Raw genomic sequence first — 499,660 nt, 5'->3', positions numbered from 1 at the left:
CCCCGCTTCTCTTATATCTGCCAATCTTAATTTCATTTTAGCTGTAAGAGTCTCTTTGCTCCTGACATTTCCTCATGTATTTCCTAAGTAAACCTATGTTTATGACATTAAACACATTTACTGTATATTGGTATCAAGCAATTGCTTTTAAAATATAATCTTCCCTTTTCTGTTATTACCCCTTTATTTTCTCTGCTTTTTTTCTTGGTGAGTTATATGGGGAAGAAATTACTGCTATTTTGTCTTGAGGTTTCCCTGAGGAACCTTGTCAAAATGAGCAGTCCTTTCACTAAGCTTTCCTATACAGATTGAGCAGAAATAAAACAAAATAATTAAATGGCTCCTGAAAGAATTCAGTGCCTAAAACCCTGGGGAAAAATAATGGTTCCATCTATGCCATTGTGAAAGCCTTTACGGCAGCACAGCATTTATGTTCCACATCGGGTCTTACGGTGCCACCACCATCACCACCAGATCTGAGTGCTTTCCAGGCGTGCAGCTAAGTGACGTGACTAACAAGTGTCGTCTGTTTGTTCTCGTAGCCTCTCCCCACTGGGAGAAACCTGTGTGATTGAGAGCCTTGTTTTGGAAGTATATTGCTTTTGTTTGAAGCTTATTTTTATTCTTGTTTTTAATATACTTGTTATCATCTGTTTCTGTTAAAGAAGTTTAGTGGCACTCGGGGAGCGAACGTGCCTCCTCTCTGCCCGTTCTCCTGAGTGCTTTGTTCTTCAGTAGGACATATTGAGAAAAAAATAAGTATTTGGAAAGTTTTTCTCCAGTTAGGAATAAGAGGCTGAGTTTCACACTGGTGATACACATAATCTGTGCCTACAAAGCAGCACGATGAATAATGTCTTGGCTCGCTCTGCTGTGCAAAAATATCCTGCATCCATGCAAAGTTATGGTTACCACAGCCCGAAGCACGGCTGCGGCATGGAAAACCTGAGCTCCCTTTGTCTTTTTTTCTCTTTCCTTACAAAGCACGTGAGGCTTCCTCAACTTTGGAATTTGCCCTTCTCATTGGATCAAACAGTCCAAAGCTGTTTAGTTTTCCAGCTCGTCTGCTCCCTCCCAACTTCTCAGAGAGCAAGAATTAATGGGCTCAGTCCTGCAAGACACTGATCTTCCTGGCACCGGTTCAGCGAAACACTTATGCAAGTGTTTGATTTCTGACCACGTGTAGAAGCTGAGTCGCTGAGGTTAATGGGACTGCGGCGGGCACAGCAGTGGGATCACCTTCCCTGACCCTGCAGCCTGACCTGCTGACATCCCTCTGGCTCCCGCGCTGCCGTAACTTGGGGGTGACCTCAGCACATGTTTGTTTATCCTGGAGTTCAGTGAGTATATGGGGACTTTGCTGGATTTGAAGTCCAGATCTCCGCAGAGCAGTAACCAGGGAAAAGCACATGGGTGGGATCGGCTCCATGGTTTTGTCCAGCTGCCTTGGCCATGAACCCCTTCAGGCACCTATGACATAGGCAACCTCCTGGGACAGCACCCTATTTCTCACGGACACGCAACATCTTCTGATGGTATTTTTTGCCTTGCAAAGGTGCTTTGTGGCACAGGGAGGGGAGGCTGGCACTGCAGTTTGGGTACTCGGGTTTATGAGGACGTGTGCCTCAGCGGTTTCCTCCAGTGCTGTGTTGTATGGGTAAAGGAGAGGCCGCTACCCCAAGCAAGGCCTGCGGCACGAACAAGGGCTCTCACGAGCTCTTTGTTCTGTGTAGAAACAACAACATTCATCTTAGGCACGAGCACTCACAAAACTTATAAACCTTTCGAGGCAGCCAAAATTGACCCATCCTTTTTCTTGAGGGGGTGGAGGAAACAAGCTCCAGTGGTCCCAATTACTCTGTTTGCTAGAAAAAATATTTTTGTGTAATGACCTCAGTAGGGAGTGAGCGGCTCCTTTTGTGTATTAAATTAAAATCTCTGGGGGAACATTAAGCCCTGTAATTCGTATTTCTCAGATGCAATTTAAGTCTTTCATCAAAAAGCCTCGTAATAACTGAGCTCTGTGATACCCAGTAGATTCATTTTCATGTGAAGGATGAAAATAGCCAGCAACATGTTAACAAATTCCACGGGGAGACCAATTGTAACGATGAAAACAATCATCTGACGTGGGCATGAATTTGCAAATACAGTGCTTTATGGATCACTGAAAAGGAAAAGGCTGTCTTAAACATTTTCTTTATATTAAGATAGAGGTAGGGAAAAACTCCCTAGCCTGCTCATTAAGAATGGAGTACATGAGCAGTTTCCAAAGAACAGAGGCCCATAACGATGCATCTCTATATCTTATTTAGAAAAAATCCCATGTACCAGGAAGATTGCTTGCATAAGCTGTCATCACTTTCTGCTGCATGAAATTGACTGAGAAAAGGCAAGGTCTGCACGAGTAACAACTTTCGCACACTGGTAAGTGCAGAGAAGAATGCAGTTTCCCATGCAAATAACTGATGCTGGATCAAACCTCATGTTTTGAGAAGCACGTGAATCATTCCCAAGGTTTTGGGGCTTTTCCAAGAATTGTGAGTGTAGGAGAGCCCCAAGCCTCAGGATGCTTCCTCCGCCCGCGTCCTGGGACAGCGCTGGTACGTCAGGAAACATCAGCAGAGATGGACCTGAGACACAACTTAGCCCCTGGGGTGGGTAGGCATTTTCTGGTGGGAAAAGCATCAATCCTCCTCCCACCCCCAGCTGAAAACCTTACCTAACACTGTTGCTTATTCAAGCACAGGGACGGCTTCGTGCCTCTGCAGCGGGCCCCCTCCTAAGGAGCGGCAGAGCCTTTGGGAGGGCGTTCAGCAGCACCACTCAGAGACGGGGGCTGTTTCTGTGCAGCCATGGTCTGGATGTAAAGCTCTAAGCTGATGACTCAGGTCAAGGAGAGGGAGGACATGGCTGGACATAAAGAGGGAGATGAGAAAATAGAAGAAAATACAGCAAATTATTTACCAAAATAACAGATACAGTCTTTGCACTACATTGCAGTTTAAGTGACAGTAGAACATCTGGCAGTCTCAGAGGATAGTGGCTTTGCCAGTATACTAGCAGATTTGCCTAAAATCATTTTAATTATGATTTTAAGCATAAAGACTCTTTCAGCAGGATTCATCACCTGTTTTTGAAACATTTTCCACTGGAACCCTTGTTTTTTGCTATCCTTAGATATTTACTGCTATAAAAGTAACACATGAAAAGATGCTTATCAGTCCCATCCGAAACATATTTTGTTGCACACAAATTCTTTAGTCTATTTTTGTATTTAATTGTCTATAAACAAGGAAACTAAGACCCAGTCCCATAGTACACATGCCAGCCATGTGTATGTCAGGTACTAATTTTCAGCACGTGCTTGATTTGTCAAAAAAATTGAGCAGAATAAGCTTCCTAAGCCCTGGTTAGTAGGAAATGGGGCTGAGGCAGAGTACAGTTACAGTGGCCTGTGAAAAGCAGAACAGGAGATCAGGTCTATGATATATATTTTTCCTGATGGACTTGTGCAGGACAAAATTTGCAAGGAGATATGGCTGGTGAATGATACAGCTACACTAGAAAAATAACCTGGACTAGACACAGTAGTAGAATGTGGACCACAGCCTACAGGTACAGGTTATTCTGCTGAGATAAGTTATGCTGGAAAAAATAATTTGTGCCTCTACTGAAAGTCTTTTCCAGAGATAGTACAGACTGAGAAGACCTAACACACACAGAGATATGACCCAAGTTATGCCACTAACCCTTTAAAGTGAGACCGTGACTCACCATCATTCTCTCCTAAACTCCTAAAATCTTCTGCAAGGTTGTGAGTGAAAGTATTTGTTTTACCAGCTCCTGTCAGATCACTTTATTCCCAGAAATCTGCCTGGAAAACTGCAGAAGAAACATAATAGGCGTGCCCGGAGGCAGGGGAGAAGCCAGCTCCCGTTTGCTTGGGCCAGGCCAGCTAAAGCCACCGGAGAAAGAAGGGGCAGATTGTCATCACACTGCTGGAACTGATAACAAGTTCTTATTTTCATCATTGCAAGGGATATCAGCCATTTCCTTCTGTCTTCTTCTTCTCTCTAACTGTGGATACCTTCATGGTGAGTTAATACAGCTCAGTTTACGCAGAGCTGACCAACAGGATGTTCCTGCTGTAATTCCCTCCACCAGCTTGCACTGGGAGAGCACCGAGGAACAAGCCCAAAGACCAAGAAGGCAGAGAAAGAAGCCGGTGTGTTATATAGAAATTTCTTTGTAAGCAAGAATATTAAAAGGATGAAAATCGATTCATAATGAATTCAGGAGGCTCTCTCTACATATTTTAACTGCGTGGTATTATCTCATTGAAGAGCCACTCCAGGCTCACTAATGCACCTTGTTACACAAGCAAAGCACTCCAGCATTGATTTTTCTTTTGCAGAGGATTATGAATCAACATGATTTAAGCAACTCTATGGCAGAGAGTAATGACCAGCCCCTGAAAGTTTACCCAAGCACAGGAACTTTCTGGACAGAAGCAGTTTCATAGCAGCGCTTTTAATTACATTTGAAGACATGGATTGTCCATTAATATTTGACCTCTAATTACGTTTTTAAGAGGTGGCTCTATTGAAAAACAGTTATACCATGAAGATGTGTGCAGAAGCTAAAACCAAAGCAATTTAGTTTGGGTTTTTTTTTCCCTCTGCAGCCCTTTCAGGAATCTTTGCTTGAATGAGCAGGTCTGCTTCTACCAGAAGGCCAGAGGCGCTAAGGCATGCACCACCGCTCAGGTCCCGGGGCTCGAGAACCTGACAGGGCTGTTGTAGTTATATCTGCTACAAGGGTCGCAACTAAAAAGCAAGCAACTGCTTCCCTGGCTTGCGTGTGGAGGCGCTGGAAGGATTTGGTTGCGAAGTGGTAGCTGTGGGGTGGAACAGCCACAGCAGGCTCCTCTCCGCCTGCACACCGCACCCCGCAGCTTTCCGACCAGTGGGACCAGGAGCTGCTCCGAGGCATCCAGCACCTGCCTGTTGTGCAATGCTTCTTACTCAGGCAAGAGGGGGAGAGGGCCCTCCCTCCACGGATCCCCGAGAGCATAAATACAAACCGTAGCTATGGAGCAAGCATTTAGTGCTGGAATCATGAATGAATTTACTTGGCCTTGCACTTCCCGCTGCGGCAATCGGCAGCCATTAGCTATCTGTGACAGCTGCCAAATTCAGTGACCTTCTGGACAGCAGAGAGCCAGGCAGGGCCCTCCTGGGGCTGGCAGGGTTTGTAGTTCTCTCTCCAGGATCCCACTACCTGCCCCAAGCTGAGAAAACCCTGAGTTTCTTTTCTGTTTGTAACCTCTTTCCTCAAAACTCCCCAGTCTCCAAGCTGTCCAGATGCACTGATGTCATCCAGTGGGTCTTGCATAACTTCCCTCTTGAAAAAAAACACTAAAAGTGCTGCAGTAGCAGTTCCTATGGAAATTTATTATTTTAATAAGATCTTCTGAAGCACTCAAAACCGAACTAACAGCTGTTCAGAGACCAGTTGTTTCCCCTGAATTCATTGAATTTCTAGGTGAGCATGGACATTTGGGATATAAATTTGAACACTTCTAAAACTGAAGCTCAGAAAACATCCAAACCAGAAACAATATCTTGATGATGTTGAAAACTGAATTTAGCATTCCGGTCCCTGTTTTCTTTTCCCTCTGGACAGGACAGAAAAGATCATTGGTTTATTGCTCTGCTACTAATGGCACCAAATAGCTTTAGCTGTAACATAAGGAAATCTCTTTTGTTAGCTTTAGGTACAAATCATGGGGGTACACCAGAGCTTGCATTAAGAAACCACACAACCCCATTCTCTCCTGTGCCTCCTGTACAGCCTCTGTAGACTTCACTGTGCTGCTTTTGACTTACACCAGCATAGAAGAAAAGGAAACCAGTTCCAGCAGGGCAGAGATGACTGCGGGGCTATAGCAGGAGTCTGTAAAGCCCTGAGTGTCAGGAAGAAGGTGCACAAAGGTCCTCCAGGACAGGAGCTAAGGATCATAACGCAATGACCAGGCAGAGGGTTTGAAATGAACTGAAGGATCTATTTCCTTCACACCAAATACAAATGAGCCATAGAAACTGGCCGTGAGATGTTGTCAACACTAAAGCTCATGGTTTTTCAGAAAACTAGATAATTCAGTTGAATAGGGATCCATGGAGGGCTGCTATATTCAAAAGCACTACCTCTGACCCAGGAAGCCTTCGAGTTACAGACTAATAAAGGTGTCTCACACTATTATTTTCCCTGTTTTATACTCTTCCTTAGGCATCAGCCGTGGGCTGATGTTGGCGGTTTTTGGGCTGACCCAGTGCAGCTGCCCCTGTATGTGGAAAGGGAGCGTAGCCCCGTGACATCCTCCCCATAACAAAAAATCCAGGCCAGAATGCGACACACAAGGGAACTGAATGGATACACAAGGGATTTGAAGGGGATGTAGTGTAGCACTTGGACCCTGGGAGAGGCTGAGCAAGGTGAGACAACCCTTTGGGGCAGGAGTCAGCCCAAAATCTCTTGTGCGTTTTTGGTTTCCCAACTGCTGGTTGACACAAACCCTCCAGGATCCCACCGAAGGATCCCTGGGTTTTGACTTCAATGAACAAGCTTCAAAGACTTGCCATAATTTCTTTTTTTTTTTTTTTTTTAATACAAACAGTGCTCAGGATGATATTCACCATGCTTGATCTAACTGTATTTGGTGCAGAGACTGCAGAAGATTTTTTTCATACACAGACGTCCTTAAGAATTAATCAGGCTGTTTCCCCTACTGCCTGGAAAGAGCAAAAACTCTCCTGTCTTAGGACCTTTCTGTGAAGATTTTTCCATGTTGTACTTTGTTTTGATTTTCAATTAGACAAGTCACTGGAGAGCATGACAGATGTGAAAAGGCTGTTTCCTTTACATTGTACATTCAAATGGAATTTACTTCCCTATGTATCACATGCGATTAAGCCCAAAACCTTGGTCTTGCAGCAGGTCTGCAGTACCATTGCCATAGATCTATGCCATCTTCCTTCACAGGTGTGCAAAGGAGCGTGAGAGATGGCTACTGCCTTTGCTCACACAGAAAGCGACTGCGTGAGAGCGTAATCTGTTCAGAAACCATCACCCTGGCAGAGTTATTGTTTGTAGAAGGAAAGTGGATGAACTTTTTGGGCTGTGTAGGGAAATAGCTGTGCCTTTTCAAGTCTGGCAGCAGTGTCCTTGTGCAGGGCTGTGGGATGAGCTACCAAGATAACTCTGCTCCTCTCTGTTCCCTTGGGTGGATGTCCCTGTTGTGTGATGGCTTGGGAATTGCCTTCCTCCTCCTCCTCCTCCATGTACAGCTCTCTCACACCATCACACACTAAACACAAAGCTGTGCAGCTGCCATCCTCAGCTTTCTGACCTCCTTTCTGTGCGTTCCCTCTCCAACAAACTTTCCCTAGAGGAGAACGAAAAAAAGCTGACGGTGTCCAGAATGCTGCCAGAGTGCCACATTTCCCTTACCTAGAGCTGAGGAAACACCTCAGCATATTTGGCCATCTAGTGGTCAGCCTACCATGAAATCACTTGTTTTTTTGTAGAGCAGTTGTGAGTGATGGGGGAAAAGGACTTTTCCAATTCTAATATGCTTAAGCCATCTTTCTCATTGGAAAAACTTGAGTATGTACTTAACTTCAAAGGCAATGCTAATTCCCAAGGACCTCAGACAACTATAAGCCTTGCATGGATTTAAGCAAGGCACCACAAAATTTTCTGAGTAGTCCCTGCATTTCCTCCACGCACGAGTTTGTAGGTGAACTGGAGAAGGAAGCCTATCGATCTGTCTGCATAAAGACCTAAGCCCACAAGAGTAAGTACAGACTAATTCTTCCTCTCCTGCACCAGTGTGAAATGCTTTTAAAGAGCCTCTTACAATTTCAGCCACTGATGGCAGAGGCAGCCAAGGAGTCAGCGGGACCAGGCTGGAGACAGAGCATGTTACCTGTCTTTGGGAGAGAACACAGCACGCTCTCGTCCTCTGGCTGAGGCCGACTGAACTCCCCCACGGATGCGCCATTAGCTGGGTTGCCTCCTTCAGAGCCGCAGAACAATGTGAGCTGAATCAGGGGCCGTAAAACGTATCCTCACGCAGCTTTTAGTCACCATACTTGCAGTGGAGGTTCTGCATCTCCCCCACACTTCAGGTCCTTAAGATACCGGAGTTATGTGACCACCTCCGCAGCCATCTCCTTCCCAGGGCCCTCCTCCTTCTCCTCCCTATCCCATCTACACCACAACTATATCTGGCCTCAGTTACCAGCTGTAATTTTCTTTTTTTTTCAAGTTTCTTTTCTTCCTCTTTTAAAACTGCATAACCCTTTGGGCCTGACAGGCGCAGTGAGGGATGAAGAAATTAAAATAAGGGAAGTCAGATATATTCCTTATTATTTATCATAAAAGCCTAAGTTTGGATTTAGTACAGAAAAACTTTCAAATTGCAAGTCTAACACCCTCATCAAGCAGCGCCCTGAAACTACATGTAGCCCCAGGTACAGCCCGGTGGGAGGAAGGAGCCAGAGCTGCCAACTAATTCCCCAGCCCACCAGAAAAGCTGCTGCAAGCTCTCAAAACATGTCCAAAGAGAAAAACAACAAAAGGCGATCTGGCAGGATTGGGAGTTAGGGGGAGGAAAAGGAATAGCTTATTTCAGAAGGATTAAAAGGTCAAAGGACTCGATGTGCAGAAGTCAGCCCAAATCCACCCAAAGCTGTTAGCACGGGATCATCTGAAAAACAAATCCAAGGGCTAATCCTTTAGCCTCTTCAGGAGAGCAGTGCATGTCAGAGAAGATGTCCACCCTCCTCCCGCTGGGCATGTCCTACTTCAGGGCTGAACTAGCGTGATGACCCTCCTCAGATGTCCCTCCAGCTGCGACACCGCCTCCTCCTTTGTCCCTGGTTTGCTTCCCCCTTAGATGTAAGTTCATGGAAACCTGTAGCGGCAAGGAGGAAGCCCAAGGGCAAATTCTTCCTTCCCATACCAAATACAGGGCATTGTCATTTCTCTCGAGAGGAGGGTATAGCGGGAAAGAAAACAGCAAGTCTTCCACATCTGCTCCCATCTTCCCAAGTAGGAGCCAGGGAGCTGTGTTATTCCAGTGTGCAGGGGACATACGTGAATGCACCATGAGCAGGTGGGAGCTGGGGCTGCCTCAGCCGTGTCAGGGTCGATTTTGACTTTGCATGTGTCATGGCTGAATCTCAGCCGGCAGCTAAGTAACACAGCCGCTCACTCACTGCCCCAGCCCCCCCCCGCCTTGGTGGGATGGGGGAGAGAGTTTGAAGGGTAAAAGTGAGTAAACCCATGCGCTGAGATAAGAACAGTTTAGTAACTGAATTAAAATTAAAAAAAATTAATAATAATAACAGCAACAACAATAAATTGTAATGAAAAGGAGAATAACAAAAACGAGAGAGAAATAAAATGCAAGAAAAACAAGTGATGAGAATGAAAAACAATTGCTCACCGCCAACTGACCGATGCCCAGCCTGCCCCGAGCAGTGGCCCCTGGCCAGCTTTTCCCCTAGTTTATATATGGAGCATGACATCATATGGTATGGGACATCCCTTTGGTCAGCTGGGGTCAGCCGTCCCAGCTGTGTCCCCTCCCAGCTCCTTGCGCACCCCCAGCCTCCTCGCTGGTGGGGTGGTGTGAGGAGCAGAAAAGGCCCTGACTCTGTGTGAGTGCTGCTCAGCAACAACTGAAACACCCCTGTGTTATCAACATTATTTTCATCCTAAATCCAAAACACAGCACTATACCAGTTAGTAGGAAAAAAATTAACTTTATCCCAGCCAAAACTAGGACAGCATGGCTGCACATACCAAATAGTTTGCTTCAAAACAGAGGGGGTGTTCTGCTTCCTAGTCTCATGGTGGGAAAGGAGGAGGCACGATGAAGGGGTGGGCTGTGAACCTCCCTGGTAGATGTCCCTCACCTCAAAGATGTAAAGAGAAATACCAAGAACTGCTTTCTCCACACCTAACAAACTCAGGGTATCTTTCCAATTCCAATCCCTAATATTGCCCTTCCTCACAGTGAAGGATAGGGAGCAGCTCTATACCATCTACAGGCATCCTGTGCTCCGCAGGTGTTTCCAGGAGTTGCTCCTGCCCTACCCACAGAATTTTAACACAGCTCAGATTAGCAAAATAGGCTGTAGAGGAGAAACAGACACCCACTCCCACTGATGACCCATGAGCCTGCGCATTTCATTTTTCCAGCACTTCAGTCTGAGGGTATATAACCTTGGTTACTTCTCTTACAGACACCTGCTGTCTAGCTAACGGGGCTTTTCAGTAGCCTCAAAGCAAAGCAACTGATGGTTTTCTTTGGGATTAGGGGCCTGACCGGCAGTGGCTTTAAATGAAGGTGTCTCAGCGCTAGATGAAGTCTGTGCCTGGGGTCTGGATGAACTGCAGGCATGTCTGTTGCTGGGGGGGGGGGAATATCCCTCTAGTTCTGGCTGTGGCTCCTTTGCCTAAAGCAAATGTACTTTTCCAGCAACGCTTGGGTGAGCGGGGCTCAGCGTGGACCCCCTGCTCCTCTTCCCTTCCCAGGAAGGGCATGGTGGGCGATGCGGTGCGGCATCGCTTGCTGGGCAAAACCCAGCCCGGGGCTGCGGCTCCCCTGCTCCTGGCATTAAAATTTAGGGCGAGGCACCACCTAGAGGTATGCGAGCTGTAGTAAGGCTGGAGGAGGCGAGCACGGCCGGGGTCCAGCTCTTTTCGGCCGCAGTGACTACGCAGTGCCGTGCCTACCCGAGACTGGAAGTCTCAGTGCTCCCCATTCCCTGCGCCGCACCTTACCGAGTGGACTGGTTTGAACAGTAACTGCAGACCTGGAAGCCCTCTGAGAGGGCAAGCTGTGGTCAGAGGGACTGGGAGGGGAAACTCAGCCAACCCCAAAAGGAGCCCAGCAGGACACTTTAACTGGGAGACCTCCATGACCCAGGCAAGATGGGCTCACTTTGCTAGTAACTTGGTTTAGGCTTTAGGCTTTTTTTTTTTTTTTTTAATTTGTGAAAGTCACAACCTCAGTTTTTAGCTATTAAGCAAATGCAGTCTTTTGCAACTGCTTGTTGTCGCCATCCACCATATCACAGCTTTTTAGTCGTGAGTAGCTGATCAGCATCTCTGGGCCAGAGCGGAGCAGGATTACAGCCCTACTGAGGGAAAGAGCCGTTTGTCTCTTCTCCTCATGCAAGCCATTTGCTTCGGGACCTTGATGCTGAGCTGAGGTGGTGATTTCCTGCACTGAACCACACAGGCTCCTCTCCTTGCATTCAGATCCACTCTCCTGAACCTGGTGAACAAGCTCCTTCAGAAAACAGATCCATATGCCTTAACTTTCTACCTCCTTCTCATTTTCTTCTTTCCAGACTAGCCTTTTCCTTTTTGCAGCCTCTTTTTCCACTATAAACCCGTAGCTGGCCTCTCCCAAGTGAGAACTTTAAAAATAATTGCTAAGTCTATAAAGGCAGAATTGGTTTTGTTTGTTTTATGCCATAGGGTATGCATCATGAAGTGTATTGCATCACCAAAGTCTGTTATAACGAAGTAGCTCTACATAACAGCAACTGTACCACAACTGCAGACTAGCTCTGGATCTATCTGCGCCTCCAGGTTGATATTTTCCTACATTTGGCCTCCCTGTCCAGGGAGAAACTTTCAAAGAAATGTCAATAGCCACTTTTAAGATCCAGAATAGCCGCCTGTGTAATAGTTCTGATAGCCCCAGACACGTGGAAAACATCACTAAATCCTTGCAGTGAGAGAACCACACCTCTGACAGAGCTGAATGGGGAAAAAACTAACATTCCCTGAAGCCCCTTAGACTAAGTTTAAACCTCATTAAAAAAGAGAAATGCCCTTTGTTCAATGAAGGTCCTCTGCATTTCATACACCAGGGGCACACTCCACAAGAGGCAGGTGACCACAGCAGGGTAACCATATGCACCTGTGAGCCCAGGAAGATGAACTGCCTTTCTTGATGTTTACAAGGAAGCAATAGCTCTAGAGATGTTTGAAATACTTCTGTCACCTGCACTCTGCCACGTGCTGTCACCCCACAGAACGAAACACATCCGACACCCGTTCTGCAAACACTTGAGCATACGCTTAAAGATATTCTCGAAGTCAGTGGAATCGGTCACCCAGTTGACACCACTGAGCACAGGTTACCTATTCAACCCAGCCCAGCAGCGGGGACATTGCAATTTCGGCAGCTGCATGGACGTTCTGTTGGAACTGTCTCTCAAATGGCCCCCAAAAGTCCATGTTTCTTCCTCATGCTCTGTTTTACGCTTGACCTCCTGAGATTTTCATCTTTCACTCTTCTTTCATGGTTTGTGCTGCTCTGTGACTGAGTTAAATGCCAAAATTACACTGCATACAGGATGCAGCACTTCATAGTTCCATCATTGCTCAGCCGTATTTCTAGTGCAGCGGGCCGACATGACTGCTTCAGGACTCCAGGCTGTCAAATAACCTTTCAGAAAACCATGCCCTTGGTGATAAGACCAAAGAAAAGGAGAGGAAAAAAAAAAAAAGTATTTTTATTTTAAGGAACAGCAGTTTAGATTGCACACAACTAATCAGCACCTCCTTTTGCTACAGTGTACTTTGCTACAAGGGAACGTAGGGCAGGTTCCCTATCTCAAAGCAGCTGCTTACCGTAACTGTTCTTCGGGAGGAGGACGGGGAGAGGGAGCACTGGCCCCAAGGGCTCCGCTGAACGGCTTGCACCCCTGCTGTCCTTTGGGGAGGCCTTGCACTGCCACCCTTCGTGGCAACGGGTTGTCTGACCTCCAGCAGCAGCTTCGGACACAGGCAATGCTGGCCCCAGTTGCTCATTTCCCAGAATTTCTCTTAGTGCAGCGCCATTTGCAAGGTCCGAGAAGCCAGCTGATTTATGCTGAGTATCCACCAGTTTATTTTCCATGCAGCACACGTGCCTCCCGTGGCACACGCGCAGCAAGCGAGCTCTTCGCTGAAGACAATTGTTTCCAGTAAAAACCTCTCTTTCCTACCAGTGCTGGAAATCCCACCTTCTCGTTGTAAGGAATATCTTACACAGCCCTGAACAAACTGCAAGGGAAACAGGATGCTATTTTCATTCAAGTATCCATGAGGAAGAACTTCTTCCCTCTGAGGGTGACGGAGCACTGGAACAGGCTGCCCAGGGAGGTTGTGGAGTCTCCTTCTCTGGAGATATTCAAGACCCGCCTGGACAAGATCCTGTGCAGCCTGCTGTAGGTGACCCTGCTTCTGCAGGGGGGTTGGACTAGATGACCCACAGAGGTCCCTTCCAACCCCGAACATTCTGTGATTCTGTGATTCTGTGATTCTGTGATCCCAACTGATACTTATGGGGAGAGAAGTGACAGAATGGAAAAACTGTGAGTAGTAACGGCAGCAAAAGGTAGGTGCCCTTAGGTACCCTGCCTCCTCCTTTTCTTATTAACAAGAGCAGTGGAAGAAAATGAAGCAGGCATCTGATAATTAACAGATAGTGGAATTTCTTTAGAAAAAGGAAGTGGGGATTTCTGGTTTGCTTCATCCTGAACCGGTTTCCTGTGAAGATAAGTGGGTTTTGAGCCGGTCACTTTGCCTTGTTGCTTTTGACTTCCACTTTGCCAGGGAAGCAAGCTGCAAACAAACAGACAAAGTTTTCGGCTGCGTCATATGGCCCCGTTCAAAGAGCAAGCATCAGCAAAGGAAGCAAGGCAGTTTATTTCTTTTTCCCATTACGCAAAATAAAACATTTTCAAATTTATTGCCAGCTCTGCTTCTGGGAAAAGTTACAGTTCTGGTAACCAGTGGCTGGAGAAACGTTAAAAAATGTGGTGTTAGGAGAAAAGCTCCTTCAGAAATGAGGCCTTTGAATGATACCTTTGCTGTTCCTTGTGTTTGGCTTGGACTTTCTCCTCATGAAGTTTCACTATTCTAAAGAAAACTGTGATTTTAAAGCCATTTTAATAACTAGGAACAAAACTATATGGATAACTTACTTATGAAATGTACTGAAAACACAATGCTAAACTTTGTTTTAGTCAGGTTTGGACCTTCCTTACTATTCTGGCCTCCTAAACTAAATTTAAACCGCTTCCACTCGGTTTCAACTGCTGTGAAACTAGCTTAGCTTTTCAGAAAGAGTCTTTTCACTTTAGAAAGAAATGTAGCTGCAAGAATTTGAGGAAAGCTGGTCTGTTCTGTCAGCTGATGGCTAGAACTCTACTGTGTGATATATACTGTTCATATTTCCACAAGACTCATCCTAAACCCAGCGTAAGAAACAGCTGTTCCTGGCTGTGTCTGTTGAAATTGAAACCAATACTACAGTTTCCTGTTAGGAACGGTGGAATATGTTTGTTCTTAAATAAGCAAAAGATGTCATTAAAAACTGTGAAAAGATGATAAATGTTGGGAAAATGACACTAGGGAGCAATTCTTAAGGCAATAGCTGCTCACGTACAGTGACGCTGATGGGAGCAGGGTAATTACAACTCAGTCAGCTAATCTGAACAGGATTAGTCAAAGGGCGATCAGTGCTTTTCTGCATGTACAGTACTGGTAGCAACAGCGGAAGAAGTCTTCAACACCCACGAAATATTTTTGTCAAAAGACAGACGTGCATTCGCTCCGCGCTCTGCTGCACCAGCCCATCAGAGCGAAGGCCCATGTGGTACCTGTCCTACCCAGGCTCCACCACTTCAGCTGAACACGTACAACTCTAAGGTTGAATGCCTGTAGGAAACGGAGGAATTTGCGTTGGCTTTTTTTCTCATAGCAAGTAAATCCGCATGGCATAGCAACACCGAGAGGTCTGGCTGCAGGCATCAAGCCTGCAGAGGGATTCCCATTGGTACCGACTTGGGTTCTGCTGAGCTCTGGGAAACGGCTGGTGAAAAATTCCTAACAGAGACATGCCTCGAGGGTGCTTAGTGGAGGCAGCCAGAAAAGCTGGCCTCCCTCCCATCATATACGGCAAATGTCGACGTACAGCCGCATTAGGCATCTTGGTTTTTTAGCTGCTCACAGGAACCAGGAAACACATGTAGCCCCTTCCCTTCCAGTGGTTCCTCACCCCCTCCCATTCCCAGGCGCTTCGCTGCGCGCTGGTGGCAGTGCCGGTGCGGCTGTCTGCACACACGCTCGAGAACAGGCTCGCTCCTGCAACCGACAGCAGCGGATGGCTGACGTAAGGTGATCCTGGCTCAGCGCTGGGGGCATCGGCGATTCTCAAGCTGCTGTTCCTGTTTTGCTGGCCCTGACAGGTAATGAAATCCCCTTCTCGTCCCTGTCACCAGTGAGTAATTGCCATAACAACTCCTGGATCTGTGTGGTCCATATTTTACCTCATACACAGAGTAGGTCTTTTAATGCGTGTATGTCGCTTGAAAAATATGAGGGAGTCCCTCATATTGTTTCTTTAAAAATAAGGAGAGCTTCTGAATTTTATTTCATTTTTGTTTATTTTAGTTTATCTACAGCTTCTCTCCTCTGACAGCTTTTGGTGTAACTTGGTCAAGCGAAGACTGGGTGCGAGAAACATCTGGAGCACGTTTGATGCAATGCTTCCTCACAAAGCTGCCTTCTCCTGGGAGAAACAAGTGCAGACAAAGACCAGGAACTGCAGCTGGAGAGAGGCCATCAGCATTTCTTTTACAGGCAAAGTATGCCGTGGTCAGAAAAAGTGACAGACAGAAGCATCTGCCCAAATGGACAATGAGTAGATCTTTAATGTTAATGGTTCACACGGCTGCTTTCCTGTCCACCTTCCAGAAAATGATGCGTGGAAGCATAGCGCTAATGGATTTGTGAGCAAAACAAGTATCTGGAACAAGTAACCAAAGGAAAACAAACCCACATCTATGGCTCAGGCCCCATCTAAACCCATGGTGTTTCCTAGCACATACTCCTTTCTCTCACAAAGGAAACAGTGGAACTGGCAAACCAGCTCACCCAGCCCCAGGCTCAAAATGGAGGTGGCGAAACAGTCACGGGGAGGGGCGGTGGGATGGGGTGGGGGGGGTGTACATGTGATAGCTACAGGGCTGTGCTGCAAAGAAAGTTCAACACCATTCTCAGAACAATGCGTTTGCTAATTACCTTCATTTCAGCAAGGCCTATATGCACTCAGGAAAGGGTCGAGCCAGCTAGAGCTCAGAAATCTACTAACTTCAGCCCTGGAGACAGTCTTTTTCAAAGGTGGAGCAAGCCACACGATAGGTGAAAAACCTAGGCATGAAAAGTCAATTGAATTCGTTAATTCAAAGAAGCATCTTTGAGTGAGCTGCATGAAATTAAGATCTCGCAAGTACCTTTTCTGAGCAAAGCAACATAAAATCCAAGAGATGGACAAATAAAAACAGCTGAAAAGTCAGTTTTGATAAGCAAACCTCTGTGTACTGGAGAGGGCTGATAATGTAGCAGGCAGGATACAGGACACAACTTTGAGGAACTCGGTTCATTTCTCCACCCCACCCCAGCAATTTCTCAGAGGACCCTTGGCAAGTCACCGCCTTGGATTCATCCCCAGCTAATTCTAGACCTTAAGAGGAGGATGGTGCCTAAATTTAGGACTGTCAGCACCTCAGGCCCCTTTCCATGTCTAGGGGGCAATTCAGAGACCAGGTGAGATAAGATGTTCATCTAATTTAGAAACCCTAGCAGAGGGTTAGACCTTAGACGGGATGAGTACTGCCTTCCTTGCTTCAATTCCCAACTCTGGGCATGGGAGTGGCATCACCAATTCTTTGCTAAAACCACAGGAAAGTGCCATTTATTAAAGAATATGGAACTCTGAAACACGCTGTCGATAGGAGCAAGGTGATCAGTCAGAGCACTCTGCACTGCTCTTAGGGATTTGCTTTGGAAGATTTTCTAATTGGATGCTTTGGGTTTGACTTCCTCGCAAGCCAGACTTGCCAAGAAATAAGTAAACAAACCTGATAAAGCACATTTTCCACTAACTGTTATTTGCAAATAAGTATTCTGTCATATGCTGCTGTATTCATAGAAGAGGTTGTATACAGAACCAGATCTGATTTTCTACAAGTGACAGTTTCTGCTCTGTATTTTCCTTTTCTTCACTAAATCCTTCTGTTGCAGTCTTTCCATGAATCTCTTGTATTTATTGATGATCATCCTTACTATAGTTAAACCTTTGCTTGCGTAACCCATTCTTAAGAGGCACATTGACACGTGTAACCTTTTACCATCTTTTCACACTTGTAGAAGACACAACTCATACTGCTTGCATTTTGAACCTGACTGATGGAATGGAGCTGAAGACCATGCAGAAATACATTCGTTTTTTCAAAACAAACTTAGAGTCCGAGCATAGCTGTGAGAATGTATCACAGTCCCACAGGGTCAGGCTATCCAGCCCAGCGTTTTGTGTCTGACACAGCCGATGGCAGACATGTCTGCAAAGAGCACAGGGATAAGGCATAGAGCCCCTTCCCCAGAATATTTTTGCCTTGCTCCTGATAATGTGCTTGCTGCTCCTGCACACGAGCAAATGCAGAGTAAAAGATGGAAACAGGAGGAGCTGCTACAGCTTGCTGGGACGGGGGGCGGCCAAGTGCCTCCAGCACCCCTGTGGCTCGCTTCAGTGGGAAGCAGACGCTCCTTCTCCCACGACGTCCAGCGACAGGGGGCAGAAGTACGGGGGAAATTCCTGTTAACTCTCACCTAAAAGCTATGTGGAATCTTTATTCCCAGGTTGTTCAAATCTTTTCCCTTTTCTCACCTGATGTTTCCCCTCATCTAGAAATTGGCTTGGCTTCCAGCAAAACATGTCCCTGACGCTTCCAGTTCTTTGTTGTGGAAAGTACAGGTGGGAGGAAGGTTTCCCCAGTACCTCTGAAACCTCAGTCTTTGCAAACCATCCTCCTTGTGTCCCTGGTAACAACAGTTTTAGCCCTGGGAGAAACCGTGACCTTTGCTCAGCAAAGTTGATTTTCTATTTGAGCTCTAAGCTGGGTTTGATTTCTGTATTTTAAATGGTATCTAGTCACTGCCACCTGGTGCCAGGACATGCATGGTCTGGAAGAGCTTTCTTTTCTCACCTGGTAACGGCTCTTCCATGCCAAGTGTCTTACAGCTGTCACCTTCCTCCCCAATTTAAAGAGTGCTTTGTATGTGGAGTGAATTCTGGAAGGCAAATGGCCATTGATGGGACTGATGTGAGAGGGCCGGGCCGTCTGCTACAGACAGGTGGGGCTGAGGCTGCGGGGCTAGTGGCTGACCCTCCTCCTCTCCTCAGCACTTTCAGAGGTCCACAAACGCAGCGTGAGGCAGGCACCTACATCCTTTCACAAGCACATTGACGGCAGGTGGGGAGAAATGAAGGTAGTTTTCCAGAAATTCTGCTTCTGCCCAAGGACTCTGACATCTGTAAAGGGAGTTACATACACTGTGGGCTGGGTAGCAGCAGATGAGAATAAGGTCACTTCCAAGAAACCTAAATTAGTTATCTCTTTAATTTGCATTTTATGTAAGGGAGGAGGGGGAATTTCCCCCCCTCCTCTTGTGCAAGAAGGGGCACAAGGGGGACTGGACTGCCCAAAGAGGAAAGGAAGGTGCAAGAGGGGCAGGGAGTGAAATAAAGGGACAAGTTACACAACATTCGCTTAATGGAGAATAGTGTTTCAAATCTGCAGAAAACAGCATGTCGCTCCCCTTGTCCCCTAGACAGAAAGGCACAGCTTTACAATCTCCTTCTATGGTTTTTCTGATAAGCAGGCATTTCACATTTCTAACACTATACAAAACGTCCTTTAGAAAACTCAGCCAGTGCCATGGCCTTTTCTAGCTGGAACACTGAAACCAGAGCCTGGCTGGCCAGCTAAATTTTCACCCCATAACGGCACAGTGTCTCAGCTGTGGCTGGCCAGGGTGCTCCAGCTAGAAAGGGAAAGCAGCCTGCTGCTGGGGCAGTCAGCTCCTGCTTCCACCCTCGCCCCAAGGGGCAGCAGAGCAAACACAGCACAAACGTCCTGGCCCTCGGGGCAAGCCGGCTTGGTGTGCACCAGGACAGCTCGCTGGGCACACGACTATGTGCGACAGCGCACGACTCTGTGTCCATTCTACAAATGCTGCCTGCTAGCCAAATCTTAGTCCTGTTCTGCTTATTTTGTAAGACCCCTACCGTGACCCATACTGTTACAGACTCCTGTTACAAGCAGCTACAGAGTGAGCGAATCTTCCTTCTTTGGAAAAACTCCCAAAGGGTATTTCTGCCTGGCACAGACCTGCCTGGTACCTCCCGGTGTCCAAGCAAGGGTCAGGCGGTTGCCCCTTTCCTGGGGAATCCCACCTCCTGGCCTGGCAATCCCCCTGGTCTGAAATGACCCATCCAGACCGCTGGCAACTGAACATAAATTTGTTTTTGCATTACTCAAACAAGCAACAGGAATAGCTTGATTCTGGTCAGCCTCAAGATCCAAAAGCAGAGCTATCAGAAATCGCTGAATCAGAGGATATGGATCTCTGACAACAATAATATTTATGAATCCTTACCAAAAATTGCTGAAGATTTTTTGTTTTAAAAAAAGGAATAGCACCTTCAGAGGTCTCTGCAAAATATTTGTGCTTTGTTACTCAGCAGAAACATGCATGCCATTTTTGCCAGCTAACTAAATACTTTCTAACAAGGCATTTTGACAAAGATGAAAATATCTTACACCAATGTGAGTCATTTTGGCTTCGAGTGCACATCTTACAAAGAGGAATCTCAGAAAAAAATCTCTTTTAAGTAAATGCTGGCATGAAATACGGTCTTTAAGTGACCGGCCTGGAAAGGCTATGCATATTTGTATTCTATACAGAAACGATAGCTATCTTTCAACCCACACAAACTGCATTTTCTTTTTTCTTTTTTTTTTTCCGTTGGACACCAAGAAGCCAAAAAAAAAAAATCACCTTATTTCTTTCCCAACTTTCGGGTACTGATAAAGTTTATTACTTTAGTGGGCTACGATTGCTTTTTATATGTAGCTAGGTGACCTCTGCTGGTAGATTCTTATCATAACGGCAATAATTCACACACACAGGTACAGATGCATTGGTATTCTGGTAAGTGCTGCCCTACATACACAAGACATAACACACAAGAAGATACAATCCCTGCTCTGAAAAATAAACTCCCACGCTGGAAAGGTGGTGGGGGGCGAAATTTAAAAAAAAAGGCACAGCCCAGCTTTCTGCACTCACAGATGTTTTATAGGGTAGTTTTTAGAGAACCTTTGATAAAAAAGTATGACCATCTCAGGATGGGGGCCACTGGTGTTTATTCAGCGTAATGGTTTAAATGCTCGCTATTTCTCAGAAAGCCCCTAAAGTTCATCCTGTTAGAAGCAGGGAGGCTCTACCGAGGAAAGGATTAGTCTCCACTTCTGCCTACAGCCATTGTGGGAGAAACGATACCAGCTAAATGGACTTTTATTCTGATTCAGCACGGTTACAGACACTCTGTCCGCTATGATACAGTAGTACAGTATAATTTAATACTTGAAAAAAAAAATAGCCATTCACCTTAGAGATCACAATGCAAATTGCAGTTAACAGCCTTGGTCTTTGTGATACCCAAGGTCACTTCTATTATTACAGCACAGTGCACGGAAATACCACAAATACCAAGAGAGCCTTGTCTATTTATCATAGGTGAAATTGGCACGCTTTGCAGCGCAACGGCTCCACGTCGGATCACAGGCACTCCAGTTCATTTGAGTTTATATTCCGAGGCTGGCTTTCCCGGTCGGGAGCTCGGGGGATTTCACGGACCTGTGTATTTACGGCAGCATCGCCCCGGCCATTTCTCAAGCGCCCAGCTTCCCCACTTGCCAGCTACTGCACCTCACCACAAGGCAGCAAACACAAACACGCCGGGATAAAACCTCGCCCTGACCTTCCCGAAGGCAAAGGCTGCCCACGGGCCTTTCCTCCTCCTGACCACGCAGCCCCCCGGCTTCATGGAGACCGGGGGGGGGGTTATACCCCAACGCCTCACCGCTGCTGCCAAACCTAATCGCTTGAGATCCCCTCCACCCCCCAGCCCCCCGGCTGGGCCTGCGGAGAGCGGGCGGGGGTCAGGCACGCCGGGCCTAGCTCAGCCCCACCGCCCCCGGGGCACCCCCTCGGCGCGGCCGCGGCCCCGGCCCTCCGGCAGCCCCCGATTCCCCGCAGCCGGCTCCCTGAGCGGGGGGGTAAACTCAACAGGTTCTTTCCCCGGGGCCGGCGGCGGGAGCAGCGGGACGAGCCCAGAGCCCCCGCCGGGGCCGCTCCAACGGCCGCCCGCCAACCTGAGGAGCGGACCACGACACCTCCACCGCGAGCGGCACCGCGCCTGCCGCCGCCCGCCCCGCCCCGCCCCGCCCCGCCGTTATAGCAATAACAACACCGGCAACGAAGCCGGCAATAATCACAACAATTAGCGTCGTTCGGGGCGAGAGCGCTCCCCCAGCGACCGCCGCGCCTCCGCCCGCCCGCCCGCCGGTGTGAGCGCCGGGTGGCAGGGCGCCCCCTGGCGGCCCGCCGCCGGCCCGCCCCGCCCCGCCCCCGGTGCTCCCCCGGCCCCCCCGGCCGCCTCCGCCGCCTCCCGCCGCCGCCGCTCTGAAGTTGGCAGGCGATTTCCTGCCCGGCCGGGGCTTATCTCGGCCCGCACGTTGCCGCGCGGTGACTAATAGCAGAATAACATTGTCTCGGGATAAAATAGGGCCGGGGCTGTTTACCCGCTCCATGGGGGTTCGCTATAAAAGGGCGCCGGGGACCGCCGCGCCGGCCAGACGCGCCGGGGAGCACCGAGCCGCTGCCTGCGCCGGGGCCCGCACCGGAGGGGACGCGGCTCTCCGTCCTGACTCACGCAGAGATTTTTCCCTCCTTTTTTTCCTCTTTTATTAAATTTTTTTTTTCCCTCGCCCTTTTTTTTTTAATTTCGTCCTCTCCTCTGCCTGCTATGGATTACCCCCACATGATCGTCTCGCTGCTCTTCGTGCTCTGCCCGGGGCTGCTGCCCGCAGGTAGGTGCCGGTCCCCGGTCCGCCCCGACGCGGGGGGTGAGGGTCGGCGGCGGGAGAGGGGCGCGGGGGCCCGGTGTCGGCGGGCGCTGAGCTGTGCCGCTCCCTCCCGCAGCCCCCGGAGCCGAGGCGGGAACCGCGCCGACCCCAGACGGCCCCGACCCCGCTGCCTCGCACCGCCGGGCCCGGCGCTGCTCCTGCTCCTCGCTGATGGACGAGGAGTGCGTCTACTTCTGCCACCTCGACATCATCTGGATCAACACCCCCGAGTGAGTGAGCCGGAGCGGGCGGACCCTGGGGGGGCTTCGAGAGAACCCGGGGGGTGCTTCGGCAGGGACCCAGCGCCAGGCTCCGCTGTGGCTGGAAAAACGGGCCGGGGGAGTGAGGGAGGGGAGGATGGAGAGGGAAAAATTAAGCACCACAATCCCTCCCCCCCCTGCAGAAACGGGGAGGGGAGGAAGGGATGCTTATTTTCACGATCTCTCCTATTGCTTCTGCCCCCGCTCCCGCGTTTTCCGCCGAGTAGGCCGGGAGCGAGCAGGGAGGGTTTGCCCACCGGGATGGAGCCGATGGCTCCCCACAGCCCTAACACACCTGCATTCCCAAAACCCGTTTCCTCTGGGCGCTGCTCAGCAAAGCCTGCAGGATGCTTCTTGCTATGAATCAGAAGTAGACAAAATGCCAGAAGCATGTGTTTGCCAGCCCGAATTTGTCTGGCCACTCTCCTTTCCGACAAGTTAGGAGGCTAGAAGGCTTGCTTGGGGCACGGGCTGGTTCCTCACTGCCCCTTGCAGCAAATTAACACATCTGCCGTGTTAACAGGGCTATGTCCCGTGTCCATTTCTATGCTCTTCCCCCCCCAAAAAGTAGTGACCCGGAGCCTCACCTAACGCTGCCGACACTGACTCTGGTGATTTGTTCTGCTGCTGGGTTTCCTCGGAGCGGAGTGGGTCTGCTCCTGGCTTTTATTGCTGCTTTCAGTGTTGGCAATTACCAAAGCTCAAAGAGATGAGGTTTTATTGCTTTTCTATTGCACAGAGAGGCACAGCAGCCTTCTGAGATCCCAATTAAAAGATCATTAGCCTTGTCAGTAGCCATGCTAATGAATATATTGCAGGATCATCCGAAGCGTTTGCAGGGAAATGATGACCAAGGAGGCATTCCCAATCCCACAACCTTTACTCACGCAGTCAATCCCATCGATAAGATTACCCGAAATACCCTGCTGTCTGAACCCACGGAACTGTTTGAATGACTTTCATGTTGTTTCTTTGATTGTAGAAAGACTGTTCCCTATGGTCTCGGAGGCCCTTCTCGATCCAGAAGATCGCTGAAGCACACGGTGCTGGAGATGCTCGCTGAACCTAGCAGCAGATGCCGATGTGCCAACCAGAAGGACAAGAAATGTCTGAACTTCTGCCAGACAGGAAAAGATCTCTGGTGCGTCTGTTGTTGCTACTCTTTAAAAGGCAGTGCATGTAAAAGGGATGGATTGTGGTAGACTTGCTCATTTTGGCACTTGCTGAGCAAATAATCTCCCCAGAGCCTTGCCTCCTACCTGAGCGCTCATGCTGCTATGACACATACTATGGTTTGGCCCAGAAAGGTGGCTTATTACATGCCTTGAGAAGTGGTTGATGAGATGCCTCAGCTTGTGGACTGCAGACTTGTATTTTTTTTTTTTTTTAACAGCAGCGCGTTTTCCCTTTTAACAGGGCTCAGTCCACAGTGGAGAAAACCTCGCGTCACAGCAACAGAGCTGGCAATTGCGCTGGACCCAAATGCGTGAACCGACAGCTTGCTGACAGCAAGAAGATGAAGCGGTGAGTTTCTCCTCATCCTGTTGTAGTTCCCCGGAGTAGCAATAGAGAGCACAGTTCACCTGCCTTCTGGTCAGCGTGGGCTTAGCTGGTGATTTCAGCTTGAGCTTTACAGAGGAATCGGTGCGGATATCTCAAGGGCTTTTCTTCATGCAGTGGGCTTTCAGCTTGTGAAAGCATGGGTGCTGAGCTCTGCCCAGCATCCTCCATTGCTTAGAGGAAGCAGGCTTAGTTGTAGGCCTAAAGATACGCCAGACTTCAGAAGATCATGAAATGAAAGAATACTGACAGAAGTAGAGCCTGTTATTTTAGTATGTTCATCCACTATGTTCACTACTTAAAAATGTTATGTCTCAACTATTCTAAAATGAAATTGAATCAGAATGCCTTTTCTTAGATACTTTACTGCATGTTACTGGAGAGAAAAAAAGATGATTATTGATCTATTCAGATTTTTAATATATTTTTTCTTCTGGCTGGTGTGGCTGGCCTTTGAGATTGCAGGAGTCTGGTTTCTACCTGCCTTATCTACCTTTACATTGCCTAATAAACCTGTGTAACATGAGTACAGGATGTGTTAGTGATGGAGATGACTGCAAAAAGATTGAGGAAAGGGAAAATGAAAGCTAAATTAATATTTGAGCCCAATTTAATACCTGAGGTTATGGGTGAATTTCAGGACTGCCCTTTGAGGTCCGTGCGTAATCAGTTGGGCACCAGTAGGCAGCAATATCACTCCACAGCGCAGTGCAGAGACGCATGCATTGGATTCGGAGCTGCTGTGAACCCCGCAGAGGGGAAGTCAGCTTTGAAAGCTGGGTGTTAGTACAGCTGTATCAGCTCCGACGTTCGCTGTTCGGCCATATGCCCGTGTACAAGTATGGCATGCAGAAGTCTGCCTATACGAAAGAAGACTCTTTAGTGCTACTTTCAAGAACAGAACAGCTTTTTTACAGGAACAGACAGCCTGATGATGAGACTTAGGCCCTGGAAGTCTTAAATCATTTCTGAAAATGGGGCTTGCTTACTTACTTGAAAAATGCACCCATTCATTGGAACCAGGATCATGTTTGCCTAAAGAAACAAAACAGCCGAAAAGAATGCCACTGAAGACCCCTTGACTGGATACGTGCTATGTAAGGAAGTCTAGGGCATCTATATTTGAATGAATATTTTAACTTGTTTTAATGTTTGCATTTAAATTCTGAATCCAGTATTCCAAGTATCTTAAGTGTAATACTAGCAGAGGCATAACAATGTATAGCAATATTGACTGAGGATCCCATGGCAGAAATCTAGACTGAACCTTCTTTAGTAAAAACTTGAATGTCTGCACACTGGAGATGCATCTTCACTATTGTAACAACAAATGTATACTTCATATTTTTGTAGGCTGGAAGCCATTGGTAACAGTATCAAAGCTTCCTTCAGTATTGCAAAGCTGAAGGCTGAGCTCCAGAAAGGGCGGAAGCTGAAGCACAACAGGGCGAACAAAAGGCAAAGCATCTGGGGAAGCCTGAAAGCATCCTAGTGAGAAGGTCACCCTAACCTCTCTCCGTCACACTTGCTGACAAAACATTACCAAAACTCTCTCTTGACTTCTAACATTCCACGATGGCAAGGGGCCTCTCTGTCCAAGTGTCTGCGCAGCAGAGCAAAACACTGAGGAAGTCCCATATTTGGAGGTATAAAAGCAAAGGATTTCATCATTTTGGAATTCGGATGAATGGGTAGAGGGGGTGAAGGGGAATCCGCAGTAACATACATGAAAAGCTGTCTTTCTGAAGAAACATTTGAGTATTGCTTCCAGAATGTTACCCATCAGTTGAGCAACTTTCAGGGTCTACATCAAAAGCATCCCGCAAGGAAGACCTCACAGATGTGCTTAGAAAGGACAGAAAGCAAGATCTGAGTGGACAAACTCCAAAGTGAAAAACTCTACCTTTTGATTGAAATGCAAAAATGAAAGCCACAGTGCTACTTTAATCAGGACTTACTGCATATGTACACATCTACCTCGCGTACTGTTTGTTGCACTCCTGCTAGACTATTTTTACACCTTGTTATTGCCTTTACTAATCAGCTGCAACCCTTTGCCTTTTTTCAGAAGTCTAGTTTACTTGTACAGCCAGAGTTATCCGAATGTGGGTCAGACACTGTGGTTGTTTGTGTAGTCGAAGTCCTTTGGTTTTGGATACCAAAGGACTCTTCAACATAAAATAAAAGTTAGAGGACGCTACTAGGTTTCCCATAACAAGGATATTTGGCTAACTGAAGTTCTAATAATAGAGGTTGTTGTGTCTTACATGCCACCAAAAATGCACTAAAGTGGGGATGTACCAGAGGCTGTTGTGAGATTTTTTTCAGTGCCTTGTTTGGTGGAAATGTGTCAAGACAAAGGGTTGTTTTGAATTATGTCAAAAGGCTAATATTGGGTGAATGTTTATAGCATGTGAATTTGTTCACATTGTTGAATTTGCTTACAGGTTCAATCTTATGTGCTTATTTTTTGTGTTTTGTATTTATATTCACACAAGTTCTTCATTATATTTACCATGTTGAATACCCATTGAAGTAGGCCATATTGGTCTATGCTAGTTTTATGTATTTCTGTATGAAATTGGAAAATGCTTTATGCCTATCAAGGTAAATATCTTCAGAAATAAATATTTTTAATTATTGTATTGGCTGGTTTTGCATAAGCCCCTTTTTTCCATAGGCTGTGGCTCCATGATCATGGAGGTGCATTGCCCCATGTACAAAGCTGACCTGGGTGAAGTGTGCATACATGACTGACTTTCTGTCAGATTAGCCAGATCACAACACAGAAAGGTTGTGCCAGATATGAGACAACAGATAATACTTGTTCTAACTTCAAGCTTACTCACCAAAACTTTATGGTGAAATGTGAATTGGCCAAATAAATTTATCCTGGAGCAGCACTCTCACATGGCTAATGTCTTTTGTGCAAATTCTAGTGTTGGATTTACTGTACAATTAAAATACGTCCAATGAGGTGCTGGATATAGATGAACTAGAGAAAAAAATGCACACACTGGATGCTTTGAGGGTCGGACTAGATGAGCTTTAAAGGTCACTTCCAACCCAAACTATTATATGATTCTTTGTAGGCTCTATTGGACTAGGCAGTATTATGTTACTTGTTACCCTGCTACCCTAAAAGTCTCAGCCCAGCCCATGCATGTTAAAGATGGAGGCCTCGATGGACCCTGGCCCAAGCCCAGGAAAGAGATACAGCAATAGTCAAACTTTGCTCGTTTCCAAATGTTGGCTTAAAGTGGTTATAGCTGGAAAGATGCTTAAAGCAAATAAATTGATTTAATTATCTCTGATCCTACAGGGAAAAAAAGAACAAGAGTTAATCCATGGATAAAACTGAGTGTTTTGGCTGTTTTTAGAAACAGACTTTTAAAAGCAAGTGCAATGCAAGGTGTGTGACGCTTACAAACACTGACAGCAGTGACTGTAAAATATTTCTGGAATTGTTCTGGGTTTCTTGTCAATATTCACTTGTTTGCAGCATTTTCCACATCCAAACGCCGTAAGGCTAAATAAAGCCCATATCATGTTTACTTCACGCTGTTCTGCTGCATTTTGGGGCAGCAATTCGGTGGAGAGGTGGTAGTGCTGGCAGCGGGGATCTGACAGCAGAGCTTGGCCCCAGCAGTGGGATGGAGCCGGCAGCTCCTGCCGTTCTGCAGGGCAGGATGCGGCCCCCGGAGCCACCCTCGGGGCTCTGCGTTCAGGACACGCCTGGGTCGGTGGCCTCCATCAGGTGTGAGGACATCTCACTAACGGTCACTGTTTTGCCGTCTCTTCTCCCATCAGTGGTTGCCTTCGGCAGGGAAAATAAGCAAGGGAGTGGTCGAGGCGCTGCCTCGTGCCCAGCCGACATGGCAGGCGAGCGGGTGGCACGGGGTTCTCCTGCCAGGGAAGGGGCCCGGCATCAGCATCCCCATCCCAGTCCTTCCTGTTTTCTCTCCCAGGAGAGTGTGGGAGCAGAGGAGCGATTCTGGGAGCGGAGGAACACAGCAGCATCGCCTGGGCTGTTATTAAGGCCAGCTATCTGGATTTTGTAGGTGGCCAGGCTAAATGGTGCGAAGGGTGGGCTTTAGTAGCCCAAATTCCTGTCCAGCTGCTTAAGGGATTCTTGAGAGCCCATCCTATAAATAAACCTGATCCTTCTAGGGTTTACTCTGCTCATGCCTGGACTCAAAATCAGGCTTTCATCCTCCTTTCTTCCTCCCTGAACTGACCCCGCTGCTTGCTTCTGCTGCAGCTTTGTGTAGTGATGGGCACCCACAGTCCTTCTGGGGATGGCACAGTCCCCAGAGCCATGCGAGGTAACGTGAGAGCCCTGCACAGCCCCGAGGTGCAGAGAGCACAAGTAGGGTGAGATGCCCTGATGCCAGGGGCTTGCAGGCTTTGGGAAGAGCGGCCAGAGCCGTTTCGTGCCACCCAGCCTGCTCCAGGGGTCAGTTCGCAGGCGGTGAGGGCAGAAGGGGATGTGCCTCTGCCCCTGTGCTATTTACCTTCTGGAGCAGGAGCACAAACCGCAGCTTACTCTGGTTTGCATTAATGAGCTGGACTGAAAACCAGAATTTAACAGTCTGGTTGTCTCACTGAATAAGCAAAAGGGAACATGAAGCATTTTATCTTAAGCCTGGCTCACATACGAGTACCAGGGTCTGTCCTAGAGGTTTGCTCCTTCTCAAAGCGAGCTCCATGGCAGAAAAAGATTCAATAACTCACGCCAGAACCCTCAGTGAAAGAAGAGAGACATGGTATGTGCTGGGGTTTATGGCACTGAATACAGAGCAGTGTAAAAGTACATTCTTATAATAAACGACCTGACCGAAAACATATTCTACCTGAAGCAAATGGAAACATTGTAGTGACTGCAGAGTCAGTACGCTCGTCCTTCTGACTAGAACTAAGCTCACTTCTCTTAAAAAATAAACGTTTCATGGCCATGATCTACCTCCTGTTGAAGTGAGAGGTTCTTCTAGTCCGGGATGAAATTTGAGAAGGATGAAGGGAAGCATGTAAGAAGGCGGCCACCACTCTCCAGCGTGGCGGTACTCTAATGGTCCCAAACTACATCTGATGTACAGCTGAAATTCCAGCTTGGATCAAGAGCAGGGAAAGGCCCCCTTCCCAAGCTGTTACCGGATTGTATCTCCCTCCTCTGACTTTTCCAGGGTTTGGCATAGCCATTTTTGAAATTGCAAAATGTTTCACAGGAAAAGATAATTATTCCTTTCCAAAATAAGGCTTGCTGTACTTATTTTTATTCAATGCTGTGTGTAATTCTTTCTTACTCTGTTGGTTTATTTTTATTTTCTCTGTATAAAGGCTGTTTTGACTATATGTCAAACCAAGGTATACAATAAAACAAAGCTTCGACATGTGAGTCAGGCTTCAAGTCAGGAAAATACTACAATGCTACTGAAATTCTTTCCATCTTATCTACATAATTATGACCTAATTTTTCCAGAAATGGCAACTCTAATCTGTACCATGTTATCATGAACTCCCCCAAACTAATTCACACAGGATGTCCTAATGCTGCCTATAGAAGTTATCAAATAGCAGCCTCTTTGTGCGTGTTTCCTTACATTAGGATAAATTTAGCCACCACAACACACTTCTATATTTACAAACACAGAACAAGCTGGACAAACCACTGTCCCAGTGCTATCTGATGTTTACCTTCTTCACACTCAACTGTTTGCCTCTGTGTATAAAACCATATCAATTTTGACTTTGTCTGCATCATGGCGCTATTATTAGGTTCCTTGGGTAGAAATCCAGCTTCCATTCGCAGCCGATATCTTGGTTGAATTTACTGTTCTTCCTTCATGACCTAGGAAACAAAAGGAAGGAGTTTTTGATTAATTAGAGGAGAATGCTTGGAAGCTGTGATGGTGAGTGTAAGTATGCGAAGAGACAGAGCGTCACAGATAAAGTACAAAGATAGCAGCAGGATCGTTTTTCCTGAGGTAGATATCATGCAAGCGACATTTTGGAAACTTAGCCAGAATGGGTGTTTGTGTCTTTCTTTATTTCATATCTCTGATCAAATCTGAGCTAGGTGAAAAATGATAGGGAAGCCTATTTTGCTATTTCTCAATATGGTTAAACAATCAGCCGGTATGTCTTAGCGATGTGCCAGGGACAAGTTCCTTTGCTCTGCTCAGGTCAAGGAGACCTGAATTCTGCCTGAAGTCCACTGGGTCAGTCGGTCAGCCAACAATTCCCTCAGCTTTAGAGGCATCATTTATGCCAGTGAAATGAGAGCAGAATTTGACCCAGAAAGGCTTCATTCTTTCTGATATCGCCACAGTGGGGACAAACGGACACTGATTTGCTGATGCTAGCACAGGGCTCCAACGGCTCTTGCTGTTTTTGGTCTGGGTTTGGAGGTTTTTTGTTGTTTTTTCTCCTCGCAAGCATTTGCTAGTAACAAATTAGATAAATATCACTTTGGTAAGCAATGGGGCAGTTTGCCTCTGGCTCGAGAAAGCTGCGTTCAGAAGCGGATGAGCCCTGTGGAGTTTGTGGTTTCATTGACTTCTTCAGTTATTTGGGGGGCTGCAGAAATTATTTGAGTTCACCAATTGTAATTCAAGTCCACACTGTTGTTGTTGTGTTTTTCCCCTCAAGGAAATAATAAAAAAAAAAAAGCCCTAAACCTAACTTTTTTCTAGCTAAAGGAAAAATGTATGTTATGTGCCAATCACTAGAAACAAATACAACCTCTAGTCTGGCAAGAAGAAAGGAGCACTGTATTTTGGTCATATATATTCGATTTACACTTCCCTCCACTTGCTCCATCTCTTTCCACAGACACAATTCAGCCAAATACTTGGTGAAGTGTCCATCACAAAAAATCAGCCAATGCCCTATGGACTTTTTGTGCAAGTGTATCCACATGCACTGAATGTTTTGGTGGACCAGAGCTTCTCCTCTTGTTGTCTTTCTAGTCTTCATTTCAGTCCTATTGTAGTAAGAGATCTGTTTTTCTTTTGCTTCTTCTTTTTATCTTCACTTAGTTCTAGCAGGAGTACAAAGCAGTGATAGTCACAAACTAGACAGCAAACTAAAGTGGACAGAAAAATTGGGCAAATTGTGTCTGTCGTGTTCTTATCAGAAATGTGCAGGACTTTAAGTTGCGTATTTGCTTGTGGAGGGATTGCCAAGTAGCTAAGACCCCTTACAAGTCATTTGACCAACAACAAGGCTCAGCCCTGCAAAGAGTTAAATTCTGTGGCCATCAGCTGCTCAGGAAAATGCGGTCATGTAAATGTGCAGAGACTACCTGGCAGCTTTGAAGTATCCGAGGTGCTGGATGCTTTGCGGGACCAAACTCCCTCCTCGAGGCAGTGAGGACTTCTCCTGTACTTGTTCATACCCTGAACTTGCTCACCTGCTTTGGTGAGCATCCCTCAAGTAGCATAAGCAAGCGCAAAGCAAGAGCCATGGTATTATCTGCAGGAGAGGTGCCTGGAGAATGCCCTCTGGGTCATTCCCTCCTGACTGTAAGTCTCATCTGACCTCAGGGGAGACATCTCTTTCCTCACACACAGGCTGGCCAGCGCATCTGTCAGGCAGCTGACTTCATTACGTTGCAAGGCAAGCAGGGATCAAAGAATCCATGCTGCTGAGAAGAGTGATCATCACTAGGCTGCACAGAGCCCACCCTGCATGGTGCTGCTGCTGGCGTGCTCCACGGGGGACAGGAGAGAGGGTGGCTGCAAGTCACAAGTCACATCAGCAGCCCTGCCCAGTCCCCTGGAAACCCAAACCCCTCTTCCCACGTAGCTGTGAGTTCGCCCTGGGTGATGCCACGCAGGCTGCTTCGCAACGGCAGCTGCTCTTCCAATGCGTGTTGTCTCAAAGTGACCCTGGGGGCTTTATCAATGTTTTATGAAGATTTGTCTGAGAAAGCATCTCAGCAGGGTGGGCTGTCCACTCATTCCAGTTTCCCCATGGGTGGACTAAACTGGCATCGTTCAGGTGAGTTTGGAGGAACACTACTGATTTCACCAGCCCAGAGGTTTTTCAGTGCAATAGCACACACCTGTGAGATCCACAGATACCTCTCCAGAGGTCCACATCTCCTCCATATATTTGTAAGCAGAATTTTTTCCTAATTTTTCCTGAAATTTTACTCCGCTATCTTACTGAAATCTCATGGCTTTTCCTGAGGACTTGGCCTGCTGCTTTTCCTCCTGGGTCTCTGCTAACCATTACGTCCTCAGTGCACATCCAGCTGGACGCTTTGCAGCGATCTGCTTTCCAGTGGCTTCCAAACAATGTGCATTAAGGCTGTTAATTTAATTTTACTTCACCCTGAGCCTGCATCATCATAAGCACAAGGATGTCTTTCACCTGGCGGAAAAGCAAAGTGCCTGTGAGTGCCGTCCTTTGCTCTGAATTGGCAATGGATTATGGATTGCTGGTTCCGGTGTTGAGCCTTTAGGCAAGTCAGAAAGTTGGCTGGATATTACTATACAGTAAAAATTTATTCTTTGAACTAACCACTTTCTGCTGAGTAATTATTTTTCTCTGCAGACATTTCTGTAAAAGTCTATACATGCACAGGGGTCAACTTTCTAAGCGAACTGCAGCCTTTCCTTCCCCAGTCCTTTATTTTTCTTCTCTCATGCATTTCTGTGCTGTTCGTCTGACCAAACACAGCTTTTGTGAGCTGCTTCTGCATGAAGCTGTGATCGCAGCTGTTTTTTCAGCCTGTGATCCGTGAACTCTGAAGAGCCATGAAAAGTGATTAAGGAATGCAAGTTCATATGTGCTTTACAACAACCTGCATATATGGAATTCCTGGAACAGTTTGCACTCCCACTGGAAATTTTTTTGTTGTCCACATTACAAATTAATTAAACCCGTGTCTTATACATGGAAAGCAGATTTGAAAAAAAATTGCAAAATGAAGTTGTCAGCATAGGAAAGTGCAGAAATGAGTCCAGCCACACACCAAGTAAGGAAGATACCCTTTTGATTAAAAGTACGTGGTTGTCTAACTACAATACCAGGTACTGCAAATTGCATCTGTAACAGGGTACAACAGTGAAAACTTGCAGCATTTACCAACTCTGCATGTGTACTTGTAAGAGTGGAAGGGTGAACACATGTAATGTAACACGATGTAATGTAAAGTAATATCATGAAGGTCTTTCTGACATTGTACAACACATTTTGGATCCACTTCTCATTGTCAGAAAACTCCAGTCTCAAGGGGCTGTCTGCCTTGATGTCTGTCTTTTTTATCCCCATTTGATCTAGGAAAGGTCTGATCAGGACAGCCAAATTCTGTAGAAGCCCTCACAAAGGGTGCTTTGCAAAGGGTGCTGCTGTTCATAGCACCCTGCCCAGGCACTGATATGGAGAACAGCTGCTTTTGCCCAGGCTTCTAGTCTGTTCAAACAAGCTGATGTTGTTTACAAGGATTTTTTTACTATGAGGTCTACAAGGAGAGAATATATTTGCCCTCAGTTTTCCCTCTTGGGACAGCACAGTTGGAGAGCTCTGAATGGTTTATAGGCTAATTAAAAACAGACCACAGGTTTTGGCTGGGGTTTTTTTTTTCCTTCTTTTTGCTGCATTCCAGTTTGTTTAGCTGCTCGGCGGGCATTTGACAGGAGTGTTGTTAAGGAGACAAAGAACCTCTGTCTTGGGTGACATTAGCGTGCTAAGAGATGCCTCCTTTTCACCTGACAGCCTAACCAAATTGGATCAGGTATCGGAAAGACTGACAAAACATGAAATATTTACCAAAGGACTGACCTGCACATCCTACCTGGCTCTGGCTACAGTAACAGCTTTGCGGGGGAGCTGATGCAGAACTGCCCTTCTCTCTCCACCTGACAAGCTCAAACAGCTGATAAATTACCAGAACTAATTGCGGCCCTGACAGGCCTTTGATCCCTGGAAGAGTCAATTTATAAATGATGAGTTCCTTTTACATGCCACCGCTGATGGAGCTGTTGAAATAGTTATAAAATCAATAATCTCTGAGGTCTGGGGATCCTTTGGTTTTCTCCAATTTATTCAGGAGACAGTTCAAAGTGTCCACAAATGCTCTTTTCTGTCTCTTCCCAGCACCCTGCCCAGAAAAAGTCAGGCATTGCTACAGGAGTGAGGAGAGAGAGAGCATTTGAAAAGCAGGTCGGTCCAGATGGACATTGAGTAGGAAGCGGGACAATCTCCAGATCTTACTCTCAGCTGCTTGGGATGGTCTCTCCAGGAAGAGAAAATTGTCAAAAACTAGAGCAGAAAGGCAAGGTGGGAGAATTTTGGATGACAAGCAGCATTGCGGGGAACAGCAGCATCTTCAGAGTGGCAGTGGAACAGAAATCCAATATACGGCTCCCAGCGACCAGCCTCTACTGGGAGCCCAGCCGGTCTGTTCCCAGCGGCACGCTGCCTCTCCCAGAGGCGGAGGTCCTGGTGGCCTGCTGGCACACTTCTTCACCCGTGGCCACCTGCTTACGGAGCAGCAGAGCACCAAGAGCTGGGGTACAAAATTCTGCTGTGGCCTCACCTTCATATGGCTTTCAGTGGCCAGAGTCCACCCTATGCAGCAACGATTGTGCTTTCTGGTTTTGTTGAGTGTGAACTTGGCTTCACTGATCTGAACGAACAAGCCAATATTTAGCCATGTAGAGTCCCTGTGGGTGGGATCTCATGTGCACAGTTTGGTCCTAGACCTGTATTGCAAGAGGGCATCATAACCACCAAATTATGGTTATGTAATGAAAATGAAAAGCTCATCCTTGGGCTGTCTGAGCAGGTTGCTAGCTCTTTCCTTTACAGAGCAGTCAGGATGCTCCAGAGTTCATGTCTTACACAATCATTTGATGGCTTTCTTCTTCTCTTTTTTTGGTGGAAATATTATACCTAAGTATAGAAGGATACTTAAATTAAGAGGAGATCTAGGAGACCTGTGTCCTCAGCTCTCACAAGTCATCATAGCATCAATGGTCAGACCTTGCTGGACCTCTATCAAGAGGCAGCACCAGAGCAGAATCGGTCCTTCTGCCCAACAGGCCTTCCCTGAGCAAGAGGCTCCTCCAAGGCCTGCAGGCATGAGGTGGACAACGGCCGTCACCAGGAGTGGCCACGCAGAGAGACGGCCTATGTTTCGTTTCAACTAGAAGGGAAATTTAGCTCAATTCTGGTGGCTCCCTTCACAGCTACACCTGTAATTTATAAGCAGGAGACAGAAAGGGTGATGCTCACTGCTCAGTACCCAGGATTACGAGCGCTTCGCTTGCAGCAGCCCAGCTCACAGCACCAGCACCGGGGTCATCGGGGACCCTATTTTCCTTGGGCCGTTAGAAGCAAAGAAGAATTTAGAAGAATGGTGCAATAATAGCGCTTGGATTTGAAGGAAAGTCCTTGGCCTGCTCTTGCTGATGTTTGCTCATTTTCCAGTTGTGATAACAAAACAAGCACACTCCAACAGGGCCTGGCTTACTCTTGGGAACAAAGTTTGCAGGTTTGGACCTGGCATTGTTACCGCTCACTAGTTTTTCAAAACACAGCCAGGAAGCCGTGAATCTACCTCGTGTCTGGAAATCTTATTTACATGCAATCCTGTCTTTCAGTGCAATCACTTCTCCCATGCCTGATAAATCTGATGAGAGAGCACTTCTTAGAAAAATGGAACACCACAACCCAAGAGTATACATGAGGCTGGAACAATAGGAGGTGCTGACTGATTCTCCACTTTCCGTTCTCCCCTGAAAGCTTGTACACAAATGTGAGGTTTTGTAATGTGGTTCAATGTGGTTACTCCAAAGCTGCCTGGGGCCTGGCCACTAAGGCTTGTCCTCACCACAGGCAGAAGAGGTGCTCCCTGAGAGTGAAATTCCTCTGTGGTGTCCCCCAGACTGAGGAACACTTGAACTGAATCACAACATCCGTTACAGAAAGAAATAACTGAGATGTTATTAACTGTAACTAACTGTTCCTGAGTGAAGGAAATGGCACATGCACGTGGCTTATACAGGGAGATCCTGCTCTTGTCCAACCTGGTTCTTCGCTGTCTTACCAACCTTGGAAATTCTCCAGACCTTCAGCCTGGGTAGTGTGCAGGTGATCCACAGGGAGATTTTTTTCTGGCCAAAAGAAGGCCTTAGGGCTGGGAAATAAACGTGAAACAGTTCCTTAATTATTGTTGAATGGAGTTAGATGCACTGTAGGGAGAACTGAACCTTTTGGCAAAGTGAAAAAGGGTTTAGGGATGACTTTGCATCACCAGCTTGTGTAGTGAACTGACAGGAACCTTGTGTAAGTTGAGAGCCCCAGAGGAAAAGAGGAATCCACCTCAAAAATAAGGTTTCTGAAACTAGGCCTGGAGGACAGCCTTAATCACTGGGCACTCCAGGGAACTTAATCTTGAAGAAGCAGCAAGAGAGAGGCAGGAACAATGCAAGAGCTAAATGAGACTGCAGAGACTCAGTCTGCACAACCTCTTGTTGCAAGTTACTTCCCGACCCTAAAGGTCCCATGAAACTGCCAGGGAGCACCTGTCTTCTGAAACAGGAGAGGCAACAAGAATGCGCCAAGATGAGCAGAGCCGAGTGACCGGCTCAAAGTCCTCAGCATGGTATTAATTTAGTGGCAATTCAATACTGCATAATTTATTCTGAGGATGCTATTCACCCTGAAGTACCGGTATGCCTCCCAGCTGAGTAATGGTTTTAGAAGCAGACACATTTTCAAGTTAGTCAGCATCCACTAAGCAAGCGATGAGGGTGAAGCAAAGGAGAAGTACAGCCAGCCTAATTTTAGGAGAAATGTTTAAGTGCAAAGAGTCTAGGGGATCTTCTCCCAGGAAATGAGATTGCTCCCAAGACATTATGCCACATGTATAGGATAAAAGAGGTGGGTATGGGCCAGGAGGACAGGTTGAGATATGGAGATGACAGAAAGAGGCCAGTGGGGTAAATGCAGAGGAAGGATCTACTGGCGATGTGGAGAGACAGTGGGAAAAAAATGCCTACATAATTTACATAGCTGACTGATGCACCTGAACTGAGAGGAGTTTTCTTCTGGAGGCATCTGGTTTTCTATCTTGACCTTGTGAAGCAGCCTATGAAGGGGTGGCAGTCACATGCATGAAGTCAGGACCACATTCACCTTATCATCATGAAGTAGAATTTGAGGGATGCAACCGTATTAAACACATGAAAATGGTTTTGGGTCCACTGTATTCAGTATCAGTTATTCCTATGGAAAATATGAATTTCCCACAGAAGAATAGCAGGGCAGCTATTTATCAGATGTTTTCCCATAGATAAATAATAACCTTCCAATATATTCCAGGAGGTATGCAAGACCAAGTCTCTCTGTATAACAGCTACGCAATACACTGAAAGTGTGTTGAAAAAACTACCATAAAGGAAACTCTTGGCAGGAGAAACTCATCTTCTTAAGCAGAGTTTCTAGGACAGTCTTAATTACTATGATTTAACTCTAGGACATCCTGAGGAGGCAACAAGACAGAGGGAAGAAAGAAGAAAGAGAGAAGCTAGGCTGAAGAGAATTCGATTCCCATGAAACATTGAATGAGGCTAGCTCCTGCAGCTTGGCCTACCATCCTCACATAGCTGGGCTGACTCAAGAGGAAGAGATGACTATTTTGATTATCATACCGAGAAAAAAAAAAGAGAAAATTTCTTCACTCTCTTTTCTGACTTAGTCAGCTATTTGGAGAGCCCGTCACACCCAGGAGAGGTTATTTATATCATACACTTCCAGGACAATCTTTCATTGGGAAATCTGCCCTGAAAAAAATAATTAAAGGACACAGTTCAAAAATGAAATTATCAGAAGTGGTAATTTCAGTGTGGTTAGAAAGGATGTAGAAACAGCATTGAAACTGTCACTTTCAATAGCATGAGAGTACATGCCAGGATCTCGGTCAAGATCAGTTCTCACAGTACTCATTCCCAGTCTGAAGAATGCATGCCATATGTGACTACAATCAGAAAGTCAGATCATTTAGACAGCACTGCTGTTCCTTGGTAGAACTAGGTTAAGCCCTATTTCTCAATGGGAGTTTGACTGGTGAGAAAGTCAAAGTCTGGATGGGTCAGCTGAAGTTTCCAGAGTGATACCAAACATGAGGACAAAACAGGTGCAGGTCCTCCACGCTCTGCTCTGAAACATCTAGGTGACATCAGTGAACAGTTATGCTGGCTTTGAGCCAGGTGGGTACTCAGTGAAACCTGATGAAGTGACTTTCTGTGCTGAAGATAGAGAACGAAGTTGTGAGATGGGACCACCTTGATTTGAATTTATTTCTCATTAATACTTGATATCAGAGAGTACTGCCAGATGCCGCAAAAAAACTATTGTAATGGCAAAAAGGTGTTCATCTCAGGTCTCTAATATTCACTGCCAATCGCATGCAAGATGTGTGTGTACTATTACTTTGGTTAAGCCGAAATGTTGGTTTTCTCTTCACTGGATGAGATGATCAAGATACAGATAACTTCTAAATTGATCTTGACCTTTCACTGCAGATGAAAACAAGGGACAGGACAATAGTCTATCTCTTGTGCTCTTATGAACAAGTGCACATAAAATTTTGTTGACTTGTCTTCTAATCCAGAGACCTGTATATAGCTGAAAAGATGGAGCAAGGTGAGCTTCTCTCCTGTTTGTTTAGTGAGCAGTTTACCTGATAGAGATGCTGCCCTCAAGTTCACAGGGACTCATATTTGTGTTTCTCAGCATTGCAATGACACAAAGAACTCTGCTAAGATCCAGGGAGCTGTGTTACAAATTGATGGTGGTTGTTGCTGAAAAGGTTGAGGCAATGCCCATAGACTTGAATGAAGAATAACAGTAAGGATGGTGCTTACTAGAAGTGAATCTTCCAGTCAGGCATCATCCTCTAGCACCTCCCAGGTTAGTGGTGGCACTGACACTAGAAGCAACAGAAGGTTGCTTTTATAGAGGGATAAAAACATGGTCAGTATTCATATCCAACCAACCCAATTTCCGAAATGTTTACGACAATGGGAAAGAGCAGAAGAGAAAGGTAGACGTGGAGGGCATGGGAGTTACACACTAAGATACCAGAAGTCTTGGGGGAAGTCCAAGGTACTAGAGATATATGCTGTCTGTAAATATACGCTGTCTGTAAATCATGGGACTAAAGCATCACATTCCACAGAAAATGTATCCGTCTGGAAATCTTTCAGGAAGCAGAATTCTTTTGAGGTTCTGAGTAATGCCTGATCCTAACCCCCCGGCAGACAATAAAAGATTAGCTGAAAGTCAGAGGTGTAAATTCTGCAGAGTCTTAAGCAAGCCTTGCCCCTGTTGTACTCCTCACATCACACTGACTTCGGTGAGACTTCAGTCTGTATTGAAAAGTATTAGAGATGAATTTTCATAAGGGTTTCAGGAATTCATTGAACAGGGGTGCTAAGTCATGAAGAGAGCTAGACAGACCCAGCCCCACTGTCTACAGCTCCCAGTGAAGTGCACAGTTTCTAAGAATTTATGTCACTCTTTTCCAGCTGCTGATACCAACCCTTCCATACTTGTGTGAGTAATGCCATCGCTTCTTCAGTGCTGATACCTCTCTGTTTCCTGGTTTATTGATCTACCTTTCAAGAACTTAGTTTTGCTATCACACAACAGTTTGCCATTCGGTTGCAAATATTAAGTAATGACAGGAACAGTCAGTTACATTACAAGGGAGACTTGGGTCTGCAGCTTAGCCCTTAGTGCTTGCGGTGACACTTTAGATATATTTAACCATTTTCCTAGTAATATTTCAGTTTAAAAGTCTGATTCAGACTAATTTGTTTGGGAAATTTAGTTTCTAACTCGCGTTCTTCCTCCAGGGTTTCACTGGGTTGCGTCACAAGATACATTTCATTATGTAATTTTGCATTCAGACACAGATGAAAACTAATGTGCAAAGCTGAGTGAACCAAAACGCTTCCGTGTTGCATCTCCAACACACACGACTATTATGGTAAAGAGACAACTAGTGAGAAATGGATGCTGTCAGAAAAGAAAGATTTCAGTACCACGGCCCTTAATTTGGAACAAAGTAATGCTGATGTAAGACGTAAAAATATTTTCCATTGTGAATCAGATGCCTTGGCCAAGTCTGGAAAGATCTGAATTTTTTTTCTCTTTATAATTGAAAGTCAAAAAATGTAGTGTTATCAGGACTTGACATAAAAATAGACGCATTTTATTTAATGTGTCAGCACTCACTTCTTTTACAGCTCTGCAGTAATTTGAATGTGTTTTTTCTGACTTGCTAACTAAGTTTCCAGTGCAAATGAGTTACAACTCAAGAACTTGATATTCAGGGTTGCTAAAACTTTGCAATTTTGTGATATGTGAATGCACCATCTGTTCTTCCTAATAAGTAGCTATTTTAAAATTATATTTTGTATGGTTTCTGCTGTTCTTTTATGAAGAGCCTAGGAAATAGCTTAATAAACTCTGGCACACCAGACAGAAATAACTTCAAAAGAATTTTGATGTATATTTCGCTCCAAATACAGGAGTATTGAGTCACATTGAGTTATTCATAATCTATGTTGTTTAGCAGATACTCACATTTACAAGTTATTTTCAGTGGTTTTTTTAGCAGAGCTGGTGCATGATTAGGTACTGATTTCTTTGGAAAGCAAAAATGAGGCCCCAAAGTTTGGTTTTGAAAATATTTTTGGATTTTTTGATGAAATGGAAGAAACAGGCTTTTCTCATTCAGGAACTTGCCCTATGTCATTTGTTTCCTCTATATTCTTTTGCTACTGTTTTCCTGCTTTTTCAGTAATGAAATGGTTAAATGCAGGGAGAGGGAAAGGAAAGAGGAATAACGGTTGAGAACAGAGAAGGCAGAAGAGTTTCAGTCTTGGGTTGTTGTTAAAAATAGGCCAGTTTGTTACAACGATCAGCTCCCTGGTTGCAATTACTTGTGTAGAAACAGCAAGCTTTTAGAGAACTGATAGGAAAAAGTCACTCTATTGCTATTGCGCCTCAAGGACTCTACTCCTATTTTAGGTCGTCTTGATAATTTTGCTTAAGTAGACCAGAGAGACCTGGGAAGTTTGATTTGGAACAGCTATACAAAATTCAGCTTTCTGAAGATCTCATTTTTCTGAGAAAAGGAGACAAACTAGCGGTTCAGTCTTGCCTCCCACTTTTTCTTAGCTGGCTGCTTGCTTCTCTTGCAGTCTTTAGGAGGGTACTGTCTCTCCCCTATTGCAGCTTCATCACATGCCTTGTCCATCTGTTTGGGACGGAGGCAACGCACACCTGACAGCTGGATTAAGCCTTGAGAAACGCTCTTGCCCACAGGCCCTCAGTGATGCCCACGACTGGCAGGAGCTGCAGGCAGCCCACCACACCAGCAGTGGGACCTGCTGAGATCACTCTTCAGGGGCATCAGAGGACTGGGAGGTGTGGGGAGGAATAAATCAACAGAGCTCACAGAGCTGGAGAAGTGAGGCAGGGATGCAGAGTACTCATCTGTAGATAGAGTTGCAGCGCCGATGGAAACCGGAGATGAGACACTTAGGAAAATTTGGGCATGGAGCATCTATCACTCTTTCTCCAGCTTGCCTGGAATATGTCATTTCCTACTCAGCCTGCCATTTCACAGCTGTGACTTTTTCATCGTGCTCTTTTCAAAAGAAAACAGGTCCGGCCCCTAAAGAAGACTTACCACAGTCCAGCTCAGAGTGTCCCCCTCTAGCTGGTCTCTTTCTCTTCCAGCTGTCCGTCTCTTGGTTTTAATGAACTGAAGCCATAACAAAGTCTGAACAACACAAGGGCAATTCAGTACTGGATTTCTTTCAACAGTGCTAATTCCTCTGGCCTTTACAGGGGCATTGAACCAGAAACACACCTCAAATGGGTAGAGGGTAAAACAACCCAAACAAACAAGTAGGGGAAACAAACTGGAAGGTTAAAGAAAAGATAACCTGTGCCTGTTCTTGGGAAAGTAGAGTGTTTTCTTCCAGCTCAATTCACCCTGTGGCCAGACAGGTCAGGACTGCTGGTACTGGGTAGCTCACCTATGAAAACAAATATTCCTCTGTTGGATAAAGTGCCACACAGTTGATATTCAATGCCTTTTCAGGTTTTAAGGCTCTCCAGACCCAGTAAAAATCAGCCAGGCTAATTAGGATGTGCAAGTCTTTTGTCCCGATTGTGTTTCCTATACCAATGAACATGTAAGAAAGCAGGACCTCCAGGAGAGTGCAAGAACATGCGAGAGAGAAGAGGAGATGAGTGTTTGAATGTGCAACAAAAGAATGAGTGTGTATGTGAGAGACAAAGAAAGACCAAGGAGCCTTTTCTAATGAAGATTTCTTCTTTTTAAAGAATGACCAGAATGACACATGATAAAGAAATAAGGACAACGGGGCATTTTGTTTATATAACTCTTTCCACTGAGCTATGTAAATCATGTTGCCTGTGCATGACTTCGTCTGGAAATGATGAAGAGATAACAGATAAGAGCATAAATTATCAGCTTCTGCAAAGTGATACACAGGGCTTTAGATTGCCTTCCCGGCTGGAAGTCAGGCATACCAGGAGACACTGCATGTGCAGCAGGAGCTGCTGTCTTGCCTGGAGGGAAAATGCCACCAAACAGCACGGGTTGAGATTTAGCAGCAGCAGTGCACTCTCTGCCTGCGTGCAGCAGCTCCGGGCTCCCACCAGATCAGAAGCTGAGCAGAAGCAGGAAGCTAAAAGCTGCCTTCTCTCATAGACACTACCTGCAGCCTAATCTAACTCACAGCTGATTGCTGGCCCTGCTGCGTGTTGTTCAAAATCTGACCACCCTTCGGCACTCCTTTGGCAGGTTGCCTGCTACTACAGGGCATTAGCTTCAGGCTACCCATAATTATTGGGCAAGAAGTGACTCGATGTTAAGAGGTGCCTCTGTAATCTGTGGGAAATAAAATGTGAGTTATTGTCCTTGCCTGAGATCATCAACCTGGTCTATGTAGTGTGCTGAAGAGCTATTGGGTTAACAGTTTAATTCTTTCTCAGTTCAGCTTGGACCTGACAGAGTATCATGTAAGGAAATTATTTCTAATGTCACTGCTGGGCTTCCATCATACTCTTTCTTGCCAAAAGAGGACTCTTCTGGATATACAGGCGCAGATTATTGTACGTAGATCAGCAGTTTTTTGAAAAACACCACAACTCTTCACTGGTGATAAAAATCTATGAGCTCGCCTATGGACTTTTTAGGTGAGTCACTAAACTTAGGGAGCTTGAGAGCCAGTCTACACGCAAAACTAGAGAAAAAAAACCCAAGCCAGTTTATAATAGTGCAAGTCTACAGCAGAACAAAGGCTTTAGGTTCACAGGTAGGAGGATTCACTCACGCTACTCACTGCATTTCTGAAAGGCATGCACCAACCAAGAAACAAAACCCCTCTGATAATAGTAAAGAAGCTCTTATTTCAGAATGAAATATACTATTTTAATGCACCTGAAACTGATACAAACAAAGTGAAACTGAGTGCAGAGAATCACTGAGGCAAAATAGCATCCATGTAGTTACCCAGCAAAACAAATGGAGATGTCAATTAAAATGGCTTCGTTTCTAGCGGCGAGGGTTTTTACACCAATAAAATCCTTAAAAAGCTGCTTATGCTGGAACAGCTACTCCCATGACATTCCAGTTTTACGCATTGTGTGCTGACATAGGCCTCCTCAAGTAGGGTGAAAAATGAAGCTTTTCATATCCAGCCCCAGGTTTCTCCACAGCTGGCGGAAGCGTACGCTACCACAAAACTGGTAAGGGCCACAGTAGGGGACACAGCCCAGTTTCTCTTCGCTGCTTCTCCGGAATGTGTTTGATGAGCATGTCCCAGATGAGCTCGGACAGAAACACCAAGGGCTGGTTGAAGGTGCAGCTGTTTCCTTGCCGCTTACTCTCTGGAGTGAGGCTGACGAAATTATTTCTTGGTGCCGATCAGTTGAGCTGCGAGCCTGCTTACCGTGAGGACAGCCAAATACAGATATGAGATCTGCCTGGAAGACAACTACTAACAACTTCCTCCTGTCAGGAGCCTCAAACCTGAAAATCTGCTTGCTAGGGGAAGTGAGGAGGAGTAGCTTTTGGTTTTATTTCCCTTCCTATGCAACAGTGACCTGATTCTCCACAAGAAAATAATTATACTTTGTTGAAATGCTGCCCGTAAGTGGAAGCCAGTGCGGTCAAGAAGATGTGCAGAGCATGTGCCTAACCACAAACACATGCATAAATACATTTGTATGTATTTGTACATACTTATATGCATATATATATATATATTCACGTGTAAAAACTGTTTGCATTGGCTCTGACTATCAGTTAACTGAAGGAAAAAGTTCTGTACCTCTGAATGTTACTTGCAGCTATTCTTCAGGCCACACCTGGATCAGGATTCAGGCACTTTCCCAGCTGTAGCAGGAGCTTGGGATCTGCTCTTTGCCAAGAATTCAACTGTCTCCCTGGCTTGTACACAGTAACAGTGGTATTCACACAGGGATGCTAAAATAAACAGACTTCAGATTTGTTTAGCTTCTGCAACCAGACAAGATCACAGCCACAGGTATTTATTAGGAAGATATGTAGCTGTTCCACCTCTTGACGGCCCTGTTGCACAGTCCCTACGGATTCAGACTTTCGCAGAAGTCACGGTGAAATCAATGGATGCTTTCCTGAAACAAGAAATGTAGTAACAAAAGAAAGGGACCTGTGCTTAGTTATCCAGTTATTTCTGCTCTGTAGAAAACCTGGCATAATTCGAGCATCAGCTAAGCACATACCTGGCCCACACTGTAACAGGTCACTTGTGCCCTTTACCTCAGACATGGTAAGAATGCTTACAGCTTGCTGTATCCAGACTGAGTTTATCCTAGCAGAAAAATAAGTACATGAAAAAAGAGGGAGAGAAGAAATAGAAAAGGCTTTGAACAAAGTGCTAACAGGTAGAACAGAGATTTGCATAGCTTACACCCTTCTGGGGCCTCCTGGCTGCTTTCTTAACTTGTTACTTTTTTTCCCTGAATTGTTGCTCTTTCAGCATGAAAGCTCTGCCTGGGCCATGTTCAGGGCATTGACAAATTTTGGATCTGCTTAAACTTCAAACTCTTCACCAGAGGAATTTGGTTCATTTGCAGAAATGACAGAATGTCATTCCTGATCAAGGATACAAGTCTCAACACATGTTGGCGGCAGTGTTACCCCGTGTGAGTGGCAGATAAGAGAGCCTTGCACACCTTCAGAGCTCTGTTGTCATTCTGCTCCGTTGTGCTGTTTCTGAGAAGTCTGTTAGCTGTCAGTACAGAGCTCAGGTACCTTGTTAGCCTCACCTGTGTGCCTGACAAACTGCTGTCTGTGGTCTTCTGCAAGAAAGCAGTACATCCATGGGGGGTTTTTTGCTACTTTGCCCCAAATTGAGACTTTTCACTAGCTAACAGTCCCTCCCAAGAAATGTTGGGACAATTTCCTTGTGGATAACTTTTACATACAATCAGGGGACCTAGACAGAGCTTTCTAGTTCTGTGTTTCATCCCCAGAGTACCCTCTATCCTGTCCAAAATTTTGCCAGTTAGCAAACCCCTCTGCTACTATGTTTCGGGGTAGTTTGACCTTTCCTCCAACACGTCCTTCCTACCCCATGGTATGCAAGAATCACAATACATAAATTTCTTCCACTTCCTTCCAGGAGGTCCCCACAAAACTGCGTTCTTAGCTGGTGTTGCAAAAAGATCCTTATGGTACAAAAAAGGAGAATCAGAGCAGGGATCCTTCTTCTGTATCTGTTTTTTAATGCGAGAAGTCACAGTCAAGAGAGTCAGACATAATTTTGTATGATTGTCTTTTAGCTAATTTCTGCCTTACAGTAATTAAAAAAAAATAATAATTTCTTTGTCCAACACACTACAGCCTTCCACAAGATTTGGTAAGCTGGGAAATATTTGTGACTGTCATGTATGACCTCAGTAAAAAGCCTTGAGGAAAGCTACCCAGAGGTATTATGCCGGGGCTTGCACAGGTAGAGAACCAGCTCTTCTCTCTGTGGGAGGTCTGAAGTGTATTAACTCAAAGGCTATGATGCAATAGCCTGGTGGAGGAGCAGAAAGCACCCTGCTCACCTCCACCTCCTCGCTCTCACCCAGATCAAGTTCCACTTGGAGAGCTGAATCCAGAAAGGCACATAGGTACCCTCAGAGCAATGTGGAAAAGACCTCATTAGCTGGGAGAGCCTGAATTTGAGTGCAAGCCTTTTGGCATACACCCATCATAATAATTGTCCATTTTTCCAGCTTTTTCTGTGCTGCTTCCAAAATAACACAGGTTACTTATGCGTACAGGGCTGACTGCCTATCATCGCAATTGGTGGCTTACTCTGAACGACAGAACGTGCTAGCTAACCTGCCGCAGTAAGGCCTTCTTAACAGAGTTGTGTGAAGCACTTTTTCCAGTTGAAATTACTAGAGGAAATTTGGTATATACTCAAAAAACTATTGCTTGAGTTGATATTTAGCTTAAACGCCAACACGACCAGAGAGCACCTCTGTAAACCACTGCAGTTCTGTTGGTTTCACACACAGTTCACCCTCAAGGCATGTGATGACATACCATCAACAACAAGAAGCAGTCAGAATCCATTCTGGGTTGTGTTTTAACTGGAAGATGGCTATAACAATAGAACATAAACTTATTTCATGCAGTTAGTCCACCCACTCACGTGGCCAGCATCAAATGTTCAGGCAAAGGGTGTAGAACCAGGCAAGCACACAGCTATCTGCACCCCATGGTGGGATTCCTCTACCTTCAATCCACTCTGTTTATGGTTTAATAGCAAGCTGCATTTTCAAAGACTTTGTTTTTTTCTGAACTACTTTATACTTTCGGCTGTCACAAATTCTGGAGTTGCAAGGAGCTCTAGAGCTTGATTATGCTCTTGTGAGAAAAAAAGTACTTTCTTTTCTTTGTCCTGAAACTTCTGCTTGGTAAATTGGTGTAATATCTGATAGCATGTCAGATACAAGGTCATCAAGGAGTCTGGTGATTTAGACATCACACACCTTTTTTTTCCAGGTTTTACCCATAGGTCTGCAGTGTAGTTCCCAGTTTCTGCAGACCACAGAGTGCATGGTGGATGCTAGAAGACAGTTTGTTAGCGTGCTTATATACTGCTTGTACTGCACTGACTCACAGGTGAAAGAACAATCAAAACCCATTGTATAGTGGGCATGGTGTAAAACAGAGGTGAACACAGCTAGTCATTTGTTCAGTGCCATTCCTTGCATGAATCCCTAGTCCAAACTGCTGTGTCACTGTGCTTTGTCACCTGGTTGAGGAGGATGACTTTCATTTCCTGGGAATGGCAGACAGTAGGGTAGAGTCCACTCCTGGGAGATTCTGGAAAGGAGAGGCGAGTGTTCTGCTCCAAAGAGGTGTTATTTCTTGTCCTGAGACATCAATGTCCCCAAACACCTGGTAGATAGCTTGTCAAATATAAGACAGATACACCCAGATAATTATAGTTTGTACAAATATTACAAAATACAAAAGCAACTCAGACATCTCCATTAGTTGTTGTGCACTAACCATTCAGGAGCTAGACCAAGTAGTCCAATGAAAGCCAAGCACAGCAGAAAATACCCACACCAGGCTGAGCAGAGCCTAGTGCACAGGCACAGAGACAGTGTTGCCGTTAAAACCAATGCAGTGGTGCTCATGACTTCGATGGTGTCTGTCCTCCCTTCGCTAACTGGCAGTGTCTCGTGCACCAGGGCTAGGGAAAGCAGGGTGACAGCAGATTTGCATGTTCCTATTCTGCCAGGTATTATTCTGAGTGCCTAGATTTGTGTCTGTATTCGTGCTGCCTATGCAATGCTCATCTCCCCACTGAGAGGGAAGGAGAGCCCACCTTCACTAGATGCCATTTCCAGGGCCCTTGAAGGCAAGGCATGCACTCAGTAGTCGTCTCGCTGGTATGATCAGGATCTCCTGTAGCAGAGCTTGTCAAAGAGTTCTGTCAAAGGATGGAGAGCACTGCTTGGAAGCTGTGTGCTCTCAGGCTAAGATGCTCCTCACTGCAAACGAGGAGTGGTACCGACAGGGCTGGTTTCCCAGCTGCTGAAATGCAGAGCTTTGCCAGTTTGCACAGGAAGAGAAGACCAGCCAGGTCCCTGTCATCACAAACAAGCCAAGCAGTAAATGTTTAACCTCAACAGGGCCCAAGAGAATCACCTCCACATGCCACTGACTGTTAGAGGCTTCAAAATGGTTTCCTAATTTCTTCTGACAAATTAAGACCTATGGTAAAGACTGAGAGCCAGTACAAATAATGTGATGTGTAAAGGGAGAAGAAGTGACCCATGGGATGCCCATCTCCAGAAACACAGATACAGTAGGAAAAATGTTACTTAAATATCTGAAATAGCCCTAGGGCGTAGGCTGTATCTCACACGCTACAGAATAAGGCAATCTTCCTTGCCCCGCAGGGTCTTCCTTGGCCCCAAATCAAGTGACTTGCTTAACCTGGACATCATGAAGAAGATACTCTAGAAGATCTAATGCTACTAGGATCTACAATACACACTGCCATAATCATTATTATACCTATGATGTCAATTTTCACGTTTTCCCAGTGTTTATTTTCAGCACTTCACCGAATCAAAGAATCAAAGAATGGTAGGGGTTGGCAGGAACCTCTGTGGGTCATCTAGTTTAACCCCCCTGCCAAAACAGGGTCACCTGGAGCAGGCTGCATGAGACCTCATTCAGGCAGGTCTTGAATATCTCCAGGGAAGGAGAATCCACAACCCCTCTGGGCAACCTGTTCCACTGCTCTGTCATCCTCAGAGTGAAGAAGTTCTTCCTCCTGTTCAGATGGAACTTCCTATGCTTCAATTTGTGCCCATTGCCCCTTGTCCTGTCACTGGGCACCACTGAAAAGAGTCTGGTCCCATCCGCTTGACACCCACCCTTAAGATATTTATAAGCATTTATAAGGTCCCCTCTCAGCCTTCTTTTCTTCAGGCTAAACAAGCCCAGGTCCCTCAGCCTTTCGTAGTAGGAGAGGAACTTCTCTAGTAGAAGAGGTACTTCTCTGATACCCTACTCACAGCACTTATGATCTGAGAGTAGAGCGGACACAGCAGGTCTGGAAGCGCTCAGACTGCCTGGGCAACAGATGAGAGAACAATTCAGCCCTTGCAAAGCCACGTGTGTTGGCACAGAATCACAGAATGGCAGGGGTTGGAAGGGACCTCTGTAGGTCATCTAGTCCAATCCCCCTGCCAAAGCAGGGTCACCTAGACCAGTCACTGCATAGTCTTAGGGAGTTAATTTGGAGTTAATCTGAACAACATGCTAGGTGTCTGTTTTCAGTGCTGGAGAACCATGGCAGGGCAGTATTTAGTGTCCAGTACTGGTCTAGTGCATTCACAGGTGGATGCTCTTACAGGTGGACATCCCTCTTTGAAACCTCTGCTGACTGTTTTCCAGGTCTTCATAGTTTTCTTCACACTCTTGAAGGTGGCTTAAAAAACAGGTCCAGCAAAACCAAAAAAAACACACAGATGCATGACTTAGCTGTGCTGCAGCATTATACATCCCCCGTCCGTCCCTCTCACTTGGAGCATGGGACTTGCCCATGAATCTTGCTGTTAGTGGTCAAGGATAAATTTTCTGCAGTGGATGATCAATACACCTTGACTATGAGGCTGTAAAGGCAAAAACTCAAAGGTGCCCCATGAAGATATCCCCACCACAGATACCCCTCAATAGTAGCCTGAGATGAGTTTACTTTGTTACGTCCCAGCCACTAAGATGGCTATTCTGGAAACTAAGACTTGCCATGCACTTATCCCAGGAGGACCTTGCAAGCAAGACACTGGCGTCTACAACAGCTTCCTCTCCACAGTCTTCCCACATTGTGACCTGTACCTTCCTTGACTTCATGTGTACCTACCACTGCAATCAGTGTCTCTACACCCAGGAAAAACTAGCACTGAGTCAAGAGAAATCAGGTCTGTAACTCTGCCTCATCTATTTTCAACACTTTTCCTTTTTTTTTTTATTTATTAAATGAGACCAAAATGAACATAGGCAAAAACTCAGCTGACATCTGTGAGGAGTTTGCCTGCAGTGTTGGATCTTCATCTTCTACAGGGGTTGCTTCACTGAGCCTAGTGTTTCCATGAAGCTGAAGTCCGGGCAACTCTGCTAGCTCACACCAACTGTATATCAGATTTACACAATGGCAGCTTACAAGCTGGCAGGAGGCTGACTTCATTGTAGCTGTAATTAAATCTGGAGTCCATTAGTATTCCAAATGATTTTATAGATTTACTTAGGCAATTTCACTCATTTGCCTTTTAAGATGTGTTTTCTTTGCTATCAATTCATATATCCATTTTGAGAACATCTTTGTTTCTTAAATGCAGAATCAAAGTCTAGATTTTAATTTGAAGTAAGCTTTAATGCATCTCTCAATTGAAGCAAAAAGAAAAAAGCAAATCAGCATATTTTCTCACATATAGTCTGCAGTTTTTTCCCAGTCACAGATTTTGCTTTCTAGCCCTAGGGTACAGCCACTGTGTGGTAGTCTGCTGCTTGCTACTGCTGAGGTTGTTGGCCACTGAGTTTGTCCAGTATGCATAACCATGATGCAAAGCTGTGCAGTGTGTCGCAGATACAGGGTAATAGCCAGTGCAGTCCTCAGAAAGACATTTGGTTCCTGTGGCTGCGGACTCTCCTGACTCATTTTCTCACTTCAGACAGTGACTGAATGAAAATGACTAAATCACTTCAGGCTGGCATCTTTTGCCTCTGGGAAAGTTGACCTCTTCTTCATCACAAGTCATCTCTAGTGTACATGCCAGGAAATAGCCCTCACTTAGTATGGATACTTAGCTCCAGACTTAGGTCTGGACATTTCGATGCAGGAGACAGAGTAGACAAGCAAAATGGACCACTACATCATCTATATGGTGTCGCTTATGGCAGAGAAGAATCGTGGGTGCAGTATAGCTGTGTTAGAGAAGCAGTTCAGACGCTGTTCTAACTTTCCCCAAAGGCATGCATTGCTACTGCTGCTGCAGAGCATGGGGCTTACCATGGTGAAATACAACTATTCTTGCTCTGTCCCTCACTGAGGGAAATGAAAGAAAAACAGAGAAAAAATATGGCAGAATCAAAATTCTCCATTCATTTACCTTGAGTGGAATCAGTGTGTCGTCATTAACAGCTGACATTAATTTGCATGGCAGAAAGTACAATACGCTGGACCAAGGCAAGGGAGAAGCCTTGTACCACGAAACGGTGTTTCTGTGAACCAGCTGCAGATTCCCTCATGCTAAATATTGCAGCTGCCAAATGTGTCCGCATGCCAGCGTCACCAAAACACAGTTTTTTCTTTCAAAGCAGCATCTAGCAATTCTTACTTGCAGCAAAACACTGCCCAAAGACACTTCTTGGGTTGTGGTTCTCTACCTGTCCACATGTGCTCTGTATCTTGGCTGCAGAGCCGCAGCTGAGGATCTGCACACTGCACAGCAGGAGACATTTCTCCACAAGATACATTCCAGCCTATAACGCACCTCTCCCATGTTGGCTAAAACAGCATTCCCACAAGGCATCCCTCATCTGCAGGGGCAATTTTGTGTTGGAACAAGCACATAAATGGTGACAGTCTTCCCAGGACTCCTGTGCCATCTGCTGTATTTCCCTGCTGCTGCTTGCTCTTAGCCAGGACCGATGAGTAAGTTAATCCAGCGAATGGTATGTACTGTATGCTCAACCGCAGTCCTCTTCTGTGTCAACACCTTACACTGATATAATATCTATGAGGAAGAGAGACGCAGTCATAGAGTTGATACATGTATTTGTAAGGATACCCAAAAAGGATAGATATTTTACAGTTTTATCTACAAAATGCATGAGCTGGGAGAAAGTCACAAGTAGTACTTTTTTGGGTGTGAAGAGAGAGAACAAATATTCCCTTTTGTGCTGCATTAACAGTCCTTCTAGATTATCCTGTAGTTCTTGCCCGTTAACTCCAGCCTGGCTACAGCACTCCCAGACCACAGTGATGGGCCACCAAAGGGCTTGAAGACAGAAGGTAGGGAATGGACGTCATGTTCCACATCTGGTGTTAAACCCAAGCCTCATTCAGCTCCTACTGAGTCCTCTCTGACTGCCCTTCTGAGGATACTGGCGTCCCTGACTATTCCACTAATGCTCAAGGGTAGCCACTCATCCCCAGCCCACCATGCTGGCTCCTCTCCAGAGGTCTTAAAAAGCTAGCCAGTTCTAATCACTCAGTGTTGCTGTGGAAGAAGTATCTTTATTCCAATTGAACACAGAGGGAAGCCAAGGCACGGTGGAAACCATCCTACGACATTTCTTTTAATGGAAGGCTGTTTGCTATCTGCCTACTGAAGCATGCCTGAAGTTGTTCCATGTTTAACATGGACCTGCATAAAATTCTTATAATGGTGGATTTTCAAAGTATGCTGCTGGAACCTAGAGGCCAGGGGGAATAGCTGACCAATGGCAAGGCCTGAATGGGAGCTGGAAATCTTTTAAAATATACTTTTTGTTTTTGAAGTGATTGTTGCAGTGAAAAAGATATTTTTTCTTTTGGTCCAGATAATTTAGAGTTCTTTCACAACGTTAAGCGTTTTTGAAAATATGTCTCATACTGCTTTACAGAAGTGACATTCCCACCTTAGCTGTACAACAAAAGGGAGGATCCTCAGACCACTGGATCCTCTGGGACGTCTCGTCACAGTGCATTGTCCGAGAGTATGTAGCCCTTTGCTGCATATCCGTATGGACACTAGGTTATATTAAATCACAGGGGTGATTTTTTTATCTTAGTTGACTGCTTTTTCACATTTTAGCATGACCTCCATTTAAAAAAATAATCACAAAACCTGGCACATGATCAGTTGTAAACAATTCAGAACAAATCTGCACAATTACTTTAGAACCATTACTTTTAATAGAAAAACAGGACCCAAAAGAGTCTAACCATCTGATTGCATACTTTCTCAGTGACTATCTGCAACATATTTTGTACTACAAGTTCTCTCAAATGCCTTTTACAGTGTACTTTATCCTGACAAGTCATTTTTGATAATTTACAAGTTCATCCCAAGATCTTTCTTTCAGCTTTTAATGTGTATGTGAATTTCCTGGATAAAGGTAAATCACTATTAGATCATCATCTATCTCCACATCATGAAAGTAAATTCCTTGCCAACATTAAGCCAGTATTTATTGTCCACAAGCCATTAATCCAAAAATCTTTGAAAAGGTCAATTTTTTAAGCTAATAGTATAAAACCCACATAATATAACATTTGGATAGAAAGTTTAGGAAGTCTCTTTGACAACTTAATTTAAATCCCCTGTAGACCAAAATTTCTGGATAAAGCCCACAAAAGATTAAAGACACTGAAGGACCTGATTTTCTAACCCATTGCATTTTCTATCCCTGTGCAAATCCACACAAATCTTTACCTCTTTGAAGTCGCTAGCAAATCTCTTGGTCTTTTCAATAGGACTTACAACTTCACTTCTGGTAATTACATCAGCCTGCCACTGTGGAACATCACTCCTGGGAAATGTTAATAATATAAAGCTGGCCACTGCCAGATCCTCTTTGTACTAAAGCCATTTAATTTAACCCAGTTTTTCTTTTACTTGTTGAAGACACAACGATGTTACAGGGTTTGCAGATGCACAAATTATCTCAGAAAGGGACAGGATGATCCTTTCACTAACAATTTGAACCCTGACAATATGTTTCAGAGAGCAGATCGTGGCTAGGCAGTCAGCTCTCAGTGGATCTTCCTTCTCCAAGGCATGGCTTTCCTCCACCTGGTACTCTCCTTCTGCATATGCCTGTCATAAGACTGTTCTGCAAATTGCTGTTATCAGCTACATATCTCTCCCCACATCCCTCTAGGACCCATGTTTGTCCCTAGTGGGCCCATGGGGGCTCATCACATCCACCAGTTTGTGCCCTTTCCACGCCCGGCTCGCAGGCTGTCTACATTTGCCATGCTCCCAGATACGCTTCATGTCTTTCTGCACACCCTGATGGCTCCATAATAAATGGAATACAAATAGGGCTGGGTAAGAAAGCAGGTCACCTTTTGTCAGCAGCCTGGGCACCCTGATAAATCTTTCCTTTGTGAACTTTTTCAAGTTAATGTGTTGCAGTGGCAGGTTATGCTGGGTAAGGAGCTAATGTCTGTCCAGAAGTACCTACCATTGCTCACTATTCTGTGTCCACATGATGAAAGACCTTCTTCTCATGGCAGCCTGAAGGACAAGGAAAGGGAAAGAGAAGATGAAAAATGAGCTGTGAAGAAGTGAGGGAAACACAGTGTTGAGTCCCCTTGTTGGCTGATTAAACTTCCAGGCAAAATATTCCATTAATGGAGATATTGTGCTTTGATTTTTGTTTGTTTGTTTTGTTATAATTCTCCAGTAATTTAGATACAGACACAAATTCACAAATGAAAATCAAGCAAAAATAGAAAAATTATTTGAATAAAATTCTGTTTTTTCTGGTGAATCTTGAGAAAGTTCGACTGCAAACACTGAACTCTGCAACATCTATATCACCAAATTGTTGTCCAAGGTGGAATTCACTGTAATGTCACTACCGAAAATTGCCCAGAGGCTCGTCTTCAGCAACAATGTACCTTCCTACTTAAAATGGCACGTTTTTATGGCCTGGCAGGTTGCTAAAGCAAAAAGCTTCTTGTGCGCTTCAGGCTGCTGTTACTATTGCTGTTGCCATTTCTTTTCTCTACAGGGGAACTGTTGACAGAGCAGATGATAAGTCAAAGCCCAGATGATGATCTGGGTGTTGACAGATAAGATCAACAGGTTTGTTGTCTCAGCCCAGACACTGTTTGTCCTGTACAACGGGGGGTTAATTTCACTGGCACTGGCTCTATGCTAATGCCCTGCCAGAAAAGAAGAAGGGAGTTATTACAATTCCACCTGAAAACCAGCACTGCTCCTCCCTCTCCACTCTCCCTCCCACTATTCCTCCACCTCCCCAGCCAGGTAAATGTCAGCTGAAATGCCAGACGCAGAGACTGCAAGCTCCATGGTTTGTTTTGACCTGTGTGGATTTGCTCAGCATATTAAAATGATACAAGTCTGCCATTTTATTGGCTACAGGTATTCCTCACTGAATGAGAATCTCAGTTTGCGAGATTTGCAAGATTTGAGGTATATCGCTCCCTAGGCATCAGGAAAAGCATACAGTGATAAATGAGTATAATTTGAGGCTGGAATTACTCTCAATTAACTACTAAGTCCTGTGTTCCTCCAACACCTTTGATGACTTGACACTGGATGTGAGCTTATGCTGCTGAAGGTAAAATCTGGCCTGTTTTCTTCTCTTTAATCACATACACAATCTTTTGGGAACAGCAAATCATTTGCATGTCTGCGTGACAAAGAATTATGACACACAAGAGATAATTAAAAGCATCACTTCGTAGTTCTCATTTGATTCACTTCATTAGTTTTGTTCCCAGGTGATAAATAAGGGCTTTGTCAGGAAGGAAACAGTCTTTTCTTACTCATCACCAGAAAGCATTTGCTGAGTTATGTCAAATTTCTTACTACTACCTTCTTTGACAAATGCTTGTAGCTTCTCCTGTTCTCCAAGAGATATCTCCCTGAAATCACCAGCGCGAGATAAGGTCTATTCCTCAAATGTCTCCCTCACACCTCTCCATTCATCACATCGCTCTGAGATTTATGCCCTTGGCAATAATCCCAGAAAGATGCTCACTTCTTCATCTCAGCATCAGACACACGTCTGAAGCAACATCCAATCCCATCAGCGGTGACATCGATTAGGAAGTAGCTACTGGAAAGTGATGAATATGTAGAGGCACTTTCTGTAAAGATTGCAAATCATAATTAGAGATGAATGTAAAATATAAGTAGCTTGCTGAGAAAATGAATTTGCATTTTCTTAATGAATTCCCTCTGATGGTATCTATGCTTCTTTCTAATGTCTGTGTTGCACACACACCTGAGTGATAAGGATTTTTTTACCCACACAAGCCTAGGCTTGGTGAACAAGACTCAGCATCGCTCCTGATGTCCAAAGAGGCTGAGAGGGAGGTGGGAAAAGCATCTGCCCCTCAGTGATCAAGCCCACTGGAGGGGTCTGGGCTTCCAGCCACTGTGGTGACAAGTGCCAGCTCCAGAAAAGGTATGGCAGTGCATTATGTATAATCTAGCAGGCTTTAGGGCTCCTCTAAAGTACAGGGGACAATGGTCCGGGCGATTGCCCTAACAGGCAAGATGCAGCTCTCCTGCATTAGCTCCTGTGCTCATCTTGTGAATTTCACGCTAAGCAGAGCACCCTAATTTTACAGTCGTATGGGAATTCTGTCCTTTAACTTGTGCCATCCTGTTTTAGACTCTGTGAGGCATAACTGGTTTTAACTCCTAGGATAAGAGGTAATGAATTCTTGTTACTGCCTGATTATCACTAATGTTTGCTGGTTTATTTATAGAATTATTTTGCTGTAATTTCTGGTAAATCATCTTCCTCCCTTTTACTAAAAAATGGAGGTTGACTCTGCCTGTGCTAAAAATCATAACAGTCAGCTGTGTTGGTTTTTGGTTAATAAACATTGCTAACTGGAAACTTCAACTTCTTTTATTTATCAGACTGAGTCAGAACTTTAAAGCAGAAACTAGCTTTGAAGTGAGGCCCAAAGTAAGAAAAAAACCACACAAAACCTTTAATGTTTTATCTGCAGGTTTGCTGACCAAATCCATCTGCTTTATTTGACAACTGATAAAGACTGGCAGGTGCTCTAATGAGCCGGCTTTGGCCGCACTTGCAGATCATCCTTTTGAAACCTGCAGCAATGCCATTCTCCAAATAGCTGAAAGACATGATTGACCTCAATGTCAAATGTCTCAGTGGATGTGTGCATGACCATTCTTGCGGGTATGTGTACAACACCCTCCCGCGTCCCCCTTGCTGCAGCTCCCTGACCCCTGCTCTTGTTTGCCCCATACACATGCATGTCCCACCACTGTATTTTGGTTTTTATTTCTTCCAGTTTGGGTCCAGTCTTTCCAGCAACAGGAGCTCATCTGTAACAGTCCACATCTGAATCAAAACTTGCAAAATGGCCCACGTCACTCCCAGGCCTGTGCTACAAGTGGAGAAAGGAGCAGCCAGAGCCCTCCTCTCTGGGTGCTGTTCTTATTTAGGCAACAGAGCTTTATGATTAAAAAAGCAAGATTTAAGAGAAGAGGTAGCATAAAATCACAGATCCCCAAGATTAACTGAGGGTGAAAGGGACCTCTGAAGGTCATCTGGTCTACCCCTGCTGTAAGCAGGCCTGGTTTCAAAGTTAGCATCTCCAACATCGATATCTTCTGAGACCAGCTCATGCACCTTCATCTCTCTGCTCTTTAGCTAACAGCTGGGAACAGTTTTTCTCTCTCATAGTCGAAGCAGACAGCATAATCAGGTTAAAATTAGAGCTATTGTTCCCAACTTGTATCTAGCTTTTCAGCTTCTTCTATTTTTGACTTGAAGGACTGCTGTACCTAGACGCTTGTTTGCTTTTTCAGCTATATCAGCTAGTCTGATAAAAGTATTACCGACTCCTTCAGATCCTGCTCATATTCTTAGACTCTCCGAGAAAAAACATTATCTTCAGTGACAGTTTTGACTCAGCAGTGAGCAGAGAATTTTTGTCCCTGAGATTACACACATTTTATCTCAGCTAAGCTGATGAAGATGTTATTGGAATAAGCAGACTAATCCAAGATCCAATAACGTTATCTGAAGGCTTAAATGGTACAGAAATTAAAATAAAAACTGATGTAAAGTGACCAGTGCAAAAAACAGTGATTCTTTGTTTTGAGTGTAGTTGAAACTACTTTGTCCCAGTTATCCAGCATTTTTTTTGATGGGGTAGTAAATTTTTATACTTTTTTTGCTATTGTTGACGTGTTTGGTTTGCCATTCCAAGTGAGAGGGGGAAATATTAGGACAGCAGGCTGAAAGAAACAGGGTTGGGCAGAGGTGGTAAGTGGTAAGATATGCTTTGCCAAAAGTTCACTTATCTTAATTATGGTAAATGATTAAAGAACATTACTTCATTCTAATCGCTATGCTGACAGTTTCCTCTTACAAGGTAGACAGCTGACACAAGAGCAATGCAATTATCTTTAAATTGGTCTTCACAACCAAAAATAAAATAGGAAAACCATGTCAGTTCTTCATTTTTACTGGGGATATTTTGAGAAGCCTGGTGTAGACTTTTTGCTATGTAGTCCTACTGCTCTGACATGAGTAGGCACCCACACTGAATTTTTCACAAGAATATAATCTTGCTGCTTTGAATCAAGTCAGAAACTTTTAAAAGCTCCAACCATATCAGGATGAGCAATCCTTGACCCTCGCAATTATGTTTTCAAATGCTTGGGGAAAGAAAAAAAATAGGATGAGCTGTTCAGGCTGCCCTGAAAGGAATGCAGATTCCATCAGTGTCCATTTGCATCAGTCAGTGGAAATGACCCCAGAAAATGTTCTCAGAATTAATTGCTCGAGCTTCACTTTTTGGGTTAACCACACTTCTTCCCGGTGCCACGTTACTGTTGGTTATGATTTAGACCAGTGGATCCCTTCATCATGGGCACAGTTCATCCTCCAAGCAGCTCACAGTCTGACCACAAGACAAATAAAGGACAGGAGAATGGACCTATTACCAGCATTTACAAATCGGGACCTGAGGCACAGAGGGAGGTGAATATCTCAAAAGACAGCTTGTGAAGGATTGGAAAAAGCACAGAATTAAACAGGTTTGTGTCAAGAAAAGTGAATATAAGAGGGAAGAAATCCCAAGCTCTAGAGGTTTGTCCTGGGCCTCGTAGTAGAAGTAGCCAAAGGAGCATCCCTGCTCCTGGAGGGAATTTACTGCACTGGCCAAAGTTACTCCTCAGCCACAGACCTCCCCTGAAGACAATAGGTCATGAAATATCCCATCACAAAAGCATGAACACCAGCAAGCAACTTGTTAAAGGGACTGCTGCAGGCCTATGCAGCAGGCAACCTACAAGTTCACGGGGCAATTGTCAAACAGGATATTACTTCTCACAGCACCTTGTTCTCCCCTGCTTCACAATGATAATTCCCTATAGCCTCTCTTCCTCCCTCTCCTTTTTGCCCTGCCTGCTCCCAACTAATGCTGACAGTGAGGTTTAGAATGAAGAAACATGAAAGGAATTGTTATTTGCCGGAATCATGCTGAAGAACTTAGTGAGTTGCCTCTTGGACGTGAGAGTTCACAATCTGAAACACCAAGGGACAAGTAAGAGCAAGCAGAGGAATGGAATTTCTTGTCCTGGTTTCCCCTCCCAAGTATCAAAAATAAGTGGAAAACTGTAATGCAAGTGCAGTTACAATCCTGAAGGACAAGGGAAAACAAAAACCATTGCTGTTCCTGGAAAACTTATGTCTGAGGGCTGACCAGATAACGCTCATGACTTCCACTAAGACATCTGAGCAGTCACACTCAAAATTCATCAGCTGTAAAGAGAAGAGCAGTCCTATCCAGAAAAATAATTCATCTCAGGCAAATAAAGCAATTAACGCAGAAATGAGTGGCTGAAATCCCACTGCAATGCAAGTGTGATTATAATGCTATGGCTTTAAGATCTATGAATTTGGTCATAGACTGTGTTTGCTCAAACAGTGGTTATGTTCTTCCTTTCAGGTTTTGACTTTACAATCTGCTGCAGGCCCTTACTCTTTCATGGTTAAAAGACTCCAGCAGTAATCACTTGCTGTGAGCAGGAGGCACAGGCAGAAGGCACAGCCACCACCCATTTGCAGCACTGCTTTGAGCAAACACAGCATGGACGGTGGGATCGCAGCGCAGATCCCGCTGACAGTCCTGACCTAGGGGTAAAAAGAAGGCATGGTCTGTAGTGCCTTGAGCACTGCATATTTCTCAGCCGCATGCAGGGTACCATAAAAAGGGTTACTACTAGGAGTCATATAAGGTTATTACATCAGACGTGTGTAGAAACTGCAGTATGCTCATGTCCAAAGTATTCCTCTAACCAGCTACTTTCTATAGACTTTATGCTACACAGACTTAGTCACAGCTCTAACTAAGAGCATATGGGATGTCCTGCTGAATTCAGAGGGATGGATCATAAGCCTCATGTGTTGATAAGGTTAGAGACCATTGTTTGGTCTCTGAGCAAAATCTTCGGAAAAGATGAGTAAAATAAAACTGGCAGAAGTATATGCAGGGGAAGACTGAGGAGGTAGATCCTCCTGTAGATCACAAAAGATCTTGTAACCATATCTTTTGGAATACGTGTAGAACCTGAAGGTGCAAGGATGATTTATTCCAAACTCAGATTGCAGATGAGGCCTGAAATACACTCAGATTTCCTTTATACATCTCCTATTCTACCAAATTTGCAACACCCAGAGGTATGTATCTCAGTACTTCAGATATTTTGGATTCCTGCCAAACTTGTCCCAAGTAGAACTTCAGCTCTATAAATACCACACATTTGCTAGAAGTACTGAGATCATTTCAAACTGAAGTCTTTGGTCTAGGTGTGCATTTTTCCTGTATCTGGTCCATTGCAATTCAGAGTGAGCAGCAGCTGCAGCCCTGCAGCCTCCTGTAGCTTTCTGGCTTGGTTCTGGAGAATGCAGCTTGACACAGAGAAGCAATGCTAGAGCATGAAATGCAATATGGGAGAAGCTCTCAGAAAAATCACTTTCCTAATATTGCCTTGGCTTTGCTGTTGGTTTGTTTAAGTTTGGTGTTGACAAAGCGTGTTTTATCTGAGAACAGTGAGCTCATCATGTAAAATGGACCCCATAAATCAGTGCAGATTGAAATAGTCACTTACCATGAGTAATATACATTAATTTTAGGAAGTTCAGTTGCTAGGGGTAGCAGAGGTCATCAGATGCTGCACAGAAAGCTGCGCAGGTCTGGGTGGCAGAGACTGCGAGTTTAGGCACAGGTTTTATGGATTCCTCAGGCAAGGCCACCAGCTCCTACAGACTTCCCAAACAGAGCAGCTCCAAGAGAAAAGACGCCCACATTTTCTAAAAGACAGACTAATGGCTACTTGAAACCTCTGGATTTCCTTGTGTTCCACCTCTCCTCCCTGATTAACTTCTCCTTTAAAAATGAAGAAAGATCAACATCAGGAAAAATCAGTGCTTGTGGTCCACGACTGCGCTTAAAATGTAAGAGCTGTGTATAAAGATGCGAGACTTCTCTTCTGTTCCAGTGTGGATCAGCTGGGCAATCCTTTCACAAGCCTGGCTGCAGCGAGCCACTGCCCTTTGGCCCTATTATGCCATATCTTTTGGTCCCTACTTCATTTGGGTAAAAGTAGTACTGTACCTTCCCAGACAGACCTCAGATCCTCTTTGCCTCTCTTAGAGTGGCTACTTTGAAAAGAGAGCCTGCAACTATTCAGGCAAATTCAGAACAAGGCAGGAAGGAAAAATTGGGGGTTAGAGTGGCTGTTGTGAGGTAGGAAGCAGGCTTGGTGGGTATCCTCAGACAGCAGACAGACAAATTCAATTGTGCAACAGACATAAGCCTGCCACCGAGGTCATGCACAGATGTTAATTAAATAAATGACAGGGGAGAGCCTTTGCAGATGGAGGCCTGTGGGTGAAGCACCTACTACCAGCCCTCTCCTGAAGCTGGTGACTCCCAGGCTCTGCCCTGGTTTGTCGCCCCGCTGGACCCTGGGGAGGGGAGAGAGACAGCAATGCCTGGCACTCAGCACAAGTCAGTTCCCCCATCCTGCAAGCCACTCCATGAACAAAAACTGAGTGCAAAATGACTATACTTAGAACAGGGCATTTCGATTTCCTTTGGCACTAGTGGTAGCGGCACACGAGATTTTTCTTAGAACGATGTGTGCATGGTCTCTACCACCCATCTTGTCCCATGTGAATCAGTCCTAAGAAATTCTTGTGGCAGTGGGAGAATCAGTGGAAGTAGCCTAACTTTTCAAACCTGAGTTAATCCACAAGCAAGGGTCATGGAGGTTGGAGCCCCACATCCTAACTGTCCAATAAACCAGCCTAGAAGATCCTATCACAGGCTTTGACTGAGGTTTATTTCACAGCTGGGCACTTATATCCTGACAGGTAAAACGATCTTGAAGGATGAAAACAGTGATTCGGCACAGACTTCCATAGGAAGAGATGCCCAGACCTTTAACAAAAAGCTGCAGCTCTACTTTTTTTGTTTTTTAAAAGTACCTTCAAGTCAGAACAACAAAGTTGTTCCACACACTGATTCAGATTTTAAATGCTCTGCTGGTGATGACTGCATTGCCACAACTTACCTACAAGATAAAGGGACTTTATTTAATGTGGCTCTCAATAAATACTGTACCATGTCCTCAGATGACAGAACTGTGTTACCAGCGTCTTGTTAGTCAGCCTCATTATTCACCTGGAGACAGCAGTGTACTAAAGCGCACATCTGTTAAGTTGGTGAGATACTGTTCTATTTTATATAAAACCTATGTTTTAGGAGGATTAAGTTCAACAATCTAGTTGCAGCTCGCGAGCAAGGAAATGATATATTATTTAAACCTTTGTGCGAACAAATAGGCTAAGTAAATAAACCTACTTCTCTTTAACTGAGTAAGCAAACTGCAGAAAGCAGATAGCACTGATAATAGGGTAAAGGTAGCAGAATGAAAGGTGGCTGCTAAATAATACCTTGTCAACCAAGCAAGGAGACCTGTGAGTGACTGAATTGGAGTTACAAGAATTGGATGTACATGTTTGCACACATACATGGAGGAGTAATATGAAAGGTGGTGCAGTCCATTTACTTTGATGTCTATTGGAACCCCGAGTAAAAAGCAAAACAAGAGAGAGATGCAAATCTGAATTTTTGTGCTCCAATGTAACCTGTTACTATAGGATTTGAGCCTCCTGTGGTATAATTCTGTCTGTAATTACATAGGAACAGCATTTGTGGTAGAGTCTGGATGAATATTACCTGCATTAGGTCTTGAACAAACATGAATTGAGAAATGTAGGTGTTGTCCAACTTATCTTGTCCACATAACACTGGTTAATTGACTTTATTGGGTGCTATGGGCACCCAACAATTTGGAAAACTTGTGTTTTGAATGCCCTCTAGTGGCTTTGGCCGCTGTAGGTTTCCTTGCTCTGCAGTCCTTCGTGGTCCCAGAGGCCTGTGGAGCAGGGCTGCAAAGGCGGGGAGGGTTGGCGAGAGGCCGTGCCAAGCAAGCCATCTCGCTGAAGGCATGGAGAGGCTCTCGGGCTCCATTTTGTCTAAAGAAGTTATAGCTCACTTACAATGATTTTTAATAATTCATTTAATGCTTGTAGTCATTAATTTTTTGGAATGCGATTTGTCATAATGGAGTGTAAACTCTCCAACTGTCTCCTGGAGGGAGGAGTGGGGAGAGGGAGAAATACTACGGGCTGCATTCAAATATGTCCAGAAGCGGTATTTACTCCTACACTCCCTTATGTCATTTGCCTCGTGGCAATTCTCTTTGGATTCTGCACAGCTACAATTTAAACCTTATGCCAGCAAATTAGCATTTTTGGGGCAAGAAACACGCTCAGTGAAAATTACTACTCTCTGGGTTGCACTTGTGTGCAAAGGCAGACCCGGCTTGCCTTTGTGCTACACGCTGGGCACCTCAACTGCACAGAGAAAACAAGCTATCTGGGGGAGCAGCCCTTAAAATCCAAACACAGTCACAATCCTCGAAGCTTTTCAGAGCTGACCCTACTGACTCCTTCCAGCAGCAGCTGAAAAATCAGTCTATATGTTTTAATAATTAACAGTGCTGATAAAATCTACAAGGTATCTCGAAGTTAATGTAAGACCTGGTCTGCTTAAATAAAGTTTGTAAACTAGACCTCTGCTTTTCCATCTGCTTTTTGATCTGACGCCTATCTTCACGTAGTAATCAGCAACAAGCAGGAGGGTGTGTTAACACGTTCCATTTGTTAGCATTGCTACAGGCGAGAAAACACTTGAACTTTGAGAAAAGAAGCAAACCCAAAACAATAGAGTAAGATCAAAGTGAAATATCTGATGATTTTCCTTTTATAGAGAGTTTCCTTCTTTTCCTCCTGGTATTTTCCAAGATGTTTCTGCTCTCGGAGGTCACCCTTAGCTATCTTTTGGATAAAGATGACATGGAAACATTGATGCAAGCATTAAAGCAATCCCAAAAGGGAGTTAATGCAGGACCAGATCTGAGGACCACATTTCTGCTTCAACCAACATCAACTATTCCGCTGAGCTTGTTTTGGATATGGGAGCTCCAGATGTACAGGCAGTGCGGCAGAAACAGCTCTGCAGGTAAGGCATGTGAGGCATCGCAACACACACGGAGGAGGAGAGCATCACTGAGTGTTCAGCTTTTGCTTCTTTCAGGTACCATGCGGCAACACAAACGAACGGAAGTTTGAAGGACAGATCACTTCCCAGCTGTGCCTGCCCCTTAGCAAAGTGGATTAATCCAGCAAAGCGAGAGCTTCCACTGAAGCCAGTTGTTCTCACACATCTGGACTGACCGTGTAACCTTTCTGAGACTGAGTCCACAGGCAGAAGTGGTCACCAAATCAGTGGATCCTAAGTGAGTACCACACATGAGCCATGAACGATCCATCTTTGTTTTGTTGGAAAAATGGAAGAGATGTTATAAATAGGTACAAAATTTTAAGGTAGAAGGAATTTGTGGTACTTTTAGCTGAGATGCTGGGTTGGTAACAGGAAATCAGAGTTCTTTTATCTCTGCTATCATCCTGACACAAAGGCAAGTCATTCTATTTCTGTGCATCAGACAGGAGTCCTATTCTAAAAATGCATATAGTGAAACTGTCTCCTTCTGGAAAGGGCATGGAAATCTGCTGAGGGGGAGGGCAGTATCTAAATGCTAAAGGTTATTATGATCATACAGTACTGTGAGGGCAGGACTTGGGCTGATGTCCTGGGAAATACAAAGCATGCTATTGGTCCCAGGTTTCTGATAAAAATATATTGTGAGTTTAATATCAAACACTTCAAGTAGACACAAGCACTTTCAGATGAGCTGCAGCCCGAGAAGTTACAAAGCAAATAACTACAGTAAAATTCAAAGGAGAAATGCACTGTAGAATCCAGCAATCTGGCCAAACTATTCTAGAAAAGAGCAAAGCAAAAATCAGTTAAGTAGGCTGTTGATTACGGGATGCATGTTTAACTCCAGCTGTAAAATATTGACTGTGGAGTAGCAAATACAGCCCATGTATGGGTCTTGTGAGTACACAGCTCAGGTGATTCACATTATGCTATGCTATGCTACATTAAGTCTTCATATAAGTGTGGCTGCGGCTAGGTAGTCCTGGTTTCAGTCTCTGACAGGAGATCAACTAGCAAAGTTTGTGGAGAGCAGATCTGCCTGGAAAAGGGGGGCTGGACAGCCTTTAGTGGGGCTTGTTGGAAGCAACTGTTGCCACTCAGCTCTCTGAGGGGTTGTGCCCTGTGCCTTGCAGGTGCATGAAAGCCTTGCTGCAGTCTGTGGAGAGTCAGAAAGGTTGGTAGTGCATTTCTGTTGACCAGAAGGTGTTCACTGACTTAGGCTGTGATGGAGAAGGTGGTGTTATTGTTTTTGTGCTAGGGATGGAAAACTAAGGCTTGAGGGGAGGTACCTAAGAATGGGAGCTGGGGAGGTAGGAGTTATCTGGGTGCTCTGCTGATGGAAGTGACTGTTCAAACCTTGTATGTGGTGTGGCTGGCTCTGTTGTTTCACTTGTGTGTCTACAGGCCTGGATCTGTGTATGGGAGCTGATGACCACTATCAACTTTGTTTCATAGAGAACTGATACAGTTACTTGGCTCCTGCTAAGCTGAAAATGCAGGTTTTTCCTGAGCAAAGCTTTGAGTTCTGTGTGCTTTGGGGGTTGCAAAAGACCTCTAAGCTACAGGGACCACGTAGCTTAACCTTGTACCTGTTCCTTTTCTTTAGCCATTTCCTCTGGCTCACTCCTATTTAGATTAACATTGGGATTTTTTTCATTTCTATCCCTATCACTTATGTGTTTAACTAATCTATATTGCAAGGCAAAGATGTTTTTCTCACCTATAAATTAAAAAAAAAAAATCCCCTCCAGTATTCCATCAAGCAGTTAATCTCAGAGTTGTTTTCTAGAACCTTGCTATCTCCCTACCTATCATGGTGAGATTTTGATCCCCTTGTTAAAATCTAGTTTGCTAGTAACTGCGATCTGTCTAACTTTTACAACTTCTTGTTCAGATAGGCTTCATTTCAGTGCTCATTTTAATTGCAGTCTGAGGTTACCTGACAATCATTGCTTGACTTGTCCTGGCACCTACACAAAGGCCCCACCTAGGGCTGAGGTATGAGAGAAAATAAAGTATAACCTGATTCCATTGCAATGGGCTCATGTGAAAATAGTATCACTGCTGTTTTGCAAGCTTTGGCAAAACATGAGCTGTATGAAGGGGAAAGTCAGGCCTTTTTCTCTTTTTTTGGAATAACATAGGGGAAAAACTCAATATATAGGGCTAGAGACGGCATTGTGCTGTGTTATAAGGTCTGTTTCCTTTATCACTCACAAAAAGAAACTTATATTCTCATTTATGGGTACACAAAGTAATTACACAATGAAGACTAAACTGATAAATCAATTTGACTTCACATAATGTTTTGACTGCAAGTGTATTCTGTGGCAGACAAGGAACCCAGAGGCTCCATTTTACAGGATATTTTCCTTTACTTCTAGTGAATACCAGTTTTCCCTTGTCCAGGTTCAATACCTCTCGGTGTTACCTGCTGCCCACAAACAGATTTAGTCTCGGAGCAACCCATCCTTCTACAAGGCTGCCTCTGTTACTTGGACCCTCAGTAAAGGGTTCTCCTAGTTCTCAGAGAATCAAAAATCTCTCTTGTCTCATGTACCAAATCATGTTAAAAAGCAGGTATACTGTACTGAAAACAGTAGGCACTGCAAATAGTATTTTTGTCTCCTAAATGCAGCTTGAGGTGTTATCTGTCCCTTAGTCTCTCAGCCCTTAAAACACCTCTTTGTTGCATTTTCAGGCTTTGCCTTGCTGTGAGGGTAAGACATTCAAGTCTTTGTTTTGAAGTGCAATTAGCACTTTGAAAATAATAACTGACTACAAGTTTTTATGAAGAATAAGGCCAGAAGCATTGTGTAACTTCATAGGATCACTATACCCAGTCTCACTGGCTATCTGTAACACAGTGAAAACATCTCCAAATGCAATATGGGCCCTTCAAACCTACCCACTGTTAACCTGTGGATAATTTTTATGCTTTTTGCATTGCGTGCCGGGTAGAAGAAAGAGAAAGTTTAGGAAATGTTATTGCATCACGGAATATCTTAATACTAATCTACCACCCACTGTGCATATCTCATGCACTATCTACCACCTAGTAGAGCCTGATATTGCACCATAACAAAATTTAACAGCAGTTTGGAAGAAGAAAAATAACTTCTCATCTCATGAGTAGGCCTAAGTCTTCCCTCTGTCAGGTAGATCCACTGAAGTTGTTCTTGCCCTGCCAGGTCTCAGGTGTTCACTTCTTGTTGATTTACACTAATGATTACTGTGGTGCATTCTGATCTGCTTTGCATCATCTCTGGAAGGCTAAGGCTTTGTTTTCCCCAAGTCGCTTTCATTCCCTAGACCTCAACTGATTTCAGCAGAATAGCATTTGTATGGCTGAAAAGATGCTGTATATAACCAGCAAAAACAAAATTAGGCCATGCAAGCTAACCTTTGTGCTGTTAGATTTACTATTTATGCTTAAGGTTGCCCTTATAAACCATAGGTGCTAGTTGTTCCAAAATTGAGGATCATACTTTGCTCCAGGTAGCAACTTGGTGTAAAAGGCTTGGCAGGTGATTAGTTAATATCACTTAATCTGTTTCAGTAATTTCAATATTGTCAGCAGCTGAAAAAGTGCCTGTTGCGAAGTAGCTGCTCTAAGGATGCTTAATCTCTTTGTAAGGTGCTTTTGAGATCTACTGATGAAAGTTAGGTGGTATTACTATTATTATTGTTGTTGTGTCATAAAATCTGGGCGTGTACTACAAAACACTTTGTATGAGTACTCGTTTGAATTTAGATTTTTAAACAGACTGTGCTAGCCAACTTGTATTTCTTTCAAGCTTGCTTTCACAAATTTTGCTGACAGATAAGCTTATAGGGTATATGTTTTTAGTCTGAATCCTGCAAGCATTTGCTTTGTAAGTCTGATAGTTGAGATGACTCTTTCACCACCAGCAAACAACAATGCCATGCAAAGTGTGACAGCAGAGGAAGATTGGTCTTTATACAGTGATGTAGTAGCTAACAAACAGGTGTGGCTAAACCCATCTGTTCAGCTTTCCAGTCAGAAACAAACCCAAGTATCTCACCCAGGTTAAAGGTGGGTACGCTCTGCTTGCCAGTGTTTGTTAGTGCCCCACTGATGGGCCATGCCTGTTGTCCTTCCTGGAGCAGAGCTCGTATGAGATGCCTTGGGTTGCCATTGCACTTTGTGCTTTGGATGCCTGGGAAACAAAAGCCCTGTCTGCTCAGTGAAGCATTTCAAGTCCTGCATATGCCAACAGGGTAAAACATTGTAATTAGTCACATATTTCAAGTCTTCTGCTCTTTAGGCAACAAAGTCTGTGTGAAGAAACCACAAGGGCTCAGCCGGATTCAAATAGCTGTGTTTACTGAATACACGCAAATGTAGGAGGCTGGAAACCTGCGCCAATGAGCTGGCTGGTTTCTGGCACCTTCAGCAACAGAGTGCTGCAGAAGGCCCAAATGGCTGTTTAAAGGCAGAGTACATGACTAAGAATGTTATGTACGGGTTTAGTGGTGTGTTTGGAACCCATGGCAGTAGGGCACCAAAATAATTTGGTCCCATTTTGAAGCTCCCTTGTGTTTCCAGAATGATACAGATCAGCCACCTTGTGTGCACCTGGAGGGTCTGACTTCTAGTTTTCACAAGAAATGGTTGCTCTTCTCTTGTCTGACAATACAGCTCTGCCACAGAAGGCCCTCACTGTGCCCTCGCAGACAAACTGTCTCCATCCCCATTATAATTTTTATTATTCTGACCTGAACAGCTCTAAACAGGCAAGGGAACTGTGGGAAAAATAGGGGGGCACTGTGTTGGCTATGGATGGTTGTGTGCAGATCCCACTTCATGGCGTGGAGTGCATCTGTCTGAAGTTGCTGAGACGGGGCCTCACTGACTGGTGAGCATTCAGCTCTGCTTTCAGTGATATTCTTAAGACATGAACAACTGATGTCCACACACTACAACCATATCTACATCAACAGCAGCAGAACACATCTACTGTAATTACAGCACTTGAATTGTTCCAGGTGCCCCATGTTAACATGCTATCTGGGAAGGCCCTGCAGGTTAGGGAAGCTGCATGTGAGATAACTGGGAGCAATGACCAAACCTCAGCAGAAGAGTCACCTCGGTGGTGCTGTGGGTACAAGGTTTCTTTCTCATCACTTCATGTTGTCCTATGGCTCCAAGTCAGGCCCTGAAGGGGAGCAAGCATTTTCCAGGGGCTCGTGATGGATGTGTGAGGAGAGCGTGGAAATGCACAGGGTGCTAAACTGAATCTGGGTATGTCTGTGACTGTCACATATGTCCATGCTGACTGCCAGGCTTTGCTGTGGGCATGCACACGTCGACAGGGCTCAGTCCCTTCTCTGTGCAAAGCAGCCCAGCACAGTAGCTAACACTTCCCCAAGTGGGGACATGCTGGCCTTGGTCTTACCAGCTCCCTACGCAGAGCAGCCCAGCAATCGTCTGCAGTCTGGCTGCAGGGTAGTGTGAGGAAGAGTCCAGGGCTGCACTGAGTAACGCTTCCCCAGGGAAGGCTCTGGTTAGCCACTGTGAGGTGTCTTTAATGAGGGCTGGAGGGTGAAAGCATCCGTAGCCTGTACTCCACCCTGAGAATTCCCCCTGCCTCCCAGGCTCTTTGCTTGCTTTCCACAGAGGCTTTTGGAGCCTTCTGGTAATGAAAAGTCAAGGTCTCTTAAGTCAAAATGAGAACAACAAAGCAAAGAGGATGCCTTAGTGCTTACTGTCTTCTCTGTGGCTCTTCTGGGCTGTAGTGACTGTGTGAAAGAGCCTTGCTTTGTTCCAGGGAACCAAGGGCTGTATATGTGTGGAGAAGTAAAAAATGTGCTAGTACAGGATTAAAGATTTAATAGCCATAAAGGAGATGATGTTCTGTAATAAAGTATCAACACCAAATGACTAGTTTCTGCTGTTTTGACAATTTCCAGGTGTTCTGCAGTAGCATGATCTGCACCTCCCCGTGCTGTTTCAGGAGCACTGAGGCGCATTCCCCCTCATTGAGCTGTCTCTTGCCTTGCAAATCTCCCCTGAGCAGGGTGGGAGCAGTTCATGTTTGGTATGTTGTCATGGAACCAGAAACCCCTTTGGGCAGATAGTTGTCATATTTACCTGTTAGGGCAAATGTGGGAGGGCTCCTTGGCAGGTTTTGCTGGTGAGGTGGTAACTGTCCAGGGGTGTGCAAGGCTGTGCGGGGATCTGCGTGGGGCTGCTCAGTGCCAGGGGCTCAGCAGACCTGGAGGTGGGCCAGCTGCCTGAAGACATGACACTGCCCCTTGGCCTGGCCTAACCTCTCCTGCAGGAAGGTCCCTCCAAGGTCAGTGTGCCTGACAAGACCTTGGCTTGAGGGTTTCCTTGGCAGCGAGGAGTTGCGGTGGGTGTAGCATCTCGCTGCTAGGCTGGGCTTTAGGAGTGACTGTGGCTCGAGTTCAGGAGCGTGTTTGTCTCTGAATGTCCCTCCTGTTCAGAAAATTAATCTTTTAACACAAGTATCTTTTCTTTCTGGCACAGACTTCTGTCTGTTGGACCCTAAGCACTTCTGACACACTTTTAGTAGAGTTTTCATCCTTCTATCCCTGATTCTGCTAAGTAGCCCAACAGCTCTGTTTGCTCCAAGGTACTGGTCAGTGCTGGGACATGGATAAAAAAGAATAAGGAAAGCAGCTTCTGCCGAGTCTGGATTTAGTTGTTTGCATAGCTGTATTAGTCCTGTCTTCTGGAAAATGTCATCACCCAATTTGTCTTTCCTTGTGCCTAATCTACTGCTCCAAGTCTGATGCTTTCTCCAAGCATGGTACACCCCCTGTATTTCAGTACACTGACACCCATACTTACCGTGCTACTGAAGGCTGGAGGAAGAAGCTGTCACTCCTGATATACTGTAAGTCGGTGTTCCTAGAAGCTGAGGGTGAGGTCAGCCAGCAGAGCGACGCCAACACCGTGCCTTGCTGCCAGTGCAGAGGCTGTCTCCCCACCCCAGCAATGCTGTTTCACTCCTGCCCTGGCTCCAGCATGTGTCTGTTTGCACACGCTTCTTCAGCCTGCTAGACTGGCCGTGGGTTGTTTTCCCCCCCCTCCCTGGGTTAGTTTCCTGCTGGATTACTGGCTTGAATTGGTTTATCGGCCCATCAGCCATTCACTGGTGCCAGCAGGAGGGAGCGGGGAGGGAAGGTGGGCGGGTGTGGACCCCTCTGCTGCGCTGTCTGCGAGCCTCCGTGTCAGCCCAGCCCTATCATCTTGCCGCACCCTCAGACATAAAAAGTGAAGGACACTTCAGCTATTCCCAAGATAGATGTCTAGATAGATACTAACAATAGACAATAAGAGCTGTGTACTGCACACAAGCATTTTTGGCAGATAACAGCAATTCGGATATTGGTGTCTGCAGAGCAGTGCTAGGTCTAGCTGTAGCTGCAAGCCTACTGACACAAAGGCACGCATATATGTGCTGTTTTTTAACTTTGCTTTCTGTTGCACTTTACCCTGATGGATAGAGACTTGTCTGAATTAATTGCAACCTGTCATCATAAAGATGGCTACTTCGAAACTGCTGATAATTCAATTTCATTAATATGCCACTGAAAGATTGGCATATATTACAATTACTGTTCCTCTCATCATTACATTTCAAACATACATGTGTATATACTCATATTTGTTTTTGACATCAGAGCATCTGTTGTGTTCTTGGGTCTTGGCCCTGAATTCAGAAAGATGCATGTGTTCTCAGATGTATTTTTAAGGAATAAGCTTTCCTATTAAAAATTGAGCTTATCCTTTTCCTCTTTTCCTTCCTCACTGAACTGGACCAAATCTAGATTTTCAAAGGTGCAGGTTTAAGCAAGCTTCAACTAAACATCTGTAAGTGAACGCAGTCGTAAATGGGATTATGGTTACCAGAGAACCTATGTCTGCCTAAGTTTTTAGAGACACAAAAATTTCCACAGAAGTGGCCAGTTCCTATGAAGATGCATGAACTGCAGTGACTCTTTGAGAGTCCTTAAAAATTGGACCCTCTCTAATATTTGCATTGGCAAATTGGAGGCTGGATATACTTTCTCGCTCAGTCCTTGATTCAGGAAGCATTTAAACAAATGGGTAATCCTAGTTCTATTCAGCAGAGCATTCAATTTCAGTAATGTTGCTGAGAACTAGAGGACATGATGATATGCAATTTATCTCTTCTGTAATGAACTGCTTTCACACTTGACTCTAGCAGGCATAAGACTAAATTGGATTCTCATTCTATCTTAATAGTTGATGCTAAACTCCTAAAACCTAAGCATCTGTAGGATGAACCTTCCTCACAATTTTCACAAATGGTCAAGTCTTCACAGGTGCTGAATGTCTCTGCTCCTGCAGAACTGAGTGGCACAGGCACCATGTAGAAAAACAAAAAGGGGTTTATAGCCTATGCCTGGCAACCAGCTGCCAGCTCGCAGAGGCAGTTGGCCACCACTCATGTGATGTTTCCAGTGGGCTATGAGACAATAAAATGAAGGTTGTTACTAAAGGGCTAAAGTCATGCTCTGATCTTTTTGAGAGCCTGCCTAAATTGTCCATAATCTTTGGTTTATCATCTATTGCTAAAGTTTTTTTATTTGTAACCATGACAAATAACCCTCATGTACATTCCTCCAGTGATTTATTGTGCAATTGTTTTGCATTCCTGGAATGTAAAACAAACCATCAAAGACAGATGTAATGCAAGATATTAACTTTTAAGAAACAAATGGAGGAGAATAATTCCTTGAAACAGACAATGCAAGATGTAAACCAGCTGCTCATACACTATGATAAGATTTAAACTAAAAAGTTACAGCTCTGAGCTCTCCATGAGAAATGCAAGCTGTTTTATTGTAAAATAGATAATGATTATGCCACTTCATCACAATGTCACTTAGCTCTCCATTGATTCATCGTCCTGCCTTAAAGACTGGGCTGTTGCTGGGCAGCCTTGCTTTAGAGCCTGTGTCCCTCATTGACCTGTAGTTGCAGAAAGTAGCTCATGCAACCTGATCCAGTTTCCATTATGGAAAAAGAGGGCTGGATCAAGCATTTTGTATGTAATGTCAATGGTCATGTTTAGATCTAACCTCCACTCTTGTAAGCGTACGTGCACCAGCAAGCTGAGCCGCAATTAGGATACCATAGGAAAGACATGGAGGTTGTACTCTTCTCTCCCAGCGTCCTGGGAGATGCAGAAGACTGTGCCTGCCCAAAAAGGTGGTGTTTTCTTTACTGGCTCTGCTTAGTTTGCTTGTCTCAAATTCATGAGGCAAGGAAAAGCCTTCAATTGTTTAGGGCTTTTGTGTATAAATGAGCACATTGTCTTCACTCAGAAATTAATGGGCGCTGCACAAATCGCACAGAGCGATTCGTCTAAGACAAGTTTGATACCTTCTTCACAAAGATTAGTTTTGAGGACCCTTGAATTAGCATGAGTCTCTCAGCTAGACCTATGTTATTTGACCAATACATCATATGGACATATATTAAATATTACATGGGCTGTACTCCTACGTGGTCTCCTGAATAATCCAGGTCCTGACCACCAGGATAAGTGAGCAAGCATGTGACGCTGATTGTGTTACTGCTGATTGTATCATTGGTTTATCCAGCTCTATCCCAACCCCACCACCAAGCCACAGCAGAGCCTGGGCACACTGGGAAGCCAGCTGGGGTTGTTGGGATCTGCCTGTGAGCTCCTGAGTCTGTGGTCACTTGCAGTGGGCCCCAAATGAAGCTTCTCTTGCCATAATGTGTGTTCTCCAGTGAGTTCACCCTGCAGCCTTTCCCTCGAGTGGCCCTTTTCTGAGGCATCTCTTATATTTGACTGTCTTGTTTGCAGGACCTTAGTTATCCTTGTTACTGACGACCTTCCATCACACTGGCTGAGACTGATCAATGGCTTCAAGAGCTACTAGAGGAGGACACACCTACATCTCTGCTGGCAAATACAGGCACGCACCCATATGAAAATACACACTAACAGGCACATTATGATCGTACACACCTATTTTCCTAGAAGTCGGATGAAAACCCAACAGACACTCTTTGCCCACCCTTGCTATTGTAAGCAGAGTCAGTCTCTCAAGATCCAGGAAGCCTGTAGTGAAAGTATCTGAGTTAAACAAATTAAATGGCTGGCTAACGTTAACGTAACCAAGCTTCGTCTCAGCAAGAGCTGAAACAATGTACAGAGCTCTGACATTACTGGAAATTCGTGAAATGAGCATGCTGTTTCTTGGTTGTTTTGTTCTATTTAATACCAATTGTGTAGAAAAGAAAACTCTTCTGTAAAAGGAAATCAAGAGCATTTCTCCATCCCTACCGTTGCTGCAATAACAGGAAGCAAAATTCACATATACAGAGCTTGGCAGATAAGGGCTGAATGGTAGTTTGTTTTTTATAGCTGGTGGCAAGTGATCCAAAAGAAAATCTAACCTCTTGCCCTTCTAATTCACAGTGAGCTGAGCCCTGACTCCCCTGGGACTTCTGCAGGCACCAGGATGGAGCTCCCCCAGGACGAGCTCTGCAGACCTCTCTTTTGAGCCGGCAAAGCAGCTCCAGGCTGACCAGTTTGTGGTCACAGATTGGTGGCTGTAGCACCATCAGCATAAGGTCACCCAGCTGCCTACAGAGGGAAGGCAAGGGTGGCTCTGAGGAGCCAGCTGTGCCTCACCCAGGGGTTTCTCCAACTTCTGGTCGGTTGCTTATTCTGAGAAAATGTCACACAACAAAGGAGGGAAATTTTCGGCTGACTGGCTGCATGAACAGTCAAAACCCAGGCAGTCTGCCTTCTTGTTGCCTCAGCAGGAAAGTCAGCTAGTAGTCGTCTTCCCTCATGTGGCAAAACTCAGCAGCATCTCAAATTCTGCAACTGACACTCCACAAGGAGCCTTGGAGAGCACCTTGGCTGTGAGATGAAGATTTTTGCAGCAGCAGTGCAGGGAGCAGCTGGGGGCACTGCTACAGTTTGAGGCTTTGGGGCAAACACAGCAGTTGCATGGTTCTGCTTTGCTGCTGGCAGCATTAGTAATTAATAGATTTGGCTGCTTAGATGTCTGTTGAGGGGGATCAGAGTGGGTTCTCCCTGTTAGGAGACTCGCATCACTCATGTTTCAGACTATCTGCACAGTTAGAACAAAGGTGCTCTGTTTGCATATTCTAGTTCATATGCGTAACTTTTGGATGAGAAAAATTAGTTTAAGATGCTAGAGGCACATTTTTACAGCGCTCCATGGATTGTACTCCACAACTCTCCCTGTCACGAGCTATGCAATACTTCACACTTTTCCTTTAGGCGCCTGTGTCCTGTTGCTTCCCTTACAGTTTCCATTTACTTTCTTAGGTTAGTATGTAATGTTTTGTTCCACATTTGTGCTCACAGCGCCTGGAATAATATCAGTGGATTTCATTTAATCCTTCCTTTTCACCTAGCCCGAGAGCTAATCCAGTTTTCTGGCAGCACGTTGTTGTCGGCTAAAGCTGGCACCGTGAAAGCATACGTTTCTTGAGTCAGGGCTTGCTTGCTGGCTGGTACCATTTGGTGTACATGTATGATACCGTGTCAGTAAAAGAAATGCAAGATTACATCTTTAGCAGTAAAACTCAAAGCATTTTAAACAACTGAAATGCACTCTGACCATTATGTCTTCTGTCAAGTGTGGGCCCAAGAGGCAAGCGCCTACTCATTTCTGGGGTTGTAATAGTGGAGGGAGCCTTGAACAAGGCCTCTGCAAATAAGGACCTGTAGGAACTCAGGATTCCTGCCTCAAAGAATTTACCATTTAAGAAATAATGTAGTTTTATATTGTTTGTGTCTCACCCATAAGTCCAATCATGCAAAGTGTTTTGAGGGCTGAAATTAAGCTTGATGGGGTAGCCTTATTAAACCATTTGCCTGTTGTTGCCTTTAGGCTGGGCTGCATTGCAGACGTGTTTGCTGGCTTAAGTACTTTGAACCAGTTTGCCTGTCTTGACATAGCAGAAAAAACGTACTGGATTTTTTCGGGGGTGGTAGAATACTTTGAATAGCATCAGCTGGGCTGGGATTCCTGTCCATATGAATAGCACTGTTGCTTAAATCACAGAGACAGAAAATTCTTCCTGTTCAGGCCAGCAGCTCCCTGCCACTGGTCTTGACGCTATCCTGTCCACTTGCCCCCAGTTTCCTGCATGGTGTCCTCTGTTTGACATGTTTCCTACCTGGGAATGCATCTTTTACCTACCATTCATTTACAAGCATGGGAGAAGTATTTTTTCCTCATGAACTACAGAAATGAGCTCTATTTAAGTGTAATGGTAAAGCAATGAACAGCTTTATCACAAATGGTACTTTGGCCACTTGTGAAACGATGGCTGATGCTCTGCTTGATACCTGGATCAACTGAATTTCGATCAGGTGAGGTTTAACTCAGAAAGCTGCTTGTTGCTGTGACACATGGCTGAGCAATTGTTACCACATCTTATCAGGGAAATACCTACAGCCCAGCCACTCAATTACTGTTACTTTTTTAAGTTAACTGGGAAATGTGTCATCTTTAAATAAGCTGTAGGAAGTATCTGAGCTGGCAGTATTGTTTGTGGAAGGCAACCACTGCTAATGTTTGGCATCTCCAGTATTCGTGTTTATTGCTTGTCTGTGGATGGCGAGGTGTAAGCAGAAATAGCCGTAGCAATTTGGAGCACAACGATATGCATCCTAGAAGGCTTCTGAAAGCATATGGGTTTGCAGGGATTTTCACACGGTCAAGTCTCTAGACATCCACTGCAAGAAAATGAGAGGAAATAAAAAAACAAGTCCAAATCCTCACCACGGGCCTCAGCGTACTACTTCAGAGCAATGCATCTCTACTAGTGAATTGTTCTGCTAGAGTAACCCATTTCTACTCATAACCAGCTATGTGCTGCTTGCTGTCTGGTGGCTAACTGTAAGCTTCAAATGACACCTTCATGAGACAAGTGCAATTAAATTGTCTTCTATAGATCTGGGTGGCTAAAAAGTGCCTGGAAGTGAGTCGGCACTTCTGTGGTGATGCACAAGCTGGGCAAGACCCATTGTCACTCACCACAGTGCTGAGAAACCTCAGCCAAAAAATTCAGGTGTTGACAAGGCTGGAGAACCATCACTGCAAGCAACAAGCAGCTCTGCAAAAACAATTCTTGATTAATAAATCATTGGAAACTTTCGTAATGCTCAGTTTAACAGAATTTAAAGATGAGAGAGGATTAAGTGAATAACAGGAAGCATCCTGCAAGAATTTCCCCCAGAGCACTGCAGACGAGGGAATGAAGTGAGAGAGGGAGAGCACACGTGTTTTGCCATTGAGGAATGCATGCCTCTGAGGGGTGGTGCACGCTCCCGCTTGCTGCATCGCACACCGGCACTGCTGGGAGAACCCAGGGAGCGGGTGGGCAAATCCTACCTTGTATTTGACTCCTGAGTCATGGAGATGCGTTTTGTCTCGCATCGTTCTTTTCCCCTCTCCACCCCCTGCAACAAAACCCTCCTCTGCAGCTCTGAAAGTAAGGCTGTGTTTGCTGGGTGGCCGCTGCAAGGGGCAGGATTTTCAGAGCACTGCTCAGAAGCAACATAACCCAGCAGCAAGTGTCTTTTATAAAATATAGCATTTTCCTGACCAGCTTGAAACAAGCTTAGTGAAAGCACAGCTACCCAGAAAAAAAAAATGGACTGTTTTTCTGCATGAGCTAAATTAGCATTTTTATTTCAAGCATAAAACATTGATGAGAAACAACAGCTGGTAGATATATAAGGTAGTTAACCAGAGAAAACACGCATATTGCTTAAATAGGGAAGCTTAACAGAGAATAAGTTATCAAAAGCACAAAGATGCTTGAAAAATGCTGGGAGAATGGCAATAATTTTCTGCCACATAAGTGGAAGTATGATTCTCCTGAGCCACAGAATATAATAATCTGGAGTAAATTATTCCATCCCTATTCAGACAAGCACTTTTCACTGCCAAAAAGAGACAACTGTACCACAGACAGGGGAAAATAATTACCCTGCGAAACTCTGAATAGCATTTTGTTTCCAGATATCAACTTTAAATTGCCATATCAAAGAATAGTCCTCTACTGACATCTTTTTAATTAATGGCAATTAATCTTGTGGCCCTACTGATAGTGCCAAAACAAACAAACAAGCGAATTTTTTTCATTCCCAAGGCGAAAGTGTTGTTACAAGAGCAGCTTAGCAGATATGCACAAGGTCCCAAGGGTGCAAGTATGAACAGAATTACCCTGTGAACTTGGGACTGTAACTGGCATGTCAGTGGGAAAAGGAAGGGGAAAGTGTTTGAATTCTCTTCCTAGCCTCTAAAATGCTGCAAAACAATGTTAATTCTCGATTATATTAATGTGATAGGAACGTGGAAAAGGCTCAGCTTGCAAACAGCAGTATAGACACCTGGCCCAGACCTTGATAAAGTGCTCGCATGTGTTTGCCAAGCAGTAGCACAGTCCAGTTTTTTGTCTGTCCCGTGTGCATCTGTAGCTCTTGTCACTATTAAATTGAGTAATCTTGTGGGGGTGTTTTAGTGTTTATCCTTGAAGTGCCCCTTAAGATAAGGGAGTGCTAGCCTCTATGGTCAACAGGAAAAACATAAAGACTGAAGGACTCCTCTAAGGTGAAGGAGAGAGGCTGTGATGGAGCAGGGTGCTAAACCCATACCTACTATGTTTCCAGCTACTGTCTCACCCGCTGAATTGCCTCTCTCCTTCCTCCGCTGCTTCCTTTGGGGCAGCTTCTCTCTCCCTGTAGGAGTGGAAACTGGGAGCTAGCAATGCTTCTGGTTTCAGCAAGCCTTGGAGAGAAAGCGATGGTTGTAATGCTGTGAAGTGGGTCTGGGCACAGTCGGTATCCAAGATATGCCAGGTTCCTTCCTACATACAACTCTGGCAGAGCCTGGGACACATCCCACAGCAGAACAAGTAACTAGGCCGCTAAGGCAATGTCAGTGGAGGACTGGAGTAATTCCTCAAACTCCTTCCTTCCCCCCGACCCCCCCCCACCCCCCCAGCTATTGTACTCACACACATTTTGATAGCCACAAGTTAATTTTTCACTAGCTGGTAATATTGTTCCTATGTTCATTGAAATGCCAGAAAGGAGCAAAACATTTAGTATAAAATTGAAAAATTTGAGGTACCACAGCAGAAAATCAAAATATCTCTGCACTGACATGAATGGGTGCTGTGAGCTGTGGTGTGCATGTGGCACGCTCCCAATCTTTCTTATGAGTCCTGTGAGGTACTGCAGCACAGTGCCTCAGTAGCAGCTATATGGCATCCTAGGGGGTGAAGGACAACCAGGGAGAGAAACCTGAGTTAAAATGCCAGTATGAATTTTGAATCATACCACTTCATCATCAAGATCCCTTTTTTCTGGTTGAGAGAAGAAAGGGATGAAATATTTTGCTTTTCAACCAAAGTTCCTTTGGCAATTTTTAAGTGCAGAAGTTTTCAGTGAAAAAGGAAAATTTGCTATGCGTGATGGATGACTTTTACATAAAAAACTTCCTATATTTTGTAAACAAAACTTCTCTTTTTTTTCAACATCAGATAACAATTGTGATCACCTTTAGCTGAAAGGAAACTATCTGTTCCCAATACCTCAACTCAAAGGCGAGTTGATATCGATGTAAGGTTTTGTTTATTCAGAGATGTCAGGATCAGGCTTTAAGTCTGTAGAAACCAGAGGCCCTACTACTCTCTTACTTGTAGATGTGCAACTGATGGGTGTTCAGCCTCCAGGAGTTTAGATGACTGAGATAAGGTTTCAGATAAACATCCAAATGTTTAGATTTTTATCTAACCCAAAGCTCTGAACCTTTAAAGGATTACCCACCTCCAGGGACAATGCTGTAGTGATTTCAACACCTGTATTGAGTCAAAGTGAGTTCAGAAACTCCTGGCCACAAGAAACGGTTCAAGCCCATCCTATCATTTGTTTTGGATGGCTAAAACACTATGTGTCAGATCTGAATGCGATTAGCTGTGCACTCTGATTCTAAATAACTCCATCACAGTTTAGCTCCAAATAGTCATCAATAGGATCACTTATTACTAAAGAAAAATAGCTTATGACACCATGCTTCTGTGGCTTACAGAGCAGATAAGCCCTGAATGTTTTTACAGTGAATCAGAAGCTCTAAATACCTCATAATTTTATAGATATTTAAATGAGCTGCTTCTGTCAGCATTTTCCTTTGGAAGCAGACTTTGCTGCCCTCTCTTGCAGTTATCACAGAATCACAGAATGGTCGGAGTTGGAAGGGACCTCTGTGGGTCATCTAGTCCAACCCTCCTGCCGAAGCAGGGTCACCTACAGCAGGCTGCACAGGACCTTGTCCAGGCGGGTCTTGAATATCTCCAGAGAAGGAGACTCCACAACCTCCCTGGGCAGCCTGTTCCAGTGCTCCGTCACCCTCAGAGGGAAGAAGTTCTTCCTCATGTTCAGATGGAACTTCCTATGCTTCAGTTTGTGCTCGTTGCCCCTTGTCCTGTCGCTGGGCACCACTGAAAAGAGCTTGGCCCCATCCTCCTGACACCCGCCCTTCAGGTATTTGTAAGTATATATTAGGTCCCCTCGCAGCCTCCTCTTCTTCAGGCTGAACAAGCCCAGCTCCCTCAGCCTTTCCTCATAGAAGAGATGCTCCAGTCCCCTCATCATCCTCGTAGCCCTCCTCTGGACTCTCTCCAGTAGCTCCTCATCTTTCTTGAACTGGGGAGCCCAGAACTGGACACAGTACTCCAAATGAGGCCTCAGTAGGACAGAGTAGAGGGGAAGGAGAACCTCCCTCGACCTACTGGCCACATTCCTCCGAATGCATCCAAGGATCCCATTACCTTTCTTGGCAGCCAGGGCACACTGCTGGCTCATGGTCAACCTGTCGTCCACCAGGACACCCAGGTCCCTCTCCACAGAGCAGCTCTCCAGCAGGTCTGCACCAAGCCTGTACTGATGCATGGGGTTGTTCCTCCCCAGGTGCAGGACCCTGCACTTGCCCTTGTTGAACCTCATCAGGTTCCTCTCTGCCCAACTTTCCAGCCTATCCAGGTCAGGCTGAATGGCAGCACAACCTTCTGGTGTATCTATCACTCCTCCCAGTTTTGTGTCATCAACAAACTTGCTGAGGGTACACTCTAACTCTTCATCCAGGTCGCTGATGAAGAAGTTAAACAAGACTGGGCCCAGTATTGACCCCTGAGGGACACCACTATTTACAGGCCTCCAACTTCACTCAGCGTTGCTGACAACCCTCTGAGTTCTGCCATTCAGCCAGTTGTCAATCCACCTCACCGACCGCTCATCCAACCCACACTTCCTGAGCTTCCCTAGGAGGATGTTATGGGAGACAGTGTCAAAAGCCTTGCTGAAGTCTAGGTAGACAACATCCACGGCTCTCCCCTCATCTACCCAGCCAGTCACACCATTGTAGAAAGCTATCAGATTGGTCAGGCATGATTTCCCCTTAGTGAATCCATGCTGACTGCTCCTGATAACCTTCTTTTCCTCCACTTGCTTCATGATGACTTCCAGGATAAGCTGCTCCATCACCTTTCCCGGGAAGGAGATGAGGCTGACCAGTCTGTAGTTCCCTGGGTCCTCCTTCTTGCCCTTTTTGAAGATTGGAGTGACATTGGCCTTTCTCCAGTCCTCAGGCACCTCTCCTGTCCTCCAGGACCTCTCAAAGATGATGGAGAGTGGCTCAGCAAAATCATGAAAATGTATTCATATCAGCACACAGCAAAGCTCCACTGCAGGTTAGCGGGACTGGTCCTAAAAATTGCTGTCCCCCAATGCAGAGCATGGTATCTCACGAGTGGCCATTTCCAGCTGTACCCCAAGTGTATTAGACTTACATAGAGGGAACATTTTTTGGTCCTGCCTCAGCATCTGCACAGCGCAGAGCCCACGGCAGGACGGGCTGTACACTCTTCTCCTTCCCAGGCAGCAGCTTGCCCAGGTGCCCTGAGGAGAAGTTGGACTTTGGGCTTCATTCAGACTTTGCTTCAATGAAGCGGTGACTCTTATCAGGGTTACTAGAATTCTTCCAGCATATCTGACAAGTAATTCTGGGTTTAGTTTTGGTTTTAGATGCTGTGATCATGCTTCACAAGCAACCGGGAAGTGGGAGGAAATGTAAAGAATTACGCCTGACACTTTATGCATACCTATGCACTTGCGTGTATATGTGTGTATGGTCCACATTATTTCACCATGGATCTGAAAGCACTTTACAAGTGTTATCTGATCATGCCACAAAAATATCATTTTGCTTATAAAAAAGAAAAATTGATGAGTATTATTCTGACAACAAAATTATAGACAAAACACAATCTTCCCTGAGGTCTTTTGGCAAATCCTTTAGCCTAATTTGGGCTGTCTCCTGTTAGCCTGAAAGGAAGGCAGAGTTTTTTTAACAAAAGACTGCCCAGTAGACTGAGCTGTTGTTTTTGGTTTATTTTTTTTTTCTAAATCTAAGCAAGAAAAAGAGGGTTCGCTAGTCTTCATTTAAGAAGTTCATCTGCTGTAAACGAACTTATCTCTGGAAGCAACTACTGGCTTTGATCACTCCCCTGAAGTACAATGGTATTTAAGAAAAAGCTGATCTTATTTTAATCACCGGTTCTTCAGCTTACCTTTGTAATTAGAAGGAAAGCTTGCTTCAACAGTGCTCAGGTGGAATGCATAGGAAACATATGATTAAATGGTGATTCTAAGTTTAGCATTTCACCTCCAGAAAGCAAAACAATTATCAGGTGCAAAGTGTTTGCTATAAAGTCAAGAGACCTTTGAAAGATGAAGCTAATTAACAATGGCCTACATAATAAGCAAAGACAATGGATGAAATAATAGTGAATTAAAGCCAGTTGGGATCCTACTGTTGCATTCAACAGGGCTAGAATTTGAATCCTCCATTTTTGCACTGGGTCTTTTCTACCGATTTGATTTCATTTTACATTTGTGGTGAGGTGAGTTGCAGATAGCTTTATCAATAAGGAAAGCAAGTACAGATTGGGTTTGCTTTCCTATGCCGGCCCTATCTGATCAGCCCGAAATAGAAGCTTCTGCTTGTCCTGCTGTGCATCCTACTGCTTGGTAACTTCAGACACATGTTTTTAACAGAGTTCTGGTGATTAAGTTCTCCTTAATGTGTTGTAAATCCCTGGAAGTGGAGGAGGATGTTTTCCTGGAGAGAACAAGCTTGTTTTTCCTTTTAAATAAAACTGTTCTCTAGTAACTATGTTGATCTGGCTATTGGCAAGCAGACCTCTGCAAATGTATGTTAGGAATGTTTGGACTTAGGAAAAATTAAGATATGTTTCACCACAGCTCTGATTAATCAGATATTCCCCCACCATCCCAAGAAAGTTTTATCCCTGGTAGGAATTTGGCAAACGTAAGGGGAGAAGTTACTTTATGAACAACCAACACTGTTTTCATTACTTTGCATACTAGGCGACTGAAATGAAACTAAGGGTTTCCAGGAGTTCCTTCAGTTTCTTCAGCTAGTAGTTTCCATACCTCTGTGATATTCTCACCAACGTGTTTCACCCTAGACTTTCACGTCAAGTGAAGCCAAATCCAGTGTGTACCATCTGAAGAGTGCAAAAACACAGAGGACTTGATGTAAAGCCATTCACGGCTCTCTCTTCTGAAATTATGTTGAGCAAAGTCTTGCTTTGTGCTTATTTGTGTTTGTAGTTGTAGCTCAAAGCATCATCTGTAAAAAGGCCATTTGCTAAAGTGGATTTTAGAGTCTACGCTACAGAATATGACACACACACAGTCAGAATAGTCTTCCTGGAATCTGACAGATATTCAAGCCTGGAATATTTTCTTTCCCTACTGAAAGAAATAAAATGTGCAGTCTCAGTTCTTACCTGTAGAAAATTATGGTTGGACCATGCTAATGGTATCCAGTGGCAAAGCATTGGTAGGAAATTAAACACTAGATTTTTTTTCTGACTCTCTTCAAAACCGGTTCAGAGTATAAAATGTTATTAACAGCAAATCCCCTGAACAACGAATTTAGGCATTGGATCACTTGAAATCTCTAGAGAGATTCAGAGAAAAATTTAAAAGTTTCTTTAACTCAGAAGCTACCTGGTTTGAGGGAAGAGATTGAACACGTAGGAGACAGATCAGACGTCTGGCTTTAAAATATAATGTAGATTAAGTTCAATTTTTGAGAATAGTTTCTCCTATTTGGCTTCTTCATTTCAAAATTTGATGTTGGTGTGGTAATTTCTTTTGAAAACAAGAATCTTTGTAGAAATCCCTTCAATTCCATTTCTTTCCATTTGTAGAAGAGCTAAGTGTGGGACAAAAGGCCCCAGGAGTGCCTGACTCCTCGCAAAAGGCAGTCAGCCTTTTCTGAGCACAGTAAGCATCAGATTACAGTGTGGAAAAGTGAAGAAGAAAGAAATCAATGAGCCCACAGGAGAGGCAGAAACAACTTCCCTCCTACAACCTTGCTGAGTCTTCATTTCACTGTGCTCATCCCACATCACCATGACTCATGAACTCATGAAGTTACATCAGCCAGGTGCCTCGGTAACAGTACTGGAGATACTGGGCCTGGCCTGTAAGGTAAAGGAGCAGGTATTTATTTACCTGAAAACGCCATGAAAAAACACAGCAAACGTACATATTTTAGACCTTATGAACCAAGCCTCAGGCTGCGTGGTGAACAGGTTTGGATCATAAAGTAGCCTGTTGTTGTTACATGGGTATTTATTACCTGGGGAAACATCTATAGCTGTTAATTGCATAAGAAGAATGCTTATTTTAAACCTGCTGATTGGCAGGGACCAACTACCCCAATGACTGTACTGCTGCAGCATGTTCTTTATCTGACATTGGGGGTGTTCTTTTGTAATACTGATTTCTCTTGCTGTTACACTCCAGCCTTTTACCAGTTATGTTAGTACCTGTTGCTCAGAGAAGGACTGACATAGTAATGTAAACAAATCTATTCACCCAGTAAGTGATAAAATGTACTCATTTTTGCACACTAATCGGGAAAATCTAAGCTTCCCAACACAAAATATTAGGAAAGTTGCTTTGATACCTGTAGTTCCTTGGCAACTCTCGTTGAAACACTTTGATCTATAGAACATCACACTTGACAAGTGGGTAAAACGAGTCTCAGGGAGGCCAGGCCATGGCAAAAGCCATGGTCTTGATTTTTCATTCTCCAAAGTTGAACAGCCAAAGCAAATACAAACACCACTGTTTCAGAATGGGTGTTTGCAGAGCAATCACCTTGCTGACCTGTCTCTTGGCTCACTGGAGTGTAAGACAACAGCTTGCACCTAATCAGTTACATATTTTTAGGGTAAATATCGGGCACCAAAATGCAAATAAAATGTTGAAAAGGTGGGTGCAGCTGTGAGTCCCTCATACCCAACTAGTGAAGCTAGCAGTCCAGCCATCTCTGCACCAGTAGAAAAATACTCCCTCTTACAACTCCTTGTATTGTGAATGGAGTCTAAAATAAGTCTGCCTGATGGGGGAAAGTAAGAGAGGAAGATGGGGAAATGGACAGGAACGGGAGGAAAATAAGAATAACAGTGCGGTGCTTTGAAAAGGTAGGCTTGACTCCAGCTTAACTTCAAGCACTGCGGAGCTGCTCGGTAGCTCAGCAGCTGGGAGGTGTTTCTAACGATATTGTGTATTGTGCTGGAGTGGCTTCTACCGCTGCGACACAGCCACTCTGCTGAAGACTCTGGGGAATTACCTTGGTATTTAATTTGTTGTTATGAAAACAGTGAGTTTGACTGCAGCAAGAATAGTTTCTTCCCAAACAGTTACCAGAATCCTATTGTTGTTCTCCTTCTTGTTGACCTTTTTGCTGGTTTTGCGATTATAATAATGATTTTCCCGGCTTTGCTATCTTGAATTTGTTTGATTTATATTGTGCCAGGAATTCAGAAGGGGAAAAAGCAGCTCATCTCAGGTAGAAGTTCTGCTAAATGAAGGATTTTAGAGAAGTTATCTTTTTGAATGGAATTGTGATAGGAAGAGCAAAATTTTCCTTACTTTAAGCACTTTAATTGTAGATGGCCATTACAAACACAGGTCTCATTTTCAGCCCCAGTATTATGCTGCTACCACACAAGCTGTTCAACTCTGATTTTTTTTAATTAAATTAAAAGAAAATCCTACTTCTTTTAGAGTGTAAAGCTGTGTAAAAGTCTTCTACTGATTTTTGTATCTGTAACTTTGCTGAGATCAATTGCTTCCTTGGTTGGTTTTCTTTTTTTCTCAGAGCGTTTACTGGGCTTTCTACTCTACCTGCCCCCCAAGTAAAATTCTGAAATTAAGCCCTCAAAGAGTATGTCACTAGTCTGCCTCGGAGAGCTATAAATAGGCTTTACTGAGGATCCTGCTTGCAGCACCTCTATGTGAAACCTCTCACTGATCTCCCATGAAAGTAAGGATCAGGTAAGTCTGGTCTAGGCAATGCTTTACCCGCTCGTGTCGCAGGGCACAGTGGCATGACAATATCGTTTCTAGTTCTATTCTCCTGTATCTGTAGAGACCCAGAGTTTAATTTCTGAGAGCGCCCAAGAGAGTGGCAATCTCAGGAAGATGTTGGCTGGCACAAAAGTTGAATTATTATTACATACCTGGCTATGACATCTGGCACCAGGACAGCTGCATGAGCTCCCCTTTGCCCTCTGCTAATGGCCCATGACATTGGCATGCGGGAGTGTATAACTGTACCTCCATCTCCATTCAGCCCATGACCCCCATTGCATATTAACAGGTCTTGCATAATATCCAACATACAAGCAGTAAGCTAGCAAAAGTGCTAACTCAGACACAGATTTGTGTAAATTTATTATGCTATTTTGAAAGCCAGCTGTAATAATGAAATAATATAAAATGCTTCCTACATTTCCTACCATAAATGCTCTTTACTGTAGAGTTGACTACGTTTGAGGTAACATTTGCGTACTTAACTATGCACCACTCTGATAAAATGACATAGCCTTTATGATGCTATTTGCTATGTTTATACATTATGCTGATTCAGTTCCTGCACATTACTTTTCCTTTACTACTTATGTCTGTGTTTAAAAAGAAAAATGAAAAACAAAATTCAGAAAAATACTAATTTTTTTTTAATTGGCTTATGAAACTGTGATCTGTGCTCTGCAAAGCTTACATTTTAATTGACAATTCTTATCTGCAAGGACATACTTACCTACAGTAAGGGCAGTGTGCCATAATCTGCTTATGAAAGTCCTATTAGGAGAAAATTACTTTAATTATTATACATATATTAAGATTAGAGTACAGCTAAAATCATGCTATCCACTTCAGGAGTACAAAAAAAGACCTCTCTATCCTACACCCAATTCTTCCCAGCGAGCTCGTAATCCAGAGAGGCAAAGACAGCGGGGAACGACAGAAGCAGCATGCAGGAGCTGGGAGATCAGGGTGGCTTCAAGCAAACACAAACAGAGTCTTGAATATATTTTATTAGCACCTAGATGAACAAACTATAGAACTATCCTATCTACTGCATGTATTTTGTTCTTAAATGACAGTCATGTAAGTGAAAGGAGGCAAATATTAAACCCTGGTTTACTACCACCTCTTCCAGCAATATTGTCAAAATGATATATTTCTGTAAAAAACAATACTTTTTTTCATAGCTTCTTTCTTGAATTTTGCATGTGGTACTCATATATGCTGTGCCCACAGACTCTGTAAAGATGGACTTTTTTGGCCCCATTACAGACTTATTCTTAGTTTGTTACCAAAGGTACCAGCTCACATTAGCCTCTTTTTTCAACAGGTTTATTTGCATGGGTGTTTGCAGTAGTATATTTTAGGATAAGGCAGGGAAATAGTTCAAGAAGAGCAAGGTGTTTCTGCAGTTTAATGAAAAGTCCAAGCTCCACGCGGAGAGGCCAGAGAACTGCGCTGCCTCTCATTTGTTATTTTTCTCTACTTTCCTCGGCAGCACCATCTAATACTTGTCCTTGCAGAGCAGATGGAAATGACTCAGTAAATCTCTACCTGGGGAATATCAAAACCTAGACAGAGTTGAAATATTGCTGAAACAGAGGGACAGACATATTTAACACAAAATCAGAAAAATTAGTCCAGTGCTGGAAGAGAGTTAGTACTCCAGTCTTCCCCCTTCTCCTTCGCCCTCCCTTGGGTTGCCTGACACCCACAACGAGCATGGGTGTTCACTTATTTCAGACTCCTGGAATTTAAGTTCGTGCACTGGAAAATGAGAAAGGGTTTATGGAGCCATGACTCATCCCGAGGCACAGAAAAAAACACTGTTACCAGCACTCTGGCCTCGCTCAAAGTCCATTTCTCAAGGGTGGTCTTGCAATCAATGGCTTGGAGAAAACATTCGGATCCCTGCTGCCAGACCCAGACAGGTGGACACTGGACCCAACCAAACCTCTTCTGGCAAAAAGCTCCATCTTGCAAGACAACTGAGACCTCAGGCCTCAATGTGGTAAATGGTGAGACTAGACCAAACACTGTCCTTCCTAAGGGACTTTTTGGATGCTGTCCTCAAGCAGTAAGAAAGGGCCCAAAATGTTGTCGGAGCAGAAGGCTAGTCTATGTCTGTTGCCAAACAAAATGTTCTCAGGACTGTGGTAAGATTTCCGGGAAAGAGTTTTTCGCTTCACAGAAAGGTCTTGTTAACACTTTGCAGAGTGACTGTCAGATGGGTGACTGCTTTGATTTTCAGGTTTTTCAGCATTTTCTTCCTGTGTGCCCACCAGAACGTGGAGAAAGCAGATGCAGATGACCTGCTTAAATACCAGGTGCCACAAGAGGAAAGAACTAGGAGATTGGAAGCTCTTCCCACCACCCTTTACTGCCTTTCAGCTGGGCTTTTGGTACAGTGGTGGACAAGTTAAATGAGATGAGGGAAAGCCACTTGCTTGAGATTGCACAGGTGGGGAAGGGAAGCAAGCAAGGAGCCCTTAGCCCAGCCTCCAGCCGATTTTTTCCTCTTCATGTGCCAGCACTCCGTTTAGGAGCTGCTTAGTTGCACGGTTCAAGGCAAGAGTTATCTTTCAGTTGTGTGTTTGTACAGCACCTAACACAGTGAAGCCTTTCTCCCTGACTGCAACTTGGAGACATTATCACAACACAAATAGTAAATAATAATCGGGTTAAAGATAGCACTGAATTAAATCAGAGCAGTAAGTCTACTGGAGGCCAAATGGTACACAGTGCCAGCTCAGGCACAGGCAACTGGCTCTCAAAACTGAAAGAGAACATTCCTCCACAGTAACATAAACACTATTCTTTTTCTCTTGAGCTAGATAAAGCATTGTGTGTTTCTGATAAATCCATATGGTTTGCTCACTTGCAGAGGAAAGCATGAAGAACAACAATTCCCCAGATTTCTTCCTCAGAAGTTGCATTATCAATAAATGCCTGTGATATCAGTTGGGTTCTTTAGCCCACACATCCGGCCAGTATCTTAATTGCAATAACTTCACGTCCCATAAAGCCAATGCAGTGATATACAAGGGACCTGATTCCAACCCCTAACCTCTCAGAGCCCGGAAAGTCTTTCAGCATTCCTGCAAACTTACATAAGAGAGAAGGAGCAGATAACATTGTATGCTTGCAGTTAAACATGCAGGATGCTTGTGCCCTCCTGCAGAAAGGAGTGAAAGAATGGCCTATTAGGAAGTCGTTCTGAATTAGAAAATGGCCTTACAACTGAAGAATTTGGAGTGCAAAACCAAAGACCCCTGGGATTGTCTGAATTGTTGTTTCAACTCTGAAAAAATACTTCACTGTGCTTTTTTCTATGGTCTATGACAACTGAAAACCTTCTTAATACACAGACAAAATACTGTTTGTGGTCTTTATATATACTGAGCTAGGCCTTACCGGCAGCATTATATGAAGAGGACAGAGGACAGGCCTGACTTGTTCTTAAGTGGAGAAGGAAATTCTCTTGACTTAAAATGTTTCCCTTAGTTTAATTTGCCTTCAGAACTGGGAACTACAGACCAGAACTGGGAAGCCAGACATGTCTGACTTCCATCCTTGGGAAGGTGACAGATGGCCCCCCACATCTGTTGGGAAAGATTAGCCTTTGTGAAGGGAGTGCCTGTCTCTGGGTCTAGGAGGTCTAGAGGGGTGTTGGTAGCATAAGAGTGAAAGGAATCCTATCAGCATAATTTTCAAAACACCTGAATTTTCAAAAGCCTTTTACAAGGTGCCACACTAAAGGTTATTGAAAAAATCAAATGGCCAGAGGATTACAGTCAGCAGTGATGAGTCCCCAGGGATGGTGCTGTGTCTTTATTGATAATGAAGAGGAGATAAGGGAGTGAATGGCAAAACGTGCATGTTTGGAGACAAGACTAAGCATTTCTCTGGAGGCAAATGCCACGCCAGTTTCAGAAGGGCCACATGAGTGTACAAAATGGTGGCAGATAAGGTCCAGGTAGGTAAATTAAAGGTAATGCATCTTTGGAGAAACAATCCAAACCATGCCTTCATGGTGCTGAACGCGGGTAGCTCCAGTGCAGGAAAGAGACCTCAGCATCATCAGTTACAGTTCTCAGAGATAATCTGCTTGGTGTGCAGTGGCCATTGCAAGGAGGGGTATGGATAATACGAGAAAGAGTGCCATTTGCCTGCTACACAAAAATGCTGTAGTGACCATACCAGGAGTATGCTGTGTAGCTCTGCATCTCGAGGAGGATATAGCAGAGCTAGATAAGATCCAGAGAAGGCCAAGGAAAACAGAGCAGAGACTGCTAATTGTATTATAGCTTATGAAGAGAGACTAAAGACATGGAATCTCTTCAATTTGGAGAGAAGAAAGGTGAAGGTGTGAGGGAAGAGATGGTAAAAACTTACAGAATCTCAAGGGCAAAACCTGAGGGGTTATTTACCAAATTCCTTCCTGCTGGAACTGGGGGATGCTTGCTGAAACTAGCAAGAAACTAGTTTAACACAGATAAAAGAGTATACTTGTCCTCTGTGGCTGGCAATGAACTTCTGGGGTTTGTCACAGAAAGTTTCAGGCAGATGGTGTCTGCAGGTTCAAAGAGAGATCAGATAAGCTCCGTGACAGCAGGTCCATGAGTAAAAGCCAACTGAAACTGTCTCCTATCATCCCTAATACATCCTTTGTGGGTCTTGGAGGAGAACAAGCAGAAGAGACCATTGAAAGTGGCCAGGCTCATTTGCTGTCTTGGAGTAGCGTGGCCTATTTATTGTCACTGTCAGAGATGCACAATTGGGCTAGATAGACTGCTGGTCTGATCCAGTATGCCTCATAAGTAGAGACAAATAAGTAGTGATCTTCAAAGCTGTGAAGGGTAACCGGACACATCTTTCTTTGATGTTTTACCTATATCTTATAGATTGCTTTAAAAAGCTCTGCTCCACTTCACACACCTGGTAACTCTTCAGTACTGGATTCATTTGGGTCAGCTGGTGCCCTTTACTGCCAAGTGAGCAGGGTTTGCTCCTCTTTCTCTTGTTGCTTTTCTTCCATTTGCTATTTGTTTGGCAACGAGAGCAGCACAGTACTGTTTGTCCATCAGCTTTTAACCAGAACAGCTTCTTTTGGGGTCATGTGAGTATAAAATAATTCAAAATTTGATTTTTTGTTTTTCAGGGATAAGGGAGGTAGAAGGGCATCAATCTGCTGACATGCAGCAGCACCATTATATAGGGTATGGCCTCATATGAAAGACTTTCTGTTTCAGAGGAAGAGTGCTGCTGCACTCAAATAGGCATCTTTTTGGTTATGTTTTCTTCTAAATTACTTTTGCATGTGTTAATGCTGCTGCATTTCACGGGTATACAAAAGAACAAAGAAGGGAGATGGCACTGCTGTACTTCAGTTAGTAATGAAGGTAGTTTATTACTACACAGTTTAAGGGTAGGGAATTCTTATTTGAGGAATTTTTGGAAGGGGTCAGGGTGATCTCACAGGCTCTGGTGAGCTAAGGATCTAATGTAGCTTGAGTCTGGTAAGGGAGAATACTGTCTTTAGGACCTAAAAGTTCACCTTAGACCTTTCTCTAGGGCCGCAGTTTCGCTCTTTTTTGTCTTCCTAGAGACCATTATTAGAACCCAAAGGTATTTTGCATTTTGTTGCCCCCCTAGGATAATCTTTGGCTGTGTGGGACAGGTGGTACCTGACAATGTAATTTCTCAATGCTTGCATGGTTTCTGTGAAAAGGAATCAAGGGCTGGGGTAAAATGCTATTAGAGGCACAGAGAGGGGAAAACTTGAGTGTTATTCTGATGCAACAAAAGATGTGTATCCAGTTCTGATCACTATTTGTCTGTTTTTAGTAAATGAAAGTATTGCCAGATTTAAAAGGTTTATCTAACCTACAGGACAGGGTTGTAGTTCATTTTGTGAAATCTCAGTCAACAGAAAGTGATATCAATGTTGTCAGATCACATCATAAACTCAGAGTTTGATACTCAATTTCCAAGCAAAAGACATTCTCCTATTTGCTGTCTAGACAAAGTAGTTTTTACAATAATGAAATATTGTTATAGCAGAAGGAAGCAAGTTCTTGAACTTAAATATTCCAGAACTTTGCAGTAATTTTTGTTTGATCTAAAGTCAAGGTCAAGAGCTTCTTTCTAGTTATAATGGGTTGAAAACGTATTATCAATCTCATGTTTAGTGTGACTACTGCTATTGTTAAGGGTTTGACCTTGTTGCCACTGACTGCTATGCAAGCCATTTAAAAAAGCAAGTTCTTTTCCTTGCTCAAAGTAGTCCAACCTTTTGTCCAAAGCCATACGAGCAATGCATCTGGGCCATATGTACAAATATGAGGCAAAATAGAAGGCTAAGTGTGTTGACTACCAGGCCAGTTCGGAGTGTTTGTAGGAAGTACAGGACAGGCACATTTGTGGGTTGCATTAAGTCTTTAGTTTTTACATTTCTGAAAATCTAAGTGATACTTCTAGTAGCTGTTAAGAAGGAATTTGCTTCTTCCTGGCAGTTACTCTGATCTACCAGGTGTGTGTGGTCTCTTCCCCTTCTGAGGTTGCCCTTTTGTTCTGACTTCTTTAGCCAAAAAAAAAAAGCAGCTGGACAGCTTTAGTCTGTTAAATAGTCCACATTGCTTACACGGCTACTCTCCTCACTGACCCTTAACAGTTTAGTAGCTATGAACTTTAAGAGGCTCAGTCTTAATCTTCTGTCTTCAAAGGAGCCAGAGCTGATGCAGAATGTGGCCTTTTCATTGTGGCTTTCCCTGAATTTTAGAAACCCACCTTTGTCAGCTGGGCATTTCCACCCTTTTATCTAGATGCCGACAACAGTAAAATTAACGTAAATTACATAGACTTGTCTGGGGTCTTTCATTACTCCTTGATGGTTTGCTCTCCTCCTGGCACAAGCTCTCTCGAATAGTGTGTTAAATAGCAGACCACTACCTAAGGGAGAAAATGTTCAGAATCCTTCGATGCACAGCCCAGAGAAAATATGCTGGCCAAGAAGCGCTCTGGCTCAGGAGTACAGCTTTTGTATCTTTAGTTTGACCTGAGGAAAGGTGGCATGCAAGTGATGTGAAGAAACGGTGTCTCAACATGTGGTTTCAGGGACTGTCTTTCTGTAATCTGCACAGATGTCAAGACTGGACCCAAAGAAAGGTTGGGTTATTTAGGAAAAACAGTGGTTTTCAGCAAGACGGGGCTGTTGGGCTGGTGTTCTCGGTAGATTTCATTCTCACCCCACCCGAAAGGATAGCAGTGTTCTGCCATGGTTCTGTACACATGTACTGTTTCCCATTTCTTTCTCTCCTTGATTTCTTTGGAGCACTGTGCTGTGGGCAGTAAGTATAGAGGAGATCTGTGGATGTGGTCATGAACCTAGGCTGATTCAAAGAGCGTGCACAATACTGATATTTAAGGGCTGTGACTTTGATCCTTTCCTATTGTTCTAAGATGCACTTGAATATCTCAACGGCATACTGAGACCTGCATGCCTGCTGTGTGTGAGAGCTCACTACCATGGAGAATATTTTTCTCCCTCAGGACAGATACATGTGAACTCCCTGCAGGATTCCCTGGAGGTATTGTTCTTCTTTCCCTCTTGTGCTACAGACTGCAACAGCCATCAGGCATGGAGTAAACACAGGGATGTTCACTCTCACCACTCTCTGAGACAAGCGGCTACGATGTCATCTTACAAAAAATTTATTAAAAAATAGGGGAAAAAAAAAAAAAAGGGGTAGGGAGGGGAGAGAGGATTACGTTGTAAAAATAGTTTCCTTGCTGTATCTAGACTCCAGAAGTGTAGACCAAGGTGTTAACTATTGATAATGGTCTGCACTGGAGTCACGTATGGACACTGCTGTGCTCCTGTCTCCAGGAGCATCAGTGATGCATGTGGGCCTGCCAGCTTTCCCCAGGTGCTTGCACAAACCCTGGCAGCTGCTGTCGGGGAAGGCTTGCAGGATCAAGCTGCAAGGGCCTGTGTGGGGTTTCTGTACGCTCAAAAGCCTTGACTTGGTTGCGCGACATTCCTTCATATCCTGTCCTCTCTTGCTGACCTTTCTTCCTTGTTTTCCATGTGACTGACAGCCCTTTAAAACACAAAGCAACAGGATAGTGTTGGATGGTGGGAGGAAACACTGTCATCGGTTTGGGATATCATTATTGAAACAGCTTCAAGTTATCAACAGCTTCAAGGGGGAAAAATGCTGATACTTGTTTTTTGCCTTGCATACTATTCCCCATTCATTAATTGATTTCTTGACTCCCTGACCCACTTTCCTGCAATAATAGTTCTATGGAAAATTTAATATTTCTTATCCCGATGTCTGTATCCCTGGGCTGAAGATTTTCAGTTCTGCTTGCTGGCAAACCCATCCAAGGCACTTCTGACTGTAATTAGAAAAGACCTTTCCTTCCCAACAGTTTGGAAATCATGTTCTAATCTTCCCTTTTCACTGACTTGACTCATCACAGCTGCTAGAAGAACTAACATATACTTCTGGAGGAATTATTTGATTTTGCTGAACTCTTAGGGACCATAGGGGTGACATTGTACCAGATCCTTTGTCTCCAGGGTCATCAAGATAATTCTCTGTATAAACCATCACCAAAAGAGGTTTGACTGTAGCAATTAGTGTCCCAGAGCCTGCCATTTATCTAATAATCACAAGTTTGAGTTTTGAAAACATTCATTAATTACATTCTCAGCAGCCTGGTCTCTTTAATTTTGCTGTTCTGACTTGGTGCCACAATAGCCACTGTTTTTAATAAGGTAATGACTAGCCTTGCTTTAGAATTGTGTAAACTGGTAGACAAAGAGATTGCATTAGGTGGCTGCCTGATTAAACACTGAGTATGTGGCAGAGAGAGAAATAAGGTCTGCATCTGACTCCTTCAGTTCTATTTTGACAACTAGGGTAATCTTGCTTTTTGATTCTACAAGTTCATGTAGGGTCTTCCCCACTGCTTCCATATGGTACTAGGGAAGAAAATAACAAAATCTGGGAACAAGCGGTTGGTAGGCAAATAAGAACTTCCTTCTTTTTTATTCCCCAAAGAGCCAAGGCAGAATGTTAACTGATGACAAATTTCTCATTGAAGACATGGTAGGAGTTGAGCTGCCTTAAAATTTTGCCAAGATCATAGGGAGTAAGAAGTATTTGCGAGTAGTCCTGATGCATAGACTTTAGGGGCACGGAGCAGTGGAGAGAATAGCTCACCCAAGAGCAGGGACCTTCGCTGGGTAGCAAGTGCAGTGGTGAACATGGGTGTTGTAATTGCAACAACCATAGTCGTTGCCAGCTGGAGAACTACACAGGTGAGCTATTTACAATTCATACGCTTGGTGTACTTTGAAGATGAGAGATTCCACCCAGCATAACCTGTGGTTGATAATGTGGGCCATGGATAGTCCTGCCCTGAGGCCGGTAACCCATGGTGCAGTTTCACAGTTGCTGCAGGCCAGTCTGAGGCCACCATGCTCCTGCTTGCTCTCCCCTTCCAGTGCCTCTCTGAGCTTGTGCTCACATTCCTTCCTTTGCACTAGCTCTAGTGGCTGTGAAGCCAGCTTGAAACTACCAAAAGAAGTGTCATTTTAGTCTGCTCCATAACTGCGAAGTGTCAAATGAGCTGGGATGACATAGATGGGATGAGAAGGCTGCCCTTGGCTTGAGTGGGTGAAACCACCAGGTTATAGTCAGGAACATCTCTCTTGGAGATCCCATATGGTCCTGAATCAGAAGTGTTGATGTTCAGAAACTCCCATCATTGTCCTTTGTTTTGTACCTGGGATAAATTAGCATTTTCAGGAGCACAGCGCTACGTTCAGTTATATCACTAGCACATCCTCCTCTTCAACAGAAAAGGTTTTTTTCCACTCTTGTCATACTGGAAGTTGAAAACTTTAAAGAAATCTACAATTTGCCCATGAGGTTCCAGTGACTTGACGCAAGGACAGGAGAGAGGGTAGGATTTCAAAAATAAAATGGCATTTGCATACCTTGCCTTCCTGTGATTTTCAACAAAAGTTTGGTCTAACTAGCATTTATGACTTTTAAAACCTTTATCATGAGGTGTCAGTGGTGGCAGCAAGCTCCATGTTTGAATGACTACAGCATGCAGTGCATTAAAAACAAGGCACAAATTCCAGTCACTGATGGGCAACATTCAAATGGCAGGGGCAAGGAAGGGAGAGAGTTATTTGCTACGGTTTGATCAATATATGTGAAGATTAGGAAAAGGAAATAATACCGAGATAGCAATTTTAAAAAACAGCCCTTTAGGAAGGAAACAGTCATGCGTTACATTTTTTTTTTAAGGGAAAAACAGTATCTCTACAGGTACGAAAGGGTGACACTGGCTGAAGAGGAACCAGTAGTAGATGAGTTGTAAACCAGCTTGTGAAAAGCAAAGTTACAGTGGGATATACTGGAAAGCTGATGGTGATTCTTGCAGCAATGAATTTTTAACTGTCTCCATGTAAAGAGCTTTTTTGGCTATAAAAAAGAAAATTTTATTCTGAAAATGCTGCATGAAAGCTGGAACTGTCAAACTAGTAGAAAAGCAAATTGGAGAGCCTTGGATGAGCAGCTAAGAAGAACGCACGAGTATGCTGGAACAGAGACTTCATCAGCCAGGAGCTCTTGGAAAAAGTTAGGCTGAGGGGTGATGGCATGATGATAGCAATGTAAGTAAGTGAAAGGAAATTGCATGAAAGAAAGGAAGAGGGTTATCCGGACTATCTAGAAAGTGGCTGAACAGAATTTGGCCTAAAATTAAAAATGGAAAAAGAATCAGGCTAGACATAAGGAAAATAATTCTTAACCTTGAGCATGCCTGGAATAAACTGTCAAACTGTAGCAGAGGCAATGACACGGGTGGCTGAGACTAGATAGGATAAGACAATAGCAAGAATAAAGTAAGGAAATAGTCTTTGTGGTGTGGGCGACTGGAGGCGATGACCCAACTCATGTTTTTCCAGGGCTGGCTGTCTATATATAGTTCAAGAGAGGCAGTAAGTAAAGCTTGTCCACTCATCAGTGGTGGCTAGCTACGATGGCACACCATGATAAGCTTCCTGTGCCTCTACCCAGTGTCACGGAGATGCGGCTATGAGGGAGGACTGCCAGCCGAACACTTGCCAGAGGTCAGGTTGCACAAAGTACCATGGAACGGAAGAGATGAGCCATCAGCCACAGCTGTGGCTTTCAAATCTGTCAGGCTTTGGGAGTTTCAAACTGCAACTAGAACAGTTGTCCTGGATGCCTGAGTTGCCTTGAACTTCCCAAGTCTCTTATTCACAGGTCCATCGTCCTTGCACCAACTTCATTATTTGTATGTCTGCTGCCTTTAAACAAATCCTTTCACCTCGCTTCATGTCCAGTGTCGTGATGTGGACTGTGTACCTCAATAGATGATATTAATAAGGTGGCTGCAGGCTTACTGGTATCAGTTTCTCACACAACAAAATCTCATCTGCACCTATTTCTGTTTTGATTTTTACTCCCTACAGTGGAATGAGAAAGAATAATATGAAAAAATGAAGGTTACGAGAAGCATGAATTTGCCATGCTGCTGTTTTGGTTTGTTCATGATGTCAGGGAGCAGGAATTTATCTTTTATTTTTTGCCTGAAATATGTGTTAATGCAACTTTGATCTGCCTCAGAAGAAGAACGCCAAAGGAAAACGTCTAGTAGAAGACCTTTTGGCCCTTTCTGTTTGTTCTGCGTGGGAATTTTTTTGTTTAATTTTGTAGTGATGGGCCCATACTAGGCTAAAATGAACCCTTAAAGGAAGTAACCCTAAATGTGCCTTCAGGTCCATTCCCTCAGCCCAGATGGGAAAGCAAGAGAAATCTTGAAATTCTCCTTTTTGCAGAGAGAGGGGGTCTGCATTTCTCACAGGGCGAGTCATTTTTCCCATACTTACTTTAGTCAGCTCTTCAGAGAGTTGCAGTTACTTGCCAGAGACATACCAAAAGGGAAGAAGCAAGATTTTGAAGTACTGCCAAATACTGTGCATTGTTACGCACCAGGGCACTCCCTGCGCATCCCCTGGGCAGCGGGTGTTGGCGTGCAAATACGCAGGTGGCAATCATCTTACTTTTACGTGGCTCTTTACATGGGAAATACTGGTCCCGTCCCCCAGTAAAGGCAGTAAGAGTTTTGCTGTGGATGGCTTCTCGGAATAGGCACAGGAATCTCTCAAGAGAGCAAAGACAACCGAGGGCTGTCTGCAAACCCTGAGGAGGGAAGAGGTTGAAAAGGTGGCAAATACTTTCTTCAAATCAGAAAGTAAAAGGACTGAATGTCATGACACTTGGTCAAAAGTTGTTGGTTTTGGGTAGCAAGGGAGGAAGGAAATGCTGCAGTCTGTGGTCGGGGAGGACAGGGAAACATGTTTTCTGAAGTTCCTGAAAAAGGGGGATTCCACAAAAATTTCAGAACTGAAACACACTGTTCAGGAAAATTTTAAACCTCCTTTGAGGAGTGAGATCTAAGCTCCAAGACATGCAGAGGAGCCAAGGTTTCTGGGACTTCTGGTCTCCTAGCTGTGGCCAGCCCAGAGACGACCTGCTCGGGAGCAGGGATCCCTCCAGCCCTCAGCTCCCCAGCATTAGGTCAGGCAACCCAGCAGGAAACACCTCTGGGACCCAATCCCATATGTGCTTTTTCAGAAGATTGTCAAACTGACTCATTTTCCAAAGACATTTTCATTCTGAATTGCCATTTTCTAATCTGTTTCACTGGAAAATTCTTAACATGATCTAGCTGCAATACAGGGACACTGGAAGAAACTAAAAGGGAGCAATTTCAAAGTCGAGAAAAGGAATTATTTTCCTCCGGGTGATATAATTCAACTATGAAACTGATTACTGCAGGCTGTCACTGTGGTCAGGAATTTATCGAGATCTAGAAAGGGCTGGGAATGTATGCTGCTGATGAGCATGTTTGTAATTCTCTCATGTAATGCTACAGTTTGGGGAGGGCTGTATAAGATGTGACCTTTATTGATCTCTCAGGTTATAATGGGATGAAGTGCAATTGTATTACACATAGGTATATACTGCAGAGGCAATTCCTTGAGGTTCTCCCGTGTGTATATCCAGCAAGTTTTGGTGCTGGTCATTATAAGAGCAACTGTACTGGCTTACTCTGATCTCATCCTGATTTGATGGGACAGGCTTAAAGATTAAGCCTCCTCTTTGATGCGTTGAAGATGTTAAATCTTGAGGGTCTATTATCTTTAAGTTCTGAGTTGCCTTAGCTCCCGTTGGAAATGGGAGGATGAGGGTTGTTCACGGGGACTTGGGCCCAGGTTGTTGAAACAAAGGAGATGGGGAATGGGCAGCGAAGGTTTCTGGGATGTTGAATCTGCACGGGTCAATTGTGGGTACAATAGGTCCTGGAAAGGGAAGGGATTCTGTATGAGGAATTGAATGTTTGGCAGATGACACTTCAAATTCCTGAACTGCAAAGACACGGGCCAGGTTTACGCTGGCAGGCACTGCTGCCTCACTAATTTTGCTAAATGGGTAATGTCGGTGTTTCTAGCATAGAAAAATTGCCTTTGGACTTGATTCACCTCATCTAATTTTAGCCACTTAAGACTAAGTCTAGTCATCCAGAGTCTCTATATCCACAGCAGAGAGAGAGTGAAGCCTGTCTATAGGGTGATTCATCTCTCTTGTCTCCGATATCTGCCATAAACTGGGTTGAATCATGCTCAAAAGAGCTCATCCCTTTCCACTGACTACAGTGGAGGCACAGACACACCACGTCATGCCAGAGGCCTAATGCTGAGAAAGCTCATCTGAGGTGAAATAAATCATCCTCCATGGGTAGCTGTGCTCACACCAGCAATAACAAAAAGGACAAACAAACCTGTTTTTTATCAACATGAAGTAAATTGTACTTGTACCAGGGGAGAGGAGGTTGCCTTCAGAGGCACCCAGCTGAGGTCAGCAAGGTCCCTCAGATATATTCCTCTCCCTTTCAGCTCTCAGACTTTAACCTGTGCCTATGAAGTCCTCATCTACTTCTCCTTATAGAGAAGCGAGTAGCATCAGATAGAGCTGAGAAAAATGTGAGAATGTAGGAGTGTATCAACCCTGGTGTGCCCAAACCTTGCTTGGTCTCTTGCATATCTTTTGGTCTCTTGAAAGATATTGAGTCTGCCTATAAACTTTGCCAGCTTCCTGTCCTCACACCATCAAGGCATCTGCAAAGCCACGATTATCTTGCCCTCAGCTGATCTTTGCTGAAGAACATGTGCTAAACCTGTAATGAGATAAACCTATGCTTTTAATACAGGCACTTGTCTACTGGTGCCTCAAGCCATCAGGACTGCCTGCATCTTTTAAAATTGCAACGTGCTTAAGCATCTCATAGTGAATCTCTTTTTCATCTGAAAATGGCAACTTATGTGGCTTTTTCACTGAAGAACTGGAGAGGCCGTGCATCTACAAAAGAGGCACTTTGTGTGAAAATCCTTTTCCAGAACCCTGGAAGCTTCTCTGATAAGAAAATCATAGGAAACAGAAATGAATGACAACAAAAATACATGGGACGACAACATTACTCATACAATGACTCTGTCACTTCAAGCAAGAAAAAAAATTCCCCACAAAACCTCAGAGGAGAAGCACGCAGGGAATTTCTGTATTTCGCAAATCCCTCGTTTTGGGTGCATACGTAACAGTGTTCACCGTCTGGGAGAATTCTTACACTTAGGTAGATGCTCATTGTCCTTCTATGGAAATATACAGTAAGTTGTGCAAATAGAGGCTGCGAGGAGACATCCGTCTCCCACCGTCGAGGAATGTGGGTGTGGATCGCGCCGGGCTCCAGCCCGACCCCTCTGAGGCACTGCCCTTGCGCGGCCCCAAGAACAATAACCTCCGGAACACGCTCAGAGACCTTCGGGGAGGGAAAAAAGGGGGGGGGGGGGGGGGGGGGAAATCCCAGTGTGGACTTTAACATGCTGGTGTGTCTCTCGGTGCTCTTTCCGGAGATAAACGGCACGTGGGGATGGTGATGTGTGCGTGCGGCATTTGCTGACCTGCTCTAGATGCTGGCCGCAGAGAGTGCGGTGGCTCGGGTCCCTCCTGAGAGCAAATTGTCCTCGGGTGAGCTGCGAGGGCCCCCTCTGACCTGTCATCCCATGGGGCATCCCTGAGCCGGGGGGAAGCAGAGGGCTGGAAACACTGCTGTTTAGGTGGGGTGTGGTGGAGAGATTGAGAAATCTGCAGCGGCCGAAGCACAATAATGTCTTAAAATAGTTAGTTATGTGTTTACTGCCATCTGTCTCTGTTTTGCTAACCCACTCGCTTAGACTTCACGCGTACCAAAGCGATTAAGTGCTTGGCTTGTTTTCTTGTTGTGTGTGGTGTGCGTGCGTGCATCCCACAGACGTAGAGATGCGCGCGTATTCCCCACGCTGCGTTTTGGAACAAACAGCTCCCGCTGTATCTTCTTGCGTAACGCCGCCTTCTCACTGGCAATTTGTAAATCCAGATTGGATGTTTTCTTAAAACACAGACCTTCCTCATTTTTAAAAAATCAGCATTAGGGAGCCCTTGCAGGGGGATCACTGCACTAATCCATCCTTTGGCATCTGCAGTGCATGAACCCGTGCTGTGTTCCGACCGGCAGAGCTGCTGGGCAGAGGCAATCTGCTCTGACCGACAGGACTGCCCATTGCAGCCATGGCAGGAGAAACACCACCTGGTTTGATCGGTGGGAGCTTATCACAGGCAATAACAAGGAGGGAAACACAGGTAACAAGAAAGGACCTGTTGGTGTAGGGGCTAGGCAGCAATGCTAATCGATGTTTTAAGAATGGGTTGCCTGGCTGGTGGTCACTGCTTGGTAATGGATGCGAATAGCAGGTTTGATGTTTTCAGGCATTATCTTGACTGCATCGACTGTAGCTGATGCTGCAGTCTTGGAAAAATCAAGGCAGCCATTTAGCTATTGTTGTCTGGGAGATAACCTGTGAGCATGTGTCTGAAAATATGTGATTTTTGACAAATGTTTCTCAGCCGAACAGTACGAACAAATGGACATTGCTTTTTCTTTTTTGCTGCAGTGGAAGTAAGCAAACTGATTCCTTTAGCTCTGGTTCTGCACTTCAGACCTCAGCAAATGCAGTGTAAGTAAAGCCATTTTCCAGTGTAGATCTTCTTAACTGCTCATTCTTTATGTGACCCAAAGCAAGCTGTATCACAGGTATGATTTTTAGGCTTCTTGTCAGTGTACATCGTATTTAAAAAAAAAAAAAAAAAGTAATGATGCAGAGGCTTGTTGTAGATGACAAGTCTGAAAAACTATGTTAAAGACAAAAAATTATTGAAAAAAATAGGCTGGAACACAGGCAAAGCTGATGACTTGTTACTCGGTTTACTTCTAGCTGTTGTACAGCTGTAATGCAGAGTAAGGAGTGATAATATACAGCACCGAGGGATCAGCACATTCTCTTGCGTGCTGAACCTCTGGCTGGTCGACTAGTTTTGGAGGGGGAGAATTAGTAGCTATGCCTAAGACCAGTGCGTTTCAGTCATCGTATCTAGTAAGTGTTAATTAATGTAGAAATTAATAGAAAACATTGCTTCCAGTGCAAAGGGTCAAGTTACAAAGTTTGGGAATGGCACATAGGAGGGATTCCTGGGGCACACTTTAGGTGCCAGCAACTTCTTTTCATACCAGGGACTACCCAAGTCTCCTTGGCCAAAGCAGAGCTCAGCTGTAGTGGTTGTTTTGGGGTTTTCGTTATTGTTTCCCAGCTGCAGGCTGGGTTGCATGCCCAAAGCCATCTCCACAGGTAAAAAGATGTGACGGACTAGTTAGAAAGCATAAGGAAATAGCATTCAAATATTTACCCTTTTAGAAGAAAAGTGATAAGTTTCTGCCAGCTCTGGCTAGGAATTAGCTTTTTAGTTTCTGATTTCAGCTCAGTTGTGGTGGAGGGAGCAGGGGCTTAGCGGGGTCTCTCAGCTTCCCCCTGGGGGGGTCCCTGCTTTGGCGTCAGTGTGGCTGTACTGCCAGGGGCAATTTGGGTCTGTGGTTCACTCCCGGGACCGTGCTCTGGCTTCCTCGTTTCCCCAGGCTCTCTGGGATTCGGTGTCTCTTCTTAGGCTGCTGGCTTTACCCGATGTCTTCGCCGTTACCCCACGCTCCCTTGATCCTGTTTTCTTTTTCCAAAATCCCCAAACCAGCAACTCAACCACTGCGGTGAGAGTTCTGGGGGAGAGTGAGTCAGACGACAAAACATTGTCCCCAGACCTGTGTATTTATGTAACGCTTGCTTTTTGAGGCAATGGCAACCGGCTGACACCCTTCAAAGTGAGTGACTGCCTTTCTCCCGTGCTGGCAGCCTGGAATGAAGAAGCCACCTTGCCTAAGGGGACACCAGTGGCTCTGAGTGACAGGCCTCCACGCAGCAATTAATCAGCCAGCCAGCTTCGGCGACCGGGCTGGAATTTGGGACAAGCATGTGGACGCCCGCTCTCGGCAGGGATGGGGGTGATGGGGGTTTCTCATGGTGCAGTGCAAGATGGGCTGGCTGGGTTATGGGAGCTGCAAACAGCCCGGGGAGCGGGACACGAAGAGCCGTGGCCGGCTGCCTGGCTTGGAAAGCCTCCGGAGTCTGCAGGATCCTCGCTGGTGGCTGGAGCTTAGCGTGGGCACGAAAAGGCAGCCTCCAACCAAACGCAAGCAGAGCCCAGATGTTGTTGCTATACAGCTAGCACTGCCTGACTTCACCCATTAAATCGGGCCATTCTCCTATTTGTATGCTTGTTTGTTTATTTGTTTCAAAAGGAGAGGGGAAACTTCTTTGTTGTGTTCTGTAGCTGCAATTTGATTTGTCTTAGCTCTTCGTGTGCTGTTGAGACAAGCTGAGTGGAAATTCCAGTTACATGCTTTCATTTGTTCTCCCTTGGCATGCAGGTTACGGGAACAGGGCTATGGGCCCGCTGGCCTACGTGTCATTAATCTTCTGGGAACAATGAAAAGAGAGCATTTGAATGTGTCTTGGCTTTTCCGGCAGGCTCTGTCTGAAGGACTTCTCTTTTATGTGGGGAGAATAACGAAAAACAAAAAAAAGAGAGAGAACAACAATAAGAGGAATCCTTGAGAGGAGAGCGCCTTGTGTCCCTGGGTGTCCATCAGCATTGCTGGGTGGGGGTTGCATCTCCACACCAGCAGTGAAAGCCCGTCATCACAGCAAGGGGCAGGGGAGAGGGCTCTCATTCAGGTGTCCAGAACCCCAAAAGCTGAATTAGACGCAGCTTTTGACAAGCAGTTGTGGATGCAGACAACCGTGCCCCTCTCCCAAAAGTTTCCTGAGGGCAAGGCAGAAGGCTGGTACCCGCAAACAGGCGCGTTGCAGCTCGTTGTGGCTCCTGCGGGAGAGCAACCATTCATTCTGTGCATGGGATTTCCCGGTCCTCGCTGCCACTCAGTTGTCACGCTTACCCGGTTACCTGTCCCATACGCTCTGTGGTCTGGGGCTGCCATTTACTTAAACAATTCCTGGACTGAATTCACAGGGAGCCGACCAGGATGAGGCCTCTAGGACCAGGGATTCACAGGTTCCCTGCTTCAAGTGTTACTTCCTTGCAAAACCAGATTTTAAGGCCGTATGTGCCAACTTTCCTTTGCAGTCACATGTATTTTAGTTCATCCTTTGGTCTGAGGATTTCCAGACTTGCTGGGTAAAATAGGCGTCTGAGGAAACCTTGGGGCGTTGATTGTAGGGCTGGGCGGGTGGCAAGAATTCCTTTTTGTAAAACATGTCAAGGTGTTGACGCTTGTGTCAAAGTGCAATGAAACCAAGACTCTCCCAAATGTTTTTGCCAAAAAATAAAATAATAATATGGGGGAAGAGGGGAATAAAAACCCTCACACTGCACAAAGGCCAACAGCTCAGACTTGCGACTGTTCGGTTGAGGAGTGGGCTGCAATCTGGAACAGGAAGAGCGCTCCTACCACCAGCCCCCTCGCTGCCCCTGGGTGTGCCTCCCTAGGCTGGAGATCCTTTTCTGCACCCAAGAAAAAAAACATTTTCTGTATTCCTCATCGAAAAGTGAGGAAAAAAACAATAGGTCTCAAAGAAAAGCATCGGTTTTAATCTACTGCCTGTTCCAAGGAAACACCCCCGCCCTTTTTTTTAGTCTTCTGTGCCATCTCCAGTTACAGCATTCTTTTTGCACGTTCTGTGCTGTGGAAAGGATCACAGTAGATCCAGTGCTCGTGGAATTGCTTGTCATTTTCCTATAGAGGGAAAAAAAAAATAAGAATCGGAATTTCTAAAGTATACTAGGAATATTTTGATGTTCAGCTTCTCCCTGAGCAGTGTTGTGCCTTCAATTTCTGCTAATCCTGCAGTGGATTAGTAATGAGCTCCAAGCAAATGTCCTTAGCTTTCTGGAAAACTGATGTTTTCCGGCAGAAAGAGGAAAGTGGGGTGGGGGGGAAGTAGAAAGCTTGATTTACTGAAAAGGGGGTTGTATGAAAGAAACAGCACCATGCTCAGCTGGACCAGCCAGCTAGGAGGGAAGCGGTGGCTGGAAGCGGGAGGACAGGCTGGCTTTCATGGGCAAGTGCCAAAGGGCTCTCCCTCTGGGAGAAAGCCCCAGGTGTCATCCACAGCTCTCTTCAATGCCCTTCCCAAGCTTTTTTGTTTCCGGGACCGGACTGGCTATCTCAACTTTACTGCCTGCCACCCTCTCAATGTTTAGGCATAAAGAAGTACACTCACATTGTTGCTCCGTATCCCACATCTAACAAGCAGTGCCGAACTGTGTCCAGCTTTGGTCTGCTCGCCTCTGCACTCCAGGCTGCGTGGTTCAGGGCAAGCTGAGGTGTGAGACCCGTCTGCAAAGCCACGGCATGCAACCTACTTCAAAATAACACCCCTTCGCTGAGGAGATCGGCAAATTCCCTTCACTGGCACAACGGAATGTGGCCAAGAGATTGCACTTGACACCTTGGGAATTTTCTGGCCCCTTATAGCACGGGTAAGGAGGGTCCATCAGAGTCATAACTTCAAGGTTTTCTCAAGGTGTTTTGGTGGGGCTTTCTGGGAGAAGAAGTTAACCTCACATATTGCAGTCGAGGTGTTCCGGCAGCGTGTTTATTCTAGAATAAATAGTAAATATTACCGATAAGGAAATAATAACTAATATGTGCCAGAGATTCAATCATGTGTTATTGAAATTTCCATCAGTGAAACGATTAAAGGATTAGACATTACAAACTGAAACTGCCTGACTGAAGGGTGCATGAGAATTTGTGTTCAGAGGGGACTGCTGGGAAAATACCAATTTACATGTCACTAAGTAAGCTGGAAAATATAAGTATCTTCGAAATAAAAAATGAATGGCTTGACAGAAATGTGTGCTTTAAGAAAACAGTAATTCACATGCTCTGCAGTTTTTAAAGATTAATGATGGGACTTTTGCTTTATCAGAATTAAAGCACGGCAGCTTCACAAAGAGAAATCCCGTGAGTGAAGCGGCATATCTTCAAAGTTCATAGTGAAAGGGTAACTGCTAAAAAAACCCACAAAACCTGTATTTCAGCATATCTGCAGGAAGTCAGGAAAACCCAAGTATCTTTTAAGTTGAGCTTCAAGTTTTATAGAAATTGAACTCAAAACCAATATTTAAGTGTTACTGTCAAAATGTTCTCAAGAAAACTTGTAATTTTTGGTTGTATCAAGAAAAGAAAGCAGAGTCCCCTGTCAGGGCCATGAATATTTTGCACAGGAGACAGTTTACATTTGGAAAGGGAACCTTCTTTACTATGACTCTTTCCCGCCCCTTTCACCCATTTCCTTGTGAAAGAGGGAGAACCCAGGAGAGGGTCTAGTCCAGCGAGGGGCTGTGGCATCTGCCGTCATCTCCAGCCAAAACAATAAAAGGCAGAAGCCTCTGATAGATCTGGGCCTGAAAGAAGCTTAGCAGCAATGAACATGGCTCAGCTGAACACCTCCTTGGCCCCAATCCATCATCCCCATCCTCTTTGGTGGACTTTTCTGGGACATCTAAGCCCAGCCAGACCCAGCTCAATCTCATGCTCGGTTGCAGCTCCAGGTTCAAGTCCCTTTGCTGCCAGCTTTGTAGCAAGGTGTTGAAGTAAGGCTTCTTGCTGGCAACATAAGCACCTCATTGCTGGACTTCCTAGGCTAGGGAGCTTCTCGCAGCAATTTCTCGCCCCCTCCCTGTCTAAATCTTAAAACAAAGATGATCATTTCTCATCCCATTCCACAAGCAGCCTCTTAAGGGCTAAGATTCCCCTCTGTAAGCAGCATCATTTCACAGATAATAGCACAACCTGACTCACGGTTTCCTTTTGTTCCTCCCTGCCTTCCTTTCATCCACCTGTGGTATTTCATCTTGCCCTCAGTTTGGAAAGCTTTAGGCAGGGCTCCTTCCTTTGTTGTATGTTTTCACACCTAGAACAGAGTGGGAAGACCTGAATCATGACTGATACTCCCAGACAACACATTACACACACACATACAAAAAAAAAAAGACAAAAAAAAAACCAGCAACAGACAGATGAAGATTTGCTGTTACCTGAGCTGTACTCAGCATCCCCAAACTCCCCATAGAGTCACCAGCTGTGTGCTGATGGGATTCCGTCCCATGTGTGGTGAAAGAGGTTGGGAAAGTCAATTAAATCTCAGCATGTCTCAGCTTCTCAAAGACACTTTAGTCCTCCTTTGTGAACTGTTTTGTTGTTCGTGATGACGGAGGCCACCCCGCACCGGCTGCTACGGAGACAAGCCATCATGAAGTTAAACCCAGAGATATACTAGGAACTAAGTGTAATGGTCCTGCTGCTGTAGGACAAGAGGTTTTCCAACCATTCAAAGCTTAGGGGAATATATCAGTGTGTGTGATGTCTGTATGCATTATACACAATTTTGAATGAATTTTTAACAGGTTCACGTGTTTATTTTGCATCCCTAATACTTTATTGATAAGATTCATCTCATTGTTTCAGTGACCTCACATTTCTCTTGCGTCTACTGTGCATAAGAAAATAATTTGGTTCAGTAAAGAAGGTTTCAAACAGAGAATCTTTTATTTCCTTACTATTATCAGAGGAAGGCAGGATGATTTGAAAGGAATGCTGCAGCTTGGAAACAGAAGAATACTGCTTTTATTTTTTTGCAGGTGTCAATGTGCATAGGGGAATAGTTGCTAGCAAGAATTTTTGGAATAAATTAACACCCACTAGAAATACCTTGGGCCTCAGACCAGCAGAGCAATTAAGCATGTGCTCAGCTCGGAACACTGCCTATTTTGCAAGTCACTTATGTGCATAATGTTAAGCAGAGGCTTAATTAATCTGCAAGATCGTACAAAAGCAGGGCTGGAAAGGACCTCAAGAGATGACCCAGAGCAACCCTGGCAGCTGTTTCGCTAACAGTCCTCCAGTGACAGGGTTTGTACAATCTCCTCTGGTAGCTTGTTCCAAATGCTGAACTATCCTTCGAATGAGAAAGTCTTGGATTTAGTTTTGTTTTGTTTTCCAGGTACCTAGCTCTGTTCTCCTCTGTGCAAAATAAACAAAATGCTCCTTAACGCAGCGAACAAATGAGCTGTGTTCTTTGCGTATCACTCTTCTTGCATGCCGCAAGACTGATAGCATCTCTGCTTCTCTCTTGTTCTCCCCCTGCTCCTGTTTCTGTACTGAACAAAGACTGTTTCTCCAACCTTTGCTTTAATAAGATGTTTTTTGCATTGCCTATCATCCCCATCACTCTTTTCTGAACTCACTAGTGCACTGATGTCATCTCGAAAGGGGAGCCAAGCTGATACCCCACCAGTGTCACACAGAGCAAACTGACAGCCTCATGTTTCACATCCAGCCCTCCTCTTGATAACACCTCTCAAAAAAAAGATTCATCCTCTTTTCTATATGCACGTTGAGTTTCTGGTCCTCTGTAAGCCCAAGATCACTTCTTGGTGTGCTGTCACTTCTCTGCTTATTCAATCTACTTGATTTGCGCATTCAGAAATGCCTCATCTTCACTGGTTTCATGCTGCTGATTAGAAGGCCCTCCCCACTTCGGATCATTCACAAACTGAGCTTTATAGCTAGCACTGTAAGTGCTGCGCTTACTGTCAGTCCATGCCTCTAATGAGGAAGGTGAATAGAGCAGAGGCTAGGATAAATGCACGAAGGACTTTCTGAACTGTCATACTGCTCTAATAGTGAATGACTGACAACTGGTCTCCAAGTGCAGTTGTTCACTCCATGGCACACTCAAGTGAATGTGACTTCATCAAGATCGTATTTCCCTATTCTTCTTCTCAGAATATTGTGTAGGAAAATGGCATCCTGCTTCTTTCTTAATTACTGGGCTACTTAACATGGTCTGACATGCCTGGTTCTTAAAAAAAAAAAAAAAAGAAACCACAAAAAACCAAAACCCACAAAAACACTAAGGCTGATATTTGTCAACATATTGTTCTCTTGGGATTACAACTTGGTTATTCAATTATTCATTCTATTATCTTTCCACTTATCAAAGTTAGGCAGATTAGTTTTGAATTCCCTGGCTCCTCCTTTTTCCTCTCTATAAAGGTAGATCCTCTCTCTGCTATTTTCTAGCCCTCTGGGACATCCTCTTTAAACCTTGAATTCTTGCAGATAATGGCTAATAGCTCAGTCTGCTTTGATTAGTTCCTTAATTAAGCTAGTGTGAGTTTCATCAGGCCTCATGAACTCGAAAGCATTTGTCTTACCTAGAAACTGTTCTGGCAATTCTTGTTCTATCTTGGCCTTTACACTTATCACCTGCTAAATCAATTTCACTGTGAAGTTTTTTTACAAAGGCTTGAACAGCCTTCTCTGTTTCAGCCTTTATTTCTCCACTTTATTCAACAAGTAACAGGTTTTCCTGTGTTGTCCAGTTGCTTCTGGACATCTGGGGAAGCCTTTTATACCCCTTGCTAGTTGCTATTCATTTTGCATTTACATGCTTGTGTTATTCTTCTATGTTCATTCATCAGCACAAGTCTGCACTTCCACCTCTACGCTAATTTCTTCGACACGACAATCTTTCATCAGCTACCAGTGCTGTTCTCCTGCTCTTCAGCTTCGCTTCTTTTTCTCCTCTGCAACGCATACTGCTTTGTGGTTGTCCAAGTGCAGGCTTGCATGGTAACTTCTGAACCTCTTTCCTCCAGAATTTGTTCCTGCGAGGCCTCACTTACCATTTCTACAATGCTGTCAACGATTGCTTTCCAGAAGTTGGTGTTTTTTTTGTGGTTTTTACTCTCCTCATGAACGCTACCATTTTGTGACCATTGTCATCCCCTTTGCCTCACATTTTAAAGCTTACTTTCAATTCCTGCCTACTCGGAGGCACTAGGGCTAGAGTACGCACTCCTACCACAGACAAACACCCTTCTTTCTTGGAAAGACAGTTTTTACCATAGTATTCTAAGAACATGATGAACTATGTCCTGCCCTGTTCATTTAATTACTCACATAAAATTTCCCCATCATGAAGGCTTGCCTTGAGATTTACAGTAACCTCACCCTGGTTCATACTCTGTGGGTTCTGCCTTGTACACTGAGGTCAGGCTTAGTGCTGTTGGTTTCATTATGGGATACAGCAGTCTGTAAATCTAACCTTTTTATGGAATGATAATGCCTCCAACACCTTCTTGATCCAGGTACTTTCCAGTATTCAACAGGGTATTGCTGATACTTTAGATCCCAAATCCAGTAAAGACCGCAAAGCATTCAGGCACCTGATGATGGCCAGATGCCCAACGGTCAGCCCCTTACATTTTTTGTTCTCTAAATATGTAACTGCATGCAGTTACTTACATGGACTTCTCTGTGAAAATTTAATGCTCATAAGTTTGGCAGTCCTGAATACGCTGGGCAGGTACCATCTTTGCATTGTCTGGAAACCTGATACCCCCAGGGCTCATTATTAATATCATTAAATAATCAGAGGGTCAATAATAATCTCATCCAGAACACGAACTAGTCATACTGCAAAGGATCTGCCTTCAGTTATGTTGTCAGTCTGAGGCAGTATCTCTGTCCAAAGGAAAAGGAGAGACAACCAAGGCAGAGAGCAGCAGGGAGAGATGTGAGATCCTCCCCAACCTCTGCACTTCCCACAGATGCTGCAGTGAGCCCAGCACCTCTGGGCTCTTGCGAATGTGTGGACCCTCAGGCAGGGGCAAAGGCTTTCCCAAAAGACAAACAGCACTCCCATTGAGGGATGCGGGGGCTCGCTGTGCTCCCGCCGTCTTTACTGGGCTAAACTTGGGTCTGACAGCACTTTTACCTAGTGGCTATTCTTAAAACACTTCTTTTTTGTGTGTGTTTCTTGTTTGATCTTTTGAAGCGATGGCTGGCACCTCCGCCTTGCCCAGCCAAGGTTGCTGGCCCCATCCAAATCCTTGGAGTCCTGGATGGCTTTATCAGAAGTCTCCCTGCTCCTGTTTAACGAGTGCCATGGTTACAAGCACCGCTAGACTGATGATATTCACATGCAGGAAACAATGCAGGGAAAACAGGATTTGCACGGCTCCGGCTGCACTGCCCCAAGAATTGCAGGAAGTGATTGTACTTTATGAAACCGTCTGTGCTCCGCTAGATTGTCTATAGCTCTTAAGGTCAAGCCGTAGCACACCGCGTTTGAAATGCCCTTTGTAATAACGAGGACTGTTTATGAACCCGAGTACAGGCTGTATTGTTTACCCTAGGCTTTGGTTAAAAGGTGCTATATTTCAGCCTGTTTTGCAGGATGGCATGAGGAATCTATCATGGGCCTTTCTGGCATGGGCTTGGCCTGGGTTCAAAGAAGGAATGTCCATCATGTCTTCTGAAGTATCCCCCGGCATGTAGAAAGTCACGCAGCAAGCGCGGCCGCCCGCTGCTGTGCAAAGCCAACAAAAGAGCCCAGGGGGGAAAATGCGAGGGCCCGTCAAGGTCCCAGGGCATTGCTCCGGGTGCTTCCCACAGCAGACGAGCTGCCCCTCGGAGCGTGGAGAGGTGCGAGCCCTGCAATGGACATGCTTGACCCAGAGAGAGGGGCAGAGCGGCAATGCATGGGAACCACGGCCCCAGCCAGCTAACTAGGAAAGTTCTGGGAAGCAGCTGTAAATGCAAGGTCCCTTCTCTGCTAACTGCCTGATCTTTTAAATCACACGAGCACTGGCTGGTGCCGACACAGGTTGGTGCAATGTGGCTCTGAACAGTGCGTTTCTAATCCAGTCGTGCTTCGCAGAAGTGCTCAGGGTGCTATTTCTAGTGCCTGGCTCAGGTTTAACAAAGCCAGGGTTAATAAGCAGAGCACGCAAGGCTCCGGCAGCCAAATCTGCGGGGCTCAGACTTGCCCCAAAAAAAGGGGGAAGTTTTGTTGCAGATCCCTTGCTTTATATTGTATTGAAGGCTGCAAACTAAAACCTAACTGCTAGCCCTCTTTTGGCTAAGAGCATTGCTTTTTGAAAGTAGGTTGCTAAATAGCGACTCGCCAATCATCCAGAAAAGGTGCATTTAAAATGAATTCATGCTGCTTATGTCTTGGCAGTGAAGAGGACCTGCCTAGGTGATCAGTTGCACTTCTGATGTAAGAAGTGTAATAAGGTCATGGCCTTTTGGTGTGGCCACCAGTGACAATGTGGACATGTCAGAAATATCATGGGTGGTTAGAGACTTGTAGAGACCATGGTAGAGTCTGGAAGCTGAAAAATCCTCTCCTTCAGATGTGAGCATTTAGTTAGCGGTCACCAGATGGCAGGTGAGGAAATCCAGGACAGCAGCCCAGGGAACGTGCTGTGACCTGCCATGACCAGCAGCATGCTGTGCCTTAAATTCAATTTAACTTCATTGCTATGGAGAGGTCCCTCTTGGAGGACTTTGGTGTTGTGAGTGGAACATGGGGAACACAGCTGAAATCCTCCAAAGGGTCTCTTGGTGCTGGTGTTTTGCTGGCAGGAGCCTGGACTATGGATGTACAGACTTCAGCAACAGCCCCTGGGTGAGGTGGCATGAAACCAGCCCCTGTAGTAGCCAAGGAAAAGCCTTGGCATGCTCTCACTCTGGTTCACCCCCTCCTTCCCTGTGATCATGGTCAGGGGAAAGAATTTACCCCCTTCCCAAGATATGGCTTGCTCTGGACTAGATAAATTGCCTGAAACGTGTCCTAAAGTCAGCAGTCTGCTCTTGGTCCTGTTCATTTTGCTGTTTCTGCATCATGAGGGAAGATCTTCTGGCCTCACAACAAGGGAAATACTCTGCTTGGGTAGGCAAAATCTTCCCCCTGGCCAGGACCAAACCATGGAGTGCTAACCAGGCAGCCTGGAGTACAACGTTGTTTTCTGATAAATAAAACTCAAGAAGAGGAGTCAAGGGAACACATAATTAACAATTGCGGCAGATGCTGAGGGCTGAAACTGTTGCTTTTGATAGACATCTTTCACATGCCCTCCTGTCACTCCTCTGAACACTCGTTTGTTCATTTCATCCACCTGTTGAATCTTGACGTGAATTAAAACTTTGAGTCCAGAGCAGAAGCTTGGTTTGGGCAGAGTACTTGCACAGGAGTGTGTTTGCTGGGCTGCAGCTGGGCCTCTCTGTCTGCATCACACCACCACTCACAGGTCTTGCCACTGAGGAAGGTATAGGCAGGGGAAGGCACTCATCCCAGGCACCGCCAGCTCAGATACCAGTTTGGCAAAAATCCTTTGGTGCTGGCAGTATTTCCGCAGCAGAGAAAGCTGTCAGCCTGTGATACACCCTTTGCATGTCTCCTCCCATCCACCCTCTCCAAGTTCTTCTGTACTGGTCTTGAAGTCCAGAAAAATTGCTTTGATTCATTCCCTTCTATCTTTATCTAAATTCTAGTACCTCATGGTACTGAAACTTTTAAGGATCTTCAAGAGCAGTCCATATGTGTTGACAAGAAGGGTCAACAGAGCTGGACTCCAGTGGGCTATGATAACCCCCAAGTTCTGGGAGGTGGGAGCTTCTAAGGGAGCTAGGAATGGACATCACAAGGTTTGGGGAGGGGACAGGTGAGAGGTGGCTCAGGTTAACAAAAAATAGAAACTAGAGGTTCTTCAAAGTATCAGTCACTTTGAACAAATCTTCGCATACATGTATCTAGTGTAAGGAAGCATAAGGATCTGAGGTTGTTTTTATTTTTTAGCAGCTAATTGTGGTTAAAGTGTTAGACGCTGTTCAGACACAGTGCACCATACCCTCCAGGATGCGCAAGGCAGAAAAGTGCAGGTGTGGACAAAGCAACTCTTAAAAATGACGTTGGCTTTTCTGGGTCCACTGATATGTCTAATCTTAGTCCTGAGCAAGGTTCGCTGCATGAAGGACAAATGCTCAAGTCTTTGCTGGTAGACCCCCGTTTCTACTAACCCACTGGTAATCTTTCAGCAGGCGTTGCAGAGTTTTGACACCCCTGGCATTGTTCATTACAGCACCTCTCGGGTGGTTATTCACAGTTTATCAGGTATGATCACTTACTCTGTTTCCTGTTGGTTTTCTTCCTGGAAAACTGGAAGCTTGTACCCAGGAAGATGATGACCGCATTCCTAGAGCAAACACATGAAACTTCTGAGGTTGAGAAATATCTTCGTGCGTGCTGTACATGTGAGTAATGAGGAGAATGACCTCCCGAAAGCAGCAGAGCAGCTGTCTTTATTTGGGACTCAGTTCTCAGACCTTCTGTCTTTCATTTGACTGCTTCTATGTGTCTGGTAGGACACACAGGCACATACAACGCACACATGCTAAAAAACTACACACTCCCACCCTAAGGGCAGAGTTTCCCCATTTGGGTTTGTTTGTGGTTTTTTTTTTTTTTACCAAACGAGAAGTTGGTTGTCTGGCTTGGACTTTGAATGTGAAGTACTGAGGAGAAAGACCCAAAGCCATGGTCAACCAGAGAAATAACCTAAACTACTCCTACAGGGCTGGCTTCCAAAATAATCGGAGCCTATCAGGCAAAAGGCTGCAGTGCCAGAGTAGAAGACCCAATTTAAAAGCGTAGATATGCAATCCAATAAACTAGGAATTGTCAGCTTAAGGGGGAAATACATCAGAAGACCTTTAAAGACTAGGAATGAGTAAATGAGAAAAGAATGAAAAAGAACGAAGGACTTGAAAACACTTGTTTGAGGACTACCTAGAGAAATTGGGACTTCCTAACTTAGGGCTAAATTAAACCTCTTTGCAGGGAGAAATACTTTCATCAGTTAGGAGACAGAGGTGACAAAGCTGACAAGGATGGGAGAAAAGGAGCAAAAGGGTGTAGGACAGAGCCTGTATGGAGCATGAAGGAGTAGAGAGCAAGTTGTCAGGGGAGGTCCTGCAAGCCTTTCTCAGGCACCCATGGAAAAGGAGCAGAAAGGAACTGGAGCCAGTAAATGTTATTCTCCAGATAAAAAGAAAAGCATTTTACGAAGTGCATGATAAACCACTGTCCCAGCATTCTGCAGCCAGGGTTTAAAAAATGACTCCATCCTGTACAGGTGTTTGCAAACTCTGTGACTACGCAGGATACAGACAGTATTTTTATAATAAATCTGAAGTCCCAATTTCAGGGGCATAGTCATGGACACCGGTAAGGAGCAAACAAGTAGCATCATGATTGCCTACCTGGTTGTCTATTCATACACAGCTCTGCTATTTTGCTCTCTTTGTCCCTTTGTCCTGTCCACAAGGCAAGAAAATTGTGAGGCATCCATTTTACCACCCTTCCCCACGACCATCCCAGGCGCTCAGCCTGGGGTTATCTGAAGCTGTAGCTGATGAGTAGATCCTGCAAGATGATCTGTAGTTCCTACCAACCACCAGAGTACGGCTCTCTGGAGAACATAAAAATAACTGAAAAAAAACCCCAAAGCAACCTGACATAAATTACACAGGAAACTTTTGACCAGTTTGGCTCCCTGCTTGTAACAATAGTTTTAAGAATTCTGCTTTCCTGGCCATCAAGACTAATTCCACGGTCAGTAGATCATAACCCTTTATCAAATGATAAATATTTGCCTCCATAACCTCAGCACAGCTTATGTGACTGGGGCAGGAAGCTAACTTTCATCAAATAACTTCTGTTTGTTTGTTTATAATGAGTGGCTAATGTTGGTACCAGAGTCTGCACCGAGACACCTAATGGCACGGCTCAGTTTTCCAGTGTAATGCACTTTGTTGCTGTCACAGGCAGAAACAGTTGCCTCTGAAAATCAGGCTGTGCTTATGAGTCACTTGCCTAATCCAGGAGCTTCACTCTAGATTATAATGTTTTCAAAGCTTTAGTTTTCTTTTCTTACAGTATTCAGAGTAATTCATACAATTTTAACTTTAAAATGCAAAATTCTGGGAGTATTAACATGTTTACAATTTCGATCCCTTGTCAAATATTTTTTTCTATTGTTTTTAATTCTTATTATTGTTTCTTATTGTTAATTGTTTGATTTCAATCAACACATTAAACCTCTAGGGCATTATGCAAACTCATCGTACCAACTCTGGCATTTCAAAGACCTTCAGTGTTGTTGCCCTTATTCTAAACACTGTAAAGAATTTGAGATTCTTTTTACTTACCTTCTGGCTTTCCAGCCTCTCGGATGCACTCAGGTGGCGCTTTCAAGCTTTTTCCCTGTAGCTGTTCAGGCATCCGTTCTCTAAAGGGAAACTAAATAGCACACAGTCCCAAGAGCCCAGAAGCTGGGGTTTTAATTAGGCAATGAACTATTTCCCAACTCACGGTTAAAGCTGGCAGCATCACAGAAAATTCAGAAGAGATCAGACCAAGGTATAATTGAAAGAACAGGCTATAAAGTGGAGATATATTTGCATTTAGACTGCTCTGCGAAGTGCTCAGGTCCTCAGCACAGCGCTTAAATAAATAAATAATCAAAAGAACTGTATGTTTAAAACCCAGCAGGAGTGAAAGTGCTTTTCTCTGTCTTTTATGTGAAAAGTTTGCACAGCAGCCGAAAAAAAAAAAAAAGCCTCAAGAAAAAAAACACCTAGCAAACAAATGGCTGCTGAAACAGACATTTACCTAAGGCTCCTGCAGCATGAAAGAAGCCCATGGAGAGTTTTTTGTATGCATTTTTAGTTAAAGTATGTGGACAGCTTTAACTAAACGTGAAAGGTTGAAATCCTCCACCACTGCTATATATCCCCCTGGCTTAACAAGAAAATCCCTAAAGTATGTTTGCTGACAGACTGGTAACAATTGCAGCGTTTATACTGTTATTTACCACCACCGCCACCCCTCCCTCTTTTCTTTTCTTCCTCCTTTTCCCCTTCGTGGTCTCAGAAGCTTAGTCCATATGTATTTTATTTGCTCATTGATTCAGCTCAGCTCTGGTTTAATCCAGAACAACAAGAGTAAATGAGACCTGGGCTTCTTTATTATGATGATGACTCTTTTTTGCAGATACTATTTGTTTGGAGATTAGGGAGGCCTGGGGAAAAGGGGCATTTGAAGCATGTCTCCTAGGATGCCTTATTAAAGGATGGCAGTTTCTTATCGCTGCTCATCACACAGCTGTGGCCACTTAATTCCTGTTGTTTCTCAATATGCATTCTTTAAGCATTTCCATGTTGACAGTGATTTAATTTGTGGCATGCCCTCCCCCCTTTCCCTTTCTGTTTTCATCTTATCTGATTTGTTGTTGCATTATTTTTTTGTTTTGGGGTTTTTCTCTGAACATGCAGGGAGCTATTTTTAAGTTTCATAAAGTTTTAAAACGGAAGAGAAATAAAAATGAGGTCTGGGTGGAAGAATAATCAGCAGATATTGGGAATGCTGGCAGGCAAGACCAGTATGGACTCTGGCCGCTTTTCAAGGGGGATGGCCTGGTCTTAAATGGCTGCTTTTAAGACCGAAATGTGATGCATGTAGTAGAACGGTCCGGAACAGTTCTGAAAACCGGAGGTGATGAGGTCGGAGGTCACATTAACTTATAAATGAAGTGTATAAACCAGCGGCTCAGAGGGCAGGCAGCAGCAAGCAGCTCCAGTGCAGCAGAGGTCAGAGCTCCTTGGAGGGCAAAGCACCCTGGACGAAGGGTTGGCAAACCATGGCAGAGAACAGGAGAAGCATTAGGAGGGCTAACGGGCTCCAGCTTGACACAAAACACAAAATATCCTCTGTACTTGGCTAAACCAGAGTCCTGCGCTGGAGCAGCATGCTCATTTAACTGGAAAGGAGGAATCTGAAGAGCTGGAAGTCTGTGGCTGACGCACGTTGCTCCACCTGGGTTAAAGTGTCCTTAAGATGCTCCTCCGTCTCCCTCACCTGCACTCAAAATTGCCATTTTGAATTGCACATGAAGCTGAGAGATGAACATTAGAGGTTATTGCTTCATGCTCAAGTATGGAGTCCATGAAGGAAGCCCCAGGAAGGACAGCAATACTACAAAACTTATTCGAGCAAGGTAGGAGGGCAAGACCAGGAGCTTTCCTCCCTCTGGTACTCTGGTAGCTGTTTGCCCTTGGAGCTGATTTCACATGCAGCCCCTCAAGTCCTCACCAGCACCATAGGGACCCTTTGGAGGACTCTGCAACATCCCTGGAAGGTTAATGGACTTTGAATTCTCCTTTTTCAGTGGCTGACCATGGATTTAGGAGTGAGAAAAGTCTTGCCTCACCTCTTCTTTCAGTCCGTGTTCTCCCTGCCCAGTTATACAGTGCTCACTACAACAGTATGAAGACTGGGAGTAAGAAAATTAAGAGAATGGGGAACACTATAACAGCTCACTGATAAATCGGTAACTGTTAGCAAATTAGTGACTATAAAAAAAAAAATTCCTCCTAAAATTACCTGATGTTCCTGCCAGCCAACTCATATGCTAGACATAAATTAAACAACAATCTGTAATAGCACCAGCAAAGCTGAAAAGAAAGCACCCACTGTACATTTCAGACAAAATAAGGAAGAGTTTTCAATGGCCAAGACATTACAGCACCATCTGAAATTCCCTAACGCGTCTGTCCTTAGAAGGTCGGCATGGAGAATTATCTCCACAATAGAAACAAATACGCACAGAGAGAAAGGGAGTGACTTGGTGCTTTTGCATTGTGTACCCACAGCGTGCCCATGTTCCTTGGCTTTGCTGCCGTTTTCCTTCCTTCTAGGCATTGCTACTCAAGTTTTCTCCTGACCACTGTGGCAGAAGTGGAGCAGTTGTCCCCTTTGTGGTCTGGGCTTGCTTCTCTCATTGGAGTATGAGGCCTTGACTTTTCTTCTTGACTTTCAGTGAGATGTTTTCCCCCCCTTCCTAAAGTTTGCTGACTAAATTCTTCCTTTTTAACATCCCAGTGTGACTCCACTACCACTGTGATAGGACTATTACAAACAGAGAAGATCCTGATAACTTGTGAGCCAGCCTGTGCGTGTTGATGCTCAGGTTGGTTTTGCTAATGCCTTTTAAGGGTGAAAAGGCAAGCTAAAGATCAGCCGGATGATTACTTGTGCCCTGGGCCTTTGGTCTTGCCTTGGCATATTTGCTCAGGTCATTTCTTGGAGTCCCCTGCTGTTAGTTCCTGGGTTTGCACTGTGGAAATGGATGAGGGGCTGTAGTTGGATGAAACGGGGATGACATTGGAGGGGGGAAGAGAAAATTGCATCCCGTACATGGAGAATCCTCAGAGTGGCAACTCAAATGTATTTCCTGGTACTCAGGCTAAAAGACAACATGCCTTTTTCTTGTTTTAGGTTTTTTGTGAGAATTTTCTATCTGAAAACTGCAATACCTCAAAGGATTAGGTCCTTTCTTCTGATTTCCTTCACTGTAAAAAACACATAAAACTGTTAGACTTTTTTTTGCTCACTGCCCCTGTTATTCTAGACAGATTTCTAAACCTGAGATTTCACAGAATTATACAAAGTTACCCTGGAAAGGAGCCTTGGGAGATCTTCTATAGCATCCCTCTGATATGAGGTGTTCTTCCACACATTTCACAGAGAATTTCTGGGTCTGTTTTCAGTACTCCTCCGTCTTTGTTATTCAAGGCTAACCACACGGCACCTTGGTTTCTCCTCACAGGCTGTTTTTCCCAGCCTTTTGCCGTTCTCCTTGCTCAGCTCTGGGCCCAGACCACATCACCTTATCTCCTCCCTGAAGCTCAGACTCCAGCAGCAGACACAGTCTCCAAGCTGAGGCCTCAGCAGCACTTGGTGAGGGGGTATATTTGAGAAGATCAGTACCAGTGTTGTGAGAAGCTGGAATGGAGGGGTCCCCCGGGAGACTGTTACTGCCCCTTCCCCTCATCAGAATGCTTGTCTAGAGGCATGTGGCCAACAAGTGGCACTCATAAAATGCCAACTAATCTCATAAGCATCTAGTTGTTTGGGGGGTGTTTTTATGGTTGGGTTCTCATTGGGGAAGTTCAGTTTTTGCTCACATCCACCTGGGTCTGACAACATGGGTCTCCTCTGAGCAGATCTCCCACCTCAGCCTTGCCAAGACTTGCAGAACAAGCACTGCCCTGCCTCATTTTACCTCTTGAAAGGCTGTTTTCAGGTGTCCCCTCAGTCCTATTTTTCTACACGTCTTGTATTCTTCTTCCTATCTTCCAGTGTTTTTACTGTTCAGACATGTGGGCATAGACCAGTTCCTCTCTCCCAAAAGTACCTTTAGACAAAAAAAGAGGGCACAGCAGTGTAAAGCGTACTCAAACATGCTGCCCCAGACACATGTTCAAGTTCTGGCCCTGCATGATGTTGGTTTCCCCATTTGCCAGCCCATGCTTTAACCACCTGGTTGTTCGGTCCCTCACAGGCACCAGCCTATTCAGTCAGGTTGTGCAAGAATCGGCTTTTCTATGAATGTTTTAGGGAGCTGAAATCCAGGACAAAGCCTGTTACTGCCAAGTCTGGTTAGAAAGAGATGTTTTCATCCTTGATGGAGCAAAGCTGAGGCCACATAGTTTTGGATGATTAAATGGCCTATCTTGCTGGCTTCAGGAGAGCCTGCTCTTAGGCACTCCATTTTGAGCAGTGTTTTAGGGTAGAGCTGACTTTTTAGCGCTCAAAATCAAGAAGAGTGCCAGGAGGCTGGACCAGCAGCGAGTCCCAAATTGCCTGGGTCAGGCTGGCTTGGGGCACGGCAGAGCTCGCTGCAGCATGCCGGGAAGGGGGCATCCTGGTGGCAGCTGCAGCCCTTATGCCACAGTGCTAAATATCAAACCAGCAAGGACCAGGGTACCTGTGTGAGCCCAACAGCAGCTGTCTGTCAGACCGTGTTGTGCAACACCGCAGCCGGCGGATGGGAGTGCGGGCTTGACTTGCCTGCTGCTGCTGAAAAGTGTGAAAGTGGCTTTTTAATGGACATTAAGGGAAGAAAATTTCAGAAGTTTGACAAATGCTTACCTACAGTATCCTTCCAGGTTCAGGCTGGAGATCTGAGCTGCTTCCATTCACCTCTAAAGCGCCTTGAAGAACAGCAGTATTCTGTTAACTAATCACTCAGTACTGACTTCACCTTTTCTGATGCATCAAGCTGTGTATACTTAATTATAATTACATAATTTTACCTTTTTAGAAAATTTTTTTGAGTTTATTTTATACACGTCTATTTATTTTGTCAGTGCTGAGCATTCGCAGGTGAAGTTAGGAAGGTTTCCAGTTTTCTCGTTGAGCACAAACTTGGAAACCTGATCTTTGACCTGAACATTTTTATTTTCACCAGAGCAACTTTTCTTACTGTTATTATTTACAATTTTTATCTTCTTATATACTAATTCCTGGCTGTGAGCAGGGGCATTTTTTTCCCCCAAAGTCTTACTTTGCTGCTCACAGCAGTTTGGCACTAAACTGAGGTGCTGGTGCCCTCTAGTGAACAACTTCTCATCGCCAGGAGAAAGTGCGTGTTCCAGCAGCTGCTTGCTGCTATAACCATCTCCTGGATCTCGCACTCTGGTTTTACGTTCTTGTCGAGTTTGAAATATCAAGAAACCCGAAGGACCACCGTTAGTGAAGTGGAGCTAACAATTCAGAGTCTATTGTTTAGGAAACATAGTCAGCACTTTCTAAGCTCTGATTACCTATAAGCAAGTTGCTCTTTTCTTATGCTTGTGTTACTTTTATTTGTAGTGTTGACTTGTATTTGTAGTGTCAGCTTGTGCCATAGGCTCACCTGTTGCCCCCCAGATACTCTTTCCCCACCTCCCCTCACCGTACATGCAAGTCAGACAACATGTCTGCACTTCCCCTTCCAGCAGCATCGTCCCTTCCAAAACCAGTCCTCTCTTCTTGGCCACTGAGACTTATAAGTGCATTGAGGTCTGGACGTGTTTTTAAATACGTGCCCATGCAGCTGGGCTTTGATCCTTGATGCTCCCCACCATGATGCAGAGTGAGCAGGAAGGAGCACTGTGACTCTTAGTATTTGTAACTGGATCTGCTGGTTAGTGGTGAATCATCACCCAAGTCATGGTGTAACGTTTTTCTGTCTACTTATTAGAAAGCTTTAACCTTTACAATCAGCACACCACAGTTTTAAGTCTCTATGAGAAATCTACTTGCTAAGAACTGGACGTTTGCTTCATTTTCCTGAAGGGCTGGGGTGATCTCTGCAACTTCTTCCTGGAGGAATGAAGGTGCTTATATTCACATTGATTCAAATTAATGGCATGCACAGTGTGCATTTAGCTGGGAACATGTTGACAGATTTTTCTCTAGTTGAGGCTGTTGTGGCCAGGGTCTGGGAGGACTCTGAAGAATTCAGTCGTCATGCTGCATCATGCAGGGGTAAGCCTAAAATATGCCCCAGGGCTTTACCGCTCTGCCAAACACACGCAGGGAACCACTGATGGCCATAGATTAGAGAAGCAGTATGCTGCAGTCTTGACTGAAGAGTGGTGCTGTGGAGACCATGCACGGCACAGTGAGGTGCCCCAGAGGACCGCTGCCCATGTGAATGGGACGTGTACACAGGGGACAGAAGCTGCTTAACCTCACATTGGCAGAGATGCTGCTGGATAAGGCTGACATCAGACATCCTCCATATCATCTGGAGAAGTCGCATTTCCAGGTCACTCTGAGAGTGGCAAAACCAGAGGCACAGCCCCCACACCCCAGGAAATGCAGCTTCTGAGGAAAAAGTGATGCAGAAATGAGAAGGGCCACATAGTTCGTGGCACAGCTGCCTCCTAGCGACAGTCTGTACCGCACATAGAAAGTGGCATAAAGAGGCAGAGAAAAGATTTGCTCCTGTGTTTCTTGTTTGCTTTTAATTGGCACTTTCTAGTGCCTAAACGCTTTAGTCTCCATTTAATGCCAATACATAACTTGTTCTTAGATGCCCCAAAATGATTCCTGGGATGACAAGAGTAACAAAGATAACATAAACCTTCCTTCTTGAATGTGCATTACTTATTTGTCAAGAAAATGGGGCCAGTATACAATTCCAGCTATTCCAAACAACTACAGTCTCTCCATACTGTAACTATTGCAATGTCAGATGGATGTTTTTTCTGTAGTATTCAAAGCTGAGTGTGGCTGATGGTCACATTTCCTTACTCAGAGGCACTGTTTAGGTTTGACAGGGATTTCAAACTACAGCAAACCTAAATCAACCAGAGAGTGCTTATGCAGTGACTGCTCAAGTGGCATCCATGAAAAACAGCTGACAAAGTAAATGTGTACATAACGCACTTAACTAGCATGTTTTCCAGGATGCATTCAGGTTAACTGCGTGGGTAGGTTAAAAACTGCCTTCTCTGAATATGGCTCTCCCCAGCAAACCCAGTCATGATCCTTCCTGTCAAAACACAGGAGGAAGCAAGTGGTGTCTGTAAGTGGAGGAGGAGAAATTTGGCAGAGCCTGGGAAAATTTCAAACCCAACACTGGGATCAGCTCGAAATCTCCAAGTTCAAGAACTACAAAATCACCTTCCATAAAGGAGTTGCAATATTTTTTTCAGAAGACATTGCTCGGAGGCTGTCTACCTACCTAGGGTCTTTCACGGGGAAAAGGTAGGATTTCAGTTTCCTGTTAATTTACGGAAAGCTGCAGTATGTTCGGATGATTCAGTTTCATGCAGTTATAGGCATGACTGTTTATGAGAAGTAAAGAAAGCATTTTAGATATCTGAGAAAAGCAAGTCTATAAATAGCAGTACAATTCTGCTACAGATGGGCAGAAACTCCAGCCCTTCATCTGAACATTTCATGCTTTGGGGCACTTGAAATCTGAATCTGACGTTTGCATCATTAAAATGTTTAGAGTCCACCTACACAAGATTGTAAAACACATGATTTTCAGCAGACGTTACTTAAGTCACATATTCTCTCTCCCTGTTCCCCCACCTCTCCCTCTTTTTTCCCTCTTCTGCTGTTAAATCCTAAAGATTTTCACATAAACTTCTTTTTATAGACTCTTTTTATTAGAGCACTATCCCTGCTAAACCCTTCTATGAAATTTGCTATTAGACTGTAACCACCTACAGACCCTGTGGCATCCTGTTAGATTTTCAAAGTTGATTTTACACAAGTTTCTCACTGAGCACATTTTAAATGTCAAATTATAACTTTAAGCCTGTGACAGTATATATAGTAATTTCATCCCCTTCCTTCCTGCTTTTGGAGGAAACTTTTTCTTCCCTTTTGCACACACAACCTCCACAAGCTGTCTGACGTTTCCCATCACAGTTCACAGAGAAATTTGTCTTTTAAGAGATGCAAACCATTAAAAAGAAATCAACAATAAAAGGAGATTTTGAAAAATTACTATTATATAAGGGAAGCCGAACGATTATGTAAGGGGAAGGGTGCTATGGAAAGGAAGGAGCACAGTGTTCTGCAAACTTAACTCTTCACAGGCCTGACAGACAATTATATCCTTGAGAGCTTGTCTATTTTTTTAATAGTGTCAGTCAGGCTGATTAATGGTATTGTCTCCGCGTGGAAACCTTTTCTGCACTTGTTTCTGCAGACCATGGTGAGACATAGCGATGCTGCCACTGCACCCATAAATTATATTACAGCTGGAAGGTGTTACGGCTCTGTGGTGGTGAGGTCAACCTGAGCAGACAAGATCTTACATCCTTATGTTTTTAAACACCAAACTGGACCGATATCTATCTCTATTCCTCCCTGTCTATAAAGTCCTGCCAAGTTTACGTGAGCATACTAACTTACAGGGACAGTGTCTAAGGCTCTCCAACTGCTCCACCCACCCCTACAGCTGGATGTTCCAAGTTATGAAAATCAGGAGAAGCAGGGCTCTTGGCGACCCGGGCTATTCCTGTGGTACAGCCTTCTTGTCTGCTTGGGAGTAAGTAAAAGCACTGCGCTGCAATTTCCTACCTTATTCATTACTAAGTTCTGACCCTGCTTTTGCTTGTTTGGCATTTATCATGTACACACTTCACACGCAGACTACATGCTGGATTTACAGATCGCGTGGACAGAACAGGCAGAGTGAAAGGCGGCTCCCAATTCTGTGTTTCTAAAAGACTCAGGATAGAAAATCCTCCAGAATGTGAACCACTGGAGATTTAACAGGCTGGCTCTGCTCTTGAATAAATTCTTCCTTAGTGTATTAACAGAAACATTGCTTTAAGGTTCAGTGCTGTTGATGTGACCACAGAAGCATGCTTATTACTATACACAAAACACTGAGTTTATACTGCCCTCTTCCGTAGTACATTGAAAGTGAAAACAGGATTAAGGCCAGGAGCCATTCTAAGAAATTAAATCCTATTTACTGCTATGGATCCCTCTATGTCAAATCCTCCCTCCAGTTCAGCTTTTCTATCTGGTTGTTATTTATGAAAATATCATCCCTAGCCAGAACATAACATTTCTTGTTCGCTTTTTCCTTTTCAGTTGGGCTTTGCTAATAGCTCTTCTGCAGAGTAGGTGTCACTTCTCAAAATACCACTGTTACGTAAAGCCTGATTGATATGAGCTAAGGTGGGCAGAAAAAAGTTATCAAAATCTGACTGTTTGAAAGAGAAGAATGTATTTTTGTTTAAAGCAGTGGGAGGGCGTAATTACCTGCACTGAGGATAGGGAAGATTTGCGTTCCCTTTGCCAACGTGAAGGTCTACAGAGAGCAGATCTCCCTCTTCGTGTGCTCTCCTGCACCCAGTGGTACCCACCAGACAGTGCGAGGGGTTTCTGAAATCCCATCACAGCCTTGGTGTAACCGCCAAACAACACCACGCTGTTCACCCAAAGACCATTTTGCAGTCAGAGGGTAATTACACTGCACATCTGGGGGTCCCTGAGCACGTTAGTGTTGAAGGATGTGCAGCATCTAAGAGGGGAGCAGCAGGTCGCTGAATGGATGGGTGCTGCATGCCCTGCTGTGATGCCACGGGGTCCCGAGCTGGATTGGCCCAGGATTACCCCGTCGACCCTCACACAGAGACGCAAATGGGCTGAGGAGGTTGTGCATGTGTCCCGCTTCCAAAGCTGCTGAAGGGCAGGGTGAAAACAAAAAAAGCTGCTGTGAAGCCTCAACACCTTGAATTTATTTCATATTGAAGGCATGCTTCTCGTCAAGGGACAAGAGACAAGCTGGAAAGCCGTGTTTTAAATATAGACAGCTGCAAATTTCCAGCTTCTCTCTTTTAGGGGATTTTGTTTGGATCCACCACTAAGTTTGAAAGGTAGCTCTTAGAGCCCACTCTTTAAATCCCTAAGTCAGCTATTTGCAGCGTTTCATTCCTCTGAAACCCTGGGAATCCTATTTTCTGCAATGCCTCCACCAAGCTGTCACCCCTTCAGCAGGTGTACTGAGGTTGTTTTGGCCACAGAGGGCTCTGTTTTAGTCCTATGATTAGGTCTTTCCATGTAAGCTCATTAAATTCAGTCTATCAGGAAGCTGGTTTGCTCACTCAGTAAATAGTACCAGAGAGCAGGAAGAGGTTGCACATGCAGCATGGTGTAGCTCTGAGAAATTTTGGAGCTGATCTTCAGATAAAGAAATTCAATAAAAGGGACTCTTTGCTGAACAAGTTATTTTAAGCCATGTTTTCACTTCTTAATGATCATTCAATTACCAACTTCCTGACCACTAACGAGAACTGCTGAAGCAAACCAATTTGCAGTGGCACTACTTTTTTGTAATTTTGCCTTATAACCAATATTCTCACACAGAAATAACAGAGCAGTGGTACTACAGCCCAGCTGTTATCACTGTTAATCTATACATGTACATAAGTCTAATAAAATAATTTCTCAAAGCATTTAGTTGAAGTATGGGTACCTTCAAACATTTCTTTCGTCTCTGGTACTCCAATGGCTTTACTACTAATAATATTTGTTCCAGTATTTTATTCCTGAGATGAACATATGTATAGCAATTGGCTAGCAAACTTTTTTCTTGACCATTAGCACACGTTTTGCTTCTCTCTTTTCTCCTGCAGTGAAGAGCTTTCAGAAGTGTTATGGAAAATTGGCAAATTCCCTTAATGCTTTGCAATACAGATTCTTTGGGCCTGCTTAGCTCTGTTTATTAAGAATTATTTTAAAAAAAAATCTGTATTAACAACCTGTTTTTTACAGGGATTCCCTTGCTAATTGCTCATACTCTGTCATCATATTTTTCAAGTTAAATTCAGGTTTCTCTACTGTCATTCTGATCACATTTCCTAGAGAATGTAAATTCCCTTTCATTCTACTTACAAGCCAGTAAAAATTCATTTAAAAACTAGAAGTGAGTTCAAGCAGCGAAATTCAGATCCAGGTACAAACTTTGTCAAAGTCCAGGTGTGGTGCAGTTAGGGGTGGTGGAGGCTTGTTCCAGTAGCTTTGATGGCAGAGGTGTTCTATTGACCAGATGCTGCCTGGGAGCTACAAGGCAGCTGCAATCAGCCAGTTGGGATTGCACCAGCGTTCGGGTGACAGGGAAGAGTGTATGGCACTCACGGTCTATGGCCAGCTTTTACCCTCCAGCATCTCCACCCTGAGAGCTGCAACCCTGCAGGCAACAGGGCTGAAGGGCTGGTAAGGACCTGCTGGTTAAGTTCAGAGGAAGGTTGGGGTCTCGCTTACGGCAAGGAGCCAACTAGCGAATTAGGGAGCCACCCCCAGCTCGCTCTCTCTGCAGAGCCAAGCCCCACTAAGACAAGCCCCCAACTTTCACAGCACTCAAGCAAAGCAAACATATAAACAAGTTTTCACTGCCATTGAACAAAGTACAGCATTTTCCTCCTCTGGGAGCCAAGGCTCGCCGAAAACTCCTGCTCTGTTTGCAGTGCAAGAGGGGTTTTCACAATAGACAGGCTCAATAGAAGCAGTTGCTACGTGGGAGGATATTGAAAACGGTGATTGGCACCACACTTGCTTTCTTCTGTCTCTTCTACTGTTTGAACCCCAAGAATTGCAGGAACGTGGCTGCTTCTGTGGCAAAGTCTATTGCCCTCTTCTCCTTCTCTTATTTCCCCACTCCAGTCATTCGCGTTTGAAGAATAACTTGAAGCAATCACACGTGTGGCAGAGGGTTTTATTTCCCAGCCCTTTACGCTGTCACAAGCGTGCACCCACGTCGTGTGCGTACAAAACCTACAGCTGCGGCTGTGGCATTCAGCACCGAGGGCCGTGCGCCCGCTCCAGCTCCGGGACAGGACGGTGGAAGAGGAGCTCTTCCCACGCTGGGGCACGTGGCTCACAATGTGGGCCATGTGGCTACCAGAGCATGGTGCCGAGCCCTGGCAACATCCCCTGTGGGGCTACCTCCAGCCCTTCGGGCTGGCAGGGAGCCTTTTCCAGCTGATCATACAGATGTGCTGAGACACTACCCTGTCCATAAAAGCTAGTCAACGGGGTTGAGCTGGCACAGAGCAGAAGCAAACTGTGCTTGTTATTTGACTGGTAGAGGATGGGTACCCCGCTTATTTTCCAAAGGACCCAGGGACCATGACCCCTCTGTCACACCACAACCAAATTTTGGCTGACCCAAAACCTCAGAAGTCCTTACCTGGAGTTTAGGGCAAGGCCATAGGCATTGCTCTTAGAGGCTTCCCAGGTTGAGATGTGCTCCTGTTTTGTTTCACCATTGTGAAAACGGAATCAGAGCCCTCATTACAACCAACCACTTCTGCTGGCACTTGCTGAAAGATTTGTCTGCAACTTGCCAGTGGTTCAATCTTAGCTACAGCAATAGCAAGAGAAAGTATGGCTGTGAAGTATCTCCCCTCTGCCAAAGGGAGACCTGGGAATTTATTTGTGATCAACACTGTGTAGAGAATCACGTTTTCTTGTACCGTTGCAAGGGAAACAATTGCTAATGGATCTTGTGCTTCACCGGCATCTCTCTCCCTGCTAAGTTTCCCAAGTGTGTAGGTAGAGCAGCAAGCCTATGGAAACCTTTTGTCCTTTTGTAAATTGAAAGAGAACAACTCCTGCCTGCTCACAAAGATGAGAGCCAGAAAATTATGAGAAAAGTATTATTAACCACTGACTTTTGAATCCTTGAAGAAAGAAATTCGATAATGAAAGCCACAGTAATCAAGAAGGCAATGATACAAAGAGGCTGAAGGTAGGATTTTTCTAAGCTAGGAGACCACACTGGGTAGGGGTAAACCTCTCGATGTATTTCTGCATGTCTGCATGTATTTGTCAAGGTGAGAAGGACTTTGAAACATGTTCTGGGAATGTGTGTTGTTCTTTATTACAATTACCAGCGCTACAGCAATGCCTAGCAACTCTAATGAAGTATCGGGGTCTTATTGCAGAAGTCATTGTGTGAAGGAGGAGCGAAAAACAAAAAAAAGCAACTTACTGTCTTAGCATTTCAGGCAGAACAGAGTATGAAACCAGCACCCAGATTGGGACTGTGTCAGCAGGTTTTAAAATATGAGTCCCATGAGAAAGAAAACACGTGAAAACCAAATACCAGCTTCCATATATTTAACCAATAAAAGGAGTCATGGTCAGATCCTAAGAAAATGAAAATAAGTGAGAGGAAACATTAGACTGGCAGCAAGGGAAACATCTGAGGTTATTTTAAAAAGCCTTGAAGACACCTTTCAGAAGAAACAAGGCCAGTTTTACCTGGGGGGAGAGGGCCGATTCCAATATCGAGCTCTTAAAATATTATTTCCACCTTCATTCCTCATGTTCACATATTTCTAGCAATCTGGTCATGGTGTTTCCATAGCATTCTCCTTCTACTTAATATCTAATTGTCACTGTACTATCGATCTCCTGCCCAGCTGTGAGTGGTTTCTAAGCGCAGCATACAAATCATTTGGGGAACTTTGCACTCTCTGATTAACAGTTTGGCTTCAGCTGTGCATGATATTTCCTAATTTCTTTTTTTCCCTCCCAGTGCTTTCACTGGTTCACCATCGCTCCCCCCTCCGATTTATTTTGCCCATCTTATCAAAAAGAAGCTTCTGCTGTGAGCTGAAGCCCTGTCATTCTTTTTCTTTGGGTCTGCTATTCCCCAGCCAGGGCAAATATTTCTGGAGATCAATACTTTTTATTTCCTGTGGCCATATTTTCAGCCTTGTTGTTTTTCAGTATAGTTCCTTCCCTGTTCAGTGCTTTGCTGAAACCTTTGTCACAAGACTAATGCCCTGAATAATCAATAAGTAATAAGCCTGACCTAATTCCAGAGCTAAAGGGGAAGTCCCAAGGGAAATATTCCATGCGCTTCCTTTTAAAAGACTGAAAGGTTCCCAGCCTCTTACAAGTTCACAGGACTAATTAACAGGCTTTATCAGAGGACTGCATTTTTGCTCTTCATCTTGACCAAGAGTAAGAGATGTTACTCAGTTCACAGCCCACCATGAAAATCCATTCTTTGCAGACAAGGCTATGAGGTAGAGGAGGTCGGTTCCAGTGACCAAATAGCCGCACATGTGAAGGACAGCCTTTGCAGAAGCCTAGCCCAGGAGAAGGTGAAGATTCCGCTGAGTGGTGCTACGCTCCTTTACACAAGACATGGCAGAGAAGGAGACCTAACTGAGACCTGGAAACCAGAATTATTCATGGATCCTGCTTCTCATACCAGAGAAGACTGAACAGTTATTCAACCCCTATATGTCTGCTCCACAAGGCTCATGATTTTGTAGCCCTGTATTTTTATCCTAGCAAAGCCATCTGCCTCCCAGGCTGCAGAGTTCCTGCCCGGCCATAGCCCAGCTCTAGCCCATTTCCCTTGTGCCCTTGGCAGCCTTGTTGAGTCTTAATGCACAGGTCTGACAGTTTAATAGAGATATTACTGTCTAGATCCACTGTCAGGCTAGCTGGCCCAGATTGCAGCTACTGGAAGGAGGGACAGTTCAAGGCCATAGGTGCTGCTCTCAGTTCACGTGGTTCATTGGCTTGTCTGCTTCTAGTCCTTGGCAGGGAAGAACCCATGATTATGAAAAGCTATGCAGTCATGAAGTAATCCAACACCTCATAACTGATAAAAAGTTAATTCCTCGCTGAACTCAAGAGATGGGGAAAAGTTTTGCTGAGTGTGTTGTGAAAGTGCCTCTCCTTACCCACCCCCACATCTGAGACATGAGAGCTCAGACCAAGCTAACAAAGCTGCCGTTCTCTAGCACTTTAGAGAGACACCTTGAGCTATTTCACCATGCCCCATGATGGATAAGTACACATGCAGAACTGACATCCAAACACTTACTGCCTCCGTATGCAGCGCATTCCCTATAGTTCAATTCTGCACTAAACCTTCACTTTTTAAAAAGTTCATTATGTGGGAGAGCATAAAGCAGGGACAGGACAACCTTATTCAACAGCATAAATGGGTTTCTCTGGCAACCATCATCAAGCTGCATCACATAGTAACTAAGTGTAGAAGCAGCTATATTTAGGTTCTGGGTTTGCTATTGCCCTATCTTTTTCACTGCAGAAAATTAACACGTATGTGCGCATCTAGTTTAAGGGGGGGTGGGAAAAATTCACCCATCCGTTGCTGGTGAGGTAGGGATGTGTCTTTGAAACTTGAAAAGGTCTGCCTGACTAACTTCCCGCTCCTTCCCTTTTCTTGCTCTTTTGTAGCGTATTTCCAGTTCTTCGTAAGTTTTTTGGGCTGCTCCAGACCTACCAATAAGTTTCGTTCAGCTGTGCCTGCACTGGAAAACAGATGCTGTCCACAGTGCTCCCTTGAATCCTCAGTCCCAGGTGAGTCCCCCAGCCACGTCCCAGCTGCATGGTGAGTCAAGAGGCGGCTGGACAATGCTCCCTCGTGTACCTTGCGCTGGACTGAAGGAAGGTGCAGGTGGGCAAGTGGAGATGCAGCGTGCTGCATTGTCTTTCCAAGCTGGGCACTTTGAGGACCTGCACCATGATGTTCCTCGCAGGGCACAGTAAGCCTTAGAGGACCTGGAACTGTTCATCCTACTTATATTGCATAAAGTCCAAGCACCTGAAGGCAGGCTCCTGATTCCTATTTAAATCATCCTAAATGTCTCCGAAGTTCAGAGCTGGGCTTCTTCAGCATCTGGCAACACTTCAGCCAAAGAGAAAAGTCAGATGTATGTTTATTGAACATCCTCAGCACCACCACAGGTGGTTAATGCATGGAGATAGGGTAACAGCCCCAGTTATGACCTCAGTAGCTGGGACTCCACGAACCAGAAGGCACATGTAACCACTATTTTCAAAAGTCCGTGGAATCTGCGAGATTCCAGATAGTTGCTGGAGAATGATAAGTATCACCTTTTAATGACCAGCCTCCAGTAAAATGTCTCTGTTCAAGCGCTCAAAATAGCGGCGTCTAAAATCACGAGTCCCTTTTCTGAAAGTGTTGCTTCTATATATAATACAGAGACATCAGCAAGAGTAACATCCAAGGGAGTTAAAAATAATTCTGAAATCTGGAAGAAATGAGTTTTGAGGAACTTTTCTTGAGAGTTTTGTAGTTTTTAATTTATATATCTTTCCTTAGTATTACTTGATTTCTGTGGTCATCCTTTCTTCCTGCGTAACGTGGAGAGATGAATACAGCAGCTACTCTTAGAAAAGGAAGAATTAAACTAATCACTACAAATCAAAGGAAAAAGATCTTATGTTTCCAAGAATTAAGAAATACTGCACATAAGCTGTAGGGAATTATCTACAAATGGTTACTAAAGACAATAACAATACTATTTATACGTATTTGGCAGGTATATCTCAAATAATAGCGATAGCTTGATGTCCAGGGCTTAGCTCATGGACTCATTATCTTTTGAACAAGCTTAATGTTTTCAAAATAACTAGATCAAGCCTTAGTCTGACATAGGTATTATGTAAGTTATCTTCCAACAGCCAGCCTATATGAGGTGCTTGCCATCTCCCAATATCCTTGATTTTCCGCTGGTTGTTTGGCAGAGCTCTGGTCAAACTGGCAGCGCCTTCACAATCCACAAACCAAGTTTTTGGCATGAGTTGCCACCACAATTTATGCATTTACTTATTGCACAAGCTGATAAAAATGTTTTGTTCAGAACCCAAATTGTTATTTTAAGTCCTAACTTCTTCCATATCTTCTGGGAATAGAATTTAGAAAGAAATTGGTGAGAGGTAGACTAAATGAAGGGACAAGAAGCTGGGTGGAAAATCACATGAACCTTCAGCCTCTAACGGTAGTGATCATGGGTACAAAGACCAAATAGCAGCTGCTTACTTGTAGAGTCCCTCAGAGATCCATACTGGGGCCAATATTGTTTAGGGTCTGTACTAAGGGACTGGATGAGGGGAATGAGTGTGCTGTCTGCAAGTTTTCAGATGATGTCAAAACAGAAAGCAGTCAATACACTGTAGAGAAGGCTTGAGAAATGGGCTGACATGAACCTAAGGAAGTTCAACACAGTGAAACACCAAGCCCTGCCCTGGTGAGAGATAACGCCGTGTACAGGACAGGCTGAGGTTTGGCTGGCTGGAAAGTAGCTTTGCAGATAAGCCTGGAGGTCCCAGTGGACACCAAGTTAACCAGCAATGCACCCTTGCGGCAAGGAAGGCCAACGGCAGCCCAGGCTGCATTAGCCAATATGAAGAAGTGATTATTTCCCTCTACTCCACAGTTGTGAGACCACAACTGGGGTGCTATACCCAGTTTTGGCCTATGCAGTACAAGAAAGATGTTGACACTCTGAAGCCAGTCTAGCAGAGGGCCACCAAGAGGGTGGACCACTTGATCCATGAGGAGAAGCTGAGAGAGCTGGATATATTCAGCTAAAATGAGAGAATGTGACCTGCTGTCTGCAAATACTGAACAAGACTCTTCTTGCTGGAAGGGCAAGAGGCAACAGACACAAGCTGAAACATGGGAAATTTTGACTCATTGTAAGCAAAAACATTTTGTGACTGCAGCTCTTCCCCTTTAAAAGCCAGTTTGCTGGGAAACCAGTCCCTTCTGCTAGGCACCAGCCAGCCTTAATAATGCGAATTATAGATTTTACTTACTTGATATCTGGATTCAGAAGAAACAATAAAACCTTGGCACTGACCAGACAGTCATGACAAGTGCCAAATTCCCCCTCCCCCACCCCGAGCCCCAGAGGGCTACCACTATATTGGTCAAAGGAAAGACATCAAACCTAATCTCTAATTACAAAGAAGAAGGGCAAGAGCTCTTCATTTTATTGCAAAATGGCACCCAAAGACAGGTTAAAATGCCAGGAAGACAGTGGCTCCTTCCAAGCCATGTTCCTTCCCTGCCAACAGACTGGTCCAAGAGGCTTATGATACAGCCATGCATCTGACCCCGCTGCAGCCACCAAAGGCTGAGCACTCAAAGGAGGCAAGAGAACTGCTTGACAAAACCCAGGATACTCTTTTCTACTCTTCGTTCTGACCAAAATGAATCTTGATCTTCAGAGTTCTGTAGCCCGAAGGACAAAGTCAAGAGCAAAAAGTAAATTTTTGGTTCCTTTAAGATGGCATTAACTAAATTGGAACTTCTGCCCCCAAAAATGCATGCAGGAAACCAAGGGTATTGTTGGCTGAAAGTTTAAAATCAAACTGAAAAAATCAGCTAGTTATGTGTTTTCCAGTTTAGGACTAGGCTGCTTTACAAGTATTTGCTTGTGGGCTAGGGATTGCTGTTACTACTGCTTACAGCAGTGGGGGTTTGTAGCTCATGAGAGATCAACAACATAACAAGCAGATGAAATGTGTGGACTGTTGCTTACACGGCAGCAATGTCTTCGTAAAAGAAACATATCTTTTTTAGGCTTTACATCAATTCTGTCACAGAATTTCAGGAATAAATAGTCCTTCCCCTGCCTTGCTAACATACCAGCCCAAGCATCAAGCTGTAGTATTATCTCACTTAAAAATGCTGATTCCAAAAGCCTTCTCAGTTTACCAAAGCAAATATTAACAAAGAGATTGAATGAAAGAACATGTTTCCATTCCCTCTGAGGACATGTGCATCTAATACTTGTCTCCATTTGGAGATGGAAAAAAAAAATCAAGAACACCTCCCCTGATTGCTCTCCAAAAGCAGCCAGGTGACGGCTAGCTAACAGATATTCTTACTTGAATCAAATTGGCCATCACACCTTTAAAAATTATGTGCACAATAAATTGAAGTGAAAAGACTGATACATGCCTTTTTTCCATATCATCCTGCAAATATCCTGTGAAAGACTTACGTAAGGTGCTGGGTTTTCTTTTTTCTTTGTCTGAGATGGATGGATGAACCTGGCAGTGGTGCAGAGAAATTAATTACATGTTTCAAATTATCGCTGTCTCTTGCTCAAAGTATGGAATTTTCATGGGTTTTTAATTAAGATCTAGTCAAGAAAAGTAAGGACGTAAGAAATGGTAGTGCTAGACTTAGCTATTTCAGCCGAGAAATCACTGGAACCATTTTGCTGTTGTATCTTGCAGAACACTGGAGCAAGATCATTCAGCGATTGACACCTCAAACATCGTCATGAGGGGCTTAAGGTGTTAAGCCCTTTGATTCTTAGCTTACAGGGTGGTTTCTCTGAGGAAACAGGGAGTAAAAGGAAAGGTTGTCCTTGTGGAGAAATTGTCGTTTGATAGCAGATAGGTAGGAAGCATCCAGACCTTTGAAGAGAAAGCAGAGAAAAGGTGCAGGACACTTCTCTGGACTGAGCTGAACCCACATGACCAGGCCATAACACATTCCTGAGGAGGACCGCAGAAAGGTTTTATGCTCTCTTGTTAAGATGGGTATACAAAAGTGCCTGGAGAGTTTTTTCAAAGCCTGAACGACTTCTCTTCTATAGTGAACTGCTGCTTTTGATAAGTTCCAAGTCCTTGAAAATGAAGCAAGAGCTTGGTAAAAGCAGGTTGAATCAAAATTGTCTTTCCCAGGGGAATAGAAGCCCCAAGATATGTCCTAGCCAGTTGATATGACAAATTATTAAACAGTTTTTGCAGCAACCAGGAATGGCAAATATTCTATTTTGTACCTGCTTCACCAGAACAGAGAGATGGCAAGGATGAGCCAGCTTCCTGTGCTGGTATCCCTTGGAAAACTGGCCTGGTAAAAACCACGGCATACCCACAGCATCCACTGCTTTCCTAGGACAGAAAGTACAGGAGTCTGGGTTTTTACTTAATGCATTAACAGTAAGAAATTTATCACCTTTTATGTTTGAACCTGCTCCACAGCCTGCTCGTCATCCTGCACAGCTCTCCAGTAGTTTTCCATCGCTCTTCCCTCCCTCCTTGCTGGACCAGGCAACGCCCTGGTCCTTCCCGTAGGCAGGAGAGGTTATGCATGCTGCACTTAATGACTCCTACCAGGACTGAGATTAAAGGTGATTAGATTCATCTCATGCGTAGTTTGACTCTGTAAGGATTATTGGGTAGCTGAGAGAAGCTGGTTTCCTCAATTCTTGCCACATCTTTAAAGAAATGCCAGGTGGGATGAGGGCTGCTCAATGGTCTACACGTAATGTACCAGAACATGGTATGTAAACAGTTTTTTAGTGACTTGATAAAGAAAAAATGCTGCTGTCTGCGTGCCCAGCTGCACCTCCTTTCTCCCAGGACACCTGCAGTTTGCTGGCCAATGCGGGGGTAGCTGCCGGGGACCAGGGGTGGGTGCTGGGGGACGGGGACGCAGGGAAGGGCTGAGGGGGAGCGGGGGGCTCGGAGAGGGTGCAAAGGCCTGGGACCCCTCTCTCCATGGCACGCCGCCATGGTAGGGACTGCTCTGGTTGCAGCTGCCTCTAGAGGGCTCGTTGCCTTGTTGGAGAGGCGTCAGCCTTTGTTCTTGCCTTACACAGCATCGCTCAGTGAGAAGCACTTCGTGCGTGGCTTTGCTTTTCAACCTTCCCTTTATTTTGTACCAAAATCTCTAGCGGCTCAGCCTCAAAACCAAAGATGTGGGGTGCAGGGGGGTCTGTATGCCCTCACTCTGGCTCCCTGGGGTACAGCCCGCACTCCCTCCCCATCAGGGGTGATACAAAAATTCACGGACACTATTCTTCAGTTTAGCCCTTTCAGGGGGGCAATGGGGACTTGCTGCCTGCCCACCTCCTGCGCTACCGCCTCCCCTTTGCATCCTTCAACTCTCCGAAAGTTTAAGGCCTTAAACGCTGCACTCCACTGCACTTAAACCCTGCCCCACATCTGCTCGTACCAGCACTTCTGCTACAGAGCTGACGCACATGTGTGCCGTGGTTCTTTGTCCTCCTCCTCCAAATGGGCTGCCAGTAGAAATCCAAGACCAGTGCCATAGCCAGGTTTTGCATCTGAACAAGATTTCTGAAAAAGGGGAAACCCAGACAGAAGTTGTACTTAATCCTGTGCTTTCTGATGGCTTCATCAGGTAGATGGACCTATATCTCCAAACATTTGCAAAGCCTTGGAAGATATCCAGGACTGGCTTGCTTCTGCAGGACCAGTTGCTAAGTACCTACAGCATACTTTTAAAGCTCTTTTTTGTGGGCAGTAGTTACACCTGCAACAGAAATTGTGACTATGCAGCTTGAACACTGGCAGCACTGTTTAGTCATTCTTGTAACTTGCCCTGTGAACTACACTGTATTTGTCAGTATCAGATTTTATCTCTGCAGTTGTGTTGCCCATTTCTTTAACTTTATCCTAATGCAGGATAACCAGCCGGGATTGCTTTGCAAAGCAAGCAGCTTTAAAGCTGAAGCCATTTATTCTGACTAGTGATTCTCTCTTGATTTTATAAGTTTCAGAAATCTCTGGCGTTCATCTGCATTTGGTCGAGACTAGTCAAACAGGATGAGATCAGCTCGCTTGCAGTACAGCACCTCCTGACTTGGAGACTCCAGCCTTTATTCTTGCAGCTTTTGCCATCTCCCAACAAAGTCAATAGAAAGGCCCTTGTTGGCAAGGTTGAAACGGGGACAGACCATCAGTTCCCCGAAAGGCACATGTGATTTAGCAGTGGTGCAAGACTCCCCAGCAAGTTCAGGCCATGAGTGTCAAAGGCTAAGTCCAATAGCACGAGGTTGCTAGGAAGTTCTCAGGGCAAACTGACCTTCTGCTCCCCTGAGGAGGGATCTTCACCTGCCTTCCACTGCAGTAGTGTGAATATCCCTCTCCTTTGGGGATGTCACTTGTTGGGTTCACTTCTCTCATGGAAAGAGCTTCCGGCAGGGAACAGCCTCTGCAGTTAGGAATGAAGCTGAGACTGGCTACCGGAGTTCAATCCTCTGGCATAAATCAGTGAGCACTGTACACAACAGCAGTGTACCAAGTCTTTACCGAAGCAAGAGTGTGAGTCAAAGCAAAAGGCAAAACACAAACACCAAGCATCAGAAAGGGAACAAACATCTGACTCGGCAGGGCTGTGTGCCAAATGCCCCAGCGCCTGACAGGAGACTGTCATGTTGTTGATGGTATTTTGTCATAATTATGTGCAATTTGCTTACACGTGTTGTTCAGTACAGATAAAATAATGATCAGCCTCTACTTGGCTTCTCACTGCGGACTGACTATTTCAGTCCTGCAAGAGCCCTTTTAATCCCCATTCCTTGGTGCCTCCACGGTGAGAGGGTGAATATTTGTACGGATGTAGGCAACTGGACTATATAGTTCACAGGCTGCCAGACTGATTTCATGCACTCTTGGAGGACTCCGTCTCTGGGGACTGCTCACAATTGCTTCGGTGCCCTTGATTGATAAACTTTGTCTTGCAGCTCCATGCTTTGGAAAGCCAATTTGCATGTATATTGCCAATGATTATTCACTCATTATTTTTATTAGGCAATCACGCAGAGGCCTCTTCTGACAAGCTGTCCTGTAAGTGCTACATGAACATAAAGCTTCCTGACAGTTCCACCACAGAGGTTTTCTGGTGTCTAAGAGGCAAACAAGAGCTTGATCAGTCTCTGCATTTACAGCTGCTGCAGAGCTAAAAGGAGAAGGATCCTTTCTGCAAACAGTGCTCTTTATTTGCAGAGAGCTCACAGGCAGCCAGGTCTCTTGAGGGAGAAGAGGGCAACAATAAAGTCCCCCTAAGCTAGGCCATGTTTCTCCTTTGGGACCATTTGGGATCAGTCTAGATACTTGATTATCAGAGAATCTATGCTCCTCTGTGTCATTTCTTCTCTGCGTCTGGAGACAGCATCAATTTCTCAGGTATTTGATATTCACTGTAATTTCAGAACTGTGTGCTTCCTTCACTACTTAAAAAGCAAGGTCTCTTCAGTCATGTTGAGTCTACTTGTACAGTCTTTACTGATTTTTTTTTTTATAAATTGAAATAACAGAGTTATTTAGAGAAAACGGCCCTGCTTTGGCCTCCACAGACTCATCACCGAGTCCTAGGACCACTCACAGTAGCTGTCTGGCACAAGGAAGGTACAAAGCCAGCTGAAGTTCTCCTGCTAAAACTCCTCTGTATGTTTTGTTCTCCATCACATGCTGCCCAGAGGCTGCGAGCATAGATCAGGCCAGTGCATGGCTTTGGCTGGGTGATTTGGGGTCAGCTGAAACCCTGCAGATTTTTTGCACCTTTCCAGGAGTGCACAGAGGACCAGGAATTGGGCTGCACCCTTCAGCTGCCCCAGTTGTCATCTTACGCTGTGCTGACAGCCAAATTCAACAGAAAAGAGGAGAGCGAGCCCTGAACTGAGAAAGTGTGTTCTTCCCAGGCTGCCAAACCTGCCCAGCCAGCAGCCTATCAGCACACCTTTACTGAGGGCAAGGTTCACTGGAGCTAGGTGCTGCAGAATCCATCCCAGTACATGAAACTTCCTACCAGTCCGGCTAGGGTACTGCGAACACCTCAGTGCTTATTCACAGTCACTTCCACTTTGAGTCGCCTTAAGATTCAGACACTCTGACCACCTCCCACAGGTTTCAATGCCTTTGACAGGCTTCAGTCTTCCCACCTGGCTCAGGATGATATTCTTAAAGTCTTAGCAGAACTGACCTATCCTTGAGAACTGGCTTATTGCAGAACTGGCTACTTCATGTTAAAATGAATTATGCAGCGATGAAGATCATTCTTATGAGCATATTAAAATAATCAGATGTTTTCTCTCTGTGTTTTTAATTTATAATTAATTGAGCATTTACCATTCTTTCTCCTTTAAATGACATAACTACTGTATAGTTTAAAAGAATTCCAGGTGGCAATGAGACTTGTACTACCTAATGTTCCCAGTTAGTGGTATGCTGTGAGACTGTAACCACCAAATTCATAACCTGATAACTTTCTAAATTTTTATTGCTCTCTTTCACGATGTAAGGCTTATGTATAGCAACCTATTTTGCTTAGATTTCATACACAGAAAACCTGAATCTGTGTAAGGACAAAAGTTTCCTACGGAGAAATGTGTACTGTCTTACCCCTTACATTTCAGCTTCATGAAATACAAGGTCTAAAACCTTATCATCAACTACAGTATGCCCTTTCTTTTTATTAGCCTATCAAACCAAGTGGCAGAAGAGTGGCTTTCACAGAAACAAGTCATTTTACATGCCTTCAGTATAATATGGACTGCTTTATTAAAATATTACAGCAGTGATTGTGTTCCCTCAACCTCCATAATTCACTGGGTCAGATTTTTAAGACAATATTACAGTTATCACTAAACCAGTGTCCTAGCTACTAAAATAGCTAAAAATCTTGTTCAAAATCCATCTGTGCTAGTGCCCAATTAATAAGTTCAATTTTACAATTTTATAGCCTAACTAGATAAACATTATTACTGTAACTATAACCTCAGAAACTAATTTAGTTGCCAAGTGGAATATAAGCAACATTATTGGTGCAGTTCATAAAATGACTCGCTTCCAGTGATATACCAAAACCTCCTCCCTCCTCCTGGTGACTAAAATGCTAGAGCACTAACAGTAAGCATTTGAGAGGTTCCCTTCTGATTCCATGTCCATTCAGGGTGATGGAGCTGAGCTTTCTTTTGCAAGCCCAGTTTCCATTCCCTGGTAGAGAGGTCACGGTCATGTGTAGAGACCCCGCTTTTCTCCACTTGCAAAAGAGTGTTGGGTGATTGCATCTCAGCAACCCAATGAGACTAAGTTGGCATGAGCATAACTCTGTCACAAATTTACTGATTTTTCATAGAAATATCTCAAGATTAAACATATTCTATTGGTACCTAGGGTGACTGTGTCCAGAATTTGTTACGTGCAGTTTTAGTATGTGTGTATGTGCACACATACACACATAGGTGTACATCTATATGTACATATTATATATATATAGAAATACAATATATATACACCCTTTTATTTCCTAGATGCTCCTCTATCGGATGCTTAGCTGCCACTTCTGTAAGACAAAAATGTTGGTTAATACTATGTAGCACGCAAACCAATATTCACTGGAAATTCTAGATGTCACCCCAAAGCTGATGGATATGCTAGATGCAGAGTGCAGGGTAGTGTTCTGCTTACTCCTCAGAGAGTAAAGCTTTAATTTTTAATGTTGCAGAGACGCTCTTTATCATCATCACCTTCCATATCTTCAAGCATATCAGTATGTCACAAGTGTTGCTAAAAGAGTTGCCCAAGGTGCAGGCGAACATCTGGATCGCTCTCTTTCTCCATTAGGCTGAGTATCCAGTATGGCAGGATTACATGGGCTTATCCTAAAAAATAACTGGTCAGTTTGATGCCAAAGGGGGAGCGAAAGTTTCCTAAATACTTCAAACTTTTGCTTTGAATTTGTATGACAGGGCAGAATTTCAAATTGCTTCAGCCAGGGAGGCTGCTGCTCTCTCCTAAAAGCTGCTAGGTGGACTGTCTTCAGAGGCCACCACATTTCTCGCTGCCAAAACAAAGTGTGAGCACCTAGGATGTAATAAGTGTAGCTGCTGTAAGTGGGACATTCTTAGAAAAAAGTTGATTACTTTCATTTCAGGGAAGAAATAGTTCATGCAAGCTTTATGCTTAGGACAAGATTTTGTCACTGGTGTTGTGTAAATCCTACAGTGGGTCAAAGACCCAAGAACGGGTCAGAGAAACGCATGAAATCACTTGCATAAGCAAAAAAAAACAAACAGTAAGTGGACTGGGCTGTGTGTGTCTATTCACTCAAGCATACTTACACTACCACCATCATATTTGAAACAGTATGATCAAACGTATTCAGCAGCTTCACTCGGTTTGGCCTTTGCTCTGGATTTGAGAAGGTCCTGGCATCTGACATTTCTTTTCCAAAAATGTAGCTTGCGAAAAACACAGTCCCACTTCCCTGAGTTTCCCCATCCCTGAAAACACAACCGTGTCTCCAGTGCATATGTAAGTTGTATTTAGCTCTGCATCAAAAACATGAAGCTCCTTGAAAAGCATATGAACAGAATATAAACCATTCTTCTCCAAGTGTCAAATCTAAGATACCTCTATGTATACAAAAGCTATCACAGATCATCTCCAAGGTATTTTTTTTTAGTCTCTGTAAGACTTTATAACATTATTCAAGACTGACTTGCTAAAATTTCTCTTTTCCAATAATTCTTGCAAATGGAAGCAGCTGCGTCAGAGGCGAGGCCTTCTGCATACTGGGAAGCTCCATCCACATGTTCTGCGTGGCCTGGTCCACTGGTGGCCGGTGGAGCCACCCCTGGGAAGAGGACAAAACTGCAGCAATGAAATCCATCAGGCTGAGGTGGCATGCAAACCTTGCAGACTTCTGTCTTTGTTCTCCAGTCTTTTCAGTACATCACCTAACACTAATAACTCTGTGTGTAGAATACCCATGGTGCAGGAGAACAGGCTTCCTTGTACAAGGAAGCTTTTCATAGCACTTTAATACTTCCATCAGAAATTATTTGACTCAATGCATCAAGATGATTAACTCAGTCTTTGTAAATTATTTGACCGACAAATACTGACTAATGAAAAATGCCTGTTTTTCTCAGTGTACTCTCACCCTGACCCCTGACACATATTAACAGGCAATAAACTATTTTGTTCCTGTTTTCTCTTCAACAAATGTCCTTCAGAGCATCGATTTAGCTGATTCATAAGAACCCCTTGGTGTAGGCATCTGAAAGTAACTTTCCCTGTGGATATAAAAGCTTCATTAACTAAGACTGGATTCATATAAACATTTCAAAAGGGAGTCCCTTTTCACTTTCAAATGTTCCTCCAGTCTATCAACTTTTACATTACTCCTAAGGGCTGGCTCTAAGTCAACAGCGTCTTTTCCCAAGTCAAGTAGCAATACACTTACTTCTGCTACTGTATGTGGGCAGTCTGCGCTGGAAAGCACTATAATTAAAAGAGTTTAGAGAAGAACTCGGCAACAAATTGTCCCTGAACACTGAACATATGTACACAGAGACAGAGGAAGAAAGCACTTTACAAATAATAGGATTGAAAGCAATAAACACTCACAGCATTCGTGCCCATTTAAATGGACAGATGGAGCTGTTTGGGCCTGTCAGGTCAGTAATCCACAAACTAAGGAGGATTTATGTGATAGACTGTAACGGCTTAAATCCACTTTAAAAAGGAGGGTCACAATAACTTGGAACAATGCTTGGTATATTCAGTGGGCTGATGTGGTAAATAACGATGAACATTTTTGAATTAGCACAGTTATTTAAAAATCAAAGGCACAGGTGAAATAACAGGGTTTTTAAATGCCTCTATTCTACTGATCTTCAAACCACCTAAGCTTTCATACCGAGTGTCACAACAGTGAGTCAGAGGCAGCCTGGCAGAGCAGCCTTTCCCCAGGGAGCAGGGCAGGGCCAAACCTCCCTCCTCTCCCCGACTTGGAGAAACCAAATGTGCATGTGCAACCTTTGATGGAAGTGGGAAGATGCTTCCTGTGGGTGCAGTACATGTTGGTTTTTCTTTTTCCCTTAGCTGGCCTCCAAGCAACCCCCAACCTTTCAGAGGCTCTCACCTGCCACAAAGCACTGTGAGCCCAGCCTGAACAAGGTCACCCAGGTGCGGTCAGAGCCCTGCTGATGCCCTGTGGGTAGGGGAATGGGTCTTCACCCAGTCAGAGTGGGGTTGCCCTTCACTAGTCTGTTAGAGGACCAGGGCAGGTAGAGTTCCTGAAGGTTTTGTCTCTTCTGCTAGCTAAACAATTTAGCAACTTCATCTTTGGTTAGGCAAACATGTGAGAGAGATTTCTTATGTCCTTTGCTGACCAGGCAGGAGCAGGATTTCTTGGGTGCATCACGAAGCTGATGTAATCAGCTAGGTAAGTGTTTATTTTATTGCTACATTTGGGGCTGAGTTTACAAATAGTAGCAAATACGAGTTCAAGCTCTCCTCTCCCTTGCTGGGTAGTAATCTATTTCTGTATTGTCTTCTCCCCTAAAGAGCCCTTCCTATTTTCAGATTTTTGGCTCTGGTTTCTTTAATGTGTCCTACCCTTTCCCTCAAATTTCCTTCCTTCTCCAAACTTTCATTTTTCCTTTTAACTATCCAAAATATTGGAAAGCTTCTACATTGCAGTTTTAGCAACGGTAGTTTCCTTTCTTTTTCTGGCCATGCAACAGCTTCGAAATGTTTCATTATAACTGTGGCTGTCAATATTGTTACAAGCCCGTTGTCAATGGCCTCAGGTTGCATCCGGGAAGGTTTAGATTGGATATTAGGAAAAGATTCTTTACTGAAGGACTGGTGAAGCACTGGAACGGGCTGCCCAGAGAAGTGGTGGAGTCACCATCCGTGGAGGTGTTCAAACAACATGTAGATATGGCACTTCAGGACATGGTTTAGCAGGCATGGTGGTGTTGGGTTGACAGTAGGACTTGATGATCTTAGAGGACTTTTCCAACCTTAATGATTCTATGATTCTAAGGAATTAGACTAGCTTTTCACTATATGTAGAAGGTACAGCCTCACAAAAAGTTAACAAGAGAGTTGTATTTCATGGTGTTTAGAAGCTAGCATGGTTATGAGGAGTACAACCAGCACCTCTTACAGAGATGCAATTCCCCTTATGCGGAGGGGTGGGCAAACTCTTCAGCATCCCCCCTCTGGTCACACCAACTCAGATGAGCAAAGCTCAAGGTACTTCTCTTCCTCCTGCTGATGCGGAAAGTAAACTGAGTGATGTCTGAGGAATTTTGATACTCTGGATACAAGAGTCCCACTGAAACCGATAAATAAATACAGAGTCAGCAGAGAAGCCTCAGGGACTGCTGTGAGCTGCTCACCAGCACGTCCTCAGATGCGTGCATATTGCTCCTCTTCACATCAAGAGCAGTTCTGCCTGCAGCTCAAGAAAGTACGTGGTTAAACACATTCATTTACATTTTTCTCTTTGTTGCTTTCAAGAAGTTCAAAAGACTTCCACCCACCAGAAGCAGAAATTTGTGGGAGCTGAACAAAGGAAGGGTGCTAGGAGTTTGTTAACCACTTGTGGTTGGTTCTGAGTGCTTGCTCCCCTGATGCATGAAATGTATGTGTCTGTATGAAATATAAGCAGCTTGAAATGTCTTCTTTTTTTTTTAATTTAAACGCGTTCTTTTTTAATATATGTATATACAAATGGAGTCTAATCTGTTCCAAAATATGTTTGAACTACAGAAAAATGAAGAACTGGACTTCAGTGTGAATTTGATTGCTTATTCTATTTGTACAGAGTATGATGGGAAGGAGGAATAATGGTCACTTCATTGGTCAGGTGCCTTCTTAAGGATGATGTCCCTTCTCTTAATTTTCTTTCTGTTGTTTTTTACTCAGTCCTTGTTTCTGAGTCTTTAGATCAATAAATAGTACCTGTTTGGGAAGATGGGAGGGGACGAACCCTTTGGGTGCCCACAAGAACTCACATTATCTGCAAATACAGAAGTTTTGCAGACGATGCTTTATTTTCTCTCTCTGATGATCGAAAGGTCAGGAACAGCATCTTTGAAATGTATGAATCTTCTCATAATTTCTAAAATGGTAATTCTTTTTTCCACTGAGCAATGAAGAAAAATCCTAGAAAATCTAGAAAATCCTAGAAAAATCTTAGAAAAATCTGAAGAGGAGAAAGGAGAGTAGGGGAGGCCTTGCTAAGCTTGGCATTCTAGCATATGTTGCATTCATAATTATTCAGTGCAGAACTTGAACAGGTACTTAACAAGCCCTTAATTCTGAGACTAAATTTCAACATTCTTTTAAATTGGGTCCAGGATTACAGCTGAATGTGAAGAAGGGTTTCATGATTTGCTGACAGTCATAGATAAATAAAGAAGTAATGTTAATTTGAACTGATGAATATTTAAAAAAAATTCACAGAATTAAGAACTAAAAAGAATCACTTGTGGTGAAGAAGTGTCTTGATTGGTCTGAAACAGAGTAATGTTTTCAATGTGAGCTTTCAGAATAATTTTTAAATACATTTTGAATGTAGTTTCAAATGCAGAAGTTGTTCTGTGCTTAAAAAGCAAAATACATCACTGTCAAAAATGCCAAAGTACAATGTTTGTACTTTTTCAGGTTTATTTGTCCTGCCCACCCACCCCCCCAAACAGCTGTTTCTAAGAACAAGCACTTTGGTAAAATTGATCCAAATTAAAAAAAAAAAATACTTCTGTAATTCTGTATAAAATCTTTCTCACTTGATGTTTCAGACAAAAATTCTGTTCAGCTATGATCTGGATGTTACAGGAAACATTAATAATACTTTACCACCTACTGCCCTGCTTAATCCTTCAAATGTCAGGGTGTATACTGGCCTAGAGAGGTGTTCCCCAGCAAATGGGTAACTCACAAGAGAGCAGAGCAGCAAGATAGGCAGCGTGTCAGTGTCAGCAGCAAGGTATCAGTCTGCGATGGCAGAGCAAGAAAATGTTTAAATGGAGCTATTTGTCATGTACTAATGCAGTGATGAACAGCGAAGTCTGGCTAAAGCTGAAGGCTGAATTTCTGGTATGTAAAAGGGGTACTTGTTCACTGACTGTGGGAGACTGAACATCACTATGTAGGCAAAAGTATCTCATCCTGAGATCAGCTAGAGGAAGCAATAGCAGAAATGTCGAGAGTTCTCAGGGGAAACCCTGTACCCCTTGAACTGATTGGGAAGTTTGACATATGATGTACTCCACTGCCTTCCGCTCTGTTACGGGACCCAGGGTACTTCTGGGTTTGTGAGTCTGAATGTGCCTCCCATTTGCATACCAAATAGGAATTTACTTGGGCACACATTTAATTTTCTTCTTTGCCTGTGTCCGCTCCCCTGCCCTGCGCATAGGCTGTTTCACACTGAAGCCCAGCTTTGAGGTATGTCAACCCTCTTCACATTCTAACAGGTCCCTGTCTGGGTGACCAGCAGACCAAAATGATATGGTATGCCATAGCAGAACATCATCTCCCTGGTGGCAAGGAGTGGAGGCAACCAGAGGAACCACGAGTCTCTCCTTCCTGCCCCTGTGCAGGTTTTCCCAGGTGGTCTATAGGCAAGTCTTCTACAAAAACAGATCAACAGCAAGGAAATCAACTCATGTTGACTATTTCATGTTGCATGAATGCATTCAAAGTTTGCATATGTGAGGGGCAGATTATTTTAATCATGAAACTTCAAGATGCTGTTTATAACAACTGGAGCTAGCTACATCTGGTGCCTCTGAGATGACCCCCTTCACGCAAGGGTTAGTGTCTTTATTTGCTGCAGAACAATATGATTTCCACACCCTCAGAGCCAAGGGCTGTGATACCTCACAAGTGTCTCAAGCTCAGATTGTGGGCACCTACAATTTACCCTTGAGCATGCTTAAGTCTTAAAACAATAGGAGCAACAGATAGGAAAACAAGTGGGGGAAATTGACTTTAGGCATTTTGATCTTGCCAGAAATTCCTCCCCCCCCCCCCCCCCCACATGTCATGGGGACAGAGTGATACGAGTTCCCATCAGCCTTCACCAGTTGAATCTCTATGACAATCTGCTTGGCTTTTTAGCATATTGCTTGTGGACCCTTTGCATAGGCACTGGATTTGTTTTAATCTCAGTCTCTAAACTGACCAAAGAAATTCTATCAGCTTGGCTGGAGCCCACAAATCGGCTCTCCACAGTTGAGAACTCGGGTTGTATCGCAAACTGACCTGAGGATGTTTATCAGTGGGTAGCTTATATTTACCAAGTATTTCAGGCTTTGCCTGTGTCTTCTAATTAAATCAAACCAACATAATCATACAATTCACATCATAAAAACCAGGCCAGTATATACTATTCATAAATTATCACAAAGCATCTGTTGCATGCTTAATCTGCTTTTTAAAGTGGGGGGCTGCCCTTGCATAAGCCTGTGTCTCAAGCTACTGCTTTAGCCCCCTGTTGTTTGGCAGTACATGATTGGAGGGCAAGACCACCTGTGCTTCAGGTACAGCATGCAGTGTAGAAGCAGCCAGCTCATTATTAAACAGTATCGCTAAACAGGTTGTTTAAAGCTTTGAACATTGGTCCTGAAAAGCTAGGATCCATGCTAGCAGCCCCTCACATTGAATAATATTTATTCCTAGAATTGAGAGGGAATAGAATTGTTTATTTGTTTAGAGATAGGGAAAATGGTTACTTGGAGCTATACAGAGAGTGTTAAATGAAAGATTAAAGTTTTAAAGATAAAGTGGAGGTGGGGATTAAGGAATTGCTCACTCTTTGGTCTGCAATTGTCATGTAGTGTGTTTTAGGGCATGGAATTCTGTGTGTTACTGGATTCAGCCCATGTCCTTCCATCTCTCAAAGTAAATTGTACAATTTCCCTCTTCCCTTTGGCTGCTGCAATCGTGGTAAAAATGAGAGGCAGAGAAAGAGATCGTGCTTTATGTCGCACGCACTGGGAAAGGGGGAGGAAGATGTAGTAAAAACCATGTGTCTGTTGACCTCTTGCCGCTGTACCTGTATGAGCTACCAAACCTTGGAGGAAGAGAGCTGCAGAATATTGCACACCAGTTCTTTCTCCTCCTATGTCAAGTGAGGGAATGGAATAACAAATAAAGCTTTCTACCCGGCCTTAAACTCACCTGCTCCTGGAACAGCTGCAGCAAGGGGGTGATACCTACGAAGGTCACTGTTGAAAAGAATGCCTTCGGTAATGCCTCTTCTTCTAAACAGTCTAGCCCAGACTGAGCAGACAGACAGCAGACAGTGTTGCATTTCATTTAAGGAGCAGCATGCTAGCTGCCTCAGTCGGGACTATCCTGGTTGGACCTTCATCGCAAGCACCTGACCAGCACCACTAACAAGCAGCCAAGAGAACGTAACTTTGATCACACCGGTTTGTCTTTTGCATGTCTCCATGAGTACAAATGGAGAATTGATTTTAATAAAGGTGTCTTTATAGGATTCCTCTATGGTGTCCTGAACAGTGTCTATCAATAGAGGATCTGACCTTTCTGGTAAACGGCCATATCGCTTTCACTTCATATCATCTTCATTGTCCAGGCCTGATTCCCTTAAGGACACACCTTATTGTTCTGCAATCAAACAGGATCAAGAAAAATGTTACCAGAATTGGGAACTGCTGTGTTCACTGTACTGCTTCTTGTACTCAAATAATATTCTGCTTTATCGGTGCAAAAAGCAGGCAAGCAGCTTCCATGAGGGCTGTGACAATGGACCTGTCAGTCACCTCAAAATTTTAACTCTGCAAAAAGTAAATGGGTTTGTTAAAATCTTCTAGGGACTTCTTTCACTGCAGTTGCATATATTTGCATAGTGATTCACAGATAAGTGCATGCCAATAGCCACTTCTGTGAACAGATGTTGACAGAAGTATCAAAAGAAGTATCAGAGTTATGTGAACAAGTATGTCTTTTTGCATGCACAGAGAAATGCATAATCCTAGTAGTAGGCTGGAAAATTCAGCTAGTTCTGCCTTCCAACATGTGTATCAAGTCACTGCATGCTAACCAGCCTTTGCAGAAGTATCAATGCTTCTCAGTAATATCAGGCAAGAATTTAGAATAAGAAGGAGAGAACCAGAACAACTGTGCTGCAGTAATATTGGTAATAGAGACATTGTATGCGTATTTACTGATATCTTATTGAAAAAAAACAACATTCAATTTAAAATGGTGTATTTGTCAAACAGTGCAGTTATTGAATATATTCTTACTGTTTATCATAACAACAATGTAGCAAATACTGAAATAATTACCTAAAACTTCAGGCATTCAATATGGGCTGTTTTAGTAATAGGTTTGAAAGAATCCACTCAGCTGTGTATCTCCCTTGCACGTTGACGTTATCAAGATGAATCCTATGAAACAGGGACATTTGGTAGAGAGCTGTCACAGACCAACACAATATAGTGCAAAAGAGAACAAGTTTTGAATCAAGTCTCAGCATCCTTTATGCAGAAAAAATACTTGTTAGCTAAAAAGTAGGGAGAACCTATTTTGCCGATGACAGAAGCAAAGCAGGCTTTTATAAATGGTAATACATTTCCAGACACTAATATATTTTTCAGACCAAAATGAAATTCAGCAGTATGTAACCCAAACTCTGAGTCAGGGAAGTGAAATGCATGTAATTCTCTCTGCTTCTGTTCCTCCTGTGTTATTCTGAAGCAAGTCAACAGTGCTACTCCAGTAATAGATCAGTTTCTGTAACTGTATACAAAATATGATATGCACTTAGACCATGGATTTCTTTCAGGCTTCTATTGTGATTAACAGAGATGCTATCCACTTTTATGTTCTCATTACTGTTTTCTTTCAGATTATACATAGCTAGCATTCTTGGAACTTTGCTTGTGTTTCATCAGAGCATGAGATACTGGAAATCTTGTTTCTCCTTCTTAATACTCATCATGCTTTTGCTTTCAATTTGTGCCCAATAAATCAAATTTTCTATTACTAGGAACAGTCTAGTAAAGTTTTTTTCTTTTTAACATGCTAAATGATCTGAAGCGGACCCTTACCCACCCAGAGTTCTCCTTTTGTTGCAGACAGGAAGCAGGTGGCTTGATGAAAGCATGCTAAAAAGGAAGCAGAAGGGCAAAAAGAAAAGGGAGGGGGGGAATATTCAATTCTAGAAGATTTGTACTTAAGACATCAGGTTCAGAAGTCCTATCCTGAAGGTTAATTTAACTACTCCAAAAGTATACTGAGAGTTACTAGCAGAGGCAAGCTTTTGCTAATGGCTGTTAGGTACGTTCTTTTTTTAATGCCTAAATGGGTTTCCACATGACTCTCTGAATACTTGTCCGAAGTTCTGTCCCAATTTGCCAACCTTGGTATTTTGGGGATAGGAAGGAAGGAGGCATACAGTGTCACACAAAATTCTCAGGTTTAAAATCCCAGTATATTTTTTTCCCCGTTACTAAAAATCGTAGGCCCCATTTACAGATGTGCTTGTTGCAGATGAACAAGAAATTTCCCTACATGTCATAGCTAAAGCCAAAAAGTAGATTGCATTGCTACTTCATTAGAGCCCTCCTATGCCTAAAGCAGGGGATCAGCTCACATGAAGGAAAATGCTGCCTCCATTCACACAGATAATTATGTATCTCCAAGAGCCTTTATGAAAGGACATGTGAATTTCCTTGCGGTTCTACTAACTTGGGAGATCTCTTGTGTTTCCTACCTACAGACACAAGAATAGGGCTAAAGGTCTTCTCTCTGGTCCTTTATTATGGGCATTTTTTAAGATACATGTGCATTTTATTTCCTCCAAATCTGAACAGAAACCACGATTCATATAAAATTAATGAACTTAATTGTTTCACCATGTCCCTTTTCATTTCAGAAAATTTCAGCAGGATTAATTCCTGTCACTTTTATGCAAAAGTTTCTCACAGGTTGAAATTTTTATCTCAGTGACTTTGACCTCTTTCAGAGACACAAACTTCCCTTGACACTGCTGTTGAAATATAACTACTAACCTTAGATTCCAGCCCATGTTCTTTTTCTTAGTTACTTGGTGTTTCAATCTCCTTCCTGTATCTGAAAAAAGTAAAATTAAAATAGTCGCAGAGATTTTGCAAAATCCTCATTTCAACATAATAGTTCATACTAGTGAGGGTATCTTACCACCATTTAGTGTAACACCTGAAAAAACCTTGAGTACTTTGATTTTCTTCAGTTCTCACTGTGGATTGCCCCCTCAGTAAGATGCCGACAGGCTTTGATACCATTTGCATGCTTGCAGCTGGCACAGACACAGAAAAATAAATTTCAGCCTTTGTAATTATATACGTGCTACCTCTTTATTTCCTAGGAATGTTATACCGTGAATTGTCTTGTTTGTGAGATGGTCGGGGGTGACTGTGGCATAGGATTAAAGCAGAATCCCAAAAATTAAATTAGTAACCGTCTCTGCTGCTGCCGTTAGCTTACTGAACTACAGTGATTCTGTTCTATAATACAATGTTTGCTCTATCAGGCTTTATAGGACTGACTATCACACACATCACCAAGCGCAGTGATGGATAGATATGCCAGGTCAATTAGTAAAATCATAGACTGGTGTTCAGCAAAACATACTTGGACTGATGACTAAAGCTTTTATATCTTGAAGTTTACAGAATTGCAATACCTTCCTCTGCCAGGGCTCTCATAAATTTTCTGTATTTTAGTATAGTCAAAATGCAGCAGCCTGCATCCTTGCAGGTATTCAACTAACTTTACTTTCTTTTATTTACACATACTGAGTGCCAATTCAGCTTGTTTAGTCACTTTTCCAGTCTTTGTAGTAGAGATCGGGCAGTAGAATTATATTTAGAGATAGAGGGCTACTTCTCTGACCCATCCACATATTAGATGAAGTAAGTAGCATTAAGAGTCTCCATAACACATGAAATAGCTAGAAGGAAAACAAAAGAGACTATAAGGGAAAACCCGCTTGAACGAGAGCTTGGGCCTTCTGCCATAAACATAGTCCTGACTCTATCAAGGATTTCTGGGAAGCACAAGGACAGTAACTTACCTGTAGATTTCTCATCTCTCTTGTTTCTGGTTACCTTCTTTAGCAATTATGTTCTGCTAAGTAGAGGACTGAATGGTAAAGTATAGAGCAAAAGTAATCTTAAGATTTGTTGAAGATGCTAAAATATGAAATGAATACTTTGGAGTACAGTGAGTCTGAGCTGGTTGATGTCAAGAAGTGATATTTAATAGATTCTACTAAAAATAAGTTCATAGCTATTTTCAAAAGTCTGCTTTCTGGAACTATTTCACTGACGAACCTCCTTTCCTTTATCATAAAAATAAAATCACTTTTTGGCAGGGTTCTCTATAACCAATTCACAAGTTTATTTAAGTCTGCTTCCTAAAGTTTTATTTTTGTATCCTATTTGCACTGTGCTAATGAGCAGTGCAAAGTATCAGTCGCTGAAGCATGTGGTTTGAGCAGCACTGGACTTGCTGGGCACTGATTACTAAACCAGAAGTTAGTTGGTAGAGCTCCGACAAGCAGCTGAAACTTGTTTCTGAGTGTTGCCAGAATCACTTCCATGTGTTACCTATGAATCAAATGAGGTATTTTTTTAAAAAAAATATCCTCGGACCTTTACCAGGTGTTGCCTCATGACGGATAGAAACTAACAAGCAGATTAAAACTCTCATCTCTTATGCTCTGTTAAGTTTTTTTTTTTAACAAAGCATCTAAAAACTCCAGGTATGCTTATAGGACTGTATGCACACAGCAAAAGAGTGGTCCTGCCACCAAGAGTTGATAATTAAATATAAGAGGTAAAAGGTGAAAGTGAGAATGCAGGAAACACTGACAGCATCACAAAGGGCTTTTTGTTTAAGACTACTGCTAAAGTTGCCAAGTTATTTTTTCTTTTTTTTTCTCTCCTTTCTTTTAGAAAGCAAATGAAAACTTTGTAAGGATGGATGAGAAACAGGACAATGAGGTAATTGAAGGGGCAGACTGGTGAAAGCAGAAAACTTTTTGCCTGACAGTCTTACAGTCCAATAATGGATGAAGTAGTATGTTTGAAGGAAATAAACTAGTCAAGCATCTGTTATTCTAAGTACAGTCTTAAATCCATTCTTGTTCTGCAGAACAGTGGAAGTAGGTATGACTGAACCATAGCCTTATATTTACGGAAGTGCTGTACTGAATAAGAGTTCTGCTGAAGTTTGTGAAAGTCTGTCATCAAAGTGCCACTCCATCCTATGCAGTCCTCCTGCTCGAGCCCGGGACTATTACAGAATCCTCTTTAACTAAACAGAAGAGCATTTTGCCTATTACAATGCAAGTAGCACTTTCGACTAGGTAAATACTTCCTAGTTCTTAACGTGATATTTAAGACTGTAATTCCCATTTCACACTCTATAATTTAGGTATTAATCTTTGACTCATCCTTGACATTCTGCTTTACACCTACAAGTACTTTGGTGCACAGTGTGTTTTGGAATTTAAGAAAATTAGATATACTGCACTTTGCCAGAGAATGACTAGAGAAAAAGAGTACTTTTTTCCTAAGCTAGTTGAGTAAAAAGCACACTTCTGCAGTTTTAGCAAGTCTGTGTGTGTCAGGGCAGCTATTTCACCATTTCATAGGGGGTCTACATCCAACAGAGATGAACAAACTGTGCAGAAAGGAGAAACAGTTTTAACCTATTACCTAAATTTTTTTTTACACACTTTTCTATATGTGTGTGTGCACCTCTATGTATATATTTACTCCCTATAGAAGCTTTATGCTACAGATATTTCAGATGGGAACAGTTCTATTTCATGGATGGTTTCTGCACCTTATCCAGTTCCTTGGGACCGCACCTCTCCAGTTAATTACTTGAATCTGTACTTCAGGATCTCTCCCAGTATTTCTTAGCCTTATTTACTGACTTCTAAGGCATAGATCTGACAGAGAACGGTCTGGCTTCTGTTTTTCTTTCCCAGGTTAGATTGTTTATGTGGTAGTGGAAACCCACAAAACTTTAATGCTGTGTAGTGCATCAACAGCATCTAGTTCAGGAGCCAGAAGCTGATGACGGCTGCCTCCTAATGATGCCTCTCTCAGTGCCACTGCTCTCTTTGTAGCATCTTTTTAGATACTCTATCTGGCACCCATGTCATAGCTGCCAACTCCTGCTCTAAAGCAGAGGTTGATGTGTGGCAGAGATCAAGACCTGAAAGACATTGTCCTGCCTGTAATTAGAGTGCCAGTCTGTGTGCTGGAGCCAGAACAGCTAGGTCCTGGAGGAAATAGCTTGCTCTGCTGCTTATGCTGCTTGACTTTAGCTTGAGGTATTTTTTTGCCCCTTCTTATCATCAAAACTTAGTGTCCTGAATCTCATGTGGCTGGGTCTTTGTGTGTGGAGGAGCAATACAAGCTGAAAATTTGCAGAAAGGATGAAATGTAAAGAAATCAATCCCAGAGGAGCAGCAGCAATGAAGGAAGTCTTGGGAAGGGGGGAAAATGGCACACGGTCACCTAAGGAAGAAATATGGTGTAGTTATACCTTACTGAAACGTAGGGAGCACTTGTGTATTGTGTCCATGAGTTAAAACAATGGCAAGATACAGCAGGCCTGCCCTGGTGTCCCATCAATGGTAACGGTCTCTCCTTTCCTTGTGCTCTCTTTGCTACTCCTCTGTTTTCTTTTGTGGAGCAAGAAGGCCTTTCTCCCAGCAGCTTTTCCTACTGATTTCAATGAGAAAATATTTATATGGCAGATTCTTTCAGGCAGGGATTATTTCTTCATTGCCTGCCACAGTGGGACATTTAGGCTATGACTATGGGCATTAGGGACTCAAGCAAATTATGAAGAAGAATAGTAGTGGAGTAGCACAAATTGTAAATTATTTATTCCATGAAGATTGTTTAAAGTAGACATACATCTGCTTAGCTAAATCTTTCAGCGAAATCCAGATCTGTGATGAATTGAGGAACAAAATGCAGCTGGGACGGAGCTGCCCCTTCTAATCGAAGTCGAAGGAATCCATTCAGTTAATCACCTCTTGAATGATCTTCTCAACCCCACTTCATGACCAGGCTCCTCACAGCCAGCTCTTGGTGTGGGCAGGGCAGAGTTTCACAGCAAAGCACACTGCCAGGGAGGAGGGGAGCCCATGTAACAGCAGCGGCTGAAGAGCTCTTTGCATGAGCTCCACTTCGCCTGTTCGCTTTGCCAAGCAGCTATTGCCAGGGGGTGTTGGTCCCTCCCAGGAGCAGCCATTGCCCCTCCAGTTCCTGCAGTGGAAACGGAAACACAAGGCCAGCTCCTGTGGCAGAAGAGACCCAGCACCCACCGGGCTAGTGGCTGCTGCTCTCGGGAGCAGCAGCATTTGCTGTTGCCTTGCAAGGGGCGAGTGCAAGCCACTCTGCTCTTCACTTGCCAAGTGTTAGCTTTTATCCCGCTCAGAGTATTTATTAGCCAACCCAATGTGAATCTACATTGCTGTGGTTACTCTTGAATAAACTATCTTTTTTAAGGGGGGGAGTGTGGGTCTTTCCACTGTGATTGCCTGTCACCTCTGAGTCCTTCTGTCTTCTTCCTTTGGAGTCAGCTGCTGAATCTTGGACTCACCATTGCCCTAGCTCAGATTCAGCTGGTGAATATGACTTACAGGAACAAATCAAAGTGATGGTGATCGACATCCTGAAAGAGAGAAGATGGCAAGAAGTCTGTGACTAGATGACAGGAATTTATTACAGAAACATATATGAGTTGTAAGAATAAAGAAGTCATGGATGTGAAAATAGAAGGACATCTTATTGGAACAGTAATGACAAATAGGCTTTTTTTTTACCAATAATGACAACATCTGGCTTTGTCACAATTCTCCAGGTGACTGGGAAGTCCAATGGATTATTAAATAAATTAATTAAACAGCATCATTTTCTGAGGTGACAAAACTCAGTAAAAAAATTTTTGCAGAAGACAGATAGGGCTTGAAGAGCAGAGTGCTTGGGGGGGCTAGACAAATATTTATTTTAAGTATCTCAAATGAGTTTCTTCATTCAGAAGAAAATGGTCAATTGTGTTCTTCAAAGGTTCTCACATTTCTGAATATCATGGTGGCTTTCTAGTCACCTACAGAGGAATATAATTCTCCCTTCATCAAAGTAACTGAATACATTATTTCTACATGAGGCATTCTAGTTACAGCATCTTGCTCATTCATGATATGCACCAGAGGAAAAGAGGAAAAAAAATTCAATGTGCAGCAGAGAAATTGGGAGATTTTAAGAAAAGAAATTATAAACCTACGGACATTGTAACACTAGAAAGGCCTACTGGGGAGGTTGTGCTGTCTTTCAAGGGAGGTTTTAAAGTGTAGGTTAGAGAAACGTCAGTGAAGAATGAGCTTGGTGAGGCTAATTTTGCCTCGGTGCACAGGGATTAAATAATTTCTCAAGGTCCCCTTCTGTCTTGTATTTTTGTGAATCTGTCCTTTTGTTGTTGTTGTTGTTTGCTGTGCTTTTATTGATCTACCCCACAATGCTGTTTGTCATTTAGACTGCAACTCTGCATTAAGTACTGCCTTCAAAGACTTTCTCCTTCTCCAGTAATCCTTTTCCTGGAGAACATGCTACATTTCTTTTATTAAACGCACACCATTTGTGCATTCCAGTTCTCACCTCCTCAGGCTTTTACAATTGTTTCCAGCAAACTGCATTTTCTCATAGGCTGCAGGCATTGAGGGGAAAATTACAGCCTAGTAGTGAAAGTTCACATAACTAAAAAATGTTAATGTCTTCTAATGTGCACTCTCCACATGGGGTCAACCAGTGGGTTTGCAGAAGATGGGTATAAAACTCTGGTTGACTTCAGTAGTGGCAGCATTTGGCTAAAGGAGCCTGTTGTATGCAATAGAGAGCTGTTATAGATACTGTCCAACTAGTCCCTTTGGTTAGAGATACTTTAATTTAGTCATACACCATAACTAATTTTCAAGCTAAACTAAGTACAGCACATTCTGCCTTGTTTCTGCAGCCAGGCAACTCGTTCTCACTTGTTATGAGATTCACTGAAGCCTCCCTGTGAGTCGTGGATGCTCAGCCACCATAGAAACAAAGTAGAAGCCCCTTTGGGCTTGAAGGAGGAAAAGGAGGATTCTCACGGACAGCTCGTTTCTGTGGGCTCTTCATATAAGCAGTGAAGAAAGTGAGGGAGGATTACTGTGAAGTAACCTCCAGGGTAATAGATTTTTGTTGGCTGCTGACTACATACAGAGCCCTGGGAGAACAGCTTCCCAGCGGAAGGACCTCCTCAGCTGTGAGAACCTGGAGCGGGAGGAGGGGTGGTGACCCAGTTCAGGCTCCAGTTGTCCCCCTGGTCCAGCCCTGAGGAGAAATTTGGTTTTGGACAACTTTGTGGGAAGTTGTTCACAGAACTCAGTGACAAAGTGCTTACATGGCTTGCTGGCAGAAGCCCTTTTTATCCTAATACTAAAACATCTTGAATACCAAATACTTGCCACAGTCAGCGAATTTCAGTTTAGGACCTGATTTAAATAGAGACCGGTTTTATCTGTGTGCACTACGCAACTTGGATTGAGCTGTTTATATTCCTGTACCTACACAAGCCAAAAATACAAGCCAAATAAGAAATACCCCATACCACAAGGTTACAGCCAGCATGCTGTTTTATAGCATGCTGCAATAATCGCTCCATACAGCAACTGTCTCCTTCCTCTAGACTCTGTCCTACTCCTTTTCAGTGCATTCCTGTTTCCATCTCCCCAACACTTGTAGTTCCAGACAGACAATCTTTCTTTTGCTGATGGACCTTGCAAAGGCATGGTCAATTCCCCTTAACTTTATTTTTCTATGTGGTTCCCTTGCTGGAAAGGTATCTCGTTAGACCTTTACCTCACTGAACAATGTTAGGAGGCGATAGATATTTGCCAATGGTCTATGCCTGCGTGTGGTAGCAGACTAGCACAAGGAAAGCAAGAAAGATGATTTAGAGGAAGCAGCTGGCCCTATCTGGCTTCAGTCACCGTTGTAAAGATGCGGTGCCTGCTCACTTCTGCAGCAGAAGCTGAGTTTTCTTTGTACACTCTAAAATAAATACTGCAAAAAACATTTTCCTAAGTTAGTCGGTACTTTTCCCTTTTTTGCCCATGCTGGGCATCTCTAAGAGGCACAAAATTCTCCATAACTTTTCATGTTTTCTCTAAACCTACTATAAAGCCACTCAGCCTAATTTGTAGTGATACCTGTCGTTGATGACTGGTGATTGTTACAAGACTTCTTGTTTGCAGAGCACCACACTCTAATAAAGAATATAAGAATTCAGGCAATGGCAGAGCTACTCTCTCTCTCTCGAGTTTAATGAAGTGGAGCCTTTTCATACTTGAAATGCCTACTTGAGATACCTGGCAGATATTCTGAAGGTATCTGTAAAGTTTCTGTTACTGTTCTAAGAATGACAAAGGTATATTATCACACAAGAGCTCTCTTCTTGCTTTTTTGTTTGCTTATATATATTTTGTATATAAAAACGTATGTGGATTTATATGTTTACATACTATAAAAATATCTTCCTACATTTCTTTAAATCTGGCGTACTTGAAACTGAGATTTTTTTGTGCATGTGTGACCACTTCAAAGGGGGTAACAGAAAGAAGTTATTTCTTGATATGCTTGTGTTTAATAATGCTTTTTACTGTATGATATTCGGCTCTGAAATAGGTATAGATAAAAGAGGTAAAGAGCAGAGAACAGGAAGGCAGATGATCTGTACAGCCAGTTAATAACTGTAACTGTTCTCTGTTACAGAAGTTTCATAGCACAGAGCTGTAAGCAATGAACACTCTACATCTCTCCCTTCTGAGAAGATTTTAAAAATCCATATTACGTTTATCTTTTCATTATTCTTACTTTACTATTTTAAGCCCCAAGTTCAAGATGACTTCAACTTCTAAAGCTATAAGGGGCTAGGCAGAGGAAGGATTTCCAGACACTGCTTTGTAGCTTTTCAAGTTCTATGACAGCGACCGCTGATTGCAGCCTGCAAATATATTAAATACTGTCACTTCTGCTGGCTTGATCATCAGTGTCTGATTTCTCCTCTCCTTCCTTCTTTTACAAAGACATTGTTAGTTTGAATACTGGGCATTCAAAGACTACAAATATGACCATTCAGACAAGATATTTTTGGCCTTTGATAATTTCCTCAACTGCTTTTTCAGAATCAGTACTATTTAATTGGTCACTTGAGCTTTTTTCAGTGACGTTGAACCTCTGATGCATGTCACTTCAGAAGCATTTTCCAAACATTGTAGGCGTCACGGAGCAATTTTAGCATAAAAAGAAGAGTATAACTAGAGATGGCGGGGGAGCAAATTACATTTTGTATATATAGTATTAAATGCTTCCATTAGTTGCCATAGGGATGGGCAGAAGTTGGTCTGAAATGACAGCTTTTCTGATGCTTGATGTGTTTAAAAAGAAAACATTGCGGGGAGGGGCTTTTATTGTTATTATTACCTTGGGAGTCTTTTATAGGAGAGGGGGATATATTAAAGTCATATTTCTCAAAAAAATGCAGCGGGTCTACGTTAACAGACAGGCATCACCTTCACCTCTCTGCGGAGACACTGACCTTTACAAAACACACATCTTTAGCTTCAGGGCTGTAATTCCACAGCTGCTCTGAGCTTCGCATTTCCTTCTGTTGCGCAACACGGGAGCTATCACGGCAACCCCTCCTCTGGAGCAGTATCTGTAAATCTGCCGCAGCAGTAACCCAAGGAAAACGAAGTCTTGCAATTACTGCTGTGCACACCCTAATTACAATAGAACTGGTGAGACCTGGTTGTCAGATCGGGCTTTTCTGTTTGCTTACCATCATGAATCAACATTCACTTGGCTTCAATATCGGAAACCATCAGAAAGCAAGCCCTGCATCTATAGTTACACTATAAGCTCCTATGCGATCACATCAAAAAGCTAAGAGGTGCAAGTTGCTTACCTAAGCCTGTGGCCAAGTGGTGTTAAAACCCTCATTCACACCAAGTGTGATCAGGAGTAGGATGCCAGCTGTGTGGTTGCTGGCATGCAGGTCCTTGGAAAATTTGTGTGGATAGTATGCATGCCACACAAGGGACACTTGCTGGTTTTGGTAACTAAAATGTGTAAATAGTTCAGAAATAACTACTACTCAATAAGCAAATGAGAGTTAATCAGGAGGCTTAATGTTATAACTTTCGGTGTTTCTGAAGGTAGTCCATAAGTGAAGGATCTGACCTGCAAGCAATGAAACTGAGGTGCTGTGCTTATTCAGTCTAATCTAAATTCACTGGACTTTCCATTGATTTTTAATAAGTTTTTAAGAAAGTACCTGTGAAATGAAATTTTATTTTAAAAATTTAACTTCTAGTCTGTGCCATAAGTGCCTTTTTTCTTTATTCTCCTGAAGACAATGTTTTATTAAAATGACTTCTCAGCCTGGGGGGCACTAAGCAAACACTGAATGTTATTTTGAGAAGACCACCCATAGACTGTGAAATGTCATTTGTCAGGGCAATTATTTGTGGTCTGCCTGTGTGTGCTGTTCTGACAGTTCATGGGGATACACCTCACTAATGTGATCATAGTGTCTCTAATAATTAGTGAAACTTGGGCAACAGAATAATGCATTATTTTTCTTCTCAGTGGGGCTGACCGCAAATAAGTGCAACCCACAAAAAACACTGGACCTATCCTCAGCTGATGTTGTTTTTTAGGAACCATCTCCAGTCTGGTGGTGTTACAAGACCTGATCTTCTGTCAGGATGAAAAAACTGGAGGAGAGGATCTGCATTAAGTGCTCCATAGTGGAATGCAGATTTGTTCTTAGTACTACAAACTCCTACTGAAGGCACAAACAGGTTTTGCTCAAAGGCAAGCAGAAATTCTTGGAAATCACGAACATCATGAAGAGTTTGAAGTACTCTCCTGAGCCTGCAGTGTACGGTGAAAAGGGAGGAGGACGTGGGCAGAAAGCAGGCATGTCTGAGGAGACAGGAGAACTAGTGTAGCCCCCATCATGCTAACGGAACATGTAGCTGGAACATGTATTCCTTTTTTAGGCCAAACTTTTGCTACCAGGCAGAAGTAACTTGACAGCTCTATAGTCTCACTATGATTAAGAAAGAATTAGTTTTTTTCTGGCTTGTTATCTTGCTCATCATTTTTGATGTTGCAGAGACCTGCATTACACACGATCAAATCCTTCAATAAAGTACAGAAAGCACAGCAATATGTAGTTGCCTATACTTCCACAGTTGAAATGCACACTTGTGCACATAAAACAAATTGTGTCCAGACGAAGTTAAAGGTACATGCAAACCTTGGAGTAACATAGTAGTATGTGTCCAAGAATACTCCAGGTATCTGGATGATTTTGTCAATTACAGTCACCTGTTTCATTACAAGTCCTGTAAGTATTCCTACAGCGAAAGATGTGGCTCCTCAGTAGCTCCAGAGCAACAGAGGGTAGGAAACATAAGACAAGTGGATGTTTTTTCTGAAGCTCTTGTTGTTGATCTGTCTTCCTAGGGAAGTTAATTGTAAAAACCATAGTCCAAACACTTTTGAAAACCATATCAGAAGTTGACGTGGTTTTGGAGGGTAGCACAGTGTAGAAACAGGAACGGAGATTGATTTTTATGTAAATTGTTCAGAGATTTGCATTCATATGCATTATTTATCTATGTATGTGCGGTGCCCTATGAATATTAAATCTCATAATCATATTATTTGAGGACTACACCTTGTAACTTCATTAATACTCCATAGTTACGCCTTTGCCTTACATAAAGTCACTTGACTGGAAGTAATTTGATTGTGTTCTACCCAGACTGCAATTCTTAGATTTTTATCATATGCAATCGCATTACAGTATTTATGTCCAGCTGCTCATTTGCTGCAGAATTGTTTATCCCATTTAAACCAGCAACCAACTCAAACCAGATTTAGGAATGATCCACTATCAATGCAATTTCTCAAAGGCCATCAGGACGCTGTAAGAAAACATATGTTTCCAGTTTCCCTGTGCTGGTTTTCCCTTTCTTTCAATGAAGGCTAAAACTGAGATCATTGGTATCTGTGTTAGTGCAAATTAAAGGCACTCCCTATACCGTCTTTGGCCAGTTGCACTGTGCTTTGTGTGGGGGACAGCTTAAGCTTTGGTGACTGCTCAGCCCCAGGAAGGCACAGAGGATTGATGATTTTGTTGCCTGTCTGTCATTGCTTCTAGCTGCCCCTTTGAATCCTTTTCAAGTTCCTTTGCCAGAACTCCTCAAAAAGTGAGTAGGAAGCTGAAAGTGATACCTCCACGATGGCTGCGTGCTGGTGGGGCAATGGAGGAAGGCTTACTCAAAAGATCTATTTTACTAATTTCATCCACTTCCCCTGCCACAGATAGATCTGCATTTCTCTATTTCCACCAAGTCACCCATGGGAATGAATTAGGGAAAGTTCCTCTTCTTCCATTCCTGTGTATTTTGTTACAGAGGAAAAAAAAAAAAATCTGGTCATGTCACTGAGGAGGATGATGAAGGTCTATTAATGCAGAGTAACTTCTGTCTGTATAAGGACTGTAGGATTAGGCTTTAACATACGTGCTCTTCCAAAATCTCTCTTCTCTGTTTATCATATAATTATGACTTCAACCTCTCCTCCCTCATACGAAGGCATATCAAGCTGCCATATATCATCTTAGAATAGACTTTTTCTATGCAGGATAACTAACCATTGTTCTCCATGACAGTACTTTTAAGATTTTCTCAACTAGCAACTTCTTGAACTTCTTGCTCATGACACAGGATGCTGGAGTTGCCTATTTTCAAGCTTCTCTCTTCTGCATTGGAATCCATGCAGTTCTTGCTTTGGAGCTAAATAACAAGAATGTGACCCTGATGCTATGAAAGCCCAAACGTTCCACTGATTTCAAAAGCCAGGGCTACCTTTATGCTCTCTTCAGTGTTTCTGGATATTGATTTTTATGGCAGAAGCATTAAAAATAAATACCTCTGCACTGAGAATGCCTCTTCTTCTGAACAACTCTCTTAAAATTCCTAAGTGGTTTCAGCCTGAGGATCCCAAGATGGAGTTGTATAAAATTTGTAGAAACTTCTGAAAGCATCGATCTCTAGCACTGTAAAGCATCTGTAACCCTCATTTGAATATTACTGTGTTTTGTTGTATGCTGTGTGCATCATAATATTTATCTTGCATTACAAATAAGAAATGGAGAACATATTTGTGTCCTGATTTTGCTAGCAATCCTCTATTTTTAATATATCTAAGCACAAGACTGATAATTATAATTTAAAAAAAACCCCATTCTTCATAGCTTAGGGGCTTAAACTTTTATATGCTTCCTTTCTTCTGAATGTATCCCTCAGGAAACAACTCTCCGTAATAATCACCTTGCCTACACTTCTTCAGTCACACATTACATTCTCTCTCCCACTTTCTTTCAGGTTAATATTAGTGTTTGTCAGCAGCAGACTTTTTTCCCAAGGCTCTGAGTCATTACAGTAACAGTTATGCTCTCAATAGAGAGTTCAGGGTAGGAAAAAAAAAACAGCCCTATGCCTACATGTATCTGTTAGAAAACCAGAAGGCTACTCACTCCCTTCAAATGCCAAGTGTTCAATTACTTTCCTCTTGAGGGTTGTTTTTTTCTTTTGGTTTTCTTTTTTTAATTTGGGAAAAAGTCAAATGTGATGCAGTAGGTTACTTAAACTCACGATGAAGAATGCTGGCTTCAGATTTTTCCAAAGCGTGACAGTTTTCTTCCAAATATTCTTTAGTAGAGGTCAATTGGTTGGTTTTATAGCCTAGCTCACAAAGAGTTCTATCTCAGCCTAGTCCTCCATGGATATCTGTGTATGTTACAAAACCGTTGCACCCACTATCTTGAACAGGGATCTCTGCTGATAAGAGGTCCAGTCAACAGCAGAGGTTTTGCAAGTTTGGCTTCAGCGCTTGATAGAGCACAGGGAAGCGTTTAGAGAGCTGGAGAGTACAGTTTCTGGTTCTAGCTACTGCTATCCTTCCCTGTCCTGGCCCCTGAGGTGTTCTGCTGTTCTCTGGAAACCAAGTCAGAGCACACATCTCAATGCACCATACGTTAGCTCAGGAGCTGTGCAAAACATTCAGTGAGCCTCAAGGATATGTGGGATCATACCTAACTCAAAACAGATCTCTGTTGATCAACAGATCAACGGGCACAAATTGAAGCATAGGAAGTTCCGTCTGAACAGGAGGAACAACTTATTCACTCTGAGGGTGATGGAGCACTGGAACAGGCTGTCCAGGGAGGTTGTGGAGTCTCCTTCTCTGGAGATATTCAAGACCCGACTGGACAAGGTCCTGTGCAGCCTGCTGTAGGAGACCCTGCTTCAGCGGGGGGGTGGGCTAGATGACCCACAGAGGTCCCTTCCAACCCCTAACATTCTATGATTCTATGATCCTATGATTCACCTGAGTAATTTTCTAGACATGTAGGCTTTTCAACTGAACTGGAGGTAATGGATTTCCCTTTCTGAGGGCAGAGCTCTCTCTGGACTGTGGGTTAAATCTGAGCCCACACTACCATCCTAAAGACTTTGTAACCAGGCAAGCGAGGATTTCCCTGCCATGAAGCATATAAATGTAAAGGCACTGTTATCTTTCTTGTTGCTAAGTGCCCCCTAGTCAGAGAGAGCTCTTAGCAGCTGTCAGAACTGCTGCACTATAATTTAAAGTGAACTGTAAATCCCTGAGATGGATGAAGGTATCAAGTTGGATGATCTTGCAATGGTCAGTAGAGAGGCTGCTGGTGAGTTCAATAACTACGCTTGACAGTCATGGTGAAAGATGACAACGCAGATTGAAAGGGTGATGGCAAAGAGGATCAGAAAGACACACCAAAGGCTTAAGGACAGGTGTTATAAAATATTCTCCAGCAGGCAAGGTTGTATTTTTTTCAGCTTCCTTCTGACTGGGAGTTCCTCTAGGAAAAAAAAAAAAAAGTATTCCATATTGCTTGCAAACAAGCAGATATGACCCTTGGAGCAAGTGAGGTAGAGTGTTCTCCTGTCTTCCAGTTTTCCTTCCACATCTTTGTTGCAGCCTTTCTCCTTTTTTCTGGTTTTCTGCTGAAGAAAGTCAGCTGGGCTAAACAGACAACTGTCCCCTGCTCCATAAGATAATGGATCCAATAATTATCCAAAGACAGCTTGGAGGGACCTATTGCTCAGTAGCCATCGTGGCAAATCAAGCTCTCCAAAGTGCAAAGAGGAAGGTCTTAGCAACTCTCCAAAATGCAAAGAAGGCAGCTTGTAGTGTTCTTACTGTTTGTTTTGGCTTTAATTTGTGTTTAGGAATTACAGAATCACAGAATGTTCAGGGTTGGAAAGGACCTCTGTGGGTCATCTAGTCCAAACCCCCTACCAAACACCTCTGAAAAGAGGAACACAGTTTGCATAAGCCAGATCCCCCACTAAGGTGGCACTGTGGAACACCTACTCAATCCAACCATATTTAGTGGGATTCCAATGCAGGAACAGCCATATCAGATTCTACCTGGAGTTCATACAGCTTACCCTTATCTTTGATACTTTTTGGGTGTTTTGAAGAGGCATGTAAGAAATCTTAAGAGTGGGAACCCATGGAGTAATTTGCTCACAGGGATTCTTACTTTTAACATGCACCAAAAACCTGTACTCTGAGGGTTTATTTATCTTCTTGGGTTTCTTCTTAAAATCCAGAAAAATACTATGCTACTTGATATAGAGTTTTCTGATACTGAAATTGAAAATCTAACCTTTCAGAACCCGTGGTTTTGAGCACCAGTAACATTTGGTGGCAATGGATTTCAGAGGGCATTTATACCTGATATTTTGAGCAGAACATCTGCAAATACGGGAAGACTAAGCCTGACTGCTTCCTGGCACTTCTCTTGGCCAGAACTTCTGACTCTAAATTTATCAAAGGGTCACTTTATCACTGCCGCCTTCAATTTCTGATTCACTTCCAAAATCAGACTTTGGAGATCTACACTAAGACCTGCTGGAAGAAGCAGAGTCCTGGCCCTCTTGTGAGGGATGGCCATGCAACTTAACAGCATGGCCTTTGCAAGCCCCTAGTGCCTGGCTTCATCAGGGTTCCAAATAATGTGCTGCTCCAGCGATGTTAAACTAGATTAACTGTAAGCCACCAAGAGATAACCACACTATATTTCAGTTTATTAACCACCCAATGCCACTTTCAAACTTGGGAAGGGCAAATTATAATTGAAAAGATCTTAGCAGAAACATATTCTGCTTTCACGGTTTATGGATATGCATGTTTAAGCTATCATGCCATGACACTGTGCTATTTGATTTATGTTTTTACTGATGCTTTGACTGAGTAGTTTGTTGCAATATACTGCTAAATGGAGGAAAAATCAGAAACTGCATCAGACAACCACTCTGTATTTCATTCTAGAAAATAGCTGGCAATTATAATTACTCACCATGTTTCTGGCTCAGAATAAAAGTGGCATTGCACAAAAACCACACTGAACATTCATCGTGATTAGAAAATGCTCCATACCTTGGAGTGCAGTGGAGACATAAGAATAATTTTAAATGCAAATTAAATTGTGGGGGTAGCAAAGAGAACAGATAAAAGACAGTAAAACAAAGCCTTTCACTTTCCTCAAATTAGCAGGCTAATGTAGTATAAAAAAAAGCAGTTCTACTCAGATCTGTGCTAAGAGCTTTAATTTCATCATAATATAAAACAGCAGATCCGTCACCTTCCTCTATTCAGTACTCCTGATTTCGAGGTTGAAGTGAAAATTAGAAGCTGTTCATTCTGGCTCACAGACTGGGTTGCATTTGCTTAAGTCTTATTCCATGACAGTAGAATGGAAAGAGGTCAGTAACACTGGTAAGTACTTATTTCCTGCATCTGATGTTGCTTATTTATTTTAAAAATCTTTCACAGTGCTTTGGCTTTTTATCAATATGTATTTCCTGAAAAAAGCTACGTCGTGTACTTTGTGAAAGGCTGTATCTTAAGCAGAAATGCAATGATTCCTTGAGAATGCTTGTATCAGATCTTAGAGCTCCTTCAAGAATGAATGAATTACTTAAAGTAGGAATTCTGTAATAAGAAAGGTTTCTGGATAATCTATGTATTTCATACCATCACTGGAATATTTTATGTGTCGCTTTTTCTGTCTGCCTTGTCCAACAAGCAGTACCAGATAAAAAATTAATCTCTTCAGGATGTTATTTGCATTATATCTGTAGCAAAACCTTTAACAATCTCATTACCCTTGTGGTAAATGATGGAGAAAGTAGGTATTTTACTTACTGAAAGCAAATTATTAGACAAAACACAACATTACAGTTAATCATTATGAAACACTTAAAAATATCTCAGAATATGAGATACAACAAGGAAGATCTGAGTGAAAAACAAATTCTTAAGGAAACTTGATGTAGATTTTTTCTTTTTTCCTTGGGAAAGTTTTTATCAAATCAAAACCAGGGGCTTGATTTTTCAGTATGAAGGGTGAGGGGGAGTGGGGGAGATGATCGTAGTGTCACCTCCTGTTGCTAAGTAACAACATCTCCTGGCCATTTTTATCTGATAAAGGAAGTCCAGTTGACGTTATGCATTATTCATCAGAGTTCCAATCAAACAATCAAAATTGTTTGCTTACACTGGGGACATTTAGTAAGATCAAAGAAACCCTCCTTGAAACTACTGGAGCTTACACCACTGCCAGGCAGCTCTTGATACTCTGCAGTAAGTATCATTTCTGGTTTGGGAATGCTACAGTAAAGTGAATTGCTGAGGAATTTTAAAGTTTTCTCATCAGGACAGGCTTCTGATTTTTAGAAAGGACGGGATGTTGATTGACGAAAACTGAATTGAAGGAAAAAAGGAAAGCTTTGGAACCCTGGTTTCCTGATTTTTGCCAACGTAATTAAAGGAACTGCTCACAGCAAGGGTCAGACTCTCTGCCCCAAACCTTTCTACTAGGTTTGCACGGAATAGGAGTAGAGGTATTTTTGTCTGTCTTAAAATAAACATTGTACGGAGCTTTTTTATGCTTATGATTATATGCCGTCGCTAACTGAAGTGTGGAGGAGAGAACTCGATTGCATGTTTTCTGCAAAACTTCTTTTTTTTATGTGAATTGTTCAGAGTAGAAGAAAATGCAGAAGGTAGCAAAGAGGCTGGAGAAGGGTCACAATAATGTGCTTAATCCCAGGAACTCTGGCCGGCAGAGGCAAGCCTGATTCTGTGTACCTCTTGGACAGTTGTAATCTAGGATCTAGGCAGATCCGAGGTTCAGAAGAATGCCAAAAATATAAACCTTAGTAAGAAGCAGTGCTAGGAGTAGCCTACCATTTCTTCATGATTGCTCTTATCGCATGTTTTAAAACTGATGGTGGGATGTTCTGTTGCTATTTCTGGTCAGTAAGAGAGGAGAGGGAAGGCAAGGTTGGTTTCTGGTCATTCAGGTGGAATGAAATGTCCAGAATATTGTGTCTTCTAGTACAGTGTTTTGGCATAAGAGGCATGAATGCTATCTTTAATGTAGTCTGTAACAGTAGTGCCTACTCGGAGGTGCTGGCTGTGGACACGGCTAAAGAAGGTCCCTGGCTCAAGCTTTTCTGATCTCCTTTTCAAGAGCAAACGTAACAGGCAGGTGAATCTAAGTATGTATTGTAAGAAATGGACACTGTGGGTAGAATGAAGGTGATTGTATTAGGAAGGTACTAGGAATCTTCCTAATACTGCAGTAGAATTTTTCCTTTGTGTCTTTATACAAGGATTTGAACCTCACATCCTAAAATAGAAAAGGATGCTTATGTAGTTCTACGAATAGTGATTTGAAAATGCTTTGATCCTAATATGCCACATGAAGTACTTTTGTGACTGCCTACACAATTCTTTCCACAAAGAAATTCACCAGCTTTTTTCTGTCTGACATCTCTGTAATCTTTCCCAGGAATCTGACTGATCATCCATACCAGAGTACTGTACACATACATAAAGTTCCTTCAAAATGGATTACTTTTTGGATGTCGAGTCTGCTCACAGACTGTTTTACAGTCAAGGAGCCCAAGGTAAGAAACTCTGGCACTGACTCAGAAAATGGCTATTTTAACTGTACAGTTAAGATGTTTAGGGCCAGAGAGGGACCAGCCTTTGTGACTGACCTACTGATGTGTACAAAGGCCAGAGGGAAAGGCCTTCTAAATGTGTGGGGTGTAAAAGGGTTTACAAGAAGAGTAATGATAGGGTTGATCTGCCCTCTCGGAGGATAAGGAAAAGCCATGAGAGCTGTTGGGTGCACAGCAGGAGCAAAAGAAACTGCCAAGATCCAGACTCGCATGTTGCAGAACCCAAATGGACAAGTCAGAGGGGACAGTAATGGCCCGCTGCTTGCTGTGTCAGCCTGTGGTGTCCTTCCTCTTTCTCCTTGCTTATCAATGCTGTCAGGATTATACTGTGGCGTTATTCAGTGCTGCAGGAATAAGCCCTGAGGCAGCCCAGCACACTGTATGCAAGCAGTAGGCTCTCACTGGTCTGCATCCTTCTCTGTGAAATGCTGGCCCCCACCGAGCAGAAGCGGTGCGAGCGAGGGAAAGAGGAATCAAGCTTCTCTGCTTTAATGTTGTTGAGACTTGTTCACAACATAGATGATATTTTTGGTAAAGTCAGTTCACGTTGTTCTCACCAGCTCTATTTTTGGAGAAAACTTGCAATTTCGGAGAAGGGTTTTTTTGTTCCTTAAATATTCAATTGCAGAAAACTGTAAGAACCAAGTAGCTCTATCAGCCTTTTTTGTTTTTACATATTGCCTGTTCTCTGAGAAGGCAATCCAGCTTTGTTCCACTGTTAATTTCATCAGTTGCTAACCAAATTCAAAGTCCGGCCAATAGAGCTCTGCCTTCCCTCTGGAGGCCATTTTCCCAGAGCAAGGCCTAATCCCCGTGGGGGATGCCACTGTCCCAGGACACGCAGAGGTCGGTACCACCTTTAACCTTTGGCTCGGCTGCGGTGCTGCTGCCTAACAAGTGCTGCATTGCCCAGCTGCTGCCCTAGTTGTTGTGACACGTTTTCATCTGTACAAGCCACAGAAAACCTTTCTTGTGACAACACAGTCTTCTGCGTTGAACAACAGAAGCAAATGCTAAGCACCTCAAAATCAAAGAAAAAATCGGCTGAGGGCAATGACTGCTTTTGCTGGCTTTTTCTCCATCTCTAAAACGCAATGGACACCTGAGCACTGCTACAGAAGTAATACTAAAATAAGTTCTTTGATACCCCTGTGAGAACAAACCCCTTTCTATTCCACATAAAATAAAATTCAGGAATCTACAACTTAACGCTTTACAAGCTATAGCAATTTATCAACAGCATCCCCGTGCACTGCAAGGTACAGGGTGGGATTATGGAAGAAGGAAACTGTATGCATGCAATGAATGTCTATTACAGTAATGTGCACAAGCTGATTAATAAGGGTTGCACAGGCAACCTTCACTTTAAGTATTTCCAAGAAGGCAAGGGAAAAAAACATTATCTTGCCCATACTTTGAGAAATTATATTGTTAGAACATGTAGAAATGCTTGTACTGATCAGTTAGATGCATGACTGAAATTCTAACAGTATCTGGTTGATTCTTTGTTTTAATGCAATTATTTTGCTTTTTTAAAATGCAAAATGAGGAAAACAGTCTGTCATGCAGAACTGTATTCTTTGACAAAAAAGTTATCAGCAGGGGGTTGACCTTTAGATCTGTCATGCGGGCTTCTATCTCTTGGAGAAAACAAGTAGGAACCGTCACTGAGACTTGGGGATTTTTTGTCCCCCTGCTTATGAACATTTTATGAAAGATGCCAACAACATGGTTCCACTGCGCACCACAGCATAGCACAGAGGCTCCCAAACCCTGATTACCTCCACAACTGCAAACAGTACATCAATGTAAGAGCCATGCTGTACTTAAGCTCTGTCCCCTTCAACCTTTCATCTTTCTCTTTGCTCCTTTTACTGCATTTTCCCCTGCTCCTGTCCTTCACATATCTTACCTCACACGCTCATGAGATCTCTTTCCCAGACTCCAGTACTCTGCCCTCTCTTCATGTCTCTCTGCAGTTGACATCAGCTGCTTCCCCACCAAGTTAGGTGCCAGTAGGGAAATTGCCCTGAGCACACAAGTGACAACGCTTCTGCTCTATGTTCTGAAATGCTGCAACAGCAGTCCCCTGGCACTGGGAGAGGTGCTTGAGGGGAAGGATGGGTAAGAAAACTCCACTAGCAATAGGTGTGAGAGACGAAATGTGGCCTGTGCAGAGAGAAGTCTTGGGAATCTTGCACTGTCTGAGGTAGCACTGAGCACCTCTGAGGTGACAGATACGGCTTCAGCAGGCCAAATGATAAACCACTGGAAGAGTTTCATTGCCAAGGCTTCCTGTAGCAAATGCCTTTATCACCTTTCTTAGCTCCAAACTTCTTGATGGCAGCATCTCCTTCCTCTGAGCTACCTTATCTCCTGTATACAACAAAGAACTCAACCCTATCGAGTGTGCGTTGATGCTGCCTGTACAGCTCTGATAGCTCCTGTTGTCCTTGTACATTGTGCCAAATTTTAAGGCTGTCTTCCATAGAACAGGCATTTCTATGAGATAATGGCATGATTTCTCCAAACATGGACAAAAATAACATATTTCTTTCCTTATCCACCTTCTGAGAAACAGTTAAACGGTGTTAGCTATAACTTTCTGAAGAACCAAAAAAATACACTGAATGTGAGGCACCCATCCACCCTAAACAGCGTGGCTCAAGTAGCTAGTTTGGAACCGAATAAAAGGTCTGCAAGAAAGCATTGTCATCAGATCTACCTAATAGGATCACAAGTTAACTATCTGATGTTAATATAATAACATGATGCTATTAGCAAATCATGCTATCAAACAGCACATGTATATGCATTAAAACTGCATTACGACAGAACTGAGAAAAGACTACAGTATTCTGCCATCTAATTAGAGACAACATATGGATTGTTATTACTTCAGTTATATTATTAGTTCTTCCATTACCAAATGCTCTGTTTACAGACTGTAGAATGGGGGTTTATGACCCACTTGCTCTTTCTGTGAGATCTGAAGATTTTTGCCTTTTAATCCTTTGATCCTCCAGAGCAAGAAAAAAACTCCCTTCCAATGTTTTCACATTAACGATATAACAATGTTAGAAATGGCAGCTGTAAAGCACTCATTCTCATCTGTATCCACTCCTCGTGGGTGGAAGGCAAGGGAAGGAATAGGACTGCAAAATGTTGGGAAGGAACTCATAGACCTAAGATGACATTGCTGACAGATGATATCAAATCCCAGCTGACCTTAGGTCTTGTGTAGTTGAATGCAGGATGCTCTGACCTCAGCAAACAGACTGAAACAGGGTTTTGGTCCCCAGCAACTAACTGGTTCTCTACCCCTTGCTACCTGCACTAACGCCGACGCCTCATCCCTACTCCTGCACAAAGCTGCAGAACTGGCTTTGCTGTAGGGTAGAAGGAAAGAGGCGCTACCCTATCAGCTGCCCCCTCTCCCATCCTTTCCTTCTGCAGGAGCAGCCATCACCTCACTCCCGTGGGCTGAGCGCAGAACAGAGGATGTTTGGCTGTTCCGGCTGCATCTGCTGTTCAAACAGCTGTTCCCTGTTTCCTCCAAGGAAAGTGAAGCAGGAGGGATGGAAAAGTCACAAAAGCTGGATCTGGCAGTAGGATTATCTAGATTTAGAAAACTTGGTAAATGAAGCCAGCTGGCTGTAGTTTCCAGACACAAGCCAAAAATATCCTAAGCCTTGCAGCCCTCCCTGACTGTCTCTTCTGTGGCCGTATGTTGGGATCTAGGAGATGGAGGTGTCCTTGCCAAGTGCGTAATGCCTGGTGACGCATCTGCAAATCACAAGCAGGAAAGAAGGGACTGTGATCCCCTGGATCCAGCCCCTTGCCCTAGGAAAGTCTGAATCTGAAATCTAAGCACGGAGCTGGACTTCAATTTTCAAAGCAGTCTTTTCCCTTTGGAGTGTGTGGAAGACACTAGCCATTCTTGGATGTAAATGTATTCTAAATATACATCTACCAGGGCTTTCAGCCGTGAGGGCTGAAAACACATAACGGGCCTGGAGTAGGATTCAGCTCACTTATCCCTTAGGTGTCCTCAGTGAAGATGTTTTCATCTAAGACTTCTGACTAGCCTGGCATGTATCAGTGGATAGAAACAGTAATTTTAAGAGCAGAGTTCACCCAATCTCAGACATCTTCCTCGGGATAATATAAATATAGCCTTATCCTCTCTACTGATTATGAAAGCCTAGAGAGCTACCCTGAGTGAACGATGTCTGTGCTAACGGCATTTGTTTGCATAGAGGAATCATGTGTTGACAGGCAAGATACGACCTGATTCAGGAAAGGGAGTAACTTCCCCAAAACAGGTCAAGTTATAATCCAAAACTATAAATGTGCAGACCTCGTCTCGGCTGTAGCCTACTTCGGAGAGATATCAGCTTTGATCTTGAAGTCCTACTTGAAAGAAGTTATGCTCTGGGGCATGCAAAGAAAGACCTCACATTTGAGAGCGCTGAGCAGGCTGGTGCTGAGGAGCAGCTGAAGCAGGCTGCTCCATAAGGGAAAATGAGACAAGAGGCAGCAAGACAGGAAGAGGCAACAGTCTCACCTACAAGAGGTAAAGCACTGCAGCACATGAGCAGGGCAGGTCCAGTGACGGTCACCACGTTCAGCCAAGTCCAAATCATCAGACAAGACCATGGTGGTGAGGCATATATGAGGCCAAGCAGGACATGAAGTCAACAATCTGGATTTAGATCAGTGAGGAACATAGCCAGCCACAGACACAGCCGCAGCCTCACTCAGTAAGTGGGCAGTAGCCTCCGTGTAAATGTAGCTCCCAACTGAAGGGAGGAAGCAGCTGTTGAGGCTTCTCACAGCTTTCTCAAACAGCTCCAAAGCTGGTCAGGGCTTCTCAAGCTGCTCTCTCCAACAGCTGTGCCATGTCAGAGAGCCTGCCTTGAGCACAGCCAACTGCATGCCCTGGCCGTTGGTACCGAGCTATCACCTAGGCTTGCTCAGGATTAAGCAATGAGGAACCCCTCCCTGCCATTGTATACAAGGAGATGGACCCCCTTGTATGAATTCTAAGAGAGAAGAATGACTTCTGCCCAGTACACTATAAATGAAGGCTTTAGATACCGCCAAAGAAGAAGAGTTGCCCATCACAGACAGCGTGTAGCACTTATCTGCAGCCACAAGTCTGATGGCAGGGGGCCTAAGACTCACCCCCTCTCTTGGTGCCTCTAGAAACCCCACACCACAACCTGATGGGAGAGGTCAGACACGGTGCGGTCAGCATACCGCCCTAGACTGTGTTAGCCCACCATTGCTTTACAGCTGGACCCTCCAGACCCTGCTGGGAGTCTGGGCTCTGCTCTTGGGTGTCTTCTGACTCAAGGATAATATTGTTCCTAATTTCCTGGAAACCTGTGTGTCCACTCTTCCAGTCTTCTCTCTTTTCGCACCAGCAGGGGGCATGAAGCTTAAAATTAACTGCATTAATTGAGTATTTCCAAGATGCTCCTACATACCTTGAAGCTGCTTGCCAGTCCATTTGGCAGGATACACTGTGCATATTTAAATAACTGAACAAAACTCTCTTGAAGGCTTATCTTAAACTATCTTTTGTATCTATAAATAATTTACTGATCCACTTACATTAGGTATGCTTTCACTGGTTGCAACATTCCTGCAGTCTACTTGATGAATGTAAGAGGTGGATAAAAAATATGGAGTAGAAAAAACATGGACATAAAAATATAGTACATATGGCCAAGGGATAACAGATGCACAAGATTGTACAGGCACATAGACGATGATTGCTCAAAAGATTTCAGGAAATCCTTCTTCTTGATCATTTTTCCAGGTTTAATAAAATACTCCCAGGTATAGTTTTAATTCCATATTTTCCCGCTGTGCTCTGTCTCCGTGATATATTTATTTCACTGTGTTTCACTTTTGCTCATTTATTTTAATTCATACAGTGCTGATTCATTCTAGATGTTTGACTTTAATCATTGCTGACTACTCAGTGCTACTGCCCTTCTGCTTCTGCATATTAAATAATGTCCAATATTTTACAAAAGGATATTGCCGCAGTATCCCCAGATTCTAATCCAGAATGATTCCACCGTAGATGTTCCTTGTGTAAAGTAACATTACGATACTCCATCCACCAAAATTTCATTATTAATCCCTGCTATAGATTAATATCTTTTGAAAATTGTGTTATTTTGCAGATCTTTTTTTGTTGATGTGATGTCACTAGTTCTTAGAATAATAACATTAATAGCAGAAGAATTAGTAACGGTAAATGTGCATTCCTGATGTAATTTCCCTCTCTTTAAATCCCAGGAAGTAACTGATCAACATCTATCTTTTCCTCACCCTTTTTAAACTTCCCCCCCCCCCGTCCCCCCACCATCTTCTCCACCTCCTATTCTGGCATATCCCCATTACTGAGAATTTAGGAACAGGCAACAGAGTGCCATGATCGAAGTCTCTGGCTTGCAGAGTCAGGTAGCCTAGCTTCACCAATTGTATAAAAATAGCTCACGATGAGTTGCAGTAACTGTACTTCAACTACTTTTTGTTCATTTATTTCAATATCCAGTCAGCCAAATTAAAGTCAGAAGAAATAACGATCTTCTAATTCTCAGCAGCATTTCTGAATAAAACTAGGAGGTCTGAGATCCAGTTCTCCATACCCTAAATAAAGAAAACTTTAGAAAACCTGTGCATGGATCACACTTGAAAAAATTTGATTCTGAAAACTAAATGTATTTTTTTCTATTAAAAATTAATTTTAAATAACCAAGCCCCTACTTGCCCCTATTTCATAATAATTTAGCTGTTTGATTTATTTATTTTTAATAGTCTGTTTTCTGAAGCCTATGCCTTTGGACACACCGGAAGAGTAACAACCATGTTTCCTCTAAAATGCACAAAAAATGCAAGTTAGGCATATTGTGCATCACAAAACAGCATAATGAGCATGTGCTTAAAAGTGGATATCCTTTTGCATGCGTACTATTGTTTGCAGCCCTCACGCCTGTGTTTGAATACGATGTATCTAAGCACTTTCTTTCAGATTACTGATGTCCATCAAACCACTGTCAAAGATCTCAACAGCTTTGCTTTAGAGACACAGAGCAATCCATACACATGCGCTTCTGTGTTTATCCAGGACACACAAGCCTATAAATCATTCTTCATAAATGATAAATTTTGTCCTCTCCAGTGTTTGCACACATCTTCTATTCTCTTCCTCTCCTGCCAGTCATACCCAGTTCCCCCCCCCCAATCTTTCAAATGTTGTTCTTTACCAATTGCATTTAAAACAAGACATAAGTGGCATTAAATCAGACCAACAGATTTTTTTCCTGGTAAACATCCATTTGGACCCATTGCTGGGTCTGTCTTTAAAGAAGAATATCCACAATCTAATAATTTTTTTTTAGCACAGATGGAATATCATGTTCTAGAACCATCAAAATGTACCTGAACTTATGTTTTTAAAGCTTACATTTAGCCAAAAATACACTTCTGTGGGTATTATCTACATGTTATGCTACGGCGAGCCCTTTGCACAGAAGCATGAAGGAGAACTGAGTAAGAAGCTCGTATGTTTCTCTAATGCAAAAAAAGTAGCAAGAAACAATTCTACCCAATCAGCAACCACAGCACTGCAATTAAAATATTTTTTGTAGGTATTCTACAAAGTTATTTAAAATTTGCCCTGAGAAATGAGGTTTTCCTCAAAAACATCTTCAAGATTTCTGACGTAAAACAGTATTCTTTTATGACTATTTCCATGTCATCTCAAGTTGCTTGTGATTATACGCATCAGAAATATACCCTTTCCAATGCATCTAGGTCTAGACGTCTCCAGCAGAAACACTTTAGCACTTGGCTTGTACTAAGATTAAAATCATCAGGTCTCAAAAGTTTTTGCCATTTCAAGGTAAGAATCTGCCATGCAAATTTGTGTCACCCATGAGATACTTTGAAAACATTGTAATAAAAGTTGACTGATTAAAGTGGATGAATATTTCATGTTTTCTCTGACTAATTTTTAGGAGGACGGCTTCTCACCTCTGAAAGTTTTCCAATTAAAAATGTCCAAAATTTTTCTGAAAAACACAAGTCTTAAAAAAACCATTATTATAAATCTTCAAAATGTAAAGCTAGCTCTTGGCAAACAAAAATTAGTACTAATATTTTTATTAAAATATGTGGAAATGTATTTTAATAGAAAAAGTGGAAGCCATCAAAAATTCTTTGCAATCCATCCCCCATGTTTTCGGTAATTTCAAACAGCATTCAAAACTTGGACCACCTGTAGATGTAACTAAATATATTGAAATTATACATTCAAAATGCCTCTGAACATGCAACATAATCATTTATGTATTTCACATTCTCTTCTCCCAAACGCATACTTGTGTCGTACTTCAATAGGATACAATATTTTGAAATAACAAATGTGAGATTGTATATAATCAGTTCCAAGGTGTCATAACGTACATTACTATTTTTAAGGTATTTTTCCTCTATAAGCAACCTTTTCCATTTATAACAAATACCAGACAATATGTTGCCACAATGTGCCAATTGTGGCATAACCCTATGAGGAACAATGCAAACAAAATGAAAGAATTTAACCAAAATGACTGATCTGCCTTCTGTGTGCTGTTAAGAGTGGCTGCTTAAAACAAGTTTTTGGATCCTGGTCTCAAATCCATCTGCAGCACAAGTGGGCCCCTTCATGTGTATCATAATGTCGTTCTTTTACTCCAAGACCTTCAAGAGGACACTTTCCACTTCTCCTGAAAAACCGTCTCCTAAAACATGTGTCCCAGAGACTGAGCTGGTTTGTGGAGAGCAGCTGAAGCTAGAGACTGGTGGGTTATCTGTGATGGACCCAATGGTCACACTGGGCAAATGCGGACAGCTTTAGGAAAAAATATATGGCAAGCCATTCTCGTAATAAGGAGTGCTATGGATTATGGTTAGGAAAAGAGTGTATACAGGTATATTCATGGCATGCATAAATATTCAGCATCACTGTATGGATGTCAGCATGTGATCAGCTATACTTTCCAGTTCTGTGGCTGTGTAAGAACTCATCTTAGGATTTTCTTACTTAGCTTCCTCTGAAATTTCTCCCTTGTTTACTTAAAATTTCCAGTCATTCCTGAAAACTCCTTTTGGTAATATACACAAAGGGGAGATAATCATGGTTGTCAAAGTAATACATACTGATTACTCCAGGAAACATTTTCCAGCATCCACCTACCTCTAGTCAAAATGAATACAAGCCAGATCCCAATATTTTGACCCAAAAGGTAAAAATGATTTATTAATAATTACATAGAAAAGCCCACTCTTGTCCTCTGTTTACCATAAATGTATGTGCAACTTGGTGTTGTTTTTTTTCCAAATAGATTCCTGTGCAGTGATCCAGCCAGCGCTGAAATGCACGGGTGCCCTTTCACTGACTTTAACTACAGCTAGATCACGCCAGTTTTAAAAGACAAATCTTTTACATGGTTGTTTTATGAGATTATTTTTACAATGCTGACTTCATATACAGATAAATCTTCCTTAAGTGTAAATTTGATGATGCAGTACACAAAATTCTCCAGAGCAGAAATTTTCCATTCTCTTTTATCTTTATTACTGTACATCCCTATTACAAGGGAGTAATAGTTTACAGTCTAGTCACAGTGTTTACTTTAGCTTAATCTAAACAGTTGACCCCATTAAATCAATTTCAACTCTTGCCCTTTGCTTTTACTTCAATTTCAAATGTTAGGTTAGAAATGAGCAAAAACTTGAAAGAAATCTATTTAAATCAGAAAAACAGTAAGTTAGACTAGAAATAACCGTTACCTTCAGCAATGCAGATTTGCTTGTTTAGTAAACTACACAATGCTGCAAAGTGAAAAATAGAGCATGACAGCTTTTGTTAACTCATACTAATTATACGCTACCATACCTAACACCTAAATCAGGTTTTAGGCATCTGAAGGCTTCTGATTGACAGATATTATCTGGAACTCTAAAAAACTTTTAAAAGAAAGAATCACAGTTAGCAGCTGAAGAACATGCTCTTAGTCACTATCAGTCATGCTCTCCAGCCCCAGCAGGAAAATATAGTTCATTATTAGCTCTTTGAAGTGTGGTGGCTTACAAAAGCCCCAAGATAAAGACTGCTATGCCAGATAATGCTCAAACAACAAGAAATACCCAGAGTGTAGGCTCCTAGGCTCTTACAGGGTCCCATATGAAAGATAATGCAAATAGTCCCACTCCAAGGGCAAGGACGGGTTTTCAAGTTGAAATTCTCTGTCCGGCTATGTATGAGGTGGAGGGGAAAAAAACACACTGAGAAGGTACTTGTGCATGGTGCTCATGCCTTCAGTGATCAGCCAGATCTCATTTAGCGTTTGCGATAATCTTTATCTACTCAGAGAATTGAGATGGATATATTTATAGAGGCTCTTCTGTTTGTGATTTGCAATTTATAGGCTCAGCACCCAAAGCATTCAACAGCCACTTATAATTACATCTCACAGAAAAACCACCTGCATTAAAGGGACATTATCAAGGCTGTAAGGTCAAGTGCTAAATACTTAGGCAATGCCAGAATGAAGGTTGCCTGTGCAACACTAATTCCGTCTCCTTATAAATGTGTATTATAATACGGTTTCTAATTGCATGATGACACAGTAATTTTTTACTGTCCTACCATTTGCTTCATCAGTGCATGGAGTGGGCAGTGCTCACTTAATGAGTCAGTATTAAATATTTTGCTTTCTCCTCCTTGAAAGCATGGCCCCAAGCCATTCAGAAGATAGAAATCTTCATTTCCTCGCGGGCTTTTCAACGGTGCTTCACTAAAGTATATGAATACTTTATAAATACTAATGAATTTATATGTTCATGAAATTCCTACTGAAAGAAAATGATGATTCTCCCTGTTTCACAGGGAGAAACTATGGAACTAAGACATAAAGTAATCGAGCGCAAAAAGTAGCTGTTAATTCTGAATGCCCATATCAAGACAACAAGAAACTGAGTTTTGGAATAGTTGCTGTAGGCATCACATCACGTGAACCAAGCACAGCTTCCACTGATTTCTGCAAACTAAGCTAACATTTAAATACTACTGTTACTCAGGCATCACAGCCTCAAAAACAGTATTCAGAAAAAGAGACTGCAGCTATGGAGAAGTTGTGGAAAGAGTGGTTTAAGTGGCAAAACTAGGAACTTTGAACAAGCAACCTGTGGCAGGAGCAGAGCTACAACCCATATCTTTGGGGCACACAACACAGCAATCTTTTCTTTTCTTGGCATCATTCTGTGCAGCCCTCAAATTCTGCAGCACGTGAAGCAGGGACCTTACAGTAAACAGCCTCTTCTACTACCTGTTACAGATCCTCTTTTCCATTGAGTGATTTTTTCTTCTCTTTTTTTCTCTCTTTTTCTTTTTGTCCCTCTTCCTTGCCCTTTACATTTCTCCTTTCTCCTGCTATTCGCTCTTCACTCGTTCTTTCTCACCAGCTCGTCGGGCAACTCTTCTCACCGTGCCCACTCTGATGACAGCATCTTCTGAGGATGACATAGACCGGAGACCCATCAGAAGACTCCGGTCTAAGAGTGACACCCCTTACTTGGAAGAAGCTAGGATCTGCTTCAACCTTGATAATGGTAAGACCACCCCTTCCCCAAACAGCATATGGTGTTAATTACGGACTTTTTTTGAGATGCACATGGACCAGATGGTACGTTCTCATGCACAGGCGTGATGGTTCACCAGACATCCAAGGATGTCATGGCTGTCTAAATACAAGCACCTGCACATTTCAGAATTCTCCTGCAAGTACTAAAGTTTTTCCCCTGGTTTAGCTAGGGTGAGCCAGTGAGATCAGAGCAAAATAGAATGGCTTTGCAAACAAGGTGTATTTATATCTTATCCACTCCAGGCATCCAGAAACATGAAAGTTCTTGTGAATATTCACTAAGAGATTAGAGCTAACAGCAGACTTCAGCTAAAGCCATGGAAGAACATCCAGCATGCCCCGAAAACCTCTATAGGCTTAACTGGCAAAATTGTAACAGAAAACTCTTGATTCTGCAGGAATGAGTATGAGAGCTGTCCCCCCAGAATCAGGCCAGCTAATGTTAGTATCAGCGCCTTCAGAGTTACCGAGCCCCAGCATTCCCTGCTCCCTTTTCTCACTGAGGTTGACCAAAACAAAAGATTTTGGAAGTACTGACAACTTAGTGACTTTAAGGAGACTGTGTTTGCTTTAAAAAATTTGAATTAAATGACATTAACTAGTACACTCCTCGGCACATATTTTAACTGTGTAACTCTCCTTTAATGTAGTACTTCCGTGTTTTGTTTTTTAAAATAGCATTTCTAATTATTTGTATGACACTAACATCTAGAGGTCCCAGCCAAAACTGGAGCCCTAACGTGGTAGGCAGCCTACGCCCGTGGGCTCAGAAAGGACACCTACATAAAGAACTGATTACTAAACAGAGAAGGCAGAACAGGGGAGAAGCAGCAAAACACCGTCCCCAGCTTGCAGCTGGAGAATGGAGTCACCGGTTTTGGCTACGGTCACGTTTTTTCCATAGACCTGCCAACGTGACTGATGAAGACGAGTCTCAGACTTTTAGTGACAGTCAGTGTTAAACACCTAGCGCAGGCTTCTCGGTCCCCGCGGCACCTCAGAGCGCTTGGCCTGCCGCACCGCTCTGGTTTGCCCCAGGACACAAAACCCCGGGACGCCAACGCGGGAAGGAGCCAGGAGGTGAAGGGATGAGACCTTAGACTTCCCACCACGTCTCCATCCAGCAACGCTTTGAGTCTCATGACCCCCCCAGGCTAGCAGAGAGTAGTTCAGGGGTGCCCAAGGCAGGGCCGGAGGTGCCGGGCCTGCTGCGGGGTGGCACCTCCGCCAGGCCGAGGTGCTCGGCGGGAGGCTGGGGGGGGGGGAGTCCCCTCAGCGGGGACCCTGCACCTCAGCATCTCCTGGGCGGGGGGAAGGGCAGGGCAGGGGAAGGGGGGGGGGAACACCGCTCGGTCCCCTGAGGCGAGCGGGAGGGGCGGGCGGGCGGTGGGCAGGGGCAGCGGGCAGGGCGGCCGCGGCCGCTCCCGTCCGCAGATCCTTGACGGGTTTTCCCTGCCTCTCTCCCTCCCTCCGCTCCTTTCTCCCTTTCCCTCTCTCCTTCCCCGGCCTCCCCTCCCCCTCCCCGCGCCTCTCCGCTCTCCCTCCCTCCCCGGCCGCCCCCGCCGCCCCCTCCTCGCCCGGCCGCCGCTCCGCCGCTCGCCCCTCGCCAGCTCGCCGGGCCACGCTGCTCACCGTGCCCACATTAATGGCGGCATCTTCCGAGGAGGACATCGACCGCAGACCCATCCGCCGCGTCCGCTCCAAGAGCGACACCCCTTACCTCGCTGAGGCCCGCATCTCCTTCAACCTCGGCGCAGGTGAGAAGCGGCTCGGCGCGGCGAACGGGGAGGGGGGGCGGCCCGCCTGGCCCAGCGGGGACCGGCGGCGGGGGGGAGGCGGGAGGGAGGGGGGGGGCCGCCCCCGCCGCCGCGGCCTCCTCCCCGCCAGCGCCGGCGGGACCCCGGGCCGCTGGCAGCCCGGCCCTGGCGCCCGCTGCTTCGCACCTCCCCGGCCTCCTCCGGGCCCGGCTGCCCCTCACCCCGCACCGCTCGCCCGGGTGCCGGCTGCTTCTCTCCGCTCGGCCCCTCGAAGCCTCTCCTCTCCCAAGGCGCCGTGCTCTCGGCCCGCAGAGCCTGGCACCGCTTCCCTGCAACACCTCTGGGCTGTCCCCTCCTCGCCGGCTTCTGCTGGGGTCACTCCTGTCGTTTCGCAAGTCTCTTCCCCCTCTCGCTCTTTGCCATCTTCCCCTGAGGGGTTTGTGCCTCAGAAGTGGAAGGAAACTTGCACCGGCGTTGCCCGCTTTTTCTCAAGCCTCCCGAGGGCCCCCGTTGTCTCAGCGTCGCCTTTTGGTGACTCTTCGGTGGGCGCTCACCCCGACACTTTCTACCAGCGCACCTCCAGCTCCCCACGCTCACCTCCTCCTGCCGGTCTCTACCCGACCTTTCCATCCCCCTTCTCTGCTGCTGCTCCTTCCTCTCTGCCACCTCTTCCTCATGGCTCCCTTGAGATTTCGGCCGTCCCCTTCAGTTCATCCTGCACGTGGTGACTATCCTGTTTCTTTCCTGCTAGGCCTGTGGTTTTCCCTCCTTCCCTGACCTTTGCTTTCCTCATGGGCTCTGTCAACACTAAACTACACCAGAGGTTACTTGCTCTCAAAAACAGAGGAAAAGAAAGTTGTTTCTGTTGGTTCTCCGCACCAAACCAGACTTCCTCTGTCCATGGAGCGGGGGGTGAGGGAGGGTCTGTAGCCGGGGTACTCTGCCGTGGCCCCCCTCCACTCCCACCAGCAGCGCGCGAGATGGCTCAGGTGTCTATGGTCTTTGATGCTGAGCCTGTCCGCTCGCTGCCAGCTGTGAGGGAAAGAGAGCTGCCTCGGAGCTGCTGCTCGCCATGCTGCAGTCTCCCCCATCCCTCCTCCTCCCCTCTCAGGGGGCAGAAAGTTGGAGACGGCAGAGATGTGTTTTCTCCTCCATTTGGGGATGGAGTTGAATCCCCTCCCATTATCCCCACTGTAATTACACCCGTGGTAATGGCTAATAGGCAGTTTGGTTTTGCCATTGACGGAATGGTTGGTTACATCGTACGGCGGGTCATTATTTCTTTCTGGTCATGACTTCGTAAGAATTACCAAGCCGTAGGTAAGTTGGGTGGCATTCCAGGGCACAGCCTGGAAGACAGTGCCAGAAGCCAGGTTTCGGCTCTAAAGAACTGGGAGTGAAAATGGAAAGAGCATCGCTGTGCGCAAGGTGTAAAAAAGAAGAGGCTGAGTATGGTTGGTTGACTGCTGAAATAGCCCTGCGTTGACTTGTGCTGTCACCAGTAATGCTATGTCACGTAGTTATAAATAGGTAAACCAGTTAAGAGCAAGGCACCTTCAGGTCACCTGGTGCCTCGCATCTCCGTGCTGAGCTCGGCGTGCTGTCTTTGCCACAAGTCCCAGAGGATGTGCAAGTCTCGAGGGACCGCTTTCCTGCAACCCGCTGAACAACTTGGTCATTACACGTAGCTGCTTTCTGTTCCTCCCCTCTCCCTCGTGCTCTTCAGTTTATGTCTTTACTTTCAAACCTGGGAATGGAATTCCCTTAAAAGAAACAAATAAAAGAAACAGTACTGGTGTATCAAGAAGTATAACCGAAAAATGTTGTAAGTAGTGCAGGCGTGTGTTGTCGTTAATCCATCTGGCAGTCAGTAGTTTTGAGGTTTTTTTTTAAAAAAAAAAGAAAATTGCTTAGCAACCACCATTGAGCGAGCCAAAAAAGCAAGTGAAACGTGCCACTGGTACCCGCTTGGTCGCCGAGCTGTTGGTTTTACGCTTCGGTTCGCTCGGAAGGTGCACACCGAGCCGCCCGCGTGCGGGCACTCTTGGTTCCAAGGGGACAGCTGTCAGGGAACGTTGCGTACCCACTTCTGCCCGCGCTTGGTAGTGCTGCGCGGTGTGGGGCGTGCTGCTGAAACTGTGTGTGACTTCTTGAGTTTATTTGGGGGGGGGGGGGGGAGTTACGTGTGGGAAAACCCACTGCTATCTCTGAGCTCCCGCGGGCTTCCCGTGCGGCTCCGTTGCCGGCGGTGCCGCGGATGGGGGCGGGGCAGGGGGCGGGGCTGGGGGCGGGGCCGTGCTGCCCGTCCGGCGGAGGGGCCCCGCGCGGCCGCCTGCCGCCCCGCTGGCGCCGCCCTGCGGCCGCGCGGGGGCCGGGAGCCCGCGGGAGCTGTCCGCCGCCCCTAGTGCTGAAGCGCACCGGGCTGGCGGCGGTCGCTGGCCGCTCCGCCCGGGGCTGGGAGCGGGCCGTCCCGCCTGGCCGTGTTCCCGCTCGCTGTTCGTGGGCTGGCAGCCCACGTGTGCACACGAGGGTGCGTGTGTTGCCTTGCCTGGGCAGGGGGAGGGTGGTAGAAGGGAAGCAATGCTGTTTCTTCAACCCGTTGATGCAGTCGAAACTAAAGTGATGCTTGGGGCACAGGAAATGACCTCTTCCCTACGTGTTTATCGCTCGCTTTCCATTTGGTGCGTTCCGTATCTACAGCTGCTGCTCAGCCACTGCTTACGGAGCTGTTTTTCCTACAGCTGCTACCAGTCGAGCTGCGTTCCCTAGTCATTGTCTTCTGTCAGGACGTGGTCAGGGCTTGGATGCAGCGTGCAGCTGCTTTGCTGTACCGGAACTTAAAATCCACTTTTATTAATGAAACATAAGCAGATGCAGCGAGTACTGCTCTTCTCCACTCTTAATTACAACCACTAGTTAAGAACGAGCACGTTTTTATCTACTTCAGCTCTAAGTTATAATTATACCATTACTGCTGTTATCTGTATTGTTGAACAACTGAGAGATTGCATACACAGAGTCAATTATACGGTTTGGGTATGGCACAGATTTGGTCTGGATTGTAAAAACACCACAGTTATAAGAGATTAACAGTGCAATTTTTATGTGCCCTTCTCTTTTGATTATGTTAACAGTTCTGCTTTGTTTGATTTTCCAAAATATACTTGTTTATTATGTTTGTTTCTAAATGTTGATCAATTAACTCATAATTATTACCTAGCACGAGTTAAAAAATGCTGTTCAATTAGTTGTCCCTGGTATGTTTTTTTTTTTTTGCTGATGGTTCCAAACTGATTAAAATATAAAGTCTTTTTCCAAACTCAGGGTTATTCTCCCTACTGTTATACATATGCAAATCCTATTAATCTGAGTTATGTGCTCATATCAAGAGGATAATGTTTCCCAAAGGATTTAAGTTACCTCTTCTGCCAAAATTAATGTAGCTACATAACATTGTAAAACCATAGACAGATGTGAATTCCTTTTGCTTATTTGATACTGTCCGTGTACAGAAATTAATTTTTTAATTTTCTGAAATACTTACTCCAGTGTGACGCTAGAGGAAGGTGGAATGTGCTCTCACTTTCATGTGGTAATCTTTCGTTTTCTTTGTTATGATTAGCACACTGTTGTGGCTCCACCTCTTAACGTCCATCTTTGGCTTTTCACACACATCTTCTTAAAAGCAGTTTTCAGTTTGTCTTTCTAACGTTCTGATTCGGGCATCTAAAGGCTAATCCCAAATTACTTCTGAAAACTTGGGCCTCCATCTGTGATAGCTGTCCAATAGCATAATCCCTTTCATGGTCCTGTGCCAGCTGACAAATTCAGGTGTTTTTTACAGATTTTGACCTATTACTGGTTTTTGACCCATTTCTATACTTACTGTTGCAAAACAGAATATTATTAAAATGGCAACACATGATAGGAAGCTTTCAAGCTTGATAAATTAGCAGAGTTGATGACTGGTAAGGAAATAGACCACTTAAAACTCTCACTGAATGATCCAAGATGTGTGAGCTTTTCTTCTGCCTCCCCCTTCGTGCAGCTGCTTGTGGAATCCCTGTCAGAACTTTCCCGATGTTTGTTAGGGGAGGGGGCACTACCACAGTGAGTTGATCTTCCTAGTGTCAGTCACTACTGAAGGTACTTTTATACAGAGGCAGATACTCTTACTCCTTCCTAGCTGAAAAAGAGAGTAAGATTTGTACTGTAATCCTTTGCAAAGTTGATTCTAGCAGATTGGCTTCTTGTTAAGTGGTGCAAGAAGTCATCTTTACCTCAGCTGCCATGGGACCTTCCTGAGATCATTCAGGCAGGTCACCAAATGTCAGTCTTTGTTTGAACAAGGCTGATTGTCTACTTAGAATTTAACTTGGGAATGGAGACTCAAGGAGAAAGCAAGCCAATGCCTTGGAGAAGGTGCAAGACCAGAACGACTGCAGTAGCTGTACTAGGGGGTCAGCAAAGGGAGCTTTTCCTTCAGAAAGAATATATTTAGCTTCCATGCTGTGAAGTGAGGGGAGCTCTTGAATGTGAATATACCCCGCCCACCCCGACTTAAAAGTGTGCACCGGTGGTGCAACCAAACAGAAGCCTGTGGCCAGAGGGGTGTGGGACCCAGGGCCCTGAGGGTGGGGAGGGAGAGGCAGCGACAGAGCGGACCCGAGCGGGATGGTGCAGCCTGTGCTAGCTACGGAGCCCAGCTGGCTTGCTCGGCCCTGGAGCACAGCACAGATTTTAGGTGTACTGAAGTCACTCAGTAGTCTCACCGAAGTGGCTGGATCCTCAAGTGATGCAAGTCGTTTGTTGACTTCAGCCAGGGATCTGAGCCAGGCTGTAGAAAGGTACATCTCTGCTTCCCTTCAGTGATGAAAGATGTTTTATCTGTTTGTGGTATGGAGCCACATGTTCTCCTGGAATGTGTTCTGGGAAAGCAAAGCTGGGAGGGAAAGGACTGAGTGGCTCTGCACAGTTTTTGCCATGTGTACAGAAGAAAGGTCCTTGTGTCTAGAAAGGCAAGCGAACTCGGTACCATGTACTGTTCCTAAGCAGTGGCGGGTAACTCACTTTGGGGAGAGTAAAAAAACCCACGCAGCCTGTGTTAGTGCTGCTGCAAGCAGAATTAATTCATAGGGTGTAAAGAGGGAGGAGGATCCTGGCAGAAACTGCTGAATGGCAGAGACAAATGCTAGCGAGCTGGGAAATATTCATAGTCGGCTGTTTCTGTGGTGCAGAGCTGGTGGGGGAAAGCCAGGACACAAAGGGTGACTGCTGGTTTTATACGCGGGAACTTCCGCACACTGAACCGGCCACAAAGTTGAAATCAAAAGCTTCTTCCATTTTCACCATCCTAGCACCTTCTACACTCTTTTTGGGCCCTAGTGCTTCTTACAGCCTTCATGGTAGGCTGCCTTACTGTTATTGTTTGTATCGCTGTATTGATTCCTTTATATAGCTTTAGAGCTGTGCTGAACACTTTTCAGAGAGTAAAATGACGTATGATTTTCCTTTCTAATGGAAAGATAATGTCATGTGTATTAGCCACATACATGCTGATTTGTCTAGAAGGATATGATACATTTTTCTGCAGTGATTAGGGAGAAAGTTGTGCACTTTGTTTTGTCACTGTGTAAGATAAGAAATAGTATTTGTACAGCTCACTGAGGCAAGTAAATTCTAAATAGGTGAAAAGAAAGTGACATGACTTGACTGGATTTTCTGTAGGAAATCTCCATCCTATCCATTTTTAATTTTCTCTAAACCCCACCATTTGATTTAAAAATCTGGTTTTGAAGTTTCTGAGTTTGCCCCAGTCATCCTTACATATGATTTAGTACAGTAACCCAATTAATCATCTCTGCAGTCGTTTGAAATTGTATCACATTTGGAGTTGTGTTTTTTCTTTTCTGTTTATCCAGCATATGTTTGCGTATATCCATTATAAAATACTCTGTGTGGTTTCATGATTAGAATAAATAATCCCTAAAATGATACAAGAAATTGAACTACTTTGTATTTATGGAGCACAGATTAGAGATGATGTTGAAGAGGTAATCTGAAGTGCATATTTGTATTTTTAAAAATACTTTTAAATTATGGTGGCTAAAATTTCAGGTAGAAAAGATTGGGCTCTGGAGAATGGGGGAGAGAAATATGCAGTAGTAGGCTTTCTAATGTGTGTGGGAGGATTTATTTCTTTCTGGAGAAAGATTAGTAAAAACGCATGCTTGGAAAATTTCCACTTTCTCTCTCTGCTCTAATCACTCCCTCAGATTATTGTCATGGAGATGCTCTCGTACTTAGCAAGCCAAATCACTGGTTTTGGCAAAGCATTTCTTAATACCTTGGTAAAAGACCCCAAAGAGCTGGCCTCCTTTGCCACCCAGCTTTACATTACCAAAACTTGTGCCTGCAATTTAAGTGAACAATGACTGTTAGTCTTAACACTGCTTAACTTGGGGTGTAGCTAGAGTTTGGCTGTGTGCCCGTCACTCACTCCGTGGCTATTTTCCAACCCCAGGAGCATGAGCGCATGCACCAGGAGAAGCGAATCCCCCCAGCTGAGCGCCACCGACTGAGTGGCAAGAGTCTGCCCCCTGAGACAACCGGCCCTTGCCAGGGCTATGTGGGGCAGCTGGAAGCACCTCTGTATCAGCATCGTATGTGGCAGGTAAATGGTCTGCTTTGAGGGAAGAGGCCTTAACAGCAGTTGAGGTTTTAACTCTTGTACTTGGCTTTGGAGAGCTTTGGCTTAAGACTCTGACCTTCAGCGAGTGCCAGGTGGGAGTAAGTTTACAGGTTCTGCAAGTCTTGTAAAGGGGGGAGATGGCCCTGCTTCCCCAGCTGTCATCCAAAAGGAATTGTTGATGCAGGCTTTAGTTAACAAATATAATTGGGGACAATTTGAAGGGAGGGGCATTATTAGTCAAAATGGTGGAGCTGGCAAGAGGAAAATGATACATGATCAGTTTCTCTGAATGCTGAATGTGTTGGAGGAATTGGTCAAAAAACCCAGAAAGCTTTGACATTTTAACCATTCTTGTGGCACAGCACATGTGCATCACCTTTCTGTGATGGGGGGCAGCTGGTACCCGTGCAGTTGATGGCACCTGCATTGCTGTGGAACAATCGTGATGGGAGAGGGATGTAAGGAAGGTGCATGTTTGCTCTGGGACTGGAATATGCAGACCTGATGCCTCTTGCAGCTGTCTGCAGTGCGTGTGGTTTTAAGGCTGCCATAGTGCTTTGTTGCCAAGCTGTCTCTTCAAGATAATTGATGTGCTGGAATGTGCCCGACTAAGAAGTTGTCTCTGTGTTTGTCTTTTGCTCAATGTGCTTAATGGGGTAACACAACCAAGTTTAGTCCTGCAAGCTGGGACACTGCAAAATCCTTTTATTTTTCTTGATTCATTAGGAACCACAGTTTTTTTCTTGGAACTATGTCTTTCAGGAAAATACATTTTTCCAAAACTTCAGATGAAATTGTCAGAACTGGCATCTCTGTTCAGAATTATTAGCTGTAAAATGTAGTAAAAAGAAAGGGCCTAATTCTCAATAACAGGTATAATTAGCTTTAATGCTTAATTACTCTGAGTCAACTAATTGGTTTCATTGGGACTACTCACAGTAATAATCACAGCTAGGCATGTAAGTGCCTTCAGAATCAGTCTTAAAGTTTGTAAGTTTTTGCAGTATGACAAAAGTCATTAGTGCAGAAAGAATGTCCTGGGCTGTCTGCTTTCAGGTAATATAGAATGTCAATGCTAATGAAATACTGTGTTATTAGCAGTTGTTTCTTTTGCTTAGACTTTAGACCATAGAATCAGTGTGGAATATACTTCTGTAGCAAAGTAAAACTTGGCTGCACTCACACTTTCTTGGTGACAAATATTCATGACAATGTATCTGTTGTGGATAAGGTGCAAATGGTGTCAGTTCTAACATTTTAATTATGTTAATTTAATGTATTTTACACGGTAATACAATTTGTTGATATAGTCAACTGAAATTTTTTCTTCATTCAGAATAATTTTCAGGTAAAATTATTTATAATCATGCAATAACCATTTATAATCATGCAGTTCTGTTGCCTTCATTTAGAATACATTGGTGGTCTTGTTTTATATTGATATGCTGAGGCTATAGCTTGACCCTCAGTACATGGCTGCCTTCCCTAGGTTTTGTTGCGGTGCCAGTGTTACTGAATGTTTGAAAGAAGATAATTATTGCCTTTACTGCAGACTTTGTAATAATTTTTGTATCTTGAAACTACAATTCAATCTATAAGAAACAAAATGAAGACGATGTCCAAAGAAGGATTTAATGAGGAGCAAATTCAGCAAGAAAATAGGGAGGAGGAGTTAGAAAATTAAATGCCTGTGTTTTTCCTGTACTCCAGACTCACTGTGGTTTCATTCTGGTTGTGAAGTACATAAGATAGGGGAAGTATGTGACGAGTGTTTGCATGCTGATGTACTGTATGGGCACATGCCATTTTAACTACGATGCATAACAACGGCAGGCGCGTGTTTCAGTTAATCAGAAAATCCCTGCTATGCATAATTTATGGTGCAATATCATTTTTATGGTTAGTGCTTACAGTGCTTGGACAGACAGACATCTGGTTAATAGTTTATAAGCAAATTAAATAGTTGATGCATTATTAAAATGGAAGAGAAATTTAATCAAGGCTAAATCTAATTCTTTGCCAGAGTGTTGGAAATAGTTAAAGCCTGCTGCAAGCTTGGTGCCCGAAATTGGGGAGGACCTGTTCTGAGTGTGGCTCTTGTCTGCCCGTGTGTCATTATTTCTGTTCTGTGGATAAAAGGGCAAGGAGTCTACTGATGGTTAGATTTGAAAACTGACTGGGGTGTGTGTGCTTGGGAAAAACGATCCTCAGTCAGTCAAAAAACCCGAGTCAGTGAAGTGTTACGACAGTGTTAAGCCATCAGAAATGGCCTGAAGTTAAAAGAGTCTGTCTCAAGCTAGTCCCATTTTGCTACAGCTTTGCACTAAGCCATAGGAATCTCCTTCAGAATAGAAAATATGCCCCCAGTTAGGATGAAATGAGAAATTAATATGTATATTGCAGTATTCCTTGAGAAAGAGATTACTCCCATCTGACATCTGTGATGGCCCTTTGTTTTCCTTGCTGAGATCATAATAGTACAGTTTTCATACATAACTTTTTTTTCTTCTGCTTAATTATCTGTTTACTTGTACTAGAAGAGTGCTAGAAACAAATGCAGAGACCTCGATGTGGCTGTGCTTGATGCGTGCGGCATCTGTAACGTTTGGGGGAGAGTGGCTGTTGCCCATGCTCAGCCTCCGTTGCGGGAGCGTGTGGGCGTAAAGGTCATGTTGTGCAGGCTGCTGGTGAAGAGGTCTGGAGCTGAATAGCTCACACGATGCTCTCGGCTTCTGCCTTCTGTAGGGTTTTGTTGTTGTTGTTGTTGGCATCTCTCTTTTCCTGCCGCCTGTTCCATTCTCTTGTGTTTATCGGGGCTACGTATGCTGGCAGCAGCAATATGTTGGCCTGCAGTATCTTGAAGGCTGTCCCTACTGGGTTGGGAGAGTTGCCATACCAACATTTAAAGCTGTAAGTTGGGAACTATCACTTTAAATGATCACCCTGTGTCCTTAGGACCTCTGATAGAGGGCTGTGTAATCTACCCGTGCTGCCATGAGCCCAGTTAAGGCAATCATCTCCCAGAGCGGTGATCACTCCTGCTCTCTGCTTAGTGAGTGCTTTTCGGGTCGTTGTGGGTAAAGGTGGTTTATTGAAAATACTGAGGTGGAGAGTTAGGAATAAACTGCAATAAGCTGCTAATGAGTAGTCCCTGTTTATATTTAAAGCAATTTGGCATGTTCATCCATTCATGAACAATTTCATTTTGTCTTATCACCTTCTCTGCTCATCATTCCTTATTACTTACGCTACACATGAAGGGTCTTTTTAGATTTCATTGGTGTGATGAATGTTTTTTAAAAAAATTTTAAAAGTTTGTCTCAGAATTACCACAATTACTTACTAGGTCGAAACAGCCAAAAATAAATGGAAAGCAATTGATCATTTTAATTTTCTCTATGTGGAAGCCTGGCAAAATCTTGGAGCATTTCAAAGCTAATAATAAAAAAATTAACTGGATTTAACTAACAACCTGTAAAGTAATAGCCTAAAATTATAAGGCAAAAAGAAATCAATAAGGCTCAATTTGTAATTTGGTCTTATCTCAAGGCTCAGAAGAACAAATGGTTGTGGGATGAATCTGATAAGATTGCTTGTAATAATAATTTTTGCCACAAATTAGTTCATAAATAATGTTTATTTTGTAAAGAAAACAAGATGGGCATCACTGAATAACCTTGGGGTCTAACCTTGCAAGCTTTCTGCTCTGCAAGCAGTGCATGTAACAGCTTTGTCAGTGTTAAAGGAGACCCAAGGGGAGAGTGGCAAAAATGTTTGGTGGGGAAGTATCATTACACAGATGGAATTCAGCTTTTTGTTAACAGGCTTCATGGCATAATAGGAAACCAGGGGGAAAGAGTCACCAAGATCAAGGCAACGCAGGGCATGTGATACCATTAAAGAATGGCAGGGCTTTCTAAACTTAGCTGCTCACAGTTTATACTGCCCTAGGCAGCAGAAACATGATCTTAGCAGGTACCCACCTAAGTGACGGTGTATATACCTAGAAATACGTGTCAGCAGCCCTACGAGCATGCAGGGACCATCTGTTAACCAGCATGAGGTTAAAAGGCTTAAAGTGGACAGCAGAGGGGATCGCTCTGAAAGATGTGTGCTTGTCCTTTCAGTTACCCAAGTCAGTGGCGGGTAGACAGGCCAGGAGCAGTGATAGGTGTCCCTTGCTTCATCGTAGCTATTTCGGGTTATAATTTTCTCTCTGGCTTTTGGCAATGCTTACTGATATTTGTAGCCAACTGCAATTTAAAGTAGTGCCTAGAGTTGAGAGGGAGCAAAATGTAGGACCTGCTTGCTTATCTCTTTTCAGAGATACAGTCTGCTTTTAAACTTCTTTCCCTCTGTCTGCTAAAATAAAATATCACTTCAGCTATATCAGTGTGGTGAATAAGGAGGCACTTGACTTTCATTAAACCTCGTAACAGGAAGAAGAAGATTACAATTGGCAAGGGGTAGCGGGACGTACTGAGGAAGTGGACAGAGTGACAGTATTAGCCATAGTAAAATCCAGAGCTGTTTTAGCAACACATCATTCAAAACATCTGACCTCCCATAGAACTTTTTGTCACTACATTGGAACACGTTTGATCTTGTTTGTTCACTTGTGTGAAACTAGGAGGTTAGGTTTATGTGTGCAATAGAGCTTTAGTGTGCATAGCCACTAGTGCACATCCAGATTCCCTGGTTGCATGGTATGTTGTGGGTGGTTTGCCTTTGGGAATGGAGTGTTTTACCCCTTTTAGAATTTTACACTGAATTTAAGGCAGAGTTTTAAAGTGGATTAGGCAAGCAAGTGTGGGTTGGATCTTGAAGAAGGTATTCTTAGTAGCTTAGATCAGCTTTCATGTTTTGGTTTAGCTGGTGTTGCTATCTCAGAAAAAGATCCAGGACTACATATCAAGATGCCCCTCATCTGTTTGTTTTTTTGAGTGGGAGGGATATTATTGCTGCTGCTCACAGTGTGGCCCCTTAACTAATATGTCATTCAATGAACAAAAGAACATATCTGTTGTCCTTCCCCTGTCTTGAGGCATGCCCTGAAGACTGAAGACCTGAAGGCATGTCTTCAGGCATGCCCTGAAGACTCTAGGGTAAGTCATCTTCAGCTTCCATGTATGTCCTTTCCATGAGGAGGAAGCGCAAAAGACCTGGAAATCATACAGAAAGAAAGATTAGAGTGGTGGAGAGGGAACCTCTATTATGTCTTTCTCCAATCACAGTGGCCTTAATAAGTGAGCTTAATAATAGTATTTGCTAACAATTTTCCCTCCAAATTTTGGGAGGGATTAAGAGATTTTCTGGGAAGACCTGGTATGTGTGGAGTAAGGGGGAGAATGGCCAAAGTGGATTCAATCACCAAGACGTATTTCTTTCCCTGAAAAGAAGATTGTTGGACTGAAGAAAGATGTTCCTCTGTGCTAGAATTGAATGTGCTGGGTTTTTTTTCCTCCTTATTGGGTTTTAGAGGGCTGTATTTTTTTTTTAATTTAATATCTCACATTACTTCCCGTAGAACATTACCAGAACAGTTTCTATAAATCTCAATGGACAGAGAGTTTTATGTGAATCAAAGATATTTTTTCTTGCTAGATCTTTTGTACCTTGTGGCACAACTGCATAGGTATTTCTGTGTATCCTTAAAAGTTTTTATTCTCATCTGTAAACTAAAACCTTGAGTGCTGACCGGTTTCTTCTGACAAAGTCCTCTGATGCTTTTCCCTTAGGAATCCCTCTCCTTAATTCTGTGCCATTCTGTGTGGTAAGGGGGATGCTCTCTCTCTGAAGGACTTGTCCTCCCTTCTGAAGTCTGCATCACAGTTGTCTTTCTTTAGAGACTGGAGAACTAGCAGTTATTTGTAACAGAGCTTCTCTGTATTGTTCTTCATATTGGCTAAAGTGGTGACTATAAAAGCCAGTAAAGGTTCTTTTTCCATCCTTTACCTACTGACTCAACAGTACCCTGAAGCCCCATTGGCCTCAGAGCAAAGCATGAAGCATACATCTCTTGCAGAGAAGCTGCTTATGTCATTGCTTCTTAATCTTATTGCTGCACTTGCATGATTTATCCTGTAAGCATTACAGTGATGTGTTCGCTGTAACGCGCACCTCACCTTAGAAACCTTTCCCGGTAGCTTCAAAATTAAGTGTAAGTGGTACCTTAGTAAATTTTTTCAGGCTTAATGTCCTCCCTCTTTCCTCGGGAAAAGGATACAAAATATGAGCAAATAAGTTTCCTTTTAATGCAGTTTTGGAGTAGTTCAGAGTGGTCTGAAAACAATTGAAAAATGTTCAGAAAAACAGATCTGACTGATTTCCTGTTTGTTTAAACAATGTGTCTATCCAAATGCCCTCTGATTAATGTAATTTTTAGCCTCCAGTGGGTAGGGATTAGTTACCTGAAGCTCTGCCTGCTTTTTACCCTGTATTGGAATGAGTCTCCCAAAAAAACCTTTAAAGGGTTGCAGGGTAATTAAGGTTCACTGGTACAACAGTAACTAGATGGCTATATTTAATTAGTCTCTCTGTAGGGTAGAACTGCTGCATCATATTTGAAATGCCCTTTGAGGAAGATAATGAAATATGTCTTACAGGAGCTTTAGTGTGATGATCAGTGTGGTTAGTATTTAAATTTGCTGCAAAGTGAGCTTCTGTTACATAGATAACACAGCTTGTGATAGATCACCATTACAGCATCCTTCTTCAAATAAATAAATACATGTTCTATTACAGTTCTGTAATTAACCATGGAAAAGAAAGAAATGCAGTATCTCACAATGATACTGATTTCCCTAACCACCTCCTGCTTTGGCTTATTGTGACTGTGGAAGGACCCAGTTCAGGAAAGCACTGACGCACCTAGGTTCATTGTTAACAGACATCAGAAGTGTGTTCCTGAATCAGTCGCTAAGTTGCAAATGAAAATCTGGTCTATCGTTTGTTTCAGAAAAGAGATAGTAAACCAGCATCAATCCCAAGTAAAAGCGTTGGCGGGAGGCGGGGCAGATGAGGTTCTTCTCAAATGTTCCCATTAGGACTCTTGCGTTGTCTCGGGAGGCACAGCACAGACCCCGAGGTGCTGGCACACCTCTTCGTAACTGGCTGTGCCCATGCGTGGAAGAGTGCAGGGAAGAGATGTTGGAGAGAAAGGGGAAAACTTCACCACATGAACTCAGTGGTTCCTGCTGCTCTCACTCATAACTGTTCTTTACAGCCGTGTGCTTTCCATGCTTGCACACCCAGTTTCAGTTGGGCCAAATTGGATTTGGGAGACCAGCCTCTTGGAAATCAAGGTCACAGATGCACGTGTCTGATGTGTGCCCTCATACATAGCTGGGATGTACGTAGGGCACCCACACCAGTTTTAGGAACACAGCTGTGTTCCCCAGGTCCCTAATAATAGTATACCATTAAGCTTTGCATTACCTCTTCCACCCTGCTTGGACTGCTGGCACACAGCCTCATAACACTGGTCAAGTTGGACAGGTTTATGGTTGCCATGTATGCTGGGCGGGCTGCTTGTGATTTCTGCCCGAACATGATTTCTCTGAGGGGAAAAAATCCAAGTCTGCCAAACATTTGCCGGGGAAGCAGCCCAGTCAGAGCAGTAGTATACGCCTATCTCTGGATACTTGTAAGTCTGTGTACTGTTCTCTGCATTCAGAGAGCATCTCCACAGAGCATGCATGGCCAATCTGACACATCCTGTGTATATATTTCTATCCAGGAAAAACTGTATCCCAGGGGAAGCTACCCACCCCAGCCTTAGTACTGTCCTCAGAATGCCCTCTGGAAAGTAACTTGCAGCTGACCTCATGATGCCTGCACTAGAAGGAGACTTTTCTGGGCTGATGAGGACACTGATGTGCTATATACTCCATTGTATTAGTACACTAGTGCACCAGCGAGGTGAAGAAAAACCCCCTGTATTGTGTTTGCCATCCTAGAGGTGCTAGCAGATAAGTATGAATTGACTGTATTGAAATATTGGTAGACACTGCTGAGTTAGATGGGTCCTCCATTAATACGGAGGAACTGATGCACTGAATCAGTTCTGCGGTCTTGTTCTGAGGCCTTGAGCTCTTGTTCTCTGTAGTGTCTAAAGGACAGATAATTCGGGGGTTTGTGACTGTTGCAGTTCATTGGAAGGTAGAGAAATAATAGACAAACATAATCTCTGTTCATGGAAGTCATGGAAACATATTTGTTTTGGTCATTTGGAGTGCAGGGTGATTATTTAATTGTTGATTTACATCTTTAAAGCATTGAGTCTTCTGCATCTGTGGAGGGAAGCAAGAGAATTGGAGCTAGTAGGTGGGTCCATTTCATTTGGCTGTATCAAAAGCCTCGAAGTTTAAACCTGTATGGGAGTGTGCACAGGATTTGGATTCTCCTAGACCAGGCTTACCAGGCAGTGGCGGTAGTGATGGATTCAGTTTTCACTGGTTCTGTATTTTTCAGAATAATGTGACCCATGTGATGTCAAAAAATCAGTAAAGAATCAGAAAAGAAGCTTAGTTGAAATAAATGCAAAATGTTGTTCTCCTGGTAGACGGTCGGTTGCTTCGAGTTGGGCATGCCACCCAGTACTTAAAGACTCTTTTCTAGCTTTAGTGTGGCAGAGAGCTTACTTCAGTGTACAGCCTTTTAAAACCCTATGAAAGAGCCCATTCTGCTCCCTAATTCAACATTGCTCTTCACTGGGTGACCTGCATGTAGTTTTATCAATTGCATGCTTTTATGGAAGCATGCTAATGTCTTGGGGTTTTCAGCATGGCCACTGTTGGTTTGTTTGGCAGAATTTGAAAGAAAAACCTCAGGAAGCGTCACAGCCATGGCTTGTTCGCATCCACTTCTTGCCTGTTTGCTGCCGTGGATCTGAACTGGGATAGCTACTGGGACGTGGACTTTGTGGGTTGAAGGGCTTGGAGGGATGAGGGAGGAATCTAGCCCAAATGGTTGTGTCCCTGAAGGATTTGATGAAAAACCCAGGCTATGAAATATGAAATATCTTCTGTCTTAAGCCTCTTCACTGTTCAAACCGCACTTTCAAAGCTTTTAGGCTGCAAATATGAATGAATTTCCAAAGCTGTATTTATTACAAAAAGTAAAATAAAATAGTAGAGGTCAGGATTGCAGCAGATTTCCTTTAAAATAATAATGATTGTCAGATGATGTGTTATCTGGCAGTTAATGGAGTATCAGAGAGCTAGTACTAGAGTCTTAAATGCCAAGTAATGAAAAATCCAAATGTTGTCACAAATACTCTGCACTCTGGAAAAAGATGAAGGTGAAAATGGATGGCCAGGCTTTGCCTTCTTACTAAGGAACTCCTTTTTCACAGGCAGGGACACCTAGAGTTAGTGGTGGGATGTGAAGAGTAAGGTGATATTGCATCTAAAGAAGTATGACAGATTCTAAACTTAAGTAATTATCAGTAGTTAATAAATTTACAAGCTTGTTTGTTTCTTTTTGTCTACCTTTTAAAGTTTTAATGTGCTCCTGCTGTGGTGTTCATAAAACAACTTAGCTTCTAAAGACCCAATACAGTAACAGAAAGAAGAAAAAAAAATTACCTTGTTATGATCAGATTTATCATGTACATTTACCTTGGTTTAATGCAATGTGTACATTTAAAAAAAAAATTTAAAAAATATGGTGAGGAGGGTGGAAGGGAGGGAAGAAAGCTCTCGCCTAGAGCTGAGAATATACACTGAGGGCTTTCTGCTTGCTTCACTGCTGTGTGCCTAAAAAAAAAAAAAAAAAACAAAAAAGAAAATATGGGAATTTTTGTATTGCTGCTGCACAGAGTTTGTTACACGAATCATCACAAAACTGGTAATCCTCAAAGTTGGAAGCTTTATGCTGAGTCCAAAGGTGACAGGTTCTGAGTGGCAGCTACTTGCTTAAGCAACCCTGTTTATTTCAGTGGGACTGCACGGGTGAGAAGGGGCTGCAGAACCGAACTCTGCCTTGAAACCCAGCTCTGAGGTACTGCTGTCTGGGCTTCAGGAAAAGGCACTTTGCAACGTGCCTCCCAGAGCAGGCCACTGTTCACCTCTCTGCTTCATGGGATGGGAAGACCTGTTCTCCCTGTGCAGTCGTTGTGGACCCTGCTGAGCAGCTGTCCTCCTGCTGGAACATGTGTCCAGCCAGGGTAGATATGTAGCCCAAAGAGCATTAAGGTCGCGTATGTGTCTCTGCTCCAGCCGTGCTCTACTCGTGTCAGGGGAGAGATCTGCCCTTCAGGGCTTCCCTGCTGTGCTGCTGCCAACGTGGAGTTACCCTTGAAGACACAAGAACATTTGTCCCTCAGTATTTGTCTGAAAAATATCGATACTTCCTTTCTTGTTTAGATCTGTGTCAATGAAAAGGAATGCCTATGAGCTAAGCTTTTGTAAACCCAGTGAGAAGGAGATGTAAATAATGTAAGCCCTTCTCTTAAAATTATCTGTTTTTTTCCACCCTCTTCCTTGCTGGTCTATAGGTGAGGTGGTAGATAGATCTGGTTGAGCTTTTACTGAGTAATCCAGAATGGGGGATAGCGGTGCATCAGTTGTACTCGAAGCTGAAAGAGGATGAAGGTCATGCATTTTGCAGGGTGGTGAAGATACTGTCCAATGCACATCAGTGGCCCTGCTGAGCCCCACAGACGTGGGAATCAGCAGGATGCTGCCCTGGCTTTCTTCTAAGTGCAGTTCTTACGTAGTTTCCAGGGAGTAGTTTCTCCTCTTGGCAAGTGGAGTGGCTGAAAATCCAGTAAGTAATCTTTATGAACATCATTTAAATTCTCTGCATTGCATTTGAATACTAGTCCCCGGCCAGCTCTGTGCTGTTCTTTCTACTTGCTAGTTCTCAGCTAGTGCGTATGTAGTTTCATGTTGCACTGCCACCTTTCAGCTCCTTTGCCTGGAGGTTAAGGCATGAAAGCTGAAGTGGTGAAGACCCCAATCACAGCCATTCAGGTGCTGCTCTGAGGGAAGAGGTCAGTGTAACAACAGGCTCAGAACAACATGTTGATTCTTCTTACCACAGAAATGGGTGACCTTCTAGGAGAGCCCCAGTGTGCATACATAGATTTAGGTTTTGATGATTTGGTCAAGGATAATCTGAAGTAAGGAGTGAAAAACTGGAGTTGCAACCCAGTCATAGTTCACCATCTCTCAGGCCAGTAGGGTTTCCAATTAAGAGTGCTACCTTTATCTATATTTCAGCAGCCTCGTGAATGAAATATGAGCATTTGCCCTAAGGAGCAGCTTGAAAAAACCTCAAAGGGTTAGGGGTATGCTGCATTAATTTGTAGGTAAGGGGATGTTGGCATTTGGGGTTTCTTTAGGTTTTGGTGGTGCATGGCTCAGCTAAAATAAAACCATTGTGCTGTTTCCTATGTGTCTTTACTACTTGCTAAAGTATCACCTAACCATCCCTGTACTTTATTAATTTCATGCTTTTCTTTTGATGCTGCTTCATAAGATATCTTAGTGTTGGATTCCACTCCATTGTCATGGGAAAGTGACAAAAGAAACACAGAAATAATCTCCTAAAACTGGAGTTCAGTCTGCTGGTTTGCTGTATGAGTATATCGTAAGTGTGTGAAAAACCATGCCCTTGGTCATACGTTCACCCCCCCAGTCTATGACCCTGTTCTTGAAATGCCTTTTCTAGCTGTAATGGTGGTTCTTGAGAGATGCAGTCATTGAGACATTGCCCCAGCTGGTCAAGGTTTCTTCTGAAGGGCCCTTGCTAGACAGGGTTCCCTTGCAGCTCACTGCAATGGCTCAGCCTTGCATCATGGCAGCAGTTTGAGTTACCTCGGTGGAGTGTCGAGGGGTTTCCTCATTTTTTTGTTATTGTGGGGTTTGGTTTGGTTTGCTTTACTTAGAGCACTATAAGGACGTGAGCTTTCAGGAAATTCTTTCGCTTTCCAAGGGCTAGATTCTTGGAAGTCAGTACTACAGCCAGGTGCCCTCTATTTCATCCTTTTGCATGTGTAGAATTAATCAGACCTGGATATGTCTGCAATGAAAGAGAGCATAATATTTGGAGAACTGTTATAGAGATCTGAAGGGGAAACCTACTTCCCTTTACAAAACCCTTTTTTACAAAAGAAACACTTTTTTAAGTTACCAAATGCAAACAATTTAGGTACCACCATCTGTTGTAGGTGTAACAAATCTGATGTTAAGGAACGCCTGTGTGGCCAGTCAATCAAATAAGAAATTAGTCATATATTTAGTGTAATTGAACATTTGTGGTAATGTGGATTGCTGATATTTTGTAGTGACAGTAGGCTCTGAAAATATCAATCTGAATATCTTCTGACAAATTTTCCATGTGGCAAAACATAAATTTGCCTGTAGTCATTTAAAAATTGATGTGATGTCCTTGTGTGGCTTCCTGAAGCATAGTAGTACTTTATGAGCTAGTCATCTAAAGGAAAAACAGACGCATCTCTTGTGAAATGAGTGTTGAGTGCTTTAGATATACTTACATTTATTTATATTTGTTTTTTAATGCTTGTTGGACCTCCAGGGATATCTTTGAATCTGTCCTTTTATTTTTTTCTTCGACTAAAAGAAAACAGAATACAGCTGGCTTATATGCATCCCTCACTTTTCTCCTTTCAGATGGTTTTTATACTTCAGTTTTCAAAGTAATTCACTCTATAGGTAATCCTGAGGTAATCTACAGGAGATGGTAAAGTACGTGTTCCTTAGGTAGCCCGTGTCCTTCCTGCGAAACCGTACCATGCCATCTAAGTAAGCAGTGGCACTTCATCTAGCTCTAGTTCACCTATGGTGAATGTCAGCTCTGATGCTGTCTCCTGACCGTAGATGAGTGTGTTTATTGCTGTCCTATTTTTAAGATATATTTCAGAGCCGTTTCACATGGGCCATCTGTATCATGTTTGCTCTCATTGGCTCAGTTATCACTGAAGCTTCAGAAGAGTTTCTGTGCTTTTTTAAGTAACACTGCTGTTCTTTTCCTATTGTCCTTTAAACTTCTCCAGTTGCTGAGTAGTGATGAACTTAGTTGCATGTTTTATACCTTTTCAGTAAAGCAACTTGTCAAATTTCCTAGAGGTTTCCTTGTTTGGTTACTGGAAATCTCAAAACAAACAAACCAACCAACCCACCAAGAAAACAAAAAAAAAGTCCACCACCACCAAAAAAATCCCCAAGAAAAACTCACCACCCTTTTGACTCACATTGTTTCCATGTCGAAGCTCAAATAAAAAGCACTCGAATGCAGACTAGAGCTTTGCCTGTTACTTTAATTGCTATAAGAATACATTTTTGAAGTGTTTCATATACTGTGCTGAAAATTTTCATTTAACCTTCTTTTTTTTAATCAAAATTTTATTTTCTGGACAAACCAAGGAGATATTGATTTAACCCAATGTCTTCTTTAAGAAGCTTTTCTCAGTGTATGTGTTTCTCCTACAGATGCTGGCACTGTCGACACAAATCTAGATACAAATTCCTTTTTAAATAGATAAATGTGAATAAAGTAGTGTTCCTGATATCTAAGGAAAAGATCCAGCAATGGAAACTGAAAAATAACACTGAGGCTGCCTCCATGATCAGCGGAGAGGTCACTGTGTCCCAAATGGTTGGATTTCTTCCTGCAGAATCCCAGCCTTTGTGCAGAGAAACTCCTCAATCTTTTGTTGAAATGTCAGGGAACTTGTGCTTTTGAAATGTACTTAACCAAAGAAGTTTGCTCAGACAGTTAAAGCTGTTAAATCTCCTCAGTCAGCTTGTGTTTTGCAGGCCTTGGGCAGCTCTGGATTAATGAAAACAACATGCTTTGCAGTCCAATGTTACCAGTTTCTGGACTTGTTCTCTTCTCCCTCTGCTGACCGCCTGACTTCCCGGTATTTTGAAGGCTTCTTGGTGATGGAAGCGGCTGCTCTTGCAGTGTCTTTTTTCATTATGGTGTTACACAAGTACTTTGCTGCGCTCCATCACTGGGTGTGAGATGTGTATTTTTAGCTGACACGGAAGGCTCAAAGTTGACTAGCTTTGACAATGATTTTTCTATACTTTCAGAAAATTAGCTTCTGTGAAGCTGCTTTCCTCATGCTGCTTCTAAATGTGGGAAAACAGTACTTAGCTTTTTCACAGCTTGATTAAAATTTGTGACAATTTTAGAACGATGAGACCATCCATTACTACATGGGGGCAAAAGCAGAATAGCCAAAATAGGGTGAGGCTGTAATGAAAAGCCTTTGACTTAGAGTGCCGATTAACTGAAAAATGAAAGCTAGTTGTGGCTTAAGATGTACTCTGACCTAAAGCTCGTATCTGATGAAGGCAGTTATTTGAGTGATGGCTATGGCTGTGGAACAGAGCCTTGCAAATTGTGGAAGGAAGGTTTCAGAAACACGATTGCCTTCTGTCGTCAAATATTGTTTAATTGTTTCAAGCGTGAAAACCTCTTATGTATAAGGAAATCGTTTCATGGCAGTTCAGGCTAATCTGTGTGTAAGCTGCCATTATCTGTCCTGTCCTTGGCCATGTCCACCTATTATCCTCACTTCAGCTGGAACTAGCACTTGTCCAGAAAACCATCTAGTAAAAGAATAGGGCCCCACAAAAAGGTTTTTGGCCAAATCAGCTGTCTGGACCAGCTCTCCACACAGCTGCAGTGGCCAGCTCAAGGGAGGGCACAGGTGTTTACAGCTAGGAGGGAAAAATCCTGTATCAGTCTGGATTTAAACTGGATTGCCTTACTGTGGAACCACACCTATAGCCACAGCAATGGCATAAGGGAGAAGCAGAACTGCCCTATTCTTTCTTCTTAGTGTCAGTTGTTTGTTGTTAATGTACCTTCCTATAGGAAGAAAAAGAGACAAGATTCTAACTTTTGGAGTAGGATGATGGTGAAGAACGATTAAAACTACATTGGTTGAATATAATACACTTTTACACTGGTGCAACTAAAGGCAAAATCAGGCCCAGGATATATATGAAGGGCAGAAAATTAACTGCATCCTCCATAAGGTATTGTTGGCACCAGAAGTATTTAGAAATATTTATTGCTCTAATTTAACTAGGTTGTATGCAGAACCTTCTCTTTGTCTGGCATAATTGGATGTAGGAGCTGTATCAGGCATGTGTGGTAATCTGAATGTGTTGCAACATCACTGTTTTGTGCTGCGTTTTACCTGATTACCTGATGAGGATTGGGCAGTAGCAGTCAAATGTGTCCTTTATGCAATAGTACTGTTGTCAGCAGAATTATGCCAAAAGGGTGTAATTTAAATACACTCAACTCAGTCATGCAGGTCTAAAGTAAAACTGGTGCATTAGGAAGACAGACATAAAGAAAAGTCATACCTTTAACTAATTTTTTGGGTAGTAGTATAGCGCAGTAGATGAAAATAAAAGATTTTTGGTGACAATGGTAAGCCACAGAGCCAAGCTGTATAACCTGCGCTACTAAATGTAGCCATTGTCAATTACTGCTGATCTATGTCTCATGTGTAATAGTAGAAGTAGTACTGGTTTCAAATACTTGCTATATGTTGTGGGTTTTATTCAATGATTCTCCATCCTGTACTCTGCAAAGAAGATCTCAGACTTACTTGAGGGCCTTCTGTTTAGTTAAGCCTGTGCTTAAGGTTAAACTTCACAGTTGAGTCAAGGAGTAAGCAGTTGTAGTGTGGAAGCCAAAAGGGATTGTTAACTCATTGCTTTCTTAATGTACTTCTTTGAGGAATGATGCAACATCTCTTACTTTTCCTAGAATAGATTATTGCCTTCTCCCTTTAATTCTCTGTGATTTCTTGGTTGTGATGACTTGCTTATTGTTAAACAGTTGAGGGAAGAAGGCAGATGCCCTTGCACATTCTCCCTTCTTACAATTCAGGAAGGACGGTTAACAACATGAGAATGGCTGCTCTGACATCTTATTTCAGAGAGCTGTCAGCATCAACGAAGTTCAAGCGTGTGTGCATCAACAAAGAATCATCCAACAAGACTAGGAAGAGCTTCAAAGAGAACATTGTGTCCAACTCTCTGCTCTTGTAGGTGTGAGGGTTGACCTGTGCATTCTCTGCCTGACTGAAGAGCTTTGAGCTCTTTTGTATTGCCAGAGTGCTATTAGCAGTATTACGTTGGATAAAGGTGTATGTTTTTCTTTGTTTGTATGCATTTGTTTCGCTAAACATATGTAAAAGCATGAATCATATGGTGGGACACTGTTATTGCTGTAAAAACATTGGTTCCCAAAACTGAAACAAGATGTACTTGCAGCTTTTGTACCAGTACAGCCGTATCCTCACTCAGAGAATTTTGCAGTTTTTAATCATTGACTCTGTCTGTCCTAGTTAAAGCAACAAAAGTCTTAAATGTGAGTTTAAAAGCTTGCCTGTACTGAAGTATTTCAGTGAACTGAGACCCGAGGAATGGTCTTGCAACAGTCCTCGGTTAATTGTGGGTGTTCTGGCCTGTAAAAGCAACTTGGTTAAGGATTCCAGCGGCAGGATTTCAACAATCATAAAGTATTTGTGTAGGAGAAATTAGGTTAAAACAATAAGCGTGCAATGGGTATTCTGAAAATTAGCTCTTAAGGCATTCATGAATTTATTTGCTTGCTAAACTGTCACCTCTATGTTTTACAGCATCCATCCAATCATAATTTTGGGTCCTGGGTATTCTTTATTGTAGCAATGTACTGTTGAATATATACCATTATTTTCTTTATATTACTTAAGGGATGGGTTTTCAAAATTCATGGTTTTCAATGGCAGGCATGAGCCTGCCATACAAAAATTCTATTGGCTTCAGTACTGTCAGTGAGGTCAATAGTTAGTGCTTCAGAAAATCTTCAAAAGATGATGTAATAGGAACTGTTCCTTGTGAGTTGTAAGATTAGGGGATTTAAAAAAAATAAATTCACTGAGGTTTTATATAAGTAGTCTGCAGTGTGGAAGCTGAGCAGAAGACCAAAGCTTGTTCTTGTGTGTGCAGAGGAGCTTCCCTACAATGCTGTGTATCGCTTTGTCCTCTCTGTTGAGGCTGAGAAAGGAAGGACAAGAAATACTCATTCCCTGTGCCACTGGCGGAGGTCCCTAAGCTCAGTTTGCCCAGTTGTTGCCAGTGATGGGAATAATAGTCTCTGGCTACACACGAGGCAGTATTCTGCTTTTTTAGAGCCATTGAAGTAGTCCTGTGAAGTAATTAGTGCTCTGCTAATGATACGGGAACAGCCAGTTTGAAAACTGTGTCTATAAACTATCCCCCTCTCCTCCTTCCTCTCCTCTTGCTTTTTCTTTCTCTGGGCACATTTCTTCCTTCTTACACATGCACACAGATGTCTTCTGACCTAGGCTTGCCAGCATTTGAAAATTACAAACTCCCTCCAAGTCTGTTTTTAGGTCACAAAGCCAAGTTTTGAAATTAGTCTTGCAAATGTCTGGTTGTGTGTTTTTCACTGCTTGCACATGCAAACGTTAGCTGTGCACCATTGCCCATGTTGTGCTGTGTTAAATTTCTCCTTTAACACCATAGTCCAAACAATCATGAGAGGATTATGGGAAACTTTTGGAAGTTCTCACTGGGTAATAGAGTTAATAACTTAAAAATAGGAACCATTAGCTCCCCAGTCCCCAGACATCACCACCACTATTTAGATTTGAGCAGCAAATAGGAGAAAGGAAAGACTTGGGGTACTGTGTTCTTTATGACAACCGTAAGCTAAGGGAAGAATCCCTGGAAAGCATAAACTGTCCAATGAAATTAGTGATCGTTCCCTTTTGCCAAAGAGAAAAACCACAGGACCAAAGGCAGACACATGCTCTGGTAACTGAAAGTCTCATCTTGCCATCCTGTTTTGAAATATATCATAAAATATGTCCAATAGCATTCAAATCCAAATGATTCCTCAATGTTTCATTTAAATATTTAGGTGTTTGGTTTTGGAATTTGAGAAATCCTGAGTCAAGCAGTGAGATTGTAAGAGCTGAAAATTATGGTTTACTGGGGGCTGTCCAGCTACAAAGTGACGTCGGCTGTTTCTCAGGAGCTGGTAGACTCCTGCCGAGGAGCTGACAGTGGTTACTGATATCTTTGACAGATAACACTTCTGAAGACTGCGTAATGTGCTTGTGTGACATATTCTCCAGTCATTGGTACTCAGGGGACAATGATCTACTTCTGTGCACTAAAGAAGTTCTGCACACACAATAGTTGAGGTGGGAAAGGTCCTCTGGAGGCAGCCTAGCCCTAGTTCAGTGTGGGATCAACTACAGCAGGTTGCTCAGGGCTGTGTCCAGTTAGGTTTCTAATACCTCTATGGATGGAGACTCCACAGCCTCTCTGGGCAACCAAATGGTTTGGGTTGGAAGAGACTGTATAGAGCATCTAGTTCCTACCCCCCTGCTTTGGGCAGGGACACTAGACCAGGTTGCTCAAAGCCCCAGCCAACCTGGCCTTGAACACTTCTAGGGGTGGGGCATCCACAGCTTCTCTGGGAAACCTGTGCCAGTGCCTTACCACCCTCATAGTGAAGAATTTCTTTTTTATATCTAAACTAAATCTACCCTCTTCCAGTTTAAAGCCATTATCCTGTGTTATGTCACCTTGTACAGAGGTGGATGGAGGCAGAAGGGTGCCCAGCTCCACCTCCCAGCTAGTTTCATGTGTCTTTCAGCCTCTGCTGATTAAAGAACCTCTCTGCCATCAGGGGAAGGAGTACTTAATTTGCTTATCTTGGTCTCAGATGGGAGAAAATTTATGGTATCGCCAAAGACAAACCTTTGGTACGTGCTGAAAGTTGGAAAGGGGCTACCCTTTCACTGATATGGAAGCAAAGGAGCTTAGATGTCAATTCCACGTATTTACTTCTTTCCCTGTTTTGCCCTGAAGATATCAAACAAGAGACAGTAGGTCTTGTCATAAGGGGAGAGCTTACAATGCTCCTCTGCAATATTTTAAAGTGCCCCTGCAGGGCTTAGGTTGTTGTTGGTCTCTGAAAACTGATCTCAAGCATTAGCTTTAGAGCCCTTATGATGACAATGAGAACTTTTTATGAGCATTTATGCAGTGCTTTGATACCATCAGGTGGAAAGGCTTTTTTTTTTCTGTATGCATGTAAAGGATCTGTATTTTTTTGTAATCTTAATAGAAATGGCTTTTTTTTAATTCCATTGTTCTCAAAGTGAAGACATGTGAGCACTAAAAAGTGCTAAGAAGAGAGACATAATGATGCAGAAGCCAGAAAATCATAGAGCTGCTGCAGGCTGTCACTCTCGTGATTTTGTGTGACTTAAAGAGATGTATATCAAGTGGCAGGAGTGAGTCACCAGAATGGGGATGACTCAAGTTGTTGCTATGAATTCTGTGAGAAATGTTAAATGATGGGCTCCTGCAGCAGCAGTGCTGCAAGTCTCTAGGTGACAAGAAAGAGCTTATTAAATATTAGCAGTAAGATGAAGTGAAATTTAAGATTACTTTGGGATACACTGAGAACAGTAGGACTTTTGCCAGTTATCCAGTTTACAGCATTAGAACATTGTATAGGAATACGTTACTAAATCTTCTCATGTAACACTGTCAGTAAGGGTAAGATTAAGGAGGGTAATGTTCAATGTGGTGCTTCTGATTGTAACCAGTTGTTTATATAAATGATTTAACTCTCTTTAAACATAGGACCCAGGTATCAGCCTTGCTATGATGAAGACTTCAATGAATGTACTTGAGAACCAGCCTGGAAGCCAGGGTATGCCTGGCACAAAATGAGAGCTGCTCAGCAGGGTGTCATGGTTGCTGCACCCAAAGGCCATTTTATGTTTTGTGAGCAGAAGGTCTGAGTGATATCAGTGATGCCATCGTGCTTCCGAGTAACAGCAGTTCAGAGCAAAAGTATAGCTGGGAAATCTACACGGCTAATGAGTTCTTGCAATATTTTGTTTCTTGTGGACAGGGGAATCAGTTGTTTGAATAAAGGAAAAGGTGAGGGCATGAAAGGGAAGGAAAACAGCCTCTGTGACTGGGCATTTTCAATAGAGTATCAGAAGGTAAACTAGTGACCCAGACAGAATGAAAAGAAAGTGAAGTCCCCATCTACTCCAGCTTTTGTTGATGCTGCCAGTCTAAAATAAAAGCCCCTACAAAATTACCTTTTTTGTGTTCTGCTGAATTGTTTGAACAAGTGAACAGGCTCTGGTCAGCAGTTAGCTGTATGGCGTGCAGGGTCTGGGTCTCTCAACATGATTGTTCGTTCCTGGGTTGTGTGAAACAGGAGGATGTAGAAAATGCACTTGCTTGCCTTCAGGGAGCACGGATGTTGCTGTGTGACGGTCTTAAGGTGATGAAGCTTCACAAAGGTCTTTGAATAGTAACATATCTAACTTCAAGTGCAAGTTTCAACTGCAGAAAAGGACATCAGAAAATGGTATCTATTCCAGATGGAAAACTGCTGGTGTTTAGAGGTAGGGTACAAGGTTTAAAGTAAAACAATTTTATGACCTTGCTAATGTTACTCACTATCAAGTGATTACTCTCACTGACCTGAGAGTTATTCAAGGCCATAGTCTTAATACTATGTAAACTGCCCTTGCAACCTTATTTTTGCAGCCCCTTGTACATACAAATGCCCATTTCTTACAAAGAACAAGTGATTCCTTAGTATTTTTACTTATGGAATTGCTGTGGTCCTTAAGTCTGTTTGTTTGTTTGTTTGTTTTCCCCCCAAACCTTTGTAACCGTGGAATCCCAGTTCCCTTCAATATATCCAAAACCAAGCCTTATGCACAGGGCAGGTAAAAACGTGTCTTCTCAAAAGAGGGTGAGGCACTAGACTTTGGGTAGTGTGCTGGTGCCCATAGTGTTAGCGTTGGCTTGTCTTTAAAAATGCCAAGAGTACGAAGCTCTGGTGTAGTTTTTTCTGTCCTACATAAATTGTTAGGGCCAGTTCTGAGATTTGCTCACTCTGGAATTTCATGAACAGTTCATTGGTGACTTTCTCATTTGAAGGATTTGACTGATTATGCTAATCCAATTTCTAGAATAATATGCATGTTCTTTTGGAGAACATGTTGAGCTGTGCCAGAAGAGTGTTTCTTTTTTCCTTGTTTCACCTGCCTAGTGAAGGTTGAGTTTCTGAGGGTTTTGTTTTTGTTTTTGATTCTCCTGTTATGCTCTAACTGTGCATTGCTACCCGTGGGGAGAGAGACACTTCCTGGGTGCTTTTTGACCTCAGCTGTAAAGTGTCACTGTGTCCTTTTGTTAACTTGTTGTTACAGCCAGAGCAATTCTTCATTGACAAATCTAAGACAAATACTGTTCTTACTGATGTTTTGGCTACTCGACTGAATGGTTTGCAAACCAAAAATAGACATTGGCCAACTACTTTTCAAGGCACTGAAGCTCCACTAAATATTCAACCTTCTCACGAAACAGGTAGCCTGAATAAGAGCTTCTATGAAGAAATTGGCAAAGCACTTCAGAAACTTTTCAGCCTTGACTACTCCTACTCGTTTGCTATTCTTAGTGCACTCTCTAATGCTGTCAAGAATCTAGCTCAAAGCTCTGAGATTCTTCTCACTTCATCGGTATCGTAAGACTCCTTTTTGCGTTTTTTATTTTTAGGTATACAGTTTCTGGCAATTAATGTGCAACCTCCTTTCCTGGGTAGAAGTGTGATTGTTAAGTACTGCAAAAACAGGCTGTGTTTCATGGATATTTGAGGGTAGAGAATGAACTTTTTCCTATTTCATTCTTATTCTGCACTGGGGGCAGATGTTGATAGTGCAGCTGATTCTGCTTCAGTTCTTTCGGTAGGGTTATCCACACTCCTAAAATTCTGTCCTGCACTTGCTTAAATGTTTTACTGGCCTGGAGCTTAGTCTGAAACGATGACTAGGAAGTCTGTTCCAAAGCTATGAAATATGCATCAATGAACAAGTGAATAAACACAGCAGATTGCGGAATAAGAAACACAGTGCTTAAGGGAATGAACTTTGTTCATTTAATAAATGCTGTTTGGTTTTTTATAGCTTGTGATTATACTCATGTAAGATACTAGCACAGAGCGATCCCGTGTAGAAAAGAAAAAGGGCTGCATATATGAGCAGAAGATGGAAGAAGCCGCGAGTCAGACAAGGGAACCCCAGGGAACTTGATCCTGCCTGAATGAAAGTAGTGCTGCTGGCTGCCAAGTTCCCTTTCCTAGCATCCGGAGCAGGTCTGAAGAGGGTACAATGATGTGTATTATTGGTTGTGTATGGTTGCTACTAAACAAGATATAAAGAGCTTGTGATTTGAATAGTAGCCACAGAATATCACAGACCTTGAGGAAGGAATTGTTTAATATGCTCGCATTTTACTTTCTGCAGGAGCAGAATATTTTTGAACTCTTGAGAAGTAGTGGTTATTCAGGAAGACAAATCAGAGGGGATTTTTTGTATGGGGACAGAAATGGTGGTAGTTCAGTGCATCATGGGTGTCAAGGAGCTGACTATTTCTACAAGAAACACAGTCTCCCCTTCTCCCTCTTTTCTTTTTTTTTTTCTTCCTCCCTCCTACAAGCAAATAGTGGTATAACTATTATATATTAAAGGATCAGTTAAAAAATATACACCAACCTCTATGCCACTGAGATAGTGTAGAGAAGCAGCCAATCTTTGATTGCAATTGCTCAGTCAGTGAAAGCTTTCATCTACAGAAAACAGTTTTGCTGTGCCAAGTCCCAGATAGTGCGTGTTTTGAAGGTAAATGCTAAAAGGACTTCCAGATGGAGGGTGCATCATACATGACTACATACAGACCAAGTCAGAGCAGTCCTGAGGCTGCTTTCGCTTGACCCGAGTGAGGAACCATCATCTTGGAACTGAAGGTGGAGGGGAATCGATGTCCGATTGTCAAGCAGAAAGTTAAGTGAGAGTCACCTACTTTAATTGAAAAGTAATTAGGCAAGAACACCAGCAGATTGCAGTGATAACTGAGAAGCCATAGAACAAATTGTGGCCATGAATTTGGACGTTTTGCAAGGTATTACACAGAACACACCAGGTACAAGTGTAACATCTGCTATTTTTCTGACTAAGTGTTTCCTCCTGGATTACTGTTTTACCTTGAAGTGGCAGTAAATATGATTAAAAATAGGAATGAGGAAATGTGGGTGTCATCCATCTGATGCTACAGAGTAAACATAGTCTGTGAAAATGAGCTGACTGTTAGGACAATACCCCAGTTGATGAGAAGAAGTTTTAGTTTTGTAGGGAGCAGAGGCCTTTGGACTGGATAACCATTATCCAAGAGTGTCAATAGGAAATGAGGGCAGTGAAGTGGTGGGAAGAGAGTAGATTCATCCTTTGGATTTATTCAACCTACTGCTTTATTTTGGAGGGATTAAGGAAAGTTTGGGATAAGGCTTCATTCTTTTTAAAGTCAAAAGCTTAACGGAGGAGACCTATCAAGAGCTATAGACTGTATTCTGCATGTAGGACAACCTGTTTGAAAAGCTTCTTTGCATCTGTCTTTAACTGATGTGCTGGAAAGCCATGCAGAAAAGCATAGACTGATTAAAAAACGCTAGAATTAAGATGAGCAGAGAATGGCCAAACTTAACCTGCTGGAGTCCTTTGAAGATCTTATTACAGAGATACAGTGGGTGTTAGTGTGTTCAGCAGTTTGTCCCCAGCTGCTAAAATCAAAGCATTTAGTGCTTCAGTATAGAAACTAAATGATCACACCTGTACTGCACAAATATTTAGCATATCACTCACCAGACCCTTCAGAGCTTGAGCCTCTCTGACTGCAGCCAGACATAAAACCCTATGGGTCAGCCCATGTTCTTTTTGTTATTACTGCTATTATTATTATTGTTCTCATACTTTTAGTCTGTCTCACAGGGGATGTGACAGTGATAGTTTACTTAAAAACACGTCTGACAGCCTTCCCTCTCCATGTGTGTGACTCAACAAACAGATGCTGTGAAAAGAATCAGGAATGCTTTTGTTGTCTGCTCCTACAGTCACCTCTGCTAGAAAATGTGCGTATAATTGTTACTTAAAATGAATATTCTGGTCATGTTCTTCCCAGAAGATTTCAACATACTTAAAATTACTGCATCTGATCCCACCGGACTGCTTTTATGCCTGAAAGAAATCAGGAAGCAGCATATGGTGTGTGCTTTATTTAAAACAAAAAAAGCCCCAAAACCAGAGTGATTGCTCAAAAACAGACCTAGAAAAGGAGACTTCCTTCCTCAGCGGGCCAAGGAAGTGGCAGTGTAATTCCTTGCTGGGATGCTTCAGTTCTGACCTGAAGAAATTGCCTGTAGGGTTGCCTCATTCCTTTGCTTGTTCAGTTTGTGCCATCGATATGAATTTCATGATGCAGCTGTCCCTCAGGCTTACAGATGGACTGTGGCCACCAACCCCTTTCACACAGGCTGCTGATGAGCTTTTGCAAAGTCATGCCTTTTAGTCCCCCACCAAAGTGGCCCATATCTGAATTGGACTCCCAGAGCTCAAAGGCTCCGTACAGTGTTTCCAGGCTACCAAACAAGCTCTTCATCTCATTACACAGCCTTGCTATGGAGAACCCAACAAAACAATACAGCTAGTTTATCACTTTGAAAACAGTGAACAGCCTCCTGGCTCTTTGCTCTGGGCTGGTCAGGCTTTGAGAAAACATTGAGTTTTCTCACTGCACTGAGAAAGCAGGAGGAGCTTTAGTAGATTGGCCACAAGTGTCTTGGGTTGCGTTTTCCCCGTGTACGTACATACATGTCATATATTTGTGTGTAAAATGGCACCTTTCTTAGAAATGACATCTGTCTGAGACCTCAGGCGTGTGCGGGTACCTTAATGTTCTAACAGTCAGAGACACACTGAATAGAAATATTTTTCCTGCTTTGCTTGGTGACAAGTAGAATAAGAGCGTGGAATAATTCAACTCCCACCAGAAAGCGTAGAGCTGCCCCAGCAGCGTTATTTTTGGGTTGATGATAGCTATGTCATTGCTGGTTTTCCAAGTGCCGCAGCAGCTACTGACCTACCTGTACTGCAGCACTGCCTAAGCTGCAAGAGCTATTTCATGCAAAATTACTCACTAATTAAGTTACACAGTGGTAGAGCTAGCACAAGCTGTACTGAAAAGCGGATGCCACTTTCCAGTAGGTACCAGAAGCTCAGCATGATGCTAAGCAAGTGGAATAAATGCCTCTTCACAGCCCAGTGCGCTCTGTAGTTGACCTTGCACTGCCAGCTATGGTATGTTGGCTAGCAGTGCCCTGGCTATACTATAAACAGGACCCCGATAGTGACCCCAGTTACAGTAGAGTTATGTCCCAGCCATATTACAAAGTGAGTTCTGATTCGAAAGATAGACTGGGATGTACAGTTATGTTTTGTAACCTGGGGCTGCTCTCTCAGGGTATTATTACATAGGCAGCCTGAGGAGTTTGAAAGAAAATAAAGAAATAAGAATTCCATAGATACATATATTCTGTTGCCTTTACTGTTACTAGCAGGTGTTACGTGAGTAATTTCCATGCGGAAAATGTATTGTTTTGCTGCTGTTCTTGACATTCTGAAATGTAGACTATTTTATGTAAATTGAAAGAACATTTTATAAGAAATTGTAGATGAAGAATGTATTAAATTTTGCGTTAAGTGAAGGAAAAACTATTCTAGGGAGACAGATAATCAAACTACAGAAACTGTTCACCTCAAAGCGTAAAGAGATGGGGAAGTGAAAGCACTAATCTGCTAGCATTAGAAGACTATGTGAATTATCTGGGCTGGCTACAAATCAGTACGTAATTAGGTATGGCTGGTTGCTTGAGGTTACTTTAGACATCAAAGATGGGGAAACAGGGAGGACAGTGGTTGCTGAAGTAGGAATAGGGAATAGTTTTACCAGAGCCAGAGCCTACATGACCATTGCCTTGGCATTCTGTGACCCGTGCTGCCAGCTGCTCTGTTATGTACACCCAAAGTCATTCCCAGCTGTTTTCTGTGCACCTGGGAGCCATTTTCTCTAATGCAAGCTGAAAACTTTTGGGGTCTTTCACTTAAAAAAAAAAAAAAAAAAATAGAATAGCGAGACACTCACAGAAGATGTGGAAGTAGATCCACAAGGATTCATGAAAGTACAGAATATGTACTTGTATACAGTAATGGATAAGCCTGTTGCTTTTCTGTGGGAGGAGCTGTACTGTGCACGAAGTTGCTGTACAACCATCCCTGGACAATGATATCCCAGTTGCTTATACAGCTCAATGCAACCAAAAAATGCGCATCCCAGAAAAACTCTTCTTTGTTTTTTACAGCTGTGTTTCGCATTTGTTTTAGTGGAACATTACTTGCTTGCACTGCTTCCATTGATACACCATTGCTGCTTAGTCTCTACAGAGATGACTCCTTCTGGCAGGGTAATCCTGTTGCTGTGGCCTTAGGTACTCCTCTCTTCAGTATTTTCTTTTTTCATTGTAAGCCCCTTGCTGAAGCAAAAGAAGTCATTAGAAATGCTTCACTTGCTGTAATAATTTTTGTTCCTTATTTTAACGCTTTAGGGAACTTGGTTTCTCATTGATATGGAGTAATAAAGTAGAAAATATGACTGGTGACATTAGTCTGGTCTCTGAGAATTAAGTGGGATTGCGACTTCTCACACTGTTCAAACCAAGGACAGCATCCCACTGTGCTACACCAGGAGCAGAGTAAACTCCTCCGACCATTGTTTCACATCCTCTGCCATTTGTTCAAGGATGGGATGAAATGATTTTTGTCATGTTTCATGGGGCCGATACACAGGGTGTTACTTTAGTCAGCCAACATGGACATGGAGTTAGGACATTGCACTCTTATCTTACATGTTCCCCCTCACCTGTTTACCCCTCCCTGGGGAAATACAAGGCGGGCAGTGAATGTTTAGTTTTCCCATTCCTCTCTCATCCTGTTGCCAGAGTCAGAATGTGAGAAGGGATGGGGCAGCCAGCACCTTCATAGGATTGTCCTGTTCTATAAGTGAAACGATCTGTGCTAACACAGTCCCACCTTTACTATGAAGACAGACTTCTTTCTTGAAAGGCCACAAGTCACAGCCTACTATCCATCATAGCTTTCTTTTAGGGAAGCAGAGGGATTGATGAGCTTGGTGTTCTTGCCCAGCAAAATCCTTACTGCTTGCTCAGTCTCAAGGTTTCTTTTTTTTTCCCCTTCAGACTTGAAAGGAAGAGGGAGAAAGTGAGAGGGAATGTACCTGCAGCAGGTGCTCAGAGATCAGATCAAGATACTGTCTGTCATCATTGTGTTTAGACTGCCAAATAAAATAATGATTGAAAATGAAGATTAAAATTGGAAATCTTCTTTCATATCTAATGAAAATCAGTAATCTTGGCATAACATATGGTGCTGTGTTCAACTCTTAGTGCCGTAGGAGTAGTTGCAGCTGACAGCGCATATGTCTGTACAGTATGCTTCAGAATCCCCAAATTTAGATATTCCATTGAGTCAGTAACTTTTAAGCTTGAAACATAAGCATATTTCTCTACCCCTTTCTTCTGCTGCTCTGCTCCTCACACCCCCAAAAAGCAAACCTTGAAAAGTTAAGTATTTCCTAATGCTTTGGAATTATCTCCTGTGCTCATTCTGAGTGATCCTTTCTCTCACATTTCCAGTATTCCTTTGCAAAAATGAAAAAAAAAAAAGTACTTGCATTTCTGTTCAGGGGAAGAAGGGACCCCAGAGAACCTCAGGTGGCATCTCAGAGCTCATATAATACCTGCCAGGAAAGCTTACTGAGTTGCTAATTTCCAGTTCTAGAAAAAATTCACTGCAACTGCCAATATGGATTTGAGCAAAAAAGGTGTGAATTATGTGTACACTGTTGTACTGTGCTTCTTCCCTGACTGACATGGTGAAACTTCCAGGATGTCTGAGCTTTCTCTTTGCGGAGGATTTATTAATCCAGTTTCCAAACTCATCTCCATACCTTCACCACGCATAAACTCTCACTAATTCATCAAAGTGTGTGAAGAATTGTGTTCTCCAGGAACAAGAACGCAGAAGTCTCTCATTAGGGTCTTGCTTTGCTTGGATCCCTTCAGGAGAAAATGTCAGACATTTTTTTCTGATGGCATTAGATGTTGTTTGTGTTTCATTACCAGTAGCACTTGTATAAAAATTTTGATACAATTTATATTCTGGCATTTGGATTCCAAAGCAGAAGACCATGTGTACGTTAATTAAAATTTATAAAAATAAAAAAAAAGAGTGGTTTAATGAACACAGAAGTAACACCTCCTTAGTCTGAATCAGAAGTTGGGGATAGCATGCCTTTACAATTTTATGTATATTAGCCCACTCTCCTGAAGGCAAAAATCTAGTGAGTAATGGACGAAAGACAGCTGTTCAGCATGAAGTCAAGCTTAGGGATGAGCTTTCATGACCGCTAAGGTGAATTAGATATGGGGAGATATCTGAAGAAGAAATATTTGGCTGCAAAGATCTGCATGTTAAGAGAGCCTGTATCAAGATACCTGCATGCAAACTTGAATATATTGCAAAGGCACAGCACTAGGTGCACCTTCCAACTTACTCATTTTGATACCTTAAAACTGAGGTTTTCTCTTCGAATATGCAATAAGACTGCAGGAGGTTGGCATTCATTTGCTGTATTCATTTACCTGCATCCATCCTTTGCAGAGCTGTGGCACACAGGCTGTGCGCGGTTGTGTACCGGCATGTGAGATGGCTCCCTCTCAAGCCGTTTTACTCTTCCTGAGGTCTCTCTTGCTCCCTCTCTATTTAACTCCCCTTTACCTCTGTTCTCTCACTGAACTGTAAGCGGTTTTTGCTGTCCCCATGTGTACCGTGTTTAAAACCCTCTGCACCGGGTTGGCAAGCCTTTTGGCAAAGGTGCTTTTGCCCTGCTTTGTCAAATGGATCCCATCTCTCAGCTCTTCTTCCTCAGAGAGAGATCCTTGGCCATGAGAGCCAAAGAGTGCCTGGCAGCACCGGCTGCAGAGCCAGTTGTTAATTCTCAACGTGCCCCTGCTCCTACCCAGGCCTTTGCCTGCAGCATCGAGGAGGGCATCACCTGGGCTCTCATGGCCTCTACCTCTGCTCTCCAAGCTCCGTAGTCATTCCTGAAGTGGTATCTGTCTGTCTTGTTCGAGTTATTCATGCTAGTCCCCCCCCATAAAAAGAGATACAAAATGATTACGGAAACTGTGTTTCCTTGATATTTTACAATTTCGCGGTGTCTGTTCTGTGACTCTTCAAAAAAGACCAAGCAGACTATACCAATAATTCTACTTATTTCAGATAAAGAACGTGAACAGTGTTATTGCATAAAATGCAGAGAATTGATTATTGTCTTGAACAACCCAGACTTTCTGGAAATGTAAGATTTGCTTCCTAGCAGAGTTGGCTCTATACATATTCTCTTTTTGAGTAAAAATATATGTGGAACTGTATGGACCTCTACCAGTCTGAAAAGATTTCGGGAAACAGGGTTGAACCTAGAACAGAACACATACAAAATCATCTTGAAAACAGGAGCCAGAACACTTTGCTGGTATTCGTGAACACTTTCATTCATTTTTCATGAGCAGTGACAGAAATGACATTTTTGTCTGCAAGAATGCCTGCAAACTCCACTTCACTGGCAATTCTTCAGTAGTCTTTTCAGTACAATAATCACTTATAAATAAATCTTTAAATTTTCCTGCTGATTTTATAAAAAGTTTCAGCAAAGGAGCAGAGAAGTGCTACAAAAAACCAAATCACATAGCTAAGCATCTCTCAGACAATTGTTATGCTGAAAGTTGTTTGCTCAGGATATTGGAAAAACTTAAGCAAATTAGGAAAAACTGAAGTGTTTTGTAAAGCAAAACTGAAGCTAGATACTTCTTGGCAATATGTCGTTGGCTTATTTCATGCTGGGTTTATTTTTGGAACTTAATATTTTCATCTTCTGTTCCCCTACCCCTGAGAGTTAGCATTTTTGCTACTTGTGACGAAAATTGCTTGTGCTTCATAAAGTGTTCTGATGGAGCTGGCTGCTATAATCTTTCAGTGCTCATCTGCATCATATTCACCATATCAGGGTCTTAGCGCAGTCCAGCAACATATGGCATATTAGTGAAGAAACAGTTTATATTCCTGGTGCAATCTCCAGCAAAGGTGATTAAAAAACTAAATAAAACTCAGCTGATTTTTAATAACCAAGGTTTACCTTTTCCATGGCATTTTCTTGCCGGCTTTTAGGAGTATGTGTATGTGCTGCCCTCTAGCAGGATATCCTATAGCATAGCTATTGTGTCTGGTTGCTTAGATGCATGGGGACACTGCTTTTTGGTACTCAGAAATTGCCCCAAAAAGATGGGCTTACACTTTAGGGCCCAACTGCAAAGAGGAATTATCACACAGAGTTTTTCCACCTGTCCCTGCTGTCACTTTGGAACCACTGGTGGTCTCTACCTCCTCCTTAGCGTGGTGTTCTTAGATGGGTACGCCTGCATACAGGTGAGTAGTTGAGAGGGAATCTCCATGCACCCTTTGTCCATCAGTTAGGCAATTTTCTCTGGATGTCATGACAAATATTTGTGCTGTCTTTTCTGAAGAGCTTAAGAGCAGCCCCAAGGGCTGTCCTTGTAGTGGGAAGCTGAACTCTGTAAAAAAACCAAACCAACCACATTTGGACATCAATGTATCTTTGCTAGGACCAGTCCTTTACTACCTTGAGATCTGCTACAAGCGTGGAAGGAATCATCTACAATACGAGAATTATTAGAACGTAAATGATCATTTGAGCGGAACTACTGGAGAAAAACACCAGCCTCGATCTCCCCAGAGACTGAAGGATTATCTGCATGTCTTAGATAATACAGAAGAAGGACAAATACCATGTGAATGACATTAAAAGTGCCAAGGAAATACATGATTGTCTAGTTTTAAAGATGATGTAATACAGCTTTCATTAGGGAAAAGTTGGAGTCTCAAACACTGTCTTTTTTTTCCTGTGGAAAGTTGTAATTTCATGCCAAATTTTAATTTATTTCTCTCTGGTTTATGAAATAAATGCTGTTTAATTACATCTGAATTTGATATTGTGCATCTTTGAAAATGAATCTTGACTTATGAAAATTTATAATTTATGCCATGTATAATTACATAGATTGAAAACTTTGTTTAAAGTCTCATAGAGAGGAACCAATCACTGACTTTTTTTTTTCTCTTTTTCTGAACTGGTATTTGATTTTTAAGAATGCTTTCAAGTGAAAGTAAAAAAAATCAGCCTCAAGTTGTTCGCATGAGTACCCCTCCCCACAAAGTAACATTCTTTTCAGATTTTCATAAAGATACAATAACGTTTGAAAAGTAAATGTTTCTCCCCTGTAATTTTTTTGTACAGTGAGACCATCTCTTATTTTCTTTGTTTTGTGTAACACTACGCAGGTGGTACAGATGATGGGCGTAGAGAGGTGGAGAGGCTAGGATCGTTCAGCCAAGACAAGTGACAGGTCACTCAGGTTTGTAGGCAGGTGCAGGAGGATAGAACAAAAACCTGTTAACTGCATCTGCTGAGGAAGCCACCATCATCAGGTACAGGGTATATAGCTAATTACCAGCCCTCAACCAAATAGGGGACTCTAAATGTCCTCTGTCCCAGTAGTATTTCTCTTCAGGGTGCACCAGCTGCGCCTGTTGCTGTGGATTTGGGCTTATCCCCTTACGGTATTTATGGAGGGGGAAGAGAAAGAGAGTGCTTCTATCTCTGTGGTTGCTGGTCCGGTACTCCTCAGCATCTATAGAGACATAACAGCTTGCTAAGCCTTCAGAGGTACTGTAAAGCACAACTGAGGTCTTTTGACAGGCTCTTTCTGTTGCTGGCAGTTGTCTTCATTTATTCCTATTATGATGTCAGTTATTTGGAGTTTTTTTCTTGTCTTAAGTGCTGCTTTCTTTTTTTTCCCCCTTTTTTCTCTCTAATCTGACTTTCTGTATGAAAGAGAGGGTAAGGTGCCTGTTTACTAGGCTGTGCTTTTAGGATGTGATACTGGGGGGCCCTCCCCAGGAGGGGCAGCGTGTTCCCAGTGTCATTCCCCTGAGTGTCTTCAGGAAGATTTGGGGGGCTAAATGAGGTAAGTGCCAATGCGTTACAAAACAAGCAAAATCAAATGGGAATGTTGAATGCTGTGAAGGCTGTTGATTTGAGTAATCATTGTTTGTTGAGAGATAGAGGCTTAAAGGTGTGTTGAGAGTGAACTTTTAGGTAAATTGCACTGTGGCAGGACTTGGTAGTGTTTTTCCAAGTGTCCTCCAAGATACTGAGAAAAAGTTCTTTAAGAATTGTGTTGCTAACATGAGTGTATCTGGCATCAGCATGAGTCAGCAGATTCATCTTTGATCCTTCTTTCTCCTTTTCATCCTAAGCTATTTTGCCACTGCCTTGGAGCACAGGGCAGGAGGGGCAACTAGCTTAACTCCTGAAGCAGTTTACAAGTTTCAAGTCCTATGGTAACAATATATAGACATTTGATTCACAGAGAAATGGAGACCATCTCGTTCAGGTCTACCGAGAGTTTCAGCATGCTCCCAGCTAAAGTTTGGGGCCTTTAGTGCAAAAGGCAAAAAGTTTCAGAGGTTTCAACAATGTCCTGCGGGAAGTTCATAGAAGTAAAAGAGTAAAAATATGTATTAATAAAGCCTTTTAGTACTGTATGGGTTGTGGAGCTCTTGCTGATACCCTTGCAAAGGGACGTTTCATACAATCTGCTTTGAACAGGAGTCCTATTACCTGAATCTTGGTGCACAGTCTCTTTATATAGCTGAGTGCCCAAGAACAGGATTCACACAGAGCCACAAACTGGTCTGAAGGCAGCCTAAGCAGGGCTGCAGGAGGTGCTGAGGAAAGGGTTGGGGTGCCATAGTTAAATGGTTTTCTCTCCTGTCATAACTTACAATATTTCTTCTCTGCTGCAACTGTAAAAATGAGCAATCCCACTGGGAGCAATATAAGACTGTGCATGAAATGGTAATCAGAATAATAATTTGAATGATTTTGAGCATTAATTTGATTACACTAGCATCTGAAATCAGTGTAGATCTCTTTAGTTCCAGATTTCAGTAGTTTCTATCCAAGTCTGAATGTTCACGGGCAGCCATACGTAAACTTTCATTTAAATGTTACACAGTTCTTTCACTGATGTTAGAAAAGCTATACGCGTCCTTATCGTAAAATCAATTCTTGAACAATTTGAGGAACTGTCAGTTTCTTGATAGCAATAGCATTATCTTTGCTGGTGATCGAGATGCGTGATTGTCAGCCGCATAATAGGGTTTTGTGTGCCATTGCTGTGGTTGCACACAGACCTAACTGAACTAAAGCTGAGATCAGCAGTCTCAGTTGAAATAACTGATTCTATGACTTTAGCATGAAATGCTTTCCTGAAACAGAGTACATACTTTAATTTACTTTATGATTTTCATATGTCTACACACCTTTTCCAAGGTTATATTGAAATACACCACAATCCCTGTGAGTAGGGCAATGGGAGGTGATTTTACACTAGAGTTTATTTCTGTGCTAATGCCCGAGGTGATGCACAGCAAGGAGCAAACTACCTTGTGCTCAAGGTCGTGTGTCAGAAGCATCCTTACTTGTGCTACAGTGCAAGAGGAGATGCAGTTCCTCTGTCTCTGAAAATGGCAGCTTCTGTCAGGAGGACCCACCATGGTGGTGCTTTTGGGTTTTTTTGCTGGAGGATCCCCTATGCCACGTGTAGTCAAAGCGGGAAAAAACTGTGAAGATGCTGTGTGTATGGGTGGGATACAGCCAAACAAAGGCCCCGCGGAGGAAGTGTCACGTTCTGAGCATAGGGTATATTTTATGATTGAAAAAGTATGTGTGTCCCCTCTTCTGTCTGATACGTTACAGAAGGGATAGAGGAAATGGTCTTCTGAGCTTGTCCCTGTGCTCCTGCCCAGGTAGCCAGTAAGGTGTGCTGGCCTCCACAGTTTCCAGTCAAAACAAGAAAATGGGGCATCATTTAGCTCTGTAACTCCACACTGCAGCAATCAAGTTACTACTTGGCTAAGAAGGAATAATTCGTATATTCGTTTTCTCTCTTTCCTAGGGAATATTCTCCAAAAATCTAGCTCAGCTTAGCAATGTCACTTGCCTGTGGCTGTCAGGTAGGCAGGTTCAGAAGGTACAATTTGGTATTCAGTAGCTGCTTTTCTTGATTTTTTTCTTCTTGTCAGTACAATTGCTTTTTTCTTTATTTTTGTAGGAAAAACATAGGAATTAATATATTTTAGTTCAAGGAAGATTTTATGTTTTTCTGATGTTTGGGCTCTTCCAGCATTTTTGTGAGCAGCTGCTGCTTGGGGTTCATTCTCAGCCTGCCCAAGTGAGCTGTAATGAACATTGTATTTAAATTTTAAAAAGCCTGTCTCCCTAGTTACCCCTTCTTTGGGAACACGTACTTTATGTTCAATTTTGTTTTTCTTGTTTGGTTGGGTTTTTTTTGCCAGTATGGATAACCAGAAAAGTGCTAAACTGAATGTACAGTGGTGGAAAACTTCATTGTAAGTTGCCCAAGTAACTGGGGAGGGCTGGAGAGATTAGGTGCAGGACATGGTTTGGAATGGGCTTGGGCTTGTGTTACATGTGTGCAAAGGTTGATTCCTCTGCACTTTCAATTCTGAAAGCTTGGTTTTGCTCAATGAAAGTAGCTTTTTTTTGTTTGTTTTTATCGAGTAATTAACATTCTTGTGCTTTAATTTCACCCCCCACAACTCTCCAACACATGAGTTACCTTAAATGTGCAAAATCTGAGCATAGAGATTTATAAGCCTGTTTTCTAGCATTCACATAGGGATGCTTTTAGATTAATACACCACCATTGCAAAAGCACATGTTGCAGTGCTCTCATAGTGAGCGTGACCTGGGGACAGAGGCTTCGGAGGCAAGAGCAAAGCATAGTTCTGTTCTGTAGTTCAAATTAAATCGCCACTGGCTCTATAACAGCTGTTACCGTTTTGAGCAAATAAAATTCCATACCAGCTTCTCTTTTACATTGGAGTATCAAGTAGCAGTGAAAAACATAGATGAAACTGAAGGGCAAGAGTCGCATACCGAGGGGCGTACCATTGATGACTGCATCCGTGCTTCTGTGCACTGAGACCTGAATGTGTTGGTCCATGTTTCAGACAGCTGTTGATGCTCTGCGTGGCTGCTTTTCCACAGAAGTGAGCTCTGTAGAGGATACAACTGAAATTTGATTGGACTAAGGGGAGCCTCCATATCTGCATGGCTGTACATTCTGACCAGAAGCAAGTAGACTCTGTTCAGATTTTGTGATAAGCTGCACCTGCTCTGCCCCTTGCGTGTTTGTGGTAATATCAGGAATTGAATCAGATGCATTTGCTGGGGTGTTACTAATTCAAACATGCACATATATTTTATTAAATAAGCAGAAAGTATGGAAAAACTAAGCACAAAAAGGAAAAAAAGCTGCCTGATTCTTAGATACCATTGTAAAAGATACTGTGGAAATTAGATACAGGTACTGAATTTAATGTGATGCAGTCCTGTGTAATCTAATTACCTAAGCATTGGTATGGTTTGTTTTGTAAATGGAACTATGAGGGGACTTTTGGGGGAGGGGAGTAAAAAGTATTTAAGTCAGCATAAGATATAAAAGCAATTTCCTTCAAACTGGAAAAACAAGAAATCATAGCACTGTGCATTCAGTCCACCTAATAAATCATATCATATTGAATGCTCCAGATCTGAGAGGTGACATTGAGCACTGGAGACTTTCCAGGAATCAGCAGTAGCTAAATGGTGCAAATGGGCAAGATATCAGTCTTTTGTTTCTTGTTCAGTTTAATGGTAGTTGCTTGGAAATAAGAAAATAACAGGATTTCCCTGGCCTGTGTTGTATCTCCAGTATTCATCTAAGCACAAAGAAAATAGAGATATTTTTTCCATTAAACCCCACAAAAAGGAAAGAAAAATAGTATCTGGAAATGCATTGCTCAAATTCCGCCAACTTTGATTGTAGAAGAAGGCCTGTTTTGAAGTGGTACGATGTGAAGCAAAGGAATGAGCTCAGTGAAGATGATGGCAGGAGTCTGTGGTCTTTGAAGCATATGGCGGTTACTGTTTTGTTTCACCTTCTAACTGGTGCCGCCTGTCCAGATTGAGTTTTGCGCCTTTTATAAATTGATCGGTGTTCACTATTCCTTTCTCCAGTGCAAGAGTGTGGTCCGTGTGAACCAGATGACTGCTTCTTCTTGGAGACTCACTGGAGCAAGCTCTTGCCGAGGTTTCCGCTGATGGCCGTGTTCTTGCGAGCGCAGGAGAGGGTCTTGTGGTACCCTGCCAGCCTCGGGTGGGAGGTGTGCGGAGCCGGCTATGCTTGCTGGTGTTTCTGTGACCCTGCTGTGCTGGCAGTGCTTTGGATCTGAAGGGCTTCGCTGCCAGCCACCACCGCTGCTTTGGCAGTGCTCGCCGTCCCCTCCCTTGGCAGCGCATCCATGGGTTTGCAAGCCTCTCATCCAGGGCCTGGCTGTGCTGGGATGTGGTGATGCTCCTGCAAAGTGTTGGCGTGGCGCAGCAAGCCATGGGGTTTTAACCACTGTGCCATTTAGGCCTGCTACAGAAGGATTTAAACATCAGTTGAAGTGTCAGTTAGTGCCTGAAGCCTTGTCTGTCTTAAATCGCACCGTGAGTTGTCCTGCTGGCAGCAATGTTGGGGAAGAAGTGTTCAACATAAATTCACTTGTGATCTTGTTTGCATCTTCCACAAGGTTCAGAACAAGCTACACTATGTAAAAAGTATGTTCGTTTCCTGGGAAAACTAGTGCAAAAAATGATGCATACTGCAACAGAAGAGTTGGTATTTATAGTATGAAGAATACTTAATATTTGGATCAGAACAAAAACGTGGCGATATGGGTCTTTTGCTGTGTGTGGTTGGTTGGTGGTTTTTTTTCCCCCCCCTTAAAGCCCAACCTCTTTTTGCTGGACTACTCTTTAGGCCACAAGAAAGTGGCAATATTTAAACCTGTTTAAAGCTTCTTTCATGAATATATCATCTCATTTTAAAACAGATTGTGTCCTGTAAACTAGCAAGTGTAGGCTAGTCTGAAGAATATATATCCTAACTCAGCCAGGTATCCTTGCAGGCTTTGGAACTAGTTTAATTCTACTGGTGTAGAATTATACCATTTAGTTCCTCTAGTGTAATGTCTATCCAGGTGTAAAATCATACCCATAATTAGGCCATAATTAGCAGGTGTGTCAATGCTGGTGTCAATCAGGAAGGCAGTTTTGACACAGCTCTCCTCCTGGTCTCTGCTTCCCATGAGTTGGAAGCCTGGGAGAGTCCCAGTGTCCCGTGGCTGAGCAGGCAGAGCTGGGCTCGGTGGGGAGGTGCACAGGGGCAGGGTGAGAGGCAACAGTCATCAGCTGGAACACAGGAGGGCCTGGTTTCCTGAAGAGACGGAAAATTAGAAATAAAAAAAAAATTTAAAAAAAATCTGTCACTGTGACTGCAGTCAAGGCCTGGACCAGGTTGCCCAGAAAAGCTGTGCAGGGTCCATCGTCAGAGGCTTTCAAGATCCAGGTGGACAAAGCTCTGGGTACCCTGGTCTGTAATCATGGGTGCTGCGCTCATCTCAGATTAAACTAAACCGAAGGGTGTGCTCTAGGAGTATCTAACATGCTCCACCCATTCGGGGCCGTTCTTACCAGCATCATCAGTGGAGATCTGAGAGAGGCCAGAGGAGTATGGATGGAGTACAAGGGCACAAAAGTATTTCTGGGTATGGAGAGAAGAACAGGAGAGAGTGCTCACTTGTTTGTGAAAGACAGATGTTGAGATCACTGCAGTGTAACACGATGAAGGACACTGTCTCATGCCTGTGACACTACTTGTTCACCAGGACACATCGCTTTGCTAAACTGAGAAATTGTTTTCAAACACAGAGTAATAAAACTCTTAAAATTGTTCCTTTGTCACCTTTCTTTCCACACCCACTTAATTATGTTGGGCATCTGTCTTCAAAATTAGAAAAATCATTATCTTATGTGATTTGTCTTACTTAGAGAAACACTTAGGTATGCAGATTACTTCCTCAGCAAGCAGTTCTTCACAACCTAAGCACGTTTACTGATGATTTAGCTGACCTTTCCCTTTTGGGCCCCAACAGTGATGTAACTTCTGTTTGCTTTCAGGAGCTCATGCTGCATCTGTCATGCTGCTGTCCTGGGTTTAGTCTGAATGGTTACAGAAAGAATTAGTATATGTATCTCTGCAGTACAGACTTCTGTGGTGTTTGTTTCAGAGTTTCTGCGTTGGTGTCATTCGTAGTCACATTGTGAAGTTTCAGAGTGCAGAGCATCTCTACAAAGCATGCTGACTCTTGCATCTGACTGACATTTAGCACAAGTCACAGGAAACCTTCCAGTGTCCTTGGTATCTGTGATTCTAGGAGCAAGCTTGGCAATACCAGATGAGATATCTGAATTTCCAGTGGTGAGCTTTTTCCATTTCACTGACCAACAGTGTTCTTTGGTGGGGTTTTTCCCCGTCACATATCCACGCTTCAGCATTGTCTGGAGCAAATAAATATTGAAGGCGAAATAAAATGATTACTGATGTTGGTGGAGGATCAGAATTGGTTTTTGCAGCTACATTGCAAATATTTTGAGAGGAACATGGTGGGAGCTCTGCTTTTCTCAAAATGGCTGCCCCTGTATCCAAGATTTCTGGTCCGAGAGACAGTTAACAAATCTAGCTTTTCTGGTTTCCAAATTAGATTTAACATGTACACATCATTACTTTTATGAAATGCTTTCAAATTGCTCTGATGACAAACTACTCTTTATAATCAGATCAAGTTGAACAGGAAATCCCAACTAAGTGCAGTATCTTGTGAGTAATTGCTGTACAAGCACTTTAAATAAATTGTGAGCAATTTCTTATGCAGTGGCTTTAGCTAATGTTATTAGGATGCTTAATTGACTTTTCTGTGTGTCAGGTTTAGCCACGATGCTGATATTTGAAGGGAAGAAAACATTTGTACTGAAATTTAGGAGCAGTACTTCATTTGCATTGAGGCATGAGTGACAATTTTTCTTTCATAGATCTGTAAGCGTTGATTAAAAATGAAAAAGAAGGTTGGGGGGGGGGAAGCTGAAATCAGAAAGTTAAGGATGTTTTGGAAACACCTGTTTGGGTATGTGGAGAAAAGATTCAGGGGATGGGATCAATTTGTGTGGGCAAACCCCAGTGGTGAAAACAGTCCTGTGATATGGAGATGAGCATTCAAACTGGTCCTGAGTGAGCAGTAACAAATTCTTGAACCGTGATCTCTATCCTGGTGGGAAGTAAATTCCATTATATGATGAAATATGTAATTGTATTTGTTTTTCTCTGATAAAGCCTTTAATAGTTTTGAACTTGTCTCCATGTGGCATGGGGAAACTTCACTGGTGGCTTCCAGCCTCCCTCCAAGCATTTGTACAACACAAGGGTTGTTTCCTGCCTGCTTCTACTGAAGTGGCTTAAAGACTTCTGTTGAGGTGGGGTTGGGGTGTGGGGGGTAAAGGGATGGGGGAGTTTTGTGGGTTTTTGCTATGCTCTAGATTGAGTTCACTGTGAGAATGGTTGGTTGACAGGAAAGTCAGCTTTTTTTGATTTGTGTTTAAGAGTTCTTGTAGTACATATTTGAAGGCATTGTCAGCACCTGGAGACAGTGTTGCACACTAAGAAGTTGATGTAATGTCATCGTGCTTTCTTTTGGTTGGTTTGGTTTTATATCAGTTATGTATTTTGGTAGAAAAATAGATGCTTTGAGCTGGTATATTAGAGGAGTATTTGTCCAAAGATAAGGACAAAGACACAAGCCGGTACACATACGCTACAGCTATGCAAATATGATGTACTTCTATGACATGGAAGTGAAATCAGTAATGTCATTCTAGATAATTTTGTAGTCTTTTAATGTCAACATTAGTCAGAGACTATCTTAATTTAAAGCACTACAATATCTGTGTAAAAGGGAGCCCCTTTGATTTGACTGTTGGTGTTTAAGGCAGAAGAGAGAAGAATGGAATTTTGCAAGCTTTTCATTGAATCAAATCAGTTTAAAATAAACTTCAAATTGCGTGTTTTATTTCAGTATCATCACGATGTGAATCTTTCACATAACATTAACAGGCACTTCAACTTGTTCTACAAGATAGCACAGCAGTTATTTACATAAAACATGAATGTAAAACCAAGGGACTTCTCTCATACTTGCTGTCCTGTTTTAATTTTTTCAGTTTTAAAAACAAAAGCAAAATATATGTTGAGAATTGCTTTAAGTGAGGAAAGAACCTCTTTTAACACACCTTTCGCCCGCAGCCTCCCAGTCCCTCCCCCATTAAGACTATTGATGAGAAACTATTTGGAATATGCATGAATATTGCTGAGGAACTGCAGCAGAGACAGATTTAATAATTAATGCATGGGAATTATTTATTTCCCTAATATATTGTAAAGCTTCATCGCTTCAGTAATGAAAAACAGTCTTGATGGTACTGGAGCACTGAAAACACGAAGGAAGATAAAAATAGTCTCTTACTGAGACTTGTTTATTACTTGAATATGTGGTTTTAATATCTTTAAGTGAAATGTTAAAGCTTTTTTTATATATTCAATACCTATATATTGTTTATTAGTAGACGTTTGTTAGATTTCAGTGGGACCTTGCAGAAATATTGATCAAAGTGAGTTTTTTGTTCATCAGGAGATGGTTTGTTTCATAAAAAGTATCTGTTAGAAAATACTGTTCCTGATTCAGCATGCGTTGTTGTCTGGCTTGTGCTCACGTGTATATGACTTGTTCCAATAGAAATATTGTTTCAAATATCTATCAGACATTTATTTTTCACAATTTAGCTAGTTACTCCAATGTTCATGTTCTGCTTTGTTTTTCTCCTGCTGCAGTGTAGTGCTTTTGCATGACTTCATTTTGTATTATTAATACAGGGCTGTTTCATAAATTTATCAAGCTCATTTCTACTTCTCATCTCTTTCTCTAAACTGTTGGCTTTGGATTGGAGGAGCAGCAATCCACAAATTTTTAGATGCCTTCTCCAATTTTGTCAGAGTAACTGCTGAAAATACTAAATGCACCCAAGCCCAGGAAAAACTTCTCCACAGTTATCCTACTTAAAACACGTTCTTGGTTTGTGCTGCGTGATTAATAGCTACTTTTTTAGATAGATGTTTTCAACCAATTGATCAGTCCAACAGTGATTTAAGGGAACAATGTCAAAGGACTTAATAAAACACACCACTTGACGTCACATCATCTGCTCCTATTCTGCTTTCTTTATGCCCTTCCCTCTAACCCATGAAGTCAAGAAGGAAATTAAATTGATTAGACTTAACCTTGTTCTTGATGAGTCTGTGACACTTGGGGGTTGGGGTGGAGGAAAGGTGGCATACAGCTATTTGTTTAAGAATTTAGTGTCATTCCAGGCAATCAAATTGACTTGTCTGTACGTCTCTTTTTTCCACCTTTTTAAAGACTAAACACTATTTGGTTTTTCCTCAGAAATAACACTTGCTGGATTTTCCACTGTTTTATCCAGCTTGTTCCTAAATAATACTGGGGTAAATATTATCATCCTGTTGACGTGAATAGAACTAACCGAACTAAATATTTCTTGATCTGTTCTTTCTTTGTTTTGTCCTGGATTCGTCTTTCATTGTCAAAGCTAATTTAGGTACTTAGTTATGACTAGCTTTTTTATGATGAGAAGGTTTTGAATACTTCAGTCTCTTTGCAGGCTCTCCTTCTCCCTTGATTAATGGACCTGTTAATTAACTGAGAGAATGGTCTTCTTTTTGTTCCTGGTGTACTTAGAATATTCTCATTAGTTGTAAGTTATATTGCCTCTTCACATTTCTGACTTTATCTCTGTTTTTTCTTTCACATGAATGGTGAGCTACGTGGTTTTGCCTCCATGTTTTCTATGATTTCTTTCTAAGTCTTTAAAGTGTCTCGTTGCTCCTTATTAGTGTAGTTGCTTGCTGTGCTTTTATTATGCTCCCTTCCAATAACTGCAATTCACCTGAATGTATTTGTCCCCGAGGCTGTCTTTCTAAGAAGTTTCTAACAGTTTGCTACAGCTTTTTTAAAAATAAAACATAATTGTCCTTATTTTGTATTTATTTTCTTATTGATAAATCCTGGAGCACTTGTTCAGGCTTTCTTTTAGGTTGATACTTAGTTTCTAGGTTTACAGACATTTTACTACTGGACGATGCATTAAAGGCATGATGTGGTGGTGTCTGACTAGGACAGACATACAGGCATACTGGAGAGAGTCCAATGAAGGGCCTTGAAAATGATTAAGGGACTGGAGCATCCCTCCTATGAGGAAAGGCTAAGACAGCTGGAACTGCTCAGCCTGCAGAAGAGAGGGCTCAGGGGGGATCTCATCAATGTATATAAATAACTGATCAGAGGACACAAAGAATTGTAGAATCATAGAATGGGTTGGAAGGGACCTTAAAGATCATCTAGTTCCTAACCCCCTGCCACAGGCAGGGACACCGTCCACTAGACCAGGTTGCTCAAAGCCCCATCCACCCTGGCCTTGAATACTTCCAGGGAGGGGGCATCCACAACTTCTCTGGGCAACCGGTTCCAGTGCCTCACCATCCTCACTGTAAAAAATGTCTTCCTTATATCTAATCTAAATCTACTCTCTTTCAGTTTAAAGCCATTACCATTTGTCCTGTCATGACATGCCCTTGTAAAAAGTCCCTCTCCACCCTTCCTGTAGGCCCCCTTCAGGTACTGGAAGGCTGCTATAAGGTCCTTCTGGAACCTTCTCTTCTCCTGGCTGTTTTCGTTCATCGGTGCCCAGTGTGCCTGTTGCCTCTGGTCCTGTCAAACAGAAACACAGGAGGTTCCTCTGAACACCAGGAAACACTTTTTTCACTGTGAACATGGCCAGAAAGGTTGTGAAGTCTCCATCCTTGGAGATATTCAAAACCCAGCTGGACATGGCACTAGGTAACTGGCTCTAGGAGGTCCTGCTTGAGAAGGGGGTTTGGACCGGATGACTTCCAAAGGTCCCTTCTAACCTCAACCCTTCTGTGATTCTGTCATGACTTGACACTTCAAGGTTGTGACAAGTTCTTGTGCTCTTAAGGCTGTCATTGTCACTCGCTGCAAACACTTCTGAAGTACTATGGTTTAGCATGATGCTTCAGGGACTAATGTCTGATGCAACTACAGCAGTTTTGGAGATTAACAGGCATGTTTGGGCTAGAGATAATACGACAGGGAGCACTGATACTGTAATATGAATCGTTATGTCTGTGTTTTCTTTAGAGAATTTTGTTGTGGTTTTGGTGTTTTGGGTTTTTTGTTGTTGTTATTTTTGTGACAATTAAAAAAAACATCTGCATGGTTTGAGTCTGAGCTCAGCAGATCTGGTCAGACTTCTTTCAGGAACACAGGCTTGAGAGAACACTTTTGGTTAGCAAGTCCAACTGTTATCGTAGACATCACATGAAAGACCTCTCTTGATAAGCGGTTGTCTTCCCTCTGGATGCCTTCAGTTGGAGAAAGAAGCAGTAGGCAACTGTTTCATTGACAACTGTTAGTGACAAATACAGTGTTCCTGTCTTACCCTAACATCAGTTATTTATAGTAGATCGGAATTAGTTGTTTGGAGTGGCATCAAATGTGACTGTGTCATTAGTGAGTTTTTGTGTAGCATTGTTCTCTCTTATTCTTGCTGTATGTGGCATCCCAATATGTGATGATACTTCTTGCTGATATCACTTCTAAATGTAGTGTGTGTTGTCAAGTAAGTGTCCATGTCTTATCTCACGAATTCTGGGATTAATTTGGTTTATCTTTTTTGGTCTATCCAATTGACAGTCTATCAAAGCAACTTCATTCTGTGTCCCAGAAAGCTCTTACTTGTCAGGACTTCAAGCTAACATTGTTCAGGGAACATTTTTTTCTATTTTCTGATGAACTGAAAAAAAATTCACTTGGAAGGGTGATGTTAGATCAGCAATTTCCTTCTTTGTAATTCCATTTCAGTTGAACTGATTTTAAGACCAATCGTACCCACTCTAGACATGGGTTTTTCTACGTAGCTGAGGTGGCCTGTTGAGGTTTTCAGAGCGCACTCTGACAGACAGAATTTAATGGTTATGTTCATGTGTTTGGAGAAATGAAGCTCATTTAGACTTCAAACAACTTGTATTTAATTTTTTCTTTAAACTTATGAATGTTCTGACTTAGGCAGTCCATGATGTCCTTGAAAATGTAAAATGCAGCCCATTGTGATGATGGAAGCTATGCCCTGTGGCACTGCAAGAATCCCAGTGGTATTTACCATTAGCTTTAGCTTGTTTTGGATGAAGCAGTAGAATTGTTCACTGGCTGGAACAGCTCTAACCATATTAGACCTATGCTGTCCATAACCTGGCAGACTGACTGAACTGACACTGCTTTCAAAGCTTTATCTGCTGTAGGCAGCTGGCCCTGATTTTGTCCAAGACCTCAGGCAATGTCCCAAAGGAGACTTATGCTCACATGCCATTTAGCTTTTCATGATTGTACTGTAGTGCCTTGGGTGAGCAAGTGAGAAGGTTTTTGCTGTCATGGGCTCATCTGTGCTCATCTCCACCCTTTCAACTTTAAGATTCTCTTTGGTGTGAACACCAAAGCCTACACTTGCTGCCTTTTTTATTCCATCATCAGCTGTTGTCTTTCTGTATCCAGACTTTTCTTTGTTCAAGAAGTTGTAAGGAGAGGGTGAGAAATTGCTCCTTAACGTGATGTTAAGGTAACCTGTTAGAAAACACAAGTTAGGAAATGCTTCCCATTATAAAGTTGTTTTGCCAGCATTGGATGTGAAATATCATAGAATCATAGGTTGGAAAGGAGCTCTAAGATCATCAAGTCCAACCATCCACCCAACAACACCATGCCTACTAAACCATATCCCAAAGTGCCGTATCTACATGTTTTTTGAACACCTCCAGGGATGGTGACTCCACCACCTCCCTGGGCAGACTATTCCAATGCCTGACCACTCTTTCAGTAAAGAAATTTTTCCTAATGCCCAATCTGAACCTTCCCTGATGCAACCTGAGGCCATTGCCTCTCATCCTATTGCTAGTTAATTGGGAGAAGGGACCAACAACTGCCTCATTACAACCTCCTTTCAGGTAGTTGTAGAGAGCAGTAAGGTCCTCCCTCAGCCTCCTCTTCTCCAGACTAAACAGCCCCAGTTCCCTGAGCTGTTGCTCATAAGTCGTGTTCTCTAGACCCCTCACCAGCCTCATTGCCCTTCTCTGGACACACTCCAGCCCCTCAATGTCCTTGTAGTGAGGGGCTCAAAACTGGACACAGTACTTGAGGTGCAGCCTCACCAGTGCCGAGTAGTACAGGGGCACGATCACCTCCTTACTCCTGCTTGCCACACTATTTCTGATACAAGCCAGGATGCCGTTGGCCTTCTTGGCCACCTGGGCACACTGCTGGCTCATGTTCAGCTGGCTGTCGACCATCACCGCAAGGTCCTCTTCTGCCAGGCAGCTTTCCAACCACTCCTTCCCAAGCCTGTAACGTTGCATGAGGTTGTTGTGACCCAAGTGCATTGGCCTTTGGCCTTGTTAAACCTCATACAGTTGACCTAAGCCCATCAATCCAGCCTGTCCAGATCCCTCTGCAGAGCCTTCCTACCTTCAAGCACATTGACACTCCCGCCCGACTTGGTGTCATCCGCAAACTTACTGAGGGAGCGCTCAACCCCCTTATCCAGATCATTGATAAAGATATTAAACAAGACTGGACCCAAAACTGAGGCCTGGCAAACACCACTTGTGACCGGCCGCCAACTGGATTTAACTCCATTCACCACCACTCTCTGGGCTCGGCCATTCAGCCAGTTCTTTACCCAGTGAAGAGTACACTCATCCAAACCATGGGCAGCTCATTTCTCCAGGAGGATGCTGTGGGGAACGGTGTCAAAGGCCTTACTAAAGTCCACTGTGACCACTTGATCTGTGCTAATATAAATAGGTTAACTTTTCTTAATGAATTTTTAACTTTTGTCATTTTGTAAGTAAAATCATTCAATCCTTAGGGCAGAACACCCACCCCCCCTGCAAAAAATGTTGAAATATTGCTATTGTGTGCATGCAAACTTAACACTATTCTCTTATAGATTTTTTGGGTTTTTTTAATTTCAGTGAAGAAAATAACACATTTACTGGGGGGATGGGGGAACCTGCATATGTCAAGTATTTCAATGATCTCAGAATAGACCTGGGAGACTACATCTGGTTAAGAGGAGAACACTGAGGAAATACTCTCTTGCTACTGTTTATTGCTCAACAGTAGCGTAGTAGAAAGATCTACAAATGGGTAGAAAAAGATAGCACAGGCTTGCACAGATTTTGCTCAGCTTAATTACTTGAAACATTACAAGTGTTTTTGTGCTCAGTATTACCTGTATGCATGTGCTGCCATTGTATTATTTGCCCAAGATGTTCAAGTATCAGTACTTGCAGTTGGAGGATGACATCACAGACCCCAGCTTACCACCCTCCCAGGAAGGGCAGTTTCCACTTATGCCCTGAAGCAGCAACTAGTTTCTTCTCTTTTTTTCTTTCCTTTGATGCATTAGCTGCTGGAAGGGCTTGTTGCAGTCTGACACAGAGAGCTGGGCAGACGTTGCTGGTTCTGTGGGGAGGGATGGAAATCTCATCTACTGCAGCTTGGGACAAGATCCAGTTTCTGTAAGAGGGGTGTGGAATAAACTCCTTTTCTAGCACAGAGACAGGAGCATTTTCAGCTCAGCTGCACATGCTCAAAGCCAGCTTGGAAAGGAGGAGGCATTCAGCTGTTTGGGCTGTGTTTCCTTCTCAGATGTGGTTCCCTGCTTCTGGGGCAAAGGCAATGGACTGCATGGAAGAAGTGAGCTGCCTGCCAGATCCAGCTCCAGGGCTGGCCACTGGACTGTGCTAATATACAAACTTGTTGGATTATTTTAGAAGTAAATTTGCGTATTTGGACTTCATGCATGGGAGGCATGTGTGAGTGGGTTTCTTTTTCACCATAGGATATTTGTTGAGTCCCAAGCGTGTAGAACATGCTAGCCCAGCTGGGGACTTCAGGCACTATATTGCGATAAAGTTTTAGGTCATCCTTGCTCAGGTACAGTTTATTTTGGTATTTAATCTGTATTTAAAGAATTTTCATGCTTTCAAAGTTTAACTAACAAGGTCTACTCCTCTAGTTGTTGCATGGATGAAGAGCCCACAACGCTTGCCACAGTAGGTGTTCTGGACCAACAGCATATCATGTTAGCCTAAGCTGCATGGTACTGCTTGGGGATTTATTGAAGAGTAAGCAAGCCTAAAACTTCATATTTCTCAGCCATTTATCCTGAAAAGTTTACTTTCCAATTCCTTAACAACTTTCAGACAAATAACAGGATATTTTCGATTTTTTAATCTATCTGTTAAGCTTTCTACCTTTCAGTTGAAAACACGGAAATGTCTATTCTGAGGCAGATTTTTTTTTTTTAAATGGCTTTAACATTTATGAGTCAATGATTCGAGAACTAGTTGGTTGATTGGATCATAATAGATGACCTCTATAATCCCACCTTATCTCTCCCGTTTCCCCTCCTTGAAGTATTTATATGCAAGAGACCATCATTAGTGTATTCTATTGCCTTGTGCAGTGGCTGAATAATATTGTCTCCGCTGTAGAGGGACACTGAAACAAAATCCGCACTTAAATGAGTGAAATGTCTATCAAAGCTATTAGGAGAGATCAGTCCCTGCTTTAAGAAAAGGACTGACTTTTTATCTAAATATTTAATGATAAAAATATCACTCTCCTAGCTTCAGTGGTGAGGTAACTAAGTTCTAGAGAAGCAACACGGCTTGCCAAGTTGACACAGTGGGTTAATGCAGAGCAAGAAATAAAGCCAAGTCTCTGATTCACATCCTGGTTATTTGATACTCTGAACCCTATTGTCTTGAGTGACTTCTTGGAGGCCATTGAGGAAGTATTTTGCAGAACAAGAAATAGCTCCCATTTATACATATTCTAAAGATCATTTCCTTATGAGTGTTTTCTTATCCTCTCTCATTCTGTAGTCTCATTTGCTTTCCACCGGTTGTAATGAGCTTAATCTTTTCCTTAAATCCTGTGCTTGACTGCTGTCCTGGCCAGCTCAGGGTTCTGACAACAGATTTCTTTTTTTTCCTTCTTTACCTGAAAAAGTAATTGGAGTAAAAGTTACCATATATTTCTTGCCTATTAAAACTACAAAACTGGTGAGACTGCAAGTTGCTCTCCTAGATCTATTAGCAAGTTACAATTTGTGTAATGGAAGAGTGTTTTTTCAGGCTTGTAATAAAAGATTTCTTAAGCCTGAAGCTTGATATAGAGAACAGAATGTGTTTTGATCCACCCAAAGGGAAATGTGTGCATATGTATCCTCTGTGGTGGAGTTGCAGTATTGGGGGTAAAAAAAAAAAAAAAAAAAAGGGCAAACAGCTCCCCAGACAACCCCACATGGAGGTTGGTTTTCTGAATCTTTGTGTTTTTTCTTGTAACAGGAGAATATTTTTATTTCCTTCAGTTTCATTTTTGAAAATTAATGTAGATCTGGTTCTGTAGCCCTTAATTACAAGAAGCCTTGTTAACGTAAGGAGAGGAATGCACTGGTTCAGTCTCTCTGAAATAGCCAAACTAATGCTCTGCTTTTACTTGGCTCATTGACAATGTTCATATTCTTATCTGTGAACGATATGAGCAGAATTGACTCTGTTCTGTGGTTCCTAAGGTTTATGGTATGAGTAAAAATTTTCGCGTGTCAGGTTTGCTGGTGTAACTATTAGTATCCCTGATCATCCACGTTATCTAAGAAATGAGATGTTAAAAAGGTTACTTATATGTAAAATACATCTATTCACACCTTCCTTGGCTCTGTAACAGAGAAAATGTTATTCTGTCTCTCTGTGAGGTTATTCGTATTTAGTCTGTGAGGAAAACAAGTTTAAGACTAAGGCTTTTTTGGCAAATAAATACTTCATATAAAGGTATGAAAAATGTGCTTCATTGCTCTCTGAGCTCTTAGTATCCCTAGTGCTTTATTATCCGTGTCTCTGTAATTTTCTGCTTTTTTAGTAAAATGGAAAAATTGAATTGCTCCAAGAAAAGCTGTCCACGTAAACAGCTAGAGTTTATAATACGTCCAGCTTAATCTGCGGGGCTCAAGAAATTGCTTCTGTGTAAGGTTGTTCTGCAACTTGTGTCTGTACAAGGGTTACATTGTTTGCGTAGCGTAGTAGTTAAAGCACTGTTTTGTTTTGTGTTTGTTAACAGCTGGATCAGGTGAAGCAAAGTGTTTAAGCCTAACAGGAAAGTTTCAGGCCTAAGCACAAACAGTGAACTTAGCTCTTTCACTTTGAAGTGAAATACAGCTGGCCACTTTGAGCTTTATCTGTGTTTCTGTCCATGCCTATCACTTGTTCTAGGAAATTTTGGAAGGGGCAGAAGAGAATCTTCTGTATACAAAATGGATACTTTCAAGTGACTGTTATCTTGTAGGGAGGAGAAGCTAGACTTGGACTTTTTCAGGCACTCAGGGGAACTTGCAAAGCTCTGACATTTGTCCAGTGCCAGAGAGTTGTTTAATCTGATAAATGATTAATACAGTCACCAAAAGAAGAAAGAGCTTTTGCTATTCATAAAGCTTCAAGAAAGGAAATTAAACAGCTGCAGGGAAGGCACCCAATTAAAACTATCTGCCAGTTGTTCCTTTGTTCTAATTTAAGAATAGCTGCTTTTAAAATGTAGCAAGAAGAAATTTTGAGTCTGAACACATACAGTCCAACTGATTATTGGCCATCAGATTTTAGTATCTTGTTTAACAGTGGGTGGGTTTATTTCTACCGTTGCTGTGTACTCTCCATATTTTATTATGGGTCTCTCTACAAATGGCTTTTCCAGGTCTAAGAGAGACGTAAAGCACTGAGACGAGGTTTATTCCCAAACAGAAGAATGAGGAATCAAGGAGTTTGTCTTTCAATTTGCTATTTAGACCACAACTCTTTCTTGAGGAAAGTAATGAGCAGGAGATGATTTTGCAGTGCAAATTGTGAAATGGAGAATGCGAGAGCCAAACTTTGTGGTTTTGAAGTTCCATTTTCAGAACAGTAAAATGATTTGTTTGATCAAAAATGCAGAAGAGGAAGAAAGTACAAAAAATTTCATAGTTTATAGAAAAACTATCTTGAACTTAAAATGTATCTATGTATTTACCATGTAACCCTACATGCATCTGTACATATAATATATAAGTATTTGGAGCTTTTTGTTAGCTTAGAAGTAACTTTGAAAGTTCCAGTGATTAGCAGCATATAGAGAAGCTCCCTGGAGCATCCCCAGCATGTTATTGCAATAAGAGCTATTCAATGCCGGCAAGAGATGCACAGGGCATCCACCCACAAAAAACATTTGTACTTTGGCCAAGTACTTAACCACAAATAATTATGTGAATGATCTCAGTTAATATATAAGCTTGTTATCCGTATTCATATTTTCATCTTCTGATGGTCCTTCAGCGATGTTTAGTGCAACTTATTTTGGAAGATGCTGAATCACAGAATGGTAGGGGTTGGAAGAGACCTCTGTGGGTCATCTAGTCCAACCCCCCTGCCAAAGCAGGGTCACCTACAGCAGGCTACACAGGACTGCGTCTAGGCGGGTCTTGAATATCTCCAGAGAGGGAGACTCCACAACCTCCCTGGGCAGCCTGTTCCAGTGCTCCGTCACCCTCAGAGGGAGGAAGTTCTTCCTCATGTTCAGATGGAACTTCCTATGCTTCAGTTTGTGCCCATTGCCCCTTGTCCTGTCACTGGGCACCACTGAAAAGAGTCTGGCCCCATCCTCCTGACACCCACCCTTGAGATATTTATAAGCATTTATAAGGTCCCCTCTCAGCCTTCTCTTCTTCAGGCTGAACAAGCCCAGCTCCCTCAGCCTTTCCTCATAGGAGAGATGCTTCAGTCCCCTCATCATCCTCATAGCCCTCCACTGGACTCTCTCCAGTAGCTTCTCATCTTTCTTGAACTGGGCAGCTGTCCCGATCCGATATCGGGGAGGTTTCGATGCAATCCCAGGAGACGAGATCAAGATGCAAACGCAGTCATATGCCGTGCAACCTTGTAAACTTTATTTTCGGTGAATCGGGAATCGGAGGTCTGGCGGGGACGGCAGTGGGGGGGGGGGGGGGGGGTGGAGAAGACGAGACAGAAAAAAAAAAAAAAAGGGTAAAAGTCAGAAAAACCCCAGCGGGCGAGGAAAAGAAGTGTGGGGGGGAGAGGATCAGTTACCACCACCACGGATTCAACGATGTCCAGTGATGTCTGGTCGGCTCAGTCTCTGTGCAGGCGTGGAGCCCCGGCGAGAGTAGAGCCCAGCAGCCAGGCGGTGAGGAGGAGAGCAAGAGAGCAGCAAGGATCACGTGCTGCCCTTTTATAGGGGCATTTGCGCATGCGCAGAGCATGTCCGCATACGTGCAGTTCCTGCCATGCATGCTGCCGGCTTAGACAAGTCCGTTCTTGCCCGTCCACGGGCTACTCTGTGCGCAAGCACTTTCCTGCAGGTCGTTGTGGCGGTTTCTTTCCAGAGGCCAGCAAGAGATGACAATGACAATGTCGAGACAAAACCAGTTTGTAGCAGTCTTCTACACCACCCCGTGGCTCCACATTGCTGCCTTTGCGGTGGTGTGGGAGGTGGTGGTGGTCTAGAGATAGGGAACAAGAAATGAGAGAGAGAGAGTGAAATAGGGGTAGAAACCAGGATGGAGGGGATGGGTGACACAGCAGGGGAAGGAGGGACCAAAAAAAAAAGGAAAAAAAAAAAAAAGGGGGTATGGTACAGAAATGCACAATCGTAGGCAGGTTGAAACATTACACAATGTAAACGCTGTCTCTTCTAACACTGTTAAGTTTAACAATGTCTTACTAAACAAAAGTTTGAGGAATCAGGTAAGTATGAGGTAGTCTTTTCATGATAACAAACACAGAAAATCAGGGTGGGTGTGACATGGATATAGGTATGCAATTCTTCCCTTTGACAGTCTGTGAATTCTATAGGGCCTAAATGATGGGTACAGTGGTTGGTTTTGGTTGACGAATGACATGGATCTGTCTTACGCCGTCAGGTGATGTGATGGGTATGAATTGCATATTGGATACCACATGTCGGATTAACTGAACAAAACAGGGAACAATACATGGTAAAAACATTAAAGCAGCAACTGCGCATAACAAAAATAATAGTAATTGTTTTACCCATCGTGTCTCTGGCAACCAGGACCACAAATCACCAGTCCAACCATTCCATGTTTGTACTGGAACATGAGCGATTCTCCTAATATCTTTAGTCAGTTGGAGGACCACTTCACCCACGTCATCAACCTCCAAGCAACAGTTAGAAATATTTAGTTTCCCACCCCCCCCCCCCCCCCCCCCCCTCCAGCTAACAGGTAATCCAGGACCATGCGATGTTGAAGGATTGCCGTGCCCATCTGTTGAGACTGTCAAGTTAAAAGGTCTAAGGCATCTGCAGTTTTATTAGTGATGATTTCCAGGGCTGCTTGCAATGGAATTATCCAATTTAGATTATAAATTGGTTCCCTTGCCCCTGATATTGGTTCACTGGGGTTCCAGGTGGCAGGTCTGTAATGCTGAATTATTCTCTCAGGAGGTCACTCATCACTCCCCCATTTTTGCATTCCACCCAGGTTAACCTCAATAGATCGCGTTTTACGGGCAATCCTTCTATCCCCCAGATCATCATACAGTCTTATCCCCAAACGAGGTCCACCCGTCTCTGGGAGGAGGAAAAACATGGGCCGGATAATCCCTACGTAACAAGTCCCTGATCATTCTGCCGGTAAACGTTTGTAGGCAGTATGTCCGCAGATCCAATAATGACCCCTTTTTGCCTTAGTGCCATAAGCAAATGGTCCAGCTGTCTCCCTTGGAGATTGAAAATGAGTTGTGTCCTTGTTGCCAAAAGGGCTAAAAAACTCAGTGGGGCTGTTGTTTATGCGGCCAGTGCAGTACCAGGCGCCAGAATCATTTTTCCACTCACACACTTGACTATAGGGGTAATAATTGGACCGTTGGAGGAAGGTTTCATTTTTGCGTGACCAGTATCCCTTAAATCCCTGACTGTGCCCGGCTTCATCAAGCCACATCCACATGCGGACACCTCTGTCTTTATCAACTAGCTTACGGGTGAGTGTCCATTTGCACTTGCTGTCCCCAACATGGATTCCTCCCTCCTGGACACGGTTTAAACAATATTGCCTGACAGCCGGAAACTGAATTGGCCATGTTCCGCTATCACCCCAAGTGTCATTCGTGGTTTCACTGTAATTGCTCACAGTCTGGGCTGGGGTGAGGGGTGTAGACATCCATGGCCAGCTCGATAACCCCAGGGGTCCAACAGTGACCCAGATTAAAAATTCGAGTTACAGTCTTGGCTAACAACACAAACTCATTGTCCTTAAAGGGATCATAGGGATCAGTGGGAGGTGGACGAAGTGGTTTTCTATGGCTTCCATAGATGCATCCCTGAACTAGTATGACCAACAATAACATGCGCATTCTGATTAAGTAACATGCGCATTCTGATTAAGTCACAATCTGTGTCCATTTTACTTCCTCTGGGAGGGTGTGTCCGGGTTGGTTGCTCCTTCCTGGAAAATAAGAACAGAAACAAACTCGCTTCTCGGGTTAGAACAAAGGGATAATAATCAACCTGCCAGGCCTCCCACAAACCCTTTCCTTCTCTCAAGTGCAGGGGGCTGTTTACCAGGGGGTGTATGCTCAAACAGACATGACACTGTTCACAAGAGGATATACGTGTTTTGCATTCCTCCCTGGTAAGTGGACACCATTGAGCTTGCGCCTCACGAAATAAATCATACCATTTCCATACAGAGGCCCTTTGGGCCACCCCATCAGGGGGTGGGGTTCCTGTTAAAACTGCTTTGGTTGCTTTAAATGGGTCCCAAAGGATTATGGGTTGCTGTTGGATAGTTCCTTCAGCCTCTCTCAAAGCCAGACTATCTACAAATAGGCCCTTTTCCCAAGTTGTGTATCTTTTTCCAGCATCTTTGAAACTACGTGAATAGAACCTGATGGACCAAATGGGCCCCTCTGGTTCCTTTTGCCACAGATTAATTGAGAGCCCAGTTTGGGCAAACCCCCATTTGATTTGGTCTGGGTCCACTGGATGGATAGGTCTAAGGGCTCGGTAGGCATTTGCCTCAAACACCAACAGTCGTAACGCCTCATCACGGACCTGGGTCCACTCCCATTGGGCCTTTTTCCGCAGTAAATCATACAAAGGTTTAGCAATAATCAAAAGGTTAGGGATATGTTTTCTCCAGAACACGAGTAGTCCTAATGCATGCTGTAGCTCTTTCTTTGATTTTGGCCTCAGTCAAGGGGAAACAGAAAGAGAGTAGGACAGGGCAGCCCCAGAGATCCCTGGAAAGACTGCTTTTGTCAATGTATGTAGTATTAACTTGGGAAAAAAGTAATTTATCACCATGGTCAAAGCTTGAAGATTTCTACTTGCATCTAGGCTTGTTAGGAGTAGCCTGTACCTTGGAAAGCATCATTAAGACAAAACTAAGCTTGAGGAATTGGCACCAAAACTGTAGATGAAGTGCAAGATGAAGTACCTTTACACTTGACAGCTAGGCTTAAACCTAGCTCTGTCCTCTAAGGAAAGACAGTAGACACACTGGTTAACTAGTGACAAACAACTTTTTCTTAGTTAATCCGTTTTACTGTGGCTTAGTAGGTTTACCCACCTTATTGTCATCAACCAGCTCCAGGAGATGTTTCTGCTGCTATGGTAAGGTCAAGCTCAGAAACAACCAATTTTGTGGAAAACGCTGCAGGGGCACGAAGAATTGGGTCTGGCTTCCTCGAGGAGCACTGTAATCCAGCTGAAACACTGATGCTTGAGAGGATCTCTCTGCCACGGAGGGAGCATCCTCTTGCTCATCCCTCCTCCCTTTTGCAAGTGATGTCAAGCTGGCTCTGTGTGTGGCCTCTGTGAAGGGTAGAAATCACTTAAGGAGGGAGGAACAGACTTAATGATTGCATTTTTAGTACACTTTTTCTTTTCCAAACTAAAATGTAGTTATGTTTTTAAAAGACAGTAACTTTAAATGATGAAGAAAAATATTAGCTATGACATTAACCAGGAACACTTGTCTCTTGCCACTTCTGCTAGCAAATTCAAAGGCTTGTGACAGGTCTCCTGTTATGCTGGAGGCAGTGGTACTTCTCTCCCCAGTTATGTTACAGAGTCCTTGAACCCTCTCTGACTTAGACCTGAGTCTGTAACAGATGCTGAGACTGCCTTTCCTAATTTCACAAAGAGTCGTTAAGAAAATTATAATTTAACATAATGACCTTTTTTTTTTTTACTATTTAATACCATCTTGGTGGTTAAGAAGCATTGCTATCCCATCACCTTTTATTTTCTGAATGTTTCTTTTGCTTTTGTACCCCTTACAGTTATGACTTTGAAATTTGTTTTTGTCACCCCTATAGACTGCAAACTTACATCCTATGCTTACAATTGAAGTTCTTAAATAAAATGTGATAGAAGTAGCCATGTAATGTAAGTCCTGCACTCTATCCTGATGGATCCCAGCCTATATCCTGGTTGTATTAGTCCTATTGCTAACTATATTGCCTACCTGACTACTCTTCATATTAATATTAAACGGTCTCTTTCCCTTTCTCAAAGGGATGTAACTTCTGCCTACTCTGTATTGCCACCTGCTCACTTAATTGAGTCTCCCTTCTCTAGGTGATAGAAGATTAATTTGTCTTGGTGCTTTTTTTTCCTTTTCTACTTCTGTTTCTCAGCTCAGACTTCTTCATAGTCAAGCCACACTAAGTCCCATAATGCCAAAACCAAAAAATCATTATCTGGGTTTTGACTAACCTGAAGAGTGGTATTTGGGTTTGGTCTATAAATAGCTTTGTTCAAGCAAGATATATGTAATTGTTCCATTTAGAAAAAAATTGCAAATAGTAGAACAATTAGAATGTATTGTGTCGTGTAACATTTGTGTCAATGCCCTAGAATTGGCATTAATCTAAATAAATTTAATAATGGTGCTGAACTTTCCTGAAAAACAGAAAGCAACTACTATGGAGGAAATTGAAGAGGCAGGGGGGGGAAAACAACAAGTTGCTCCAGTGACCGTATGGGTAACTAGTAATTTGTCTGTTGGGTTCTCAGTGCAGAAGTTGATTTTCCTTAGATTAATATTTCTGTTGAAAAGGGTTGAATATTCAAGTTTCTGCATTTTTTGCAAAATTGGATGTCACTTTGTATAATAGAACTTTTGTGACAGGCATGTTTCTTAATAACATGTTTTTAGGTAACCGCAATTAAACTGGTATCTCGAAGTGCTGTGTAATTTAAAGTTATATAATAAAAGCAATATATTTTAGAACTAAATACAGGAATCTAAACACTGCAAGGATATCTTTCCTTTTTTAATTCACAACTATATCTAGTACGAACATGTTTTTATCTCATGAGCATTTAAATCCTATGTTCCCATTTCCCCAAACACTACCAGTTTCTTTTTAAGAGCTATTTAGCACTAGCCTGCCTTTAAGGAGAATCAGATGGTACAATATGTAAATTGTTCTCACTGTTTATCCAAGGCTTCTAAGCTTTCTTAATAGAACTGGGTTTCCTAGTGCAGTTAGGGGGTGTTGTAGCCACCTGGGGACATAAAATGAGGTGTTGGAAAGCTGGAGTGGGTCAGGCCACATGTCAGTGGAAGTCTCTTCCTCCTGGATGGGCTGTTTCAATGCACCTAATTCCCCATGTGGAAGCTACAAATGCAAATCCAGCTCTAGACTTAAAGACGTTAAATTGAGAATTAGTATCAGGGAAGAAAGGCTGTAAGGGGATTTTTTTTTATGCATGTGAAATAAATCCTCCGTGAAGTGGCTGATCCAGCTTGATGCCCTTAGCAGAAGGGTGCTGAACAAGCACACTCGCTGCTGAGACATTTCTAAAGCTGTTTAATTTTATCACTGGGCCAGTGATACAGTACAGTGGAATTAGAGGAGGCCAGGAGACAACTGTCAGCTGCTGCTTGTCTGAGCACGAGCATTGTCAAGACTTGTGTCTCACTGCAGCCTGTCTGAGCTCTGTAAAGATATGTCAGCTTACAGGTGAAGACAATTTTAGCCTAAAGTGTGTGTGAGACTCTGTGGGGTCTGGGGATTTATTATTTTTTTTGTAATGCTTCAGGACTGGGAATGGAAGAAGGGCTGCTTCTTCAGGGCATTGACGAGCTGTCGCCAGCAGGAACAATAGTTAGCACCTTTGCAATGCTTTTCAGCATTCAAGTGCTTTACGCACATCACTTAATGTTATTCACCTCTCTTGATTCAGCACCCATTAATTTTCCTCTCCTTAAGAAAGGAGAACAATTGCCTGATGTGATTGACAGTTTATTCAGAGCTAGAATTATCTGTACAAAGCGGGAGCTGTGGGTTGGGGTTACTTAACTAAACCTCTCCAGTTGCGGTGGACTGAGTGGGCTGGCAGTGCCAGGGCGGCTCTCTGGCAGCTGCAACTAGATGTGACCGTGCTGCGGCAAAAGCTCAGCCAGAAGTTTATTTGGCAGTGGTTGCTGAAAAGAGATTTTAATGCTTCGCCTGACTTGCAAAGTTCAAATAGAAATTGTCCCTGTTTTTTTTCACAATTAGCCAACGCAATTATATTTAAAGTACGTAATAGGGGCCAGTCACATGTCTTTAAATGTTGAGTTCAACTCTGGGTATGAACTTTGGACGTGCCACTCCTGAAGATAATTATGAGCTTTAAGGGGATTTAACTTCTGCTGGAGGTCAAGTGTGCGTACACCAACATACATGAGCAGTGAAAGGAGAGACTGCCTGGGAGTGGAAATGCCTGATGTTCTTTGTTAGTATAAGTCTTGGAAAATTCAGCAGAGTGAGAACACTTCCATAGGGTTGTGCTGTTCTGTTTTCTGTTGCTTAAACCATCCCATACAACTGAGAGCAGGATAGTAGTCGTGCTAACAAATGTGGGAAGTTCAGAACTGAATAAGTCTTTTGTGTTACATTGTACAAGTAGATCTCTGGTTGTTTTGTTGGGATTTTTTTGGTTGATAGGGTTTTTTTTTTAGCTATACTATTGGACCATCTCTTACCATTCAAACAAGTGAATTTTTAGAGTAATTTCTGTCAATTCCCTTACAGCAATTTCACTCTCCCTTTTTTCATTTTTTTCCCTGTGGATCTTATCCATAAAGGTAGCTACAGGAAAAAATCATCAACAGCGTGGTTAAAACATTTTTTGGCAGCATTCTTCCCCCCCAGCTTTGCAAGAGGCAGTATTTTTCTACTGTGTCATGAAAATTCAGGTCACCTGGTTGATTACATCTCTTAAAGAACTTGGATTCTGCTGGATCAGCATGAGGAAGAGAAGATGGTGTGTCAGAGGATTTACTTGGGCATGTTAAAAGGTCCTGACAGAAATAGAAGTTAACTTGATTTGACACAATTCTTTACTCTAGTGGAAGTTTCCCTGCCTGAAGGTTTGGCTTGGCACAAAGATGAGGCTTGACTCTTGGCTTTTAAGGGGCCAGAGAAGAGAGAAGGAAATTCTTGCAGTGTAAGGAAATATGTGTAGCAGCTATGTAACCATGCAAAATCGATTTTGCTCCCAATATTTAATACATAATTGGAAAGAAGTCTGCCTTAGAGACTCTGGTTTCCAAGTGGGTAAAATGAAACAATGAAGACTAATCAGCTTATTCCAATAAGAAAATGAAGGTACTCTGCAGAGCCAGATGGAACATGCTTCCTGCTAAAGTGTGAAATATTAATTCTATCACTTCCATTCATTAAAAAGACTAGATATCCAAGTGAAGGGAAAATATAGTATCTGAACCATGTAACTCACTCAGTGGGATTACTAACCTCATTTTGCAATGAGAAAATTTAGGTTCTAGGGAATAGTGAATGGCCAGCAAAAATCACAGTAAAAACTCTGGTCACCCAAATGGCAATACTGTTGTTTTACCAGTTCACTTCTTTTTCAGCCTCATTAAACCTGCTCAATAGGGTCCTGAAATGGAAGCAGATGCGAGTGGAGTTCACTCTTTCAGGAGTGTAGTGAACCCAGGAGTTTGGTTTTTAAAAATTTTGCATTTAAACCTACTCATCGGAAGGCTCTTTATCATCAGACAAAATGTCCCACATTCCACCATTTCCATCTCTTTTTGTTTTGATGCTAGTTTTTAAAGTTGTGTGCTGATTTTATAATTCAGTTTATCTTTGTGGTTCATCATGGAGCATCTCAGAATAAAGCCAGTAAGCAGTATGCCAATAAATTAGTCATGACACCCATTAGTTTCAGACCTTTTATTGGCAGGAGTTCCTTGAAATTCAGGGAGGGAGGAACTTTCTCCTTTCTGCTGGATGTTTTGTTTTCCAAAAAGATTTAACTGTGCCGAACTGGGGTTTCTTCTCCCTGTGACTTCTGAAGTCTGAGGCAAGTGCTGCCGGACTCTAACTGATGTCCCCTGTCCCCCCTCCATCAGAACATCTGCTGAATTAGTGTTGCTTGTTCTGGCTTGTTTCCAACCTCCTTTAGCATCCCTCCTTCTCCTGGGAGCTGTCGGTCTGCGCCTGGCATCTGTCCATTTTTCATTTCTGGAGAGGCAAAGCAAAATACAATATATATTTTGGGGGGTTTTTTTCATTCTTATTTTATGAGTGTCTGCATGTTGTCAGTAAATGGGCCTTACTGAGTTGTAAAGGTCTTGAAATCATATAGTCCCCTGCTCCTAAGGTAGGGAATATTTCATAAAATCATAGAATCATAGAAAGTTTTGGGTCGGAAGGGACCCCTAGAGGTCATCTAGTCCAATCCTCCTGCAGCGAGCAGGGACACCACTAACTAGATCAGGTTGCTCAGAGCCCTGTCCAACCTGGTCTTGAATGTTTCCAGGGATGGGGCCTCCACTATCCTCTCTGGGCAACCCATTCCAGTGTTTCACAACCCTCATTGTAAAGAATTTCTTCCTTATATCTAGCCTAAACCTACCCTGCTTTAGTTTAAAACCATTACCCCTCGTCCTGTCACTGTTGTCTCTACTAAAAAGATTGTCCCCATCTTTCCTATAGGCTCCCTTTAAGTACTGAAAGGCTGCAATCAGGTCTCCCCGCAGCCTTCTCTTCTCCAGGCTGAACAAGCCCAACTCTCTCAGCCTGTCCTCATAGGAGAGGTGCTCCAGCCCTCAGATCATTTTTGTAGCCCTCCTTTGGACCCACTCCAACAGTTCCATGTCCTTCTTGTGCTGCTGGGCTGCCAGCGCACATTGCTGGCTCTTGTCCAGCCTTTCATCTATCAGTACCCCCAAGTCCCTCTCAGCAGAGCTGCTCTCGATCCTTTCATCCCCCAGCCTGTATTGATACCGGGGATTACCCCGACCCAGGTGTAGGACCTTGCACTTGGCCTTGTTGAACCTCATGAGGTTCACACAGGCCCACCTCTCCAGTTTGTCCAGGTCCCTCTGGATGGCATCCCATCCTTCTGGTGTCTCAACTGTAGCACTCAGCTTGGTGTCATCTGCAAACTTGCTGAGGGTACACTCGATGTCGCTGTCCATGTCATTGATAAATATATTGAACAGCACCGGTCCCAGTAGGGACCCCTGAGGGACTCCACTCGTCACTGGTCTCCATCCGGACATTGAGCCGTTGACCACTACCCTTTGGCTGCGACCATCCAACCAATTCCTTATCCACCGAATGGTCCACCCATCAAATCCATGGCTCTCCAATTTAGAGAGAAGGATGTTGTGGGGGACCGTGTCAAAGGCTTTACAAAAATCCAGATAGATGACATCCATAAATAGGTTCTAATACTGTTCAGTACAATTCACCCTACTACGCAGCAATCGTACCTCTGGGCAGGAGTGATTTTTCTCACTCTAGGAAGTGTGCCATCACTTTCACCGGTTGTTCTTTATTGCCACATCTGGCTGAAGTTCCTCTGTGAGCTAGATGGGAACCTTGGCTTACAACCACAAACCAGAGGTGGCACTAATCGGTGAATGCTTTTTAAGACAGCAGTCTGGCTTTGCCAAAAAAGTAGCCTTGTGATTGGGTCTATGTTTAGGTTAGATAGAAAAGGCCGAGCAGAGAGGCCTCTTATGTTTCTTTTCATTACTGCTTTGAACTCTTTGCTTAACTGGTTTTGACCTTGCAACTGTAACGCATGGCTTCCTCTCACAATGCTTGAACCTTGTCTTACTCATATGTTCTTGACTCTTCAGCATGAAGGTTGTTCATGAGACAGTGACATAGTAGCTTGCTGGCTGGAACTTGATGCCTTCTTTACATTGCCTATCTGCAAAATTGAAGACTGACTCTGCTCTAGCATGGCTGTTTTCCAAAGCCAGGTTCTGGCATTGTACTGTTCCTCTCCTCACTGAGTCTTGTCCCAAAGATACTCTGCAGCCAAGACCTCCCATCATTTTGTAGATGCTGGGAACATCAGTGTGGAACCAATGCGTGTTGCACCTGCCTCAAATTCTTTTTGTGGTTCTGGTTGGTCTGTATCGGAAGAAATACAGTAGAATGGAAATGGCACAGGGGTGGTGAGGATGATCAGAGGTAGGGAAATAATTTTGTAGAAAGAACTGCTTAGGCTGGGAGTCTTCGGCCTGCAAAAGGTACATCTGAGAGGAGGTATGATACAGGCGTGTAAAAGAAGTTGAGTGGAAAAGGGAAGCAGAGATCAGCTGTCCAGCATTCCTTCCAGTACAAGGGCTAGAGGGAGTCAAGTGAAGTTCAAGTGGGGCAAGTTTAAAGCAAACAAACGGAGACAGTTCTTCACACATTGTGCTTTTAAACTGTGAAATTCCTCAACACAGGATGTTGATGCTAAAAATGTACATGTTTTCAAGGGAAGAATGGAGATCTTAATGGAAAAGAAATGAAAGGCTGTAACCACAAAAACATTTCCTTTTGGGTCAGGTAGTCCCTGAGCCTGGAAGAATAGTCTGGGAAAAGATTTCTTCTTGCTTGCTTAATTCTTGAGCTGTCCTATAGGCTGTATTTTTGACTACTGCCAAAGCCAGGGTACTGGGTGTCGTTGCTCTTTGTTCTGACCTGGTGTTGTTGTTGTTGTGTTCTTAAGCATCTCACGAGTATAAAACCAGTTAAATAATTGTGGCATCTTTCTACAGGATCATGGCAAATGCACATGCAGTGTAGTTAAATTTATAGTATTATAACCCAGGGCATGTTTCAGTATTTCAAATAAAAGTCCACTGGGTCGAATGTTGTCCAGATAGACAGAAGCTATGATGCTGAAATCGTTCAGACTGACAAGGGGAGTCAGCCCAAATCTTTCAACACTCTTGGCACTTCTGTACTATGCGAAAGGTGGGCAGCACCACCCCTTTTTCTTTGAAGGAGTCAAATATTATAGTATTTGACTAGCTTGTTCGGTAAGAACCAGCCAGATGGGAGACTTTGGTGGGAAGATGCTTATAATAAAGTGTCGGGTCAGTAAGAGTAGAGAACTGTGGTATGCCTGTGTGTACAGTTCTAACGCACCGGAAAGTTAAGGCTCAAAACCAAATATAAGGTGTTGTATAGTTTAGGTGGCAGCTGAATCTACTCTTGCATTTTCTTTTCTTCAAATCTTTTTATTTTCATACATAGTCTCTATCCATACTTAGCTTTCAGCATTTAGTTTTCTTTTATCTAGCTGTTAATTTGTCCTAACCCCATTTTACCTGTTCGCCTACACGTATTTCATAGAATCATTTTAGCATAATAGCAGTTTTTCAATGTTTGTGAAACTGCTTTGAAATCTGATAGAAATGCTAGAAACTTTCTACTTATGTTCAGACCATAATTTTTCAGTCACTTGTATAGATTGTGATGTTTTTGAACATCAGCCAGTGTCTTGCAAGCCTAAGAGGTCAATATGTACTAAATATGGAGAGAAAAAAAAAAACAAGCAAAAGTTCCCCCATAAGATAAATCTGAACCATTGACTATTAAAAATGCTTTGGTGTAGATGGTATCCACTTAAATTTAATTGCTGGTGATGGAAATAATGTTAGCATAGTACTTCTCATTTTACAGTGTTCCTTAAGACAAGTTAGAGAAACTGCTATAGTTGTCTCAAATTATTATTTTACTGCTAGCTATTCTACTGTTCATTAATAATCTGGAACTTCCTGCCATGAAGAAATACTTTAATTTTAGAAAATGTCAAAGGACTGAAATTTGAAGCAATCCTTTTGCAGGAGTTGGCTTTCTACGTGGCATTTGACAAATGATACTGTGGGATAATTTTTTATATGTATATGGAAGTTAAAACCATTCATGAATATCTCAGCAGATTATTCTCATTCAGGGCATTTAATTTCTTCAGTCAAATTCAGAGCACTCTTTAAAAATGATAACTTGCTCCATAATACAGCTGAGGTTTTAAATATAACACATGCATTTATGCACTTTATATGAATACGCTCTTCTGTGCCTTAGCATTTAAAACCTGCAGGCACAGAATAGGATTGCAAAGGTCATTTTTGTATAATCTTGTTATAATATACCTCGCAACATGGTGTCAGTTTGGAATCCTGCCTCCACAATTTCGACTGGCACAGTTATAAGGAGTCATTTGCCTGCCACTGTCATAGGTGCTAAACTAAATTGCAGCATGATTGTTTGCTCCAGTTAAGTCTAGATAACAGAAAATGAGCTCTGTCTCAAAAAAAAAAATAATCTATTTTTTTTTTTAAAGTCTAACTATTGTCGTCCTCTAAATGACCTAAGAAGCTCATGTCTATACTAGGATTAAACCCAAGACTTCTTGGATCACCTTTTTCTTCCTTCTTTCCTTTCTGAGGTCTGTAAAGCTACCTGGTTTTGCAGAATCTCTGTTGCAGTGCTGATACTGGCCTTTGTGGCTGCTAAACGGGATTATAGACTAGTCTGCAGTTTCTGCAGTCAGCTACTTTCCAACAGCAGTCAGTATGTTTTTAAACCGATGAAGAGGTCATTTAATTAAGATGGAAGATTCGTTGATTGAAGACTGATTCATAGTCTGAATTTGTCAACTGAAAGGAAGAAAATAGCTTCTTTTGATGCTAATGATGCAGCTTATATTGGTTTAGGTAGAGCCTTCCCCAGAGGTAGTTTGTGGGGTGAGGGGGGTGTTGGTGGTGCTTGGGGCGGGGGGGGGTTGTGGAGCTGATCAGAAGACAACAATTTTGTTTTATGGCTATTGTAACACTTAAGAATTTTACTTTTTTTCTGCAATGAGAAAGCATTCCCATTTGAAGCATTCCTGCCTGTTTTGAAAATGTCAGTCACTTTCCCTTCTTCCAGAAAACGTAGCTGGAGAACTTGAACTCTCCAATTTTAACACTGCTGTATCTTCACTATATGATCCAATGTCAGAGTAAATTCATCTAAAGTTTCTGATGGTCTCTAGCCTATAATTCTAAAATGCTTGCATATGAAGAAAAGGAAATAATTACACATCAAAAGCAATGGGAAGAGATGCAGTTTTGCTACCTGATTTTAGTATGATATTGCTAAGGTGGGCGTATTTTCCTTCTTTTAATGTGTATTTCATTGAATAACTCATTGACATCAATCAGTGTAATCCATTGCTGATAGCACTGGGAGGTCTGAATGTAAGCTTTTTGTTTTAAAGCATTCTTAAGATGAGTGCATAATTACTCTGGAAAATAAAGATATGCATGTATAGAAAAGATGCAATGATACAGCTGTAGTTTCATACCAAAATCTTGTAGATGTGAAATTGCACTAAGATGAAAACCACCTCAGAATATATTGCAGAGAATTCTCGTCATTTAGATGATTTCGTAATTGCTACCAAAAATCTCTTCTGGTCATAATAAAGCTAAAAGCACAAATGTTTGTTACACATGTAGGGGATTTTTAATCTTTTTACTTAGCGGAAGTGTGTGAAATTGCCTGGATGAAGAGTTAGAGTGCACCCTCAGCAAGTTTGCTGGTGATACAAAACTGAGAGGAGTGGTGGATACACCAGCAGGCTGTGCTGTCATTCAGCAAGAGCTGGACAGGCTAGAAAGTTGAGCAGAGAGGAACCTGATGAGGTTTAACAAGGGCAAGAGCAGGGTCCTGCACCTGGGGAGGAACAACCCCATGCAGCAGTACAGGCTCAGGGCAGACCTGCTGCAGAGCAGCTCTGTGGAGAGGGACCTGGGTGGGCTGGTGGATGACAGGTTGACCATGAGCCAGCAGTGTGCCCTGGTTGCCAAGAAGGCCAGTGGGATCCTGGGGTGCATTAAGAGGAGTGTGGCCAGCAGGTCAAGGGAGGTTCTCCTCTCCCTCTACTCTGCCCTAGTGAGGCCCCATCTGGAGTACTGTGTCCAGTTCTGGGCTCCCCAGCTCAAGAAAGATGAGGAGCTACTGGAGAGAGTCCAGCGGAGGGCTATGAGGATGATGAGGGGACTGGAGCATCTCTCCTATGAGGAAAGGCTGAGGGAGCTGGGATTGTTCAGCCTGAAGAAGAGAAGGCTGTGAGGGGACCTAATAAATGCTTATAAATATCTGAAGTGTGGGTGTCAGGAGGATGGGGCCAAGCTCTTTTCAGTGGTGCCCAGTGACAGGACAAGGGGCAACGGGCACAAACTGAAGCACAGGAAGTTCCGTCTGAACATGAGGAAGAACTTCTTCCCTCTGAGGGTGACAGAGCACTGGAACAGGCTGCCCAGAGAGGTTGTGGAGTCTCCTTCTCTGGAGGTATTCAAGACCCGCCTGGACAAGGTCTTGTGCAGCCTGCTGTAGGTGACCCTGCTTCGGCAGGGGGGTTGGACTAGATGACCCACAGAGGTCCCTTCCAACCCCTAACATTCTGTGATTCTGTGTGATTCTGAATTCCTTTGTTTCGGACAGTACTGCAGAAATAAACATACCTTTAATTGCTGGAATCTAACTTAAGAGTGTCAGTGCAAGTTGTAGTTTAATTATTTTGAAACATTATTTGCAGGGATAATTCTGAAAATTGACCTCTCTTTTTCTGCTTTCTTGTACCAAAATTTACTGATATCCTCCTTTCTGCCTTGTATTGTTAACATAAAAGCTAGAAGAGCAGAAGATAAAAATTATTATGTACATGTGTGTTGCTCAGTAAAAGATTTCTATGTCCAAAGCCAAATAATTTCAGTTGGAAAAATCTATAAATCCATGCATTATTTCCTTCTGATTTAGAATTAGTTCAACAATTCTTTGCAAAATGCCCATAGCTTACTTTCTGAGTTCAAGCTCAAGACCAAACCAAGTTGTGGCAGAAGAGATTGGCTAGTATGTTGGTAAGAGTAGCAAACATATGCCATACCTACTCAGCTAGGCAGTGTTTGGTTATCATTCTGTCAGAAATTCCTCCAAGAGTATTAATGCAGGTAGCCATGCAACATTAGTAGATTTATTTGTGACACATACAATCAAAATTTATACCAAACTGTTTCATACTTATTCTACACATCTGTGTTCTGGCTGTTATAAATGAGATAGGAGCTGAGGTTTCACTGGAGGAAGTGTGTTCTACTGTATGAGTATGTACTTAGTTAATGCATCATCTTTGCAGTGAATTTCATTGCATCAGTGTAATGAAAACAATCATCTATCAATTTAGTGTATAACCCATAAAAATTCAAAGGATCAAACAACGTGTTCCGTGTGTTGCAGTATTGTCTTTGCTCTTATAGATCAAAACTTTATTTAGAGTTGAATTATGACATGGGAATGACAGAAGATGCATATCTGCATAGAGCTGAAGATTAATGAGGTTTCAGCTGAACACTGGAGAAAGTAGTCTACTCCCAAGAATATACTGTAAGGTTAATGGTTGCCTAGCATCGTTGAAAACAGCTTTATCTGAAACAGTAGAGGAATTGCATTAGCTACAGTGTTTTCTGAGCTTCAAAACCAGGGCAGACTTCTGTTTTAGCCATTAACCTGCTATGAGCAGAAGCAAGTGTCATGCTTTCTCTTGAGCTGAGATGCCTGTTGAGCAATAAGCTGGGTTACAAGCAAGACGGTCAGCATACTGGCCTAGTTCCCTTGTTTGTGGCCTGCCACTGCAAAGAAGTATCAGTCATGATGTCACATCCTCTTGAGTTGAATACCATGAAGGCAGGTACCTTTTTTTTAATATTAAAAAAACCAACAGTGTTTTCTTTGCACTTAGGTCTTCATAATAATGGCATTTGAAAATAATGCTGTTCTAGTTTTAAGATGCTTTTTGTTTTAAATTGTGCCAATCTTGAAGTATGAACCGTTTCAAAAGAGAAAATACTGCTGCTGTTCATCTGGTCCAATGTACCAGAGCATATTCTACCTATCCTTTGTATGTTTCTAAGGAGCTTTCTTCACCCACACAATTCTTGTATGCTGCTCATGGAAAAGTTGCTGGGAGATCTGAAGTTTCATTTTCAAGTCTGAACAGACTAATAAATCCATGCTCGCATCTGGATATTATGTGGGATTGGGAAGTGAAGTCTGGTAATGCTAAACAGTAACTACTAGAATGAATACTAGGATTTTAAGTTTATCTAACTTTGAAAACTTTGAAATGCCACAATTTCCCACATACCCCAGTATTTAAAAATAGCATTACCTGTCCCTTGGAGTTGAAGTCCTTGACAGCTGGGAAAATACGTCCTCCTCGACAGGCTGGAAGGAAGCTGTGATGTGGCTTAAATGTGTTTCCAGCGTGGAGATTTCTGCCTGGAGCCTCTCCCAAGTGTTGCTCCTGCCCTGGCTGAGAGCTGTGTCAGTGCAGGTATTCTCAGCTTTTTGTTTGACAAGAGGGAGGAAAAATCTAGCACCTGTGACTGGGGAGAGTAAATGAGCAAAGTTCTTTGTAGCATTTAATATAATTACAACCCCCCAAAACCCCTCCCCAAATAGTGGCTTCTATCTCTGCCTACTTTAATGTTTTATCTGTGAAATGTAAAATACCAAGTGATAAGAAAACATCATAAAATATAAAATAGAAAGTAAATCAAGAAGAATAAAGCGTTTATATACCTTAGAAATAGCCCCAAGCATGAAGTCTGTCTTTATGATTAAATCGATGGTATTTTTCTTAAACCTAAATTTTAAACACAAGGGTGGTGGGGAATCCTGCCAAAATTCTCCATTTATGTTGCCTGAAGTTAGATGTTTCAGAGCCATATCTTGTGGGCTACTTTCTGGAAGTTTGCAGCTGTGCAGCTCTCATCAGATTGGTCAAATGTACAATTTCAGCATTCGGTGCTATCCAAAAATTACTTTACTTAGAACTTGATTTGAAGAAACACCATAATGTAGCTTGGAGAGGCCAGTTATTGAGTAGGAAAAGTAGCATAAGGATCTGCTAGACAGTATTTAGAAATGGCTGGCTCTGGTTCTCATGCACCTGTTTTAATTGTTATGAGGGGACCTCCAGAAACAATGGTTGCGTATGTTCCCCCTGAAACTTGAAAATTAGAAGTCTTTCCAAATAGACTTATGATTAAACAAAAAATGAGATGCCAAATAAAGCAAATATTACTATATAGACTTTGTTTAGTTACAGATTTACCTGGAGAGGTACCAAATTTCTTCATTTTGCTTCCCTTTTCATTCCCCTGCACAGCTTTATGGAAAATTTTGTGTGTTAATCGGAGCTCAGTAAAATAAAATACTTCATCTAAAGATATGATTCATTTCTTTAGTGACTAATGTTGTTTTCACTTGAAAATTCTAACCTTGGTTAAGGCTTGGAGATGCAAAGTATCTGAGAGTAATTTAATATTGGAGCAGTGAGGGCTGTTTTAAGTTAGTTCTGGATAATGTTACATTCACTAACTATTCCCATCCATTTTCAGTTCCTCAGGGAAAGGGTTTACACCAAGTACGGTGCAGAGCCCAAGAGCGTTGCTTCCATTTGTTACACTCCCACCTGAAGTGGATACAGAGACGAAGCCTTTTAAACTGAAGGGAATTCAGATTCTGCACTTGTCTGCGTAATTAGAACAAATTTTGCTTTCATATGTGCCTAATCTCATGAGTGCGATGTGCGGTCTTCCAAACCTTGCTCCTGCCTCCTGTATTGCTTGCATCTCTTCTGTACACATCCATGTGATTGTGGGCAGGGGAGTTGGATTTGTTTGTATGGTCCTTGTAGAACCTGGCCCAGAAAAGCATGTGATTAGAGAAAAGTATTCTGCTTTCTGTTTCAAAGTATGTAATATCTACTCTTTTATTATTTGTTTCCACTTAGTTATGTGTTGCTCAAACCAGGGCATGTCTGTGCTTGCTACTGTCTAGGTACAGAGCAGTTTAATGAGTGTAGCTGTCTTCTGCAAAAGCTCTATTTCTGTTTAAACAACCCGTATGCTCCAGGTTGTTCCTCACCACTTAAGCTCAACATATGGGGGGCACTCCAAAACTGCAGGTAAACTGTTTACACAGAGGTGGTGGAGTGATTCAACTAACTCACTTTTACATAAGTTAATACAACGGTGCTGAGACTTTGGTCTCCTATTTAAAAACAACAACAAAAAACAAACAAATAAAAACCAACACCCCACCCCCCCAAAAAACAAAACAAAACAAAAAAACCCACAAAACGGAAAATGCTACTTTGACATACTGGATTCCTTTGGGATTCTGATATCAAGGGCAGTAGAGTCATTGAATGCTACTTGGGAGGGAAACAAATTTGTCTGGAATGTATCCAGATGTAAAGAGAAACATCCCTGGTTTGCATTGATGTTGTATTTGATAAATGATCTGCCTTATCTCTCCATTCTTCTATTAGTAGGAAATCAGTATCTCATGCAAATATGTTCTACCACTGACATTAGGGCTTAAGGAAGCAGGAGTTCATTTCAGATGGCACTGGCATTTATTGCCTTTTTTACAGAAGTGAAAGAACTCTCTTAAAACCAGTTGTTTCGCTGAGATGCACTTTAAGTCTCAGCCTCTGAACAGGGGTTGTGACTTTAACTACTCCTCAAGCATTTAGTGTAGATTGTTCCTCTTACTACTTCAGAGGTCCTTCATATTTAAAATGGTATAGCTGTTGGGCTTGCTTCAGACCAGAGGTCAACCAGTGTCGTGCCTGGCAATGGCTGTGTCACATGCTTCATGAAGTTTTTGTAGAGTTACCCTTCCCTGGCATGTAGCTAAATCATGTCCTGAAGAGGGGCAATCTCTGAAGAGGGCTAAGCATATATCTGTTATCTGAAACTGGACTTTCTACTGAGAAAATGTATTTGTTTTTCAGACTGAAGAAAATAGCATAATCTTACTAGAATTATTGGTCTCAATGTGACATTTAGCAAGGGATTGTCTTTTAATATTAATCAAATGTACTGGACAGAGTTCATTTCCTGCAGTATTGCAATGATGCAGGCCTTGCATACTGGTGGTGCTTTCTTCATGTTCTGTCATAGCTTAGGTCATATTCACTGACTTTCCTCTAAACCAGTTACAAGTTAGTCATATGTGTTAAAGAATCTCAGCATGAAATCATTTTGTAGTATTCCTAAGAAGGATGTTAAATTTGTTTTTTCTGTATAGACTTTTTTATATTTACTCATTTATAGTTTTGTTTGGCAAAGTGAGGGTTCTTCTTTCCATGCAACAGCAGGACATGCATTTGTTCAAGAAATGAGCATTGTTGGTTCTTATCTGTAGATATGATATGAAGAAGCAGCATGCTGTACTAGTTGGACATAGAAGAGTTTCAACATCATAGGCCCCAAAGCAGAGATCTTCTCACTCCCTATAACACAAGGCTAAATTCCAGCCTTCCTGCCTTTAGGGAAAACTGTAGTACCTTAGCACAGCCTTAAATAGTAAATATGCAAAATAGGATACATATGCTTGAATAGGTAAGACGTAATTTTAACATTACACCCTTGGAGACAAACTTTCTACTCAGCCTTGCTAGCTGCACGTATGCTTAGGTTGCCTGAGCACGAGGGAACTGGGCCTGTAGTAAAATTAATAAGAATTAACTCTACTTGATCATGCCATGTTGATTCCAGAGCTGCCAAAGCATTGAAAGGTGGCCTTTATTAACGCAAGAGGTTTCTGTTGATTCATAGAGGAATCCCCAGGTGAGGACAGAAGGGCACTTCTTCATTCTTCCCCAGTTATGGGTTGTCTTTGAAAGGCTGAGGAGAAGCTGAGTGAGAGGGGGAATAAAAAGGATTTGCCGGGGAGGAGGGGGAAGGGAGGTGGGGCTGTGTTTTCTGATCATAATATTTATTGCTGCTATAAATTACGGGTCAGATTAGAACATTAAAAAAAAAAGTCAAACAAAAAAAGCAAATAAAAAAGGTCCTAGTCATACCTGGAGAAATTACTTAAACCATGATTCCTTTTCTTTCATGCATTTTAGCCTTTGTGTCACTATGTAAGCCCCTAGCATGCTTACGGGTAAAATTTTAGACCTTGGGCTCTGCCACCTGGGAATGCTGATCCAGCAGGCCAGGCCAGAGTCCTGGTGCTCCTTCCGACGCTTTGGAGTGGTAAACAGCAGCCAGGTCCTGAGTGGGGCATCACTCCTTGCATGTGTGAAGCCAAATTTGGAAGGCAAGTGATGTAAAAAAGTGATGTAAAGAAACTGTTCCACCAGCCATCCCCCCATCCTGCTCCTCTTTACTGTTTCACAGTTCTGCTAATTCTCCTTAGTCTTTTTTTCCATCTCTACCACTGCATTTACTGACAACTAGTTCACCCCAATCTGGCTGCTCAAAATAAAGCCCAAACCTGCAAAGGATATTAACTTTCAAAACCTTCTTCCTATCAGCATACCCATAAGGTCTTAGGTGAGCAGATTAGTGAGTTTTCTTTGGTACTCTGTCATGTGAATTCACTGCATGTGATGAAGGAAAACAGGAGTGTTCCCTCCACTCGATTAAAATATCCAGATGCCCAGCATGCTGGCTCCATCTCTGTAAAAGAATAATGTAATGACTGTCACAAGTAATAGAAGGTGAAGATGTTTTATGTGCTTTTAGTTTTAAAAAAATAAAGTTCTTAGAATGTTATTAGAAATTACTTCAGGGTTGGGGAAAACTGACAGGGAATAGTAATTGTGGAGAAGAGAAAAAAAAAACTTCGCACTTTAATGCAGAAATAAAGTTGGCAAGTGGGTCCTAGAGTAACACTACCCATGCCAACTGGCTGCACAGGTTTTGGGGCTGGGGAGGGAATGGGATGGACATAAAGCACCTAAAAGGTTTCTAAGTGTGTGTGGTAAGCATGCAGCCTGCATTTCAGTGGTTTTGCAGAAACTCATCTTAAGTAGTTAAAGAAAGAAAAGGGCAAGAAAAAAAGCAGGGACAGATCAGTCAGACCAAAAGAAGAAAATGCAATGACAGATTGGCTTAAGTTTAAGGAGTTATTGAGAAACTCCTGTGGTAGTTATCACAGAGCTTCAAAATTGCTGAAATATAAATCCTATACTGTTACTAATATTTCAGTTGTTCTCCCAGGGAACAGGTCTTAATTTTTCCGTGGTGCATCAGTGAAATAGCAAAATCTATTAAACCCTCACTTTCGTCAAATGCTTCCAAAGAAAACCGAAAGCACTTTGGAGAAATTGGCCTCTTAAATTTATAGCAAAAACCAATCACAGGAAATTGGCCTCTCTAGTGCCACGCACATTAAATGTGTTATGAATCAAAGTCACTAGTAGTTTCTTTTTGAACGTGAAAAATGCGCTATAATACTGTGCTTAGGAAAAAAAAAAAAGTTGTAAAGATTCCTCCCTATGGGGAAGTGGTATTGGGGTGAATGCTTCGCTGAGATAGGTTTTACAAATTCTCACCAGGGCAGTAATGATTTGGGATGAACTCTTGAGGGTTCCTGAGAGTTCCTCATAAAATGCCATCAATTTTCAAAATAAATATTGGGAGTACTTCTTTCACTGAGGTGGGTGGGATTCACGCTTCTAGCTGGGGACTGCTGGCCCATCCTCAGCAGAGGTTACATCGCTGAACTTCAATCTTTGCAGAGCGGCTGTTTGCCTTCAGTGGCTTGTGCTCGGATGCCATGCGTTGCAGCAAAAACCAGCCCAGGCAATGAATCCTCCAGGTTCGTGTCTACTGACAATATCGCAGAGAAAGCAGCACGCTCTAAGCCATGGCTTGCGTTATGGTGCTAATCCTAAAGGCTCAACCCAACTAGAAGAAAACAACAAAAGAAAACAGCCCCAGCCTTCGCTTTCTCCCCAAAAGCACACATTTATGCAGTCCTTCACATGCCTAGCACTTGACCTCCATCTTTGGGTGTGTTTTATTGTGTGTTTTTCTGTGTGTGGCATTTTTAACTGCATAAACTAGGGAGGGAGGGAAGAGGGTTGCAGCAGCAGGGAGGCAGAGATCAGGGGAAGCTCAATAGCTTTCTCATTTCTGCTTCTATTACGAATAAGTTAAGGTACTTTTGAGACGGCCCATTGGCACTCAGGATACCTGGTTGTCTTTCTGCAGCAGGTATTAGGCAAAGAAAGTTAACAAGGAATATTTGTTTCCTGCTCTGAAAATATTTGGCAGTTACTGCAGTCTCTCACCGACGTAAACCCCACCGTTCTTAAAATTTCTTTCTCTTTTTAGCAATGAGAAACTTTCTCCAACTCCTGTTTCTTTACGTTATCGTATCCCTGCATGAATTGTCCCCAGAGCAGAAATCCAGGAGTGACCTAGCTCACCACGTCACCAGTGACCCATGAAGGGCCTGCTGTGTGCTGGGAGGGAAGGGGCTGGTTCTCCCCTTCAGGCTGCTGGGTACTGTGGGTGGGGAGCCTGCACTGCAGCCACTGAAACAAAGAGAGGTGGTGGGGGCTAAGCATGAGGACCAAACACTCACTCATCCCAAGGTACCTGAGAAAACATAGGGGAGGCTTCCTCGTTGCTGAAAACAGCTTGAAATGGCTCCTCTTCCCCTCAGACTGACAGAAAAATCAAGTCCAGGTGATGTAAACCAGCGTTCTTTTAGCTCATGTTCTTTTTCCTTTACAGCCTGAATATTTTTTCTCCCTTTCGTTCTTTAACGTGCTTGTGTTTGCAACCCCAGGAGTTACTCCTGATTAATATTTTGTAACAGGGGATAGGATGAAATCCTCAGGATCAAATATTTCCATTAAACAGCCTAGCAGAGATGCTGTTGCTTCGGATTATGAGGATTTGCATTCGTTTTGCAGCAGCTCCTGGGATAACGTGGGTAGGCCAAGCGGAGCTGGATGCGTAACAGAAGGACAGTCTGGATAGGATTCGTGTCACTCAACAAGGGGTATGTTCAAGGGAGGTATCTAAATCTGAGCCAATCGTCTTGGGCCCCATTTACAGACAAAAGAACTTAAGAGACACTTCAGGGCTCTAAAGGAGCAATTCATTTTCCATATATTGGGGTAGATGAGCTGCTGTCATCTTCGTCCCCACCATCTTTAAAGGGAGCTTAGAGCGACTACCTCAGATGTAAATGTTTATGCTACAGCGTGTTCATGTTGTGTTTGTAAATACATACAAAAGAGTATTTTTTATCTTGGTAACTCAACTTTACAACTGCTACAGTGTTGTCTGGGATTCGTAGCACTTCAAGCGAGAGTATAATGAAGTCTTCTATCTAAAACTCATCGTTTAAGAATGCTCTGTCCTTACCACAGTTACCAAACCCACTCTGAACCTGTGACTTGAGCCCCTGCTGATTCAGTGGTCTAACAATAGTGATAACAAATAAGCTTCCAAAAATCTGAATGTGGCAAACATGCTGAACTAGTTTTATATGAAATATCTTCAATGTTTATTTGCTTTTTTGAAACGAACAAATCCATAAGTATTTTTTTTAATAATACTTAGGAGACTACAGAATTAAACGGCTTTCTCGTGTTTTAAGTTCAAACTACTTCCGAGGAATTCTCTCTTGAATTTTCTTAGCTGTTTGTTTTGAATCAAATTATAACATTTGATTTAAAGGTAAGAAAATAAAAAGGAAACAGCGTGGCTGTCAAGAATTCAGGCTGCTATGCAGAGCTTGATTGAAGTGGGACGTTCTCTTCAGCCTGACGGCCACACAGCTGCATATGTTTGTGATGAAGAGAGACTATCAACCCTCAGCTGGATTTCATAGGGTGCTTCTCCACCCCAGAAACTTCCAAATCAGAAGATGGAGAACAAAACAGGGAGGTTTTCTCACGGCTTTGTTTTTCTTCTGCACTTTGGAGTGGATCTTCAGTGAGTGTAATGATGGAAAGAGTTACTAGACACTGCTTTCTTCAGTGGATGCTGCTTATGTTAGGGGATTTTTTTTAACTAAATAATGTGTACACTTATTTGATACCGTGTTTTAGAAGAATTGTCTGTTTCAAGGTAGGAGATAATACACTGTTTCATTGCATTCTTTAAAATGGGTTTCCAGAATGGAGTGTTGTTTTACTTTGACAGTAACTAAGACCCATATTTGAGACCCTCTAGGATGGGAGCCTGTGAAACACCACTGCAATTCTCCCAAGCCAAAGCTTTCGTGAGCAAACAGGCAGACAGTTTTAAGATCTCTAATGCTTGCTGCTGGGATGGAGGAAGATCCAGGTTCTGAGGGGCTAAACGCGCTATGTGGCAAAATGTTTTCTTCTGGTAGTTGAAGAATGGTGTAGTTCACAGCCTGGAGCAACAGCAAGGTGAAAGTCATTTTTGGTCTTTCTGAAAACCTAAAGGTATTCTCCTCATTTTATGAGTACTTCACTAAAATTTTAGCACAAAGAAGCAGCAGATGCTAAAGCACAGACCTGCAGCTATTGTGTATATATGAAGAGATGATTTTCTGGTTGTAAACAGAGGGTGAGAATTAAATGCATGCCTAGCTGTCTCTGTGTTAGAGACAAAGATGTACATCAAAGGTCAGGTCTATTAGTTAGAAACTGGTGTACCTGTTATTTCCAGTAGAAGTTTATTTCACTTACTTGCAGATTATGCTGGGTAAGGATTTGTTTTGGGGTGTTATATACGCATTTAGCCCAGTGTCTTAGTGAAGTGAGCAGATGCTGATACCTGTAGGTAGATGAATATTGTTCAAGTGTATAATCATCTTTAAGCTATGTGGGTTAGCATAGCAGAAGTGCTGCAATCATCTGGTAATCAGTGGATTCAGTTGTTTCCTTTGCAGCCATGTGTGTGTTGGATATGTGCGCAATGGTTTCAGGAGAGCCTCTTCAGTGTAGCTACCTTGGCACTTAAGCTGTAGATTTATTCATGCTACTGTAGTGTAGCATTAAAGTCAGACACTGTAAATGAGAATTATGCCTCCCATGCATCTCCTCTTGCTCTATTTTCCACTTCATCAATACACTCCAGTAATGATGTCTCAAGTAATAGTTTCTTCAGCATCTCTGCCTGTTCAGCACGTCTACATTCAATGTCCTGCATACAAAACTTTGGTGAGAGAATCTATTGCCCTTTCATCTAAAGTGTTTCATCTGCGTTATGAAATGATGAGGTGCCTGCAAACTCTAATTCACTGTAAAGAAACTTTAGTGAAGTACTGTTCTTACAAGCAAACTACTGTCTTGGAAGATTATTTTAAACTATCTCTGTTTATTCCTGCAAAAATCTGCTTGACCTTTACTTGGCGATGTCCCTCACCGTGTAACCTGGTGCAGGGGCGGGGAGTCCTTTGGGAAGTCACGCTCTTCAGAGCGTGCATCTGTGGTGATCAAATAATTCACACCCTCTTCTCAGCAAGAAGTCAGTTGATGTTGAATGTGCCAGACCTATCCAGAGATTTTGGGTGAATTCCTAGACATATTGAAATCCAGGGCTAAGCTTCTTCCACTAACTTCTGTAGGACCAGATTTTTATCCTTGGATGTTCTTGACAGAACACTTTTTTTTAGGTACATGACAACAGTGACATTTAAACACCCGATCTTAAGGTTTCCTTGTGAGTTCTCTAGCCCAACCAACTCCTTTCCCCAGCCAAAAAAGCCTGTCATAGAAGTTAATAAAATATTTAAAGAATAAATGACTAGAGCAACTTATTTGTTGTGAAGTAAGTTTCAGAGAGATTATGAATCCTAGTTCATAATCTGGGCTGCTGCGGTTATTTCTAATTTTTAAATGGAAGACGATTAGCTTCTGTGGTTCTTGACAGCACTGGGAAATACTGAAGTGTCTGAATGAATGAAGGATGGAGAGGAGTGCAGCATTACACTGTATTCATTGCTCAGCTGTAACTCAAAAGCAAGTTGATTGTTTATTTTCCTACTTCCTTCAAGGAAGGGAGAATATGAAATTATTGCTTGATACCTTGGAATCCAGTAGTGGGTGAGTGATCTTGAAGGCTGTATAGAGCTTCTGAGGTTCAGCTGTGTCATTTACTTCAGGCAAAATTTCTTACTTCTCCTAAAATGTAGGTAGAAGTGGGAAGAGAGTCTATTAGCTGGGGGTTGGAAGGGTGTTTATGGCCAGTCTTATGATATATTATTGTTACATTGAAGTTCTAATGCACCGTAATGTTCAAATTTTTTCCCTGAGCAATAAAAAGGCTTTTGTTTTTCCTCATGATAACTATTTTTAGTTTAAAATAATTAACAAAAATTAATGACTGCAACTTATTCCACTATTTTTTTTTCTCCTGAAATTCATATGAAAGAACATGCAGCTGACTAAAAGGCATGCCAAGCCATAATTTTAAAAGCGGTATTAAAATTATCACTCATCTTTGTGTACTTAAGCTGACATCAAAGCCAGGATAATGGGAAGGGTCAATCAGAAACCTTCCAATTATAAAGTAACCTTTGACTGTTCAGCTCAGTGAGAAATCTTATTCCACTTTAAGGCACAATCTTTCAGCAGAATTGATTCTCTTATTGGACTCTCTCTGAAAGAAGTTTATCTGTACTAATCAAGGAAGGTAATTTGGGTTTTTTTGTGACACACTATTTAAATTATCTGGTGATTTCTCTTACCCAACGAGAAGAGTTCTGCTGCTGTCTAACGTGAACTTGGTTGCATTGTGATCTGCTGAAGAGAAAAGGTCGAATGCATTGCTAGTTTAGATCAGCACCGCTGTATTTGGCACAGTCTGCGCAAGCTGAAGGTACAACTGAAGTATTTACTTGCTAAGTGACCTTTCATCAGAACAAATACAAATAGGTTCCTTTTAAATACTTTTCAGTTATGAATACACAGAATAAAATAAACATTACATGTTCTTCTATCTTAACCAACAATGTGAGTGACTAGAATGGCCCTGAACTGTAAATCCAAACAACAGTAATGACCAAGGATAAGACATGAGTAAGCATTACTCTTTAGCTAACCATCTCCTGAGGATCTCTATTCATGGGATGCCTTGGCCTGGAGTCCTCCTGATGCCAGGAGCAAACAGCTCATCCTGAAGGAAATTCTGTGACAGTAGCAGGCGCAATTTATGCCAGACCGACAGCTTGTGTTCTGTCAGTTAAATGTGCAGTTACTGGTTTACTAACAAGGCTTGATTTCCTCCCCCAACACCCTCCCTCCATAAGCTTGGTGGATTGCATTAGAAATCATTACTTGTGAGCACAGCGGAGAGTCAGCAGGGACAGACAGAAAATCATGAAACTTAGATCATGCTTCTTTGGGACTTTTTACATTCTTATGATGGCATTTCAATGGGAAATCTAGGGATGAAGGAGATGCTGAAGATCTGTTTATTACTGGTAGCAGTGCTTACTATCAAGTCAGTGAGAGACAGGTTTCTCACCTTCTGACTTTCTGCTGTTGTGGGAGACAGTATCAGTGGTTGTAAATAGCTCAAATAGATTTGCTCAGGGCATTGTATTGACTGGATTTTGAAAGGTTGATTGGCACCCAAATGAGAATAAAAACCAGTATAAATGACATGAGTCTACGATGTAGCCAGCTGAAATAGACTTTCAGAGTCCTGTCCGTAAACTATCCTTCTGTTACTGAAGCAAAGAAGTCACCAAAGGAGAGTGCAGCTCTGCTGCTAGTGATACAGGAGTGCTGGGCAGACAGTGGTGGGAGGGAGAGGAGAACAGCAGCTCAAGGAAACGAGCTCCATGCTGGTGCAAATAGGTGTGTTTGCACTGAAGCAGTCAGGGCTGTACTGATACCCCATCCACAGAAGAGGGCAAGTGCACCAAAACCTGTCGGGCATTTTTTGCTGTGATTTACTACAAAAATTGTTTCCTGGTCTGTCCAAAACCCACTGGCACATCTCCCTGATAGCATAGAGGAGTCTCCGTCCCTAAAATGTAGTCTTCTGCAGAATGGCTGAGAATGCTGTTGGGGAGCTTGTGTCCTGGGACGCTTTTGACCAAATGTTTCGCTTGGTTCTTCAGAGCACTGAGAAAAGTAACCATTCATCTCTATTTTACTGTTCTGTCTGGATACTTTGTCACTTAGCGTTCAAGAAAATAGCTCATCACGGTTATATGGCCCTTTCTCCTTTCCACATCATATTGCTTAACACCTGGCTAACACCGCTTTGAACCCTCTTCCTCACATCTCCTTCTGACTGGAAGAACTACCAGAGTGGAAGAAGAGTAGTTTTTTTCCTTTTTTTTTTTTTTTTTTTATTTTTGAGTTTGAAATTTTGGTGACAGTATTTATGCTTGCTTAGCTGTGCTCCCACTTTGTGCAAATGTTGCTGCCCGCAAGTAGCTGGCCCTTTTTGTGCCCAATGATTAGTGCAGTCCTGAAATAGATTGCTTCATGGCGTTGGAGCTGCATGCACACAGAATGCTAGTTTTTCAAACGAGTTAACAGCACACTTGACTCTGTTCTTGTGATCATGTGCAGATGCTGTTCTTAATAATGGTGACAATGAGAGTAGGATAGAAAGAATGGTAATGATTGGAAATACAAGGCCAGTCCCTTGTGTGCTCCCCAGAGTAACACTCTTTACAAATACTCATAGAGTGTCAGTCTCATTTCTGTACTGGCCCTTCAGAGAGGCAGCCTCCATACCCCTTTCCCACAAGAAAACACCAGTGGTTTGTCACTGACTCTTCAACTAGCAAGCACACCAGCTGTGTTTGCCTATTGTCTTCAACAGATGTTCTCCAGAGAGGAATTTGCTATTGCCTGAGTTGGGGTGCAGGGGCTTGGTAGCTAATGGCTGGGTCATGGTCTCAAGTGAGATTTAGGTTCTCAGCTCTTTCTGAGCATCAGAGAAGAGCTGAGCACCCAGCTGCCTCGTTTGTCCTTGCAAATATTCCCTCCTGCTAAATGATCTCCTCTTTATCCTTCCCTGTGGATTATAATTTTTACTGGATTTTGCTGCAGGTGACAGCAATTGAGCAGGGCAGGGGATAGGGACAGAACTGATCTAAAGTTAATCATCATATGCGGGCCCTCAGTAGAAAAAGGGCAAAGTCAGATTTTCTGTAGACTTGCTCCCTGTCACTGAAGTCTTTGTTGTTGAAAGAGGGCACAATATAAAGTGGAAACTTTCTCTGCAGCTCTCCCACTCCCTGTGCTCTCTCTGGCTGTAACTATACCAGTAAACTAAATAGGACGTGTTTCCAAGCACTTGAGCCCAGTGGTCCGTGGAGGGATTTCCTTGCGTGTTTTTGACCATGGGCGACAAAAGCTCTCCCAGACAACCTCTGGACCTTATTCAGGAATCAACACGGAACAGGGATCATTCCCACTGGGCAGTTTGCTTGTGGGCACCCCTTTATAAGGACAAGGGAGCTGAGTAATGCAAATGGAGGTTGTCCCATGCCTGCTGTCTGCCGTGTCGGAGAAGAGACCCATGCACGTCTTGTCAGCGGTGCCGGTGGAGAGCAGACTGTCTTGCCCTGGGGAGCCCATTCATGGTGTCTCTGTACCAGAGGCAAAGCCATGCCAGCTTCACCGACGTTACAGGGAGGGGTCTGGCTGGGTTCGATGAGCCTCAGCCACTTGGGTCCACGTTGTCCAGTAGTGCAGGCATGACAACTGCTCATGGTGATGCTTCAAGGCCCATCAAAAGCTGAGGCCAAACAAATCATCCAAATGTTTTTCCTCCCCTGTAGAAGTACTAATGCTACTAAGATTGCTACCCAGTGACAGCTTTGGCTGCGAGATTTATAAGTTATTGGGAAGGACAAGTATAAGGAAATACAAACAGAGTGTGTCAAGGTAAACTTAATTTGCTGAGGCTACTGACAAAAACCAGCAAAGTTGATACTGCTGATTTATCTTTTAAAAGCTCCAATAACAATTGCTGGAGAAAAAGTGCTGGCAACTCTTTATTTTTTTGTCTATAATTAATTAGTGCCTAAGAACAGTGTAGTATTTTTGACAGTCCGTTGAAGTTCTTCAATTGATGTTTCTTGCAAGTCGCTTCTAAGCAGAAGGAATGTATTTACAGTCAGAATCGATGGATTTGAAAGGATGATTACAATAGACTATTTATTCAGCCAGGGAAAATCTTTTATGTAAGTCTTTCATTGTTGTTTTCTGTTTCATCTGTACTTGCTAGTTATTTTCCTGAAGAAGCGTGCATTCTCAGGTGCACGTGACCATTCAAAACATGTTGATTTACAACTTCATAAAGCTTTTGAACTAAAAGCTAGGGTTACTTTGCTAAACTGGCAAATACACATTATGTAATTGTCTACATAATGTCATTCTAAATGAGTACATATGAAGTGCGCTTAATTTTTAGTGATTTTTTAGTTGTGGTGAGATTTACTGGATGTTTTTAACCCCTGTCTTGTGTCAGATGATCTGTGAAGGGGAACTAATGAAAGTGCAATTGAGATTCATGTCAGCATTTTGAATTGTTTTTATTTTATAAACTTAATAACATGCATATTGCCACAGACAGAAAGTCTGTTTAGCCTAGTCTCTTTTTAATACCACCTAATGGCTCATTCCTAGGAAAGAATATAATAATGAGGTAAGTGTATAGTAATATTTCCCTCGTGCACTGTACTGGTCTCTAGAGATTTGTAGTTTATGGACTACATGAGCCAAATAAGCTTTTCTGTGTTTAATAGCCCAATACATGGGTTTTTTTCCCTGTCCATTTATTTATCTGAATACTTTATGAATTTGGTAAGATTTTTAGTATCTCTTCTCATAGCAAGTAGTTCCACTGCTAAACTGTGCATTGCATGAAAAAGGCCTCCTTTTGCTGTTTTTAGCCTGCCACATGCTGGTCTTACTGATTTCATTTTATTTCTATTAGAAGAAACAGTGAACAGTCATTTCCTATTCACTCTTTGCAAGCTAATGAGGATTTTATGGATGCTTGTCATCTCTCCCTCACTCGTCTCTCTGGATCCGCATGAGTCTTAGTCCGTTTAATTGTTCTTTATGTGGAATCTGCTCTATGACTTTGTCCTTTGGTCTCTTTCTGTACCTGTTCTGATGTTGCTACATTTGTTGTCATGTAGAGGGAACCAGTTTGGCTACTGTTAAAGATGCGTGTGTACTGTGCATTTATACTGAAAGCCTATTCTCTAGTTCTCTTCTTTGTTTAATATTAGAGTGCTAGGAATCATTACAGTGTTTTACAGACAGAAGGGAAAAATAAGTTTGCCAAAGTGTATTTTGTATTCGCAACTAACTGATCCATTCAAGAAGAGTATAACTATAGTTAGTGAATTGAACTAGCAGTTTCTGGTCATGCATCACCCATATGTTTAGAAATAAAATTCTAGAAAAGAAACTTGTGTTGTGTTGTTTTAGTATTTTTTTTTTTTTAATTTCTCAAATCCTGGTTGGATGTGTTCAAAGCAGAATGAGTTAGCTCAACACCAGTAAAGACGCGTATGATTTTATTATGGAGATTTGTCTCAGGATGAACTTTTTTCATCTGATCTTTCTGGGAAACAGAATCATGCCAAGTACCTATGGAAAGAAGGTGCCAGCACAGTAAGAATGATACTATAAAATAAAATGATAGTTTTCTTACTCCTAACTTCTTACAGGCCTATTTGCACACATTTTTCATATAAAGGTTAATAGTACAAGAATTTATTCTAGGTCAACGTTGATGGGTCTCTATGGTCTTACTTAACAGAACAATGTTAACATATCTTTATTAATTTTGCTTCTCTTAATTTATTCTTCATACCATTAAAATTTGATACACATGTCAGTATTCATAAAATGTTACATGTAATTGTCTTTAACTTTTAGCTATTACAAAAGTCATCATTGCCTGGACACACTTTAAATATATTATCACGGTAGACATGTGATATCGTTTTTGCTTTGATATTCAGTCTTACTAAAAAGAAACAGTGGCATAATCTGATATTCCCTGTGGCAATGAAGTTAAATTTGTTTGTATTGCCATAATATATTTTGCAAAGGTTCACGGTAGGTTCAGCCATCTTGTTTTCTTAACTTATCGGACAGTCAGTGAAATCTTAGTAGTGCTATTAGTTTTGCTAGTCAGTATGTGATCTGTTACTAATAGCACCTGGTCTCTTGCATGCTGAGAGGTCCAATACTTATGGTTCGGATTGCTGCCTGTTTTGGTTCCTTAAGGCACACTTTGCTCGAAGCGGTGCATTCGGTGATGGTGTGATTGCCTCCACATCTAACGAAAGGCAAGTACCAGCTGTATATATATTTTTTTTTTTAAGTCATTGCTGTGGTTAAATAGTGATAGCTGTGACAAAGCCACTAGATTTTATTTTTTTGTACCACAACATTCCAGTGATGGTTTTGTGCCTTAGACAGATGTGAGCCAAGCCTTAGGCAGCTGAGTCCTAGATGTAATGGTTTATTTCAGTGGAACTGCGTACTTTACATCATGTTTCTGGATTTTTACATTGTGCAGCATTCCATCATGCATAGCAAACAATCCAAATGCCTGGTTTCTTGCAAGTGTATTCGTTCCTCTAAACACAACAGTGTGAATATGAATTTGCTACAGTCAGACAGCAGAAAGCATAAAATCAACACTCAATTTTGACTATAAACACGGCAAGATTTGCACACAGAGCAAATACTTTTATTAGGTGAATAGAAATAGTTGGAAGAAACAGGAAAGCTTTCAGGTCCGCAAGCTTCTGCTTCTCCTTTTGCAATGTAAGAACCTACTGCTCCAAAAATCTCATCCAGAAAGACATATTACAGGCTATGTCACCAACAGGCATGTATAAAATTAAAAAAAATCAAACAGGCATTTTATGTTTTCTTCAAGAACATTTTAGCCATGCATTTCCTTTCCAAGGCAAACACTTTGTAACATCTGACCATGAATTTTTATCCCTGGAGCAAACCTGCACTGTACTGTATTTAACCAACACTTTTTCTTTTAATGCTTGCCTTTCTTCCTATTTAGGCTGTGTTGTGCATGTTAGCCTCAGCTGGGGATTTGAGCTTTGATTGTAACTGTGGAGTGAACTGGGATCTACATTTCATCAGCTTTAGGTCACCCTGTATGATGAGGGCATTTAGCTGGAGGGTGAATAGAAAAGGGAAACAATGGAAGGTGACTTCACTAACCAAATGAATCAGACCACAAATAAATATCAAATGTTTTGTGACTGTGTTCTTAAGAGCTGTGATTATGAGAACATGCAGTGTTTTATATTCTGATGAAAAGGTTTTAAGGACAAAGGCTGCTGTTACATGACATAACAGATGAAATATGTGATTTTGTTTCAGTCCTTTCCTATTGCTGGTCTTTGTAATTATATCCCTGGGCATTGTGTAGAGAAGTTGCCACTTTAAAAACAAGCTGATGCATCGTTTTATGCATATTGAAGAAGCTTGGTATGGCATGAGAGCTAGGTATTACTAATAGTATGAGGGCTAGATGTTATTATTAATAGCATGACTGTTTATGGTTGTCAAGAATGACTGGCAGGCAAAGGTAAGTGAAGAAAGCCATAACCGCTCGCTTCTGAAATCTGTAGACACCTGCTTTGAAGTACCTTGCAGGAGCATCTCAGACTCGTCAAGCTTGCTCTCTAAGGAATGAACCACAATTCAAGAAGACTCTGTTGAAATAAGGATCTCATCAATAAGGAGAGCAGCATGAATCCTAGTGGCCTGCATAGATTTGACTTACGGTATTGCCCAGAACTGCCTGAAATACAAATCTCTCCCTTCTCTAAATCTGTTCTTCCCCTTTAGGTTTTTCCCATCCTTGTTTTGCTGTAGCCTTGGGAGCATAAGCAGCAGGATGCTAGAGAGTATGGCTGTGTCTTTAAGATCCAAGTTAGGCTCTTTTCCTTCATGGTACCTGTGCTGCCCCTTCCCACTCACACACTGAACGCTGTTTCCCAAGCAGAGTGGTTGGTCCTGGCTACATTGAGATCCTGCCCCACGATCAGGGTGTTGCTTTTTGGACAAGAGGTTAACCCATGTGTTATTCAGTATGGGAAATGGGCAGTGATGTTCTCCAAGCTACTCAGTGGGCCAGATTTATCCCTGCTGTTCCTCTGGGCTCCGAGGAATGCATTCAGCACTTTGCTTTCATGTAAAGTCATCACTGTTGCACAGGGGCTTTCAATGTCTCTACCCAGGGCCATTTCAGTGGTGTTTTCTTCCCCTGCTGTGATTGCCTTCAGCGAATGATGGCAACTACTAAAGAGACAGCCCAGTCCTCTTGCCCACACAAAGGATGTCAGTAATTAACAAGGTTGTGCATTGAAAGTGAAAAGAGAAGTGAGAGGCAAGGAACACATTAATTAACTACCTGAATGATCACTGTTGTTTGGAAGCTGGATACTAAGGATTTATAATCTTGGCTAGCACCTTCAAGACTTTCAAAACAAAATGATGATGATAAATGAGAGGGACTGTCACAGGGTGCAATTAAAGGAATGTAGAAGAACTGTGTGAAGTTTGCATATGCAGAATATAAATTTGAGTTGTGATGCTGTAACAGGTCTCAATGTGGATGTGGGTCTTTGCAGATGGAGTACCCTGTCAGTCAAGTTCTTCAGGAAAAATCTGTAATAGGAGTCCGGACTTGCTACTGCAGCTTGCGTGTGTCGTGCTGCCAGGCAGAAATCGCAGCCCGGACTTAGGTGTCTCTTTTCCATCTGCTCTGCACCAGGAGCTTTTGGCACCTGAAAATGAGATGCACCAGAGTTCTTGTTTTACTAAATTGTTCATATAAAATGGCTGAAGATTAGTTGTTTAAGTGAGTGCTGTGGCTGCTGGGTGATGTGCTTATTCTTCCATTTCCACAACAGGTATCTGTTGAGGCTGTTGAAGTGGAACAGTTTCAACTGCAGATCAGTAATGCTATTGCAGAATACTCTATAGTGTACTCTTTCTCCAAGACAGAGCACATGCTGTTATTTCCTCCCCGTGTTTCTACCTGCTATAGGTTCATTTGAACCATTTCTTTATCCTCATTGCCGTTAAAAAAAAAAAAAAAAAAAAATCAATTTAGTACTCTACGCAATTTAATCGATAAGTGCTTTCACTCCGGTTTCCAGACCGTTATGAAAATGATAACATGCTTCAGGTGACTTCATGCAGATCATATCAATTGGCCGGGAAAACTGGTAGTCTGCTCATCTCAATGCAGATGTATTAAATTCAGTATATCAAACGTGTTTCCTGTTGCACAAGGTACACTACTTAAGGCTAAATTTTGCTTTTTTTTCTTGTCCAGCTGAGCAGTATTAATCTATGAGAGGCAGTAAGTAACGCCAGGTTGCAGGGGCCCACTGCTAGTGGACTTTGAATAAAGTGTGGTTTTGCACATCCCCTTCACAAGGGTATGTGAAGAACAGGAGCCACCAGGGGCCTGAATCTAAGGATACAGGTTACCAGATAACAGCCTGTTGCCTGCAAGAAGGAGGATTAGTGAAATAATTGTGAGGTTATGTATACACATTTACTTATTTCAGCTTCAGCTGAGACTGCAGTCTTTCTGGACCTTTTCATGTAGTCTTGAAAAAGCAGTACCACAAAGATGTAACAAACTTGCAGACTAAAGCCAAAAAGTGTGTACAACTTCCCATATTCTGAGGAAAAACTACAAAGCTTGACATCCGTGGGTTTGTGGGGTTTTCTTCCCCCCCTGAGGCGTGCATTTCTCATACAGCCAAGGAGGAAAATTAGGCCACTGTAAAACTCTGAAAGTATGGGTGTAGCAGAACCAGACAGCTCAAGCAAATTGCAGAGATAAAGAATTCCTCCAAGAAGCCCCGTCACCAGCAATTGACGGTGCTGTAGCTGAAAGCTCTCTCCCCTCTGACTCTAATGTTAGTTACTGAGGACAGCAGTTGTTGCCATTTGACGATCCGTCAGAAGGCCACTCTTGGAATTAATTTATGGTCCCATTCAAGAGACCTGTTTTGTCGCCTCACAGTTTTGCCTTTTAATTGTTGCTCTTGCTGAAAGTTTTACCAGAGAAACCAAAAACTAAGTGAACGTGGAGAGTGACTTTCCTCTTCTCCTGGGAACGCTTACTCATCTTTTGGTCATAAGACAGCTTTAAATTTTGGGTTAAGATGGGAGCACAAGCCGGACAGATGTTTGCTTGTGAAGCACATGGTGCATATAGCACGTGCTGTCCTTGTGCATAGGTGATGTGTGTTTTACCACAACTCCTTACACTGTTGTGAGCTGCACCAGACGTTGCATTAGTTACATTTCCCTTGCCATTTCTGCATTCTGCATGGCCTCTGCCAAGGTTGGTAGTGCAAATTCGCTTCCCTCCGGGACCGTACAATGAGAAGTCTAGGCTCTCAACCTACCACTGTTTGGTGAAGTTCTCCAAGCACTTAATTTCCTCCCTTTCCTTTCAAGTTTCTGAGCTAGAGTGCGAATCCATGAACAAGTCATGAGAAAAAAAAAAAACAAAAACAACTATGTTTGCGTTACTTCACACCCCAGTAAAGCCAGGAAGAACTAGCAAATCTTTCTCGCACGCACACACCCACGTCCACGCTTTTCCCTCTCATCCCTGTGCGTACACTCCTCCTTCGTTCTTGCATAATGCTCTTGCACTAAGAAGAATGGGTGGGCTGAAATAAACTGTGTGATGCTCATCTGGCCTAAAGAGCTAAGTCTTTCAAGATTTCCCGCCCCATCATTTAATCACTCCAGCGTTGTCTGTACTACAGTTGATAATCACAGGTACACATCTGTCTTTTCCAAACTGCCCGTTTCTGAATGGTTACCTCAAATAGCCAAGCCTTATCTGGCAAAGGATTGCAATGATCTTTCTATTTGTCTGCTTTCTTTGTACGATGAAGCCTTTCAAATTCCTTTTAAGACTGCTGAGGTGTGGAGATTTTCTGTCTTTGGCTAATATGCTTGCTCTCAGGCAGTGCAGGCTTAGCAGCTGTGTTAAAGTTCAGTAATACAGCAAGATAAGATTTAGAAACTTATCAGTACTTGTCAGCACTTAATAAGAAGAGCATATTTAAGACATACAGCACTGGGAATGACCTCAGGGCTTAATACTTTGCTAGTACTGTTGTCTCTGGTGCCATCACAAGGAACTAGAACAGCTATGAGACATCAAAACTAGTATTCTGCAGAACAGCTGCTTTTGCAGAACTTTAAGAATGATGGATTCCTAGATCCATGTCCTAAATACCTTCCTTCATCCCCAGCAGTCCCTGCCTCTCCATCTAATCCAGTGGTGGGCTGTGGCCAGCATTGGCAGGTTGTAAGGAGGTGCGCAGAACGCTCCAGGGTGTGTCATTAGACATTTATTCTTCTCACAATCGGTCTTTGAACAATAGCAAGAAACACCACCTCACTGTAGCCGCCTAACAGAGATGCTGCTGTGTCCTTCCACCTTGTGCAAGTATCCATCATGGTGACTGTCACAGCAGGAACTTGTTTCTTACCCTCAGTACATTTGCCTGGCGATCTCGGGCACTTCTAATAAATGTAGGTATCCAGTTGCTAGAGAATGAAATCAACTCAATATATATTTGGCTGTCAAGTCTTGTGCCGACAAAAGGAAAATATGAATGAGCAGTCTGTACATACATAAACGGCTTGGAAGGTAATATTTTCACTGAAAATATTGTGACACTTACCTGGCCACCTAACTCCAAAAAACACTGATAGTGTTTCTGGTTTTTCCTCCTACTCACTCCTGTTTTCCAGTCGGAAGTCTAATTTGTATGATACCTGTAACATCTCAGGGCTCGCTTCATCTTCCTTATTACGCCCACTCGTCATCATTCATGGGGGCTTCAGTTATTCTGTTCTGTTGCTTACTATGAACTACAGTGCAAATTGAAGGATGCTTGATTAAATAAAAGAAGGAAATGTGGTGGGCTTGCACTGAGCTTTGACAAGCAAAACAGATGTGTTTGTTTCTGTTAAAATACATATAGCCTGTACAGCATCTTCAAAGTGTATTGAAGGCTGTGGCACTTTCTCCTGCATTAACACAGGAAAATGTTTTTATCAAAAGCATTAACCATTTTTGAGTGAACATAGCGTATGGAAAAATTAATGGTGTCCTAGCCCTGGAAATCAAAAGCCTTTCTGGGAAACAGCAACAGAGACTTTGTTGGCTGTTTTCTGAGGTGCTCAAATGAAGGATTTCCTCAGGTTAAAGGTTTATTCTTCCTGCTTGTTGTGAGTTTTAACTTTCCAACTGAAACTGCTACCAAAATGCGATAAAAATGCCTATTGTGATGGTGGTTTGGGGGTTTTGACTCTTATGAAAACAGGGATAGGAGAGACTCCGGCATTTCTACACCAGGTACACGAGTCATGTAGATAAGTGTAGTTTTGTATTTACAAACAAGGATGATCTGCAACCCAGAATTGAAATACTAGTGGAGAGTAAATAGGGAGTTCAGGATAACAGGCAAGGATAGAGAGAAAAAGGCATAGTTAAAACCAATGTTGAAACCTGTAACTACACATTGTCCATGGTCCTATAGTTCAAAGCATGATCACCTTGCAAGGTGATTGCATCTTATAAACTTTCCTGATAAAATGTCTTTTCAACCATGGTCTTTCTCAGTTTTACATCTAACAAGATTATTGGGGGTTCTGTGTGTGCAAAAAATTTGATCACAAAGTTTAAAAATCTAATGCCTGCAGCTTGTTTGTTTTCTTAGGAAGCCTGTATGGCAGAATGACTGTTCATGAGAGCTGGAAGTGCGTAAAAATTAATTGTATCTTAAAGCGTAAAAGGCTGCTATTTTTACCTCCCATGCCTGGCATTCAAAGCCTGTTTGGTTTCCTTCCCTGCCATGCCAGCGGGGCCATCGGCCTTAGGGGAGGGCTGAGACATTCTGGGTACGGGTATAAACTTTTTGGGCTTATGCACAGAGTCATTAGGGTTATTTGGTTTTTTTTCTCTTTAAATATTATAGGTTTCTAGGAATGCTGGTTTATGGAAGAAGTGGAAGCACAGTGTCTGGTTTAAAGCCAGAGACAATTGCAGAAGTCTGTCTCAACACTGCTGACTTGTCTGCCCTGCTGTCCCTCTGTAATGCAAGAATTATGGCTTAGAAGATAGAGTACCCGTTGTTTTTTCTGGTTAGTTGAATCAGATCTTTTTTCCCCCAGTAGCTGTTGTTATTGTTTTAAAATACATTGTTCTGGTTTCGGCTGCCGCCGGCAACAAAAGCACCACGGGGCCGCCCCTCCCCCCGCCGGGGTGCAGAGGAGAATGGAAAGAAACGGGCAGAAACCGGTGGGTCGGGATAAGGGCAGTTTAACAGAACAGCAAACGGAGGGAAACAGGCACAGCAACGGTACAGAAAAGGGGAATACACAAAACAAACCCGCAGAACAGACCCGCTCTCTCGGACCGCACCGCCGCTGTGCCCTCCCGAGCCGCGAGTGAGTTCCCGCCGCTCCACCCTGCCCACCCCCCTCTCAGAACCCAGCCTGACGGCACATGGTATGGAATACCGGAATACCGGGCTCTGTTTGGCCAGGCTGGGGTTGGGTCAGCCCCCCCGGCTGTGGCCCTTCCTGGATTCTGGTGAAAATTAACCCTGTCCTGGCCGAACCCAGGACATTATCCACCCCTTATTCCATACCATCTACGTTGTGCCCAGGTCCCCCATTGTCCAGTTGATGACCACCACTTCTCCTGTCTCCAGATATCATTCCCTCAGTCTATGGATCATCACTCTAAAGTGTCCATTGAGTTCATTTAATCCATGACTTCGGGCTCCATCTGTCGTAATGGTCTTCCGTGGCAGGAGAGGTGATGTGTGGTGATGGGCGGTCACTTGCTGCACCCGGAGCTCACGGCTGATGTATCTGGTGCGGCTCGTGCCCACAGTCTGCAGGTTGGAGACGTTGATCTCAATGAAGTTGCTGGGTGCCAGTTGTTGAAAACCACATCCAGTTCCATCATCGCTGTGCTCTGCTAGGTTTCATCAAAAAGTCCATCCTTTAGTCTGGACGATTCTTACTATGCTACTACTGGTACAAAATATAACAATTATAACAGTGATAACAGACAGTGACAGGGTTATTTAACAATTAACTTTATACAATTTCTTTATTTATGGACTATTCTCACCCAAAACCAAATCCCCATGAGGTACACATCGGACTTCCCCATCCTTCCGCATTACCCACCAGTACACCCAGGTCCTTGAGCAAAAGCAATCCCACGGACGGGCTTGCCTTTGCCCGAGGCAGGACTAACCCAAACCGTCTTCCCTAACATGTTCCACATGTGCACTACAGGGACTTTATCTCCTTCTACGGGGTGCTGAGGTTTTGACTGGGCAGGACCAGCCCGGTTGGTGGATCCCCTGGTGTTATGTTAACCAACCAAGTGGCCTTTGCTAAATGGGTATCCCAATTTTTGAAAGTCCCACCCCCCATTGCCCTCAAAGTGGTTTTTAGCAGCTCATTGTACCGTTCAATCTTTCCAGAGGCTGGTGCATGATAGGGGATATGATACACCCACTCGATACCGTGTTCTTTGGCCCAGGTGTCTATGAGGCTGTTGAGAAAGTGAGTCCTGTTGTCCGACTCGATTCTTTCGGGAGTGCCATGTCGCCACAGGACTTGTTTTTCAAGGCCCAGGATGGTATTCCGGGCCGTGGCATGGGGCACAGGGTAGGTTTCCAGCCATCCGGTGGTGGCCTCCACCATTGTGAGCACATAGCGCTTGCCTTGGCGGGTTTGTGGCAGTGTCATGCAGTCAATCTGCCAAGCCTCCCCATATTTATATTTTAGCCATCATCCTCCATACCACTGAGGCTTTACCCGCTTGGCTTGCTTGATTGCAGCGCGTGTTTCGCATTCATGGATAACCTGTGCGATGGTGTCCATGCTCAAGTCCACCCCTCGGTCATGAGCCCATCGGTATGTCGCGTCTCTTCCTTGGTCGCCCAAGGTGTCATGGGCCCACTGAGCTATAAACAGTTCACCCTTATGCTGCCAGTCCAGATCCACCTGAGCCACTTCAATCTTAGCAGCCTGATCTACCTGGTGATTGTTTTGATGTTCCTCAGTGGCCCGACTCTTAGGGACGTGAGCGTCCACGTGATGCACTTTTACAACCAACTGCTCTAGCCGGGCAGCAATATCTTGCCACAATGGGGCAGCTCAGATGGGTTTGCCTCTGCGCTGCCAGTTGTTCTTCTTCCATTGCTGCAGCCACCCCCACAAGGCATTGGCCACCATCCAGGAGTCGGTGTAAAGATAGAGCACTGGCCACTTCTCTCGACTGGCAATGTCTAAAGCCAGCTGGATGGCTTTCACCTCTGCAAACTGGCTGGACTCAACTTCTCCCTCGGCAGTTTCCGCGACTTGTTGTGTAGGGCTCCATACAGCAGCCTTCCACCTCCGCTGCTTCCCCACAGTGCGACAGGACCCATCCGTGAACAGGGCATACTGTTTCTTATCTTCTGGCAGCTGGTTATACAGTGGGGCCTCTTCAGCACGTGTCACCTCCTCCTCTGGCGATGCTCCAAAATCTTTGCCTTCTGGCCAGTCCATGATTACCTCCACAATTCCTGGGCGACTGGGGTTTCCCATTCGGGCGCGCTGGGTGATCAGCGCGACCCACTTACTCCACGTAGCATCAGTGGCATGATGCGTAGAGGGGACCCTCTCTTTGAACATCCAGCCCAGGACCGGCAATCGTGGTGCTAGGAGGAGCTGTGCTTCAGTGCCGACCACTTCTGAAGCAGCTCGAACGCCTTCATGTGCTGCCAGAATCTCTTTTTCAGTGGGAGTGTAGCGGACCTCGGATCCTTTGTATCCCCGGCTCCAGAACCCCAGGGGTCGACCTCGAGTCTCCCCTGTGCCTTCTGCCAGAGACTCCAGGTTGGGCCGTTCTCCCCGGCTGCGGTGTAGAGCACGTTTTTAGCATCTTGCCCTGACCGGACTGGACCAAGGGCTACGGCATGAACTATCTCCCGCTTAATCTGTTCAAATGCCTGTCGTTGCTCAGGGCCCCATTCAAAATCATTCTTCTTCTGGGTCACGTGGTACAGAGGACTTACAATCTGGCTGTAATTTGGGATGTGCATCCTCCAAAAACCCACAACACCCAGGAAGGCCTGTGCTTCCTTTTTGCTGGTTGGTGGAGACATAGCTGCTATTTTGTTGATGACATCCATTGGGATTTGACGGCGCCCATCCTGCCATTTTATTCCCCAAAACTGGATCTCTTGAGCAGGTCCCTTGACTTTACTTCGCTTAATGGCGAAACCGGCTTTCAGAAGGATCTGAACTATTTTCTCCCCTTTCTCAAAAACTTCCTCCGCTGTGTCACCCCATACATTGATGTCATCAATGTACTCCAGATGTTCTGGAGCTTCACCCTTTTCCAGTACAGTCTGGATTAGTCCATGGCAAATGGTGGGACTGTGTTTCCACCCCTGGGGCAGTCGATTCCAGGTGTACTGGATGCCCCTCCAGGTGAAAGCAAACTGTGGCCTGCACTCTGCTGCCAAAGGGATGGAGAAGAATGCATTAGCAATGTCATTTGTAGCATACCACTTGGCTGCCTTTGACTCCAGCTGATATTGAAGTTCTAGTATGTCTGGCACGGCAGCACTCAGCGGTGGTGTGACTTCATTCAGGCCACGGTAGTCTATTGTCAGTCTCCACTCTCCAGTAGATTTTCTCACTGGCCATATGGGACTATTAAAGGGTGAGGAGTTTTGCTGATCACGCCTTGACTCTCCAGCTGGCGGATCAGATGAAGAATGGGGATAAGGGAGTCTCGGTTGGTACGATACTGTCGCCGGTGCACCGTTGTGGTTGTGATGGGTACCTGTTGTTCTTCAACCCTCAGCAACCCCACAACGGAAGGATCCTCCGAGAGACCAGGCAAAATGGACAGCTGTTTAATTTCTTCCGCCTCCACAGCAGCTATGCCAAAAGCCCACCAATACCCCTTTGGGTCCTTCAAGTACCCTCTCCTAAGGTAGTCTATCCCAAGGATGCACAGAGCCTCGGGGCCAGTTACAATGGGGTGCTTCTGCCACTCCTGCCCAGTGAGGCTCACTTCAGCCTCCAACACACTCAGCTCTTGGGACCCCCCTGTCACTCCCAAAATGCAAATGGACTCTGACCCTTTGAAATCTGATGACATTCAAGTACACTGTGCACCAGTGTCCACTAGAGCTTTATACTCTTGTGGATCTGATGTGCCAGGCCACCGAATCCACACCGTCCAATAAACACGGCTGTCCCTTTCCTCCACCTGGGTGGAGGCAGGGCCCCTCTGATGCTGGTCAGAGAATTTGCTCCTCACTTGCTGTAAAAATGACTTGGAGGTCCCTTCCAGAGGATCAGAATCAAGATCAAACTGTCTACCTGGTCTGGAGAGCTGGCTGCTGGAAACTGGAGTGGCAATTTTCCTAACAGAATCCCCTTTTGTGATTGTTTTACCTCGCAACTCACGCACTCGTGCCTCTAGACTTGAGGTGGGTTTTCCATCCCACTTCCTCATGTCCTCTCCGTGGTCACGCAGGTAAAACCACAGGGTGCCCTGTGGTGTGTAGCCTCTGTATTCTCTCTCCTGAGCAGAGAAACGCTTGCCCCTAATAGCTGAGACACTGGCCCGTACAGGTGGGGAGTAGGACATATTCTCTTTGAATTGCTGGAACTGCCGGGACAATTTATTCACAGCTGAGACAAGGGAGGAAGAGAGACTTTCCTCATATTGCTGGAGTCGGACAGCCACCTCATCCACTGTTGGTGCCTCCTTACCTTTCCAGTCTACTACTGCCAGTGAGTTGGCATATGAGGAGGGTGCGCTCCGCACAAACTTCCTCCACATGGATTGTGAGCACTGGAGTTCATCTGGGTCTGTGGGTACCTGCTCATCATCTGGTTCATTATAAACCAGCTCCCGCATAGCTAATTCCCTCAGGTACTGAATACCCCTTTCCATATTGGTCCACTTGCCAGGGTAGCATACAAAATCGTCACTGAAGGGGTACCTCTCCCTCACCCCTGAGAGAAGTCTCCTCCAGAGGCTGAGGACTTGTTCCTTTTTCCCAATGGCCTTGTCAATGCCCCCATCCCTGGCCAGGGATCCCAGCTGCTTGGCTTCCTTGCCCTCTAATTCCAAGCTGATGGCCCCGTTATCCCAGCACCGCAGCAGCCAGGTGACAATGTGCTCGCCTGGGTGGCGGCTGAAATCTTTCCGCCTGTCTCGCAGCTCGCCCAGGGACAGGGACCGGGTGATGATCTCTGTCTCTATCTCCCGTGATGACCCTGGCTCATCGTCATCCCTCCCGGAGCGATCTGCTCTCTTTGCGTCTTTCTTTAGTTTTACAGGGGCGACTGCTACCGGCACAGGTTGGTCATTGGGCTCAGCCGCGATGCCTGCAGCTGGAGCTGGGGCTGGAGCAGCTGCTGTGCCCGCCGGGGAAACCGAGGCAGACCCTGCGCCCGTGGCAGCGGCAGCGGTGGTGCCGGTTGGGGGGGCTGTGACTGCCTGCTGGGCTGGAGGGGCTGCAGGGCCGGCTGGGGGGGCAGCGCCAGTCGAGGTGCCTGCTGCTTCATTTCCCCCCCCTTCCCCTTTAGGGCACTGAACGGTGTTGAACAGGGCTCGGTAGGCGTGGGCCAGACCCCAGCACGTTGCGGTGATTTGTGTCTCTCTGGAGTTCCCAGGGTGGCAGCACACTTTTTGCAGATATTTTACTAGTTTGTCGGGATCCTGCACTTGCTCCGGGTTGAGTTTAAAAAACACCGGGGGTGCCCACTGCCCTGGGTACTTGCCCATGCCATCCCACACACCCAGCCACTCACAGCTATCCAGCCCCAGGGCAGGTCTCTGCACGATGTTCTTAACGACTTGTTTAACCCTAAACAAAACCTGCAACCCATTCAGGAGGCAGAACAAAAGGAGAGTGCTGGCCTGAGCATTCCACGGGTACTCGAAATTCTCAAAAGCCGTTAAGGCCAGCCTGAGGGAGAGAGGGGGGGCGAAAGAGTGGGGGAAGGTATCCCCTCCGGTTTTCCCCACAGGCTGGGTATGATTATTAACAAATTCTAAGACATAGGATCCGAGGTACGGAAATAACCACAGTGCCGCATGCAAATACAAGCCTAATTTCATGCACATTGATGTTATCATGTCATAAATCGACATCATACAGTAAAACATAATCCTGATCCTTTTCCCCGCGATGATGAACAGCACCACAGGGAACACGTACAGCAAGTACGGATTCAAAAACCAGAGCCATCTGATCAAAGTCAGAAACATTTTTACCGGCGACTTTAACTAACATAGTAAATGCGTATAATAAATTTTAACAAAATCTAAGAAAGCAGTTTTAACACCCGCTGCTCAGCCCTGCCGTTATCCCCGCCCCACGCCTGGGCGCCAATTAAAATGTTTCGGTTTCGGCTGCCGCCGGCAACAAAAGCGCCACGCGGCCGCCCCTCCCCCCGCCGGGGTGCGGAGGAGAATGGAAAGAAACGGGCAGAAACCGGTGGGTCGGGATAAGGGCAGTTTAACAGAACAGCAAATAGAGGGAACAGTAACCACAACGATACAGAAAAGGGGAATACACAGAACAAACCCGCAGAACAGAGCCTGCAGACCAGACCCGCTCTCCCGGACAGCACCCGTGAGTGAGTTCCTGCCGCGCTCCCCCCCCGGCCCCCCCTCCGAACCCAGCATGACAGCACATGGTATGGAATACCCGGCTCTGTTTGGCCAGGTCGGGTTGGGTCAGCCCACCCGGCTGTGCCCCTTCCTGGATTCTGGTGAAAATTAACCCTGTCCTGGCCAAACCCAGGACATACATTTAATTCATTAGAACCCACAGAACCTGTTTAGTAGAGGTAGATCCAGCTCAGACCAAATTGAGATAATCTTACAGAAATTCTGCAATGTCACAAAAAAACCCCCATCTTTAAAAAGGTATTTTAAAGGATTAAGATGGCTCGAGCCAGGTGTGATGGCCTCTCATGGGCCTGGACAGCCTGCCAAGCACTCACCGTGACAAGTACCCTGGCAGGTCACCACAGTTTTATGCCACAAGTTTAAAATGACTCAAACTTGTCTGTCTGCACTCAAGTCTCTGATTTATTATTTTCTCCCCAATCTGGAAATGGGGAACAAACTAGCAAATTTTTGTATAATTTTTACAGCTGCACAGAAAGAATTTAATTGTAAATTTGTCTGTATCAGGATGAATATGACCCAAGAGTACTTCTTCTGTGGGGCTTCTCATTTTTGCACCACTAGAATTTTGTCCTGTCTTCTCTCATAACTTGACTACTGCACCTTCATCTTTTAAAATGCTGTCTTGACCATCCACTGTGTCTCTCGTAGCAAAGACACAAAGCTCCTTTCCTTGCTCAAGTTTCCAATGCTGCCACTGCACTCTTTGGATCCTTTCTGCTCAGCAAGTGATTTTTCTCATTTTGGAGCTACTTTTTATGTACTACCAAGCCATTGACCTCTCGGAACAATTTTTTTTTTCATGTGTTATTAATCATGCTTATAAAATGTGCTCAAGAGCCATGAAAAGGGGGTCCTCTGTACTGTCAGCACTTGCAAAACAGAATAACCCAAAGAGCACCCAGGGTAAACGGGAAGATAGATGCAGAGAGCAGGAAAATGGGCAAGCACAGTGAACGTGATGGCTGTTAATGGGCATGATTTTGATGTGTTTTGTGTTAAGTAAGGCTGCTTGGGTTTAGCAGTCAGCTCCCCTGCTTTGGAGAATCTGGAAGGAAAGGTGTGCAACGGGAGGGAGTGAGATGGAGAGGAGACAGGAGGAAAGAGCCAGCGCCAGCTGGAGACACCCGGCCAGACCCGGGGGAAGCACTCTGAATTTCCAGCCTCCCTGCCTGGCTGCTTTTGCAACTGCTTTTCCCATAGCTGCAATCTGCAGCCAGTCTTTCTCTCTCGTCTCTCTCATCTCCTACCAGACGCCTCCGTGCTTTCTTCTCCGCCCTCCGTTATGCATAGGAGGGCTTTCCACAAAGCTTTGCAAAACTACCAGCACCGTCCTCCCTCAGATTTCTCTCTGACTTACCTTTTTCTTGGGGCCCAGAAAATTCTTGCTGATTATCAGGCGTTTGGGGGTGCACATGTGTGCACATATGCGTGCACTGGGGGAACAGGGTCTCTGACTGGCATGAAATTTATAGCGTTTATTCTGGGCATGTTATCTGCAATTGCTTTGTGTATCTGCATGCTGTGTCTCAGCTTTACAGTTGTACTGTGAACGCTTGTGTGCACAGGCAGTGTTATAATGCGCCTCTGCAGCGCTCATCAGAGAGTCTCTCTAGGCACCAACATACTGTTGTACCTCCAAGAGCTAAAAATTAATACACTTTTTGTCCCCAGTAAAACAACTAGGAAAGATCTCCGATGCTTTCATAGTGCTGTTGTATTATACAGTGTAGCTAATCCCTGTGTGGGGTGGGTTGAGCTCCTTATTTATTCTCTGCAGAGGCAAATAATCCCTTGTTTTCCTGGTTTTACTACACTTTTTTTTTTCTTTCTTTTCTTCTTTTTAGTTTCTCCCTTACTTCTCCCACTTCATGCTGATACCCTGTTTTCCCTCACTGCAGCCTTCTGGGTTTGAGGGAGAGATTTTCTCAGAGTAGTTGGGAAGCGCTTCTGAAATTAATCTGTTTTGTTTATCTTCGTTTTAACTATTCCATTTAAGCCAGTACCCTGCCTGCAGGTTCACAAGTCTTCATCTCCACCTTGAGGCCCATTTTGGTGGTCCCTGTTGATCGTTGATGCAGCAGTGTGAGGCAGACGATCTGTGCACTGCTCACTTCTGCCTGCACTCATTAAAGTTCTAACAGTGCTTGTCCACGCCATCCCTTACATCCAGAGAAGGAAGATAACTGATTAATCCGTTCATCCCTCACCAGCAAGGCCTTTCAGATGTGTGTGTGTGTTGGGTTTTAAAGGCTTTATATGAGAATTCCCCTGTTTTTTTTTTTCTTATCTATGAAAATCTCCTTCAAATCTCTCAATTGCTAATGAATGTATTTGCTTAGGCCATCATTCCATGCTGTTTCATTTTAACTAGATGCCTTCTTCAGAGGTAGTCCATGTATCTCTTCGTTACAAAAGAACCTGCTTTATATGAAATCTTGCTATTAAATCACATTTTTTGTGTTTCAAACTTGATTTTATAAATCAGTCTTCTCTGTGTGACATCTCATCTTACAAAGATTAAATAAACAAGTCTTCCCTACTTTTGGCAAGAAGCAAGGAAAATCATTTACTCAGAAATTCCCCTGGTTTAGGGTCTCCCTTAATTTCATCCCCATTGAATGGTGGCATCATCCTTGACTGCAGAGCTCTGCAGTCTTCACAGTGTTTGTTGTGCTCCTCAACCTGACCTGGTCCATAGGGTCCTGTCATTTGCTTCTGCAATTGCAGTGCAAGAACTGGAGCCTTTTTTTTTAACTGTACAGTAGCATGCAATGCTACAGAGTCAGTTATCTTGCTCACAGAATACTCCCATGAAGTCTTTTTCAGAAACATCAATAGCATGAAGGACTTGATATCAGTCTTATTAACAAGAAGTGTTTTTTGTTTAAATCGTGACATGCAAATTACCACCAGCAAGCATGATTCGGCCAAACAAGGGCCAAAATGCAAATATTTTGGGGAAAAAGCATGCAGTCCAGGAATGCTTGCTTCAAATTGCACACGTATTTATATGGCTTGACAGTGGAAGTTCACTAAAGATGTGGACAGTAGGTATCGCAATCCATTGTGTATGACTGAGTTCTCTATTCTTCATTAATCTGCATGAAAGCAATCTGTTCTTAAAGTAGATGAAATCTTGGGGTTTGGGGCTTCTCCGTAGAATCACACACAAAGCCAGGTTTTCCCCCTCATGCAATTTTATACTGCCGTAACTCTGATGCTTTCATGAGATGTGACCCGTTTCATGGGAGAGGGGGATAAATGATAACCACATCAATTAGAATATGTTCTTCACCAAGTGAAACGAACCAGGAATTTCAGGTGATCAAGCTAGTCTATGCTTCATGCTTAAATCGGCCTTAGCTTGTTAATATTTAATATTGGCTTTGAGGACAGCTTTATTTTTATTTTGAATGCAGTGTACAGCAATTCCCAGCATTGCTTTTTACTGGAAAATAAAACCAGATAAAACAACTAAAAGAGTCAGTCAAAACAGATGAATTCAGGGTTAAATCTTCCCTATACAAATTCTATCTGTAGCTTAAGATATCTTCACAAAAGCAAAATATCAGCCCTTCCTGACACAAGGTCTTATACCAGGACTGAAATTGCAGCTTCAGGGGTAGGCAACCTATCAACAAATAGACCCAGGGCACTAAGCTTAAATATAATGAGCTATGATATCTGTATCTAATAAGTGCTCTATATTTGTTATATATTGGAAGAAATGGAAAGCAAGAGATAAGTTTAAATAATCCAGGCTTGTTTAATATGCGTTTCATTAGTACTCATATGCAGTCACTGAGAGGTCACATCAAGTCGCACTGTTCATCCTATTATTGAGTTACAATAACTATTTCTGGGAGCATTACAATTAATAAAAGGATCATTAACTTACACTACATAGGACTTTGATTTGCATATTTATAAGTATATGGTACATCTCGATCAGATTAACTTTGTGTTAAGTATTTTTCCATGAAATATGGGGGGGGGGGTTTCTTGCAATGATCTATCCTGTGAAACTAAAACTGTATTTCTAAGAATCAAAGTGAGAAACCAGATTTGAAAATTCTTGAAACTTGAAGGCATTCATAGCGAAATGGGAACTTTCTAGCTCAGGCTTCTTGCCTACCAAATTAGATCTCATGTTAATTTTGCAGATTTACGATACTTTTTAGTGCTGAGAAACTTCTGTACTTGTATTTTTTTTGTAAAACTCGGGTCACTGTATTTACAGTATCTGACATCCTGTCATGACTTGTAAAAACAAAGAATTTTTTAAAAATACCACAAAAGTCTTGATGCTAATGTAATTTTATAAATTGGATGTATGCCCGGCTTGCCTGAATGATGGCTGTTGCTGATCTGCTTTTTCCCGTACTCTTCCAGTTCAATAATGGTTCAATTCCCCATCCCTTTTATCTGTAATAAAATCTCCATTGCCTGTTGCATGCGTGTGAGCTGGCCTCATTGCTCGTAGGGAAACACAACTTCCATGAAAAACATGAGCTGTGCCCTGGCAGGGGGATGAGCTGAATGCAAACATGCTTGTGATGATTTTGATTCTCTTTAATACTTGTAGATCAAATCCAGCATGATTTTTGTAGTCATTATTTTCAGACTCTTGCGTTTGGTTAAAAAAGGTTAAATTTCTCTATTGCTTCCCTTCTCTCTGCTGCCCACATTCCCCCCCCCCCGCCCTTGCCTTCTGTCTGTCTTTGCACCTGGCTCTTAAATGCAGTACATCAAACACCTTTTGAAGGGCTCAGAGATTAAAGAGTGTAAGTTACAATTAGAACAGCTATAATGATGATCAACTCTTAGTTCCTGCATAATGAATGGGAAAACGAATTACAGAAGACTCAACTCAAAGCTTTAGCCAAGATTTGAACTGAATTTTCTAAGAATCACTTTAATTGTGATTTTGGTTTTAAAAAAAAAAAAAGGGAAACAGCCTGTGTCCGTTATTTTTACACACTGGAGGTTCAGGTGATTCAGAGAGTAGGCTCAGACCTTCAGGCGCTTACTCAACGTGCAGCATTTTAGAGTTTTGCACTTTCTTACCTGAGACACCTTCAAACTTAAAGCCTTCTGTCAAGGCATAGTTACGTTTTCAAGTGACTGAAATACATTAATTAGGCATTAGATTGGGGTGGAGCGGAAAGACGTATATTTTTTTCTTCCAGAGTGAGTGATAGCTGATTCAGGCATGTCAAGGTGGTTATTGTGAAGTGTGATTGATGCCTCTCAGTCTGTGTTATTATCTGCACCTATATGCAAAACCATGTATTTTGCTTTAAATAGCAAAGGAGAGCCTGCATTGTCACAGTAAACGTGATTTAACAGGATGATGCAGCTGCATGAGCTTTTAAAGTAATTTTTCTTTCTGAGAAAGGGACTAGGCATTAGTGTTTTAGGTGGTTTCACGTAGCAGCCAGCAGACTCCTTCAGCAAGAACTTCAGCTGGTGGCAGTGCTGTGGTGTACCTCTTCTCATAAGGAAGGCCATAAGACAAATAACCTTGCAGCTAATTTGAGTGTAGCTCTGCATGTGGCCAGCAGTAGGGTTGTGCTTGCCAAAGGTTGCAGAAGAGTCAGCGTCCCTGGCTGGAGGTGAGGCAACGCAGAGTGCTGTGGGACGACACCAGGGCCGGTTGATCTGAGTTCACAATTGATCCTCAAAACTAAGCCAAAACCCATCTGTAATGGAAACAAACAGGGAGCTGTTGTCATCCCTCACCACCCTTTGCTCTCTGAGGTACAGTAGTGTTTATGTGTCCAAGCCACCTGAGGGTCTGGTACCTGGTTTCCAATTTTGGGAGCCCTGTTTCTTTTCTAGAACTACTCAGGACTTGCATACTTCAGCAGTGGTGCCGTAAAATGACACTCCCTCCCTGCCCCCTGGAACTAAAATTATTTCAGAGCGTTCTGGATATGTTGTGTTTCTTGTGCTGGTAGCTGTCTCAGCCCTTGTTTATTGGGAAAAAATGCAGACTAAGTATTTAATATGAGAGAGAATTGTCATCCTTCGTGACTTGCCAGCTATTTGCTCTCTATGTTTATTTCCAGCTATAGCAGAAATGAAATTATGTGAGAAAATGATTTACCAAGTTTCTGCTAGCATCTCTATCACCTGCCAGCTTGGAGAAATACTTAATTTAAACTCAGCTGTCCCAAGAGAAAAAACTATGCATGTCTAAAAGCAACTTTATCTGATTGTTGTGCTGCTCAGTTTCACTTACAATGAGCAAACCAATTTTCTGCCCAGTTTCCAAAGCATATTGCAATTTTTGTCTGAGTTTTGGCGAGTGTAACAAGGTTATCACATATATAGAGATTTTAAAGCGTGAGCAGCACGCTGCTTGTGGGTCCCTGCCTTGTGTCCAGCTTTCTGTGTTTATACGTGGTGAACCAGAATAAACTTGGATCTAAAAGGTGATTGCAAATGTTTACCAGTGAAAGACACCCTTTACATGTTGTGCAGGGGATGTTTCCACAGTGTTTCCTGCATCTCTATACTGGAAAAGGACTTTCCCTCTCCTCATGAAATTCACAGAATCACAGAATGGTCGGGGTTGCAAGCGACCTCTGTGGGTCATGTAGTCCAAAGCCCTTGATGCAGCAGGGTCACCCAGAGCAGGCTCCACAGGACCTTGTCCAGGTGGGTCTTGAATATCTCCAGAGAAGGAGACTCCACAACCTCTCTGGGCAGCCTGTTCCAGTGCTCCATCACCCTCATAGTGAAGAAGTTCTTCCTCATGTTCAGATGGAACTTCCTATGCTTCTTGTCCTGTCGCTGGGCACCACTGGAAAGAGTCTGGCCCCATCCTCCTGACACCCACCCTTGAGATATTTATAAGCATTTATCAGGTCCCCTCTCAGCCTTCTCTTCCCCAGGCTGAACAAGTCCAGCTCCCTCAGCCTTTCCTCGTAGGAGAGATGCTCCAGTCCCCTCATCATTCCCTAGTCTACTGGAATCATCCACGTGGTTTCACACCATCCTCCATTATGGAGTTCATGTTCCCACTCTGCTATACTAGTAAATCTGATTGATGGTTAGCAGGAAGGTAAAACATTAATGCGTAAATGGTATACCTAGAAGGATACCTCTGCAAAGCGGTTTGGGCTTACCTGGCAGGCACACAATAGTTTGGTATGCGGTCCTCAACTGCAAAAACTTGCAACTAGTTTATTATTCTGTCTAAACACCCAGTAAACCACTTTGGCAGTTTAATACTTCTCATCTTTCTCCCCAGTTATGCCCATTTTATGTGGTACGATTTTGCCCTGTGTACCTTTGGTCTTCACTGCATATGATGCTAATGATTCATCCTGACCTCTGGGTTGAATATAAAGGGGTACTACAGTAACAAATAGAGAATTTTTTTTTTTACAGATTCAGGGTACCACATTAGTACTTGCAATTGCCAAGCACGCAGAGTAAGTCAATGTGCGGGAAAGACCTTGAAATCACCATTTCTTAGTTCTTTATCTTTGCTGTTGGCACTAAACTGCAGGGCAAGACCCCATCATGTAGAGCATGTGCCAGACTCCTGGTTCTTCCATGCGGGATGTGGCTAAGTATTACCAGAGCCTGTGTACCTGGATTTCCCTCTCATGGAAATACAGGGAACAGAGGAATGTCTCCTCCCACCATGGAATTAGGATACGTGCAGGTGCAAACCTGACACCAAGGAAGCCCTTGCAGGTTGTGTGGTTTTAGACACAGCCTGTGCGTTCTGGGGAAATTACCCCAATGCATCAGAGGACCCGGGTCTTAGTCTTTCTGTACCTCAGTTTCCCTATTTGTTCAGTGTGTGCACTACTACTTCTTTCCTATGTGTGAGGAAAGCTCACTATTTGCATTGTGGAGTCTTTAGATCTCCAACTGGGAAGAAAATCTTGCAATTTTTGTCAAAGAACTACTCGTAGTATTGTGGGCTGTTTCTGCTTGAACATTAAGCTTTCATCTTGCACAAAAAGGACACAAAAAAGGGGAAGCCTATTCCCCCTGCAGATCCTTTCTGTTTGTTAAAGGTGCATCAGCATCCACAGCTCTGCGGGGCTGTGCATAGTAATAATCTTCATTGTGTTCAACTCCAGTTCTGTGCAACTTGTTGACTAATTACTCCTGAACTAGTTTGACATTTCTAGTGCACGGATTTAAAACATTCATAAGGAGATCTTTGCTTTTTCTTTGCTTTTCTTGTCTACCAATTAATTATTTCAAGAATAATCATCCCCCAGAGCCAGGAGGGAAGAAGTATAACTGATCACAGCTTGTTGTGCTGTATCGGTCCAGAATCCATGGCAAGAATCAAAGGCTGCTCCTGACACAGCGCTGTAGTTCTTTATTCCGCCCCAAATGAAATCCCACTGCGACATGTCAGTACAATATTTACTTTCTACTGATTGCATCCTAGGCTGCCAAGCAGAGAGCAAGGAGCTAAGAAATCCCCATGCTGATAATAACCCTCGCTTGTCAATTAGATGGCATTAGCAATGGCTGCACACTGGTTCAAATCCACTCTGCTCAGATTTTAGTTTAATTTTTAAACTTCTCCTCCATCTTGCGGTCAGGCTAGACACTGCATGCGAAATGGATTGCTTGCTGCCTTGGGCACTTCTCAAACCCCCATTTTGCAGGCCTTCTCGCCATGCAGCTTGTGTGGTGGTGATACCAGAAGTCGGCAAAAACGAAGGCTCTTTAAAACTTGCTTGGGAATTTTAGAAAGCGAGCATTCTTTATTACAGTGCTGGATGCATGGGAGATATTTCCTCCTGACATGCATACCACGTATCGAAGCAGGCATTCTTTTATTTAATTTCTTATCAATAAGTTTCAGCCCACGGGGCAGTCCCATGGTGCCAATTGATTGTACCATTTACAGAACACTTGGTCAGCATTTTCACACTGCGCATGCTCAGGGAGGAAGGGTCCGGGGGCCTTTCCCCCAGGAGGTGTGATTTTTAGTATTATAATATATTATAATGAAGGATAAGTTACTTTCAGACACTCCTTTTCAGCCAGAACCAGCCAAAACTAGCCAAGCGCTAACAAGCAGTCTTCTTGGGGTGTTCTTATCTCCTTCAAGGACAGTTCCTTTGATTTAAAGGCTCTTCTTGGCAGCTGGAAGGCAAAGGTTTCAAACACATTCCTAAATCTTATCCTAAATAAGCAACAAAGTCCTGCTATTCTCGCTGTACTAAGGCCTTTATGATAACAATGGTGTAACTGTGTCTGTTGTAAATGGATGTTGTTGGGTTTGGGTTTTTTCCTTCTTTTTTTAGGGGTGGCTGCGTGGGGAATTGTTTTAGCCAAAAGCTTGTCCCAGTGTGAACCAGTGTCTTGCAGCAAAGCTGTTCTTTTTTTTGCAGGTAAGGTGGGGCAGGCCATCACGCAGAAGAGAGAGGTTTCGTGGTGCAGCAGAGCTACCCCAATGACTCTTTCCCACCCAGGCAGCATTCCCACTTTTCCTTATTGCCAGCTCTCAGACACGGGGCCCTGCCCTCTTCCTTTGTGATACCTTGGCTATTTGTAAGCTATCCGTGTTTGTTATTGTAGCACTATTTTTTTCCAGATTAATGAGGCACGCAAGGGAAACAGCATGAGTGAGCTGCCCGCAGGGAGAAGGAGGAGAGAAATGGATGCCTTTTGGCAGCAGAAAGCCATTGTATTAGTTCAGCTGTTAAATGAGATCTCTGTTATCGTAGCGTGTCTCTGTGGGTCGCCACTGTCCATTGTCTGATTTCCTCCACCGCGAATTGCCACTGCCTTAAAAGCCAGTGAGCGCTCTGAGGGTTTCTGAAGGCGGAGGGAAACTCACTTTCCCTCACTTGGCAATATCTAGCCCTGTCCTTCAATATTTCATGACTGATGTGTGGGTTAGGAAATTACTTTTCAATAATGCAGGAAAAAAAGTTAAAAATTAAATATACCCTGCGACTGGAGAGACTTCATTTTAAAGAATTACCTACATGGCAGCCATGAAAAGCTATAAAGAGGTGTATTTTTCTCCATTAGCAGATGAGCTAGTATTAATGGGAATCTAATTTCTGCTACCATTCTGTTTGGATAAAAGAAAATTGTGCCTCTCCCTATAATAAGATGGTGTACTCAGTAATTTGTGACTCAAGTTTAGAAAACAATTTTTTTTTCTCATCAGAAGGCCTGATAATGTAGGAAAAGAAAGGATCAATTAGTTTCCTGGCTCTTTAATGATCCAGAAAATAAGATTTAATCAGGTCAATTTATCTTGTCCACGGGTTCTGATCCTGCACCATTAAAGTCAATGGCAGTTTTGTTATTGACTTCAAGATGTTCAAGTTAAAATTTTAATGTGAAAGGATGCTGTATAAAAGGATATTAAAATTGTGGACAACTCACTGAATTACTCATACCAAGTCTCATTAATCAAGTCACAATTGTTAAACCTTTCTGTTATGACTGTTATCTTTCCTGGAAGATTGCAAGTCATAGCCCAGTAACTCAGTTTATATCGTAGAAAATAATTTCTGTTCAAGAAACAATCAGTATGAAGATGCCTATGAGATGTTGTATTGAACTTGGATTTGTCTCCTCACAGTGGTCTGTAAATTTATCCTTCTAGTACTATCTGCATGTGCCTTCTGCAGCACCTGTTCTGTTCTTTCACTTGTCCTGGTTTTGAGTCCCTTTAGTTGTGTCTTATTTTATCACAAATTTGAGGTAATTTTCTCCTTTATAAGAGGCAGCTGTGCTTCTGAGAAAGAACAGAGTACTTGGTTTGTTCTTTGGATCTTTGTTAGTGCAAACGTGGCCTTTCTCTGTCAACTTAGGAAAATGAGCAAAATAAGAAGAAAGAATCTCAAATGGGCTTCTGAAAACTGTAATGCGTAGTGTAGATGTTACCAGTAGTCACTTTATCAGTATCCTTCTGCACATCATTTTGTCACGATATTTTTTAACCACACTTAGTGAAGAAAACACCGTTCGACTGAACATGCTCAGCTTTTGAATTTGATAGGGTCCCTTCACCATAACCTACAAAAAGATTGCTCTGAAAGTGAGTTCTAGTGCCCGCATTACCATTTAATTATCCTGAAATAACAGTTTTGTTACTAATTACATAATAGTACCATCCACCCTTTACTGCAATTAAATTTGCAGTGCCTGACTATTAGAAACTGTTGTCATAATAAGGGTCGTTTCTTTTATTTGCTTATGCTGAGTTGCAGAATCTACAATTATATGCACAGATCATCAATTTTAGACTTGTTTGTATAATTATAAGTAATTGAACATGAAAGCAATTTCAGAATATCAGACTATAAAGTGCTCTGTCTATTGTGGAGTTGGAATAATTAGTAGATTAGAGGGATGATTATCAGTTAAGAAAGAGCTTCATGATTTTGTATTAATTTAAATATAAACAGAAAGCCCACTTCAGGAGTTCAACAGTAGCTTGCCTTCCTTAGAATCGGGGATAGTCAGATTTTCAAAGTTATTCAGCTATGTGCACAACCAGAATGATTTTGAGTTGGTTTAGTGTGTTGACAAATTAGCATAGTAATTTCTCCCAGTAATATATTTTACATACTGTATTCATCCCAGTGAATTACAGGCATTATTAATAGCGTTATTAAACTTATTAACAATACATTTTATTTCTACAAATTGAGAGGCATATAAACTAAACGTATATGACCTTTCAGCATTCACTGTGCATAGAAAACAGCTGCTCCATGGAAGCAAACACTTTGTTTGGAAGAAATTGCTGAAAAGCTTGGTGCAGAGGAAAAACAGCCATTGTACGCATCAGACATATCACAAAAATCTAGGTGTGTGAAAGTACCTACAGTTAAATGGTCTCAGATCAGCCCCGTGGGCTGGATTCTCTGTCTCTCCAGAGAGCAGATGCTCTGAACTTTGAGCAGGGCCAGAAGGGTCGGAGCTGGGGGCCTTAGCTGGGTGCGACACAAAGCTGTGCCGATGGGGCTTGCTCCCTATCAGGGGCTGGAACCGCCGGGGTCCTGCTGCGGCAAGCCGGCTAATGCCAACCCTGGCTGCAGAAAGGGGCCGTTTCACCCAGGGCTGGCTTCGTCCTTCCCCAGCGCTGAAGGCAGGGGTGAGGGGAGAGGCAGCGTCCTGTGCTGAGCTACGGAATGCAGGCAGCAACTCTGCCAGTGTCACCCCGGGCGAGCTGTTTGAGCCTTCAGGTGGTTTTATGTATTTTCTCGTAAGGATGCTGCTGGTGCAAGTCCCTCGGTGTTGGAGTGGCGGTCGCCTCGTTCCTCCTCATGGTCACCTCGTTCCTTCTTTCTCTCAGGAAAGAGACCTGCCAGGATGCGCAGGGCACAGGACAAAAAATAAGCTCAGCATTCAGGGGCGGATCATCTTTTTTACTTTTTAGCCACAGATAGTTCTGTGGCTACTGTTTAGTAGGTATGTTGGGTTAGTTAGTTGGATATTCAGAGTGCTTCCACACCGAGGGGCAGTGCTTGGAGCGCGCTGGTGTCTGTCCTCCTCGTGTTCAATCAAGTCAGCTGGTTATTCTGGGGATCCCACAAAAGGCTCTGATCACAGGAGACAGGTATTTAGGACCAGATTACAAAACTGTTTGAAGAAAGGACGGTTTCCGTAATTCCCACCTCCAAGGGTAGCGGCTGGAAACAAAGCACTTTGTAGAATTTTTTTTTTTTGCCTCTATGAACAGAAACTGTCTTCTATAAGCTTTTATCAGCTTTATTTTGTTCATGTTTTATTTCTCTTACCTAAAATACATAAAAGTGTATGTGTTAAAAGGACAGGCATATTTCCTTGGATTGGTATCATTTTATACCAACGCTGAATGGAAAACTCAAAGTGAGCTAAACTCAGCAAAACCCATAAAACAGGGGCAAGCATAGCACCCTCTCCACAATAAATGAAAGGAGATTTTCTTGCAGTGTGACCCATGGATCTTTTTTGTGTTGACAGAGAGATTTCAAGTGTAGTTTGTTGCCCAGCTCGGTGTGGTTTGGAAGTGCTTTTAGGTGCTGGTGTGCCATATAGCTTGTGTAGCACTGACATCTGCTGGCAAGAGGCAGTGTAAACTCCAAGTTGCAGTCCAGCAAACAAGGCTGTAACAATCCACACAACTTTCTCATTTGTAGTGTTTTCATCTATTTTCCAATAAATGCAGCATATTGGGAAACTAAACAATCATGGAAGATTTGGGCTCATCAATGCTGCCACAGGATAAATATGAAGTAATAATTAAAACCCAATGATAATAAAAAACAAGTAGCAGCTCTTTAGTAGTGATTAAAGTTGGGAAGGGAGAAACCCAAAAATAATGATGAAGATGCAAATTCAAGGCATTATAGTCATTTCACTTCTGTCATCTTTCCAAAGTCATTTTCAAGAAGAAAATGTTGTGTATGTCCTAATAAAGTTACTAAAAACTCACCAATACAAGTTTTGGAAATGCTGTCAGGGAGATTTCTGGTCCCTCTTCGAGTTAGGATTCCAAAATCTGAAGGGGTTTGTCATCTACCTTTACTACCCCTGTTTTTCCCACCCCTCTTTTCTGCCACATTGCCTCCAGTGAGAGTCTCAGGCTTGCAAGCAGGCTGTCGACAGAGAGCTCAGATTATTCCAATAGTAGCGCCAAACCCAAGAGCTCAAAATCATGGGACGTCTCCCAGAAAATACTAAAACTTCCCGAGATATTCTTAGAGTTAAATGTGCAGTGTTTGTATTTGCATCCTGGACTGTGAGATGCGCAGCTCACATTTTCAGGACTATCTGTACAGTTCTGAGGGTTAAGGGTTTGTTCTCTGTACTTTCCTTTTGTTTTTTCTCAGTAAAATCCATTCCTGATGCACTCACCTGGTTCCAGGAGCTGGAACCTCCAGAGAGCTGCCAGCTCCTGGGAGGGTCATGGGAGAGCTGTGGCTTGGCTGCGCCCAGCTCTGCGAGTCTCCGTCCAGCCAAACCTTCCCCACGTCTGTAACTTGTGTTTAACCAGAACCTGGAATTCGGAGAGACAGTCGCATCGCCTGTGGCCCTCACCTGAAACGTTAGTGACCCTTAACAGCGTCTGCTTTTTCTTGAGCATGTGCATTAAGATATTTGGAGAAATTACTCATGGGATAATGTTCCTTATGATTAGTCTCAATAACTCAATAAACAGGAGCTTAAACTCTCTGTGAACTTGCCAGATTTTTATAAGGCAAAAGCGATTTCCTGACAGAGCTTGCAATTCTTTGCTGTCTGCTAGGGGGCAGCATCTGTTAAATAATGTCATACTTTGTGCGTGACCAATGCTGAGATCTGTAACAGCCAGGCGGGGAGGAGGAAGCAGGTAATAATTAGATACGGAATAGCTGTGCTTGTAGGAGGTAAATAACAAATACCACTGAGATTCAAAGGAAGTGAAGGAACAGCCATGGCCAGAGATCCTGACTGTGTTTAGATGAGATGCTGCTGCTTGTAGCTTCAGATAGATGAGTTGTCATCTGATAGCTGTATGCACAGACAAGTGTTGTTTAACTTCGTTGTACGGAGCGCAAACAGACCATGCAGGTAAGTCAAAATTCTACAGAAACGTAGCTTCCATGCCACAGGCACTGCAGTAAACACTGCTCTACTGCTGCTGCTCAGTGAAGTCTGGTGACTGAACAGCCAAGTCTTGCAGAAATTTAGTATTGTGGCACTGAGTCTTGTAGTCATTTGAAGGCGTAAAATCAGTCATTGTAAATGGTTCTAATGATTAAAGTAGGACAGCAGAAAACACCTGTTCTGTGCAAGTGGTTTCGTGTTTATTGACCAAGCCAGAGAGTGGAAGAGGATTTGTACCCAAGTTTAACACAAGGTCTGATCGCAAATTCAGGATCAAAGAAATGAAGAAGACTGAAAGTCTCTGCACAGTTCATCAGCTTTATACACAGCAGGGTGCAACAAATGCATGTTAGGTAATGTACTTCATTTTCTATCTTTATTGGCATCTTTGACCGTTATCTTATGCCAAGCCTGTTCTTATGTTTGGGTGATTGTAGCAGCTACAGTATGATGTATTACCTTCCTACTCATGCTGAACCCCCGCGCGTTTCGCTTGGGAGAAACTGGTAGATAAGAAATTTGTTTGAAGTGGTTAGATAGCATTGCTTTTGTAGTATTTGATCATTTACGAAATTCAGGAACACAGATTCGTGTGTTTGTTCTAGGAACGCTCACGTGCTGGCAGATGGTTCGTATACCCACTGGGAACATATATTTTATGAGCACTAAGCTGTATTTTCAAGAAAGAAAGAAATTCACCATGGCAATAATTCAAGAGAGAAATGGTGGAAATAATTTAGTTTATTTTATTAAAAAACATCTATTACCACCATATCCTTTTAAAATGAATATACAAGTGTGGGTGCATTTAGCAGAGCATGATTTTTATAAAAGACAAAACAGGAAAGTGAGCTCTTTTATTTACCTGAGTAGTCCAACTGAATTCTTTACAGGATATGGGCCCTGGGGATTGTGATGAGTGGTTTAATTAGTTTGAAACCATCATATTTAATCAAGCACTGTGCATTTTTAAACTGCTACATTCATTCCACTTCTAGGAAGGCCATTTCAGATCTTTTTATCATTAGTAGTTTATGAGACTTTAGAGCTCTAGATTCAGTGTGAAGCAAATATCTTTAACTGACATCACCACATTCTAAAACTAAATGATTATTCTCAGTCAAGCCTTAGACTTAAACTCAGCTTACAAGAAGGAAGAGCTATTAGACATTTTCTGAGCTAAAATTTTAATTAGGATAAGGTTCATATGCAAAGCAGCCAGAGTTCATTCCATTTATCCCTATGATGAGAAGCTCCAAAATAAATACATGATAGGACGGTGGGCAAAACAAAAGGGAAATATACCCGTAACTATTAATTTCATTTTGCCTAACAAATTTTGAATCGGACAACTGAAATGTTTGGTTTACATTTTTGTAACTTCATTCACTGAGCAATTATCAAAGCAAAGCAATGACATCTTAACCTCTTACACTAAATAAGCTTTGATGAATTTAAAGGGAAGAAAAAAGAAAGTTAAAGGCTCTCGCTGTATTATGATTTTTTTTATTAGATACAAAGGAAAACACATAAATTACAGCTTTCTTGACCTTTGGTTTGGGCCATATTCTTTGCTGTGTTAAGCAGGTTTGAGCTTTGCTGATGCTATAAAGCCAGTGGGGCGAAGTCTGATTCTTACCTGGACACAGGGACTCTGCTAGAGATTTTCCACCACACACCCCACAAGAGGCTAAGAGGATCTGGATCAGGTTCTGTGTCCAGGAATAGACTGCAAGAGTGGGCACAAGTAGCCCAGAGCTCCTGCAGACCTGCTAGCTTCCTTCATTAGCCCTCCTGTGTGGCATCCCTTGGGGCAGCTCTGGAGTCCTGGAAATGACCTCTTTTTGAAATGATCTGGACATGTCATGCCTCTCAGTGCCACTATTGTGCTGTGCACAGATTCAAGAAAATGTATTGGACATTTGAGGCCAGTTTTGATATCCTCCTCTGAAACTACATGGGCAAAACGCATACTTTTTTAACACGCATGGAGTTAATCATAAAAATCACTTAATCTGGCCTTTCTCACAAATGGTTTGTATAGTGAATTTCAGGCAGTCTTTTTGGGGAAGTCTTGCTGGACAACAACTGCCACGGAATTTTGAAGTGTGAGATCTTACGTTTTTAAGAAGGGTTTTTTTTCTTCATATTTAATGACTTAACTCTAAATAGCAAATTAGTTTGAGAGTTTGCACTGTCTGTAAGAGAAAACAAGAGACAACTGCTTTTCTTTAACTGATTGATGGCATCACCATACCTAAATACTTTGGTATGAGGTATGGTTATCGACCTTCAGACTTTATTAATTGCAGTGGTAATATTATGATGAAACATGGACGTTCTGGCAAAGTAGAGCCTCTTCAGGTAGCCCTAGCACAAGCACAGTCCTTGCCTTAAGAATTTTACAATCTAAATAGACAAGATGGCCAAGGAGGTGAAGGGAAGTGCTTGCTGAGAGGAAGGTAAAGTGACATGCTCAGTCATCCAACTCATTTATAATAGAACTAAAAATGTACTTCTCGGTGACCTCAGAACTAGGTGGAGGTTTTCTAGCCAGTGACAGATTTAAGGTTTGCTGTCTCAGTCCTCCTGATCCAAGTCTCAGGATTCACAAGCAGTAAAATTTACAGTGATCGCTTCTACCCCTGGAAGGTCTTAACGTATTGGATCTGAAAACTGCAGGAGTCTTATATATGGGGAACCTGTACTGGGTCACTTTCAGGTGCTTGTAGAATTGTGTCAAACAATTCTCTACCCTAGTACATAAAACGGGATGAGTAATTTTCCCCCCTGCCAAAGCTCTTAAGCCGCTTTGGGTATTCTGTATACGTGAAAAATCCAGTACGTTAATGGGCTAAATGTTTTACTGAATGTTATTAAAAGGAATACAAAGTGAAAGCATCCCAGATTCGTGACTTCATGATAGAATTGCAAGAAGCTCTCCAGCAAAATGGTTTCTTTTTCTTCTACCTGCAAATGCCCATTCATCAGAATTACAATGTTCTTTGGAAAGAATTCAAAACCGACAAGAAGGCAGGCGAAGTTTTGCCGGGGATCTCTCTGGTTTCCTTGGCCAGTGTGTCAGCGTCCTGTGGTCTGCCTTTCAAAGGAGCTGAAAGCGCGGGGCGCTGGCAGTGCTGGCTCCCCGGCAGGCACCTCCTCGGCTGGTACCGCCTGGTACCGGTGATCCCCTTGGCCTCGGGCAGGGATGAAGAGCGTGCAGGAGAGGAGTGGGCCTCCTGGCCCGCCTGGCTAGGGGAAGCAGGGTGTCACTTGCATATGAACCTGTCTCTAGAAAAGGAGGTGCAGCTGTGCAGAGCAGAATTCTGGCCCATGATCCTTTTTTTCCTGAGTCGCCTGCATTCGCTGACACAGAACATCTTTAATGCTGCTTTTTTTGTGGAGAATTGGGGTTTGGGATAATGAAATGCAGTTTTCTTCTTCCATGGCACAACAAAAGCATACATAAGAAACCTCCACAAGGTGAAATTACCTTTTTTCCCCCGTCCCCTCCTCCTGCCAGGGCTCTGCTCAATGATATATTTACACATTAGAAAAATGAAGTGATGATACTCCAATATTCTTCACTCAGATGCAATTCTGGTCAGTGTTGGCTGGGGGGAAGATTTTCAGTGTGAAAGGTGCTCAGTGCTGGGAAGGTCTGGGATTTGCTGTCAGCCACAGAAGGATGCAGACTTCTAAAGAACCCAAAGTCTCCAGGCTAAGGCCCAGATGTTTCATGCAGGCTGTGGAAGGAGGCTTTCCTGAAATACAGGCACTGTGGAGCATGGCTGTAAAGCGTTATGTCCTAATGAGCCTGTCTGAAGTCCTGACCAAAAGACCACAAAGGCTTGCTGAGACCAAGGCTACGGCTTGCAGCACTGCAGAGATCTCGAGATAAAAGAAATCAGGTTTCTGCTGCTGTGAGCTCTCCATCCCCTGCTATGGAGGCACTTTAACCTCCCTTCTTTCTTAACTGGACAATCTGTGCGTCTTTGAGGCACAGTGCAGAACCTGAAATCTTTTTGATGTGGTTTTCTTTTCTTTCTGAATGAATGAAAAGATAGAGGCGTTTTTTTTTTTTCTTTATGTGCTTTTCTTCCCCCAGGTACTGTGGTATGATAATTTTTTTTTTCACGTTTTTGGCAACCACCTTCGAATATGCATCACTTCTGCTGTTAAAAAACACCCAACCGTTTTTATTAGTGATCTTCTGGCAATAAGATGAGTACAGGAATTCATGAGGCTGAAGTTTTGCTGTGAGGGAAGGGAGGTGGCTTCTTGGGTTGGCATGGCTGCAGAAGCAACCTCATCAAGTACAGAGCTCCAGGTCCCCTGCAGTGAATATATAGAAGATGATGGAGGTTGGGAGCAGGGGCATAAACTGATTTGTATTTTGTCAAAAGCACAAATAACCCATTCCTGCTCTTTGACTTTCAAATGTTCCTAAGGGGCTTCTGTAAATGATTTCAGAGTTCATTTTCCTGTTGTAGCTGGATGTGTGAATGTGCGTTAAGGTTTCCAGGCAAGATCCTTCTCTAAGAGAAGATCTCAAAGGCCAAAGTCCTTATCTTCATGGTCAGAGATGTTACTGGGTTTTAAAACAGGAATTCTGTGCAGCTCAGATTCTTGTTTTGTTTGCTTTGTCTGGTTGGTTGGTGTGCTTTGACATCCCTCTTGCCTTAATAATTGTGGCTTCTCTCATTGGTCACAGACTGGGGTTTAGCCTGGGAGGGTAGGCGCGCAAGGAGCTTTGATCTGTTCAGTAGCAGCTACCAATACAGTTCTGCATCGTGTGAAAACCCCATTCAGAGTAGCATCAAATCCTATGGAGATCCCTGCAGGGAGATTCCTACAGCATCTTCTTGCACCTCCTGTGGAATCACAGAATCACAGAATTGTAGGGGTTGGAAGGGACCTCTGTGGGTCATCTAGTCCAACCCCCTGCCAAAGCAGGGTCACCTACAGTAGGCTGTAGAGGACCTTGCCCAGGCAGGTCTTGAATATCTCCAGAGGAGACTCCACAACCTCCCTGGGCAGCCTGTTCCAGTGCTCCATCACCCTCAGAGGGAAGAAGTTCTTCCTCATGTTCAGATGGAACTTCCTGTGCTTCAGTTTGTGCCCGTTGCCCCTTGTCCTGTCGCTCTGTTCATTAACAATTTGGGAATTGTTTATATATGTTTTCATTGATTTGTGGTATATTAATCAGCTCTGCAGCTGAATTTAGCCAAGTGGCTTTTTTGTGTGAGTTCAATTTAGATTTGGATTTTTTGTTTGATTTCTTTGAATAAATTTAAGAAACCAAAAACCTTTGTGGTACGAGTATGAGAACACTTTGTGTTTTTTGGAGTAGGAACATTATTTCTTTAAATTTGAGATTAGAGAAGCAAAAAGGCTGCTAATTGCTAGGATATGGAAGACAAGATGGTCTCATTGCATCGCAAAGGTAGCTTTATAGACAAATTGGTCAAGTCTGACTATTGCTCAAGTTAGTCAGCTTTGACATTTTCATGAGTGTTGTGCTAATCGTAAGGGTGATTCTTGATGTCATGAGCACAGGCCCACCCTTGCCAGAGCTTTCTGACAGAGTATTTCAGAAGAGTCACACTACTGTGGCTGTGGATCGTGCTCTGTCTGACTGTGCACAGCAGATGAGGGAAGTTGGGTGGCTTTAAACTTCTGAACAAGGGTGCAGGCAGCTTAAGAGTGTGGCTGCACATTGCAAAGGGCTGCAGACCAAAGGAGAGCAGGTTAGAGAAGAACAAAAGAGGAACCTCATCGCCTATCAGTTCTGTGGAATTCCTAAGACAGTACTCCTCTGTGTCCTCAAGGCGGTCCACAAATACAAGGGAGGAAGACATCTCTTTCTAGAGATAGGTCTAGCATGGATTGCAGCATCTACATTGCATTAATCTTAAGTGAGCTCTTGCTATTGTGTCAGTTTTTTGTAGTTACTGGGGGAAAATTTGTGTGGGTTCTTTTGAACATCATTCTTGAAGCGTGCAAATAGGCTTTTTCATTAACTCTGTGCAAGTACTGCAGTCTGTGCTCTCTCAAACGTTACATAAGAGAATAAAAGCATTTTCTGAAAAGTTAGAAAGCAGAGATGTATTAAAAATGTAGTAGGAACTCAGTTTGGATCTTGGTTCTGAAAGGTCAAAACTTTAGTTTTCTCCTCAGTACTGGCAATTACTGGTTCAGCTTCTTCCACCTGTTATCTCCAGGTTTACTCTCTTTTTTGCCATTTTTTCCATCTTTTTCCACAACCCGTGGCACATAGCTGAACAGGTTTTTTGAATTATTGTTAGTTTCGATGTCCTTACAATAATTTAAGGAAGTGTTAATGATTTCCTACTTTTTCTTCTTTGCTCATATGGCAAATTATTGTAAGTGGCAGCGTGGTTATTCATTTCATAGATGACTCTTTCAGATGGCCCTTTAATGGGCATTATGATGAAAAGTGCCTGCTTGATGTTACACTGAATATAGCAGAGATCACTTATGAGCATTTTATTGTGTTTTCTTAGGTATAATCCCTGCAGTTTGACATGCATAAACTGAAAGTAGTAAGTGTACTAGGAGGTAGATTTTGCTTGAAGTAACTGAAGCCAGCTGAGCAAGATGGCAGAGGAGCCTGCAGGCTTATTTCAAATCCCACCTACATCCCTTCCCCTTTAGCATACAGATTCATGCCTGGGATTGGACCCAGACTTCTCTGGAAGGAAGGGGAAAAAAACCCAACACGTTTGCACAAATATTTCTGGCCAACAATCTGCGTGTCCCTGGGTACTTCCCTTGTTTTAGAAGCTCAGAGTGGCTGGAGTGAGGTTATCTCCTACGCATGTCTGACACTTAATCTTCTTAAATGGAAAGTCAGAAAAGATTATTCCTTTGGTCTCTTTCAGTCCTTAAAAAACAAAAGAATAATCATTTCTAAGGCATTTTGCTGCTGCACCTACCTGATTCCAGCTGTGAAACACTGGCCCTCTCAATGCTCACAGCTCTTTGTCAGGTTGCTCAGGCCACAATTCACAAACAATTCTCTCTGAGGGCATGAGATGTATGCGGGCACTGAATATTAAGGGTTTGCCTGAGTGTCATACTGAGCACAAAATGTGGACTTGGAGATTTATTTGCCTCTGCAGCTTCCTGAGCCCTCAGGAATGAGCTCTTTCTCGAACACATAAGGCTGTGTACTTCACAGACATGTGTTTTGTGCAGCTCGTCTCCGTGATTTTGCCTGGTATAGAAGTTGTCCTGTTTGACTTCAGGGAGCTATATTAGGCAAAACGTGGGCCCTGCATGATCTTTTCTCTACTCTGTATTGGCCATTTCATTTCCCATTCTCATCTGTTCCCTTCTGAAGTAGGCCATTTTCACCTGTGTGTTGCATTTCCACCATCCAAAAGTGTGAGCCGCTCTCTTCAGTTGCTTTGTTTTACCCTTTATCCTATTTAAATCCTCCCTTGTTTAACATGCATAAAGTTCTAAAACTACATATATCTTGAAAGGATGTGAGAGATATGTCAATACAGGTGGCTTTCACAAACAGCCATTTGAGATGCTTCAGGTAACCCCTGTATCCACCTCCATCTCAAAGCCAGATAATAGCTTTGTCATGGTAATCCTGTTATGCCACTCTCACTCGCTTCTACCTTGGTAGCCCAAAATTCAGTGGAACTACTTGAAAGCTAAGGTGAGAGAATTTAACCCAGGTTTTTGCATAGGCAGTTCCAGACCTTCAGTGAGACAAGAACAAATTACTCTGGTCTATATTTAGATTCACTGTTAGTGTAATGTGGATTTTCTTGAACTTCCTCTCATTACGAAGAGCTTTAGGTAAGCAGTCCAGAGCTTTTTAACAAGTTTATTCAGTAAAGACACCGTGCAAGCCAGTGGATCTACAAAGAGTTAAATTTGGCTCCCAGGCACTGGCCTAGCCAAGGTATGGAGATACCCACGGAATAATCATAGAATCGTAGAATGGTTTGGATTGAAAGGGACCTTGCAGGTCACCTAGTCTACCCCCCCCCCGCCATGAGCAGGGACACTGTCCACTAGACCAGGTTGCTCAAAGCCCCATCCAACCTGGCCTTGAACACTTCCAGGGAGGGGGCATCCACAACTTCTCTGGTCAACCTGTTCCAGTGCCTCACCACCTTCATAGTGTTGAATTTCTTCTTTATAGCTAATGTAGATCTACCCTCTTTCAACTTGAAGCCATTAACCCTTGTCCTATCACTATATGCCCTTGTAAAAGGTTGCTCTCCATCTTTCTTGTAGGCCCCCTTTAAGTACTGAAAGGCTGCTATAAGGTCACCCCGGAGCCTTCTCTTCTTCAGGCTGAACAAGGAGGGGTGCTCCATCCCTCTGATCATTTTTGTGGCCCTCCTCTGGACCCGCTCCAACACGTCCATGTCTCTCCTGTGCTGAGGGCTCCAGAGCTGGATGCAGCACTCCAGGTGGGGTCTCACCGGAGTGGAGTAGAGGGGCAGAATGACCTCTCTCGACCTGCTGGCCACGCTGCTTTTGATGCAGCCCAGGACACGGTTGGCCTTCTGGGCTGCGAGCGCATATTGCTGGGTCATGTTGAACTTCTCATCAACCAGCACCCCTAAGTCCTCCTCCACAGGGCTGCTCTCAATCCATTCTCTAGCTAGCCTGTATTTGTGCTTGAGTTTGCCCTGACCCAGGTATAGGACTTTGCACTTGGCCTTGTTGAGCTTCATGAGGTTGGCACAGGCCAACCTCTTAAGTCCTTCTGGATGGCATCCCCTCCTTCCAGCTTTTTGATCGTGCCACACAGCTTGGTTTCATCGGCAAACGTGCCGAGGGTGCACTCAGTCCCACTGCCCATGTCGCTGACAAAGATGTTAAACAGCACCGGTCCCAATACCAACCCCAGAGGAGTACCATAATGAATTTTCCCTGTGTCTTGAACTGTTTTTCTACCACTGCTTTTAGATTTGACCTTGAAGCCAAGTCTCATCACGTTTGCTTCTTCCTCCTTTCCAAATACGACTTGCTTGGGCTTTGTGAATCTACAACCTACCTTCCTATAGTGGCTGACAGAGATATTGGTCACATTTGCCATCCCTGGATAGGATATTGAGGACCAGCAATTTTCATTCTCCTGCTTTTGTTAAGGCTCTGTCTACTGCGTCCAGATTGATTGGATAGGAGAAAGTCATACATCATCAAGCTAAGCAACTCTGCCTGTACGTTTGCCCTGGTATAGCTGTCTGTGTATTAAAAAGGATGTCATGTGCATTTATGGTTGAACTATGTACTTATTCCTCACACAGACATGTAGTTCTTTATTTTCTCCCAGAATCATGTGACCCTTCAGTGTAGAGAGAGCTACTGCCCTCCTCATTGGGAAGGATTTGGACCAAGCTTGCATTTTTAAGAACTACTGGAATATGTGATAATGAAAGTAACTATTCTGAAAATAAGACTGCTTGTGTGATGGATGTGTGCCATACAGAATTGACATTTCATGTGATCTGATGCAGTACAACATCCAAATACCTGCTGTATGGTATCGTGTCTCTGAGTGGATAGCCAAAACCACGTATGGTGCAAGACTCTGTATTCATTTATACTACCTATTGCATGAAGGTCTTTGCTAAATTAGTTGGACTAAAGCACTGTCTAACAGCCAGGTGGGAATGGGGCTGCACAGGGAATCAGTGAGAAGGGAACGCCACCAAAACCCATTCCAGTCACTAGACCTGTTAAGAGGACTTCAGTATGCATTTTTTTTAAATTATGGCTTATTCATTGAGAAAAATGTTAGCTGTCAATACTTCTTTGATTTTTAGAATTAGTTTTCCCTATGGCTTTAGGCAAATAATTTTACTATCCTACCTCAGTGGGCCTATCTGTAAAAGCAGAATTAGTAATCTATGAATGTCAAAGGAGTGTTATAAGGTTTAATCGTTTACTTGTTCTGTTGAATGTTTTGGAAAATGAAAGATGCTGTATAAGTATTACTATTGTCTTCAAAGCATTTTTGTTTTGTGAATTTTCTCCGAAATACAGCAGTTTTGTGCTAGGAATATTTATATTACGGATTTTTTTTTTTTGAAGTATGTATTTAAGGTGCTTGTATAAAGCACTACATAATGTGAACTATATTAGCAATTTACTGAAAGTATTGCAGACAAAAGACTGAATTCAGAAACTCCGTATCTTACAGTCCCCTGAAATGCCTCATTACTTAGTGATACTTAATCAAATTTAATCTGCAGTAAATCTCTCTGTGTCATTAAAATTCTCCTAGGCATTACTTTCACATTATTTCTCAGGAGTTGGAAGTAGGCAAGGTTTTGGACTTTTTTTTTTAAACATATTATACTGAGGAAAGGAAAATAATTCGATGGGCTTGCTTCACAGAGATACAGCATTGAAAATAAGTCTGTCTAGTAAAAGTAGGATAAAGTATTGCTTTCTCTTTCACATATACTTCAATCTGCTTGACGCCAGATTGTTTTGCCCATTTTCCACTTTTATATGTCTTAAAGTTTTTTTTACAATTTTGATGAAATGGGTTTTATTTTTTCATGTTTATCTCTACCATGCAGAAACAAAAGACAGTTGGTCTGGACACACTCTACTGAGTTCAGTGAACCCAGTGGAGCTGCACCAAAGATGATGGCTGCCCAAAATGTTCAGCCTTTCTGTGTGGAGCACAACACGCGACTTCGTTCCATGCTGTGGTTTCTCACGGAACCCCAGCTCCCCAAGTCATGTGAACATGTGAGAATCACACCTCTTTGATAAAGTTTATTTTTAAAGCACAGAAAGAAAAAAAAAAAAAAAAAACAAAACAAGCAAAAAAAAACCCCACAAAAATAGACCAAACAGTGAATCAAAGCGATGTCACACAGAACACTTCTGTATCTGGGTTTTCTTTAAGACTGCACATGGTGAAACTGGCAAGAGGAAACATCTGATTCTTCAGTAAGTGTTGATCCTTTTGGTGAGAGTACGCCTTGCCTTTCTATGCAGTTGTTATAAGCAGCTAACCTGAGTCACAACATAGATGAGGCCGGAGACTGAAAAACTGGGTTGAGGGCAGAACTTCTCTTTACTGGAGCAGACAAGCACAGGCCTCGATTAAACTGGGCAATGCTGTGTGTCGGGCCACCAAAGATGTTCATGAGATGACTGTCAGATGTTGCTTTCCTAACTGTTCAGAAAGTACTCAGTAGTACTAGTCCATTTGCCTTGCTGCTTCTTGTTCAGCTAGCGATTTATACGGGGCAACTGTGGTACATGCTGCTGTCTTTTTCACAAGGCAGGTAACAGATTTTGATTCAGATTCCTGTTGTATGGACTTTACTCTGGTTTTAAGATCCCCTTTTTCTCTTTATTGTAGAGGTTTCTGTGCCAAAGGGAGATACAAAGTTAAACAAGTGCTATGTGTTCCATCCAGAGGTTGATAGTTTTAAGACAGTAAAATCACAGAAATCAGTATATTCTGTTAGTTTTCTGCTTTAAGCCTATTCATACATGCTGGTTTTCATTTAGCTTAAAGTCTGACACCAAATCCGTCCCATCACTGAGTCCCTCCTGTGTCTGGAGGACTCAGTCTTGCAGACTGAAATTTCCAGCAACCCAAGGGGACTTCAATGGCATTTTCTTTTTCCCATTTTTATTGCGAGTGCAAATTTCCTGTACATTTCCCCGCATGTGCTTTGTAGGGGCTAAGTGGAATGGGTAAGGAAAGGCCAGCTTGCTGGAGAGACAAGAGTGTCAGGGTGGTGTCGTACCCAAAGTGGAAAGGTTTTTGGAGAGGAAAAAGGTGCAGGAACCCCACGAGACAGGCCCCGGGTTGAAGTGCTGTCTTCTGGGAGGTGCACTCATGTTTATATCACTCTGACCACAAACACCAGTAGCTGAGAATGAGCGAAAAGGTCACATAAATGGCAAGGTCAGGTATGCTCCTTTCCCTCCAGCAGCACCTCTTTTTCCTGAGCTTATTTTTCAGTGCGTGGCGTTCTGTGGTCCTGGCTGCCAGCCATCCCCCAGCTCGCTCCTGGGTGGAGGATGGCAGTACACACTGATCGGGGGGCACTTTGTAAGGCTGAAAGATTTGGATCTGAAAGTGCTCGAGGCTGGATCGGATCGGAAGGAAAGTTTGAGAGGGACAGATATCACAGACCAGATGAGGGGCAAAGTGCTGAGGAGCTGCCCGTTCCTGCTGTGGGTCTGTGCACCTCCGTTAGTGCTTCCTCCAGCAAGATTCTGGTCTTTGGCTGGCTCTGGGATGTATTTTGATAGTATCAGTAATACCTCTGACCATAAGGAGAATTATAAGCAAGAGCTGTGTTGTGCAGAGACAAGGCTGCTGGTAGCAATACGTATCTGATGTGGGGAATGGGGGAAGGGACATCCTGGGAAAAGAGAATGAACAATTGTATGAATTAATCTGTGAAATCAGTGAATTGGTAAAAATGAAACTGGCTACCTCATTACACAACTTAAATAGAAAGAAAACAATTAATAAGCAAAGCTGTGATCAGGGAAGAAATATTACAAGCAATTTGCGAAAGAAGTTAAAAGTCAGCTAGAAGCAGTCTATCAATTGAAGCAAAGGAAGCAAACGTGGTCCTGGAGTCGAGGGGAACCTAAGGAGTATGCCTTACCATATGTGGACAGGGAGGGCATGACAGCATCCACCAGAGACAGAGCTCTTTCTATTGGGCTCACGTCCTAACACCATGCTATGCTGATGGGATGTCCAACCCATAGCTGTAGGAGTCTGCTGTTACAGTCAGATGCACCACAGCAGTGAATCCAAATGCTCCTTAAGTTTGGGCAGGGAGGAGGAAGAACTGGCTTGGGATAGGTTTTAAATCAGACACAAAGTCTGTGGTTAATGCCACCATGATGAAGGCCAAGAGGTCTCTGTGCTGCGCTTGCATTTATAAACAACTCTGTGCTAATTTTATTGTGTTCTGCACCATAAAGACTTTCCAGAGTGTTATGATGGAGCTGGTCTATACCAAAATCTCAGCTCCGAATATTTTTATCAGATCACTTTAGACTTCATGAAACCCTGAAATGTTCTTCTGGGTGTGAAGAACTTTGAACCTTGGAGAAGGCTTGTACGGGACTTGAATTTGATTTGAAAGTTTCAACTCTTTTTATACTATTGATACTTCTGCCCCTCCACGTCTGATAAACTTATATATTTATATATATCCTCTTCTGCCCAGCAGCTGTTTCCTTATTGAGGGCATGCTGCAGCCCGTTTGCCTGCTTATTTCAAACTTCATGTAGTGATGGGTTCCTTTCTAACTTAGGTAAGGTTTACACTACTATATAACTCAGAGTTTTTTCTGTGAGAGCAAGCCCTGGGTGAGTACAGACTGAGAGAGTTGCAAGCTGCTAATTGCACAAAGATAGTAGTTCCTTGTCATCATTTGGTTTTATTTATCTCCCCACCCCATGTGATTTTCAGATCAAAACCTTGAAGAGCTTAGCACGGTTTGAATCCTCTAATTGTGCTGCTGCAGCCATGTGACTGTCTGGATGTGTAATTCCCTGCAGAAGGAGACAAACTGCATGTTAAAGAGCTCAACAAATAGTGTTTAAAACATGAAGAAGTGTCAGTAGTGTACAATACCTGTGCCACTTCGCCTGAAATCTACTACTGCCGCAGTCACGTGGAGGCTTGGTTGATGGTAGCAAGCTTAGTGGTCTGAGGGCAAGAGCGTGGGTGGGGAGAGAAGGCTAGCTGGACCTTCAGCTTGCTTCCTCTCCTGTTTGACAACCCTTTGTCTCCGAAACTGGTTTCATCTATCATTTGTCAGAACGAATGATTCCTCGGAGGTCTCAGCGAGGAGGTAGGAATCCCTGCCTTGTGGAGGTAAGGGGCAGTCGCCTTCCCCGCCGCCGAGTAACCTAAATCCGTTCTTGTTGTACTGCAGTGGTGTAAGACAGAACGAGAAAGAGAGAGCAGCTGGGATAAAATATGCAGGGATCTGCTAAAGACCTTCTTCATTTATAGGTAATATATGGGAGGGGGGGAAAGGGCAGATTAAACACGATTGTTCCCATTTTACAAAAAGCCTCGCGCTGTTTTCAGAACAGTTAATTGCATTGATTGTTCCGACCTCTGTATCTTCCTTTCATACGGGAGCTGGTCGTTGAATGGCAACTTGTTTTTCTGCTGGCTGGCAGCAGAGGAGCAGGGGCCGTCTGGCACGACGAGGCTGGACGGGTGTGTGTAGAGTGTGTGCGTTTTCAGAGCACGGCACTTCGGAAGGCTGTTGCTCAGTTGCCGAAAGCACCGCTGTTGCGGAGCGAGGGAGGGAGCCTGGCAGCAGCCTTATGATCTCTATCAGGTAGGCAAACGCACAAGCCATAGGCTTATTCCTGCCTACTTTTGTTCCTCAAAGTGGTGGTGCAATGAGCAGGTAGCGGTTGGGTTTGCAAAGTCCTCTCTTTGCTCGTGGCAGTCAGACAGGGTTGGTGAGAGCAGCTGGGTGTGTTTGCCCAGAAGCCGGGATGTATGAATGAGGAGATCAATCGCTGCGCTAAAAATCACTGAGCCATCTGGGATTTACAGATAGAGGATTGACTTGCAAATCCTACTGAAACTGAGATCTGCAGTAACTGCTGAATAACAGCACATGCGATGGAGGTGGTGTAGAAAGTTATCTGGAAGACCTGAAATGTCCTAGTGGTACTTTTCTCAACCCTCGGTTGCAAAGAAGCTTCGGAAAGAGTGAGAAAACACTGAGGTAGAGGGAAATTACGTTCTGCTGCTTTTTTTTAACCCTGTTGTTGACATGTGATTTTGAACATACTGCAAGATGACAGAAAATGAAGCTGTATTTTGCCAGTACCTGGTGCCTACCAAAACCAATCTCTCTACAGCTGCATGCAAACTGGGCAAGTCCGTAACCAGGGGTAGAGGGGGAGAACACAAGTGGAGAGAGAAAAAAAGGCTCGTTCAGAAAGGCAGCAGAGAATGCACTTGGAAGTAGAATTTGGATTTTGAGTCAGTTTTATGCTTATCTGTGCTCTGTGATTATGCAGACCTACAGCAGCTGTCAGGCTGCAAAGAGGAGCTAGGGTCAAACCAAGACCTGAGAGTGGGAAGAAGAAGTGCCGAAACAATCTTCTACTGTAGGTGAAGAAGGCAGAGCACTCGTAACAGACACTGCTCACCTCTGTCGCAGCTTTCAGCATGGATTTTAAGTATGGAATTAGTCTGCCGTTCTTTCTCAGTGATAAGCAGTGATGTTTGCCTGGTTTACTTCACATGAAGAAGCTGAGGTATGGGAAAGTGTCCTGTGGGTTTCTGGTCGAGCTGTTCTAAAATATAGTGAGGAACAGAGAGAGAGTGGTTGCTGACATAGGATGTGTCAGAATTATAGACCTGCCCAGCAGTCAGGTAAATAGATACGTGTTCATGGTGTGGAGCAAAATGGGTATTCTGCTCTGTTTACTTCTCTGCTGTCTTTCATCGTGCTCAAAACCAGATGTTGAAAATCAACCATCCATAACCACGCTAGACATCCAAGTAGGAAACTAGTAACATTTGAAGCCTAGAAAGACTAAACAACTTGGCCAACGTCGAAGAACAAGTTTGGAAAAGAACTGGAAATGCAAACCAAATCCCTCAGTGTTTTATCCACTAACCCATTTCAGTAAAGCAAAATAACAGCTTTTTTCCTGGCAGGGCATGACCTGACCTTATGTTGCCTCGGACAGTTGCACTGTTGTTCTGTGCTATTCTAGCCTAGTTTTAAAAGGTGGTTCTAGTATTTATATTATGGAGGTGCTGTGTGTAAACCTACATCAGAGAGGGGAAGATTTTGGTTGCGGATGAAGTCATCTTGGAATGACATGTAAGTTAGTTTGTAAATAAATGTAGGAACACAAAATGAAATGTGGTACATGATTGTTAGTCCTCCCTGATAGTGGTATTGCTAACTGTGCTCCGTGTTCGGAGGTTTGTCTGTTGTAACAATGTTTGCCAAATCTTTTCCCTGAATTTATTTCTCGGTGGAGATATTCACAGTAAAAAGGCTTCCGGTAAAACTTTAATAAGTGGAAGGCATCCTTCATATCTGTAGTTGTCACTGGCATCACACAACAGAGGGAGTGGTGCTGTGACCTAACTGCTACCCTTGGTGATGTGTTAGCAGAGCTATGCCTACTGCACTGGTCTTCCTAAGAAGCAGAGCTGGACCTTTGTAAACTCATCTCTTTTACCGAGTCTACAGCCCTGTTTGTTCTGCTCCTGTAACACAGACCATGGTCAGTTGAAATTGAGCAGCAGTTGATCTTGTCTTTTGTCTTCTGGGGTGCAGCTACTGGAGAACATCTCTTCTCCTGCGACCTAGATCGCTGAACGGCATCACTGTGCAGGGCAGGCTCCCCAGGTAGATACTTAAGGATATTTTCATTGCTTGTGTAATGCCGTTGTTCAGTGGAATTACTAGGGGCATCTGTGTACTGAAATATGTTCACAGCTATAAAGAAAGCTCACTAGATAGTCCTATAGGTAGCTAACAGGATATCACTACAGTATCTTTCAAAGATATTGAAGAATAATAAGGAAATAATATCATTTGTCTGTCGTCTTACAAAATCTATCTCCATGCTCCCCTCTCCCAGCAGATCAGGATTTGAAGGATCTGAAACTAGGCACACTTATCTCTACATATTACCTCCACTGAGGGCAGTAGGAGTTAGGAGTAGGTAGGTAGGATGGCACAGACCTGCTGATTTTTGTAAGGGGTGGCTGGTCTGACTGAAGATGAGACTGTTAAACTCTGAAGGAATTGTTATGCTCTAGCAGGTAAATGATCTGTAAATGAGAACTTTTCCAAGGAAACTGGATGTGATACGTGATGAAGGAAGAAAATAGTCCAACGCAATCTTTCAGATGTTGATTAGAAGAAAAATTCTGTCTCAACAGAGAAACTAGAACCCAATAAATCAGTCTGAGAAACAAACTAAAATTTACTCATTTTTGCCTTAATCTGCAAGCAATAGACTGCAATAGGTATGTGAGTAAAGTCCAGATTCCTCAAACTTTCTAATCCTACCACTATCAGTGGAACAGAAGGTGTTCCAGCGTTTTTAACAGCTTATCGTGCTGGTAAAGGGGCAAATGTGCCTGTTAGAAAGTCTGTGGTTTAGTATTAACCTGAGGGGGTTAAAAAAAAAAATAAATGTATGTATATAACCAAACCAGAAAAATCTGCACAGCGTTGTATTTATGAAGTAGAATGAGGAGAGGAATCACAAAATCCACTTACAGGTGAAGCGCAGAGCAAAGTGTAGCTATAGCTGTGACTCTGACTAGCACTGCAGTATTTCTGACCCTGAGTAATTCTCATTTCACCCAGTCTTGGTCTGATAGAGCCATGCAAATTGTCTGTAAGAAATGGCATAAGGTACCTGGTTTTCTGACTCTCTTAACCAGTTGTCAGATCCCCATAGATTCACAGTGTTGTTGAAAATTTAAAAGAATGCTAGGAACTTTCTTGAGGGTAGCTGTAGCGAAAAAAACCTGTTTGCAGGAAGAGAGAGCTTTTTTTGAGATGAGTGTTGTTTAAAGAGTTGTTTCCCCTCCCTCATGACAGATGCAAAGAACAAGAAAGATGAGCAGAAGCCCACACTATGGAATAAGTAATATTCTTGCTTGAAAATAACTTTTGTCACACTTTGAGTTGTTTCAGAACAGTGAAATAGGAAAAAAAGTCCCATGTGATTGCCCAGACTTTACTCAGTACCAAAACAAATTGGAGCATTATTCTCTATTTTTCATGCTATTTTTCTAAATCTAGTTTTTTAGGGATCTTCAGTGTTAGACAGACAACAACTTTTCCCAAAGTTATTTTCCAACATACCAAAATTCAGTTTTGAGTAAACCAACACTACTTAGCATCACAGGATAATTTAGGTCAGAAGGACTTTGGGATATCAGGTCACTCAATTTAATGGTTTAATGTTAAAATAGTGCTCCATTCTGTAGCAGTTCAGTGTAAAAGTAGGCAAAACTTAACTCTTTGGAAAATTTAGATTCTTTAAAGCTGTGGAGAGATTTGGGAGATTCCCTGTGAAGATGGACTTTATGCAAAAGCGTTGGGTTTTTTGTTTTGTTTTGTTTTTTTAACTTACAGAACGGGAAGCTCAGTTTTGCTGAGCACTGCAAGGCCAGGCGTTCCTAGAGAAGTGATGTCTTTCCAAAATAGTCCACCTTTTTCAGATGTAATGGTAGGCTGGGCTCTAAGCCGTACTTTCCATGGTGTGTTTTGCCCTCAGGCGCTCAAGACTGACTCTGCAAGTGTGAATCGAACCCAAAATGTTTTGAAGCATGTAGCGTTTGTCTTTTTCATTTTGATAGTTTATATACATGTAGAAATGTATTGGGAAAACACTTAAAAACCAAAAAGCAAATACCCTTCAATAACCTGCTGGAAAATGGTGACCAGGATGAGCCCTCAGAGTCTGCATGGATTTGACATCAAGTCAGAGTCTTTCCAGGAGTGAAAGGGATCTGCTTTTGGAGCCACTGTAATTATATAGAGGATGGATCTGTCTCCCGTTGTACCTTCCCCACCTTTTGCTTAATGTGGTGTAATGAACTAAAACTTGAAACTTGTAGAGCACCGTTCCCACTAGTAGAAATATCTGCAGATTAATCAGGCTGAGGTACTTAACATTAAATCTTGCTTATTATAATTGACTGTTATGTCATGCTAATGAGATTTCTTTCAGTTTTACTGCCTGCATGCTGCTGATTCAGACAGCCAAGAATTTTAGTATTATTTTATGCTCAACTATGCCTTACTGGCTTTTTTTTTGGGGAGGGGGTGTATGAAAGGAACAGTAGATGACTTCTCTGTTGAATATCTGTATGTGAAACAAGTGAATAGTCTTTCGAAAGGTGTGTGTTTAAGAATATGAGGCTTCTGAGACATGTTAGTTTTAATTAACAAAAGCCAAACAAGTCTTGAAAATAGCATTGTATCTTTGTTAAATATCCAAAATTAAAAATGGCTGGGAATAAGGATTGGAAGGGGGATCACGTTATTAGAGAAGGAAAAAAATAAAGCAGCAATGGCTTTTCTTCTTTCATTTCTGCTACTGTAAGCAGTTATACAGAGTAGAGTGAAAAGATCCAAGTGGTTTAACTAGCCAAATGTACTTTTTCTGTTTCCCAAAGGCCAAGCTAATCTACTCACTGGAGACCTGACCTAGATGAGAGTTACATCTCCTGGGGAAAACTTCAGGTCTTGAAATAAGCACTGAAGGAGGGTTGGTGGGATCATTAGCATTGAGAGGCCGGAGGACTGCTCCCAAGCTGTGACCACTCATACTTCAAATTTACCTGTTTTCCTCTAGTTTTTCATGGACATAATCTAACTGCTCACCCCACAGCAAGAAAATGATCATCTGCTCATCTGTACGGACATGCTTGAGCTTAGGATGCAAAGTGAGCGTGTTCTTTTGAGGGGAGAGATGAGCTTAGCGTCCGGATGACTGTTTTTTTATTACTCCTATTTTTAAGACAGATCTCAAGTGAGAATAAATGGTATTGCCATGCTGAGGTCGATAGATTTAAGCTATCTTACACTAGCAGTGTATCTAGCTAATTAGTATGGTGTTCCGCATATTTATCTCAGCATGAAAGAAGCTTTGTCCCATTCACAAGCCACGTAGATGCCATAGCTCCAAGGCCAAAGCACATAGTCATGCGCAGCAGAAATTACTAACCTTGGCTTAAGAAACCTCCTTTAGGCCTGAGGTGGTGGTTTTCCCACTTCTGCCAAAACAATAAGCCATCTGCAGAGAGAAGTAAGTGCTGGCGTTCTTATCAGTTATTTACAGATGTCTTAAATAGCAGAAGCAGTGAGTCTGGATGCCATGGTGTTGAATGGTGATTTGCTGGGGGTTTCGCTTTAAAAAGAAGAAATTGGGAAAATGAACACACCACCGCCAATCTAGTGTGGGCTCTAAGACATCTGGCCTTGGAGAACTGGCAGGGTAAGGAGGGTATGGAGAAATGATCTGAGAAAAATCAAACCAGCAGTGCCAGCAGCTATAGGGGCTGAACAGAGAGATTTCTTGCAGGGACCAAACCAGTTTGAAGGAACTATGTTTTGAGTCTCAGGTAGCCTTTGTTGTAGACACTGAAACTACTTACCAAGTCCTCAGGCTGACCCAGGCTGCCCTAAGGGGCAGCAAATTCACATGCAGGTGGGGCAGAGGTTGTGCTGTATGCCAGACTCTTTCCTAGTTACGTCAGGATTGTGTCCAGCCCTCGTGTAGCTTGCCCAGGAACTTGTTTTGTAGAATTGATTAACTGGCAATCAGCCCTGCGTGTGTTCATCTCTTTATTTCTGATTCGTAACTCTTCAGAACAATGATGAGGGGTTTTACAGCCATTAAAATTGACCTGTTGTTTTCAAGTCCTTGAAACCTCTGAGTCATTTTGGACTGGTTTTGACCTGTTTTTGTATCCCAGCTTTCTTGCTTACAAGCTGCATTTCCCTGAAGAAGAGCTGTTAAAATTGCTGCACTTGGCAACCCTGCTTCTGTTGCGTATGTGACTCTGTGTCTCCAGGAGTCACGCTCTGCTGGAACAGAGCTGTTTCACTGCTGTCTGGTTGTAAAGTCCATGGTGTCATTTCAGGACCTGTATGTAAAGAGGAGATTAAAAGTGGTGGGGTTTAGGCTTAGTTTTTCCAAACAATTACTAGTTTGTTTGTTTGCTTGTGTGACCAGCTGGACACATCTGAAAGGGGGCTGCCTTTTAGAAAAGTGTCAACCCTTGCTTTTGAAAATCTTCCGTGCACGTCAAGCTAGGAGCCCATAGTTGTTCGTCATACTTGAAAACCTGGACCTTCAGATTGGCCTTTTTTATCTGTTTTCTTTTTAAAATCATCTTTCTTTGAGACCTCAAGGGAGAGGCAGATTAATCATAATCTGGTGAAATTCCATTATGTAAACGAAAATGTTTTTTGAAGTCTCTGTGCAATTATTATAGGGAATCTTTGGTTGCGTCAAAACCTCAGAGATTAAATATGGTAAGGCAGTGAAAAACAATATCCGTTTCAAGAATGCAACAAAACAGTAAGTTTGTGCTCTGAACTAGTTTGAGATACACTTTATTCTCCTTAAAATAGACACAAATCGTCTAGTACGGGGTATCGCGTCAGTAAACAAAAGGTGGGTGCCTTTGTTTCTCAGGCCGAATTTCTGCATTACCTGAACGTCCTTGTTTGTATCAGAACGTAGGCATGGTGCCTTCCTTGTGCTGCCAGCCTCTGCAGAGTGGTACTGGCAAAGCGATGGAGAAGATAACTCGTGACAGCTAACTCTGGAAGCTGGAACAGTAGCTCAAGGGAGCGGGGTATTGAGTTCTGCACCGATTTTGGCATTAAGGGATGGCAGGGGTGTAGTGAGTCTGGCTGGTGCTCAGAGTGTTTGAAGGGTGGGGACGGGCTGCTGCTGGGAGACTGAAAGGATGTGTGTTCCCTGAGCAACGCGCTTGCCATTTGGGGTGCCAAAACGGGGCGTGTTCCCTGCGTCTCAATGGGATGGCTGTTCGCCCGGTGAAGGACCTTGCTTCAACCAGCCTGGAAAAGGAGAGCCCAGGACGCATGCAAACTGTTGCATTTTTGTCAAAGCAGCAGTGGTTTTCTGACAGCTGTCGGTTGACCCTTCCGCAGGTGTCCCAGCATCACAGATCTCTGCCTCTTGTAATAAAATGCCCAGTTACCAGAGGAAAAAGGAGCTGGGCACCAGTTGTAGTTCAACAGGAGTATTTTCACTGGCTTTACTAGGCAGGATCTAGAAGTCTACAATCGTTACTTGAAACTGAAATTGCATTCTGGCAACATATAATTGAATGCAGACCTGAGCACTCTTGAGACGATAATGAACCACAGAAGCTCGAGGTACTAGATTATGATGCCAGCTCTTGTGGTAGGCATCAATTTATCAATTGTCTCGATATAAATGAGTGTCTCCTACCATGCTAAAATTGTGCTTCTGCAGCAAATCAAAGCTAAACAGTGGGACTCGTGTATAGATACGTAAATCGTAGCTGTGCTTAGCAATGCTTCCCCCTGTTTTTCCCCATTTCACACAAGACATTTCGACAGGACAAGGGCAATGGGCACAAACTGAGGCACAGGAAGTTCCGTCTGAACATGAGGAAGAACTTCTTCCCTCTGAGGGTGACGGAGCAGTGGAACAGGCTGCCCAGGGAGGTTGTGGAGTCTCCTTCTCTGGAGATATTCAAGACCCGCCTGGACAAGGTCCTGTGCAGCCTACTGTAGGTGACCCTGCTTTGGCAGGGGGGTTGGACTAGATGACCCACAGAGGTCCCTTCCAACCCCTAACATTCTGTGATTCTGTGATTCTGTGACAGTGAAGTGAATAATCTTTGCTTGGAAGAAACTTGAAAAAAGAGACAAGAAAGACAAGGAAAGTAAAAGACAATCCAGTGTTCAAAGTGAAAAGTGGCTACTGACAGGAGTCCTGTCTTATTTAAGCCACTTCAAAATGTGTTACCTAGAGTAAGAGCGCAGCGGATGGCAGTTACATTGCTCAACTGCAGCTGCTGTACCTCAGAGCGTGCTTTTTTGCTGCTTCGGTGAGATTCTGCCTGCGGGAAGAGGTACGTTTTGAGCCTAACTGGGGCTTCAGGTCTCTCTATGTGGGCAAAACGTGTACCCCCAAAGGGAAAAGGAGGCGTTCTGCAGGGCCAAGCCTGCTCCGGAGGGGCTCAGCAGCCACGGGCGCTGCGGGGAGGAGTGCTGGTGGGAAGTCGTGCAGGACTCGGGCATACGCTGCTTACCCTGGTATTGTTTCTGCCTGCCTTTTAAATGAAAGGGCTGCTTTACAGTTTCTAACGTCCCTGACCATATAATATATATTCCCTGTGAAATGTAATGGAAAGTTACTGCTGTAATTAACTCATTGATTGTTTAAAACAATTCCTAATTGTACCTGGCTGGAAAGTTGGGAGGATCTCACTGTCACTAATGTGACTGGATAATTACAGATTTTTCTTTTCATATTTTTTTCTGTTTTCTTTGCAGCAGCTTTTATTTCTGGCCAGCTAACTTTCAGTTCCCGTGAATGGCAGATGCAGGCTAGCAATCAGCCCTGGGGCAGCAAATGGGAATGGAGATATTTCAGACCTCAATAACTCTGCTCCCCGAGGGATACTCTAGGCAAACAACGTATTCATTTTTATGTGTAATGCATGGAGGCTACTACAGAGCTGTGAAAAACAAAGGTCTGTGCAACAGCAAAAAAGTCTATATGCCACCAGAAATGTTATCTTTGTGAGGCTTCTTCTAAGCGCCAGAATATGGTTCGGTTGTTCTTTTTTAGAAAAGGCAAGAAATAAAGAAAACAAATATCCCAGAAAGCCACCTCTGAGATGCTGCTTCTGCGTCTTGGCACAAGAGCCTGTACGCAGCCTGCCACAACCCTCGCATGTTTGGTATTTCATTTCAATAGGCAACGCAGTTGCTAGCCATTACCACAAATCCTGGGGAAGCTGGCAAGTATCATCTTCCATCTTCTGCTTCCCACAGCCGGTCAACAGCATGTGTGCATGGCACAACGTGTTAGCACGGTGCTTCTTCCAGGTTGATATGTTATGCTCCATGCATCCCCGTGCAGCAATGAATTGCTCTCTGTGGATACGTCTCTTTTAAAGCAAACACAGGTCCTGGGCCTCGGAGTAGTAGCAACTTGCAGTCACTTCTTACGAAGATCTTGGGAGAGTTTTTAAATGAATGCCTCCACGAGGACTGACTGGAGCCACCATAGAAAGCATGCTACCCTTGTGATAGAGTTGATCTTGCAGCTCTGTCTCAGACACCCCATCAGTTTGTGCAAACCACTTCCATATCTCAGTTATTTATCCACAAAATAAGTACCTGTTTGTCTGTCTGTAATGGGACAGAGACTCCTTCTAACACTTTACTACAGTGACTAGCCCTCATATCTTTTCTGAGGCTCCCAGGACATATTGTGGTACAATTATAAATAGTAATATTTTCTTCAGGGGCTGTGTGTTTGGTTATGCAGTTTAGCTGCACTTTAGGTATTTGTGTATCTTGAGACATTTTGCCATTTCAGTGATGTCCTAATAATCACCACTGTAATGGGCTCATGCTAGTTAGTACTGAATTCAGCTATGCTTGCTAGAACTGAGTAGTATATTTTCCTGACTGTGCATCCATAAAATAATAATAATGTCTAAAGCAAAACATAGGAGGCCTTCTTTACATGTTATAAACTTCAAGGAAATCATACATTCATTTTGAAATGAACTGCCCGTACTGTGGCCAGAGAGGTTGTGTTTTTCTCTTTGAAAATTGCACCTGTAGTCATGGGATCACTTGCCCCGTACTAAGCAATGCAAAAGACATTATTCAGCAATATTTGCATGTGTTTGCATCCATCTTAACATGGCAGGACAGTTTAATTCCACATTAATCTGGGCATTAACTTTATAGTAGTTGTTTCATAGCTTTATGGGGGAAGGCATAGCTGCTGAAGATTTGACACGGATTTAATAGGATGTTCTTCCTGTAAGACAAGGCCAAAGTGAAACTTCAGTGTATACAGGAGGAGAGTTATCAAACAGAAAGTCTGGGACATCTGCTTTAGGAAAGGCTTCAAAATACTGTGGTAAAGGAACATATTTTTGAGGAATGAAGTGCTGCTGGCTTGTTTGTTTGCTCTTCAGGGCAAATAGACTTGCGGCGTAGCCTCAGAGCCATTGACATTCTCAAACCTCGAGGCTGAGAACGCAGCAGCAGACAGATATATTGAGCAGAGGAGAAACGTTCTTTGGTTGCGTTTTTTTCCATAAGGGGAAGCAGGGGTTGCTTGTGTAATATCTTATGGCCAGAATTTTGTAATACCAGGTTTTTGCCCAGAAAGTGTGTTCTCCAGAGATGCCTAGTTTGACTTAGTTGAATGCATTTAAAAGACAAAATCTGTTTAACGCTTATTTAAATAATTCTTTACCAGCTTAGTGGGTTGGAAGTATTCCTCCCATTTCCATTTCAATTCTGATATGAATTACTCCCTTTTAAAAGCCTAAGAAGCAATCAAAATTAATTTCCTTAGCCTAGATCTGAATCTAGCCTTAAATACTGTAAGCAAGTGTTTGTTTCAATCGAACTCTGAGAAGAAAAAAGCGGAGGAAGGTATGAATAAATTCTAAAACTTTCTGACCAGATACCAAAATTTAAATTCTGTATTTGGATCAAGAATCAGTGCTAGTGACCAAAAATTAAGATTTTAATGCTCTGCTCTGAGAAACTACCTTGGGTAGAATGAGAGAAACAAATAATAATTCCAGTTGTTAATGGGGGAAGTAATGCAGGAGATGGTTTTGCAAAATGACATTGATCAGGACTGTAATTAAATGACATTTTAAAGAAATGAAGAGAAGCTCAGCATAGATTTAGTTTTTAAAGAAAGCTGGATTTACAGTGCTCCAGATGTTTTGCTCAGAATAAGCTTCATTGACCTGGAATATCAAAGTGTGCCAGTGTACTCACTGGAGCATTATTAATGTCTCTGGCTGGGTTTGTTTCAGGATCTTTAATTTGAATTTCAATGTATTTCATTTTGTGAGCACAGTGATCTACAGAGAATGTTTAATCTAGAGAGATTAAAAGTATAAAGGTGTACCAAGCATCCAAACACAAAGCTTTGCATTGTGACTTTTCCCTATTCTGTTTTGGTTTAACTAAGTCATTCCAAGTGTGTAGATCCATTATTTCCTGAACACCTATTTTTGCAGAGCTTGCATTGTCAAAAATCTTTTAGGACAACTGTGTTTGAAGAGCGTTTTCACATTTTTAAAATGTCTGTGTCTTATCTGACTTGTCATCCAGACCCCTTTGTAGCCAATATTTTGTTTGTGTTCACTCCACATACGTTTTTTTATTGCCCATCCTCCCAACCACTAGACAACTGGATGTTACTCATTTACAGAATGTTGGCAAACACTTTTAGACACTGAGGTCTAAAAGATATTGATATTACAGTGTCTCTCATTTCAAAGAGTGCTGTGCTGCTTGTCAGCAGAGGCAGATGAGTCAGACTTGCAGCATCTCCTGTGTTTACTGACGCATGGAAGAACCACCCTAAAATTTACAAGTATCTGTTATGCACAGGCAAAGTGTATTTTCTGAGGTGCTTCTTTGAACCAGTTGAGCTCTGTGTTCTGTATCTGAATGACCACACTCATTTTCAAAACCTGTGAAAAAAAACGAAGGTCATGGACATTGTCCTTCATGACTCGGGATCCTCAGGACTGTGAGTCTTCCTTTCTATTTTCCCAAAAGCTAGTGTTCTCTTGATAATTTTTTTGTCCCTGGATGATACGTCATCTTGTCAAACCTAGCATCACCAGCTCTGAAACCGGACAACTGTAAGCCTTTGGATATCCATGCATTAGAAACCTTGATGTTTGTAGAAGGGTCCCAATGTCATCGTTACTGTGCGGCAGAAATGCTTTGTTACATGCTCAGAGTGAAATGTGTCAGGAGACAGAATGTAAAGGTAATAGTTTTATTCAATCCATGGACTTCTAACAACAGAACAAAACATCAGAAAGATAAGATGACAGAGCACAGAAGTATATGTGAGAGTAAAGAAGTTCCATGACTGCTCTAGCATCTCACATAGGTCCTAATTTTTTCTCATGAATCAATGCTGCAATCCTTCCCCCTTCCTTTGTTGTGCAAAATGCCTGCTTCTCTCTGTTCTCAGAGGATGGGGAGAAGACACAGAAATAAATTAAGGAAAAGAGATCATCTTCTCCTGTGCCATCCAAAGCTAGACTCCCTTTGTCTCTCCTTACAAAACTGTGAGTCTTTCTAGCCATGGGGACATCTCCTTCCACCTCTTCCCTCAGATGCTTTGATTAATATTTGGTTGTACTTGAATTAGCCCATTCCCGACTTGGAGACATTCACAACTCCTGAAGACCTACTCCTAAACTCCCTGCTTCAAACTTCTTATAATCGTAGCTATTTTAACTTTGGGAGAATTGTCAAAACACAAAATCTGATTGCATGGACTGCGCAGCCTAGAGTGGGGAACTGAAGACTGGCTAACCTCTCCTCCGCTGCCCTCCACACCATTGGTTTTGTGGTAGTCATTCTAGTGACCCAAGGACACCCATGTTTAAAAAGTTCTTGAAGTCCAGTATTAATCATGTTTATACTGCTGCAAATGCCTAACATGGTCCTGTTGCACAGACTCAAAGTAGGACATGCAGCAGAGTAACATTGCTTAGTAGCGTGCTAGATGGAGCACTGTGGTGTGTGATATTTTAAATTTGTGCTAGGCTGGTGGCAATGACAAGGGACTGCATAGTACAACCCCACCGATGGGTCAGGTCACTGTCTCTTGTCCTTGTTTTGTTTCTTTTCTTTTCCCATGCTCAGCTTATTTTCCTAGCTTCATTCTCTCCTCTAGCTTTCTGACCTCTTTTTAGCCCCTTAACTAAGTCTCCATTCTCCACTACCTCTAACCTCTCCTCTTCTCATGCACTTCATTTACTGTTCCAAAAATGTAAAAAATTCTCATAATTCTGAGTCACTGAACGTTTCTGGTGAGGAGCTGAGCTACCAATACCACTTGCAAATCCCAGCGCTTCTCTGACAGTAACCCAGTAGAAGAAGCAGTTGTCCATTGTACGAAGTTAATGTTGTTTATAGCTCTTGCTAGCTATCCAGAAGCTGATGCTGTTCCTTGGTACTAACACGCCTTCTCTTTCTAACTGGGGAGGTTTGTGAGAGCAAAAGCAGACGCTTGAAAGATGCTGGTGAACATGGTGGCTAGTAAAGGGCACCTTCTGTTCTTTGCTTCTTTATATAGACTGCAGTTGTGCCCAACATGCACTGTGCCATTTCTAAAGGCCCAGGCAGGAAGGACTGGCTTGTAATTGAGCGTAGATTAAAATAAAGCTCTGGCACATACTTTCTATAAGACATTGGACAAACTGCTGTCTTTCTCTTCGTCATATTTAAATGATATTTTTACAGTTGTATCTTGTTGAATCCTAACCTTTTCAAGGCAGGGCTTTTTGAACAGTACCTTGTATAAAGCACCTCCTCATGCAAGTTGAGGTACTTATTACAGATAATTACTTATGAATAAGCCTTTGTCCCAAAGAGCTTACAAGAGACCAAACTCATTCCACACAGCCTGATGAAATAAATCAGATGGCATTCATGTTCAGTTGGTACTGACTTGACCTGAATTCAACCTGTCTGATATAAAGATGAAAATCTTTCCATAACATTAGAAAACCCCTTCAACCATTCATCATCTCTAATTGCTAACTTCGTTATCCCCCAGTGAAGCAGCAAGCCAACTATTCATAATAGCTTTATAATAAGCTGCTTCCTCCTCTACAACCCAGGTTCTTTGTTTTGTCACCTTCTTTGCTTTTTAAGTCCTGCTTCAGTCAGAAGAACAAGAGAAAGAGCAAAGCAAACACTTGTTCCCTGTTACTGGTCCCTGCATGTCCACTCAGAGGCCAGATTGGTCTTAGAAAATTCCTGCTCCTTTCCTGCAGGCAACCGCAGCTAGTGTCCTACATTGTCAGGGGCTGGAAGCCTTTCCGTTTGTCCCTCTGTGTGTTTCTGTGCAGACATGAAGTGGTGCCTCAGGCAGCCAGAGCAGCTCTTTATTGTGTGGTACTTGTGTTTCCTAGGATATTTGTCCGCTGGGAACCAGAGTGTGGAGGTGACATTCCTTCGGATGAGGGCGATTAGGAAGTGATGGAGGAACCTCCGTCAGGAAGGGTTACAAGGCGTATGTGCAAAATGTGCATAGTTCAGGATTTCTCAAAGCGGCTAGAAAAATCGCAAAATATGGCCAGCAAAAAAAAGCAGTGCCTTGATATGAAAAGCTTATTTGCAGCTTATAGTGCATGAGATCTCTCAAGAAGAGAAGCTGCAGGTCCCATGAGGAAGAAAGCCAAAAGGCTTCCGTGGAGAAAATGTAAAAGCATTCCCAGGAGGGCAGCTTGCCAGCTTCTCACCGAAGGGCTGAAGCATGGTCACATACCACTCAAATACCTGATCTGAGTGATTGCAAGCCGTTACCCTGACAAGCAAGCTGGGTCACTTTGCAGTTGCAGAGTGCAGAAATACACTCACACACCTCTGTGAGGTAGTCACTGGCCCTAGACTGCCTTTGTTTATTAGCACAAAGGTGTACAAGTCAGAGGAAGGTATTACTGACTGAATTGTTTAGAATCGTAGATTAATTTAGGTTGGCTGGGACCTCTAGAGCTCAAAACAGGTCTAGTTAGCTCAGGTTGCTTGAGAACTTCCCCATTCCAGCCTTGAACACCAACAGAGATGGAGATTTTACAGCCTCCCTGGGCAAATTGGTCTTATGCTTGGTTATAAGGAATTAGTAGTCTCACCTTTAAGCTTTAACCTGTTGGGGAGGGGGAAAAACCTTTTTATGCAGAAGCGTCTACTTGAGTGCAAGCATCAGAAGAGAATGCAAACTGTGTTCTCTCCTAAATCTTCCTGCAGCGTGGTCTTTAAATACTGCTTACAAACAGTAAGTTCTTAGTTGTTCATGGTGGTGTAAGGAACATAGATGTGTTTGGCCGCTTAGTATACATTTTGTTGATAGATTTCCAGTCATAACCCATAAAGTGATTGAAAGCTTCCATCTGCTGTTGGCCTCGTGATGCACTCAGAGTCTTACCAAAGTCTTGAAGCACCGAAGTCTTGAATCTGGGATGCTTTAAGCTCAGAGGACTACTGCACTAGAGAAAACTTGGAGAAGATCATTAGGACAAAAAATCTGTTGAAATGTTAGAGTGCATTGTATACTGCAGTCCTGAGCTCTGCTGGGGCCCCCTGGAATTTCTGTAATACAAAGTAATAAAAAAAGATCTGCAGTGGATTTTACCACTATTTTGCTGCATCTTCTCCACTGTGAATGAGATGCATATTGTACTGCAGACTTTCTGTTTCAGCCTTCAGTTACACATTCTTCTCTGGTTCAAACCTTTGGTAAAAGTGAAATCTTGCTTTTTTGTGCTATCTTTGTCCCCTGGAGACTTAGGTTTTGGCAGATAGCCATTATGGATCATGCAGGTGGAGCAGTTGGATCGGTAAAACCTCGTAAAGTAACAGTTAGGAGTAAGTTCTTATTTCTTATGAATAACTTACAAACATGATGGCTAAGATTTCAAAGAGTAGTATAGCTGTGTAGTTATACATTATGACAATGCATCATTGAGAAAGCTGAATTAGGTTTTAGCTGTTAATATTTCCTCCTTTTATAAAAGGCCCAGAAAAACTGGTAAAATCCATTGTGGATCTTGAGGCTGCATAATTATCCAATGGGTAGATGTTAAAGAACACAGCAAATTTCACATTAAAATATGTTCCAGGATTTCAGCAAAAACTGATTATACAGCTATTTCCTTGGATACTTCAGCACACTGCAGCTTCTTTTGTTGACTGCTATTCAAGGTTTTAAAGAGGCAAACAATGCTTGATACGGCCTTTTGTTAGCAAGATCTGTTGATGGTGCATGTATTGTCTGTTGGTGTTGTAAAGACTAGCCTGGTGATGTTAAACTCTGGGGACAGTAGGGGAATGATGACATAGGACTGATGCAAAGCCAAACTTTTCCCGCTGTGCTTTATGCCCCATACCAGTCCACGGTGAAAGTACAAGCAGCGACTAAGAGATAGGAATCTGACGATGAAAAATGACTGGGCTGCAGTACAGATAATAAGGGCTAAAAGCAGGAAAGGAAGAGTTCTTTTTTGCTGCTTTTCTTTGGAGAAAGTGAAAGGCTCCTCGTGCAGATTTCCATGCTGTTCAGAGGAGCCTGTGTTTATGCTTAGGGAGGAAAGGATGCTTATTATATTGTCAGATGCTTCTTGCTTCGTTCAGTACTGGGAGATATGTATAGAAACGGCAGCCGATTCCTAGGGATTTGCGCTGTCTTTTTTTTCTAATCTGAGAAGAACGTGAGTGCTTGTGGAAGTGAGGAGATTGACAGTGTGTGCTGCTGTTGGGCCCAGTGGAGTCAGATGCTTATGAAAGCTTCCCCTACAGCTTTGCCAGCATCCGTACCTTAATCGTCCTTTGCAGCTGCCCCGGTACTCCTGGTTCCTGCACAGCCTGTGTGTAATTACAAAGTGCTTTTCAGTGGTGGGGAAGCCTCTGAAGATCGGGAGGGTCTGTCAGTTCAAAGGCACCCTGAAAGTTTGAACATCTATTCATAGCTTTCATAATCTTCTCTCTTTTTCTCCTCATTCCCTGTATCTGCTTTCTCACCCTTCTGAACGTTATTTCCCTTTGCCTGATGTTTCCTCCTGAATCTCTGCTTGCCTGCCTATTCATTTGTACCTCTATAGACCTCGCCAACATTTAACTTGCTCCTTCAGTTCTCATCCTCTATTTGAGCTTGGTCAGGGTTTGACTATACTGGACTTGCTTTCCCCACACATCCCATCTTCCAAAGCGTTTGTCTTTTATGGCTTTCTCAGATTGTCTCAAGCACAGCAGTGCTGGAAACCACAGGAACTGTAGCAAGCTGTTAAACTGAAAGGAAAACTCGTTAGTTCTGTGTGGCAGACCCTGTGGACCTCAAGAGATGTGGCAAGTACCAGGCCACTGGCCTGGAAAGTTTGAGTAAGAGTGTAAAACTATGTTATTGCAAATGAGCTCTTTGGGGCTAAGTCTGCAAAACTTATTCTTCTTCATCTGCCTTCTTTTGCGCGAAAGTGTTCCCTAAACGAGTGTGCTTCATGCACAGTCATATCCCTGACCTTCAAGTAAACTGTTCTGAACTACAAAGAAACAGACTTAATATGAGTCATTTATAAAGGCAAAAAATCCAGTCATCCCTATTATGTGCCGAGCGTAACTTTGTCCGCTGTAGGCTGGTGATCTCAGTAGCCAGTAGAGAGCTTCTGAGATAATAACTATCCATTTAATTGCTTTGAAATTAATCTTTTGGTCTGTCTAGCAATTTCAAGCCATGGTCTGTCTTACTTTGGATGTATCACTTCACCAGATTCCTACAGTCTGATCCTTCTCCATAATTTCGGCTTGAGAAGCATCAATAAAAGTAAAGATTATCTGCAGGAAATGTTAGTCTCTGTATATTCTTAACGAAGCCATGCTACTTGATATCATCAGGAATTAATTTGATTAGTCATGTAGACAGAAGTGCGGGGGCAATTTGTGCTGAGAGCAATGCTTGTGCAAGCTGATTGACTTCATTGCTATTGCCTGTGATGGAAAGTTCAGTTTGACCTATTTTCTTAAATTTTCCTTAAAGCCAGATGACTCAGACCTTTCTGGAGACAGGGCAGACAGAGCACTGTGCATGGCTCAGTCCTTGAGTGGCTGTGACAAGGAATGGAAAGTCTTAGACCTCTGGGATTTTGTGATATTCATGTCTGTCCCACACACTGTAAAAGGTAGAGAGTTTCAGGATATCCCAAGTGGCAGATCTAGAAAGGCTTGAGTTTTTCTCAGGTGTCTCAAGTTGATTACCCAAGACTTGCAGGCACTAGCAATTACAAATAGACATTTTTCTCAGCAGTATTTCTTTTATTCCCATCTTGAGACATGTGCAATTCTTGAGCAAACAGCGAGAAAACCATAATGGCTTCCTGAAAGATGATGACCGTGACCTGCCTTATGGAGCTGTCTTTGCATGCAAGAGTCTTCAGAAAAGGCTGTTCCAAGTCATCAGCTGTCACATAGAAAATTTGATGGATTCCAGAGTTTCAAGTTTCTCTGTTGCATGTTGCAAATTCAGGGCTTCTGCTGTATTTTCCATGTTAAGTCAAAACATTTGATTTTGTTCAAATTAGTATTCTTGGTATGAAACAGTTGTAATATACATCTCTGGAACCCTCCAGTGGCAGTCTTTGCTTTGCTTTTCAGACACTTAGTTCTACTTGGAGCCAACAAAACCACCAGTGCCTGGTTTCTGTATCTGTAGGAAGAGGTATAAAACTAACCTATGATGTGGTAGGAGTTCTGCCTGTTTTCCACCCCGAGGTGGCCAGTACTTGACTTTTATTTACTCCAAGGGTTTGAACTGCTCCTTTGGACCTTCTCCCTCTCTTTTTCATGTCTAGGAGCATTTCTGACAAGAATAAGTCACATTCAGTTTTTCCCCCAGGTGCTTGCTAGACGCACAGGCACTCTCTGACTTCTCCCCTCACTGAGCTTTTTCTAGCATGTTGTGGGGGAACATAACCTTGTGAGGATTTATAGATGCAGCCAGATACCTCACTGTGGATTTGGTTTTGTATGGGGTTTTTTTTATTATTATTTTTCTGTACCTATATATAAGACCACTCTGGCTTTGGTGGGAGGAAAGCAGAAGGTACAGAGCAGTTAACGAGCAGAAGGAAGAAAGTATTTGGGAGGTGATGGGGTGGGCTGTGAAAATCCACAGTGTGTAGTGGACTTTATTCTTTCAATGTCAAGCACGGAGTAACTAGCGAGGAAGCTGCTGCATGTTGTGAGTCTCCAAGTCACCAGTGCTATTGTGTTTTCGTACATGTAACGATGTGCAGAACTTGATTCAGGTTCCTCCTTGATTTCAGTTTCATAATTGCACTGAGGTTTTTGGAACTACTTCTTGTTAACTTCAAGATTGCAGCTATATCTAAACTGAGGGTGCAGGGGTGCTACTGAGTCTAAATTCATGCTTCTGCTCTAGCCCGTGTCTGTTATCAAGGTAAAAGTGCTGTAGGCTTCCATTCCTCTGGAAAGCAGTTATGCAGGATCTGCAAAGTACTCCAAACATGTTGGGGAACCACGGGCATGGGGTGAGCCCTCCAGATACACTGGGCCTGACCCTTGATAGCCGGTAAGGGAGCAGGCATCAAGGTCACAATGAGGAACAATGAGGCCTGCATTAACCGCGATTAGCAGACTAAACAAGATCTTGAGGAGCAGTTTGATGCGCGTGATCGATAGTAGCACGAATCAGAGACTGAGAAGTACGCGTGAACAGCGCATGGACAGTGCATGCATCCAATCACGTTAGAGCTATCGTGGCAAGGAACTATATAAACACGGGTTTGTAGCGCAATAAATTGGCTTTGTCTGATCATATCTATTGTATGACGAGTCCTTAAGCCCACCGCGACACAAACAGATCTCTGAAATCCCAGGGCATGCCACATTAGATACGAAAATTAAGAGTGGGTTTTCTAAGGTGGGAGCTAATGACCTTGTTAGGACTGTAGTGACTAGTGGCTCTGGTACTAGGACTTTCAGTGGCTTTGCTAGAGCTAGAACTTCATCTGTAATTTCATCATAAAGATTGTGTCTTCCTTTGAGCATCATCTAATGCTAATGGTTGCTTGCTCAGCTATTGTACAAATCCAGACTCCACATTAGTTCGGTGCTGGTGTTTGCCCTTGGCTTCTTCAGGCCTTTGTGCATTAATTAAATATTACATATATGTTTGTGCATTCCAGTGGCAGCTCAGCAACTTTCCATCTGTCCTGCTGGGTAGGATGACCTCTTCCTTTTTATCCTTAGAAGCCCTTTACCGTCAGCAGTTCTTCACACTTGGAGTGAACAGGTGTTTCTAAGCTTATGTGGTTTTTGTGTGTAACCTTTTCTGTTCATTTTTATCACACCATATGGTATCACACTGAAATAAAGCAGGCCTTCTCCTAAATAAGGAGAGAACTCCATCATGGCAGAGCGTGTGCATAGGATGTAGAAACCCCTGCAAGTTGAGCGAGAATGAGCCGTGTGATGCTTCAGCAGCGTTGCTGAACATAAGAAGGCCAATAAAGGGCATTTTCTTTCCTTTCTTCTCCCCTCGGTTTGCTTTTGTTTGTGCAGCACTCATCACCTGGCTCTCTTGGGCTCATGACTGAAAGGAGTAGCTGGGATTGTTGCTTAAGAATGTGTTTATAGCTGCAAAACTAAAAAGGTCATCTTCTATTTTGGCCTGCAGGAGTCTCAGGCTGATTCTCCCTCCTCCTTGCCCTCCCAGTTTTGCTGATGTGCCATGCAGTAAGCAGAAATACGCAGAAATACTGTCAGCCTAGCACCCTGGAGCCCCTGCCATCGACCGGAGTCCCGCTGCACTAATTGCCTGGCAAACAGAAAATACTTGGGTATCGGTGTTTGAGTTGTGGCTTGCAGGTAGAAGGATTCTCCACCTGGCAGCAAACTCCTTTGACAAATGTCAGCTGTCCTGAGGTGGCTTTTGGGGCATTTTTTGGCAGTGAATACAAGCTGCTACCAAAGGGGGTACTGTGCTAGTGGCTGATCCCTCTGTTGTAGTCCATGCATCAAATTGTACGTATTTTCCTCTTCAAGTTGATCAGTTTGTTTCTGTGTGTGTAACACAACATTGATGTATGCATTAATCACCAGAGCAGCTGGTAATTAGTTAATTTATCTTTTGTCTCATTTTTATTCTCACTGGGATTCAGAATACAGTGGGCAGAGGAAATAGGAAGGAAAGGAAAATATTTTGAAAAAATTGCCAAGTAGAGGGGCATCCCTACAAAACATCACTGCCTAAATAGACCATCAAACAAATGAATCATGGTGTTTTGGTTAGAAGGACTAAACTGCTGACAAGAAGTGATGCTGCCTTGTTAGACCTGCATTTGTCTAGCATTTTCACCTGGACAGTGCCATTCTGTTAGCCACAGCTTCTTCAGAGAAATGCTACAGCTCTCTGAGACAACCTTTGTATTGAAGAAACGTGGCTGAGAGGCTTCAACGCAATTTCTGATGTCCACCTATTTGTGCTGGAAGCAGGAGGGAACCTGTCCTGCCCACACAGAAACCCCCACGTTGTTTAGCTGAGGGGCTTAGGGCAGGCTTCAGGGGTGTCCCAACTGGCATTGGGCATTTGCACAGTGCCCCAGCTTGGAGAAAGAAGAGGAAATCTTCTTTTCTGTGGTGTGAAAGATGCAGCCAAAAGCTTGCTTGCTTTTGGCTGCTTCATTCCAGCATCGCTTTTTGCTTTCACAAGAGATTGTTTGAGGGCACAGTGTCCCAAAAAAGACTCTCGGCCAGGTGATCTGTGACAGGGGAAGGCATGGTCCAGGGAAAAACATGGAAAGACAGGGTGGAGCCTCAAAGATTTTGATGCAGAAATGAATCTGTATCTCAGTACTCACCTTTTTAAAGGGGTCGTTGCTTTTGCCTCTTCCTTATGGACAATGGAAGTGGCACTCTTAATGGCAAAGGCTGCAGTGGGAGGAAATGAAGGTACAATTGGTTTCTCAAGCTTATACAAGAAGCCAGTGTGGGCTGGGAATAGGATGCAAGTTTGTTGATTCATTGTCAAATAACCAACTGTCTGACATCCCCTTCATTGATTTTGTTGTCCACTGTGCAATAAAATTATGCCAGGGTTTGCAGCCGTATAGTGAGGTAGTGAAAGCATTACGCTTCATTTTTTTCCTTATCTTTGAAAACAAAGCAAAGCAAGTAATTTTATGCAGGAATACTGTAGTATGTTCATTTTACATTATTTGTCCTGGAACTGATTAGCAGTGGCAGCTTTCACCATAATTACACAGATCATAATTAAACATATTTTTGTTTTATGAGCTGTGGCAAATTCAGATTCTCTGTAAGGTGGCTCTTAGGAATGAAAGCAATTTGCATGTTATAGTGAAGTGCATGTTACAAGAGACGTACTAGCAGATGGCTTCAGGTCTTGTTTGCATTCAAAATACATAGCACCTGCAAGCAAAAATGCGCTGGGATTTGTCCATAATAATTTGGGGTTCTTATCCACATGGAGTCAGTGTGACCCACTGGACCAGTTATTTAATTCCCAAATGTCCCCAGACGTGTCGGAGCAGCTCAGCTTCTGTAGTCTCTTGGGATCTGCTTGCAAAACCTCTGTCCGTTCCCATAATGGTTGGTGGTTCTTTTGTAGTACGGAGTACATGTGAAGCTGTGTGGAGTCACTGAAGAGCTTTACACTTGACCTGTAGGAATAGCTATAAGGATAGTGTCCTGCTAGTCTGTGCCCGAGAAAGGGGTTGCTCCTGTCCATCTCTGAAAGTTGTTTGGGATTGGGAGATGATAACAGAGTCATTAAAAAATGCAGAGGTTTGGATACCAAGTCTATTTTCAGATCTGAGTTGAATTTCATGGTTTTAGAATAGAAAGAGTTGGAAGAGGAAGGATAAACACTGTTGAAACAAAATCCAATGAAAAAAAAAGAAAAGCTGAGGTTTGGACTGAGTGAACCATTCAGACTAAGCCTCATGGAACATGTTTTTCCTGTTCCCCCTCTCATTTTGCTGTAAATAGGAGATCATTTGAACAGTGCGTGTAAGTGTCATATCCAAATACCTTCAGAGCACCTTTGCAATATCATTTCATAAAATTTGTCTGAAAAACAGAAACATGGACATCACTGTTCTTTAGCCAAGGAGCTGAGATACCAAGATGTTGTAAGCAATTTGTCCAAGGTCACAGAGGGAGACTGCAGAAGACTGATGATCTGACCGTGTTTTTCATGTGCTAAGTTCTACCCAATCCCTAAACTACAAGACTGTTTGCCTTACAAGACCACCTCTGCTGGTCTTCAGCTCTGCTGAACTTATCATGCCAGTTTCCTTTCCTAAAGCAGGTGAGGCACAACACCGCAATACTGCCCTGAGACAGCAGAGACGATATTCCATTTTTGAGTTCACCATGCATTTCGTGAACACTCGTATTTCCCAAATTCGGGGAAGTTGATGTTTGAATGTGCTTTCCTTTCCTGACCCATTTCTATACTGCAGCAATGCCAGGTACCAGTGACAGACAGCAGTAAACTCTAAGCAAGTTCAGAAGGTGAATTATGGTCATGTCTTCCACTTACCTAATTATTTTCTGAATCACAACCAAACTGAAGGTGTTCTCAAAGGCAATGAGTAAGTTAGAGGGAAATGCAGTGCGAGTGTCTGAACTGCCGGATGACTGCTGGGGGATCAAACCGTTCTCAGCTTCGCTTTCCAAATATGTGAGGTAGCAAACAGTGTCTCAGCATCAGGCATTCGAAGGGACGGCTTTTCAGTGCATGAACTCGTAGTTACAGGATACACACGTTTTGGGAATTCACCTGCTTGTTCGTGAATAATTCTGCATTCCCTGTTCTCCTAACATATATATGAAACAAGTGAGAATTTTGGATGAGCAACACATGCAAAATCAAGTCCTTTGGGGCAATACTTAACCTGAGGTGACCGACTCTATTCAACATAAACCTACATACATAGCCCAGCGTGCAGGGTGCTTTGCGTGGCTTAGTGAACGGCATGATTCTGCTGAGAGCATGCTTCAGCCCGTATTTCCGTGAGATCTGATAGCACCTAGTCTGATTTGTGAACGCCGCGAAGAAAAGTAAAGCCTTGCAATTTCTGCTGTGTGTGACATCTCAAGGTTTCAACTCCCAGGAGCGCCAGGTGAGAAGTCGGAGCTGCATCAGAATGACGCAGAACAAGTAGGTCAGCAGCTTCGTTGCATGCATCTTGTGTGTGTGTCTGTGCGCGTGTGTGTTTGCCTGCATTTGAGAAAATGGAAAACCATGGCACCGAATCCTTAAGTTTCTGCTCTGTCTTTGCACAGAAGTCTCGCTGACTGTTTCGTGTGCAGCTGAAGAGAATCAGGGCTGGTTTGGCCTCTTGTTGCAGTAAAACATGTGGCAACAGTATGTGGAAATGGTAAATAATTGCAGAATGAGTGAATTTCTTCTAACAGTGAGCAAGGGCTTTGACTAAAAATAAGGAGAATGGTGTTGTTCTTTGCCATGTTTCGTCTGCCCCAATTGCACTCCCTCTCTGCTTAGTGCCTGCAAAACTGATAGCTTGCTGAAGATTTAAAGGAGCAACACTCACATTCCTGTAATCGCGACCAGAACAGCTGAGTTTGTCATCTCTTCCTCGGGCTTTCCTTCTCAAAGCCTGCAAGCAGCAAGAATCCTTGCCCCTGCTCCCCCCGTTTCTCTGTGTCACAGGCATGGTTCTGAGCTGCTGCTTCGGCAGCTTGGGCAGCTTGGGCTGTTTACTGTGCCGTGAAAACAGCCGGCACGTTTTGGGGGCAGCTGGGCAGCAAGGGATTGACGGAGCGTCTGGCCAGAGATTATAATCCCCTTCAGGCTGGGGGAGCTTTGGAAGCGCGCTCCCCGGGCACCCGGGGCTGACGGGGCTGCTCTCCAGAGTAGCTCAAATTTGGGCGGGGGGCAAGGGAGACAAAGAAAGGGGGTATTCATCCCCCAGAGCAGCAGTCAAAATGAATTTAGACTGTGTGCGCTTCTCCGGCAGACTCTGGTCAGCCTCAGCCGAGGACGATCTGTCCCGCTGCGGGGGGCTCGGGCTGAAGTCACCAGGCAGTGCTGGACATGGTCACGGGCCAGGACAGGCACCTTCTTTGTCTTCTGAAAGAAGGAAATGGGGAGAAAAAGCAAGAATGAAAATCGGGAGGAAGGGAGTTGGTTTTCCTGGGGCACCCGAAGCAGAAGGGCCCCACACCCCCAGAGCTGAAGCGGCCTGCGGAGGTGCGGGGTGGGGGGCAGCCCGCTGGCAGCCCGCCCCGTGTCTGTAAAACATTCGTTGCGGCGGGACAGGCTGCCATGCCGCCCAAGCACGAAGGCGAGATCGCTGTGTTTGCCCGGCTAGCGAACGGCAGCTCGTCCTGCCAGGGGCCCAGGTGCCGGCGGCCGTGCCCACCGTCCCAGGGCGCTGCGGCCTGAGCGGGGGCTTGCCCCAGTGAGGGGGGCATGGGAGAAGTGAAGGGACTCTCTGCGCTTCTGGGGTGCACACATCCGGCAAGGTGGCCAGAACTGTACTGGGCTCCGCTTTGCGGCCAAACACGGCTGAGGCTGAGTCTCGCCACGGGCATGGCGGGAGCGGGGGCACGCCGAGCATCCTCCGGCCGAGCCCGGGTGGGCTGGCTGAGGAGCGGGGTCGCGGAGGGCAGCAGAGCTCAGGCAGCGCGTCTGCCTGCGCTGCCTCCCGCCTCCCCCCTCTCCCCCAGCCCTCCCCTTCATCCCTGTCGTGTGTGTCTGTGTGGCAGCTGAGCGCTGAGGCGAGCCGGAGCGGATGGCGGATTGCTCGCACGCCCGGCAGCCTGGGATGCTCGCTTTTTCTTCTCCTGGCTGCAGGCAGGGCTCGGTTTCAGACATGAGTGGCGAGAAACCTAAAAAGAAAGCTTTCTACCTAGTGAGGATGAAGCCCCTGAAGGAGCCCACCGCCACCACTAACAACAATGTCTCTTTTGTGATACACTGTCACATAGGCAAGGAGATCAAACACATTTGCAGCAACTGCAGTCGCGGGGAGGAAGCCCGTGACGGTGAGTGCCGAGAGCCCGTGGGTGCAGAGGAGAGGCAGGGGAGCGCGGTCGCTTGCATGGGGGTGTGTGTACATGTGTGCGCTCCCGCCGGAGGCTGGGATGCTTGGCTTGCCCCTCCGCAGATCCCAGGGAAAGAGGAGAGGGAGCACGGGAGGAATGCGCTGGGCATCGATTCAGCGTGTCGATCGGAGAGATGCCAAGAGGGACAGGTCCCCTCATTTGCCACAGAAGCTTTGTGCTAACAGTTAAGGAACCAACTCTTTTTTTTCTCCTTTTTTTTCCCCCAGTTGCTATAGAAATTGCTGTGTGTATCGACTGTGTTTTGTTACCGTCCCCGTGAATTGTAGATCAGGGTTTTCTGCCTTGATACATCAACTTTTTCCTCGTCGTGCTGCAGTAGAGTTTGCTTGACTCAACTCAGTATTGGAAGGACTGGTTTACCTAGAATCCATCTAGTGTAATTTTCACCATGCTATCAAATGCATGGGGGAAATTGTATTTTTATCGGAATTAATATAGTGCTCTTCATCAGACAACTGTTCTCATCCCTTCCCCCTCTCCTTTTGGGACTAAGCAAAACCTCCAGAGGGTATTCAGAGAGTGACGGTGTAATCAATCACAGGCGTTGCTACAGGTAAGTATATGCTTTTTATGTTTCTGGGAAAGCAAATGTTTGAAGGCAACACTGACAGATGATTTGGAATTTGCCAGAGTCAGCAATTAGGAGAAGCTGAGAACTAGAAGGAGCATAAAAGCATTGAGGCAAAAAACAGCCTCACGGATGTTACCCCACGTTCTTGTTCAATGTTGTATTACTTCATTTTGCTGTGTGGTTTTACACGTTACTTGGGGCTGAAGGCACTTGACTTGGGACTCCCTGTTAACTGATGTTGTAGACAGATCTCATTTCCTGAAGGTCAAGGAAAGGCTTTTTTTGGGATAAATGTGAATATGAAATTGTTACCATTTTCTGAGCTGCGGTTCTCAGTAGTTGTTGGCACTTCATTTTTTCAGCTTTTGTCGCTGAGGCTGATTTTTTTTTTTTTAATTAACCAAAGCTGCTTTCGTTTGCTGTATGCAAAAGAACAAAATATTATTTGGGATCTGATGGTTCTTTGTCCACCATAGGTCTGCAGTTTAATGAAGTAACTGTGGCTTTGCTAATGTCTCTTCAGAATGAGCATCCTGCTAGAGTGATTATAGTTTCCTCTGATTAAACTGCAGCTAAAGCTGAAGAGAATTGCTTTCAGTAGAGAGGGAGAAGATAGCCTAAGAAGCCTGGAAACCCACCATGGGTTAAGCACTCTTACTGCTTATGCCACTACAGCAGAGGGAAAAATCTGATGAATGCTATGCAAAATGTTGAGTGTTTTCTTTCCTCTTATGTGCTGCTGATGACAGCAAGCCCCACAGATGTTAAATGAAGGGCTATGTGCAGCAGCAGCAGGTACTTTACGCCGTTAGTGTGGTTTATTTATCCTTAAAAGCAAATTAAGCCATTTGGTAAAAATATGTTTTCCTGGATTAATTGAATTGACCTAAAACTCAATTGCATCAACATCTTTTGCTGGGGTTTTTTTGCAACCTTGTACTTGAAATCTTATATAGCAATAAAAGAACATTGCTTTCCTCCCTTTTTAATGCACACGTGTGTGCATGGATGCTTCTGAATGCGTAACTCCAGTTGCTTGTACCTCTTAACAGACTAATAGGTATGTATTTAAGGACTTTACTTCCTTTTTTATGTTTGGTTATTTAGCTTCAAACCATTAGATACTCTGAGGGCAGGGTATGCCTCTTGACAGGAGGTAATCTAGTTAACCCTAGAGGCAAAGAATAGAGCAGAGAGGCTTCCAGCCAGCAGGCTTCCAGAGCATCTCATCCGTCCATTTTCACCCCATCCTTCTGTGGGGTAGGATTTCATTCCACTCCATGCAAATAACTTTTGTGGTCATCATATAATAAGTCTGTAATACCAGTACAGCCTTAATCCTTTCTTTCCCACCAGCATGCACAGCTATGAGTTTCTTTCAGACAGTAAAGAAACTGTAGTCCTAGCTATGCTGACTGAACATACTCACTGGCTTGACTCTGATACCTTTTTCAGGACTAAAAATGCCAGTGTTTTAATGCCCTGGTTAATACCTGTTCTAGACCTTTTGGGGTTTGGAGGGGAAGGATGATATAATGAACTGAAATTATGATGTGATCATAGTATCATCAGGACAGGTCAGGCAAAAACCTATGACCAGCCCAGGTATGGAGAAACCTGTAGGGATCTCAAGATGTCCATGCATCCTCACAGCTGCACAGCCTAAAGAGCACACAGAAAGATGACCACTTAGTACTTTTTATAATGGAAATGTGCATAACTTTGCAATGTGGACACCCCCACCCTCCTATTCAAACCTATATGTAGTTTATACATGGTCTTGCAGGCCTGAAACTGCACTAGTGGACCCAAAAGTACTGTGTGGGGTCCTGTGACCTGAGCAACTATTCTAGTTGTTGGAACTGCATACAAAGACTAGGATTCAGTCCTTATAACATAGGCAAGCCAGTGGACTACATTGATTTAATGCTGAAATACCCTCCAAATCCAGTTACGAGTCCTAGATTCTAGTCATCGTTGTACTCTGCATTCTCATTGTACTACTGCACCGGCAGAACTGGAGAAGGAAAATTCATGCTGAAACAGAGGGAAATCCTTCAAAGACCACTAACTAATCTTGCAAAAGTCATGACTAGGAGAATAGCAGAAGAGATAACTGTGAAACCAAAGGAAGAGATGGAGGCAGGTGCCGAGTCGTATGATAGCTTGAAAGGGAAGTCATGTAATTCAGAGAGAAGTCAGGGGAGGAATTTGGACATGGAGATGGGCTTGCTGAAGTAAGGATAAAGGGACTTGGTATGGATGCAGCATTTTGATGAGGTAAAAAATAAGAAGTGAGAAGCTCAAAGAGAAGCAGGAGGTTAGAGTAATGCAGATGGAAGTGGGAGATGCTTTAGCCATTGGACTGAAATGAGTGGATATATTTAGTGCTAATTTAGCTGGAAGATAGAAAACAGAGAGAGGGGTATATAAAGCACCGATACTGAGAGTTTGGGTGACAGAATAGCAGAAATGGTGTTGGAAATGGAGAAGTGGTGAACTGTGTGTGAGGGAAGAATGAGGTGTGTGGTTTCATCCTGAGAAGTTTGGGTGGCCACAGGACACCCAGGACAAGATGCCAAAGAGGCAGTCAGACATGGCAGACTGACCCAAGAGGGAGAGCTCAGGTGTGGAAAGATACAAGTCACCTCCAGCAATAAAAGAGCAATCGAGGCTGAGCTCTGAATGCTGCCGGAGGAGGGCTGGGAGGGAGATGTTGGGAGAAGCAGGGTGGTGAAAAGTCCCCAGAAAAGACAGACAAGAAGTGAGGAGACAACACAAGTGGAGGTATTTTGAAAGTGCCAGAAGCATGACGAGGAATAAAAATACTTTCTGAACTTAAAGGTGGGAAAGTGGTCGATAAGCTTGTAGAGCAGAAGGAGCTAGAACGACAAGAGATCCCGGTGCGCTGGGACTGTGCAGTGCTGAACATCTCCTGGTACGTACAGAGCACTTCTCAGTGTACTGATTTCAGTGGCCTCTGGGTGGGTTGTGGTGGTGCTGGGTCATAGCAGATGACATGACAGATGAGCAAGGGAACAGTAGCTAGAGGAACAAATACAGGGCAAAGAGGTTTGGCTGGCTTTTGTTTAACATGTTCGTGCACTAAAAACTGACTGCAAATCTCAGGCTCCTGCAGAAGTCTGAGCCTGGATCTGGAACATGGTTTAGACATATCTCTGCTTTAGTGTGGCTAGAAAGAACTATAGAGGTTTCAAAGGTATCCAGAAATGGCCTAAGAGAAAGAGCGAGTGGAGCAATTGAAGTGGGATACTTTTGATTTTTATGCAGGGGATCTGACAAGAAAACTTAAGTGGGAAGCAGTTACCGAACAGTGCATTGGAAGAGGGGGACTGCACAGAGAAAAGTGGTTTTTATCAGCGGCAGATGAGGGTTCTCAGCTCAGTTCCCACCTCTGCAGGGGATCTCTGGGTGCCTTTGGACATGTCCATCCATATGTGTCTCTGTACTGAAGTTCCCTGTCTGTAAAATGGAGATAATGGGATTTCCTTTCACCTGCCTGCTGGTCTGTAAATAGACTCTGAGTCCTGGGGAGGGGGAGGCGGGTCGGAGGCTGTCTCTTGCCGTTTGCATTCCTAGTGCCAAGGACTGTGGGGCTCTGGGTTTTTTGGGTCTCTAGGTACAACTGTAGTGGAAATATAAATAATATTAACAATAAACATACCCAAAAAGGTTTCATTCAAAGCTCAAACCCAGTCTGCCTATTGTATGTTCCTATACTAAAGGGTTTTGCTGGTTAAGCAGAAATGATTCGTTATCTTATATTTGCATGAAGATCAGTGTGGACTGAGATACTGTTGCTGTAGGAATTCCCGCACTTGTTTTTCTGCTGCAGTCCTTTTTCTAGAGCTTCCAGATAAGTATCTTTTCCAAATGGAAGGGGGGGTCTTGGGGGTGTTGTGTGCGGTGGGTGGGTGTGATTCCCGCCTGGAATTGAAGACTGTTATTTTTTTCAGTGAGGAACTTTGAGAACATTTACTTTCTCATCACTTAAGAGATTGTCTCTGAGGTGATTATTTTGCTTCCCACAAAAGTAGTTATTAAATGAGATAATTATGTTCTAGACAAGCCATAAGCCCTGCAAGAACTGTGTATAAAAAGAAGTTTTCCTCCACTAGTTCTCACATTATTTCAGACGGTAGCTGCTCTTCCATTACCATCTCTAGAGCGAGCGCAGTATGTGGGTATGAGACATTGCAGTCACTTGCAATTGTACCTGTTAAAAATCCTAAAATATTTTGGAGGAGAAAAATTAGACTACACAGAATGAAAAGTAGGCAAAAAAACAGCGTACCTGGTCCTGCTGTGAAGTGTGGGAGCTGAAAAATATGTTTGAGGTTTCAACAGCTGATATAATTATTCAGTGTGTGTCTTTAGTCTCTGAGGGATAGTTACTTTAAAGAAAGAGCAGGGAAAGAAAGGCATGAGCTTACATTGCAGAGTGAAATACATCTCCTTGAAAGCACAGATCATAAAATAAAATTGGTTTCTTTTTGTCGGTTGAACTCTGTAGTGTTTGATTTGGGTGAATACGGTGCTATGCCAGAGACAGTTGATGAGGTCGAACAAAGATACTCTGCATCCTGACAGGCTGCCAAGGGGCCAGGCGGGACACTTGGCTCCCACCGACATTGCTTTCTGCTCGGGAATGTAAGAGCCCGGGCTGAGAATAAATGAGCCTTTCTGGGAAGAAGGTGTAATTCCTACTCACGGTAACTTCCAGATGGCAAAATCCCAAGGCGGGCAGGACACAATCGTTTATCTCTCCTTTACAAGAGACCATCAGTGTGTCTTGCATGTTAAGGACTAACAGAAACTTATTGGTTACCTGTGTTTTGTCCCGAGATCAGAGACTAACAGCGGCTAACAGGGCTGCACTGGGCTGGTGTGGCTGGGCATGGCCTGCAGGCAGGGAGGAGAGGGGGGGAGGAAGAGGAGAGTAAGAAGAAGGTCAGTTTGGGTTATGAGGGAGTGTACCTCTGGCTTACGTGCTAAGACTAGCAAATGCGAACGGCTGGCCGGAGATATGTGAGGCTTTCCTTAAACACCAGCAGTTATTTCAGTTGGCTAGTCTGCTGTAAAAGGATGGGGAAAGAGAGGAGGGATATCTTCTACCTTTATGTCCCAGAATAACACTGAAGAAACACCACCAAGCCTGGGGCAAATCATTAACTACTCACTTCCGTCTCTGTAGTGACTGGCTCAGATCCTGTTAAACTGCCTGTAGCAAAAACTGCTGGCCACAGAATGAGCCAGTTGTGTACAATTCCAGGCAAGGCTGTGCTGACAACGGGAAGTTCACTGCCAGGCTCACACAGGCTGTCACCCACCCAGCAGAGCTCTGGGCTGACTCTGAAGAGCCCTGGAAAATGCCTTGGCCAAAATAGCAATATAATTTACATTATTGACTGAAACTGTAGGAAAAATATAGGTAATAAGCAGGGTCTTCACTTGCGTAAATTAGATAGTATGGGGGAAAAAGGTATACATAGTATCGGGTCAAGCTTATGCAAGCACTTGTCTGAGTCCCTTGTTTTCCAGTGAAAACTCCTTTGTCCCTACAGGAGAAATGTTAGCTGCTTTTTTTGGGAATTCTGTATGTCCATGTCATCGATTTGAGGAGGGTTAGGAACAAAACCAAAAAAAAGATGGAGTTGGTTACAATGGCTCAGCCCTCCTCGCATTTTTATTACACAGTGTTGACAGAAAGGACACGGGTAAGAGGACATCTCAGTTCTTCGTGTCTTTAGAGAGCAGATGGCCATCCTGTTTCAGCCCTGTCTCCTCTCATTGATTTATCTCCTTTTCAATGCTGTAACTCAGTTGTCATCTTTTGATAGCATCTTAGTATCCTGCTCTCTGTTCTGAGAACAAAGTTTAAAGTCTTGGGGTATGTAAGCCTCTTAAATACAAAGATTGGGGCAACACCGAATACACAATGAAAAATCAGTTCCTTGTTGGGAGTTCAAAAAAACAAAGAAAATGCCATCGAATATGATGAAAGCAATACAGTATATTTCCTGTATGTAACAATAATACTCTGCTCTATTTGTTGTCATCTTGAGTAGTATGCCTAGTTTTGATTCTTCTGTATGAAGCTACATATGTCAGATATACAATACAGAACTAGTTGATAAACCATGAAAGGCCCTAAGTTTTCCATGTATAAAGGGGGAGGCAGTGCATAAAAAGGGGCAAGGTGCAGAAGATGGCATAGATCATGGAGGACTAGGTTCTCTTCTCAGTCTGCTATTACCAGAGTACTTCGCACCATCTGATATTGACCTAGCTGAATAAGCTTGGTTTTCTGTACCTTTTTGCATCATCCCTATGTCCTTTTTTAAGCTTTGATCCTTGACCAGGTGGGCAATTAGTTTCCATTTCTGTGTATTGTCTTTTCTGAGTAGTTCCCTTACTTGCTTAGAGATGTTTCTCTTAGAGGATGGTTGGCATAGTTCGCCTGTTTCTTTTTTTAAACTTGAGATTCTTTAGAAGAAAATCAGATATATGGGAGTAATTCACTTTACACCAATTATTAGAATTTTATTCATTAGTATTATCACTGCCAGTCGGACCGAAGCAGCAGAAAAATACTGGGTATGTAGGGAAGAGATCAGAAGAGATATCTGATTTGGTATTCTGCCATGTGACAGCACTTCTTTTTGTCTCTCTTTGTTTCACTTTGTCTTTCTTTTAGTTTGTAATCAGTACTACTTATATCAGTTTGTGCTATTATAATACCTTCTGCCTCTGTTTAGAAACAAGAGTTAATATCATATTAAAAGCATCAGAGTTCATTTATGGGCTCCTTGACTGATAAGCAAAACCTATCCTTTTGAGTATACTGTTTTATATATAACGTTTTCATTGCTGCTACCTCAGCAAAAGAGGTAGACATTCTACGTTAATTTTTGTATTGTATGAATTTATTTCAGTGGCTGGTAGTAAATGTATAGCTATTCCCTTGTATCTCCTAAGATTGTCTTGTTTGGTATTGTCTGATTACAAATTTGGCTTCCTGTTGTTGTCACCTTATTCAAGCCCCAGTTAGCCAGAACATAATTTCAGGGGTACAGTAGAAGTGTGTGTGGTACCACCTTGCTAACAGTCTGCCAGGATGTCTAAAATTAATTGGATGTGTTTGTAGTCTGTTAAACCCATCATGCAGGTCTTGCCCATCTTCCCACATCCATTAGCCAGAACCCAGCGTCAGGGCACTGGGGCAGTTGCAGGGCAGCACCAGAGCGTACGGTGGTTCAGGCAGCCCTGGCTAGATGTGGCAGCTCGCTTTCTTAGAAACTGGAGGGACTGTGATGTTTGCCATTATCTAGATGGATGCAAAGGGGTGAAGCTGGAACGTACTTGGAGGCCCAGTTTTTCCTTTGTGAGTCTGATTTGCATGCTTCTCGGAAAATAATGATGTTTGTGTCATCCCTATGAGCTGGAAAACTGTCCTCTTGGTGGTTTTTGGCTCTTGTGAAGTGACATGAATTTTCACTGTTCTGTTGCTTTTAGTCTCCCTGTCTTAGGAAGGACTGGGCAGAAAGGAATAAGGTGATGTCTGATCTTGTCGCTGTCGTCTCTCCCTGACTTTCCTGGCTTTGGGTCAGCTTACTGAAGACGAGGCAGATCTAGCAGAGCCTCTGCCTTTGGATGAGACTCTTAGATTCAAAAGAAGATTAATTATTTCTGTTGCTCTGAAAAACAATGAACACATGGTATTAATTCAAAGATAAGATAAAATCAGTTGTTATGAAACCCTTGCTCTAGCTTCTTGGAACCGCTATCATTCTGTCTTAGTTACGCCCAGGCCACCCTATCTAAAAGATACCCTCAAAACCATGGTGCTCAGCAGCCACCATGAAGATGTGCTGTTGAGAGAGATCTCCTGGACAAGCACTGTTCCTCCTCGAAGGGAAGCCCCTGATCCCAAGTAGGAAGAACCACAAATAAGAGATGACCAGACCTGACTGACAGCCTCTGCAGATTTTCTCTGCATAGATAGTGGAAATTCTGAAGGTTTAAATATACGACTCTGGAGTAAAAGCCAAACATTTCCACAGCTTCCCCACCCCCCAAAAAGTAAAACTGTGTCCAAAATGTCCAAAGAGAAGAAGAGGTTTCTGCATCTGTATGCTTTATAGCATGCTAGTCAGGACGTGGACTGGGAATCAGAGACACACAGGCTCCAAGACCGTGGTTTGTGTAACTGAGATCACTGTGGTATCCATTTCTTTGCCCATATCTAGGAGGGGCATTTGATCTCAACTCCTTACTGGATATCCACAGTCAAGGGTTGCAATTTAAAGTGTACATCCTTTTGTGCAGGGAGGGCCCAATATACCTCTTCCTTGGGACATTTTTGAAAGGTTGTAAGGTGTACTGCAAGTCTTCTCTTTCCTTCTTCCTGCCTCGAGCTGTGCAGCCCAAGACTAGAACAACGGGCTTAGTGCTATAGTTCAGCAAATGCCCTCCCCTGTTACTGCTTAAGAGAAGGATCTTGCCCTCTGTCATCTTTTGTATGACATTTTTCAGACCATTAGTCTAATGGCTTTGTGCAATAGGAGTGCAGGGAATAAAATTAAAATGGAACCAATTATTTAATTTATCTTGGGAGATTTTGGTAGCAGAGAATTATTTTTATTTCACCTTGCCTCCTAAGAAAAGTTCATTATCTGTTTGAAAAAAACATAGAGTAATGGTATTTTAAATCTTTCCTTTAAAGGTCTGGAAGCACAGAAGTGTAATGATGGTAACACTGAGAATGTCAGGTCATTTCAAGAAAGGCCTAAGTTTTGTTAGAAATAGTTGATAACAATTCTTTATCTTCAGCAGTGGGCTGAGGAATGTGCAGCTGCAACACAAACACTGTTGTCCTGAGTGTTAGTTGTCCTTTTAACACAGATTCAAGAATCAACAGATGGAAATGTTGGTAAGCAGTCTTGAATGCATCGGGGATCTTCAGATAAATAATTAGAATACTCATTGACTACATCCTGACAAATGAGCCAGGCCTGGAAATGCCACTGTGGTCTACTGCATCCACAGTCTGTGTATTAGCAAGCTTCTCTGACATATATTTACATCCACATGGACCATAGCCATGGTCCCTAATGTCAGCAGTCAGTATCATAAGGATTATGGCACTGGCTGTATCTCTCTTTACCCATCCGTTGGGTGCAGCTGCTTTGACATTTCCAATATCGAGATAGCATCTGAAGCAGCATGTGCACAGCACCATTTTTTTTCTTTAACATGGAGACTTTGTCAACCTTGCTTTTGGTAAAGTAAATAAAAAATAAAATCAGTAGAAATGTTATTTCTTCTACGTCAGCTGAAATTGAACTGATATAAAGAGTATGGGTGTCATGCTGCTGTAGAGCTTTATAGCATCTTATCTTTCTCATTCTGCTTTCCAGTCTGCTTAAAATGTCAACACTGCTAAAAATTTAGATACACAGTTGGAACAGCAGTGCAAGTGCACAGACATGTGGATGGATGGACGGATGGACGAACAGTGAAAGCTATCTGAACCAGGACTGAACCAGTATTGAAAAACGTCTTCCCTCTCCTCCTCCTATGCACCAGTGTTGTGGTTTTGCCTCAATTTGCAACAAAGAACCACATAGTTACTCTCTCACTCCTTCCCCGGTGAGATGGGAAGGAGAATCAGAAAGAAAAAGGCAAAAAACTTGTGGGTTGGGATGAGCACAGTTTAACAGAATGGCAAAGGGAGAAGAAAATTACAGTCAATAGTATAGATGAAAAGCATATACAACATGCAATGTTCTCGCCACCCGATGCTCAGCTTCCTCCTGAGTAGCAAATTCCCCTCCTCCAGCCAGCTCCCTGCTTAAATACTGAGCATGACATCACATAGTATAGAATATCCCATTTGACTGGCTGTTGGGTCAGCCCAACCAGCTTCTTGTGAAAATTAACTCTATCCCAGCTGAACCCAGGTCAACCGGCAAAACGGGGTGCTCTCCTTATGCTAGAACAGGGGTTTTATTGAATAAATAGCTTTGAAATTTGGATTCAGCCTGAAGGAAAAGCCAGGTGCAGAGACTTGTGTGGAACTTAGGCTGTTTGAATCTCAATTGTACCCTGTTGAGAAATAGAAGAGGGAGATGACTAATGCTTTCATTAATATTTACAGCCCCAAAGTAATTGTCTGCTGGTTTATAGCCATAAGGGTGAGGGGTTGTCTTCCAGCGATCTGCTGTGGCACTTAAATTTGGATTTGCTTCCCTTCCTTTAAAGACATACCCCACCATCACCACCCCCCCCCGCCCCGGTCGCATGTATAAACAAGCTAGAATTCAGGAGGTATTTTATTTTCTTTTTCTTGTGTGTCTCATTAAAATAACGACAGCATTTTGCCTGCATTGTTTGACTCTAGTAAAGTACTCAAGTTAGTAATGTGGGTTTGGCTTTCAACACATTTCTGTCGTCTGAGTCAAACACTGTTTTCATCGTGAACTCAATATGCTTGTGCTGCACATGGAAGCCCATGAACCTAAAAGAAAATAGAGAGATCCTGTAGTTCCAGTGAACTGATCCTTCTTTCTCCTATTCAGAGAAAGTTGGCAGAACAGCCAGTTCACTAAGCAGCAAGACAGGCGTCAGTTCACTAACGCATTTTCTGGCATTGCATAGAGGTTCAAGAAAGATGCTTTTTGGTGATATTTTTCTCTGGGATTGTCTTCATTTGTTTTTGTTTCCCTCAGCCTTCTGTGTACATTGGGCCCTCCACGCTAAATACTGAACAAAAATGGCAAGCTCATATGAAGATTGGTGGTAATTTTAGGAATCAGCTGCTCTGAGCTAATACAGCTATTCCCTGTATTTAGCAGACAGATGAAGGTGGTGTTCTTTACCTGCTCTGATTGTTCATTTATTTCACATTTTTGCATTATTATTGGGGTTGTTGCATACCAGGCTCCATTTGAATATGTTTGTGTGTAAGTACCTGTGAGCACATCTGTTTTGTGTCTTGCTTCTTCATTTGTACAAAATTCTTGGGAGATTTGTCATTGTGAGCACCATCACAAACCTTACAAAACTTGAGGTACTCAGCCAGATGTCGTGGTTCAGGCCAGCCTCTGACTGTGAATTCAAAGCAAGTGCTGTTTAGGTAAGGAGATTTTTGAAAATCAGGTTTGTGTGGCAAAGACTCCAGTTCAGCTGGACGAGTGGATGTACAAGTTTGGTGAGCTGTCACTGCAACCTGACATTTGACTTTGACAGAAGGGGATCTGTGACACTTGTAGGATGTTGTACAGATACTTTGTCCTAAAGAGATCCATACCTAAAATTGAGAATGCTGTTCCCCATAGGTTTTATGGACAGAGGCAATTGATATTGTCAAAAATGCTCAGAAAGTCTTATGCTGTAGCGTGTTTGGGTTTTTTTGTCTGCTTGGTGGCAGAATCTTAATAACTTTGAGAGGAAACTTTCAGCATTTAGGGAAACTAGATTTCATCAGTTTGTTGCTTTGTTTCGTGCCAGCAGTGAAGGGGTGAAAAGAGATTACTTTAGTTTAATTGTAAGAAATGTCAGGTTTTGGTTGGGTTTTATCGTACCTCTGTATTGCAGTGAAATCTTGTGCAGATGCCCATCACAGTTACCTTCACAATGTTGTGAAATGAACTTCATTGCCAATTTCATGGTCAAGTGGCTTCGTATAGGCACACTCCATCGCACCGCTGAGGCACTCCGCTCGCATGCGCAGCTCACAATGTGCCACTGGGTCCTCTCTCAGACACCACAGAAAGGGGTCGTTCCCATCAATACAGAGGAAAGCACTCATTAAGACCACTTGCTGTAAGTCTCCTCTGCCAATTTATTTTTCTGTAGGTGAATTTTAGCATGCTGGAAAGGTCCTTTTTATAGCTTTGGCCAGTAAAGTCTGCTGACATCAGTAAGGAGGCACATTTTGGTATGCAACCAGCACTCCTCAGCCCATGTGGGAAGGACCACACATAATGCAGTTCATCTCCCCTCACTCCTCTTGCTCATCTCATTAGTCACGAGTGAAGGACAGAGGGCCTATGTTTTACCTTCATTTGCAAAGTTTTGATAGCCCCAAGGACAAAATATATCCCCAGTTCCCAAGATGGTTGTCCAGTCACTGGCTGGTTAGGTAAGGTAATCCTACTCCTTGTGACCTTTGCTGTTCACTTTGGTATGGTCAGGATTTCGCTTGTTTCTCTCTGCTAACATAATTTCCTTGCATAAAGCTGCTGGAACTATTTCAGTAAGTAGCTTTTTCAATGATCTTGTTTTCTTGGCTCCCTCTAGTATTTTTTTTCCCTTAGCTCTCATCTAAACTCTCATTTTCTGAGCTATTTCTGGTTGCTGGACTTGGAATTATTCATGAACTTGAAGCTACGTGTGCAGATCCTTCCTTTGACTGTAACATTTCTTAGGTAGATAGAGCCATTTGATTACCTGATGAGCTCCATCTTTTTTTAAAGGCAGCAGTTTTTAAAATCAGAGGCTTTCCTCTAAATCTACTGAGCAAGAGTAATAGCCTGCAGAGCTCAGCAACCATGAGACACCCTAGAACTTCATGCTAAAAAAAGAGGATGAACTAAAAAGAGGATGAAAAAAGTGAAATCATAGCTATGAAAACCACACAGAAATATTCCGTGTATTTTAGCCTGCAACCCACCATGACTTTAAAGTAGTTGTGGGTATTTTACTCCCATCCAAGTATTCATCTCTGAAACTCAAGCCTCTACCATAAGGGCCTAAACAGAAATTTTACCACAGCTGAGGGTCTAAAGTAACCATCATTTGAATCAGTAAAAGAATTCCTATTATAATGACAATCAGCAAAGACCATATGTAGCTGCACTTAGGTACTGAAAGCAGAAGTATTTAGTCCTTATTTTAAATTCCTGAACATGGATACAGACTGTCTCTTTTCAGAGTCCAGTGAAGCACATTTTTTTTGCTATGCTGTTAAGGATTTTTTTTTTACTCGTATTTATGCTCATTATAAATGTGCCGTTTGGTATAATTACTCTTTCCCTCTTGGCCAACTTCCTGTCGACTTCTTTAAAGAAAAGAAATGGAAGTTTCTTTTTCCCAGGAGAAGCAATAGAGTTTACAAGGGAATGGTTTGAACTTTCTAGCTCTTAAATGAGGTGCTTTGTTACTTTTCTCCTGGCCATTAAAGTGATTAAACACTTAACTTTTTATTTTTATGATGATAGTGGTAAGATGGTACCATTGTGCTTAGAAAGTTTAGTGTTTGTAATGCCTTTTCCTGAATGGGATTACTTTTAATAAGAGGACATGCACCTCTCGGGTCTCTGAATAGTCTAAAGATATGCCGTCTAAACTGCACGTTTTTAGTAAAATAAGTAAAAATATTAGGTATTCCTACTCATGACAACTTCAAAAGATAAAGACAAGAAAATTTTCAGTCCATCAGAAGTCCCCAAAGATATTAGAAGAATTTAAAATATTTTTTCTGAGCATTCTCACAATAAACAGCCAGCTTTTAGTAGTAGTGGTCTGTTCTTGGAAAGGCTGAACTCTATACTTGGGGAGAGTTTCCTTGATTCCCAATGAGGGGCTGGTAGAGCCAGCAGTGTGTGAGCAGCTGTGTCTCCTTCTGTCCACATGGCAATTAAGAAAATTATCACCCGGTAGCATGGGCCTAGCAAAAAGTGAGCAACAAGCCCATGGGCTTCCATGGATCAGATCCTTCTCTTGGATTGCTTTTATATTTTGCAGCTGAGTAGAGTTTGCAATTCACAGTGGTATAAGAGATAAATCCAACCATGAAAATGTAATCATTGCCAGCTTCTTCAGGAAGACACTTTTAATTGGTAGCAAGTTCTTCACTGGAACAAAACATAGGAATAAGTGCTATGAGCTATTTCTTCATCGGGTTAAATTTAGGAACTCAAAATATGTGGGCTTCAGTTCTGTTTTTTCTTGTTGGATGGGTTGAAGACTCTCCTGTAACAGGACTGCTTCTCTGCCATCCATAGCTTTGGCTTTCAGAAAGAACTTGAGCTGTGATGGATGAGACTTAACTCTAGACTTGAGGAGTTTGGGTATGACTCAAAGACAGTTCGGATTGCTGAACAAACCAATACAGCCAGGACCCCTGAATCACCGAATGGTAGGGGTTGGAAGGGACCTCTGTGGGTCATCTAGTCCAACCCCCCTGCCAAAGCAGGGTCACCTACAGCAGGCTGCACAGGAACTTGTCCAGGCGAGTCTTGAGTATCTCCAGAGAAGGAGACTCCACAACCCCTCTGGGCAGCCTGTTCCAGTGCTCCATCATCCTCAAAGTGAGCCGTGCTGCTTAGTCCTACACATGTGTCTTGGAGGAGTTACTGGTGTTGCCACTTTTTGCTGTCCACTTGTAAGGCAATGGTCACAGACACCACTACAGCTGTTTTGCCTGGTAGCATTTGTTTGTTACATGTAATGTTAGAGCCTTGAATTTAAAATAGTTCTGTGGGTATAACTTGTGCTCACCTTTCTCCGAATTTTTTGGTGTTGTGAGATTTTATCTCCTCTTGTAGGCTCTGCGAAATAAGTTTTAAGGAGTTTTAAAGAGTTGTATTTTTCTAATGCTATGTGCTAGGGGACACAACTAGTTGTGAGTAGGCAGGTCAATACTGTCTTATTGACAGTTTGTTTTCAGTCTCAGAAGCTAAATGGGTTGAATGTGGCTTCATCCAGCTCCCATTGTGATTGCGCTTAGAGGCTGCTCCACTCCAGGTTGTGCACAGTGGGCTAGGGCTTTCCAGTAGTCAGTTTCTGCCATGGTTACACAGAAAGGGCCAGGTTTGTTCAGTAGACGAGTTTTTAGTATGGTTGTGTGATGACAGTATGACAAGGATGCCTTGGAGGCTATGCCCTAGATGGGAAATTCTGCTGATAACTGCTGTTTATCGCAGGAGTTTTTTTATGGCAGTCCTTCAGAGGCTGAAACTTGTCTCCTTCCTGGGTGCCCAGCTAGCTCTGGTAACAGGGATCCATCTAACCGTTCATTTTCTCCTGCTTTCTGGGGAGAGGATCTAAGAGCTCTCCTCTCCTCTCCTCTCCTCTCCTCTCCTCTCCTCTCCTCTCCTCTCCTCTCCTCTCCTCTCCTCTCCTCTCCTCTCCTCTCCTCTCCTCTCCTCTCCTCTCCTCTCCTCTCCTCTCCTCTCCTCTCCTCTCCTCTCCTCTCCTCTCCTCTCCTCTCCTCTCCTCTCCTCTCCTCTCCTCTCCTCTCCTCTCCTCTCCTCTCCTCTCCTCTCCTCTCCTCTCCTCTCCTTTCTCTTGGACAGAAGATCCCTTACCAGAAGTGAAAGAAAGGGACAGGGAGAGGCAGTATCATGACTCCACTCTGTGCTCCTTTGTGCACAACTGGACAGAATCAGGCTCTCAACAAATCACAGCTGTGACTAACCATTTCTTTCAATCTATGAGTGAAGGAGAAGGAGGTTTGTGTTATTTAATTCAGGGTAAACCCCAGGCATAGTCTTGGCAAAGGATCTTTGTGCTGACAGATGAGTGCCTGAACTATCAGGAGCCATGCTTCCACTCATGCTTTCTGTAAGACCCACTAGATCTTGAATTCTTCTTTATAATAACAGTTTTAGTACAATAGATGAGGAGTGCTCTCCCATCCATCATAGTATGAACTTCAGTAATGTTCCCAAGGAAAATGGGAGATGTGAGCTTGAAGTTTCTCAAGAGGAGGATGAAAGTGACCCTGTAATTCTTCTGTCTCCCAAGTAAATGCTCTAGCTGCTCTAACAGAAAAGTCCTTGCATCTCATCCTACTTCCTCTGCTTTCTTAACAGCACAAGCTGTGCATCTCTTCCCTGCTTGCCATTTAGCAAGGGTAAATTTTCCCTTCCATTCAAGCTGAAATTTCTTACCAGAGCAATTCCCGGTATGTGTGGAATTGCCTTCCTGTAGCCCCAGGAAAGACAGGTTCTCTGGTTTGCTTCTGTTGGCCCTGTTTCTCTCTTGGTTGGCTTTTGGTTGCACTCCACTTGTAGTGGCTTCTCTGACTCCTGTTTTGAAGCTGCCCAGTCTCCACAAAGTGTGTGTGATGCCAAGGACAGACCTGTGGGTTCTGCTCCCGTCTACAGGCACCCAAAAGTGGGGAGCTGCAGTACTGTTTATTGGATTTAGCCCCAAATCTATATGTAATAAACTCTTAAGAGACTGAAAACTCAGTGAGTAGTAAGATCAATAAAGGATAGACAAAATAGCTGATATCAGTGAAATCTAACAATCCTTATTTTCTATAATTGCAGAGTTTATAGGAAGAGATTATGTCGCTGTTGATGACATAATCTGATAAAGTGCTTTTGTTGCAAATAAAAATCTTGTGTACTATGTTAAAATACAGAAAATACTTGGTGTTTTGCAAGTTTTCCTATCAATAAAGACATGTTTAGAGGGATGCATGCAGTGCAGTATAGTTTGCAGAGGTTAAAAAATGGCTTTGAGATTGCAGTCAGCATGAATAATTAATGTTTTACGTCAAAACGGGAGGAAGTTGAAAGCAGGGTCCTAAAGGGATTGGACTTTCAAAGCTACTCTTTTCAATTCTCTTCCAACAAGAGAAAAAAATACACTGAGAAAGAGAGATCGCAGCAGAGAGCAGAGCCGTACCACGGTCTGATACCTGTGCTGAAATGGACAAATGTAAAGGTGAGAGATTCAGTTTATGGATACAGGGCAAAGTGCTGCACACCTGGGGAGTGGGAATAATTGGCAGGGGTTTGGAAAATGTGAGTGCTGCTTAGTATGCAAAGGAAAGCTACTGACAGCCTCTTCGTGGCTCATAACCCACTACGCCAACCCAGTCAGTGCCATTGCAAATGCATGCATCCAGTGGGAGCTGTTGTCAACCAAAAGGTAATCATCCCCGTCTGGCAAGACTGCGTTTAGACTGCTGCATGCCATGCCTTGTCTTTCACTGGAAAACAGTCCTTCGAGAAGTTAGGAAAAGTTTAAATGGGCAATTCAAAGAGTAAAGGGAGGGCTGATGAAAATTAATTCCAGGTGCAAAGGGAAATTAAAGGGAAATAACTGAACAGATGATAATAGAAGAGCAGAAAATGAACCATTTTACTGAAAGAAAAACAAGGTGCTTTTTTAATTGAAAGTGTTCCCATTCAGGTAAAGAGAAGACATAAATGCTCAGCAATTAGATTAGTCATTTCGGTTTCCTGTCATTTCAAAAAAACACGTGATGCGTCTACGTCTTGTGTTGAACAAAGCTGCTAGAATAAGGTCTGTGCACTCTGAAGGATGTTCGGGGCGCAGAGTTCACAAGAAACTTTGAAACCAGAGCTTGTTGGAAACTAATCTGCAGAATAAAAACTGGTTAGATGTGGATTGGGAATAAGGTGTATTATGTGATTAATTTCTTATACAAAGTTATTGTCATTAAATAAAATGACACATTTAGTTAATTGCATCTTCAGGGCCAAGATCACTTTCAGCCTGTTACTACAGATTTGCACAAATATAACAGAAAGCACAGTGTAGCCATTGGTATTTCCTAGGAAGGCTTAAAATCTAACTTTGTGAAGTAAACTGCCTGTTAAGATAGTCATGTGTCTGATTACGAACAAGGAGTGTTGAGATATAATCTGAGAGAAGATGTCATGTGGTTACCAGTGAGGAAGGTAACATTAAAGACCATGGATGGGATGGGTGTGCTTCAGCCTTCAGTGTTGAAATTGCTGTGTACCCAAATGTGATGAGTGGGTTTTTTTTCTAAAATGAAAACTGGGTATACTATATATCAGCAACATTAATAGATGCCCTGACTCCCAGACAGACATGCGACTGACAAAACTGATTGTCATTCTCCGGGAATACTTAATAAGTTATGTTGTCTTTGGGAGGGCCCTTGATCTGCCTGCTACACTTCTCAAATCCAAAAAGTAGGTGACCTCTATGTTGTCTTTTACTGGACCTACTGGAAATGGACATCGTGCTGAAAGATGTGGGAAACTCATAAGAACGTACAGAAATGGTTTGAGATGGCCCGGCCTCTTTTATTCTTGGACTGGTAAATTGACTGTTTTGAAGAACTCCTTTTTGAACTGCTCTTCCTCAACTTCTTGATTTTGTCCGTGTCTGGTGTCCATGCCATACATTACAGCCCACAAACCTCAAAGTGATGTTAACCAAAAAAAAACCACCTCAAACCCAGGGTTAGCTTCAAACCAAAAAAAAAAAAGGGGGGGGGGGGGGGGTGTAAGAGAATAAATTAGCTTTTAAACCTTCTACTTCTGTGAGTCTGGATGGGGCTTTGAGCAGCCTGATCTAGTGGAGGGAGTGCCTGCTCATTCCAGGGGGGTTGGAAATAGGTGACTTATGATCCCTTCCAACCGAAACCATTCTATGATTGTATATTCCAATCATGTTTGTAAAATTTCTTTTGTATCACTTGGCTGTAAAATATTTTGATTTGTGGTGCTTTTTCACATTAAAACCACGAGTTTTGCTTAAGCCCGTCAGTCTATATGAACTTCAAATGTCTTACGGACCACAGTAAAATCTTGAGAGCTGTCTCACAGCCAAACAGCCTGTGAAAAGCTCTCAGGCATAGTTTCCCCCTTGCTGTTCTGGGATGACAGCTCGGACAGCAGAAAGTGGAAGGGGAGCGTGTTGCCCTCTTGGCATAAGTGCAGGTCCCAGTGTCTCTCTGCATCTCAGCAAGATCTTTCAGATCCTGGAATAAAATCAGAACGAGTTCCCAAAAGCATCGAGTATCAGCAGCAACTGTGACCCGTAAACATCACACTTGTGGCACCAGCCTCAAGATGAGACCTCAGCAGTGTGACTATAGGCACTAATGCACGTGGCAGGTCCTTGTCTCGGTTCAGCAAACCGATCAAGCTGGGACTGCTTTCCTCTTTGAAGACAAAAAAAAAAAAAAAAAGTGCAAGGCCTGGGTTGGTTTCCATTCGTGCAAGTACCACCTTTGTTGGGAACAGCAAGGGTGTGAAACCAGCCTACAGAGCCTGCTGTCAGCAGTGGGTGTCGCAGCCCACAGCCAGTCAATAGTCATTAGGAGCCAAAAAGGCAGGGAAACCTGGCCAACTCGAGCAAAAGATGCAGCAGCAAAGAAGAGCATAGAAATCTGGCATTTACTTCTTGCATCATGGTCTGCTTTTATTCTTGCTGTATTAAAACTGTCCTGGCTTTATACTAATGGGGTTCGTTCCTAGCCAGTGATTATTATGCTTTGAATTAGCAGCGCTCTCAAGAGTATTTTTCATGACAAAAAACGAGGTAGTCCTTCTGAGAAATAGGAGCGAGCGAAAAGGAGCCGTTACTGGCATTAGCTTGGAGCTCTGTGTGTGTGGAGAGGATGGAGGAGAAGGCCCACGTTCATGGCTGACGGAGAGCGCAGCAGGACTCCTGGGGCACAGATCTGCGTGAGAGACAATACTGAAATTCAGGGAAGAGCAGTCAAAATATGGAATTGGTTTTGACGGTGTGTTTGGCTTGTAGTGAACCCACCCTTTGGGTAAATTCTGTTTGACTCCAGTGTTGGTTGTGCCTGATTGTGAATCTGTACTCGTTCATCCTGAACGGGAGAAGCTTCCCTGGGGCAGTGAGAGCACAGCTGGTGTGGGGCAGAGGGGATATTTGTTATGAAAGGAGAGAATCTTTAAGGGGTATCTGTTCTCCAGGGAATGGCCTCAGCGGTACCGGTTAAGGCCAGCTCTGAAAGAGGAGTTCTTTGAGATTTAGTAACTAAGGCACCGGGGTAGCAGAAATGGTGGCTCAGTGATGGGGAAAAGGAGAGAGGGTGAGCAGCAAGAGGAATTTTGTTGTGTTTCGGCTGTGGGTTTATGCAGCAGGAAGCCTAGTTCAGCAGCAGTAGCATGTCATTCCCAGTTTGCTCAGTGGGCCGCGTCTATCCCCTGTATCCCCCTAGTAAGGGAGCAAAGACAATAACAGACCATTACCCTAAAAATCACAGCAGTGGGACACAGTGTGCTCTTACGTGCTTTAACTAGAGGCATCTTAAAAGTGGAGGAGGGGGAAAAGCCGTGGTCCCTTTGGATTTGCATATGGAGGGAGGTGGTCTGAACCCCATGCTGGTCTTCAAAGTCCAGCAGGTTCCAGTGAAATCAGAAACTATGAGGGAATTTCTGATTTCCTCTTCTTCTTACCCTCATGGTTTGTTCAGCATAACCAGGCAATTTCCAGCCTCCGTGCAGCATGTTCCACCCCTGTGCAGGACAGAGCCTTCTAATGGGTTCTCTGGATGAGAAGGTATTTCTCTAGGCAGTCGGGCACAAAGAGCTGGAATAGAATGAAATGCTTTGGCCGGATTACCTTTTTTCCCTCTACTTGAAATAGAAAGATGGTGTTCTCAGAAATGGCTGTCCTTCTCTCTGTTACCCCAAAGGATAGTTGTTGTTAACCATTTCCACTGAAACAGTTGGGCTCTCTGCATCTTGCTGGCTAGCTTTTTTCCCCTCTGGAAAGTTACAGGCAGCTGTATCTGGCTGCGATATTTTACAAGAAAAAGGGTTGTGTTGCCAATGTTCAAAACAAATAAAAGAGCAATAACAAAATAACCAACCTTCTTGCAAAAACCTGAGGGGCTCAAATAGTATTTCACTTTGGAGTTCTGTTAATGAACCCTCCTTTGTGTTCGAAATGCGTCTCTGGCTGTTCCCATGAAAACCGACCTAAATTTGGCACACTTAAAGCCTCAGAAAAATTTCCGTTGAGACACATAAGAATTCGCCAGCCAAAATCCCTGGTGGTTCTGTCAGTGTGGAGTGGGTGTGCTCATCCCTTCAGAGCGATGTTCTTGCTGAGGTTCCTGAGCCTGTGCTCGTAGCTGAGATTAATGCTTAATACACTAGAGGTGAAAGAGAAACACTGGGCTGCTGTCTTCGGAGCGGGAGAGGTGACGATCTGTGTCCTGTCTTCGTGAATCCAGACTCTGTGTGTTGCAAACCACTCGAATCAGTTTTACTGGCAGTGTCGCATTACAACACAAGCCTGGGAAATGGTGTCCCTTAAAAAAAAAAAATTTAAAAAAACAAAACAAAACAAAACACCAACAACTTAAACCCCCCCCACAAACCCCCCTCCTGTATGCTGACTGAATTACGCGGGTGCTTTTTTTAGCGAGAGTGAAGGCAGGCTTCAGCCTAGGGCTGGGAGAGCTTATTGCAGCCCTGGCAGCTGTGGCATGGAGAGACCTTCTCACCTGGGCTACTAGTACCTTCCTCCTTTCGGTGTGTCCCTTGGTGGTCCTGGCTTACCTCTCTCTGTGCCTCTAATCACAGGGACGTTATTTAGCAGGACTATCAGCATACCTTTTCCCTGCAAATGTGAGGGGGGGGACCATGCAATGTGACTGCAGCAAGTGACCACCCCCAGATTTCTCTTGCTCTCATCGGGGAGGAAGGACAATTTAAATTCTTCAGGTTTTTTTAAATATTGAGACTATGATGATGTACTGCAGTGTAAAGGTTGTAGAAAGCTGATTTTTTTAACAACAGAAGCTCAGTGAAAACCTGTAACACTCCCCCAGGGAATTCAGTCCTAAGTGCAGACTCTGTTAAAATTCTCCAGGTCCCTGTGTTGAAAGGTAAGTATAAGAATCGGAGGGGAATGAGTGGGGAGAGAAGTGGGACTAGAAAGAACCCTCCGAATTTTTAGCACCTTTTCTGTCACTAGCAAGTTCCAAATGCAGCCCATTTTGTGACCGAGGCAGTTTTAATGGGCGCAGTAATGATACCAGAAGGTCATTATTAATCAGGGTCCTTGCTTTTGATAAATGTTAGTTCATGGAAATGTCTCTTTCCTTTGCAAAACAAGACTTGCAATATTTCTCTTAAGCTGTATTGTGTTATTTTTTTGGAGCTTTTCTTCCCCAGTCTCTGTGAGGCTTCCCCGGGAACGGCTGGTGGATGGACTGCCAGCTCTCTAGAGAGATGCAGAATAATTTGTTAAGGATTATAACTTTGCTATTGTAATAATCCATATTCCTGTTGAATCTGATTGTTAATACTGATCTTTACAGTAGATTATGGATTCCACTGAAAGAAAAGAAAATAATGTTAAAATAATCATGACTACAGTTTTTTCCCTTTTTTGCTGTTGTCTGTAACCATGGAAAATTTTGGGCATCTGTGTGTTCTCTGATAATTTATTAAAGCATTTATTTCACTTCCCCTCGTTTTTTTTTTTTTCTTCTTCTTGTTTCCTTGATGAAACTACAGCTGAGGAAGTGGAAAGACTGGCTGCAATGCGTTCAGATTCTCTAGTACCTGGGACTCACACGCCTCCAATCAGAAGAAGAAGCAAATTTGCCACTCTCGGAAGAATTTTTAAGCCATGGAAATGGAGGAAGAAGAAGAGTGAAAAATTTAAGCACACTTCAGCAGGTAATAGTCGCGGTCGGTTTGGTTTGTTAATCTTGAAGTGTTTGTTCAACAGGGCTAAAAATTTGTAATGCAGCCCCAATTCATACCTGTTTTGAAGGTTATTGAAGCTTGGCTTGGAGAGATTTCTTGGATTCTAAGAGATCTTTAACTTTGTTACTGGCTTTTTCTTCAAAAAAAACCCACAGCCAACATGTTTGGTGCACTACAGGTAAAGCAGCAGCTTGCCAAAGCTGTATGTTCAGGTTCTGCTACCAGAGCTAGACAGTAGCCCAGAGGAAATCTCGTTACATTGATTTAGCAGATTATGGGTAAAGGAAATGGTGGTATGAAAAGACAATGCTAGTGGAGGATCTAGCCACATTCAAACTCCTGTAAGTACTAACAGAAGAGCAAGAAAAATACATGACAAAGGAGCTGACATTGTCTTGAGTAACTTGCATAACCATAAATAATTTGTTCCATTGGGCAAGAAAGATGTGTCACTTGTTTGCTGAGAAAAACAAATCTCTCTTCCTGCCACACCCCTCCTTCTGGCATCTCTTTCTGACAGTCCTGGTTTAAGACTCTTTTTAATTAAAAAGTAAGCATGGAAAACTGTGGGTTTATGTTGTAAATTGGTCTGAGCAAGAATCCCAGATCCAGGAACTGATGATGCACATGGTGGAAGTTTGTACCTGGTGTGTTTGTTTTCAACCTTTGCGATCTATTTAGAGGGTTTCTTTGCTTTGTTCTTCCACAATAGCTAATAATTAATACATGTGTTTGTTTCAGTCTTGAGCCTGGATTGTCTACGAGAAAACATGAATTTTCTTCTGATTTCTTTCTGTTCTCACTATAACTCGAAAGCAAGCAGTGAGGATCTTACTCCTTTAAGTGCCAGAAGAGGCTTGAGTTACGGCCCAGTTGCTCTCTGACCTGTTTATTGCACAGTGGAGGCTTTCAGGCAGGACTTGACTGTACCTTCTGGCACCGTGAAGCCTGTACTCCTGAAAATGGCTCATAATTGCACTAGAAGTCTCATTTAGCTAAGTGCAAATTCTTGCACGAGGTTAAGTGCAGAATAAGAGTTTTCAGGGTTCATTCCTGAAGGTGCTTTTTACTGCGTGCTGTTTAAACTGCTCTCTGATTCGTCAGGCAAGGACTAATGAACTGGAGTAGATGGCTGTATTACTCTGAGTGATGACTGTAGTTTTTGACTTGACAGCTGAGAAGCTATTGTCACCAAAAATTACATGTTTCTGCAAAACAAAAGGCTTGTCTTTCATGTTCTTTATCAGTCATAACCGTAGTGCGGTGTAGCAGGATTTCCGTGAAAACCGGATAGCTCTCAGGGATATGTGCATGCTGTGGTGACAACTACTCTGAAGGTAGTTCCAGCATGCTGGGTTAGTTGGTTACAACTAGGAGGATAACCATGACAGTTCAGGACGTACCATGGGTTGCAATAACCTGCCTAGTATTTATTTGTATGGTTTATCCAGCTCTGAGAGCTGGGGCTGAGCTGCGTACTCAGTGGTTAGACTGGTTAGTTTGAAGCTGGCTTGAATATGCCTGCGTAGTCTGCTCTGGGTGTTACAAGAAGTGTTACATAGACTTAGCCCATTTACCAAAACATTTGGAAAGTACACAGTGATTAAAACCAGAGTAAAAACATGCATGTCCTCTTCTGAGAGGAATAGGAGGCTTTACCAGACGTGCCAGCATATCTCCTCCCCTAGTAAGAGGGACTTCAGTGTCTGAAAAACTAATTTAAAAGCTGGGTCTCCAGGTTGCGGGAATGTTTGTCGATTGCAGTACGGGGTTTGATCTCAGTTGAAGTCAAAACCTTTCTTTTTTAAAATAAAATTTCATTTCTAGTAAGGTAACAGTATCCTGCAGCTGGTCTGCAAAATTGGTATTCCTGTCAGCTCCCCTGCCACTAACTGCAGCAAAATTGACAAGGATGTCAAATTTGCTAAGCACCCTGTGGGAGGCAGGGGGAGAAATTTACTTCTGGACTGTACGAGAGGTGGAGACCCTGCAGTTTCCATCATGTGCACCCTGGGGAACAGGAATCCACCAGGATCCACCAGAACTCCCCACCCCCGGCAATTCAGCAGCATTGGTTGAGCCTGGGATGTATAATACAAAAGATTTTACAAGAGGAAAACTAGTGTTTTTCTGCCAGCATTTCCATGACCTCTCATCTAATACCTCTGATCTCACTGAGAAAATATATTTAATTTTTATAATAAATCAAAGGACAATCTTATGAGATGGCATAATGAAAGCCAGCAGGAAACTTCTTAATACAGGCTTATTTTCTTCTAGTGCACTGATAAATGTGACGCTTGGAAAAAAAAATATTCCCATTAGTGTCCTACAGGCATGCACCCAAGCTTTTCCACCTGCGTAGAACATCAGTAATTATTAGAAAATAAATACTAGTACCAGTATTTTATTAGGCTCTTATTTGCTGCAACAATAGATTCAATTATTTTAAATGTTGAAAGCTGTAAGGGTCAAAACACATGACCTTATCTGTTGAAACTTCCTTTGAAATTAATGGGAGGTTTTTTCTGGGAGAGGACTGGAAGAAAGAGAGGGTCAGGCCGATACCTAGGGTTGAAAGGTTGCCTTTTTCTTGAGATTTCCAAGTGCTAACATTTTGTATCCATATCTTTATCACACTAAAAGCTCTAATTATTTATTCAGAGGTGAATGCTTTAAAATACAGTTCTGTACTCAGTGGGTAAAAAACCCTTTTAGGTAATAGGAAAAGTTATTTTCTGACACCTTATAATTGCATGAGATGAGATAGAATATCTGTAATTTGACTGATGGAGGACCTTAACATAAGCTTATTACATGTGGTTCCTTTCAGCACATCAAGACTCCTGTTGTGATGCTTGAGCATAACAGGTCCCCCATCCTCCGTCTGTGTTATTGTATTGTCGCAGACAAACAGAAGGTTAAAAGGATGCACGTTTGGTATACTTTATATGTTTATAGGTTACATTGGGTTTGATATCCCTGTACCAACTTCTGCAGAAAGGTTTAAAGTCTGGCATTACCTTGGTGCTGACTTAGCCATGAAAGTGAAAGTCATCCCTTTTGATGCAGGCTTCTAATGCCTTTGCCTTGCAGTTGGTCTGTCTGTGAGCATCGTCATTAGGTACTGTGCAGAGCAGGCAGAAAAGACCACGCTGTGGGGTGGTCTGTTGCTGCAGATGGGAAGCACCAGCCGAGCCCACATCTGGGGTCCGATCTGAGCGACCTCTTCTGCTGGAAGGTGGAGTATTAACGAGGTTGTTCAGGACATGCACCATGAGTGACAGATGGGCTCCAGCTATGGACAGGCTCAATCTCAGAGCAAAGGGGAAGGGAGATTATACCGTGTGAGGGATGCCAGTGTACCACAGCAGGGCCAGAAACAAGTTAATTCTCACAGTAATCCTCCTCTTGGACAGCAGTGAAGCTCCCCCCAGCACAGAGTGTTTTGCAGTGTCAGGATTGCAAATCATTTTACCACAGCAGGTCCTAATGAAAGTTCTTTGATGGATGCTGAAACTCCCACAGTACAGTATAAACGCTCCTGACAGTGAAGTTACGTATACAGGGGATTAGATGAAATTAAACTCAGCCACAATGTTACTCATGCTATAGTCAGAAGTGTGGTGTATTTTTTTTTCAACTCACCTAAAATTTCATCATGCACAGAAATTGTGGAAACCTTTATTACCATGGAGGGCTGAGGCCCCTCCCGGCAATGAGCAGTATGATAAAGCTGACAACTCTAGCTTTGGGAGCACAGGCAAACTTCTACATGGCAAGATTTTATCAGTTGATGGCACCGTTGCGTATAACTGATAAGGAGCAGTCTCACTTATGGCAGAAGAAGTCAGGAAGAAACAGTGGCTTTTCTTTCCCCGAGCGCATTTCTATGGCTGGATGCAGCTGGGATGGCTCCAGCAGGCTGCACAAGGTTTTTAAAGCCATACTGGGCGCTCTGGGAATCAGCAAAGCAGACAGCAAGAGAGAAATCTGACTGTCTCCTCAGCCAGTCCTTTGTCATTGTTTTTAATACCTTGATCTTGTTCTGATCGCGTTGATATGAATTTGAAAATCGTTCCTGGGTGTGCTGTTGTTTTATCGCAGTGCTGTACATCTGCTGGTGAAATGTCGTTTCCTGGTAATGCTTTGGAGAAGGAAGTGCTTCTGAAATAAGGAAGCCTGAAGGAAGATAGGTTCCGGGCTTATTTGAAATATTATGGAAGTTGTTTATCACTGTATTCATTAAGAGCCAACTGCTTGCAGCCTTTCAGAAAAAATTTCAGTTGCTTGCAGGAGTCTGAATAGGGAAAAATGTCTTGTTTTGCCATTTCACATTTTTGGTGACCTTCATTTTAAATAATTGGTGCGTCTGTCTTCTCCCATCCTTCCTCTCTGAGTTGCAGTGCTCAGGCAGAGGGGAGGAGGAAGCGTGTAACTTGTACTTGGAGGAAAACAGTTGGAATGACAAAATAAAAGCAAGAGATAGTGAGAAATTAAGGGGTATGGAGAAAGCTCAGTTGTAACTAGGAGAGGCAAGGGATTCAGCAGTGTTTGCTTTAGGTTCTTAGGCACCCTGCACAATCAGCGGAGAAAGTCCAGTGTCAGAAAAAAGGTCCACAGCAGCTCTATTGCCAAGTAACAGTTGTTTGAGACAATCAGTAATACTAAAGAAAGAAAAGGATATATGTTGAACTTAACCTTTCCTCCTAGGTAATTTGAAACCTCCCTTTGTTCGTGTCCCAGGTGCCCCTGCTAGAAATACTTAGAACTTCTTCCACGGGGCAGTGAGGACGGATCAGTCCTGATTCTGAAAACCCGTGGGTGAGCTAGCGAGCTGTGTCCTGTTCTGTGGAAAAAGAAAGACGTGGCGGTGACTTCCTAGCCTCGTGCTTGGGATGCCCTCGTGAGAAGAGGGAAGACCCGCTCCTGCTTCGTTTAAAGCTTCGTTTGCTTAGCGTAAAATTGTAGAGGTTGGTGTTCAGGAACCCATCTCAAGGTGTAGGACTGGGGCATTTGAAGGGATAAAGACTTAGGCTGCAGAAAGTAGATCAGGATATCAGAAGAGCTGAGAGGCAAATCAGTGTGAGCCAGGCATCATCAGTTGAGTTGGAGAAGGTTGGATTGGGGGACTGGGACCTTCAGGGCAGGTTTGTGCGTTGATGTGCTGTCCAAGGGCCTTAGGACCCTCTTAATAGCTGTCTGTACAGAGGATGACAATCTTCTTCTGCTAGCAGTTACTCTGTTAAACTGGAATAGCTGAGGTCTGCACGCTGGTCTAAAGATTGAAGCCCAATAGTGTAGACAGTGCCACAAAAGGGAGCATCTGGGTCTTTTCAGTTTGCTTTTTAGGAAGGGCACACATGCTCTTGCATTTACTTTCACTGTCACTCAAGCCATTTAAAGAAAATCAAGTGTACCGAAACAGCCTTTAGCCGCCCCAATGCCATAATCTGCATTGAAACAGCCATTCATTTTATGCTCAAATGCTGTTTTTTTCACTTGCTAAGCCTCGGTGCTTTGGTTTTTCCAAACAGAATTTTTTAAAAAGTGCCCTATAAAAATTCATATGTCAATGTGTTTATATAAGTCAAGTCTCCCAGTCAGCAGAGGGATTGTTTTAAATTTGGCAACACTTATAGGCAAGGACTTTCAACATTTCTGATGAATAACAAGAAGAAAACAAAATGTGGTAAATCTGTGCAATTAGAGGAACTGCTATTCATAAACCATCCCCAGATCATTCCTACTGCCGATTATTTCCAGCTACAATAGGTAAATATTTTGAACTTTGCTTTCCAGAATATTCCAATCAGTAGAAAATCAGTAATGCATTGCCAGTGCTGCTCCTAAACCTTCCTACTCCCTTCTGCTTTGCCAAGGATTGCCTCTCGTGTTTGCTCACGTAAAACTCTTGAGCTGTTAAACTGGTCGTGCTGTTTGGGTGAGACCTTTGCCTGGGGAAGCGAAGGAGAAGCGCAGGCTACAGACATGCCTGCCCTCGCCTCTGCCTGTACTTTTGGGGAGGCGGTCTCGGGGGGAGAGATTTTGGGTGGTTTTTCCAAGCGCCTACCAGGTTATGGAGATCTGCCTGCAAAGGTCCTGTTTTCAGCCTGTAGTTTGAAAGCAGTGATTTTGTTTGGATCATTGGCTAAGGAGGATAACTGTGTTTTAAAGCACTTTATGGTCCCATTTTGTTCTCCTGAGTTTTGTTTAACGACTACTATGATCCCATGTGAAAGGTATTAATATTTCAGTTACAATTCCTCATGCTTTCAGGTCAGACTTTCTCTCGATTTAGGTATGGAGAGCTGAGGTAATTATGTTTTTTCTTTCTTCACCCTCTTATTCTGATGACTTGGAAATGTTGAGAAAGAGAGCAGGGTCTCCCCTGCAGAGCAGCTGGGTCTGAAGGTACCCTGAAGCCTGAAATACCCCCAAGTCCTGTTCTCATCCATGACGAAGCCCTTTAATAAGACTGTGTAAAACCCCCAATGGCCCTTTCGATGTGAGTCAGTGAGCAGGCGATATGGACGCTGCAGCCAGCCAGGTATTTTTGCTGCCCTGGGGCACCTCATAGAGCATTAACGCACTGCTGAAAAGCACTGATCATTTCCAAGATGAAAACCCAGCAATACAACCACTTGAGAAGTGGCAGTTACAAAGGGATGCTTTGTTCATTGTTTTGTGTGGTTTTTTTGAGGGAGGTGCCAATTGTCATTCTCTGAAGAAAAGCACCATTCTGAAGGAACCTGGGCAGTTCATGAATGCACATTGACTTAAGCAAATGTTTTTATCTGAAGGAAATTCCAGAAAATAAGCATATTGTATTCCACTATTTTCTAGATGAATCTTAGGAGAGTTTTTGTTCAAATTTGCATTTCCATTTAAAATTTGAACTAGATAAAAATTTTAATTCCAAATATAAAATGGCTTGATAGGAAAGTATTTGTGTTTTACGTCTGCTGAAATATTACACTACTTGAGCTCAAGGACTGAATAAAAAAATTAAAATCCGTTTTCAGTTTTATTTTTTGCATTGATCCAAAATCGCACACTTTTTGTTCTTAATTTTTGAAATAAAGAAAATAAAAATAGGTCTAAGTTGCCCATAACTTCTCTTTGCATGCACTAGCTTTTTCCTAGTGTCTTTTGAGAAGCTGGCCAGAAGTTGCACCAGAGTTCATGCAGAACTATAGGCAACTTTAAAAAAAATTGATGTTTTGCCTTTCTGTGGAGGGGAAAAACTAGCCTGTGTATCTGCTTACTGCTGTGAAACCAAAGATCCATAGATATTTTTAAACCCAGTGGTCATTTGCAACCATGCAATTAGATAAACAGCCAAGAGCTTAGGGATGACAGAGGGCACTTCATCACAAGCGAAAGCAGTGGGTGGTGCTTGCTTCTCTGTTGACGGAATTAGAAATTATCAGTGTTTTTAGATTGGTCGTTTTAAGCAGATTAAAAGAATTAAAATGCGTTTGGAAGCTGCGGATTCAATTTGTATGCAGAAGGCAGTTAAAGCAGTTGTCTGTTTCCATACCTAAGTTGCCAAATGGAAGCTCCTGGTTCAAAAATTGGGGGGTGGGGGGGCATAATTACTCCCCTGGGAGAGTGTATTCCACTACAGAGCAGCAACTTTGTGTCTTCCTGAGACCTGCTGCAGAACATTTCCAGGTTTTAAGACACAGACTTTGCTCAGGGATTGTTCTAGCCCAGTGGAACGTGTGAGATGAGGCCCTTAATGTGTCCCTTCTTACAGGAAAGGGATGTTTAATGAGGCTGTTTGGGTTTTATGCTAATTACATTTCCAGCTGCTGTGAAGATTATACGAGGCCGCCCAAACTGTAATGCTGTGACATAATTCTACAACAATGCATTCCTGTGTACAACAATATAGTAATACAATTAATTCATTAGAGAATTTACAGCAAATTTTCAGGATTGAAAATAGATGCTGTTGTTAGCATACACTTCTGCATGTTCTGTGGGTTAGAGAACTGCATTCGTTGGAGGTGTTTTAAGAAGTATTTTACCGGCAAATAAGCAATAAAAGAATATCTGGTTGGGGGGGAGAGACAACAAGTATGTTTGGAAGAAGCTTATTCTTGTGAAAAAATTGTTGTCTGTCCTCAGCTGCTGTTGCTGTGACTCACGAATGTACAGTCTTCATCAGGCTGGGTCCTTACATATTATTTTAGAATGCTTTCATTTGACAACAAAATGTGTTGAAGCTGCTTTTTATTTTTAGATTGCATTTGAAGCATGGAAATTAATTAGTATTTCTCAGACTGTTGGCTTTCGTTCTTCAGTTTTTTTACTGCCGTTTTTAAAGATGCAGGGGGAAAAAAGCAGCATTTCACAGTGATATGGAGCCAGGAGGCATCTGGTCTGTGACGAGAACAGAGGGCGAGTGAGAGTGATCAGCTGTAGTGCCAGGTCATCCCAGTGACCCAAAAAAGCTGCAGGTCCTTTCTGGTAGGATGCTGGCTGGTTGCAGGGTCCTGCTTTTAAGCCACTCATGCCCCAAGTCATTTTGTTCTTCCATCAAAGCAACAGCCATGGAGTATCGCCATGCAAATTTGTCGTCGGTCAGTAATCTGGAGTCCATCACTGGCACCACAGAGGCCAGGTGCTTCAGCTGGGAAAATCTGCTCGGTGATTCCACCAGGTCCCCCACGCCTTGGTCAGAGGTGAGCAGTGTCCTCCTGCTCCCAGAACAACAGAGAGGAAAACCTCCCACACGTTTCGGAGACTGCTGCCAGGTAGTTTCTGAAAGCGAAATTTGTTAGATGCCTTCACTCAAAAGCGCTGTTGAGGAAGTTTTGTTCCTAGAATACAGTCTTGCTCTCACTCACTGTTTCCCGCAGGGAGTGAAATGAAGCAGGAACCCCCAAGGCCAGCGTGGCCATACCACGATTGAGCCCTGCCGTATCAGTGACCCAATTGACATCTGACCCATGTTGTGATTGGGAAATGGGTTGGTATGGTAACGTGAACATGCAGGCCAGTGACTCCAATCTGACAGGATTTTTTAGTCACAGTAGCTGCCCTTGTCTGCAAACTGCATTAAAAAGGCATGTACATCTAGATATATAGGGTATTGGCAGCAGGGATGAGAATCCCATGTCCACAGGGATCTGAAACACAGATGGCAGTCACCCAGACAAAGCGATTAGCTTTACGAGCTCTTTCCAGGGCTGCTGGGGCTAATATGTTGAGGAATAATAAATAGTTGCTAGAAACTGAATTGCCCTGTATATAGAGGTTTAATGGGAAAAATCAGATTATGAATTGGGAATCAAAGATAGCTTGACGAAAAACAGTTTCTTAGAAATCTTAGTGTAAATGTTGTTTATCCTGGGGCTTGTTTGTACACTGCAATTTGAATTATTTAGACTACTGTAAATACGAAATAGATCAGTTATATCATCATAAACCCTTGGGTGGATGTTTATTCAGTTCACAAACTTATTCATTTTGTTTTAATTCATTAAGGCCGATTCAGTTCTGAATTAAAATGTCCAGGCAAGTGTTTAATGTGGCATTGGTGATCCTCCTTGTATTACTTAATTCAGATTGCTTTTCCTGAGCCCCCATTTACATAGCCACAGGAGCTAGTGTGCAGGAAAGAGTAAATCAGACAACTACATGAGCTGCCACGAGAGACAGGATCTAGAGGCTTTGTTCGGTGAGAGCTACACCTGGCTACCTGGTCTGACCTGAGGGACTAGGCAAAAGATGCCCAAGGTGGTGATTAGAGCATCTGATGAAGAGGGAAACCTGTTGTGCTCTCTTCCAAATTCTGCTGCTATCCCGTCCCAGTTTTGTTGCAAACAATGCCTATTACACTCCAGTGTTGCAGGACTTCATTGCAATTTCAGCAGGTCTCTTCTTGTTTTTGGTCAATCTGTCCATGTGTAGGATTTCTTCAGAACTGCAGCTCACTAACATCATTCAGAGAGAATCTTGGATTCCAGTAATAGAAAGGATTATTAAAAACCTCATGTGACTGTAGAAGAAAGTCTTGGAAACCAAAAGCATGGGAAAAAAATCTCAAATTCTTGTCAGAAATTAGGTTCACTGTTTTGAAGACACTTACGGATTTTCTGAATATTTATAATTTGCTTTATTGATACCAATTACATTTTCAGAGGAAAGTTTCAGTTCCATAGTGTGGTGTCTCTAACAGGAAGACTGGAGTAGTTCAAAATAAGACTTGTTTTGGTTTCCATTTATTTGTATAGGCCAAAGATAGAACACTATCTGTTGATAACTGCATCTGAGTTGTTTATTATCTACAGGATGTCCCACAGTTTCAAATAAAAGTAGTGGTAGAATAGATCTGTGACACTGAACACCGCTCACTATTCCTTTTAATCTTGCCCGAGTAGCAGGTATATGTTTCTAGGATGAAAAATGGAGTATATCAGTCTCTTGCTTTGCAGCTGAATATGTGCATGCAGGTTTTTTGAAGGAACAAACCTTAATTCCTCTTACAAAGGTTTTAGTATGATAATTAACGCTCTTGGTCCTTTGTATCTTCAGAGCTCTATATGCATTTCTCCAAGTTAATCAGGCAATCACAAATAATTCTGTTTACCAAGACAGGCAGTAAAAATCAGCCTTTTGCTGTGGTGAATCATACTTTTCCAACTTAATCAATAGCATTATTTCCCTATTTTAAAAGAGAAGCTATTAGGGAATTTATGTTTGCCACTAGCTACCGCTTGAGTCTGAAAACACCAGTCCCTCACCTCCCTGGGTTCTGCAGGAAGCTCGTGATCTCCATGTACTCTGCATTAATTCCTTAGTGAAAAGTAGCATGGGGCTGACAGCTGAATGTGCATAGATAAGCAGGAGTCTCAGGAAGGTCCAAAGAGTGCCCAGATATGCTTCTGCCTGAAGGCGATGACATGTATTTGTGCTCATAATGGTTGGCAGTAGGTTTCATTTTCTTCCTGCTGAAGCTGATGAATTCTCCCCCTGTCTTCACTGGGTGCAGGGTGCCTGGGAGGCAGTTGATGAATACCAAAAGCCTTTGCTCGTATGGACAGACCACGAAGGCTTCTGCCAGCTGCACAGTCTCCTTTCTGAGCTGCTTTGTTCCCAAATGAAAGCCATGGGACTCCGTGGGTGCTCAGCAATTGCAGTAGTAAGCTTTGTGTCTGCAAGCCAAAATGTTTCCAGGATGTGCACATGTACTTAAAACACACCCTTGCAGCCTTTTATATGAAGTTCTGCCTCAAGACATTTTGAAGCCCATGAATTTTCTATCACCATCATCAAGAATCAATACTGCATTTACACTTCTATGCTGGCACTTACATTTTCAAAACTTTACATGTACCTTTAATAGCCTGTGTGCTTTATGGACCTGATCGAAAGCCCCGTAAAAATGATTGTTGGATTCTCTCTGGTTTTCATGGACATAGGATGAAGCCTGTATTAAATAGTCATAGTAGCATTCCTCACAATTCCATATTTCACGAGAAAATATGTATAGGTAGATTAAACATCAGTTAAAAAAATGTCATTGGCTGTGAGTGAAATATTCAGATGGTATTTAGACTAAAGTTTAGATATGCCTGAGTGGTGGTGTGTTTTCTCACCGCTCATGGTTTCCCATACATCATCTTCTGTGGAGGATTTTAGTTTATAGTTGTGGGGAAAAACTCCTCGATAATTCCATGAGCAATAGAGTTTATGAAACTCAATTTTGTATAGGTTGTTGCTTCCTGGGTCTTTTGCTGATTAATCATGAGTCTAGGAATGGCAATTTGAATCAATTTTCTCTAACCAGCCAGAAGGTATTATTGACATGGCATTATTTGGAGGACAGAAATTAGATATTAGTAAAATCTAACAAAGATTAAATTTGCCTGTAACTAATTGTATCATAGTTGCAGTCTTTTCATGAGCACAGCTGAGAATGCAAGAAGCTTTTCCTCCCTTTTTTAAGACTGGAAAACCTTCAGCTGCACTCTGAAGAGAACCCCATGCTACAGTGAGTATAGGGGAGGGAAACAAGTCAAAACAAGGAGGGAAAAGAAAAGGGAGAGTCATGGCAGCCGCTTCTGGAGGTGCAGGGGCAGACGGGAGTGCATTAGCACAGTCCTGTTGAGCGTTTCAGGGCTCCTTGCAGTGTGGTGGAGCTCTGCACCACCCCGTTGCCCCACGTGGGCTGTAAACGAGTTGGGACATCGTTTCCCAAGCCCCTTCGTGTTGGCCAGGGTGTGAATGGCACTCGGCAGGCGTTTGCGGGGTTTGGGTCAGACCCCTGAGAGAGGGAAGGAGGTTTCTCTGCGAACAAGTGAATGCAGAACTGTGATGGGAGTTTCATGTGTTCCCCACAAAGCACAGCAAGAGGGCAGGTGTTGGGCAGGGCAGAGCAGAGGCATGACAACTTATGCGTTTCTTCTGATTTTTCAGTTGATCTTGAGATTTCTGCAGAGGCTGTTCAACAGCATCTGGAACTGGTTTTGTGATACCACTTGCTTACTGATAAATGAAAATGTGTTTCCTCAGTCTTCTCAGTAGCTTTCATAAGGGGTCAGGCTCTGGCCATGCTCATCAAGGTTACCTTGGACAATATCTTGGAAGAGGTTATTTTTATGGTTCTGTAATTTATTTTCCAGAACTTACAGCCTATCCCATTATCTAGGAAGAGCACAAAATCAGTCAAGATCTAAGATTCAAAATTCTACAAAAAGGTGACATTTTGCAATATTTGATCCTAGTAGGTCACAAACCTCAGTAATCTTAGAATCATAAAATCATAGAATCATTAAGGTTGGAAAAGAGGTCTAAGGTCATCAAGTCCAGCCATCAACCCATCACCACCATGCCTACTAAACTGTGTCCTGAAGTGCCATATCTACATGTTTTTTTGAACACCTCCAGGGATGGTGACTCCACCACTTCCCTGGGCAGCCTGTTAAATTAATTATTCTTTAGATCACGTCTCATTCAACCGTTGAATTAATACTGTTGGAAATACTATGGGTGGCCTAATTAGCTTGGAATGAACAACATCAAAGGCAAGGAGTATCTTCATTGTAGAATAAAATGCTGGTGTACTTGTTTTTCGCAAGGCAGGTGAATGCCCATCCTAACCCCTGCCACTGGTAAATCCCCTGCTGCTCCACAGATGTTGTGTTCCCTGATGATGATCAAATAATTGAAGGACTCTATAAATCTTCTCTGGCTTTTATTTACTTATTAACTAGAGGATAATTATAATTCTTTGTCTCTGTAATCTCATTCAGCTTTTTCTGTAGCTGCTTTTTTGCTCTGACTGGGAGTAATTCATGTGTGAAGAGCTCCTAGACCATCACCAGGAATGGGTGTACTGCAATGGCTTCAGTCCATCCTATAAGCGGAGCTCAATGCTATACAGAAAGGTTTCCTGCCGCCATAATGGGGATAATTCACTGCAGTATGCACTGGCCTCTACCAGGATCTGGTCCATGTTGCACCTCTCTCTCTCTGCAGAGACAGGGTAGGATCGGAGCCCCTACTACATGTACTTACAGTATTTCTTGGTGTACGTATGCACCAGTATACAGCATGTGTCTTGATAACTCACAGAACCCTGTTCAGGGCAAAAGTGAAGATTTTCACAGAAAATTCCTATATAGTGGTTTATAAATTAGGAGAATGAAATCAGCGACGGCTACTCTTTTTAATTAGCAATGGGTCTGAACTGGCCCTGCAATCAGTCAGGCGTCTGTTGTTGATCTCCGTAACACGGGACTCTGTCATGTTGGCAGCACTAGTACAGGAGCTCTATCTAGCACATCTACTCATCCCTTGTAGTAACCAAGTCCATGCACTATCTTTTATTTAGATCTGATGTTTATGCCCCAGAAAACTTGTAGTTTGGAATGGCTACCTCTAAATATTGATGTTGACTTTTTGCATCTGAATCAGCGAAGGCACTGTGCTGAACCGAGAGGCCAGTGACGCTGTAGTATTTCTGGCATTAATGCGCAGACAACATTCCTGCAGGCTAAAATGCACTGCAAGTAGCTGACAAAACCAATCAAAATCCCCCCATTTGTTAGTCTAGCAGATTAGTCCATTTTCTGATTTCACTGCAAGGGTTGTGAGACTGGCTTAACTCAGCTGCCCTCGTTTGAGTGACTGCATTTAGATTAAGGCCAGTCTCAGCTGTGTCATAGTGTGGCACCTTCTGAACTCACACAGCTGCCATTGAGTTGGTGCCATTGAATTAATAAATTTAAAGCCGATTTGCATTTTGGTCAAGACGTTTTAGTTAGGATTCTGGCAGCTGTTGAAAGGGAGTTAGCTGAGCTGCTCTTGCAAACTAAGTATGCACACCACCACACACTAAGCTCTGGTCATGAGCCAGCCCCCACCACCACCGCCTCCTACCCACTGGGAACCATTAACAGCACCCCGTGAGCTATCCCATGTGCTGGGACCTCTACCTGGGTTTCCAGAGGAGCTGAAACCCTGCTGCCATTGAAGAGGTAATTTCTACCTTATCTTCTGGCACTGGTTCGTTTGCCGAATTGAGCTGACTCTGAGCTCTTCAGGGTAGTCATGGCGTCTTCCTCGTGGGGTTGTGATCATCAAAATGACCACTGAGAAAAAAAAGTTATATTTGACCAGGATCTTCAGGATTTATCTCTGGAATTATGTGCCCCAAGGGAGAGAGTGGCTTTTGTGAGTGGTATCTGTTGTCTTGGTAACATGGTTTCATCTGGGAAATACAGTGTGTATTTGAGCACCCTTGATACCCCTACGCTGCAATATGAGTTATATTGGTCTGTTTTCTTTCTTTGCATCCCTAGAAGGGGAACCATGAAAGTGAACACTGCGAATACGCATGATAGAGAAGCCACAGGGGAAGAGAGCTGAGAAGCTCCCCTTCTGTGCTAATTGAAAATATGCCAAATCATGGTTCACTGCACAGATAAACAGGAGAAACAGAAGACAGGCTTTGAGGATTGTGCTATCGAATGAAACCCAGCAGTATATCCGGAAGAGCGGAGCTCTCTCTTAGCCAGTGTTAGAGCAAACTTGGTACCCGTATGCATGTTATGAATAAATTGGTGTGCATACTTAGTTTGAAACTCTCTGTAGATTAAGATGAACAAAGCAATAGCTATTCCAAGCACATGTGGCAAGATATGAGCTAAGTGAAGTACTTCTGCTGATCTAATGATGTCTCTTGTGCTGCAGAGAAACCTAGATAAAAAGAGGGCTAATAGTCAGGAGCCCTAGATCCATATTATAACTGATTTGTAGCAAGTGCGATGAAGAGTCTTCCTATTCATGTAACGCCTGCTAGTTCTGTACAACCTTTATATATATATATATGCTTATGTCCTACTTTTTCCCTAGAATCTATATATGTGTTTGAGCGCTGTCCCTCGCTACATCGCTTCCCCACAGCAGATGCTGTAGGGCACTTTTCTATCTGTTAAACCTGTTGGTAAAATCTCATCGCCTTTACTGACAACAGGCCTGACCCTGTGTAAAGATGTGGTGAAGGCAGGAGGCTGTCTTCTGCATAGCTGAGGCACTCCAGTTAGCGAGAAGACCATTTTATATAATGCTCTCAAGGAAAGAAGAACACAAAAAATACACATACATTTATTAGAGTAGATAAATGTGGAACAAATTTATGTTGTTGAATAACAAAGTGGAAATTGTTTACAAAATGCTGATTTCTAGGTCATCATTTGCTTAATTTTTCCTCTTTCGTTTTGCTTGAATAATGAAAATGCATTGGTCCCATTAGTCTCCAGACAATCTTTAGTCATTTCCATTTGTTAGTGGCTCATGTGAGTGTTTCCTAAAATCTTTTGAAGTGGGACTATCTCTGTGTAGGAAGAGAGTCTCAAGAGCCACCTCTTGTCCTGTTCCTGACTCTGTAGCATCCCCATGGTGGTCGAACCAACTGCTTATGTGGAAAAGTAATATGTGGAAACCACTGAGCCAGTTTTAGCTGTCTCTTAATGAAATGTAACAGCTGGAAATCAGGAAGAGCACGAGCATCATGGGACCAATCAGCCCTCTGTGGAGAAGCAGCAAGGGCTGTGTAAACCGCAATCAGTATGTCTCTGTACTGAGTGGGTAGCTAATACTATGGTGAAATGCTTAAATCTAAACACCACTTTAATTAAATTTCACTAAGTATTAGGCCTAGGAAATATAAATTAAGCAATCGACAAGATTTTTAAAAAATGGAACCAATCCTGGACTGACGTGAGCCTACTGGCCTGTGTCTTCTTGCCATCTGCCTGAGATCATTTACGTACCTTAGGATATCCTTTCCAGCCAGTGGTCCACTGCTAAAACCTGGGCTGCTTTCCATTCTTTCAATACTGTCTGCTTTGAGATTGCCCAAAGTGTACCCCTGGAGGATTTTGTTTCATTCTTCCATACTCTATATCATGGGAAAATCCTTAACTGAGATAGCAGCTTCCTCAGAACACTGCAAGTTGGGTCTCCAGTTCTTCCTGCCAGAGATGCCCCAGACAGATGTCAATGGTGGTGTGTTCACTGCGGGAATAGACAGCAGGAGACCTTACCCACGGCAGGAACAGAGCACGCACAAGAGATGTGAGGTGGTTCATCGCTTGCATTTCAGCCCTTTTGCATCAGGAAAAATGCCTGCAGAAGTCCTGGGTCTGCCCAGAGAATCACCCCCTTGGTGAAGAAACTGTAGGAGACAACCGGTGGGGCCTCATCCAAAAGTGGACTGGCAACCGCTTGCCGTTGGGGAGCTAACGCAGGCAGCCAGGCCAGGGCCTTGGCTCACAGCATTTTCTCAGCTTGTCTTCTGTCCTGCAGCCCAGTGGGCAGGCTAGGAGAGGCTGGAGAAGGCACAGAGTGCCCTGAAGTCATGCTAGCCATAGAGCAGTGCTAGGATAAGATTTCACTTCATTTTATTTTTCAGTGTCCTTTATGAGAGCTGTGTGTGATCTCTCCCATTTTTATGAAATAGCTAGCACCAGTGCCATCTGGATAACACAAAGCAGCAAATAACAGTTGACTTTTGCATACATAATATCAAGTTGTACTTTGCTTTACACATTTAATCCAAATATCTCAGGTCAAATTTTGCTTGCAGTTATGCCTAGCTATTTCCTGTTAAATCTGTCAGGTTGGGTAACACTGGCATTGTACATAAAAGCATAAATTTTGCCCCAAACTGCATTGTTCTTCCAGTCCATTTTAGTCTGTTCAGTTCTGTCTTTTAATTGTTGAGCTAACTCCAAATTGAAGTGAACCTGTGCTCAGTGCTTGAAGATAAGAAGCATGGGGCAGACTTCATTCTACTTAAAAATGAGTAACAAAGGTAGAGGCTGAATCAAGACAGCAGGAAGACAAACAAGGCATGAATAGGTATCTTGCGTATATTTGTGTGATTGTCGCATACTCACACATGCTCACATGCACTCATTCTTACGTTCCTCTTTCCAGTTTTAAAAACCTAGTCTAAATCCATATACTGAAGATTTGTAGCCCATAAATTATATTTTGGTGGCACATGCTAGGTGTGGATTGATGTGAGCAATTACTCTATGAGGTTAAGTGTATTAAGAAACATTTAATCACTCTTAGGGAGTTAACCATCCAGAGCAGCTTATTCGAGGGCAACATATATATAAGTGAAAAAAGATACTGCATAGCTCAGTAAGCTGGAACAAGTTGGATGGGCATAAAATGGAGTATGTTCTAGTTCTTACTGTGTGTGTTTTATTCTAATTTGTTATTTGTGCTATATAATTTAAAAGCTATTCCTGTTCTTGGCCATTTGTTTTAGCCTTGGATATGTAAACGTATGCATATTTTATATTACTTTTAAACAGAATTTATGGATTGGATGCCATTGAGTAGAAGTAAAGGCTACAGAGCACATAATTGTAGTAGGTTTCTGTTTTCAGCTTCTTCTAGCTGAGACGTGAGTAATTTAAAGTCTTTTTTTCTTATTGATTGTTGCTCCACATAAATATAGTCAATGAGAAGTCTCCAACAGGTAGAATGTTTTGCTAAATTTGCAGGCCTCCCAGTGATACAGGAATATATTTAATAACAGTAATGAGACGTAAAGCGATTGTGCAGTATCTGGGCCCTTATAAGCAAGCACCTAATTCTTCAGTCTCCTCCCATTTCAGTGTGTGGTTCAGCAGGGGTACCGTGGTTCCTCCAGCTGTGTATTAGTGTGCACAGGCATATGCTCTTTCCTCCTCTCTAGGATGTTGTCAAAGCCCATCAAGAGTTTCAGATGCACAATTCCTATTGCAATTAATTGCATCTGAAATGCTTAGTGGCTAGGAAGCTGAGGAGAAGTGAAAATTCTCACCACAATTCTCAGTATTTTGCACATCTCAATGTTGCTTTACACCGCTGTGTTCAGATATGCCCAGGACACTCCCAGGCATTTTTGAGTTGTCTGAGTGAAGTGGCAGAGCAATGCAGATGAACTGGGTTGTGAAGGACTTTAGACCTTCATGGGAACATTCAGGGAGGTGAAACCGCACTAACTGGATCTGACAGAATAGCTGTCAGACTTGCACACTGCTTTAAGCTCAAGGAGGCTTCACACCATGGGGCAGCGTGATGGAAATGGAGGAAATCCGTGGAAAAGAGTCAGTATGGAAAACCAGACAGGCACCATTTTCAGTGCTGCCAGCACCAATCTCTTACAGATACAGAAAAGAAACTCTCACACGGAATGGTGGCTTCCTGGGAAATGTACATCCTGATAAACCCATTTTAGTGCATCTCAGATGTTTTGATGATGCGTGCATGATTGCACGTCCCACTTCTGCTGGCTACTGCGTGCTGTTCTACAGCAGAGTGCCAGTCTGAAGTGATTCTGTCTGCATTGGAGTTGTGGCTATCTAAACCCACCCCTGGAATGGTTTCCAGGAGGAAACCCTTCAAGGAAGGGAATAAATTAACAGTCTGCCATTACTTCAACGAGCACAAAGGTAGACAGGATTTCAGGATCTGCTCTCCCTTTTGGATTTTTAACAGTCGGACTGCCTTCCTGTTTGAGAATATCAGATCTTTAAAAATATACCCCTAGGTGTGGTTTTGTGGCATCAGTTTTTAGAGGTATGTAACACATGTATAATTAATCACTTTGGTGTTAATGAAGCGCTTCTGAAGTTCTTGCAGAGCTTCACCTATGACAGTTCTGGTCAAAGTTATACATATACCAGGTGTGCCTGAACCTCAGTCAAATGTATTAAGATGAGAATAGGGAAATTTCATGCTCCATCAAAAAATTCATCATGATTTTTCCAAGTTGGGTTTTATCACAATGTTAACAAAACAATTCCAGATTTCAAACATTTTAATAGGGAGCTTATATTTGTCATGTCCTTTCTCTTTTCTGTTCCACTTAATTACAGGAGAGTAAAGTGGAAATACTGTCTTTGTTTACATCGCCGTGTCCCGCTTGAGAATAAAGGGATTGCTTTGGTGTACTGAGAGCAGTATCTGACCAACAATGGCTGTAATACCATCTGCTAATTAGAGGATTTGGCAAAATAATTGCAATTTTCTACTTAAATTAGAGAAGTCTTCTTAGTAGAATCCATACTGCTTCTTCAGCTTGGGGGATATACAGAAGGTTTGCATCAGGCCAGGCAAATAACCGCTTGTTAACAAAACAGACTGGCATAAGAAAGGCAAAAGCCACGATTCTTTATAAGGAAAAAACCATAACACACTTCTCACCTGGAACACTTGGTTCTCTGCACCTCTTTCTCTCTACCTGTCTGTGTGTACACCTCACAACTCTTGCCTGCTGTGTTATTTTAATATTAGTCAATAGTATTTCGTAGCACAGCAGCAGTAGGATTGTTTGAGAAAAGGACAAAACATATTATTGCAGCATTTTATGAAGAACAGCAGGAGATCACAAACCACTTCAGTTTCCATGCCACAGAAATATGATTATGTATTTATAAAGATTAATTTTTAATAATGCTGTTAGCTACAAATGTGCCTAGATCACTTTTGCATACAAATATTCCTTGAACTCTGGTGAAGTTCATATTTAAATTCAGAACAGTGAAATGCATACAATATTTCAGCTAGGTCTGGAATGTACAAAAATGCTGTATATTCAGTTACCATGAAGTTTTCATACCTGATGAATATTACTGGAACATCTGGTGCTTGTGTTACAGCTGTGCCCATTGTTGATTTCTTTTGATGTAAAGTCAGGATAATGCTGACATTGCAAAGAAAATTGTAGTCCTATCATTTCCTTTAAGTGTGAAACTCATGACAATGTGGAAATGGTATTGAACAAACCAGAAAAACAAATACTCATAAATTCATATATTGAGCATTATCCATCTAAGCATATTTTCAGATAAATGCATTGTAATCTGGGGACTGAAAACCTAGCAGCAGTGTCAGGACTGGACTTTGTAATATCTTCATCTAAGCTTCTGGAAGCTGGTGGGCATTTGCATATTAAAACTGCTCTGAATCTTGTGTGGAGAAACCTCCATGAAATTCAGAGTCAGGAGCACCAGCCTTGCAGAACTTGCTTTTCTCAAGGAATAAATTAACTGGGAAAACTGTTACAATCAGTGAACACTGGTCCCTCTTGCCTGTTATTTTTAAGTGAAAGTCATCTGTGGGTACTTTTCGTTAAAGAAGTCCGATGCTTCAGATGCCTTTTTTCCATAGAAGTTGTTGGTTTGGGGTGGGCAGCATGGCTTAAGTCACGGTTTTTCAGAGACTCTTGGTGGGACCTCAGAAAAGGCACACGTGGTAGCAGCTGTCCTGCACACAGCTGCTCTGGTTGAAGCCATAAAGGTGGATGTTAACATGTTCTCTGTTGGTATATGGGTTAATCTTTTCTATATACTGTTTTTATAGGTACAAAGTATGTACTGCGTAATATTAGCCGTTTCTCAAACGAGATACTTCAGAGCAAAGCTACTAGGAGAGCTCAGAGACATAAACGGAGCAAAGCTAGAGAGTAGGGGAGAAGCATTTGTGCAGTCAGGAAAGACGTTTGATCCAAGCTTATCAATGGGTTTTGACGTTACTTTGGTGTTACAAATGACATAGGAACTTACCTGACAGTAAGTTATATGTGACTGACACAGACAACGTCGGCTGTAAACTGCAGAGAGGCATTTTGCACAGCACGTGCTGTCAGTTGGCTGCCGTTTCCCAGACTATTTGTACAATGTTATTGCAACCTGGAGGAAAAAAAAAAAAAGAGATTATGTTTATGCAAGAAATTGTACTCTGTAAGATAGGCAGGAGTAATACCAGCATGGGGATGAAGAGACTTCAGAGGTTCTAGTTCAAGAACCTCCCTGGTTTTGCCAAGTTTGTTGTATCTCATCTCGATGGTAGGTGCCTTAGTATGTGCCTCAGTTGAGCAAACTGTCAGCCTCTGTGTTACAAAGAGGGACTTGCTTTTAGTGTTTTATTTTAGCTTTAACAGTTGTTGTTATTTGTCAGAAAGCATGTGGCTGGTCATATCAGAATATGTAATCTTCTATACATTTTTGGAATAAATTTTGTATCTGGGGTCATTTTGCTGGACACAGTAAATCCAGTGTCAGTAAGGTGAATTTAAAGTAAAGCAAATAAAAACTTCAGTCTCTGCTCTGCTACTTCCTCAACACAGCTGGCTGGGCTCCCTGACTGCCTGTCTGTGTCATTACATTCTGCTATATAAAAGAGCTGGAAAACTTGGGTTCAGGTGCCTCCATTCTGATCCTTCTGAGGTGACTGGAGCGTTGAACTGCTTATTGCAAGTACTATCTCAGCCTACCTTGTTCAACTCACCTGTCTCTTCAATTTATAATTAGCAGAAAATAAAGAGCACCTTGTGTCATAGACTGCCCATCCTTCAGCGTATTTTTCTACTAGCTTATTTTCACAAAGCAAAAGTGTAAGCACAGATGTGTTACTTTAGTATTAAAATTTAGCAAGCCTAACTTTCATAAATATTAGTCTGGAAAAACATCTCTGAATGTAATTTTGAATTTATTTCTGTCATGAAAATCTGCCTGTTGCCATTTTCTTTTCATAAATATTTGCACAATCAAGTTTCACTCGCATGATTACCCATAAAAAGTACAATCAGCTGGCTGGCTGGCTGATGTATCCTTACTTTTATATAGGAAGAGATGTTTGAAGTAACATAAATGAACAAGGTTTACCAAACCTTATCACCAGAGCCTTAGCCTTGTTGAACAAAGATGTGATCCTTACCTAATATAGTGCAGACGATTTGAAACAAAATTGTCTTAACTGTATATTACCAATATAATTCATACCTCAGCCTCATTTTTGTAACAGCCCCTCTGCTAATGATTATGTGACTCAACTGCGTTTGGCTGGTGGGAGCGACCACAGCTGACCACGTCAGCGCAGACTGTCCAGCACGTGTATGCACTGGTCCGGGTCAGCTCCTCTGTCATTTACCTAAACAGAGAATGACGACAGTGGGGGAAGGGGGAAGGTTGGCTGAGCTCCAATCACGCCAATTGAAGGAGGTTAGACTGCTTCTGTAAATTTATTAAAAACCAAGTGTGCATATTTTGTTTGCTATGTTTGAATATATAGGAAATACATGGAAGCTGTAGAAATAACTCTTAACAGTGACAAGCAAGACTTTCTAAATCAGTGGAGATATTTTTATTGCCATTTTCCAGATACATTTTCTTCTTCAGATTTCAGCTAGGCAGTACATGAGAAGTGTACAGCTTTCTGTATTTAACAGGCGCTCGGCGCCGAATATAGCTCTTGAGAAACCATTCACCTTAAGCAGATTTGTTTCACGTGGATGAAATTCAGCAAGGAAATCTCCCTCAGGTGTTGCTAGTTAATAAGGGAAGCCAGGAGAGCAGTAGACAAGAAGAGTGGTCAAAGCCAGAGCTGGGACCCTGCTAGTGGCAAACGGAGGGTGGTCAGGACACCACACGCTGCCTCCGCTGTTGTCTGACAGCTCTCCTTCCGCTTAAGCTGAGCTCGGTTAACTCACGTGGAAGCAAAAGGTGGTGGTGTAAAGTGTATTTGTTCGCTCCCAGGCTGGGCTCTGCTCAGCAGACACTACCTGCACCCACACAGAGCAATAAGAGGGCTCCTTCGCCTGTCGTTTCTCTCTCTTTCCGCAGGGTTTTCACTGTCTGCCCCAAAGGCTTTTTCTCACAGTTACACAACTACCTAGATTTGTAGCTGAATTTCAGTTTTGGCAGAAACTGCAGTGAGGAATGGAATTTATATCTGAATTTTTTTCACCATTGTACTTTGAAGTTGATTAAAGTTGGAGCGATGACTAAGCAGTTGGGCTGGGAATCAGAAAACCCCATTATGCTCTGCTGTGCGATGCAGGGTGCCTCTTCATTTCTGCAGATCTCCACACATGCAGCCTGCCTGGCTTAGGGCAGTGGCTTTACCCTGTTGACAGTCGGGGGGTTTGTCATCCTGGCATTGCATTACTGTTTCCGATGTCGTGTACTGTATCTGCTTGCAGATTGCCATGCCTCTCTGCAAAGCAAGTTCCTCATCCCCAGCCTTCACCTTATCCTTTCTGACCTTTCAGGACTCATTAAGTAAACCTCGCTCCTCAGCCTTGCTGCCCTGAACATTAATGTAAGCCTACACCCAGGGATTTCAACCTGCCCTACAGCTGAAACCAGCCAGGTAACCTCTCCTGCCAAAACTGCAAAAACTAGTCAGGCTCCAGTGAAGCTGGTTAAGTTCTGGTCACGTTGCTCAGTCACTGAGCATCTGTTGGAAGGCCCAAGGGGTTCTCTGTGCTGGAATTACTTTTTATAAGAAACAAGCTATAGGCAGATGGCTATAAAATAACAAGACGAACACGCCCATTAAACCAAAGGTTAATTCTACTTGGTCCCATTTGTAACTAATTTAAATAGAGATTTTTTTTTTTTAACTGAAAACATATGTCAAAATACAAGGATAAAGTGAGTTAAGACTAAAGTATTTGGCATGATGATGTTCAGTGCTGGAGCCCCAGACAGAAAGAGAGGAGAAGCATGCAGGCTCTGGGAGCCTTGTCAGCAAAAACCTCAGTTAACTTCCCCCAGCCCAGTTTTACTAGTAAGGCAATATGAAAGGTCAAGAAGATTTCCTGTAAGTGCCTAGTTATGCTATTTAATCTAAGGGGTCTATTCTCTATCATTAAAGTAGCTTTAATGCAATTAAGCCCCGACAGCTATCTGCCACCCAGTTCCATCTTTTCATACGCCTGCTAATTCTTACAAAGAGAGGACTTTTATTTGCTATGATCCCACAACAGCAAAATAAACCTGCAGAGCGTTCTCAGGTAGTCACAAAAGGTAAATTAAACACTGTAATGAAATAAAGCCCACTGTTCAGTATGTTCATCACATAAAATAGACTTGACTTTCAAGTTCAGGTTTTCAGACTATTCTTGTCTAGCATCTGACAAGAATCAGACTCCAGTTTTATTTTGACTTCAAATTCAAGCCAGGCAATTGCCTCCCCCATCTTGAGGTGGCAACAAGAGATAGCCAGAACGAAAATGACCAGGTAGAAGAGTAAAAGCATAGAAACTAATTGAATCTTTCCTTTTTATTTTTTCAAGTATTGCTCTTAAATAGAGAGGTTGTGTTTACTATAGCTTGAGACTTTCCTTTCTCTAAAAATAACATTAATATCGTAGGCATTGGTTGTGACAGCAGGGACCAGAAGACCTACAAGGATATGCCTTGTAGAAATACATGCTGAAAAAATAAAATTTCTAAGTGCCTTACTTCATCCAGTGGAATGGCTCAGATTCCTTAGCTGCTTGAGCAGAGTTGGAAGGCACGTGAGTGATTTTCCTTAGGCACCATGCCAATTTCCATTGCCTTATTCATCAGGAAATCCACAGCGTGGCAGCGACATGTGCTCTTCCTTAATATAAAATGCAGGCATATTAGGAGTAGAAATCTAAAAAAGAAAAAGATTGTCCACGTTACTGAAACTAACCTGAGAAAGCCTTTTCTTCATTCTGTCCTTAACCTAGCTGGGCTTAAAACATTACGTCAGAAGCCTGTGCAAGCTTGGAGGTTTCCTGCGGAGCCGTTACAGAATCACAGAACCGTAGGGGTTGGAAGGGACCTCTGTGGATCATCTAGTCCAACCCATTGTCTAAGCTTAGAGTGGAATAGCGCATCGGATGGGGTCTCGTGCCAGTGAGTGAGTTAACTGCATATTGCCTCACCATTTCAAACTGGGCCATCAATTTCCCTTTGGCTCTCGTTCTCGCTTGCTTTCCCCTCTCTGTTCCCTCCTGCGCACACTTCCTCCTGCAGCTTCTCCCTTTCCCCCTAGGTCCACCAGAACACCTGCAGCCCTGCCATCTTCTCTCCCCCGCCGCAGGAGCAGCGCGGGGGAGAGCCAGGGCAGACCTGGCAGCCGGGTCGCCCCTCTGTGCCTGGGCCTTGGGCATGCATCCCACGCTGGGGAGTCTCACATCTGAGCCCCCCCCGAGTACCCAGAGGTGTAGCTTAATAAGGATATGATAACCTCTGTGTGAGTTAAGGTTAAAGAGCGGGAAGCTTGACTGCTGTAGACGTAGTCTTAGCAGGCAGTTTTTGCCCTGCGTCTGTAGAAAGGCAAAGTGAATCCAAGATGACAATTTTGTGCTCATACAGTGCTTTTTCCCCTTAAGGCCAGTCGCTCTTATATTTAGTTCAAAGAGCTGCACGCAGCCCCCACAACTGCTTTTCCAGGCAGTAATGCACTCGCCACAATAGGCAACAAAAATAAGCAAATATCCCCCCCTTACTCCCTGCTGTGGCCATCCTGAACCTCTTTCAGTAGATCGATATCTCCAGCTGTGACTATCATTCACAGAATAATAAAATCCAGTTCAAGTTTCCTCTATACCTTTTGTAAACTCCTGTGTAGTTTATAATTAAAAACTGGTATACTGAAAGAGAGCTAATACCTCTCCTGCTTCGTTCTCACTGGTTCTGTTCTGGCCCTGGTGTTAGACCACAGCGTTGCAGCAGAAGAGCTGGGTCTTCCTGAGCGCCCTGAGGCATCTGTCAGGGACTGGAGTGTTTCCCTGACAGTTACAATAATTCTGTACTCTTACCAAAATTACTGCTTCTGCAGCACCCTACAGGGAGATCGTAGTGTTGAGAGTTGGCTTTGGATGTAATTCCATGATGCTTTTCTTCACGCCCTAAAAATAAAACTGAAATGTATCTTCTCTGGAGTGTTGTGCTTTAGGTGTTTTAAAACGGAGATTTTGAGCACTCGTGTTTTGTGAGGTGGCTAAGCAGAGACCTTTGCAAGACTCTGTAGATATATAGAGGGCAAGTGCAGGGTCCTGCACCTGGGGAGGAACAACCCCATGCACCAGTACAGGCTTGGGGCGGACCTGCTGGAGAGCAGCTCTGCGGAGAGGGACCTGGGTGTCCTGGTGGATGACAGGTTAACCATGAGCCAGCAGTGTGCCCTGGCTGCCAAGAAGGCCAATGGGATCCTGGGGTGCATCAAGAGGAGTGTGGCCAGCAGGACGAGGGAGGTTCTCCTTCCCCTCTACACTGCCCTAGTAAGGCCCCATCTGGAGCACTGTGTCCAGTTCTGGGCTTCCCAGTTCAAGAAAGATGAGGAGCTACTGGAGAGAGTCCAGCGGAGCACTGTGAGGATGATGAGGGGACAGGAGCATCTCTCCTGCGAGGAGAGGCTGAGGGAGCTGGTCTTGTCAGGCTGAAGAAGAGAAGGCTGAGAGGGGATCTAATAAATGCTTATAAATATCTGAAGGGTGGGTGTCAGGAGGATGGGGCCAGAGTCTTTTCAGTGGTGCCCAGTGACAGGACAAGGGGCAACGGGCACAAACTGAAGCAGAGGAAGTTGCAGCTGAACGTGAGGAAGAACTTCCTCCCTCTGAGGGTGACGGAGCACTGGAACAGGCTGCCCAGGGAGGTTGTGGAGTCTCCTTCTCTGGAGATATTCAAGACCCGCCTGGACAAGGTCCTCTGCAGCCTGCTCTGGGTGACCCTGTTTTGGCAGGGGGGTTGGACTAGATGACCCACAAAGGTCCCTTCCAACCCCTACCATTCTGTGATTAGTACTTTTCTGAAAGTTAAGACCTTTCAAGTTGCACACTAGAACCAAGAAGCAGAGGATACAAGTTACATCACTGTATTTTAGTGTACTGAACAGCAGTTGAAGTGAGCCTGGATTTCAGGTGGTAGCATTCAAAGTGCAGGAACGCAGTGACAGTACTACAACGGCAATACTAAAAGGAGAGATTTCTCTGAGGGAATGCTTAGTTGTAGCTTATATATGGAAAACTATTAGCTAAAAATAAACCTTAAAAATAATTCTTAAATAGACCCACAAGGACTTTGTATATACTTTTCTCTCATTGAAATGAAACCTTTGCTGTTGTCTGAAATCATCTTTAATTAGGATTGCATAATCTAACAATAAAACTGCTGAGGATTAGAACCAGCAGACACATTCAGCTCATGGCTTTAATTAGATTAAGCTCTTCATTGCCAGAAGTAAGAGAATGGAGCATTAGACCTCTTTAACATTTAATCTGGTGAATGCTTTATAATTGTATTTAATATTGTGAGGCAGAAGTTTACAGGGGGAGAAAAAAGCAATCTGCCAACATCTTTTTGTGTAATGCTTGCTTAGCTGTTTGTCACGTTTTAAAGACAGAATGTTTCAGGAAGGCATACCAAGATAGGGCAGGGGGGTCTCACGTGTATGCGGAGTCTCATAGAAGTACAGATTGCCTCTAAAGTAGCTTTGTCAGTAGCCACCTCCCTTCCATCCCTATTTAACTCGGTTTTCCTCAAGACCCATGAAAACATTTGCATAACAGTAAGTCTAGCAGTGTTTCTGTTACGTCATCAAGTCAATGACCAGTCAGTCTAATGCATGGTGCAGTGTGCTTTGTGTTGAAATGCATTTCTACTCAGTATATGATGTTAGGTCGCTAGTAAGCAAATTTTTTAGCCTTTTCAGGTCTGCAGACTGCAAATTCCTAGTGCTAGCATTCGAGGCTCCAAAATTGTGGCTCCCCCATCTGCACTGAGTACCAGGCCATCATGATCCAGTAATGGAGTCAAGAGTATTTTATGAGCTTTGTTGTAATCGGCACTGTTCACCTTTCAGCTGCTTCTCTGAGACCCTCAAGAATATGGGATCGAGCTCATCTCCACTTTCTTAGCAGCAGATTCCTGACATGGAGCGTGGGGGAGATTGTTCAGGTTTCTTTGCCAATGCAACTGTGCAAGATTTAGCCAGTTCTGCTTTCTTCTCTGAGTTTGTGTCACAGCAAAGCCCTAGAGAGGAATCAGGGCAGTGACCTCCCTCCTGCACACGCTGTTTCTTCCCTTCTCACCCATAAAGCAATAATGTCTAGAGAAGAGGGCACAGCTGGACAGATGTGCTCTAGCAGTCGCCAGCTAGCAGGGAAGAGGGAAAAGGAGCATCTTTATATAAAGGTAGTCTTCAACCTTTGCTGCTTAGACAGGCCCAACCTGGCTGACAAAGTTTCAAGTTGTTCTTGCTCTCTTCATTGCCTTCTCCCTTTTCCAAAGTTTAGTTTTGACCTACACAGCTTAGTCCGGAAGATAAATGCTATGGTATTTAACTAAAAAATGTCATTTATAATTAAAATGTGAAACCAAGCTCCTGAGCCTTTAAATGCCTCTGTCCCAGAGCTCTTTTTGAAAGATTTTGGGAAATGTTCTCTCTGGAATTTCAAAAAACCTTGCTGAATTCCTTTATTTCGACAGAATAGAGGGACTGTAACAGTTGTGTTGACGTGATCTGTATGACTCCACTCCATCAGGAAGGATAATAAAGTAATTGAAGATAGAATGGGTTTAAAGTTGATAAAAAATTTAAGATATTTTTGCTAATAGAGACTAAAGTAAGGCTCGGCAAGTTCTGCTGTTTCTAAGTGAACAAAATCATAGATGAGGTCAGCTGAAAGCTGGGCTTGGCTATTTTTCTCTTGGCGTACTTGGATCCTGATCCAGTTGAACTTAGTTGTAATGCTGCAGAGTATTTCAGTTAACCACTCCAGTAATACCACTACAGACAAGGAAACAACCAATGCTTGCTTCCCAGTGAAAGGAGGTTGCCTTTAAGGAGTTTGACCTCCTACCACTTTGCAAAATGTCCTTTATGAACAGAGTTCACATAACTAAACCTGTCTAAAGGTTCTTCTGCTGGACTAATAAAATCTGTCGCTATTCAGTTCCTTAAATTCAGTAGTAAATTACATTGTGGGAGCATTTGCCCTGAACAGTCATACTCAGACAGATAAGTGACACAGTCTTTTTAAATAAAAATGTTATATGAAGGGAGTGCCATCTTAAGGAAAAGCAATCATTATCAGGACAATATGCCACCTTATCACTTGTCTCACTTAAACTCGGTTCCTCTTAACTGAACCTCTCATTACATATCTATCTGAGGGAATCACTATGATGTGTGTGCTTCTTCTGAGGAAGAAAGGTTAATATTTCTAATTAGAAAGAGCTTGCTAAGGTATTTTTAAATCAACTGTCTTTGATCATAAAGGCTTCCTAGACATTTTAAGCTTTTTATTTATTTATGTTGAAACCATTTGTTCCTCATTTAAATTCTACTGGAGAAAGCAGAGGCATCACAAATGTTAGAGTGTGTAGGAATTATGGTAGTTTTCAGCTAGCTGAAACAGAAATTATTAAAGTTACAGGCTTATTTTCCTCTCTTAAATGAGTATTCATGAGAAAAACATAATCTTTCAGTTTTCCCAGCAAGCTTTGTGTTTTACTTGTACATTTAGAGATGGCATTTGTAATTTTTTCAGAGTGAGCCTGGTATTTTTAGTTATTGAAGTTCGATTAATTTCAAATGAAATAATGCTTTCATTTGAAAAGATTTAATCTTGCCATCCCTAAGTTTCTGGGATGTGTATGGAACTGGTTTTGTAAAAGATGCAGGTGGTAGTGCTGTTCTTTTTTAATTATTCACCAGCTTTATGGATGCAACCAGCAAAATAACCAGATAATGATGGTAGCCACTCAACCAGTACAATCAGCTCCTTCATCCGCAGGAAATTATGGGAGTCACAACTAAAGCTAAATTATCAGCTGGGAGTAGTAGTGAAAGTATGAGTCATATTCCCTTTTGCTAAGCAATGGAGTGCTGGGGGGGGGGGGCAAACATATTGCACAGTGATCCCTGTTGCATATTGCTGCAAGATCTATGGGGCAGAAGGGCAGTGATGCTCCATCCTACAAGATCTGTGGGGCAGAAGGGCAGCAGTGCTCAATCCTCTGGAATTAGCTGCCCAAGGGTGGTAAGTGAGCCTTATCCGCGGATCAATCACCAAGCACAGATGTGGAGTTTGCCTTAGATTTCCAATAGGAATTGTACCTGAGAGGGAGATTGTGAAGATGCTACTCTAGTGTTTGAGCTCTTTGATCTTCTTTGACAGAAGCTGCGGTTGAAATGCAAATGATGTATTAATTACAACACTGCACCTCACGGGGCAGTAGAATTGGGTTGTGCTGTAATTTATGATTCCAGCAAAACAACCTCGTGAAACTTGATAAAAACTAGGGAGCCTGGGAAAAAAGTGAATACTCAAGCCCAGATTCAGCAAAGTACTTAAGCACCCACTTTATCAACCTGGCAAAGTGTCCTGGGTTCGGCCAGGACAGGGTTAATTTTCACCAGAATCCAGGAAGGGCCACAGCCGGGGGGGCTGACCCAACCCCAGCCTGGCCAAACAGAGCCGGGTATTCCGGTATTCCATACCATGTGCCGTCAGGCTGGATTGCGGTGGGGGGGCGGGGCGGAGCGGCGGGGCGGGAACTCACTCGCGGCTCGGGAGGGCACAGCGGCGGTGCGGTCCGAGAGAGCGGTTCTGTTCTGCGGGCTTGTTTTGTGTATTCCCCTTTTCTGTACCGTTGCTGTGCCTGTTTCCCTCCGTTTGCTGTTCTGTTAAACTGCCCTTATCCCGACCCACCAGTTTCTGCCCGTTTCTTTCCATTCTCCTCCGCAGCCCCGCGGGGGGAGGGGCGGCCGCGTGGCGCTTTTGTTGCCGGCTGCAGCCAAACCGGAACACAAAGCAATTGCCTCCCCTCTTCTCCAGTCGCCATCTGTGTAGTTATTGCATGTTTCCAGGGACCGAAGGAGAGGAAAAGAATCAAAGAATGAGAAAGGAAAATCTTCCTGAAAAAGAGTACAAATTCAGGAAATAGAGAAGAAGCAGTGATTCTTCTTGGCTGTGGTTGGCTTGCCTGGTAAGAAGATGCTGGCTCACCTGGGATTTGATAATTTTTCTTGGATACAATTAGCCTTTGAGCTAGACGCATCCCCTTGTCAGGTTCCAAAGCTGCAGGATTTTGCAGTTTAAAGTATTTTATTGCATTCATAAAAACTAGCCTGAGGAGATGTTTTTCAGCAATACATCAAAAGAATTGCATGTTTTTTTAAACCCCACACAACTGTTGTGATACTATGGAAGACATCACCTCTCCACCTCAGGAAGCATGGTCAAAAGGCTGCCAGTGTTGATGCTACAAGAAGGCTCACACCATACCTTTGTGGTTAAGTTAATGTACTATGAACAACTATTTCATATTCTTTTTGCACCACTTGTCACTTCTGTGAAATAAGCAGACTCCTGTTTCTCTTTTGTAGAAGAGCTTGAGAGTAACCAGTAGTCCACAGTCAATGAACACCCGCTGGTGGCAGTGCTCTTCAATCATTACTTCAAATAACACTGCAGCACACAATTCCGTGTGAATATGAGGGTGTGTTTAGGGGACTATGACAGTGCAAAAAGTGAAATATCACTATTTGCAAAAATTGGCTTAAAAGAAAATTCCTATATTAGTATATTTATTTATTCATAGTTTCTAGAAAGCTGAATCCTATCATGTTTTCCTACACACACACTTAGGGAAAAGCTAGGAAAACTTCAAGTTATTTGCTTTGCAAACATGGTAAGCTAATGAATACCATCAAGGGCAAATTCATAAATAATTAAGATTTCGGCCAAAGAGGCTTAGCTCATCTCTCTTCGCAGTGAAAATTCATGTACAGCTTTTATTTTAGAAAGGTCTTACAAATATGGAAGCCAGAATTGGTCTTTTTTTCCCAAATTCTGGTATCTGTTCTGTGCACTCACCTTTGCACATCATGAGAGTTGCTATGAATATTTCCCTTGCCACTGCTGTCAATGTACATGCCCCGTCCTAGAGCAGTTTTGTTCAGGGTCAAGCCATGGGGAAGAGGAGCATGGTCACCTACTTAGACACAGCAATATTATGATGCAGGGTTCGTGCTTCTCTGGAGGAGCATCTGGGTTTTACTGTAGTGAAGGTTAGGTTCTTCGTGTTTATTTGTCCCTTGCGGCTTACATCCTTTCTAGGAAAATCAGCGGAGCTGCGGAAAGTGTTACTAATCGGCTGCAGGATCCATTGTATTCTCTAAACTTAAACTGTAGCTTTACTACATCACTAAGGAAAGTCATACTGCTAAGGATTATGTTTCAGAGGAAGGCAGGGATTAACAACTGCTTGCAGTCAAGGAAGACACCTTAGAAATTTTGACAAGAACAAGGACACTAACTTAGCCTTTGGATCAAGTTCCACCTTGGGCAATTATTTCAGCCTTCCCCTTTCGTACTTTAACAGTGCAATTTCAACTGATGATGGTTTTTTTGCATTTCCTCAAGAGCCTCTGTGCTGTGTTGCTAGCACACCGCCATTATTGCTTCCCACCCCAGTACTGGCTGCACTTCAGGGGTGGCCGAGTAATCTGTTTATGTAGGCTCAGGATGTCTTTCTGATGAAAGATGTAATACCAAAAGCAATTTTAATGTGACAATTGATTTTTTTTTTAAGTTTGATTTGGTTGTCAGAGACTGTCCCTAATGCATATGTTACTGTGATTGCTCTTCTTACAGCATGCCAGGCCAAAATAGATAGAGCAGAACACAATCAAAAAGTCACTTGAAAAAAAAATTACCTCTTCTTTATAAAGAATGCGGGAAATCAAATGCATCATCGATTTTCCTTTGAGCTCTGGTGTCTGATCTTTGGTAAAAGTGACCAAAAATAGGAGGAGGATTTCTCTTTCCGGTTTCTTCCATTATGCTAGAGATCATTGTGCATTTATATTTGCATTTTCTCCTGTATTAAAAATGCAGATTTTATCTGTCCTGGAAGACATCCTGAGTAGTTCAACTTATGTCCTCTCAAGAACAGAGTTTACTAAATCCATTCAAAAGTTTCTTCTTTGTAAAATCAATTAGACATGTATGATTAACTCTTTGGGGAAAGAGAAGAGTTTTATAAAATCCAATAGCATTGCACAACAAATATCATTTAAATCCCTCAAAAGTTCATTAACTAAACCAAAGATAACCAAGTATTCCTTTACCTTGTATTTGTGAGATTAAATAAAAGCAACAGTATGGAAATAGTGATCATCTCTCTCTTTTCAGGCCTTTTTATGTACCAAGAAAGAAGTCAAACAGTGCAAGCAACAGTAATTGTTTTAAAAAAAGAGATTCTCCTCCTTTAAATTATTTTTCGACTGTCAGCTCACACCCTTGTTCAGAGTAATTTAAGTAATGCAAAAATATATGCACCCTGCTGCATCAATTTATATCTGCAATAAGCACATGAACTCCAGTGAAGTTCCATCTAAGATATAAAAAGGTATAATGAGAGCAGGATTTGGTTCTGTGATTGTAGTAATTAGTTACCTAAATTGGGCCTTTATTTTTACTCTTGAGAAAAAGTCAAAACTCACTGTAATATGTTGAGATGGAGAGAAGCCAGCTGGCATGTCCATATCGATCCATTGACTAAATAAATACAGTGTCATTAAATAATTTTCTGCAAATATAAATTCATAATTATTTCATTATCTTCTATGCCAAGGCAGTAAGCCTGTTGTGAATATGCCTCATTCCACTCCATATATAATACTGACTGAATATTTTCCTACAGTGATGTTAAGAGTCTCACCTGCCTGAACTCCCCATTGATGTCTAAAAGACATAAAAGGCTATTTGAGCTCCAAAATATTCAAGATCATGCTAAGCAGATTTTAAGTCCTCCAGGGTTTTACTTCTTAGGCATTACACAAAAAATGCTTGCAAGCAGAACCCACCCAGTAACTGCTCAGTGGTTTTCCTACACTCATCTCCTCTACCGCCTTTGGCCCTTGGCTTTTTCTCAGATACAGCCTTCAAAACCCTAACATCTCATCTGAAACCCAGGAAAAAAAAAATCTTCTTTTGATTTTCTACTTTTCCTTGCATCTTTTTTTTTTTTTGTAAGTTTTCATTCTGCATTGGTTAATTTCTTGCCGTTGTGGATAACCATTTATTTCTGTGGTTGGTGTCAGTTTGCATAGTTATTATTATGCATATTATAATACATATGTCAGATACCACAAAGCAATCTGGAAATCCTGCCCATGTTCATGGGCATGTCTGGACTGTTTGACGGAGCTAGTACCTTTGAAGCTTAGAAATACTACAGCAATGACATCTCATTTATTTTCAGCCAGTACCTATTAAATAATCAACAAAACAGGAAAAAAATGACAATGACGTGCTACTGTTCAGCAAAAAAATCCCATCCTAAAGGCAAGAGAAACTCCCTTAAAAGTCTGATGCTCTTGAGGTTTTTTTAGTTTCTTAGAATAGTTCCTAAAGACTGCAATTATATCTGAAGGGTTTGGGGGAGCAGAAGAGTTACTTTACTTAGTTGAGGAAGGTGCGCTTACAGATCCCTGGGCTTTCAGCTTTTCAATAGATGTCAATGGGAGAGACAGCTGAAGAAGCATACCAGGACTGAGACCCAAGTTGATAGTAAGTTCCTGTTAATCCAAATGATTTACTATATGAACAGGTATATTTTTCCAATAAAACAAATATTTCCTGAAGCTTTCCCTAAACTTAAAGCCCTGCAAACCTTTGCATTTCATTTAAAGAAGGTGAAATAATGTGTGTCTTTGGGTGTTTTCTGTTTAGAAAGTCTCTGTTTCCCGGTGCCATTTCCTTGTCTAGTCACACAAGGGTGCCTGAAATCTTAGGAGGGACTGAAATCTTCTTTTTGAGTTCTAATCTCAGTCTGTTATCAGCTTTGTTAATTCTTGTATCTGTAATCGGGAGAAGATTTGCCTAAACTTCTGAATTCATGACTTGCAAAATGTATGGTCACCTCCATGGACTTGAAAGTATCAAGACCATTGATTCTCAAGCAGATCGGCACTGACCTCTATTCTGAGGCTTAACGTCAAAATGCAGCTGCATTGTGCAGCTGCATCATGCAAATAGTGTCTATTGGTTTGCAAAATGAAATCCAGCAGAAAACTGCAGTGCAAAGGAGAAATCAGTGTGGGGAGAACTCGCTGCAGGAGTCTTGTTTTTCCTTCAACAGCTTCTAAAGCAAGCATCTCTCTTATGACAAAGTAGCTCACACATAAGAACAAGTGACGTGATCCCAGTTAAGTACGTGCAGTATCAGGCCTGTAGCAAGTCTCACCCATTCTAGGAGATTTTGGTGCAGAAGGTGTTACTTCCTCGCTGCTGCAGAAAGATGTTCAGGAAACTGCTACCTGAGTCCACTGAAATTACACAGCTGTAGCGCCTCACAGATTAGATCAATGAGGAGTAGTAGTGGTATCTATTTTCAGGAGCCAGTTCATAACTTAAAGATCATTAAAGCAGTTGTTTCCTAGCCCAAGCCATACTGAGCATTTGTTACTCACACCATGTGTAGGTCAGTGTTGGTCTGAAGGCTTTCACTGATGATTTCATAACTCTCTCATCAAATTGCTTATTCTGCTGCATAACTTTATTTGTCTTCAAAACAGTAGCTTAGGTCTCATGCTCATGAACTGGGCTTAAACCTGGCTTAATTAAAATTTGCAATGACTGAAATGAAAGATATTTTCATTTCTAAACATTATGCAGATTCTGCTCTAAAAATTATTAACTTAGACCTTTTATAAAATGAAGTGCCCCCAGATTGTCACTACTGTGTTCAGCAGGGCTGCTGAAAGGACAGAAGTGATGTTCGATATGTGTATGGTATCCTGCAGTATTGCTACAGTGCAAGGAACGGCTCAGACTTGAAAAGAAACATAACTTCAGTTGATTTCAGTTGGGATGAAGTGGTGTGCTTTTGTTTGTAAGCAAAGACACAGAGGTTTAGCAGTATGGCTTTTAAGGCTTTTACCATTTTAGTGCAAAATCAGCGGAACCTGTTGGGTGTCATAATGTATGCAATGCCAGTTAGTGGTTGTTAGCATGATCCATCAGTGTGCGTGTCCCTGGATGCTCCAGCACTTTTCATTTTTATTGAATAGAAATCATGGACTCGTATAGACTGGAAGATAGCTGGAGGATATCTGGTCCAACTTTTGCTCAAAGCAGGGCCATCTCTGGAATGACTGTAGGTTTCACCGTCAGCGTTTAAATATTACAAGGGACAGAGATGGAGACTCTGGGAAACCAGTTCCAACATTTGACTACACTTAACGTGAGGACTTATTTTGCTACTATCTGACCAGAATTTCCCTTGGTGCAACTTGTACGTTGCCTCTTATCCTTACTCCATGTAGCTCCAGGAAGAGACTGGCTCTGCCTCTGTTGTGCTGATGCATTAGGTAGTGACAGGTGACCGTCAGATCCTTCCTCAGCCTTCGCTTCTCAAGGCTGAGTAGACCCAGCTCCCTTGGGCCTCTCTCGCACACCATGTTCACCCGTCATGGTGGGTCGCTGCTGGACTTGCTCCAGTTAGTCTGTGTCTTTCTGGTGCCAGGGAGCCCCAGACTGGACAGAGAACTGTACTAGTATTTCTCTATTGATACGTAACAGTAGGAGGTCTGTTATTTGTAATGGAATTGGAGGTATAAAAAGTTCTTGGTAAAACTTGAGCTTTTCTCAGTGTTATTAGAGCATCCCTCAGACCTGTACTGATGTGTAATGCTGCAGTATGCAGCTGTGCTTCATGGTTTTATTTAGCATACAGAAGTATAAGGCAGACACTGCACATCATGCCCAGCCTGTCTGAGAGGATGGGAGATGTGCAATCTCTAGTTTGACCAACACAGAGAAGAAAATTTCCAAACCAGATGCGTTTTCAGTTTTATACTTACTTGTCTAATTGCCTGCTAAGCAAAGCCCTTTAACACATACAAACAAATCAGTTTAAAAGCAAGGGGATTCACATCAAATTAGCCTGATTATCAGGCTACCACATCAGCAACAGTGGCTTGCAAAGGTACGGCAAGTGGGTAAGACAGCAGGTGAGCAGTTTTTTTCTTTTGCCTTTCTAAGTGGCTGCTGTGAGGTCCTCCCTGAACTTCGGAGTGGATCAGAATGGGGTGCACTAGTTCATCTTGTTTCACACAAACAAGAGATCTTTCCGTTCCAGTGTCTTTGAACTCAGGAGGTTTGTTGATACAAAGAGCAATCAGTGTTTGGTTGCTCAATCAGTATAAATCCATTGATATTCTGAGGCCGTACCATCCATAGGGTCAGTCCACCTAAATTATCTTTATCATCTTAATAAGGTGCCAGAATACTTATTTGGTGTTTAAAAAGCTATTCAAATAATGGCATGGAAATCGTGGGAATATAATTCTGGTATCAGTCACTCAGCTGTGCTCGGAGAGGGGAAGATATCTGTTTTTACAAACAGCTGCTTCTCACTTTCCCTTAATGCTTCTCACTTTTCCTTCATGTTTCAGAATGCAGCCACTTAGCTCTGAACAGCAATACATAAGAGAATATTTAGCTCAGTATTTAGCTCAGTCAAGCTTTAAAGAGTTTGTTTCTTCATAAAAGCGTAATTTGGGGAATGTTTTTTTTTTTAATGCAGGCCAATTGCTTCATGCTACAGAGGCAGAAAAGGCAAAGATTTGATAATGCTGTCGTTTTGGAAGTGCACACAGTGGCTGTATTATGGCAGCATCATTACACACAATCAGTTATGCAGCTCTCGTTACACAGTGGAGGTGCAGATTGGAGTGCCAGGCAGCCCTACAGCAAAATACGACATAATGCAAAGAAGTTCTGTTGTAAAACAGTACATCAGGAATTTTATTTTTGTCCTTCCTCCCTCCGAGATGTTCATTAGTTTCCAGTGAAAGATGCAGTTTGATTCTTGCCTTTTAAAGAACTATGTCAAGGGGATAATTCTAGCCACTTTTCATGCAGATTCTTGAACACCTGTTTCTCCTTCAGTTGTCTGCCAAAGAGGATTAGTTCAGGATAACACCTACTGATTTTACGTACTACTGCTATGGTTTTTCACCTCATAGTAATAAAGGTGAATACCATAAGTGGCTTTTCTATAAGCCTTAAGCAAAATTATATGTAACAAAATCATAAGATGCATGGGTTGTATGATAATTTTGCTTTAATGTTAAGCTAAATTTAAGATGCCATCACATGTAACTGTCATGTTTCTTCACAGTGTTTTCATCTGCAGTGTACACCACCCCCGTATTCTGTGAGCCTGCTCTTTACTATGTCAAATTCAAATAGCTTGTAGTTACCTCCTAATTTCAAGGAACCTTGCAATATTTGCAGATTATCAATGTCATCTTTTCCTGCTGCTTATTCCTCATTTGCAATTATAATAATCCATGATATTTCAGCCATCTCCACAGCAACTAATTATGATGGCAGAAATAGACTGACATCTATTGCTATTACACAACAGAAATAAGTGAACTTTCACAAAAATAAATCATTCAGATCTTACTGATGTAGAAAAAGACCAGGATAAAGTTGGAACAGAAGAATATTCAGGTAGTTGATCATTAAACTGTATTATTTCTTCACTTACATCTGAATTTTGAAGCTACATCATGAATATTTTAATGAATGTATTTATAACAACATAATGGCATTTTAATAATCTTCAGAAAAATATTTCAAGGTAGTGTCAACTTTCATCAAACTTGTAATTTTCTAAGAAGCAGTGATTTGCAGACGCTCTGTGGTTCTTTTGTGAAGCATTAGTCAAAATCTTCAGAACAGCTCGACTTCATTCTCTTTGTTAAAAAACCATCTACAGTCAAGTCAGTACCCAACACTGGGCAGAATTTCAGGTTTCAGGTTCACATTCCATTGGCATTTCATGTACTGCACTGTCAGAAAGCAATCAACAATAATTAAGATTTGTCCAACATGAAATACAGCACACACTCTTGTACTGCCTAGTTATGAAAGAAAAAAGTTTAAAAAAAAAAAAGTCGAGCTTTCTCTGGAATTAAGGAATGAAAAATTCTGAAGCCTATGTTGAAAAAGGGTTCTTAGCCTGGATGCCACACTGGCTAGTAAGCTACTTTTGCAGCCAGCACTGTATATGCCTGTCGCCTTCGTTGGCGTGGCGACCTGGTTCAGGGACGGCTCGGCGACCCACCCCTCGGCCGCTCGGGTCATCAGCACGCAGACACCAATGTGGTGGACGGCAAATGGCGTTTATTGATAAGTAACACAGCGTTATATAGCCTAGGTTTACAGCATCATTTCCGTCTGCTTACTTCACGGGTTAAACACTATTGGCTATTAGGAGAGGGGGGGGACACTACCTTTCCGTACAGCGCGACATCTTCAGACCGCCAAGCCTTAACTACCCACATATGCCATGAAACCTGAACCCGTTTTTGTAATTCTAGATCCAATATGTTGAACTCTGTATTACTTAAGAGGTCTGATTTAATCACACAAGCAAAATGCCGACATGCATGGTAAGGAGATAAAATTCACATCCCTTTCAAAGGCAAATTAGATGCCTTTGCACGTTTCCCAACAACTAGATAATTGAACACAGTGAATAGTTTTGTGTGTTGGGATCCACAGTGTTTTCTCCTGATTCATTAAACACATTCTTTAAGGATGAATAGACGCGAGCACAGACGTGGTGGATCAAACCAAAGTCCATGTAGCCCAGTATCTTTTCTTGCAGTTAACAGTTACGTTTAGTAAAAGCATATGCAAGAGGCAGGGTAAGTATGTGTTTCTCTGTCTCATCACATAACAAATCAGATTGCAGCACTCAGAAATACATAAGCCAAAAGCTGCATCCAAATTGAGGGGCCATGTGTGGATTTATCCTCATCGCTTTGTGTTGTTTGAACCCAGTAACACTTTTGGCCTAAATGGATATCTGTCTCAGTTAATTCCACAATGAAAAAAGACATTGTAAGTAAAAGCACCTTTTTTTTCTCAGATGCTTCCTGATCTTTTTGTTGGGTGCTCTTTATTTCTTGCATTTTATAAATGAGTGAATGACTATTCATGGTGTTGCAGACCTCTGTCGTATTCCCCATCGGTTGCCTGTTTCCCGGGGTGAAGCCCTCTGTTTTGTAGTTTGCTGTAACAGTGTTTGCTCTAGCGTGGCCCATGGTCCCAAGGGCAAGTGATGCAGACTGACTGGCATCTCTCTGTGTTGTTGTGGCCCCAGATCTGGAGCAGTGGGGCGTGACCACGCTGCATGAGAGCAGGAGCTCACACCGCTGCCAAAGGCCATCCCATGCATTCAGAGGGAAAAAGCCCTTCTGGCATGAGTTTCCCCTCATCTCTAGGTGCAGAGGAGTGCAAGGGCTGTGGGGATGCTTTGAAGGGCTATGCCAGGCCAAGGGAGCCGTGTCTGGTGCAGTTCCTACCAGAGGGTATGTAGAATACGTGTACTGGTGATGGCTATCCTGTTTGTGCCTTGATTTTCCTTCAAAGGAACTGTCTGGTTCATGCAGAGCACAGCCTAGGTGACAGTTACCATATATTTTTGTGAATATCAGGGGACCAGGACCTTGGTATAAAAGAAGAGATGACAAAAAAAATGCAGTTTCACTAGTAATCTTTACTCTGGTACAAGATACCCTATCCCTTTAATCATTCTTTTTCCATTTTTCTGTAACTTTTTTAGTTCTGCTGTGTATTTTTGGAGACAGATGACCAGACTTGTGTCAGCTGTAGACTGGTACACTAGCACAAAGGTGCTGTATTTATTTCCTAGTAATTCCTAATTTCTGTTCCCTTTTGTACTGCCCCAAGCATTAAGATAGTGTTTTCAGAGATTTCACTGCAGAGTTTCCAAGCACTGTCTTCTGAGTGGGAATGACTAATTTAGCTGTTATGAAGTATGTATATAGTTAGGGCTGCCTTTTCCCAAATGTCTTATTTGCTCTTATCAATGTTGAGTTTCGTCACACGTCATTTAGTGTCATAAGATCTTTTGTAGCTCTTTGCAGTTAGCCTTAGTTTTGACTGTAATCAGCAAATTTTGTCATCTCCCTATTGCCGGCCTTTCTAGAATGTGTCTTTGTGAAGAAGAGAGCAGGTCGTACCACATCCCTCTGTTTTTTTCTATGGGGCATTCCGCCTCGCTTTCTATGTGTTATTAATCCACTAGAGGATGCTCACTTACCTCATGCAATTTAAATTCTTTCACTGACCTTAACATAGGGGTTTGGGAACTCTGAAGCCACTAACATGGAATGGAGCATCTTCATTCATTGACTTCTATGAACTTCCCACCACAAACCCAGAATGATTCTTCTCCCGTCTCTCCTCTGTTCTAGGTCTCCTCTTTATAGCTCTATTCTATGTAGCTGTTCCTAGACTGGTGCTTGTAAAGAGGAGTTTCACTTGGTGATTCTGCTGAAGGTCTGCAGGATTAGCACTGCTGTGAAAAATATTTGGCTTGTTTACCATGGCCTTGATCCTTCTGGACCATTACTTTTAACCTTAGATCATCTGTGAATCTACCAATTTTCTGTATGGTTTTCTATGCATGTAACAGATAAACTTTATTAAATTCTGAACAGCTGGGACACTTACTCTGGAATACTGAGATATAAGACTGCCATTATACCTTTATTTTATATAGTATTATCTACATTTATAAAGTGATTGCACCGTAAGAAATGACTAGACTATTACCATATCTCCTTCACTTCACTGCCCTTCCTGCTGATTATTTTCCAGATTTGCTTCTTCTATCAGTACTTCAGTTCAAAACTTATTCTCTAAAGCTGTTTGGTGTCTTCAACTCTTGTCTCCCCATCCCAGACAAGCATCATAACTATGTTTTTGCACACAGAAAAAGCACTAAGATAACATGTAATACTAAGTGTATGAATGCCTTATTTTCTCAAACTTCAGCACTTGCTGGAGAGGAGCATAAAACCATTTTGTCATTGATGGATTTTTTAAAAAAAATCTTCCATTACAATCATGGAATAATTCATACTACAAGGCAGGATGGTGTGTGCCAAATTCTCATGAAGCTATTCTGCATTCATGTTACTGCAACTGAAATCCCAGTCTCATCTTTTTTTGGTCTGTTGATTCCAGAGGACTGCCATGCATAGTGGACAGTTTCCCTCCATCTGGGAAACTTATCTTTTCAGCCAACAGAGGCAAAAAATCAGACCAAGACTCTAAATATGTAAAACATACTGAAATTGCACATGTGGTTTTACTGTAGCTTGAACTATGGTGAGCTTCCAAACCAGCAAGTAGACTGCGTTATTTTGAGTGATGAGACAATGGTGTTCGAGACATTTTGGGGTTTTTTCAGCATGAAGTCTGTTGTGTACCAACGAGCTAATGCCATTGCACAAGCTGCAAATATCATCCAAAGATAATTACTGGATGATGTGACAGCTGCAATTCAGGAGTCTTCTTATTTTGGAGGAAATGTCTGTTGCTTTGTGATTTAGTCATTTCTGTAATCAAGTATTAAATGAATGATTTCCTGTTTGGATCCTAACAGAGGTTTGTGTTGAAGGGTTGATGCCAGTTCATTCCAATAACAAATGCATTTTAATTTTAGTGTGCTTAGTTGAGATTTTCTGGGTGTGCAAAAGCAGTGATGGTTTCCAAGAAGTATATGAAATGTTAACAGCTTCTCTCTCAAAAAGGTGCTAAGCCAACTTTTTTAAGTAGGTATTTCTTAGTCACAAACTGTGCTTTGTAACTTTTTTTTTAAATAAGTATACATATGGACACAGGTATACAACTATCCATCCGCTTCTTTTGTCTTTTTGGGAGGCTGCTGTGTACTAATTATTCCGGTATAATGGGAAGAACTGTTTCCTAATCTGCAATTTACTACAACAGTGTTGTATGTGCAAATACATACCTTGGGTAATGTGCGGCTATTTTTTAATTTATCCCAAATTCATATCTGGTGAAATAGAAGCATCCAGCAGATCAAGCTTTCTTCACTGTAGTCAAAATACAATTTCCTTAGGGAGTAAATCACTGGTTTTACACGTCTGTCTGGCTGTGGGTACCAGGTAATGTATGTTTGTAAAGTTACAGATGAACACACTACGCAGCAGTTGTTATAGAAAGAGTTGTGCTGCTTGTCTTACCAAGTACATCTTGTTTCTATCAGCTGGGTGATCTTCCCAGCTGGCAAGCAAGAGGACCAAATAGTGGCCAGTAGCTTGTTTGTCATCTCCTCGTGGTCTGTCCAAGCATTTTTCCTTGCTTCTTATCGTCAGCCAGCCGCTGGTTTGGTTTTAGCTTGAAATATTTCCCCCTTTTTCTGTCCCAGCAAAACTGACTCTTTCACCCTCTAGAAGTTACACTGGAGAATCCAGTTCCTGACATCTGCTAGACTTGTTTCTGTAAACTGCTCTGTATTTTGCCATCTGGATGTGTTTCTGATGAGGAGCCAATCCAAAAGCAGCAGCTTGCCTGGTTATTTATATCCCATGTGCAAACTCAGTTCTGGAGAGAATTCTGTTCATCTGCAGAGAGTTGCAGGAGTCATTATCTTATTCTAGTGATGCCCACCATGCGGATGCTTTGGGTTTTGTTTTGAGGAAGGTCCCTTGAACTATTATGCAGCCGAATGTTACGAATAGACATTTATGCCATTAAAGATGACACTGCAGACCCCTACTGCAGTATCATCTGTCTGGTTACCATCTTCTGAGGGTAAGGAAACACACTGCAGATGTCTCACACGGCTCTTCGTTAATTTGCTTTTAGAAAACGCAGTTGTTGTTGTGCATACGGAAACCTGAGACTGCAAGGTGCCTAAAGCAAGTTGAGTCACTTGTAAAAAGCCACCGTTCTTTGGGATGTACCGCTGCTGCTGATGTTCCAACATACTTCTTTCAGATGGCTTCACTGATCTTGTCTGGTTGCAAAGGATTGATGAGTAGAACCCATATTTGTACTGTTCCTCTGACGCTACAGCTTCCGCATGTTGTAACACAGAAGCCTGTCGGAGAAACCATCATTTCATCTGCTAGCAGTCCATGTGAAAACTCAAATGGATCTCCTATCATAAGCATTGTGTCAGCTGCCTTCTGCTAGCACTTAGGACATAGCTTCATTGCAGTAAGAGCTGTGGTGCTAATAGCTATGTTCAATTTATCTGTAATCTAGCTGTAGCTACTTAGGTGCTGGTAGCAGTATGGACTTCAGCATGGGCTGTTCTAGCCTGCCAGGTTTCTTACTTGGATGAAAGCCTTCAAATAAGTCAGTACCACCCCTTCATTACTGTTTTTGATGTCTAAATTATATGTACTCAAAATCTCAAAATGCCCAGGGTATGCCTTTCTGTGCTGCAATCACACTGTAATTGCAGAGCAGGTGTACTCTAAGATATGCTATATTACCTTGTTGCAAATTTCTTTAATTACGCTACAGAGCCTCATTTTTCATTAAGTTGTGGAAAGCAGTACCTGTTGGTGGCTCAGTTTTCCAGTTCTTGACCTAATATTACCTAGGAGTTCATGAAATGCTGTGCAGCAGTTCAGAAGAAAGAACAGGAGGAATATGTTTTGTTCATTTTTTCAATATTCTGATCAGCTTTCTGAATTTCTCCCTAACGTGCTGTACAATACTTCTCAAGTGTGGCAAGAAAAGCAATTATGTAGAAAGGGGATGAAAATGCGAGTCTTTCTAAAATACTAATGATAAGCTATCACAGTTCACTGACGCAGTGGCGATCTGTTTTGGTCTTTATTAGCTGGACAGTTGAGGGTGGTAGCATTTTTCTTCAGGGTGTCTACAGCCTTGTTTCCCATCTTTCTTCTTAGATTCTTTTCAAACACACACCTTTTGTTATATTTGTCAAGTTTTCTTGTTTTATCTCCTGTTTTCATGTATTCATCTTCTGCCAGGCTTGGTCTGCTTGCCCTGTGAAATCCATTATGCTGGGTTTCTTTGGATCTAACTGGAAATTTAGTTCTTTCCCCTTGTAGGAAGGCAGCCTCTTTCATTGATTTTTTTTTTCAGTCCTTCTATACAAAAAAATTACAGTCCATCTGCTCTTGGATTAGATTTTTGGTTTCTTTAGTTCAGTTCCTTCTCTTAATTATGATCGAGTTCTTCAGATTTTATTTCTCTGCCTTTCCATGTGTTTGCTGAATTCTTGGTTGTATGCTGCGTTTCTGAGTTGTGTTACTGTACTGTGATCTTTTTTGCTTAATGTGATTTGCAGCATTTTGATTAGCTCCTGCAATTCTATGTTTACAGATTTGACTTTGCATCCATTTTCCTCCCGAGTCTGTCCTCCTGCAGTTCACGTGTAGTAATGATCAATACAGAGTTCTCTTAAGGCTGATTTCAGCTTCTTCCTCAGTTTTACTTTCTTTCACCATCAGTAAGGGAGAATTCAGTTTTTATCTGTAGTTACTGGGTGTGGCAACTGTTACACCTCCAAAACGCTTCTATTTAGTAACTAGGGATTTTAGGTTTGATCCTGCATTCTTAAAGGAATATGTATATTTTTATTGTGTAACTTCAAAGGCTTGCCTGTCACAAATGAAGATTTACAATGCTCCTAGTCCAGTGCTTCTAACTGGAGATGAACCAGTGTCTTGAGCTGATCTGAATTTGAGTGCAAACAAGAAGCCCTAATATCATCTTCTCTGTGTCTAAAGTAGTCATAATCTAAAAGAATTCTAGTTGTACTTGCAAGACTGGATATAAAATAAAATCAATAGTGTTTGCTTGTGCTTTTTTTTGCCTCTTTTTCCTACTATTTTATTTGTCTTAATTATAGATGAACAAATTCTAAGTCTAGAAGGATCATTTCCTAGCCTAGCATGTTGGCCACTAGCCACGGAACAGTTGCTGTTAATGCTTTGCTACTGATCTAGCAGGTGATGAGCCAAGTTGTTTGAATTTGCCTGTCCCTCACTTTTCCACCTCTGTAATGATAGTAATGGTACTGGTTTGCTTCTAGTGTTTTGAGTTACTCCTTCAGTGTGTCATCAATGCTGGGTTTTGTTCCTGTTATATTAGTTTGTCTTGTAGCGCATGCCACAGAAGTTTTCCAGGCAACTCCTGTACTAAAAGGGATTTGTTTGGTCAACTACTGTAGCAGCACCTGATTTGGAGAGGTATTTGTAATATTTTTTTTTAAATTAAGCTTAACTTGTAATATCCACACCTCTTTCCCCCACTGATGATCACTTATTTTGTAGTCTTATGGAATGGAAGTGTGAAGGCTACAGTCAGAATATGAAATATCATGGGCGGACATCACAGACAAAAAGGGGTGCCTGATCCTTTCTAGGTAGTAATCTGTCAGAGTCAGATTTTGTGGATGGTACTGTTACAGCAGAACCCAGGCAGGGATTAGAGAGACCTAAAACTTCTGGAAGGAACTTTAAATCTCAAAGATTCAGAAACCTGATTTAATATTTTTCTTCCCACAGGCTTCAAGAGACTTATGAGTGTTTGAAACCAAGAAAAATTCATATTTAGCACTGAGCAAAGCAAAATAGTTACTTCAACCAGGTCGTATTCTGGCATTGGTCAAACCCCAAGCTCACAGCAGCAATGCTGGGTGTCATGCCACAGCTATTGAAACAATCCCAAAATTAGTGGAGCTCTGTATGAGCTGACACATCTACATTTTCCTCAGCTCTGTCTGAGACTTTCATCTACAGCAGCATTTCTTTTCTTAAAACTATGGTTTTCAGTCAGTTCAGATTTCAGGAGTGGATTCAGCCCTCGTTTTATACCTCTTTATCTCAGCTACTCACCATTGGCTTCCTTTACGGTCAGTAAAGACTAACAGGCACTTCCAAGGTGCGGTTCAGCCTGGTTTAGATGCTTACATTAGCCTGAGGTCAGTCATGCCCGAGACCTGCTCTTAACAGATAAGGAGGCCAACTCAGAGACAGGAGCCCATACTGTAAGTATTTGTATCAGATGAATCCTGCTCTGTTTGATTATCAAGAAAGTCTACATGATTGGAAGAATTTCAAGATGATGTAACATGTTTGGATACATAATCCACTACATCTGAAAATCTCTCCTTCCTTACAAGTCTAAAGGAAATATTGATTGTTGTTTATCCTAACACTATGCAAAGCAATTGGTTTGCTTGTTTCTAATTATTCAGATCTGAATTATTAGCAAAGCAAATTTCTGCCTATTGAATCCAAATATAATTGATGCACCAGAAAGCTTCTGCTCTAAGCTCCATTCCTGTAATGGCCTTTGCTTCCTAAAATCATCATGAAAATTATACTGGCCTTTGAAAGGAAGAAATCATGCAAAGCAAACCCCACTGCTTTTTAAGACAAAGGCCAAGGGCAACCTCAGAAAAAAGCGAGGTTAAGATTCAACTGGCTAGCACAGACTGGCGCTTAGCTTCAGTTGTCAGATGAGAAGAAAGGGCAGGACTTGTTTCTTTAGTCCAACACTTGATTTGAGCAGCAACACGACAAGTTATGCAAAGGAGACCGGTTCATTCTCTTATAGATGCAGGTTGGAAGAGTTCATCTGAGATGTTTTGGTCTTGGAGGGAGGGGTGGGAGGGACAGAAAGGTTACGCGTGCTGACTACACAAACACCTCTTTGGCTGGTTAATGGAGCTGCAGAAGCGCTTGGCACAGAGGCAGCAGCGAGCTTCACCTTCTCAGCTGGAGAAGCAGCCCACGATCACTGCCATCACGGAGCACAGCAGCTTTTTAAAGGAATAAAGACAAAACTGCCCTTGATCTCTAGAACGGAGGGGCAGGAAATCCTCCTGACCCTGTCAAGGCTTTACTGTTCTTAATGGGTCTGCCACAGAGAAAAGCTCTGCTTGAACCGCGGAGGGGTGCTGCTCTTGAGGGACGAGTTCAAAAACACCAGCTCAGAAACATTAGTAAAAATATTTCCCACTGTTTCTTCATCGGAGCTTGAAGGAAACAGCGTAATGCAGAGCACAGTGGCAAAATCTGTATGCTTATACCATAAAATACACATATGCTCATTTCTAGAAACTAGTGACTGAGAGTTTCTTGGAGAATGGATGAGTTTGTTAAAAAAACCGGTTTCTGCGATAAGTAGACCCCATAAAGAGGGCTTAATGCTTATTTCTAATCTCCTGGAAGATTGTACAAATGAACAAAATGAGGTTAATCACCAAGGAAAGCACCAGTGAAGTAATACATCTTTTGTTAAATATTAATTATATTTAGTTTTTCCCCAACACAGAATTTACAAGATTCTCATGAATCAAGGATTAATTCGGAGGTTTTTATTTATCCTCTGCTGTGAATGGATCCCTTTTCAGTGGAGAGTGAATGAATTTATTCTGTATCAGCTTTCTGCTTGTAAAGAAAATCCTTCATAAAAGAACAGGCAATCTTTGCCAGAGAAATCCAGACCAAGTGAAACATTTCATTGTTCAGGCTGTTAGATACTAAGGAGTTCTACATCTAAACGCTTGTGATTTTTTCCCACCTGATCCAGCAGTAGCATAGCAGCAGTTTATGCACTTAAACATACAAGGCTTGTTTGGGAGGAAGATTTGTATTAAAAGAAGGCAGCATGTTCCATAGTTTTAGTGTAACATCTGTTATTATCATTCAGTGCTGCTCTTAGCCCAGCATGCCCTTCCTCTAAATATCTTATTAATTAAACTGGCTTAGTAGGAAAATAATTAATACTTCAGGTTAGAAACTGAAAAAATTGTTTTAGTCTGAGCTTCAAACTGGAGGGGTTTTTTCTTCAGTCTTGAGCAGAAGCGGATTGCAACTAAAAAGGAGTATCTGAAAAGCCTATGGATATACAGTCTTCCAGAAATATACATTCTATCTTTGAAATTCTGATGGACTGCAAAAGCAGTCCATGACTTTGGGAAGTCTTGGTCAATACTTGAGTGTCTTCCCCAGCCATTGTTTTGGGACAGGCACTCCTGCACTCCTCCAAAATATGCTGCTAGCCCTCTTTAGCGCTCAGTCCCCCAGAAGTCCGAACTCCTATTCACAGAATTACTGTATTTCTTACCACTACTTTAATAGTGTGATGGGACTTCCTAGCCACGAAGTCAGTAGTAACGCTGCTACCTTGCACACCCAGGTGCTGACTAGGGAGGAGGGGGAGGTGATGAACCCAGGTGGGTGGGAGCAAATTTGTATGTAAAATGTGGATCTGTTACTTCACTATTTATGGTAAAGTACAGAAATAGCGTTATTTGCCCGTGTCTTTGTTTTGAGAGCAGTGCTGCTGTCTATATGCAAAAACTGCTGCTTTTTTTTTTTTTTTTTTTTTTTGCTGCTGTTCACCCCAACTTGCTTTCCCACTGAAGAACAAGCTCGGACAAACTGGGTGCTGTTCGCTGCTTGTGCTAACGGAAAATTACTCTTGCTCAGAGCTACTGGAAAAGGCGTTGGGTGTCACCCAATTCTTTCTAAAGTCAGTCAGGGTTTTAACAATTTCTTTGGTGGGAGAAAGCTCGGGAGTTAGCTGTGGCTTGTTTGGGCTTATTTTGGAGAGGGTGAGGGCAGCTATTCTTAAGGAGGGAGGAGAAAAAGTTGTAAATGCCGTGCTAGAACAAGGCCCCTTCAGTGCAGGGAAAAGGCAGGTTGTGGAGCAGTCTGCAACGTGACTCCACAGTCTGATTGTTGGGTATTTCTTTTCAAAAGCATATGAGAAACTTAGATATCTAAGTTTTATTTTATTATTATTTTATTGAAAGTCATTGGGGTGCCTAAAGGGTTTCTTCAAAGGAGGTTAAGGCACTTTAACAGCCACCCAAGGCTGTCATGTCAACAGCCTCAAAAACGAAACTGCACCACGCGGGTGGCTAATGGGTATGGGGTCTTGTGCCTCGGCAAAGGGACCTGCCATTAATGCTGTTCGACGCTGAAGTTCAGAGGGTGCGTTCAGGGGAGGCCAGGGCTTTGGTTAGCTACTGGCTGTATCCACTGGCCATCTTTGTCCTGAAGAATACATGTTCAAAACTGATTTTAAAAATGGGGGAACCTAAATTTATCCTATGGAAAAGAGTGACGCAGAACTGACCTTGTTCTTACTAAGCCATACGTATCTGACAGCAAGTAAGTTGCAATGAGTGCAGTGTGTCAGTATGAGCGTAGCTAATTCACCAAGTATGCATGCCCTCCTGGGAACAGCCAACATGCAGCAGCGCCAGGAAAGGCTACACCCTCATGTTTTCAGGGATGGAGAGAGGGTTTCGGAGCCTTTTTTGCTTTAAATCTGCCTTGGGCAGACTGGAGATTCCAAGTCCCGGTTCATTTGTGCGTGCATGCATCTGCGCTGGGTCTGGTAGGGGAGCATATGGCAGAAGCGATTCGCCCTTGACTGTGCCTCTTTTTTGGCAGGCACAGGCTTGTTCCTCGCAGAGCAGTTCCGCGCAGTTGCAGCCGTTCCTGCACATCACTTCTTGTGCCCCTTGCCTGCTGGCTTGCAGCTCTTTGCCTGAACGCATGTCCTTTGTGGTGTTGTGGTTAATTGGACATTGTTTTAATTACTGCTGAACTAAACAAACATGAAATTTCTATCTGTTGTTTTGCTGCCCTAGTGACCACGGTCTCCAAGCAGCCAGTAGTGGACTCAGGCTGTTCAGTCTGGGTGTAAATTGCAGTGGCTCTTTTGGAATTCCATTCATTTACACCTTTTTTTGGGGAAAAGACCCCTCCAGGGAGGAAAAGACTCCATTAAACAGCTCTTTTTTTGCACTGTCCCAAACGCCTTGAGCTGCTCCCACTGGAGTTAGAGGCAAACAAGCCTTGGCTTCAGGGCAGCAGAGGTGCCAGTCCAATTCTGTGGCGTGGGGACAGTCCGGGTCCACATCTTTCCCTGGTGTGATCCTTCACGTTGCCTCTTTTCTTACCTTTCCCTCTCCAACACTAACTGCCTTTTCTCCCTTTGCTGTCTCTAATTCTCCACAGCAATGCTTGGGTCGTGTGTTAGAATTAAGCAATGGGAGCGCAGACGTGCTGTCGGAGAGGTCAGTCCACAGCCATTTCTGTCAGTAACGGCCGCGCTACAGCAGCAGGCAGGTTCACTGGGCTGCCAGTAGCCTTTATTTTGGAACACTAATTTGCCACTGACCTGAAGAGGAGAAAAAGCATTTTTAAAATGCCTTAAAAGGTGTAGAACTTTTTAAAATAATCATTTCACTTCTATTTATATTGACCCTTCTCCTTTGCTTACAGCTTTGGAAAGAAAGATATCAATGAGGCAAAGCAGAGAGGAGCTTATAAAACGAGGAGTGCTGAAAGAAATTTTTGACAAAGGTAAGTGTTCTTCTTTTCACAACATTAAATTGACATCCCATATAGCTTTATGGCCAGATCTTACAATCTTGTAACATTAGGAACAGGGAATAAAGTGCTGAATTGCAGGACTGTGCAGAATAAGGTCTCCAAGCATGTCTTTTGATTTCATTGTGGGCTGGCCCTCTGTGTTGGATAAATGTAATAGTGATCTAGCAAATAAAACTGTAAACTAATCAGAAATGTAGAGCAGTAGAAATATAAATCACGTCAGCGTGCAGGAATCACTTGCTGCAAAACAGCAAGGCATCTAGACCCTGTGGGGGGATGGAGTGGGTCAGTGCCTGCATGTGTTATCATTGTCTGTGAGTCACTCTGGGATTAACTGTTGTGGAAAAGGGAAACATTTAAAGGTTTTGGATACTGGCAAGCACAGAACAGTGCACAGTCCCTTGAAACAGCTCAGAAGACATAATAATAATAACTCCTTGTTCAGGATAATTAATTTGTTGAGTTGGTAATGTATTATTTATGCAAAATGCCATTATTTTACAAACACCATTGTTTTACACTGGTAATGCAACACATATTGGACATCTATTGTGTAAGTGTCAATCTTTAACCGTAGCTTTTAGTTGTTCTGCTGCTTCCCTTGTCAATAAGTAAGGCAGTGAATTCAGCAAATTATATAAAGACATGCCAAAGTTGCCTCTTAATTTCAATAGAACTTATGCATGTGCTTTAAAGCCTCATTAATTCAAAGTCTAAAAATCTTTAACAATACCAGTATAAAACGTGTTAGAAGCCAGTAGAAGTTACAAGCTTTCACAGATAATCAGAAGTAGGGTCTACCTCATAAAGTCTGGAGCATTTAAATCTGCTACCTACTTTTTTAGTCTAGCTTATTGGGAATTTAAAATTTTACTAACCCAAACTGTTTATTTTTTTAAGGGGGAAAAAATATAAAAGCTGCAAAACCAAAGAAATATACTGCATATCATTAAATTCTACAGTTGTTACTTGTCACATAATTTAGATGCTGCTAGTGCTTTAGGTCAAACACCACCTGTGCTCTCACTATGGCCTGCTGCCTTGGAAGTCATCCTAGATGCAGCCTCAGGGTAGAAACACCACCAGGCAAAAGGTTTGTCCTTCTCACTGCTTTGGGTTTTCCATGTTTTGGAGCGTGCCTCAGGTGGGGTGCGCAGCCACGAGGCTGGCGTCCCCGGGGCCAGCCAGGCGCAGTGGAGGCTGTCACACCGAGCACGCCGCAGCCCCGGGGAGGCCAGGGCGTAGCTCCCCGTTCCATGTCCCAGCCAGCTCAGGAGTCAGCCTTCAGTCCCACTTCCATCCTGATGTGCTCTCCTTCATCCCTGCCTCGTGTCCCACACGTAGCTGCTTTCCGACCTGTCCCTACATTCACCTGAAGGCATCCCCAGGAAAAATCTTTTCTGTGCAGCCTGACCCTACCTTCCACGTTGAGACTTGGGGAGATTCCCCCTGCTTCGCTACCAAAGCTTTCTCCATTCGTTAAATAATGCTGTAGTTTGTAATCTTCTATGTCATCTTGTGAAGCAGATGCTAAGCTGTCTGGAGTTCTTCATCTGGAAAAAGAAATTAATTCGTCGTTATAGTCATTTTTCACCTTTTCATATCAGAAAAAGCTGCCATGAAACACAGTTTGCTTCTTCCTATTTCCAGTGCAAAAAGCAGACACATCGGACTTTTCCACTGTCAGGTGCCACTAAAAGGGAAACTACAATGCCAAACAGCTGGACTTCTTATTCAGTGTCCTACATTATTTCCTGCTGGCTGCAAACACAGGAAGCTAAGAATTGGTACCCCTCCTTGAAAGAAAGAGGTAGGGCAGAGGAGAAAGTGGTAATACACAAGTATAGTAGCAGTTATTGGGTAGCTCTGATGATAGAAGGATATGAGTAAAGCAAGATTTGTAAAGCAGAAGCAGTATTTCCTGCAGTGGTGTAGTAGTCCAAAAGTAATTCTAATAAAGGGTATTATATCTCACTGCGAACCTTAAGTGGAAGTAACATTTTCCTTGTAATTCCTGTGAGGTAATCTCTAATCCTTCGAGAAAACACAGCAGAGTTTAGCACTTTGTAGCGGAGGGCTTTATTTGATGACGGTAGCACCTTCCATGCCAAGAGGTTTCTTGCACAGGCAATAGGTGTAGCCACAATGGTAAATCTTGTTGTCTCCCTTTCCTAAGAGGAGGACAGAGCAGAGAGAATCAGCCTGTGACTGAGTAATTTTGCCCTTTTCTTTCTTAAAAAAATCCAGACAGATCAAAGGAAACTTAATACGGATAGATTGACCCAAGAACAAAAATTCTGGAGCTTGCAGTGTGCTTAGTATTGGTTTTGTCGTATGTTCTGTGTTGAAGAAAACCAGAATTAATGAGTTTGATTGCCTGCTGTATAAAATGACAGTCTGACCTGTTTGCTTCAGGATTTGCTGGCTTTTGAGAAGACCTTGTGTCATCCAGCAGGTGAAAGTTAGCCGAGCGCAGTAAGTCACCGTGCTCACACATGAGAGAGTCACTGCAGTCCAGCTGCTATATTTGGGAAACAAGAAATGCTTTTATCACTTCAGTGACCCCCACGCTTAAACTAGTCAAGTGAAACCACTCCACGCTGAACTGCAGAGAGCTCTTTTCTTGGCAAGGGCCAGACTAATGACCAAATCAGTTTCTGTCACCTTCCATTTCCAGGGTTCTGTGACTTGAGTCTTCTGAAAATGTAGGCAAAGGTTGCAATTTTTTCAAGCACTGTGTACTTTTGGAAAAATAGCAAGTTGAAGAAGTATCTGATGAGGCACCTGCTGTTCTAATAGTTTGTGGGCAGGCAGTGCCGAGAGGTTAAAAATACAGCTTCCACCTGCAACTCAGAATATCCCACAGCATTTAGAAGAACTCACATTTTTGCTATACCATTTCTCCCACACATAGATGAACAGCTTTGGTTTTCACGTGAAGGTGTAGCCATCCCAAAAGCACCTGTCTTTAGAATTGCCCACTGTTCCACGGTGCTTGTCAAAAATTAAATCCACTTGTAGTACTTTGATACCTCTTTTGTCTGAACGTAGATGAGATGGCCTGTAGTGAGAAATCGCTGAATATGAGCATGAACTGATTGCCTCAGAGGCAATGGTGCCGTGGTTCTGCGGGGAAGCATGAGCAGTCTTCATCTTTTATACTTTTGTATTTTTGTACTCTCTGTCTATAAAAAATGATGGATTTAGACCCAAATTTCAGGTTACCTAAATCCTGACAGGATTTGGTAGTGTTGCACCTATGTGCTAAGGCAGGTTTTGTGGCAGTATGTGAGCACGTTTGAAGAAGTGGCTTTGGTAGTGCAGCATGGAGGAAGGCATGGCAGTCACCGGAGAGCCAGCTGTGCTGCAGTTTCGATATGTTGAAAGGATTTGAACTCCTCCAGAAACAGGGAGGACATCCATATGTCAACCTGTCTCAAACTCCACAGGATCCCGTAAAATCAGGGGCCTGCTTGCAGACTGAAGTCTAGGAGGATTCTAGCCACTGTGCTAAGGTAGCCACCGAGGCTAGGAAATAGCCTTGGGGACAGGTCTCAGCCACATGCAAGAATACTCAGTTTTCCATCCCCTTGCCCCTGGGGGCCATGGCAGAGAAGAACATGAATTTTTCTCTGCCCTTCCTAGCCGTTGCCATTGAGAATGCTTGCCTGGACAGTCTTACGTGAGAGCAGGCAAGTACTGAAGGAGACAACCCAAAGCCAAATAAAACCCAGGATTTCGAACTTGCCTCATTGTTTTCACTTCTTTAGCCGTTTGTCTGTGGAAGGAGCGCGTGAGCGTGGCGCTTTTCAGACATGCAAGAAGTTTCCTAGTCCAATGTGTTCAGAGTGAAAAGACGCACAGAAAGCGTGGGCAGAGCTCCGATGTAAAGAAACAACTAAAGGACTGGTCTGTACCAGTCAGCGTGATGCACTGGGGGCTGCTTCACACCAGGCAATTTTTAAAAAGTACCTGAAAGTGGAAATGGCAGGTGAATTCAAGAGTACCAACTATACTTAGGGGCCACATGTTTTAAACCTACCATCTATGAATTTCTGGGCCTTCCCCCCATGCTGTTATTTTCACATGCTAAGGTAGTGAAAGCATCTGGGCAGAGTCCTCTGCATCAGAGAGTTTCCTCTGAGGTCCTGTTTCTTCAGCAACTTCAGGTGTGCGGAGCTTCCCAAGTAACAGAAGAGCAGCCTTCATGTGCTCCTGTTGCTGCAGAGGTCAAGCTACTCTCTCTGGTCCCCTCCAGATCCCGCCGATTCACACTCAGACAGCATTATCAAAGCTCATGCATTTAGGGAAAGTCGTTCTCCACTAAGTAGCAGCAGGCTCTATGAAACTGCAGCAAAGGATTTAGCAAGTGTGAGAACAAAAGATTACATATGTTACCGCTGTGCAAAATTAACTTTAAACTCATAGCCAGTGTCTGAAGACTAATCTAATTCATCCATGTATATGTAATAATTGCATTACCAAGATTCTTTTCATTTGTATGTCAGCTAACCAGAATAGCTTTTAGTACTTTAAAAATAATAAGTAATTTGCCTTTTATATCTGGTTGTCAAGCATGTCTCTGATCCAGGATTAATTCACACTAAGATATTCTTCACTCTACAAATTATTTTATCCACATCTTTGATGTGCTTGCTGTACTTGAGCAGCTTCCCATGTAGCTCTTCTCTAAGGGAGATCTGATTTAGGGTGTATATTTCAGTCATCATTCTGTGTCGTGTCTGATGATGTCAGTCAAATCCAAGGACAAGTTTTAGAGTCTAAATGAAGACTGGAGATATTCAGAAGGAAGATTAGAAGAGGTTGTGCTGTCAGTACAGAAAGCTGTCATGCTTGTTGTTGGGACCAAAAGTAAAAGCTGAAATTTTACTCATGTTTTGCTTTTTGTCAGTTGTAAACCTTCAACGGGTCACTTGAATGATATCTTCCTAAATCTTGCCGGATATATCTTGAGAAGTGCAAGGTGCACTGAAGACAGTAAGATTTCCAGGTGCTCAGCATGTTACAATAGGCATCCCACTTCATTATAAATGTGCAGACATCCCTCCAAAAACTGGATGTTACTGGTTTTATCATGCATGCTTTCTGTCTGCTCACAGTTATAATCAAATTCAGTCCTGCACTGAATTAATGAATATTGCTGGACACAATCACTACCTTTCATTCAAGAAACAGTTGCTCTGCGTAAGAAACAGTTACGCTCTTTCATGAAACCAGGTATCTGAGACAACAGCAGCCCCTGTCCCAAACACAGAATCACAGAATCACAGAATCACAGAATAGTAGGGGTTGGAAGGGACCTCTGTGGGTCATCTAGTCCAACCCCCCTGCCGAAGCAGGGTCACCTACAGCAGGCTGCACAGGACCTTGTCCAGGCGGGTCTTGAATATCTCCAGAGAAGGAGACTCCACAACCTCCCTTGGCAGCCTGTTCCAGTGCTCCGTCACCCTCAGAGGGAAGAAGTTCTTCCTCATGTTCAGACGGAACTTCCTGTGCCTCAGTTTGTGCCCATTGCCCCTTGTCCTGTCACTGGGCACCACTGAAAAGAGCTTGGCCCCATCCTCCTGACACCCACCCTTCAGATATTTGTAGGCATTTATAAGGTCCCCTCGCAGCCTTCTCTTCTTCAGGCTGAACAAGCCCAGTTCCCTCAACCTCTCCTCGTAGGGGAGATGCTCCAGTCCCCTCACCATCCTTGTAGCCCTCCGCTGGACTCTCTCCAGTAGCTCCTCATCTTTCTTGAACTGGGGAGCCCAGAACTGGACACAGTACTCCAGATGAGGCCTCACCAGGGCAGTGTAGAGGGGAAGGAGAACCTCCCTCGACCTGCTGGCCACACTCTTCTTGATGCACCCCAGGATCCCATTGGCTTTCTTGGCAGCCAGGGCACACTGCTGGCTCATGGTTAACCTGTCATCCACCAGGACACCCAGGTCCCTCTCCGCAGAGCTGCTCTCCAGCAGGTCCACCCCAAGCCTGTACTGGTGCATGAGGTTGTTCCTCCCCAGGTGCAGGACCCTGCACTTGCCCTTGTTGAACCTCATCAGGTTCCTCTCTGCCCAGCTTTCCAGCCTATCCAGGTCACGCTGAATGGCAGCACAGCCTTCCGGTGTGTCTACCACACCTCCCAGTTTGGTGTCGCCTGTAAAGGTGTGTGTTTACAAGAGATGGGGGGGGGGAACACGACACACAGAGCAAGAACAGAATACAGAGGATTTCCACCCAAACAGCTCAGTCAAAAAACATTCAGCTTAAATACCGGCTGAGCTGTTGTTTGATTTTTGCTGCCTAGGGAAATAAATGGGTTTGTATTGAATGACCACAGCAGTTAGAAGGAGACCGTGCTGCGAACAATTGGCCAAAACCCTCAGTTTTGATTAATGTTGCCACCTTTTAGCCAGCTCAGTTGATTACTCTGAAAGCTGTGGGTCGCATTTCAGTCTAGTATGATGTGGCTGTGTACTGTAATAGCTCTCTAGGTCTTCAAGAAACCTCCAACAAAAACAAGAAAGTCAAGACCTTGGTATTTCTGATAATTCCAAAATAAGCAGGAGACCATCTTCACTCGCTGTAGAGAAGGTTTAAAAGGCAGAAACAGAATTCCGAATACTTATCAGCTGACGTACTTTCAGACTTGTTAATTGCTGTGTCCTGACGCTTCAGTAAGACTTGCTTTTCTTCTCTCTTTTCAATATTGTTTTCCAAAGTGTTATGCACATCTTAGCCCTGTGAGGGGAAAATGTGTGCTCACTTGAATGCTGTACATCTCTGCTTGGTGCATTGAGCAGTAATATGGCTGATCAGAGGTGCCCAAAAATAAAGAACCAGATCCTAAAATCCTGAGTTAGACCTAAAAAAATCATTTAAATGCATAGTAAAATTAGGCACCATTTATTTGACTGCTGGTTTTTAGCCTTACAGGCCACATTCCAGTTATATTTTCAGGCTTCCACTCATAACCGTAGCTGCCAAACACTTTCCTTTATAAAATTGTAATTGAGATATCCATGTAGTCATTGCCTCCAGGTACCAGAGTGCTGTGCGTAGCAAGTTCTGAGATAAAAATCGTGCAGGTTGACACCATAGAGAATGATCTGATCCCTCGCTTCTGTTCTTTATAATTTCTAATGTCAAGTGGCGTTTGATGGGAAAGAAACTACCAGCTGCTGTTACAGAAATTTTCCTCAGATAGAGGAGATATTATTAATAACTTTAAAAACAGACTTTCTCATCTGCTGTATCCCAGTATCAAGACCTTACATCAAGTGGCTATAAAAGTTATTCTCTCCCTTACTTAAAGTCTTGGGAGCTGTAATGGTTTTATTTGTGTGTAAAATAGGGACATACTTCTGTGATTTTTCTTGTGTCCCTTACAGCATAAAAATTGGTGTAAGGGAAGAGAGTAATTCTTGCTGTTACTATTAAAATATTATAAATTATATATTGTGTATATTAGTATTCTTTGAGGAAACTCTGTAGCTTCAATTCTAGCCCATTCTCATTCCTGACTTCCCAGCTTCCACAGAGGGAAAACAGATTTTATGGCCCTGGATGGGGCTACATGGCCCCATCGATGGAGGATGGTCAGAAACATCCAGCTTAGACCATGGATCGTAATGACCATCCTGCGGTAAGCAAAGGGTCAGCATAGATATTTGACATATCTTTCCCAAATCTTAATAACCCCTTAAGGCAAGTGGAATGCTGTCAGACTTCTGTGAAACTGTTGTGGGCAGAACATCACAGTCAGACATGTCCAAAAATTGCCCTGCACAAGTTGTATTTTTGAGATACAAACCATATTGGTTTTGATCCTTATCCCTGTGCCTTCTGAGTGCATATAAGATCTCAGTTCAGATTCCTCATCTGCAAGCAAGCTAATAGAGATAGCAGATTTCATTTAAAATTCTTTCTGCATCTTATTTATGTGTCTTCTGTTGTTATTCTGCTTTCCTCCAATTATGAACAGATGGGGAACTTTCCATACCAAATGAAGAAGGAGCTTTGGAGAATGGACAGCCTCTGGGCTCTGCGCAAGTGCTGAGCTCCAGCCAGGTATCCCTGCCAGCCCTAGCAGAACTGGAGTCAGGTCCAGCATCTGGGGAACCCTGCTCATACGAGGTGCTCCCAACCACAGAGATTATGGATGGGACAGGTAACATCTTGTTTACGTTGTGATGTAACTCTAAGCTGTTTGAAACAAGTTTCTGACTTCTAACATTTGGTTTCTAGCCCTGAGAAATCCGTGTTGAAGACCAGGGTCTTCTGATGGAGAAGGAGGTGACAGCATACAGATTGTGACTGGAAGCTCCATGAGAAATTTTGACTGACTTGGTGTGGAAGTAACCTTTACTTCTACACAAGTAGCCTGCACTTTGTCAACATTTAAGAGTATTTCTAACTCTCCAGCTACATCTCAGCTGTACCAATGAACTCTAGAGCAGAGGGCTGATAACATTTTTAAACCCTAGGGTACAACATCACGCCCTTTCCCTGCTGTGTGGTGTTGGGTGACGTTCACGCCACGCAGCTTTCAGTGGCTAGCACAGCCAGCTGTCCTGCCCTTGGTGAGGCTCTCTGTGCTTCTTCTCCAGCCCATGCAGAGAGACGGCAACACTGCCTGTCTAGGTTAGCTTCTCTTTCTGCATCACTTAATGATGTGGACAAAGGTCAAGTGAGGAAAAGTGACTGGTGGAAGTGTTCATCCATGATCCTGCACAGCTGTGCGGCCTCTTTGAAATGGAGTAGGCCCTGTGAGGTGCTTTTACGTTTATAGGAGAAGTTTAGAGACCACTTGCTAACATATCTGGTCCTGAGCAAGCTGTGGTGACAGACCATCTAAGCTGTGACATTTTAAGGCTCTTGATTTGTGTTTCAAGATGTAGGAATATGTCCCAGCCTGGCATGAGGGAGCTGGCTTCTATCAGAGGTAATGGGAAATTCGGCTGTTGTGTAAATGTGTGTTACTCTTTGTCTTTTTCTCTCTTTCTTTCTTTCCTCCTTTCTATGTTCTACGATGTTTGAGAGAAATCTATGAGTCGTTCTTAATCTGCATTGCTGCGCTGCTTTTCTTGTCTTAGTACGGCTGTATCCGCTGCTGCTTTGCTCGTAACGTTGTTGCGTCTATGATGTGGTTGTGTCCTCCAGTGTCTGAAGAGAGCCCCACATCCAATGAATCCGGCGTCCTTCTGTCCCAAGATCCTACAGCTAAGCCAGTCCTGCTACTTCCCCCCAAAAAATCTGCCGCTTTCCCTGGAGACCATGAGGACACCCCAGTGAAACAGTTGTCCCTCCTCAAACAGCCCCCTGCCTTGCCTCCTAAACCCATTGCCAGGATTGCCAGCCACTTAACTGGTAAGTAGGTGTTCCTGGACCCTCAGCACCAGTGTTTCCCTCGTAGGGAAAACCTGCCCTTACAGCAAGGTTCTCGATGCCCTTCCTCCTTCTGTAGCGCTGTTTGCACATGTTGTTGTATGTACTGGTGAAGTATCTGTGTTGTACCTAGGGCAGGGATCACGAAGCATTTTCAGACTATACCTTCATCAAGGTTGCTTCAGGGCACTTCCCGTCTCAGCTACAATTACTTAAGACCGCCGCTGCATTTCCTAACCCTCCTCGCTCTTACTCATCAAGACTTGCCATCACCACAAAAACAGCAGGATGTGCTTTGATGGGAAAGGAAGTGTCAGGAAAATACTAGGATATCTCTAAATGTCTTTAATGAGAAAAGGGGTGAGGACTGAGGGGAAAGAGAGAGTTTTGCATTCTCCTTTTGCCCTTTGCTGCTTCCCTCCTCAACTGCCTTCTGGATGGGTCCCCCTGCACACACCCTATGTCTTTCCATATATTTGTCTTGTACTTGGCTCCATAATCCTTACACAGGCCATTCTGTCCCATGGCTTCTTGCCATTTTGCTTCCCTGCTCACACTGCCTGGCTAACTGCTCCCCCTTTCCACTCCTGCTCTGACTGCTCCCCTCCCACTCATGAGTCTGGATGATGGTGGGCAGCTCCAGTTCCAAATGACCAGGATTTTGGTGTCCTGCAGTTTGTGCTGCAGTTTGTCTCTCTGTGCATGGCAGCTAGGCAACAGTAGACAATACAGGCTCCTTTTTTTGTGTCCCAGATGTTTTCACAAGTCAGGCTTTTTGGGATTTGGAGCTCTAGGTACATGTGGAAGGAGGATTGGTGGGTCTCCTCTCTCCGGTCTGTCGTGTAGACCACTGAAGCAAATGATGGCTACATTTGCACAGACGAAAAAGGGTTCCCTAGATGCTTGCCTGCACCTTCTGAACAGTCTGCTCATAATTGCAGCTACAGCCCAGGAGGCAGCACCTCAAAATCCTGAGTTCAACACAAGGTGTGGTGCATCTCTGTACTGGGGCAGCTACTGGTCTTCTCACTGGTTTGATATTCTTTTGTTGATGCTGCCCTGATCTTTTCAGGGCTGATGTGAGAATTGCTCAGTCCACATTAGTACATTCTAGATGGTGGGCTTTTTTCCTGGCAGTTAATACTTGTTTTATTCAGGTTAAGATATATATTGGGAAAGAGCTCATTAGGAAAGAGGGTGTCCTGGTTTCCTCTCCTATCTCTACGTAGTCTCTTCATGTTTCTGTGTGGATGACCACACATTTTTGTTCTGTATAGTTTTGTTCATTTTATGTGAAACCTCTTTACTTTCTTGCCTGCCAAAATCTACACACAATGGTTAATATTGTGCCTTGTACTACAAACTGAATGGGCAGTTCTGCAGTCTGGAAAGCTGGGCAGCAGTGTAATGGCTTCAGGTGAGGACAAAACCAGCTTCCTATGATCTCCCGTAACACTCTGTCCCAATTACAAGAAGCTGCTCAAAAATGAGGCCAACACAGAAGAAATAAAAAAATAGGAATAGCGCAGGAAAAAAATCGGGCACTAAATGTCCTTCATTTGTAAGAGATAGCAGAAGAGTCAGAGGATGAGGGCTTCTGGTGTGAGTTTTTTTGCAGCTGGAAGTTTTGTGTGAAGTAGAATCGGGCTCAAGCTCTCAGCGTAAGTCAAGTGCTTGATCGTGACAACTTTGCAATGAAAGCAAAACAGAACTGTGACTTCTCTTACTTTGTGGTGGCCTTTAGTGGTCTCTCATCCAGTTCTAAGTAAACTCTTGTATGTGCATATAGACAGACTCTTGTAGGTGCATATATAGAAGCCTCAGGGAAAATGAAGAGAGATTAAGGTTTAGTCATAGGGCCCTAATTTAATTGTCAGTTATTCCTGGTAGAACTGAAAGCCTCATTTATACACACTTTATAAATTAAAGTATTAAACTTATTCTTAGGGGTCTATTTACTGTGGTGGTCTAAAGGATATACATGTTGTTCAATTCCTTGTGTTCTCCACTGGTAATTATTTTAGCCATGTATAATCTTTAGAAATGAGCAATCAATCCTAATGAAGCACCTTCATCAGTGAGAAGCAGAATTAATGCTATTCTTTTAGTAATTACTCCAGAGGCATCCTCAGCTTGTGTGTGAGAACACAAGTAAAATCTGAATTCTGACATTCGAAGTGAAGACTTTTCTGTTCTTGTTGCATACCCATTTTCCCACTGAAGATTTTATGAGAAGGTTGAAGGATAAATGAAGACATGCTAGGCATGGCTAATGGAGAGTGACAGTGGTTTAATGGTCTGATAGCTCTGTTCAAGAAGATTCTGAGGGGAGATGTGATCCTGTGAAGGATTCTCGTACACATTTGAAAATGCAGAAGTGCCTCAACTTCTGTCTTAAGATATATGTATGTATGTGTATGTATGTATATTTATTTAATAGAAACATCTTTTATACAAACATATATTATAAAATCACTACAGGCGTGGTCAGCAGAAAGAAAAAAAAAGAACGGAGAAATATTTTAGATAACAAAACTTGAGGAAAGAAAAGCTTCCTTTGAGTGTGACCACCTTCTTGCTGTGAACATATCCCAAAGTTCTTCAATCAAGGCATGAAGACTGACTTGCAGGATTTGGCAAAGGACTTAATACAGGTTTTAGAAATGGAAAAGAAACATTCCTCACTTCTGAAAGCATTTGTGAACTATCTCAAACAACTATTTGCCTGTGCCAAGACAAAGATTGGTCTTTCCCTTGATAAGAGATGCACATAAAAGAGCAGGCCGAAAATAAACATGTAAGACCACATTTAATTTTGGGGAGAATGAAAAGAAAAAATCCATTTTAAAGGTGACAGGAAGAGAGAATTGCCTCTAGCAAATATAAATCACACAACATTGGCGTGCTGCTTCTCAAGGCTGAGGTTCTGTGGGGACAGGGCAGTGCAGGAGCAAGGACAGAGCCAGGAGCAGACTGCAGAGCAGCCGCTGGGAGCGGTGCCACCGCCACCGCAGAAGGTGCTCCCTGCTTTGCTTCACACCATCTCCCATGCTTTTGATGATGCTGCCTCCACAGGGAATGTCCCTGTCCCAGCACTGGGTGTGGAAGTGCCCACGCAGCCCTAGAAGACAGGTAACCCTAGGAGAAGAACATGATCCTTAACTGTTTTAATACCGTTCTGTCACTGCTCTGCATTTGCCGTTGGCCAGTCACCCCCTGATGAGCCTTCTACTAGTTTTCAGATATGATTATTGCTAGACAACATTCGTGGACCGAATTTCTTTCATCATTTTAATTCTCCAGTATCCACATGCAGAATCCAGGCATTTAGGACAACACTTGCAGCCCCCTTCATTGAAAATGTAGGAGGAGCTGAATTAATCACCTGGGATCAAATTTAATTGGACTGCTGGGGTAAAGTCCCCAGATTATCATAAAATCGTTAATGGCCAAAAGTGACAAGACTGGTCGTATCTGATTTGATAGACAACATACCCCAGTGGTGTAAAGCTCCTTTTGATCTTGATTCATTAAGCTGTTATTTCTCACCAGCTCATATAATGTTTTCCAAAATTAATTGGATATTTTCCATTCAAGCAACTGAATCGCCAGTAACCCGTGAAGTCCCCTAAAACATCAGAGAGCAAAATACGTGCCACTAAGCTGGGATCTCAGCAACAACCGAGTGTATTTGAGCCCAAATTTAGCCTAATATTAGAGTAGGCTGTAGCCTTGGTTATATCTGGCCACTCGGCTGTTTTATTGAAGCTTTGAAAAACCTTTTGCATTCTCTTGCTTTCTTCATTCAAGATTTTGAGTAGAGGCATAGCACATTTTTAGTTCTGAGATTGTGGTTTCTTGTTATGTCTCTGTAAAGTAAGAACGAATTTGTAATTAGAGGCAAACATTTAACAGGGCAGGAAATGCTACAAGTCCCCAAAAGTTACTTCTCATAATGCAGACAAGCCAAGGATGAGGTTTGAGAACATGGATGCCTGGTGTCCTGCTGCATTGCCACAACGCAGCTGGTTGTTAGTTACAGCATTACAAAAGTACTTAGAGCTACAATTTATCTAATAAATATTCTCTGCAGTATTTTATAACACAGCAGTCACGTGTGTCTCAGAAGGCTCCTCTGTAGATGAGCCCAAGACATTATCCACAAGCTTCCTTCTCTGTGACGTTACCTCCTGCTGCCTGCTCTGGCAGGCTGTGTTCACAAAGACAGGTTACGTTCATGTGGGGACAACGAACAATTCTCTTTTCACTGCGTGCTTGAGGGAGAAGCAGCAGAGCAAAAGCAGCTCTCCTCCACCAGCACTCCCACGGGAAACTGGACCCTGATGCAGCTGCTCTCTCCACACTTCTCTGCCTGCCCCTACCTGGAGGGGAGTACCTAGCACATTCAGGCAGGGCTGTACTTTTCAACCCTTAGGCTAAGCATGCTTTGCTTGTGTTCTCCAAATTCAACCTGAAACTGGGATGCAGACATGGTGTAGAAGAACAGCAAAGAATTTCGATCTCAAATCTTCCCTGAAGACATGGCTGCAGATCTTGCTGTAGTCAGCAGGAGATGCATGGCAGATCTTTCAGAACAGTTTTTAACTTGTCTTTCTGGATCTGCTCAAAAAACCTCATTGAAAGAAGAAAAGAGACTCCCACTGTTCAGACAAGTGATTCCCGGAGAGAAGACCTGAAAAATTAAAATGTACTTGTTCAAATGCTACCAGCAAATATCAGGCACATCACCTCATTTCCCCCATGGAGCTCCCTCAACAGGCCACGCTGGGTTTTGCATGGGTTTTTTTGCACATTGCTTTATGGAATTAATTACTTGGATGGAATTTAAAGACTAGCTCATTAGCTTTGAGACGCGTTCCATTATTTGTATATAGTACAGCAAAGGTCATGGTATAAGGTCATTCAGCTGAGAAGGAACCTGAGCAAGTCTCTAGTCCAACCTCCTGCTCAAAGCAGGGCCAACTACGGGATCGGAGCAGGTAGCTCAGGGCTTTGTGCAGCCAGGTCTTGAAAACCTCGAAGGATGCCAACTGCACAACCTGTCTGGGCAAACCTGTTCCACCGTTTGGCTCTTCTCGTGGGGGAAAATGTTTTCCTTACAGTCCAGTCCAGAGCCTCTTTTGTCTCCTCCTCCTGCCATACACAACTGTGAAGACCCTGGCTCCATGTCATCGATAACCAGTAGGTTATCAGTACCACCTTATAGATAACTCATAGGTACTGGAGGGCTGCTGTCAGGTCCTTCCCCACAAGCTATCTTTTCTCCAAGCTGAACAGCCACCAGTCCCTCATCTTCTTCTCACAGGTCAGGTGCTCCAGCCCTTAAACGTCATGATGGCCCTCTGCTCAACTCATTTTAGGTTTTTGATGTCTTTCCTGTGGGGACCCAGAGCTTGCCACAGTGATGTAAATACAATCCACGGAGTGCTGAATAGATGGGGAATAATCCCTTATCTCCTGGCTGTGCTTTTACTCGTACAACCCAGGAGAGTGTTGGCCTTCCTTGCTGTCGGGGTACAATGCTGGCTCCCATTTGGCATCACAAGGAGTCAAGAAAGAGCTTTTCTTCCACTAAGAGCACAGCAAACATAGCATAGGCTGCTCTGCCACAAGCCCAGGATTCCCAGGCATGCCCTCTTACTCTATGCAGCAGTTGTGCTGGGGGAGGTTTTGAGGATATTCATGGGCTTTTCTAGCAGCCCTGCTGGAGCAATGTTTGCTGCCATGCACCCAGAACTTCCTAGCACTCTGTCTGCGACGGGTGTCCCTGCAACATGTGCTGGCCAACGCTCCAGTCATGTTCAGTGGCTGGGAAGCGTCAGGTTTGGTGTAGTTAGTGTACAGCTGAAGTGCACCACAAACACATCAGAAGAACCATACATGGGCAGAGTTTTTGTGCGGCGACTAGAAGTATATTTATCTGTCTCCTGAAAAACTCGAGAGGAAATGCAGCAACTGTAGGTACTAGCAAAATGATCTATGTGGAAGGGGTGAGGGCTGACCTGTTTGTCATAGATCTGATGTGCAGCAAATATTGTGGCATCCACAGCTATCTTTTAAGTAATTTATTGTCATCAGCAGTGGGATGGTTTCTATGTCTAACATCTCTTTCATCAATTCTGGCACAGTCATTACGTAACCATGCACAGTGCTGAGTGGTCACATCCCTGCTGGGAACCAGCATCTTGCAAAATTGCTCATTATTCTCTTGAGCATGAAGAACCTCAGCCAAAAGAGATTTATCAGACTTGCACACTTGGCTTCACACAGGTTACTTCTCTTCTGTCACGTGAGTGCTTTTGGCAGTGTTTTAATACTCTGGTAATGTTCCGCTGAGAAGACACTTATCACAGATTTCTTGATCATGTTTCCACTGTCCAGCTTCTTATTCTTCTGCAGATGTCCGTGTCTGATGGAGATTCCATACTGGAGACGATAACTGTTTCCACCCCTGGTTCATACATCACGTACATTGTGAAATTAAAACAAAGAGAGGAAAGAACTGTAAATTGCAGTCAGCTCACACTTACACGCAGGGACAAGTTGTTCTCTGGTTTACTCCAGATGATGGTAGCGTAGTTTCCAACAGTGTGCCTGAAGCCATGGGTTTGAACAAGGCCCCATTTGTTCAGCACACTCACTGATCTGACCACGCAGTAAAACTTGCAGTACAAGGTCTCTGTTACTGAGGTCAGTGAAGATGTACTGATACGTGTCCGAGCGGATGGATCAAACTCTCCTCCCATTGCAGTCATTCTCCTTTTAGCCACTTTTTTTTAACAGACAAGTAGAATTCTCCCAAAGGTGAAGGGCAGACAGGTAGATTTAATACCTCTGGTTCATTTTCAAGGCGTTATTTAGGTATTAGGGCCATATTCAGACAGGCTCAAGAACTGGGGTGAAACAGAGCTGGTTTGAATAAAACCTTACATTAAAAATAATGGACAAGATTTTTGGCAGGTTCCAGGGGAGTCACCCAGCACTGATACCACTGAAAACATGTTAATGTGAAGAATCTCTTTAAATTTAAGTGGAAACTAAAGGTCCACACCTTTGTTGTGAAGAGTGGAAGCCAGAGTATGCACATCTGATTCATGATGGAGTATGTGGTTACTCGGATAATTAAGCTAGTCTTGTTCTCCCATGCAACTCCAAAGCTGCAGTGCCTCTGTCAGCACTCTACTAGATGAGTGCTTGCATGAGAAAGGAAAAGAAATTTTTACTATATTTTAGAAGAAAGATGGAAGGATTCGTGTTTGCTTTATACCTGAACCATTTGGCATGTTATACTCAATACTCACTCCCAACATACAATATTCCTGTAATCTTCAGGATCTTAGAAGGCCGCAAACCCAGGTGGTACTTCCAATTATTCTTTGTCAGAAGCAAGAGATGCTTGCAGTTGGAATCTCTTTGAATTCACCGTTAAGGATGACTCCCCTGCATCATACACAAAGCGGTGGGTCATCCAGGCACAGGCACTGCCAGATGAAAACATTAATTGAGATACAGCAGAAGAGGATCTAAAATGAACAGTCAAACCTGCACTTTTCAAAATGGAAGTGCAGATCTCAGTGTAGTCTTTGTAATTCAGGACCAGCTCTAGAAGTGAAATTGCCTGGAGCAGAAATGCATGAAAACACTTTGTTACTACAAATCCCATAGGAGCCTTATTCTCAGGGCTCTATACAGTTTACGCTTTCTGCTATTTACCTTTCATTGAAGACTGTGTGTTCTTTTATGCTAGATACAAAGAGAAAATCTACACAGATAACATGTATGTAAGAAAAGCACAGTAACTTGGAGACCTTCACATGCTTGAATAGAAAATCCTGAAATTTTTCTTTCTGCAGTACAGAAGGCAGTGTGCTTTAGAGGAGAGGGCAGTGCCCTGTGGTTTGGCAATCCCATGACTCAGATTTCAGACTTTGTGGAGCCATCAGAAGAATTTTTACCTTCAAAAGACACATGAAGTGGGTATGAGATTGTGTTGAAAGACGGAAGACTTTGGTTCTACTCTCTGCAACTCTCCCACTCTGCAACTAGGAAAGACCATTTTTTCTCCATGCCTCTATTTCATCTTTGTACACCCTTTGCCTCTCCTATGTCTTTAGCCTGTAAGTCCTTCGAAGAAAGTGAAGTCTTGTTGTCAATGTGTTGTTCCTAGCATAGTATAAACACTAGTATCAAGTGGATACTTTGGATGCAATGAAGCTACAACTAGCACTGAAAATAGTCTAATGTCAAATCTGAGCTCGGCTCCATGCATGGTCTTTTTCCACATTGTTCTCATTAATCATCTTCCAGAAGTGTTAGTGCTCTAAAGTCGTAGTATCAACCTTGTGCACCCTGGCTACTAGATGTGGATACAAATACAGGCAATACGCAGAATAGGCCAGGAGGGAGGAAGAATAAAGGGGGCAAGGAGAAGGATAGTTAACGTTAAAAAGAACCTTCTGGAAAAGGACTTTAGAAAGCTGATATCACCATTGAAACCTGGAGGGCAACATCTTACTCCCAAGCTTTCTCAGCTCTCAAAAGAAGATTCTAGCCCTTCAGTTCCTTTACTGTGTCACAGCAAGAAGAGTGAACTGAAGCAACAAGAGGCCAAAGAGCGTGAGCTGCATTGCAGACCCAAATGTCTGCGGTATTCCAGGCTGGAAAGGGCCTGGCCTTTCTCCTAAACACAAACTCACAGTTGCAGCTTACAGCATATATATTTGCTCTCATTTTTGCTCTTAGCATATGTGGTGGCCATTTCCTACACCCATCTTGGGAACTACAAGCCCTTCCATTGACTTCATTTTCCTTCTGAAAACATTTCACGGTACAACTCCAAAAATCTCCATCCTGCAGTTGAGTCCTGGCAGAGAGGTTTGCTTGTGGACCTTTCATCAATTTCCCATGGAAGTCAGCAGAGTCTTTGCCTGGCAGGTCAACTGTGTGATTCAAGGAACATGCCTAGAGTTAAAAAGGTCAAAATTCAGTGCTTGAGTCCAGAGAAAAGTGCCTGCCAAGTCTTCTGTAAAAGAACACATTAATCCTAACAATCTTCTGCCCTTTATCATTTTCTCCTCCCATACCCTTCGTTTTTCCAGACCACTCCTATTTAGTACTCAAACCCTATTTCCTTTCTCTCTTGCCCTATAATGTAATTTTAACACCAGATGTTTTGCATATTACAAAGCTGTAAGAAATGTGGCTTGTAGTAATTGCACTGCAGTGGCTGATAAGGATCAGGAGTCCCTGAGTTTTTGCTCCAGCAGTGATGGTGGTGAGTCATCCCGTAACTTCAGACACCAGACCGCTCTCCCCCTGTTTGCGTGCCTGTTGAGCGGGAGACATCGCGCTTACCTCACAGGGCTTCTTTGGAGGATTAGGACTTTAAAGCGTCACAGTGTGCCAAAGCCTTGTTAAGCGCTGCTTATCGTGTTTATTAAGGGGCATGCACAGCCCTGGGATGCTTTTCGTGAGGCTCAGAGGTGCTGCAAAACAGCAGTATTTTTTCTGACGACGGTGCTGAGCCCGCGCTATGCAGACCTGTCTGTTGCAGCAGGGGAGAGGTGCACACTCCCCTGTTGACTAGCAACATCAGTACCTGCTCACCCAGGCAGATATTCTGATCTCCATCTTACTGACGTGAAAATTAACACCCAGGCCTCTCTTTCTTCTGTTTTAGATCCTGGCGCTCCTGTGAAACTGCCTTGTATGCCAGTTAAACTGTCACCTCCACTACCTCCAAAGAAAGTCATGATTTGCATGCCTTTAGGGGGGCCAGACCTCTCTCTCTCATCCTATTCCACGCAGAAGAGCTCCCAGCAGCCTTTGACCCAGCACCATCACACTGTCCTGCCATCCCAGTTAGCAGCTCACCAGCACCAGCTCCAGTACGGCAGCCACAGCCAGCACCTGCCTTCTGGGTCCAGCACGTTGCCCATTCACCCTTCAGGGTGCCGGATGATAGAGGAACTGAACAAAACGCTAGCCATGACCATGCAAAGGCTAGAAAGGTAATGGATCAACTTTTAAAATTACATACTGATGTGCACTGTTTCCTGCTAGCCTCAGTATCGCCACTTGAGTTATGTTGGTAGTACTTGCATGAAGCTTCTCCTCTGAGGTCTGGCAACTTCAGGGCAGAGTCATTGCTGGAGAAACAGCAACAGGGAAGGAGCCTTTCTAGGCTTGTTTGACAAGTTTGTGACAGAAAGGAGAAAAAGGCCGAATTTCCTGAACCCTGTTATCCTGTTCAAGGAAGCAGATAATACAGCCACTGGAGAAGAGGTTAATAGGACATGCCTGGCTTGCAATATGTACTGCAGAGTGCATGACTGCAGAGCTCCGGTTATGTGGAGGATTGCCAAAAGCAAGGAAAGGAAGTGGGAGATTCAGAAAAGAGCACTAAAAATCAGTTGTGCCACTCAACCAGGGCATCTTATTAGTATTATCAATTAGCTCGAAACAACCTATGAGATCTTCTTAAAAGTCATTCAGAGGGGTTTTAATACACTAATATAAAGTATTTCAATTAATTTAAATTGAATTATATGTTTGATCTTAAAATAATTATTTAATCCATTCCACACCAGCTACCTCCTTAGCCATTTGCATCTGGAGGAAGGTAGTACCTTTGATCAGAGAAGCCTTACCCACCTTGGGGCTGTTTTTTATTACTGTCAATTGTGAGTATCTCTGAATGCTGCTCCAGATAGTCTGAGTAAGCGAGGCATGTTGTATAAATGCAAGCTGTCCTCACAGACTGCAAGATCAGCAAGTTTTGGAAAATTTATTTAGTCTTGTAGAGGAAAATTGAGCAAGTCCCAGAACAGGGAAGGTAGTCCAAAAAACGACGTGTTCTATTTAGTACCAGCAGCTTTGTAGCCAGCTTATGGTAGTAGCGTCAGATTGTCCTTCTGTTAGACAGGAAGCTGAAATATTTGATCTAACAGAAAAAATGCCTGATGATTTGCCCCAATACCTCTTTGTAATAATGCTACCTTCATTGTATTGCATAGTTGAAAATAATTTGATTAGACGTGGCAGGTTCTCTTTACTGCATGAAAAACAGTGAGGGGACCAGAGGCTGTCCTACGCTGCCAGCTTATTTTAGTACCAGGATACCGAGACCTCTGTGTGATTACATCAGGGGGGCTGTGTTTCTAAAGCACGAGGGAAATCCTTTCTGGGGAAAAACTGGTAGAGCTATGAGGGAGATTCCTACTCCCATCAGTAAAAGGGCTGTAGCGGTAGGATTGGAAAGAACATCCACATTCTCCCCTGTGCCCAGTGACTGCCCACTTCACCTCTCACATCACTGGCAGGGCTGGTCCAACGCCTCTGCATCACCCCAAAGCTTGATGCACCAAGCACAGAGGGCAGATGGTGTCTCCCAAAGGCTCCTTTGGGATTGCACTGCCCATGCTGTCCCCAGCATAGGTCAGATATCTTACTGTCTGGCTCACGCTGTGTGCAGAAGGCACTTAGTTATCTGGAGCCCAGTGACAGCTCTCAGAGTATGACTTCATTGTGGCATCTGTTGCCCCACAGCAATGAATGCTCCAATTTCTAGGCATCCGTCATGTTTATGTCTACAAATATGTTTAACTGATTTAAAGAAGGTGATGCTGTTTGAACTATTAATTTAAAGCTGAAGCTCTACTGCTTGTTAAAAACTGAATAAGCAAGGATTCGTTTCCTGATATGATGCAATTGCCTCCCTTTGTAGAAGAAAATAAGCACTGATGTTTCACATTTCAAATGAAAATGAATCCTAGTTCATAATATTGCAGACAGTTGATTTTTCATAGCCTTTTCATGTTGATTAACTATTATTTCAATCATGAAATAAAGTATTGAGTACTTCAGATATTCTCCTTGTTAAAACAAATCAATAACATTTGCATTCACAAGAGAGAAAATGGGTGATGACTGTTTCCTCTGCAACAACAGTTGTTATTTTCATAGTATTTGCAGGTAAAAGAGTCTGTGGAGCTGACGCTTGCTATTAAATTCTTAAATTTCTTTTTCATGCCACATTGCGATCTTAGTAAATTTGCCAACTTTTCTTGAAAATTTGTGCAGATTTTTAAAATACATGTTTTTAACTTGGGGGAGGATTATTTGCACCAAATGTCGTTGTTTTCTAGCATTTTTTACTGTAGTTCTTTTCCTGTAATTGTATAAAATCTGGATTAAACCCAACAGAAATCATACCGCAGTATTTCTCATTGGACACTTCAGCCCAGAAGTCTTGAGGGCCTTTTAAAACTGCACAGATCCGAGATCCACTTTCCTCTATTTAATATTTGGTAGTGTGCTCGCATCTGCTGCATGCATAGGATATGCAGTGAGATCCTGAGCTTTACTGTTCCTTCCAGGATAACGTGCCACTGGATCACTGTTGTTTGGTCAATAATCTTGAGAGATGAGAGAGCCTGACAAGTCTCAGAGGCACCTTCTGGGGAATGCAAAGTTCATTGGCAGCATTTATTTTTGCTGATCTCAGTCTTTATCTTGACAGAATCCTACAACGTTCTAGAATAATGTCATGATGCTGCAGTAATAGGGCTGCCAAGTCTGGTAATTTGGGGGATTATTTAGAATAGTATTTTGTTTTTAATAGGGGAGGATCAGGTAGACAGTGCAGATGAGTATTCTGCTCTAAATTTTGTCCTTTTTTTCCTTTAGGAGAATTTTTTTTTCTTCCCTGTGTCTAGTTTCTTCACTCCTAGTGCAGTGGAAGCTCCTCAGGTCTTCTAAGCTCCATTGATATTCGCTGAATCCATAACCAGTTTGTATCAGTTTCACAAACTTTTCTTAGACCTCACAACTCTTCTCTCCACAAGGACTGTGAGTGTGGGCAGGAACAAAGAATGAAAGACTGAAATATCCCCTTCCTCTAGCAATCTGGATTTTTTGCTTTCACAGACGAGGTCTCTGGAATTCGGACAGTCTAACATCTGAAGACCGATACTGGAAATAGCGCTTTGCCCATGAGCCAGAAGCTTGCCAGAACAAAATGAGCTGTCTGTCTGTACCGGCCTGGAAGCTTGAAGTTATTTTGCTGTCTTTGACCTTGAGAAAGCTACTGAGCTTCTCTACCTGTATTTTCCCCTCTGCAGGACTGGTTCCATGTTACTGCCTCACCTAGCTCTAATGAATATTAATAAGTTAATGTCTTAAGGTACATTAAAAACATGGAATAGCTATTCAAGTCCCAGTTGTTCTTATGACTTAAAATGGCAGTTAATTCCTGGATTTTTTTATTCCATTTTATTACAGACATTATAGAACAGTAAGTTCATTTGCACACTTAAAGCTTTTGACTGCAAACATTTTCTGGTACTTGTAATGTCTATTCATAACCTATTCTCAGAAGGGCAATCTGCCCCTTGTCATAGTATGGCTATTATGACATGTCATTTGGGCTGCCAGTTTGCCTCTGTTTTCCCTGGTAAATTACCCGCTTTATGATAGATTAAGCTGAAACAGAGAAGAGTGTAATTTCCATGTGACCTTTTTTCTGCAACCTCTGTTGCCAATTTGTGCCCTACTGCAAACGACTTGCCCCTTCAGCCCAAGGGATGTGTGTCAAGCATAAGTAGAACTCTAGATTTGGGCATCATTTTTTACCATTTCATAATGCATTTTAAGAGTTGGTGAAAATCTGGTAAGACCTGCCACCAAAATCCGCAGGTTTCGTCCTCCTGACTGAAATGAATTTGAGAAGAAAGACCATGCCCAAAAAGCAGTGCGTCATGAACAGCAGCAAAAGAAGGTTTAGAAAACCCTCTTCTGCCACTGAAATGTATCTTTAACTTTGACTTAGGGAGGCAGCTTCTTGATCTGAAATAGCTTTATTTTCTGCCTTGCCCACATAGTTCTCAGTCTGTCTGGTACGATGACAATTAATTTCAATTACTCCGTGGACTCTTGTACACTAGCAGCTGAATCAAGGCCTCACTTTGTTCAACGTATGTACCAAAGAGCTGTTAAGTGGCAATATCTCACCCCAGGCTAGAATTGCATATGTGGCAGAGCAGTGAAAAATCACTGTGTCCAGAAAGACAGTGTGTAAGACCAGTTCCTCTGGGACACCCAGTTCAGCTTCAGACTTTAAATTTATGAAATGAAATGCATTAGACATCCCTGCCAGTGTCTTGTAAATCTTATAAAATGTATTTGAGTCAGAAAACATTTATCTTCCATAAAACTTGTCAAGAGAATTGCTTTTTGTCTAAACTTTGGCATTGCCTAAGGATAGAAACACTTAATATTTATAGCTCTGCCTTCTCTCTCTGTCTCTCACACATATGCTTGTATTGTAGAAATGTTTATACAATGGTTTGAAGTTTTTTCAGATTTTTCTTTTAACTGATAAGTACAGAAGAGTGTACTGTGGTTCTGAGAACATGCTGATAAAAATGTAACTCTTTATTCCAAAATCAAAGAGCTGAGGATGACAGACGAGAAGCGTGCGGTTTTTTCCCACTAGATTTTACAGGAGGGATTTCACTTTTTTCTTTTCCAATTTTGTCTGCACCATGAGTCACTCACATGCTTAAATTCTGATTTTTCATTAAAATATTTTCTCACTAGAAATATTGTAAACTGTGGTGGTGTAACTTTTTTGCTGTTTTCATCACATAAAGATGACACAACAGTAATTGCAAGTCCGTGTACTAGTCAGCTATGAATTATTCAAATCTGTGTGTTAAGATACATTTATCTTCTTAAAACAAGTACTTGCTTAGCTGTAGTTTAGGCCTCTAATTTTGTTGCTAAACACGAAGCTGATTTAAAATGGACTGTTTGAAACAATAGTGTGCTTTTGGGTAAATAATGCTAAAAAAATTTTGTGATGTAGACCACCTGACCATGTGAGGGGTTTGCTAATTACCCAGAGGAATTTATACGCAATGGAAATATCCAGTGACCTTGATTTGTCTTTCTTAAGTATACTGCAGTACTGCATGTATTTCATAAGTGCTTTGCTTAGACAGCTGACTTAGTTGAAATGCTGTGGAAGAGGCTGATTATAATCACGAAGAACACAAAACACCAGGAAAAATGAGGGGCTTAAAATAGGAAGTAGTGTTATCAAGAAAGTGGATGATTCAGAAAAATTACAATGAGATGACAAGCTGCCTATTTCTAGATCACTAGTTCAAATAAAGATCTATCGTGGGAATTTGTAAATCTTGTTGCCATCTGATACCTGCTTGGCAAAATGAATTGGTGAACCTCTACGATATCTGCTACCCTATGGGCACGCCCATAAGGACCCATCTGTAACCTACCTACATCCTTCACGGAACAGGGAAGCACCAAATGGTCGCAGATGCTGAACTACTACTTGCTCCTTTCGTTTGTACTTCCAGAAAGGACTTGGTGAACTTGTACTTGTTCTCTGTGTATGTATTGTTTTAAAATGAACTGAATGATCCAGTGGTTGTGTTCACCACTGGAAGTTTTTTATTTCTTTTTTATTAGGCAATGTTAATGATATTTCACAGCATTTGAGTTTCTCCTGGCAATTTAATTCCAGGCTTTTGAATTTCCTACCTTTCCTCTTAAAAATAATTACACTAAAAATCGGTTACAGATAAAACACATATTAAAAATGAAGCTCTTAAAATCAAAATTATTAAAGCGTATCAATAAATTAAAAGTTAGTTGGAAGTTTTTAAAGACCGTAGTGCATTTATGTGTCATTAGGAGAATTCAACTGATGAATTTTAGAACTACTCCTGGGATAAAATTTTTTGGGTCAAACTCAGTGAAGTCTAATACAAAAATTCACAAGCCAGTTCTTCATAAATCTCTTACTTTTTGGTACAAAACATGGGCTATCAGTAAGAAAATGGAATTCCTCTCTTCAAGGCATCTTGTAAAGTTATGCCTCACATTGTTGGTTAGTCTGCAATAGTAAATGTTGCAATTAACGAAATTATTTCTTTGAAGCCGAAGGTGATAATTACAGCATGGTATGGATTGCTCACAGGATCTGAAGCCTTTTCTTCTCCTTAATCCCTAAGCACATTGTGGGCCAGCATTCTATACCTAGAAGTACAATTTTAAAAGTCTTTCTGGGATGTTATCTGGCAGCCATTTAAGAGTCCCTGTTAACTTTAAGGTTAGAAGAAAAAGAAATGTTTCAAGTTGACTCAGTGGAAAATTATGTAAAGATAAGAATGCAACATTTTTTCAAGATGCAGAATGCCTCTGGTATTCTGAGCAGGCTAAAATATGCCAAGGAATTGAGGCTACTCAGCACTTGGTAAGGTCAGACCCAGATTTGTGTGCCTCGAGTACAACTTGGTTAGCACATCTGGTTTCACACCTACGTTATTCTGGAAAGTAAAATGGAGGTTTGACACAAAGAAGGTGTCCAGCGGGCAAATGTTCCCCACCTTTCATATAGCTGTTGCCTCAGCTGGGACTTGAGACAGGGCAGTTTCTGCTGACTTACAAATAAACTTGAGCAGCTGTCATTTTTGCCTGCCAGTCTCTCATCCTCGTTTCACATTGGAAAAATAAGTGAGCTATTAGATAAAAATGGATTGGGAAACGTGGTTCTGTTCCTGACTTTTCCTTTCACCTTTTGTTTGACTTTGATCTTCACCTCCTCCTGTTCCTGTTTCCTTGCTTGAATTGGTATGTTCCTTGGTAAAGGGCTTTGAAATCAACACAGAAACAGAGCTAGATGGTCGCAGTACTGACCACAGGTCTTAACCTAGTAAGCTGCAGGAAATGATCAATCACACTTTATGTGACAAAAGAAATCTGATGTTAGCTCCTATTCAGATTGATCTCCAGCACCTGGCTGGAGCGAGGAGCTGAGGCAGGAGAAGGGATATTGTCACTGCAGCCCCTACAACATATAACTGTGCCATTAGCAAACAAACCTCCCAGGTTTTGGCTCCCTCCCTTGTTACTCTCAGCAGCTCCCAAAGTCTCTTCTCTCCAAGCCCAGTTTCACCTGCTCAGTCCCCTGCACCTCAGAGTTGTGTCCTTGCCTTCCCCTCAAGTCAGTCAACATCTTCACGCCCAAGGAATGCAAGTCATGGTTTCCCTCTGCCTTTCTACAATCCTCCTCTACAATCTATACCTTTCTTTCCTCCCACTCTCTTCCTCCACCTTTTGCGGTCAGGTGAGACATTTTCTCCTGCATGCCAGTGGAGAGGTCACACAGACACCAGGCTGAAGACATGCTTATCACTCTGAGCACCTGGTGTAATTCTCACTAAGCCTCGAGTCTGTGTTTGCCACAGATCTTTAGTTCTCAGTCCTGCCTGCCAGTATGTCTGCCTGCATCCTGTCCTGCCTCTCCCTAACAAGTGTTGTGCCTTGAATCTAACGTGTACTCAGTTTAAATCCATTAGGTGGCTTGCTGGTCATGAAGATCTTTCTGTCCTCATTTCTTCTCAAACAGGGATGAAAGACCACTACTTTCCTACATACAGTGAGAGAAGCAACTCAGACTTCCATTGAGCTGTTTCCTTTAGTTTATTTATTTGTTTTTCTTTCCCAACAGCTCTGGTTTACACACAGGTGACAGTGTTACAAAAACAGGACCTGGGGGCCTTCCAGACATGAGACAAGTGCCAACTGTTGTGATCGAATGCGATGACAATAAAGAAAATGTGCCTCATGAAACCGACTATGAAGATTCTTCCTGCCTCTACACAAGACAGGAAGAGGAGGAAGAGGAAGATGAAGATGAGGATAACTCATTATTTACAAGTAAGATTCATTCTGTTTTTTCTTTTTCATTTATTTAATTTTTACTCTGAACTCTCGATACGCAAGGGAAATACAAGGCCCCTGAATGTTCTTTCTCGACCATGGCTTTTGCATCTCTCAGGGCTTGACTACATGAGGATGCTTGGTAAATTAATCCAAAACAACAAGTAGTATGAATTTGTAGTGATTTCCCTAATCCACATGAATCCCTGTCTGGGTAGCTCTCAGACAGAATTCAAATTATTGTATCTGGCTTATATTAGTTCACTTCCAAATTGACTTGTGGATTCACTTTCCCGAGTGTCCATGGTGTAAAGAAGCCCTGCCTTTGGCTGAAGTCAAGATCAGTTCAATAGAGTTACCTCAGGAGGATGAAATAATTGCCACCAATAGAGAATCAGAGCTTTTATATATAATAAGCATAAAATCATATCAGAATTGTAAGTCTGCACCTAATTTGAAAGGGATCACAATCAGACAATTGGGCTTAGATAAGAAGAGAAGAGGTTAATCGATAGCCATATCACAATTACAGTCTGGAGAGGGACCTTTGGCCCCTTCCTGACCTCTTGGAGAACACCCGTCTCCTGCCTCAGTGTGGCATCACAGGACCCTCCCATGAAGACAAGATACGGTATTTTGCATATGACAGCTGCTTGTCATCCTGCAGGTCGAGCTGAAATTTCAAGCCCTTGGATTTCTTTTCTTCTGAAAACTGGGAGCAGTACAATCAAACACCACCCTTTTGAAAACACGCACAAAGAAGATTCTAAACCAGGCATATTTCATCTCCTCAGAACCCTCCCTTACCCTGCAAGTGAAATTAAGCAGTCTTTGCTCTTAAACTAAGAAACAGAGCAGACCTGCACTATCTCACCCTCTCCTGCCGAAGCACAAAAACCTCTCAGGGGTTTGTGTCTCTCTGTCTGCTTGTGTCTGTCTTCCCTGCTCCAACTGCATTGGATGCAAGCCTGGAAAGGCAAGCTTGAGCTGTGAAAGGCCACTCGTTTTCACAATGTCTTTGCCACTGTCAGTGTTGAGAAGCAGTGTCAGTCAATGTGCATAGAGATCTGTGTTGCTTCTGACTTTTGAATCCTTCTAGTGCTAGCGCTAGCTTGGATGTCTTGATATTACATTGCAAGAGAGAGAAATACCTCTCTCTTTCCACATACGTTAGCTCTGCTGCCTGCCCAGATTCTGAGGTTGAATTATTCATTCCATTATGTGGTTCAGAAACACTGTGCTAGAGAAAGCTACAGATGCTACTAGCAATTCTGAAACAAGCCCTTCTGCTCCACTCCCCTCTATGGAGCAGTATTTTAATTTCTTTTTCCTGTATACCTACCAAATTCAGCTTTTCCTTATTATGATATGAATTGAGGCTAATTGAGCACATGAAGTTAGTTGATGCCCCTTTTCCCACAGTCCGTACCAGTGTAAATGAGAGCCTAGCACCCTCGCTTGGCTAGTACTTCTCTGCCTGCTGCATGCTGCAATGAAATGATAACAGCTCCTTTGACAGAGCCTCTCCTCTCTCCCACAGGCTCCCTGGCAATGAAAGTCTGCAGGAAGGACTCTTTAGCAATCAAACTAAGCAACAGGCCTTCCAAGCGAGAGCTGGAGGAAAAGAACATCCTCCCCATGCAGACTGATGAAGAGAGGCTCGAACTTAGGCAGCAGATTGGGACAAAGTTAACAAGGTAGGAGGCAAACTTTTTTCTAACTCTTGTTTTTGGAATTATGTGGTGGGATGCTGTTTCTATCCTTAGTCTGTAAACATTCAGGATCTGTTTGCTCACAATGTTCAAGAAGAAAAGCCATGGCGGGTAGGGGGGGAAAGACTCTAGACGTTATTTCTGCGCCAATAGAACTTACCATACAATGCCCTATTTCATTTTATTTCATTTTCCTGGCATATCCTATGGGACCTTTGGTTGTGTTAAGTATCAGCATGAACTACGTGGATTTGGTTGTTTTTGGTGCACCATTGGGAAATGTTCAGCTTTGATAACGTTTTGGACTGTAGCTGTAGGTGCCATTTGATAGCCTGTTAGTTTGGCCAACGGACAGAGGTAGAACTTTCTCTTCTGACTGCATCTCCTGTGAGTAGCTGCATCTTTTCATGATCCAAAATACTCATGTCCTTCAGTACCTGCTTTGATTGGGTCAGGTTGGACAGATTTACACTGTTAGACTCTTTCTTCTTCATAACAGTGTTACTCACGAGCTGTTCTGGTTTTCTGTATTGAGGGGCAGCCATCAAATGTGGAAGAATTCTGTCAAGAATTAGTAAACTGAGGTCAGCTAGAAATGTCTAAGAACCTCCTATGCTCCAGCCATGATTTCTGTAGTGATTTTAATACTGCTTTGTTATCAACTTGGTGGTATGCAGAGCTGGTGAATGCTGTTAGTTGCCGTCCAGTGTGACTCAGAAAACCACAAGGAGAAGACCAGCCAGTTGTTGGGAATTTTCTTGCAGGTTTTCTTTTTTTCTCTCTTTTTTTTTTGTTGTGGGGGGCACAGGAGGGAACACCGCTACCATGTTGTGGCGACAGGAAGAGTAGGACCTCCTGGTAAACTGGTAAATACCTCTTTGAGCATTTTATCTACTTTTTTTTCATGGCCTCGTTTATCGCCTCTTTGGAATAAACTAATGACGTCTTTCTAGTCTGTCTTTGAAAGTCTTTGTGCTGGATCGTGCTTAGCCTGCTCCAGGACCTGTCTGATTCTTCAGTATTCTTGTTGAAGGGCCTCAGCTGTGATGCCCAAAGTATGCAGGATGGCACTGCGCTGTTGCTGGTGTTGTAATTTTTCAGTCCAGGCTTTATTCAACCTAATACCTTGCTAGACTGCAGCTGCACATGGAGCTCTGTGTCCCAAAGAGCAGCACATGATAGCAAGGTCCCAGTGCTTATATGATTAATTTTGAACCTTTTTGAAGCATGTGAACAGTTGACATTTTTGTCTCTTAGCATATCTTACTGTGCACTGCTTGACCTTGCAATGACATTGAACAGCATTTCGACTGCGTGGCCCATTTGCCTAAATTATTTAGGTCGCTCCGAAGTTTTACAGCGCTCTCTGATGAAGGTAAATAGTATCATTTGCAAACATTGACTCTGCACAGCTCAGTGTGCCCCGGGTGTTTTTTATTATAAATATTTTATATCTCACCTCTCCAAAACCTGCTTTTTCCCGATTAAAGAATCTTTCTTCAGCATATCTCTTTAACAAGGGAAGCTAATTTTGGCAATACCCAGAACCCTTCGTGTCTAAGCCCCATATTCTCACAGTGTCATTTTTTGTTTCCCCAGTTGCATCTCTGCTCATTCTGTCTGAGGTATAATGCTTGATCTTGTCTTCTAATGTATCGAGGACTTAGGGGCAATCACAAATAGTACAAAGAATTAAAACTGTGTATATACGAGCTCAAAAAATAGCTGAACCACTGCTGTTTCATTCCTATTTTATACCAGTGTAGCATCACTAAAAGTGGTAGAACTTCACAAGCCTTATCTGGAATAATATGGTTGCCAGTCTGACCTTTTAATTACTTGTATTTACAACTTAGTATCTCGTCCTTTTTAGTAGTTAATAACAATCAAGAAATATAAGGAGAAAACAACTTTCCTCATCTCAGTATGCAATAAGCCACAGACATTTCAGCAGCAAAAAGGAAGGTACCTGTCTTACCAGTACTCTGTATCTAAATGTGATGTATCCATGTACACAGACTGATGAATATTAGATTGAAATAGAGAGAATATTTCAATTTGGACAGTATTTCTTTACTGTCCAGACTTCATTACTGCATCCATCCTTTGCCACTGCTCAGTAATTGTCACACAGTGATGCAAATGCCAGGCAAAATTAAAGTAGTGAAGCATTTATAGTCCTTAGAGAAGATGCTAGATGCAGACTATAATTGCAGCTGGCAATTTTGGATTTCAGAGGGATTTGTGCTGTTCCACCAATGGTCCCCTACGGTTTAAAATAGCCAGCCAATGAAATCACATATGCTACTCACAGAAGTAAAAAATGCAAAATAAAAACTTCAGCAAATAGTTATTGTCTGTAATGGATCAATTAATTTTCACCAAGAGGCTGATTAGGATACTTCAGTATTTATGCGTAATCCTCAGAGCATTTAGTTTGGAACAGCTCATTGGCTGCCATGTTTGGCAGATGAGAATTTAGTGCTATAAAGAGAGCATCATTTTTAAAGATGCTTATAGCCAGGCATATTGAGAGATTGACCATTGACATATTGTGTGGGACCAAAATCATCCCAGGTGTAGATCCTCCAGCCTTATTAGAGTTGCACCAGGAGTTGATTTGGCTCAGAATTGTTTGTTCCAATCCTATTTAAATGTAACTTGGAACCTCTGAACCTCCAATTAGTCCCAGAAAATTGTTATGACTTTATTATTGCATCTGCCAGCTGGTAGAGAGACTCCAGAGCAGGCTTCGCCATGTTGCTTGTTTCCCATGCTGGGAGGATACTGCCTTGACTTACACCAGACCAGCTGTAAGGGTGAGGCTGCAGAGACTCTACCTTATAGCAGGATCTGGCCCACTGCAAACCTGAATATTAGCTCAGCCATGAGACAAATTAACAGCTTTGTGCCTGTCATAGAAATGCTTCACATGAATGTAGCGCTTCACTGGTATGTATACTGTGTCACGGCTCAGCACTTGTACACCCAAGCAAAAATGGAGTTTTTTTCCCAAGATGGCAACATACGTCCTAGCAAAGACAGGAGATCCCACGTCACATGTATTTCAGCTACGTGAATGGGCCACTTCACCGTAGACTATTTCTGGGCAGTCTTTACACAGCAATTAAGCAACTAATTAGAAGACCTCCTCCTCTAACCAAACCAGAATGGACTGCTCCATGGAATGTGATGTCTACTATGAAGCAAGGAGCAGAAATAGTGAATTAAGATGCAGAACTTGCAGCTCATAGCCACATGTGACTTGGGGATAGGAAATAGATGTCGCAGGCCGTGTTCTTGGCTGCTGAAAACCCTTACAACTCCATTAACTTCTGCTCTGAAATGCAGACATTCCGCGCTAAGTAAATCTTTAAGTGGGTATGGTTTTCTTTCTTTTTTCTGGCTGCTCAGCTTCTCCCAAACTCCTCCTACATTTTATCCCTCTGGTGCCTGTGTAACTTCACAGCTGCTCAAGGAGCGTGCATTAAGTGACCGTAAGACAGAAAGGAGAAAACAGGAGGAAAAACAGGACTCTGAAAGTTAATAGGCAGAGGGAAAAGACAGACTTCTGCCTTGTGCCTGTGTCTCTGGCTGTGTTGGATCTGCTGGGAAGCACTGGTCCCCTGGTTATTCAGGTTAGAGCGGGAAGCAAGTGGACCTGGATTTAGCTTTCAGCAGCTGTCAGGGTGAGAGGGGTGGGGCATATCTGGGTGATGACTGTGAAACAAGGACTCAGACAGGCTCTGGATCTGAGCTTGGAGGTTCTCACAGGGGCAATGATAAAGGCATGGCCTGTCAGGAGCCCCTGCTGAGGAGGAGGGCCAGCACCGGTGGGTGATGCACAGCAGAGCCACATCTCAGAGGCTGCAGGACTATTGCCTGGTACCAAGACGGGTGTTTCTGTGCACTTCTGTTTCACCAATGAATCACAATGCTGGTCATAAGAGACCACACAGACTTCCTCAATCAGCATGTTATTCAGTAAGCACAAGAGCCCTTTAGAGAAAAAGTATCTATATATTTCTGTATAGCTGTATACTACACCAGACTTTGCTGAGGACTTTGCACTCCCTTGAACTGGGAAGACCTGGTTTCTTTTTCTGTCCCATACCTTGAGTCAACACGTGTCTTTAGACTATGGCTGGTCTGCCACGTATCCTACGAGAGAGGCTTTCTAACACACTGAAGTACTTTTTTAGTCTCTTAACCCTCCAACTCTAGTGAAGGTGCTCATTAGCAGTTAGATACAGAAATATTAAAACTGAGATTTTGGTCCACTGCTTTTCAAGAACACACAGCAGCGTCCTTATCTGTTTTCCCTGAATTGCTTCAATCCCAGCTTTTCCCACCTGCTGGAATAGGATGATCTAATCCTACAAAAATCTGGTAATCCAGTATTATTGTCATCACATTGCTAATAATCGATGTTAAGGGAACTTCTTGATATTCACAGTATTATTACCAGTCAGCATCATATCTGTCTCATCAGCACACTGCTACCCACCTCAGGGCAGAGGGCAGGCTGGCTGCAGGTCACAAGGCAGGGGAGATACGTTAAAGGCTGTCCACAGGTGAGCAGTGCATGTCGGGGGACTGCTGCTCATCACTGGCAGGTGCCGCAGGCAACCCAGTAAGATTTCGCAGCCCAGTAAGATTTTATGCTGTGCTACTGCCAAAAGCTGCCAGTTGTAGGAGTCATGTTTAGCCCAGGACCATGCCTGGTGTGAAAGGAAAGAGAGATGAGGTTGGGGAGCAGCCCTCTGCACATTAACTAAATAATTAAATAGAAAATAATTAAATTAGAAACAAATAAAGCAGAAAGCAACTTCGTGCAATGTCCACACACTACCTTTTGTCACTTGGCGTGGTGGACATCCCATTGCTTGACTGAATCCTGTGTGCCACTGTATGTTCTGCTGGCTTTAAAGCAGTGAATCAGCAGCAGGCTCCTCTGTCAGATATACAGTAGTGCTCTGCATTGGTTTTTGTACAGCCCTAGATTTATTCACTGCAGTGCCTACTGGGGTGCTGTCCTTACACCAGCAAGTGGAAAATCTTGATCTGAAGCAATATAAATAACCTATTGCACGTATCACAAGGCAAAGGATAGGAAGTATGAAAATAGATCACAGAGACACTGGCTTGTGTGCCTACAGCTGTAAATATGTATGCTTGAGATAAAGACATGCACACCTGCTAGATGTGTTTATAGTCCCATCGATGCTTTGGAAATAGTACTGAGATGTCTGTGACTGAGAAATGTAGCATGAAAAGTCATAAATCTTTGTTATGGAGCTGCAGGTTTGACAGATGATGGTCACCTACTACCTTGATCAGAAAGGTAATCTGCTCTATGCATTCCCTGATCAATACTACCTCTTCCTCAGCTGTACTGAAAAATACTCCCTAGAAACAGAAACCCTGTGATGAAATGAACTTGGTGAATTCCCACAAGTGTAAAAAATTGCCATTGATTTTTAAAATGTCACGAGGCTGCCAGGAGGTTTTTGGACTTGTTCACGTCAGATGCTAGTTGTCCATGTGTCCCTCTGCATGAGGGAGAGCACTCAGAAGAAAGAGCAAGAGAGTATGGTTGTAAACAGAAGGAGAGACGTGTACCACGGAGAGTAGAAAGACTGGACAATTTGGGAAAAGGATTGTGTCTTTGGCATAACTATGAAGGTGACAAGAGATATTAGCAGTGCTGACGAAGGGTTGATCTGCAAGGCTTGCACAGTGTTTAAATTGCACAGCAGTTCCTTCAGAGGCCTGAGGGGACTGAGTAGTCCCAAGTGATGGTTTTTATTTGCTAAAAAATTAGGCTGTGAGAAGATTCAGCTTTTTGAAATGGTTAATTATTTAAACAGCATTGCAATCCCATCGAGGGGAGGATTTATTTAGCCAGAGGATGTCAGCAATATGGCCTCTGTTGAGCACGGCTGAATCTCCTCATGGCCATTCCCCATCCGGCACGGTGGAGAGCATTTTGTGCCCTCCCCATCTCCAAGTCATTTAGGGAGAAAAAGAATGGGCAGACAGCAGGATTAGGCTTTATTCACAGACCTCATTTTGTTGGGTAACGTGAAATAATTTCTTCCTAATTACCTCTGACGTCTGCAATTCTCACGCTTATTGTTAGCTTCCACTAATGAGAGAAAAGCAAGTGCCTAAAGCAGGAGCTCATTGCCAGCAGCAGCGCACACGCATGGGTGTGTGTGGAGCTTGCCTCTTCACATGTTGGGTGCTGGGGATAAATCTCATAGAAAATGGGATTGTGGTAAACAAGCTCATCTAAATCCTGGATTAGAGGGGACGATGCGACAGTGCTGGATGCATGAATGGGGGTGACCGAAAAAGCCACAAAGCGATGAGCCTGGGTTTTAGCTGCGATGGTACCTGGGGAAAACGGCTTTTCTTTTTTTCCCTTTTAGTTTAGCTTTGTGAGGGAGCTGTACATTTGTGAGAAACCCCAAGGGAGCTGTCTAAATTGCCCTTCACATCAGGAGGAAAGCAGCAAAGCAGGTGATTATCTGTGGGCGACAACCTGAACCCAAGTTATCATTACACATCTGGGCTCAGCCACCAGGAATAAATACTTCTGAGCAGGACTGATCTGGGTTCTGTGCAGGGGTATGTGTGGGAGGTGGGCTCTCAAGGCCCTTGCCAGCCCTCTGTTCTGTGATTGATGTTCTGGCAAGCTCTGTTGCACTGAAAGGAAAGATGGCTTTGTAGTTAAAATGCTTTGGGAAGGCTGCATCTTCCACGGGCTTTCCAACCTCAGGCAAGCCAGTGGAAGAAACACATGCACACGTATACATCTATATATATTAAAGGTACCTTGGGGTCTCCAGATGTGCATGTATACCCATGAACTTTGGAAAATTCCAATAGTTGACAAATTCTCATTGACAGCAAAAGTTTGTGTGCTTTCGAAAATCCACCCAGATATCAGGATCTCTTTAGACATCTAACTCTGTGTTTCAGTAGAACAAGGATCCTTGTGTCTGAGCTCGGTTTGGACTTGTCTCTTTGTATTAGGAATTTTCGTAGCTAACATCATCACTCATCACAGAAAAAGACCCGACTAACCTCATGAATGATGCTATTACTATTGTTTTGATATGAGTTTCAACAACTAACAGCATGAATTTGTTTCATTTGAGTAATTTTCTATGGCAAAAGGTCAACAGAGCAGTCAAGGGAAAGGGGAGGTGACAGTGGGTAATGTCACTGCAGAACACATCACCTCTACATGCTCCCTCATTTGCGGGATGAACAGTGCCCTTGCCCTGTGATCTGGATGGGCCCTGGCAGTGCGACCTCTCCTCTGCAGCTGCTCCACCTCCGTGTGGGATGAGCCCCTGCCGCCGCTGCTTTCGCTCAGCCGGGGCCAGCAGATGTTTTGCTGTGCATGAAAGCAAAGCTTCGCAGAGTGGATGTAGTCTGTCCTTGGGCAGATGTGTCTCTCCGTGTTAGAAGGTGGGGCTCCAAATGTGCAGGGACAACATATTTATGTTACTGTAAAGGAGGAGGAACGTTGTGCTGAGGAGAGGAATGCTCTTAATGGTAGGCAACAGGCAGCAGGAAACAGCATTTGAGGGCAGGGTCTCCCCAGAGGCACCCGTGTGGGCACTGATGAAGTGGAAAGTGTTTTCTGGGTGTCAAAAGTTCAATTCAATCAGAAATGTCGGCAGCCCGGGAAGGTATTTGTTATTCCTGGGGTCTGTCACTGCTCGCATCGCTGGCTCTTGTGGAAGCGGCGCAAGTCACTCCGCGCTGTTGTTGCAACATCTGTTTCTCCCATCCTTTCTCTGCAGAAGCCGAGGCAGAATACATTATGGGGTTGCAATTTCCCCTTCATGCTTCCCATCCTCTTCAGCCCCCTGACACAGTCTGTATTTGAGGCCTAACTCAGGCTGTCAACACAGCCAAGACAAATATATTTAGTCTACCTTAGTTTCCTTTGCGGTTTCAGTGGGGTGTGGTATCCATCATTTCCTGCCCCAAATTGATTGCGCTGTTGCTTTTCGTTGTCAAACTGCTGTCAGCTTTTACCCCAGAGGAAGCCACGTTTCTCTGCTGGGCAAAATAATTCATGGTGATATAATGCAAGCTTGTGTCAGTAATGAAAGAACATATGTCAGTAATAGAAATAGTCTTTTTATTTCTCCACTAAACAAGAGACCACTTGGAGTTCGCACGATACTCCCTTTTGGGTAAAAGAATGACAAATATTGATAAAAACAGGTGAAACAAACACAAGCAAGGAAGTAGCTGATTCAAAAGATTATATTCTGGCTTTAAAAGACGAAAACAGAGGTGGTTTGTTTTTTTTTTCTTCTGCTGGTTAATGCTGACAAATTTAGTGCAGCTCCATTCAGAACTAGCTCATAATTTTCCACCTTGAAAAAGTCCAACCATACATCTTCATGTTTTGTGTCTGCTGATGGTGGGGAGTTAATCACAAGCACAACAGTTGCTCAGCTTGGATGACCTTGTAATTTCTGTAAAGGAAACAAATCAGATGGCAGTACAAGTAGGTAAAAGAAGCAGACTGGCAGGAATAAATTGTACTTTATAGGCTGATGATTGTAAAATGGAGAAATTGCTTTTTGAGCAAAATATTTAACCTCTCTCAGAAGTAACAGTTTGCATTTTTTTTCCCCTTTGGTGTATTATGGCCTATTTTGCAGCACATGTGCAGGAAATCAACATAGGTAGTCCTTGTAAAGGAGTCAAACACATATGCCCAATTTTTTATCCTGACTCCAGTCAGCTTTTAAATATATATGTGCTCATATATGTGCACTCTGACTATTACTGTGAGCAGAAGCAGGACTGCTAGGGACGTAAATCTAACTTGTGTGCATGGTCAGCTATCTGTGTACAGAAACGCAGGAGTTTCATATGCAGGTTGTTGTATGTGAGTAAATGCAGGTGCCTTTTTGAATAGTTGCCCCTGTAATAAGTAGGAGTTAATGTTTTATGTTTGTTTTGTATGGGATTAAATGCCTTTTGGACAAATGTACCAAGGAAGAGAATATACTTACCATTACACCTGATACAATTATGTAAGACTGGAATTTTGCATGTTTTCCCTAAGACATAGTGAGAACACGAGCATCACTTAGAGATGATAAGAAACTTTTTTGCATACGTGCAGAAAAGTTACAGCTGGTCTTTTAGAGACAAGCACAGATGAGAATTATGCTCATGCTTCAGTGCACTGGGGTTCATAAGCACTGCACAGACCATATGTGGGGGTTAAACTAAGTCCTTAGCCTCAGACCTGACCGTGTAAAACTACCACTTATGTTAATAACATTATTGAAGAGGGAGTGTTCTCACGTGCAGTAGACCACATCAACGTGTCTGTAAGTATGCAGCCCGGAATATTCATTCCTTGCCTTTCTGCTGATAAATAACTTTCAAACCGGCAGACTACAGGGAAAGCACATTAGCACCAAGGTAAATTCAGTAACCTGGTACTTCACTGACATCCCTGAATTCAGGAAGCAGCAACACTAATGGTTAATGAGCAATTAATAAAATAAGCGTTCAATATATTGTATTTGCTAAATGAGCAAGCATCTATAATGTCAGACCTGGACTGTTTATCCTGCAGAATACCTGAGTTTTTCAGCACGCTGGAAAAGTCTTCATGATTTCCTTTGTTGCAGTAATCAAGGTAGAAACAGTCTTCCTGCCTCCCTGCAATCAACTGGCTTTGATTTAAAAGCTAGCCTTGCAAGCAGGAGACCCTCATCTCAAACAGCAGGGGCTTCAAAGGGGCCAGCCCGCTCCCTCAGCAGGGAATAGGAACGATGTCTGGACCGTCACCCCTTCTCCTGCATGTGCACAGGGACCTCGGTTGCCTGGTGGGATGGCGGATGGCAGCATTTGAGGTACCTCAGTCGCCTGGTGGGATGGCGGATGGCAGCATGTGAGGGACCTCAGTTGCCTGGTGGGATGGCGGATGGCAGCATTTGAGGGACCTCAGTTGCCTGGTGGGATGGCGGATGGCAACATTTGAAGGACCTCAGTCGCCTGGTGGGATGGCGGATGGCAGCATTTGAGGGACCTGAGTCACCTGGTGGGATGGCGGATGGCAGCATTTGAAGGACCTGTGTTGCCTGGTGGGATGGCGGATGGCAGCATTTGAAGGACCTGTGTTGCCTGGTGGGATGGCGGATGGCAGCGTTTGAGGGACCTCAGTCGCCGCCTGGTGGGATGGCGGATGGCAGCTCGGCTGCACCCAGGCCCTGTGGGGGAGCGTGCAGGGAGATGTAAACTGCAAGTAAATGCTATCCTCAGGAGGCCCTCACAAAAGCTACAGAGAAAGGTCCCCGGCCATCTGCCATGGAAGTCTTTTCACAGCCCCATCAGCTGGCCCACCCCCAGGTAAGCCTGCGAGCAGCATGAACAATGACCTCCTTTGGCCTGTTTGGCTTCACTGGGAATTTGGAGCACCAGAACTGGGGTCCCTGGCTTTGCTAGAGCATTCTCTGCCATGGTGCAAGACTTCCCTGCCCCAATATCCAGGTTTCAGCTGTAAAAGGAGTGCAGGCAGCCCTTCTGACAGGAGTTGGTTTGTTTGGAGTCAGGTTTATGGACACACTGCAGCTGCACACCAGTCTCAAAGTGGGGAGCAACTACCCTGATGGGACTTTGGTGCCTTCTTGAATGTCCCCGTCAGGGCATTCTCCAGCTGATCCCAAAACCTCCCTCTGCTCCTTTCAGGAGAAGGGGAGTGGCTGATGTCCCAGGGCCAGAATATCCCCAGAGACTCCTTCCCTTTTCCTGGTTAACAACTGAGTGTAAATGCCTGGTGTCCTTCACATTCGGGATGGGCCAGAACCATTAACCCTTCCCTTGTTTGGGCAGACATATATGCTGAGATAGAGACCTGGGCAACTGGAGGGGTCACAGAGCTGTGTGATACTCCACCATCCATTTCGTCTTACACCTCAGACTAGCAAAGAAAATCTAATGCTCTACTGCATCTGGAAGAGATGCCAACATTTTGCGCTGCACTTTAATTCCAGTGAGTTAAGGGCTCCATCATGTTTTCTAATGTAACATGACAGATGAAAAAAGGCTCTGTAGCAGTGAAAAGATATGATTTTTGCTTCTGAAATATATCATGTGTGACACATTTTTGGGAGGTACTTTTATTCCCCTTTGCCTTGACTAGTTCATCGTCTTTCAGAGTCTTTATTCTGCCTTGCTTCTCCTTGTATTTCAGTAATGCCAGTAGCCCCGCTCCACCCCTCCCTGCTTCAAGATACCGTCCAGCACTTGGCCTCAGTCTGGAGGATTTTGGAGCAGATATAAAGACAGTAATGGGGAAATGCAGGGCATCAATGGGAGAATACTAGGCGTCACAGCTCACTTGTCTCAGCATCCTGCCTGATCTTGACAGCCTCAGATTTGATTCTCCCACCTGCCCATCACTGTAGCTTCCCTTTCTCTCAGTTCTGTGCGCTTGTCACTAGACATGTCATGTTTTAACAATTAGGGCACGTGTTAAAATCTTCAAGAGAGAACAATGCTGCCTCACTATTCAGGTGAAAGTATATCTGAAAGGCTGAATTTGACCCAGCAGTACTGAAGATTTAGTGCCATCTTTATTTTCTTTAACGTTTCTTTGATCAGTCATGGCAACTGGGAGAGGTGCCCGAAGACTGGAGGAAAGGAAGTGCCACTCCAGTATTCAAGAAGGAGGACTAGGGGAATTACAGGTCAGTCAGCCTCACCTTGATCACTGGGAAGGTGATGGAGAAGATAATGCTGGAAGCCATATCCGGGCATGTAAAGGACAAGATAGTCATCAGGAGTAGTCAACATGGATTCACAAGGGGAAATCATGCTTGATCGACATGATGAACTGTAATGAAATGACTGGCCTGGTAGACGAGGGAGCAGTAGGTAGTGTCTATGTAGACTTCAGTAAGGCTTTCAACATTGTCTCCCATAAGATCCTTACAGAGAAGTTGTTGAAGTATGGGCTGGATGGGCAGATGGATTGAAAACTGTCTGAATGGCCAGGCCCAGAGGCTGGTGATCAGTGGCACAAAGTCTAGTTGGAGGCCAGTAATTAGCAGTGTACCCCAGGGGGTCAATACTGGATCCAATCCTCTTTAACATCATTATTAATGATCTGGATGACAGGCGGAGTGTACCCTCAGCAAGCTTGCTGATGACCCAAAACTGAGGGGAATGACTGATGTGCCAGAGGGTCGTGGCTGCTATCCAGAGGGACCTCAACAGGCTCCATAGCAGGAGCCTCATGAAGTTCAACAAGGGCAAGTGCGAAGTCCTGCAGCTGAGGAGGAACAACCCCATGCACAGGAAATATGGGGGGGGCCAATCAGATGGAGAACAGCTTCACAGAAAAGGATCTGGGGATCCTGATGGACACCAGGTTAGACATGAGCCAGCAACATGTCCTGGTGGGAAAAAAAGGGCTGAAGGTATCCTGGGCTGGATTAGGAAAAGTATTGCCAGCAGGTCAAGGGAGGTGATCCTTCACCTCTGCTGAGTACTGGTGAGGCCAAGTCTGGAGCGCTGTGTCCAGTTCTGGGCTCCTCTGTACAAGAGAGATATGGGCATATGGGAGAGAGTCCAGTGAAGGGCCACAAAGATGATTAAGGGACTGGAGCATCTCTTCTACGAGGAAAGGCTGAGAGAGCTGCCACTGTTCAGCATGACGTAGAAAAGGCTCAGGGGGAATCTTACCAACATCTATAAATACCTGAAGGGAGGGTGCAAAGGTGAAGGAGCCAGACTCTTCTCAGTGGTGCCTGGTGACAGAACCAGAGGCAATGGGCACAAAGTGAAACACAGGAGGTGCTGTGTGAACACCAGGAAACATTTTTCTTGCTGTGACAGTGACCAAGCACTGGCACAGGTTGCCCAGAAAGCTTGTGGGGTCTCCCTCCTTGGAGTTATTCAAAAGTCACGTGGACACAGTCCTGGCTCTAGGTGGCCCTGCCTGAGCTGGGGAGATGGACCAGATGATCTCCAGAGGTCCCTGCCCCACCATTCTGCGATATCACCAGGCATCAAAAGACCTGACAAAAGTCTTTGTTTATTAGTAACATCTTTGCCTTTTGAAGTGCGTGCCATTGTTGGCTGATTTTTTGTGTGCCTTTGGTGCTACAGAGTGGCCAAGTTCTGTTTCAGACTTTCCCAAGTCCTGACTCACTTCACTTCCCCCAGTCTAAGGTTACTGTGAATGTGTCCTATAAAGCTATTCTGGTGCAATGCTTGACAAATTTCTCCTGCTTTGGGTTATTGCACAATGGCTGTGCTGGCACAATTTAGACAGGTCACAAGCTGTAACAAATGCCCGTCTATGACATGTAGACCGTAGAAGTCTCTTGCTCACTTCAGTTCCAAGAGAGTATGAGGTTAGCCCTTGAGACAAAACTCCTCGTGCCTCACTCCATGGAAAAAATTACCAGGACTCAGTTTCTAAACAAGAACTTCTCACAGGCACACTGAATTCACATGGAAATCAACTCCAGACGCCCAGCTTCCCTTAAGAAGCATTTATCTCAGCCCTGCACTTCCCCATCCCCTCAGTCCACCTCTGCCATAGTAAAAAAAAACCCCAAGTCCCAGTTTCACTTCCAAGAGATTCTTAAATTCCTTGCACCCTTGTATATCTCTTTTCTCCTTTTCTGGGTATCCAAAGGAGAGCCTTAAGATCTGCCTTCAAAACTTTCTTTCTCTGGGTGGCTCCAGAGACGACAAACAGCGATTTATTGTTCTTTCTCAATCTGGGGAATCGGGACCTTGCTCCTCTGAGAAGCACCCCGGACAGCCTGCAATGGTGCCGTCTGGTAGCTGTACAACAGCAGTGATCCCCAGGAGCACAGTGCACAGCAATGTTCTAGTGGCTCTAGTAAGAAAATAGGATGGAAGCATATTTTTGATGCACGTTTTGCCAAAACCGCTGCTCATCGACGTTTGAAAAGCTGACAGAGTGTAGAAGTTGCGAGACATTTTTTCACCCCTCTTCCTTAGCAGCTGGTGTTCGTTAGCTGGTGTTCGTTAGCTGGGCTCGGCAGAGCTCCACTGCTGTCAAGCAGGAGCAAAGTTGTTACTAGCACTAGGTAATCTCCAGTCCTGAAAGTGGGCTAAACACTCAAGATGTGCAGATGTACATTCAGTATGCTTGTAGAGCAAAGCACAAGTCCCCATGGCTGTGGCCAGTGGGGGCTGGAAGGAGGGACTGAGAGAGTGTATTCTTTTGCTTCGGCTCAGTGCTGATGCGTGAGAAATGGCATGTTTTACACTCATCATGAAGCTGAGCAATGCTAGGAAGCAGGCACTGTATCTGTTTGCCCAGGCCACCCCTGCCAGCATGGTTTTGTGGCAATCTGCAGCCTCTCATAGCAGTAGGCGCAGTTTTCAGTTGTGCGAACACTTTGTGCGTCAGCGATACGTGTTCGGAAGGGATTTTGTCAGGCTGACTGTGCTGACTCCCTGCGCTGTCTCTGTCCTTGTCTTCGCTGCAGCTGGATATGCAGAAAACAAGCGGCTGCCACAAAACCAGGACAGCGAAAGCCCAGGACAGAGGTAGCTTCAGTCCTGGCATCTGAGCATGCCCTGCAGGGAAAATCCAGGCTTCTCCTGTGGCATGTCAGCGGGCATGAACAAACAAACTTTGCTCTCTTGCATACAAAATGTTTTAAGTATTAACTGTCTTCAGCCTCTCTGCCTGAGTGCCAGCTACATAAACAATTCAGACCAGTAAGGAGCTCAAAAAACAATCACCAATTTAAGGCAGTCTTTCTTTAGAGGATAAAGAATTGCAAAAAACCCACCGGGTTTTAATAGCACCCGCGTCTGAAATGTCACAGGGACATCTACGACACTGTCCCAGTGGGGTTTAAGAAGTGAAGTGTCTAAAGTGTAAAGGAGAAATGACTCTTCAAGTCGGCTGGGCCAGGAACAGGTTTCTCTCCCATTTTGTATAAGGAAAATGGAAGGTGTCGTTGGGCATGCCCTCCCCCTCCTTAGTTCAACATCAGCTCTAATTAAGAAAAAAAAACAATGAAAGAGCTACTTGTCTCCCTCAGCAGCTAGAGCGTGATAATGAAGCAGGTTTGTGCACTGATAGAGCGTCAGGGGGAGCTGGGGAATGTGCGGGCAGGAGTACAGGCACCTGGTATTAGTTGGAAAACTAAAAGTGGAGGAACTTCGGTAGGTGTTGAACTGAGCCCTGGAAACTTACGGGAGAAAATGGAAAAAGCTGATGTCACTTTATGCAGAAGATGAAGAGAAAGGCTGCAGCCTGCTCAGTGTATCACATAGAGCTTGTATGTCCCTCTGGAAGTGTTTTGTTTCATGGGGTTTTTTTTGTTTATCTTTAAGTTAAGAGTATTTGCCTGGAAATAGGGTCTTTGGAGATTATTGATTCCTGCTGCTAAATCTTTATTCAATGTAGTAAGCCTCTTTGTAACATTTCGTTTGTTTTGCTGTGGAAATACTTAATGAAGCCACAACAACAAAAAAAAGATTATCACTTTATGGTTCAAAGTTAGCCTCCGGGTAATTATCTGTGTCTCGGTGACTTTGAGAGAGGAAAATGCAGGTGGGACAAGAATTCTCCTGAGGAAAAAATATCTTCTTATGCGTTTAGGCCACTAGATTTAAACCAAAGGTGATGATATAATTATGAGCAAATTGTGTTTAATGTCTTGTCAAAATAACAACAATGCAGTTTTCTAAGGCGTGTGGGGTTTTTTAATTGTAACCAGGTGAATAGTTTCTTCTTTTTTTTTCTTTAAAAATTTGGTATTTTCTGTCTCTGGTGCAGCATGTTTTAGCATGTTTTCACTGATGTGCGATGAGGTGCTAATATTTCTAGGTTTTGCTAGTGCATAGAGGCAAAAGCAGGCACTGGCAGTGAAGGTGTTAAATACACACCACCTGCAAGGGATCAGGTTGTGTTCTTGAACAAGGTGGGAATTAATACAATGAGCAGATCTCTGGGTAAGGTGATGAAACATGAAATTCTCTAGAAAGGTAAGAACTGAATTCACAAACAGTGATGCAGATAGAAAAGAATCACTGTTGTAAAATGTAGACAAAGACCCAGTCTGGTCAGCAGGTGTCACAGATCCAGATGTGACCACTGAATGGCTAGGAATGACCCCGACATCTGTGCTGCAGCTGGCAACGTGGCTGCTGGGGAGAGCTCTCCTTGTAACCTGCTTCAGTACTTTTGTGCTTGTAATTACTGTAGCAGTTACTGCAAGAAGAGTTGTGTCTGCTGGGGCTGGCTGAATAAGGGCTTTTTGCATTTGGTGGTCAAATGGAACAAAATAATCAACAAGTGAGATACGGAAAATGGAATAAAAATAGCAAATTGAGGCATTCATTTTTTATTACAAACTGAAAACTAGCATTTCAGGTCAGAAGCAAATATTTTATTGAATGCCATTTTTTAATCCTTTTTTAAACTTTCTTTTTTTTTAAAGAAAAGTATGTCTAGTGAATTTTTTTCTCAGCTGAAACTATTCACTAAGTTTTGCCTCACCTCACAGATAGTTTCTGACCTACTGGAACTCATTTTTTCTGCAATTTTACTGTTTGTCACAAACATTTCACCCAGCCCTAATTTTTAATCTTCAAGTGCACATTTTAAGCCATAGCCCTTTGCAGTAATTCACTACTATTTATTATCCGCCTTTCATGCAGTCTAGGGGTCTGAAATCCCTGTGGCACAAAATAGTTAATCACTCTCAAAGCTCTCGGATTTGTTCACTTCCAGGAATTTTCACTTCAGTAACAAGACAAAGTGGGAGCACCATGCTGTTTCCTATACATCTTTACTCCCAGAAACGGAATTATTGTGGTTTTGAATTGCTAATGCTGCCAGCTTCTGTTATAAAAGCATTTATTTGGAATTCCTGTATTGTGGCTGTTCCAAGTCACTGAGCATTTTAGCTTTTGATTCATTTCTCAGAAAGCGGCTAAGTTGCTTTTTTCTGACATTACCAATGTAAAGTGCCTGTTTGGAGATTTATTTGATTTCTGCAGTATTGTTTGTTTGCCTTTCTTCATGCTGGCACTGGTAAAATGGTCTATAACAAAATAACATGGTCAGGGGATATACAGAATTCCTGTTTCTCCATTCTTTGAGTGGTGTGTCGTTGCTGTGGTAGCAGAGGAGACTTTTTCAGGTTGGCCCTACAGTTGTTGAGCTTGCTGTCTGCAAGCTGGTGAAGCTCTCCACCCAGGTTTCCTTCGTTAATACTAACAGCTTTTTGCATTTCGGATTGAGATTTGCCATGATGGTCACAGATTATTTGGACTGCCACCCTTAATGGGTTTGTTTGTTTACATGTTTTAAATGTCCGTGGCTTGGTATTTTAGGATTACAGTTGTGTTAGTGAGTATGTGAATAAGAAGTTAGGGTGCAATTGCTTTTCCATTTAGGCAAATCGCATACTAACAGTGCTAAAGGTGTAAGATAACTGCTAATGCACAGGCTATGCACATGCAGTCACTGTGGTCCGTATATAATCACCATGTAATCACTGTGGTCCACAGAGGCCCATCAGGAGGCCTGATCTTCATGCTAGCTAAGTATAGGGAAGATGGTTCCTCCATTACATGCTTCATCCCATAACCCTCCCTCGGAGCCAGGAGCTGTTTCTCAGCATAGGCAAAATTTAAATTTGTGGCAGCAGATTTCTCAGAAGAGGATCATTAGAGGAGAGGGGCACTGGGGAAGATCAGTGGGGTTTTAGAGGGTTGTGGAAGGTTTGAGCAGTGAGGCTGTGCTCCCCATTGTCATCCCTCAGCCTCCTTCCATGGTTTCTTCCCTGGCCCTGCAGACATTCTTCCTGCTTAAAGCTTCCTCTTTCTGTCCCGAGGCCACCACACATGCACAGGAATAACTACTTTATTCCTGTATCAAACCATGCTCAACTGTGCAAGCTTCCCTGAGCACTGGGAGCCAGGGCAGGGGGACATGCCAAGAGGGAAGGCAGCTCCGCTTTTCTTGCTCTTGCTCAGAGATGGCTCTGCTTTCAGTAGTGTAACTTTTATGGTAAGAAATGGCCATGTGCTGCAGACTGGAGGGATACTCCAAATTTGTTTAATCCAAGTTGCTAAAAACACCAGGGGTGGTGACACAACTCCAGTCACAACTGGCTTGGTTGGGTGACAAAGAGCTGAAGTGGTCTGGGCCCCTGCCTCAAGTCTGTTATTTGGCAGAGCGGTCCTTAGGATAGTTCAGGAAGCCCTTCAGCAGAAGAAGTTTGGGGACACCTTTGCAAATATATTAATGATGATCTGGTATCCTACAGTCTTCCAAATACAAGGTTACACCTCAAAACTGGGTAGGTGCAGGAGATGGCAGCAGAATCCTCCAAAGACTAGTGTTTGGAGGAAAGGAACATTGTCTTTAACCAGAAAAAAGTAGCTTACTATAAGGAGTAAGGCAAATAATGTTTCTAAGGTTTAGCATCTAGATCTTTCCTTCCAAAATGTATCTTTAAAGACTCATTGCTGTAGGTATGGTCACAGACACAAAACCATAGTACTATAGAGAGAACAGATTTTAAAACAAACCAGACACAATAATGCCTATACATAGCCTATACATAGCAAGCATGTCTTCAGCTCAGATTGATTTTCGTGGTGCCATGTTATTCAAGTCATTCATGGGTTGACCTTGAAGTGTGAATTATGATCTCTTTATCTGTGTAAAATCAGCTTTTGGTTCAATATTATTACATTTGGAGAAGCAAGTGTCTTCTCACAATGCCATACAGACAACAGAAGGACAATAGCTAACATTTTAGAACATTTTTTTTCTTTATTACAATGGATACTAACATCCATCTGTTTTTTCTGGCATGCTTAGATTTTCAAACAGGATTTAGTACATTTTGCCCTCTGGATTTCTACTACTCAAAAATATCCCATTTTTGTTGTTCCAAAAATATGTTCTTGAATTAGTAAATTCCCTTCTCTAAAAAAGATTGTTCTTTGTTTCCTACTGCAGTTGTTGGATATTTTGTTCTTGGGATCAGTGATGAGAGATTTGAAAATTAATGCTGCAAAGCTCATGTGGTATAACTATCTTAATTCCACAATGCCCCCTTATTTTTTTTTATTTAAATCATTTACACTTGCGTGATCATGTTTTATATGACCAGCCAGCATTTGGCTAAAAAGTTTGTTGTAGTGAAACAGTATGGTAATGAAACAGAGGAGGCTCCATTTTAGAGCTTGAGGTGTGAGACGTGAGCTTGCATGTTCTTGCAACATTCCACGTCAGTAAGCGTTTTGTAGTTAGTATTATTGAAAAAGGGACCAAAATCTGAATTTGTGTGTCTAGCACTACTTGGCTTTATCTTTAGAAATGAATAAGAAATTAAGTATTTCCTTGGGAAAATGCAGGTGTCTGCATTGTGATACTGTGGTCTAATGAAAGATTGATGCCTTGGGTATGTCCATTATTCACACAGCTATAAAACTCTGATTCAACTCCGAGTCATAAGACTATCTAGTCATTCCTTTATTTCTTTTAACAAAATAGAGAGTTCATGGCACAAGATGATTCTGCTTTATTTGAGGATTTTAAAGAAATATGTTCTGTACATGAGAGGCAAGATTTTAGCTTTATGTAGACATAATGAATTGTCGAAATCTACATTTTTCATATCATTCTCTTTCCCCAGGAGACCTAATCTGGGCAGCCTATTCTTTCTTGGGGAGCTTGTAACTTTCCCCAGAGTAAATCAAAATCATAACTCCTCAATCCCTCAGTCAGCTGAAACAGAAAAGACTGCATTATTTGAGCTATGAATCAAGAATGGATTCACATGGGCTAAAGAATGAGAAAGCAAATTGGTGAGGTTTAGAGTTTTAAACAAAGGGCCAGCTTGGTTATATTTTTCACTATCCAGAGATGCTTGAGCAAGCAGAAAATTTGCTGATTAGTTTTCCTAAAAATCCTCACCGCAATCTACACTAGGCAGGCTTTAAAGTTTATATTGAAGCTGTTTCTCAACACAAAACCAAGTCTGAGATAAGCATAATTTTGGGGGGTAGTAAAAGACTGCTTAGAGCCTAAATAAAAATCTGAATAAGTTTAGTTGAAAATCTGATTTTCCTGCAGAGCCCAGCTGCAAATATATTACGGGAGCTGTTATTCAGTTGGTTCGTGTACCAGACTGCTCTGTATTTTTTGAGGTGCACTAGGAAGAACTGCTGAGCAAAGGCATTGCCTCTCTCCACCAGGATATGGGACTGTTGCAGCAGTCCTAGACCAGGTGGTCCAGCCCAGAGAGCAAATTGGGATGCTGAGACAGCAGAAGTGTCTTACCAGTAAAGCACCATCAGAAAGTACTTAAATCTTCAACCAATACTTACCAGGTTTTCACCAAAAGCAAGCACTGCCTACCAAAATTGTCTAAGTAGTTCTCATCCACAATGTGTCTTAGTGGTCCTTCACCCATTTACCCAGGGATGAACCAGGGGTCTCTACCTGCTTTGGTCTGCTTTAGCCATTGCCACAGGCTTCTTTATAGCTAGAGAAGCACCACCATCTCCCAGGGGCTGAATGTTTAAAATCAACAGGGAAGTGCAGAGCAGTCATTACATGGTAACTGAATCGTGGCAAACGCTCCTTATGGTTTTATTGCCTTAATTTCTCAGGAAAAAGAGTTATAAGGCATATTATCATGACTGATACCAGAAGACTTGTCACATAGGAAAGTGAGCTTGAAGGAAGAGATAATGTATCCTACAAATTAGCCAACATCTTAATGGAGTCTAGTACAGGAATCGTAATGGCGTAAAACTCAATTTGCTTCTTTGGTAGGGATTTTCTATTTAATATGCCTTCAGTTTATTCGCTCATTCATAAAACAATATTTAATCCCATTTTATAAATCTTCTTAGGAGAAAGATAGTTCTCTGTGGACCCTAGTGTCTGGCTGGCAATATCTGGGCTGATACTACAGAGAAAGTGAACGTCCAGGCTTACAAATAGTTTTTGCTCATTGTGCAGTGACGTAAGGAAAGGAGGTAGTTCATTCTTGCCCTCTGCTAACAGTTAACTGGCAGAAGCAAATACAAGATTTTCTTCTTCTCTGTTCCTCTCTTCCAGTTTTCTGTACTTGGCATGGGAGTGCAAAGAGCCCCTGGTAGCCTATACTTCATCAATATTGCTTTGCTATCAACATTATTATTGGGAAAGGCAAGCTAAATTAAGCAACAGTAAGACTCTTTACTCCCATTGAATTTTCCTCATGTCAAATTATATAGCTGATATAAATCAGCGCAGTCATACTGGCTTCGGTTGTGCTCATTTATGCCAACTAAAGAGCAACATGACAAGCAGTGCTTTGTAGCAGCTGGCTTCTCACATGCCCGGCTCAGATTTACTCCTCTCTTAGAGCAGCCTCTAGGGTGATATGAAACCAGGTGCAACTGAGTAAAAAGATTTGCATCTACAGAATAAAATGAAGGGTAGCTCCAGAGGTTATGCCTCACTGCGCTCAGAAGTTATTTTACATCAGGGTGACCTGTGTCATCAGGAACAGCTGTGTGAGTCTGGCTGGGCTCCGAGATGTTTTGGGGATGTTCTGGACACCTCACCACACTGCTGCGTGCCCTATTGTGGCCACCTATGACCTGTTTGCCCATCAGTCCTGCTCTTGGGTCAGGCACACCAGATGCCACCATTCAAGCACTGGAGAGCTGCTGAGGTTCTGCCTCTTGTATCTGCAAATGCTCCAAGTTAACAAGCCTGGCAAGAATATGGGGCATCATTTTCCAGCAAGCCCTGTACTATATCCAGCCATTATACTTACAGACGACCCCATATGAAGGTCTTAAATTTTCTTGCCCTCCAGACAGAGGCAAAGATGAATTCCTGATACCCAGGAAACACATGTCCAGCACCATCCTCTTCACACTACAAGGAGCTGGATGGCGTTAACCAGCCCTTTTGTCAGAGCTCATCTACAACAAAATAAGGCACTCAGGAGAGAAAACTCATGACTTCTAGTAGCGGACAGCCGAGGCAGCCAGGAGCGCCTTGCTTCAAAGGTGCCACCAGACACAAGAGCTGCAAGAATCTGACCCTCGGCCCCACAACCGGTTGGCCGCTGTCCTGAGAGCCCTCTGGCTATGGCCACACTGCAGAGCAGGGTAGGCATCACTTTGAGGGCTCTTAATTTAAGTGTTTTGTATTGCCTGGGGAGATGTACAGCCAGTTTTTCCTTTTACTGCTCCAGCAGGACACTGCCACATTGAGCAGAAACTTCCCATTCTGAGTTCTGTTTGCTGGGCAGGCTCTCACAGTAGCATCCATCAGTGAAGAAGCGGCCTTTCTTCCCTCTGTCTCCCTGAAGAGATTAGAACCCCACCAGCCAATACTTTGAATCTACAGTAATGGGTTTTGCACCATTGTCCCTCCTGCCCCAAAACTCCGACTCGTCCACCATGATGTGCCCAGCCCAGAGCAAATTCAAAAAAAACCCAAAAAAACCCAAACAAAAACCCACCACCACACAATGTTCTTATGGAGAGCTGCTTGGCTCTTCTTGTATAGTTTTAGCAGAAGAAGTGTGGTGCATTTTGGTCGTGCAGGGAATTAATTCAGAAAATTGGTTTGCTGTCAAGTTTATCTTTGTAAATTTGAGCAAACTTTTATTTTTCACTGACAATCTGATTTGGATGTTATTTTTTCAGTGAAATTGTAGCAAAGTTTTCTTTACCTCACCATAAATCTTGGGAAGTTTTCTTTGTAGTAAAACCTTTGCCAGTATATTTACAAAACCGATATTAACGGTATTGCAAAAATATATGAAGTATAAACCAGGCAGTACATTGCAAAGCACAAATTACAACAAACCAACCTACCTATCCCCTTGAATACCTGAAGCTTATTGCTAAACTGCATGGATGGCACAGTGAAGAACAAGCATATTCACACAAGAGATTTTAGACACAGAAAGCGCTGTTAAAGATTGTTACTTTTTAAGGCCTGTCTTGCCTGTTCCTTGGTTAGACACCTATGCTCTTACAGCTCTGGAGTTACCTTTCTGATCAACAGCAGCACGGCACATCCCACTCGATTCTTCCAGTTTTCAGAAGCAGATCTGTTCTTTGCTGTTGCACCAGGCTTCTTCCTCACCTCCATTTTCTCCTGTTTATTCTGATCGTGCTGCTAATGAGACACTTGTTTCCTGACCTCTGGCCTCTTGACAGCCTCGTGCAGCCCCTGTGATGTTAAATGAAATGAGGCACAGCAGCAATCCAGCAATCAAAACTACTGAAATCAGCCTCTGCAAGATAGGTGGCCATCATTAATAGTTTTCATTCTGGGCAGCACAGGAGGGAAGGTGGAAGAGGGGAGGTGTCACGCCTGGTGTTTGCCAAGATCAGAATGGCACACTGGAGATGATACACTGAAATTTGGTGGGGAAAAACCTTTATCTTTGCAGCCATGGTAACAAAGCAATAGCTGCTTACGTTGCTTGATTTACAAGATCAGTAACTAGTATCAAGATTTTCGAAGATGGTAACGTTAACAGCTGTTGAACATCTGGCAAACCTAGAAGTTTAGAGGCAAGAAAAAAGAACTAAACCAAAGCTGTTCTGAGGAACTGGTGGAGCTGTCAGTAAAGCCCAAAGATAATCTGGGGGCAGAGGTCACTGTGGCAGCAAGAAATGAAATTAGAAAAGCAAGAGAACAAGAAATAATTGTGAGAGCTTGGAAACAAAGGGCTGGGGAAGGGACTGGTTTGATTGAAGAGCTCATAAAGGAGGGACTCACAGCGAGGGAGCAGAAGCAGGCTCAGTCAGTCCAAAAGGGATGATGGAAATGGGGATGTAGCAGCAGTTCATGGAGATGAAAACAGGCGCTGGTACTGGAGGCCAGGCTCCTCCACAGCTTCTATTCGTTACCTTCTTTCTCCTCCAACTGTGCATCGCCACTTGCACTGTAAGGACCAGTCATTGTTTTGTTACACTGCGAGGGTACCTCCTTATCTTTTCCTACTGCCTAAGTCTCCCTATTAAAAATTCTTGGCTTCGTAAGAGTCCAGAAGCCATCGACAACCCATGAACGCAGATAGCTTCAGATCTCCAGAGTGTATCTATTGAAAGTATCATGGCTTCTTCTGCCACGTGAGTGTATTGCTTGAAAATGATGGTCCTCATTTAGGCAGAAGCACACTGCAGCCTGAAAAGGGTGGATTATGGGATCCCCAAAATAATTTGACTCTCAAAGAGGAACACAGTTCACAGGTATTCCTGGCTGGCTTTTACTAAGGGCTCTGCCACGCAGCATGAGGAAGAATCCCACAGTCTATAGGTCTCCGAGCAGCGCAGGAGTAGAGGGTGCATATAAAACCAAGGGCATACTTGGAGGAAATCTCTGTCCTCTTGTGTGGAAGCAATGACACAGTGAAGTGAAAGCTTTGTTTAAATAGAATCATAGGTCAGAACAGACCTCTAAGATCATCAAGTCCAACCGTCACCCCAACAGCACCATGCCTACTAAACCATATCCCAAAGTGCCACATCTACATGTTTCTTGAACACCTCCAGGGACGGGGACTCCACCACCTCCCTGGGCAGCCTGTTCCAATGCCTGACCACTCTTTCATAAAGAAATTTTTCCTAATATCCAACTTAAACCTCCCCTGACGCAGCTTGAGGCCATTGCCTGTCATCCTATCACTCATTACTTGGGAGAAGAGACCAACACCTGCCTCACTACAACCTCCTTTCAGGTAGTTGTAGAGAGCAGTAAGGTCCCCCCTCAGCCTCCTCTTCTCCAGACTAAACAGACCCAGTTCCCTCAGCCATTGCTCATAAGACTTGTTCTCTAGACCCTTCACCAGCCTCGTTGCCCTTCTCTGGACACGCTCCAGCACCTCAGTGTCCTTCTTGTAGTGAGGGGCCCAAAACTGAACACAGTACTCCAGGTGCGGCCTCACCAGTGCCGAGTACAGGGGCATAATCACTAGATGCATCTACTTCATGGCAGGTACCCCCATAAACACACAGAAGACTTGGTCCTTTTCATAAATCACCTGTGTAGATAGATAAAACTTCTGCCTTTTGTTACAAACGCTCCAGTGTGAACTGTTCTTAACAGAACTGTTAGCTGAGTCCTTCAATCCCTTTTTTCTTGGAAAGCAGAGGACCTTTTCAGGACCATTCTCTTCAGACTAATTTCTCCTTTTACTTGAAGTGTGACGTTTGTTTCTGTAAAAGCATCTGCACACTGGATGGCTGGGGCCTGTCCTTAACATCCCTCTGATGCATCCTCTTGAAAAGCATCACGATGCGGTGGATTAAAAATGTTGTATTACTCCATTCCTGCAGACACACATGGTGGGGCGAAGAGTGGCAACTTTTTGATTCTCATGCACTGCTAGAAATAGAGTAGTTTAATTGCTTCATAGGCCTAAGGTGAAGTCTCCCATTAACAACAGTTACTGTATCTTAAAGATGGTAATAGCAAGCACTTGAATAGCACTTTCTGTTTTCAAAGTACTTTGCAGACATTCTTTACTTCTAAAGTAAGGATGAGTTTCTGTCCCTCTCAACACTTTTCTAGTGAGATAAATATTCAGTCTGCTGTGGGAAAGAGACAAAGCTAATGGCACCAAATTCTCCACTGGCCATAGGGCCATGTTCTGGTGTTTTGTGTTCATTGTGTAAGGTGGTCCGGGAGGACGTATGGCTGGTATCACCTCTGCTGGTGGAAATCCTCAGGCTATATGGAGTCAGATGCCTGTAGCACTTCTGCCTTCATGTAGCCGGTGTAGGGGGTGGGCTGCTACGCACCCTGCGTGCTTCAGCCCTGTGCACCACGCACGGTGTGAGCGGCAGGGGTACCGACCTGGCGCCTAGGTGAGCTCCTGGCTCTGGAGAAGGCTGGGGATGTATGCGTGCCTTGGAGTGGCGGCTCAGCCCCGGGGCTAGGAGGAGCCGCTGTCAGACATCCCTCATCCAGCCTTGTGGAGACAGACCCCCGTCAGCAGTCTGCCGTGAGCTGCCGTGCCCCGGGTCCGGGAAAGCATTCATGGCAGAAGATGGAGCCATGCAGCTGGCGTTCGTATCACGCTTGCTGTCAGTACCTGATACCTCACAGGGGAACTGGTGAGCCAACTGGCAGAGACTGGGGCCCCCAAGTTGAGAACGTCTCTGGATGACCATGTCTGAAGGAAGAGGAGGCTCTGTCCTGTCGCTGGCACCATTGACAAAACTCCCATTGACTCTGAGGAGAGTATGAGGAGGCCCAGCAGTGTTGACTTCTGATGTCATCTCCCTGGTTTACTTTGTTTTCCAAAGACCCCTTTGTGTTTCTCTCCCTTGCTTTGTATTCTGAATATTCAGACTATTTCTATGCTCAGGGTCCCCATTTGTAATTAGATTGCGTTTGTTGTGACCCTGTTACGAACAGGTTGACTAGCAAGTCACGCTGATCCTTCAATAGAAGATTTAATAAAAGCCGCAAGAGGAGGAGGAGGGAAGCGAGGGTGCGGAGGAGGAGGAGGGCTGCTATTGTTCTGCCCTCGGTGCTGCCAAACCACCCCTTGTTTTTTCTGTGGACTGTCTGTGTGCTCAAGCGCTGTTTGAACAAACAGGGCGCAGTCAGGAGGCTGGCGAGAGGGCAGCGAGGGGGTTAGATGGGTCTCAGCTAGAAATACTTGCAGGAGTCAGGAAGCAGGCATGGGAGGAAGGAAATTAAGTGAAGACATCTGTGTAGCTTAGCCTGCAGCAGCACTGCCTGGGGTAGGGGTAGGAGAGTCATGCCTAAGATGACACAACATACTTTGTCTTTCGTGAGTTGAAAACAGAGGAAGCTGCGAAAGCGAAGCATGGTCTGTGTCACGCATGGTCTGGGCGTACCAAGTACATAATGGAGCAGTGTCAGTGCTTTCTGCTCTGCCTTTCACACCCCAAAATAACTCTTCAAGACAGAGAACTGAGGAGAATGTGATATGGTCCAAAAACTGATCTTGGACTTTTTTCGCAGACGACTGAGCCAGAGGCCGACTGCTGAAGAATTGGAGCAGAGGAACATCCTGAAACGTAAGTCCTGATACTGCTGACGTTTAACCTGAAGCCAGCTAGTTTGGGTTAGTTTGGATGTGTGTTGGGTGTTTTTTATAAAACATCAACTGTTCTGTGTGTGCATCATTAATAATAATTAAGTGCATCGTAAATGCAAATAAGCATGCAAGGCGGTAGCAACATCTAGAGCTGCAGAAACAATTCTTTAAAATCCGAGTCAGTAAAATCACAAGAATGAACAATCTATGGGGAAAATACCCAGATGCTGAATCTCTTTTGCAAATCCTGTTCCAAACAGAGGGTCGGTCATTCTGAAAAGCCTTTATGCAGCTCTTACACAGATGAGCATCCTGTTATAGTTTAGTAAAGACGTTAGGGCATGGCTTGATTGTTTTTCCTAAAAACCTTCACAGCAATCTAGACTAGGTGGAGGCTTTATTCAATTAAAAACGGAAACCAGTGTGACTCAGGATTATTTCCCTGAAAAGTTCCCCTGCAACTCTTCCGTTAAATCAGCCAAAAACTTGCTGGTAGATTCCCAGAACATTAAATGGTGTTTTAAACAGACAAAATACCATTTATAGAGCCTGGTCTAAGTTAAGTTAGTGGATACTTTGCCACCAGCTTCAAGGAAAGCAGGACTGGATCTAGCACGAATACTGTAAACTCGTGAATGAATAGGGAAGAAGACAGTTTCTTTACTCACTTTACTTTTAAAGACAGTTTCTTTACTCACATTGAAGTGGTTTGAATATAAAAGTTAAAAAAAGGGTGTTTATCTAATTGTTGTTTCTTTGGAAACAGAAAACAAAAGAAACAAGTTCTTCCCTTTTTAAGTTGGTAAATCCATCATTCCAGGGAAATTTAAAAATTACTACAGAAAAAAGGACTCCTAAATGGTACCTTAAAATACTGTAAGTCTCCTTAGGGAGGTCCACCATTTACCTTCTCTCGTTGTTCAAATAACTGCATTGTATGGAATCATAAAAATGTGGTAGCAGAAGATTAATTCTCTGAAAATTAGCAGAATTGATGGATTAAATACTTCAAAATCAGATTCCTAGTGAGTTAATGATAGTGTTAGTGCTCAGCAGGGTTTGTTCATCTCTTCATGTTACTATGTGTGGCAGACAAAGAGACAGAGAGAGACACCACTGTCAGTGCAAAGAGGAGAAAAGACCGGACAGCGGAGCAGCGTGGGCGAGGCCCAGGCTTCCAGGAAAGCCATTTGTTGGGGGCCAGCCACCTTCTGATCGCTGTGCTCCTACCGTCTGCTCCTACCTCCCGTGCCTGGCAGCTGGAGAAAGTCAGGGGCAGAAACTGGGGAAGCAGGTGGCACATCCGGATGTGATTGTCTCATGGGAGGGTAGCAGAACAGCTGGAGGGCGGAGGAAACCTGCAACGTAACTGATGCCAGGCTCAGGCAAGGGGGGACAGAGGCCAGTTCTCTGGGCAACTCGTGTTGTCACCCCGGGACTTGCCACCAGCATCACCCAGCATGAGTCATGCACCACCTGCCACTGGTGCGTGACCAGTAAACACCGCCCTGACACTGGTGAGGGTGGGGGTCTCGGGCAGCTGCTTTGGCAGCAGTGTTTGAACCAGCATCAGCAGAGAGACCGTATCGCCAACACTGGGTGCCTTGCAGAGATTCCTAAAGTCCACGTCGCCAAGCACAGCAGTCACAGTAGAGACCTGAAGATCTCTTACATTTCAGAGGAATTACCCCTGAGTCACACTGGTTTATTTTTTAATTGAATAAAGACTCTTAAATGACATGGATGTGTTTGAAAATATTACCCTGAACCCAGAACTATATTGTATTTCCTAAATGGAAGTTTTGTAGCTTGGTTCCTAAGCACAGATCTGCCCCAAAACATGTGTGTCTTAGTAGACAAACAACTTCATAATTACAGGAAAAAGCAGTGTGGTATTTCCACAGCATCTCAGCTTGGTGAAGCACAGCGGGAAAGGAACAAACAATTAAAATAGTTACATAAAATAAAAAAAGAAAGCATAAAAATGCTCCACTCTTAAGCAAGTAAATATAAATAGTATCTGGTTTGTACAGCACTACTTTGTGTCCTTTCCCTAGATTTCTGAGAAAAAGCATTATAACAAATATAATGGAGCCTAGAGAAAAAGAGCCATAGGAGGCAATAATGAAAAGAGTAGAAGTTCTCTGCATAAGCAGGTCAAGCTATTTGCAAAAGCCTAGTTCATAGTACATACAAAAAAAAAAAAAAAAGAAAAGAAAACTCAGGAAGTTCCCAGGTAGACTCAGTGGGATTTCTTCTGCAGTTAAAGCTGAAATGTCCTTGTCTGCTGCCATGATGTTCCTGTTACTTGTGTAACCACATTATTGCCCATTCTGATGCGAAGAAATGAGGCAAAATGCGGTTGGACATTCAGTCTTTATACATGAAGCGATCATTTCATAGCTCCGTGTTACTGCAATAATTATGAGACGGTCAGCTTTATGGAGTTGCAAGGGCAAGACGTCCGTTGCACAAGCTCCACTATTTGCTGGGTAGCAACAGAAAGGTTACAGCAGCCACAGCAAAGAAACCGAGAACAGGGACACCGGTGCTTGAAGGGTCCTTCACTGAAGTATACCCAATTCACTGGCTCTTATTTAAGTCAAAGGCACGTAGTGAGAGGAGTCCAGACCTGCAGGGTTCGTGTGAAGACTAAAGAACACTTTTCTGCAGTTAATACTTGCCCGCTGTGTTTATGAGGAAGGATGCCCGAATCCCCCTCACACACCACCCTCGTGCCACTTCTCAGATGGATACAAGTACTTCAGCTGTCAGCCTGGCACTTTCAGGGTTGTGTAAATTCCTCACAAAAATGGTGGTTAGGTAGGCTCTGAGGGTCTCAGGGGGGACATTTCACACTGGCACAGAAATCAGATCTGAAAATCACACCCACGCCCACCCACTCTCGCACACAGAGGTCTAGAGAAGCAGAGCATCTCCTGAACACGTAAGATAAAATGAAGCAACAGTTTTACAGCTTCACAAGATTGGCATGACTTAATTAGCTTTAAAGAAATAGCTAAGACAAAGTCACTTTCTGGTTTCAGAGGAGAATGTATTCCTAATTTGCAGCTTTTACCTGACTGAGGTCTTCAGCCTGCCTGACTGTCTCTGAAGGTGGGTAGCTGGGCTGAGAAGTGGGGAGAAAAGAATGACGTCATATGCTGAGTACAAAAATGAATGGCCATAACTAAATTTTATACGTAACTCCTTGACTGCTTGCAGTTCTGCCCTGACTCTCCGTGGGCTCTGTTTAGCACTGTGGCTCTCTGGCTTAATCTTACAAGGATTTATTAGTGGCTCTGCTTCTGAGAGTACGCATTTGCAGGACCAGCTCCTCCAAATTTGAGACACAAAGGGAAGAACAAAATTGCTCGAGGAGCAATTGCTAGAAGAGAATCCAGCTCAGAAGGGACAGGAACCATTGAAAGAGGAAGAATATATTTATCAGTGTAGGTATTCCAGTTATCATTTAAAAAGCCATTTGTGGCTCCCTGCTGTCTGCTATTCTTTTTACTCCAGTATCAGTTTCCTTCCTGAAAAGGTAAGCAGTATTTTTGATAAAGTGGCATTTAAAGATCAGAAGCATATTGTAAAACCTTGTAACATTGACTCGCTCTTGGTCCACTTTGGTGGAGATTTCCCAGTCCTGCTGCAGTCAGCAGTTGTGGTAGACCTGTCAGCTCTACCGCCCTGAGCAGCAAGAAACCTGGCTTCCAGCCTCACTCTCCTCACCTGCTCAGGGACTTCTGTTGTCTCTGAACCTTAGGTCTTATTTCTGTGCCCCAGTTTTGAATATGTTGGTTTGCTCTCTACATCTGAAAGGCAGTCGTAGTGAGGTGGGTTTTGGTCTCTTCTCCCAAGTAACTAGCGATAGGATGAGAGGAAATGGCCTCAGGTTGCGTCAGGGGAGGTTTAGGTTGGATATTAGGAAAAATTTCTTTACTGAAAGAGTTGTGAAGCATTGGAACAGGCTGCCCAGGGAAGTGGTGGAGTCACCATCCGTGGAGGTGTTCAAAAAACGTGTAGATGTGGCACTTTGGGACATGGTTTAGTAGGCATCGTGGCCTTGGGTTGACGGTTGGACTTGATCTTAGAGGTCTTTTCCAACCTTAGTGATTCTATGATCTCCCCTGCTGTGGGCAGACTTCCTTTGGGTTAGGGCCTCCTTATATTGTTTTTGGGTTGTCCCAGCTGGTTCGTGGGAGTGCTGACCTGTGCTCTCTTGGCTGAAGAAGTTACAGCTGGCGGTTCATTACTGCCACTCTGCCAGGGTGCCTCCTTCTCCTGCAGGATGAGCGGAGAGGAACATGGAATTCCCCCATGGGTTTAGTTCAGTCCAGAGATGGATAATATAAATCAAACCACCTGTCCCAAACTGGCCTTTGAGGTCATCTGTTATGCACGACCATGACTGGAGTAAGGAGCAATTCAGCCACAAACAAAGCAGTGGAAACAGATCCTAACTGGCTGAGGAGCTGAGTACCAAGAAACCTGGGCTTTTAGAGACTTTGAGTAAAGTTCAGTGGAAAGACATGCATGACAACCTGCTCCTAAGTTGAAGAAGAGTTAGTATACTCAAATGTTACTGTCCTCTTGGGGGGATAATGGTTGAGGCTTGCCCTGGTAAGTACTTGTAATGCAATCTTTTGGCTTAATGCTGAAAGTGGATTGCTGTGGGATGTGCTTTTACACTCCAGTGTGATGCTGTGAAGGCTATGATGGCAGGACACTCTCTCCTTACTCGACTCAGGTCACGGGAAGTTGCATATTTTGCCTGGCACCTCTATTCTGTGGGGGTTTTTTCCATTCACTCCAAAGAGTAGTTCTCAGAATTTATTCAGTAGATGGGAGAAAAAAAGAAGCATGTGTTCCTTTTCCAACCACTGACCTTGCAGCCTCACTGAATCCACCCATATCGTAGCTTAAGTCCCTGAGGCCACCAGGCCTGTGGGCAGGGAGATCGCAGTTTCTGAAGAGCTGTCTCGCTGCCTGGCACTTCTAGAAAGTGACACACATGAAGAGGTGCCAGCACAGGGAAAGGAAGGAAGCTGTGGATCTTTTACAAACTGTGTGAAGAAGAGCCGATCGAGGAAGTTCACCAGCCCCAGAGGGACATGCTGTGCATCAGAGAGGTCCTGAAACACTGACATACTGATGGAGAGGCTTACTTTGTTGCATACTGTGCATGCCTGATGAGTCCACAGCCTGAGATCCTTGTAAATCTTTTACAGCCCGGAATGAGCAAGAGGAGCAGGAGGAAAAACGAGAAATAAAGAGAAGATTAACACGTAAGGTGAGAAGCAACTTTGGTCCTATTATGACGCTACTGTATTTTTCTCCCTATTGCACAGTTGTTTGCCTTTTTTCCTTTTCCTTAGCACCATTTTCAAAAGTAGAGTGTGGAAGAAGTCTTAAAAGAGCTCTTTAACAGAAATCACCAATTTATAGGATGTAAGTCCACAGACAGTGAAGGGAACTGCTTTGCAGGCTATTCTGAAACTGGATGAAAGAAGATCTAGTCTGTATAACAGAAGGAGCTTTGAACAGCAAAGGATACAGAGCCTAGAATTGGTCTAACCCTGGTCCCTTCTGCAGCCATTAAAAAGAAAGCAAAGTTAAAACAATGCTGATTGCATTTGAAAATTACACGTAAAAAAGCATAAAACTGGGAAATCATTTTTTCTGGAAAAGGAGATTGTCCCTTGAGGCATTTAGAGAGAAGCACTCGCAAAATGGTGTATAGTGGTATTGGCAGGGAAGGATGAATAATACAGCATAGTTTTGGTTTGGTTTTCCTCCCATTTGAAAGTCATTTGCTCTTCAAACTGAAGAGCAGTCATTTCAGATGCACACGTTCAGTTTCGCAGCTGGTGTAAATATCTACAGATGCCCCAATATACATAGCCAACAATCCATCCTGTTATTGCAGATAAACTTAATTTCACCCCTGGCATATTTCCTATCTCCAGAGGTGGAGAAAGCCCCATAAGAACTTGCATGCTTGCGAAGCACCACCAGCCCCTTCCTGCGTGCTTTTAGGTGGCTTTGTCTTTTTGACCTATGTGATCACAAGCTCTCATGGCATAAATAACGACAACGGAAGGGCTGTAAATATACATGCAACGGTTACATTCAGGGAGCTGGATTGTTTTCTTTCACGGTTAAAAATCTCACGCCTTGTCCTCAGCTCATGTCAATCAGCGGAGTTCTCTCACCAATGGGGGGGTACTGCTGTTGTCTGCAGGAGCTAAGAATGTGGCCCAGAGAGCTGTAATATTATTTTTAAAGCACTTAAAATCCTGACAACAATGGCAGGGATGTTCTCGCATCCCCTCATGGCACTGCCTGAAAGAAAAGATCCTAACTGCATTGCAGATGTTTCATGGGACTTAGGCTCTGCGCAAAGGCTAGCAATACCTCCCTAGAAATAGAGGAAATCGGGCTTTTCATTTCCCTGTACATTGCAGGGTAAATACATACAGGAATCCATGCCAAATCTTGATGCCATGTGATGAACGGCGATAATAGATGAGAAGCGAAGCTACCCATAGCCGATCTGCTGCCTAAGAAATGAAGGCTTGCTGACCCAGCCAGCGTCACCGCCGTGCGGTTCCTGTCCTCCGCTATCTTGTAGGAAAGGTACAAAGCACATGAATTGCCTGTTGCAGGCAGGGGCCACAGACACTTGCTAAACTAAAACGCCCAGGCTGTGATAGCCTCATGGCAGTGTCTGCTCCCTGAAACCTCAGCAGCCTTCTGTGAGATTTCTTTCTGTGCCTCGGTTGTACTTTTAAGTAGGAAGAAGGGCGAGGGCACCGTCAGTCCGAGCCCCTGACAGTCGACTCTCTAATATTCATAGCCCTCTTCCCTGTCACATTCCCTTAGCCTTTTTTGGCTTCTTCCCTACTAAAGATTTTTCTCCCCCACGTTTCAGAGGTTGGTAGCAACGTGACTTAGCGTTGTTTGATTTTGATCATATTTTTAAACTGTTGTAAATTGTTCTAGTGACATACTTTAATTTTAATGAGAGAATCACAGGCCTTATCTAACAACAAATTTTGCTCTCACCTACTAAATATACTGTCATAAAAGCTACGAAATCACTAGAGGAAAGAAGTGAATAAAGTGTGCAGGTGGATAGATAACAACTAGAAATGCCAACCACTTAGTGAATCCTGCGAAAACTGTTGTTATTCCCCAGCCCTGTCTTCGATGAGTGTGTCCCAGATGTGTCGTTGTGTCTACAGCAGAGCGGCGGGCCCCTTCTGTCGATTTGTGCTGAATTACCAAAGGATTTTAAACCTCGGATCAAGCAGAAGTTTAATTGAGCATGGCAAGTGTTTTGCCCAGCAGACCTTTCTGTTTGCACTGAGGTTTAATGCACGCACATGCCCACAGGGTAAATTCAACATAAGAAAGGATGCCACGTTGCCTTCTTGTAGCCATGTGTGAGTTGGCAGGTAGAAGGGAACGTGGTTCTGCAGAAGCCGCCGAAAAGACTTTTGACCTTGTCCTATAGAAACTGCTGCTGTCCCCCATTTTTTTGGTGGTATCATTCCAACTCCAAGGGAACAACCCACTTCATCCATTAAAAAGATGTTCTTAAAATTCCTTCAGCACTGGCATTTTGTTACAGTATTATGATGATAAGTTGTAACATGACATGCTGTAATAAGTAAGATTACCTTGCTCAGTCTAGGTGCCTTATTAAAGACAGCAATAAATATCCAGTTGAATTCATCATCTGGACAGGCAATTTCTAAAAAAAAAATTAAAAAAAATCAGGTGACCTATAGTGAGCTGCCCCTTGAAGCACTTTTCAACCTCTCAGACTCCTCTAACTCCAGATTAACTGGAAATAGGGAATAGCTGCTATTCAAAGAACAAAACGGAGGCAGATGCTGTTTGGTGCAGTTTCCCTGTAGCTCGTGTCCCTCCTGCCCGAGGAAGGAGAGGTGAAGTGTGTTTGCCTGTCACCCGAGATGCCCGCGACGGGTTGTGCACACCCAGCCACCCCGTGCTCCCTCTCCCTGCCCCTCAGGGCCTGCCACGCAGCTTTATTTGGGCAGGGAGACATATGGATTAGGAAGGGATTTCTCTGAGCACTGGTCTTGACCCACAGGCCCATTCCAGGAATATTAATGTGCAGAAGCCCTCTGGGAGAAGTGTTGCAGGCAGCTCCCTTCCACGAGGAGGTAATTCTGGGCCCCCAGGAATTACTACTAAGAATTTATCCTCTCTGAACCGCGGTGAATTTGGCCGAGCACCAAGGCAATTAACACAAGCCTGAACTCCCCCTGAGGACTTCCATTGCAGAGAGAGAGTCATAGCCTGGATTAACAGAACACGTTACAAAGCATCTGCAAAAAGGGATAAAATTCTTCTTTTCCTACCTTCTCTTCTCTCAGATAGCATCATGTCCCCTGCTCCCCAGAGCTGTTGCGTCCTGTCCCCCACCGTCAATAGCTAATTTTTCCTGGAGGTCTAGCTCCAAAACTAAAAATCTCATAGCTATAACATTGACAACCAAAATGATGAGGTGTGGAAGTTTCTTAAAATCCATGCAATAATTTGAAATCTTCTCCCATTAAATTGCTGCCCTGGTACAACTTAAACTCTCTGTTCGCTGGTGCCTCACTGGAAAATGTCTTGCTGTTCAATCTTTTTTTTTAATTGACCTCTGCTGGCTTGCATCAGGACAGGCTGTTCAAAATAATGAACTCTTGAGAGAGGTGGGACTCATCAGAGGGAGGTGGGAGGAATGCGACGGGGAGAGGAAAGGTCAGAGAAGACAAAAGGTTAGCGGCTAATTTGGATAAACTGCATTTATAGTCAGAGGGAAAGGTCTTCGGGGCATTTTCATCACATCCTGCTCCTATGTTTTACCACGAAAGGTGGGGAGCAAAGGAGAGAGGGGGTTCTGTGCGCTGCTAGTTAGGATCTGTAATTTTTCACCTTGGTTTCTTTCCGAAATAACAACCAGACCATCTTAATGAGGTAACAGAGCAGGCAACGATGAAGTGACAAGACAACAAGCTTCCTTGTGACTGAAGTGGAGCAAACTCAGCATTTCAGATTTGACTAAATCCCAAGACTGGATTGGCAAGAGCACATCCCCCTCCACTTTACCTGGTGGCCATGCTTGGGTTTGTGTCATTTCCCATGCCGAGAAAAAAGGGGTTTGCGTCAAATTTTCCCTTGCAAATTGGCTAAGTATCAGAGCTTGAAACGTGCCCGTTTTTATCTCCAGTGATCCAGAACATATAGAGGAAAACTTGACCTCCTGTGACAAGACATGGGAGGTCATGTCCTCATTTACACTGCTTTTGCATTAATACAAATCCGTTTACTTCGAAAGGGATTTTTGCCCTGGTTCACACTCAAGTAATCACATCACTCGCCATAAAGTTGCCCTGCTCCCTCAGCTCACAAATCTTCACAAATGGGTAAACAGAAATGTGTATGCCTGGGTGGCACACCCAGAAGAAGTCCAGACACACACATGTACATCCCTCTGACATTAAATGAAATAGGTAAAAAAGGGTCCAGCTTGGTGAGCAAGATCCCTTTCTGCCGGCGTGGAGCACCACCGCCTTGTGCAGGCAATTGCATCGTGTCCTTGACCGTGTCCTTGTGCTGTAAGCTTCGAATGTGCCCTGTTCTTTTTGCCTGTTAGAAGAAGCAGAGCTCATTCTCAGGTGTTGCCCAGGAAGGACTGTGTAGCATTAAGCAGTATTGACCCAAGAGACCACAGATCACAGGTCATAAAAATAAACTCCAAGGTGAGATCTCAGGTGAGCTGTGCCCTTGTCGTGAACAGACATTGCACTGACACCTACAGCCACGGAGAGTCTGTCAGCAAAGCTGGTTTCCCAGCTATTGAAGAGCTGAGGGTGCACAGGGTAGCCCGGGCAGACTGAGGGACCCGCGTGCTTAGCAGCTCACAAGAAATCTCGGCAGTGGCATGAGGAAGAGGCAGGGCAGTTTGCTAACCATTCAAATAATGTAGCTTTAATTAATTGCTTTTAGAAAACCACTCATTGTGGTTATCCCTCTCTTTTCATTTAGCGTGATCAGATCAGCCCTTTGGTTTAATGTACTGAATATTTTATGTGTGTGTGTGGTTTTTTATATGTAAATATATGTAGATTTATGCATATACGTGAACTACATGGTATAAGCTGTGGATTTCGGGACTCTCTTTCACAGTCAGAGCACTGGCACGAAATTCCATACATTTTTTTTCTGTTCACAGCTCTGGCCCGGGCCTCCTGGGTCACCTTGAGCTGGTTGCTCAGTCTCCGGGCTTCGCTTTCTCCAGCCGCCCTGTGGGGCTGGAGACACTGCCCACCACGCTGGTGGGGTCTCTGAGCACCTGCAATTGCACTGGTTTCTGAAGGTTTCTGTAGGTTTCGGAAGCAAAGGCAGGGCATCTAAAAATAATACACAGCAATAGCTGGATGACTTCAGAGGAAGGGAAGAAGCAGCTTTTGGTCTGTCATACATTCAGGTGTCGCCTAAGAATGCAAAATGCACATTAACACCAAAGTTTCATAATGTGCTTATGCCCTCAAAGTTTTTTCATGTATAGCTCAGTGCACTGTTCTTTTCACCCACCGAAGGGTTGCAGTGTGTTTCAGTGCTGTAAAACGTGCGGGTGATGGACCTAATTTGGTTTTTGTGCATTTGCAAACGTGAGAACTTACCTCAGATTTGTCCCATTTCATCATGTGGCCCGTAAGGTTTGCTGTCATTTCTTTGATTTTAACCCACACCCAGCACACCAAGGAAGCCAAATGAGCTGTTAAAGACCCAGTGCAGCACTGAGATAAATACCAGCAGTGAATTCACATCACTGGCAAAAGTACTGCTGCCTCCGTGGCTCTTGGTGCCCTTGACACCACGTAGACATCAGCCTGGCACGGCATGCTTCGGTGTATCAGCAGCCACCTGCCTTCTCCTTTGTACGAACTTCCTAATCGCTTAGAGTAGCACAAACATGAAAGCCAGCTGATGTCAGGAGCTGACAGAAGCTGTGAAACAGAGCCGGTCATTTTATGAAAGTCTTCTTCCAGCTTGGAAAGCTTAAAGGAGCTCCTGCTTCCCTTGTAGCCATTTAGAAACACAGAGTTTAATTCACGGGATTCTATGTTTTGTTGGTGTCGTCATACTCCATGCAATAAGACATTTTATTTTTTTTTAAATTCCATCCTAATTTGAAACAACATCTAGTCCTAAAAAGGTGAAAGCTAAGAAATGTACAGATAATATTGGGGATTCATCCTTGTTGTGAGAAAATAAGCAGTTGATGCAAGTAAAGATGGAGTCTCACCCTTATCTTTGAAATTTTGGGGTGAGAAACCTCACTTACAGTGTAACTGTGATTATACTCCAAGCATGGTATAGCAGTTGGGTTTGCTTGCTTTTTTTAAAACCCATCCATTAACTGCAGTGTGTATTTGGCTTGCAGGTGACTTAGGCGTAGGTATCAGGGCTGCAGGCTGAAGAGGCAATTCTGTTCTGCTAGAGTGAAAAATAACATTATTAAATCTATACGTGTTTTGATGTACTTTATTGAGCCCTCTGGTTTTTCTGATGTGGTACTGTAGCTTACAGATAGGTTTGTTCTGCTATCTAAAGAAAAAAAAAAGTTATGCTTACTGTGTATGCATTTTGGTTTTTTAAAAAAGATCCCCAAAACCTGTACTCTGGGTTCAGAAAGTCATGTTTGTCACTAACCTCAATGCATACATGCTCTTTGGCTGACCTGAGCATGGCAGGCCTGAACGCAGGTGTATAAAATGGGGCTTTTTTGAGAAACTCTTGGAAGAAATAAGAGCAAGCTTATAAATGTCGTGTGACAAACACACGCAGAGAAGCTCACCCCAGGAAACTTCATGCCTCCCATAGAAGAAGGTGGGTGTGAGAAAAATGTCTAATTTTAAGATCTTTGCAATATTTAGAAGTTTCAGAGCAGCTCTTTTTCAAACCAGCAAGGAGTTTTTCCCCTATTAGATGTTGTAATTTACCCTAAAATGTCTATGGAGACAACTTATGAACTGCCAAGCTGTGACATGACTGATGCCAGCTGCCCTAGGCAAGGGCGTCACGTGGCAGTGTAGCATTCTGCTCCTGGTTACCATTTCTTTCTGATAATTCTCTCACTTCAGTGTGTGGGAAATGGCTGGGTTGCAGCTAGGAGGAGCAGGACGTGATTCCTGCCACTGAGGATCTCACAGGGGTTAGTGCAGCTCTGCAGACCCTCTACATGAGGTGTTCAAACCCAGTCCGTGAGCACGTGCTCAGGGCTATCTGTGTAAGGAGAGCAGCCCTGCTGTCACCTCCCATCGCAACCATCCCTTCTAGATAGAGAAGAGAGAGGCAACCCTTCATGGCAAGAACAAGCACACAGGGGTTTCAATCCAGAGGCAAGACGGGGCAGTGGAGCTGTCTTGCATCAGCACCCAAATGCTGGAGAGAGGTGGGGTTTCAAGCATCTGCTTCTCTTTCTTGTGATCCTGCAAATTTTTCACCCTCCAGTTAGCATCCTGGCTGTTTTGAATCTTAATTCTCCCTGGAAGATAAAATGCAGGGAACTGAGATACTTATTTTGGGAGGAAGGTGGAATTTCATGTCAGGATCCAGGAGCCTGAATACCTTTCCAGAATACAGTCTCAGGCATTTTATGAAATATTTAGGCTTTGCACTATTCACAAGGGTGAAGTATTGTGAAACACACCTATTTCTAGTGAGTGGGAACAGCGTGATATACTGTCTAGCTAATTATTAGCAGGAGATTATTTTTCCTGATCTATCACGATTACAAGTGTTTCACTCCAGCGGTGAAACTTTGGCAGCTGATGTACAGCCACATGCACACACATATGTAGCACCTTCTCCAGAAACACTTGTGTAATTGCTTTTGGCCTTAACCAGCATGCCGTGCGTCCAGGGAGAATTGATCCCTGAAAGCCAGTTCCTGTCGCTAGCCATGCAACAGCCCATACGATACGTGGACTACCAGCACACTACTGTTTCCAATTTGAGAGGAGAGTTTTGACTGCGGCTGCTTATTCTGCTGTGGAATTTGAAAGAAATGCTTTGGAACAATGAAGATGCTTTCTTGACGTGATACAGTCCACCCTTGCAATTTTTTTTCTTGGCTTGCAGTATGCCATGTAAACTGTTAAAAGTCAAATACGCTGTGACACCAAATTGAGCCACAAAGTACAGTGAAAAGTTCATTGAGCACTAGTCACCATCCTGCCTGCCTTTTCTGGAAGCAAGGACAAGTCTGCAGATATCAGAATAGTAAGGAAAGTCATTTGTCACCTTTTGCACACAATGCAGGGCAAGAGCCGCTCGGTGCCTCTGCCTGACTCTTCCCAGATGGGGAAGCATACAGCCTGTGCGGGTAGTTTGAAAGTTGTGTTATGGCCTTTGTCTCTTCCTGTGACATCGGTGGGGCCCTAGGAGACTTGCATTAAATCTCATTTCTGCCAGGGGTGACCAACCCAGCCAGGGACTGTCTCCAGCTGCAGCCCCTTCCCAAACAGTGGGCTGCTCCGGCAGCATGGCAGGATGGTGTTCAAGGTGCTGTAACAGCAGGTCATCTCCCAAGCAGCAGTTCTGTGAAAGGCTGATAGAAACAGTGGTACTGGGAATGTCTGAACCCTCTTATTTTCATAACGAAGGTTGTAGTAAAACAAATCCCCAAGCAGCACTCTGCAGGGGAAAAGTGAAGTCCTGATGTCTTTTTCCACTCCTTCCTCAAACCTACAGCTCAGTCAGAGGCCCACGGTAGAAGAGCTACGTGAGAGGAAGATCCTCATCCGCTTTAGTGACTACGTGGAAGTGGCAGACGCGCAGGACTACGACAGGAGGGCAGACAAACCCTGGACGCGACTCACAGCCGCCGACAAAGTAAGTGGAGCGACTCTGGGAGAACTGAATAGCTAGAGCATGTCACAGCAAACGGTGTCCATCGGGTCCCGCAGGTCCCGTGGCCATCAAGCAGTAACACCTATTTGGTATTGACGGGTGCTGTCCTCTGAGCACCGGTGGGACCTTCACTAAATGGTGTCTCTGGTGTCGGCACTGCTGGCAAATCATATCAGTCACATCGTGAGGGTCTTAACGGTGCCTCAGGAAGAAGATTGAAACATTTTATGGCCACATCAAGGCTGATGGGGGATTCCCATGCTTACAGTCACTCGATGCCCGTGTAATTTTAAAGACTTTCAGGTACCTGAATTCAAGCCCTGACTGTTTCTTTCTGTGGGACTCGTGCAGCAATGGAGACCACGATGTGCAACGTTTAGAGACAGGAGCAGGATTCCTGGCCACGCTTCTCATTTATAGTGCTCTTGGTTTTATTCACAGAGGAAAGGGCAGCCAGTTATACTTGTATAATTTAACCAAAGGACTTGTATAGTTTTGTATTCACTGGTTTTCTCCTTGACAGAGGGTTTTTCCCAGTTTATCTTTGGTTAAGTTAGTGTAGCATAAACTGATGTGAAAAAAAGAAAAACTTCCTCCGGACTGTCCACAGACCATAATATACTGGCTTAAATTAGCTTTCCAATTTTATCTCACCATGTTAGACAAGATCTTAGTCGACTGACTTAGTTTTATTCTCCTCATTGGAGGACGAGTGAGGGAATAAATCTCCAGCTGGTTCTGCAGCCTTTGAGAGATCCTAGTCTGGGATGAAAGGCCTGGAGAGACTTCAGCTGGGAAAGGAAAAGATTTGGTGTCCAGAGAGTTCCCTCCTCATCCTGTGTCTGTGAAAAGAGCAAGTATTAAATACTGCTACTAAATTTAGCCTGGTAAAGAATTCAGTATTAAGGCAAAGTACTTTTAGGTCACTTTTTCTTTTTTATAATGCATGTGCAAAGTCAATACTCGGAGCAAAGGGCTGAAGTTCGCCAGATGAACCTTTTCTCAGCAAAGCAGCAGAAGAAATGTTTGTCACATTAATGCCCCTTATGGCGTAAGGAAGCAGATACATTATTTTTTGCAGTTGGGTCATGTGGCCAGTATTCTGATTTCTGCCATTCAGATCACTGGGTTTTCCCCACCACTGTGTCCACGGTTGGACAAAATAGCCAGACAAGTTGGAAGCAACTCTAAAATGCTGGGCAAAGCTGCAACATCCTATAAATGATTATTTTCTTCCAGAGCTTTGATTCAATAACTGTCTTCATTGGTCAGCACAGGCTAGAGCTATTGCAAAAACAGATTTTGGTAATGGACTTCTCTGTTTGTCAGTAAATCTTGCTCCGTGTGCTGGATGTAGGGAATTGCCTTCAGTCTGACTTCATCTTTACCAGACCTGACTGTTAGAGGAACACAAATCCCTCCGACAGATGAGGGATGGGGGGGGGATAGCTTTCAGCCTTTGTGGAAGACAGCAGCCCGTGTGGCCTCCTTCACAGTCACTGAAGGTGGGCCCCCGAGTCACTGTGTAGCCACCGCTCTGTCCTGATGGGTGGAGGCAGAGCCTGACAGACATTTCTAAGGTAAATAAAAAGCAAGAGCTGTTCAGAAAGAGCACAAGGGGCCTTTTCTGTAGGTCACACTCACAAAATCTATCGCCTAGGGCTTGTCAAGGCAAAAGTAGTTGGTGACCGGATCAGTGGCTGTTGCAAAAGCCGTTTCGGGTTCGTGCCGTTCATACTAGCTTAGATGTCCTTCATCAAGAAAAATTGCTGACAGACACGAGTGCCACCGACTGGAGCAGCCGCTTGCAGCCGCTGATGCTGATTTCAGCATCGCACGGAAAGGCAGTGGCACACACCTGGGACCCATGGAGCACTTGGCCGCAGCAGCCACCTTGCACGTCCTCTCCAGACGCTGGTGGCGAGGCCCGCTTGTGAGCTGCAGACATCACAGGGCTGTCAGAAGTCTTGGCTTTGGGTTCGGGACTGGAGACAGCTCTGCTGAGCACCCTCTCCACCATGAAGCCGAGTCCCTCCGAGTCGCCCCTTCTTCTTTTTATTTATTCTTCAATATTTCTCGCCCTGCTGGTTTTCTTTTTCCGCATGGACAAACCGGGGAGGCTGTGGGTAACGGGGTCTCCTGCCGGTGCCGAACACGACTGCCTGTGGCTAGTTTTCTGCCGGACTGGTGTGGGAATCGGTTCAGCAGCTGGCACCGCTGGGTCAGAAGGGAGGAGGAGGACGGAGGGGCACAGCCCGAGGCAGAGAGGAGGGCAGGGAGCCAGGCGTCCCCCTTATCCCACTTTCCCTCCCAAGTAAGCTCGGCCACGTTAAGTGACTTCACCGGAGAAAATCCCGGACCGCATAAAGGCGGGAGGCATCTCAAGTGTGAGTCCGGCGGGCTCCAGGAATGGTTTACTCTCAGTCCAGCTGTGAAACAGATCTCAGTGCTTGAGAAACTCTTCTGCACATTTTTTTTTCTTCATGCATATGCTAATTTAGAATTTGTACATAAAAGTGTTAACGTAATAGGCCAAAATTGAGTTCTGTATCTGCATTGTCTATGATATGGTTTCAAATGGAGCCATTCCACCAAAGCATTCATCTCTCCCTTTACGTGATTTAGAACATGTTTATCTATTTTCCTTTTCACGTTTTAAAATCTTTTTTATGTTTTTCTTTCTCTCTCTGATAATGTTATCTGTCTGCTTCACTTTTAATACACTGTTTTGAGAATAATGTGAGCTTATTTTGATCTCTCTCATTTATACATTTATGAGTTTATTTGTCCTTTGCAGGCAGCCATTCGAAAAGAGCTTAATGAATTTAAAAGCACTGAAATGGAAGTTCATGAATTAAGTAGGCATCTAACAAGGTAAGCTGAGATTAATATTTTAAGAGTATCAATGAATACTGTTGTTTTCCAAAAAAACAACGAAAGCAGCAGCTGTCTCTCCAACACCCACTGAACACACCATGAGGTCTAAACAACACTGCCAATTACAGACTGTAAAAGATAAACTCACACAGACGAGCTCATGCCGCCGCGCTACAAGGCAGTATGCAGGCACGGGCCGCCTGTTTAATAGAGTGTAACCTCCTTTTGTTTTATTTTTTAAATCGTCGTGCTCCACCTGCACGGCTGTTCTTTTGATATCAGAAGTAAACAGCGTTGATGTCTGAAGGAGGACAGGGAACTCTTGCAGAACCAGGGCGTAGCGAGGTAGGAATGAGCGAGCGCAAATCAAACCCCGCCGGGCACACGACTGTTCCACGCTGCACACATATCACAGAATCACAGAATGTTCGGGCTTGGAAGGGACCTCTGGGGATCATCTAGTCCAACCCCCCTGCTGAAGCAGGATCACCTACAGCAGGCTGCACAGGACCTTGTCCAGGCGGGTCTTGAGTATCTCCAGAGATGGAGACTCCACAACCTCTCTGGGCAGCCTGTTCCAGTGCTCCGTCACCCTCAGAGGGAAGAAGTTCTTCCTCCTGTTCAGATGGAACTTCCTCTGCTTCAGTTTGTGCCTATTGGCCCTTGTCCTGTCGCTGGGCACCACTGAAAAGAGTCTGGCCCCATCCTCCTGACACCCACCCTTCAGATATTTATAAGCATTTATAAGGTCCCCTCTCAGCCTTCTCTTCTTCAGGCTGAACAAGCCCAGCTCCCTCAGCCTCTCCTCGTAGGGGAGATGCTCCAGTCCCCTCATCATCCTCATAGCCCTCCGCTGGACTCTCTCCAGTAGCTCCTCATCTTTCTTGAGCTGGGGAGCCCAGAACTGGACACAGTACTCCAGATGGGGCCTCACTAGGGCAGAGTAGAGGGGGAGGAGAACCTCCCTCGATCTGCTGGCCACACTCTTCTGAATGCACCCCAGGATACCATTGGCCGTCTTGGCAACCAGGGCACACTGCTGGCTCATGGTCAACTTGTCCTCCACCAGGACACCCAGGTCCTTCTCCGCAGAGCTGCTCTGCAGCATGTCACGTGCTGATCCCCCAGTCCTGCCCACCACGTCCCACCAGAGGCGATGCAGTGGGGAGCTAGCGAGATGATTGGCACTAAAAAAGAGGCGCTATTTTTCACGCTTTTAGGCTTTTTTTGTTTGGAAAGGTAGACACTGAACAAATTATCCACGACCCCAAAGTACGAGCCCTCCTCGCTGAGAGGCCTGGGCCGAGGCACGCAGGGAGGTCAGAGCCTGTCACCTCACACAGCCCTGGCTTTGATGCTGAGATGAGCTGAACTCCGGGCGTTTCAGCTGAAGCCAGGCCTTTGCAAATCGATATTAACCCACGCTCACTGTTAGACACTGAAAAACAAGTGTTAGGTATTGCAGACAAGTGAGAGGGAGCTCTGGTGCAAAACTGGAGCTGCCCTTGTATTAGTACATTCATCAGCTAGGTGCTCATAAAAAATGCAGCCAATACTTTTAAGAAAAAATGCAGAAGAGCTTAAGGAAAAATTCATTTTGTATTAGGGGATTTTTATGTGTATAGATTAATAACTATATTAAAATTTGCCACATGCATTATGCATATATTCCCTTGCAGAAACAATCTCCCTTCTACTTCCCAGCATGTGCTAGGATGGTGGCACTGAGGGCTGTAGTAACAGAGCGCTGCTAGAGACAAGCCAGCTGCCCCTGAGCCACGAGGTCTGGAAGAAGCTTTCAGGGGTGCAGGTGGCCTAGCTCTGTTGACCCCGGTGACTGAGCCTTCGAGGGACATTTGGCTCACCTCTCCAGGAGAGCCATGACAAATTCAGAAAGGATGAGGCTGTTTTACAGGGGTTGTAGCTACAAGGAGTTGAGCTCCACTGAGAGCTCCATAGATTTCCACGAGGCTTTCAGCATCCCATAGAGGCTGGTTTAGTCGTCCAGGAGTCTCTCTAGCTGCTTGGCTTTTGCAGGTTTCTGGGCAGTATTTTGCTTCTTTTCCAGTGTTGAGGTGAGCAGTGACCCTCTGAGGTGACCCAGTTTGTATTTGAAAGCCACCGAGTGGCTTTGACTGGCGAAGTCTGGGCCAGGCATACTCAGAGATACAGCTAAGGTAATAGAAATTGGAGTAAGGGTTTGGCTGAAGTTCAGCAGGACTTAGTGAGTGGCCTCAGGAAACACACACTTGAAGGAAACATGCTTAAACAAAATAGAGTAATTCCCTTAAACAAACTTAGATCACCATTTAGAAATCATTAGCAAGGTAATGAGCTATTCATGTCATTAAGCAGTGGCATGAGCTGAGCAAAGAATGTGAGTGTTGCTTTACTAGTGGGACACATTAATTAATTCATGATAGAGTGAAAAATCAAAGCTTTAAAAATACACCACCCCTTTGCAGAGCTGAGAAACCCAGGCCTCCTGACACAGGGTGTACTTGCAGAAAGGGTGGCTGTTTTAGCTTTACTTGTCTCTTTAGCCTGAGACATGAAGGAATAACCGGACTTGAACTGTGTGCAAATCTTTCTGGCTGAAGAGCGTAAGGTTTGTCTAAACCAGACAGTTTTTGTGGAGTCAGGCATGGTGTGGTCTGAAAGAAGGCTAGCTGAGCTGAAATCACTCGCTCAGGGATCTGAGAGGATGGACCCAAAGCATATCCACATCTTTAGCAGATTTTGGCGCAAACAGCCTATGCCTATGAGCCGTGAGTCTGGCAAGGGCCAAGGAAGCGCGAGCGTCTGGTCTTGGGCCGCAGTGCCAGCGCAGCTGATGTCAGTGCTGCAGGAATCGGGCTGCCTAACTGCGTCACTGTAGCAACTAGTTCTCCAATGTTTTTATGTACACTATGCATGTGAGGATATTATCTTACTGTTTCTGTCGGTTGTTTTTTTCTCCTTGGGTTTTAGGTTTCATAGACCGTAGCAGTTCAATTCTACCTGACTACTATGCCGTCTTCGAAACATAACTAAAAGGAACCATAAGTGCTGGTATTATTCACTTTCCTGTTACGTGCAATGTAAATCTTCTGAACTGCCTTTTTAAGAAAAAAAAAAAAAGAGTAGAAAAATATAAAAAAGGAAAATTGTATTTACATGTGATGGGTACTGCAGCATCATCAGACCTGCTGGTTCACGCTTCAATAACAGAAAATACCCCTGGTGGGAATCTTGCCATGACTTGGCATCTGTGTATAAGACTTTCCTGGCATGTGGATTTGCCATACATGTTCAAGCCCAGCTGCTGGTGCATCCATTTCGTCTTCAGGCACCCCTCATCCTGACAAGTCTCTGTCATCAACTCCAGAGAGCCCTGAGATGGGTTCAGGGAAGCACTGCCTGGGTGAAGTGTCCAAAAGACCGGCACCTATGGCACTAAAGCACTTAGATCAAACACTCCTTTCAGGCTGTGAGCACCTCAGGAGGACAGTGAAGGAGCAAAACTACTCTACGGGCCAGCCCACCTGTGAATATTCCTGACTAGAAAGGCATTTCTTTCCCTTGAGAAGTTCATGGCCAGTCCATAGGCACTGTTTGGCTCCCAAGCAGAAAAAGGCATTACCTGTAAAGAACAGCACTCCCTGCTGAAGGCTGGTGCAGTTCTAGAAACTGTTTATTTTTCATCTCTTTCAAGTATAATTTTCTAAATCCAGTTGTGAACCCATCAGCAGTAAGCGGCAAGAATGCTGAGGACAAGCAAGCAAAACCCATCTCTTCAAGGTTACTGCACAGCATTTGCTCAGCTTGTAGTTTGTTTTCACACCCAAAGCTCGTGACTGCGTGAGAGCCGATGCGCAGCCGGCAGCGAGAAAGTCTGGGATTCCCACCCGCGCTGCAGAGGGACGCACGACAGGAGGAACGTGGGGTTCGATGCGGGATAGCTGTCCTCTCTGCATCAGGTGTTTCAAGCACTGATCCAAAACTCATACGGAGAAAGGCATGGCAGATTGCGTTACCTGGCCGAGCAAAAGGAGTTTGGTGCATTGGTATGGATGGTGGGACTCGTCACCGGTACCCACAGCTGAGGCGTAAGGACAGCAGTTCAGAGGGGTTCTGTTTCAGTTTTAATTTATTTTTATTATAGTGGTTTAACACACAAACTGACCAAGCAGAGCTCAGAGAGCTGGTCACTCTGAGCCTGGTTTACCTGCCAACTTAAGTGTGTGCTTATCACTAAGTAAGCATGCAAACAGCTTCACTGCATTCAAGAACGTGTCTGACAGCTTAACTGAAGCTGAACACATGTAAGTGCTTTCCCGAACTTTGGCCAGCACCTCCCAGAATCGAGTCCTTAACTAGCATGATGCCAGCAAGCTGGGGCAAACATTGTCTAGGATTCCTTTCCAGCTCTAACAGGAAACTATTATGCCATGTTTTGGGCCACTGGCCCAAAGCACTGTAGCGACATTACTGTAAGACGTTCCAGATCATTACTTCAGGACACCTTTTTTCTTCCACAATAGCTATTTTGCTTTGACGGTTTGAACAGAGAGGCCAAAGTTTTTTACTACAGTGTTGTTATTTCTGTTATTTTTTTATTATTTTTTCCTTTCTCGCTGTCTTCCATGTATCTACCCACTCCTCTGTGCTCCCTCTCTACCTCCCCTGATGCCATGCCAACATTGCCCTTTATGGATTGCAGGCTGAGAAGCCTCTCGCATGTGAGCATTCAATGGCCAATGCTGCATAGTGCCAACACTCCTGCCTCTTCTCAGGCCTTGGTCTCGTTCCTCTGGTTGCAGGAGTAAAGCAAAGGGACCTGCGCGTAGCCATGGAGCTGCTCTAGCCTCCAGCCTCCCCAGACGACACAGGCAGTGAGGCCAACGCACTCCAATTTTTGCTTAGCAGCGGTACTCAATACCTCACAGATTTGCTCTCCATCAGAGACGAGTGAAAGCATTTCAGTCTCACCTGGGGCCATCCTTGCAATGCTAAGGATTAGCTATTAAATAACAGTTGGCTGTTGTGGGATGGGAGATGCTACAAAGGAAAGTAAAAACCAGCTGGTTTCTGGTTTCTGGACAGCACGCCTCTGATGTGATACGCTTCCCAGATGAGGTAATGATTTCCAAAGAAACACACACAGTGATCCCTGCATCGCCAGCTCACAGTTGCTTTAGACACAAGGTGATCAGTAGTGGAAGCCATTAATGTGCAGTGTTGTCAGCTCAGAGACAGCAGCAGAGACGGAGCACTTACGTACCAGCAAGGAATATGCTGCTTTGGGGTTATTTTCGTGGAAGGCTGGGGTTCATGTCTTTAAATTCATTCACATACATGTGCACGCGTAACAAGACTGCATCACAGCTTTAAAAAGGGAAAACAAAACTCTAGACTTTTGACTACACACACATTGCATTAGGAAAGGGCTCTGTGCACAGCTGGTCTGAGGAGCATCAAGCCCTCCTGTTCCAGTATGGATCCTGTACCTGCCCAGGCATCGTTAGCTTAGAGGTTCAGTGTGAAAGGGAAGGAGGCCTTTTAAGGAGAAGTAGTGACAGAAAACACAGGATTCAGTAAGCTGGTGGGAGGAAAAGGGGGCATTTTTTTTCATTTTATGATGAAAATGAAGAAGAGAGAGGTGGAAGTAGCAGACTGCTGCTGTCAGTCTGGTTTCGGTGCCAGAGTCCCCAGGGGAACGGGTGGTCTACGGGCAACATCGCTCTGGGTACTGCCACCGTCCCTTGGGGGCATGAACCCCAGCGGTGCCCATGCCTGCCGCTCTGGTAGCCTAAACAAGCCCTTGGGCACGGCTGAGGCACGTAACGACAGCCAGACGTTCCCCAGCACCCTGCCTTCGCCTGGATGGGCCCAAGGTGGGTCCCTGCTGGCCGCTAGCAAGGTGTTGGGCTCTGCCTGCCTCAGGATTCCTGCTGTCCCCAGGGCAGCTACATGTGGCAATGCTTTTTTTCCTTATTTTTTTATATTTTTTTTAGAAATGATGTTAACTCCTGGCTGAGCAGACACCAGGACACGGGGGAAGAACTGCCATATTTCCCCCAAATTGCAAGTAGCGCTTGTTAACTGAAAAGGGAGGAAGAGGAGGAGAAAGAAGCCATATAAAGCGTTTGGCGCTGCAGTGAGCACTGCAGAACTGGCACATCATCTGGTTTTAGCTTCCGTGGCGCTGGGTGTTTTGCAACGTTACCCTTTGTCGAGGCATTCTTCAACCCCCTCCCCGTGCCTGAACACTGCAGCGCGTCCTCAGTTTGCACGCCCGCCTCTGGCACCCGTGGGAAGCTGCAAGCAGATTGGAGAACAGCTAGTCCTTTTCTTTAAATCTCTTTCCTTCTCGTCTGTGAAAGCCATCTCTACCACGGTACAGTAGTTGTGATTCTGTTGGGGGTGAAAAAAATAACAAGTCGTGCTTCCCCCCCCCCCTTCAGCCTGGATTACGCGCAGGACATAAAGACGATCACATTCCTGTTAAGTCTCAGTTAACACCAGTCATGCTCATTCATATTAGGAGGAGATTAATAGTAGTAATAAAGAAATTACGTCAGGTCTAGAAAATGGCAAAATCAACGCAGAACAAAAATGGCTACTCCAGTCATCCATCTCCAGGGCTGATAATGGAGAGAACAGTCTAGGGTCGAGGAAGAAAAACATTTTGCTTATAATCTGCTCAGTCCTAATGGGTTATTCATACTCAAAATGTGCAAGTAGTGCAACACCTGTTCTACAGCCTAAGGAAAAGTGAAATGGAAACTGGGGTGGGGTGGGGGTGGGGCTGGGGAGGTGGCGGGGACTGGAAAAGCAATTCCAAAGAGCATAGACAAAAGTTTTGATTGTTTGGAAAAAGGCGATGGCAAGGAAGGACGACGGTGGCGTCGCCCTCCCACCCGCAGCAGGCTGTCGGGACGCGGCAGTGCGTTCCCGGCTGACGACTGACGGGGACGGTCAGCGCCGGGGCCTCTCCCCCCCCCTGCGCCCCGCTGGGTGGGTGCCCGCGGGGGGACGGCATTTCGGGCCGTGGGTTTGCTGGGACGGGGCTCAGGTTGGCTTTTGTGTCGAGGCAATTCCTAGTGCACGCTTATGGCGGGGGAAAGAACATCAAAGGGTTAAAAGTCTGTTGTATTAACTGAAACTATTTAGCGAGCCCATTACACAACTGTATTTCAGCCTCTGTATGTAAGCCCAGCACTTTGCCATCAGTGCAGCTCGTCACCAAACTCACCCTTTGTTACTTCTACAGTGCCACCTGTATGGTGGAAACCAACGGGGGGGGGGGGCACCTCCCACACGCCTAGCGACAGCTTGCACTCACAAAAGAAGATGGGCGAGATGGAAACCACAGGTATATGTGCGTGCATGGGGGCTCCCTAACGTGCCTGCAAATGAACCCACTTTGTACAAATAACCATGGGACATGACTAGGCTAATAAAAAATCAGGAAAGATGAAGGGGACAAATGATTTTTTCCCAGGTGTGCAGTCTGCTTGAGCTTGGAACAACTTCTGTAAACAAAGAGGAGGTGATGGGCACATTACCTGCATTCCCATGTGTCCCAGTTACTCCTGCACCAGTTGCATTTTCCAGTTGATATCCAAGTGTCTGTATATAGTTTGTCTTTGTATAGGAGTGAGTGTGGTGGCTGTCAATCATGTGCTCTTCCAGTATTGTAATTTAACAGATTATGGCTGTATGAAAATGATGTAAATAACTAGAAAAAAAATTAAACTGGATCTCTATGTTCTAGTTTTTGTACATACTGAAACTGCATGGTATTTAAATTATTGTCTCCGATGTATGCAGTTTCTTAAAAAAATTCATTTAAAAAAAAAAAGCATTCCTGTGCCCGTGTGTTTTATCACCCCCCTGTCCCAGTGACTGCTGATGTAAGAAACAGACACAGTCGAGGATGCCAACCAACCCTCCTGCTGTCAGCGGGCTCAGCCCTGCGGCCGGGCAGCTGCGGTGACGGCAGAGCGCACGGTGGCAGAGCACAGGCCCACACCTCGGCAGGGAGCAAAGTGGGAGGGACAGACCTGCCAGAGCAGACAGCGGGACGTTGCGTCGGCCGAGCCACCAGTGCCGTCGCCGTGAGCTGGCTCAGCGCAGGCATGCAAAGGAAGACGACTGGTTCCTCAGCTGCCAAAGCTGCACCCAACACCAGGTTAATACAGCAAAACACCGAGAGCCTGCACCAGCCCCAGGCACCCAACCAAAGCCCGCCGCTCAGCACAGCGTTGTCAGTACGGGCCACACTCGGTCAGGCACCTGCTGCCGGAGTCAAAGGGCGGCATCTCACAGAATGTTTGGGGTTGGAAGGGACCTCTGTGGGTCATCTAGTCCAACCCCCCTGCCAAAGCAGGGTCACCTACAGCAGGCTGCACAGGACCTTGTCCAGGTGGGTCTTGAGTATCTCCAGAGAAGGAGACTCCACAACCTCCCTGGGCAGCCTCTTCCAGGGC

General features: G+C 43.4%; 2 protein-coding genes and 1 long non-coding RNA gene across 12 annotated transcripts; 2 read left to right on the top strand and 1 right to left on the bottom strand.

Moving 5' to 3' along the window:
* The first annotated feature begins 21,651 nt into the window (after positions 1 to 21,651).
* EDN1 (endothelin 1) lies at positions 21,652 to 26,456 on the top strand. Its single transcript, XM_075416942.1, has 5 exons — positions 21,652 to 22,076; positions 22,189 to 22,342; positions 23,355 to 23,513; positions 23,789 to 23,896; positions 25,286 to 26,456. The coding sequence occupies exons 1-5, from the start codon at positions 22,013 to 22,015 to the stop codon at positions 25,422 to 25,424; spliced, it is 624 nt and encodes a 207-aa protein (XP_075273057.1). The 5' UTR covers positions 21,652 to 22,012; the 3' UTR covers positions 25,425 to 26,456.
* A 59,425-nt stretch (positions 26,457 to 85,881) lies between these two features.
* PHACTR1 (phosphatase and actin regulator 1) lies at positions 85,882 to 499,020 on the top strand. 10 transcript variants are annotated; one of them, XM_075416934.1, is made up of 18 exons: positions 85,882 to 86,062; positions 86,743 to 86,918; positions 132,955 to 133,077; positions 171,157 to 171,274; positions 182,861 to 183,007; positions 184,650 to 184,796; positions 366,620 to 366,784; positions 418,265 to 418,345; positions 426,366 to 426,551; positions 427,544 to 427,750; positions 437,469 to 437,799; positions 445,326 to 445,534; positions 447,078 to 447,234; positions 474,290 to 474,345; positions 479,600 to 479,661; positions 488,151 to 488,291; positions 491,107 to 491,183; positions 494,157 to 499,020. In XM_075416934.1, the coding sequence occupies exons 4-18, from the start codon at positions 171,214 to 171,216 to the stop codon at positions 494,170 to 494,172; spliced, it is 2,043 nt and encodes a 680-aa protein (XP_075273049.1). In that variant the 5' UTR covers positions 85,882 to 86,062; positions 86,743 to 86,918; positions 132,955 to 133,077; positions 171,157 to 171,213; the 3' UTR covers positions 494,173 to 499,020. The 10 variants fall into 10 exon arrangements, with proteins under 10 accessions (XP_075273049.1, XP_075273048.1, XP_075273050.1 ...); XM_075416933.1 differs by lacking the exon at positions 86,743 to 86,918; XM_075416935.1 differs by lacking the exons at positions 85,882 to 86,062; positions 86,743 to 86,918; positions 132,955 to 133,077 and adding an exon at positions 168,894 to 169,063.
* Positions 151,346 to 153,201, bottom strand: LOC142360884 (uncharacterized). The gene is made up of 3 exons (XR_012763513.1): positions 153,144 to 153,201; positions 152,185 to 152,237; positions 151,346 to 151,517 (listed from the first exon to the last, which is right to left on the bottom strand). It is a non-coding gene; the product is annotated as an uncharacterized LOC142360884 (long non-coding RNA).
* Positions 499,021 to 499,660: the final 640 nt, after the last annotated feature.

The sequence above is a fragment of the Opisthocomus hoazin genome, chromosome 3 (assembly GCF_030867145.1).
Source record: "Opisthocomus hoazin isolate bOpiHoa1 chromosome 3, bOpiHoa1.hap1, whole genome shotgun sequence".
Taxonomy (NCBI): Eukaryota; Metazoa; Chordata; class Aves; order Opisthocomiformes; family Opisthocomidae; genus Opisthocomus; species Opisthocomus hoazin.
Note: the sequence above shows the minus strand (reverse complement) of the source record. Positions and strands in the feature narration are given on the sequence as shown.

Bases quoted from the DNA above. Each gene is read 5' to 3' on its own strand.
- EDN1 (XM_075416942.1), top strand. From the start codon at position 22,013: ATGGATTACCCCCACATGATCGTCTCGCTGCTCTTCGTGCTCTGCCCG. The intron at 22,077-22,188 runs GTAGGTGCCGGT...TCCCTCCCGCAG, and splicing joins CCCGGGGCTGCTGCCCGCAG to CCCCCGGAGCCGAGGCGGGA. The intron at 22,343-23,354 runs GTGAGTGAGCCG...CTTTGATTGTAG, and splicing joins ATCTGGATCAACACCCCCGA to AAAGACTGTTCCCTATGGTC.
- PHACTR1 (XM_075416933.1), top strand. From the start codon at position 171,214: ATGGATTACTTTTTGGATGTCGAGTCTGCTCACAGACTGTTTTACAGT. The intron at 183,008-184,649 runs GTAAGACCACCC...GCCCCTCGCCAG, and splicing joins CTGCTTCAACCTTGATAATG to CTCGCCGGGCCACGCTGCTC. The intron at 445,535-447,077 runs GTAAGATTCATT...TCTCTCCCACAG, and splicing joins GGATAACTCATTATTTACAA to GCTCCCTGGCAATGAAAGTC.